Source organism: Lampetra fluviatilis, chromosome 5 (genome assembly GCF_964198595.1).
Source record: "Lampetra fluviatilis chromosome 5, kcLamFluv1.1, whole genome shotgun sequence".
In the NCBI taxonomy this organism is placed as follows: Eukaryota; Metazoa; Chordata; class Hyperoartia; order Petromyzontiformes; family Petromyzontidae; genus Lampetra; species Lampetra fluviatilis.
The window spans coordinates 13,898,011-14,423,262 of NC_136279.1; the positions used below are offsets into that span (position 1 = coordinate 13,898,011).

The 525,252-nt window shown below is 46.4% G+C and overlaps 21 protein-coding genes and 6 long non-coding RNA genes across 47 annotated transcripts; 12 read left to right on the forward strand and 15 right to left on the reverse strand.

The window, feature by feature from the left end:
* Nucleotides 1-17,562: 17,562 nt before the first annotated feature.
* On the reverse strand, nt 17,563-36,153 carry LOC144932603 (uncharacterized). 2 transcript variants are annotated; one of them, XM_078856838.1, is made up of 10 exons: nt 35,801-36,153; nt 32,596-32,941; nt 32,049-32,126; nt 29,806-30,102; nt 28,146-29,345; nt 25,665-25,742; nt 22,367-23,767; nt 21,582-21,803; nt 19,963-20,040; nt 17,563-19,090 (listed from the first exon to the last, which is right to left on the reverse strand). In XM_078856838.1, exons 2-10 carry the CDS (start codon nt 32,939-32,941, stop codon nt 18,906-18,908), a joined length of 3,885 nt encoding a protein of 1,294 aa, XP_078712964.1. In that variant the 5' UTR covers nt 35,801-36,153; the 3' UTR covers nt 17,563-18,905. The 2 variants fall into 2 exon arrangements, with proteins under 2 accessions (XP_078712964.1, XP_078712965.1); XM_078856839.1 differs by having other exon boundaries at nt 22,367-23,596; nt 35,801-36,152.
* Nucleotides 36,154-48,003: 11,850 nt separating this feature from the next.
* Nucleotides 48,004-62,867, forward strand: LOC144932607 (rho GTPase-activating protein 30-like). The gene is made up of 5 exons (XM_078856846.1): nt 48,004-48,228; nt 57,675-57,772; nt 59,658-59,760; nt 61,250-61,394; nt 62,748-62,867. The coding sequence occupies exons 2-5, from the start codon at nt 57,685-57,687 to the stop codon at nt 62,832-62,834; spliced, it is 423 nt and encodes a 140-aa protein (XP_078712972.1). The 5' UTR covers nt 48,004-48,228; nt 57,675-57,684; the 3' UTR covers nt 62,835-62,867.
* LOC144932608 (uncharacterized) lies at nt 57,666-109,776 on the reverse strand. Of its 2 annotated transcripts, none has more exons than XR_013636925.1 (3): nt 109,679-109,776; nt 64,708-64,831; nt 57,666-57,750 (listed from the first exon to the last, which is right to left on the reverse strand). It is a non-coding gene; the product is annotated as an uncharacterized LOC144932608 (long non-coding RNA). The 2 variants fall into 2 exon arrangements; XR_013636926.1 differs by lacking the exon at nt 109,679-109,776 and adding an exon at nt 67,931-67,976.
* Nucleotides 64,517-68,445, forward strand: LOC144932606 (uncharacterized). Its single transcript, XM_078856845.1, has 3 exons — nt 64,517-64,848; nt 66,979-67,016; nt 67,929-68,445. Exons 1-3 carry the CDS (start codon nt 64,656-64,658, stop codon nt 68,277-68,279), a joined length of 582 nt encoding a protein of 193 aa, XP_078712971.1. The 5' UTR covers nt 64,517-64,655; the 3' UTR covers nt 68,280-68,445.
* LOC144932609 (uncharacterized) lies at nt 69,437-74,407 on the reverse strand. Its single transcript, XR_013636927.1, has 3 exons — nt 74,334-74,407; nt 71,153-71,262; nt 69,437-69,457 (listed from the first exon to the last, which is right to left on the reverse strand). It is a non-coding gene; the product is annotated as an uncharacterized LOC144932609 (long non-coding RNA).
* On the forward strand, nt 83,379-157,872 carry RAD1 (RAD1 checkpoint DNA exonuclease). 3 transcript variants are annotated; one of them, XM_078856844.1, is made up of 8 exons: nt 83,379-83,428; nt 147,505-147,682; nt 150,541-150,691; nt 153,415-153,526; nt 154,465-154,662; nt 155,530-155,628; nt 156,134-156,254; nt 157,163-157,872. In XM_078856844.1, the coding sequence occupies exons 2-8, from the start codon at nt 147,509-147,511 to the stop codon at nt 157,250-157,252; spliced, it is 945 nt and encodes a 314-aa protein (XP_078712970.1). In that variant the 5' UTR covers nt 83,379-83,428; nt 147,505-147,508; the 3' UTR covers nt 157,253-157,872. The 3 variants fall into 3 exon arrangements, with proteins under 3 accessions (XP_078712970.1, XP_078712968.1, XP_078712969.1); XM_078856842.1 differs by lacking the exon at nt 83,379-83,428 and adding an exon at nt 144,983-145,026; XM_078856843.1 differs by lacking the exon at nt 83,379-83,428 and adding an exon at nt 145,076-145,148.
* Nucleotides 114,332-118,074, reverse strand: LOC144932247 (uncharacterized). The gene is made up of 4 exons (XR_013636876.1): nt 117,973-118,074; nt 115,793-115,882; nt 114,664-114,773; nt 114,332-114,396 (listed from the first exon to the last, which is right to left on the reverse strand). It is a non-coding gene; the product is annotated as an uncharacterized LOC144932247 (long non-coding RNA).
* A 2,014-nt stretch (nt 157,873-159,886) lies between the features above and the next one.
* LOC144932610 (gamma-sarcoglycan-like) lies at nt 159,887-191,883 on the reverse strand. 3 transcript variants are annotated; one of them, XM_078856848.1, is made up of 10 exons: nt 191,341-191,883; nt 186,336-186,464; nt 180,390-180,431; nt 174,021-174,212; nt 171,915-172,016; nt 171,295-171,382; nt 170,170-170,289; nt 165,752-165,824; nt 165,191-165,314; nt 159,887-164,109 (listed from the first exon to the last, which is right to left on the reverse strand). In XM_078856848.1, the coding sequence occupies exons 4-10, from the start codon at nt 174,210-174,212 to the stop codon at nt 163,924-163,926; spliced, it is 885 nt and encodes a 294-aa protein (XP_078712974.1). In that variant the 5' UTR covers nt 180,390-180,431; nt 186,336-186,464; nt 191,341-191,883; the 3' UTR covers nt 159,887-163,923. The 3 variants fall into 3 exon arrangements, with proteins under 3 accessions (XP_078712974.1, XP_078712973.1, XP_078712975.1); XM_078856847.1 differs by lacking the exon at nt 180,390-180,431; XM_078856849.1 differs by lacking the exons at nt 180,390-180,431; nt 186,336-186,464.
* Nucleotides 191,884-198,541: 6,658 nt separating this feature from the next.
* CLN3 (CLN3 lysosomal/endosomal transmembrane protein, battenin) lies at nt 198,542-222,691 on the reverse strand. 3 transcript variants are annotated; one of them, XM_078856851.1, is made up of 17 exons: nt 222,458-222,691; nt 220,039-220,077; nt 219,882-219,929; nt 218,735-218,768; nt 218,064-218,202; nt 217,376-217,441; nt 215,678-215,757; nt 214,535-214,620; nt 213,025-213,097; nt 210,621-210,764; nt 208,495-208,643; nt 207,176-207,225; nt 206,457-206,525; nt 205,540-205,595; nt 203,804-203,897; nt 203,044-203,184; nt 198,542-202,636 (listed from the first exon to the last, which is right to left on the reverse strand). In XM_078856851.1, exons 1-17 carry the CDS (start codon nt 222,492-222,494, stop codon nt 202,520-202,522), a joined length of 1,422 nt encoding a protein of 473 aa, XP_078712977.1. In that variant the 5' UTR covers nt 222,495-222,691; the 3' UTR covers nt 198,542-202,519. The 3 variants fall into 3 exon arrangements, with proteins under 3 accessions (XP_078712977.1, XP_078712976.1, XP_078712979.1); XM_078856850.1 differs by having other exon boundaries at nt 220,030-220,077; XM_078856853.1 differs by lacking the exon at nt 220,039-220,077.
* A 3,506-nt stretch (nt 222,692-226,197) lies between these two features.
* CENATAC (centrosomal AT-AC splicing factor) lies at nt 226,198-236,843 on the reverse strand. The gene is made up of 12 exons (XM_078856854.1): nt 236,686-236,843; nt 235,119-235,297; nt 234,475-234,674; nt 233,578-233,676; nt 232,914-232,980; nt 231,928-231,990; nt 231,277-231,317; nt 230,050-230,110; nt 229,431-229,464; nt 228,494-228,634; nt 227,477-227,612; nt 226,198-226,895 (listed from the first exon to the last, which is right to left on the reverse strand). Exons 2-12 carry the CDS (start codon nt 235,254-235,256, stop codon nt 226,829-226,831), a joined length of 1,047 nt encoding a protein of 348 aa, XP_078712980.1. The 5' UTR covers nt 235,257-235,297; nt 236,686-236,843; the 3' UTR covers nt 226,198-226,828.
* A 3,311-nt stretch (nt 236,844-240,154) lies between these two features.
* LOC144932614 (basigin-like) lies at nt 240,155-263,847 on the reverse strand. Its single transcript, XM_078856855.1, has 9 exons — nt 263,599-263,847; nt 251,390-251,549; nt 246,792-246,883; nt 246,364-246,500; nt 245,184-245,294; nt 244,771-244,936; nt 244,573-244,591; nt 243,670-243,749; nt 240,155-243,355 (listed from the first exon to the last, which is right to left on the reverse strand). The coding sequence occupies exons 1-8, from the start codon at nt 263,693-263,695 to the stop codon at nt 243,698-243,700; spliced, it is 834 nt and encodes a 277-aa protein (XP_078712981.1). The 5' UTR covers nt 263,696-263,847; the 3' UTR covers nt 240,155-243,355; nt 243,670-243,697.
* Nucleotides 263,848-270,057: 6,210 nt separating this feature from the next.
* On the forward strand, nt 270,058-278,700 carry TM2D3 (TM2 domain containing 3). Its single transcript, XM_078856856.1, has 6 exons — nt 270,058-270,276; nt 271,550-271,615; nt 272,574-272,722; nt 274,613-274,772; nt 276,918-276,993; nt 278,014-278,700. Exons 1-6 carry the CDS (start codon nt 270,114-270,116, stop codon nt 278,177-278,179), a joined length of 780 nt encoding a protein of 259 aa, XP_078712982.1. The 5' UTR covers nt 270,058-270,113; the 3' UTR covers nt 278,180-278,700.
* Nucleotides 278,701-284,044: 5,344 nt separating this feature from the next.
* Nucleotides 284,045-289,541, forward strand: LOC144932248 (toll-like receptor 7). Of its 2 annotated transcripts, none has more exons than XM_078856193.1 (3): nt 284,045-284,195; nt 284,497-284,836; nt 286,570-289,541. In XM_078856193.1, exons 2-3 carry the CDS (start codon nt 284,537-284,539, stop codon nt 289,519-289,521), a joined length of 3,252 nt encoding a protein of 1,083 aa, XP_078712319.1. In that variant the 5' UTR covers nt 284,045-284,195; nt 284,497-284,536; the 3' UTR covers nt 289,522-289,541. The 2 variants fall into 2 exon arrangements, with proteins under 2 accessions (XP_078712319.1, XP_078712318.1); XM_078856192.1 differs by lacking the exon at nt 284,045-284,195 and adding an exon at nt 284,203-284,320.
* A 231-nt stretch (nt 289,542-289,772) lies between these two features.
* PIGB (phosphatidylinositol glycan anchor biosynthesis class B) lies at nt 289,773-309,439 on the reverse strand. The gene is made up of 13 exons (XM_078856857.1): nt 309,360-309,439; nt 306,851-307,008; nt 305,413-305,539; nt 304,869-304,986; nt 302,280-302,384; nt 301,250-301,380; nt 300,282-300,425; nt 299,026-299,077; nt 297,832-298,034; nt 296,791-296,855; nt 296,346-296,583; nt 295,251-295,428; nt 289,773-294,063 (listed from the first exon to the last, which is right to left on the reverse strand). The coding sequence occupies exons 2-13, from the start codon at nt 306,990-306,992 to the stop codon at nt 293,929-293,931; spliced, it is 1,638 nt and encodes a 545-aa protein (XP_078712983.1). The 5' UTR covers nt 306,993-307,008; nt 309,360-309,439; the 3' UTR covers nt 289,773-293,928.
* Nucleotides 309,440-312,826: 3,387 nt separating this feature from the next.
* Nucleotides 312,827-316,155, forward strand: LOC144932249 (uncharacterized). Its single transcript, XR_013636877.1, has 4 exons — nt 312,827-312,879; nt 314,705-314,826; nt 315,603-315,665; nt 315,838-316,155. It is a non-coding gene; the product is annotated as an uncharacterized LOC144932249 (long non-coding RNA).
* A 451-nt stretch (nt 316,156-316,606) lies between these two features.
* Nucleotides 316,607-341,294, forward strand: PDE9A (phosphodiesterase 9A). 4 transcript variants are annotated; one of them, XM_078856861.1, is made up of 18 exons: nt 316,607-317,119; nt 321,627-321,697; nt 323,887-323,964; nt 326,443-326,486; nt 327,200-327,254; nt 328,209-328,279; nt 329,694-329,778; nt 330,267-330,365; nt 332,849-332,927; nt 336,605-336,679; nt 337,375-337,461; nt 337,658-337,762; nt 338,035-338,117; nt 339,081-339,237; nt 339,727-339,840; nt 339,961-340,065; nt 340,354-340,482; nt 341,106-341,294. In XM_078856861.1, exons 1-18 carry the CDS (start codon nt 317,051-317,053, stop codon nt 341,244-341,246), a joined length of 1,647 nt encoding a protein of 548 aa, XP_078712987.1. In that variant the 5' UTR covers nt 316,607-317,050; the 3' UTR covers nt 341,247-341,294. The 4 variants fall into 4 exon arrangements, with proteins under 4 accessions (XP_078712987.1, XP_078712984.1, XP_078712986.1 ...); XM_078856858.1 differs by lacking the exon at nt 330,267-330,365 and having other exon boundaries at nt 323,860-323,964; XM_078856860.1 differs by lacking the exon at nt 330,267-330,365 and having other exon boundaries at nt 323,860-323,964; nt 332,894-332,927.
* A 4,377-nt stretch (nt 341,295-345,671) lies between these two features.
* Nucleotides 345,672-352,007, forward strand: RPS3A (ribosomal protein S3A). The gene is made up of 6 exons (XM_078856864.1): nt 345,672-345,781; nt 347,790-347,893; nt 349,003-349,190; nt 349,586-349,794; nt 350,413-350,522; nt 351,718-352,007. Exons 1-6 carry the CDS (start codon nt 345,720-345,722, stop codon nt 351,867-351,869), a joined length of 825 nt encoding a protein of 274 aa, XP_078712990.1. The 5' UTR covers nt 345,672-345,719; the 3' UTR covers nt 351,870-352,007.
* Nucleotides 352,008-354,913: 2,906 nt separating this feature from the next.
* On the forward strand, nt 354,914-374,446 carry HARS1 (histidyl-tRNA synthetase 1). Its single transcript, XM_078856862.1, has 13 exons — nt 354,914-355,102; nt 357,930-358,019; nt 359,199-359,318; nt 360,310-360,405; nt 360,561-360,686; nt 360,970-361,077; nt 361,864-361,962; nt 363,445-363,538; nt 364,227-364,354; nt 364,637-364,876; nt 365,466-365,582; nt 373,732-373,878; nt 374,149-374,446. The coding sequence occupies exons 1-13, from the start codon at nt 355,001-355,003 to the stop codon at nt 374,218-374,220; spliced, it is 1,539 nt and encodes a 512-aa protein (XP_078712988.1). The 5' UTR covers nt 354,914-355,000; the 3' UTR covers nt 374,221-374,446.
* Nucleotides 367,385-372,755, reverse strand: LOC144932620 (uncharacterized). Its single transcript, XM_078856863.1, has 2 exons — nt 371,384-372,755; nt 367,385-367,567 (listed from the first exon to the last, which is right to left on the reverse strand). Exons 1-2 carry the CDS (start codon nt 372,656-372,658, stop codon nt 367,553-367,555), a joined length of 1,290 nt encoding a protein of 429 aa, XP_078712989.1. The 5' UTR covers nt 372,659-372,755; the 3' UTR covers nt 367,385-367,552.
* A 12,500-nt stretch (nt 374,447-386,946) lies between the features above and the next one.
* LOC144932250 (uncharacterized) lies at nt 386,947-388,742 on the forward strand. Its single transcript, XR_013636878.1, has 3 exons — nt 386,947-387,037; nt 387,933-388,072; nt 388,660-388,742. It is a non-coding gene; the product is annotated as an uncharacterized LOC144932250 (long non-coding RNA).
* Nucleotides 388,743-394,230: 5,488 nt separating this feature from the next.
* On the reverse strand, nt 394,231-401,585 carry LOC144932252 (uncharacterized). Its single transcript, XR_013636879.1, has 3 exons — nt 401,516-401,585; nt 398,113-398,166; nt 394,231-397,237 (listed from the first exon to the last, which is right to left on the reverse strand). It is a non-coding gene; the product is annotated as an uncharacterized LOC144932252 (long non-coding RNA).
* A 1,460-nt stretch (nt 401,586-403,045) lies between these two features.
* Nucleotides 403,046-407,789, reverse strand: NUDCD2 (NudC domain containing 2). The gene is made up of 6 exons (XM_078856194.1): nt 407,758-407,789; nt 407,406-407,531; nt 406,271-406,397; nt 405,652-405,700; nt 405,197-405,348; nt 403,046-403,602 (listed from the first exon to the last, which is right to left on the reverse strand). The coding sequence occupies exons 2-6, from the start codon at nt 407,462-407,464 to the stop codon at nt 403,522-403,524; spliced, it is 468 nt and encodes a 155-aa protein (XP_078712320.1). The 5' UTR covers nt 407,465-407,531; nt 407,758-407,789; the 3' UTR covers nt 403,046-403,521.
* Nucleotides 407,790-410,734: 2,945 nt separating this feature from the next.
* LARS1 (leucyl-tRNA synthetase 1) lies at nt 410,735-441,041 on the forward strand. The gene is made up of 33 exons (XM_078856865.1): nt 410,735-410,934; nt 412,408-412,520; nt 413,821-413,908; nt 414,267-414,347; nt 415,319-415,462; nt 416,406-416,567; nt 417,042-417,154; nt 417,651-417,714; nt 419,690-419,757; nt 420,098-420,323; nt 421,254-421,341; nt 421,987-422,063; nt 422,371-422,424; nt 422,753-422,893; nt 425,205-425,282; nt 425,745-425,830; nt 426,873-426,938; nt 428,233-428,315; nt 428,875-429,013; nt 429,292-429,408; nt 430,052-430,147; nt 430,623-430,680; nt 431,247-431,310; nt 432,431-432,614; nt 432,917-433,007; nt 433,449-433,589; nt 434,605-434,721; nt 435,295-435,402; nt 435,863-435,970; nt 437,604-437,708; nt 437,840-437,935; nt 438,432-438,564; nt 438,847-441,041. The coding sequence occupies exons 1-33, from the start codon at nt 410,929-410,931 to the stop codon at nt 439,062-439,064; spliced, it is 3,513 nt and encodes a 1,170-aa protein (XP_078712991.1). The 5' UTR covers nt 410,735-410,928; the 3' UTR covers nt 439,065-441,041.
* An 826-nt stretch (nt 441,042-441,867) lies between these two features.
* LOC144932623 (spartin-like) lies at nt 441,868-457,469 on the reverse strand. Its single transcript, XM_078856866.1, has 11 exons — nt 457,280-457,469; nt 452,137-452,266; nt 450,886-451,077; nt 449,447-449,524; nt 448,592-448,894; nt 447,089-447,337; nt 446,608-446,773; nt 445,306-445,536; nt 444,801-444,962; nt 444,241-444,331; nt 441,868-443,388 (listed from the first exon to the last, which is right to left on the reverse strand). The coding sequence occupies exons 2-11, from the start codon at nt 452,245-452,247 to the stop codon at nt 443,205-443,207; spliced, it is 1,767 nt and encodes a 588-aa protein (XP_078712992.1). The 5' UTR covers nt 452,248-452,266; nt 457,280-457,469; the 3' UTR covers nt 441,868-443,204.
* A 5,027-nt stretch (nt 457,470-462,496) lies between these two features.
* On the reverse strand, nt 462,497-465,414 carry MRNIP (MRN complex interacting protein). 4 transcript variants are annotated; one of them, XR_013636880.1, is made up of 5 exons: nt 465,355-465,414; nt 465,083-465,165; nt 464,433-464,561; nt 463,926-464,024; nt 462,497-463,270 (listed from the first exon to the last, which is right to left on the reverse strand). XR_013636880.1 is itself a non-coding variant. In XM_078856198.1 (5 exons), the coding sequence occupies exons 1-5, from the start codon at nt 465,382-465,384 to the stop codon at nt 463,245-463,247; spliced, it is 354 nt and encodes a 117-aa protein (XP_078712324.1). In that variant the 5' UTR covers nt 465,385-465,408; the 3' UTR covers nt 462,497-463,244. The 4 variants fall into 4 exon arrangements, 3 of the variants coding, with proteins under 3 accessions (XP_078712324.1, XP_078712322.1, XP_078712321.1); XM_078856198.1 differs by having other exon boundaries at nt 463,939-464,024; nt 465,355-465,408; XM_078856196.1 differs by having other exon boundaries at nt 463,939-464,038; nt 465,355-465,408.
* Nucleotides 465,415-473,669: 8,255 nt separating this feature from the next.
* SQSTM1 (sequestosome 1) lies at nt 473,670-486,444 on the forward strand. 2 transcript variants are annotated; one of them, XM_078856867.1, is made up of 10 exons: nt 473,673-473,887; nt 476,970-477,126; nt 477,608-477,703; nt 477,931-478,382; nt 478,807-478,996; nt 481,175-481,315; nt 481,972-482,204; nt 482,726-482,860; nt 483,977-484,178; nt 484,886-486,444. In XM_078856867.1, exons 1-10 carry the CDS (start codon nt 473,876-473,878, stop codon nt 485,038-485,040), a joined length of 1,773 nt encoding a protein of 590 aa, XP_078712993.1. In that variant the 5' UTR covers nt 473,673-473,875; the 3' UTR covers nt 485,041-486,444. The 2 variants fall into 2 exon arrangements, with proteins under 2 accessions (XP_078712994.1, XP_078712993.1); XM_078856868.1 differs by lacking the exon at nt 482,726-482,860 and having other exon boundaries at nt 473,670-473,887.
* Nucleotides 486,445-489,230: 2,786 nt separating this feature from the next.
* On the reverse strand, nt 489,231-521,930 carry LOC144932626 (serine/threonine-protein kinase Nek1-like). Of its 5 annotated transcripts, none has more exons than XM_078856874.1 (34): nt 521,624-521,930; nt 521,265-521,300; nt 519,296-519,423; nt 517,952-518,048; nt 517,420-517,517; nt 517,153-517,236; nt 514,785-514,852; nt 514,300-514,386; nt 512,934-512,988; nt 512,410-512,601; nt 511,895-512,003; nt 511,305-511,417; nt 511,097-511,156; nt 510,557-510,601; nt 510,038-510,133; nt 509,202-509,284; nt 508,607-508,682; nt 507,760-507,816; nt 506,587-506,658; nt 504,788-504,871; nt 504,037-504,132; nt 503,051-503,212; nt 501,704-501,763; nt 499,751-499,999; nt 499,287-499,377; nt 498,556-498,666; nt 498,014-498,119; nt 496,826-496,920; nt 495,173-496,281; nt 493,958-494,361; nt 493,428-493,540; nt 490,710-490,825; nt 489,881-490,010; nt 489,231-489,628 (listed from the first exon to the last, which is right to left on the reverse strand). In XM_078856874.1, exons 3-34 carry the CDS (start codon nt 519,410-519,412, stop codon nt 489,615-489,617), a joined length of 4,449 nt encoding a protein of 1,482 aa, XP_078713000.1. In that variant the 5' UTR covers nt 519,413-519,423; nt 521,265-521,300; nt 521,624-521,930; the 3' UTR covers nt 489,231-489,614. The 5 variants fall into 5 exon arrangements, with proteins under 5 accessions (XP_078713000.1, XP_078712996.1, XP_078712997.1 ...); XM_078856870.1 differs by having other exon boundaries at nt 495,173-496,278; nt 509,187-509,284; XM_078856871.1 differs by having other exon boundaries at nt 493,958-494,358; nt 509,187-509,284.
* Nucleotides 521,931-525,252: the final 3,322 nt, after the last annotated feature.

Consider the following 525,252-nt stretch of genomic DNA (forward strand, 5'->3'; position numbering starts at 1 on the left):
ACCTATTACACACACACGCACGGAATTAGACGATACATTTATACCGCTTGTAACCAGGTGCGACTGAAGCCAACTATGAAACTCGTTTTGCCTTGACACCAATTGCACTTGACTATCTCTTCTTGCACGAGTCTACCTTGCCGTGTTACTTCTTCACACGCGTGCTCCATATGCTCCAATACATAAGGGGCCGTCCATAAATGACGTCACGCGATTTTGGCCGATTTTTGACCCCCCCCCCCCCTTCGTCACACGGCGTGACAAAAAGTCAGACCCCCCCCTCAAATAAAACATGCTTCAAATCGCTTTAAACTATTGTCATTGTAGTGCGTATTTAATGTGGCGCTGCACTCTGACGTTGATTAAAAAGTCTATTTAATTAAGTAGAACGTGTTGTCTATATGTATTTGTGACGCCATTTATGGACGGCCCCTAAGACGCATAAAACACATAGCCGTGTGTTTTAATGATGTGTGGTGCGCTCTCTTTAAGTACTCTGCACATTTAGAAACATGCTTTTTGATTATTTGAATTATTTGGCTGCTATAAGTTTCCACGTGATGTGCCACTTCGTTGGGTTGGTTGTGGCCAGGTCGCTTCTGAAAAAGAAGTGAATAGTTCAGTGGGCTTTTATACCTGGTAAGATAACAAAACATGTAATTAGTATATTGTTTTACTGATTGGCTTACCTTTCCTATACTTTGCACTCCTATCGTGTTGTTGTGGTGTTTGTTGTTGTAACGTTCTGACCCGCCACTAATGGACATCTGTGAAAAATTGCTTTCATCCGATTCCTCCAGTATAAATACATATTCTCATTCTGATACACTATTGCTTCCACATGGATAACTCCTTTGTCAAGGCGCTCTTCTCCTCCCACCCAGCTTAAATACGCTGCCAAGCTTAGCAGTGTTCATTGGAGCGCTGTCTTTCCGACAGCTCTGTTTCTTCACCTGAGGACTGCTGCTTGTGTTGTGGCCGAAACGTCGTGAGAATTTTATTTTATTATGTTTTATTTGTATTATTTTATTATTTCCCTTCTACGTGACTTCACCGAAAGTACCAAAAAGATGAACCAGTGTAGAGTTGCGTAAAAGCGAAAGACAGAGTGTGTAACATTGTAGGGTGTGTATTGTATAACGTGTACAAAGTGTGCTCGGTGTTTCATTAAAGAACTGCCTCCAAAAAGTTACGTCTCCAAGTCTGTCACTACACATATGTAGAGGTGTAATTGTGTATGGGAGCGGATGGCAAACAAACACAAGGGGCGTGGTTAGGGCCGTACACATAGGAGGTGGCCACACCGACGTCCGCACCTGCATCCCCCACGGGCCCCTCCCGGGGGGGCCGCGGACTATAAGAGGGGGTGAGCCGGAGGGCTCGAGGTGGAGGTATCAGCTTTAACCAGCGAAGACGGAAGACCAGCTAGAATAGGCCCCGGAGCTCCCCTGGCTCGCTGTCCTTATCAGGGCCGACCAGGGCAAGCCGGTGGCGTGGCCCCGAGAGCCCAGACTGACGAGCAGGTCTGGGAACTCAGGGGGTCGGATCCCAGCTTGACCAGGGCTGGGACAGGTAGCCTCCCCTAGCTCCCTAGTGGAGGACTTGGGCTTAGGTTAGCGGGGCTTAGATGTTGTGTCTCCCTGTTAGCCGAGTAAGGGGACGTTACCCCTTAGGTCCTGTGTATACTCGCTAACTGTATACAAGTTGTGTTAATAAATAAGTGTGCCTCCGATCCCGTCGTCAAGCCTCCTGAGTAATTACTACATCTGGTGTCAGAAGTAAAACGTCCAAAGATGGACACACGAGGGACGACACGTACCAGGGAGTCGGAGAGGGAGGACACCGCGGCCGAATCACCACCAGAGATGGCCGAGGTCGGATCGGAGCAGCCGGGGCCGAGTACACCCGCGCCGCTACGACAGGAGGGGGGGGATGCGTCGGCCGAGGGACTTCGGCTGGCTCACTCCCGCCTGGCGGAGCTGCTCTACGCCGCGGCCGCCGTGTTGGAGGAGATCACGCGGCTGGGAGCTGGAGGGGCTGCGCGGGAAGACGGCAGCAGCCGACGCACGCCGGCATTTCCCGCCACCCCGACGCGGCTCGCGGTTAAATTTCCCGCCATCACTACAGTGCGAGCAGAGGGCGGGGCCGGCCTGCGTCAGGTGACTGCTGAGGGCCAAGCACGAGCCGTGACATCATCAACGCCGGCCAGCGCGTCAACAACGGAGCGACCGGCGATGCCATGCTCACAGCCCGCCCACACTGTAACGTCAGCTGGGAACGAGGGAGCGAGATCCGCAGCCACGGACGTCGCCTTACAACAGCGACTGCCGCCTCTCAAGGAGTTCGTGGGAGCGGCTGGAGATTGGGGTGGCTTCAAAAGGCGGTTCATCGCTCATCAAGAGATGGCGAACTGGACGGACGCCGAGGCACTATGCGCGCTGCCGGCGATGCTGGACGACGACGCCCTGGCTACCCTCACCTCGGCGCCTAAGGAAAAGCGCGCCACGCTGCACCTGGCGCTGCAGCTGCTGTCAGCCGTCTATGGGCCGCCTTCGGACTGCAGGCAGCTGTTCCACGATCGGCATCGGGGCGCCAACGAATCGCCCCTGGCCTTCCGAACGGCTCTCCTGGCCCTGGCAAAGGCAGCTTTCCCGCGGATGGACGAGGAGGGAGTGGACGCCATGGTGGCTGAAAAGCTGCTGCTACTCGCCGATGAGCTGGACATCGCCGTCTTGGCTCAAGACGACGGAGAGATGTCGTCCCTGCTGGTCGCGCGCCACATCCACGGGGGCTTGCGGTCCCTGCGTCGCAAGGCTGCCAAGGGGGTGGCCGGCCATGCCATGGCGGCCACCGCCCTCCCATCAGAGGAGGTCTGCGGGGTGGAGCGGCGGGGGGAATGGAGATCGGCGGCACCGCAGGCTCGGAATGGACCGAGCCGCCAGGAGCAGCCCAGGCCATCTGGGGCGCTCACACGCTGCTACAACTGTGGCCTGCAAGGCCACGTTGCGTCAGGATGCCGGGCTCCCCGTCAGCGCGGAGCGACACCTCGTCAGGACGCCACGCCGTCTCCACCCAAGCTCCAGCAGAGAAATCCGGCGAGTCGTGGCACCTCACACGTTTGGCCCATGCACACATCCGACACACACTCACGCGCTCAACTGAACAGGGTTCGAAAATCGCCGCCCATCGCGCGCGATTGTTCTGAAATGCGGCGAGCGCTCCAACCGGGTCAGTGGTCGGAGCTCGCCCATCGTGTCGTTGCTGCGTCGGCGGGATCATCGGTTGTGGTCGGTCATATTGATGGGGTAGAGGTGCGGATTTTAATTGACACAGGGGCATCGGCGACCATTATATCTGATTTGATTTATAACATCCTTCCCGTTCAAAGTCGTCCCTTGCTCCCTGTTGACGTGCCATGCTATGCTGCTAACGGGGGCTCGCTGGGCATTATTGGGCAAATCCGCGCCAAAATTTGCATTGGAGACATTAAATTATCCGGGCCTGTTTTGGTTTCCTCCTCACTCGCGGTTCCGTGCCTGTTGGGGACGGATTTCTTGGCCAAAATGCCCATCCGTATCTTGATTGACCAGGGGTGCATCGAGCTCCCATCGGGCCGACGTGTTACATTTTTGTCTTCCCTCACCACGGAGCGTCGGGCGTTTGCCACCGTGCAGGCGCTCGTGACAAAAACTGTGCGCGTACCCCCGGGGGCTCAGATGCTCGTCCCTCTTAGGTTGCGTCGGCCGTTTGCTAAAGGGGTTGCGGATCGGGGGGTCTTGTTGGGACCATCTCGGGCCGGGGTCAATGGACCCGATTTGCTAGCGGCTCAGACCATGGTGAAAGGGGATGGGGACCCCTTCATTGCAGTCCTTAATGTAGGATCGCGAACGGCCGTGGTTCCTCAAGGGACCGTGCTTGCACACGCAACGCCGGCGCCCTATGAGGAACCACTCGTGGGTCAGGTAACCACCGATCCTCCGTCGCGACCGCATTCGGACTGTGATGACGGATGGCTGGATGCACTTTGCGCGGGATCTGTGGATCTGTCCGACACGCAGCGTGCGCAGCTGCGAGTTCTCCTGAAAGAATTTGCCGACGTTTTTAGTAAACACAAATTTGATATTGGTTGTACTAAATTGCTGCGACACCATATTGACACGGGTGACAGCGCGCCAATCCGCCAGAATCCCTTTCGGCTCAGTCCCGCCGAAAAGGATCATGTCAAATCGGCTGTTGATGACATGCTAGCCGCCGATATCATTTCCCCTTCCAACAGCCCGTGGGGCGCACCGATCGTTTTGGTGAAAAAACACGACGGCTCACTGCGGTTTTGTGTCGACTTTCGGCGATTGAACAAAATTTCTGTGGCAGATGCGTACCCGCTTCCTCGAATGGATGAGTCGCTCGATGCCTTGGCGGGGGCGCGATTCTTTTCCACCCTCGATTTACTATCTGGATTCTGGCAGCTTCCTCTGGATGACGAATCAAAACCTAAAACTGCTTTTCGGACACCGCAAGGTCTCTTCCAATTTAACCGCTTGCCGATGGGCTTACATTCTGCGCCGGCAACTTTTCAGCGGTTAATGGAACTGGTCTTGGCAGGCTTGCAATGGGATTCGTGTTTAATTTACTTGGACGATGTCATCGTCTTTAGCAAATCCTTCGAGGAACACCTCCAGAGGCTGCGTGCTGTTTTTCTCAAAATGCGGGCTGCCAATTTAAAATTTAAACCGCAGAAGTGCCATTTGCTCCGCGAATCGGTGCGGTATTTGGGTCACATTGTTGGGCGCTCGGGGATATCCACTGATCCCGCCAAAACGGAATGCGTCAGCTCCTGGCCGACTCCCACCTCGGTGGGAGAGGTCAGGAGTTTCATTGGGTTCGCGTCGTACTATCGACGGTTTGTGGCTGACTTCGCTACGATCGCGAAACCATTGCATGCCCTGACGTCCAAGGGAGTCAGGTTTCATTGGGGGCTGGAGGAGGAGGCTGCTTTTCACGCCCTCCGGAATGCCCTGGTGGGGGCTCCGCCGTTGAATTACCCCGACTTCTCACAACCCTTCTTGCTCGATACAGATGCAAGTAACACGGGCATCGGGGGCGTGCTGTCCCAACTCATTGGGGGCGTAGAGCATGTGGTGGCTTACGGTAGTCGGGTACTGTCTCCAGCGGAACAACGGTACTGCGTTACCCGTCGGGAATTATTGGCAATTGTTTATTTCATTCAGCAGTACCGCCCATATCTGTACGGTCGGCGTTTCACCGTCCGTACAGATCATGCGGCCCTACAGTACGCTCTGCGGGTTCAACAACCATCGGGCCAGTTGTCTCGATGGTTGGAGATTCTCCAGGACTACGACTTTGTCACCACATATCGTAAGGGCGTCCGCCACACGAACGCTGACGCCCTGTCACGGTTGCCACCCACTTCGGAGTGCGCTTGCCTCCTGGGTTCGGGGCGTTGTAGGCCCCCGAACGTCACCACCGATTCGGTCCTCGTGGCCGCCGCCGATGCGCCTTTGGCTTCGGGTCCTATCGAGCAAGAAGGGAGGGATTCGTTGCTGGGGTTGTCGGTCGCGGAATGGGGACGCCTCCAAATGGAGGACACCTCCCTCCTCGCTCTGCGCCGTCGCGCAGGGGGGGTTGGGCAGGGGGTGGCGAACATTGACTCGTGGGGGTTGTTCCAGGGTCTTTTAATGCACTGGGACGGAAAAACCCGCCGCCAGCAGCTCGTGGTGCCTGCAGCATTGAGGGGTAAGGTGGTATGGGCTGTTCATGAGCGGCTTCTGCACTTGGGGGTTCACAAGACCTTTGCCACGCTCCAGCTCGATTTCTTCTGGCCGGGCATGGCAAAGGACGTGGGGGATCTCCTGGGGTCGTGCACACAATGCGCGCAGCGAAAGCCACCAGCTAGGGGGTCCAACCCTCCGCTGCAGTCCATAAAGGTTTCCCGGGTTAACGAGCTCGTTGCGCTAGACATACTCGGCCCATTTCCCGCTACACCCAGGGGGAATAGGTATTTATTGACAGGGGTCGAATACTTCACGAGATGGCCTATGGCCTGGCCCCTGGCCAACCAGTCGGCAGCAGCCATCGCGGAGGCCTTTGTCCAGGGCTATGTCCTCGACAAAGGTGCTCCGGAACGGCTGCTTACTGACCAGGGTAAGAATTTTTCGGGAAAACTCCTCCGCGAGGTGTGCGACCTCTTGGGTACGGAGAAAATTCGGACCTCCCCGTATCACCCTCAAACTGACGGGATGGTGGAACGGCTACATCGGACCATCACGTCTATGCTGTCCCAACAGGTGTCCGAATCCCAGACAGATTGGGACCTTCGCATAGCCGGTGTGTTGCAGGCCTACAGGATGGCTCCCCATGCGGCCACCGGATTTTCCCCTTTCTTTTTAATGTATGGCCGCGAGGCTAACCCCCCTGTGACGACCCAGCTGAAGCTCTCGGCGCCTCAGGCGAAGTCTACCTTGTCCGAACACGTTAAATTTAACATCAGCAAATTGTCTGAGGCGCGGGAAGCGGCCGTGCAAAATTCTGAACTCCGCCAGAAGGCGAACGAGAGGCTTCGGCTGGGGCGGGTACATGTGTTCAAATGGAAACCAGGGGACAGGGCATGGTTGCACTGTCCCCAGGTGCCACTGGCAACCTCGTCAAAGTTGGTACGGCCGTGGCGGGGGCCAGTGGAGGTCGTACAGGTCTTACGGCCGCAATGTGTTCGCGTCAAATGGGGGAGGCGTCGGTGGTACGTGCACCCCTCAAGGTTGAAACCGTTCGTTGCGCCGGCCCGTGGTTCACACACACACACGCATGGCCAAACGTGTGAGGGGTCCGCCGACTCCCCGACGTCGCTGCTCTCGCCTAACATGACATCAACTGTTCCATCTCCAGGTGCAACAGGAGTGACGGGTCCACGCCCGCCAACCCCTCCCGGAGGGGTCGGGGGTCACTCGGCAGCGACGCCAGACTCTCTTGCACCCGGACCGTCACCAACCACCACTGAGCGTGCCGGGTCGAGCCCTTGTGACGGGCCCGCCGCGAGAACGCGCGCCAAAACGCGCAGACTATTGTGAGGTCGGCCGTTGGGGGGCCCTTGCGGACAGTGGGGGAGGGACATCCGGAGCGCATGTATATATGTTGGGTTTGCGGAATGGGGTATTTATTCGGGAGGGTGCGCCGGGTTATTTTTTTCTCTTTCTTCTTCTACCTGTTCCTGTTGTTGTTGTTGTTATGACTGTTATCGTTCTTGTTAAATTTACGCGAGGCACACACGGTTTTGGGGAGGCATGCACCTTTATTCTGGTTTTGTTGCAGCCGGGGACGGCTGCGAGCTGTACAGGGGGGGGTGATGTAGAGGTGTAATTGTGTATGGGAGCGGATGGCAAACAAACACAAGGGGCGTGGTTAGGGCCGTACACATAGGAGGTGGCCACACCGACGTCCGCACCTGCATCCCCCACGGGCCCCTCCCGGGGGGGCCGCGGACTATAAGAGGGGGTGAGCCGGAGGGCTCGAGGTGGAGGTATCAGCTTTAACCAGCGAAGACGGAAGACCAGCTAGAATAGGCCCCGGAGCTCCCCTGGCTCGCTGTCCTTATCAGGGCCGACCAGGGCAAGCCGGTGGCGTGGCCCCGAGAGCCCAGACTGACGAGCAGGTCTGGGAACTCAGGGGGTCGGATCCCAGCTTGACCAGGGCTGGGACAGGTAGCCTCCCCTAGCTCCCTAGTGGAGGACTTGGGCTTAGGTTAGCGGGGCTTAGATGTTGTGTCTCCCTGTTAGCCGAGTAAGGGGACGTTACCCCTTAGGTCCTGTGTATACTCGCTAACTGTATACAAGTTGTGTTAATAAATAAGTGTGCCTCCGATCCCGTCGTCAAGCCTCCTGAGTAATTACTACACATATACAGAATACTCACCACACTACACACCCATCCTCATAGGTTCCATATGCCAGGGGTGGCATAACAAGCCTCGTCTGAATGCATCTCTTCGAATCATTCTAAAGTCTCGTCTGAATGCATCTATGTGAACATTACCCCGTGTGCTATCTGTTATCACCACTTTATGTTGTAGCTCTGTACAACGCCTTGTGACCTCCGGGTGAAAGGCGCGTTAGAAGTAGAAATTATTATTATATCATATTTCCATCTATTTTTTTCTGTATCGGAATCTCTATTCTCTCATCTCACGGCATCTGCCTCTTATCAACGACAGGCATCTCATTTTATCACATCACCATTTATCTCCTTTTGTCTACACTGTTCATTTGACTGCATCTCGATTTTTTTTTTGGCTACATATCGCTCATCTCGCCGCATTCATAAATATATCTTGTCTCTGAATCATCTGTCATCTCACTCGGAGTTCATTGAAAATGAAGCCCCCAACGTCTTGGCTTCGGCCTTCACAGGGGCGGGATCCCAACACTTCCCAGGGCCCCACGCAGCAAAACAAAACCCATAAACAAAACAGGCACATTCAACGTGTTCTCTGTGATGACATGAGCCTATTAAGGTCGTTCCTTCATTTTTTTGTTAAAGAAACGTATGGTTTTTATTTTTTTGCATAAATAATAGCGATCGGCAAAATACTAAATAATTATTAAATAATAATAATACTATGTACATTTTGGGGGTTGCAAGTGGGGGAGGGGGTGGGGGGTGATTGTCCTCCCCCACCCACCATTGGATCCGCTCCTGTGGGGCTCTCAAAGGGCACCCACCACCACAGTGCACAACAACAACAATAACAACAACAATAGACGTTCTCCACCCAGTGGCGGTGACGTCACCATGGCGCTTGTGCCAGGCTAGGTGCATCTTGAGGTTATCACGTGTCGAAGGGTCGCTGCTGGCAGGTCAGGGGACAGACCCAGGTCCCACGGGTTGACTGACATGGCTGGACATAGGCACCGCCTGTGCGCCCCACTGTACCACTTCTGCTGCGTTTTAGCCACCCGGCGCTCGGCTCGTTGTTGTGAGCGTCGCTCCTCCGCCCTCCGTTGTTGCTGGAGAGCGACTGCCTCCAACTGCTCAGCAGCAGCGTCCTTCACGAGCCTCCTCCTCCACAGAGGCCGATCTTGACACCGCCGGTAAGCAGTCTTCGGCAAGTCCACTCAGCTCCACGTCCTCCTGTGCCACACACAAAGCGCAGTAGCGAGGCTACCTGTTTGAAAATTTCGTGATCCAGGCTGGGGGGACGTCAGTAACCGTGTGCTTGTGATGATGGAGCGTGCCCTGTACTCGTGAACATACATCAACAAAAATGTCCGTGGGCTGCTGGGACACGTGCTTATTAGTGAAGAGTGACTGCGGACAGCAAGTCAGTCTGACGTGAAGATGATAACAAATGTTCACACACTACCCCTACAGGCACATACACAAACACTTACATATACATCACTGCACACAACCGTATCCCATGCACACACGCACAAGAATACACAGGACTGCATGGCATGCACAACGCATGCAATATCTTGACGTAAGACAAAGATCCCCCGTGTGGTCTTCAACAGACTGTTGCCGACAATTGCTGTTAGCGAGCACAAATGAAGGCCGACACGGCACACGAGGGGTTGGACGCCAGCACCATGCCCGCCCGTCTCTGTCTCCCGAGTGGCGATGTTTAAACACCGCACCAGGAAGGCCCAGGACCGGTTCCAACAATCCTCAGGTTTTGGCCGTGAGCAGGAATCGAACTTGGGTGGCCGGGTTCGGAGCGCAGCGCGCTAACCGCTGCACCACCGCCTCCCACAACGTGCATATTACACACACACACACATCCACATAGATACACACAGTCACACACACACGCACAACGCCACATTAATAATCACTCCGACGCGTCACCCACCCGCACCTCTCTCCTCACTCTCCGAGCGCTGTTCTGATTGGCTGCTCCTAATCGCCTCTAAGTCCTTAATTAATGACCACGTGTGGGGGGGGGGGGGCTCCATGATGTTGACGGACTCTTTGTTCCCTGCGCCGACACCCATCGTGGTGCACCACTGGGACACGTGTTCTGAGCGAGCACCTGTCGGGTGCACGTGTATGGGGCCGTCCATAAATTACGTCACGCGATTTTGGACGATTTTTTTACCCCCCCCCCCCCCTAGTCACACGGCGTCACAAAAAGTCAGACCCCCCCTCAAATATGACGTCACAAAGCTCTGCCCCCCCCCCCCAAAAATAAAACATGCTTCAAATCGCTTTAAACTATTGTCATTGTAGTGCGTATTTAATGTGGCGCTGCACTCTGATGTTGTAGGAGAAAATTTTATTAAAAAGTCTATTTAATTAAGTAGAACGTGTTGTCTATATTTATTTAAAGTTGCACATTTTTACGTGACGTCACATTTCTCAAACCCCCCCTCCCCCTCGTCACACATCGTCACAAATGTCTGACCCCCCCCCCTAGGTGCTCGATGTCATTTATGGACGGCCCCTATGCGTGTGTGGCTAATTACGATGTTGACGTTACATCAATTTGATATCACCAGGCACAACTCGTTTCAGGCTGGGTCGATCTAGGAGGGGAAGCCCTGACCGGATACCGATATATCGGTTAGGAATCGCCGCGGTTAACAACGGGAAAATATCTTCTTGGTTCTTTCGGTAAAGTCACGTAGAAGGGAAATAATAAAATAATAAAAACAAAACATAATAAAATACAATTCTCACGACGTTTCGGCCACAACGCAAGCAGCCGTCCTCAGGTGAAGAACAGGTCTGTCGGGAAGACATTCAGACGCTGTCTTTCCGACAGACCTGGTCTTCACCTGAGGACGGCTGCTTGCGTTGTGGCCGAAACGTCGTGAGAATTGTATTTTATTATGTTTATTTTTGTATTATTGTATTATTTCCCTTCTACGTGACTTTACCGAAAGAACCAAGAAGATGAATCCCTGCAGTCACAAAAGCTTTAAATCGAAATTTAACGGGAAAAGAATTAGTTGCTGCTCGGAGGCCACTGCATGCATCACTGCAATGTTTAGACAATCTCACGAACGCGGTGTGCGGCTCGTGACAGGAACCGCGAGTACGTGGAGAGAACCTACGGACACGTGGGGTAAGGCGCACGGCGCTCCACCGACAGAACTCGTTGTGGTTTGGTTGTCCTGTACATCGGTCTCTCGGTCCAAGCCTATAACACCTTGCCTTCTTCCCAAGTACCCGTCCATCCAATTGACCAACCACGCTCGAAGCCTGCGCAGTTTCCCAGCTCTCACTCTTTGGTTCTTTCGGTAAAGTCACGTAGGTGAAAAAAAATACAAATAGAAATAACTATATTAAATCACCCCGCACAACCAAGAAACTAAATTACTGTAGTAAAAATTACTGTAGACATTTTGTTTGTTTCTTGCTGTGGTTGTCCCACCTGATGACGGAAGTTCATGTTGCTTCCGCAACGTCGTGATTTAATTTAGTTATTTCTATGTTTTATTTTTATTCTTATTTTTTATGTTTTCACCTACGTGACTTTACCGAAAGAACCGAAAGAACCAAAGAGTATGGATCCTTGCAGCCACGAAAACTTCAAATCAAGAAGTTTCCCACATCTCACGAAATCGGGCGTTATCGAGCTGATCTACTGGTATGTATACAGTACGTGGTCAGAATACGTTCAAACCCGCCTCCCGACAAGCTTGAACCCTGACGATCCCCTGGAGCAGTCTCAGAAGACACTCCTACCCCAACTCCAGACACCCTCATCGCTTGGAGCTGACGGTGACCTCAAATGAATTTCCATTTCCGAAGGGGTGGTGGTGGGTGGCCAGGTGGCTCACGAGATTCACAATGGCCGTGTGACCCGAGGTCAGAGGTCGCAACCGGGTACCCGATACCCGTACCCTACCCGATACCCGGCTACCCATACCCGGCCGGGTACGGGTACGGGTACCCGTGTGCGACCCTGGTGCGGCCGGGTACGGGTAAGGAATCAAAACCCGTTCGCGATCTCTGCCCGAGGTTCGAAATTGGGTTTCATCCTCCCGTGGTGAAGCCTGCCTCTCGGCCCTAACGCCGACCCCTGCACAATAAGCCACCACATTCAGTTGGCTTTGTCGCTTCAGCACATTCCACGTCTGAAGATGAAACGTGAAGGTGTGCCACGCGACGAACACTCTTTGCGGAGCATATCAGATGTGTGAAGGTTGTTTGCGAGATATGAGAAGGTTGTGGGGGTGTAAGAAGGTTGTGGGGGTGTAAGAAGGTTGTGGGGGTGTAAGAAGGTTGTGGGGGTGCGAGAAGGTTGCGCCACCGAACGTGAATCGAGAGCCACTCGAAGTGACCTCTGAAGGAGTTCTGTGACATCTCCCAGGGGTCATCATTCTCTCGCACAGGGCGGACGCTCTGATCGCTGCCTCCGGCAGTTCCGAATGAATACGCTCGACTCGTAATGCCACATGGCTCAGCTTGCGTAAGTGGACTTCAAATGACGAGAAACAGACAGCAACAACAAAAAAACGAAGAAGGCAGAGTGATATTGGCAGCGCTGCTGCTCTGCGTTCGGCAGGCCTGTGCCGACGAGTTCGCGCCCGGGTCAGGGCTGGTGCACGCGCTGCCCGCAGGCCGAGACAAAGCGGCCTTGTGTGGCGCTCCCCGCTGAGTGACAGTGGGAGCCTCACTCCTGCCTCCCTCTCTAATTACCCTCATTATCCCTTCAACCGACGAGTTACCGCTCATTTGCATAACGCGCACGTGGCCTCTCTCGATGACTAACACGCCGTGATCAGCACAAAACGTGGCCGGGCGTGGGCGAGATTCAGTAACCGATATCGGCAGAGTATATCGCTACCATTCACAAGTAAGCGGGCGTGGATTGGATGAGTTCTACGTGTCTCGTCGCAACTGTTTCGCTGCAGCTCACTCTGCTGGATGGCGGGAGGGGGGATTGTTTAACCGTGGCCCAGGACGGGTTCAGATACCACTTGCCCCACTTACGTTGGTTAGCCTCAACTCATGCCGCCCGAACGATAGCGCAGCGTTGCTAAACGTCGCGCCACAGATCCGCCCGTAGAATCGATAATAAAAAAACACATTCCTGCGGAGGGAGCTGGTAGGAACGTTGGGTTGCTCGGTCAATGGCCGGGGTCAACGGCGGCGTGGTGTATTCCGCAAATATGTCCGACTGTGAGGGCGGGTACAAGCCGGCGTGAGTAGGTTAAACGTTGAGTTTTATAAGGGCACCACGGGGTGACCAGCCCCTCCCCACCCAGCCCCACCCCTCCCACCCCCCACCCAGCCCCACCCAGCCCCACCCTCCCCACCCAGCCCCTGCCCACCCTCCCCTCCCCACCCAGCCCCTCCCCACCCTCTCCACCCAGCCTCTCCCCACCCTTTCCACCCTCCCCTCCCCACCCAGCCCCTCCCTGCACGACGGACACAATGATCCCCTGTGGGCTGGTGTAACCAGGAGGTTCCTACCAGTATTATCATCACTGCTATGTCCACAAGAGTAGACAGTGAGTGTTGTTGCATCCCGACAGCTGGGGGCGCGATGGAGCACTTCGTAGAGAGCAGCACCACGCACCTGTGCTCATGCAGGATTTACACACCGCACCAGATGCCAGAGGTCGCAAACGGGTTTTGATTTCTTACCTGTACCCGTACCCGGCCGCACCAGGGTCGCAAATGGGTACCCGTACCAGGCCGGGTATGGGTACCCGTACGCTACCCGTACCCTACCCGAAATGAGTGACAAACGGTTACTCACCAGTGACTCACGGCCTACCCGTACCCGTACCCGGCCGCACCAGGGTCGCAAACGGGTACCCGTACCATTACCTGGCCGGGTACGGGTAGCCGGGTATCGGGTAGGGTACGGGTATCGGGTACCCGGTTGCGACCTCTGCCAGATGTCCATTTGGGTCCGAGTAGATGTGTGTAATCTCTGGCATGTGTCGTGGCGTCGATATGTAAACTGTATAGTGTTGTGCATAGATAACTCTATAATGGTGTGAATTGATAGAATCCAAGCTGATTGTGAATCAGTGTGGAGATATAATACTACATACAACCTACGAACTGATTCTTGTTGCTTGTGCGTCATCACGAAACCTGCACTCGTCTGCTATGGGCCGGCTGCTGCTGCTGCTACTCTGTGAGATGTCAACTTAAACTAAACTTTATTTAGTACTCACCAGGTAAGGTCCCACTGAACTATACAGCTCTCATTCAGAAGCGACCTGGCCACAAATGATAGTTCAACGAAGGGGCGTAGCATGTGCAGATTTATAGCAGGCTAAATTCTCTAAACGCGTGTTCATTCTAAATGGGGAGGGAGGGGAACCCCAGAGGACCCAGAGAACAATCCAACGCGACTAAAGGTGAAGAGACACGCAAACTCCAAATATACAGGCGCCAGGTTTGGGATGGAACCCACGATAACTCCTTGCATACCAGCCCATCGTGGCGCCCAGATCCACTCGTCTTAGGACAGCAAAACAGAGTTGTTCATCTGCAGCCATGGTGGTCTCGAACAGTCGTATCGTGACACAATCAGTGCTTTTAAGATCAGACTATTACTGGTAGGAACCTCCTGGTTACACCAGCCCACAGGGGATTATTGTGTCCGTCGTGCATGGAGGGGCTGGGTGGGGAGGGAGGGGCTGGGTGGGGAGGGGAGGGTGGGGAGGGTGGGGCTGAGTGGGGAGAGTGGGGCTGGGTTGGGAGGGGAGGGTGGGGAGGGGCTGGGTGGGGAGGGTGGGGAGGGGCTGGGTGGGGAGGGTGGGGCTGGGTGGGGGGTGGGAGGGGTGGGGTTGGGTGGGGAGGGACTGGTCACCCCGTGGTGCCCTTATAAAACTCAACGTTTAACCTACTCACGCCGGCTTGTACCCGCCCTCACAGTCGGACATATTTGCGGAATACACCACGCCGCCGTTGACCCCGGCCATTGACCGAGCAACCCAACGTTCCTACCAGCTCCCTCCACAGGAATGTGTTACCATGTTTCTCTTCTGTTTAGAATAATTTAGTTCATATTTTATCGGCGCCATCCACGCTTCCGTCTCAGCTATCTGCTGAATAAAGCGCGTTACAAATGCCGTATTTATTGAATACAGATTGGGGAATGTGTAAACATTACCGCATTCTCGGGATTAAATATAATTACGCGTTGTGTAAGAAATATTATTTTTTGCGTGTGGAGAGAAATGTGTGAGAGAGAGATACAGTAATGTTTGCGTATCTCTGCTCTCACACTCTGTCCGTGAGATGCAGTGTGGTGCCTGGGGTGGGTGGGGGGGTACGGATGTGGGATCCGCGTTGACAGTCGGTTCCACGCTGTGCAGGTGTAGAGAAGAGAAGGCAGCAGGCGATGCGGCTAAGAATGAGAATCACGAAGCAGCCGTCACGGGGCGCAATTCTTTTTGCACAGCGGCGTTGGTGTACGGTGCTGTTTTTCTGGAAGACTTTGCAGTTTTTTCCTGGATTTTTCTGTTTGCGGATAGTCACTTTAAGATGGATTCTTGTTCATGTTTTTTGTTTGTTGCGGTTGCACCCGATTCAAGAGCCGAATGGCTCACAGGGCTTTACCAAATCAATGAAACTGAAATTGAGCCACTGAGACGATAACGCCACTTGCCGTCTTTCCAGATCCGTACAGAAATGCGAGATCCCTCTCTCTCTCTCTGCGTTGACTTGCAAGCCGCCCGTGACTCGGCACGCCGCGCACCTTGTGGCCACGTGTGGGAAGTTGGGAAGTCCAGCATCATCTCTAGAACCGCCGTACCACTCGCCGAGGCAGACCGAATCGTTTGATGACTAAAAGTTCCCCAGTGTTTTGCCTTTCTCACGGGTTTGGGCCTTGCAAAAATATAAATTTTTAATTCTTATCAGCTTTATGTCATATCAAGTAACTCCCCACGTTTAGAGAATGGCCCGCAGTAGCATATATCACAAAACTACTTCTGAGATCCATTCAAATGACCTTTTCTAATCCACATGGTATAGGGGCACGCTTTCCCACATGATAACAATGCTGATCACATGGCAGTTTAAACTGCTATTTTTAATTGCCAGCTGCAATTTTATCCAAAGAGAAATACTAAACTTTATCTATGATTTTTTTTGGTGTGCAGTAATTGCTAACTGGCATGAGACCATCAGCTCACTGCACTCGAGAACTACATTTTTAATCACGAGTTTCTGAAACCGAGATTCAAACACAGCATCTTGGTGGTGCCAGTGCGGTGCTCCAATTCCTGAGCCACCCGGTCACCTCCCCGTTTCCGTGTGAATAGAGCCGACGGCAGACCTCTCAAAGTTGCCGTATAAAGTGTGAGGATACTTCAGAGGTCAGGGATGGTATTGTGCCATCTGTTCACGCAGGCCAATATATTCTACAACTCCTCAGCACTGGCAGATATTTATCTAGATTAGATATTTATCGGGTAATCAGCAATGCACAACAATAGTACGAATCGGTAGCGAGGAGGGATGACGAGATGCAAATATATTACGTTCACGATGCAAGCATCGAATTGCGTTGCAAATATTTGTTTTCAATTTGCATACGTTGTATGTAAGTGTTCAGGTGACAACTTAAGAGATCGTTCGGGGGTTCAATCATTCCACCCTGAGGAGGGATCCATCCCTTTGACGGTACTCCGATATCCATCAGCGGCTCCCAGCCACAGTGCGTAGTGTCTGCAGTGAAACAGCGTTACTGCCCCCTACAGATATTTTGGGTCAAATACCTGCCAGTTGTACTGCTTTCATTACGTGATGCGCCAGAGAATCACTCGCACCAAGTGGTGATTCCCCACGTCTCTGTATGATCCACGAACCCCACCTCACACTAGCCGTGAGTATGAAATTAAGAATATGTTTTACCCTATCTAGCAATAAAACAGGTGCTCTCTGGTCTGACACTGGTGAGAAAATGCCATAAAGTATGCCGTCTGTGGTGTAGGGCAATCAGTTTCAAACACAATGCATATATTATCAGAGCATGTTTGTTTGCATGTTTGCCACAAGTACGTGGGGTTAATGCAGACCCGATTCCTTGCAAAATGTATCTATTTGGTGTTTGAACATCTTAACACCTGTTTTATTGCCAGAAAGGGTAAACCCGATTCTTATTTTTCATAGTAGCGGCGGGGTTGTTTTAAAGATACGTTGACTTCACCACCACACATCAAAGTCCTTCAACCAGATTAAATAAAGGGTAACACATGTTTGTGCTCACACACACTCACCCCCTCCGCTGAAGTTCTTTAATCAAGGAATCATGAATCTGGTTAAAGGATCACGGATCAAGAGCTAATGCATCCTTACTCTTTGGTTCTTTCGGTATGGATTCCTGCAGTCACGAAAGCTTCAAATCAAGATTGACTCATGAATCCTGTTTGGCACCCGCCAGATTATGTAAAGGGCATTCATCTTTAACCAAGCGAGGTGGCTCGCTTGGTTAAAGGACAGTGTGCAAAGGGTAATGCATCTCAATGGACCGTCGCCTCGTGAAGGAACCTCAACTGACACATTGAGCCTCTGGCTCGCACTGGGCTGAAAGGACGCTGAGAGCCTGAAGTCACATTTGGCTTCCGAAACTATCAGAAGTATTTTAATGATTTGATGAATCCGATAAACACATTGCATAATTTATTTTGTGTTATAATCATTGATATTTATATTATGCATACAGCGCATATGCATATGCATACATTCCATTATATATTCATTTTCAGGCATAATTGAAAAACAAAGAAAATCATAACTCTGCTTTACAATCAATTATTAATTCATTGTCTAGTACTTCTATTTAATAAGTGCTGATTTTTGTCAGTTTAGTCAAAACCATGCATTGAATGTCACCTCTCGCCCCCCCCCCCCCCCGCTTGAATCCCAGAGCCCACTGCTGCAGTGTTGGCCATCATGAGCCACATTCTCCCACCCAGGGGCGACTTCACAGACACCAATTCCCACACTTCAGCCCAAGACACCTCACACGTGGCACATCGCCAGGCTGCTACCCTGCCCTGCACCACCAACTCCTGCTCCCCATACTCTGTCTACGTTTCGCCAGCCCTACCTCTGCCTTCGTGCCATCCTCGCCGTGGCCCTGACCCTGGCCTTTTGCATTAGCCTAACCCTGCACCAAACCATAATTCTAACTCTCATACCTCCTCAATCCCCGAACCCTGCCTCATCGCTGTCCCTTGTCTCTGATCCTAGCCTGGCCGCTGATCTTAGCCCTCTCTCTACCCGTGGCATTGACCTTGCCAAAGGGTATGGCGTGACCGTTTGACAAGCGGGGGGCTAAATGAAGTCTCAACGGGGGGGAAAGGGGGCATGAGGGACAGGGGAATGGAATCCGGGGGATGGGGATTGATGGCGGCGCCTCACAAGTTACGTACTGTACGTAAACGTCAGCGTCTTGCGTGTAGAGGCGCTGTAGCTCACGGGGTAGGACAAGAGGCCGCTTGGTTAAATCCTCGCTTGAGAAACGCCATTTTGTGCCGTTAATAATTTATAACGCATTTGCAATATGCTGTATGCGTTATTTTGTTGGTAAAAAGTTACATTTAAGAACAAACACTTTTTTTTACGATTAAATTAAGTCCATTTGCTTCTAATCCCATGTCCACAGGGGATTTTAGAGTTGAAACGATGAAATCCACTGTTCGTCCCCTGAGTCTGACCCCATTGCGATGCTACCTGTGGCCTTGTCCCTTGCCCCAGCCGTGCCTCCTCTCTATTCCTATTGTTGAGTCCTTCTCCTGTCCCTAGCCCTGCCCTTGAGGCCGGCCCCTGCCCTGAGCTGTGTTTCTCCCCTTGAGCAGCTAGCTCCCTGTGCGTGCTCTCAGCCTCATCCCTCTCCTCCTTCCTCAGCACTTCCCTTGCCCTTACCCACGTTCTTCTTCCGTGAGCGTGCCCTCAAGTCACGTTCCACCCCCCTAGCCCTGCCCCTTAGCCATGCCCTGCGTGTATGGTGGCAGCACGTTGTCGCGGTAGCTCATGGCGTAGGGCAGGTTTCCCGCGGGGCTGTAGAATGCGACGGCCACGAACATGCCTCGCCCGTCGCACGCAAGCCCCACGCCCAGATCGAGGGAGCTGCGCCACACCAGCTGGGAGAAGTTGCCTGGGGTCACGGGTCAAGGGGTCACAGAGCAAAGGGGCACAAAGCAAGGATACTCGCTCTAAGGCCACAGACCATAGTTTGCTTGTGTTAAGGGTAGAGGTCATGGATTTGAGTCACAGGTCACAGAAGGGGTCGCGAATGGCAGGACATGGATCGTAGTTACGACATCACGCATGAGGAGCATGAGTCACGAGTCAGAAGTTAAGCTACAGCTGATTACTTGAATGCAAATCTTTAGTTTAGGAGTTGAGTTAAGGAAATACACCTTTCCAGCCAAAGCATGAAATTAACATTTGGGGGCATTATAAAAAAAAACAAGAAAACAACTATAGTTAGTTTTGTTGTCTACCTTCAAAAAAAGAGATTAAACAATTTTTTGTTGACAATTTCCATCCCAAGAAGTAAACCATTGGCCATATTGTAAAATAGCCTTTCGTTATCAACAGGACTCATATGACCTCATACAGCCAATTACTGAGCTGTTCTGACTACAAACGGTTGTGAACAAATTTGCTGTGATTTCAGATCCCAAAATAACTTTATTTCTCCAGTTTTAGATCCACTCGGCCTCTTTTTGGAAGAAAAAAAAAGCCCAGGAATGAGTTCAGTGGCCCAACAGCGCGCAAATTTGTTGCGAAACAGAAGCAACAAAGTTGCAGTTTTTAATATGGGAAGTTCCACAAGATTTGAAGACGGCAACACATGTGCGTGCAACTTTAGCTTTAAGATCAAATGCTGATGGTCAAGGTGATAGTGATGGGTCAAGTGATAGATAAGGCTTAGTCACCAAAGGGTAGTCCTAAAGAATTTTGGGTTAGAGGGAGTGTGGAGAGAGAGTGTGTGGCAGGTGTCATGTGTGGGGTCTGTGCTACCAGTTCCCTGCTGAAATCCCGGGTTGTTGTAGTCGTAGGCCAGCCGGTCCGCGTACCAGCAGTTGGTGACCTTACGTCCTGTAGTGACAACAAAACAATAAATTAAATACTAGAGCATACGACGTTTCGATTGCAACACAAGCAATCATCATCAGGTATAAATGAAATAGAAACACAAATCTAGTATACTTAGAAATGTAATGTAATACAACAGAGAGTCGGATAACATAACAGTCAACAACCTACCAGTCACGTATAAAGATAAAATAATAAATTAAATACTAGCATACGACGTTTCGATTGCAACACAAGCAATCATCATCAGGTATAAATGAAATAGAAACACAAATCTAGTATACTTAGAAATGTAATGTAATACAACAGAGAGTCGGATAACATAACAGTCAACAACCTACCAGTCACGTATAAAGATAAAATAATAAATTAAATACTAGCATACGACGTTTCGATTGCAACACAAGCAATCATCATCAGGTATAAATGAAATAGAAACACAAATCTAGTATTCTTAGAAATGTAATGTAATACAACAGAGTCGGATAACATGTTGACTGTTATGTTAAGTATACTAGATTTGTGTTTCTATTTCATTCATACCTGATGATGATTGCTTGTGTTGCAATCGAAACGTCGTATGCTAGTATTTAATTTATTATTTTATCTGTATACGTGACTTTACCGAAATAACCAAAGCGTAATTCCTGCAGTCACGAAAGCTCCAAATTATGTTTGACAATGAAACAGTTGGCTGTCATACAGCACTCTTCATGCGCAGGCATCCCAGGGGGCGCTTTGCAATAAAAACTCAAAGAGCCATTGGCCGATCGATCCTGCTCAAGGTGTGATTCAGCAGAGTCTGCATATTGAGCTTAGCGATGGTCAAATCCAGGAGGCGTCACGTTCGTACCGAGTCAATCTGAGCACCCCCGCGCCATGGCTAAGTGGATCCAGAGCTGCTGGCGACTGCAGACTGTGGTTTAGGCGTCATCAGCACACCTCTAATCTGACGGTACACTCATAATATCAATTATTACATCGTGAAGATGGAAACGCTTATGTTAAACCCGTACTATCAAATGTCACATTATCACGATACCCACGTACCTCATGTGTGCGCCAAAATAAATATGCCTCCTTCACATATCTGTCTCTCCACGTAATATATGAAAGTATATCTTTTTTTCGTACATCCCATCGGCCATGTGGCCTTTTGGGAGTGCATAATTTCAACAGAATCGGTTCAACACGAGGAAATCTCTGGGCCAGATTTTCTTAACATTGCGGTTAAACTAAACTATTTCGATTTTAGCAGGTAAGGCCCACTGAGCTTTCTAGCTCTTTTTAAGAAGTGACCTGGTCACAAATGAAAGCTCAACGAAGTGGCTTATTACGGTGGAAATGTATAGCAGGCAAATACTCTAAACACGTGTTTCTAAATGTGGAGGGAAAAACCGGAGGACCCGGAGAAAAATCCAGGGTCGGTATCGAATCCACGCGAACGCAACGGTACGTGCGACGGGCATGGGGCCATCTGCTCCACCGCCGTCCCCCCACCCCGCCGCCTCTTACACCGCACCCACCCCTCCCCATCTCCCCACCTTTGGGCAGTTCGCCCGTGCCGATGTGCCTGGCCCACACGTTCTGGCCGTGCGGCACGGTGGGGTGGGACCGCAGCGCGCGCGAGCGTGCCAGCACGCGGGCCCAGGCGCGCGCGTCCCGGCCCAGGGCCACGCTCCGCCGCAGAGGCCGGGCGCCGTGGATCTCGCGCAGGCGGTTGTGCTCCGCCAGGACATCGATACAAAACTCCTCCTGGTCCTCCTCTGAGATGCGATGACAGCGGCGAGGGGGAGGACGGGAGGAGGACGGGACGAATGGAGATGAGATGGAGGTAGAGGAGGTGGAAATTGTCGAGGAGGTGGTAATGATAATGGAGGAATGGAGATGAAATGGAGGTAATCGTGAATAAGAATTCAGCCATTTGTAATTCCACTGCTGGATGAAGGCCTCCGCCATGCCTTTTTTGGCCCAAGAATCAGTTCAAACAACACTCGCCACTGATGTAAGATGTGACCTGGAATAAAAGTTAGCTCATGGAGTTCATAGCACAACTTGCCTATCTCTCTCTGCCACTATGTCCAGCACCAACACCAACCGCGTTTGTCTCCCCAGTGGCGACGTTTACAGACCACAGCAGTTTCTCATTTGAGGCTGTCGATCTAGGGAAGGCCCAGGACCGGTTCTGATATTTGTCACCGGTGTTGGCCGTGAGCGGGAACCGAACTCTGGTGGCCGGGTTCGTAGTGCAGTGCTCTAAACACTCCCCCACCGCTCCCCACAAGGTCTACAGGTGTCTGTTGACGCACAGACACGCACGCATAGTCACCTGAGATGTGGAGCTGCGCGTGCGGCTGGGGAGTGCAGGGTGTGCTCCTCACCATGGGCAGCACGTTCCTCCGGTAGAGTTCCGAGAGCGCATCTCCCACCAGCGTGGCCTTGATCAGCGCCTCCGTGCCCACCACATTGCTCAGCACCACCTCCGCCCTTGGCGTCCTTGCCGCGACCTTTGACCCAGACGCTACGGTGGGTGCACCGGGCGCGGAACAGTCTGCCCTCCTCCCGGCCCTCGCCAGCGCTTTCGACGCCTCGTCTCGCCGTGGCGGCGCGAATTTCACGCCTCCCGCGGCTGCTCCGAATTTTGTCGCGAGGGTGCCCCCCGGCGCCTTCACCCTCACTTCTCTGTGTGTCACTGCCGCTGCCCCTGCTGCCCTCCGACAAGTCACCTCTGCCACTGTCACTGCTGCCATCATCCCTGGAGTCCCGTTTTCCACGTCGGAGCGTGGGCGTTTTGTCTTTTCAGACTCCACTCCACTGTCGCTGGGCTCCACGCCACCACCGCCAGCTACGTTTAAGACTTCCTCTGCCGCTTGTCGGATATCTTTTCCAGCCACCATCTCTCCTTCATCTCCACCTCCAGTGTGCTCTTTTGTGCGAGACTCGTCTGTAATTTTCTCCATCACCAGAGTGTCTTTTCTTCCCACTTCTTCGCACGAGCCTGCACCTCCATGCCCCCTTTCTGCCACCCACGGGAGCTCTTCAGTTGCTTCCGCCTCAGATGTTTCCATTATTTCACAAGTTGTTCTGTCTGAATCCATCACCAGAGTTTCTGTGCCCGAGCTCTCCTCTGTATCCAAGTCTGTGTCGGCAGACTGCATCGACAGCTCCATTGTCCAGGGGGCATCTCCAAGTGACAAGAAGGAAACCGATTTCGGCATGGCTTCCTTTGGTGCCAACTCACTCAAGGCATCGGTCTTGCCACCTGTACCCACGGCGCGTGTGCCTGCCGATTCGTCCATCACGGTTGCCGTGCTTTCTGCCACGGAACGTTCTGGATCTTCCATCGCCTCGCTTTCCCGAACCCCTTCGACGAGGGACGACTTCTCCGACTTCCCAACACCCGAGCCCCCACCGACCGACGAGGCGTCGTCCACGGTAAGCATCACCCCCGCGTCCACCGCCAGTACACAATCGTCATCGTCCGCCGATTCTGCCACCCTCGGGCCGCAGTCTTCGTCCACCCCTTCTGTCCCCGGGACACAACTTCCTCCGTTCGGCGCTGCCACCGGAGAGACGGCGATCATGTCGGCATCGTCGCCGGGAGTCGCGCATCGTTGCCCGAGAGCGGGGGGGTCGTACAGGGCCACGACCACCACGCAGCCCTGGGGGCTGACGGCACGGCCGACCCCGAGTCTCTGCGAGGCCCTCCACACCAGCTGGCAGAAGCGAGCTGCGGCGCAGGGCGTCTCGTTACTTAGCCCGACCGGACACATGATGCCGAGCTTTGTGCTCCCGGCCGAACGCGGCAGAACTCGTCTTACCAGCAGCGATGTGCAGGGGAGAGAATTCGGAATTCACTAATGGCAGCAGTTGCCCTGCGCTCTGAAGGTCGACTTAGCATAGACACACAAAATGTTTGTTTCATTATAAAAAGTAGATTTCATGTTTTTTAAAACCTTATCCAGGTAACCAACTCTACGATTCAACACTTGTTTTTAAGATGTTTGGCCAGTTCTCTTTGTGAGTGGGTATGGGTGGGCACAATAATTCCCTGCAGGAGATATTCCAAACAATGGGTTCACATTCAAATATCTGCAAAGACAAATTGAAAAAATCCCTTGCTATAATGCTATCTCCTGGCCATTTCAGAATTTAATATTTAAAGTTATTTTGTCCTTGGAAATATTCACTTTTTTCAAACAGGCGAATAAAAAAAGATGTTACCATCGATGAATAATATAACTTTCAGTTTTCTCTCATTCCCACCCCATAAGAAGCACGTGGTGTTTGCTGTCTCCAGTAATTCCGTTACTTACACTGATGCTGTCGCGATGATTATGACGACGATGATATATGTCAGTTAGGTGTGTTGCAAGTTGAAAAAAAACATGATTCCACGTGTGATGATGAAGCTACTTAGACGAGCTATGCGTGGCCAGGTTGCCTCTGAAAAATTGCGAATGGCTCGTGGGCTTTACCTGGCTAATTAATTACACAGCAGTTCAGTTGAAGTCGTTTGTTTCGCCAAAGTCCAGTGGCAGAAAATATTGAATCCTAAAATAATCTGAGTTGAACTTTTCAAACGAGAGGGCAGCAGTGGCCAATCCAGCAGGCGGTGCGATCCACTGCGATGGATGTCAACGCGCTCTGCGATGATCCCCCACCACCCCCCCCCCCCCCTCAAAATCTCTGGCCAAATAATTACCCGGAGTTAACCCTGTAATGTCCGAGCAAGTTTTGTTTAAATGATGAAAGCTACGTTATTTATGTGGCTAGATTTCGTTTCTTGTACCAACCACTGTTTTAAAAAAAAATATCCTGGCCTGCCACAATGTGACTGCATATGAAAAAACCGTTAAATTGAGATGTTGTTTTTTAAAACATGGTATCATATTTGCTATAGATTAATAGAATAACACTACGAGCATCACCTATTGGTAGAAGTTGTTTTTTTAATCTACGAATTCTTAGTCAGGGCTTTGTATTTGCCATAAGCCATGAAAATAATAGTTGTCTGCTGGTTTTAAATGTTCTTATTTGTCCTAGAGATCCACACAAATATTTATTTGGCGATCATCCACCCGTGGATCACGATCCACGTGTTGGCCACTGCTGCGAGAAGACATCTCACCATAATGTCATTGGAGTTTTACCGCATTTAGCATCACCAACCTTGCTCATGAGGAGGTGAAATAAAACACAGACATCATCGTGATTGTCCTCATTGTCCCCACTCGGCGTGTAACTATTCCGCCTGCCCAGTAATTGCCATGTTTCACTCGCAATTTAACTGGAGAATTGATTCTCCATCATCTGCTTTTAACCATCTCTTTTGTATTGCGTGTTCTTTTCCGTATCGTTTGTACAGTTTCCTCAGCTACATTAGTCTGAGTTTGAGTCTAACTCAGCATATTCTAAACAATCGATTCTTACACAATTCAACGCATGTTCCGGGAGCCTGAGTCAATTTGAATGTATGGAGAGATGCGTCATTACGTGCTTGTGGTCAATATAATCGTCTGATGAATGTGCGACCTCCATCGCCCAGCCTGTTCTCTCCATCACAGCGTAGAGGAGGTCAAGGTGATGAAGATGTCCTCATGAGTGGACACAATGAAAGCTCTTACCGGACTCGGTCTGAGGGCTCAGGATGTCGAAGTTGTGTCGTCCGATTTCGCTATACCACGCGTCGGTGACCTCGGACGCTGTCGATTCACACGGACAGGGGGCACAGGAAGAGTGAGTGAGGTGGGATCAATCGCCAGGGGACGGGGTCCATCCCTCTGGCAAAAAGTGCCCGCACGCCCTTACACAGGCGCCAGACACGGTGTTGAGTGGCTTTGTGTGTCTGTGTGTGTATGACCTGCGGTGTGTGCGAGCCTGGTGGCTGCTGGTGGTGTGAGACTTGACAGTGGGGTGGCTCACCCCTTAGTGTGTGTGCCTGTGTACAGGGTGTGCCTGACCCGTGGTGTGCGTCAGAGCGTTGTGATGAACACGCGGTGTGCGAGTGGTCCACAGACCGTGGTGTGCGTGAACGTGGTGGGGCTAACCCTCTGGTGTGAGTGTGTGTGAGCGGTGTGGCTGACCTGTGGTGCCCGAGTCTGAGAGTGATGTGGTTGCCCCGTAACGTGAGTGTACGAGTGATGTTGATGAGCCGTCGTGTCTGTGTGCGAGAGTGGTGTGCTGGCCTGGAGTGTGAGTGTGTGGTGGTTGAGTGTGGCGCAGTGGTTTGCGCACTGTGCTTCGACCAACATCAGTGAGGATTATCTGAACACGTCCCAGGCCTCCTCTAGGTCGACTCAGCCTCAAATTATTACATAGTGCAGTGTGTATAAACATCGCCAATGGGGATACAAAGGCGGTCGTGCTTGGTCCTGGCCATCCACCCCCCTTGTGTACCATGCTAGACTTCAGAGGTGCTCAATAACAGCACTTGCTCCAACAGTCTAAGGCTATACGGGGGATCATTGTCTTTGGTGTGCCTGGCCCGTGGTGTGTGTGTGGGTGTGTGAGCGGTGTGGCTAACCTGTGGGGGCGTGAGTGTGGGAGTGATGTGGCTGGGCTGTGGTGTGTGTGTGGGTGTGTGAGCGGTGTGGCTAACCTGTGGGGTGCGTGAGTGTGTGAGTGATGTGGCTGGGCTGTGGTGTGTGTGTGGGTGTGTGAGCGGTGTGGCTAACCTGTGGGGTGCGTGAGTGTGTGAGTGATGTGGCTGGGCTGTGGTGTGTGTGTGGGTGTGTGAGCGGTGTGGCTAACCTGTGGGGGCGTGAGTGTGGGAGTGATGTGGCTGGGCTGTGGTGTGTGTGTGAGTAGTGTGACTGATCCGTAGTGTGAGTGAATGATGTGGCAGATTCCGTGGTGTGTGCGAGTGGGTAAATTGTGTGCAGCGCCGTGGTGTTTGTGAGCGAGGTGGCTTCCCCATGCTGTGTGTGTGAGTGTATGAGCAGTGTGGCCGTCCCGGGGTGTGTGTGTATATGAGTGGTGCGGCTGTCCCGGGTGGTGTGTGTATATGAGTGGTGTGGCCGTCCCGGGGTGTGTGTGTATATGAGTGGTGTGGCTGTCCCGGGGTGTGTGTGTATATGAGTGGTGCGGCTGTCCCGGGGTGTGTGTGTATATGAGTGGTGCGGCTGTCCCGGGTGGTGTGTGTATATGAGTGGTGTGGCTGTCCCGGGGTGTGTGTGTATTTGAGTGGTGTGGCTGTCCCGGGGTGTGTGTGTATATGAGTGGTGCGGCTGTCCCGGGGTGTGTGTGTATATGAGTGGTGTGGCTGTCCAGGGGTGTGTGTGTATATGAGTGGTGTGGCTGTCCCGGGGTGTGTGTGTATTTGAGTGGTGTGGCTGTCCCGGGGTGTGTGTGTATATGAGTGGTGTGGCTGTCCCGGGGTGTGTGTGTATATGAGTGGTGCGGCTGTCCCGGGGTGTGTGTGTATATGAGTGGTGTGGCTGTCCCGGGTGGTGTGTGTATATGAGTGGTGTGGCTGGGCCCTTGCTGTCAGTGTGAGAGTGATGTGGCAGGACCGTGGTGCGTGTGAGTGATGTGGGAGAACCGTCGTGCATGTGAGGGTGTGAGCGGTGTGTGTGTGTGAGGGTGTGTGTGTGTGTGAGGGTGTGAGCGATGTGTGTGTGTGTGTGAGAGGGTGTGAGCGATGTGGCTGACCCGTGGTGTGTGTGTGTGTGAGGGTGTGAGCGGGGTGTGTGTGTGTGTGAGGGTGTGAGCGGTGTGTGTGTGTGAGTGAGGGTGTGAGCGGTGTGGCTGACCCGTGGTGTGTGTGTGTGTGTGAGAGGGTGTGAGCGATGTGGCTGTACCCGCGGTGTGTGTGTGTGAGTGAGGGTGTGAGCGGTGTGGCTGTACCCGTGATGTGTGTGTGTGTGTGAGAGGGTGTGAGCGATGTGGCTGTACCCGTGCGGTGTGTGTGTGTGAGCGGTGTGTGTGTGTGTGTGAGGGTGTGAGCGGGGTGTGTGTGTGAGGGTGTGAGCGATGTGTGTGTGTGTGAGGGTGTGAGCGATGTGTGTGTGAGTGAGGGTGTGAGCGATGTGTGTGTGTGAGCGATGTGTGTGTGTGAGGGTGTGAGCGATGTGTGTGTGTGAGGGTTGTGAGCGGTGTGGCTGTACCCGTGGGGTGTGTCGCGTCCCCCCCGAGCCCCAGGTAGACGCTCTCCCCGGGCCGCGACTCCGTGCGCCCCACGCGCTCCAGGGCCGCGGCGTCCCAGCGCGCCGCGCCCGGGAGCCCCTCCCCCGCCTGTGCCTCCTCCGCTTGCTCCTCCACTGCGGGTACCCCACCTGGTTGCACCCCACCTGGTTGTACCCCACCTGGTTGCCCTCCAGCTGGTTGTACCCCACCTGGTTGCACTCCACCTGGTTGTGCGTCAGCTGGATGTGCGTCAGCTGGTTGAGGTTCACTTGATTGTAGTTCGCATGCTTCATTGGATCGTATTTTGTCACCCTGAAATGTAGTTGATTGCATTGCAGTTGGTTGACGTTGATTTGACTGCAGCGCGTCTGGCTGTAGTTGATATGGCTGTCGTCCCTCCGTCTCTCGTTTATCCGGACTGAGTTTGTCCGGCTGCAGTTCACTTGGTGGTAGTCCTTCTTGCTGTACTTTGTTTCGATGCAGTTGCTGTTCTTGCAATCTCGCCGTCCATATTCTGTCCGGATGTATGTCGCTCGACGGCAGTTTATCTGCCTGTAGCGCTTGTGGCTGTGGATGTGCTGGCTGTAGTCCGTGATGGTTTGGGGACGCAGCTTGTGAAGGGTTCCCCTGCACGTCCTCCAGTGGCGGCTCATCCTCCCGCCGAGTGTGAGACTGTGCATCGTCACGCGGACCTCGGTCCACCTGGGAGCTTCCCACCAACGCCCCGTTATCTGGCTGCACGCTGTCCTGCTTTCTCTTCTCCGGCTGCACCCGTTCAGGCTGCCGTCTACCCACAGCCAGCTCTGCCGCAGTCAAACTGCTTGGCTGTGCTTGGTCCACCTGCAGACTGTCCGCGTGTGCTTCTCGCAAGTCGAGTGCTTGTCCCGGTTGCAGCTCTTCCGTTTGCCGGCCGCCTGTCTGTAGCCCGCCGAGCCCGAGCGCGTCCACCAGCGGTGCGTGCAGGTCCGCCGGGTGCTCGCGTGACCTGTCCTCCCGTAGCTGCCCGCCGCGTGGCATCGTGACAGCGCCAGGCTCCATTAGCAGGAGGAGCAGGGCCTCGGCACGGAGCTGGGCCCCTGCACAGAGCTCCGCACTGAGGACCAGAGGCTTCGCTCCGTGCCTCTTCCTCAGGGCGTTGTGCGCCACGAGCAGACCCTGTTGGAAGTCGCTTGCTTGCGGCCCTACGGGAGCACATGCACACACAATCCTCCAGTTCACCAGGCCACGGACCCTTCAGCGTTACCACCACGTCCGTGAGGGAGAACCATAGTCCAATTGTGCTATTCCCTCATTTTATATCATAAGCTTATTTTGAATGGCTAAGGGGGCGTGACCATCTCCTCGCTACGCAGCACGAACTCGAGAACCCGGGCTAATTACGAGCGGCTGAAACCCAGCATCGCGGCAATGCGGGCAAAATGCTCAATTATAGATTTGTTTTATTTGATCAAAGTTGAATGTTGTTCTACAACAGAGGCACTATACGGTGGGCGCGTAAAGCCATCACAGCATCTTGAGAGTCCAGATGGTTAGCAATTGCCATAGTTGCTCACGAGTAATTGCACTGCCGGTGACAATCGCCACGACATCGCCCCAGGTGGATCCTGGCCGTCAGCGCCAGCAGATCAACGCCAGACGCACCGTCAGAGCCCGCTTCCTTTGCTTTGGTCGCATGCGAAGATGACGGCGGTGCAGACCGCGTGGGCAGCACGGGCAACGGGGACGCATCGGCGCACGTGGGCGGCACGGGCAGCGGGGGCAGCGCCGGCAAGGGGGGCGGCACGGGGCAGGGGGGCAGCACGTTGGCGTGGAAGGCGCCCTGGGGGCCCTGGTTGCCCGCGGGGCTGTAGAGCGTCACCACGACGAGGCGGCGCCCGTCGCAGGCGCGGCCCACGCCCATCGAGCACGAGGCGCGCCACACGAGCTGCGTGAAGTGCACTGCGACACGCGCACAAAGGCAAAGGTCCCCCCGCCCCCCCCCCCCCCGCATACCTTTCACATGTTGGGCCAAGTGCTGTTAATGAGCATCTATGGGGCCGTCTATAAATGACGTCACGCGATTTTGGACGATTTTTAACCACCCCCCTCGTCACACGGCGTCACAAAAAGTCAGACCCCCCCCCCTCAACTGTGACGTCACAAAGCTCTGCCACCCCCCCCCCCAAAAAAAAATCTAAAACACGTTTCAAATCGCTTTAAACTATTGTCAATGTAGTGCGTATTTAATGTGGCGCTGCACTCTGATGTTGTAGGAGAAAACATTTATTTTAAAAGTCGATTTAATTAAGTAGAACGTGTTGTCTAAATTTAGTTGCGCATTTTGATGTGACGTCACATTTCTCAACCCCCCCCCCCCTCGTCACACATCGTCACAAATGTCTGACCCCCCCCCCGCCTAGGTGCGTGACGTCATTTATGGACGGCCCCTATGAAGGCGAGCAAGGCACACGAGGAGGTGGCGTGGTAACCACCACGCCCTGGCCGCCTTTGTCTCCCTCGTGGCGATATTTACACCGCACCCGGTGCTCGTTTGAGGCTGAGTCGACGTAGACGAGGCCCGAGAACGGTTCTGATCATCTTCACTGGTGTTGGACGTGAGCGGGAATCGAACTCGGGTCGCCGAAATCTGAGTGCGGCGCTCGCTGCACGCACGCACCTCAGCTGCTGGAGGACCATCGATTCACAGTCTTCTCTGGATGAGCTGGGCTCACGGGGAGGATGAGTGGTCCAGACAACGGACTATCACAGACATCGAGGTGCGTATGTAAAGTTAATTCTAGATTTGAAGTTTTCGTGACTGCAAAGATCCATACTCTTTGGTGCTTTCGGTAAAGACACGAAGGTGAAAATAAAAAAAATAAAAACGAAAATAACTAAATTAAATCACGACGTTTCGGGCGCAACACAAGCGTCCGTCATCAGGTGTGGACAACCACAGCGAAAACAGTTGCTGAGGTATCCCCACCTGATGACGGACGCTTGTGTTGAGCCCCGAAACGTCGTGATTTAATCTAGTTATTTTATATTTATTTTCACCTCCGTGATCGATTTACTTGCTGACGTGTTTGCGGTCACGTGGGTGCTGAGTCAATGACCCCAACGATAAGTGAGGAGCAGCTACTAATAGAATTAAACCCGGGCATGTCAAGATATTTGTTTCTGTGATTTTGTCCGTAAACGCGGTTGATCCGTTCGCGATTGATAGCGAAGTATCGGCGCGTTAGGCAACTAAACGTCGATTGCTTTCGGCTTTTGATGTAAATGAATCCGACTCGTGAAGGTCACTGTCGTTTGCAAAGGAGTGGATCACGTTGCGAGTGGACTATATTTAAGTTGATGAGTTTAATCAGCTGTCACATGCCCAGAGGGTGGAAATATTCATCGAAACGTTGATCGATATCGAGTCTTAAGTTCACAATGCATGCATCAAGTGGTGCCTGTACGAATCTGTGTTTAGCCGACTATTGTGTAAGTTGTATGAAATGAGTTCCGCCCCTCGTAGCCACGACATTCACCACAATGTACATTTTTTTTTAATTGGTGAACTGAATCGAATCGCCGTTGTGGTGAATTCCAACCTCCGTAAACCACACACGGGTGTTGGACAGCCTCAGCTCATCATCCTCGTCAACCACGACCAATCCACTGCTGGATGAAGGCCTACCTAAGCTGCTACCACCTATCATAATCCTGCGATGCACCAATCCAATCGGGCAGCAGCTGGCTACAGTTTACAAGCTTACGAGACAGATGAGAGAAGACGTGAACACGTGTCCGGGTTAGTTTAGCATGGGCTGACTTTGCGAGTACTCGCACACGTACAAACACACACACACGTACACACGTACACACACACGTACACACGTACACACACACGTACACACCTGTGTTGGGCTTGTATCCAGGGCTGGAGAAGTCGTAATGCTTCACTTCGCTGTACCAGTGCTCCGTCACTTCTTTGCCTGGGGCACACGCGCATACACGTGCGCACATACGTACATACACACGTACATGCTCACCTTCTTAACGAGTAGGATACGTAACCCCCTGAAGTCAGTTGTGGATGTTCAACCCCTCGTTTTGAGCAGGACTGCGTGACTCCAGAAGTCGGTTATACAGGTCAAGGTCTGTTCCCGACATCGATATTGGATATCCATCCACGTTCACCCCTTGTTCCTGCCCACAGGCCCCGCATGCCCAAGAGATGATAGTTGACGTTTCTCCATATCTCGTTTTAGTGCGACCTCTAACCCGGTATCCCAAGATTAACCATTGACCCCATGCGTCCCAGGTTTAACCCCTGACCCCCTTGTGTACCCAGCTTCAAACCCTGTGACCCCCTTGTGTACCCAGCTTCAAACCCTGTGACCCCCTTGTGTACCCAGCCTCAACCCCTGGCCCTCTTGCGTCCCCTTAGTCTCAATCCCGTACCGCCGGGCTCGGCGCCCTGTTCCCTGGCGCCCAGCGGGCGGTAGTACAGGTTTTCGCCGTGGCTCGTGTCGCTGTGCTTGAGCGCGCGCCTCTCCAGGAGGTGCTCGGCCCAGGCGCGCGCTTCGCGCTCCAGCGCGGCGCACGCGCGCAGCGGCGCGGCCCCGTGGCGCGCGCGCGCCGCGTTGTGCGCGAGCAGCAAGTCGCCCGCAAAGTCATCCGCGAAGTCCCCCGCGAAGTTCCGTGGCGGCGACGCGGTCACAGCGGCGGCGGCGGCGGTGGTGGCGGCCACCAACCCCCCGCCGCCACCGCGAACCGAGGTCCCGCCGGGCGGCTCTCCCAGTGACATCTGCAAGCAGGAAGGAAACGAAAATGCGGTCGGCACTTGTTGGGACTGTTAGGTGGGAGATGATGATGGTGGTGGTGGTGGTGATGATTGTGATGGTGAAAATGCATCGGTAGATGCTAACAGCGCCGCTTGTTACTCGATATTAGTTACGGTGGAGGAAGCAATTGCCCGCAGGAGGAATGGACGTAATGTTGGTGTCTCATAAATAATGAGGCGATCAAAAACGTTGGGCTCGATCACCAATATCAAGCAAATTTCAAAATAAAAACGCATTAATGTTGCATCCGTTCTAAATACATTTCCCACCATGTAGCATAGATACGCTGCATGGCGCTTTCGCTACATGTTTCAGTTCACTGTTGGATATATTTCCATAATTTGAGGCATGTTGGGGAAATGTTGTTCAAAGTTATATCCAAAATGTAGTCGTGAATATGAAATAAAAATCGGCCGAAAAGCCAGGCCACATTGGATGCGCAGAGACGGAACGCTGAAGGGTTTTTTGAATATAAACTTAACACAGGGCATGTCAGCTTATTGCCTGAATAAATAGTGCGGCTCTTGGGACAAAGCGACCCAAGAATACTTAAAGTAAACCTCGCCATATGGCGTGTTGCGCATAGAGGGTACAGACAACGCAGTGGATACAGAGACACTGAGACAAATGTGTGGAGAGAGAGGGAGAGAGAGACCTCGACACCCAGAGTCACGCAGAGTCAGGGAAATAGATGCCCAGAAATATGAATATATAGAGACACGGAGAGGGAACACGGGGACAGGTAACAGATATAGAGATGCGGCGAGAGACACCGAGGTATGCATAGACACGGAGGTACAGACACAAAAGTGGGATACTGACGCGAGAGATTGAGAGCAAGAGACGCGGCGAGACACAAATACGTGGAGACGTGGAGACACAGAAACAGAACGAGCCGAACTACGCGAAGACATCCCACCAACCGGTCGGGTTACGAGGGCATCACTGTCAAGGACCCGTAATCACAACACGCGCGTGTTTATACAGCGGGATTCAAACAATTTGCATCTGAAAGCGCTTAACATTTTGACCTGCACACAAACACATTACAAGCCAAACAATGGACATCTTCATAAAAGGCACGAGCACCCCACTGCAGTCAAATCAGAACACAAGGCGGCCAGCGGCACGGGGGAGACGTTCAGGGCACGGGCCACGCAGCACGACGTCAATCACTCGAGCACGACTCAAGACTCCCGACATCAAAGAGAGTCCAGCGAACAGTGATGGCAATAATTATATTTAATACCGCGCGTTACGCATGTAAATAGTATGCAAAACACACTGAACGTCATGAATCCCTAGCACGTATATTAGATGTAAAAAGCAGTGAACAAGAATGTGTGTGTTTTAAGTGTGATTTTACGAGTTTACGGACCCATTCGCTATACTCGCTTGTGCTCCAGTCCAGGGTGAGTTGATGAATTTGCACAAATCTCTACGTGATCCGTCACATTTTGAATCTAAAGCGCTGGGTCACACGCGGTGTGCATTATGCCACAACAAATGTAGGTGGAGTTAATTGATATGCTGCGTTATATTCATAGAGGGTGTGTTCATATAATGCTAAACGTTCTCAAATGCTTTTATCCGTTGTTCATGTATTTTTTTTATAATAAAGAGATGTCTCAAAAGATATGACTATGATTCATATTCTTGGTTCTTTCGGTAAAAGTCACGTAGAAGGAAAATAATAAAATAATAAAAATATTTAACTAAAAAATTATCACGACGTTTCGACTGCAACACAAGCAATCAGCATCAGGTGTGAAACGTCGTGAGAATTTTATTGTTTTATAATTTTAATATTTCCCTTCTACGTGACTTTACCGAAAGAACCAAGAACATGAATCCCTGCAGTCACGAAAGCTTTAAATAAAAATATGACCATGGTTTATTAACATCGTTTTTTTGCCATTACCTTTAACGGCAAGACATTTAAAGTAAAAGCAATTCGCGGTTTCGCTGCACATATAGAAATGTCCCACAGCAATAAGCACAGAATTGCTGACCGTTCCCACGGAGAGCGGCGAGGAGAGATTCTGCCGCGGTGTAACAATGGGCAGCACCCTGGACTGTCAGATTCTATCTCCCGGCGTGGCAGTTAAAATAATCGTGCAACTTTTCAGTCAGTGCATTCCTCATTAAAACTCCAATTGAATCGGTTACCGGTTAATGACTTTCGGGGATGCTTAGATATTATTACTGTTTAAACCAATCCTCTCTCTATTCCCTTTTTTAAACACATAGTTGATACAATACATGAGCAAATATTGAAATAATTAAAGGTAGCCACATCAATAACTTCATTCAAATTATATAAATGTGTTGTATACCATTTTCCATCACACACACGTAATGTATGTTAATGCCATTGATATTACAATACGCGATTTAAGATTTCAATCTTGTTGATTTCAATTAAAACATATATACAATCATAACCGGGTGTCCCTGTTACGCCACTGATCCAATTCAAACTTAATTGTCCAGCCGTCTTTCACGAGTGATGACGATGACCTTGATGATGATGACGCAGATGATGCTGCCGATTAACAAACTGCTGCTGCTGTTGATTGTGACGATCATGGTGATGATGATAATACACACATTGCATGAGTGGTTGCTGATGATAATAATGACGATTACCACCAGGTCGATAATGTTGATTAGCGCAGTGCTGCTGCTGCTGGAACACGTTACTATTGCTGATGATCATGTTGATGAACGCCCGTCTGCTCGTGCTGATAACCATGATTATGAGCACGTTGCTGCAGCTGATGAGCACGTGTCTAATGTCACTGATGATGTTGATGCGTTACATTTGCCGTGAGTCAGCAGGTCGTTTCTGCTGCCGCTGTCAGAACGATGTCGCTGGCGATGTCGATGAGGATGTCGATGTCGATGATGATGATGATGGTCCTCGGTCTCCGCAAGGCTGTGGAGACTGCACCGTGAGCGCCTCTCTCTCTTTCTCTCTGCAGGAGACTTCTCCCTCGATCAATGGCGCGGCATGAATAATACATCGGGGCACTGTACACGCATCGCCGGACAGCACCTCACTCCATGCGCAAATCCCTCTCTCTCTCCCTCATTCCACTCTCCCCTCGCTCTCTCCATCTCTCATTCACCCCCTCCCTTCATCCCTTCCTCTCTCCACTCCTCCCCATCTCTTCACCTCCCTCTCTCCATCTATCCCACTCTCCGCTCGCTCTCTTCCCATCATACCGTTTATCCCTTCCGTCTCTCGATCCACCACTTTCTCTCCACGACTCCCATCCGTTCACCCCGTGCCTTCAACACTCTCTCACCACTCACCCCCTAATCACCTCTACCCCCCACCACCCACACACACTCTTCCTCCTTATCTCACTTTCTTCCTCCATCCCACTCTCTACTCACTATCTTCCTCTCCTCCACTACTTAATCCCTCTCGCTCCTTCCCTCCCTTCACCCCAACACTCTCCCTCCACCACTATCTCCGCTGGCTCATAAATCCCAGCACTTTGTCCCATCTCTCACTTCCCCCACTTTCCCTCGCTCCTCGCATTTGCTCTCTCTCTCTCTCTTGACATCATCTCTCGCCCTCTCTCGTGAATGTTGAGAGTGGGGGACATTAATGGAAAGGATTGGGGTAGAGGGGGGGGCATAGGGAGAGTGCTGGAGGGAGAAAGTGAGGGGGGAAGAGGTGGTGAGGAAGTGGACGAGGTAGTGCGTGGGAGAAGGAATTCGATGGAGGGAGAGAATTGGTGCGGGAGAGAAAGGGAGGGAGGTGGTGCTGATGATGTCTCGTGGAACAGGAGCATTTTACTGGTAGGAACCGCCAGGTTACACCAGCCCACAGGGGGTTATTGTGTCCGTCCGTCCGTTGTGCAGGGAGGGGCTGGGTGGGGAGGAAGGGGCTGGGTGGGGCTGGGCGGGGGGTGTGGGGTGGGGCTGGGTGGGGAGGGGCTGGTCACCCCGTGGTGCCCTTATAAAACTCAACGTTTAACCTACTCACGCCGGCTTGTGCCTGCCCTCACAGTCGGGCATATTTGCGGAATACACCACGCCGCCGTTGACCCTGGCCATTGACCGAGCAATCCAACCTTCCTACCAGCTCCCTCCGCAGGAGGAACGTGTTATAGCGTGACGTCGAATTTTGATACCCGGTTCGAGAGCTTCGGGAGATGTTTCAGGGGAATTGTAGTTCCAGTGGACAGAGGCGTTCACTCGCAAGTCCTGTCGTTTCAAGTTGCTCACCATCTTCGCCCTGCGGAGCGCCCTTGAGCCTCTCCCTGTGTGCGTAACGGAGCCGCAATGTCCTGTGTGTAATGTCCTGTGTGTAATGTTCTTTGTGTAATGCTCTGTGTGTAATGTTCTGTGTGTAATGTCCTGTGTGTAATGTTCTGTGTGTAATGTTCTGTGTGTAATGTTATGTGTGTAATGTTCTGTGTGTAATGTTCTGTGTGTAATGTTCCGTGTGTAATGTTCCGTGTGTAATGTTCCGTGTCTAATGTTCCGTGTGTAATGCTCTGTGTGTAATGCTCTGTGTGTAATGTCCTGTGTGTAATGTTCTGTGTGTAATGTCCTGTGTGTAATGCTCCGTGTGTAATGCTCCGTGTGTAATGTTCTGCTGCGAAGCCCAGAGGAGGTTGGACCTTCGAGTCATCTTCTGGGAGGCTCTCCGTTTTCACTGTAGCTGTCACCCGTACATATTTTGCTCCATCTCTTCTGAACTCGCGTTTGAAGTTTGTAGCAGAAGACATGAGCATCCCGAGCGAAGGTTGACTGGGGGGGGGGGGGCGAGGTTTGCGAGGCAACATTGATGGCTGGAGCGGAGAGTGTGAAGATGAGTCGAGTGAAGTCTATCGGTTGACCTTGAAGATGGCGATTGAAATTGTTGCAGTTGATGTGAATTTGGACGTTGAACCAGCAGAGGGTATCAGAGTGTTGGAGTGATGGTGGTCTCGTATATGTGGGTGAGGAGTATGTTTGTAATCATCTGCGAGCGTTGGTGTGAGAGTCGCGGTTTCGTGTGGGTACGGGGACTATGTCGAGTTTCAGTTACCCCCGTGTTACCTTCGCTGGTAAATGTGTGAAGAGTCAAGAAGGAGATATTTTTCTGTTGCCGTGTTATTGGTGGGGGCTTTATCTGCTGTGTATGTATGGCTGGCTGAACCAATGATAACCTCGTATGAAAAAGCACTCGAAATGTCTTAAAAGGCTTTGCAACATACTTAAATTCCAGTGGTTAACAACATATTATCTAATCGTGATCAAGTTTGTTAATTATTTTGTAACATTTCACTTCCGTTTCCTGGGCTTGGCTGGGCCGATAACGTCACCACGCCTATTCTAAGTCGGAATCAGGGGCCGTCCATAAATAACGTCACGCACCTAGGGGGGGAGGGGGTCAGACATTTGTGACGCAGTGTGACGACGACGACGACGGGGGGGGAGGTGATGTACGCCGTATAGACCTGAAAACTAAATTTCCCCCTACAAGAATACGAGTAAACCGTATGGGTTGACATGTATGGCAATGACACGATTTGGCCGCATAGCTACACGTTCATGAGTGCATAGAGTGCCTGCCAGCACGCAGCCCAAGAGGGAAACAGAATGACATAATGGGGGTCGATGTATAGAAACTTGGGGTCAAATGTGATTCGAGTGTGGGTTATTGATATCGTCACTCGCACGTTCGTTCGAGACGCGTGTGGCTGTGGACACTTTGCTCAGCCGAACGTTGTTTCTGCATCAGTGGAAGTGGGTTCACTGCACAGAGGATATATCGGTGCGTCTTATGTTAACGTGCAACAATGTCCTTCTGACTTGTAATTCCAGGAGTAAAGGAATTCGCGCTACGGAATGTTAAGATAATTTATAGCGAGGCAGGTTCCGATCTATTCTTGCGGATGGTGGAAATATGGTTCAGGTGCTTAATGCCCATGTGGAAGTCTGCCAGCGACGGGAGGGCTTCAGGAGTTCCTGTAGTTTTGACATTTCTCAATTGAAGGTTTTACGATATGGTCATAATTTTGGTTGCATGGCCACCGATTACAGTATCTCTGTCTCATTGGGCCTCATGTGCCTCAATGAGCCTGTGTGGATATCGGTGTGTGTCTGTATTTCACTGGATCTGTGTGTATCTCTACGAGTGTGTATATATTTGGGTGTCTATGGGTTTACTATATGGTCCATAGTTTCGCTTGCGTGGCCACAATCACACTACTGTGGCTTGTCTTTAATTTTGCATTCCCTTCCGATGTATGAGTGGAAGTCAGAAGGGGGCCCGTGTGAGTCGTTGTGAGGTCGTAATTCAGGGTTGTGTACCAGGGTCCACCACTTGGGGCTTTACTGCGGTCAATCCTCGTGGAGTTGCGTTCCGACCACCTCCTGCTGCTAGCAACCACACAGGAGGAAGAACCAATGGGGAAACCCGGCATTCCAGTTCCACGTATCTTATGTATGTAGAACTTCTTTCTTACTCTACATGGCCAACCGTGCTAATCGGATGTGCGGGGCAGGACAACAAACTAAGCACAAAAAGCAATTCTACAGAAATGAGTTTTCAATCTAAATTTAAAAGTGTCTAGCTCCAGTGGCTTCCCAATATGGGAAGGAAGAGCGTTCCAGACGGCCGCAGAAGCGCATCTGAAAACACGTGATGCGGTGACCGTCTTTGTTCGATGGCGAGCCAAAAGCCGCTGCGAGGATGACCGGAGTTCGCTCCTTGACGAGATCAACAAGCTTTTCCCCTTTTTTCTGGCAAGAAAACAGGTGTTAAGATGTTAAAACACGAAACTGAAATATTTTACAAGGAATCATGTCTGCATTAACCACAATACTTGTGGTCAGAATGCAAAAAAAACATACTCTGATTATATATGCATTGTCTTTGAAAATGATTGGTCCACACCAGAGACAGCTTTCTTTTGAATCTCGTCTCAAACGGTGTTCGACCAGAAACTGTGAACGTTAGTCGAAACCACGGGTCCTGTGGGAGGCGAAACGTTAACCGAAACCCCGTTAACCGATGCCACTGTTAACCGAGGGGCTAATGTAATCGGCAACCAGAAGCCAATGGAGCTCGGCGAGCACTGGGTGGACATGATTAGGTCACGACACGTGCCAGGAAGTGTTGTACATGCTGCAGCTTAGTAATGTAGACGTCCTGTCGTGAGATGCCATAATCGAGCATTGCCGATACGATGCTGCACGCCGCCGTGTTGGCTCTGTCACGACTCAAACGTGGTCGAATGTGTCGTAGAGCCCTGATATGAAAACTGTAGCACTCGACTACATTCTGCATGTGGTGACAAAAACGACATTCTGGTCGAGTATGATGCTGAGACTCTTCAGATAAAGTAGAACGCTTCATCCTGGAGTGCGCGACTGCCACATCTGATCAATCCCACACATTATTTCGTCCTGAGCCTGCTCGTGTGCAATGTTCGAGGTTACCGATGCTCTCCATATCTAACGCGAGACTTCACTGCGGTGTACAATTGTGCATCATCAGCATATCGATGGAAGTTGATGTTCTGCGATGGGATGACATCGGCGATCGGAGAGACGTCTGTTGGAAATCGAAAGGGCCCAAGGACGGACGCCTGTGGAACGTCGTGAATGTTCGTCGCCCAGCTTGACGAACTGTGATCGACCATTTAGGTATGACTCAATGCACCCCAGTGTCATGCCCAATACACCGAACCTTGACCTTAGCCACCCGATGAGTATCTCACGGTCAATGGTGTAAAAGGGAGCTGAGAGATTGAGGCCAACCAACGCTGCGGCGCACATGCCATCCATGAGCTTGGAGAGGTCATCAGTGATCTTTCGTAGAGCCGTCTCAGTGCTGTGGAACTTCCGGTACGCTGACTGCAACGGGTTAAATCTGCCCGTCGCAGCGACGTGGGGAAATAATCGCACGCAACTGGTGATTACACCCAGATTGTGGCCCCTGGATAAAACATGCGATATACGAATATTTCTACGAAAATAAAGAAGGGTGGGGAGGCATTGTGGAGGGAGGGAGGGAATGGTGGCAGGCGGGAGGTGTGATAACCAGTACCGCACAAGTCGACGCTAATGATGTGACATCTGTGTCCATGCGTCTATGAGTGCGACAGCGTCTGTCGGCCTAACGTTGGCCTAAACGTCCCATGTTTACCGGGCGGACAGACAGACGGACAGAGCTCATGCATCAAGACTCTCAATTTGAGTTGGGAAGCATTGACAAAGAGAGTCAAGTAATAAGCAGGAAAGCGTCAATCAACTCTTGTGACGGAACCCATTGAAACAGCCTCCAATGACAAATGATAAGATCGATCCGGAAAAAAAGTAACTTTATCCAAAGATCACATCAATCACAGTGAGATACATTTTGGCAATGATCGTGTCACCACTGTGAGCACCAATTATAAAAACATTCACGATGCTTGTCTTGTATACTGTACTCCATATAAAGTGCGTTTTACCACTAATGAGTGTTCTTCCTGAAATGTGTCCTCAATAAATAAAAATGTATAAACCCCAGTTCCATAAAATATGGAAGTAAAACATATCTTTATGAATAAGTCTTTTAATAATAATAATTTTGAATGAACATGTCATTGTCCTCGGAATTCTTAAATCAGCAGTACTTAATCCCAGGCGTAGCTGCCAGGGGAAAAGAGTTTGCATATTTGCAAAGTCCCTTTTTTCTCCGTTTGTCTCGATCGGTTTTGGCGTTTTTCACTCATCATTACGATAAACGTCCCAACATTATCACGGACGGACAGAGATAATCGTCCATAAACGTGGTCAAACTTTGGTTGGAAAAGCGTTCATAAGATTATAAATGACTCTTTGGTTCTTTCGGTAAAGTCGCATAGAAAATCAAATCAAATAATAATACACATGCAGACGCACACACCGAGCGAGACACACCAAGAAAAAACAGGACAACGAATCTGTGCCGAGGCTTTACAGATGATAAATTATCATCATCATCAGTGAACCAAGTAGTTCGCCTTCCTTAGAGCGTGCCGCTGAAAGCGCGAGTTTGAGAGCAGAAAGCCGCTCCTGGATATATGAGTAAATAGCGTTACAGAGACAAAGTTCCCTGTACGGCCTTTAACAGACTGTCGGGGCAAGTGCTGTTAGCAAGCACCTATGAAGGCCAACACAGACATAGACAGCGGGTGAGTGTATTCATATCAGCTGTAGTAGACAGCAATACCACGGTTAGACGAAGCGCTCGCTGCACACGTGAGCACCTGTGAATTGTGCGCACACCACAGGTGGGTGCGTGGTGGTGGTGGTGGTGGTGTCAGCACCACGCCCCGCCACCTTTGTCTCTCCAGCAACTGATGATGGACGCACTCGATCATTTTCATTCTCGGCGCGCGCGACACCCGGGGCGCTCCAGAGCGGCAGGTGCGACTTGTGATTGTCGCGAGTGTTACGCGCTCTGGGCCCAGCAATCGAACCTGGATCGCCTGCCTACGGGGCTTATCGCTGAGTAACAACTGTGACACGGCTCCCACACACACTCACCCATTTACACACTCATGCACAATCACCCGTACACTGTATGTGATACGGACACACTGAACTCTTTACACACTGTATGTGCACGCACATACACGCAACTGAACCGCAACCTCCAATTCGCAGGGTTGGCTACGTGCGGTGCGAAAGAAGTTCAACATACAATACTATATTGACGCATACTCAACACATACTCCGAGTACAAGAGTTCACCAGCCCCCCCCCCAACACCTCCCTCTCAACGCTGCAGATTCGATGCATTTTCGCGATTCCAGATTTCCCTCCATTCGAACATTAAGGGAGAGAGCCCTTCCACGGTCAACGTCAAATTGTTATTTTTAAAAAACGTGCTGACTCGTGGCGCTTAAAGACGCAATACTAATCAGTAAGTAACACGCCTCGTTATATACCCGCCAAGTCAAAGGTCCCCCGGATAGCCTCAAACGACTCTTGGGGCAAGTGCTGTGAGCGAGCACCTTTAAAGGTCGGCACGGCACACCAGTGGGGTGGGTGGCGCAGCACCACGCCCGGCCGCCTTTGTCTCCCTAGTGGCGATGCTTACACATCGCACCAGGTACACATTTGAGGCTGAGTCGACCCCTACCCCCCCCCCCCCCAGGACGAAGCACACTACTCAATCTCAGAGGATCGGGGAGACACGAATACACGAACATACCCTTCGCGCAGTTACACCCGATCAGTTTCACAGATGATCGATAGGTCTGCGGGGAATTGAAATACGTATCCGTTATCTACAGGGAGCGTATTTGCAGCACGGACACACACAGAGGTCACAGTGAAAGAGTTTCGAGAGTGGCTTTGGTGGTTTAACGATGCGCCTACAGACGTCACGAAAGACCCAGCCCTGACAAATTACACTGCAAAAGCAAGTTATATTCATATCAGCCGTAGTAAGTGAATGTATTCATATCAGCTGTAGTGAGTGTATTCATATCAGCTGTAGTGAGTGAGTGTATTCATATCAGCTGTAGTAAGTGAGTGTATTCATATTAACCGTAGTGAGTGAGTGTATTCATAGCAGCCGTAGTGAGTGTGTGTAATCATATCAGCTGTAGTGAGTGAGTGTGTTCATATCAGCTGTAGTGAGTGTGTGTAATCATATTAACCGTAGTGAGTGAGTGTATTCATAGCAGCCGTAGTGAGTGTGTGCAAGTGGCTGCTGATTGCTTAAGAACGGTAGCGCTGCGCTCGTGGCAATTATCTGAACCGCCCCCCCGCCCCATCTCCCCCACTATCGTCGACTCAGGCTTAAATTAGTAACTTGGTGCGGGTGTTTAAACATCAGCACCGGGGAGACAAAGACGGCCGGGCGTGGTGCTGGCCACCCACCCTTTTCGTGTACCGCCGTGCGAGCCTTAATAGGCGCTCGCAAACAGCAATTGCCCCAAAAGTTCTACGGGGGGAGGGGATGTGCTGGGGGGTGTCTTTGTCTTGTTGTGTTCACATCAGCTGCAGTGAGCGGCCGAGAGCGGCTTCGAGCTGCTGATGAACGCGGCGAGGTGGCGGTGGAGGAGGAGGCGTCGTTATCAGCAGCGCGCACGTGCGGGGCCGCGCTTCCTCTGCGTCTGAACCGCCACGTCCCACGACTTCCTGAGCGCTGTGTGTGTGTGTACTGTGTGTGTGTACTGTGTGTGTGTGTACTGTGTGTGTGTACTGTGTGTACTGTGTGTGTGTGTACTGTGTGTGTGTACTGTGTGTGTGCTGGAGAGGTGTCACTGTGTGTGTGTGTGTACTGTGTGTGTGTGTACTGTGTGTGTGTACTGTGTGTGTGTGTGTACTGTGTGTGTGTGTGTACTGTGTGTGTGTGTGTGTACTGTGTGTGTGTGTGTGTGTACTGTGTGTACTGTGTGTGTGTACTGTGTGTACTGTGTGTGTACTGTGTGTACTGTGTGTGTGTGTGTACTGTGTGTGCTGTGTGTGTGTGCTATGTGTACTGTGTGTGTGTACTGTGTGTGTGTGCTGTGTGTGTGTGTGCTGTGTGTGCTGTGTGTGTGTGTGTACTGTGTGTACTGTGTGTGTGTACTGTGTGTGTGTGTACTGTGTGTGCTATGTGTACTGTGTGTGTGTGTACTGTGTGCTGTGTGTGTGTACTGTGTGTGTGTGTACTGTGTGCTGTGTGTGTGTACTGTGTGTGTGTGTGTACTGTGTGTACTGTGTGTGTGTGTACTGTGTGTGTGTACTGTGTGTACTGTGTGTGTGTGTACTGTGTGTGTGTGTACTGTGTGTGCGTGTGCTGTGTGTGCGTGTGCTGTGTGTGCGTGTGCTGTGTGTGCGTGTACTGTGTGTGCGTGTACTGTGTGTGTGTAGTGTGTGTGTGTAGTGTGTGTGTACTGTGTGTGTGCTGGAGAGGTGTCACTGTGTGTGTGTACTGTGTGTGTACTGTGTGTGTACTGTGTGTGTGTACTGGAGAGGTGTCACTGTGTGTGTGTACTGTGTGTGTCTACTGTGTGTGTACTGTGTGTGTGCTGTGTGTGTGTACTGTGTGTGTGTACTGTGTGTGTGTGTGTACTGTGTGTGTACTGTGTGTGTACTGGAGAGGTGTCACTGTGTGTGTGTAGTGTGTGTGTGTGTACTGTGTGTGTGTGTACTGTGTGTGTGTGTACTGGAGAGGTGTCACTGTGTGTGTGTGCTGTGTGTGTGTGTACTGTGTGTGTGCTGTGTGTGTTCTGTGTGTGCTGTGTGTGTGTACTGTGTATGTACTGTGTGTGTACTATGTGTGTGTGTGTACTGTGTGTGTGTACTGTGTGTGTGCTGTGTGTGTGTGTACTGGAAAGGTGTCACTGTGTGTGTGTACTGTGTGTGTATGTACTGTGTGTGTACTGTGTGTGTATGTACTGTGTGTGTACTGTGTGTGTGTGTGTACTGTGTGTGCGTGTACTGTGTGTGTGTACTGTGTGTGTGTACTGTGCATGCAAGTGTCAGTACTTGTATGTCATGAGCATTCTATGGAATCCTCAAGTCCACTATCTCTCTCGCCTATCTCGCTCTATGTTCCATTAACAAGGGACACTACCCGAAACGTCGCCTATCATAGTATATTATTTCCCCTTTGAAGGCCACGACATTATTGAGGAATGTGTTAATGTGTGCGGGGGTTATTAGTGCTTGTGCGCCACCGCCAACGCAGCATCGCCACATCATTTGTTTGATGTTGAGTCTCAAATCTCTTCGTCTTTTTGCAGGGTCTTGCCTTGGGATGTGTGGGCGAGTCCGTGTCTGTGCTCATGTTCACGTTGAGAATGTATCGATTCGTAGCGTGTATACATGACGTGCGTTCGCTCGAACCCGGCAGCCGCTACGTTGATCATAATGTTATCGTTTAAAATAAAACATCGAATCATGGACTCTGAATCACGACAATACATCCAGGCGCTGCGAATGGATCATTCCAATGTCTGTATCCATAGTGCGGGACCTGCAGCATATGTGAAAAGGGAGCCCTAAAAAAATATTAAAACACACATTTTTACCTTGCATAGTAAAGTAATCGTATTTTTTTTATTTGGTATAGAGCCAGATAATACGACAAATCGCTAACCCTAAACAGCCAGTCGTTAATAAAAGTTGAAGGCGGTATAGTACTATAGTAATAGAGCAAGTGCAGAATAACTGAACCGGAATTGACAGCTTGAAAGCATTTAGCGCGTGGCCCTTTAAAGTGCGGGACCCGTAGCTACTGCACGTGTGTAGCTACTACACATGTAGCCGCTACACACGTGTAGTTGCTACTACACATGTGGCTACTACACGTGCAGCTACTACACGCGCAGCTACTACTACACATGTAGCTACTACACAAGTACTACACGTGTAGCTGCTACACATGCAGCTACTACTGTAGTAGCTACTACACGTGTAGCTACTACACAAGTAGCTACAACACTACTACACGTGTTGTAGCTACTACACATGTAGCTACTACACGTGTCGCAGCTACTGTGTAGTAACTGCAACACGTGCAGCTACTTTTGCTGCTGGGGATAATCCGGCATTGGCCGCATCTCTGGAGGACCGCGTGCTGTGGTTGCACCCTGCCTGGCGTCGGCTGTAGGGGAGCGACGTGGTCGATGTGTGGGGCCACATCTCGTGGTCGATGTGTGGGGCCACACAGCTCGCCTTCTACACACACCGCATTGGCGGCCTCACGCTGCACAGGAGGCCAATTGCTTTGGTTCACAGATAAATCAAAGGTCGGAATATGCAACGCGTTGAGTGCTGTGCTCGAGACTTAGCAACGCATGTCCCAAGCCTTGAGCCTGCCCCATGTCAGGCGCGCCAATCAACCTCCCGACTCCCGAGTTGTAATTTGGGGACTCAATTTATCAAATTTTGTGGGGGGGGGGGGGTTGCACGTTGATGGTTATTAAGCAAAGACTCGACGACATTCCTCTCATCCGTCAGACTTCCAGCCCTTCTCGTCTCATTCGTCTGTCCTTCCGGCCCTTAATAGGTGACAAGTCATCTTGTAGTTGTATGTTCGTGTGTTGTAGGGGGTGGGTGACCAGCCACCACGCCCGGCCGCCTTTGTCTCCCCAGTGGCGATGTTTACACACGGCACCAGGTACTCATTTGAGGCTGAGTGGACCTAGGGGATTCCCAGGACCGTTTCAGATAATCGTCACCGGTGTCGGCCGTGAGCGGGAATCGAACTCGGGTCGCCGGGTTCGTAGCGCTAACCACTACACCACCGCTCCCCACACTCTCATACTCACACTCCCCACACACTCGTACTCACACTCCCACACACTCGTACTAACACACATACACACTCTCATACGAACAAGCACCCTCTCTCATACACCCCCCTCTCACAAACACTTCCTATTACAAACCTCTGTCACTCACACTCACACTGACATACACACAACACTCACACACTCACACACACTGACATACACACAACACTGACACTCACACACACTGACATACACACAACACTCACACACACACACTGACATACACACAACACTCTCACACACACTGACATACACACAACACTCACACACACACACACTGACATACACACAACACTCACACACACACTGACATACACACAACACTCACACTCTCACACACACTGACATACACACAACACTCACACTCTCACACACACTGACATACACACAACACTGACACTCACACACACTGACATACACACAACACTCACACACACTGACATACACACAACACTCACACACACACTGACACCCCCTGTCGCATCTTCGATGATTCACACACACTCGCACACCCGATCACACCCTCCACAGCGACGCACACATACACTCACACTCTCTCACACACACTACTAGCACAACACACACACACCACTCGTTCTTTCACACTCTCCATCACATCCTCTTTCATTTACTCTCGCTCGCATCAACATACACACACCCTATTCTTACGCTCACACGCGCAAACTCCAAACCCCCCCCCACGCCCTCCCTCCTCCCCTTCCATCACCGCCCGAAGGGCACGCGGGCCCCCTTCCTTAATCTCGCTGGCCGTGAGCTCCGACGAAGCTTTTACATTAAACACGGCCTGAAATACCAACGGGGCGAATAAACAACACGCGCGGAGACACCGACGACTATAAAATTTAAACCCCCCCACCACCACAACACACACAAACACAAAGTACACACACACACAGGCTCATCATCCCACTGGAACTCGCGCTGTGTGGAATCGAAGCCTTACTGGCGTGTAGGTATGTGCCGTGTGACATGTCGCGATTTAAATAATGCGTTTTGTGGACGCATGTGAACCCGTTTCGACGACGGCCTCGGACAGTTGTGAGTACAGTGATCCTGTAATCTACAAAACGGGACCCGTTTTTTTTTGTTTGACAGTATCAACGTATTTTATTTTTGTCATACTCCTTTAATTTGTGTGTCGGTGTTGAAGCTGCGTTGATCTCTGTTCGTTCGGCGAGGCCTTATCTCTCTCGGTGAGAGATTCGGATTATTCCTGGAATTGTGTTTCCATTCGATGTACAACCCTCGTCTCCTCTGATTCAAAACCCTTGTTCCATCTGATGCAGCACACGCGCTTGTTATCCAATTCAAATCCCTCGTATTGCTCCGTCTCATCCTGTACAGAATTCGTGTCTAAATTAAAACTCTCGTTCCATCTAATTCAGAACCGTCGTCTAATCCGAGACAGAATCCACGCTTCATCGGCTATGGAACCCAAGTCTCATACAGAACCCTCGGCTTATCGACAGCTCAAAATAATTGGATCGTCTCGTGTCATTTGATGCGGAATCCGTGTCTAAATCAGAAGCCTCGTTCCACGCGATAGGGAGCGCGTGTCTCATCTGATTCGGAACGCTTGTCTTGTGCAATTCAGAGGCATTGGCTCATCTCTTGTCTGACACAGAACCATACATTCTTTGGGTCTTTCACGTAGATAGGTTCAAAAAGAATAGCACAGAACCCTTGTTTCCCCAAGGAGACAAAACTCCTGCCTAGTTTTATAAAGAGTCCGTGTAACTGCCATGAATATTGCACGTGCACAGTCTCATTCCACTGCTGGATGAGTTTCCCCGCACCGTAGCGGTCGTTTGGAGGTTGTTTTGTTCGCCATACATCACCACCGTGGTCAGTGTGAGTTAGAAGAGCAATTGGGCTTGGGCGTGGGGCCATAGAAATACAATACAACGGATTGTTCTGCCTGCTCTCTGCTGCCATGCTTAGCTTGCGAAACCTGAAGAGATCTGGAGAATTCCGAGTGATTTGGGTATACGATGATTATTATCGATATTTCGATCCAACTACGATTGTTGAATAATCGATGTTAATGTGACGATTACGGTACAATTGAGCGTGAGCTTTATACTGTAGTCGAGGACGTGATGATGATGCTTAGTGCCTCCTGTGTCGTGATTTGTTTGTCCCATTGGTAAGCAATCGATTACTGCCATTTATTTAATCACCGTTAGAAACCCAACATAATCGATTTTCTCGAAAATATGGTTACTATCCACAGTATAACCTCTATACGTTCAACACTATAGAGTTAGAAGGACGTCATTTGCTACGCATAGTTTCCCTCCACTGTCAGAGGGAATGATTCAGAGGCGCTGGGAACCGCACAATCGGGAATTCACCCGCTATCGGCGCTACCAACAACTGCCCCATCTCTCAACAACCCTCTTCCAAATGCCACGCCACGCTCTGGAGCTTTGCCTTGTGCCCTTCAGCCAGCAGTCGCTTGATTTTTGGCTGTCGCCGCGGACGGACGGACTCGGTGCCGTCATGGGAATGTGTAATTTCCACAGTCCTCGATCAGCGCCTGTGCCCCCCCCCCTGCCCGCCACGGCCTCCCCCAGGTCACGGCGACTCAATTAGAACCGCAGAAGCGTGAGCCTCGAGTTTATTACCCATCCGGGGGGGGGCACCCGGCTCAGCCAATTAACTAAGAGGGGGGGGGGGGAGTTGAGTGTGTTGCGTGTGTCAGTCAAGTCAGTGTGTGTGTGTGTGGGAGCGGTAGTGTAGCGGTTAGCGCGCTGCGCTATGAACCTGGCGACCCGGGTTCGATTACCGCTCACGGCTAACACCAGTGACGATTATCTGAACCGGTCCTGGGCCTCCCCTAGGTCCACTCAGCCTTAAATGAGTACCTGGTGCGGTGTGTAAACATCGCCACTGGGGAGACAAAGGCGGTCGGTCGTGGTGCTGGCCACCCACCCTTTCGTGTACCGTTCCGGCCTTCATAGGTGCTCGCTAACAGCACTTGCCCCTACAGTCTGTTAAGGCTACACGGGGGATGTTTGTGTTTCATTGGTAAAGGGGAGCAGTATTGCAGTGGTTAAAGCGTTGCGCTACCAACCCGGCGTCCCAAAGTTCGATTCCCATTCACGGTCAACATCAGTGACGATTTAACACGTCGGCTTTCGCGACTAATATTATTAATAATCAAGGTTTTTGGGTCAGATGGCGTTATTTATATATGTGTCGTAACCCTCCACCACCCGACATGGCCAAATAGTAAAAAAAAAATGTCACGTTTTTCAAAGGACAAAATAATTCACTTCTTTCACTTCCACGACACGTTTATCTGAAACCAAAAACCTATATCGTGAATCAGTGACGATCATTGTCTGCTCCGGTCGCGAGGCGCTGCGCCCCTGGCTGGCTTGGTCAGCAAATCCCGTGAACACATCAGTCTGAATGCAGCCAACCCGTCAGTCTCGGAAGCCAAGCAGAACTGCGCCTGGTTAGCACTTGTATGTGACCCTGCCTTAGAATATCAGACGTTGTAGGCTTGGACTACGAGGTGGCCAGGATACGGTAATATAACAGTGGATTCTTGAATCTATCCGTGTGGAGTGTTGAGTGTTACGCTGTCGTACGGTGCAGTATTGTGTGCGGTTTCTCTTGCTATTTCACTTTTCTCCCGCGTTCCAAACCCTCATGAATGGAATCGGCCAAACAGCCCTGAGACTCTGTGGTGGGACTTTCCTGCGTTAATAGTTAAGGGCAGTACTCTACAGGAATCTTATATTTGCGGGATTGTTTTGTGTATGATTTGGGCTACGACTCAGATGATGACACGATTGCCAACTTTTACATGACCGTAATTTTACATGACTACCCATATCTCAAAGAGAGGGTTCTTGCCCATAACATCTGACAGTTCCAGCAATGGTTCAAGCAAGCCAGACGCTGCTGGTGAGACTGTTAAAACGGGTCCAGAGTTTGCGGACATTGAATGAATGCCGTTACAATTATGCACTCCAGGATCAGAGGTCGCAATCGGGTACCCGATACCCGTACCCTACCCGATACCCGGCTACCCGTACCCGACCAGGTACGGGTACGGGTACCCATTTGCGACCCTGGTGCGGCCGGGTACGGGTACGGGTAAGGAATCAAAACCCGTTTGCGACCTCTGTCCAGGATATAATGCGGTGGGTTTAGTAAAAAAAAACTTTATTTGTGAAGGAGAAATTGTCTGCATCGCTCCCTTGTTATTGTTACATGGGTGTGAGAAAATAAAGTTGGCGGGGTGGAGCTGCACCCCCCTCCCCCCAACACTGAGGTCGCGAGCTTCATTCGAATCGGCAATTTTCGCAGCGTTAATTGATTAGCGCGTCACGTGGGACCTGTTTAACAATTATCTGGCGCGTGCAGCGTGGAAGGACTTAATTCGTATTTGAATGGGAGAAAATTGGGTGGCGCCGACTGGTGGAGTTTGGAAAAGCCCGTCAGCTACGCGTTACGTTTTTAAAATCTGATTACTCATTTCGCCTCGGTCCGTCTAACCCGATGTTTCCTCTCTCTCTGGAAACCACAATGTTTTCCGAAGTCCGGCTGGCCAAATCGTTAAGATGTTTCTTACCTCTTCGTGAAAGATTTTCAACAACAACAACAACATTTCGCAGTTATTTTACGTGTACATTTATAGAAGCGGAAACTTGAAAATTTATGTTGGCCTTTACATTAAATGGGAGGGGCAAACCGCGCACAGATATAACGCGTTTATTTACAACAATTAAACACAACTACAAAAAAACATTGATTGAATGCACGTAAATTCACGTCACATGTGAAATGTAGGTGAACCAATGTCAAGTATCAGGCTGGCACACTTGATACAGAATAGTGTACGGCGTGAGAATCATTTATAAAAGGGCAATGTTTCGTTTGTCCGTCAACCCAATTATAAGCGCCTTTCAGATGGACTGAAACACAAAGTTGTATCGAACGTGGACCGCTCCCGCCCGCCCCCAGATTTGGAGGTAAAAAGTTGATCCAACAGATTTCCAAAAATTCTCGTCAAAATACATTTATATTGTCGGCAGTATCCACACACACGGGGCGGGGGGGGGGAGGAAGAAGAGGACATCAGTGGGGGCGACGAGTTAGAATAAGGCGACGCACCTCCGATTAGTGCGGTTGGCTACGTACGGTGCGAAATAAGTTCATACATACAAACCAAATCGAGCCATTTCTATCCCTGAAAAAGTTTCATGATCACAAAAGTACTTTTATAAAAAAAAAGGCTAGCAGCCAGCCAGTTTTAAACATGTATATTATATGTGAGTGCTGCATTAACGTACGTACGCACGCTACTAACAGCACGCCCCTGGCCGCGTGAGGGAATGATGTTTCTGACAGCTGGGTGTGTGTGTGTGAGGCTGGTGAGGAATTAGTGGCATCCCACGCTCTCGGTCTTCTCCGTGCCTCACCGCATGGAACCCACAGCCCTCGTGGCCACCTCTTCCGCCTTCACCCGCAAGGCGCGTGACTCGATGACGATGGGGGGGACTCAGAGGGGCCACTCGATTACCTCATGCAATTGACATGAATATTTGCTTTATAGATAGGAACGCGCACGTCCTTTAGGACGTGACGGTCCATCCGTCCATCCATCAGGCCTTGCCTCCTGTTAACCAGTCAGGCAGCCAGCCAGAAAGAAACTGTTTTATTGCATAGTATATTACACTGATTTCATTGACCTTTTCTCACTTGCTAACACTTGGCAACTGTGAAGGAGCAGTGGAGGAAGTCGAGTTTTGGAGATGCAGGAGGTAGATTTCAACGCTGAAAAGTGTTTTATTGGTTTCCAGCGTCATGGATTTGGTGTTGGATTTCACAAGGTTGGGATTATTGGGTTTAAGTGGGATATAATATTAGTTGGGATAGATCCATTGATTCCAAGAGTGACTGTGAAATGATGGGATTGTATTGATCACCAACATGGATTATGAAATCATCAGTAACGATGAGTGGAGGGGAGAGACTTAACGTCAAAGTTTGGGTTTGGCATTGATGGATGTTAGTCGAAATGTTGAGGTTATAGAGTGGTGGCAAGTGAAGAGAGAGATGCTCCCGAAGATGATTTATTTTTGGTCGAGAATTTAAAGTCAGGTTTGGAGATGGCAGCAATTCTACCACAAGGTCCAGAACTTGTGTACAGTTCACGTTTTTGTGTTGTCGTTGAAACTGTTTGATTTACCGGCCTGCACTCGTGCTTCCGATTCGAAGGGGTTTCTTGCCACTTACAGATGTTGATCAATCTACCAACCCAGCCAGAAAGGGGAGCAAGCTCCTGGAGGTGGCAGCCAGAGGATTACATCGTAAAAGAGTGACTAGATTTCAGGGAATGTGTGTCAAGTCTCGGTGAGACAGAGGATGTCACTAGTGCCCTAATGTAGGACATTGTGGATGCGATGTGACCTTGCACCGAGTGGATGTTTCGCAGTGAGAATTGAGCATGAAGTGGACGCTGTATCTGCAGTGGAAGGCTTTGTGGTGAGGCATTGTTGATGCCTCGGGGCCAGTGAGGAGCCTTGCGATGGCGGTTGATATGGAGAATAAGGTTGGAAGCTTGGAGTAGTGGACATGTTTGTTGAGAGGAAGCAGATGGGGACTATGTAACGGTACAATAGTGTGGGCGAGTGAGAGTATCGGAGGATGTTAACATTTTAGTACAGCTGTGGAGTAGGAGTACCGCGTGGTGTTTCCATGGTAGCGTGTTGTGGGGTGAGAGTACTGGGTGGTGTTGTCATGGTTGGAATATAATGAGAATCAGAAACTTCTTATCCTGGAGGAGGAATCCGATGAGCTATACAGCTCTTCTTCACAGATGTCCAGTAGGGGCATGGGGTCAGAACGTTACAACAACAAACAATAAAAAAACACACGATAGGACTGCAAAGTATAGGAAAGGTAAGCAAGTCACTAAAACATACAAATAAAACTAAACTATTTTATTTTAACCAGGTAAAGCCCACTGAGCGTTTAGCTTCTTTTTCTAAGCGACATGACCGCAAATGATAGCTCAACGAAGTGGCTTATCACGTGGGAATTTATAGCAGCCAAATAACACTGGTCAACACACTTTTTCTGGCATAAGATATTCCAACGGTTTTAAGGTAATTTTGGGGTGCTGATTCCAAATCTGGCATCAGTTTTTGAGATATCAAATATTGCATTTTCAATAAAAACTGCAGAAGAAAAATATAAAAAAATGTGGATATCTGCATAAAACACACTATCCTAAAAATACAGCACCATATTTTAACACTAAAGCAGTCACTGACTCGCAACAACTTGCAATCATAAGTGACAGAGTTAATTTCGGGTAAAATCAATAAAAATGGGGTATGCCGATAGAGCAAATCTGAGATCAGATTTGGAATCAGCACCCTGAAATTAGTCTAAAACAGCTGCAAAAGTCCAGGCCAGAATTTTTGTTGTTGTTGACCAGTGTAATCTAAAGAACCTAAAGCATGTTCCTAAGATGTGAACATTTCGAGGACAGAGCAGAGGTAGGGTCTGGACCAACAAGGCTACGACTGCGTTTGAGAGCAACGACGACGGCTTCTGAGTAGATGACGGCACGAGTTGAAGAAGCGAGGAACGTCACAGCCAGTTGTCATTTTTATCCTCGCAGTGGCTTTTGGCTCACCATCGAACAAAAACGTTCACTGCATCGCGCGCTTGCAGATGCGCTTCTGCGGCCGTCTGGAACGCTCTTCCTTCTGATATTAGGAAGCCACTGGAGCTATGCACTTTTAAATCGAGATTGAAAACCCATTTCTTTAGAACTGATTTTTGTGTTTAGTTTGTTGTCCTTCCCCCACACCTCCGATTAGCACGGTTGCCTACGTGTGGAGCAGTATACATAGAATTTGACAATGCACCAGCGATGTAGATTATATAAAGATGCACAACAGATGTGTGGAGTGACGTCAACACCGTGTGGTTGGCTGCCCACGCACCTAGTCCTCGGAAAGGTAAGGTCAAAGTTAAACGGTAAAAAAAACAAGACTACCTTTACCCTACCTTTAACCTGACCACAATACAATCACTCTACCCTACCTTTTAGCCTTTAGCAGGTAAGGTAAAAGGTCAAAAGCAACGAGCCTACCTTTACCCTACCTTTTACCCTTACCCCATACAAATTACCCGATTACAGGGAAATTACTGTGGTACAACACATGAAAAGGTTTATAACGATAAATGTTATATAGAATACTCTCGAATCGGGCGTTGAGGCTGTCGACGACACCGTCCTCCATAACCTCGTCGTCCCAGTCGTCTTGGTCGATGGCGATCTCATCAACAGCCTGATCAAGTTCGTCATTGCCGTCGTCCTCGGACGAATGACAGGCAATAAGATCCTGCGCCGCTCCGGCCCAGTTAGACGGAACCTTCAGGCAGCCGACACCGACGTCCCGACCTCGCTGCCTGGGGCGTGCACGTTGTGCTTCTTGAGGTGGGCTTTCCATCCCGACGCGTTCGTGTGGGTGGAAAACCACTTGCGGCAGTGCACACACTGCCGCTTCCCCTGCTGTACTTGGGGATCACCCTCCATCCAATGGTGCGTGTGCTCCCACGGGAACGCATGCCGCTGCCTCTTTCGATTGCTGTTCGCAGCGACCCCAAAAATGCCGTTGCTGGCATCCTCGACCTCGTCTGCTAGTACCTCTACCTCAAGAATGTGGACCGTCTCCATCTGGTCCGACATCAATTATATAAATTTAAAATGGAGGCCACGGACTGCGCCACGGAGCTTTTAGCGGTAAACAAGGCACCGTATTTACCGGGTTATTCGCGCTACCTTTACCCTACCCTTTACCTTACCCCTTGGCATGTGGAAACCTTTACCCTTTACCTTTACCCTTTTACCCGGTAAAAAAGGTAATTTACCTTACCTTGCCGAGGCCTACACGCACCAGCCAGCCAGAAAAACGTCGTTTTTCAAATAATATAGGACTATTTTTTTTATTAAGCAAATTATAGGTGTAGCACAAACCACCTTCCATGACATTTCCATGTACACTATTACAGTTGAAATGTACCGTGACAAAATAATAACCTTAATGAGTGGTGCCTGAAACCCAGATTCAAACTCTGGTACTTTCATAGCCAGCCACAAGCAGAAAGGGGTGTTTAATGTCCACAAGCAGCAAACTAGGATGCTTTGTTCAACAAACCTCCTGCTCCATAATGAATCACTGGGCGGCAGTACCTGGAGTCCAATCGTGAAGTCCTGGTGAATGGCTTAATGTGCTGAGAGTGCATTCACAACTGCATATGTTGAACATATTTAGACCCTAATGGACAAATGCTCATCTTTAACGTTTCCATAAATGATAGCAATTAGCATTAATTTTTAATTCAGACCACCTCCTAAATGGGAAAATGTATCGGCGCGTCAAGACAGCCAGCAAGTGGTGGGTTGAGAATTGATGACGGTGTTGGTGGAGTTATTGGAGACAACGCTATTTGCATCGATGATGATACTGTTGATGATAGTGATGATGTTGATGAAAACGATGTTTGACATTAATGATGGAGTAAAACATGATAATTGCATTTATGACAATATGATGTGAAGCTTTCGTGACTGCAGGAATCCATACTCTTTGGTTCTTTCGGTAAAGTCACGTAGGTAGAAAAATTATTTACTTAAATAAAACAAAAAATAATATATCACGAAAAAATAATCCAGCAGTGGAACTGCTGGATTATTTTTTCCGCCTGAGGACGACCGCTTGTGTTGCGATCGAAACGTCGTGATTTATTATTATTTTTAAAATATTTTTTTATATCTACGTGACTTTACCGAAGAACCAAAGAGTATGACAATATGGTTAGTCATGGTGATAGCGATGATGTTTGTAACGATGATGCTGATTACAATAGCATCGTTAATAATGCCAATCATTATGACATTGATGATCCCTGATATAAAAAAAAAATATATAGCATTTTTATGATATTTTGGATGGTGATGATGATGTGATAGTTGGGCTGAATTTGGAAACGGTGGTAGTGCCGGAGATGATGATGTTGGTGATGTTTATATTGGTGAACTTTTTTCGCACTGTACGTGGCGATTGTGGTAACAGTGGGGATACTAATGTTGGTGACGGTGGTGATAGTGTAGCGGTGAACGTGCTGTGCTGCAACCCGAGTTCAATTACCGCTCACCGCCAATACCAGGAATGATTATCTGAACCAGTTGTGGGCCTCCCTGGGTCGCCTGAACCTCAAGTGAGTGTGGAAATATCGCCACTAGGGAGAAAAAGACCTTTCATGTACCGTGCCGGCCTTCATTGGCGCTAGCTAACAGCACATGTCCCTATAGTCTGCTAAGGCTACACAGGGGATCTTTGTCTTTGGTGGTCGCGTGAAGGCCCTGTGGGATGAAGGCCCGCCTCTCCCGGCGGCACACAGCCGCGCGGGTCTTCGGGGTGGAGTTGGTCTCCCTGCTGCAGTCCGGGGAAGATCAGGGTGAGACGACGACAACAACACTGCGGCAACCAACAACTCAACCACTACCAATAACAGCAGCATGGCCAGCATCTTACTTACAACCAACAGCCCAACCAACGCCAACAAGAACGCAAACACCAACCACAACCAATAACTCAGCCACAGCCAACAACACCAACAACCAATTCTACATTTGAAGCTTTCGTGACTGCAAGGATTCATATTCTTAGGTTTTTTCGGTAAAGTCACTTGATACAGCTATCGTGCTGTGACGGTTCCACCTGAAGACGGAAGCTTGTGTTGCCTCCGAAACGTCGTGATTTTTATTTTATTTTTATTTTGCTTCTATTAATTTTAATTTTTCACCTACGTGACTTTACCGAAAAAACCTAAGAATACCAACAACCCAACCACAACCCAAAACACCAACGGTGGAAAAAGCGCCTGCTGGCAGTTACCACCGAAGCATAAACAAAATAACCACCTTCAACAGCAGCACCGTCACCACAAGTATAGCCATCTTCACAGCAACATCAATATATATAACCATCAGCACAAGCACCAACAATAGCACGGTTAATACCATCACCAATATCTTATACAATACCACCAGACGTGCAGCACTATCATCACCACCATTATCAGAGCACCCACATGTCCACCGCCTCTTGTTAAGGCCTGTCTGATACGCTAGGATCATTCTTTGTAAAATGTCGCCAAATAATGTTACCAGAAACACGCATTTACTGCGAGCAACTATAGCATCTGGCATAGAGTGACACATCTGTCTAGCCAGTGAAAACAGAGTTTGTTGAAAACGGTGTTTAAAAAATAAAACGATTATTGGGCTACTTTGCACACAAACTCGGGTGATCATGGTGACCTTTGCCCTCTCGCTGTAAGTTACCGATCTAGTTCCCCACCAGGGGGAGCAGCGATCAATGTCTGATCAACTACATTAACAAACGTCAATTCTAGATTTGAAAATATATACTCTCAGTTCTTTCGGTAAAGTCACGTAGGTAAAAAAAGAAATTAAAATTAATACAAAATAAAATAAAAATTATAATAAAAATTATTTTTTATTTCATTTTTTACCTACGTGACTTTACCGAAAAATCTAAGAGTATAACAAACGTCAGTTGTAGGCGACAATTTGCTGGTGATAACTGCGCGTCCTCTACGCTTCCAATCTCTACTGGCCGTCTCTGTGCCTCCCTCGCCCCATGACCAGTCACGCTTCCGTTCCCCTTTCTCTCCTTGCTTCCCTTCACTAAAACCAACTCCCACTGCACATAAAACAATCATCTTCACCAACCTGCTTCCATTCCTCTCTTGAAAACTCATCCCTGGCACCCTAACCCATCATACTGTTACTCCCTGCCCTTGCCCTCCAGCTACGATCAGGCCTACCGCAACCCCTCCTTAAGCATTGCCACCCGTCCTCCGAACGGTTACCACAACTACACCGCCGCTCTTCATCACCCCACTCTTTATTTCAGCCACTATTATCTTACGTACAATTTCATATTTTCTTGGTTCTTTCGGTAAAGTCACGTAGAAGGGAAATAATAAAATAATAAAACATAATAAAATAATTCTCACGACGTTTCGGCCACAACGCAAGCAGCCGTCCTCAGGTGAAGACCTGGTTTTATATTCTCACGACGTTTCGGCGTTGTGGCAGAAACGTCGTGAGAATTATTTTATTATGTTTTATTTTTATTACTTTATTATTTCCCTTCTACGTGACTTTACCGAAAGAACCAAGAAGATGAATCCCTTCAGTCACGAAAGCTTTAAATCGAAATTTCATATTTGTTGTAATGATAATTTCCCCGAGCACATGATGACCTTTGGGGCACCAAAACCAAAGTTGACCCCTACTCCGACCCCCTCACAGCGCCGCAGGTGGTCCGCATGTGCACGGCGTTTGTGGAGAGGCACGGCCTCGTGGATGGAATCTACCGCCTGTCGGGCGTTGCCAGCAATACCAAGCGTCTGAGGTGAGCTGCCGCGGGCCTCTACAAAAGGCAGCTCTCGATGCGATTTCATATTCAGGTGTCTTTTATGGAATACGGTTGATAGTATGTGCGGTGGGTATGTGGTCAATGGTAGATAGAAAAACACAATTTATACTAATAGGGTTTTTCCCCTTTTTTCTGGCAACAAAACTGACACCTTTTGCAAGGAATCATGCTTACATTAACCACAATACTTGCAGTCAAATGCAAACAAAAAACAATACTCTGATAATTTATGCATTGTCCTTGAAACTGATTGGGCCACACCAGAGACAGCTTTCTTTACAGCCTAGTCTCATATGGTGTTCGACCAGATGGTTAATGTAAACATGATTCCTTGCAAAAGGTGTCAGTTTTGTTGCCAGAAAAAAGGGGAAAAACCCTATTAGTATATTTTGGTACTGGCAAAGGAGGTCCCATGATGAAACAAAATTTCTGTTAACCGTTTTGCTCACTCACATGGTTGTTAGTCGACCTCTAAAATGTTCAACATTTATTTCTTAATCACCTTTCTGCATCGTTTTTGTCATTTATAAATATTCAACCCCCTTCCAGTTGGACTCGAGTAAGCTGGAATTTGGGGTAAGCTGGAAAATCTACTCATATGATCAAGTGTAAGGGAACTTTTAGATATATGTATTTCTAATAAAAGGAAGGACACTGGAGGACATTGTGATGCTGCTTATTATCAAAGTGCGTGAGCAATAAAATCGAAAGTGTAACACCTGCAGCTAAACCAGTTCTGCAGAGGGAACGCTGGCAGCAATGCATTACTGTAATTGGCCCACCGCGCGCCTTGCAGAACTGAGCGTGCCATTTAAATTGTAATGGCCCCACATAGAGGAATGGCTTTAAATAATAACGGAGAGCATGTGGAATGAACGTTCCATGACTTTATTTAAGGAGGGGGCTCTGGGCAGACAGAACAGCGCTGAGAAAAAGCCCCCTTCGCATCAGGGTCGATGCTGGGTAGCAACAGCAGGTGATTGGCTGGGCTGGGAAGGATCCAAGTCCTGTGAGGAACTTGCACACAAGGAGGGGCGGCGGTCCTTGAGGAATGGAAGCTTTCGGGGCGAGTGAGACCTCGGGACTCGTCTGAGTGAGTTGAGAAGACGGTGCGACGACAGAATAGCAGCGTGCTCAGCTAGAGGATGGAGCGCTGAGGCCACAGCAAGCTCGGCTAGCAGCAGAATGGTGAACGAGGACCCTTTTTGCCGGTATCAAGATGATGAAAAAATAAAAGGTCTTACCCTTTCCTGGCAACGATACAGCAAGTGTTAAGATGTTTCCACGCCAAATATACACCTATTGCGAGGAATCAACTGCATGTGGTAAAACATGTTTTTGATCATGTATGCATTGTCATTGACACTGAGTTGGGCTACGACAGAGCAAGCCTCCTTTATTGTCCTTGTCTCACGAGTGTCCGAGCATTGTGTTTATGCTGATCATGGTGGTGGTGGTGATGCAGGGAGGAGTTTGATGCGGGCCGCGTGCCGGACCTGACCCGGAGCGTGTACATGCGCGACGTGCACTGCGTGAGCTCCCTCTGTAAGCAGTTCTTCCGCGACCTGCCCGAGCCCCTGCTCACCTACCACCTCTTCCACCTCTTCGATGTACGTATGTGCGTGTGTGTGCCCATGCACGGTAGTAGAAAACGTCTGGTATGCGACAGCGCATGTCTTCATCGCATCACGCGTCTTCAGATGTATTGCTTGTTATCTGGGTCACGTGACTTCTGCAGCCTCTAGAAGACCCCTGCCAACTTCCATCCGATCTCAAATCTTCATTTTCTTGAAAAAGGCCTGAGGAAGGTTTACCTCTCCATCACCTCTTCCCCTCTCCATCACCTCTTCCCCTCTCCATCACCTCTTCCCCTCTCCATCACCTCTTCCCCTCTCTATCACCTCTTCCCCTTGGTCTCGGGGATCCAGGACAATTTGGGTTCCCCCGAGGACAATTCTACCGACCCTACCTCCTGTGAGTGACCTTCCTCTCCCTCCAGATCGTGGATCCCTCTCACTCCTCGTCGTCCGAGATCTCTCTGCTGATTTTGACACCAAAGACCTTTCCATCCCGTATAACCACGTGGGCATCTCCAGTACACTTCTCTCCAACTTCTGCCTTCATTTTTCAAACTGCTTGTTCTACGATTTCGCACAAGGACCATCTTCTTCCCAGAAGCCCCTGTGCTAGCTAAGGTGTCCCACTATACTCCACCCTCGCCCCCTGATCTTCGTAATGCATCTCCTGGCAAAATCTTTTCCATTGTTAATATCTGTGCTGCGGCGGAGACCCAGCTCAACATCGCCATTGCCTCCAGGAACGCAATCTCCCTGCCCACCTTCGCGTCTCATGCCGGATCCGTTGTAACTTCCTCCAGAAACATGTTGCGAAAGCAGAAGTGCTCCCCGTCGGTAAAGAGTGCACTGTTAGCGAAGACTGCATTTTGTGGGTGCCCGTCCTAAATTCTGGCATCGCACCGAGTGTGTGAATCCTCGGAGTTGAAATCGATCCGGGGCTCTCGTCTTTTCTTTCCATGTTCATCACCCCTGCAGAATCTCTGCCCCCATTGTCATGATTGAAAATGAGATGTTCCATCTCAAGAGATTATTTAAGTGAAACGTTCAATTTCATAGGTTGCAAACTCCTTTCCCGCAGCCATCCATGCTATAAACTTCCTGCACTTGTCCAAGCTCAGGCTCAACACTTTTGTTTGTATTTCCTTGTGACTCTATTTAAAATAAATGTGACTGCAATCAATGGAGTTTGAAAAAACAAACTCTAAGTGCCAAAAATCCAGTGTCCTCTCACTTTCGTATGTCCTCATTTTTGCCAATCACCCACACGGGTCCATGATCATCAGCAGCAATCAATACTGCCTTGGGTGACTTCAGACGAATCGATGTCTTTATTTGGTCAAAATAGGTGAACGATGTAATAACCAACTGTGTGTGCCCTGGTCCCAGGAGGCTGTTCGTGCTCCCTCAGTTGAGGAGAGGCTCCAGAAGATCCATCACGCCATCCACCAGCTACCGCTACCTCACTACAAGTAAACACCATCGCCATCAGCACCATCATCACCATCACCATCGTCATCACTACAAGTAAACACCATCGCCATCAGCACAATCATCACCATCGTCATCGTCATCACTACAAGTAAACACCATCGCCATCAGCACAATCATCACCATCGTCATCGTCATCACTACAAGTAAACACCATCGCCATCAGCACAATCATCACCATCACCATCGTCACGCCAGCTACCACTACCTCACTACAAGTAAACACCATCGCCATCAGCACAAACATCACCATCACCATCGTCACGCCAGCTACCGCTACCTCACTACAAGTAAACACCATCGCCATCAGCACAATCACCACCATCGTCATCGTCACGCCAGCTACCGCTACCTCACTACAAGTAAACACCATCGCCATCAGCACAATCATCATCATCACCATCGTCACGCCATCCACTAACTACCACTACCTCACTACATAATCATTGTTACGCGATCCGCCAGCTCCCTCTAAAGAAATTAATTTTCAATCTTTAAAACCTAAATTGAAACTCATTTCTTGATAACGTTTTGTGTTTAGTTTGTTGTCCTTCCCCCGCACCTCCAATTAGTATGGTTAGCTACGTACGGTGCGAAAGAAGTTCAAGGTACATTCGAAAGAGTAACATTAACCCCATCAACATCTCCATCATCACTAATGCCACCATCGTCACCACCACCCTTGTCACTATGCACAAGTTACGATGGCCATACTCTGTTATTAAATGATGGGGGTGAGAGCGGGGCAAACGGAGTGAGGGGGAGATGAAACCAGATAGACAGATGTACTGTGATAATTGTTTTTTTTACCCTTTTATTTTTACCCTTGTTTTACGTGCGCCTTTTTGCGTCATCTGGTCTAACACCATGTGAGACTAGGCTCTAAGGAAAGCTGTCTCGGGTGTGGACCAATCAACTTCAAGGACAGTGCATACATTATCAGAGTTATGTTTTTTGTTTGCATTACGACTGCAGGTATTGTGGTCTATGCAAACATGACTCCTTGTAAAAAAGGTGTCAGTTTTGTTGCCAGATAAAAGGGTAAAAAAGCAATTATCATATTTTTTCTTCTGGCAAATGAGGTTCCAATGGTGTAGATGTACTGTGCTCCAAAATCTAAGCCACTCGGACGAACGCGGTGAAGTATGATCAAGCAATTCTCATGACCCTCACGGCGTGGTGGTGGGCGGGGGGAAGGGGGGCTCATCCAACAGTGGATTGACACAGGCCTCTACATGAACATTGATTGCTTGTATGCTGTTGCTGCTGCTGTTGCTGTTGTTGTTGCTGCTGTTGTTGTTGTTGCTGTGATAGCACGCTGGAGTTCCTCATCAGCCACCTGAGTCACATGGCGTCTCACAGCGCACAGACCAACATGCACGCCCAGAACCTCGCCATCGTGTGGGCCCCCAACCTCCTGCGGTGAGCACAACGTCGCGCCATCGACACCACCAACAACGCCACTGATGCCATCAACGCCAACACCACCGTCAACATCGCCCTCATCACTACCAATCAGCGTCACAACCATCAACATCACCGCAAAATCACCGCAAAATCACCATCAACATCAACACCACCATTAAAATCACCACCATTGCTATAAGGACACCAATGGATGGTGGGCAATGGGTGGTGGTGGGTCTGGGATCGGTGGTGGTGGTGAGTGATGATGCTAGATGATGATGCTTTTTTATGATGATAATAGGTGACGAAGCTAGATGGTGTTGTTGGGTAATGCTGGGTAATGATGTTGGACTGTGGATCTAATGTATGGGTGATGGCGATGGACCGTGAAGTTGGGTGATGATGCTCGGTGGCCGTGGTGGTGATGATTGTGGTTGCTTGGACAGCTCACGTGGCACGGAGGGGGGACCGGTTGGGGGTGCCGCTTTCCTGGAGGTGCGGGTTCAGTCCGTGGTCGTGGAGACGCTGCTCAGCCACCGGCAACGCCTCTTCTGCAACGTCTTCCAGCCCAGCGCCTTTCGGCCGCACAGTGGTGGGAGACAAACATGGAGGGGGGGGGTGGGAGACAAACATGGGGGGGGGGGAGGGGGTTGTGAAGACACAAGAGATACAATCCCTCCATCATCCCTTTTACCTCCGATTCTCACTCTTACCCTCCCCTACCTAGTCTTCCTCTTAAACTCCTCCCTCACTTCTGGTGTTTTCCTCTCACCTCCAAGTCGGCTGTCATAATCCACCTTGTAAAAAAAACACCCCATTGACATTTTTAGTCCTGCAAATTACCGGCCAATCTCTGTCCTCCCTTACTTCTCGAAGGTTCTTGAACGTCTTGTCCACTCCCGCCTTGTTCACGATATCTCATCTAATTATAGTATCTTTTACCCTCAGTTCCAATCTGGATTCCGCCCCTTCCATCCCACTGAAACTGCCCTCCTCACTCTATGGAATCATCAAAACAAACTCTGCCCATTCTTGTTCTGGCCTCTCCTCAATCCTCATTCTTCTGGATCTTTCCTCAGTCTTCCCTACACTTCTTTCCACCCTCTCTAGTTTCAGTATCTCCAGCACACCCCTTTCCTGGCTCCAGTCTTATCTCTCTTCATGCACTTCCTTGGTTTCTTTCAGCCACTCCACCTCCCCCCCATGTCACTGTTGTAGTCCCCCAACGGTCTGTCCTAGGACCCTTTTTATCTCACCTCACTTTCCCCATCATTTCTTTGCCGACGACACCCAGATTTTCTTTTCCTTTCCCTCCTTTGCCCCTGACCTTGCCTCTCGCATTTCAGACTCCTTGTCACTGTCCAATCCTCGATGTCATCAATCCTTCCAAAACTGAAATAATTTCCTTCCCTTCTCCCCATTCCCCTCCACCCTGTCCTCTCATTCCCTCCCTTCTCCTTCACTCCTGTCTCCTCTGCTCGCAACCTTTGAGTCATCTTCATCTCCTCCCTCTCCAACCACATCTCTGCCACTACCCGCACCTACCACTTTCACACGATCAGCATTCGTAAAATCCATCCCCTCATCTGACTATCTGCTGCTGATTCACTCCCTCGTTTTCACTCCCCTTGATTCTTTGTCTCGGCCTTCCTGCTTACCCTTTTGCTCCTCTCCAACATATACAAAATGCCTCAGCCCAGATCATTCTTAACCTCCCCCACAATTCCCACACTCCTGCTCTACTTTCCCAACTCCACTGGCTCCCAGTCTCCTATCGCTGTCTGTTTCAATTTCACACTCCAGTCTATAAATCCCTCCACAGTCTTGCCCCACCATATCTTCCATCTCTCATATTGTGCTCCTCTCTCCCAGTGCATCCTCTACGCTCCCAATCTATTCTGTCCCTCTCTGTAACTCCCTTGCCCTGCGCCCAGTCTCGCTTTCAGTCCTTTTCCCTTCTTGCTCCCCTCCACTGCAACAAACTTCTGCTGCACATGAAACAATCACCTTCACCAACCTGCTTCCGTTCCTCCCTTAAAGCAACCTCCATCTCGTCTCCCTCGCTCCATCCTGCTACCGATAGCTGCCTGCCTGCCCCCGCCCCCAGCTACGACCAAGTCTACCGCAACCCCTATCACTACCCCAATCCATCCGAAACCACTCCCACCTCTCCTCGTGTCACCATAACTACACCACCACTTTTAATAACCCCACTATTTATTTCATCTACTATCGTCGGATGTACAATTGGTGTAAAGCGCCTTGGAACAAGGTGCTTTATGAATCTATATAAGATAAAGAGCCCCCCGCCCACGTGGTGGGGGGTGGTGGGGGGTGGTGGGAGACACAATTCCCCCGCGTGGGGGTGGGGGTCACAAGGCTCATGTGAGCAGGAAATCACTTAGACTTTTTTTGTTATAGTTCAGCTAATGGAACAAAGCGGTATGAAAGCAAGGATGTATGCAATATATTAACAAAAAAATATCCATCAACTGTATAGTACGACAAAATAAAAGTGAATAATCTATTCCAGTTTTGAATCGTGGCCCCAAATCCTGACAATTTCATTGAATCTGGTGGGGCCGGAGGGGGGCGGGGAGAAATAAAATCGTGAATAACTTAGTACTCCTGGCACCAACTGCCAAGCACCATGTCACATCTGTGTAGCCGCATTCCCACGATGATGACAATAATGAGAAGAGTGTTCGTCATTGTTTTCCAGATGGACTTTCCACCCAGAACAGCTCTGCAGCTGAAGAGGTATTTGTTAGTGTGTGTGGAGAGCTGGTGTGTTTGTGTGTGTGGAGAGCTGGTGTGTTAGTGTGTGTGTGGAGAGCTGGTGTGTGTGTGTGGAGAGCTGGTGTGTTTGTGTGTGTGGAGAGCTGGTGTGTTTGTGTGTGTGGAGAGCTGGTGTGTTTGTGTGTGTGTGGAGAGCTGGTGTGTTTGTGTGTGTGTGGAGAGCTGGTGTGTTTGCGTGTGTGGAGAGCTGGTGTGTTTGTGTGTATGTGGAGAGCTGGTGTGTTTGTGTGTGTGGAGAGCTGGTGTGTTTATGTGTGTGGAGAGCTGGTGTGTTTGTGTGTGTGGAGAGCTGGTGTGTTTGTGTGTGTGGAGAGCTGATGTGTTTGTGTGTGTGGAGAGCGGTGGTGCAGCGGTTAACGGGATGCGCTATGAACCCAGGAACCTGAGTTCGATTCCCACTCACGGCCAATAATAGTGACGATTATCTGAACTGGTCCTGAGCGTCCTCTAGGTCGACTCAGCCTCAAATGAGTACCTGGTGCCATGCCCAAACATCGCCACTAGGGAGACAATGGCGGCCAGGCATGGTGTTGGCCACCCACCCCTTCGTGTGCTGTGCCAGGCTTCAAAGGTGCTCGTTAGCAGCACGTGCACGAACAGTCTGTTTAAGCTATAAGGGGGTTATTTGTCTTTGTGTGTCACCTACATGGACCACTGGCTGGAGAAAACGTGGGTCGAGAGAATGATGATCCCAAGTCACACCGACTTGTTCTGCACCACGCCCCCAGATGGCCATAATGAACCCTGGGAATGGTGGAGACAGTTTTGGGAGTTGATCTCGGGGCCTTCGAGGTCATGTTTCAGTGCCCCGGCATGGTCATTATGAGCGCCGGTGCGAATGGCGTCATATTTGTGTGGGTAACGTCGCTCCAGACCGCGCTGCCTCCTCCGTTGGAGGGAGAGGTGGCGTCGCGTTCCGCCCTGCGCCTCGTGTCGCTGGAGGAAGCACAGCGAGCGGCGTCACGCTCCCACGGAGCCCTCCCCGAGGATCTGCGGACTCCGCCAACACTCAGGCGCAAGCTCCACCACCACCACCACCAGCAGCACCACCAGCACCACCAGGAAACCCAAGAGCAGGAACAGCAGCATCAGGATCATCGTCTGCAGCAGGACCAAGCAGAGAATGACCACCACCATCTCCATCGCCTTAATATCCATCCGCGGGCGGACTCGGTGGGCTCGAGAATGGTGTGTGTCGGCGATGACTACCAGCTCGACAAGTAAGCGAGTCTGAGCTTCAGGAAGGCCTCACGGTGGCGGCAGAGGTGGCCTGGGAATGGACTGGGGTTCCAGTTAACGAGTTCATGGTCTGAGGCCGGTTACCAATGACTGCAAAGAATAGTATCGTATATAGTTGAGTTTTACACATTTCGACGTATTCTAGCTCTGAGAATTGTCTTTCAACAGACCGGTCTGTTGAACACAACGTGAGTTGGCATGTTTTGTTCGTGTGACAACTTGGTTTGATTGGCTGGAATAAACGTTCCTTAAAAATCGCTTATTTCCCCTTGCTTACCCAAACTCCCCTTCCCCCTCCCTTCCCCATCATTAACTCCATCCCTCTTCCCAACTTCCATACCCATCCATCACTCTCACTCATCATTCACCACTCATCACTTTCATCATCGTTTATTTCACGCATCACCATATGTACTGCCATCCTTCCACGTATCTCATCACACTATTCTGCCGTACAAATAGTTAATTAACTGTTCAGCACCTTAGTCAAGGCGCTATGCGAATTAAGGAGGGTATGGGACGCCATTTGGCTTCATACTTGCAAGATCTAACCCAAATCCCATCCTGCATCATAACATCAGTGGCAAAAACTTACGTGTTAAATAATCACAATGTTATTACTCAGCCAGCACCTCTGGCGGTTGTATAGTTAGGTGTCTCCCATGTACCCGTGTCTCCCTGTTTCAATGACATTTTTGTCTCCCATATAGCCATGTCTCCCATGTCAGTATCCCTCTGTCTTTCCCATATCTCCCATTTCACTGCATCTCTCAAGTCGGTATCCCTGTGTCTCTCCCGTGTCTCCCGTGTCACCGTGTCTCCCATCCCTGTGTCATTCCCGTGTCTCCCGTGTCACCGTGTCTCCCATCCCTGTGTCTCTCCCGTGTCCCCCGTGTCACCGTGTCTCCCATGTCGGTATCCCTGTGTCTCTCCCGTGTCTCCCGTGTCACCGTGTCTCCCATCCCTGTGTCTCTCCCGTATCTCCCGTGTCACCGTGTCTCCCCCGTGCATCTTTGTACGACGTGGTGCTGCGTGGCAGGGAGACAAAGCGTAAGAAGGGAGGGCTTCTCTCCTTCTTCAACCGCTACACGCAGAGTAGCCGAAGAAGACGCAAGAACTCCAACGCCTCGGACTCCGTGCAGCTCCGAGGTGCGAGCGGCACACTTGTACATCACGCACGCACACCCACGTGTATGTGACACACACACACGCATACAAATATATCACAATCACGTACACAGACAAACATTTCCCATATAGCCTTAACATGCTTTCACATACATCACATATGACACACAGGAACACACCTATTTCATGATTACAAACATCGCTAGCACGCACAAACTTGTCACGCACGCACAAACACAGAGTTCCCATGTATAGCCTACATAGACCCAAAGTTGAAAAATGGCATGCATATATCTACATGTACACACACAATAAACATTCACTCACACGTGAACGTGATGCATACGCTCGTGTGCATCGGTGTGGGCAGGCTACCACGGGGAACGCGAGGCGAAGCAGCAGCATCGACTATCACAGAGCACAGCTAACCTCCTAGAGGCACATGGTGAGTCACCCCTAAGCCATCCTCCTAAAGGCCCGTGGTGAGTCACAACCATCCCTATACTCAATCTTCATTCACTGACTAAACTCGCAGTGGCTAACTGAATGAATGAACTGAATCCCTCATCTCTTACTGAACCCCTATCCACCAAGACTGACTCAATACTTGACCTTCACGACTGGTATTAACAATGGCAGTGTGCGGTTTTCATGACGTCCTTCCACTTGTTTCATCCTCGCAGATCTAACACAGCATCACGCTGGCCACAGGCTGACCAGATCCAACAGCATTGGCACCCTCAGCAATTCAGGGTAAGCACAGACACTTCGTTATTTGTCATCATCAGCATTAACGCAAAAGCACCAGAAGCAGAAAATGCTGAACAAAGTTAATTTTGCTACTTCAGGCCATTGTCTGCTGGTTGTGGAAGTAAACAAAATAATTGCCTCCATTCTGTGATATTCACTCAAGCGAGCAAGACCTTTTGTCAAAACTTTTCATCAACATTCGCTCACTGGGAATGGGGTCACTGCCTTCTGCTGCTGTGTCGATAGTCTAAGATTTCCTTCCTCAAACCATTTACGCTGCTGAGAGCCTCTCTGTTAATGCCCCACACTAAACCCTTTCGCTTCTGTGTAACACGTAGGCTTTCACGATCAATATTATCCATGATAGAGGTTTTTTGGGTTAGATTGCGTAAATCTAAATGTGTCATTAAACCCACCACCACCCGACACAGCCAATTAGTACACAGCTTATTACATGACAAACCTTATTGACTGGCTGTGGCGGGTGGTGGATAGTTCAACGACACATTTATATTTACGCGATCTAACCCAAAAAAACTATACTTTCCCTTCTGCCCAATGGCGATCTTCATGAAGTCTCACCGTGCATGCTTCTACCGTAAATTACATCTTAATTCCCTCTCTGCACTGATGAATTGTAGCCATCATCCCATGCAGTAAATATGCTCTCTAGATTGGCACGCAATTCCGAGTCGCACAGTGTCTTGAGGCGCTCTCGCATTCACATGCTTGATACATTCCAACTGTATTGTACAGCTACGGTCTCCCAGTTCTCCTTTACAAAAGAGCAAATGGATCTCACTGGACATGCCTGTGCGGTAAGAAGAGGAGAATCCATTCCTCACTGGCGATTCCTCTCGTTCAACAGGTCCACGGTCACTGAGAGCCTCAAAGAAGTTGATGCAGAATTGGAAGAGGTCAAAGAGCCAAATTTTACTCGACAGAATGTCAAGGATGGACCCAAAGATGAGTCCACCAACCTGCATTCTTCACTCCGAGACGCTGGTCCAGGCCAGACATCTGGGAAGTCCAGCGAGACACAGGCAGCTCCGTCAGAGCCTCCCCTCGAGGCCGCCACTGATGCCCCCTGCTGTGAAGACGTGAGCATGAAAACATTGATTACTTCAACTCAACCTACCGAGCAGGACCTCAATTTGGGCGACTCTGAACCACTGGTGTTGGAGGTTCCCAAAGTTGAGCCCTGCGTGGACAACTCAGTAGTAAACGGGGAGCAGAGACCAGCGACTGGCACGAGCTTATTGGCCAGCGCCGCCACAGAGACAGCCGTGGTCAATGTGGAAATTGTGGGAGAGGCTGCAAGAAAAGGGGCAACCAATAGTAATGATTCAAGACCACGGGTGTATGCAGATGGTAAGAAAACAGAGTTTGATCAACCAAATGGGTGCAACATCATTTCCAGGAATCCATCTGCTTGTGATGATGATGATGATCATTGTGAGTTGGTCTCAGCTCAGATAGGGACAGGTGATCACGTGATGCGCGCGTCGACGTCAGCAGACTCTCCTGAGAGGGGCAGCAGTGAAGTGACGTGCGTGGCCACGGTCCAAAACCTCGGTTCAGATTCTGCCTCCACTGACACAACCGCGTCGGCAATCTCGGCACTTTCGTCACAAGAGCCTCTCGTCTCCGCATCCAGTGACACCGCAGATGAGGAAGGTGACGCCGCCACGCAAGGAAGTCGAGAGGGAGGCTCCACCGCACCTCTCGGCAGTCCAGCGGCCACCCTGGGATGCATGAGCGCAAGCGGGACTGAGGCGAGCGATGAGGAACCGACGAATGACAGCGGGGATGAAAGCCATGACTTGGAGACAGATGGTGGTGTACCTGAATCCCTAACGGCGCGAAACGACGTAGACCTGGCGCAGGCTCCTAAAACAACTACAGGTGCGTTGGTAACACCTGAAACAACAACGTGCATCTCCGCCAAAGCACGTTGCGGTGAAACTGAGACTGGGATAGTAAACGTAGACTCGTCTGCGTCAGAAGAATTATCAAACGCTTCCAGATCTCGTGAGTCATCTAGAGATACATCTGCAGCTACTGCGTCGGCTAAAGAAACAAAGGACACATGTGGTTCTCCTGAAACAAACACAGATATGTCAGTAGACACATTGCCATCTCAAGAAGTAAGCAGAAGTATGTCACCACCTCATGAAGCAGACATGTCATCTGCTGAAACAACTATTGAGACAGTGGCATGTTGCGAGTCAGACATACATCCGTCACCTTATTCTGAAGTGATTTTAGACACATTACCTTTTGATGCGTCCACACTCATAACTGTACCTACTGAGTTATGTAACAGCACATCTACAGGTGCATATACAGACACAAATCCTGAGGCACCTACAGACACATCTGCTGAAGCACCTTCAGACACATCTGCTCAAGCTCCTGCAGACACATCTGCTGAAGCACTTACAGACACATCTGCTGAAGCACTTACAGACACAGTCAGATCTTCTGCAGCACCTACAGACACATCTGCTGAAGCACTTACAGACACAGTCAGATCTTCTGCAGCACCTACAGACACATCTGCTGAAGCACTTACAGACACAGTCAGATCTTCTACAGCACCTACGGACACATCTGCTGAAGCATCTACAGACACATCTGCTGAAGCATCTACAGACACAGTCAGATCTTCTGCAGCACCTACAGACACATATGCTGAAACATCTACAGACACATCTTCTGCAGCACCTACAGACACATCTGCTGAAGCATCTACAGACACATCTGCTGAAGCACTTACAGACACAGTCAGATCTTCTGCAGCACCTACAGACACATCTGCTGAAACATCTACAGACACATCTTCTGCAGCACCTACAGACACATCTACTGAAGCTTCTACAGACACATCTACTGAAACATCTACAGACACATCTACTGAAGCTCCTGTAGACACATCTGCTGAAGCACTTACAGACACAGTCAGATCTTCTGCAGCACCTACAGACACATATGCTGAAGCATCTACAGACACATCTGCTGAAACATCTACAGACACATCTACTGAAGCACTTACAGACACAGTCAGATCTTCTGCAGCACCTACAGACACATCTACTGAAGCTCCTACAGACACTTCTGCTGAAACACCTACAGACACATCTACTGAGGCTTCTACAAACAGATCTGCTCAAGCTCCTACAGACACATCTACTGAAACATCTACAGACACATCTGCTCAAGCTCCTACAGACACATCTACTGAAACATCTACAGACACATCTACTGAAGCTCCTACAGACACATCTACTGAAGTATCTACAGACACATCTACAGACACATCTACTGAAACACCTACAGACACATCTACTGAAACACCTACAGACAAATCTACTGAAGCATCTACAGACACATCTACTGAGGCTTCTACAGACACATCTACTGAGGCTTCTACGGACACATCTGCTCAAAAAGCGTCAGGCACATCTGCTAAAGCACCTTTTGACACATCTGAAGTACCTTCAAACACATCTGCTGAATCACCTTCTGGCACGTCTGCTGGAAAACCTTCAGACACATCTACTGAAGCACCTTCAGACGCATCTGCTGAATTACCTTCTGACATGCCTACTGAAGCACCTCAACACGCATCTTTTGTCACAGACATGCACTTGTCCACATCAAGTGAAGCTACTGTAGACACCTCAGTCGCTGGTGAAAGTGTTCAAAATGTATTCATGTCAACGGAGACCATGACCATCTCCAAAGTGTTCCCACGACAACGTAATGCACACCACTTAAAGCCAGCAGATGAGCAGTGTGCAGATCAATTACCAACAGCAGGAGATGAGGTTGAGGCCAATCTAGCAAATACGGACACTTCACGTATTGAGGAGGCCAGAATATCGAACTTTGGATATCCCGCAGTAGATCTGGAACTCTCCGAAACTGATAAAGCACTTTTAACCACAACCACAAACATCTTACTGGACATTCCCATTGATGTAAAGATAGCAGAAGACATGGCATCCCCTGGACAAAGGCCACTGCCCAGATACGGGATCAAAGTGAGTCCAAGATCTCCTTCTAAAACCATTCAACAAGGATTTTTTAATCACAAATATAGCCAAGCGCTGGATCTCAGTAGCAACCGCACAGAGTCCAGCGTGGACGCAGATCCACCTTGTGTTCTGAAGCAACTGGATCTGCAGGATGAGGGCGCACGAGGAATGGAGCAGAGAAGAAAATGCTCGGCGATGGACTCCGATTCAAAGAACAAGTGCGCAGGGGAACCCAGAACTCCTGGACTGAAGGGTAATGGGCAATTCAGCCCGGAGAGTGGAGGGCCCCGTGAGAAGGCGTCTTGTGAATCCGCCGAGCCGTTGGGGATGGACGGTGTAGCCCTGCAGCCAGCAGACACAGAACTGGTTCGCACCTGGGTCGAGATTCGGCTCAGTAAAGCTTTCCCAGTGGTCCGCTCGAAGCCACAGTTCACCAGCCAACTGGGCAGCGGATAAGTTTGCTTAATGCGTCGTTCACGAAAGTGTGGATAATGGGAGACCACGTGAGCCTGCTGTGGTTTTGAGTGTTTGGTCACAGGGCGAGGGCGATTTCCCCTGCATGCGGGTGACGTTTCTCGGGCATGGAGTGACTCGTCGGATTATTAGTAGCGCTGAACATTTTATCGATTCGTCAACAGTGGTACTTAAGCTCATATAGCACGTTGATCGCCCGTGTAGGAATCACCGATTTCCACGTACAGTACATGTCATATGCAACGGGGTCACGTGACCCCTGAAGCCGCTAGAGGTCGCTACATTAACCGTACATTTTTTTTGTTAATAATCAAACCCAATTGCGACCATGATTGTGACATTTCATCTAATTGCATTGAGGTGAATTTGCGACATCCATAATTATGGGTTCAAGATATAACACAAGCGCAAACAACGTCCAGCGGTTCGCAATATCGCCTCGCAACCAGAAGGGAAGTCGTCAACGTGGAGCTGTCACGCACCGTACACATGATGCAGTAGTCGCGTGGCAATGCGCATTATACCAAGCGCTATGTCTGCGTGTATGTATTATGTACATGCACAGACACGCAGTTACAATGCACACAGAGTGCTTGTAGACGACACGTGTACCACGTCGGCTTAAATCGTAAGCACTTGCTAACAGCACTTTCTTTATAGTGGTGAAGATTTGTGCTGGATAATCGGGGATTGTTATTCCCATGCGTTTGTTTGTATAGAGGGCGGTCCGTTATATATTACATGAACCAAACTATGTCGTTTGCAATACTTGCGGTACTGAACGAAATGTTTTTTGATTGAGATTGTTTTAGCTTTTTGTTTTTATATAAATATGCTCATTTTACACTCGTTCATTTTCAGGCAGCCAAAAAAGTGCCTTTTCCGAAATCCTGGCTTTAACATTGAGTTGTTCTATCATTGCGTTGTTACATAGCAGCGGCAGTCATTTATGCAATTGTATCTCACAGAATGCTGCGCTATTCTCAAACCCGGAGGTGCATCGGTTGAGATGTGTCCAGCCAGTTAGCGATCAGTGTTTACCCATGTTGGAGGAAAAGCCAGAGGACTCAAGCGTGCCAGGGGACAAAACTCTTTCTCATTCAGATAGTCTAAGTCTCTAAGATGATATGCCCACGTTGGCTGTACAGCCCTCTCCTGGCAAGCCAGGGTTATGCCACCTCGACGCCTACGGAAAGGGAGTGATTCACAACATCCGTGCAACCCCAACCTCGCTGCTGCCTCTACAACGCTGGATTACAGCTCGCGTACATAGCCACCACCGCCTGGCCACTCTCGGTAAACAATAGTTACATGGTTCATAAACTTAGTGGGGTGAATAATTGAGCAGTTAATTTTGAGTCAAATCATTATTTCCTACTGTAGAATCTAAACTGGTGTTGAATTTGGCAGAATAACACAAAAGACAAATTGTTTTAATCATTTTCTAACACCAATTTAAATTACATTGTAGGAAATAATGCTGCTGAATACCACAGACACATCTACGTGCAGTCACATACGCTCTGTGCACGCATGACACACTTTCATTTGCTCGCATCTGCACGCGCGCTGCTACTTCCTTCCACATACGCCCAGTTAAATTCTCACTTCCATATTGCACACACAAGACACCCACGCAACGTTGCACACACACACACTCGTTTCAACATGTGCACGGACACACAGCGCTTGATGACGTAACGCCTCTATGACGTAACGCCTCGATTCTCCAGATTCAAACTGCACACTCTGATTGTTACCGTGCCGCAACAAGGCCGGCATTATCAATGCAAATAATTATAAATCCGCGCAGTATATAACGACGTAATGCACTCCTGTTTGATCAATAAATGACAGTTGAAGTGATGCGCCGAATCGTGATTGGTTAACGTCACACGAGACGTGCGTTGATTCGGCATTGCTTTCTGTGGCTTGACGTCATAACGGCTGTTGTCAACCACGTGGCCTCGTTTGACACAGAACCCTTGTCTCGACTGACACAGAGACCCTCGTTTCGGGGTGGGCTGCCTCCAGCACGGCGGTGAAGGCGAGGGTTGGGGGGATCACCGCACAAATGTTGTGAAACTTCTTTCCGTTGGCATCGAGGTGCCATACCCTGGCTTTCCAGGAGAATGCAGGACAGCACGCGTGTGCTAATCTCCATATGGTCACATCTCTACAGGGTAGAGTGTTGCTTCCTCACGCCACGTGGGTTATCTCCGGGTGCTCCAGTTTCCTCCCAGATGTATAACTGCTCGTTGTTGGCAATGGCTCACCGCCTGGCTGCTGCCGACTTCCCGCTTGCCTCGAGTTCCTCGCACCTGTGTCGTTCTTTTTTCTCGAGAGTGAGCAAATGCTGCGTGGCACATGACGATTAGAATTATTATATAATACAATAATGACGATTGTTAATTCTAATCCACTGCTGGTTGAAGGCCTTGGGATCAATATATTATTCACGATTGTTTAGAACGGGGGAAAAGTAGCACAGAGTTGAATTCCTGGCCGTGGCTAATATCAGGAGCAAGTGACTTGTATTTGAACTGCCCCCTCCCTTCACCAATCCGAATTTGTCAAAGGTGGTGAAGTATGGTCAAATAACTCCCATGGCCGTCTTGGCTTGGAAATATCTTCATTCAGCAGTGGATTGTTGACATTAGTATACACACTCGGTTGTAATTAAACACAGTGTACAAACATTCATCTTATACACATTCTATTTACAGTGGCTTTGTTACAGCTGATGAGTACAAATTAAGTGCCTTCGAACCAATATTTTATTTATATAAAAACACAGTTGTTACATTTCCTTTGTTTAAAAAAAACACATTATTATAAAGATATACTGTATATGATGGCATTGCAGGTTGTGCAGTTTAAAGTGAGATTGTGATACATGGGATAGAGGAATACGGATTACTCAGATAACAAGGCAGTCGATACGGTAGGGGTTGTCCAGGCGTTCATGATGGCCATTTCAGAGCCACCGTGCCAGAATTGCTGAGATCCTCGGTCCCAAACTGGGCATGCGACCACGGTTAGACCGATTTGGCACGCGTTTGTAGACTAGGACTGAATATTGCACGAGCATTTGAATGTATACGTTTATTTTTGCACTTGAATCAGCTGGCCCAATCATGATGGATAAATATCGTATATACGCAACATATCATGGGCATGACGTGCGGCCGAATATTCTGCACCGAGCGTGAGTGAGGCCTGTCTCGTGTTGACGACTCTTGAACTAGTTATATGGTGTCATTGTCTCGAGATGCCCCTGGAGGCGTGTGGATGCCACCATTCTGGACTCAAGACATGGGGCTGATATAAACCATGCGCTACGGGCATGGAAAGTGTTCAAATTGTTTTAATTTTTTGCCATATTTATAGTATATATGTTTCTCCATTGATCGTGGATATTTTACACAGAAATGTATGGACTTTACTGGAATGTTGATCAATAAAAACACGCTCTCTCGCATCATTCAAAACGTGTGTGAAGCCTGTTGAGATTCAATCGAGTTTTCCATCAAAATCGAGTGGTCTCAATAATTTCCAGATTTTGCTCACGAATACGAGGAGTTGTGGCAGAACATTTACCCGAATTGTGTTTTTTTTTCCTGACATTCTCTGCCAGAACGTACGTCAGTACTCTACTCCTAGTTGAGATTTATTTTTTTGTGGACAAGTTGCAGTTGAGTGGCAATTTCATTCTTCATCCACATTTTTCTAACGAAGATGTGGAGTAACAGAAAAACGTGGATAGCCTGCGACTCTGATACGCAAAGTTCATGCCCCATTTTTCGGCGTGGTTAAGAGTAGTTCTCTGGCAGTATACTTGTATATACGATATATAATTATTAATTCGTAGTACATTATATATGATTGGGACTCTAAAATACTGTCAAACATGGAAATTTAACGGTAAGATTTGGAAGTAAATAATTAAATTTCTTTTCGTAACGAGCTGAGATTGCTATACTTTCACAAATAACCAAGCTAAGCACGTGACGTTGGTAAGTCGGATTTATCGGCGCAACATTGCCGATGGCAGCACTGACAAATTCGGGATCACTGTGCATCTGTAACATGACGTGTAACCGCTGGGATCCATTGGCTAGGAGGACAACTCCAGCATGCAAAGTGTCACTGCTCCCCTGCATCAACCATGTTATGTATGCTTTGTTTTATTGATTGAACAATCTGTTTTGTTCTGTATTTTGGTGTCATTTTCATATAAGCCCTCTTGGGTTTCCAATCTCACCTGCACACCTTGTTATCTTGTTTGTTTTTTATTTGCACTCTTTGTCTTTCACTTGTATTTTTTGTGAGAATAATAAAATAAAATCTAAATTGCTGCTCACTCAGAGAAGGATTTGGAGGAACTGCTGCATGACCTGGAGCGTGCTACTCAGACGAGGGGCCTTACCACCAGCCCCACCAAAACTAAGCACCTGCCTGGGTATGTTGTGTCATCAAACACTTCACCGCCCTCTGCTCCCCGTTGGTGATGAGCAGTTGTGGAGAGAGTGCAGAGGTTTCCATACCTCGGCGGTGTGCTTATGACTAGCTCCAATTTGACAGCAGAGGTCTCACTCCGAATCAGTCGAGCGGCATTATCTTTTCATCGGCTGCGTAACACTGTGTGGAAGCTACCTGGTCTGAAGCTCCACACGAAGTTTCAGGTCTCCTCGGCCACAATCATGCCCTCCTTTCTCTATGCCTGCGAAAAGTGCCCCCCACCCCCTAATGGAACATCTTCGCCGGTTATAAACATTCAGGCTAGCCTGCTTACGATCTTCCCTGGGTTTAACCAGGCTGGATTGCGTGAGGAGCTCACAAATCCTTGAAAGATCTGGACATGGTCTCATCGGTGAGCTCCTCCAGTAGGCAGGGTTGCATTGGCTGGGTCATGTAGGCCGCATGCCCAGCCGGTGATGATTGCCAACAACAATGATCCGACAACTGGTTTGAGTTCATCATCGCATCGAGGCTTCGCTTTCTCCACGCGGCCGTGATGCTGTATTAGCATTGTGTGTGGTAATATTGCGTCTCGTCCGCCAGGTGGCGCACACTCATGGTGATGAACACTGCCTGATGGGACAAATGAAGTCTCCATAACTGAGGGAGTGTATGTCTCTACTCTTTGGTTCTTTCGGTAAAGTCACGTAGGTAGAAAAATAAAATAAACAAAAAATTATAAATCACGACGTTTCGATCGCGACACATGCGGTCGTCCTCGGGCGGAACAAATAATCCAGCAGTGGAACTGCTGAACCAGCAGTGAATGTTTGTTACGTTAATATTACAAAATTGTTAAGCGCAGCTTCAGCAAGTGACCAGACAAATACAAGCCAATTGTACAAGGGGCTGCCCTTGAAAGTGCGCCTAACGCCAACGCTTCGGTGGCGTGGCCCAGTGGTTCTACATGAATGAGTTTCATACCTGTCAACCCCTTATCAGTGCTCTACCTTACTACAGACAAATTCAGACCTTTTTGGTCACCCCGTGCCCTTATAAATCTCAACGTTCATCCTACAAAGTCTCATCACAGGGGAGAAACACAAAGAAATATACTTTTTTTTCCCGCACTGAAACGGCTGTACGCCGTATGGACCCGAAAACTCAATTCCCCCGTACAAGAATATGGGGTAAACCGTGATGGGTTGACAGGTATAGAGTTTTCAACCTAGATTTAACCTGCCCCTGCACGCTGTGTTATTGCAAACGGGTGAATAATTCCCATTCGCATACAACACCACCTTTCTATATCTGTCATCAACCATCTGCTTCTGTCAAACGAAGTCACCCACGGTGGCGTTGGTGCTCCCATGACGACAGGGTGCCGCACACATCTCAATGTGGTTTCAAACGCAGTTGCCCGTCGCAGATCTGCCGCTCGCGTGTGTTGCAGCGCCAGCGAAATTGAGAAACCAGGACACTGCATTTGTTTCATGTAACACACATATCGACGAGGGAAGACGGCACCGCATGACATCTCAGCGCGAGATCTGTATCCGCTAACGCGGTAGGTGACGACTGGTGACGGATACGTGCCCTGCTTGTGCAACTTCACCGTCATGTGGCGAAACCCATGCAGACGTAACACGGGAGATACAACGCGGTCTGTGTGAGGACATTGCGTGCGTGCACTGAAGGGTGTGAGGGTGAATGCGTGTCTCTGTGTGTGGGGAGCGGTGGTGTAGCGGTTAGCGCCACGCTGCGCGATGAACCCGGCGACCGGGGTTCGATTCCCGCTCACGGCCAACACCGGTGACAATTATCTTAACCGGTCCCGGGGCGCCCCTAGGTCGACTCAGCCTCAAATGAGTACCTGGTACGGTGTGTAGACATCGCCACTGGGGAGACAAAGGTGGTCGGGCGTGGTGATGGCCACCCACCCCCTCGTGTACCGTTTCGGCCTTCATAGGTGCTCGCTTACAGCACTTGCCCCTACAGTCTGTTAAGGCTATACGGGGGGTCTTTGTATGTGTATGTGTGTGCGTGTGAGCAGCAGCGGTAGCATAGTGGTTAGCGCTCCGAACCCAACGAACCCGAGTCCGGTTCCCGCTCACGACAAATAAGAGTGGCGAATATTTTGATACTTCAACCGGTCCTGGGTTTCCCCTATAGGTTGGCTCAGCCTTAAATGAGTAGTGCGGTGTGTCAACGTCGGCAACTCGAGAGACAAAGGCGGCCGGGCGTTGTTGCTGGCCACCCTCGTGCGCCATGCCGGCCTTCAAAGGTTTGCTCGTTAACATAATTTGTCCCAAGAGTCTATTAAAATGTATATCTTTTACAGGGAATCGTTATCTTCCTGTGTTAGTACATTCGTAGGTATGTGTGCATATATATTTTCATATATGTAGTGAGTTCATTTATTTAACTCCAACACACGGGGTAAAATTCCTCTTCACAGCATAACAACCTGTGGTGGTGACCACCAGGCTAACTACACTAATTACAACGTAACTGCTACTACGGACCGGGATCACAGCTCGGGTCCAGGTCCACGTGTTGAAGACTCGGTAGGACATAGACGAAGTTTCTTCAGGATGAACAACAACAACGCCGGTCCCTCTAGGGGATCATCTTCTTAGGTTTTTTCGGTAAAGTCACGTAGAAAGTAAAATAAAATAAAAACAAAAATCACGACGTTTCGGAGGCAACACAAGTCTCCGTCATCAGGTGGGACCGTCACAGCCAGATTAGCTGTATCAAGTGAGGCAATGATTCAAGATGTAATCCCTTAAAAGCGAGTTGAGGGGGGAGGGAGAGGGAGGAAGGAGCTCATCAGACTATGGTAGCCAATGAAAGGAACGTATCGGGAGGGAGGGGGGGGCGAGGCCAAAGGGTGGGCGATGGACGTGGAAGCGCTTGTGCGGACCCGGCTTATATCCTCTGCGGTGTGTCTGGCCCCGCCCTTGGCCACGCCCACCTTCCAGAATCCTCGAGCAGGATCTCGACCCCGACCACGTGACCACCCCTAGCCCCCACTTGGGGCCCCTTTGTAAACTTAACTGGTCACGTGTCCTCTCGGGTCAACCAGAGTGCCATTGCCTTTAATAACCTCATTCCTATGGCCGGCACTCCCCCACCCTGTCCTGTAGGGCTGGCACTGCACGCCAAGCGTAGTGCCATCCAGCGCTATCAACCAGCGCTCACCAAGCTACTCCCGGTACTACACCCACACCACGTGGTGTCCGCGATGTCGTTACACCGCACGCCGTGCCTCTCTAGGGCCGGCACTTCAGAGTGACCTCCCGCGATGTCACTACATATATACAGGTATGCGTGTGTGTGTGTGTAGTCTATTTATAATGCTTATTTTACCAGGTAAGACCCACTAAGCTAGTTTGCTCTTTTTTCAGAAGCGGTCTGTCCACAAATGATAGCTCAACGAAGTGGCTTATGGTGGGGAAATGTATAGCAGCCAAATACTCTAAACGTGTGTTTCTAAATGTGGAGGGGAGGACCCTGAGAAAAATTCCACGTAACCACAGGGAGAGACATGCAAACTCCACATATAGAGCAGGCATCAGGGTCGGGATCGAACGCACGAACTCCTGTACACCCGGCGAGGTAGGTAACATATGCGAGCCACCGTGTGTGCGGATTGAGTGAATGTGAGTGCTGAGTGATCTGTGTAAACTTCGTGACATGCGCGTTCCCATGTAGCTTCTGGTAATCTCAGGTTAACCGTCGATCGCAGTTGACTCCTACATTCACAGCGAGTTGTATGCAAGCGTGTGTGTTGTGAGAATGCCAAGTATATACTAATGCTGCTTTAAAACGAATGGATGGATAAATGTGTGCATACAAACGAGACAGCAAAACGAGACAAAATATACGAAGGAGATGTTAAACACGAGACGAAGCATCGTGACAAATGAAACACTGGGAGGGGGCATGAGGTGGTGTGTAGTGACATAGAATCGGTCACTTAGCAGCATAGCGTTGGTTGCTGGCAGGGAAGGAGATCTGCAGCTCACAGCAGCCCCGACTGACAGCAGGTCACGTGATAGACCAGAGAGGGATGTAGGGGAAAGGTGACTGAAGGGGCACATCGAGAACCCGCTAGTAGATTCCAGAAGGGGGGCGTGGCCGGGGGCGGAGCCAGGCCACGCTGGCAGTATAAGAGGGGCCCTGGGAGGGGACCTCGGGGCTGTCGTTTGGAGTGGGATCCCGTCGTGCTGCTGCTGGAGTCTTCGCCGCCATCGCCGTCTTCACCATCTCAGCATCGTGAGTCAGACAGTCTACCAGCTGTCCTGACTGGGAGCTGTAGTTACTCTGTGTGAACTGTTAAGGCTGTTAACAAACAGAGTGCCTCCTACTCTTAGTGCCTCTGAGTCAGTCACGACACATGTATTAACATCGCCTCTATACTGCACCCTCTAGATATACTTCCCGTCAAGCCTCGACATCTTTACAAGACTGCAGTGATTGTTGCAAAAGATTCGTCGCGTTCTGCCCCTCGTCCGCCTCTCGTTTCTCCTCTCGCTGTACTCCCCAGCGCCATGTCTCCTCTCCAGCAATGCCACGTCTCCTTCGCACTGAGCCACACACACACACTTGGACCTTCATACTCTTAGTGTTTTTTCGGTAAAGTCACGTAGGTAAAAAATGAAATGAAAATTAATTTTAAAAAATCACGACGTTTCGGAGGCAACACAAGTCTACGTCATCAGGTGGGACCGTCACAGCCAGATTTGCTGTATCAAGTGAGGCAGGGATTCCAAGATGCAAGTTCTTAAATACAAGTTAAGGGGGAGGAGAGGGAGGGAGCTTTTCAGAATGTGGTAGCCAATGACTGGACCTTCGTTCGATGGGAGCTCGCTTCTTTTATCGGCATCCGCTCATGGTGTCTCGAAATCTCGTGCACTTTAACTTTGTGCAGTTGAGACTTGGATCTTGTTCAAGTCGAGACGTAAGACTAATTGACTCGAATGTTTTTATTTAATTTGGTATATGTGATTGGCATTTTATTTTTCGTGTCTGCTATCCTGCATGGAGTGCATTCAGACTTATTAAAATTCTGACGACGAATATCGCTTCAGTGTATCCATACCACATTTCCACCCTATCTGAGAAGACTCACCACCAAAATTCACGAATCCTCAATAGTAACATTGTGACCATCTATAAGCCACAGTGCTTCACAAAGAAGACCAATTTGTCAAAAACAATTACATTCATTTTCCCTCAGCGACAGTAAAATATATTCATCACAACGGCACTTGCCCCAGCAGTTGCCCCAGAAGCGTTTTGGGCTAATCTGGTTTCTAGAATATGTGGATAAGAAGTGGGCCAGGAGGGGGTTCAGGGAGTTGGTCGTTTAGTCCAATTCCTTACCTTGGACAAGATGGATACACTTTTTTTAACCTTTGTTACATTTTCATTGTCAGTTTAACACGCAGGCTTTCACGACCAATAATATAGGTTTTTTTTTGGGTTAGATCGCGTAAATATATAAAGTGTCGTTAAACCCACCACCACCCGACACAGCCAATTAGTAAGGTTTCTCATGTAAACAGAACGTGGCCAATTCGTTACGAGTACAGCAACACACCGGTGTGTTGGAGAGCAAATCCACAACATTTACAATCTGAGTACGACGTTTCGCCAGTAATTACAACTAGCATCGTAATTGGCATGTTCTGTTTACGTGACAAACCTTACCAAGTGCCTGTGACGGGTGGTGTCAGGTTTAACGACGCATTTATATTTACGCGATCTAACCTAAAAAACCGACGTTTTCGGTTCATATATCATCGAAACAATGTGGCCACACATTCTGGTGGTCTGGACAAGGCCGAGTGCATTGTACATAACAATGTGGTGATCACGTCCCTTGCACGCTAGACATGACAATGGGAATTGTGCCTAATTCATGCTGTTTGTGTGTTGTTAAAGTTGCAGGACTGTTAGCGAGCACCTATGAAGGCCGGGCATGAATGATGGCCAGCATCATTCACGCCCGGCCGCCTTTGTCTCCTCAGTGGCGATGTTTACTACACACCGCACCAGGTACTCGTTTGAGGCCGAGTCGACCTAGGGGAGGCCCAGGACCGGTTCAAATCATCTTCACCGGTGTTGGCCGTAGCGCAGTGCGGCGCTAACCGCTACACCACCGCTCCCCATAACCACGCACACGCGCACACTCACATACAGGTATTCTGACAAACGCGCGTGCACAGGCGCACACATAATCCTCCCGTAGTTGTTTCTGGTATTTGAAGGGTCTTCAAAGCACTGATCCTTGTTTAAAGTAAAATGTCAGACCCACATGGCCGTCTCCGGTGCCTCCATGCATTTTACATTCAAGGTGCGGCTTAAGTGAACGGATGGATATATTACGAGACGCATTTTTGACATAGTTTCCTAAAACGTGCACTCTGCTTGTTGACTATTTGTGCAGGTTGTTTTCTTTACAATCGTCGTAAATAATACCGCAATCGTGTTGCCTGATGACGTTTTCAACCGAGGTTTGACCGTCACACACCAATTGTGGAGTAATTACAAACACATAACTCACTCACTCTTATCTTGCTACGACCGACTAATATTCAATTGTTATTTAACTCGGAACACACATTAATTACTACCACTATGTAAAGCACAAATTCGGCCAAAGTTGGCATCCTGCTGCCATAATTAGGGTGGAACACGCAGTTCCCACCTCACTGCGCCTGATCGACTTCAGAGTAAAGTAGTTCGGGTGAACGAGGATCCTACACTCGCTCACCAGCAGTCGGTCAACCCCTCGTCATTCTTCTATCGCTACTGCAATGGCGACTGTCCCTGTGAACTTCACTCATTCATTCCTCCAACCACGTTGCGAAATGGGTTTAATAAGCTGACTATTTCGTCTCAACCACCTACGCTGTGTTCATCCACTACGCAGTGTTCATCCACCACGCAGTGTTCATCCACTACACAGTGTTTCACCACCACACCGTGTTCATCCACTACACAGTGTTTCACTACCACGCCGTGTTCACCCACTACACAGTGTTTCACCACCACGCCGTGTTCATCCACCACACAGTGTTTCACTACCACGCCGTGTTCACCCACTACACAGTGTTTCACCACCACGCCGTGTTCACCCACTACACAATGTTTCACCACCACGCCGTTTTCATCCACTACGCAGTGTTCATCCACCACGCCGTGTTCACCCACTACACAATGTTTCACCACCACGCCGTGTTCATCCACTAAACAGTGTTTCACCACCACACCGTGTTCATCCACTACACAGTGTTTCACCACCACGCCGTGTTCATCCACTACACAGTGTTTCACCACCACGCCGTGTTCATCCACCACACAGTGTTTCACCACCACACCGTGTTCATCCACTACGCCTGTTTCACCACCACGCCGTGTTCATCCACCACGCTGCAGGTCAAACCACTTCTTTCTGATTCTTCCCTCGCACTGTTTCACTTTGGAATTCCTTCCCAGCGTCTATTTTCCCAATCCCTTATTACCCTGCTGAATCCCATGAATGTGTCAACTCTTATCGATGACAACGTTGGCAGTGCTGATTGTTGCTGGCCGCTTCACGTATTTGCGCCATTGTGCCCTGTGCTCGGCAATTGTGTAGCAAAAATAACTCGCCTTACATGCGCAGATAAATTGTGAATAATAAATTTACGAGCCGGCAAAACTGTACGAACGAGACAGAACGAATTAGAAACGATACTGATAAGACGCTAAAAATAGAAAATAAACATTCCAGAATTGAATCGTGACCCTAAATAATGACATTTCATCAACGGATGTGTGAGGGTCGCTAGCCCCCGAGATCCCTCCCTCGATAATGCTAACGGCCGGGCTAGCATCATCAATCGCCCCCCCGCTGCTAGGTTCCTCACCCGTGGCGTGGGAACCATCGCCCGAGGATTCCCCTCCCCCGCGGGTCCGCGTAGCCGGCATGGCTAATTACCGAGTAGTATTCTGCCCCTCCCTACTACGATACCTCCCTGTCCTAATCGCGCGCCTGCAACCCACACGGAGCGAACGTACGCACGCCCACACACACACACACCGCTCCGCGCACTCCAACTCAACTCACGTTATGATCGCGCACCTGTATCGCACACGGGGTGGTCGCACGCACACACACGCAGCTCCCCACGCGACACACTGCTCAACAAAATCACGCGAGACCACGCTTCGCTATTAATGATTTATTATATGCTACCTGCGAATTGATGTTGAATCAGTGAGTCGACGAGGCTGGCCTATTCCACCCAAACCTGTACGTATTCCCTATTTATCGGCTTACGCTACCCTACTTCACCCCCCCACTCACTGTTTGGTGCCCGCGGTGGTTCGCTGCTCCCGGTGCTAACAGCGCACCTCGACGCGTCGCACGGACGTCCGGGTCGCTGGCTGGAGCTGCTGCGGGTCCGCTGGCCTGGAGAGAAGAGTCCGATTTCCCCTTTGCGCTCCCCATTTGTCCTGATTCCCGGACCCCTACCCCCTTCCCACGCACCGTGCGCCTTTGCTATGCTAATTAATCCTTTGTCCGCGCGGCGTGAACTCCAAACAATGGCACGCGCCCCCCTCGCCCGGGCCAGGCAGCTCCGCGGTGCCTTTGTTCCGCTAATCAATGAGCGACCTGCACGGCGCAAATTCCAATCAATCCTTTTCTCACGCAGGCCCCCATCATCGAGGTTCATGCGGCGGTGTCCATCACAACGGCCCGTCGTGGGAAGCTGTGCATGGCTCCTCGCGCGCCTCCCCTCTCCCAATTATTTATACTAATAGCCTTATCCTTAAACTCCCCTAACAATGCTGCCTGCGCGCTCAAGCGTAATTATCCCAACCCTCCATGACTATGCGCAACAGCTCCTGCGGTCCCGCTATTCGTGCTGTCCCGTCCCTCCCCTGCTTGCCCCGTCGACCCGTGGGGGTGTGTGTGGGGGGAAAATGCACCTCAACCGCGGTGGCCGAATGCCCCATGCCGCGACCACACCATATTACGGCTGGTCGCAGCGCCGCGGCGCAACGTAGCACGGGGGAGGCCGTCCAATTCCCTGATCGCCGGAAACCGTGAGAGTTAACCCCGATAAGGGTTTCTCGGATAAAAACCGGTCGGCCAGGTGACCTCCCCTCGGAGCTCTATGGGGGGGGGGAAATGCGTGCGGGTGTGTTCGTGTGAGGTGAGGTGAGGGGGACGCGGGGTTGGCTCCGTTGCTTGGTGGTGGCGAAGTCGGGGGTTTGGGCGCCTGCCGAACGGCTTCGTGGCGGCGGCATCACATAGCCCCCCGAGGTGCCAGTCCCCGTCCCGGGTTGACTGGAGCACCTCGCTTGGGCCGCGCCCACGAGGAAACGTTGCGGGGTCCGGGGGATCCGTCCGGACCTGGTGGCTGGCCTCGGGGCGGGTGGTTCCGTCCTCTGTAGCTCCTGCGGCGGTCTCCTCCTCCACTCCAGCGGCTCTCCCCGTCCTCCGGCACCTGTGGGCTGGGGCACAAACTCAGCAGCGGAAGGGTTTAGTGGCCGTCGTCCGCGTCTTCTCCGGACTGGATCGGGGCGTCTCGGGGGCCCGGCGGGGCCCATGTAGTGTGCGAGGCCCCCCAACACGAGGGGTGCGGGTACTCCGGGATTTCGGGGCCTTCGGGTGACGGGGTCCTCTCTCGCCGGGGCCGCTTTCCACGGTTTTAAGCGGCGGACGTTGACCACCGTCTCTCGATCCCTCTCCCCGCCATAGATTAGTACCGTCCAGGGGGATATCTGCCGCACCACGGTCCAGGGTCCCCGCCAGTAGGTCGTCAGTTTCCCCACCTGCCCGGCCCCGACGCGAGGGGTGTGTAGCCACACCTTAGCACCTGTCAGGAATAAGGGGGGTTCCATGCGGGGTCGGGTGCCCTGTTCCTGCCGCCGATGCGCGGCTTCCCCTTGCGGGTATGCTCGGCCTCGGGCTTCTCGCAGGGTCTCCAACAGGTGTTCCACGGGGCGGCTTCCCTCCTCCGGCTGGGGGGAAGGGACGCCGAATAGCAGATCTGCGGGTAAACGAGACTCACGGCCGAACATCATTAAAAACGGGGTTTGCCCCGTCGACGTGTGTACGGTGGTGGCGTAGGCGAAAAGGGCATAGGGGAGGTGTTCGTCCCAATCCCGTTGATTTGCAGCCGCCATACGTTTGAGTTTCCCCGCTAGGGTCTGATTCATGCGTTCTACCATACCATTCGCCTGGGGGTGGTACGCTGTGGTTCGGTCCTTCTGGATTCCGAATTCTCGGCACAGTGCCTGGAACAGCTCGGCCTCGAACTCGCTACCCTGGTCGGTGAGGACTCGTTCTGGGATCCCGTGCTTGAGTACGTAATGTTCCACGAATGCCCGGGCCACCACCAAGGCCGTTTTATCAGGGATGGCCACTGCCACGGGGTAGCGGGTGAAATACTCTACTGCGACTAGAATATACCGGTTGCCTCGATGGGATCGTGGGAATGGCCCCTGTAGATCGATCCCGACCAGCTGATTTGTGCGGCTGACGCGGAACGGCCTTAGGGGTACCTGGTATCGTGCCGGTTTCGGCCCGCACTGCTGACAGGCGCGGCAGCCCTGTACCCAGGCCGCCACGTCTTGTGCCAATTTGGGCCAGAGATACTGGCGACGCAGGGTCTCTCGAGTGCGTCGTTCCCCATCGTGGCCCCCGAGTGGGTGGTCATGCACCAGCCGAAGCAGCTGGGGTCGCACCTGGGCAGGAACACAGATGCACCCCGGCTGGCCGGCCTCGGTTAACTCCCGTACCACTCCGTTCTGCACACACAACCGGGCATACAAACCGCTCCAGGGTCCTGGCAGGGCGCTCTTTTCCTCCCGCAGTGCCGCCTCCACTGCCGCCAGATCGGGATCTCGCTGCTGGGTCTGTCTCAGCTGCTCGTCGTTCAGGCCCGGGAAGGCGCAGCCGACGTCCTCCTGGATCCGTCCGATCGGGTCCCGAGCCGCGGGTCCCGCGCTTGCCGTGCGGTCGACGGGATCCTCGGTGCCACCTGTGAGGGCCTCTGTGGCGCACACTGCACTCTCTCTCGCTGGGGGGGGGTCAGTGGCCGCGGCCGCTCGGGGGTCCGTTGCCTGCCGGCAGCGTCCCCCCGTGAAGCACGGGCAGGCCTCCTCCGCCCTTGTCTCGGCGTCCACCGTGGGTCGCCTCGACAAGGCGTCCGCGTTTGCATGCGTCCGGCCAGCCCGATACTCGATTTGCAGGTTGTACTCCTGCAACTGCGCCAACCAGCGGGCCATCTGCCCCCGCGGCTCCTTGAATGTAAGAAGGAACTGCAGAGCATAATGGTCAGTGCGTACGCGACATTTCCTGCCGTACAAATACGGCCGGAACTGCTTACATGCGAAAATCACGGCGTACAACTCTTGGCGGGTCACGCAATAGTTCAGCTCGGCCCCACTCAAGGTCCGGCTGGCGTACGCGATGACTCGTTCCGTCCCATCCTGTACCTGTGACAACACCGCGCCCAGCCCGCTGCTGCAGGCGTCGGTGTCCAAAATAAAATCGGTGGTAAAATCGGGGAAAGCGAGGGTGGGGGCGTGGGTGAGGTGGTCTTTGAGAGTGGTGAAGGCCGTCTGGCAGGCCCCCGTCCACTGGTAGGGGTGCTTAGGGGAGGTGAGTTGGGTGAGGGGGCGTGCAATCTCGCTGAATCCCTTTACAAATCGGCGATAATAGGTGGCGAGCCCCAAAAATGATCTGATCTCCGTCAGATTCCTTGGCCGTGGCCACTCCACTACGGCGCGTACCTTCTCCGGATCGGTGTGCACACCTGCCTCGCTGACGCGATGCCCGAGGTACCCCACCTCGCGTTGTGCGATGTAACACTTACGTGGCTTGAGCTTGAGATGAGCCGCTCGCAGTCGCTGGAACACCTCTCGAAGCCTGGACCAATGCTCAGACAAAGATCTACTGAACACTATCACATCGTCCAAGTAAATCAGGCACTGTTCCCATTGCAAGCCCCGCATCACCAACTCCATCAGCCGCTGGAACGTCGCGGGCGCATTGGTGAGTCCGAACGGGAGTACTCGAAACTCGAATAGCCCCATCGGGGTGGTGAATGCGGTTTTCGGCCGATCCTCCTCCGCCATCTCCACCTGCCAGTACCCGGACGCGAGATCGAGGGTGGAAAAATATCGCGCTCCAGCGAGGCTGTCGAAGGTGTCGTCGATGCGGGGTATGGGGAAGGCATCGCCGAGCGTGACTGCATTTAGTTTACGGTAATCGACGCAGAACCGGGTTGACCCATCCTTTTTCGTCACTAGTACCACTGGGGCTGACCAGGGGCTCGCCGAGGGCTGAATTATGTTATCGCGAAGCATGTCCCCAACTGCCTCTTTTATTTGGGCGCGTTCGGGTGCGCCCACTCGGTACGCAGGGAGTTTGATGGGTCGGGCTGCACCGGTGTCAATTTGGTGCTTAACAAGATCGGTCCGACCCACGTCCGAGTCGTGTTCACTGAATACGTCGGCATACTCCCGCAGTAACTCGCGCAGCCGATCGGCCTCTCCCTTAGGTAAATCCGCCCATGGTACATGTAACGCGTCGAGCAGGGGAACGACCTCGGCTCGGGGAGTCGGGCCGACTCGCCAGGCCAGGTCCTGGTCACCCTCAGGACGCCCGGGGTCCTCAGCCCAGAGTGCGAACACCGAGTCGTTAGAGTGGCGTGCGTGCAGGGGGTGTACGGTGGCTATCGGGGTGCGCCGCCGCAGTATCGCTGGGGTACTGTGGGGGTTAAACATCCGCATAAACAATCGGTCCCCATCTGCGTTTACCAACGTGGCGGATCCCACGACCCCATACCGTTTTGCCAACTCCGGGTGAGGAGTTAGCATTACCTCTCCTGATGGTCGGAGCGCGGGGTCGGTGGGGGATGTTGCCACCGGCACCAGCATCTCGGTGAGCGGGCCGATGGTGACTGCCGTCGCCAGGATAGCGGCCACAGGTGCGAAGCGGGGGCGCGTTGGTTCTCGTCCCAGGAACGGTATCCGCTCGCCGTTGCTCTCCATGGTGGCGCATCGCTGGCGGGGTTGCACGTTGAGTCCCAGCCGTTCTAAGAGGTCGGTACCTGCGATACACTCGTGACACAACGCACTCGACACGTAGAACTCCTGGGTGCACACCTGACTGCCTATGCGGACCTCTAGGGTGGCTCTCCCCAGCAGCCCCATTCCGGCTCCGCTCGCCGTGTGCAGCGCGCGGTCCGGGGCCTGCAGGTGATGCACGTCGACCCCGATCGCGCTGCAGTGCGCTGCGCTCACGAGCGAGGCCACCGCCCCCGTGTCCAGCAGAATTCGGGTACGCACTCCGTTTACCTCCCCTTCCACCAGCGACGTGGCCCCCGTGATCCCCGCCACCAGCTCCCGTAGCCAGTCGCCAGGAGTCACCGTTTCCGTGGGCGTTGTTGTTGGAACCTGTGTGGAGATCACTCGCTCGCCATTATTCTCATTATCGTCTATTTGTATCGGGACCACGTCGATTGCACCCCTAGTTGGTCCGCTCACTAGGGGGCGTTGGAGTTTAACCCCCGCGCCTGCCTAGCTCGGGTGATTTCAGGACAGTCTCTCACTAGATGCCCTCGGCGATCACACATATAACATGCCCGGGGAGGGGGGGCAGCTCCGTAGTGGGCCCCCTGCCCGCTCCCTCTCCCTCCCCCAGTACGCAGTTGTCCCAAATCGGACTCTAATTGGGACACCCTCCCAGCTAGTCCCCCTACTGTCGAGCGTAGTTCACCCATCTCAGACTGGAGGGTCTTCATATTTTTATTTGCTTCCTCGCGTACCTGGGTTACCCTCTCACCTACGTGGGTTACCTTACCGTCCATTCGGTCTACCCGGCCAGCAATATCTCCAATGCCGGTCTGTAACCCGGCTACCCACCCCGGGGTAGTCTCGCTGGGTCTCTGGGGCTCCCTTGCCCGTCCCCTTCCTGCGATGGCGAGCTCCTCCTCCTCGTCCGAGAGTAGGCTCGCTACGGCGCACTCTCGTCCCCTCCCTCGAGGCTGCGCGCGCTCACCAGAGAGCTTCTCGCATTTACGCGCGCGCTCGACAAGTGTGTTAAAGGAGAGGCGTGCACCGTCTATATTTGGCTGCCACCACAGGGTGCGTGCCAAATATCGCTGGACCTTCCCGGCGGCGAGGCTCTCAATTACTTTCGCCTCGTGCTCCGGGTACGCGAGCTGGGTCAACATGCGTACGTCCTCGGCGTAATCTCGCAGATCCTCGCCGGGCTGGCGGCGGCGTGCCTCTAAGGCCGCCTGCGCATCCTCCTCGTCATAGGCGCCGAAGCGCCGTTCGAGTTCGCACATTAATTTTTCCCACTGAGTTTGTACGCTTGCGGGCAAAGCTTCCACAAAGTCAGCTGCCCGTCCATCTAAATGTAGCTCTAACTGCTGCAACGCCTCCTCATCTGACCACCCATTAACCTTTTTCGCCCCCCTGATGCTGCGGGCAAACGATTTCCATGTTGGAATTCCTTTGCCCGTAAATGTGCATTTGATTTTAATCTGGGTTGGGGGGCCTCTTTCCCTTGGGGGTGCGGGGGATCGTCCCGTTTCTGACACCAATATGTGAGGGTCGCTAGCCCCCGAGATCCCTCCCTCGATAATGCTAACGGCCGGGCTAGCATCATCAATCGCCCCCCCGCTGCTAGGTTCCTCACCCGTGGCGTGGGAACCATCGCCCGAGGATTCCCCTCCCCCGCGGGTCCGCGTAGCCGGCATGGCTAATTACCGAGTAGTATTCTGCCCCTCCCTACTACGATACCTCCCTGTCCTAATCGCGCGCCTGCAACCCACACGGAGCGAACGTACGCACGCCCACACACACACACACCGCTCCGCGCACTCCAACTCAACTCACGTTATGATCGCGCACCTGTATCGCACACGGGGTGGTCGCACGCACACACACGCAGCTCCCCACGCGACACACTGCTCAACAAGATCACGCGAGACCACGCTTCGCTATTAATGATTTATTATATGCTACCTGCGAATTGATGTTGAATCAGTGAGTCGACGAGGCTGGCCTATTCCACCCAAACCTGTACGTATTCCCTATTTATCGGCTTACGCTACCCTACTTCACCCCCCCACTCACTGTTTGGTGCCCGCGGTGGTTCGCTGCTCCCGGTGCTAACAGCGCACCTCGACGCGTCGCACGGACGTCCGGGTCGCTGGCTGGAGCTGCTGCGGGTCCGCTGGCCTGGAGAGAAGAGTCCGATTTCCCCTTTGCGCTCCCCATTTGTCCTGATTCCCGGACCCCTACCCCCTTCCCACGCACCGTGCGCCTTTGCTATGCTAATTAATCCTTTGTCCGCGCGGCGTGAACTCCAAACAATGGCACGCGCCCCCCTCGCCCGGGCCAGGCAGCTCCGCGGTGCCTTTGTTCCGCTAATCAATGAGCGACCTGCACGGCGCAAATTCCAATCAATCCTTTTCTCACGCAGGCCCCCATCATCGAGGTTCATGCGGCGGTGTCCATCACAACGGCCCGTCGTGGGAAGCTGTGCATGGCTCCTCGCGCGCCTCCCCTCTCCCAATTATTTATACTAATAGCCTTATCCTTAAACTCCCCTAACAATGCTGCCTGCGCGCTCAAGCGTAATTATCCCAACCCTCCATGACTATGCGCAACAGCTCCTGCGGTCCCGCTATTCGTGCTGTCCCGTCCCTCCCCTGCTTGCCCCGTCGACCCGTGGGGGTGTGTGTGGGGGGAAAATGCACCTCAACCGCGGTGGCCGAATGCCCCATGCCGCGACCACACCATATTACGGCTGGTCGCAGCGCCGCGGCGCAACGTAGCACGGGGGAGGCCGTCCAATTCCCTGATCGCCGGAAACCGTGAGAGTTAACCCCGATAAGGGTTTCTCGGATAAAAACCGGTCGGCCAGGTGACCTCCCCTCGGAGCTCTATGGGGGGGGGGAAATGCGTGCGGGTGTGTTCGTGTGAGGTGAGGTGAGGGGGACGCGGGGTTGGCTCCGTTGCTTGGTGGTGGCGAAGTCGGGGGTTTGGGCGCCTGCCGAACGGCTTCGTGGCGGCGGCATCACAGATGTATTGTCACATGCCAACGAACCAGGTTCAACTATGCTTAGCTTCTTAAGGTTCGAGAAGATCTGGCCATCTTGTTTTAATTGATCTTGTTGTAATCTACAGACGCTGATCCTGTATCCCAATCTCAGGCTCCTGATACCTGAGTCCTCAAATCATTGGGGTGTTTTTAGATTTGAAACTATGTTTGCTTGATGTGACATCTGCTGTCAACGCAGGACTCGCGCCATTTAGAGCCTTCGAGCTCACTAGGACCCTCCTGCAGTAATACGCTCAACTCAACTCAATATTTACCACTGGGGGCACAACTTGTCAAATGGCAATATTCCGAACTAAGTAAATACCTAATTTTACAAGACTGGCCTTTTTTGCGTCGTTACTCGTGAGCGTACTAAGACCATCGCTCTAAACACTCGAGAACCTAGTTTAATTACGGGCGGCTCAAACCTGGAACCTGTAATCAAGCCTTCATTAGTATCGCCCTCAGCCACGTGCCCATTACCTCCATTCCCTGTCGATGAAACTGAGTTTAAAAGCCACCGACTCCAATCTTAATTTCGGTCTTCTGGCACAACATTTCACGGCCATGATGATAACACATGGCCCCCGTGCACGTTCCCAGGGTTTTGGGTTACAAGGGTATCGATAGCGCCGAGAGCCGAGAGTCCTCTCAACCCCAATGTCATCAGCGAGGCGCGGCAGGAGGTGCTCACTCTGGTGAAACGGATCTGTTGTTGACGCACGCACGCACACACCCAGGTGTGTCCAGCTCGCACTGGTTGTTCTGTTGGGGGGCTCCAGCAATGCTTCGTCTACGCTTCGAGTCTTTTTTTTTGTTTGTAGCACCTCAAATACACGTGTGTGCCGTGTGCGTGCGTGACGTCAATCCCTGGATCCGTCTTGAAATAAATACGCTATTCAGAATAACCTGGTGGCGGTGTTGGGCGTGAAGTATTCGGGTTGGGGTGCGTGTGTTGTCGTTGTGGAAGGTCACCGAAGCAAGACGCTGCGCACGCTTGGAACGATTCACCCCCCCCTCTCTCCACCACAGCTCAAGATTCTTAGACGGCACGATATCGATCACGATTCTATTCAAAATTCGTTCACATTTGTCTCATTTTTATCTCCTTTATAGCGTCAATATTATTTGTTCTACTCTTATCTTTAAACTAATCATCAGTAGCCACGGTCGACCCATTGTTTGACGATGAACTCCACATGCTATTGCCACCCCTCATGGTGCAATGCCCCCAATCTTATTGGGGCAATCTTATTGGGGCATTGCAATGCCCCAATCTTAAAGTTACATCCACATTCACTTAGCATTCCCTGTACTTAATTTGCATTGGGCTGTCAGAATGACTCCATGAAACGAAAACATCTGAAATGCACAAAACATGTTTTCACTCCATTGGAACCTCATTTGCCAGTAAAAAATATGATAATTTGTTTTTACCCTTCTATCTTGCAACAAAACTGACATCTTTTTTTTACAATGAGTCATGTTTGCATAGACCACAATACCTGCAGTAATAATGCAAACAAAAAACATAACTCTGATAATGTATGCACTGTCAGAGTTATGTTTTTTTATAATGTATGCATTATCAGAGTTATGTTTTTTGTTTGCATTATTGTGGTCTATGTGGTCTATGCAAACATGACTCCTTGTAAAAAAAGGCGTCAGTTTTGTTGCCAGATAGAAGGGTAAAAAACAATTATCATGTTTTCACTCATTTATTTATCTTCCGTCGCTGTGAACAGGCCCTTGGTGAGACTCTACCTCATTCTCTAATTACTCTTCTTATTAATAATTATATTCGATCATATTTCTACCTGGGGTAGAGCCCTGGTACAGTGGCTATCGAGGTATGGTTTGAAACCAATGACCCGAGTTCGATTCACGGCCGAGGCTAACAACAGCGTGGGTAAGTGTAGTAAAACAAACTCCATTTGTCTATTGAAAATGGCTGAATTTATTTCATATGATAAAAAAAATGTCAACCTTGATCTGTGACAGCTTAAATGACGGAGTCCGTTTTGACGGATGAATCAAATGCCTTTCCATCGTCCATGAAGGCCAGGCATAATGATTGGTATTGGATACGATGTGCTCAATGGTATGTACAAAATCAAATAAAAACCTTGTCTATATACAGCTTGCGCATGTGGTTGATCGACTTCTAAAAAGGTCTATTATTCAGTTCCCCGTGATCTTTTTGAATAAAACAACGAATGAGGCATCATTCGACGATGAGGCTCAGTATCCCGTGCTGTGCACCCGTGGCGTTATGGGTTAGAGTTCATTTTCATCCAACAGCTGGTCCCGTTGCTTTCTTGATGTCCACGGTTATTCCAATTGATCTGGGAGCTCTCCTTTTTCATGCTATGAAGGACAGATTACTTACTCTTTCGTTTTTTTCGGTAAAGTCACGTAGGTATAAAATAACTAAAAAATCACGACGTTTCGGGCGCAACACAAGCGTCCATCATCAGGTGGGAAAGCATGGTCTGCTGCTGAGGCAGACTGTTTGCCTCAGATTCTTAGGTTTTTTTCGGTAAAGTCACGTAGGTAAAAAAATTAAATTAATAAAAGTAAAATAAAAATAAAATAAAAATCACGACGTTTCGGAGGCAACACAAGCTTCCGTCTTCAGGTGGAACTGTCACAGCTTTCCCACCTGATGATGGACGCTTGTGTTGCGCCCGAAACGTCGTTATTTATTTTATTTTATACCTATGTGACTTTACAAAAAAAAAACAAAGAGTATGGATTCCTGCAGTCACGAAAGCTTCAAATCAAGACAGATTACTTCTTCATTGGAAAACAGGCAAATAGCATCAACTCGCTACACTTGCAAACTTGTTTTCATCACGGATGGCTGTCAATCGAGGTGACATGCAGGAATTCAGCAGTGCCGGCTCAATGCTCCCACCCAGCGCTTCTAAACCCTTTTCTCTCCCCCGCACACATTTTCGAGATTATTCAATCTTCACAACAAACCAAACAAAACAAAAACATCAATGTGTGTGGGTAGAAATAGGTAGGTGGTGTCGCGGTTAGCCCACTGCACTACGAACCCGATTTCTATTCCCGCTCACGACCTATTTGAACCTGGCCTGGGCCTCTCCACCCACACCCCGCGTGCGCTGTGCCGTCGTTCACTGGGGCTCGTTATCAGCACTTGCCCCTACCGTCTGTTAAGGATACACGTGGGTCCTTTGTCTTTATTTTGAGTGAGTGGATGTGAACGCGTTGTGGCTGAGAGAGAAATCACGATGCTCGTTCTATTATCGATCTCATCGAGAGCAAGGAAATCAAGTTGCGCTGCCAAAATCCGTGACGAGAATTTGATGGTACACAAATGTATTTGATTAATGCCAAAGCCAGGAGGTCTGATGTTTGGGCCTCGAATGAGGTGTTTATTCCGGAGATCCGCGTTGTTCCTCTCTGTTTGCAGCGTTCTTCCGGATGTGGGTGAGATTGTAGGATGGTGTCAGTGTGGTACCCAGAAGGAGGATCGGGAGTTGTGTCAGCATTGAGGTACATTGTTGAAGTCTTGGTTGATGGGTAGGTTGTAGTTGGCAAGAAAACGTGTAAACTCCCTTGCAGTTTGCATGACTCTGCAGATATTTGGTGGCATAATTTTCGCCAAAAGCAGGGAGCCAGGATTGGTGTTAGCTTCAGTGTTGCAGTTATGATTATTTAATTGTGCATGTAGTCGCTTTGTGTACAAGCTCCCGGACCAGGCTGGAACGCAGTACTCTGCCATCGAGTAGATCAATAAGAGGGTGGCAGTTCGCAGCACATCGGCTGAGGCACCCCAAGGTCGTTCCTGCAAGTTTCTGTAGCAGGGCGATCCCTCATTTGGTCTTTTCAGATATCTCTTTAATGTGAGGCTTGAAGGTCGGAATTTGGTCCATTATAGCATTCAGATATCTTGGGGTGGGGTCATAACGCATTGGGCTGCCTCAGAAGGACACGTGAAATGTGGCATCTGCCGCATGATTGTTCGGATGGAAAGCACTTGTGGTGATTTTGGAAGGATTTGTTTGGAGTCACCAGCGAGAGAAATAGGCATCCAATGAAGTTGGCTTTTGACAGTATTTGTAATGTTCTCGAGGTATGTGCCGCGTGCAGCAGGTGCTATGCCATCTACATATACGAACTGGCGAGATGATGCACATGACAGGTCACTTACATGTTTGTTATAGTGACGGTGCTCGTACCGAGCCTAGAGGGAGGCCATTGTTCATGCAGCATGCTGGTAATGCGTATGCTGATAGCCAGAGGTGTGGACTCGAGTCATGTGACTTGGACTCGAGTCAGACTCGAGTCATGAATTTGATGACTTGCGACTCGACTTGGACTTGCATAACAATGACTTTGTCCCACCTATGAGATGTGGACTCGAGTCATGTGACTTGGACTCGAGTCAGACTCGAGTCATGAATTTGATGACTTGCGACTCGACTTGGACTTGCATAACAATGACTTTGTCCCACCTCTGCTGATAGCTATAGATGACTGGGTGGATGGTTTCATCTCGGAATCAGAGCAAGAGATGTAAATTATGCTGGGCCGTGGGTTTAAACCGAGTGATCTCAGCAATACTGGCTCAATATATTTGACATGGTCATTGTGAATCACCTGAGCCACACACAGTCAGCAAACATGGCTTTAATTCATTCGGATTTTCAGAAAATATGGTTGCTCATTTTCTCTTTTACAGCCATTGTGAACCCGTGAGCATCTCAGCCACTCAAGAGTCTGCATGGGGCGCCACGGGGTCGAGATATTAACCACCTCACCTGGTATACAGGAGGCCATGGGTTTGACCCTTAACCCTGACGCCTGTATGTTTGAAGTTTGCATGTTCTCCCGGTGCAGGTGGACTGAAATTTTCTCTGGGTCCTCCAGTTTTTCCCTCCACATTTAGAAACATGATATTTAGAGCATTTGACTGCTATACATTTTCACGTAAACCACTTTGTTGAGCTATCGTTTGTGGCCAGGTCGCTTCTGTAAATGAGATAAATAGCTCGGTGGTCCTGGTAAAATAAACAATAATGTAACAGCTTAAGTCTATTTCTGTGGCCGTGATGTTGCTACCAGAGGGAGTTGCGTGTTCTGCATTCAGGTATATGCCTGAATACTCCAGACCTGTCTGACTACTTGTCAAAAAAAAGTTTCCCCAAATATCAGCCTCACAGTCGCAATGCTTATCTGCACTTCAAGGCGTTTATGTGCTGAGCACTGTGTTTTATAAAGGTCAGTGCTTTAATCTAGAGCAGCATCTGTGATAAACATTCTTTTAGATACATGACATGTGGGTGGGGAGGAGGCGTATGATTAGCCCAAAACAAACAAACAAAGATACCCCATATAGCCTTTCACAAACTGTGAGGTCAAGTGCAGTTAGAGATCGCCTATGAAGGCCGGCACGGCACACGAGGGGGTGGGCTGGACAGCACCGCGCCCGGCCGCCTTTGTCTCTCTAGTGGCGATGTTTATGCATTGCATTATTTGCTCATTTGAGGCTGAGCCGACCTAGGGGTGGCTCATCAACGGTTCAGATAATCGTCACTGGTGTTGGTGGTCGTGAGCGGGGATCGAGCCCAGGTCGCCGGGTTCGGAGCGCAGTGTAGCGCTCACCGTTGCACTACCACTCCCCACAGTCACACACAGACACACCGAATGTTGACACTCTTACACACATCCAAAGCTCCCGTCGTTTGACCACACAGATGATTGAGGAACGTGCTGTTAGCGAGCACGTCTTAAGAAGGCCTTCAAGGTGCACGAAAAAGTGGTGTGGACAGAGCCATACCCCGCCCCCCTTTGTCTCCCCCAGATATTATTTTGGTTTCTGCTTTTGGAATGGGTATTTCTTCAGCTCTTGACAGATCATAATCATCAGCAATAATCAACGTTTTTGGGTTTAGATCGCGTTATTTATAAATGTGTCGTAACCCTCCACCACCCGACACGGCCAATCAGTAAAAAAGTGTCACGTTGACAAAAGACAAATTAGTTCACTGCTTTAGCCCACCGGTGTGTTGAAGCGCGAAACCACAACATTTACAATTTGAGTACGACGTTTCGCTGGTACTCAAATTGTAAATGTTGTGGTTTCGCGCTTCAACACACCGGTGGGCTAAAGCAGTGCACTAATTTGTCTTTTGTCAACGTGACACTTTTTTACTGATTGGCCGTGTCGGGTGGTGGAGGGTTACGACACATTTATAAATAACGCGATCTAAACCCAAAAACGTTGATTATGAATGATATTGGTCGCGAAAGCCTACGTGTTAAATCATCAGCAAGGTTACCACGGCCGTCGTCATCACTACCATCGTCAACCAGACTAATGCAATACGGTCATCAACAATAGGAACATTCCAATCATCTAAATCTAGATTTGAAGCTTTCGTGACTGCAAGGATTCATACTCTTAGTTTTTTCGGTAAAGTCACGTAGGTAAAAAAATGAAATTCAAATTAATAAAAGTAATAATAGAAATAATAGAAATATTAATTGTAATTGCATTTTTTACCTACGTGACTTTACCGAAAAAACGAAGAGTAAGATTCCAATCATCGTTCATGAATTCATGGCTGAGTCGACCTAGAGGAGACCTAGGGCAAGTCCTGACACTTCGCCATTACTGTCATAGCCCGCAGCTGGCGAATCGAACTCGTGGCCGCCTGGGTTGGGTAGCACAGTGCGTGGGAACCGCGCTGCTCTGCTGCTGCTGAATGAGCACCAACATCGTGCACGACGGGAGACGCCGCTCAGACGCACGCTGACTTCAAAGCAGAGGTACACGGATGGCCCACCTGTCACTGAACGTTCAGTTTTTTCCACTTAAAATCCAAAACATTGGCTTTTCTTACAAAAACAAAATCAATAGAATGTTTTATATATATAACACTGTACTTCCCCCAGACACACCAAAAATGATTGAATGCTCAAGAAATCCGGACTGGAGACGATTTTGGGAACTGGAATAGGATGTGTTTTTAATTGAGCTTTTGCAGCAAGCAACAGTGGCAGCAGCGATGGCATTATTATTATCATCACAAGAAGCATAATCGTGTCCATGGGCAGATAGAGTATGAACGTTAGTGCCTGTGTCATCAAAACCAGGATGATCGTCATTAACACATCCACCATCATCAAAATCAATCATACCACAACATCATCATCCATCGGCAGCAATTATTAATAAGAATAGGTTCTACCCTTTCTGGCAATGATACAGGTGTAACGATGTTCAAACATCAAATATATTATACCTTTTGCAAGGAATCAAGTCTGCATTAACCACGCACAGTACTTGAGGTGAACATGCAAATAAACATGTTCTGAAAATATATGCATTGTCTATGAAACGGATTGGTGTACACCAGAGACAACCTTCTTCATGGCCTAGTCTCACCAGCCTCAGACCAGAGAATGCCACAAGGCGAACAGCACAAAGACAAGAGACCATCAGAGCATTTATAGCTCGGGTGAGCAAAAAAAAAGCAGTGATTTAGTTGATGCTTCGGTTAAAATCAAGAGGCGGACCTGAAAACTTCCCAAGGGGTTTTCTCCCACAGATTTCAAGCTGTTTTTTTTGCAGGCCCTAGATTAATAAACAAAAATCATTCAAAGTATAATTTACCGCCACTGGTGGACTTGTATATAAAATGACAAAACTAAACACACTCCTCGTCAACAAAACCGTGGCCTTAATATTAAAAAAATACCATCGGCGACATTTTGGGCAACGACCCTTCACAGCACGTGATGTTCCCAAAATGCCACCAATCTTTTTTTTAAGGTAACATTGTTGTTGTTGACGAGTGTCTCGAGTTGTTATTGTTTATTGTGCTTGCATACCACTGACAGCACAGCAGCATCACCAAGTAATCTCCATATATATAAAGGCAAAGTTGTTATTTTGTGATAATTGGTTCTTTACCCTTCTATCTGGCAACAAAAACTGACACCTTTTTACAAGGAGTCATGTTTGCATAGACCGCAATACCTGCAGTCATAATACAAACAAAAGAACATAACTCTGATAATGTGCACTGTCCTTGAAGTTGATTGGTCCACACCCGAGACAGCTTTCCTTAGAGCCTAGTCTCATATGGGTTGGACCAGATGACGCCAAAAGGCGCACAACTCAAAGACAATGCACCATCAGAGTATGAGAGCTCGGGGCAAGCATCTACACTATGGGAACCTCATTTGCCAGTAAAAATATGATAATTGGTTCTTTACCCTTCTATCTGGCAACAAAAACTGACACCTTTTTACAAGGAGTCATGTTTGCATAGACCGCAATACCTGCAGTCATAATACAAACAAAAGAACATAACTCTGATAATGTGCACTGTCCTTGAAGTTGATTGGTCCACACCCGAGACAGCTTTCCTTAGAGCCTAGTCTCATATGGGTTGGACCAGATGACGCCAAAAGGCGCACAACTCAAAGACAATGCACCATCAGAGTATGAGAGCTCGGGGCAAGCATCTACACTATGGGAACCTCATTTGCCAGTAAAAATATGATAATTGGTTCTTTACCCTTCTATCTGGCAACAAAAACTGACACCTTTTTACAAGGAGTCATGTTTGCATAGACCGCAATACCTGCAGTCATAATACAAACAAAAGAACATAACTCTGATAATGTGCACTGTCCTTGAAGTTGATTGGTCCACACCCGAGACAGCTTTCCTTAGAGCCTAGTCTCATATGGGTTGGACCAGATGACGCCAAAAGGCGCACAACTCAAAGACAATGCACCATCAGAGTATGAGAGCTCGGGGCAAGCATCTACACTATGGGAACCTCATTTGCCAGTAAAAATATGACAATTGGTTCTTTACCCTTCTATCTGGCAACAAAAACTGACACCTTTTTACAAGGAGTCATGTTTGCATAGACCGCAATACCTGCAGTCATAATACAAACAAAAGAACATAACTCTGATAATGTGCACTGTCCTTGAAGTTGATTGGTCCACACCCGAGACAGCTTTCCTTAGAGCCTAGTCTCATATGGGTTGGACCAGATGACGCCAAAAGGCGCACAACTCAAAGACAATGCACCATCAGAGTATGAGAGCTCGGGGCAAGCATCTACACTATGGGAACCTCATTTGCCAGTAAAAATATGATAATTGGTTCTTTACCCTTCTATCTGGCAACAAAAACTGACACCTTTTTACAAGGAGTCATGTTTGCATAGACCGCAATACCTGCAGTCATAATACAAACAAAAGAACATAACTCTGATAATGTGCACTGTCCTTGGAGTTGATTGGTCCACACCCGAGACAGCTTTCCTTAGAGCCTAGTCTCATATGGGTTGGACCAGATGACGCCAAAACGTCATCTGGTCCAACCCATATGAGACTAGGCTCTAAGGAAAGCTGTCTCGGGTGTGGACCAATCAACTTCAAGGACAGTGCACATTATCAGAGTTATGTTCTTTTGTTTGTATTATGACTGCAGGTATTGCGGTCTATGCAAACATGACTCCTTGTAAAAAGGTGTCAGTTTTTGTTGCCAGATAGAAGGGTAAAGAACCAATTATCATATTTTTACTGGCAAATGAGGTTCCCATAGTGTAGATGCTTGCCCCGAGCTCTCATACTCTGATGGTGCATTGTCTTTGAGTTGTGCGCCTTTTGGCGTCATCTGGTCCAACCCATATGAGACTAGGCTCTAAGGAAAGCTGTCTCGGGTGTGGACCAATCAACTTCAAGGACAGTGCACATTATCAGAGTTATGTTCTTTTGTTTGTATTATGACTGCAGGTATTGCGGTCTATGCAAACATGACTCCTTGTAAAAAGGTGTCAGTTTTTGTTGCCAGATAGAAGGGTAAAGAACCAATTATCATATTTTTACTGGCAAATGAGGTTCCCATAGTGTAGATGCTTGCCCCGAGCTCTCATACTCTGATGGTGCATTGTCTTTGAGTTGTGCGCCTTTTGGCGTCATCTGGTCCAACCCATATGAGACTAGGCTCTAAGGAAAGCTGTCTCGGGTGTGGACCAATCAACTTCAAGGACAGTGCACATTATCAGAGTTATGTTCTTTTGTTTGTATTATGACTGCAGGTATTGCGGTCTATGCAAACATGACTCCTTGTAAAAAGGTGTCAGTTTTTGTTGCCAGATAGAAGGGTAAAGAACCAATTATCATATTTTTACTGGCAAATGAGGTTCCCATAGTGTAGATGCTTGCCCCGAGCTCTCATACTCTGATGGTGCATTGTCTTTGAGTTGTGCGCCTTTTGGCGTCATCTGGTCCAACCCATATGAGACTAGGCTCTAAGGAAAGCTGTCTCGGGTGTGGACCAATCAACTTCAAGGACAGTGCACATTATCAGAGTTATGTTCTTTTGTTTGTATTATGACTGCAGGTATTGCGGTCTATGCAAACATGACTCCTTGTAAAAAGGTGTCAGTTTTTGTTGCCAGATAGAAGGGTAAAGAACCAATTATCATATTTTTACTGGCAAATGAGGTTCCCATAGTGTAGATGCTTGCCCCGAGCTCTCATACTCTGATGGTGCATTGTCTTTGAGTTGTGCGCCTTTTGGCGTCATCTGGTCCAACCCATATGAGACTAGGCTCTAAGGAAAGCTGTCTCGGGTGTGGACCAATCAACTTCAAGGACAGTGCACATTATCAGAGTTATGTTCTTTTGTTTGTATTATGACTGCAGGTATTGCGGTCTATGCAAACATGACTCCTTGTAAAAAGGTGTCAGTTTTTGTTGCCAGATAGAAGGGTAAAGAACCAATTATCATATTTTTACTGGCAAATGAGGTTCCCATAGTGTAGATGCTTGCCCCGAGCTCTCATACTCTGATGGTGCATTGTCTTTGAGTTGTGCGCCTTTTGGCGTCATCTGGTCCAACCCATATGAGACTAGGCTCTAAGGAAAGCTGTCTCGGGTGTGGACCAATCAACTTCAAGGACAGTGCACATTATCAGAGTTATGTTCTTTTGTTTGTATTATGACTGCAGGTATTGCGGTCTATGCAAACATGACTCCTTGTAAAAAGGTGTCAGTTTTTGTTGCCAGATAGAAGGGTAAAGAACCAATTATCATATTTTTACTGGCAAATGAGGTTCCCATAGTGTAGATGCTTGCCCCGAGCTCTCATACTCTGATGGTGCATTGTCTTTGAGTTGTGCGCCTTTTGGCGTCATCTGGTCCAACCCATATGAGACTAGGCTCTAAGGAAAGCTGTCTCGGGTGTGGACCAATCAACTTCAAGGACAGTGCACATTATCAGAGTTATGTTCTTTTGTTTGTATTATGACTGCAGGTATTGCGGTCTATGCAAACATGACTCCTTGTAAAAAGGTGTCAGTTTTTGTTGCCAGATAGAAGGGTAAAGAACCAATTATCATATTTTTACTGGCAAATGAGGTTCCCATAGTGTAGATGCTTGCCCCGAGCTCTCATACTCTGATGGTGCATTGTCTTTGAGTTGTGCGCCTTTTGGCGTCATCTGGTCCAACCCATATGAGACTAGGCTCTAAGGAAAGCTGTCTCGGGTGTGGACCAATCAACTTCAAGGACAGTGCACATTATCAGAGTTATGTTCTTTTGTTTGTATTATGACTGCAGGTATTGCGGTCTATGCAAACATGACTCCTTGTAAAAAGGTGTCAGTTTTTGTTGCCAGATAGAAGGGTAAAGAACCAATTATCATATTTTTACTGGCAAATGAGGTTCCCATAGTGTAGATGCTTGCCCCGAGCTCTCATACTCTGATGGTGCATTGTCTTTGAGTTGTGCGCCTTTTGGCGTCATCTGGTCCAACCCATATGAGACTAGGCTCTAAGGAAAGCTGTCTCGGGTGTGGACCAATCAACTTCAAGGACAGTGCACATTATCAGAGTTATGTTCTTTTGTTTGTATTATGACTGCAGGTATTGCGGTCTATGCAAACATGACTCCTTGTAAAAAGGTGTCAGTTTTTGTTGCCAGATAGAAGGGTAAAGAACCAATTATCATATTTTTACTGGCAAATGAGGTTCCCATAGTTGTTATTTTGTGTCTGTTCAAAATGTTTAGCGTACTTCCCGACATGCAACAAACTTGAAATTTGCCATGTGGGTACTTTCCAGACTGTACACCATGCAAAATTTTTAAAAATAGACTTTTGTATTTTTTTTTGGGGGGGGGGCTCAATAATGCATTTCTTTTTCGCACGGCAAGTGAGCTGTGACGTCACCTCTGTCACGTGACCCGCGCATGTGGAAGCGTAACGCATTGTAGTGTAGTGGTTAGCGCGCTGCGCTACGAACCCAGCGACCCGAGTTCGATTCCCGCTCACGGCCACCACCGGTGACGATTATTTTAACCGGTCCTGGGCCTCCCCTAGGTCGACTCAGCCTCAAACGAGTAACTGGTGTGGTGTGTGAACATCGCCACTGGGGGTGAATCGAAGTCCCGGGCGAAGCCGGGTAGTAAAGCTGGTGTTACATAAAATAACTACAGTAGTTAGTTAAATATAACAGCTGCGTCATAAAACCATCACTGAGAGGAAAGGAATGCACTGATCTGCACAAAATCCCCATTGTTTGACTCTTAAGTGCTCGGCAGTGCCTATTGTGCTGGAAGAGCAGCTAAAGGGATGGTGCACACCTACAGACTCATCGTGTCCCACGCACAATACCACACACGCATATAGGTGCGTCTCACTTAACGAGTGTTCTTTCTACGAAAATTCGCTAGATTAAGCAATTTTAATTGAGACTAATTTGTTCGCAAAACGAGCAGAATGTTCGCTTAGCGAGACCGGTCGATCGAATGCGTCACGTGGCGGCCGGGAGCAGCACGGCGGCCCGCAGCTGTTTGCCAGCTGTGCCCACGTGTTTCGTTGTGTGGGGGAGGGGGGCTGGTGGTGGCACTGTCATGGGTCGGTGGGTGGCAGTGCTAATTAATTGCAGACGCTGAGGACAGGAAGTGTCACTCCATCATTCATCCCCGCATCGTGGCAGTGAACCCAGCAACCCTGGTTTTTTTTTGTTATTTCAGGCCACGGCTAACATAAGTGACGAGTGAAATTTGAACCAGCGATCCATGCTGTTTCCTCCGCCCACTAACATTTACCCTTCAAACAATATAAATGCCAGGCACCTGCAAGCAATGTGGTTCTTCGTGTGTGTGGTGAGTGTTACATTTTATTTGCATTACTTTATTTTAAAATAAAATAATGGGTATGTATCACGTAAATACAATGTTCAAGAGTGGAACATTGTGGGGCTGAAACATATCTCAGCTTTTAACATGGGAGTCAATGAAAACACGATGATCGTTTAACGAGTTTTCGCTGACCGAGAAATTTTCACGGAACGTATCTCGCTTGTTAAGCGAGACTCCCCTGTATTGAGAATAAAGCCTTTACAGGCTTTTGGAGCAAGTGCTGTCACAAATCACATGAAGGCCAGCACGAGGTAGGTGGCCAGCATTTCGGCCGGCCACCTTTGTATCTCCAGGAATAATGTTTACACACCACACAAGTGAGTCATTTAAGGCTGAGTCAACCTAGGGGAGGCCCACGACTAGATAAGATAATCGTCACTGGTGTTGCAATCTCCAGATTTGCCGCGCACCTTGCTAACCACTGCACCACTTCTCCCCATGACAACACACATTCATTATGGATATTATCGGTCAACTCACCCAACATATACTGTACAGATTTTGCAAACTGAAAAAACCCAAATCATACGTCTTACGTTGAGACATAACCCACCAGGTAGTCATTGAAGGTGAACTGGTTCGAGATTTGGGATTCCACGTACAAGGGAATCAAGTGTGCATCCCTGATGTTGCATCGGTGTCCCGATACTCACAGAGTCTGACCTGGTGTGCAACAGTGCCACTATTGCCCAGTTCCTCGACGAGTCTGAATCCCTCACTCATCTGATTTCCACGCGGGTCTAAATCCCACTCTATCCTAGATGCACTCATTTGAATCCAGTAAACACTATGACTCACACACTAGCCTGAATCGCTTAGCATGGACCCAATCTCACACCAACAAGCCTAGTCTGAAGTCCAAATTCGTTGAGATCCAACACGTCTAATTCCGTGTGAATCCTTAACGAGTGTGAAATATAACACTCGAATCTTTCGCTAGTCTCACTCTACAATAGCAATATGGGCAGTCTTCCGACTTATGAGTGGGTTCAGTTCCTGAGACCCGTTCGTATACAGAATAGTTCAGTCAGAACACAATAATGTTCTGTATTTAAATGCACATGTGTTACGGTTCTACATAAATGGGAAGCCTTGTTAAACTCGTAAGAAATGTGGTACATTTGCATGTAATACATCCTATACAGTATAGAAAATTAAAATTCAATAAACAGAATTTTGTTTTCACTTACCATGAGTCCTGATACCGGCTTGCTTGTTGGAAGGGGTGTAATGAGTCCCCAAAATGTAACACATACTCGAAGGCACGCGCACACGCACACACACAATGACAACGATCCCCCGTGTAGGCTTAAGAGACTGTTGGGGCAAGTGCTGTCAATGAACAGTGCCTATGAAGGCCGGCACGGCACACGAGGGAGTGGGTGGACAGCACCACACGCGGCCGCTTTTGAACCTCCCCATTGGCGATGTTTACACACCGCATAGGGTACTCATTAAAGGCTGAATCGACCTAGATGAGGCCCAGGACCCAATAGGATAATCATCACCGGTGTTGGTCGTGAGCGGAAATCAAACTCGGGTGGCCAAGTTCGTAGGCGCCCGACACACACAAAAAACAAAGACTCCCTGTATAGGCTTAACAGACTGTTGGGGAAAGTGCTGTTAGCGAGCACACACACACACGCACACACATGCGCACGCACATGCGCACACATATACACACACTCACTCTGAGCGAGATCCTGGGGCTAATTACATCTCGCGGAGGATCGCTCCGTTGAACAAAATATTTTCGCGGTTCGGTTCGCAAGTGCGAGATCGCAAGTCGGATGGTTAATAGAAAATGTATGATGGAAGCTCGTTCGTAAGTGCGGATGTTCGTAAGTCGGGTGTTCGTAAGTCGGGTGTTCGTAAGTCGGGTGTTCGTAAGTCGGGGACTGACTGTGGTCTGAATCCCACACAAGTATTACGCACGTTATCCTTTCAGCGCCATTTTACACACACAAAACAAAATGGCATTTTTACATTCATCAGGCCCACAGAACCACCACACAAATCTTTAAATATGATTACGGAAATTTATTGCATTATCCCTGCCATTCAAACATTGTAAACACGTGGAAAGTGACGCTTTACTTACAATTTTAAACACGACTCAGCAAAGTACAGCCAAAATAAAATCTAAACTGCACGTACAAAAAAACATTCACTGCTTCCAAGCCACCTGCCTTGACGTGTATACTGCTAATAAATATTGCTACTGTGCTTACACACGTTCAAGCAGAGCCCGATCAGTGATACATATCTTGCACAGCATTGACGGGTGCAGTTTAGAAACGCAGGGAGAGGGATTCACACCCTGACAAAGCAGCCAGAGCATATGATATCCCTTTGGAGAGTCGCCCCAGTGTTGGTGACGGAGACATTGGTGCTTTGACTCGAAAACGAAATTAACATTTGTCGCGATGTCATATTTAGCCCATTCATCTTGACACTTCTATTCGGTTTTTTACGATTCAATTCCCACAGCGAGTCGATGCATTTTCACAATTCGGCAAGACATTTTAATTCACGAATTGATCATCTTTCCCTCGGTTCTACCATTTTTACGTCCGTTTTGTTTGATTTATAAGCCAAAATCCAACGTGAGCATAACATCAACCGACAGTAATACATTCTCACATGCACAATGCGATTCCTGTTTTGAGCTTAAAACATTCTTTTGATAGCTGAATTGATGCATCTTTACGTGCAATTGTTTTACATTTCCATTAAACTTTGTAAGAAAGTCACTTGGCAAATATATCCATTCTAAGAGCTTATGTTATTGAGATGTTTTTGTGTATATGGTTCCAGAGCTGCTCTAAACCGACTGAAGATAAAACAAAAACTAATTTAAGATATGGATTTTAAACGTTGTACATTCGTGACTGGATTGATATTGACAAACCTGCTCAACAAGAATAACCTTATTAATCTCATCCCAAGACTTGAATCACAATCTCAGTGGTGTTGGTTCAGTGCTCTGGCATGGCCCTGAGATGTGAACTCTTGGTTGTAACATGTTCACCCTCTCGCCTGTGATACAGGAGCCCGTGGATTCGATCCTGACGCCTGGATTTTTCTCTGGGTCCTCCGGTTTTTTCCCCTCCCAATTTAGAAACATGCATTTAGAACATTTGTCTGATATGAATGTCCACATAAGCCACTTCGATGAGCTATCATTTGTGACCAGGTCAGTTCTGAAAAATAGCTATATAGCTCAGTGGGCTTTACCTGGTAAAATAAAAAAATAAAAAAATAAAAAATTAGAGTCACCTCAACTCTAGGTATATTCCGATGACATGAAACCATGTTTCACATGGTTTCACATTGTGAGAATTTACATTGTGAGAATTTAAGAGTTGGTTGCTGTATCACTGCACAATGGCCAACTGCAGGCATTGGTTTCAGCATCACAGTCTTGAGATTCACCTGGAATATGGGTTTCAGGCTCAGAATCTCAAGACTCAGCTCTATAAAACTGGGTTTCAGAATTCACTCGACTGAGGTTGGTCTCCAGGAGGCGAGGTCTCAGAATTGGACACCCGATTTCAGTTTCAATGTCTTGACATTTGATAGCGTTTCAAATCTACGACTGAGACTTAGTGTGTCGAAGACTAGGTTTTTTGAGTCTAAATTCTATACTATGCATTTAAAACCGAGTAAATTTGGACTGAAATTGTATTCACAAAGTCGCCCCATGTTCCCTTAATTTTAAAACCATCTCCCGATAGCAGTGCTGAGAGATGACAGAGAGATAATTATAACACATCATCAGCAAGCTAAATCAAATTCATAGCTTCTCCAACATTTCCAAATTTTATCGACAGAAAAAAAATAGAGAATGTATCATTCCTGATTTCGTAATACAATGTTTTTTCATTTTGTTCCTAAAGATGTTCAATGCCACTTACCCCCACCCAGATGCCTATATTTCGAAATGGAACAGTCTGATGTGACGTCACCCATGTCTGTGCAGCAAACACGAGCCCTTTTTTTATCTAAAATGTAATCAAATTTCATTTCGTAAACGATGCAGGCATGGAAGCGCGACCGACCAGACTGTTCACACGATTTGCAATAACCATCCGGGCCTTCTATAGCCACCGTAGTGACACGGATATCACTCTGGCCATGAGTGTGTTGAGATGGAATGATACACTAAGTGGCCACGGATTTTAAAAGCCCAGCGCCTAACCTGTGCATAGATGTTTTTTTTAATTAGCATATATAGTGCATAGTTCATTTATTATCTTTTTTTCTGATATCTCAACAGGAAATACTAAGTCATCAGATTTGTTTTTCAAGAAGGGACACGTGGCCAATTCCCTTCTGACGAGAAACTCGTCCTTGCCTCCTTCTTTACTCCAATTTGTGCCCCGCTTTTCCAGGCACAACCCTTCACGGTTAGCCTGCCATTTGCAGATTTTCACAGTTTTATTGAACAGCTGTATATCGTCCTAAGATCGTGTTGTATCATTTGCTGTAATGATGAGTTGTCATGATAGACGCGTATCCTGCTAAATGCAGGCTTAGTAAAGTAAGCTATGATGTTGCTGTTTGATGAGCTTTTTCATAACATCAATGTGTACGGGGATCCTTTTTTAAAAAGTAATTAGAATATTGTTGAGCACCCAGTGTATTTGGATACAAGCATTGCTCGCGCATTTGCATGGGATATAACTTCACCGCACCCTTTTCCAGCCCGTGCGTTGGGAGGATTCAGCGTTACGCGCGCTGGCATCATCACGTTGTCTTTCAGCCCGACCGGCCAACGTCAACGCAGCGAAGCTGTAAGCGTGGTTTAAGGGACGATGAAGTTATGCCTCAACATTGGTTTTAAATATAAGTGAAAGGGAATGCCATCTAGCAATGAAGGATTCTAGCAATTAAATGCGAGTCATTCTTCCAGAAGATGTTAGTTCCCATTGCTTTGTATGCGATGTTATTTTCTCACATTTATGAGGCAAAATGTTGTTAATCTGGAACGATGACAAATTTCTCGTAATGTCTTCATCCAGAGAAACTATTTTTTATATATTTTTTTTGTCCGATGGACCGACTGGGACAACAACAACAACAACCGCCATTCGCCACTAAGTGGCGGTGACGTCACAACGACGCTTGTGCCAGGTCAAGTGCACCTTGGCCTGGCACCACGACTGGGACATACAGAACGTGACAGACAATTGCGGATTTTATATATATATTGGTACTCCTACTATTCAAGATGCATTTTTTTGTTTCAATTATTTTGTTGGCTTTGGCCTTTAAAGCTCTCCCACACATGATGACTGGAATTCCAGCAAGTAAACTTTGGAAATTCGCACCTGTTTTCAAGAAGGGAGACTCCTGAAATTATAGGAAATTCATTGAGGACCCAGCCTCCAAAAGCTGAGAGTGCCGTTCCCAATTATTTGAGGATTCTGGGTTGGATTTACCTGAGAATCCTGATCAATGTTAACAGATACCTGGCCTACATGGGTGTACAGCTAAGCTCTTGATTGGTAATACGTCTCACTTAGCCAATAAAGTTGAGAGGCTTCAGGAATGCTTAGACACGATAGATTTTTTTAAAGGAAGTTGATACTAATCCTGAGATTCGGCTTAATTTAAATGTATTTCTAGGATCAGTGTTTAAGACTCTGTTTTGACTGTCTAAAGAGAAGGCTCAGGTTTCAGGATCAATATCTTCAGACTCAGGATTGGGACAGAAAGGACGAGGCTGGGATTCAAGGGGTCACTGCTCTTCCAGATGCCTGTATGAGTCAGAGTAGGAACTTCCTAGCTGTGTCTTCACAGAATAATTGTGTGTGTTGGCTGTCAGCCGTTTGAAGGTCCCCTCCACGGCACGTGCAACCGCCTTGCCTGCCCGCGACACTGCATTTCCAACCTTGGAATCCTTCTAAATGCGCGAGCATTCGGTGAGGGGACACAGAAGGAACAACCACACAACATGATCACGTTAATTCCTGACTTAATTTAAGAGCTTAATTAATATCGTTGTTATCGAAATATTTTCCGATTGTGCTATCAGCATCATGGCAAGAGAAAACAAATTCGGTGAACGACTCTTGCCGGTAACAGTGCACCAGTCCAGATGGATAGACCAACAGACATGCGAAAGTCAATGTATTAATGGCGATGGAGATGCCGGATTTGCTGGTCTCACCTGAACGGTGTAGGTCCCATGCCGACCGATTAGGAAGTGGGATACAAATATGATGACGAGCAGAGCCGCGGGAACCAGAACGCAGAGGCTGATGACCAGAGCCCGCCAGTCTGCACCAGAAAGGACACGAGAACATCATTGAGCAATACGAGGAGGGGAGGAATGTGAGATTTCCACCACTTTGTGTTAAATTTGGAGTGCACTGAGCAGCTTGCAGCGCATTCCATCATCAATAACGCCCGAGCCTGTCCAATCAGCAGTGAGCGTTAAAGCAAAGAAGCACAATATCCCGTGATAGTTTATTTATTTCTGATTGGCCAATGATGTGCGTGATAAAGCTTCCATCCCAGGTGCCCACGAGGAGCAATCAGAATTCACCAAATTTTGTCGACTAAATTTGTTTTACAATGGGCATTGCTGTAGCCATCATTGCCCAATGGCAATTTCCGTCAACAATTGCCCTGACGCTACCCTCGTGTATCATGGCCTTTAATTACACTGAGGGCTGCGTGCGTGTGCTGTAATGACCTGTGACCACCGCTTGCTGCTGAATGGTGTTGTGTTATTTCACTATTATTTTAAGTGCTTGTAACAGAGCGTACATTTGTGTGAGTGAACAATTGTGCGTGCATGCAATTGTGCCTAGACGTGGATAACCAGGTGAGTCCATTTGTGATTGTGTTTGCAAGCGCATGGTAATGTCTGTGCAAACTCGTGTTTACGTTGATGCGGCTGAACTGTGCTGCAATAACAATCACTTGTGCTCAATGCCTGTGCCAAGTAGTATCTTAATTTGCACTGGGCCACCACTAGGTCAACTCAGACTTAAATGAGTACGTACCAGAACTGGTGTGAACATTGATAGAGAGGAGACAAATTTGGTTGAGCCTGGTTATGACCAACCACTTTTGTGCGACGTGCAGGCCATACTGGATGCTCACTAATAGCATTCATGTCAACAACCTAAGAGCTCAAATTTGGGATGTTTAAATAATGTCTGGAATATTGTGTATAGATGTATGCTTCATGGTGTTTGTGACGCATGAGCTTGTGTATGTAATGGTGTGTGTCTGTGTGTGTGTGTGTGGTGCGTGTGTGACGTGCGTATGTGGATTTCAGGATCACTTACTCCACTCTGCAGGAGGTGTTGATGGTGAGGTGGTTGAACTTGATAGAGGTATGGTGGTTGAGGGAGGTGCGGCTGTGTTTACCATTATGCCTGAAAACATGATAGATGAAAACACTTCTTAATACAAATCACATGATAATATTACTAATTCATCGATTACTCGTAATTTAAATATATATACTAAATGACCTCAACTATGGCAGCAATGGAAATGTCACACAAACGTGTGATATAAGGAGCCCTCAATTAATCTAAAACAGAAAACGTATCACACTATCAGACTTCAACAAAGAGCCTTCCGCTAAACGAGAATTGTCTCATCTGATGCAAAAATGAAAACACCGCCACTTTATAATTGTGCACTCAATGCGCTGGTACATAGAATGCAACACTGCAAACACATCAAAACGATGTACGAAAAAACAATTTCTTGACCAATCTCATGCAGAAATGAACACTTTTTAGCCCTTCGAGAACATCTAAAGTTTGTTTTTTTTCACCAGCAGAAATTCTAAAACACACGCAACTCCACGCACCCTCTAAATAGGGTGTTTGTCATGGTTCTGTGATGCTTGCTTTTGTTCACCTCCGTAATCCTTCCCAACCATTTCGGACCCTTTCACCACAATGCTCTATTCTTGCAGGGATCAGTGACGAGAGACTCCTGCCCTCAGCACAATCTGCGGGTTGTGAGCGTGGCTGGTTCTCGTGACCTATTTGCCTGTGCTTTGCTGAAACCCAGGTGACAGCCCATGGACGTGTTTGAGCCCCTTTGGCTCACACCGTCACGATGTGAGCATATTTTATTGTTGTGGCAATAAATGTTTTATTTTACCAGGTAAGGCCCACTGAGCTACAGCTCTTTTTCAGAAGCGGTCTGGGTCACAAAAGACAGCTCAACGTTGTGTCTTTTCATGCGGAAATTTATAGCAGCCAAATACTACGACATTAACAGAGACATACGGCATCCTCCATCAAATGACAATGCTCCAGAGAACTAAACATCCGTTTCGAACGACAGACAATGGGTTTTTAAAAATTACTCTTGCTATGTGAGTGCATGTGTCGGAATGTACCGGTGCAATTGAATGTGTGGAGTAAACTATGGCTTATATATTGTATCTGCGGGGTATGCGTGGGTGTGTTAGCATGCATAGTGTGAATTAAGTGTAAATTAGCAAACAGCTTATCCTGCTTTCAATTAGTTTGAGCATCACACTCCTTGGGAGGAAAATTACTTGATTCAATCTTGATTTGAAGCTTTCGTGACTACTTGATTCACTGATGATAGAGATATTTATATATATGTGTAAGAATTTTGAGCTGACCTTAAGCTATAAATAATACCATTAAACCTGTAGGCCATGCGTTTTATAAGCCCACATTTAAAAACTAATTGCGGTATTGAAATTGTTCTTTTTACAACAATAATCTCAACTTGCTTTCTATTTTAGAACTTCACTAGGCTGTACCTCACTCACTAATTCCTGTTGTGTTTTGTATGACGATATTACAATTAATAAACGTATTTTTATCTTTTTACATTTTGCTTGGCTTAAGAACGGAATTGCATCTGATAACTTCTGTTCCTGCCGCTTGGGTTAACCTTCACCGTGTGTCAAATTTCAATCAGGATAGGAGCCATTTGTGTGAGGTTGACGTGCTTGGCTATCGGTACACCGTGTAGGCAAGTGGCTGCGTGTGGTGCAGGAGCCCACCAGCTGCCCCTGAAAAAAAGCTGCACCTGCTGCTGTGTGGAGCAGCTATGGCCCAATGCATGTTGCACTTCTTTCGCACCGTACACAGCCAACCATGCTCATCGGAGGTTGCGGAGGAGGGGCGACAAACCCAACAAGTATACACGTGAAATTTCGATTTAAAGCTTTCGTGACTGCAGGGATTCATCTTCTTGGTTCTTTCGGTAAAGTCATGTAGAAGGGAAGTAATAAAATAATAAAAATAAAACATAATAAAATAATTCTCACGACGTTTCGCCACAACGCTCCAAGCTTGGTGGTGTTTCATTCTTCACCTAAGTACGGCTGCTTGCGTTGTGGCCGAAACGTCGCGAGAATTATTTTATTATTTTTATTATTTTATTACTTCCCTTCTACGTGACTTTACCGAAAGAACCAAGAAGAAGTATACACGTGTGTTGTGCGTTATGTGCGACTCCTTACATTCCGTGCCCTGCTTGGCGCCGTCTGTGGTGTTGTACCCGGCCCAGCAGCTGCACGTGAACAAGCCCGCGCCGATGGGAAAGCAATCGGCGTGCGGGTCGCAGTCGTTGCCGTCCACGGTGTCGTTTGCGCACGGGTTAAAGTCTGCGTGGACACACACACACATTCCCCACACACGTTTTACACACGTATACACTGCACACATATACTATACAGGTATTGACGATGCTGCCCATGGTGTTAGAATTGGCACATTGGGCTTGCGACCCCGGAGGTCGCTGTTGCGATCTCCAGGTGCGGCAGTTTAAGCCGGGCGAATGTCTTAAATCCCCTCCCCAGACCCCTGCAGTAGTATTAATGAGCACAGTTCACCAGTCCGTGTGTCGGGGGGTTAAAATAGGCAGCGTGATGCGACGCATAGAGGCCCAGTCGGCCACAAGGGGGCCCCCGAATCAACAGATGAACAAGTGAAACGTGTTAAGAAAAAACATAAAAAAACATTTATTCACAACAAAAAAATTACCTGTGGTTTACCATGGACCAAGCCCAATGAACGCATCTGGCGATCATATCAATAGAGCAGCATTAAGTTACGCGATCTACACCCCCTTTGAGTAAATCCTCGACCGATGGGGCTGGCATGGAAGCAGGCGGCATGATAACTTAATTGTGAGCATTGTACCCTTAATAAAACATTAATTAAAACTGTCACTTTATTTACCGTCTTCTTCTAAACCCAATACACGGTGCAACCAACATAACGTATCTAGCTATAGTCTACATTGTATTGTACACGGGTTATCTTGCACACCACCCACCGTTCAAATAGGTAGCTGCGCCGCTGGATGTGATCAAGAAATTTCACGGCTGCACCTTTACCACATTCTACCCCCCCCACCCTCCCACGTAGCCTGGGTTATCCCCAGTGCTCATGTCGACACACTGCACCAGGTTCACACATTCAAGGCCAAGTCGACCCAGGAGCGGTCCAGATACTCGCCACTGACATTGGTCGCGTGAGCTGGAATCGAACTCGGGTTTGCCGGATTCATAGCGCTGACCACGGCACCACCGCTCCCCACATATTGACACACACGCACCTCCGATACGCACGGTTGGCTACGTACGATGCGAAATAAGTTCAACATACACCTACAAAGACAAAGATCCCACGTACAGCCTTAGCAGACTGTTGGGGCAAGTGCTGTGAACGACCACCTACAAAGACAAAGATCCCCCGTATAGCCTTAGCATACTGTTGGGGCAAGTGCTATTAGTGACCACCTACAAAGACAAAGATCCCCCGTATAGCCTTAACTAACTGTTGGGGCAAGTGCTATTAGTGACCACCTACAAAGACAAAGATCCCCCGTATAGCCTTAACTAACTGTTGGGGCAAGTGCTATTAGTGACCACCTACAAAGACAAAGATCCCCCGTATAGCCTTAACTAACTGTTGGGGCAAGTGCTATTAGTGACCACCTACAAAGACAAAGATACCCCTATAGCCTTAGCAGACTGTTGGGGCAAGTGCTATTAGTGACCACCTACAAAGAAAAAGATCCCCCATATAGCTTTGACAGACTGTGGGGGCGAGTGCTGTGAACGACCACCTACAAAGACAAAGATCCCCCGTATAGCCTTAACAGACTGCTATTAGTGACCACCAACAAAGACAAAGATCCCCCGTATAGCATTAACAGACTGTTGGGGCGAGTGCTGTGAACGACACATTTGGCTACTTCGTCCTCCTGTGTTTGACCTCGCGAGGCATCCCCTTCCCCGCGTATCCCCCCGACCCCGTGCCCATGCCTCCATCTTCCCTTCTTTATCCGTGTTCCTCAACTCGTACGTAGAGCATCTTGAGATGTGCATGCATTTAGATGCTCTTTGTGAATTGCTGTTGCTGCTGTTGTTGTTGTTGTTACCCAGGAACGCGTTTTGAGTTAAGGTCCTGCATATTGTGAATGGTTAAACCAATGCCATTCATGGGCAGCATGTGAGTAACATGTAGCACGCAGATTAAATCCAGGCACGTGATACCACGGCAGTCAAAGAAGCCAACTCGCCACTGCCCGATGCAACCCACGTACCAACCCGGGGGCTCGTATCTTGCTAAGCTCCAAAAAAAATAAAAACTGATGACAAAACCGTGCGCATTGACGGCAGTTTTGGGCCATCGGCCACTCACCTGCCACTTTCACGTCCACGAAGCTGTAGTCCGGACTTTCGTTCGAGATGGACTGCATCACTTGGTCGAGCACGGGGGAGCTCAGGTTGAGGGCTGAGTCCGTCGCCATGCGGACGTTAAACTCGCCGACGTTCAGCAGAGTGGCGCGTGCGTCCCGGGCGCGCGGGGAGACGACGTCGCGGGCTACGCGACGGGTCACGGCGTTGAACCTGTCGACTTGCAGCGTGAACTTCACGTCGCCTCGCATGTTCAAGAACTTGGCGCGCATGCGTTTGTAAAGCTGTAACGGGGGAGGGGGGGGGGAAGGCATATACGGGCGCTCGGTTCAGGATCTACGTTGTAGAGACACTACCCGTGCGGGTTTGAGCTGTGACCATTTCGACATTAGCAGCAATAAAGCCAACAGTTGTTTCCACCCGCTTAAGAATAATAATGATAATGTGTGTTTGTTATACAGCCGTGTCATGCAACTGCATCACGCACAATGCTGCACCATTCGCAATCTACGGAGGTGCATAAATGGAGATGTTTTCAGCCATGGAAGAAGTGTTTTACGTGTTGTCCTTCCCCCGCAACTCCGACTAGTACAGTTGGTTACGTACGGTGCGAAGGAAGTTCAACATACCATTTATTTACTTTCTACGTGACTTTACCGAAAGAACCAAAGAGTAAGTTCAACATACATACATACAAACTGGAGAACCAAGTGAAAATACAGGAGGGACAGATGGTATTAGTCCACGCTCACTGGAGTGCCCTTTTCCTGGAGGTTTTCGTAATAATTTGCAATCCTTTTTGCGTGCGTAGCCACCACTGCCGACTTAACTCGAACTGATGGAAATGACGGGGGGATTTTTGAAGCAGCGTTTGACAAAGTCTATTCCTCAAAATCCAACGCCATATATACACCTTTACCCGTTTACCTTCTACCATATTACAAATCGGTTTTTAAAAGCTACGCCCCCCTAATGCTTTCCAAACACGTCTTTCGTGACGCAGAGGGTACAAATTCAATGTAAGATATGTGCAGTGTTTGTGTGTGTGGGGCACGTGGAGCAATAATCAGGCGTGCGCAGTGTGCAACGACTTAATTTGAATTTGAATGGTGGTAAACAAATCAACTGGAAAATACGCAGTACAAAAAGTGGAATTTGGGAAACCATGACAATATGTTGTGTTGAACTGACTTCAACTTTCACAAAACAAATGGAAAATAAGCCTTTGACCTAGAAATACAGATGCATGCAGAGGATGATTGGATAGGGTAGACAACTTGAAAGTTCGAAAGAGAATGTAGCAGGACAGCATAGTAGGAGGGCAATGGATTCAACATTCCCATCGCCCCTTCCGTCAGTATCACCCCCCCCCCCCCGCAACCAGCGCGGGGAAGCTATTGATTCAACCGGCAATTCTGCGAGCTCCAACTCAATTACGAATTATGGTTTCAAACGAATGTGCAAAGTCAAATATATAGTGGATGCAATACAGAAGAGATTTTCACATGAGGTACAGGAAGATTGCATCTGAGTTGAACTTAAGAGAAGTAGAAGCTCGCGGATCTCCTACACATTGCTACATGAGGATGCTGGGAATTTAATTCATGGATAGGGTAACACAACTTGGAATACTGTAATTTAACATTGAATAGCAGTGCATGGGAATCGAGTGTGAACATCAAAACACAGCGTGGAAGGGAAGATGGAATCAGATGAGGCTGCGATGGAGGGTACGTGAAGGATTGAGGATGCAGGTTACTAATCAAGGCATGGGAGTGGCACCCAGAGGCCAGTGACCAATGGGAAGGCCTGAAAGCCTGATTATTGTCAATGCAAGTACATGTGTGTGTAAAGCGATGTTGAAGTTGATAGTGTTAGTATGTTGTAGTTGGTGTTTGTGATGGCGATGTTGGCAGTGATGTTATTACCTCTGTCATGAAATCCTTCTCATTGTTATTAGCGTCCCAGTTTTTGATGGAGAAGGTCATGAGAAACACCAAGCCATCTGTGAGAAACGTAATCATCGGCCGTTAAAGCGCCATCCCTATTGACACCATCACCACAACCATCATCATCATTAAAATATACACCTCTATCACGATCACCACCGGCATCGCCACTGTGCTTCTTTCGTATCGACCGCTATTCCAACTACTGTCACATCATCACAATCATCGCCACACTGCACTTGTATCTAATGCTCTTCCAATGCTGCCACTGCTGTCACTACTGCTGCTCGTGGTGCTCACCAAGGATCCTTGTGGTGGTCACTACTTCTGCTCGTGGTGCTCACTACCAATGACCCTTGTGGTGGTCACTACTTCTGCTCGTGGTGCTCACTACCAATGATCCTTGTGGTGGTCACTACTTCTGCTCGTGGTGCTCACTACCAATGATCCTTGTGGTGGTCACTACTTCTGCTCGTGGTGCTCACTTCCAATGACCCTTGTGGTGGTCACTACTTTTGCTCGTGGTGCTCGCTACCAATGATCCTTGTGGTGGTCACTACTTCTGCTCGTGGTGCTCGCTACCTATGACCCTTGTGGTGGTCACTACTTCTGCTCGTGGTGCTCGCTACCAATGATCCTTGTGGTGGTCACTACTTCTGCTCGTGGTGCTCACTACCAATGATCCTTGTGGTGGTCACTACTTCTGCTCGTGGTGCTCACTACCAATGATCCTTGTGGTGGTCACTACTTCTGCTCGTGGTGCTCACTACCAATGCACGCGGTGGTCACTTGTAATGCTCGTGGCAGTGGTGCATGCTGCTGCCCGTGGTGGTCACATACCAGTGCTGACGGAGCGGCTGACCTCCAGGCCGCTGCAGTATTTGGCTCGGAGTGTCACTGTGTAGATGGTGCCCGGGGACAGTCCGTCCATGGTGACCATGTTGTTCGATGTCTCCACGGTGGTGTTCTCGTGGATATCGCCCACACGGATATAATTCCCGACCGGCTTGATCATCACCATCATTGGGATAGGAGCCGTACTCCGCCGGCCAGGCCAGGTCCACGTGACACTCACAGAGTACATCGTTTGGGACATCGGATAAAAGTTTGACATCTTGATGCCTGGGTGTGGAGATACAAGAGTAGCACACATGCGAACACACACACACGCACACAGATATATCATCGTCATTATCATCATATTTACATAATATTATATTTCACATATATGGGGCGTCGGAGCGACGCGATATTATCTCTATCGCCTGCTACGGAGGAGGTTGTGGGTTCGATACCGGAACCCTGCAGGGCCTCCGGTTTTGCCCCCTACATTTAAAAACATGCGTTTACATAATTGGTTACAATAATTTCCCATGTATTATATAAGCCACTTCGATGGGCTGGAATGTGTTGCCAAATCGCATTTGATGAAATGTATTATTTACCTGGTAAATACCACAGTAATATAAAATGCATTCATAAACACAAATTTCTATATTGCTGATTGTATCAAAGCCACCTTTCAAGCGCCTGCGGACAATGGGATGGCCAAGCAATCATCCCAGACAATAGGATGGAGTCTTGCGACTCGCTTATGCTTTCCTTTATTGATACGTAAATTACATTTTTATCAAGGAGCAATATGTGTCTCGCTGACACCTGCACCGATACAATAGGCAGCTGCTCGAATCTCATTGACAACTAGCCCCGTCTTTGTGTCACTGATAACTTCACTAGGACAGGAGACTCCATTACTGAACTGTGTACATTTCTGACAAACAAGCCGGGCCTCACCACATTGACTCTGGCTGGTTGTGGAACTGAAGGTCGGACTTGTGGTTGTGGTTCCAACATTGGCTGCCTGTCCAATCGTGGTTGTCCCAGAGCTGCTCTTCTCGGTGCCGTTGGCAGTCGACGTTTGAACGGTCGTTGGTATTTTGGTGGTGATCGCTCCGATGGGTGTCTGAGCAAGCGTCGTGTTCAGCACTGAAGCGGTTGATGTGGCTGTGACCATCGTTGCCTCGCTGCTGTTGTGAGTAGATGTCGCTGGATGAGCAGTCGTCGTGGTCGCCCATATCGTGGTATTTGCTTTGCTAGTCGTGTCTACTCCCACGCTTCTGGAAGCCCCCAAGGTCGTCATTGTTGTTACCATAGGTGCAGTTGGTAGTATACTGGCGAGAGACTGGTTACTTGCATTGGAAGATAAGGTAGCCATCTCAGAGTTCAACAGACTTGTGGTGGTGGAGATTGGACGTTGAGATGAGTTGGTGGTTGTCAGGTTAGCTGCCGAACTGCTCGACATCTCGGATTGGAAGCTGTCAGTTTTGGTAGATGGTGAGTTGACTCCAGATGTTGCTTGAGCCTCGGTTACGTTGGTGGAAGTTGCTGTGGTCATCACAGTTGCCTGGGTAGTTGCTTTGCTAGTTGAAGCAAACATGTTGATGCCTGTTGCGGTAGACGATGAGTTGATTCCAGATGTTGTTTGAGCCTCGGTTACATTGCTGGAAGTTGCTGTGGTCATCACAGTGACCTGGGTGGTTGCTTCGCGAGTTGAAGGAAACATTCCGATACCTGTTTCGGTAGATGATGAGTTGATTCCATATGTTGATTGAGCCCCAGTGACGTTGCTGGAAGTTGCTGTGGTCATTATGGTTGCCTGGGTAGTTGCTTCGCGAGTTGAAGCAAACATTCCGATGCTTGCTATGGGGGATGATGAGTTGATTGCAGATGTTGATTGAGCCCCAGTGACGTTGCTGGAAGTTGCTGTGGTCATCAACATTGCCTGTGTGGTTGCTTCGCGAGTTGAAGCAAACATTTCGATGCCTGTTATGGGAGACGATGAGTTGATTGCAGATGTTGCTTGAGCACCAGTTACGTTGCTGGAAGTTGATGTGGTCATTATGGTTGCCTGGGTAGTTGCTTCGGTAGTTGACTCAAACATTCCGATGCCTGTTATGGTCGACGATGAGTTGATTCCAGATGTTGATTGCCCCCCGGTTACGTTGCTGGAAGTTGCTGTGGTCATCACAATTGCCTGAGTAGTTGCTTTGGTAGTTGACTCAAACATTCCGCTGCCTGTTTCGGTAGATGATGAATTGATGCCAGATGTTGATTGAGCCCCGGTTACGTTGCTGGAAGTTGCTGTGGTCATCATGGTTGCCTGTGTAGTTGCTTCAATAGTTGATGCAAACATTCCGATGCTTGCTATGGGGGATGATGAGTTGATTGCAGATGTTGATTGAGCCCCAGTGACGTTGCTGGAAGTTGCTGTGGTCATCAACATTGCCTGTGTGGTTGCTTCGCGAGTTGAAGCAAACATTTCGATGCCTGTTATGGGAGACGATGAGTTGATTGCAGATGTTGCTTGAGCACCAGTTACGTTGCTGGAAGTTGATGTGGTCATTATGGTTGCCTGGGTAGTTGCTTCGGTAGTTGACTTAAACATTCCAATGCCTGTAATGGTAGACGATGAATTGATTCCAGATGTTAATTGAGTGCCGGTTACGTTGCTGGAAGTTGCTGTGGTCATCACAATTGCCTGAGTAGTTGCTTTGGTAGTTGACTCAAACATTCCGCTGCCTGTTTCGGTAGATGATGAATTGATGCCAGATGTTGATTGAGCCCCGGTTACGTTGCTGGAAGTTGCTGTGGTCATCATGGTTGCCTGTGTAGTTGCTTCAATAGTTGATGCAAACATCCCACTGCCTGTTACAGGAGATGATGAGTTGATTGCAGATGTTGATTGAGCCCCGGTTACGTTGCTGGAAGTTGCTGTGGTCATGACAATTGCCTGGGTAGTTGCTTCGGTAGTTGACTCAAACATTCCACTACCTGTTTCGGTAGACGGTGAGTTAACTCGAGCCGTTGATTGAGCCCCGGTTACGTTGGTGGTAGTTGCTGTGGTCAACACGGTAGCCTCAGTAGTTGGTTCAGTAGTTGACTCAAACATTCCGCTGCCTGTTTCGGTAGACATGGAGTTGACTCCAAATGTTGATTGAGCCCCGGTTACGTTGATGGTAGTTGCTGTGGTCATTACGGTTGCCTCAGTAGTTGCTTTGGTAGTTGACTCAAACATTCCGCTGCCTGTTTCAGTAGATGATGAGTTGATGCCAGATGTTGATTGAGCCCCGGTTACGTTGCTGGTAGTTGCTGTGGTCATTCCGGTTGCCTCCGTAGTTGCTTCGGTAGTTGACTCAAACATTCCGCTGCCTGTTTCGGTAAATGGTGAGTTGATGCCAGATGTTGATTGAGCCCCGGTTACGTTGCTGGTAGTTGCTGTGGTCATTACGGTTGCCTCGGTAGTTGCTTTGGTAGTTGACTCAAACATTCCGCTGCCTGTTTCGGTAGATGATGAGTTGATGCCAGATGTTGATTGAGCGCCGGTTACGTTGATGGTATTTGCTGTGGTCATTACGGTTGCCTCGGTAGTTGCTTTGGTAGTTGACTCAAACATTCCGCTGCCTGTTTCGGTAAATGGTGAGTTGATGCCAGATGTTGATTGAGTTCCGGTTACGTTGCTGGTAGTTGCTGTGGTCATTACGGTTGCCTCAGTAGTTGCTTTGGTAGTTGACTCAAACATTCCGCTGCCTGTTTCGGTAGACAGTGAGTTGAATCCAGATGTTGATTGAGCCCCGGTTACGTTGCTGGTATTTGCTGCCTCGGTAGTTGCTTCAGTAGTTGACTCGAAGATTCCGCTGCCTGTTTTAGTAGACGGTGAGTTGAATCCAGATGTTGATGGAGCCCTGGTTGCGTTGCTGGTAGTTGCTGTGGTCATCACGGCAGATTGGGTGGTGGTAGTGATAGTTGTTCCAGGAGTTGACTCAAACATTCCGCTGCCTGTTTCGGTTGAATGGGATGTCACGAATGCTACTGCTGTTGACAGGAGAGCAGTCGAACTGGATATCAGACCTGGAGACTCTGAATAGATCTCTGTTGACCCGCTTGTTGCCCCTGTCTTCACCGTCGTAGTCGTATTACTGGTGGTGGACGTGGTTAGTACCGTCTGCTCGCTGGTTCGCTCCGTTGGCAAAGTCACTGTTGTGGTAAACTCCGAGAAGCCGCTGCCATCGTCAGTAGTCGTGAACATTTCTTGGTGAGTTGTGGTCGTATAGGTGGATGTGGTGGGCTGGTCACTCAGCGACAAGGTGGTAGCAGTAATCATGGCGGTTGTGGCAGTGGTGATTGTGCTCTCATACCAACCACTACCAGTCTCGGTCTCTTGAGTCAGATGCTGGGTGGAGGTGAAGACAGCCCCGCCAGTTGCCCCACCAGTGTGGACCGATGTTGTGGAGGCCGCCTCAGAGTGAGAGGTCGTTTCATGGAGGCCGCTTCCATCTTCCGAGCTCCACGTTGTCATGGTTGCAGCCGTGGTTGTTGTCGTTGATGCAGATGTGGTGGTGGTAGCCGCGGTCGTGGTCGTGGTTGACAGGGTTGGAGAAACTGAACTTGTGAATGTTATCGGACCTGAGAAGTTAGGAAAACAGAACGGCTTTAGCATACACAACTGTTGTCTCACCAAGTACAGCAATGAATTCTTGACTGTATAAAGAGATCTGAGTGTTATCCCATTGTTAGTGAATCATAGTTTTCTCAGGGTAGTACAGTTTTCTCCCACACGGAAAATCATTAATTGGATTGAACAAATATCACGTGGCAGGAACTTCTGAAAAAGAGTCTTATTGACTAAAGTGAAGTTTTCCAGTTTAAAAACATTATTGCATCATCTGGTTCCTATGATGGATAGGTTTTCTTAATGACATATAATACATCCAAACAGAATACGGTTGTTAAATACCACCAAAACAACACACCATTTTTATGAATGCATTGATTGTTCACTGACAATTATAGTCTCGAGCTTTTAGAGCTGAAACATGCTAATCAAGTGAATAAACGAATGTATATTGATTGGTATACAGTCACTGATGACCGTAATGGCCATGTTAATTCCCTTAACGTGAGAACTCACGATAACGATGCAACTGGAACATATTACTGGTAAGAACCTACAGGTTACACCAGCCCACAGGGGATTATTGTGTCCGTCCGTCCGTCGTGCAGGGAGGGGCTGGGTGGAGAGGGAGGGGCTGGGTGGGAAGGGGAGGGTGGGGAGGGGCTGGGTGGGGAGGGTGGGGCTGGGTGGGGAGGGGAGGGTGGGGAGGGAGGGAGGGAGGAGAGGGGAGGGTGGGGAGGGACTGGGTGGGGAGGGTGGGGAGGGACTGGGTGGGGAGGGTGGGGCTGGATGGGGAGGGGTGGCGCTGGGTGGGGATGGGCTGGTCACCCCGCGGTGCCCTTATAAAACTCAACGTTTAACCTACTCACGCCGGCTTGTGCCCGCCCTCACAGTCGGCCATTTTTGCGGAATACACCACGCCGCCGTTGACCCTGGCCATTGAACGAGCAAGCCAACGTTCCTACCAGCTCACTCCGCAGGAATGTGTTTAAGAAGCCAGGGCCTCAATGGTTGCTTGGTTAGTGCTTGTGTAATAACAGCCATAGAGGGTTCACGTGGGGATTGGCTTGCCGGTCCCGCTTTGTAGCCAATAAGGGGTGAGCCAGGGAGCATGGCCTCGGCGTGATCACGGCATGTTAGCAGGGGTGATTGGCCTGGCCAATCGGGGCCTCAGCTAATGGGAAGCCGGATCAGAGGCGTGGTCCCGGGATTGACAGGGAACCATTGGGAACGGTCAACGCTGTCTACGGAGGATTGGCTGGGGGGTACCACGTGACGAAGGGATTAAGAGAGAGAGGGAGAGAGCAGACTTGGGAACGAGAAGAGCAGGAGTCACGCGCGTACGGGGCTCTGGGTGCCACGTGCGCGGTGGGGACTTGGCGGGAAGTCTGCCCACTTTCCGTTGTCTGTCAGCAACGGGGAGTGTGTGAGGTGTAACTGTGGAAGTTGAAAATAAAAAGGACTGATTCCGGAAGCCGTCTCAAGAAGGTTTATTACATTGGTGTCAGCATTACACTTGGACACAGCCATTATGAGCCACATAAGCGACCAGGTCACCGTCTCTCCTCACCTTCACCCGAGAATTCCTCCGTCACGCCTCGAGGATGTCGCACAAGCAATGGCGCCTCCACCTTCTGTGTTGTGGAAGGATTCGCCATCTGAACGTCTAAACTCCTGATCACACGGCGTTGGACTTCAGCTTGCAGCGATGACTTCGCTAATGGAGTCTGGTTGCTCGTCGAGACAATTCTCGCCTTCGTTGTTTTTGTAATAGGCACAAGGAGCTCTTCCTCCTTGTCAAGGGTGGCGGTGGTGTTAATGACGGGAATGTCGCCTTTTGTGACTGGGGAGGAAATTGATATGGGCTGTGGTTTCTGTTGGTCCATCATCAAGAACTCATCTTCGACAAATGTCCTCCACTCGAGCTTTGCTGAACGCGATCCACCGGCCAAAAAGAGTGCCATTATCGTCACCACGCTGAGCCACGTGCTGCCCACGTGATTGGACGCCATTTCTTTTTTTTGCGGCTGTGGGTTCGTGTGTGGTGACCTTTATTTATTTTTAATCACTCGTTGCTTTATTTGTCACGCTCTTCCTTGATACGTTTTTTTTCTGTAATTCTTATTGAGCTTGGATTGTTCTACTTTCTGTGCTGTTAGAGGAAGAAAAACAAAGCAACATTTCAGAATATTATTCAATGTAACAAATATCATAATTTTTACCATGATCAGTACAGTAGTTGTGTGTTGTGTGGTTTCCTGGCGGCAGTATAGTCCAAACCCAACTCAGGGCAAGTGGCTCATGGAGGCGTCTAAAGAGAGGGGAGAACTGAGAGGGAAATCAGTGTGCATGTCAGTCAGTGGCGTGGGCCCTTGATGCAAAGGAATTAAATCTGGCTCCTGTCCTCTTCATAGCCGCCCAGCGCCTGCACCCCTCCGGCCCGTCGACTCCAGTGCAGTTGCACCACCTGCACACTCGATAGCTACGTCACTCTTTCAAGTACATGTCCCAAATGAGCCCAATAGCAGGGCGTCCCAAACTCCAGTCCTCACGATCCACCACACTTCACCTCTCCGCATCAACGCTGTCTGGGTCACGTGCAACACACGCGCACACACACGCACCCAGATCTCGAACCTCATTTGAATAGGCTCTATTAACGCAGACAGCGTTAATTTCTAAGCACGTCACGTGGCACGTATTTAAAACAATCGTTGGGCGTGTGCTGCGTGTATCGAGTTGATTTGTATACGAATGGGAGTCAATTGGTAAACGAGAAAATGTGTAGCGTGGTGGGATGCAAGGACTGGAGTTTTGAGGCGACAGATTTCCCTCGCGGTATGCAGTTCGAATTAACTCATGTGCGGCTATGCGGTCAGACAAGAGACAACATTGCTGTGTGTTTCGATTTAAAGCTCTCGTGAGTGCAAGGGATTCATCTTCTTGGTTCTTTCGGTAAAGTCACGTAGAAGGGAAATAATAAAATAAGAAAAAATAAAACATTGTAAAATCATTCTCACGACGTTTCGGCCACAACGCAAGCAGCCGTCCTCAGGTGAAGAACAGGTCTGTCGGAAAGACAGCGTCTGAATGGGTGTCTTTCCGACAGACCTGTTCTTCACCTGAGGACGGCTGCTTGCGTTGTGGCCGAAACGTCGTGAGAATTGTATTTTATTATGTTTTATTTTTATTATTTTATTATTTCCCTTCTACGTGACTTTACCGCAAGAACCAAGAAGATTGCTGTGTGTGCTGTGCGCGCTGCTCGGCATGCAGCTGCCTCGTGCGGTTTCGCTTTGCGCGCCATCTTTTGTAACGTATCTACCGCAAAAAGCGATGTAAACGTGTATATATATATTATTTTTTGGGGCTTCCACCCAATACTATGATAACGGCAAACGGTCAGAAGATGTCAGTACAGCAATGGGAACCCTCTTGAAAAAGAGTCTTGAGACTAATTTAGTGTTGTCTGGGCATTATAAATTGGTGCACGGTTATTGACGATATAATACCAATTTTAGGTGTAACTAACAATCAACAGTCCAGTCTTTTGTAACAATACAGAATTGTGGGTGTTGTACACCGTCTAATACAAACAACAAGCAGTGCCAGATTAATCTAGTGTGGGGCCTGTAGCATATGTTATAAAGGGGCCCTAAATAAAAAAAAACATTGAAACTTAACCTGCATAGCAACGTAATTGTATTTTTTCATTTGCTATACAGCCAGATAATACGACAAATCGCTAACCTTAAACACCCAGTCGTTCATAAAAGTTGAAGGCAGTATAGTACTATAGTAATAGAGCAAGTGCAGAATCACTGAACCGGAATTGATAGCTTCAAAGCATTTAGCGCGTGGCCCTTGAAAGTGCGGGGCCCGTAGCTACTACACATGTAGACACTTTTGCTACTAGGGTGATCCGGCACTGACAACAACGCGTATCTTGCATACGCGTATAGCAACGGATGAGCGTCCGTCTTTGCACATATAGACATGTGGACACAGTCGACGGTACATCAGTCTAATCGACCTTGCGGACGCATGTTCCCGAGAAGTATTTGTTAAAGCAGCAAACGACTGCTGGAGTTTCCCAGGCGTTAAAGACAAACATAGATTTCATTGTGTGAAGTATAAAATGCATGTGAATAACTGGCGAAAGAAAGCCCGTATAGCGTTTATATTTTCCGTTGGTCAACCCCATACACAGGCATTCTCTCAGGCATGATTATACGCTGCGACATGTGGAGATGTTTCCCGAAAATTGGATTATCAAAAACAACGGCATGAACGTTAAGGGAAAAAAATATGAAGCATCATCTTGATATTTAAGTTCAACACACGTGCATATTTGCTGACGCCCATAGTCACTATAACGTCCAATGGAAATTAACTACAAGATGTGTTTGAAGTATCTATTTATGAACGATGCTATAGCTGAGTAACTGGAACCCGATTTTATAAATGGCCATTCACACACGGCCTCGCAGCGCTTTATTCAAAATAACCCAAACCTTTTAACAAACCCCAAACGAATAAAACCACAATGAAAGAAATGTATTGCATCATTTAAAAGGCACAACCCCCCTACGCAGACTTTCCAAGACGGGACCAAAGAGACTCAATCGACTGAGAATCCCTCACGGTTGGGGGAAGAGCGCGCTCCCACAGACGAGGTCACCCCCGGCGTCTGCTGCTGGCTGAAATCGTTGGCTCTCAATCAAATTTACGACAACAAAACATTGCGCTGAGGATGACTCTGAGCAACAACAACAAAAACACCTAAATATGAGGCGTATAGTTTTCGAAGCATTCGAGAGACAATGATCGGAGGAGACCCCCCCCAACTAGAAAGCCCCGTGGAATGTGCGTCCCGGCGGCAGTAGGTGAAGGAAGAGCCGAGATCAAAACGATCAAGTGATTAACAGGCGGATGCGCTCTTGGAAAGCTGAGGTTGAGAGTGAAACGCGCGCGTGTGTGTGTGTGTGAATAGGAACGTTCTTCATTAACTGCGCGATACCTGTTGTGACACACGGATGCGTAAACGTGGACAGTGACGAAGAGGATGGAACAAAAGCTGAAAAGTGCGAATAGCGAAGCAAGGATAGATGGACAGATGCTTGGGATTACATTGAGATATGGCGAAAACGTGAATTGGACAACACACACACACGATGACGATGATGATGATAAAACCAACATGTTGCCTGTTAGGAAAACCACGTTGCTTAGAAGGGATTGATGTTGGCCGAGGGGGGGGGGGGTGAGAGTAACTCGTGAGTGGCAGCCCAAAGGAGCAACAGCGCGCAAGGGAACGATGGAAAGCGTTCGAGTAAACGGGCGCTGTTGCCGCTGCTTGCTGGGCGTATCGTTCATCCAGCAGTGGATTGATTATGACTGCTGCTGCTACTGCTCTTGCTGATGGTGTGTGTAATGCAAGCGGTAACAATGTAATAGACTCTTCTGCACGCGCTTGCACATGTACAAAATCGCATCGTGCCAAAATGCACGCGCATCGTTCCGTGCTGGGTACATTGAACACGCAGTGAATACACAGCAGTCGTACTGTGTCGCGTTACGGGGGGTTTTTCTTTCCCATACAGTCAATCGTGTCGCGTTATTGTGAGCCAGATTAGAGTCATCTTAGTCTGCTTCTATATTTTACATGTATATATATTACACGAGGAACCAGTTCGGGCTTCGTCCGCGCTCTGGCGTCGCACTCGACAGGAGCAAAATTACTTGGTTCACTCATGAGCGGGATCGAACACTGGGCAATACATATATTGCAGCCAGTTAACCTCAGGACGGACACATTTAAGACTCAAATTAGAATCTTTCGGTTTTCAGATTTTCCCCTTCTTGTTCGCAATACACTGGACTGTATTTGTACCAAATTTCTACTTTCTGACCCCTTTTAAACATCATTAAAGTGTATCCAGTGAGGCATAATCATCTGTATGCACATACATATTAGCACAAATATAATTATTCGTAGAACATTACACACGTGGATTTTATATAATCATGTTAACGCTCCGACATACAATCCGCAATAATTGAAACAGTTACACGCAAAATTGCATTTCCACATTTTAAATTCCTACACACTCACCCGTAACAAATGCACGAATATGATGATAGATGTTGTCCAAGTTTTCGTCAATTCAATCTGCGTCTGTCCTTGCCTAACTCTCAATATCAGTCAGTCGTTCAGTCTGTGTCTCAAGTGTCTCAAGTGTCTCACTGCTGCTGCTGCTGCTGCCCGTCTCTCGGTGTGTTCCAGCTTGTGTCTTGTCAATGTCTGTCACTGCGAGCCCAGTCCCTTCACTCTTTAACAGCCGCACCCACCCGCTCATTGACGACCATTGACGCACACACCACCAGCAGAATCTCTGCCCACCCACCCCCTGCTCCTCCTCTTCATCTCCCACCCCAAAACAAAAATAACTTCCTACCACCTTTTGCGTCAAGCCGAGTTAAACCCCCACGAATCCCCCCCCACCCCACATAAGCCCGCATATTGCAGGTGTGTGACACCGCCTGCCTTTGTTGCGAACGAGGTCAAAATAGCCCCTCTCCACCGCCACGCCATCAAACAAAGAAAGCTCTTGCAAAAAAACCCTGCTCCGTCAGCCTGAAAGCGGCGAGCACCTCGTGCGTGCGGAGTCACGGACGGGTGGCTGTCTGTGGCCACTCAGCGGGCTCAAGGCGAGAGACCCCATTGCACGTTCGTGTTTTTGGGGCTGTCTGGGGCTTTGTTTAGTTCAGAACAAAAAAATGTGTATTTTGGTTTCAATAACAATGGGGGTGGGAGGGAAGGGGGTTGCCTATGAATGTGCGTAAGGCGAAATCATTGTTTTATTTTTTATTTTTGGTAGCACACGCAGTTATGATTCTTTAACATTTCTTTTGACAGAGAAACTATACTGACCAAGTGAGCAGCAATGGGAAAATACTTACACACCACTTGAATTGTCTCCATGCACGTATACCCCCTCGTATGTGTTTACAAATGTGTTGGTATGGTAACGATGTTATGCCTAGCAATAAAATTAATATCTGCGTACATTTATTTGTTAAAAGCAACAATATGATACAATAAGGCAGTCGTGCAAAAAAAATATAAATATGCCTTAGTGTGGCTCTATTGAGTTGTTCTAAATTTCCCTAAATCCCCGAAGAACGTAACATATGCTCGCAGTGTGTTTAAGAGCAGTGATGCATGGTCGACATGCGTTTCTCAAGCCAAGATAAAGCAAATATTCAGTGAAGATAATGCAGTGCGCCAGCAACATTTCACAATTTTTTATAGAAATGCATTCATGTCGAAACACATTTTTTTGTATGTGTTTCTACATAAATGCACAACCCTCGCTGGGCTTCCGATATCTGCTCACGAGATGCGTGGACCGCATTCTGAGTGACTTGGCCAAAGGCATCGATAACAGTCGTCTGTTGCTCAATGCCTATTAATAACGTAACTATTTAAATACCAATTTTTTTTTTAAACGTCGAGATTTGTTTTACATTAAACTAGCAAGCCCGCACGTCCTTTGGACCTGACCGTGGGTCCCTCCCTCCCCTCTAGGCAGTGAGAGAAACAACTTTTTTCGACTATACTATGAGAGTATTGTAGCGTGTCCCACACAATTGCGCGGGTTGTGAGTGGGGGGGTGGGAGCGTGACGTCTGCACGCACGAACCCGGCTCAACTGTGAGATGCGGGTGACGTCATCACGCACATGTGCGCGGTGACGTCCCCACCGCGAACACGCATTTGGCCGTGCGCCAGCCAGGCAGGAATCCAGGCAGCAAACTTTTATTTTTCGAATATAATATTGGTGTATAGTGCAGTTGCCAACTCATAATCAGTCTATCACTATGACCTCTCTATCGATGTGCTATAAAGCAGCGCCATACGGCGGTGTTATTAACGAAGGATTTGAGTTTTATATTTGTCCCTGTGGCACCACGGGCAACGCAATATCGCCAAATAATTTGCTTTATGATATGGCGGAAACACTCACTAATCATAACCATGCGTTTTTATTTCGCAGGAAGATTATTGCCGAGCCGACCGTTATTTTCAAGGGGGGGGGGGGGGCATGCATCGGAGCGTACGGGATAACGAGAGATTCACAATGCATTGCTCTACTGCTTTGTTCTGGCCACATCGACTCCAAACTACAACACCTGGTATTCATAGGCAGTCTCCCGTCTCACCACGAACTATACCAACTATAGAATCTGGCTTCCGAGGTCTGAATAGGGCGCATTCACGTCGTCATCGGGTATAATGCTCAGCACGACAAACCAGAATCAGTGTTCGTGGCCAGACCCAATCGCCTGCCACTACCACTTGAGAAGCAAAACTGAGTCATGCCATTGTATTCACGTGGTCGATGGCATGCGGTAAATTGTATTATTTAATCCTCTTCTGTTGGCCACACAAACAAATCGGTGGCACTCAATATTTCAAACTCGTGCTCTGACACAACTGGACCATAAATATGTTTTACTGTTTACTCTGTACAGCGGCCTGAGTGAGATGCGGTCGAATTTATACATTAGCATACGAGATTATTTTTTAAAGTTTGGCTGGCTGGCTGGCTGGCTGACTGGCTGGCTGGCGCGCGGGTGAGCAAGTGGGAGATTGTGACGTAACCGCACACATCTACGTGATGACGTCAACCGCATGCCGCAGCATTGAGCCGTGTTCTTGCGTGCTGACGTTTGCTCCCGTGTTAATTATCGTTCACATTTAATCATCATGTATTTAAAACTTGTTTGTTTTTATATATTCATATTTTTTTGTATATATTTAATTTTATTCATTTTACATTTTTAGAAGAACAAAAATTAAGATGTGCATCTATTTATTCAAAAATTTTGTATCGGCATCGAAATGTTAAGCGTTGTGTAATGAAATGTTCATGAATGGCGCTATATTAAAAATATATGTTTAAATTACGAGAAAATCCAAATATTCTCATTGGGTCCCCTAATTTGCATGCGCTTTCAAACTTTTAGTTATTTATAAACCTGCGAAGTTTGTTTCAGGATGTTTGGAAGGGCGCTAAATTCGCATCCATAATAATATTTTCGACAAACGCTTCAGCATTTTACGAGACTGTACCTTTTTGCGAAGAGTGTGACACTGCAGCCGATGAAAATAAAACACAAACCCCCCTCTACCAATAGCCACGCGGTGCAGCCCTTTGTGTCCTGTACTGGATACGGGTCACCCACGCCGGTGCCGGCCGTGACCTTTAAGTTGACCAGACTGGTCAGTGCGGGTTGGTGAAGGCACAGGAGGACAATACACGTGGAAACACAAGTGCAGTGAAACAATGCCCATTCACGCACGTAGCCTTGCACCCCCCCCCCCCCCCTTAGCTTCCGATATCTACTGACGAGATGCGTGGGACGCATTCTGAGTGACTTGACCATAGACATCGGTAACAGTAACATTTATTGTAAGGCACGTATCGGCTCGCTATGCGTCAGAGTAATTCTTACAACTTATCAGTCGTATCTACGAATAGAAGGCGCATGACGCCTGCGTGTTGTATGTCAATCAAATTGGTAAAAACTAGTTTTTCAAGCGATTACAATATTGACGAAACAATGGATAACGGTGGCGAAATCTCAGGACGTGTATCTGATGACGTTGGCTGGGTCACAAGCGTAAGACAGATACAAATATCCACGGCTCGTGGTCTCCGCCGGTAGCAACACGCGCAGCCCTGGGCGTTGACGCGGACACACGCGTCAACTCGCGCAACGCGCCACGGCGAATTCCACCAGCGGTGGTCTCCTCTCGCGTGGAATCTACGATTCACGCATTCGCTTCGCGTGTGTGTGTGTATTTAGAGCCGCTTGAAAACACCGGGCCGTGAAGGTCACAGGTCAACAAGTGTATATTTCTCAGTGAAATCGGCCAACAACAGCTCTCGGTCTCTCTCATCCTTGCATTTAGTCCGGATGATCGGCGTATTTCTTGACCTCTCTCTCTGCCCCTCTATCGGGGCTCATAAGGACTATCCATGTCAGAGCACTGAACTACGACTAATTGACACCCTGCGTTTGACTCCGGGTTAATCAGCTCTTGATTAAGGCCGGTTATTGTGCAGAGCAGCAAGATGTGTCTCAGCTTGGTCACCCACGACTCAACCAAATCACTTCAAATCAATGAGGGTTAACACTTTACAAAGCCAGGCCCATCTAAGAAGAATACCTCTAATAAATACACATGATGACTCACAGCGAACCACTCTTCACAGACCATGGAGAAACGCCAATTTAAATATCCGGGGCAGACTACATCGAATAACAGAGACATCGATCTGCATGTTAACCTATGCGCATTCCGTTCTCTTAATGGTAGCCTATGAGCATTGCGTTTTTTCCAATAACATGTGGGCATTCCACGTTCCCCATGTTAGCTTACTAGCATTCGATTCTCTGTTCATTCGTTTTAGTATGGCTCCCCGAATCAATGTATTAATTGGCTGTTGGGTGGATGACGGTACACGACACTCATTTTACTTTCGCGATCTGATCTAAACATCAATTATGGGTCCTGTTTTTAAGCTGTGAATACGATTTGCTCCGCTCCACGACATGCCTGCTAAGTGACGGGTGTAAACGTTTTGTTCTTAGCTAAGAGATAATTAACATCACTCAACACTTTGTGAGGGCTCTTGTACCGCATGCGTGTCTATATGTTGTGTACGACTGTATTCCTCCGGTATGAATACAGATTCTGATCGTAATGTTTTTGACAGTAGAGCGCCCTTCACGCAAGGACATCTCATAAAGCTTTTACACGCAGCTAATTGATTTAATGCGGCCATTTCACAATGAGTCAGAATAACACGGCTTGAACCACGCGAGTTACTGGGGGTCTGGCTGCTACAACAAAGGGGATTGAGGAGGGAAGGAGCGAGAGAGGAGAAAGGAGAAGTGTGGAGGAGGGGAAATTGTGGGAGCGCTCCAGGATGCCTCGAACAAAGCCAGATAGGCGTGAGACTGAGAGGGCGGTCTTTGACGGTCAGGTGTTGACTTTACGACAACTACAACTACATCATCTGGGGGAGGGAAGAAAGGAAGGAAGCGATGGGGGAAAAGCAGCAGCGTCAACCGCTTTGACGATGATACTCTCAGGCAATTGATAGTCAGCGTTGCTGCGCAATAGTCTTGCGATGTGCCAGTCAATTATATATAGGTAAACCCTCTCTATGCGCGAGGGTTACGTTCTTGAGAACACTCGCGAATGCAAAATTCACGAATATAAAAAAAAACCTTGTTCCCGTGGGTAAATGCTGTTACGTTCCTGATACGAGTGAACATGGTGGGGGGGGGGAGGGGTGTTGTAAATGTTTAATAATAATGAATACAATAATTATAAAGAACAATGTTTTTTTATGATGATGATTTGACGACAATGGAGGTGGTGGGTGAGGAATTCAGGAGTATGACTTGTCGGCAGGTGCAGGTGTTTGATGACAACGCACAGCGCTAGCTGTGACACTTTCCCTGATTGCGTTCGCGTTCCTTTTCATGGACCTCACAGCCGATTTGTTTTTTTCCCAAAATGTCTCAACGAGTCGACTGTAAAGTATGTATAAAGTAAAAATGCACGATAGCGAGTTCAGAGCGGGATTACTGCGAGACTCGAGGACGACGCGGGCAGCCGAGGGCTCGTGCCTAATCTTCGCAGACAGTTTCAAATGTAACAACTAAGGCCGTAATTATAATAATATTCAAATATGCTCAAAATGTCCCCCCTCCACCCCAATATATTGCTATAAAATAGATTTCTGTTCATATGATTGTGGTTATGGTTGTACTTTATGAATCCCTAATCTCTGGCATTACATACAATGAAACAAGAAAGGTAAAAAAAGAAAAACAGAGCAATGTAATACAATACACTATTAGACATTATTGTACAAAAAAAGTCCATCCCATGTGTTAGTGAATTTTGTTTTTATATTTTAGGCAGGAAATTCGTTTTCAAATTTAGACTTTTTTTTCTGGGGGGGAGGGACCCCCAGACCCCCAATGTTGACTCCATGGCTACATCCTGCGCTCACCTGTCAGTGGGCTAGCATGTACACTCGCTAATACTTGGAGTCTGGCGGGTCGCGAATAGGGAATTCGTTTATATTTAGTTACTCGCGAAAATGCGAAACTCGCGAATCCAGAACTCGCGGATAGAAAGGGTTTTCCGTATAAACAGGGTTTTATCACAGAGAGAACATGGATATCTCCTTGCATCGGTTGAATGGCCTTCAGGAAATAGTGAGAGGTGTACAGAGCGAGTTTTACACACAGTGGTCAGAGAAATGTCAGACGATGGCACGCTTCCCTGGAGCGCATTAAACGTTTCTGAATGCATGTTTATAGCCGTTTACTCAGAAGCTAAGAAACCGTTTGAAATTCAAATAAGTACTTCCTTATTCGCGTCTGAATGGAATGTTTTTTTTAAACCACGTTTACGTACAGGCATTCGTGCGTAGCATCAGTGCATATCTTAGAGAAACACTGCGTCACGTTTTTACAATCGTCATTATTCCTTGGCGGGGTATTAGAATGCATAAGACGCGCTACGCGCAAGCGAGCAGCAGCCTCTCTCTCTGCGTTGCGTCGTGAAGGCGAGACGCAATTTCTCTCCTTTCGCAACAGAAGCCATCATCTCAGCAGGCCTCGCCGTGCTGGTGAGCCTCAGAAAGGTGAAGCCGTTCCAGAGTTCGCATTCCTAAACAAATTGCTGCTGTGGAATAGTGGGTCCGCAAAGGCGGACAATGGGCCTCACATGTGATTTTTTTTCGTAGACTTAGTCCGTATAATATCGGCATCGTTCACGCAATTACAAAAATAATCCTTCACCGCATCATTCATGACCCACAGGATGGGAGTTACAATTTGTCAAGGGCGGTAGGTGGCGCATTGGGTGGGAATTCTATAACTAAAAAAATACCCCAGGTAAACGGAACAAGGCCATATATTTGGACCTTTATAATTCAAATAAGGATCCTAAAGTTAATCCGGAACTACACATGTGACCAATGTTAATAGCGCTTGAATAGGAGTGATGTGTTCAGATGTATTTGTTCTTGTTAGAACTGGCAGCAGCGTTTTGTACAAACTGTAATAGACAAAACACAACTAGCAGTACCGTACAAGAGAAAATAACATTTCAATCGTCAATCTTTGATGTTATAGGAAAATATCCGTCTTCAGCATCTGGCAGAGACAGAATCACACTCGGTGAGGAAATATTTATTCAGTGAAACAAATATTTTAGTTAAATTCCTAATATACGGCTCTGGGTCAAACAATGTCGCCTAAAATCCTCATCGTAGCCCTGAAATCAGAAGGGAAAACACCCAAAGACAGATTTTAGACAGATTTGATCTATTTCAGCAGGAAGGACCCGATAAGCTGTTCAGCTCAATTTCATAGGCGCTTTGCGACTGTACAGATATTATACAGTACAGATCTTTTTGTCTGAGTTTAACATTAAGACTAAGTACATTTTGGGTCAACGATTCCTTGCGTGGAGTTGTTTTTCTCTTACCCTACCTTGCATTTGGCGAAATTCAAACGCGTGTGAGTTTGGTTGCTGGGTTTGGTGAGATTTGACGAGCGCAGACGCCGGTAATCTGCGGATCAGGAGCCGCATGCGGCTTTTGAGGAACTGCTTCGTGGCGTTATTTATTAAGTAGCGTCTCATATTCACATGCATTGCGGCTCTTCAAATATTGCGGTTTTTTTTGTTATACAGAATTCGATATAAATAGTCCTTCTTGTTATTTTAGTTACTGACCCCTGGGCCGAGCGGCAGCATGACGCGGACCAACTCTGACAAGGTAGTAAGGGGTGGCGATTCACTGTCCACTATTCACTACATGAAAAGTATATATTATTGTCCACCATACTCTCTGCGATGTACCCTCTGATCTAGAAATCAAGAACTTATATCATATTCCAAGCCAACCTCGATTCAGTGGATGATCAATCGTTTTCAACCGCTGTCCCTGATATCTGCAATTTGCTCTTTCTCATGGCTGTCTGCACTGCTCACTCGAGTCCGGGCTTAAGACTTTCCTATTTCTCATCCATCAATTTCCAGATGAAATGGCTTGATCATCAATGGAATTACATCCACAGCACATTGATATCCATGCATTTTCTACTACAAAATGAAATCGTATTTTCTACGACAAAATAAAATCGTCTATTTCCACGATTGTATTCACATCTTTTTTTTTTGGACATTCAAATTTCATTATGTTGTATTGAGTGTACACACCACTGACACTGCCACCGTGAGATCAAGATGTCACTTCAAAACCCAAAAGCAAACAATATGACAGTTTATTCTTAAATAATTGCGGATGTGACATACACAATCAGACCCGAGCATCTGCGCACACAAAAAAAAACACGCACACCTCGTGCATTCACTGCCCTCATTGTCGTTGCCATGCTCACACACGCGTCACTCACGCACACGTCACTCACGCACGTCACTAAAACAAGCGGACAGCTTCTTCACAGGCCCCCAATAGGGGCTAGAGTGAAACGACCAGCTCACACATTCACATGCTCTCAACGTCACATCCATGAAAATTTTACAAATAATTTGAGATCGTATGATGTGGATACCAGCGTTGGCGGAATGATTGACAAAAATGTTTAATTCTGTTTTGTTTCATTGTTTTCGTTCCATTACATTGAAGGGTCAAAAGACCATCTGACATATGAAAATGACTTCGGACGAGGAAAGTATAGCTCAACTTTATGGTCTATTTGCATCTTGACTTAAAGCTTTTGTGACCGAAGGAATTCGCATTCTTTGGGTCTTTCGGTAAAGTCACGTAGATAGGTTAAAAGAAAACAACAAAAAACTACGTTTCGATCGCAGCACAAGCGTTCGTCATCAGGAAGCTAACCCTTTCAGAACAGGGGTCCCCAACCCCCGGGCCGTGGACAAAGCATCGGTCCGTGGCCTGTTAGGAACGGGGCCGCACAGCAGCAGCAGGTGAGAGCGGTGAGTCCGCGCGTGGAACCCGCCCCCATCGTTTTATTATTCACCACTTCCATCCCCGCCTCTTTCCCGCACTGCGCGCTTGGCTCAGTCACAGTGTTGGTAAGCCCACAAGCTGCTAACTCCTAGCCAAAGTGAGTAAAAAACAAACGTGACTGGAGAGCTTCTTTGAAAAGGGGAAAAGAACCAATGATGACCCCCCCCCCGTCCGTGAAAAAAATGTCTTCCACGAAACCAGTCCCTGGTGCCAAAAAGGTTGGGGACCGCTGCTTTAGAAGCTAACCCTTTAGAAGTAAACTGAGTTTACCTTTAGAAGATAAACGTTGAGTTGTATAAGGGCACCACGGGGTGACCAGCCCCTCCCCACCCAGCCCCACCCCTCCCCACCCCACACCAAGCCCCACTCTCCTCACCCAGCCCCTTCCCACCCTCCCCACCCAGCCCCTCCCCACCCAGCCCCTCCCTGCACGATAGACGGACGGACACAATAATCCCCTGTGGGCTGGTGTAACCAGGAAGTTCCAACCAGTATTATTTTAATCTTCTGGCCTCTTCCCTTTGCACCAATCTGATTTTAATGCTTCGATGCCTTCTAATCAGAGGGGTGTGGTGGCGTCGCCGACCAAGTCGGTTATCAGTGGCTCTGCTACTTTTGAACTTGGCCTGTCTGTGAAGTCGTTAAGACTTCTGGCAGTCTACCCCCCCCCCCCACACAGACATAGGGTTAGCCGTCAGGCCTAACCCTGACACATGTGCAGTGAGCGACTTCACACACATGTCTAGTAGAAGGCTTCTTATTTATTAAGAGCACACAGGGATGTTCTAACACGCAGCTCATCTCCGTCCTGCGCTACGCTGGCTGGTTGACGAGCGTAGCAGCGGTAACGGAGCTGGTCTTGCAGAAGAACAACCACGTGGTCGAAGACGAAGGGATGCCTTGAATAAAGGTGTCAGTTTTGTACCAGTTTAAAAGGGTAAAACCCTACTACTAAACAAATTACAGTTACATGTACTATTACTTAGCAAGTGATTCTTGCCTATGTGCAGTAACAACACATATCTTACTAATGATGGCTTTTACATGCATTGTTTACTGTGATTTAGACTTCCTGCACTGCAACCCGATGTAAAAAAAAATGTGTTTACATTTTAATAAATCGCGGTATCTCACAGAATGTTCTGTACGAAGAACATTACAAAGGTGTAAATGGGATTGCTCATTGCAGCCATACATTCTATAAATTAATATCACTGTACATTTTACACCATTAGAGATTCTAGGCATTCACAGCACTATCAATTAAATTTATTAAAGTCACAGTAATCTCTCCTTGTATTCATCTATTAAATCCACTGTGTACAGATTCATAACCTCTATACATTGTAAAGGTGCAATGGGATTGCTATTCCGTAAAATAGATCCACAGTACTATAAAATTTATATACTATATATATTTTATATATTCACATTTCCGTGGAGTCTACAGTTCAATACCACGATAGATCACATACACACCACTATATATTCAATAATTAAAATAACTTGTTACTGTAGATTAAATGTTCTATAGATCGACACCACAATCAATTGAATGGAATTACATACTAAATATTATATTCACATCCTTTGGGTCTTTCGTTAATATATTCACACTCCAAAGCGTACGGCATCAACACTGGAATCTGCTGTGCTGCCCGTTTCTGTTGTCCAACACGTAGCCCTATCACAGCCCATAGCACCTGGTATGCATGGTGGTTGCCCATACGAGCACTTATCCTATCTCCAATAAATTTTGCCGGAGCCAATTTTTGCTACTGGAGGTGCGTTTTAATTAAATATTATGTTTGTGCAGTTTTCGATTTATTCTTTATTAATTTGGGAGGGGGGGGGTGCTGATTTCCATTTCCTTGACTTGCCCCACTTGTTGACTTTGTCTTATTGCTTTTGTCATTTTCTTAACCTAGCAGAGTCGGGTCCTGAAATAAAAAAGGGGCTCCCCCACCCGCTCCTATTTGAACAACAACAAAAACCCCCAATTCAATGTGTTTCATCGTCATCTTCTTTTGGACGGCAAGGTTCAAATCTGCAACAGCATCCGTGTACATCGAAGTTATAAATAGCCCTCGCGGTGTGGACATCCAAGTTATTAATAGCCCAGCGGTGCGTAGATTAACCGATACATATCAACGGCATGTCCCAATACTCTGGGTCTCAACGGGGGCACTGGGTGAGTGGCTGGGAGATAGGAAACCTCGACCCCACGGGGGGGAGGAGGGGGGCGGGGGGAGGTTCCAGATGCGGGGTCTCGTGACCCACGGCGTTATGACGTCACGCGGCTATGTCGTCATGTCTCTTGTGCAACTTCCCGCCAAAAAAAAAGTTCAACCCTCGGCCCTCCCCTGCAGGTATTCCGGCATTCATTTGCGTTACAAACACATTCCGGTGGAGCGTTTCGGCGGTTAAGTTCGCCTCGCTTGAAATCGCCTTCCCCCATACAGGAGATCTCCTCGCTCTGCGGCGGCCCGGGGTTAGTAACGCGCGGCGGCTCTTGACGCCGCGATGCGAGGCGAGGCCAGGGCACCCCCACCCCGTAGGCTCCAGAGTGGAGAGAAACCAAAACAACAACATTCGTGTCCAGGGTGGTGGTGGTGGTGGGGGGGTGGTGGTGGTGGTGGGGGGGTGGTGGTGGGGGGGGGGGGTGGTGGTGGGGGGGGGGGGTGGTGGTGGGGGGGGGGTGGTGGTGGTGGGGGGGGGGTGGTGGTGGGGGGGGGGGTGGTGGTGGGGGGGGGGTGGTGGTGGTGGGGGGGGGGGTGGGGGGGGGGTGGGTGGGGGGGGGGGTGGTGGGGGGGGGGGTGGTGGGGAGGGGGTGGGGTAGTGGTGGTGGGGGGGGTAGTGGTGGGGGGGTTTGAGGTTGAAGGGGGGGTTTAGGGTGGGCGGTGGTGGGGGGGGCGGTGGTGGTGGGGGGGGGCGGTGGTGGTGGGGGGGGGCGGTGGTGGGGGGGGGGGCGGTGGGGGGGGGCGGTGGTGGTGGGGGGGGGGCGGTGGTGGTGGGGGGGGGCGATGGTGGTGGGGGGGGGCGGTGGTGGTGGGGGGGGGGCGGTGGTGGTGGGGGGGGGGCGGTGGTGGTGGGGGGCGGTGGTGGTGGGGGGGGGTGGTGGTGGGGGGGGGTGGTGGTGGGGGGGGGTGGAAATTCCTCGTTGCGAACAAAGAATGCGTCGTCGTTGTGCACTCTTCGTGAGAGTTGTATCCGTAAGGCGGCCACTGATGTGTGCTGCCACGATTTAGTACCAATTTTATCCCTATCGAGGGAAAGGGGATATCGATTTGTCTGTGTCAATCCCCTTGGCCCAGCTTTCAACTACAGTACTTGTTTTCATTTCTCTGTATTATGTACGTGCGTTTGTTTACGTTTAAGAACAATACGTTTGCTAAACTTTACAGGACTTACTATGTAACATTACGTTAAGTCATTACAATATTTGAGGTGTCGGCATCTCGCGTGTAGACAAAGAGGCTTGGGATTAAGCATCGTTCATTGCCGTGTACCTGGCATGCATTGCAATGCAAAACAATCACGCGGGATATACCGCCTCCACATATCTGTTACTTCCACGTAAAAAAATATAGATATTTAATCCTAGATTTGAAGCTTTCGTGACTGCAAGGATTCATATTCTTAGGTTATTTCGGTAAAGTCACGTAGGTAAAACATTAAAATTAATAAAAATAAAATAAAAATCACGACGTTTCGGAGGCAACACAAGCTTCCGTCTTATTAATTTTAATGTTTTACCTACGTGACTTTACCGAAAAAAACCTAAGAATATATTTAATCCTGTGCATAAGCCATCAGCCGCACGGCATTCAAAGAACGCATTTTTCACTCGATCAATTTCGCCATGCAAGAGCCTCATCAGCAGTCAGGCTCTGACTATATTTGAACACAACACAGCGACGTGGCTTATACTGCAGTAATAATAGAGCACGCCTGAAAGTCATATTGAATGTCTATTTGACACACGTAGGCTTTCGCGACCAATATCCATAATATAGTTTTTTTTTGGTCAGATCGCGTAAATGTGTCACGTAAACAGAACATGACAAATCGTTACTCGTATAGCACACCGGTGTGTTGAAGAGCAAATCCACATGTACAATCTGGTTTAACGACACTTTTATAATTACGCGATTTCTAACCCAAAAAATAACGTATGGATCACATTGAATGTGTTGTTTCTCCTAGAAATGTAGATCACATACTGAATCTGTCCACGCATAATCGGAATTCTTGTGGAAGTGTGGATGTTCAGAGTATCGAATAATCTCTTTCGTTCATGATTCAATTGAGCAACTATAATTTTACATATTGCGTTAGGAGTAGTGGAGTGTATCGCTGTGATATTTGGCTGATGTGCATTTCCAGGTGATAAGCTACTTTATTGAGCTCTTATTTGTGGCCAGGTCGCTTCTGAAAATGAGCTGTGTTGCTCAGTGGCGCTTGCCCGGTAAAATAACAACAGTTTGCTTTTCATCGTGTTTTTTGTATTTCTGGATCAGGCGATTGTTTGTTCTGGGTGACCAGAATAAGGCCACTTATAATCAAAGAAAATGGCCACGGAAAAGAGCCAGAGTATAACCATACCTGTTAACCACTTATCAGTGCCTACATTATTATTACAGACCAATTCACACCTTATTGGTCTTATAAATCACCACGTTCATCCTACAAAGTCCCGTCACGAGGGAGAAACACAAACAAATAGACATTTTGAAACGGCTGTACAACCGTATGGACCTGAAATCTCTATTTCCCTGTATAAGAATACGGGTTGACCGGAATATGTATATCGACCATATAATGAATGGCTTGCTTCCTATCGGCAGGGCGATGGCGTCCGGAGGGAGCGCGGTGCTGTCGGCGACGATGGACAGCGCCCGCACGCTCGTGTCGCTGTTGCGCGCCGTGCATTTCCGCGACCACGCCACCTTCCTCGCCACGCAGCACGGCCTCAAGGCCACGGTGGAGGACACGCGCACCCTGCAGGCCAACGCCTTCGTGCAGGTAAGGTGCCTCTACTTCTTCTTCTTTCCCAAGGCAGCCTGGGCGGTTCTGAGCAGTCATTAATATTTCAGTCCTAAGTGGTCGTTTCTTTTTGATCGCATGTTTTTTTTCTCCCATAGGATTCCTATCGGAATTGGTACTCGTGTAGAGAAGTGCATCATCACTGAATGTTATAAAAGCAGAAATCAGACCTACTCGGTGGCTGAAAAATGGGTCTAATGTACAAACACTGATTTATAAAGTACACGCATCAATAAGAATCGCCTTATTAAATATAGTCACCTTTCACAATCACATTTTCATATAATTCCAGAACCTTTTTGATTCCTTCCAGAAAGCAATTATCTTTCAACTCATTCAACACATACTTCATCCTAAAAGCACTTTCCAACCAAAGAGTATGCTCCTCATTGTATTGGAAAACTGCTGAACTTCCCTGGGTGTCAGGTCTGGAGAATAGGCAGGATGTGGCAGTTCCTCACTGGTGGCATTGCTTAACAAAGCTGCCTTTGCAACATTTGAAGTGTGTACTGGGACATTATCATGCACAAGCAAGGGTGTGGTTCACATCTTTCCATGGAACTTTAATGGCCCTCATGCAGTCGATAGGACAAGTCTGTATAATATTTACCTCGCCACTGTGGTGACATGCTAATTACCTCACCTGGTATACAGGAGGTTGTGAGTTCGATCCTGACCCTGATGCCTGTATATATGCCTGTACATTTGGAGTTTGCATGTTCTCCCCGTGGTCGTGTGGATTTTTCTCCAGGTTCCCCGGTTTTTATCACCACATTTGTAAACATGCATTTAAAGTATTAGGCTGCTATAAATTTCGACATGATAAGCGACTTCGTTGAGCTATCATTTGTGGGCAGATTACTTCTGAAAAAGAGCTGTATAGCTCAGTATAATTTAAGTTGTAAAATAAAAAATACAGGCAGTCTCCGGGTTACGGAATGGTTAGGTTCCCGAGAACAATCCGTAACATGATTTTTCCATACATTTCAGAAATGAACAATTTTCCCCCAAAATCAGGATAAGTTTCCATATTCAGAAATATTTATGCCTCCCCGACCCGATTACTAGTTCGTTTTCTCTCAGTACTGTATCGTGTTGTTGTCCATTCTCTATTGCTACCTGTATCCTATCGCGATACATACTCTTTTCACTTCCTATTATGCTTTCATTTCATCGAATATTTACCCGAACACTACCCGTAATGAAACTAATGGAGCATACACTGTTTCCAATTGTTTATGAATGCCACAAAACATGTTAATATTAATTGTTAACAGAAAGCAGTCACTTACAAATGTTAATTTGCCGTGCATTTGACTAGGCCTAGACGTCTCTGATCGCTGTTGGTATTCCAGAACAAGAACCTTGGCCTACATCCTAAAACATCTGCTTACCAGGCAGTGGTCATCACAACACTCCTACAGCTGCGAGACGTGGACCTTGTACAGTTGCCACATCAGGATGCTTGAGGCCTTCCATATTAGGTGTCTTCAATGCATCCTGGGGATAACCTGGCGTGACCGAGTGTCCCATACTGAAATACTCTGCAAAACCCACTGCATGAGTATGGAGGCTACCATCATGCAGTACTAACTTCACTGGCTCGGTCACGTCATCAGGATGCCAAAGGCGGTCCTGTATGGCAAGCTGCACCTAAGCCACCGGCCTACAGAGGGCCAGAAAAGGCGCTACAAGGACCAACTGAAGATGGCCATGAAAAATTTCAGTCTGAGCCCTACCCAGCTGGAGGACACTGCCGCAGAATGCTCCGTCTGGTGCCAGTTCTGCCAGCAGGGAGTGTTGAAGCTCGAAGAGGACCGAAGTGAACTATGGAAAAGGCAGAGACATGATGCCAGAACCATACCTACACCTCCAATCAGCGACTTCACCTACTCTGTCTATAGCAGACGCTGTGGGTCGAGGATTGGACTTTACAGTCACACAAAATCCCACAAATAGAGGCAGAGGAGGAAGGTCATCGTCAGATACGATGGACAACTTGAAGAAGAAGAAGCAATCGAAGTGTAATTGTGTTAAATAAAGTATATACAGTAAATAACTCATGAAATAAACTTAAAATATAGAAAACTTGCAATAGAAAGTTACGAGACGATGTGGTGCGTATACGCACGGTAACAGCGTGACGGTATTCATCCGCAACCTCGCACGCTGCACTACTACTTGCGCTTAAGTAAATAACGAAAAACTTTCCGCATTTGATTGTTTTACATTATTTATGGGAGTATTTCCATAAGGTCAGATTTCCGTAAGTCGAGTCTTCCGCAACCCGGGGACTTACTGTAGTTTATAGTTCAGTTTATAGCGTCATATGCACCACACTTCCCAAAAAACCGGTACACATGATCCTCTTGCCTGTAGAATGGTCTAACTTAAGTTTCTTGGGTGTTGGAGAAGTTGGATGTTTAGACTGTATGACCTGCCATTTAGCCTCGGGTTCATAATGGTAAATCCAGGTCTCATCACCTGTTAAGCTTGTCCCAATCTGCCTTGATTATAAGGAAAAGTTATCAGATGCTCCCTATTGATGTCACGTCATTCTGAGCACTCAGTGTGCACACATCTTGTTTATTCTCACATGATCATGTAACATTTGTTTCTACTGATTCCACACTAATGCACAAGCTGTCAGCTAACTGCAACAGTAAGAGCAGTCTTCAAAAACTACGTCATGCATAGGCTTGATGTTTTCCTCATGTCCTGCAATTGCAAGCCCCGTCATGTTTGCATGCCCTAGTTTCCTGCATGTAATCCCTTTTTTCGCATTAATATGTATCCAGTACGTACCCATGTATATCTATCCCCCCCCCCCCCCGCAGACTTCACTTTTCCACACGTATTCCCTGCTTGAGAACCCAGTGTCGTTTCGCGTGAACCTCACGGCATTGCTCAGCTGCCTGACCATGTTTGGTGGCTCCTCTTCGTCCACTGCGTCGTCCTCATCTGCATCATCGTCATCAGCTGTGAGGGGTACAACATTACCCTTAGAGGCACAACTTACATTACAGCTTCACAGTGCATGGAGACTCACAGTTCTGCCATGGAGACTCAATCAGAGTCCACATGGACTCGTACTGTGTGCAGTCAAGTGGTTCACTGGTCACAGAACTCAGCTGTAATTGCTGAGGTCCTGGGATTGAATCCAGGTTTCTGCCACCTGTGATTAAATTGGGTTCTCAATTATAGCTAGCTGATCTCAGTCTGGACTCAATTGACTGCACGCAAATCACATTATTTTAACTTAATTTAGCTGAATTCCAGATCTGAGACTGAGAAAATTGCAGTTATAGCAGGCCCTGAGGGAAAGTGCAACAGTGTGTAAATATCACCACTGGGGAGACAAAGGCGGCCGGGCGTGGTGTTGGCCACCCACCCCCTCATGTGCCGTGCCGACCTTCATAGGTGCTCAGTAACAGCACTTGCCCCAACAGTCTGTTCAGGCTATACAAGGGATCTTTGTCTTGTGTGTTTGCCAAAAAAAACAACCCCTTATCTCCTCAGTGGTGCCTCACGGTAACGCTGTAGTGGATGTGAGCAATGCTATGGGGGGGGGAGGCCAATTCCAATTTTCTGTTCCCCTCATGGTGCTCTTAGCCACTACAGGGGCCAATGAGGGCTGTGGATGGGTGTGAGGGGCTGGTAATCATTTAAGTGCAGTGCTTCTTTAACATGTTTAATCTCACTCCTCAGACTTTCATCATCTGAGACTTTTTTAGCCCGATCTATGAGCATCTTAATGAGAGAGGATTTCTGTGCGGGGAGATATGACTGCTTTCAAATAAGCATCAATATGCGTTTTCTTTCGGTAAACACAGTGTGTTATTTAACAAACCTTATTAATTGGCTATGTCCGGTGGAAGTGGGTTAACGATACGTTTATATTTACGATTTATATTCCATTAAACCTTTATTATGAATGACATAATTAAAACAAAATCTTTTATTAGTTAAGGCCCACTGAGCAAAAAAATATATTTTTCACAAGTGAGCTGGCCACAAATGATAACTCAATGAAGTGGCTTATGGTGTGGGAATTTCTAGCAGCCAAATACTCTAAACTAATGTTTTTAAATGTGGAGGGAAGAACTGGAGGGCCCGGATAAAAATACACGCGACCATCGGGAGACCATGCAAACTCCAAATATACAGTCATCAGGGTTGGGATAAAACCCACGTCTTCCTGTATACCAGGTGAGGCAGTTAACGAAGGGGCGGACCGCACAGACTGTAATAACTACAGGGGCATCTCCCTCCTCAGTGTGCCGGCACACATGATGATGGGCAGGCCTGAGTAAAGCTACGTGGCCAGGAGTCGGAGCCATTCCTTGTTCACATTGGAGTGCGACAGGGATGTCGCCTCTGGCTCCCACATTATTTAACATAATCTTTGACTACGTAGTTCCATCTGGTACAGATACAATGGGAGGCTGATCGATGCCTGGGTGCAGTCAAGGGATGGCTCCCTATTAGTTAGCCATGTTATGTATACTGATGATCTGGTGATTGCTGCTCACTCAGAGGAGGAGTTGGAAGCGCTGATGCTGAACCTGGAGCATGCCACTAAGAGGTGGGGTCTTACTATCAGCCCTACCAAAACTATGCACCTGCCTGGGTATTTTGTGCCATCAAACACACCATCCCTCAACTCACTATTGGTGATGGAGTGGTTGTGGAGAGATTTCCATACCTGTGCAGTGTGCTTATGACCAGCTCCGGTTTAACAGCAGAGGTCTCGCTCTGAGTTAGTCGGGCGGCATTATCTTTTCATCATGTACATAATGCTGTGTGGAACCTACGTGATCTGTCACTCCACACAAAGCTTCGGGTCTTCTCGGCCACGGTCATGCCCTCCCTTTATGCTTGTCAGATGTGGACCCCTCGAATGAAACATCTGCACCAGTTATAAATATTCAGTCTGGCCTGCCTACGATCCATCCTGGGTTTAACCAGGCTGGATTGTGTGAGCAGCACACAAATCCTTGAAAGATCTGCACACGTTCCCATCAGTGACCCCCGGCAGGGATGGCTGTGTTGGCTAGGTCATGTAGCCCACATGCCCACCCACTGCATGCTCAAGCAGCTTTTCTTTGGCCGGATAGAGGGGGCTAAATGGGCACAAAACGGGCTGGAAAAGAGATGAACTGATGCAGTAAAGGATGTGGAACTGAGTGGACTTATTGAAGACTGGTACCAACGGTGTCAAGATCGGCCTCCATGGAGGAGGCTCATGAAGGACACTGCTGAGCAGTTGGAGGCAGTCGCCCTCCAACAACAACGGACGGCAGAGGAGTGACGCTTACAACAGCGTGTGATGCGCTGGGCCACTAAAATGCAGCAAGTTGGCACAGTAGGGGGCACAGCTGGTGCATCTGCCAGTTATCTAAGTAATTTAAACCATGGCACCTGGGTCTGTCCCGTGACCTGTCAGCGAGCCTCCATCACTTCTCGTGGCCTCAAAGGGCACCTAGCCTGGCACAGGCGTAGTGGTGATGTCACCACCACTTTGTGGTGAATGGCAGCTGTTGTTGTTGGTGACAGTGCCTGCCTGTGTACCTATACAATCTTCTTGTGTTTTTGAAGTGTCCATTTCAGTCATGTTACTGCTCAGTTATGCTCGATAGGGTGTGGCCGCGATGGTCACCCATGAGGGAGTGTTTCCTTCCCAATGCATGTACATGTGTCGCGCTGTGCAGGTGGGGCCGCACGCACAGTGGCACCTCCTGTGGCTCTGAGCCTGCGCTACGGGGGGTACGGATCTCCCCTCATCCTGTGCCTCGAGGAGGGGGGTGTTGTCACTGACTGCAGGTCATGCTTGGCACAACACGTGCTTGTGTGTGAATGAATGTGCGTGTGTGAATGCATGCCTGTAAGCGTGGGGAGCCATAGTATTGCGGTTAGAGCGATGAATCAAGTTAAGTTCCTGCTCACGGCCAACACCAGGGACGATTATCTGAACCGGTCTTCGGCCTCCCCTAGGTCGACTCGTCCTTAAATGTGTACCCTGGTGCAGTGTGTAAACATTGTCACTGGGGAGACAAAGGCGGTTGATCGGGTCTGTGGTTGGCCTTGTGTGCTGCACCGGCCTTAATAGGTGCTCACTAACAGCAATTGCCCCAAATGTCTGTTGAGGCTACAAGGGGGATCTTTATTGTATAGGGCTAGTGCAGTAACAGGTTCACATACAACACTGATCCTAGTGATGGGTTTGATTCCCAGCTTTGCACATCATAAATGGAAAGTGGTATCTGAACTGAACCCGAGTCTCCCCTGGTTTGACTCATCCTTATATGAGTACCTGGTACAATGTGTTAAATATTTGGTCTACCCATAGCTCTGACCACCAAACCCTCCAATCCACCGTGTCGCCCTTAATATCTGCTTGCCAACAGCACTTGCCACGGCAGTTATTTGGGACACTTTCTGTATGCCTGTGTATTAGATGTGTAATTATTCACTCCCCCAACAACAAATCAATGTATTGTAATTTTTGGAAGTCACCATTTTATATATTTTTTAAAATACCATATATATTATATTAATTGTTTTATTCTGTCTCACGTAGTTTTCTTTTCAAATAACATAAATGCAACAGTACAGTATTTTGAATCTGACTTATTTGACCCATTGCGTGTATCATGAGCATAAGAATCGCTGACATTATGCATCATGACATACCTATTCGTGTATGTCTGTGATTGTCTATACATTCATGTGTTGATACTGTACTTGCCTGCCGGTGCCAGCCTGAGGACGCAGGAGCCAGAGGACCCCCTGGATTTTGAGTTTGGGGTGTCCAACGCAGACGAGGACCAGCAGACCCCCAACAAGGTTATCTTGAAGGCAGAGGGGCTGAAGGAGGCATTCGCCGACCTAGAGCTGAGCTCGTCCGGCGCTGAGGTGTCTGTCCACATCACCATGTCCCCCGCTCGGCCACACTTCCGGTAAGCTGCCTCTCCACACTCTGCGGTTGGTTACCTCCTTGCACAAGCCAGACACTTACTGCAGGAATGTGCCAAACGTCAAAATGAAGGATCCACTTGAAAAAGACCCTTACAATTCACCGAGGCTTTCATGGCTTAAGGGCATTATCAGAATCTTTATTTATACTGGAGGAATCTGATGACCTATGAAGTTATGTTTCCACATGTCCAGTAGGGGCGGATCAGCAAGTTTATATGGGACATGACAGAAACCGTCCTCTGCGACAACAGGACTGTTGATGTTTCTATTTCCATGGGCAATGCAGACTCCGCCAGTGCAGTACTGGACTAGGAGGCGTGTGATAACACCTGTCTTTATTCGATGATTTGGGGTCACAGTTCAATTCATTGATTATTTTGCCGTCCCTTGTGTTAAAATCTCTAGTGGCTGTAGGTTTGACATGAACCAATTACATTGTTACAAGCATGATGGATTGTGTATTGTGAGTATAAGAATCGATTTTAATGGATGAATCGATGCATCGGTTCATGCTTTGTAACCAGAGGGATTCAGCACTCCACTGATGCAATGAATTGTCATTATTCCATCCCATTTTAGTCTTGTTTTACAATCTGTGTATATTTTAGCTGTCTTCGCAAGATGCATAAGAATTTCGTTTAATAATTAAATCCTACATCGTTACGTGCCTAGATAGCGAGCACTGACCAAGAGCAGCATCAGGGCCCATATCTGTGTCCCCTGAGCTCTTTGGCCATGAAGCTCCATGGGCTGTGCTTGTATCCGTAAATTAATATATGTCCTTGCTTGTCCCTGTGTGCATCCATGTACATCTGTGTGTCCACCCTTATTTGTTCTTTCTGTCTCAGGCTGTCCACGTTCGGACCGCTGGGAAGTACGCACTGCGACTTCCCCAGAGACTCAGACATGGTGGAGTCGTTCCACTGCACCAAGGCACAGACGAACCGGTACACTACCATTCATGCTCATAATACGTACATACTCATGACTAACCTTTAACACACTACCAATCCCAATTCTGTTTGTCTATCATCCTGTCTGACCTCTGCTGGCGGCTGGACAATAGGAATCTGTGGGCCAGTCATTACTCTTAACTACTCTTATACGACCAACTCGTATCACACCAGAAACAAGTACCTATTATCTTCACATTACCAAACCCCAGGCATTCACTTCAGTAGTTATATTAAATAAATTTAACAACACACAAAGGTGCCCTCACAAACAACAGGAAGGCACATCTGCCATCTGTTTCCAGCCTGCATTTCACCGTCGTAATGAGTTTTTCTCACAATTTAAACAAAAGTATTCGATTTGAGTTATAGTAAATGTTTTATGGGTTATTTTTCAAGTAGCTTTTTTCAGATGTCATCAACTACATTATGGAGCGTGCAATTTTTTGTTCTCATTTGTTGTGCTTTAAAAAAAAACACGGTTTCTTTGTATTTAAAGGTACAAGGCATCGTTCTTGAAACCTAGTGTGAAGGCTTTGTCCCAGGCAAGCAAGGTATCTGTGCGCATGGACTGGCGGGGTCTCCTATCGCTGCAGTTCATGATCCCAAATGACGGGGAGGTGAGAAGGGATACAGCACTCGTGAGCGCTGTTACCATATTAATTAAGTCATATTGAGCTTAATACATACAGTAACATTTGCACGGTTGGCTATGTATGATACGAAATAAGTAAAACATACATAATAAAATACTACGTGTTATTTCCACCATGTAAAGTCACTTTTAAGTCTTTCAAATTTGGGCTTCCTAGAACGCACTCTGATCATGACAAAATCAACACAGAAGCAGGCTATGTATACCAAAACAATGATGGTGAAAACTTTAACCCAGGACCATATTGTGGTGCAATAAATTTCTGTTTAATGTTTACTTCGTGAAACAGACATTTCTGACATATATAATAAGGAAACATCGTTCTCCTGGGTATGTCTTTAATTCATCAGCTATGAAGCAAAACAATTGTATTTCTTAAATTGTTGCCATGTCAGCAAACAGCCATGGAAAATGATTCCGACTTGAATCGGTGCTTCATGAGGCCACTCTTGCATGACATGAGAGGATGGTTCTGGATGCTCCAAGTTCGCTATATGGCAGTCGGCAAGCTATTGTAGTCCCAATCACTTTTATTTGACAAATTGTAAAATGAAAATGTTTGCGGGTTCGTTTGTCATTAGTGACTGAGCTGATATGACTAAACTCCATTAGACAGAGTAGCATGAATCAGTCATCTTTTTGTGGGTGAGAGTCCGAGGCTCAAGTCAGGACTTCTACTATGAGCCCCATACGTCACCCTGCCATCTGTTAGATTCCCATAGATTCTGGACATCACAAGCTTCCATCCCTGTGTGTCTACTGAATGTAATTCATGTGAGTTGACCTTAGTGGTGAAGGTACAAATCCTTCCATAACCAAGCTGTTAGAAGGCAATTGTTGGCACCCTGTGAATGACAATGTATCTTTTTGCAGGTCAGCTTTGTCGAGTACTACTGCTGTCCTGATGATGTGCAGGAAGAGGATGATGATAATGATGATGTAGTCAATAGTGACGACGATTAAAGTACCTGCTTTTAGAAGAACCACGGTGTATTCATAACCCATGTTCTTTAGCAATTTCAAACAAGACTAACAGGACTGGTCTTTAAAGGGTTTTTTAGACAAAAGCCTGACAGAGCAGTCTCTTAAGGAGTCTTTAAGATGGACTGACAAGACTTTGCACTCTTGCAACCTGCAGACAACTGCCTGTCAGTTAAGTTGGCTAACCAGTCTGAGTATATTTTACTGTTTACTCGGTTTTCCATACAGTTGTAATGAGAAGCTTCATATAAGCCTGTATCAGTTCCCTCTTGTTAACGTACGCTATTGACGTGTTTATGGTGCGTTTTCTCGTGAAGTAATTTGGTCACCAGAATAAATAAAAAGTGTATCACTTTCTCAGCTCACCTCTTGCATGCGTTAAAATATTGTCCAGAAATGGAATAGAATTTGCTGCAGGCATTACTGGCATGCCAGCAATGTGTTGATTTGTGGTGGGCTAACCCTCGGTAACTTAAAAAAAAATTGTCACCTGTATTATTGTTCTGTATATAAGTTGACAGAACCCTGTTACAACCCTGCTGCAGTGGTTCAAATTCTAGTTGTGACATTGGTATCGTTATATTTACCGTTCCAACTTTGTGAAATCTGAAGCTTCATGTCCAAGAAGTTCTTCTGAAGGCACTTCAATCGGCCTCTATTTACAGTAGACGGTTCATGCCTTTTAACTTAAAGTGTGTAAATATGTAATAAAACAATATAGATGCCACTTGTGAATCTTGTAATTTTCTGCGTGGGTGAAAGATGTGTATACGAGAGCGTGGGGCTGGGAGAGTAGTCTTTGTGCTCAACAGGGTAGGTGAATTGTGGTGACCAAGGATGATGCAGTTCATCAATTTTGATTATGCTCAGTCCGAGTTACAGCACGTAAGAATGTGTTTTTTTAGTTTACACGCTTTTATTTAACTCACTCCGTCTGTTGTCGTATCCTCAAAAAATCTTGTAACTCAAATGTTACCCACTTCCCAATGTGCTATTGACTGCAAACTTGGTATACTTATGTCATTCTGATGACAATACTATATTCTATCATAAAAACTCAAATGCTTTTTTTTACATTTTACACGCTTTTATTTAACTCAGTCTGTTGTCGTATCCTCAAATTTTGTAACTCAATTTCAACCGTCTTCGCAATGTCGTATCGACTGCAAACTTGGTATAGGTATGTCATACTGATGACAATACTATATTCTATCATTAAAAATATATTTTTTAAACAATCTTTATTACAGGTCTAATTGTCCACGCTCAACTCACGTTGGCTGTAAATCACCACGGCTCCTTACGTTGTGGCGAGTTTCTGGGCCACTTCCTGGAGTCGTGGAGTTCTGCCATTACTCGTACTAGTACATTTCATAAAAGCGTGTTTTTTTTAAAAGTATTTTTAAATATTTTAATTTTTTACGATGTTTCTGGAAATCCCGTTGTAAATCAGACCCTATTTTCCCATAGACTGTAGAAACAGAAACATATCTTGACGATGTGGTGTTTTCCTTTGATCAGCCATATTTAACAAGGTTACATAGGTACAAAAACACTTCTGAACAAAAGCTCCACGCCAAATTACATTTCAAACCAGCCTATTCAAATGTGCTTGGAGTCATGTCGGAAGATGTCGTAAATCAATCCATGGTAAATATGGACTGTCGTAAACCGGAGACCCTATTTGAAAGATGTGCAAACTACTTGCGTTTTTAAAAACCAAATACTTCAATTAAAGAAATCCGGTGTTTTTGTACTGCATGCAGCAGTGAAGGCTGGAAGTAGTGAAACCACTGGAACCTTTGCTCAAGGTTCAAGAGCGCTCTAGTCACCTCTGCTTCGGTGACCCCAGCTCCAGGGAATACAGAAAATTGGCAAACTGCTCTAACTGCAGGGCTTCGGAGCTTGGCCAAATTTAATATGGTGCAAAATGATTTTTGATGTGGTATTATCCCCCGAAGGCATCCTCTTGTGTCCATTTACTCAACCACAATGGAGCCCCTTGCCATAGCTAAATGTCTCTTGGTGAAGATGTGAATCCCGGTGGTGAGGCATTATCTACATCGTCTGGTTTGCAGGTTTTGGGTTCGATCCCAGCTTCGACGCCTGTATATTTGGAGTTTGCATGTTGTTCCCCGTTGTCGTTTTATATTTCTTTCCTCCCAAGTCCCCCGGTTTTCACCTCTACATTTACAAACAGTTGTTTAAGAGTATTTGGCTGCTATAAATGGACACGGACCGCTTCATTGAGCTATATTTTTTGGCCAGGTTGCTTCGAAAGATACTTGTAAAGCGCAGTGGGCCTTACCTGGTAAAATAAAATAAAAATAAAAGTGTAGTTAGAATTTCACCCTTGATCCAGAGATGAGATTTTTTTTTTTGCAGTCAAAATGGCTGAACCAGGTGACCATCCAATACAGAAAGAACCCTTGCATCGGCCAATACAAAGACTTCATTTTATTGGGGTGCCAGTTTGATCGGTGCTCACCAATTTCCTCTTAGCTGTAAATGGCAGCCCTACAGGGGATGGATATTAGTTTGGGAATGACTACTAATGTGACCAGTTTTAATATCATCCAACAGTGTGTGGGTTCATGTGACAATACAAACTCGACACAAATGCACAACACTTTAATTCTTCAAAATATAACCGGCATTTTCATGGGGGTTCCCCCACGTTTTTAATATGCATTATTTTAGCAAAGGCTTCTATACAATATCTTTTCAAAATACATATTTTACTACATCCATTGTTTTTTTTATCCCTTTTTAGCAGTCAAAAACATTACTATTATTATTTACATAATTTGCCCACTTTTAAACTTTAAAACCCTGTCTGGTAAAACTGAGCCCTGTGTGATGCTGTTTGTAAATTCGTACCTATATACTGCATTTAAACCACCCATACGGCAATGGTAAGAACGCTTAATTCGGAATCGTGTTCAAATCTTGCTTGGTGCCTGACTCAGCCCATATTCCTACTGGGATTGACAGTAACCGCAACTTTGCGAAGCCAGCAGTTGGCTCTCTCCTATTGTCCTGTCATAGCAATTTCTACCACAGGCTCAGGGCTGCCAATGATGATGAGCACTACTTCAAGGTTGTTTGAGCAAGGATACCCTTTGACTTGTGTAAGATTTAGGGCCCGTTTATCATCCGAATAGAAATTTGTAAGATATTTTTAGATGAAAATGTGCCAATGTTAACTAGCAAAAATGGGGAAATTGGCACTGTTTTTGGGCTCATTTTAATCTGCCACAACAGTATGTGCACAATGAAGTATAGTCTTGTGTATAAGGCTGCGACTCAAAGCTATGAATCCCAATTGAGCCAGAGGGTCCCAAAGGGTCCCATTTGAGCACTGTACTACAAACCTTAACATTTGCAGCCTTATACACCGACAGCTTGTAATTCTATGACTAATAATGTGATAACAGTTGAACATCAGGGCTTCAAATCCTGAATTGAGATAATGGCCAAATGTTGATTTAACCCCATCATCATTCCCCAAGGGATTGATGAAGTGATCTGGTATCGGAGGGGCTCCATCGCTGCATGCAGGGACGACGAGCAGTGGCTGTCGTCTTCGTACTCCCACGCTCAGTCGTGGAATTTCCACCACCGACCAAGAATGGCAAGAAGGCCATTCTGCCCAATGAGCAATGAGACACTTTGCCCTTTAAATCATAATAAATAATGTCATATGAGCGACTAACCATAACCATTATAATAGTAACAGCAATAATAACAGGAATACTAGTATTTTAAAATACATTTGGTTTTGTATTGCGACACTCAACAGCTTGCATAGATTTTTTTTTTCTTGCAACAATGATGGGGGGGGGTGGGAAGGCAACACACACCAAGCACTTGGAGGGACAAACTGATTCTCCAGTCAAGTGTAAAAGCTGTATGGTTCATGTCCAATTTAAAACGAATTAACAGCGAGTGGAGTCAGCAGGGTGGCTCTGCCTCTCGGGGCACTCAATGGCCATGTTAGGAACAGGGAGTCGTAAGTTTAATTCAGTCAAGCCTGCCTCTCGGCTCATTTGAGACATACATCACACTTGCTAACCCCACAGGGTCCAACATTCTGTGAGACGGAGTGAAAAAGTTTGGGGAAAACCCAAGAAACTGAGACTCAGAACTGTAACTGCAAGGGCGAGTACACTTTGATAAAATTGGGGGTGGGGGGTTACTAAATGAGTTTCCATAGTAGCAATAAGCTAATGTGCACCACTTCGTGAACACCCCCATAGTAAATTAAATAACCTTGAATAGTTATTACTTTCCTGACTTTTGAGCTGACCCTCACATAAGACCTGAAACCATCAGCAGCTGCCGGTGAGACACTGCAATACATTGGGCCGAGTATTAATTTCAGGTAAACAAAACGTGAGATTCCACTGCAAGGCCGTGAGACACTCAACATTGTGAAAAACGAGTCTCCTTGAGACTTGACATGATACATGGAGAGAACCACACCTCCACATAGCTGCAGCGAGTGCAACCTAGCATTGGTAGAGACCCATGAAGGCTGTTTTTGACAGATAAGCATGAAGTACACTGGTTGTCCACTGCAGATGCCTGTGATGTCAACTACGGATAATTGTGAACACCTAAGACATCTAGCCATGTAGATTGAACCAAGAAACTCCAATCTGCTGCTTCAGTGCTTCCAATACAGCCATTAGGAACCGCCTGACAGAGGGGGAGATATGCAGCTTCATTCATTGAGTCTAGGAAAGCAGGTGTTGATCTTAGCGCTCCAACATGGCCATTAAGAAGCTTCTTGAACCACCTGGTCACCTCTCCGAGCCAGTGTCACAAAGGCCCTGGGGATCGGGTGAAATGCGTCTGGGATCGAAGATTTGCGATGACAGAGCAGCGACGAGAGCGACAACACCATGACGACCGGGGAGACACAATGTACAAACACGTGTTTTACAAGAATCGTATGTGTGTGTGTGTGGGTACGTGTTATGAAGTACAAGTGGGTTACGTGTATACTATGTGTACGTGTCTGAATGCGAATGAACCAATGTGTGCATGTGGTGGAAAATATTTATGCGTGTATGAATATGTACATGTTTGTGTGTCAATGAGATTACAGTATATACATGTATGCATGTTTGTGTACGTGTAAATGAAATGTCGTGTGTGCATGAAATGCAATGCACAACCATCCTGACATACCAGTTTGATTTCAGGAACCGTGGTAGTAGGAATCAAATTTGGTCTGGGCCCATCTTAACTTGACTCAGTCTACAATGACTGCATCTGGTGCGGCGTATGAACATCATAACGAGATATAAAGGTGGCCAGGCATGTCCAAGTGCTGGCTCGCACACCTTTTCATGTTATGGTGACCTTAATAGGTACTCGCTAACAGTACTGGCTCCAACAGTCTATGTTAAATAGGGATCTTTGTTATGTGCATGAGCAGAGGCATAGCGGTTTGTGCAATAGACTGCAATCCCAGATGAACTTGGGTTCAATTCTTGATCATAAAGCAGATTTTGCAGTTGGTAAGTGAACTGGGCATGAGTCTCTCCCCTAGGTTATCTCAGCCTAAACTAAATACCTGGGGCCTTGAGAATATCTGCTTGGGAGATAATGGTGGTTGGTTGTGCGTGGTGCTGGCCACGCCGAATCCTTCCCGTGTAATGCTGTCCCCTTTAACAGACACTTGCTAACTTGTGATTGCCACAACAGTCAATCCTGAACAAATTAGGGATTTTTGTTAATTTAGTTTTAAATATAAATGCAGAACGTGTGCTGGTCAAAGTGTCAACTTTCATATTCCTTTCAGCAAAAAAATAGTTCCCTTTTTAAAAAAATGTTTTAATAACACTATATATGTACGTATGTACACTCTTATGTATTCATGAGTGGGTATGCTATTCAACAAATGTAATTGCGTGTGAACGTGCATGTATTTGTTTAGTGTATGAACCAGTGTCACATTGTATGTGTATATGCCTGTATGCACGTGAGCATATATGCGTAAACAGATTTACGAGCGCAGTGCGCGAGTCCCTATATTAGTGCTTGAGTGTATGTGCATGGTAGTGCATGGTGTGCTTGAGTGTGTGCAGACTAAACGTCACGCAGGAGCTGTAGTGGTGTCACCACCTCTAAGTTTGTTGTGTTTGTGTGTACGAGCACCCAATTGTATCTGCATCTCTGTGTGTATATGCATCTATGTCTTCCCACATATCTATCTGCATGTGTGCATGCATCTCTGTGTACACATTGAGTATAAGGCTGCATGTGCGTCTCTGCCTTTGTGTGTGATAAAAATGTGCTCATCTGTGTGTATCACTGTGTACATCTGTATCACTGTGTGCACATCTGAATGTTTCTATGCATCTGTCTGCATATGTGTGCGCATAAGTTTAATACTGTGCATGCATCTGTGTGCGTTTGTGTGTTCCATATGTCTGTGTGCATCTGTAATTGTGCACATCTGTGAATTTCTGTGCATCCCTGTGTATGTTTCTACGTGCACCTTACATGGTACAAGCGCCGTGGTGACGTTACCGCCACTTCGCGGTGAAAGGCAGTTGTTGTTACGTGTCTATACCGTGTGCATGCACTTGTCCATGTGTGCGCAGGTTTATGTGTGTGTGTGCACGCAAACACATTTTGCGCTATTGACAGATGCCACTTTGCTCCAGGCAGGTGGAGCGGGGCCCAGCCTCTGCCAGGTACAGCTTTCCGTTGGGGCACGAACAAAGCTCGTACACGGGGCCCCCCGCACCTCCCACTGCCCCTCCTGACCCCCTTGTGCCCTCGGGCAATTTCGGCAGAAGCACGCGTGCAGCATCGAGCACCACCTGTCACAAGCAACACGTGCCCACCACGGTCACAGCCAGGCAAATCCTTCCTCCAGTGTACCTCGCTTAACCCGGTGTGTATTACCAAGAATTTTAAATCAGTGCCTGTTAATATTATACAGATGAGGACCCAGCAAGATGCCGTGTTTGATCATGTATTTTGCAAATATGCACCTAGAATATGCCTCGAGGCCATCAGACCTGGGTTTAAAACTTAATTCATGGGGTGGGAGGGGGGGAATGGGAAACACCTTAAAATCGTTTACGGACACAATTTAGTGACATTATTTTGTATGACTGCTGCCCTCTTTCACGTGATGTTACAGCACTAACATCACTAGATTGAGCTCCTTAAAGGATATTTCAAAGCTTTAAATCCTTTGCTGGACAGCGTGGGACACAGCCTAGGGCACACAGTCTGTGACACAGTCTGCGACTCAGCCTATTTACTTAGCTACATGAGCTGTTTAGCTGCATTTTCCTTTAACGAGATGAGGCCTCTTAACCCGATCATAACCCAATTAAGATTCAATATTCATAATCATACTTTCATATAATTAGATTCCGCATCTTCATCCACATCCACTATTAGTCTTAACCTGATCCCATGCATACAGAGGTGTGCACGTGCCTACTTGTGCACACGTGTACACATGCAATAACATTTGGATTTATATAGAATCTAAATGCAACAGCATATCAAGACACTGCATAAAACAGCGGAACTTGTGCATCACGGAGAGATTAAGGCGTATCTATGTCGTGTATAATGTCTAGAAAGACAGTCAACCATAGGCAGAGCAGAAGTGCGAAGGTCTCAAGCCTGGAACAGAGGCAGCACAGATGGCTGGGTCAAGGCAGTTGCAGACCAAACGGGCAGCTGACAGAGCAACTCTCACTGAAAGAATGTTGACTTGGGGCTTCGAGAGAATGCCATGGGCTGCTGGAGCACAGAGCGGTGGGGCATGGTGCTGGTCACCGAACACCTCGTGTGCCGTGACGGCCTTCATAGTTATTCAGAAATAGCACTTGCCCCAGAAGTCTGTTAAGGCTATAAGAGGTATGTTTGTCTTGTGCGTACCGCGCCCTCTGTGGACTGCAAGGTGATGTCCGTTCGACACATTGCCTCGAGCCCGCCCGCCTCGGCCCGGATGCTGACTCCCTTGGGTGCATCCATGGTCAGAGACCTCGTCGGGGCCTCCAGCCTGAGGCCAGGGGGTGACACCATTATGGCAGCATTGTGGGCAACATCGATGTCGTGACAACATGTGTGAAGAAGCATTAAATCGGCCTTTGGTATTTCTATATTTTATCAATTAAGTTTTACGTTAAGATTAATTAATTTTCAATGCGTTATCACTTGGTTTATTAAACTGAGATTGGGTAATTGAAGATTTTTTTACTTGAGATATGTTTGTTAAAAATATATTGAATTAACAGGTGTTTATTAAATCGAGATGTGTTAAATTGAGATGTTAATCCAAGATCCAATTAATTGAGATTAGAGTAGATTAAAGTTGAACAGATCAAGATTCGTTCAACACGTTCATTAAATCCAGTCACTAAATGTATCATCTTTTCAATGAAGGCCCATTCTTTCAAAGTTTCATCGTCAACTCCTGCCACCTCATCACGCTCGTACTTGAGTTCGTTGAAGGCCTCCGCTCTGATCTGTGGCGTCTGTACCGAGTGCTCGAAGATGGCTCCCTCGGCCCCTGGGGAGCAGGGTGTGTAGGGAAAGGGCGCAGTGTGAATGACGCGACACATGCGACTCGTTCACGCATGCACGTAGCGTCGGCACTCACTCAATTTACATCACAATTGCAAGAGGCCTTTATCTCGTCTGAAAGGGAGATCCCAGCATTGGCAATGGTGTTTAAACACAAGCTGTTGCCCGTTCCATGCATGGCATAATTTCCAAGAGCATATATGTACATACATATCCAATTGTCACAATGTTGAAGAGCCTTACTTTCCAAAACAGAATCTCCATGGGTGCATCCTTTTATTTAAGAGTATAATGATGTGATACAACTTCTCAACGCTTCCTGGTTACAATGTTGTAAGCTGTCTTTTCAAGGATGATATATCGTTTTAACCATGATAAGGAATGAAGAGTAAAGTATTCGTCTCACATTATAGCGACATACTGCAGGTGCCCTTATCACTGCACGCATATGTTCATGCCTTCTAGTCTAGCCCAGATATCCAACATTTAGAAGCCATTCAATACAATTTTAAACCTCGTTGAAGCTGTCTAACAATTTATCTTCTCTTAAATTATGTCTGTTGGGTAAAGACCCGCAGGAACTAACTTATTTCAAGGTGTTGTTTTCCTTCATGTTTGTTTTAAAACAGACAAATTTGTAATCTTTCATCGCTGGAAGCAACGTCAGCCTCCCTCCATTGCATTCTGATGTAAACACAATGTATGCAATTCATGCATTGGAACGTTTAAGCTGTAGGGCAGTTAATGTATACATGTATGCTGTAATCGGAGGTGCGGGAGAAGGACAACAAACTAAATACAAAAATCAGTTCCAAAGAAATCATTTTCAATCTCGATTTTAAAGTGAATAGCTCCAGTGGCTTCCTAACATCGGAAGGAAGAGCGTTCCAGACGGCTGCAGTAGCGCATCTGAAAGCACGCGATGCAGTGACCGTCTTTATTCGATGGTGAGCCCAAAATCGCTGCGATGATGACTAGAGTTTGCGTGATAGTTCATGCTTCTTAACGAGTCAAGAAGCATGGCATTATATTACCTGCTTGCCATTCACATCTTCGCCTCCCTTTCCACATCTAAGATAACTTAAATTCAGAAAGCCTCGTTTGTCTGCTTGCACATTAAATCAATCCCATTGATCCCCACTCTCTTCCACTGTCTACTTACATCACAACTTTTGGTTTCCATTTTTTAAGAAGTATTTTTTCATGAGAATGTTGCACTGACAATTGTTTGAACATCTGTACCATACACACATATTGACACATGCCATGTTGCTTTCGTGAAAAGCAGAATCTTTATTTATACAGGAGGAATCTGATGAACTATGAAGCTCTTTTTCACAGGTGTCCAAAGATATGAATTGAATCAGCCTTCTGGTGCTGCTTTCATGCTCCTATTGCTTGATATGGTATCTTTAATCGTGTTTGTGTTCTGTTTTCCGATTGTTTCTCACCCTATGTTTTATCATAATAGAGTTTGGAGTATGCTATATTTTGTTTGGCATCTGTCTCTTTTTTAGATAATTCATCTAAGCTTGTCTCTTTATGTTTTCAGATAATTTATACCTTTACACTAATTAGTGGTGAAACATTTAATTACGTTATACCTCAAAGCAATTGCATTTGCTACTGAAATCGGCTACCTCCTAGGCTAGAATAATGATGTCAGTGTTGTATTTGCCTGCAGCTTTGCCCTCTTATTAGCTACGCTTAAGTGCAACTTGCATCACACTGGTCTGACTGTGTCCTGTGTTGATTGTATTGGGGACAGACGTGTCTGACAAAATATGGATTTGCTCATTGGAATAATGTTCGTCTCATTAAAAAAATTTCACCATTTGGACTACTCCACTTCTTTTTCCTAGATTCATTTTTGAAAAAGGTGTTAATTATTAACATAGTCTTTGCTGGATGAAAACTGTCATTGCTCACTCCTTTGGCAATTTTACCAAATTACCATCTTCGTGTCTGCACATTTGCATCATCGTCACCCATTAGAATACTCATACTCTTTGGGTCTTTCGGTAAAGTCACGTAGGTAGAAAAATAATACATCACGACGTTTCGAGAACAACAAAAGCCATCGTCCTCAGGTGAAACAATACAGCAGGCGGACTGCTGAGGCAAGAGGAAATGTAGCGAGAGAGCTACTGCCACCTGAGGTTATATAGGTTTGTGGTGGGTACACCCAAGGGTAAGTGGACGGGGCCAGGGATAGAATTTGTCAGTAAAGGTAAGACTAGCAAACAAGGCTAGCAAACGTCAGCTAATCCGAGGGGGGGAGGGAGGAGAGGGGCTGCCATAACGAGCGAGCGGGTGGGGATGCAATTTACAGAGGGATCGGCGGCAGGAGGAGAGAGAGGGGGGGGTGGGGCAAAGCTAAGAAAGGGGGCTGCGTGTGATGCAAGGGGGAGAGAGAGAAGGGGGGGCAGCAGGAGGAGAGAGGGGGGGTGGGGCATAGATAATTGGTGGCAGGGGGAGAGAAAAGCTGTGTTAGTGAATGTGACTCAGAGAGTCGAGAGAAGGTGCTAACAGAGGCAGGCAGGAAAGGGACATCACAGCCAGTTATGACTTAAATCAGTTAATAACGTCCTTCCAATTATTGCTCAGTTTGTGCCCATCTTATCGGTTGAAATTGTATCTGTGTTTATATATCTGGATGGCTACATGGACAAATCTTTGATGGTAGCCCGAAGGTTTGCAGAGTACCTTGGTCTCGGAAAAAACAATATCGTGTGAGCCCACCGCGTTAAAACAGTGATCAGCCACGGCAGAGGTGTTGGTTCTGCCGTGCTCCAAATCAGCCTTGTGTTCGCGAACACAGTCCGAGACATGTCTCTTAGTTTCCCCAATGTAACTACTGCCACAGACACAACTTAGTTTGTAGACACCGGGGTATTGCATGTCAGGAATCACATCCTTCACAGATGGAATCAAATCACGGATTTTGTGTACTGTGTTGAATCGAACCTGGATCTTGTGTTTGTTCAAGATTTTGGAAATCTTTTTGGTAACACCTGCTATGTATGGCAAGGTGATGGTTTTGATTGGGTCCTCAGATGGTTGTCTCCCCATGGTTGGGGATACAGCTTTGCGGATTGTGCGGTCTGAATATCCATTCATCTTGAGGGCCTGGTGTACGTGCTCAAGCTCACTGGCTAGGTGGTGCTGGTCGGAGATGCAACGTTACAATGTTTATATACATGTTAACCTAATTTAATAGTTTATTAATGTTGGTATAAATATGGTGTACTTCATCACGAAAGTTTGTTGTTGGAGAATGTATTTTAATTATCATTAACTTGAAGTCAATCTAGAGCCTGATTGTTCATTGGACAGCTCTTTCCAATGTACTCTTGAAAAAAAAAAAATCTATATTTGATGACCGAAGAGACTAAGAATCCCAATGCGCAATAATTTTTGTCACTCTTCCTCTACAATAGGAAAGGTTCCTAATGTTCAGAAGTAGTATGAAGTTTTTTTTCGTTGGGTTAAATGGCGTAAATATAAACGTGTCGTTAAGCCACCACCACTCGACACAGCCAATTATTAAGGTTTTTCACGAAAACAAAACGTGACAATTAGTTACTACCTCAGCACACCGATGCATTGGGGAGTAAACCCACAACATTTACTATTGGAACACGACGTTTTGCTGGTGATTAGGACCAGCTTCATCAGGCGATTTGCCAGAATTATGGAAGTAACTCCTTGTATGCAAATATGAGATATACACCAAGCACGGCGATCCATTTTAGTGGATCTCAACAGGCTCCACTATGTTGACATAAAGTACGAGTCCCGTCGATTGGTAGAAGTTGTTTTTTTATGAATTCATTTTTAGTTCGGGATGTTTATTTGTCATCAGCCAGAACGAGAATTATTGTCTGCTGATGTCAGTATTCTGATGACAGTATTCTGATGAGTCCCGAATTCCGCAAAGCATCTTTTGCGATCCACCCGTGAATCACGATCCACAAGTTGGCCACCAGTGCACCATTAGATGTGTGTATAATGAGCAAAATTAACATTTTTTTCCATGTTGAATCAACACCTACACGGTGACCATTGACCCCTTGTACCGGTCCCCCCACATTGTCCTGTGCTTTACATGTCTCTCCATGACCCCTTGTCTCCCTGTGCCCCCTTGTATTCCCTTGTCATTCTTGACTCCCCTGTCTCATGTCTCTCATATCCATGTAATCCATGTCCCCCATCCTTACACTATCTCCTTCGACTCCTGCATCTCTCCATACTCCTCTGTATCCATTTGTCCCACTGTCTTTGCATGTCTCATCTTCCTCCCCCGTGTCTCCCCATGTCCTTGTCCTCACCGGTAACCCGTAGGCGGTCGGCCCCGACCACCACCTCGTCATCAGAGGCCACAAACAGCGATCGGCCCTGGGGCGAGGTGATCTCGAGACGCGAGCCCTCGTAGTGAAGCGCATCCGCTCCTAAACAACCACACCGTCGTCGCATGCCATAGCCGACATCGTCATCAATGTACAGCCTAGCCAACTTCAAACACATCATAATCATCATGACATGGCATAACTAATAGCATCAACATTATCACATCACAGACATCATCATCGCGTGGCATCTATAAAGACACAACACACATAAATCATCATCATTGCTAGAAACGGCCAGCATCACTCTCGTCACGATTCGTTTCAGCACAACTCTTTGTCAATCCACTGCTGATGATGGCCACCCAGCATCGTGCAAATCCTGGGGGATTTTTAACCACACTGCACCATGCCAGTTGGCAACAGTGGAGACTATGGATGTGGGAGCATAGCAGTAAAGCACAGCAATGGATTTCTCTGCACTGCTCTCTGCTACCCACAATATAACCCCACAGCCTATAACAACCAGCTGCGCAAGGTGAACACCGTATCCAGGCAATATCCAGGCTCAAGACTGCTTAGCTTTGGCGATCTGATGAGATAGGGCACTCATTCCGGGTGATTTGATTACCAACTACAACTGTAATTACGAATACAAACTCTATCAATATCATAAATATCAGTAAGACATGTAACCACCACCATCAAAGGCAAAGATCCCCCGTATAGCCTTAACAGACTCGAGGGGCAAGTGCTGCTAGCGAGCACCTATAAAGGCCAGCACGGCACATGAGGAGTGGGTGACCAGCACCACGCCCGGCCGCCTTAGTCTCCCCAGTGGCGATGTTTACACATCACACCAGATACTCATGTGAGGCTGAGTCGACCTAGGGGAGGCCCAGGGCCGGTTCAAATAATCATCGCTGGTGTTGGCCGTGAGCTGGAATCGAACCTGGGTCTTCAGGTTAGTAGCGCAGCGTGATAATCGCTACACTACCGCTCCCCACAGGCCAACACGACCACCACCACCATCACAATTGCATAACATTGTAAAGCAGTAGGTGTCTCTTTCTCTCTGCCGCTTTGTGTCTCTGGGGATTGTCTCACCCACTGTGAGTCGGCCTGTCACGTGCCCATCCGAGTTGCGTGCGTTCACCGTCACGTTCCGAGCTGAATGCATGAGCAGTGGGCTCTCCTGTACATTTGCACACACACACACAGAATCAGACACGTACAAGCAGACACAATGACTAAGATCCCCTGTGAAGCCTTTCATAGGCTGCTGTTGTTGTGGCAAGTGCTCTTAGCCAGCAGACATCAAGGCCAGCATGGCACATGAGGGGATGGATGGCCAACGCCACACCCGACCATCTGCCTCCCCAGCGCTGATGTTTACACACCTCACCATATACGCGTTTAAGGTTGAGTCGATATAGGGGAGGCCCAGAACCAGTTCAAATATTCGCCACTGTTCTTAGTCGTGAGCAGGAATCGAACTCGGGTCACCGGGTTCATGGCACAGTGCATTAACCACTGCGCCACCACTACTCACAAGCAGACACACATACATATACAAGTACACACACACGTGCCCAAGCACAGGTACACACCTGCACATATATACACAAGCAGGCGCACACACATGGAAGTGACAGAGAGATGTATGCACACACAAGCGCATGCATACCCACACATAAACGCACACACACATGCGCACACGTGCACACCTTGCGTGAGTGTATCTCCTTGGCATACAGGGGGAGCAGGAACTCGGATTCTCCCTCGAGACGGAGGCCTTCCTCGGACATTCTGAGATGGCCCATCCCATCCTGCATGTGAGACACAGAAACAGCATGGATATCTAATGTACAAACACTCGTGCTTGTTGAGCTATCATGTGGCCAGGTTGCTTCTCAAAAACAATTAATAGCTCAGTGGGCTTTACCTGGTAAAACAAAAATAGTTTAGTTTTCATATATTTATTTTTAGTGATTTGTTTACTTTTCCGATACTTTGCACTGCAATTTTTTTGCATAGTTTGTTGATGTAACTTTCTGACCTGCCCCTCCTGGACATGTGTGAAAAAAAGCTTCATAGCTCATCAGATTTCTCCAGGATAAATTTGTGATGCCAGTGTTCATTGTGTCAGTGGTAATTATGGTGAGGAAGATGACGATTGTGGTGAAAATCAAGGTGAGGATGCTGTTGATGGAACAAAGCGATTCAACTCGATTCTTACACTCACAATACGTGCATCAAATTTTGCTCGTGAGAAATTCAAATTTTGAGTTCATGTATGTTGTACATAATAGGGTTGTATAATCCTTGCAACCAATAGAGGCGCTACATTCACCACAATGTAAAACATTTCATTCTTCAATCAAACTTCGACAATGAATCGTGATAATTTAACCGTAAGGGGGGAGGAATCGTTAAATGCCGAGTTTTGACGTCAAGTGTGTTCATGACAATGGTGGTGATGTCAATGCTGACTGGTATTGATTTGCGGTTTGTTGGGAACATTAATCAGTGTTAATTATGATGGTTTTATAATGTGTTGATGACTATAATACTCTTATTATAGTCATCAGACACGGAGCCACAAAGACAGACAGTCTGTCTGTGTGTCTCCGTGTCTGTGTTTTGTCTCTCTCTCAGGTTTAGTTCTGCCTGATGACGGTTGCTTGTGTTGCAATCGATACGTCGTACTCGATTATTTAATTTATTTTCTTTCTACGAGACTTCACCGAAAGAACCAAAGAGTAATTCCTGCAGTCACGAAAGCTTCAAATCAAGACTATAATACTAATGGTGTTGACAATAATGCTAATGGTGTTGATAATGCTAATGGTGGTTATGCTAATGTAGCTGATAATGTGGTCAAGGCTAGTTTCTAAATACAACTTGAGCCCTTATTTATCCTACCACCAGGGAGTGCATTTTCCCTCGTGGGAAATTGACAGTCCAAACAAAATGGTCACTTCTCAAATCGAATTGACCCATTTGCTTTATTTGTGAATTGTTGACCCTGCTGAGACCATTGACTTGCTACACTTGAGACTGCAGTTTAATCATCTACTCAGCGGTGCTGGCTCAGTATTCTGGCCCGAGCTACCTCAACACCACCTCTCTTTATTGATGGTGCTGTTTGGTAGCTATTAGTCTTCAGGATTGGCGATGACAATGGTGGTCACATTAATGCTGCCAATGGTGGTGATTTTGTTGATAATGTTGATATTTAATGCTGGTAATAATTGGAATGCTTAATGAAGGGGTGGCGCAATTCACTCCCTGAATCCTCATGATCCAGGGCTGAAAATGTATTTAATAATTAATTATTTAACTTTGTGTTGAAAGGTATCACACGTCTGGTTGCTGCAGGGTGACCTGAACCCATTACGTTCAACATCTAGCATCCGAAACACATTTTTATTTACACATGCTACTTGACATATCTACCATGAATGTGTCATAATAACGTGCGATCCCGAGCGATAACCGTGTTATCGCGCCTTTGTCAAGGCGCCCTTCCCCCTCCAACCCAGCTTAAATATACGCTGCCAAGCTCGGTGGTGTTCATTCAGACGCTGTCTTTCCGACAGACCTGTTCTTCACAAGCAGAGGACAGCTGCTTGCGTTATGGCCGAAACGTCGTGAGAATTGTATTTTATTATGTTTTAGTTTTATTATTTTATTATTTTCCTTCCACGTGAATTTACCGAAAGAACCAAGAAGATGAATCCATGCAGTCACGAAAGCTTTAAATCGAAAGATAACTGTGTTGTTGATGCCGACGGAGATGATGCCAATGGGGCTGTTGTGGCCCTGCTCACCAGGTTGAAATGCATGACGCGGAGGATCCACATGGTGAGCGCGAGGTTGACAATCAGGATAACTGTGAGCAGCAGCACCAACAGGTAGAGGCAGCGCTTGCGCCACCCGTAAACTCCCACGTGATATTCGGTTCCCCCGGGTCCATCGACCCCCCGCTGACTTCCCGCTCCGGGGAACTCATCTCCCGCCATCTGACGCACGCACACACAAAAGATCACAGATTCGGCTTCAAAGACCGTAAGAACAAGAGCTTTTTAGTGAACGCTCGTCGTCAAGGCAGGAATGGTACAGGTGGTCGTGGTGGTGGTGGTGGCGAACACCACACCCAGTTGCTTTTTTCTAACCAGTGCTGATGTTCACACACAGAATGCACCAGGTACTCATTTAAAGCTGGGTCAACCTCAGGAAAGCCCAGAACAGGTTCAGATACTCATTCACTGACCACAGGTTGGGAATCGTACCCATAGCAAAGTGCATGAAACCCCTACTCAACACCTAAGGCAAGCACCTCCCCTATAACCTTAATAGACTGCTGGGGCAAGTGCTGTTAGTGAGCACCTATAAAGGCCGGCATAACACGAGGGGGTGGATGGCCAGCACGACGCCTTGGCCACCTTTGTTTCCCTAGTGGTGATGTTTACACACCACAGCAGGTACTCCATTGAGACTAAGTCGACCTAGGGGAGGCCCAAGACCGATTCAGATAATCGTCACTGGTGTTGACCATGAACGGGAATCGAACCCGGGTTGCCAGGCGCAACACGCTAACTGCTGCACTACCGCTCCCCACTCATCACCTGACACATACATATAAACATAGTAATTTACAAAAACATATAAAACGTAACATAACAACTGTTCTTCACCACTAAATGGCAGTGACGTCACCGCGGCACTTGTGTCATGCAAGATGTACTTTGAGGCTGTGTGGTGTTGTGAAGTTTCCGTGATAGCAAATTAAAGGACAGGCCCAGGTGTTATGGGTTCAATTACTCCGGTGAATGACAGACGCACCAATGTCACTTCCCACTCTGCCAACTGCCTATGGTTTAGGTGTTCGATACACTGAATCTTGTTACAATCATGGGAAAACTTCTGCACCTACTCAAAGAGACAAAGATTCCCTGCATAGCCAGAGACAACTGAGAGAAGCAATATTGGCGAATACCTATTACAGGCAGTGCTCATCTTATGCACATCCGCACTTAGGAAAAGCTTCCATGAGAAATTTATTTTTTTAACATCGACTTGCAAACACGATCTCGCACTTGCAAATTGAACCACAGAACTTTTTTTTCAGCGGAGCAATCCTCTCCAAGATATGACTCCAGCACACCGCTGGGAATGAGTGTATGTATATGTGTTCGTGCATGTGTATTTCAAAGTGAGTGTATGTGTGTGCATATGCACGCATGCCCCGTGTGTGGGGAGTAGTAGTGCAATGGTTAGCGCACTGCACTACCAACCTCGCAAACCAAGTTCGATTCCCGCTCACGACCAATACCATTGACGATTATTTTAATTGGTTCTGGGCCTCCCCTCGGTCGACTCGGCCTCAAATGAGTACCTGGTGTGGTGTGTAAACATCGCCACTGGGGAGCCAAAGGCGGCCGGGCATGGCGCTTGCCACCCACCCCCTCGTGTGCCATGCCGGCATTCATAGGCGCTGCTCCTCAACAGCAATTGCCCGAAGAGTCTGTTAAGGCTATACGGGGGATCGTTGTCGTTGCTGTATGTGTGTGCGCGAGTGACTCCGAGTGTTTGTGCAATTCCGACAAGCAAGCCAGCATCAGGACTCAAGGTATGTGAAAATAAAACTGATATTTTTCTATTTGTTACTTTATTTTATGTTTTATATACATAGATACAGTATTTATTACAGTATTACATGCAAATGTACAATATGTATTCTTATTTGTGAGTTTAACAATGCTTCCCTTTTTTGTTGAACCGTAACACATTTTATAACACTAATCGTGTGCATTTAAATACAGTGTATTACTAGTTTATATACCCGGCGTTGCCTGGGTAAAACAATATTTCAAACCTACTCTTAAAAATCTAACAGTAGTGCATACCGACTGTGGTGGTACCTGCTATCACTACAGGAGTACATGGTGACTCTATAGCAGTGTTTATCGACTCTATAGCACAAGGTACGCACTGGACAGATTGGCGTGGTGAGGCCTAGTCCCGTGCAGAGCTTCCGGCCTCGCCTAGATTGTCCAGCCGGCCGAGGTGGCACCTTGGCAGGCTGGGGCTGGGCTGCTACCCCTGACCCCCCTACCCCAGCCACGATCTCCCCGGCCGCTCTGCAGTAATATCTACGGCCTATAGTGGTAGCATCTACCGACTGTATATAGTAGTAACTGCACGCATCGGGGTGGGGGGGACATCACACAGTGAAGAATTTACCTGAGCGTTTAGTGTATTTGTACAGCATTTTTAACGCGAAAAAAAATGTCCCCCTCACTCCCACCGAAGGCGTGCGACTTGGCATGGGCCGTCCCCCCCCACCAAAGGTGCGTGAGTTGGTATGGTCGTGCATGCGTCATAAATAATTAAATAAAAATCTCACATAATCGATAATTAAACTAATTCAATGTTGAGGGATGTGAAAAAGGAATAGCGCTTGCTCACGGCGCGGCTTAAGGCGTGGTATCTGGCTATTTTTATTTTATGTAACCCCCACCGTTGGAGAGCCAAATCCTTCGCAAGCGTGCCAACACACAAACCCCGCCACAAACCCACAAACAATTTTTGACTTTTATATAGGTTAGATAGAAGATTGTGTTCCGACTTACGAACCGTTCGACAGGAATGAAACCCGTTCGAAGTCGAGGGCTGCCTGTACACACAGACATTACAATGTACACTAGGCAAGTGTTATTTGCAAAACATTGCTCATATAAGGGCGAGATGACCTCAGAGATGCACAAGCCTATTCTGCATCCATCTCCTACTGATGAGCATGAACAGGCATTGAACCCGAGTCAAAAGGAATCATAGTCCAGTACAATAACTGCAATATCATTTCCAATTTCTACATACACACTGTATGTGCTGTGGGGACAGTGGGAGCGAGTCTAGTGTATTTGTGTCTCCATGTGTCACTTCATGAGAGGATCAATGTCGCTCTTTAAATAGAGCTACCCCCGTGAGCCCAACAGGCACTCGCACATTCTCACACCAACAGCCTCAGACGAATTCAAAGGTCCGTCATTTATCTTTACAGACAAGAACAAGAGCTATTCGTGAGCACCGACTAATGCCGGCACAGTGCACGAGTGGGCGGCGTTGTCAGAACCATTCCAGACTGCCGTTTATCTGCCCAGTGCCATGTTCACACATCACACCAAGTACAGTAAACCCTCGCTCTGCGCGAGTTCTGCATCTGCGAGTTTCGCATATACGCGAGTTTCAGTATACACGAGTGTACGTGCCAGACCAGGGTTGCGCGCAGAGTTTTACATCCGTGAAGATTAGGCACGCACCCTCGGCTAACCCGCTTTGTCCTCAGTCTCGCAGTAACCCTGGTCTGAAATCGCTATTGTGCATTTTTACTTTATACATACTTACAGTCAATTCGTTGATACGTTTTGGTATAAACGAGTCGACTGCGAGGTCCACTAAAAAGAGACGCGAATTCAATCGGGGAAAGTGTTACGGCTAGCGCTCCCCAGTGTTAAAAGGATAACTGCTGTGCGTTATCAAACACCTGCATCTCTCTCGAGAAGTCATCCTCCTGAATTCCTCATCATCACCACCACCTCCATTGTCAAATCATCATCAAAAGTGACAAAAAAAAACACATAGCGATTTATTTATTTAATTATTATCGCAATTGTTATTAAACATTTACCATTTCCCCCATATATTCACTCGTAGAGGAACTTAACCCCATTTTTCCCAGCGGAACAAGGTTTCTGCATTCGCGAGCTTTTTCAAGAACGTAACCCTCGCGAATGGAGAGTGTTTACTGTACTCGTCAAATGGCGAGTCAACCTCAGAGAAGCGCCCTAGCTGATGTTCATATATACCACTTGTCGCTTGTGTTACAACTCACGACCAAGATTCAAACCCAGGTCATCACACGCACATGTAGTACGCACATGTACAAGGAGATGTAGACGTGAAACCATGGCATAAATAACCTTAGTAAGTACATCCTGGGAGAGTATTTCATTGAACTCGCAGAGCAAATAGCTTCAATGTACAAAGGTCATTACGGCCAACACCTTGTCATCATCACCTTCGAAAACATCTCAATTGCAGTCGACACCAAACCTCTGAGATTTGCTCTTACGGTATAGCTAAAATTCGTGATTTAGGTCTCATCTTTGGTTGCCAATCCACTCCGATCCCTGTTGTGGTATAACCCGCTCTCTTCCATCCTGTATATGTATCCCAGCCATCACAACCTCTTCTTCCTGGTTTCATTAGAATACTTTCTTGGTTGTTCCAATTCAAATTTTTCAAGCTGCTTACCCCATCTTTCCGTATCTTTCTGTGAGATTACAATCGTGTGCACGTGCATTCAAACGAAGCTATGCATATTGTGCGAGAATCGTAAGCATGCATGCGAGTTGCATGTACGCACGAAAGCATTTCAGGTGTCTATGCGAGTCATTGTTAAGTCTGTGGACGAAATTACACGATACGTGAGTTGAGTGTTTATATGTTACGCGAGTTACGCGTGCATGGTGTGCGTGTACGAGTTGTACGTGAGCTAGCGCCGTTATACTACATGCGGACGAGGTTGTACTCTGTGTGATTTACGTGCATCTCCCCCCGGCTTGTGTAATGCGAGCTGTGCGTGCAAGGGTGTGCATGCGAGAGTTAAGGGTTGCGCATGTGCGGGTGTCTCTAAGCCGCAAGTTCTATTTTGGGCAGGCGAGCTTTACGTTTTATAATTGGGTTCCTTATCCCTCGACAAAAAGGCATCTGATTATTTATTTAAATTCATGATACAGTTTAAATTCATATTCTTTAAATCTTTAATGCCATCTGTCACCAGCGGGACGTACTTTCAAGTCCACGCCTGAACGTGACGTTTATCTGAGCTGTGATGAGTGCTCGAGTGTATTACCATGTGTTTTGTGTGTATGTGTCTGTCTATTACAATGCGTTGTGTGAATGGCAGAATGTGTGTCGGTGCGTGTCATTGTAGGTTTTTTTTTTGCGCAGGTCTGTGTGCATTAAAATGTGTGTACACGATCATGCGTGTAAATCCGTGTTTGTCTACAGAAAATCGGAGTGTATGTTATTATGTTCTTGTATACACATTTATGGTTACAAAACGTTGCGTTTGCGTACAAGTCACGGTGTGTGTACACGTGTGTGCATATGGCATTGGGTTCAAAGGTAGATAAGTACTGTATACGAGTGTGTGTGCATAAACGTAGTCATGTTATGAGTTTCAATGGATATGTATGAAACAGCAATCTGCATTTCAGTCTGCACATAGATATGCATGTGTACCATCAGTGTGCACTTGATGAGTTAGTTGTTCATAGGCATGCATGCGTGTGAACCATTGTACACGTATCACTAGTGTTCTATTTCCATGAGTCAACGTGTGTATACAAGTCTGCAATTGTGTATGAATAATCACTGTAGACTTGCTGCCATATGGCGATAATACTCAAGTATATCAAATAAAATCAGGTTCATGGCAATTGTATCATCCGTTTTGCTAAATTGTTGTTCATGTCATTGTTTAAATACCTTATTTCGTGACATGTCAACTAAAACGATTCTAAATAGCCAAATGACCATTTCAACATTTTTGTTTGCCTGCATAAGAGTTTAAAAATAAGCCTGGGCTACAGCAGAGATGTGCCTAATTATTTATTTAATTATTACACACCTGCCGGCAAGTATATGCAATAAAAGCATTGTAGATAAGAAGACATATAGCAGCTTATGTTCAGCAAACTGTATTCTAACTGGAAGTAGAGCAAAGGGTAAATACGATATAATAGAAATGTGACGTACAGTCACAGAGTATGAAACATTGATAATTCGATAATTGTCATGTCGTGAAAATATATATCGTGTTATGAAAAATATATAACGGCAACTCTAGTGATCGGTAGTTTGTTTATGTATGCGATACTGTATGCATATATGTGTGTGCATGTTTAATGCGTGTGGAAATGCCACAGTGTAATAATGACAGATCCCCCAAGATGCAATGAAGGTCGGTATGGGACCAAACAGCCTAGAGGCATCGGCACGGCAGTGCTATACCTTACATACATAAGCTTCAAATCTAGAACCTTACATACACTTTGCCTGCATGTGTGTGTCTGCGCGTGTGTGTCTGTGTCTTTGTATGGGTGCAGTAACACACATCACTTTCCTACCTTGTGTCTAACGGTGCTCCGTGCTTCTCTGCTCACCAAGTGCTGTGGAGTGGACAAGTATTTTCAGGTTGCGGGGGGGGGGGTACAGGGCTCTAATGACAGGAGTTATTAATATCACGGCAGGAGGAGTGAGCAAGCGACAAGTGAACGCAGCCAATGCGAGCTGCGAGTGAGTGTAGGGGGCAGCGTCTCTCGACTAATCGTGAAATCGATTAAATCTCGGCAGCGCTCGCAATGATTCACCGAATGGTCGCAAAAAGTGCCGTGTCTAATTTAGGGGCATTTCATTAACAACACACGTTGTTTTGGGATTTGTAGAATAATTATATATGATTGCGTGGATTTGGCGTACATATTGAGAGCCAGGCTAAGGCCCCCTACGTTGATGAGGGTTTTGTATGACATGAGAAGAGAGTTGTGTACCATACAAAGACAAAGACCAACCCTATAGACTGTTGGAGCAAGTTCAGTCATCGATCGCCTATCAGGGCAGCCAGCGCACAAGAGACTGGTGTGGCCAGAAGGACACCCTAAATGCATTTCGTCTCTGCAGTTGCTGATATTTATACATGGCACCAGATACACATTTAAGGCCAAGTCGATGGAAGGGAGTCCAAGGCAGGGCTGACAGATTGTGTTGGTAAAGAGCAATTACACCTCTGGACAAAAAAGTCCAAAAGCACCCAATTTGCCAAAGTCGAGCTGAAAAAGAATCACACGTTTTTTTTTCAAGCTTATTTTTTTCTCAACATTTCACAGCAGCTTATACAACCCCCCATCCTCCAAATTGTGCACAAAACCTTGCCATTTGACAAGCCCAGGAACCAGGACAGGATCAGACACCGCTTTCCACTGATGTTAGCAGGAGCCAAAAATCACTCCGATCACCAGCTTCACAGTGCAATACACCCACCACTACATCAATGTTCCGAAGAACGCACACACACATACAGTGCATATACATAAAGATCCCCTGTATAGCATTACAGACTATTATTTGGGTCTTTTGGTAAAGTCACGGAGATAGGTTCAAAGAACATAACAAAAAATAACAAAAAACTACGACGTTTCGATCACAACACAAACGATCGTCAAGAATTAGCCTTGCAGACTATTGGAGGAAGTAGCAGTTACCAAGCACTTAAGGCTGGAAAGGCGCACAAATGAGTGACGTGATGGGCACCACGCCGGACCTCCTTTATCCCCTTGGTGCTGAAGCATACCCACCACATCACGTACTCATTTAAGGCCGAATCAACACAGGAGAAGCCAGGGTTGGTTCAGGTATTCATCACCGATGTTTGCTGTGGTCAGAAATCGAACTCACGTCTCCAGGTTCAAAATGTAATGTGATAAGCACAACACCACTGCTTCCTACACGTAAAAAGACAAACAATCCCCTGTATAATAGCCTACACAGGCTCCTAGATAATTGCCGTTAGCAAGCATTTATGAATGTCAACATGGCACACATATTAGTGGCATGACAGCACCTCATCTATCTCCCTTGAGTTAATGCTGACATACAACACCATGTCCTAATTTAAGGCTGAGTCGCCCTAGGAGAGGCCCAGGTAATGCATAGGAACACATTCCTGCGGAGGGAGCTGGTAGGAACGTTGGGTTGCTCGGTCAATGGCCAGGGTCAACGGCGGCGTGGTGTATTCCGCAAATATGGCCGACTGCGAGGGCGGGCACAAGCCGGCGTGAGTAGGTTAAACGTTGAGTGTTATAAGGGCACCACGGGGTGACCAGCCCCTCCCCACCCAGCCCCACCCAGCCCCACCCTCCCCACCCAGCCCCTACCCACCCTCTTCTCTCCACCCAGCCCCACCCCTCACATTTTTGGATGCACGACGGACGGACACAATAATCTCCTGTGGGCTGGTGTAACCAGGAGGTTCCTACCAGTATAAGGGTTCCATATCAGATGATACAAGGGTCATATATCCCAAGTCAACTTGAATATGCAACTAAAATAACAGTTTGAATGTGTATGTTCATCTCTAGATGTGATCCTGCATTAGTGGTGGAAAACACACATGCCACTTTGCAGAAAGCACACAGTTGTGTGTTTATAGATGTTCTAGTCCCTACCATATGAATGAAGTTTCCATCAATGCATCAGGCCTGCCAACATAGATGGGCACCTCTCAAAATCCACATGAGTATTGGGAGCGAACGGTGACTTTGACTAAGCATTTTAAACAGTGCATCCATTTGTTACACTGAAGCAGCAATTGGTGTTCAATATATACACACTAATGCTGCAATTCGTTCGTGTTAAAAACGTTTAAAAATGGGGCTTGGGTTATCGCCGCGGTTCAAGCTCGGGATGAGGTGGGGGGGATAGTAGAAGTGCTCGAGTTCGAGGTCTGACAATTGTGTCGATTCATTTCCTCATCTTCACGCAAGGTTCACGTGCGTTGCATATTCTTCAATACGCAAATGTTTAAATAGGCATATGTTGCAATTGGTTCACTAGTGGCTGCTAAATGAACTATAACTGATCCTTAAATGGAATCGCAACTCTGAATTATGACAACGCATTGAATCGCCACCTCTAATTACTAACACTTTTGTTTTTTAAATGAACATTAGAGCTGGAGCTTGTGTTTGTGGAAGGATTACGTTTTCAGATAAGGTTAGGGAAAGTGTTCATATCCAGGCTACAGCTAATGGGTACGTTGGAGATTGGGCTAATGCTAGTGCCAGGACAATGGTTAAAGATCTTCTCCTTACACATTGAGGCTGTGTCCCTGGCACATGACATGATTTTGAAGCTCTTTTAACATGGGAAGAAAAAAAGACTTGTAAATCAGAGCGAGGCACTTCATCATAGCGCTCTGGTGACAGCATCACATTGATATTGTATTAAAAAAATATGGGAGTGATGTAACGGTGACATCGTTAAAGTGTAATAATGGAACATCTGACTATGCCAATTAAGTATATATTTTTATGATTAATGAACCTTCAAACTCATTGTCCAACAGCCTGGGCCACACAGCTCAGGTTCATATTGGTCCTAGTATACGTGTTAAAGTCAAGCCTGGCTTTAAACTAGAGTTAAGGCTACAGTTCAGGACTGGGTTTGAGCAAAGGTGAAGGCTAGGGTTAAGAGCCTGGGTTAAGTATAGATTTTTCCTCGGGTTTGTGCGAGGGTTAAGGCGAGGGTTGGGGTCTGCACTTCAAAGTAACGCCATTGTAGCATTATCGCTCGTTTCCGACTCCTCGTAATTCAGCAACGGAGTGCAGTCGTTTAAGTGTTGTGCTCTCCACGGCTCCGTCTAAGTGTGTTTGAGTGACTAACGTTCACGCGATCAATGACTTCTTGCTTGTTACCACAGTCGGGGAAGAGACATTGGCCAGGTTCTTAAAGACTCCCATTCTCACCTCACAATACTTAAAGTATAAGTTTGAGTCCCTACTTAGGCTGTTGATCACATATATACATACAAATGAGTGGTAATTTGAATGAAGGCTTTTAGCATTCCACCTGGATGTGTAGTGGTTAGCGCACTGCACTATGAGCCTGGCGCCCCTAGTTCGATTCCCACTCACGGCCAACACCAGTGGCGATTATCAGAACCAATTCTGGGCCTCCCCTAGGTCGACTCAGACTTAAATGAGTACCTACTACGGTGTGTAACCATCGTGACGAGGAGACAAAGGCGGTCAGGCGTGGTGCTGGCAACCCACCCCCCTCCCCCGTGCCAGCCTCCATAGGTGCTAACAGCACTTGCCCTTACAGTCTGCTACAGCTACACGTGGAATCTTTATCTTTGAATGTGAAGTTAGATTAGTTTGCGGACACATTCACACTCGTAAGCTCCTCCAGCAGGCAAGGCTGCCTTGGCTGGGTCATGTAGCCCGCATACCCAGCCACCGCATGCTCAAGCAGCTTCTGTTTGGCCAAATAGAGGGGGCTAAACGGGCATGGCGCAGGCTGCAGAAGAGATGGACTGATGGGGTACAGGGGGATGTGGAGCTGAGCAGACTTGCTGAAGACTAGTACCAGAGGTATCAAGGTCGGCCTCTATGGAGGAGGCTCGTGAAGGAGGCTACTGGGCATTCGGAAGCAGTCGCCCTCCAACAAAAGCGGAGGGCAGAGCAGCAACGCTCACAAAAAAGAGAGGAGCACAGGGCGGCTAAAATAAAGCAGGGGGCACAGGTGGTGCATCTGTCAGTCAGTCAACTCATGGCACCTGGGTCTGTTCCGTGACCTCCTGTCAATGAGCCTTTGACACTTCACGTGGCCTCAGAGTGCACCTGGCCTGACACAAGTGCCATGGTGCCGTCATCACCACTTAGTGTGGAATGGCGGTTGTTGTTGTTGAATGTGTCTGCAAGTGTGTGCATTTGTCTCTCAGAGAATTGTGTGGGTGTCCATGTACACGTCTGCGAGCGTATGCCTGGCACCCGGGTCTGATCTGTGACCTCCTGTCAGCAAGCCATCAACACTTCAGCTGGCCTCAAGGTGCACCTAGCTTGGCACAAGCGCCGTGGTGACGTCACCACCACTTCATGGTGAACAGCGATTTAAGTTGTGTATGCAAGAGAGTGTGTGTTCTTGTGTCTTAAGTGTAGTGGGGGTCAGTGAGGTGTGGAGTTTCAGCATGGAGTTGGGATTTCAGCGCATTCTCATGTAAGGGCTGTGCCCATGTAATGTATCTATACATCTCTCTTCTGTCTTCTCATTACTTCTCTCTCTTCTGAAAACATCTCCAATCTCGCATATATATCTTATGAATACATCTGTAATCTCCAAGGCTATGTGTATGTATGTTGAACTTCTTTCCCACGGTACGTAGCAGACCATGCTAATCAGAGGTAAGAGGAAAGGACAACAAACGTCGCTGTTCCATGTATATGCTAGGTTTTACACTTAGTTGCTCTGTGTATTGCCAGGGCCTAGCTGCTTCATGCATCCAGGCTGCACATTGGCACAAGTGAGGATCATCCCTGGGCTAACCTCTAACAGATCAGCGACGTCTCACAGGGCCTTCTGTCTAGTCTGAATGCCATGTGGGAATCGGGAAGGAACAATCAGGCCAATCCCTTGCGATCGACATTTTCCATACGCACGGTGATACCACTACGTCAGCAAGGCCACGTAGCCCCTCTCTTTATCCCATAACGGTACACCGAGCTCCGTGTGACCCAACCCCTCCACAGGGTACCACTGAGATGTTAACTACCTCGCCTAGTATACAGGTCGTGGGATAGATCCAGACCCTGACGCCTGTATATTTGGAGTTAGCATGTTCTCCCCGTGGTCGCGTAGACTTTTTTCCGGTTCCTCCAGGTTTTCCCTCCAAATATAGAAATATGCATTTAGAGTATTTGGCTGCTATAAATTTCCACATGATAAGCCACTTCGTTGAGCTATCATTTGTGGCCAGGTCGCTTCTGAAAAAGAGCTATGTAGCTCAATGGGTTGCAATCTCAGGAACCCATTCGAAACCAGATTCAATCCCGAGGATGGAATTGCAATTCCAGGTTATGATTTGTGAAAATCGCCCAGCTCATGATGATGTCTGCAAGATTCACCAAAACCACCTTTTAAAGGATAAGGGTCTGCATTTATTGAGCTCTTTCAATGCAATGTATTGCATCGCAAAGCACTTTACAAGACAAATGCTTCACAAATGCCAAGGGAAAAAGAAAACGTGCAACAAATTTCAAACATCGGACAAGTAAACCACTACAAATCTGTGTGTACACAAATGGCACGCAATATCCATCAAAGTACAGAAACCGATAAAATCCAACGTGATAGTCAATTGTCAAAATATGGGATGAATGCCAGTCAAGTCCACCAACCATTCTCCCAATCACACCCACCACACCACTGTCCCAGCACGCTTCCTACAATCTCAACAGAACCACCACCACGTAGACCAGGCAGGCCCCAGGAAAACCCCCGCTGTGCCAGTGATGTACCTCAAGCAGGGTGCCGGAGAAACCACACACCGCACGATGTGTCCCCAGAGCCCCTGCGCAGTCGATAAAACTCTGGCTGGCCCAGAAAGGCCTCCCACAACGCCACGATGCAGCTCCAGCAGCTCAGCACTTGGGTTAAATGGAGACATGTAAGAATACATCGATTCATGGATTACAATCCATTCTTACACAGTCAGCAACAATATTTACCTTATGATCAGGTGAGACCCCGTTGAGCCTACACGTTTATTTTGCAAGGGTACGCTAAACTACAGTGTATAAACATCATGTGATAACATTTAGACTAAAGGCACAAACAAAACTATACAAAAGATGAAAAAAAATGCAACGATACAAATTAGATGGTCAAATCTTTCCCAATGTGGTTGTTGAATTGAATCATGGGGAGGGGGTTGTATCATTACATAGCCTCGATACAGGCTCACCACTGCATTAGTTTGCATGGAAGGGGTGCAGGTGGACTTGAACAATGTTATAATGAAACCAAGCGTCTCGTGCATCTGCTATTGGAGCCGACACTGAATATTCCTTTTCAGAGATGGAGGATTCAAGGAGCAAAACGGAATGCAGAAACCGGGACATCTATCGAGCCCAGGGGCAAATGAGGTCAGAAAGGACGACGATAATTGCTTCGATAATTGAATAATGAGGGGGGTCGAGGGTCAGGATGGATGGGTATGCAGGGGTAAAGAGCTCAATCGATCAATTAGTCAGCACTGGTCAATTAAATAGAGGTTGAGTAACGAGTTGAAGGGGTAGAACTCGCTCAGATGTCTTCTGCCCAGGAAACAGATGCTTGAGTGAGCAAAAACACACGCGCAAATATTTGGCATGAAAGAATAATACGAATGCCAAATATTTTCAAATGTGGATGAAAAAGGGCATTCAATAGTGCATTCACTGGTACAATGCAGAAGCTCACTGTTACACAAGCAGAAGTTGTCAACAGGGACCCGACCAAACATCCCCAAATGGAAGACTCTTCAGCAGAAAGTCTCGACAATCATCAATACTTTATCGGGCAAAATAAAATGAATAAATAATAACCACCTTAACCAGCTTGTCCCTTCAAATATGAGGTCCTCTTTAATGCTAATTAATGCAGTATGACCATAATGCACATGCATAATGTACGTTGACTCAGTAATCACCCCCCCCCCCCCACTTTGCGCAAGAGCGCAGAAGCGTGGTCACCACATCTACGCCTCTATATAAGGAACGAAACAGGTGGACTTCTCCACAAATCTGGCTTTCGCCTGATGACAACATTTACAATCCGTACTCGGATTGTAAATGTTGTGGCTTGGCTCTCCAACACACCGGTGTGCTGTACTAGTGACGAATTGGCCACTTTCTGTTTACGTGACAAAGCTATCTCGTTGGCTGTGTCGGGTGGTGTCGGGTGGTGGCGGGTGTTAACGACACATTTATATATTTACGCGATCCAACCCAAAAAAACCTCTATTATGAATGATATTGGTCGCGAAAGCCGACGTGTTCAACTTGAGTGTGACCAGTTGCATAAAGATGACCTCAACCAAATCGCTCTCAATGTACCCCATTTCATAATGCTGCCGAAAGCCAAGAGGATCTAAGCTTGGTTAGTACAATACTTAAATGTGAATCTGGGAATACCAGGTGTTTTATAGGCTTAGGTTACAAGATGTCCAGATGGCAGTACAACAAATAAGTGCTTTACGTGTTAATGCCTCACTGGTATGCGTGGGATTTCTCCAGGTGCAGAGTCCTGGCTTCCTCCCACAAGCCAAACACTCATAAAATGGAATTGGCTAAATAGCACAATGAAGGACCCTCCCAAGAAAAAACGATCTTGAGACTTAGTGAGGCTTTAACTGGGTAAATAAGGAGGCATAGTTATTGTTCATGCAGGTAATCGTGATTACCAGACGAGCACCCAACGAGATGAGACGAGTCTTTTCAGAGACAGAAGGCTGTGTTCATTTGCTTAGGGCGACTTAAGCGAAAGCGTTTCGCTTCACAACTTTAAGCAGCAGCAGAAGGGTAAACTAATGCACATTTTGTCTCCGCGTGTTTGTGCAACCGGCCAAGAACTCCAGTTGTGCCAAAGAAAAGCTGAAAAACTAAATAAGTAAAGCCAAATAGGTTTGCAGATTGTACTCATGTCCAGGTAGTACGTAACCACGTACCGGCATGATACAACCACACGTTCACATGTTTAGTCATGCCACCATTATACATTCGCAACCACGATTGCATTTACTGTAAAAACATTGAACAAACATACGCACTTTGCGATAACAACGATCACAACACGCATGGCACATTGGTTCAATGCAGACACACAGGCATGCAAACAAACTGATAACTACACACACGTTTACTCTACTGACACAATCACGGGCATTCAAAAGCAGTAGCCACAACCACGAAACAATTAACACGACAAAACACCGATAACCAAGATCACACATTGTGGTAATTACAGTCATAACCACCACACACAATCACAGCCATTATCACACACATGACCACAATCACCAAGGTGTGCACATTAAATATCACACAGCCACAAATTAAACCCATGGCAACACATCAAGATACCGTACCTACAATAACCAGCATCACACCAACCACAACCGACACAATCAAAATTACCACCACACACAATCATCAATCACAAAAAATCACCAGCTTACAATCATCACAGCCATCAAACACGGTCACAAATACCGTAACGTACTATCCAACACACGCATGAACCCAAAACCGCCACCACCACTATCGTTAAAACAATCATATCCACATATAATCCAGACGAAAAAAGTAAACACCAACACAACAGTGGCATACCTATCAACCCATACGGTGTATCTGCATTCTTGTACAGGGAAATTGAGCTTTCAGGTCCATACGGCGTACAGTCGTTTCGATACGGGCAATCAATTGTTTGTGTCTATTTGTTTGTGTTTCTCCCTTATGATGGGACTTTGTAGAATGAACGTTGAGATGTATAAGGGACACGGGGTGACCAATAAGGTCTGAATTGGTCTGTAATAAGGTAGGGGCACTGATAAGTGGTTTACAGGCTTGCAGTAGCCAATATCACATGCAATCCACACGCAATCACAAAATCAACACCACACCCATCACAGATGATCATACGCAAGTCACCATCACACCACACAAGTGAATCAGCACATCAGCGGCCAGAGCCAGCAATGTAAACGTGACCACCCGCACTGCCATGACCAAAACCATTAAAATGTTTGAATCGAAGGCAACAATCAACCAAATCACAATGATTAGCGGCATCACAAACAAGCGCAAACTGGCACGCGAACGTAGCCCATCACAACCGCACGCGATAAAACGCCGTCTCCACACTCAATAACACCACGAACCACGGGCACAATCACAACCACCATTACACACTCACAACCAGCATGAACAAAATCACAGCCACTGTGATCACAAACACGTTGCACTCACATTGTCGGAAATTACGTACGCGCACAATCACCCCCTTACACGCAACACGGTTACCACAACCACCATCACAAAATCAACACCGCACACACACACATTCATCATTATCATCACAATCACCACCAACAAAGCCACAACCACTATCAAGACATCAGCCCCGCACACACACACACATTCATCATTATCACAATCACCACCAACAAAGTCACAACCACCATCACAAAATCAACACCGCACACACACACACATTCATCATTATCATCACAATCACCACCAACAAAACCACAACCACTATCAAGACATCAGCCCCGCACACACACATTCATCCTTATCACAATCACCACCAACAAAGCCACAATCACTATCAAGACATCACCACCACAATCATCACCACCACCACAATCACCACCAACAAAGTCACAACCACTATGAAGACATCAACACCACACAATCACAGCCACCGTCACAGAATCAACACCACAATCACAGCCACCGTCACAGAATCAACACCACACAATCACAACACCAGCACAGAATCAACACCACACAATCACAACACCATCACAGAATCAACACCACAATTACAACACCATCACAGAATCAACAGCACAATCACAACACCATCACAGAATCAACACCACAACCACAACACCAGCACAGAATAAACACCACAACCACAACACCAGCACAGAATCAACTACACAACACAATCACAAAATCAACACTACACAATCAGTCGCCATCACAAGATCGACACCACACACATTCACAACATCACCACCACACATACATTCACAACCACCATCGCAGAATCACCACACCTACATTCACAACCACCATTACAAAATAAACACCCACAATCACCAGCACACAATCACAACCACCATCGCAGAATTACCACCCCACCCACATTAGCAACCACAAAATCAACACCACACGCATTCACAACCACGATCACAAAATCAACACCACAATCACAACCACCATCACAAAATCAACACATCAAACACAACCACCATCACAGAATCAACACCCACAATCACATTACAAAATCAACACCACAATCACATTACAAAATCAACACCACAATCACAACCACCATCACAAAATCAACACCACAAACACAACCACCATCACAAAATCAATACCCACAATCACATTACAAAATAAACACCACAATCACAACCAACATCACAAATCAACACCCACAATTACATTACAAAATCAACACCCACAATCACAACCACCGTCACAAAACCAACATCCATGAACACCACATCACAAAACCAACATCCACAATCACCACATCACAAAATCAACATCCACAATCACCACATCACAAAACCAACACCAACGATCACCGCATCAAAAAATCAACACCCCGCAATCACGACCACCGTCGCAAAACAACAAACTACCATCACTCATGTTCAGAATTCCCGAATTTGCCAGCACATCCCACAAAAAGCCACGACCACAGTCCACGCGCACGGACATTCACAGGCCCCACACCCACCGCGTGGCAGCCCCCGGGGTCTTGACGGTCACACGAGATCGCCTTTAACCCTCGATGTCAACATCTCCCCGCGTCTCTTCCTCCTCCCTCCAGGTCCCCTCGATCTCTCTCCCCTCTCTCTCTTCAGACACCCACCACCACCACCGCCTGTCACTGAAGCCCTCTTCTCTTCTTACTGTGCGTGCCAATTTACCTCGATTTCACGCTTTGGCTCCGTTCTTCTGTTCCTCCTATCCCTCCATCTACCTTCCCCTCCCACGATATTGCTCCCCTCCTCCCTCCCTCCCTCCCACGTATCTCTCTCACTCTCTCCCCTGCACGTCTCTCTATCCCCTTATTCCCGTCTCAATGTCCCCTCTCTTGTCGCTCTGACTCTCTCGCCTGCTCCCCTCCTCTCCCGGGTCATGCCCCCAGAGGCCCTCCTCGTTCCCCCCCCCTCCACACCTCGCTCGCTATCTCCCTGCCTCACCTCGCCTGCCTCTAACCCACTCTCTCTCTCCTCTATATACCCCACACACTCTCTCACGGTCTCCTATCCACTGCCCGTGTCTCCCCCCCCCCCTCGATATAACGCCCCGTGTCTCCCCCTAGCTCCCCCGTGTCTCCACCGCCTCTGTATCTCCCCGTGTCTCCACCCCTCTGCCTACCCCCTCTATCTCCCCTCCACCCCTCTATCTCCCCGTGTGTCCACCCCTCTGCCTCTCCCCTCTGTCACCACCCGCCCGGTGTCTCCACCCCGGGCTCTCGCTCTCTCTCTCTCTGCGTTGACGCCGTCACTCGAGCCAACAGCGGCGGCGAAGCTCTCGCAGCCTCCCCCCCCCTGTCCCCACCTGCCCCCACCGGCACCACCGCCAACACCACGACCACGACAGCCGTGGGGACAGCCAACAACCACGACCACGACAGCCGTGGGGACAGCCACCAACACCACGACGACCACGACAGCCGCCCGTGTCGCTTCGTCCGCGGCTCGTTCCACTGCTGCTGCTGCTGCCCCCCCGCTCCCCCCGCTCGCCCCTCCCCCCGTGGCCGCCAGCACCGCGAGCGCCCATTGGACGCCGAGAGGCGCCCCAGCCACGCCCAGCCATTGGTGGTCCCGGCGGCCGACGCCAATGCCGCGCTCCCATTGGATGAAATAAAGAGAATAAGTTTAGACAATGCATTTAACTTTTTGTTGTTGTTGTTGTTACAATTGATGTTGCTGTCGTTTGGGGTGGGTGTTTTATTAGTTGAACGTGTAACGGTGGCTTAACGTTGGGCGTTATCGCTGCCACGTGCACGTGATGATTGACATGCTCGATTTGTATTCGCATGACAAGGACATGTTGTATAATGTTGGTGATGTCACATGGCCCCACACACACGTGGTAATGCCGTGCGTATTTCAGAAGGGGCATTTACCACAGGCAAATTTCATCAAAAATTCTGGAAGAAATACAAATACACAAGCACGTGAATGTATCGGAGCTCGTTTGCGCATATCCGAAGTGTGTCCTCGTGCCAAACGCGTGCGTGTAACGTCAGTGTGCTTATATCCGAATTGTAGCTTATATTCGAAGCGTGATGATTTCGAAGCGTGATATCTGAAAGTGTCAATCGTGCGGATATGAAGGTACGATGAGAAACGACAGCAACGAAATATCTTTTACTGAAACTGACGATTACGATTATCAAGGACCTCGTCGTATAGAGGAATAGAAAACTACAAACAGCATCTGAATCTGTATTTATCTTGGATCAATCCGATGAGCTCTGAAGCTTTTTTCCCACAGGGTCAGAGAGTTACAACAATACAAAAACACAATAGGAGTGCAAAGTATAGTAAAGGAAGGGCCTTTGCTATTGATGCCCCCAGGGTCTGGAATGCTATTGCCAATAAACTGCAACTTGAATCACTACCTATGAAATCTTCACTCAAAACTGCTCTAGAGGAGTTGTACACCCCTAGCTGCCACTGCAATTTAGTGGCCTAAAATACAATGTTTCGCTCCGGATGATCGCTGCAAAGTATTATCTGTGTTTAGATTTAGTGTGCTGATCTTAAAGGTGCATTGAAAAATGTTGATACTCCGTCTGATGCTCCTGCTGTTGTGGAGTGACTCATGCAGCCAGCTATGGCTGCAGAGTTTGGTAGTACATGTTGTTTATGTCGTTTATTGTGAAAATTCGGTCACAGTTCCTATGACCACTGTTTCATTGCTTTTATGGCTTTATTTTGGTGATTTTCGAAAAGTTTTTTGGTTTGGCCATGTTTGTTTGTTGTAGTACAGAGTTAGACTGATGGCCTTAATCTAAGTTGCATTGTGGTTGTTGTTGTTTGACTTGCATCCGACTGGGATTTTTGCACACAATGTTGGTGTACGGTGCTTTTTCTGCAATATTTTGCTGTCTTTTCTTGAATTTTCTGTTTGCACTCAGTCACATATTCACTTTAAGATGTTTTTTGTTCATGTTTTTTTTTTGTTGCGGTTGCACCCGATTCAAGAGCCGAATGGCTCACAGGGCTATACCTAATAAATGAACTTGAACTTAATCGTAAAAAAAAAATACCTAAAATAGATAAAGTAGAGAAGTCAAATTGGAAAAGTACAACAATTCCCAACCTTGGGCAATTCAGCAAAACAACAGCAAAAACAGTCCCAGACCACACCAACACAACTCACGGCCCCTCAATGAAATTGCACGTTCAAGATAGAATTGCAGCACACTGACTCTCTCCTGAAGCCCTCTCGTCTTGGCCAGCAGACCTCCTCGTTGGTTGGCATCTATCTCGTGAACACATTGCCGCTATTCACAATAATGGGCTAGAATGGGAACAGCGTCTCCCTGTATCCCTCTCCCCGGTAGAGTTGGAAATGTACACCTGTGACCGAAGGGGATATTCGTTCAAAAGCGGGTTTATGACCTGCCTGGCCAGGTTGTTTAGTGCAGAGGTAAGAAGATACAATTAGCCGAAAGCACTATACACAAAGCAGACTGTACACTTTACCACGGAATTTATATGTATATGTCATATACTTTGATTGTTTTTAAGGTTGCTTGTGGCACAGACTTAACGTAATTATTTTGTGTAGTTACTTTCCCCCCCCCCACCCCCGCATATACGGGTTGAGCTTCATGCCACTCATTGGCACTTGCGTCGAAGCACAGAGACGCTGCTTCTCCGCGTCCTCCTGCATCCAGATTAGACGCGTTGTATCATTATTCACAATTGTCACATTTTATTCCATTTTCTGCCTAAAATGTGTTGTGCGAGGTCATGAATCAATTTCAAACATCAACGTGGTCACCCACTCAACAGTCCATTATTATTAGTCACGGGAAATGAACGATTATCACATTTAACCCTGCGCCATGCTATGTCACACGATTTGTGTTCCTGGGTAGTAAGTGTTATTTTCGAATTGCTTATGCCTCAACAGTATGGAAAATGGCTATTATTCCCCACAAACTTTGCTTTTGTGACCAAGCCTTTATGTGAAGGAAATACACAAATCCACACGCTTTCTCATTGAAAATAGGTACATTTCAAAATAGCACTGTCCTGGTCACAAAAGCAAAGTTTGTGGGGAAAAATAGACATGTTCTGTACTTTTGAGGCATAAACAATTCGGAAATAACACTACCCAGGAACAAAGAAAAACATGTTTTTGTTTTAAATAGCGGACAGGAGACTCCGTACCTGTTCTGCAAGCAGGCATGTCTGTCGGTCGGGGGAGATTCTTGGTTTGTAAAGTAAAATCCAAATTGAGTGATTTGCCGATAATTCTTCTAATTTACCAAATTTGGACAAGTTTGAATATTCAAGGCCCACTGTGAAGCAGAAGGCGCATAGTATTTTGTGGTTAATACAGGACACACTGCAGTATTAACCAGGGAGGCCTGCTGTAAGTGAACTGCCAACATCTGTGACAAGAAGCGAACGCGCTGTCGCTGGATGATATTCTGCCTTTGATAATATTTGCCATATTTTTTAATAGTCTGCTGTAAGTGAACTGCGAACATCTGTGACAAGAAGCGAACGCGCTCTCGCTGGGTGATATTCTGCCTATGATTATATTTGCCATATTTTTTAACTAAGGAGACTTGGAGTCCTATCTCTGATCATAATTTCCTACACTTATACGTAAAAAAACCGCACCTGGCTCTCCGTACCAATTACAGAAATACGTAGCAGTGTGCACAAATCTACGTGAAATTCATCACATGTAAGCTCACACCGGCTACACTTGCCAGTGATAAGGAACCTATTGCTGTCAGAAACGTGGAGTTTGAAGTAGGATTATCAAACGAAAAAAGCTGTTCCCTGTGTTGCGAGTTCTGACGAGATTCAATGCTGTTCTTTGGGTGCTGAGCATGCAAAGTAATGCAAATGTCACACGCGTTTTTACTCAGGGTTTGAAACGTCACCAACTCTGAGGAATTCGATTATTTATCGCGATTCTTTCATTGGGGGTCGTCATTATAGAAAAAAATGTAGTTTACATTGTGATGAGTGCAGCGGCCTCTAAGAGTAGCAGCCTCTAGTGGTTGCCGGATCTCACGAGAATTCGAACAAACGCTACAGGAAAACCTTGCCCAACCCGGCTTATCGAACGCATTGTTTCGGCTATACATTGTTCACCTACCGAGGTATTGTTTTCCGGAATACGGGGGTGATGTTTTTGGCTGTACGGTGGTTTTGACGCTGCTACTAAATTCTCATCTCCGCGTCAAAAACGAGTGCCCTGAGACTTGCCCCATCAGTTGTGGCGCTGCAGGGATGAGTGGTGGCCGCCGGCTTGCTGGGGAGATGGAGTCTGCCCCAGTAGCCAGCGATCAGAAATACCATCAACAAAAGTGATTGGCAGCACTACAACTATCACATACCTGTCAGCCCATACGGGTTGCCCCTTATTCTTGTACAGGGAAATTGAGTTTTCAGGTCCACCCGGCGTACAGCCGTTTTAATACGGGCAAAAAATAATATTTTGTCTATCTGTTTGTGATTCTCCCTTGTGATGGATGGGATTTTGTAGGATGAACGTTGGGGTTTATAAGGGCACGGGGTGACCAATATGGTCTGAATTGGTCTGTAATAAGGGAAGCACTGATACGGGGTTGACAGGTATGCTGTCATCATCTTTAAGGGAAAGAAAAGTGCTCCGACCCCCAGAAACAGGTCTGCAGGTTTGCAGAGCATTTCTATGAGGTCTTGGAGGAGGAGAATTCCCTCAGCCGAGACAACCCTGCTGGAGCAGCCGTGCCTCAAATATTGGCAGAAGTAGCCGCCCCTTGTGAGTGGTTGTCTGAGGTGCCATCTGCGGAGGAAGTAGTATTAGGGGCAACTGGAGTGTCAGACCAGAAAAAGCGCCGGGCAGATATCATCTCCCAAGTTAAATGCTGAGGGTGGCGACCGTGTGCAGACTGCCCTATATGACATCATCACAACTGGTTGGACCACAGGATGGGTTCTGCAGGATTTGATAGATCCCCTGGTGGTCCCACTCTTTAAGACCGCACAGATTGTAACAACTACAAGGGCTTCTCACTCATCAATGTGCTGGGAAAGGTCCTGGAAAATATTATATATTCAACATCGCCTTATCAGGTGAAGAGAATTCCACAAGACCTACATATCACCCAACCCATGGCACCTGGGTCTGTCCCGTGACCTCCTGTCAGCGAGCCTTTGATACTTCACGTGGCCTCAAAGTGCACCTGACCTGGCACAGACGCCGTGATGTAACCACCACTTAGTGGCGAATGGCAAGTATTATTTTGTTTAGCACGCGTTTAGGTGTGAAAACGGCCTCCTTTCCACTGGTTTATGTCTTGTTTGCCCTCTCGTATCGAGCCTGCTTTGCTGAGTTAGAATCCCACTCACGATCAATACAGTGGCGTTTATCCAAACTGGTCCTGGTTCCCTCCCTAGGTCTACTCAGCCTTAAAATGAATACCTAGTGTGGCAAGTAATGCTCGCTACTGGTGAGACAAAGGCGGTCGGGCATGGCCCTGGTTATCCACCCTTGAGTACATATCATATTTGGTCGTGGAAAATTGTAATAATTCATATATACATTAAAATATATATATTGTTGTTCTGAATGAACCTTATGTTCAACATGAACTGCCATAATACCATTATCAAATTTCGCATGCTTAACCCAGATCTTGTGGCATATATATTTTAATAACAGTGATTGTTGTTAAAACCATGCAAAATAGTCATCTTAAAAAAAAACGTTTGACCCTGGGCTTGCATGGTCATATAGTGTTACATCCTATCATCAAATTGACAATGTAGTACCATGATCATGGGACCTCCTTTGCCAGTACCAAAATATGATAATAGGTTTTCCCCTTTTTTCTGGCAACAAAACAGGTGTTAAGATGTTAAAACACCTAACTGAACCTTTAGTACTATAGTAATCGAGCAAGTACAGAATCACTGAACCGGAATTGATAGCTTGAAAGCAGTTAGCACGGGGCCCTTGAAAGTGTGGGGCCCGTAGCATATGTAGCTACTTTTGCTACTGGGATAATCCGGCACTGGCCATGGGTACTTTTAAAACAGCAACGTGTCTGTTTATGGCCTTTCTGGTCGTCTCTGTGCTCAATAAAGAAAAGAGTTTCACATGGTTGTGCCACTTACAATCATCCCAAGCCATCAAGCCTGTTTTGTTTTCCAACTTCTTATTCTGCTGCTAATTGGCCTTTGCCCAATCTGTTTTTTTCAACTCTCGCAACGTAATGAACACACAAAATAAATGTTTACAGGGAACTGTGACATTCAAAATAGACAATATCACATGGAGAAAACACATTGGAAAAGGCAAATATGCAACGAAGTAACATTGTTCGGGACAAGCGTCGGGCTGGGAATTCAGCGTCAGGGGCGAGTGCTGGGCGTGAGTGCCGCGGTGGGGAAAGAATCATCGACTGGGGTTTTGGTTTGAGGTGACAATTTAAAATAAAGTGTAAACACAAGAAATGGAGAGCGAATTTTATACAATAAAAAGGGCGGAAATCTTGTAGAATTACTTAAAACAGTTTAAGAGGGAAATAAACCCCATTTTCCCCATTTAGTCTATTATTGGTTGAACGCGGTTTTCCCCAACATTGCATTTTACAGGAATGTAACCCTCGCGTTCCGCGACGTCTGTCTGTATACAAATGAGACGTGATTCGATGCATGTGTGAACTTAAGAATTTGGTTTAATCAATGCATTCACACCACAATTTTAAGAGTGTAACCTACCATTTAGAAATGTCTGTCTTTAAACGTCACTGAAAAAGCGAAATCAGTCGGATCAGTTTCTGTAGCTTTCAGCACCTGTGGCTAAGTCGTGTTCACACCGACATTGGGCATCTGTGGCAGTCTGTATGGTGGCACACAGTAGGGATGGGACAAATTGCATCAGCTCGTGTACAGGAACTCGATGGATTTTTGCATTGCAGGACCATTAGAAGTGATGGCTTTGGGATGACTTCATCCCGCAGTGGATAAAAGCTGAATGTAACAAATCATGACATTTTCAGTTTGCCAGCAAGTTCCCATTACTGCAAAGCATCTTCCCCCAAATTAGTCCAATGTTAATAGGTTTACAGTTTTAATTATAGGCAAAAAGAAAGAAACTATTTCCCAGTAGAATTAAGAATATAAACATGAACACTTTCTCTTCATAAAATCGTAACTTTATTTTCAATGCATTTTAATTATCACCGACTTCTTTAATAGCTCAAATGCGGAACCCATCGCAGTGCATTAAAAAGTGAAAGCACTGAAAACCCAAAATTATTGGAGTGGGGGAAAAAAATTTCACACCAATAATATAATTGACACCAAAAATCAAGAACCCCATGTATAATGCACAGCATGTACATAACATGGCATTTATGCCATGTAATGTACATAATGTATGTTTCCTAGAGCAGACCATATAAACGATATAAACACAAGTATATTTCTATGAATGAACCTGAAATGTAAACTGGCAAATATTACACGTTTTGCTTACATTTTAATTTGCGTGAACCAGAAGTCATGATTTCATTGTTTATCGCCTCGTCTCAAGCCTCCCATTTCAGGAAGAACCTCAGATCCAATCAGAGGCCACTCTAAAGTGGAACAATCACCAGCTATCAGCCGTCTCGCCATCAGCATTCATGTGTTCATCAAGATTAAATTACATCACTTCTTACATTTTACACAAATCATTCAATATTATTAACAAAGCGGCCGCATACGATGGCACAGGATATTCCTTCTGATATCTGAGCAGGGTTTTAAATGTAATCTTTTGTTGTTGTAATCTCTGACACTTCAAAATAAACCTAAGAATTGTAAATGTTCTCGTATGTCTATTTAAATCTTGGGTGCGGTAAATTAAGCTAAATACTACCTATGGCTTATTATGTTTTTTTTAAAATCTTGAGTGTCTATTAAACCGTAAGAACCTTGAATCACCATTATATTGGCTCCAAGTCTCAAGCACCTATAGAGCACAGTGATCTTTGGATATCAGGTGATTTATTAATATTCACGACATGCACCTTTGTGAATACAATGAGAGCATTAACCATTGTCACGATACAACGTCATGAATATTAATGAGCTCCCTTGGCTGAAAACAGCGGCCAAGACTGCAATTTATCCTTGGTCCCTGGAACTTGAATTCCACGAGATGCTGCAAATTGCCAAAGGTGGAAAGCATATGTCATTGGCAGTCACTCATAGTTGAGGATGATACTCGATATAATAAAAAAAAAACATTTAAAATACTCAGAAAACTTTGAAAAATGTAGTTCCCAGATGAAATGCATGTGACCAGAATTGCCATGGCACAACTCCACGGAAAAAAAATATGTACACCCCATAACTAATAACGTACGTTTATCCTACGAGGAAGTGCTGCCATTAGCATCTCACGAGTTTGTTTAAAAAAACATAACTTGGAGGCATGTTTTGCCACTTCAATTACACGCCCCTACATCCAGCATGGCATCCCATGTGAACAAGGTCCGCTTGACAGTGTTCATGGTCGGTTTACATGTAATCGTTTGTGATGGCGACAGGCAAATAAAAAAGATGTCTCTTCAGTTATCATTTAGTCATCACAGCAATATTTCAAGCAATCGCGTGTGCGATTGATCGTCAGAAGAGAGCAGCACCCTGTTCGTGAATAACAATTGCACTGGGACACATCAGCCCACTAAAACAGCGACGATTACTCCTCATTCTATATTTACATTGTATTTAAAATATTTTCTCTCTTGGGTCGAATACAGCAATGGCTTTATTTAACGAAGTAAAATTATAAAAAGGAAATTCCAAAATGCATTTGTGGTCATCGTTAATGACAGTAGCACTGGGACACATTAGGGACTAAAACAGTGACGATTAATAGTTTTATGTACATTGTACTTGAAATATTTGATCTCGGAATCGAATACAGCAATGGCTTTATTCAACTAATCAAGTCAAATTATGAAAAGCAAGGGAATTCCAAAAAGGCATTTGTGGTGTTGACAGTTCAGTTAAAGGTGTCAGTTGGCAGTGAATGTGATCATGGTTGTTGATGTTGAAGGTGTTGGCATATATGCTGTTGGTGGTGCAGTTGCGTTGTTTACATGTTTAGTACAACCTCTGGACAGAGCAAAGCCGTAGAGGCTCCCTGGAAAAGAAAAAAAGAATCTCTACAAGGAACACTGTTGCAATGGTAAGCTGTGTTCAGCATACAGCGTTCTGCATAAACTAAGTCATAAGTTAAGTTGGCAACTGATTGAATAAATGTATTTCATTTGCTTTGAGATTTCCAAAAGTGGCTGAGCCAAGATCACAGGCTGCAGATCACGTGACAGACCCGCGAGTGAACACGTGCTCTGCTAGTGATAACCTTGCACACTCATTTATACATTTTCTAAATTTCTGTACATGTTTTTTTCTTTTACAATTAAATATTGTTTTACAGTATATTCAGTATATATGTTTTTGGAAAATAAATTTAAGAACATTAATATTTTTGTTCAAGTAAATATTCCTATCCAGTGCATTTATTAGTAAACACAATGGAAAGTGCCTTTCGAAAGTTCCACATCAATTAAAGGAAGCGTACCAATGTGTCTGAGGAAGAGAGATTTCAATCGGTGCATACTGCCAGCTGCGACATACGCATCAGAAGAAAGGAGACTGACAAAGAAACTGAAACAAAATGTGAACATTGAACAGAGGCATGGAGAGATGCATGATTGGAACTACACCGATACAGAAACAAGAACACATGGATTAGGGAACAAACACAAATCCTAAATTTCGATTTAAAGCTTTCGTGACTGCAGGGATTCATCTTCTTGGTTCTTTCAGTAAAGTCACGTAGAAGGGAAAGAATAAAGTAATAAAACATAATAAAAGAAAAAAATATATGTAATATAAAAAACAAAAAAAAAACTATTTTATTTATTTTATTATGTTTTATTTTTATTATTTTATTATTTCCCTTCTACGTGACTTTACCAAAAGAACCAAGAAGAAGAAACACAAATCCTACTTAGAGGACAAGGGGCGAGACGGAATGATGGCTGATGGACGAGACTGCTGACGGAATGGCAGCCACGACTAAGAGGATGACCACCGCATGGTAATAGCACTGTGGAACGGGCGCAATGGCGATGGCATGGGGAGGCCTTCATCTAGCTGTGGATAGATCATGGCTGATGACGACTGCATAGTACTTACTTGTAAGAAGATTGCTGATTTCGTGAAGCCCATAATAAACACTACTAAGCCATCTGTCTCTCTGTATGGTGGCAAGCAACACAGATTCAACTGCAGTTATATTTGCAGTATAACTAGAAATGAAAATTTAGTAACAGTTGTTATATAATAGTTAAACGTAAAGTACATTTAAGTGTTACACATTAATTACAGGATGGCTTGACATCAATCACCAGAAAGGATCTGCCCCTAATTGAGCTTTCAGAGTTTTTACTCTGTGTCGCAATGATGTTATGATGAGGCGGTGGTGGCCATGTTTTATATCGTGGGGGTTCTGAGGCCAGTAGAGGTGGTGGACATAGTGGTGTTGTGGTTGTGCAATGTTGTTGGTGCTTGTTCTGTCAGCCATTGATGCTGGTATATTGCAAGGTGATGTGTAATGGTCCCTGAAGATTACACTTTTAGAGCCAATGAAGTGAGGGGTCAGAGGGCACATAGGTAGTCGTGGAGAGGAATGGCAGTGGCGCCCGACAAGGCGATGCCCAGCGTGTCCGCCACGCTCGCCGCGCCTAGCGAGAACTCACGGCGACGCTTATCCCTCTGGCACGAGACACGGAAACACGCACAGACACAAGATACATGAGCAGCAAGTGATGAGAATATGAACAAGTGAATTGACAAATAACAACAGTTTAACCAGGGTCCCCACTACCCTGTTGTGGGTGCCTGCCATTGGCCTCTGACAGGCTCAAGCATGGTGGCGTATGTTCAGATATCCCCCAAATACAAACGTCTCATTGAACAAAGAAAATAGCAGACTAGTAAACAAGCATGTGGAAAAAATGAATGTAAGAATGCACCAGTAAACGACTAAATGAATAGATGACTTTATAAACAAGTGAATGCCTCAGTAAATTACACATGTTATTGAGTGAATGAGTAAACAGTGTAAACACGAGCAAGACTGTTCACGAGTGAACACGTGAAAAGCAGCAGCGTTTTAGAACCTCTGCACTGATGTTGAGGAACGTGTTGACATAGGCCGCCCCTCCGAGCAGCCCCTCCCACAGGATTATGGGTAGTGCCAGCCAAAACGTGGGCAGCACCGTGAAGAAGACGAGGAAGAAAAACGCGATGAGGTTGATGACCTGCAGGGGTGGGGGACGGTGCATGCACGACTGTGTGTCGTCGAACGCCAAGTCACCATCAACGCATTCACGCGTTTGTGCTTGTGCTTGGCTTTAGTCACGGCGTGAGCCCATATCGAGCTCGCACTCGCAAATGAGTCTGTCACCATGGAGTAGTTGATGGTTTTATTCCATTTACGGCCTCACCCTAATGATCCTAGCCCTAATGTTAGCAGATGTAGCCGGAGGCTAAGTCCACCTAAGCCCAACCTTCACTGCTATAACCTGAGACAAACATGCGTAGCCCTGAAACAAATAAACTTTGCCAACCCTCTCACAGGCCCAGCACTAACCCTGCCCCTAACAAGTTTAGCAAATCCCTGACCAGCAGAGCACTCACAGTAATAATAATATATTTAACCCTAATAGATTTAACCCAGGAACACACATAACAGATAACAAGTCTGGAAATTGTACTTCTGCACTAAATTAAAGGCCATTTCTTCCTGAAATTTCAGATTTTAATGATGAATGGTGTAAGTTGTTGTAAATAATAGACTTCAACAATGCAGTCCCTTAGCTCTTTTGTTACAGATGAATGACACAAAAGAGAAAAGTGACGATGAGTTAGGCGAGTTACCTGCAGCAGAGCGATAATCCAGGTGCGCGAGATTCGGATCCACTGAGCTGACGAGCGAGACATGAATACCCCCAACTGATAGGTCGCCTGGTACCTAACACACACACAGACACACACAAAAATAAACACCAACATCCCACACGAACGCTTATAGATGTTTAGGGTAAGTGCTGTCAGTGAGCACCTATTAAGGTCGACGAGGTGCATGATGAGGGGGTGTGGCCAGCCCCACGCTCGATTGCCCTCGTCTCCCAAGTGTTCGTGCTTACACATTGCATCAGGTACTCATTAAAGGCCGGGTTGTCCTCGGAGCTGTACAGAACGAGTTATGACACTGCTCACCAAATGGTATTTTCCATGGCTGGGAATCGAACTGAAGTCACGGGGTTCATATCACAGTACACATAACCACCGTGACGCCGCTCCACATATATACAATAACAACTACTGTTCGCCACTAAGTGGAGTGGCGGTGACGTTACCACGGCACTTGTGCCATGCTAAGTACACTTTGACGCCACGTGAAGTGTCGAAGACTCGCTGGCAGGAGGTCACGGAACAGACCCAAGTGCCATAGGTTGACTTGAGATGACTGGCAGATGCACCATGTTCCCCTCTGTGCCACCTCTCTGAATTTTAGCCACTCAGCACATTGGTCATTGCTGCGAGCATTGCTTTTCCACCCACCGTTGTTACTGGAGGGTGGACTGGCTTCACAAACCTCATACAAAGAGGCTGATCTTGACACCGCTGGTACGAGTCATCGACAAGTCCAATCACCTCCACATCTTTCTGTATCACATCAGTCCATCTCTCTTCTCTAGTCCGTGCTTCGCCCATTTAGCCCCCTCTATCCGACCAAACAGAAGCTGCTTGGGCATGCAGTGGCTAGGTATGCAGGCTACATGACCCAGCCAATGCAGCCTCGCTTGCCGGAGGAGCTCACTGATGGGACTTTGTCCAGATTTTTCAAAGATCTGTGAGCTCCTCACACAATCCAGTGTGGTTAAACCAGAATGGATCATACGCAGGCTAGCCTGCATGTATACACATACTACATTGAGACGTGTAAAACAAACTTTTTTTTTTTATTTCTAAAATTCAAAATGTATCCTTGCTTAAACAAACATAAGTTGGTGCTAATCATCACCAGGGGTGACAATTCCACAATCCCATTGCAGAGGCGGGTCTGCTTGTTGATTTCCTACAAAGTAATTCTCACTAAATATGATCTCCCATCCAAGAATTTAAGTCATGGCCTCATGAATATGACTCGAGCATTGTAACCACAGCATGATAGCCACATTCGCATGCACATTCATACATCGACTAAGCTAGGAGCAATTTTCAATGGACCGTCACGAATTAGGGTTGCTATTCTATTGAAACATCTATTATTGTTGACTTAAAGCTTTCGTGACTGCAGGAATTCATATTCTTTGAAAGACCCAAAGAATATCTACGATTGTGTTAATGTGGTGTAAGTAGCATCTTTAACTGCTGCAATTTCAACACATACATATTGAAAATAATCAGTCTTTACATGTGTAATGTTATGCATGTAGCATGAGCTTGAGCATAAACTGTAACTAATGAATGTGGATTGACAAAGAGCTTTAAATTATTATCATTATCATTTGACATGCACTTACATATACACATCCACACATGCCCAAAACATGAAAACACATTGATATTCATACACAGTAAGGGGTGGAGTGTGAATGAGGTCTCACCAGCGGTACTGATCCCCATGACTCAGGTAATAGTTTGGGAAATAGAGCAACTCAAACTGTAATGAAAGAAGACACAACCACACGCACATCAGCCATGGGAGCAGCCCCAGGCAGCTCATAATCAATCTAACCATTGATCGTTGGAATTAAACCTGACGGAATAAAATAATGAGTGAGGTGGCTACATAGCCCAGGCATCCAAGCATTCAGCACCATATTCTTTGGGGTCTTTCGGTAAAGTCACGTAGATATGTTCAAAGAAATTAACAAATAACAAAACTACGACGTTTACCCCTCTTCCTGATGACGACCGCTTGTGTTGCGATCGAAACGTCGTCGTTTTTTGTTAACTTCTTTGAACCTTTAAGTCAAGATTCATTCAGCGCAACGAAGATCCTGGATTCCTATCTGGGTTTCAGCCACTCGCGATAAAAACGCATCCTTTAGTGTGGCAGATTGATGGTTTCAGCCCCGACACACAAATGACTGCGCAATAAAACATCGTTTAATTTTTGTGAAATCTCCTTATGTGGAGTGTTCTCTATTGATGGGTGAGGCAGTACACAACTGTAAGTAAAAGTTGTCAGTAAAATCGTAGTCAACAGCGAATCATGTCGTCGTCACTAACAGCAGTTTGTACATATTGATGGTGTTTTGCAAAGGAAGCTATTTTTGAATGGTTATTATTACATTAAAAGGAGACAAAAAAATTGCTGACATTTAAATGGAGACAAGGGCTCTAGACACTAACACGTAAGGGTTCTGTATACTATCAATGATCATGTCCCGCTCTGATGGTCAACTACATGTGTATTTCTAGTATTCTTGTTGACAAATGAAGAAGACGTATAGTTCCTCAACTCCAGAGGAATGCGTTTGTGTTGCGAGGACCAACGGTCCCTGACCGGCAGACTCACCAAGCCCTGGTTGATGAAGTATTCGGCAAAGTACACAAGAGCAAGGGGGATGGTGAACCTCAGCAAACTCTGGAGACACCACCAAAAGCAGCATTACCTTCATTGCAATTACCACAGCAGCACGATTGTCACTAATGTCATCATGCAACTAGATGGCGCTGTGCTTACAGCGTTCAATTAGCCTTTAAAAATGCAACAATACGTCAACATTCATCATTATTATACAATTTACGATATATACAAATGGTACACTGTATTTAACATTCTTATAAACATCAACACGATATGATTAACAGTATCAATGTCATATTCTTGGTTATTTCAGTAAGGTCACGAAGAAGGGAAATAATAAAATAATAATAAACCAATTTAATTATCACGACGTTTCGATTGCAACACAAGCAATCGTCATCAGGTGTGAAAACCACAGCAAGAAAATTTGAAATGCCATTACAATGAAAATCATAACTAGTTCAAAATTACTGTCACCATTGTCGATATTATAATGACCATCAACAATTTCACAATCACATCATCACCAATATCATTATTATCAACATGATTAATATCACCGTAAACATCACCTAAATTAAATCGATTTCTTCACCACAAACAATGAAAACTAAATTCACAATAACATCATCATTGACATCTGCTACAACAGCATAATCAACATCATCTCTTATCAGCATCACGTTGTCACTTTCATATTCTCTCACCTTCACAATAAGCCACTTATCCTTAAAGGAAAGAATGTCATTTTCCAAACCTGTGAACAAAAATATGACGAGTGACTCCCCACTTATGGTTTCAAGTTATGGCGATTCGACTCAAGAGGGGGTTGTTAGACGAAATCATAAAAACATCTAAAAGTGCCCCAATGCAATGCTTCACCAACAACTGATAAGCAAGGTGGCCCGAATTATGAACTGGGCCTTGTTGGGGTAGGCACCAACAGGGCCATGCAGCCTACTAATAGAGGGCCGCGTCGCCCACTTAACCTCTGAACCAGTTATGGCATCACGGGTCATTGCAAATCAGGTGGACGGTTATTGGTGTCTCTCAATTAGTTTATTTCACGAAAGGCCCATTGAGCTAAGAAGCACTTTTTCAATGGTGACATGGTCAAAACAGTAAGCAGGTTACATGGGAAGGGTTTACAGGCAATGCATAATACAGAAGCAGGGACATGTTATAAACATAGCAAATAAACAATAATAAGAAACAACCAGAACTATGTGCAATGTTAAGGTCAGGTTTGTGTATTTACGAGAGAAAAAACACGATCCCGAAGTGAATACAAATAATAAAGAAACTTTACCTTGGAATAGTAAAACCTAAGCCTGCATTGAACCTATTTTTGTTTTTAACTATTGTTTCCCTCCAGCTGTGGAGGGAAAAGATGGGGTAGGGGCGGGGTATGGAGTGGGACACGCCGGACTCGGTGCCGCGTGGTTCTCGCAGCATTGTGACAAGGAACGAGTTGTTCCGGTTCCGTACCAAAAACAGCTCAGCACGGCTCGGCTACAACTTCTAATGGCCATGGAAACATAGCAAGTAGACTTGGTGTTCATTTTTCTTGGGGTTTTTTTCGGTAAAGTCACGTGACTTTACCGAAAAAACCCAAGAATATGAATCCTTGCAGTCACGAAAGCTTCAAATCTAGAATTGGTGTTCATTTATTGAAGTGGCTGAGTTATTTAGAGGGCTCATAATGTTGGAGAACTAAATTTCCACCATTGAGATCCTAGATTCATATCCAGGTGTCATCCACATGTAAATTAAACTGGGTTCTCAAATATAATGGGTTGATCACAAAGGACTGCACAACAAAGCAATTCCGTTTTTAAGTTAATTCAGTCCGGCTCAGCTTTGAGGGCTGACATTTGTAAACATATTGAATGACCGACACACAAGGTGACTCACGATTTACACGGCCTGATTTAGTGTCCTCGAGTGTTGAAGAAAAAGGCCAATGAAAGAAACTTGCGATTGAATTGCTCTACTTTCAACTTGTGTTTTCCCGTCGTAGTTTTACCATAGTGCTCGTTGTTGGGGTCAGGGGCCAGATCATCGGAATCTGTGCTTAAGAGTGGCCGTTGAGACTCCTCCGCGGGCCGCAATGAGCAAGTGTTGCCACATTCTCTTTGGCTCCATCCGGGCGGGAAAACCAGCAGCAACCAGTAGCTGCACACACACACATGGACAAAGATCCACTGTGTAGTCTTAACAGACTGTTGGGGAAAGTGCTGTTGGTGAGCACCTATGAAGCAGAGGTCGCAAACGGGTTTTGATTCCTTACCCGTACCCGGCCGCACCAGGGTCGCAATCGGATACCCATACCCGTACCCTACCCGATACCCGGCTACCCGTACCCGGCCGGGTATCGTGTAGGGTACGGGTACGGGTACCCAATTGCGACCTCTGCTATGAAGGCCGGCCCGGCACACGAGGGGGTGGGTGGCCAGCACATTGCCTTCGTCTCCCGCGTCGCGATGTTTACACACCGCACCAGGTTCTCATTTGAGGCCGAGTTGATACACACACACAGACACTTACACAAAAACAAAGAATCCCCAGTACAGCCTTCACGGACTGTTGGGACAAGTTCTGCTCGCAAGCACACACCAGCAAACAAATGCAAAATCATGTATGTTGAAGTTCGTTTGTACCGTACATAGCCAACCGTGCTAATAGGAGGTGCGGGGAAAGGACAACAACCTAAACACAAAAAGCGGTTGTAAAGAAATGAGTTATCAATCTAAATTTAAAAGTGCATAACTCCAGTGGCTTCCTAATATTGGAATAGTGTTCCAAATGGCTGTAGAAGCACATCAGAAAGCGTGTGATGCAGTGACTGCCTTTGTGCGATGACTAGTTAAAAGCCTCTGCGAGGATGACCGGAGTTTAAGTGATAGTTTATATTCCCTGATGAGATCAGCAAGGTTTTGCTGTTCATTTCTGGCAAGCACTTTGTGTGTAACGAGTGCAACCATATAATGTGTTCATTTAGCAACCAGAAGCCAATGTAGCTCAGCGAGCACTGGATGGGCATGGTCGGATCTTGCAGTACCCGTCACGACACGTGACAAACAGGTTTGTAAATGCTGCAGCTTGTTAATGTTTTTGGCAGACGTCCCATAGAGTAGTGAGTTGCAATAATCGAGCTTTGTCGATGCTATGCTGCATGCCACCATGTTGGCTATGTCACGACTCAATAGCGGTAGAATGTGTTGTAGAGCCCCGATATGAAAACTGCAGGACCCGACTATCTTTTGCACGTGGTGATCAAACGACATATTCTGGTCGAGTATGGTGCCGAGGCTCTTTAAATGAGTAGAAAAATTAATCCTGGAGTAAGCGACCACCGCACCCGATCCTCCCACAATTTTTTTCGCCTGAGCCTGAGTGCCAACCAGCAGAACCTCCGATTTTTATGGATTAAAATCATGCACATCCTGTACTTGTGAGCACAAAGATAAAGACAAAGATCCCCCGTATAGCCTTAACAGACTGTAGGGGCAAGTGCTGTTAGCGAGCACCTATGAAGGCCGGAACAGTACACGAGGGGGTGGGTGGCCAGCACCACGCATTGTCTCCCCAGTGGCGATGTTTACACACCGCACCAGGTACTCATTTCAGGCTGAGTCGACCTAGAGGAGACCCAGGACCGGTTCAGATAATCGTCACTGGTGTTGGCCGTGAGTGGAAATCGAACCCGAGTCGCCAGGTTCATAGCGCAGCATGCTAACCGCTACACTACCGCTCCCCACATGTGAACACGCACACAGACACACACACATGCGCAACTTCACAGAGGCACATGCACACACAGACATATACACGTGCTTGTGCACATATGCACACATGCTCACACATGCGATTTAGTGATTTCCATGAAACGGAAACACAAACGTTTTATACAAGAATCGATACTCTTTACAAGAACATTGTGGTGAATGTCGAAAATCGAAAATAATTTATTTGCACACGCACAATTGTATGCGCGTTATCATGCGTATAATCAATAATAATCAATTAATTGATGCATGATTACAGGCCCACTGCAAATGATAACGTTACAGGTGATGTCATTGGTGACTGCTGATAATGCAATTGACGACGGCAATGAGGAGGCCGCTGCTGTAGGTGCCACACTCTCACCTGGCAGCCATGAGAGGGGGCACGAACAGCATGATGAACAGCGTGGAGCTAGGGCTGAGTCCGGCCTGGGTGAAGCCCAAGTACGAAAGGGACCCAGCCAAGCCGGCCGCCCCCGTGCCCGAGGACCAGAACCGCAGGACAGAGCTGGGAACACACAGAGATGCATACAGAGACACGTGCACAGGCACGGAAACGTGTGGTGGAGACAACGGAACACTCTGGAAGACGCAGAACTCACATCCCAAATCACCAGTCATGGGATCAAGCTTGGGCAAGCAGGAGAGACAGGGACGAGATGGCACGGACAATCACAAGTGAATCAGCGGGAGATACGGCGGTACAGGGTACACTGGCATATGTGGAGACAAAGCAGAATAGGGGGACACACACATGAAGATTTGGATATGCAATGCCAAAGTGACAGAGGGAGACATGAGGACAAGCAGGGATACCAGGGAAATAAAGATGGATACAGGGACACTCGCCGAGGAACGGAGATGCAGGAACATGACCGGATGTGGGGACATGTAGGCACAGACAAACAGAGACACATGGGTCGACACAGGGAGGACCCAAGTAGGTATAAGCCTACATGGGGGTATGAGGGATGCAGAGACACTAAGCCACAAGGAGACACATATATTTTTTATAGATGTGTAGTGAGTCCAACTGAGTTTCAGACGTTGTCTTGGTAGCAACACTATTTATTACATCAACTCCACACAACATAGCGTAACCTACACTTGGGTGTTGAACGCCCATCTAGCCACGCTACGGCAGAACTAGACACGGTCCCACTATCCCGATCCGGACCACGAGCTGGGTCCCAGACCGTGTGGCTAGAGGCTTCTTCAACCCGACGTGGATCTTCATCACCAACAACCCGAAGAACCCCGAGCCCCTCACGGGGCCCCGTTATATCCCCCTGGGCTGGGGCTGGCTCCGCCCCTCGCCCCGCCCACCTTCTAGAACTCTCGAGCTCTTCCCCGAAGGCTCCCGAGAGCTCCTTTATACCACGTGACCGCCCATCGGCCCCCGTCCACCGGTGGCCCCCCTCCAATATCATCCGGTCACGTATCGGCAGGTCAACCAGCGTATCGTGCCCCAACGTAACCCTGGCTGGCTGACGCTCAGTCTCACTCCCTCAACGGGAGCCCGCACCGCACACTGTACGTGGTGCTTCTGCGCTAACCAGCGCTCACCCAAGCCCCGCTAGGGCTGGTACTACGCCCAGTAACCGAGCTGCACATAATGACAACATATTATCAGCCGTGGCCTCGCAAGCCCGGTACCACACACAGTGACATTCACAGTCACCACAGATGCACAGAAATACATGGAGAGCCAAGCGGACAAATTGAGACACACGGGGACACAAATACAAGGGGACATGCACAGAAACACATCGGGACACATGGAGTCACAAGAGCCGTGTTTACACTTCTGCCTCGCAGCTGGAAGGGCCAGGGAGGCTCACGAGGGTAGTATGACCAGATTATACGTCTCTCTCGGAGAGTAGGTATTCCTTTATAAACTGGTATAGCCAGTGACGTCATGTTACCATGTGCCGAACACTTCTAGAGGAAGAGCAACATGACAGCTGGAGAGAACGCCAGGGATGCCTGTTGGTGTTATTGTTTGTGCAGGAGTCATCACACACATAATAAACACAACAAGCGATTGTACAACACAAAACAAATGACAAGTAAAACATCACTTCATAAAATAAGACCAACAAATACAACAGATATGACACAATAAGAAAAATCCCAGAAATTATTAAACAAATAAGCCAATAATCTAATTCGATAATCTAATTAGATGATTACACCGATATTTCACATCACTTCCTGTGGAGTCTCGTTTGGACGAGTGCATACCTGTCAACCCCTTATCAGTGCCTACCTCATTACAGACCAATTCAGACCTTATTGTTCATCCCATGCCCTTATAAATATCAACGTTCATCCTACAAAGTCCCATTACAAGGGAAAAACAGGTCCGTATGCCGTATGGAACTGAAAACTCTATTTCCGTGTACAAGAATACGGGTAACCCATATGGGTTCACAGGTATGCGATTGTCGGAGGAGATGTGAAGTTTGCTGCCCAGGTCAGTCTACTTTAGCCCCCTGGTTTTGTCGGTCTGCATGCTAGGGGATAGTGTTAACATTGCTCAGGGGGATCACAAAGAGGCCCAGAGGAAATCGTGGCTATATGGAGACACAGCAATAGGTGGAGACAAATGGAAACGTGGAGACAAAACGGGACACATGGGGACACGCGGAAACACAAGAGAACATGTTGGGATAAAGAGACACATGGGAACACAATGCATTCCCTGCCAACGCTGCACCAGGGATAGATATTCAAGCCATGGGGAAGGAGTTTGTGAGAGTGTTCACCTCTTGAAGTGAGCAGTGAGACTCAAGAATGTGAGTTCGCCCAACCCCGAAGAGATGCTTGCAAACGTCACACCTGCACATGCCCATCACAAGGGAACAGATACGCAGGCAGTAATCATACCCGCCAGCACAGTCTGCTTTGCTAAATCAGCAAGTTAATGTACTTTAAACAAACGTGAGTGGGTAAGTGCCCGCATCCCCCACAGATTAAAGGGCTGGGCTGAATTTCGAAAAAAACGTATCACTAACCCCTAGTATGGCAAACTGCCAAAAGTGAGTTTTGGCGCTCTTAGTAGGGAGTTCTTGAAAGCCGGTGTTTATTATGAGACGAATGAGGTGCTACACATGATGGAAGCATCTAAATTGGCGATTTATCTAGTCAAGGTCACTTTTTTCACTTCAGGTTGATATATCCAAGGTTACAGCTTGAAGGGAATTTTTTTTTAAAGAAGAGCATCATCTGTGAACTCAGCGGGCACCAAAACCCCCAGGTGAAAATTTCCCAGCAATATCCGAGATAGTCGGGCAACGGCTCTGATTGAATTGGCATGGAATGGAGCTGGTAATTTACAGCATGGCACTTACAATGTAAATTTCGTAGTTTGTTGAGCTGTTGCATTGTTTTTGTGAAACAGACAGCATGTGCGTGATAAGCGTCATAAATTGCAAAATTGCTGCTATTCGAAGATTTCTGAAAGGCTTATATTGAGTAAACTCCAGATCAAGAACTTCTAAGAAATCTTTATACTTACTTTAAATACAATAGCAGTTATGGGACAGTGATATTCCTCTATTGCAATATAAGGGATGGATCCCTTGAGCACCCAAACATTGTTATTTTATTGATATTTACCAGAGCAAATGCATTGATTTATATTTTTGTTATAAATGTAGGGCCCTGTTTAAAAAGCTTGAGATCCCAGGATTAACACCGCCTCTGGGAAATTCCTCGATCGGTGAAAACCCGACAAGCCAGTTGTGGAGATTGTTTCACCATTCTTCTCACGTTGGTAATGGTAGGTCTGTGAAGGCAGTCAAGGACCTGGATATCACTCACCACTGATGTTTGAAATGGCAGTGCTAACCACTGTTCCACCACTCCCTAGGTCGTTTACAATGAATACTATAGCCCATAAGTATAATTCATGTGAATAAATTAACATAAATTATTACGCTCAAGATGCACAGATCAAATTGTTTTCGCATGATTATTACATATTTGTACACGTTACTACAATTGCTGCACAATTGCGAACATTTTAATTCCTGAATTGGAATTGTGATTCTGAAACACGAAAATAATTCACTGCAGGGTTAAATATTATGAGCCTACCAAATTTGTATTAGAAATTATTGTAGAGTTATAAGAGTTCTCTGAAGGCTAAAGACTATTAATAATGCCTTTGTTAAGATCTTTGAGACTTATGTAATCATCCCACTCTGGCCTCCTGTGTCCACCTTTTGTCACCAGTCTCCCAAGTCTCCCTCTGTTCACTGACATGTCTCTCACCGATGATGCTCATGATGACGCCATTGGATAGCGCGACGATTAGAAAGCTGGCAGCAGCTGTAAGCACGCAAATAACTACGCGAAACCTGTAACACATGCATGCACATATACAACAATACGTGAAACAAAGTCAGCCACAAAGATCCCCCCCAGATTGTTGAGGCAAGTAATGTTAGCGAGCACTTTTTAAAGGCTGGCATGATACACGAGGGGGTGGTTTGGCCAGCACCATGCTCAGGGTATTTGATAGGTTTTTATTTATGCAAATTACATGCAATTACCACGTTAACGTTGCATTTTGATGAAACGCGCAATAAAAATGCATAAAGGAGATACCAACAAGGATTACTTCTTACATTTAATCGGTGTGCTTGTCAATTTGACACCACAAGAAATAGTGAAGGGCCAACCACACATGGTCACACGGTGTAAAGAACCATCAATTAAACTCAGTTTCCTCACGATACGTACTTCAAGTCGTGCATTTATTATTTTATTCTTCATTAGGCTTCACCAAAAATAGCCTCAGTGGGTGTCATGGCTCTTTTTCAGAAGGGTCCTGCCAAGTCTTTGCAGTTTGAGATGATGATTGCTACGTGTAATCTCAAATGAGTAATTTGCAGGTATTTCTTCAAATTTGGTAAATTTGGACTATGATGCTGGCACGCAATAGCCCACTTGTGAAGGACATCACATGATCTTTAACGTCCACTGTGAAGCAGAGGTGTATTTTCATGAATAAAAGTAATCAGGGTAGCTGCTGGATTAGAACCGTGAATCCACGCAACAAGTGGCAAAAGTGCAAAAAACTAGGCCATGTCACCACCAAAGAATCAATCGATTATGAATCAATCGATTATTTATGCAAAGGACATTCTGTTACGTCTGGTTCATGGACAAAATGAGAGAGAACAAATTAAAAACAATAAAATGCAAATATTGATTCTTGATTCGATTTGTAAGTCCAAATTGTGACAATTCATTCAATCGAGGAGAGGGCAATCATTAGATACCTAATCAAGGAACACACGCAGGCGTTATGGATTAAATTAGCTGGGTCACTGACAGATGGATCACCTGCACTCCCCACTGTGCCAATGCAGTACACGCACGTGCTCGCACACGATGCATGAACACAATCACCTGTAGGCAATACGGTGAATGAATAACGGAGCCGTGCTCTTGATGAGCAGTGTTGGTAAAATGTCCGCCAGGAGTATCACCTATAAAACAAAGACATAAAACGGTATTAAAGAAAAATTGCATTAACCAGCTCTTTGCATGCAGATAGGTATGCAGGCTGCACATTCCATCACTGGATTGATGTGGTAGTAAAACATGTGGGAGTGAGATACCAACCACCACACTATAATGGACCACCTAAATGTAACTTCAAAATGTGTATTCTCATTAACAAATTTTCACTCATATGGGACAGCCCAGGGCACACAGTCTAGGTGTAGGGTCTACAGGAGCTGTTTGCTTTTTTGGGTACATCTACCAATACGTACACTATCATCTATGCTTCACATTAACATCATTGGTCACTGCCATCAACATTCCACAATCAGTATTCACACGCTCAACAAAATATGTCTACCACCCCAAAGATGTGACGATGCCAACACCAAGCTAGATGCATACGGAAACCATGAAATTCATAAAAGACTCGTGGGCAGGAGGTCATGGGACAGGACCAAAGTGTTATGGGTTAACAGAGAGAGATGACTGGCAAACGATACCAACTATGCTCACCACTATGCCTAATTGATGTATTGTATGCATCTGATGCTCTGCTCATTGTTGTGAGTATCACCCCCACCCACCTTCCATTGTTGCTGAAGGGCAACTGCCTGAAAATTCCCAGCAGTGCCTTTTATGACACCCCCGCCTACCCAGGGCACCACTTTAGAAGCCAGTGTAAAGTCCACTTAGCTCCAAGTCTTCTTTGATCATTTCAGCTCATCTTCCAAGCACAACCCATGCCCATTTATCCACCTCTGAAAATGTCTCTAACCTTGGTAGTACCTTTGCTACAGAGCTTTCTTTTCAGACTATCCACATATCAGAAATGTCAACCCTTTTTGCTGCTGAAAACCAAATTCATGATTTAGCTTCCCTAAATCCCTTTCGACAAAATTTCAGATGGTCCTGAATGCTACCACCAGGCTTCTGACTCAAACCCAGATCTAAGAGCACGTATCACATTGTATTTTATTCCTTCACCAAATCCCAATTCAAACTAGAATCGGTTACAAAATCACCTTCACTGCTACTAAGATCCTTAATGGTCTAGCTCCAGTCTATCTCTTTCCTCTCATTCTACTCTGATATTTGTACACTTTGCTCCAGCAGCTTAGGCCTCTTAGTGAAGACCAAAATCAACCTCAAAATTGTGGGGGGGGGTCTCTTTTCCTCCCCTGCCAGCCCTGGTGTTTGGAATTCTCTCCCCGGGTTGTCGGCGCTGCTGGTTGCCTCTGTAAGTCCCGGCTTAAGGCTTAAGCGCTTCTCCCCGGGCGTAAGACTTGAGCTTTCCACCCCTGGCTGCAAGAATTAGATATGTTATTGCCTCAATCATCACACATCACAAAACAATTCACCATCTGCATGGGGTTACAGTGCACAAAATGGCTTCTGCGTGGTTTGGCTATCTCAGGGCTTTGTTTATTTTGTCATTTTTATTTTCTGACTATGCACAGTTTATGTGAATATGATTGTCCTGAAAAGTGCATTGAGATGTTTAGCTATTTAAATACGATATACATCAACAATATGACGAATATACAACCCAGCCTGAACAGATAGTGACACTTATACATACATACACACGCGCTCTCTCACCGCAGTTGAGTGTGGGTTGCAGTCAAAGCGGTTGGATGAAATCGGCTCCCAACTCTCAGTATGTGTCTGCAGGAGAAGAATTGACACTCATGAGCTCATTATAATGGAAAAAAAACTCAATACATCTGTAGTGACTGCCTTGGAGATGTAACTTCTTGGAGGCAATTCTTTAATGAAACACCGATCACACTTTGTACACTTTATACAATACACACCCTACACTGTTACACACTCTCTGTATCTCGCGTAAATGCAACTCTACACTGGTTGCTAGCCTACACACAACGCTAGCCGTATGACAATACACATCCGTCAATATGTTTTTTTCATTTGTGCTTATGTACCCCTGACAGCGCAGTATGACCAAATAATTTGTTTCATTAAAATGAGAGGAACTATGGGAAGAGTCCCATGAAACGTGTTGCTTGGAACTGGTTGTTATGCTACAGGGGTCCATCGCACACCATCTCTGCAGCAATACGGTAGTGTATGGCGGCGATATTGCGTGTGGCAAAGTGAAGGCTTAAGGTGCAGTGTATGGTACTTATTGATGTAAATTAAATAAGGCATATAATAGTGTGCAATTTCATGAATGGTGAAAGGTGTAGTTTACGGTACTTGTTGTACACAGTATAACTTGTATGGTATTCTGGCACATGGTAAAATGCATATGGTAGTGTGCTATTACCGCAGGTGATGTGTCGTGCATGAAGCTGCTGCTGCTGCTGTTGGTGTGCGTGCTGTTCCCTGCTTCCTGCTGTTTTAAGATGTCATGGGCAGCGCTCAACATCACCACGTATGCAAAGTTGTTGGTGAGACCCAAGATCCTGTAGAATAGGCATTTAATTTACTTACTTTTCATCAATATAACACCCATTCATTCAACAATTCAGTAATTCACGTACACATTCATTAACAAGGTGAATGGAACAATTCTAGATTTGAAGCTTTCGTGACTGCAAGGATTCATATTCTTAGGTTTTTTCGGTAAAGTCACGTAGGTAAAACATCAAAATTAATAAAAATAAAATAAAAATCACGACGTTTCGGAGGCAACACAAGTCTCCGTCATCAGGTGGGACCGTCACAGCCGGATTAGCTGCATATCTTGATGCATATCTTGATGCATATCTTGATGCAGCTAATCCGGCTGTGACGGTCCCACCTGATGACGGAGACTTGTGTTGCCTCCAAAACGTCGTGATTTTTATTTTATTTTATTAATTTTCATGTTTTACCTACCTGGTGACTTTACCGAAAAAAACCTAAGAATATGAATGGAACAACTCTTCTCAAGGTTCCATATGGGCACAAATGGGAATGGAATGCAAATGCTCTGGAGTTTTTCAATTGACTCACCAAAATCCTGCAAAATTCCTCCAGTCTCGCTTTCCTACACACAAACACGACATTCACAATTTGCCAGGTGGCTCATAATGGCTCTGTGATGCCACTAAGCAAATTTGAGGGCCTGTGCTACACCCCAGATCTGCACATCTCCTTTAGGATGATGGTCAACACCATACTGATACCGCATCTCTAATGTTCCAAAATCCATTTCTTCTGCCTTGCCCATCCTACTGATACTCCCTGCCCCCCCGCCCCCTAGCTCGGACCAGGCCTACCCCAAACCCTCCTTCACCACTCCCACCTGTCCTCCTGTCACCATAACCACACCAACACTTTTAGCAACCCCACTCTTTATTTTAACCACTACAACCTTACGTATAATTATTGTAAAGCGCCTTGCACTAAGGCGCTATATACATCTATATAAGATGTCTCTAATGTGTTCATAACGGCCACGAAGCCAGTTCATCTTGCAGCCAGCGTTTAAGCCCTGGGAATGAATGCCTTTCTGTTTCAAGGGAATCAAAGGACTAAGCCAAAACCACCGCGTTCACCAACTTGAATCCACATTTGAGTCACTTGTGGAATAAACAAGGTCCTTAATGGGCTCAGCCAGGAACCTAATTCGCAGAAAAACCTACCCCATGTAAAGCTGGTGTTGCATTTTATTCAAGTTGAGCCAGCTCTTGGGGCTCGTCAGGCAGATACAACGATTCAACCAATTCACTCACCAATACGGCTGTAATAAGTGCAGCCTAGTGGCTGTATCGGATAGAGACTTAATGGGGGTCTCTGTGTGTCAGATGGAACGTTGTGAAATATTGCCTCATCTTTCCAGCAGATGTCAGGTGAGTGGCCAGGAGATCGCAATACAGAAATGGATTCTTCAGCCTATCTGTGCAGATCTTTTAGCATTGTTTTTTTCTCTAGGTACTCCTAATTCCTACCAGAAAAAAATAAATTGGTCACATCTCATTGCAGGACCCTCATAAAAACGTGTCTTGTGGGAGGCTTTTTTTCTGGGTGAAGGGCATTGTAGTTTTACTATAACAGAATGTTAGTTCTCCGTTCAAACTTGTAAAGTAATAATGAGATTGCGCATTGGTCAAAATAATCTATGAGCATGAAAGCACAATGTATAAATCTTAGAACTCACTTTCAGCTACATTTTCAGCATCGGACACACCAGGAAGGGTTTCAGCTCCTAAAACATTCAACAACAATTAAACAACGCATGGGTGAGATTGTGAATAGGTAAAAATAAATCGAAAATGTTCAATACAAAATGTATGAATATGACTCACTGTCAGTACCATTTGCTGCATCAGACACAGCAGGAAGGGTTTCAGTTCCTAAGACATTAAACAAAAAATAAAAAATAAACACTTAGACAATACCTTAAAAACTAGACTAAGTGCCCCAAATATAAAATGGGTGCTGGGCAGTGTTTATCTTGATTTGAAGCTTTCGTGACTGCAGGAATCCATACTATTTGGTTCTTTCGGTGAAGTCACGTAGGTAGAATTTTTTTTTAATAAAAAAAAATCACGACGTTTCGATCGCAACACAAGCGGTCGTCCTCAGGCGGAAAAAATAATCTAGCAGTGGAAGTGCTAAACCAGCGAGAGAGCTGTTACAACAAGAGGTTATTTACGTGGCGATGGGCAAGTAAGTGGGGTCTGAGCTGGAAAGGAATTCCATCCGCGGACGCAAGCACTGCAGTTGTGTTGTAACAGCTCTCTCGCTGGTTCAGCAGTTCCACTGCTGGATTATTTTTTTCCGCTCGAAGACGACCGCTTGTGTTGCGATCGAAACGTCGTGATTTCTTATTTTTTGTTTTATTTAATTTATTTTTTCTACATACGTGACTTTACCGAAAGAACCAAAGAGTATGGTGTTTATCTTCTTTCACAGCCGATCCAGTGGTGGGAATTCCACATTATTATGGCAGAAGCAATTATAGCCATAATAAAACTCCTACAGTATATACAAAAGTATCGATGGTACATACACTAATTTAAACTTGTAAAGTGCAAAGTATGTGGTCACTCTCGAAGGGAGAGAAATGACTCAGAAATGCGAGAGGAGGAACCGCTGACAAGTGTGATGGCAGCAGCGAGGCAGTGGGCTGGCGCCAACAATTACCCAAGATCTGCAGTCCTCTACATATGAAAGTATTGTTGGCCAATTAATGCGTGTTTCACATGTGGGTCGAAACCCGAGAACCAGGAGAAAGGGCTCGTCCTCGCCAAAGGATCGTAGAATGTCCACCACTGGTTCTGTAGGGAAGTTACCAGATGAGCATCAACATCTCATTGCTCATTTGGGCAGCTCTGTGATTTTTTTCTAAAATGAGGAAGTATAAATAGTAACAAAGATCCCTCGTACAGGCTTAACAGACTGTTAGCGCAAGTGATATTCGCGAGCACCTATCAAGGCCAGCACGGCACACGAGGGGGTGGGTGGCTAGCACCACGCCCGGCCGCCTTTGTCTCCCTAGTGGCACAGGAGTTGAAGAGCGTGCATTGATTGATTCAGACACGGCAGTCGAATACAGCCTCCATCCAGCAGCGGAGTTGTGCACTGTGACGACGACGCACGACGACGCATGACGACACCTCGCTGGTGGTGGCGGTGGACACAGAACGCGTCGGGGAGGGGGCGGGCAAGGACCGAGGCCACCACCGCCGCCAGCACCACGCGAGCTGATGCGCAAACCCGACACGAAGACGTCAGCGGAGACGAGAAGTGACGTTCACGGCCATGAGCAGCAGCAGGAGCAGCAGCAGGAGCAGCAGCAGGAGCAGCAGCAGGAGCAGCAGCAGGAGCAGCAGCAGCAGGAGCAGCAGCAGCAGGAGCAGCAGCAGCAGGAGCAGCAGCAGCAGGAGCAGCAGCAGCAGGAGCAGCAGCAGCAGGAGCAGCAGCAGCAGGAGCAGCAGCAGCAGGAGCAGCAGCAGCAGGAGCAGCAGCAGCAGGAGCAGCAGCAGCAGGAGCAGCAGCAGCAGGAGCAGCAGCAGCAGGAGCAGCAGCAGCAGGAGCAGCAGCAGCAGGAGCAGCAGCAGCAGGAGCAGCAGCAGCAGGAGCAGCAGCAGCAGGAGCAGCAGCAGCAGGAGCAGCAGCAGCAGGAGCAGCAGCAGCAGGAGCAGCAGCAGCAGGAGCAGCAGCAGCAGGAGCAGCAGCAGCAGTAGCAGCAACAGTAGTAACAGCAGCAGCAGTAGCAGCAGTAGCAGCAGCAGTAACAGCAGCAGCAGCAGTAGCAGCAGTAACAGCAACAGCAGCAGCAGCTGCAGCAGTAGTAGCAGCAGTAGCAGCAGCAGTAGTAGCAGCAGTAACAGCAGCAGCAGCAGCAGCAACAGCAGCAGCAGTAGCATCAGTAGTAGTAGCAGCAGCAGTAGCAACAGTAGTAACAGCAGCAGCAGTAGCAGCAGTAGCAGCAGCAGCAGCAGTAACAGCAGCAGCAGTAGCAGCAGTAACAGCAGCAGCAGCAGTAACAGCAGCAGCAGTAGCAGCAGTAACAGCAGCAGCAACAGCAGCAGTAGTAACAGCAGCAGTAGCAACAGCAGCAGCAGCTGCAGCAGTAGTAGCAGCAGTAGCAGCAGCAGTAGTAGCAGCAGTAACAGCAGCAGCAGCAGCAGTAGTAACAGCAGTAGCAGCAGTAGTAGCATCAGTAGCAGCAGCAGTAGTAACAACAGCAGCAGCAGTAGCATCAGTAGCAGCAGCAGCCGTCGTTACCGTCGGCGTCGAGGCGATGGGGTTCGATCGTCTCCATTGCCGCCTCTCTCTCTCGCTCTGTGGCTGTGCGTCACGCCACCACGGGAGACTGCGTTGAGATCTCCTCCACAACCACCACCAAGGCGACCACCACCACCACCACCAAGGCGACCACCACCAAGCGAACTCAGCCCACACAGGACCCACGACGACTCCGTGCGGCTCAACTCGACCCTAAACACTGCGCATCGATTCCCCGTAGCCCCTCGATCCGAAGCGAACAAATCGTCGCGTTCCTGGATCGAGAAATGTTGTCCACGACCGCAAGTTGAATTTCGATTTAAAGCTTTCGTGACTGCAGGGATTCATCTTCTTGGTTCTTTCGGTAAAGTCACGTAGAAGGGAAGTAATACAAAATTAAACATAATAAAATAATTCTCACGACGTTTCGGCCACAACGCAAGCAGCCGTTCTCAGGTGAAGACCAGGTCTGTCGGGTAGACATTCAAACGCTGTCTCCCCGACAGACCTGGTCTTCACCTGAGGACGGCTGCTTGCGTTGTGGCAGAAACGTCGTGAGAATTATTTTATTGTTTTATTTTTATTATTTTATTACTTCCCTTCTACGTGACTTTACCGAAAGAACCAAGAAGATCGACCGCAAGTTGGTTCACCTGCGGCACTAAAGCTCTGCTGCTGGCCGCATTCATTAATTGGCCAATGACAGCTTAATATATAGAGGACTGCAGAGCTTGGGTGATTGTTGCTGCTGCTGCCGCCGCCGCCTTCCCCGCTTGCCTGGGGTTCCTCGGATTTCTCACCACATCTCGTGAGTCTTCCAGTCGTCTAACACATTCCTGCTGCGGAGGGAGCTGGTAGGAACGTTGGGTTGTTCGGTCAATGGCCAGGGTCAACGGCGGCGTGGTGTATTCCGCAAATATGCCCGACTGTGAGGGCGGGCACAAGCCGGCGTGAGTAGGTTGAACGTTGAGTTTTATAAGGGCACCACGGGGTGACCAGCCCCTCCCCACCCAGCCCCACCCCTCCCACCCATCCCCACCCTCCCCACCCAGCCCCTCCCCACCCTCCCCTCCCCACCCAGCCCCTCCCTGCACGACGGACGGACACAATACTCCCCTGTGGGTTGGTGTAACCAGGAGGTTCCTACCAGTATCAAGATTATGATAAAGATTCTGTGCCTGATGCTATAGGCTTCTCTCACATTAAATCAACATGGATGTGAAATCCTCTATAGGCCCCGCCTACTCTTCCTTTAGGCCCCGCCTACTCATCCTCTAGGCCCCGCCTACTGTTCATTTAGGCCCCGCCTACTCTCCCTCTAGGCCCCGCCTACTCTTCCTTTAGGTCCCACCTACTCTTCCTTTAGGCCCCGCCTACTCATCCTCTAGGCCCCGCCTACTCTTCATTTAGGCCCCGCCTACTATTCCTTTAGGCCCCGCCTACTCTCCCTTTAGGCCCCGCCTACTCTTCCTTTATGCCCCGCCCCCTTCCTCTTTAGGCCCCGCACCTTCCTGTTTCACAAAAACCCTCCACACATTCGTCAATGACATTGTGGGTCTTAAACTGGAAAAAAAAAATTCGACGCTTCCAGCAATGATCCTTCATATCGCACATCGACACGTGTGTGCTGGGCCATTGCTCGAAACGTCGCCTATTACAGGATATACTTTTCCTGTTAATGCCAGTGTTGACGAATGTGTTGAGCGTTTTGTATTGTACCGTATATGGATATTTTCTATTTCTTCTGTGAATGCGTTTTTTTCCTTCCACGAATTTCTATTTGCTAAACTGCTGTACAATAACACGGTATTGCCTTTGGCATTCTGCTGTACGATAACATGGTACATGATATTGCTTTTGGCATTTAAGAGACCCAGGTGTTCTCTTGCAAATTAGACTTCGTTGTGGCCTCTGCAAAACAAACCCAATTTTAAACTTCAACCCACAATCGATTTAATTCATTACTCGCTTCCCTGTCGGTGGAATATCTAGAAATCGAATGGTTCATCTAACCTATCGATTCGATTCCTTCCACCCCCCCTATAAAACAGAATCGATTCCTATCGTGGAGTGTCAGCTGATCGCGCGCACCCGGAAGCTCCGTCCAGCGTTGTCAGTGGATCTCTCCGCGGTAAAGAATCAACGTGCAGCGCATTTCAGTTCCTACAAAACCCCCACACAGCCTCTTGACGAGTGAAGGATTTCAGCAGCATTTATTCAACAAACTGGAACGGTTACTTCAACAACAAAGATCCCCCGTGTAGCCTTAACAGACTGTTGGGGCAAGTGCTGTTAGCGAGCACCTATGAAGGCCAGAACGGCACGCGAGGGGGTGGGGTGGCCAGCACCACGCCCGACCGCCTTTGTCTCCCCAGTGGCGATGTTTTTACACGCCGCACCAGATACTCATTTTAGGCTGAGTCGACCTCGGGGAAGCCCAGGATCGGTTCAGATAATCATCACTGGTGTTGGGTCGTGAGTGGGAATCGAACTCGGCTGGCCGGGTTCGTAGCGCAGCGTAGCACTAACCTGCACCACCGCTCCCTCCACACAGGATCCCATCAGCAGTAGTCGTTGCGTTAATGCTGCCGAATCACCAGACGTTATAGGCAAGGAATCTCATAGGATATGGGTCCTAAGTCGGCCCGAAATTAAATAGAACAGAGCACAACAAATTATTCCGGAATAGATCTACCAAACTTGTGATTATATTCTGGACTATAATGGAATTAAATATCGAGGCGTCTTCTTGATATTCGTATGGCGGAGAATGTGTTTATTTGTATTAGAGGTGTGAATGACACCCATTGTATGATCGGTATCACAGCATAATCACGAGCATCGTTGTTGAGAATATAAGTAACAAACTAAATAATCAGACAATAAGCCTCGTTCAATATCCCGCCACATTCAAAAGTAATTATTTGTGTTATGTATTCGTTTTCCATCTAACTAGGATCCTTCTGGATGTTGATGATTGGGCAAAGAAAGCCTGAATACACTGAATTTAAAAACCGGTCCACACATTGCTTGTTAAAATGCACTACCAGATTGTGTGCATGCTCAAAATATGTGCATATATTTAAGATGTTCTCTGTTAATATTTTGTTTGTTGCGGTTGCACCCGACTTAAGTACCGCATGGCTCACAGGGATATACCTAATAAATGAAACTAGATATGTGAAGGCGTCTGCATTTTTTTTATTGGAGGCGATGTCTCCAGATAACCCAGGCGCACAACAGACACATGCCCGACCCTGAACGTTTCTCATGTTTACATTTATAAACAGGAGGGGGAAGGGTGGGTCGTGGTGCCGCAGTGTTTAACGCACGATCAATCATAAAATAATAAAGTAATTCTGGTTCATCGGGCCCGCTCCATTTTCAATCGCCGTCAAGACTCAGTATTTATCGTCTGCCGTGCTACAGCCGTGTCATTCCCAACATCCCCCCCCCCCCCCAGTTTCTCAGGGAACGTGGACGTGACCTTTGTTGTGCACACGTCACTGGGCTTCAACGGTTTAAGTTCAATTATTTATCAACAAGGTTATGGCATCACATGTAACGCCTCATTACACATGGCATATAAAAAAAATCATTTTCTAAAGTTTAAGGTCGAGTGCCCCTGGGACCAGGTCTGCCTTGCCTGGTTCCCCTGCGTGCGTTTTTTCCAGAAACTCAAGCTCAAAAATAAATCATGAAAGCAGTGCGCCACACATTCAAAAAATCTTCAAAAATACTTCAAATTCAATAGGGTTTCTTAAATAAAATACATTATAAATAAGTACTACAAAGCTCGAACACATGTCTCATATTAACATTAACAAAATGTACAGAAAAGTTTCAATTAAAAAAAGCAAGTGAGAGTAGGATGACAGATCTGTAAATGTCAATTGTGCAGCAGAGGAATGAATGCAGCTCCAAGTCGACACAAAACGTGTAATTTAGTCACATAATGCACTTGATCTTGGTTTGAAGTTGATTGGATATAAGGAATACTCTAGTCATGGTGTGTGGATTATGAAAGTGTTTCAACAGAAAAGTGTGTTGCCTTAAGAGTTCCAAATGTTACAGCCATACATGTCACGTGAAACAAATCTAGCAACACGATTGTAAATCAGGTTCAACAGCCAGTCTTATCAGGGAGAATAAGAGTAATTTTTCAGGGGAAACAAAACATTTTTATTTTGTTTTGAGGATTCTATGAGATTGGTTGCTGTGGCTGGTAGTTTCTGATATTTTCACTTAAATATTAGTCTCTTTAAGTCAACTATTATTAATGACAAATCCAAACATAAATATAAGAGACCGAGATGGCAGAATTCATGCCCCAGATTCTCCAACAGACATGCCTGCCTAAGTTAAAGAGAATCATGAGCCATTGTGACCATTCTCCCACTCCTCACCACGCCAATCTCTCTTCTTCTGGTGCCTTAACCTGTGCAAGGGACGAGAGAGAGAAATACATCGCAGCCATGATATAATGGTGTGTACATTTTGATGTCAATGATATAGATGGTGTCAGTGATTATGTTGATGAAATATATGGTATTGATTGCATCAACGATATTGGTGGTATTAATGGCGGAGGCAATGTTTGTGATGGTGTTGATGCTTTTATCAGTGATGTTGTTACTGTTGTAATTGATGGTGTTGATATTGTTGGAGATGTTGTCAACAATGGTGATGACGTGGCTCATGATTGAATTGCTGTTTTTGTCAGTGATAGTGTTGATGTTGTTGATGTTTTTGATGATGGTGTTGGTGGTGTTGATGTGTGGGTGATGGTGTTGATTTTGCTTATTGTGTTGATGAAGCTGGCGATGGTGTTGATGGTGTAGATGTTGTTGGTGATGGTATTGATGTTGTTGGTGATGGTGTGGATGGTGTTGATGTTGGTATTGTGGGTGATGGTGTTGATGGTTTGGATATTGTTGGTGGTGTGGATGCCATTGTTGGCGATGGTGTTGATGTTGTGGGAGATGGTGTTATTGGTGTTGATGTTGTTGGTGATGTTACCGCTGGGGGCCACGCCTGCCCGTGTTCCAGGCATTGCTGAATTGCGGGAGCCACGCGGGATCACTGGCGGCGGCCAAGCGGTCAAACGTGGCCCCGACACGGCCGGGAGGGAGAGGCGTCTGGCGTGACTGAGCACCTGGGCAGACACACACACCAACATACGCTATCAGATATTCACACACACACATAACCACACATACCACAACCTATATGTACATACAATTTTATATATATACAGCCATATATCTTTGCACACAAACAAAGCTGGAAATATAGTTTCAAATACAATAGAGGTTTCTCTATTCAGCTATACAAATACAATGGGCAAGATCAAGTTTATTTTAGTTAACCAGGTGAGGACTCTAGAGACCAGGAAAGTCTCATTGGCAAAAGTGACTTGGGTTACCAAATAACAAAAGCAAAACAATTTAGAGTAAATAATGAAAATATAACGAGCAAGGTGGACATGATACAGACACATGAAAACAATGAAATGCAATAGGCGAGCAAAAGAGGGGTATAATATCTTGATTCAAAGCTTTCGTGACCGCAGGAATCCATACTCTTTGGTTCTTTCGGTAAAGTCACGTAGGTAGAAAAAATAATAGATCACGACGTTTTGATCGCCACACAAGCAATCGTCCTCTCTCTCTCCCACCTACCTACGTGACTTTACCGAAAGAACCAAGGAGTGTGGGTATAATCATTGACTTACATGGGAAAAACCGAGGGGCCCTCCTAGAAAAAGATGGAGTGCAATGTGCAGTAAGTGGAAGATCGTGGAGAGAACTCGAGAGTGGTAGGTCAATGTGGAAAAGCTATGCATACTGACCAATCCAGTGACATGCTCAAGCGGAGGAAGAAGATGACTTAAAGTTTGTTTTGAATTTAAAGCTTTTCCATTTGTTTCATTCGTCATACGAAATTTCTTAAGGTTTCATCCTCAGCTTTGGATTATATTGCACTAACTGGCACCCAATGTTGTTAATTGGTTAAGTCAGCTCAACTATCACTCACGGTGATGGAGGAAGGCCTCATATGAAGGCCCGATGACAGGTGCCTTCCCGTCCCTCTGTTCTTTGGTGTCACCATCACCGCCACCATCACCGCCATTTGTGCCACCACCATCGTCATTCATCAGCCAAGGAGGCGTTGCACCTATTGAGGAAAAAAAACAATGTTGTAATCAAAATATTATTTACTTACCTAAACAGCCTTAACCAATCACCAAGCCTCTTTAGCAGGACAGGCCTACTAGGTAAGTTTGCTCAAACATTTGTTGAATATGTTTTGCTTTACATTGGAGGATGGGACATATGCCCAGCAGATACTAACACACTTAGGAAGTGACACTCAAAAATCCACAAATATTGGTGAGAAATCTTCTTGGTCAACTACCAGCACCCTAGTTGCCTCAATGTGTTCTCTGGAAGCTTATAATGTGAAAAGGGGCAATGCACCAGCACAACTAAGTCTTGAGTTCAATTCCTGGAGCTGGGAGCCACTTGCTTAGACATGTAACAATGTGTGAATTCATCGAGTAATAATTATGCATATAGTCATGATTTATGCACTAATAAGAGTGTGACAACAAAATATATATTCATGTTAAACGCAACATTGCATTTAGGGCTAATCCAGTAACAAAATTATACAAATGAGACAAAGCGATTGGAAACAATACAAACATGATAAAAACAAGAGAAAAAACAATCATTGAACCAAATCAAGACAACGAATTGTGATACTTTATCCAAGTACTAATGGCAGAGAGTGAATACATGTGTATTTGTATAGTGGAATCGCAAAATGGCCGCATTATGATCCTGGTTTCAAACCCTGGAACTGAATATAGCTGTCCAGACGCTAACAGTAACAGTGGGACATGCTAGCGTAAACATTGTAAACAAAACTAGGATATAACAATACAATCACCAAGCAAGAGATATGTCACCTGTATGGATGTTTCCCCTGGGCTTCTCAACCACCTGCCAATAGCAGCAGCAACAACAACAACACATGTAAATCTTCCATCTGGTGTGCTGTGCATACATCCTGGAGCCTAGTTTACTGTTAATGTAGACTTTAGTACAGAGGTAAATATGGATATTGTTGAAAGCCATGGAAGCACCCAGTCATTACTTACAGATACAACTAACACGCAGGGCAGGAAAACATACAGTGGTCCGTACCCAGACAATTGGGGAAGATAATGTCTAACCGCCAAGGATAAGACACTGCTGCATAGGCAAGATCTCTTCACCTCAAAAAAAAACCAGAGATAAAGAAAACAAAAATAAAAACATACAACGGCAGGAGAGAAAAAAAAGCCAGCGCAGAGAAAATAGGGAGGCAGAGCCCCGCCCTCTCTTATAGGTGCGAGTTGAGGTGGGGCGGCCCATAAGATTCTCTCAAGACAGCCCCCGATTGATACCCAGAGCCAGGCCATACAAAAAAACAGACTCTAGTCGGGTCTGCTGTGTGTACAGCCTGTAATCAGGTCTGCTCTGTAGAGCCCGCTGTTTGGTTGGTTGAGGTGCCAGAAAGTCTGTGTCGAACACAATTCCCCATACCTTGTGGACATGAGTGGACATGGGTCCTGAAGAATCTGATGCGTGCAATTCAGACTGTGACCTGCACAGATATCCAGGCCATGGGGAAGACAAAAGACACATACAGATATGGCTCATAGCGATACACAAAGGCAAGGGCCATATCAGTAACAATTATTGCAAGCAGAGGCGAAGAAGTCACTTATCAAGGCTGGTCAGTGGGTTAACCAGATGATCAGCCAGCAGGCAGGCAATCAAGCAGACAGCCAACATTTATTAACACAAATTACTAAGGTAAGTGCTTTTCATCCATATCTCATACTGCATTTCAAAGTCCTAGGCCAACATACATAAGCATACAATTTCAAGCTCATTTGAGACAGTCCAGAAAACATAACCATGGTAGCTTTTTTACGAGAGCTGTTTGCGATTTGTGTTCCATCATATTTTCAAAGGCATACTGACAACGTTCAGAACCAACCCATGGCTGCAGCCAGAGTAATGAGCCTTTTGCCTAATTTCTAAGCCAGACGGGAACCATACTGGCCAGGTGCCAGCTCCGAGCTGGACCAGGAAGCCAGCCTGCACACAGCAGCTGAAACTGGAGTTCTAAAGCTGGCTGGTGAGATCCCTTATTTTGACAAATTACACATTTTTACTCAGGCAGACCCAGGAACCGGTCGTGACATCACGTGTATGGAAGATTTCCTTTGCCATGACGTTATGATGTTCCTTGCTTAGTTAAACTTCCTGGTTGTGTTTTGTTAAAAACATATGGCTGAATATTACAAATCATAATAGATTTTAAATTAAACTAGTTTAATGTGACCCATGTTGTAGCGTGGTTGTGTAAATGGTTATCACACTTCTCAACAAACCCAACAACCTGAGTTCAACTTCCGGCTACCATTTACTATCACTGGTTAATGAACTCATCCTGGGAACCCTTTAACTAACCAAACAATCAACCCCTATGACAGATGGCAAGGGGGGGACTTCATACATGAGTGAACTAACATGGCTGTAAAAAAAAATGCGTTTCTTATTGGCTTAATGTTTAGTATAAAGATTTATTTTATTGCTAAATGTCAATCATGAAAATGTAGCTTCATTATGCTCTCATTTGGCTTTAAAAAGTCTGCTTTGACGAAACATACCAATGTTGGACCCTCCTGAAAATAAATCTTTAGACTCAGTGAGACTTTCCTGGGTAAATAAACTATATATCAAGAGGGAGACTGAGGATACCTGGGATCCATTGAACTCAGTGGAGTCACTCCTGGCCAGTCCTGTAACAAACACAAATACATTTACAAACAGAAGTGTATCCACGCCACTAACACATATGTATAATACATGCAGTCAATACACAAGCAAACTCTTAAACCACCACATCGTCAGAAACCTCGTTGCTGTTCTGCCTCCTAAACACTTCCCTAATAGCCCAGCAGGTGGACATCTCATACACATTACCAGTATCATGGTCAGAGCCGATTCAACAAATTTCAGCCACCACCAACAGCCCTTGCTCAAGAGTGGTTCAGCTAAAGGTGTGAAGTACCACCACCAGAAAGGAGACTTGGTAAATGAGCTTGCATCCAGCTCAGTGAAGTCAATTTTGTTAAGGTAGGCACTGGCGTTGCTTACAGGGCGTTTGGTGAAAGTTTACATGTGTAAAGGAGCTCCGTTGAGACGTTCATAAACATTCGATCTTTCTTCTCGTACGAGAACGAGAAGAAAGCCACCAACTCGTCTTCGGCCCATCTAGCGCCCCGACCTCGGCGACGCTCCATTTATATATCTCTCTCCCGACCCCTAATTAGCTACCACCGGTCTCTCCCTTACAGTATTTCATCAATTCCCTGTGTAGTCCCCTATACATGTGAACCCAACAGTTACCTCGCTCAGCGATGACATTAGCTCCTGTCTCTTCTTTTCTTGCTGCCTGATTAATTCCGCCTCCTGAAAAATAAAATATACATCCTCTTCAGCCCTATACAGTTTGTCGGATAAGGGCTGTTAAGAGAGTCCCTATTACGGCCACAAGGGGGTGGTAAGAGGCAGGACCATGTACACTCAGTGCTGACGTTTATGACCCGACTATTGCACCAGGTATTTATTTCAGAATGAGTTTACCTCGGGCAGGTACTGATCAGCTTCAGATATAACACACACAGTTTTGGAACAACCTTGTTTCTGACATTAACATCATACATCTTCCTTCAAAAATATTTTGAAGCAGAAGATTAGTGCCAGATACAGCCACATTTGCCAAACTGATTTGTAAGTTTGAACCTTAACCCATGGATTGATAGTTAAATTTTAACGTGCAATTTAATTAAAGGATTGCGTGTTGTCTTGGTGTGGTCTCGGATTATTTTTGTTGTTTTGCTGCCATGCCCAAGCTTGCATATGGTGTTGACAAATCGGGAGGAATTTATATTCTTGTGGAATTTTTACTTTTAATAATGCATATCTATTTTACACTCATTCGCCTTTGTATTTTTTGTTGATGCAACTCGCTGACTCGCCCCGACTGGGCGTCTTTGAAAAAAGAGCTGCATAGCTCATCAGATTCTTCCAGGATAAATAAAGTTTCTGATTCTGATCAACAGATAAAATCAAATATATATACCATTCATACAGCGACAAACACAACAAGTACATTTCCACAAACTTTATTTAACTAATGAAGTTAATTATAGAATTAATGTTTGGCCCGATTCTACAACACCTGGTATTCCCAGGCAGTTTGCCACCCAAGTACTAAACACTCGATTCTGCTTAGCTTACAAGTTCTGGCAATATTGGGCACATTTAGGGTGATTTGGTCATGGGACAAATCATCCTGTTTGTGTTGATTTTATGTATTTATATTACTGTACCTCTTTGAGAAGTCTCTCCTCTTCCTCTTCGAAGGCAGACAGAGCTAAACCCGCAGCTGTTAGGAACCTGAATTCAGACATCCAGCTTAACATCCCTCCCCACAGACGACACGCTCAGAAATGTTTACCACGACGCTTAGCAACGCAAAAACTAGCACCACTTATAGGCCACTTGCACTACCGCTAGACCACCAGCACGACCTCTAGAACCACCCAGCACTACTGCTGGATCACCAGCACTACCGCTAGACTACCCAGCACTACCACAGGACCACCAGCACTACCTCTAGAACCACCCAGCACTACTGCTGGATTACAAGTACTACCGCTAGACTACCCAGCACTACCACAGGACCACCAGCACTACCTCTAGAACTTCCCAGCACTACTGCTGAATCACCAGCACTACCGCTAGACCACCAGCACTACCACTGGACTACCCAGCACTACCACTGGACCACCAGCACTACCACTAAACCACCCAGCACTACCGCTAGACCACCAGGACTACTGGTAGACCACCCAGCACTACCTTTTGACCACCCTGTGTTAGATCTAGACCACCAAGCACACTTTTTATATCACTTAATGCTACCTCTAGACTACCCAATATCACTACATCATCCAGTGATTCGTCCTAACCAGTCAGGTGAAGGAATCGTACTTATTACACTGCATGGGGGTGATGAGGTAGTTTTTCTTTAGTCCTTGATCCAGGTGATTTTCCTTCCAGTAACGGTGGATGCTCCGCTCATGATCTGGGCTGTGACAGGAAAGGCGTGACCAAAGCTCAAACATTCACCTATTAATAAGCAGCGTCTCTTCCAGAATAGCAACAGCAAGCCAGACATAGTGACATTATAGCTTGCGTAATGTCACTACATCTGGCAAAAATCATTACACGCTTCCATTTGCATTATTGTAGTTTCATATTTAGAGCCTGTAATATACAAAGGGTCACACTGATATGTTTATGATTCTTAAGGTTACATGTTTAAGCCAGAAACTCATACACCAGTATGAACAGCATCAAAACTGTGGGAAACAACTTTACATTAGAACATACACACACCTAAAAATATTCATTCATCAAAAGCTATTTACCACAAAATGGGAGTGACAACACCAATGTGCCAAATCCCACGTGACAGGTGCCAGTTTGCCATGCCACCCCCCTCCCAGTTTTCCTTGCCTCTTGTGCCTTAGTGTGCCTTGTCAAACTCGATCAGGTGTTGCAGGGTGTTATGTTCTATTGTGTCTCCGTGTCCCCTGTGTTCCTACAGTACGCTCCCAATTTTGTCTGTGTGTTTCCCCATGCATGTAATTATTGTCTCCCTGTGTCTTCATGTCCCACCTGTTCAAGTGATAAACAGTATGCACGTGTCCCTTTGTCCTTGTCCCCCCTGTGTATTCACACACGTCTGTGTACTCGTGTATTTTTGACTTGTCTTATGTCCACTTGACCAGGTGCTGCACAGTGTGCTTCAGTGTGCCCCATATGCCCCTGTGTGTTCCTGTATCTTCATGTCCCCCCCTTTGTCTCCAAGTCCCCATGTCCCACCTGGCAAGGTGCTGCACGGTGCCCGCCAGTGCCACCACGAGTCTCCCGTCCCGTGCGTGCATGCGGGCGCTGGTACGGCACATGGGGCACCAGAACGCACGATCGCCCTCGTCTCCCTGACCCTTATCTCCCGCAGCCGCCCCTCCCGGCTGCACAGTAAACACGCGAGGGGTTGGCAGCTCACGGACAGCAAGTTCCACCTGTACACGAGCAGCACCAAGGGAGGGTATGGGCATGAGTATTTAAACGTGCATTCGTTTGGTAATGGATTATAAAGAGCAGAGCGAGTCAGTGTGATCTTCTTGGTTCTTTCGGTAAAGTCACGTAGAAGGGAAGTAATAAAATAATAAAAATAAAACATAATAAAATAATTCTCACGACGTTTCGGCTACACCTGAAGACGGCTGCTTGCGTTGTAGCCGAAACGTCGTGAGAATTATTTTATTATGTTTTATTTTTATTATTTTATTACTTCCCTTCTACGTGACTTTACCGAAAGAACCAAGGAGATGAATCCCTGCAGTCACGAAAGCTTTAAATAGAGTCAGTGTGAGTCAATGTGAATCGGTCACTCAGTTCAAGTCACTCGACGTGTTAGCAATCGTGAGTGTAATTCTGAGACTGTCTGACGGAGTTCCTCCTGCCTTTGCAAGCAGACGGCTCATCTCTGCGTGCACGTGGCGCGCGTGTGCGCGTGTGAAGGAGTGCGCGCGGCCCTCCAGGGCGCTCCGCCGGCACGTGGCGCAGTGCGGGGTCTCCCGCGCCTCCTCCTCTTGGCTCATGATCACAGTCGTGCGGGGTTCAGACCCCGCTGATGGAGACTCTAACACGGCGACAATGAACGAACACACCATGAGCAGTTAACACAAGACACATACACGGAGTATGATAATTGGTTTTTTACCCTTCTATCTGGCAACAAAACTGACACCTTTTTTACAAGGAGTCATGTTTGCATAGACCACAATACCTGCAGCCATAATGCAAACAAAAAACACAACTCTGATAATATATGCACTGTCCTTGAAGTTGATTGGTCCACACCCGAGACAGCTTTCCTTAGAGCCTAGTCTCACATGGGTTGAACCAGATGACGCCAAAAGGCGCACAACTCAAAGACAATGCACCATCAGAGTATGAGAGCTAGGGTAAAGCATTTATGAGGTTCCAATGGTATACACGGAGTAGTTAACAAACACATGATACGCACACACTGAGAAGTAAACAAAGACACAAGACACCCCCCCCCCCCCTCGAGACGTTAACATACACAAACAGGTCACACACACCGATTATAATCTAACACAGCAGTCTTTAAACTTTAACGCACACTGTGCTAAATCCTCGCAAAGGTTTATTTCCAGCGGTTTAAACAAATACTTTAACATGCGTTTAATCATACCGTTCTGCAATACTAATTATACATTACCACAGTTAATTAAACCGACTCATTTCAAATAGAACATTACCACAGACACTGTAATCATTAATAGGAGTACTTTCACACAAACGCGTTCACACAAAATTGTACCTGACCACACGTTAGCACAATTGCATTCTTAGTGTTAGGTTCGCATACTTGTCAACCCCTTGTCAGTACCTATCTTATTACAGGCCAATTCAGACCGTATTGGTCACCCCGTGCCCTTATAAATCTCGACGTTCATCCTACAAAGTCCCATCACAAGGGAGAAACACAAAGACATTTGAATAGTTTTTGCCCGTATTGGACCTGAAAACTGAAATTTCCCTGTACAATAATACGGGTTTACAGGTATGGGTTCGGCGCGAGGCACAGACACTTAAAAGCAGACTAATATTAACAGTTGCAGACATCAGCAAATACATTTAAACACAAGGACATGTTAAAACGTCTCAATGTTAGTACACAGTCTAGAACAACAATCTCCAATTAACGCGAAGGCTTTCGCGACCAAAATAATCCACAACAGGTGTTTTTGGGTCAGATCGCGTACATTTGCGTCGTTAAACCCACATTTATATTTACGCGATGTAAACCAAAACAACTATATTATGAACAAACTGAGATGTTTATCACACAAATTCAAATGTTTAACTTTAACGTTGTAGCTCAGGCGCGGCCTAACTAGTCCACTAGGCCCGAGGCGCTAGTCGAGCGAAGCTAGGTCACCCTAAATTCACTTTTACGCGATCATTTAAGGAATAATTATTTACACTTCAGTACATTACCACTTGGCGTTGAACCTCTGCTTCTCGTTCAATCCCCTTTTTTAAATGAGCGATGTTCGTATGTGTAGTGTGGTAAGTTGTATTGTAAACACGCTCGGCTCACGGAAGCAAGCCGCGATCCCACCGCGCGCAGATTCGCGTCTCTGACTCCCCACTTCCCCCCCCCAACCTACCCCCTCCCCAACCTCCCACTCCCCAACCCCCCCCCCCAACACCCCCCCCCAACCTTCCCACTCCCCCCCCCCAACACCCCCACTCCCCCCCAAACCCCGCCCCACTCCCCCCCAACCCCTCCACTCCCCCCAACCCCCCCCACTCCCCCCCCCCAACACCCCCACTCCCCCCCAAACCCCGCCCCACTCCCCCCCAACCCCTCCACTCCCCCCAACCCCCCCCACTCCCCCCCCAACCCTCCCCCACTCCACCCCAACCCCCCCCAACACCCCCACTCCCTCCCAACCCCCCCAAAACCCCGTCCCACTCCCCCCCAACCCCCCCCCACTCCCCCAACCTCCCACTCCCCCAACCCCCAACCTCCCACTCCCCCCCCAACCCCCCCCCCAACCCCCCCCAACACCCCCACTCCCCCCCAAACCCCGCCCCACCCCCCCCAACCTTCCCACTCCCCCCAACCCCCCCCCCCCAACACCCCCACTCCCCCCAAACCCCGCCCCACTCCCCCCCAACCCCTCCACTCCCCCCAACCCCCCCACTCCCCCCCAACCCTCCCCCACTCCACCCCAACCCCCCCCCCAACACCCCAACTCCCTCCCAACCCCCCCCAAACCCCGTCCCACTCCCCCCCAACCCCCCACTCCCCCCCCAACCCCCCACTCCCCCAACCTCCCACTCCCCCAACCTCCCACTCCCCCAACCCCCAACCTCCCACTCCCCCGCCAACCCCCCCCAACCCCCCCCAACACCCCCACTCCCCCCCAAACCCCGCCCCCCCCCCCCAACCTTCCCACTCCCCCCAACCCCCCCCCCCAACACCCCCACTCCCCCCCAAACCCCGCCCCACTCCCCCCCAACCCCTCCACTCCCCCCACTCCCCCCCAACCCTCCCCCACTCCACCCCAACCCCCCCCCAACACCCCCACTCCCTCCCAACCCCCCCCAAACCCCGTCCCACTCCCCCCCCAACACCCCCACTCCCTCCCACTCCCCCCCAAACCCCGCGCCACCCCCCCCCCGCTCCCCCCCAATATTTAAAGAGCCGCAATGCTCGTGAACAGCGTCACGAAGCAGTCCTTGCAGAGCCCGCAGGTTGTCGAGCCCTGCTGGTCTTGACTGACCATCAACAACCACCGTGTGACATCACTCTCACTGCACAGCTGTGCCTCGGACGAGAGTTGCCAACTCTTCCCTGATTGTAAGAAATTTTATACATTAAAAATAAACATCTCCCAGGAATAGTTTCAGCTAAAATTGGCAACCATAGTCTCGATATAAAGCACACGAGGAACGCTGCGGCTATCATTGCAGTCTGCCTCTTCGTTGCTGCCAGGTCGTGAATATCACCCTCGCTGGCCCTAGCCAAGGGTGGCACAGTCGGGTTTTTTAACAATCGGGTTTAATTGTCTTTTTATATTAAACCCGATCATCTGAGATTGGGAGAAATCCGGTTTAATTGGTTCTAATTGCAGAACCGCACTTCTCAACGATGGGCTTCATCCATTCCAAGCGAAGGAACTCACTGGCGCCCACGATTGTGGAGAAGAAGCTCGTGTTCATCAAGACCAACCTGCCCGCCGCATTCTACGACTACCCCGTGCCCGATGCCCCCCCCGAGTACGATAGCAGCACCGACAAGGAAGCAGCCTTGGATCAGAGTTTCGTATTCATTAAACCAGGTTTTAATTCCCCGAAATCGGGTTTAATTGTATTAAAGAAAAAACCCGATGCCTGCCGCTGGAAAAATCGGGTTTTTTCCACCCATGGCCCTGGCTGAGTGACCATTATTTCCGCACATTTTCCCCGTGCATTGACTCCGTTAACCAGAGCGCTGTCTAGGCCCGTTTCTTTTCTTGCTCTTGGTCACTCCCCAGAGATGCTGCAGTCTTCTGTCCACCTTACATGGAGTGGCGAGTGGCCAAAAATCTCGTCATCATCACGATCATCGGTGTCCACTGCACATTTATAAATGATGTTGTGTAAGTTTGTTGTCCTTCACTGCACCGCCGATCAGCACAGTTGGCTACGTACGATGCAAATTTCAACAGACATTTTGTGATTTGTTCCCACTTACCTGTCTTGTGCCAAATGCTCAAGGGGCCGTCCATAAATGACGTCACGCGATTTTGGCCGATTTTTGACCCCCCCCCCTCCTCGTCACACGGCGTCACAAAAAGTCAGACCCCCCCCCCTCAAATATGACGTCACAAAGCTCTGCCCCCCCCCCCCCCAAAACAATATTTCCATTTTGAAAATAAAACATGCTTCACATCGCTTTAAACTATTGTCATTGTAGTGCGTATTTAATGTGGCGCTGCACTCTGATGTTGTCGGAGAAAACATTTATTTAAAAAGTCTATTTAATTAAGTAGAACGTGTTGTTTATATGTATTTAAAGTTGCGCATTTTGATGTGACGTCACATTTCTCACCCCCCCCCCTCGTCACACATCGTCAGAAATGTCTGACCCTCCCCCCCCCCCAGGTGCGTGACGTCATTTATGGACGGCCCCTCAGGTTTTTTTTATGTCCAGGTATCCGAAGGTGTACTAAACACGCATGTGCTTAAGATGCTCAATTTGGTCTTGGAGCTGATGTTTGCTTCGCCAGGCGTTATCGATTCCTGCCATTACTCCTTTTGACTTTGCGTTCCTCGCTCTTGTCTTTCGTGCAGTCATTGTCCCATGTCGGTAGACTGCTTCGTAAGTAAAGTATATACATTCATTTACATTCACAATATTGCTGCTTTCTATCACGTCTTTCTCAATATCCTCCCTTCCGAACACGATCGTCTGTCTTTTCCACGTTAATCCTTAGTCCTGCATCCTTTCCTGACTTATTCACCATATGAACACGTTCCTGCAGTACGAGGCAGCCTTCTTCCATCAGATCTATGTCGTCCGCGAATCTCAGGTTATTTATTCTTTCTCATTCCACAGATATGCCTGTGCCCTTGTCCTGAATGTCATCCATCACTCTTCCAAGTATGTGATGACGTTGTTTGGTGATAGTGGATCTCCCCGTCTTATGCCTATTTTTAGTCCGACTGTGATCCTGCCCTGCAAAAGGATGTTTCGCTTCCGGGCTTACAACTTTCCCCATTTGGATGGAATATGGATATTGGATTTTGTACAAAACTTAATAGCACACCGCGGCATTTCGTATCCCGTGCACGGTAATCTTTGCGTAGAGAGACCTTAATCATGCAGTGGATTGGTCATGGGTGATGATGAATGTAGCAATGAGTTGAGCATTTCTGATAAACTTTCCAACCACATCACCACTCCTGAGACAAGTATCTCTCTTGACTTTATTAAGCACAATATTCATGAATTAAATTCACTACTCTGTGTTATTCAGGGATGTAACGATTCACTCATAACTATGAATAAATTAGTACAATTCGGGTTACGATTCCACTTTAGCCTTGCTCTTTTGGCGTAACACAAGGGGGTTCTATTCACAAATCACAAGAAATATGAATCGGAATTAATTTGCACACGACTTCCTGTCATTAGCGTTATAAATGTTTAGATGGATGAATTGTTACATCCCTATAAATTTGAACCAGACATTTGTCTACGAAGTGATTTATTTCGTTAATGCAACTGCAATGACAAACTACCATACTAACCAACATCATTCCTAATCACACAAGAGGTGAAACACTAAGCACAGCACAAAGCGGTAAAGGAGCTCCCACTTGACAACAACACTTTCAAGCACAACTATCCACGTAACAATTTGCCCCCCTCGTGATTTGATTAATTGCCACTATTTTCAAGGATCGATAAAGTGAAATTGTGAATGCAGCGCCTCTAGTGGCTTGCAGGGGTCACGTGGACCCCATTATATACAAGATACGAATTGATAAATTGATGCTCGTACACGATTTGATGCAGTGTACTAAAGTGGAATTGATTTTAATAAAACAAAATTGATGCATGTTACATACCAAGTTAATAGAAATGCAACATGTTAAACAAAGTCCAGCCTTAAAATGCTGTGCACAGAACAGTGTTTGCAATTCTAGGCACACTCCTTTATTTAGCCTTACAACCTTCAAACTGAACCTTTCTCTCCAGGTTAACTGATATTGAATGTCAGCTTGCACGGATGTCTCTCTGCTGTTATCGGTTGGTCAGAATGCTATTTTGCTTATTTAAATGTCACCTTCATTCATAATTTAAAAAATGCAATTGCGATTGTACATAACGCTTAAATTGGGTTACGACAATAACATTATAATTATTTGAAAATGTAATATACTTTGATAATACTCATCGCTGATTTTTTTATCTCAGAAAGGAGAATTGGGCTGGCTGATGAGCGGCTAGTGTGGAGTTGCTACTATTCCGGTTGTAAAATTGTGCAACCAACTACGGCTAAGACACAAACACATCCAGTGCAAGTCTCGAAAGACGTGATGTTGCACAATCGCCAATATTAAAGTCATATTGCGTCACTGCATCAAGCGCTTTCAGATGCGATTCTGCGGAAGTCTGGAACGATTCTCCTTCCGAAATTAGGAAGCACGTGGGGCTAAGCACTTCTAGATATGGATTGAAAACGAATTTCTTTAGAACTGCTTTCGGCGTTTAGTGTGTTGCCCTTCCGCTGGATCTCCGCTCATCCCGGTTGGCTACATATTGTGCGAAAGAAGTCTACATATACAGGGTGTTTTAAAAAGATGGACCCGATTTGAATACGCTATATCTTTGAAATTGGGTCCATCTTTTTAAACACCCTGTATATTTGCCCTCGCGAAATACTTCCTTTAACAAAATCGCCTGTCCCTCATGTTTGTGCTGCTGCTGCAGCATGTGTGATTGGCACAAAGCCATTTTGTAACCCCGATAATAAAGTAAAACATGTTTCGTGTTCTAAACAAACCAGCTGTGCTCAAGACGCGATCACTCACCTATATTTACTCTCATTTAGGCAAAACAAATTCAGCGTATAACACCCGTGTTTTGTGTTTTTCATGGTGCAGCATGTGTTAATGTTCGTCTCATTGTTGCTTCATTTAGTATTTTGTCTTTTAGAGTTTGTTGATTATGTCGTTCATTGCGATGTGTCCCATGTTTGTGTCACGTCTGATGTAAGCCGTTGGGTGAATGTGGTTCACTGTGTCCCGGCGTTTGTAGTGTCTCTCGTGTTTGTGTTGATGTTCTGTAGTAGCCAAGTGCAGAAACAACACGATGGCATCCCCACATGTCAGCAGAGCTTACAGGTTCCGAGCTGTAACTCCAGAGATGGAATAAGAGACCATGAGATACATGGAGCTGGATACAGAAATTAAACACGAGATGAACTAAATAGAGCAAGACTAGCGGATAAAACGGATTAAGAAACAGAGGAAAAATAACAGAGATCATGAAAAAGCAATACAGAAAGACGCCGACGAAAGGAGAAAACGAAACGAAGTGCAAGTGAGAAGGAGATATGGTGAGATGGAATGAGAGATGAACGAGGGAAAGATGAAAAAGCTGAGTGAGGCAAAGAGTAATGGAGAGGTAGAGAGAGAGAGAGAGACAGGCAAGGATAGGAGAAGAGGCAGGGGGAGATGCAGACAAGGAGGGAGGCAGCGAGAAAAATAGAATAACGAGAGCGCGAGTAGCAAGGCTGATTAAATTGGATAAGGCAGCTCGTTAAAACAAATTAAACCAAACTTTGAGGCACCAGGAAGTGTGAGAGGCGCCTCCCCAGGGCTGAGAGCCACCGAACCCGACATGAGTGGGGTTAAACATAACGCCCTTTACTAGACGCATACATATACATATGCTCACACGTACCACACTCGTGTGTATATATATACACACGTACAAACACAGATACAGCACTCGAAAACACTTGCACTTATATACATTTGCAGAAACAATTATTTGCCACGTATTATTACAGACTTTTTGGGCAAGTGCTACGAATGAGCATCTACTAAGGCCAGAACAGCACACAAGGGGGCTACAATAACTTTGACACACACGTACAATCACAAACAAAACCCTCCAAATCAGCATCAACAGACACCAAGCACCGGGAATAAACGAGGGGTTTCAGAGGCGCTTGTTCACATACTTGACATACGCAAGGGCCATTCAGCCATTTAACAAACACCCAATACAAGGATGTGAAAAGCAAGCCCCTCTGAGATGACAACTCACTGCCCTGACATGGCCATTTTGGGCCACCTTGTGGATGATGGTGCTGCCTATAAAGGGCGTTACGCTTTTTGGCAACGGTTGTGGCAGGCTGCAGGACAAAACTGCTGCACTGAAAGGCTGTTAAGGGGTTGTAAAGAGGTTTTAAAGAGGGTTTAAAAACAGTAATAAACTTTAAAAATCCCTTTTAAAAAAGGAACACATTTCCACTGTAAAGGACATTTTATGTATTTGAAAATGCTCTTCAATTGGCAACTTGTTTAATGGAGTTGTGACGAGACAACGGCGTGGTCTCGTCTCCTCTTTTGGCACTCGTGATGGGGCGATGGCACAGATCTGCACACACAGACACGCAAGGAGATAACACTCAACACCCCCCATCGCAATATCCTGCCTCAAAAGCACAACCACAGGTAAACCCATACACGTCATAGGAGAACATTACATCCGGCAGTGTTTATACTAGCAGGGTGATTTATTTTGAAATTGCAATGGTGAATAAATCTTGCATAAAGAGTGACAAGAATTCCCATTAAGCTTCGCACTCCACGATCCAGACACTACCACCCCCCCTTCCCCCCCCCCCCTTCTCTCTGCCTCCATCCCCTCCGCTAGTCTCCAAGCTGCTGGCCGTGCCTTCGTCTGCTCACCTTGTCGTGTCGTCATCAGCCCGAGTGCTCAGTTTCGCTGGCGGACACCATCCTCCTTCTCGCTGTGCATGTCACTCTTCCTGCACGAGACAGGGGGGGGCATGAGACGTGAGGCACAGGGAACACAAGACACGACATGGGGAACGAGATGAAACATAAGACACGAGGCAATGGAGACACGAGATACACAGGACTATGAGACAAAGGGACATGACAAAATGACTGCTACTAATATAACTACACAGGAACGTCACATCGGCATCATAAACACCATGCCCCATCTACATCTCGTCCAATACATCACATATCCAGCATCTGTACTATATAATCCATTTCACTAGCACTACACCATCTACACATAACTATATCAACATTATATACGCTACACAATCTACATATAAACTACTCACACCTAAGTCACACCATACACATTATCTCTGTATCATCGAGACCAGGGGTGGGGAACCTTTTTTCTGCCAAGGGCCATTTGGATATTTATAACATCATTCGCGGCCCATACAAAATTAAATTTACGTTGCTATGAAAAAAGCGCCTAGATTTATTGAATTTCGAGTCATGCGGTTGCCTTGACAGGGCCAGACCAAATGATTTTGCGGGCCTTATACGGCCCATGAGCCAGACGTTCCCCATCCCTGATTTAGACTGATAGCTACACTCCAGCATCGGGATCATTTAAATACACGCAATTTACAATACACCATCAAGATCATGTACACGATCTACACTGCATCAATCGCATTGTCTGATGTTATCATGTGATTTTGTAAGTCTTGGTTGGGGTTAAGCCTTGGTACTCAATGTCAGGGTTACGGACAGGTGAACGGGTCGGGCTCGGCTTTGGGTTAAGGCCAAGCTAAGGCTAGGTCACGAGTGGGTACTCACAGCGGCTTGGGCTCATCCTCTGCAGGGTTGACAATTCCAAGCAGCATGGGCAAGACAAAAGAAGATACACACACAGGCACACAAACAGGTAAACAAACTGTTAATCAATACGTCGCACGTGGTAGCATAACATTGCAATTAAGGTACAGGTGATTTTCCCCACTTTGCCTCGAATGCCCTCATGTCGCCATGTCTCACCCTGGATGACAACTTCCTTCTTAGTGGTGCGCTTCTCGTAGATGAAGATGATGGTGATCAGCACTATCACCTCCACGACGAGCCCCAGGAAGATCCAAACAGATGCCATGCGGCTGTGGATTCGCACAGCCATCACCGCCTCGTCACTGCCCACAGAGTTTGAGGCCTGGAGACACAGGGGCACATCGGGGCATGTTGATGGTAGCGATGGTGAGGACGTTGGTGATGAGGGTGATGGCGGTGTTGATGGTAGTGGTAACGATGGTGTCGAGTGGCGATGGCGATGGTAGTGGTAACGATGGTGTTGATGGTGGCGATGGTGTTGAAGGTGATGCTGGTAATGATGTTGATGACTGTGATGGTGACGATGGTATTTATGGTTGTAATGAAGGTGGTGTTGATGATGGTTGTACCCGGCAGGTGTAGTTCCCCTCATCTTTCCCACTTTCGACAGTGGCGATGGTCAGTATCGTGTAGTTCCCATGGGTGTGCACCTCCCGCCTGTCCGTGCCATTCTGCACCAGCTGTACATCACCATATCAACATATCACAACACCGCCATACACATATCAAATACATCATCAGCAAAACATCAACACGACACCAAAAAGTGTTGTTAACACGACGCTACTTTGGTCACATGGGAGTGCGTTGCTTCGAACATCCCACATGTGGCTACGAACAGGTTATTATGGGACTTTATTGCCGTTTGGAAAATCTAGTGACAGATCAGATGGTGATCAAAATAAAATACCCATGCCTGATATGCGTGCAATTGAATCACATATTCGGATATGTGGGATATGTGGGATTTATAAAAAAAATACATTCAGAAATATGCGGTACACATGATATAAAAAGGAATGAAGTGTTCAGTGCAATGGAGACATCCATATGTGGCAATTCACTGAACCACTGGGGTGGGGGGCGAGTGGTTCTGTGCCCAGTGGAGTACCACAGGAGAGGTGAACAAGTGGGAAGGGGGAAGGGAGAGACAAACCACCAGTTGTTGAGCCATGAGGAGATGGTCTACAAGACTGATTGATCATAAAGTGATGGACAGGCACGGGGCTTGGCTGTATTACCGTTGTCCGGGTGGATGGAGATTGTCCAACAGGTGAAATACTCTTCTTGGTTCTTTCGGTAAAGTCACGTAGAAGGGAAGTAATAAAATAATAAAAATAAAACATAATAAAATAATTCTCACGACGTTTCGGCTACAACGCAAGCAGCCGTCTTCAGGTGAAGAATGAAACACTGCCAAGCTTGGAGCGTATATATAAGCTTGGCAGTGTTTCATTCTTCACCTGAAGACGGCTGCTTGCGTTGTAGCCGAAACGTCGTGAGAATTATTTTATTATGTTTTATTTTTATTATTTTATTACTTCCCTTCTACGTGACTTTACCGAAAGAACCAAGAAGATGAATCCCTGCAGTCACGAAAGCTTTAAATCGAGGTGAAATACTGTACATGGTGGAAGAGCACAAGGAAGTAGATGATGGAGGAGGATGATGAGATAGACCAAGAGGAGATGCACCGTTAGGAGGTGGTTGTGTGGACGTGTGTGTGGTTGAGTGATGTTGCGGACGCACGTTAAGGACCCCGTTGACTGTGTGGAACCAGGTCCAGTTGAAAGCTGGGAAGCCCGAGGCGATGCACTTGATCCGTGCAGTCTCCCCATCCGTGCGGCTCTCGTGGTGCTTCTTGTGCGGAGCGATCTTGGGCTCAGCTAGGGGAATAGACACGGCGACTATAACCGCAAGTTCCACAAACTCCAACATTTACTTGTCGTTGAAGTTAAGGTTCAGGGGGTAAGGTTAAGGATTCAGATTTAAGGTTCCTTTTAGGACACAACTCAAAAGGGACACTCAGAATGGGGGGCTCAGGCTAGGTTTTGGGTATGGATGGGGCTCACTATGCACAGGGATTTACAGTTTGGGAATGCATGGGGCTCGCAAAAGACAGAGTTATGCTGGTATCTGGGTTCAAGTTGGGGTCGAGGGGGCAAAATGAGACCCACTGGAGACGTTGATGAATGAATCCTTCTCGCCACTGTCGGTCTTGAAGATGCAGTGGTAAGAGCCCGCATCCGACATCACCGGCTTCTCGATGCTGGATGAGAACCGGTAAGAAACAGACACAAGTGAAGCAGCCTCGTGGTCAAAAAAGCTCAATTAGGGTCACGTCAGGTACACAGAGCCGGCACCACCCTGACCATGCAGGGTTTGAATCCGGGCACCAGGCACTCGTGATTTAATCTATTCTTAAGCACAGTGAGTATACGGTCTCAGCTCTGCCAATAATAACCTCGTTTAAAAAACCCCATCACATATATTTTGCTTTTTACTCAATTTATGATTTCCACAATGCCAGTGATTTTTACCCACCATGAGCCACCTTTCAATATTTAGCAATCTTGTACTTTACATTACAAATTAAGTCATTCCACGTTGCTCACACCTGATGTGACTTAAGAGTGTCAATTCAAATCCAGGGTCCTCCCTACAACACTTTGGACAGACTTGTACACAGACACACGCACGCACGCACGCAACACCTCTACCTTAATTTAAACAGAAAGCACTACAACACAGCTAATACACTTAATAAATCACAGGCGTGCAGTGTATTAAACATGTATTTGTATTTAAATGGAGAAAACTGGGAAACAAGGACTAATGCACCATGGGGGGTCATGGGGGGTCAAGAGGACGGAAGTTTGAAAACCCCGACCTCATTCATCCTTGCCCATCTAGCGCGACTAAAATGTGTAAATATATCAACAGACCGACACCGCGGCAAACACCCTTGGTGGAGTACGAGCGACCACCGTCGTGAGGTCTGTTGATGAAACACACCAATTCACGTGGCTCTATGGGTGTCACCTTCCTGGCCTGACATTACAACTTGGGATCCGATATCTGATGACAAGAGGTGGGGGAAGGGCGATATTTTATCCTGCAGATGGCAATAATAAAAACCCAAGATGAAATATGCTTAACTTGCTCATAAATACGATGAATGTGCTCGCACACACACTCTTAATATGTTGCGTTTGTACGAGAGTCGGAGGGCATAGATATGCAAGTCGGCTTGGGTGTTGATGAATTGGTTCCCAACCTGTAGCACGTGTACCCCTTGGCATACATGGGAAAACTCTACGGGGTACAAAAGACCATTCACGTAACGGTGGTGGTCACGCGGGGGAAGGTCACGCGGGGTTACTGAGCAGTGCTGCCCTGCGCATGTGCACACTCGCAAATCTAAAGCGATATGGTGAAACATTGTAGTCACCCTGTGCATTTGTAATCCACAAGAAACATTCCTCAATCCCATGACAAAAATTATCTTGAGAATTCGACATCCAGTGAACCTCAGCCTTCTTCCCACCACTAATGGTGACCCCCATTCATTCTATAGGTGTGATTTTTGTAAGTGTTATTAAAGTGTAATTATTAAACTGTAACCGATTACTTCATTGCTATTAAGTTATTCAGAGTTAACCAAACATCTCTGGTGTAAATTAATATGCAAATAGCAAAAATCTAGTGAGGCGAGCGTCAACGACTTACGACTCATCTAGTGTCAGCACGTGCCATTGTTGGTGTGTGCGAGTGCCATCTCGTGTGCCAACACACACACACACACCCACACACACACACACACCCACACACACACACCCACACACACACACCCACACACACACACCCACACACACACACTCACACACACACCCACACACCCACCCAAACCCACACACACACCCACACACATCCACACACACATCCACACACACACACCGGAGGCCCTTGTCAGTCTGTACGTCATATTGTGCTGGGGCGGGTCTCCAAGATTGTTCTCCGCCTCTGCCCCCACATCAATCCCAGCCCTCTCAGACCTGGCACGACCCACTTGCAGTTATTTTTGGCGATGAAACTTGTCAGTTGCCCTTTATGGATTGGGGAATGGATGAGAGAGAGGCGAGGAGTCAGAGCCCCCGATTCTTACACTCGCACAGCAGCCAAACAACCTCGAGAGGGAACCTGCGGTGTGCTGTATCTATGGACAATGGCAGCGAGTCATGTCTGCAGGGAGGCGGTGGAGAAAAATCGGTTCTCGGTGAATGTTTTCATCCATAATTTCGGAGAAACCTCCATTATCCATGTTGACATAGAGGGTGTCGTGGGCAGATTCTGTTTCCAGTGTGGTTTTTTTGCAACATGTACTTTGTATGGAAACCTACTGATGGATACAAGCAGCCTATGGCAATGATTTCACCGCTTAGCTGGGTGGTCACCACCCTAGGCTGCATCTGGTGTTGTGTAATGTGTTGCCTCTGAAGAAGAACGTCTGCGACTCAATTGGACTCACTACATATGCCTTGTTACATGCCTTAAATAAGCCTTTGAAATGTTAAATCACAGAACTAATTCTAAACTAATTTCGATAGCCTTGCTATTCACACTACAAGGTGAACTTAAGCCCTGAAAAGTGTTATTGCATAAGAAAATGCAATGTTTTATACTCCTAGTTGGAACCGTGATGGATTAATGGGAAAAAAAGACATTTTATTATGGCTTTGTGTAATTAGTGACCAACTGCATCTCTGTGGGCACAACCTTTGTCTCATACAATCTAGAGGTCTCATCTCATTCCACACAAAACCCATCTTGTGATGGAATGAAGACCAAGAGGAAGCAAAGTAAGAGAGAGAGAGGAAAACTACCGTAAAAGATGGCACCCGTGACATAATTTCACACGTAGAGGTGATACGGGTTGTGGCATCATAGCACAAATCGGGACGGCAAAGGCGTGAAGATGCCTTCATCCAGAAGTGGAGAGACAAGGACTGATGATGATTATAAATCAATGCCTCTTTCAACGGAACCCATATCTCATGTGGCACATTATCGTCTCGCTGCATGACCCCATGCGAAGTGTGGTGATGTACGACGCGGTGACACGTGGCGTGCGGTCACGATGCATAGGATGGCATGTGCTAAAATGGCCAGGCCTCCCTCCTTGACATTCCCACCCCCCCACCCCCCCGTCTCGCTAATGAAATCCGCGCACTCACAAATACCCACGCTCATCAGGGGCCATTCACGGAGGGGGTAAATGTCAGTGCAACCAGACACGCGGGGCTACTTATTCCTATCCCATGCATCCATCTCTTGTTGATTACGTTTTTTTTTATTTTAAACTCTAAGTTTGTTATGTTTCAAAGTGCCACTAAGCTATTTATTTCTATGCTCAGGAAATGGTATATCTTGTCTATTCAAGGACGCAACATTTTTCATAGAAACAACAAATCCTATGAATAAATCACTACAAAACTCATCACGCAGCTTACCATTCAATACCAGTGCCTAATATGGATAGTTGTTTGGCTGTATGTTTGGCAATAAAATACTTTCATTTAAATGTGTTGTAAGTTAACTCCATCGGAACAAAATCACGTGGGTGTTCATGTGTTTTCGCTTCTATGCGTGTTTGAGTTTCTTCAATATAAATCCCCAAACACAATGCAGGCTCCATTAATTGACAAGCTTGCTAGCTTGTTGTTGGCATATGCACCATTAAACCTTTCACCCATTCTGCCACCACCATCTGATTGTCATCTAGGCCAACAGCGCTGTGTTTATTGGACTCAACCCACAATCGTGAGGTCTCGAGTAAATCCCACTTGCAGGTCAACGAGACCCATCATTCCTCCATGGTCAATAAAACGGGTACTGCTTTGTGGGAAGTCTACAGTGTTCTTTTGTTCTTTCGGTAAAGTCACGTGACTTTACCGAAAGAACAAAAGAGTATGGATTCCCGCAGTCACGAAAGTTTTAAAAGTTAGAAGTCTACAATGATCGTTCTATCGATCGATGGAAATAGCTCCTTTCATCAAAATGTCAAACATTTACCAACAGCAATGAGCACCACCCATCCAAAAATGACACGTTAGTTCAAACGTACCTTATCGTCGCTGTCAATGCAAGAAGATAAGTGTTTTGTTTTAAATAATTTCCTTACAACCTGCAGAAACCACTGTACGACGTGTTGATCGTTACGGTTGTGAGACGACTTGCTGTGTAAGCTACAGAGTAATATGTATAGTCACGTGTGTGCATGAATGGAGATAAGGATCTCACCACGTGCACAGGGACGAGGAAGCACACTGAGCTCTCACATTGGAGCTGAACACACAGGTTTTCATGGAAAAAGGGGCGCAGGTAGCCAAAAAAGGATTGCAGTGCCCAGCTGAGCTCCATGACTTAGCATTGTCACGATGATTTAGCTTAAATCAGACAAGACTGTTTCCCCATATAAACATTATTTATCAGTAGTATTTTTACGTGGTAAAAAAACTATATTATGAGCTTGGGGACTCAATCAAGATGTATATTTCACCACTGCAGACGAAATGTCCGGAATACAGTTTAAAGGTCAGCAAAGAAATCTGGAGGATCAGAAGAGGATGCATACAATTTATTATTCAAAAGAGGTAGAGGGTAAAAGAAGAGGGTGATAATAGGAGATGGAGGGTCACAAACATGAGATTCACAATTTAGGTTAAAGGTTAGGGGTCAGAAGGGGTCAGATGGTTGGAGGTGTGGGGTAGCGTACGTGTGAGTCAAGGTTCGGGAGAGCAGATTGGAGTTCTTTCCATCCAGGGTATGGCCATCCTTCTCCCAGCGCCAGGAATTCACAACCTCAGTGCCCTCCAGGGTGCAGCTTAGCACGATCGTCTTGTTCATTATGACCACCTCATTTGGTTCACTCAGCACTGCGGCAACAAGAGTGGGGGAGAATATTAGCAACATGTGACACACACCTCCATGCATTATGGTGTATGCGTGTGTATATGTCTTTGTGTTTGTAAATGTGTACACTCGTTTATAACGTGTACAGGCAGTCCCCGAGATTTGCGCTTCTCAATTCTGAACGTCCGCACTTATGAACGAACCGCCATAAGATTTTATTATTTTTAACCATCTGACTTGCGTACGTTCGGTCTTCCTTATGAACTGAACCGCGGAACTATTTTGTTTGGCGGAGAGATCCTCCGTGAGATATAATGAGTCCCAGCCAGTGAAAATAAAACATACATTTTTTTCATGTTACTTTATTTTATGTTTTTATTTACTATTAAGTATTTAAAATAGAGGATCACATGCCTATGTACAATATTTTTTCTTAACTATGAGTTCAACAGTGCATCCCTTTTTTGTTGAACCATAACACATTTTGTAACACTGACCGTATAAACAATTAAAGATTGAGTTCCGAGATACAGACAAATCGATTTACCAACAGGTCTCAGGAACGTAACCCATTCATAAGTAGAGGACTGTCCGGACATATATACATATGTAACTGTATTGCACAGCAGGATATTTTATCAGTCACATCACCAAAAGTAAAAAAGTTACTGAAATGATAATCTAAATCAGCCAGAGTGAAACACGTGAACACTCATACGCAACACATACATGCACAGGCATGCATACACGTACACACAAGCAACGAGGCAGGCACACACACACGCGTAGATACAAGCGCAAATACTCATACACGGACATTCAGATACAGACTTAAGAACATGTCTACACCAAAACAGGTAAAGGAACGCACACTTGTACTTACAAAATTACAGATAATATCATTAGAAATAAACTCTCTCTCCCAGCCATTAAACCGTTTGGACAAGTGCTGTTATGTTAGAACCCATTCAGGTCAGCAATGGTGTATGAAGGGGTGGTGTGGCCAGTATCACAATGGGTTGCCTTCTGTTTCCCCAGTGCTGAAGTTTACACACCACACTAGGCACTCATTTAAGGCTGATATGGCCTAGGACCGTTTTAGATAGTACTAGCAGTGGCTTAGAATAAAAACTCATTACCGAGTTCATAGCATTGTACACTAACCAATGCTCCTCACACAGAAACCACACACGTGTGCACATGCAAAGACAAACTCCCAAAAAACACATGCAAAGATGTGGACACGCACAAACAAACATTTTAACCCTGGAAACCAGAGGCAAGTGGTATTAGCAAGCGCCTATTAAGGACAGCCTGGTATACTACATGCAAACATTTACTCAGGCACTCTGACACACAAACAGATCCTACTGCACACCTCTCTCATTCCGAAATGCTCGTTCCCACATGTACAAAGGCAAAGATTCCCCGTATAGCCTGATTAGACTGTTAGGGCAAGTGCTGTTAGCAAGCACCTATTAAGGCTGGAACGGTACACGAGGGGGTGGGGGGCCAGGACCAAACCCTTTGTCTCCCCAGTGGCGATGTTTACACACCGCACCAGGTACTCATTTGAGGCTGAGTCGACCTAGGGGAGGCCTAGGACCGGTTCAGATAATCGGAACTGGTGTTGGCCGTGAGCGGGAATCAAACTCGGGTCAACAGGTTCGTAGCGCAGCTCACATGTACACACTCTCACACAAACACGCACGTCTGCCCTCTCACACACAAATACAAAGGCATTTAGCCTGCCTGATTACACTGCTGTTTGTTAGCGAGTGTCTATTGATGCAGACATGGCACACGAGTGGGTAGCAAGGTCAGCACCGCGCATGCATGACTGCCTGCATTACACGATCTCAATTCATGCCACTGGAGGTGCTACCTCAGTGCTTCCATGGGCATTACGGGCCCCCCTAGGACAGGCAATCTGGCCTAGTTTGAACAAAGAATCACGGAGGCTTTTGCTCGTGTATCAATCTCCACACAGTCTTATTAATGATTCCCTTTAAGTACTCTTGAAAACCTCAATGATTCGCAAGACTTTTTTCATTCTGCATTGATATGTTTGGCCAATTCCATTAATAATTGTTTGGCTTGTGGGAAGCAGAGAGTATCGAAAGAAACCCCACACATATGAAGGAGTAACAATAAAAATTCCACGCAGATAGATTCAAGAATCCGCTGCTTTATTGTCATGTCTTACCCACCTCTCGGCCATCAAAGTATCCCATCATATCTCTCACAGAACAGTGCAGACATTCTCGTGTTGGAGACTGGCCAACGTAAGTGGATATCACACAGCTACTTCTGAGATCTCTTCTCTGGTCGAGAGTGGAAGGCAGCACACTTCCCACTTTCTCTAAATAGGAGGGAAGTTTCTCACACGACAGTCAACCAAAAAAATATTCTTAGAACTGGAATTTTGCCCATTTCAATTAAAAATAAAATGTAACTTCATGGGGTTTTTTTCTACAGTCATTGGAGACCAGGTGGAGACTTTTAACTTGCTATACAGTACTTGAGGACTCAGTTTAATCGCAGGGTGCTGCCTGGATTTGACCTCAGCAGTGGCAGATTAGCATTGACACTTGAGCAAGAAAGCCTGATGCTTGAATAAAACCCACATCTTAAAACATGCGAGCTCAACGCTCCAAAACATGTTTAACCTTCCAAGAAACACCCTCACCTCGTACCAAAATAAAGAAGCTCAGAGGTGCATCTCAATACAACCATTATGAGCCCCATGAGTGACCAAGCAATGGGAATTCAACTCGGGACAATGGCGTTGGCTCAGCGCCCATGTAGGAACACTATGAGCCCCCAGAGACACACGCACACACACACCAACACACACGTAACCAGCAGTTTTTTAAAAAAAATTATTACATTCTGTTCTCGGTTCCATGAATAGGCTAGTGACGCAAATGTCATTAGGAGATGAAAGTACGATCGGCGCCCCCAATAGCAGAGCACCCAATGACACACGCGCGTGACTCGCACGACAAATGGTTCCAGTGCTCTAGTTAAACCCAGGCCACACCATGGGGTGAGCAGTTTTGTCTGGAGTGGAACCCAACAATGACCGGCTGAGACATGCAACCGTAAGAGTTAGCGGCTTCATCGTGCGCAGTTCACGTCAACACGCCAAGCCCCAACACCCAGGACTCAAACTTACAATCTTAGCCGTTGCTGGCTCTGTGCCCATACAAGGACGTTATGTACCTCCTGTGAGACACCCAGACCATGGGCCTGAACCTAGGTATTCAAGGTGTTGGCCAAGTGCCAACTATGAACTTAAAAGATTAACCCCACTCCCCCATGATTTGATTGTTTGAAATCAGGGTCCCAATTATATTAAACTATCTATTGTTATTTTTCCGTCTCATTTGAATAGTTTTGTTTGCTCCATTAATCCAAATGCTACATTAGAATAGTATCTATATACTGTATAAGGGAAATTTGTGAATATGTGTGTCTGTTCGAAATGTTTAGCATACTTTCCGACATGCAACAAACTTGAAATTTGGCATGTAGGTCGCTTCCAGACTGTACAGACTTTTGTATTTTTTTTGGGGGGGGGGGGCGCAATGATGGATATATTTTGCACAGCAAGCGAGCGGTAACGTCATATCTGTGATGTCACCCGCATGCGGCAGCGTCATGCAGTGTGCCTGCTGACGTCACGCATACCCCCCCCCCACCCTCCGCGTAGGCCGTGTATTAATCCAAGACAAGAATCCAAGTCTCGGGCGAAGCCGGGTAGCAAAGCTAGTGTACATATAATTTCACTACATTAAATAACTAATAAACCTCTCAGCTAAAAACTGCACTCCGAGACATTTCGTTACTTCTGGGTGCAATATCAATTCAAAGTATTTTGTATTACTATTAAATTAACAGATTATGGCTACATGTGTAGTGTTATGATAAACCTCCTGAGAGAGAGATACCCAGCACCAGGGCTTGAACTCAGATTCTCAACAACACGTTCTGGCTCCAACATAGCCACTACAAACCTCATTAAACATTCACACCCAGGGCCTAAACCAAATCCAATTATATGCGTTGGCTTAAAACCCAGCAAAAAGTTAATCTTGTTTTTCTTAAAATTAAATTTTTCGCCACGAGTTACTAAATTATTCCAGGCAGTAACTGTATCAGGAATTTAACCTTCCTATTTGTCCATAATGCAGGTTTTATTTTGAGCTCGCTGGTTTGGGGGGTGTCAGCAACTGCCGGTCGGTCAGCTCCACCACCTTGAATAATGAATAGGTGACCTTTGAAATAACTGGATGTAACAAATACAAACATTAATGAAATGTGTTTAATGATTAAGTGAAAAAACTACTTGAAAGAACTCCTCTGGGTTTTCTACAGCCAGGCCAAACAAGGCAGTTGCAACAGGCTAGACATTCATTTCACCACTGTCAGGACTTTGTACAAACTTTTTTCAGATTGGCCCTCTCAGATAAGTATTTTCACCACACTAATCGCTAGAAAAGCTGGGAATTGTTAATTCCAACAGAAAAATATAAATAAGTTACTTTGCTTTAATGCTCTAGCGCATACGAGCTGTGTGATTGTGAGTGAAATGCACCATTATGTGCTCTTAACCATCAGGTTCTCTGTTATGAAATGCTGAATGTCTTTAAATGTGTAGTGACTGTGAATGTCAGTGTGTGGTGCCGGGCTTACGAAGCCACGGCAGATGTGTTGGCATTATGTGTAGCCCACTTACTGGGCGTAGTACCAGCCCTAGCGGGGCTTGGGTGAGCGCTGGTCAGTGCGGAGGCACCACGTACAGTGTGCGGTGAGGGCTCCCGGTGAGGGAGCGATAGAAAGTGTCAGCCAGCCAGGGTTACATTGGGGCATGATACGCTGGTTGACCTGTCGACACGTGACCGGATGATATTGGAGGGGGGCCACCGGTGGACGGGGGCCGCTGGGCGGTCACGTGGTATAAAGGAGCTCTCGGGAGCCTTCAGGAAAGAGCTCGAGAGATCTAGAAGGTGGGCGGGGCGAGGGGCGGAGCCAGCCCCAGCCCAGGGGGATATAACGGGGCTCCGTGAGGGGCTCGGGGTTCTCCGTGTGGCTGGTGATGAAGATCCACGTCGGGTAGAAGAAGCCAAAAAGCCACGCGGTCCGGAACCCAGCTCGTGGTCCGGGCCGGGATAGCGAACTGTGTCTAGTTCTGCCGTAGCGTGGTTAGATGAGCATTCAACACCCAAGTGTAGGTTGTGTTATGTTGTGTTGATTTATTGAATAGTGTTGCTCCCAAGACAATGTCTACGACTCGGTTGGACTCACTACAAATGTATACTTCTTAAACCCCAAGTACTCGCAATGTTAATTTCCATGCAAAAAACGAGAAAATATCTAACATTTACCAGCCACAAGGGCAGCCAAGGTCAAAGAGGATAGATATGGTGAGCATTAGCTTTAAGCAGAAGGATGCCGCAAATCCGGCAACGATCAGAATGAGAAGCAAAGCCGACAATAAAAGGGCAAAGAAGACCAACATTCATAGAATTTTAATTTTCATCTGAGATGTACATAGCCAACTATACAAAGAAAAGCATGCTAATTTAACAGTTAGGCTTTCCGCCAAATTGCCTGATGAAGCTGGTTGTAATCACAAGTGAAACGTCGTACTCAAATTGTAAATGTTGTGGGTTTACTCGCCATTACACCGATGTGCGGAAGTAGTGGTGAATTGGCACGTTTTTTTCACTGTGAAGTACCGTTGAGGACGCTTGACACCGAGGTTGAGGCACACGTATATTTATTTGTACAAGTGGTCACAACAGGACAGCACTAGAGGGGGTATCGGCCCCCTCACCCGGATAGCTGGGGATACTCCGCTAGCTACCCCTGACCTGCCTCTGAGTCCTCCACTAATGGGCTAGGGGAGGCTGTCTGGCCCGACACTGGTTAGTCGGGCTACGGTACCCGGAGTCCCAGAGACTAACTCTGGTTCAGGGGACCACGCCGCTGGCTCGGTCCTGCGCGGCCCTGACAAGGGCGGCGTCCCAGGGGAGTCCAGGGCTTCTAGCTAGACGATCTTCAGTCTTCCTCCTTCATCCTAATACTGAGCCCCGATCTCTCCGGCTCATCCCCCTTTATACCCCTCAGAGGATCACAACTCCGGGCAACCCCCCAGGCTGCCCGGTGCGGACGTCGTTGCGGGCACCTCCCCGTTAGCACTCACGGAGCCCCGCCCCCTGTGCTTGTTTCCCGTGTGATCCCATGCATACAGCCCTACACATACAGCCCCTCCGTAACAGCCCTACAACTGCAAAAGAGGCCCGCCCCGCCTTCATTAATATTCATGCCCGCGTAGAAATTTACACTAACGCACTCCACATGCCGCACCCCTCCCCTCATTAATAATTATGAGCAGGTGACGTCACTACACATGGGGCAACCCCCCCCCCCCCTCATTAATAATCATGAGCTGAACAATTTTTCTATTGAATATTTCCAATTTACTGCAATATACACCCGTCCTTGGACGGGCAAAAGGCTAGTAAATGATATAATTCAGCTCGACCTTCCTCTGCGTTCGTGTTAAAATCCACCCACACGTGAATATTTATGAGGGGGGGTGGGCCTCATGAAAAGTGACATCACGCGGGGGGGGGGGGCTCATGTGGATTGACGTCACACGCGGGACACACACATTCTTGGCTCATTATCGTAGTAATTGGCTGTCGGGTGGTGTGGCGAGTTCACGACACATTTATACTTAGGCTATCTAACCCAAAAACCTTTATTAATCAGAGCATGCTAAGAGGTCAATTCAAAGTCAACACGTCTCACAAGCGTGAGGCAGTGTTCATCTTTGTTGGTAGCCTTAAGCATAGAAGAGCTCAATCTCCCCCATAAGGCAACCTGCGAGAAAAAAACTAAAAAGACTGTTGCCAGCAGGTGGACACGGGAGAGTGAGAGGGCAAGGGAGTGGACGAGTGATCAGGCAGGCGGACGAGGAGGCAATGAGCAAAAGGGTCGGTGAGCAAGTAGGCGAATGAGTGGGCGAGCAAGAGAGTAGAGGAGCAAGGGAACACGCTGCAGCCATATTCTGCCGTTTAACCTTTACCCAGCCAGATTAGTGAGGCCCCCAGTGGCTGGTAAATATAACCAGGCAAGTGAAGAATCAAGGGTATCAGGTTAATGGATTCCCATCCGGGGTTCTCTCCCCTTGTTCATCTCTCAATGCATCTCACTATGGGTCTCTCTCAATGATAATAAATGTACAGCTCTTTGTCAGTCAGCTGCTGTCAGAGAGCTTCCCTTAAGCCATGTCAGTTATCGGCATTTGTTTAATCAAACCTCAACACACTGCATAGTGTGGTTTGGTGAAAATAGGGCCCAGGACCGGTTCAGAGGCCACTGTTATCTGCGGCAAACAATGAAACTCAGGTCCTAATTTTATTCCCACAACGGATTCCGATTTTTTTTTTACTAGGTCCACTGTTATAGCATGTAGTCCACCACTAACAATCCACCCAACAGAAGATAGAGTCTACGATTTAATTGTAATTTTGCCTTAAAATCTATACATTTAAAACGTCACAAAGCCAGACTAATTGAGGGGGGGGGGGAATAGGTTTTCCGGTTATTGAGGGAGAGAGGCAAGCCCGGAAAAAGGAAAATAATGTATTAACTATCCCTTAAGTTTCATTGGATTTACACCATTAGCAGTACCTCACGTGTGTGTTTAACGCTTATGGATAATTACATTCCTCCGCACCTCCGATCAGCACGGTTGGCTACGTACGGTGCAAACGAAGTTCCATATACATACATAACAATACAAATGTATTAGTGTACATAGTACTGTACAGTTTAATCCGAGCCACCTGGTCATCACCCCGATTTTTCTGTTTGCGCGTAGTCACTTTAAGATGTTTTCTTGTTCATATTTTAGTTTTTTGTTTGTTGCGGTTGCACCCGATTCAAGAGCCGAATGGCTCACAGGGCTATTACCAAATCAATGAAACTGAAATGAAACTGAAACGAAGCAGAGGTGGAAGGCTTGAGTCTTAAACCAAATAAACTTAGACGAGTATTGCAACCCAAGAAAACAAAAGTCTGTATACCTAGAGTACTATCCGACTGTAAACTATACTCTAAACGGACCCCTGCTTCTCTACAATGACTAATGCTCTACAACTGATTGGCAAGTACCTTTACACATCAGAATCAGATACTACAGCTTGATTTGCCTCCACCAAACAGCTCATTCAAAATAAAGATGTCCAGTTCTCGAATAACTTGTGTTCCCCCATGACGTAGTTCTTTCTACATTCACGTTTGGTCATTTTAAATCAGTTTACTTATCAATTTGACGATTGCTTGTGTTGCGATCGAGACGTCGTGATTTTTTTAATTTTTTCTATCTACGTGGCTTTACCGAAAGACCCAAAGAATATAATTTCAAACCAGTAAGCAATTCAAAGTCAACTCCAAGAAAACTGCTCATACATAAATAATTCATATTCTTGGTTCTTTCGGTAGTCACGTAGAAGGGAAATAATAAAATAATAAACATATTGTATTTCCCTTCTACGTGACTTTACCGAGAGAACCAAGAATATGAATCCCTGCAGTCACGAAAGCTTTAAATCAAAATAAATCATTCATGTCAACTTTTTTAAAACGTCTCTATTTATATGAAAGCCTAGAGTACAAAGTGCGATATCCAACGGTCTCTCTCTCCATCATCTTCTGCTGTGCTCTGAAGAAGGGCCAATTTACACATCGGTCGACTCTAGAACCTTCCCTGGCCAGGTCTTAAAGGCCATAATTCACTCTGGGACCACCATGCAATGGCACTCAACGAATCGACCTTCTGTGCACAAAAAGAGATGGGAGGGCAGCGTAGTGGAACCGTGCTGAGGTCCACAACAAAAACTATGTTGCAGACTCAACACAAAAGCTGAAGGGATTCGACCTGTCCTTGACACAATGACCCACAACGAACAGATTCTCTACCTCAACCAGATGTTGTGCCTCCTTGCTCCACAAGTGGCAGACTTGAGTCCACAATGTGACTTTGGAGAAGGTAACCAAACAATGAAACAAATCGACTCTTGTTCGTAGAAATACTTTACAGCAGTGGTTCTCCAAGTGTATGCCCAGACCACCAGTAGTCTGCGACAGTCCTCCAGATAACCCGCGGGGTGATACAAAGGCTGGTTGATCCAGAAATAATGACAATATTTAACATATATTTAATTTTCAAAAATTAAGTTGAGCAAACTACCCTGAATTTGTATTTAAAGCTTTCGTGACTGCAGGGATTCATCTTCTTGGTTCTTTCGGTAAAGTCACGTAGAAGGGAAATAATAAAATAATAAAAATTTACATGATAAAATACAATTCTCACGACGTTTCGGCCACAACGCACACAACGCAAGCAGCCGTCCTCAGGTGAAGAACAGGTCTGTCGGAAAGACCTGTTCTTCACCTGAGGACGGCTGCTTGCGTTGTGGCCGAAACGTCGTGAGAATTGTATTTTATGTTTTATTTTTATTATTTTATTATTTCCCTTCTACGTGACTTTACCGAAAGAACCAAAAAGACAAACTACCCTGCTTAAACTACTCTAACCATAAGATCTAAATGCCCCTCACCCCCCTAAAAAACCTTATAGCCGCGTATTAAAAAATATTATGTTTCCGAAATATGGATCGTTTTGTATTACTGGTATTTAGAGATAAGTGAATGCGTTTTGTCATCAGGGGTAGAGGGTGGGGGTTGGGTGGTCCGCAGAAATGTTTTCATCGACAGAGTGGCCCAGGTGCCAAAAACGCTTGTGCTGTGGCAGACCACAAATAGTCTGGCACAGTACAACCTGGTTACAAAGACTAATAATGCCCCAGAAGAATTTGACAGTCAGCTGCAGTGGGAATACAACCTTTTGCAACAGGTGAGCATCTCAATTGGACCGTCACACAATGATACAATGAGTCGACCACATACACAAAAGGCAATCGATAATTTTTACATTGGAACGAACGATTATATCCAATACCCCCATCCACAAACATGCAACTTAAGACGCTTATAGATTTCTAACAGATTATTATCTCGCTCTGTGAGACTGCAGATTTCCCATGTGTCCCATGCAAGCGATGTCATTAAACTCAATCGGCTCCCACCTGTCTAAAACAGTGGTGGATGGATGTGACTAGGTAAGGCATGCAAACAATGTAGACCCATTTTCTGAAGGTCACCTTGTGGTTAAAGTTGTTTCATTACTATACAGTCACGTGTGCACACCCACGTGCAATGGTGACCTTTATGAGCAGACAAGAGCCCACTTGGGACAGAATTTCAGTTTTCAAATGAGTCCTAAGTTTCAACAAATGCGTGCATGTATGCATGTAAACAAAGACAATGTAACTTTCATACATGAGCAGTAAAGAATACATTAATGGCTGTATTCAATAAGTACTGTAACAGATTCCAACATGTAAACACAAAGATACAAAACACGTATTTTACATAGTACATTCTACCAAAGTATTAGCTCCCATGCAAGTGAGATCATTGCATATGTACATGCCTTCGCATGCGCACACGAATATGTAATTACAGTACGTATACACAAAACACTGAAATACAAGACGTACGAGGCTAAACAACACACATGTAGACGTAAGAGAACCCACGCACACATCACCAAGTAACCCCCCCCGTGTACACAAGCCAAACATGTGTACACATACACCCATACACAGATGGGTAAATGTGGTTTTGGGGTCTCAAATGGATCTTTATTAAACCAGGTCCTCACTTCTTTCAAATGATATGACCATAGCCTATTGGATAGAAGCTTACATTGTCATGCTTTATTTGAAGAAATGCCTTAAGTGGTTAAAGGACTTGCTTGCAAGAAATGTTATCTATTTAATCACTCTCAATCGGTCCCTTATTAAATCAGTCTCTCTTATACGGTCCTTAAATGTAAGTTGCTTTTTACATGGTTCGCTATTTAACAAGACGCGCAAACGCACCAATATTTATGAATACTTCTCTCTGAACTAGTTCTCATTTACTCAGATTCTCATTTAACCACTCTAATCTGATTAGGGTTAATAAGTCTTTTCCATGACTACTTTAATTAACCAGACTCTAGGGAGGCATCAACCAGACTTGCTCCGAAATTGTATTAATCATACTCCCCCACATGTTCATTTATTAAATAGACTTTAATCTGGTCTGTAAGCCTTTAATCAGAATCCCATATGGTATTTTAACCAGACTACTGCATTTACTGTATTTAACCACATTATATATTGGACACTTATTCCCCCTTTTCTTATAATCCTAATATTATCATTCATGTGGTGGTGTATTTATTTAACCGGTCCCTGGCCAAATAAATAGGTCAGAGTCCGGTTAATATGCCACGTGGGAATCTGGGCAAGGGCTCGTGTGAGCTGTTGATAACTCAGGTTAAAGTCGAGGTTAAATAATGGACATCGTGGAGGAGGTGTCTTTGTTCAACGCAGGAGCACGTTGTGAAGCCTGGATAAATATAACATGCGATGGCCCGGCTAAGTACTGTATTGTGGAGGAGACCCGTTAACAACACCGCAATACATCAGATTACAGGGGTTAAATGAAGGACCAGGTGAGTGAAAATCGTCCAGTGTGCTTGAATAAAAGGACAGAGTCGTGGTGATTAGAGGCCACCGCCACCACTCGCAATGTTCGTACACAAACCATGCGCGTTGCATCACCGGGCACTCGACCTTCAACAGCTCGGGTTTGAACCCCCCAATGTCGCCGCATCTCGCCTCGTGTTTCCCGTACGAACTCAGCTGACCCCGGCCACACCAACGTGGAATTCCCACCACCACTGGCACCAATATTTGACACTCATTTACCGGCACGTTCAAAGCAACCCACGTCTCGGCGTATCCCCCCCCACCCCCCACAACCACCACCATCACGCCCGTTCCCCGCCGTGTATTTAATCGCGAAGCTGTAAGTCGTAGTGTTATTTAAAGTACAGTACGGACGGGTGCTTCGCTTATTAATTTCAACTCAATTCTTTACCCGACGACGCGGTGGAGCGGTCGAGCAGCAGCAGCAGCGTCAACGTCGTCGACAGCAGCGACGGCAAAGAGCCGGTGGGGGAGAGCAGCAGCCTCATGTCGCCGGGCGGTCTTGTTCGGTTGCCGACGTTGAAAGAAGATGTGGAGAGAGCGGATGGGAAGTCGACTGGTCGCTGTCGTGGCCGCTTGCGATGTGCGTGGTGGTGGTGGCGGTGGCTGCCGCGATTGTGACGGAGGGCAGGGGGCGAGAGCGCGCCGAGTGAGAATGCACCGCTGTTACCTCCCGTGACCTCCCCCCCACCAGACCCCCCCCCCCGCCCTGAGCGCCTTCTCTCCCCCGCGGACACGTGCGCATCATGAGCTCGTTTTTAGTATTGCCTCATGCGCCATCAATCCCCCCTTTTCTTGCGACATGTCCCGCTCAAACCAGTCTCTTTTTTCACGAAAGTCATCGCGATGTCGATTTAAAATGGGTATGTTCTCGAATACACGCGTTCCTCTTTGTGCCTCGGAATATAAGTAAAATCGTACACATACGTCCGCCAATGACACTGTCTTAAAGTGACAATTATATGAGAGGCGACGTTTCGGCTCATGGCCCCCCCAAAAAAACCCCCACGAAAACGTGGATCGGAAACGTGGGCTGGACTACGCAGGTGCATGTCGGTGCGTCTACGCACCGCGCGTTTCCCCACTGAGGCCCCGCATGGAGAAGAATCGTGCTGCAATAATCGATCAAGTAAATAATCGATCAAGTAAAACATTCCTTGATCGAATACGTGTCTTTATACAATACACAGTAGATCATCGATTATCCCGGCGGCTTAGGGGGGAGGAAGGGGGGCACCGGATTTTCGAAAAAAGCCGGATAATCGCATCGTTATTTTTGCACATTCGAGCATGACATTGTGTTTTTAGCTGTTGCGTTTCTGGGTTTTTTGGGGCTTTGAATTTGCTAACGATAGGAAATCGCCATAAATAAACATACAAATAAATATCCTGTAAAAAAGTTCATGTATTTCCTGTCCTGTACTTACCACTCCGATCTCTAAGACTCCGCATTGGATTGATTAGGGCGGGTGTAGAACTGGAGGCGGTTACCCAGTCTGACTCCGACTGCGATTGTATATTGCTCGCTAACGCAATCGAACACGTTGCTTTAAAGGCGCTCTTGTTTCAACAAGTTGATGTATTTGACCATCGCCGGACTTGTCCAGCCCCGAGTCAAATTTTCGCCTGATCGCGCTGTATATTTTCAGTTTTAATTCGTTATTTAGTCATGAAACATGTATCGACGTGCAGTATTTTCAAATATTTTTAAGTCGTATGTAGCGTATAGCGTACTGTGTATAATATTTGACGCTGAAATAAAGCGTAGATGCTTTTTTTTGTCACGCACGTGGTGCCGAACGCCAGATTGATGACAGACTTTGGAGCAGTTTTCTGGCGATTGCCCCGATTGCATGCCGGGTTTGCCGGATCGGCGGATAATGTTGGAAGCCAGAATATCGCACGCTGGATAATCGATGATCTACTCTTATTTTATATCAAGATTTCGCCGTTTACGTGCTCATTGTTTCTCGACAAATTTTCATCATTTACACATTTCACGATGCCAGTTCGATAATAATCACTTTACATAATAATCACTTTACCTTGATGTATTCTATAAGTGAGTAAACCATCGTAAAACCGTGTTTATAACGTATAACTTTTAAATGTTTCATAAGCTAGTCACAATGCATATATTCATCAAGCAAAATCTATTTATCTCATGATAAAACTTCAGAAAATAATAACAATCATCAGGAAAATACATGCGTGTAAGACTATATTATTTACTTGTGATGCACATTACATACAATAAATGATACGTTCATAATTACTTTTCACCATGTGCTCATTAGGGGCCGTCCATAAATGACGTCACGCGATTTTGGACGATTTTTGACCCCCCCCCCCCCGCTCGTCACACGGCCTCACAAAAAGTCTGACCCCCCCCTCAAATATGAAGTCACAAAGCTCTGCTCACCCCCCCCCAAATAAAACATGCTTCAAATTGCTTGAAACTATTGTCATTGTAGTGCGTACTTAATGTGGCGCTGCACTCTGATGTTGTAGGAGAAACATTAAAAAGTCTATTTAATTAAGTAGAACGTGTTGTCTATATTTATTTAAAGTTGCGCATTTTGATGTGACGTCACATTTCTCACCCCCCCCCCTCGTCACAGCGTCACAAATGTCTAACCCCCCCCCGCCCCTAGGTGCGTGACGTAATTTATGGACGGTCCCTTAGAAACTGACCTGACCTAGGAGAGGTCCAAGATCGGTTCACAGGCCACTGATGTTAGCCGTGGCCAGGAATAGCAACTCAGGGGCCCAGGTCCTAGAACAGCGTTAAGAACCTGGCCAACCACATTCCAACACAATCACTGCCAATTAACACTAAGTTATGGTCATGTCACCCAAGGAATTTAAACCAGGCTAGGTGCACCCTGAGGCCGCTTAAAGTGCCAAAGGCTCGCTGGCATGAGGTCATTGAAATTGGGGTCAACTGACAACCGCACTGCTTGTCCTGCCCATTTCCCCATACACACGGAGCATTTGGCCAATGTTGGTCCAACCACATGCCGACATTGTCCCAACATGGATTGTTTACACCGTTGTGCTGCATCGTCTTCCATCTCTAGCCTGCGCCGCACCAATTTACCTCTGTCAAGCCCAGGGGTCAGCATCAACATGCACGTAACTAGAAGGGCTATTTTTTCGAATATGGTCAAAAAACTCGATATTTCAAGAGCTGCAATGAATGTGAATAACGTCACGAAGCAGTCTTTAACGAGCCGCATGCGGCTCCAGAGCCACAGGTTGCCGACTCCTCGTCTAGCCAAACAGAATAGTCATGGGCCCAGACCAAAAAACACACTTATTGGTACCACCTGAGGTGGCAAAGTCTGCTTTGATTTTTGTAATCCTCCATGTGTGTGGGACATTCTGATATGATAACCTTTGTGGAGTGGCAGCTTAGTTGTAGTTGCCATGACTTCTATACCATTTGACAGGCGTCCAGAACGATGAAATGGGCATTATTACTGAAAAACTACCGAGACCAAAGCCAGGTAGGTCACAAACTACTCTTTATTGGTTTAAATACACAATTAAAACACAGGATAATAACGAATACCATAGTGAGGTAAGGAACTACTTTAATATTATAAACATTGACATTCGCATACACTTAGTCAATGATGCATGTAATCCCATATATATCGTTAGTGATGGGTATATGTGAAGAAGGCTACATTATTGTTATTAAGCTCTGTGTGTACTTAGATGGTGTTAACAAGGGTAACCAAGTCCAGAATCACCACACTGTGCATCAATGTATACTACTACTATCACAGTAATACCATCAGAATCACCACCCTGTCACTCATCAAACTGCTCGTCTATCTCGTCATCTGACTCCCCGAGTTCAAAGTCAGATTCTGGATCATCCTGCAGTTTTTGGTTACTGCAGGTCTGTAACCTGCACATGTCTGTGCATGTCAGTCCATTTGACAGGCACGTGCAGCTTTGGCATTTTGTATGAACGCACACACTTGCATGCTAGCAGTTCCAAGACCACATCTGGTGCGGGTGAGGAGCACATGCAGTAAATGGCCAGCTTGCCATCATCGTCTGTCAATCCATACTCAGTAGGGCTTGACACCACAGGGTTAGCATGCAGACAGCACTTCCAGATTGCTGCCTGATAGTTGGCTCGTTGAACATGCGTGAAGAGACAGTCTCTACATGGTGGCAGCTGGCTGGACTCGACTTCTCCCCTTTTGGTGCAGAAGAGCTGGTAGCGCAGTTTGTTCACCTCACCAGTGCTGCTATTAGCAACATACATTCGACAGGTGAACTGCTCAATTTTCTGGAACAGCTCATCACATTCCATGACTGCCCCAGTCGACTTAACGTCTCTTGACAAGAAGTGCCCTTTCTCACCATCTTCAGGGCATTCAGCTTCCCTCGACCGGCGAATGCACTGACAGTGTCGCAGCCTGTGAAGGCGTGTAAGCCAATTAGGCTGTCACAGATGCTGTCTCCAAGTGACTTTGCGAGTTTGCTTATATCGACAAACTGTGTGCGGTTCTGTGTCCCACACTTCTGGTAGATGGAACAGGTGATGTCCTGGAAGCCAAGACAAAGCACCATGACACCAGTGTCCTCAGCTGTGATGATAACTGCTTTTGAGCCCACATTTGCTGCATGCACTGCATGCAGGAGCAGACGGGTGTCAGCTTCTTCATGCGTGGAGTGCAGCTCTGCTATTTCCTCACACTCATCTTCTGTCAACGTGTAGCAGATTTCCTCACAGATCATGCACAACACCTTGCCATGCAGCATCTCTCTGTATCGTGGGAGTTTCCACTCTTCCACCAGAAACTTGATGAGACTGGTCTTGTTAATAATTGTGTGCATGTTATGAAAGTTTACAATTTATAGCAGCAAAATATAAAAAAATATATAAAAATTGACAAACGGAACAAAAATCATTCTTTTTTGCCTGTAGTACCTGGCTTTAACTAATAATCTTAACAGGTAAATTAACAATACATTGAGGATAAAGTTAGCACTTTAGATATCTTTACTGAACATAAATAATACAGAGCCACCAGTACTTGCCTCACCTGCCAGTAAATGATCATGAGCAAACAAGCTGCGAGAAACAGAAGGAAAACAGATCGTGCCAATCTATGCCAGGCTTAACTAAGTCACTGAAATTGAATAAATGCAAGAATATGTATGAAATACATGCCTTGGGGACAAACATCAATTTTGTTAATTATTTATTGTTTTAATTAACAGCGGAGGTGTTGGAATGTTTTATTTGTAACGTCCGGGCAAATCGGCGTGATTTCAATAAGTGCAAAAACAGGTTTCCTGCGAGAAAAATTAAACAGCTGCTCATTGGGAAAGGTTATCATGTATTATTTTACTTCCATTGGTGTAACAAATAAAATGGCACCATTGAAGTTTTGTCACCTTGGGTGGTATCGATATTTGGCCTGGCCCAAGGACTAGAAGCTGCGTGGTGATGCTGAAACTGGGTATGGGAGCTCATCATGATGCCCCAGGCAATGCATCCCCGTCTTTTAGAGGAGCACACTGTGAGCTCACACAATTCAATTTACTTGAACCCAGGCTGGATCAAAGGCAGGCCAGCTTAAATAATGTCATCCGTCAGAGATGTTTTATGTAAAGGGTTACTGGTTTTGAGCGAGACGCCCACTGCCAAACACGAGCCGGTCACAAAAACACGGTCCTGCTACAGGAACAAGTTAAGGCGATTGAGTTCAGGGAGTCGAACCGATACATTTTGGGTTCGGTTCGGGTTATTGCAAAACCGACTGAATCAGTTACAGAATGTGCCAAAACCGGTTCCAATGGGTTATAATTCGCATATTTTTTTCAAAAGCAAAACAAACCCAACCCGTGTGACTTACATTGTCGGCTACAGGGAGATTTTTTTTTATATTTGACGTGTTTCAAGCGCTTCAAACACCTTCGTGAACATGACATGTTGGGACAACCCCGCAACTCCGATTCGCTCAGTTGGCTACGTACGGTGCGAAAGAAGTTCAACATACACACAACAGGCGCCAGGGTCGTAATTTTAGCGCTTCCAATGTCTTAGGGGCCGTCCATAAATGACGTCACGCACCTGGGGGGGAGGGTCAGACATTTGTGACGATGTGACGATGTGACGGGGGGGGGGTGGAAATGTGACGTCACATTAAAATGCGCCACTTTAAATAAATATAGACAACACGTTCTACTTAATTAAATAGACTATTTAATAAATGTTTTCCCCTACAACATCAGAGTGCAGCGCTACATTAAATACGCACGACAATTACAATAGTTTAAAGCGATTTGAAGCATGTTTTATTTTGGGGGGGGGAGAGCTTTGTGACGTCATATTTGAGAGGGGGGTCTGACTTTTTGTGACGCCGTGTGACTCGGGGGTGGGGGGGGGTCAAAAATCGTCCAAAATCGCGTGACGTCATTTATGGACGGCCCCCAATCTGTGCCGGAGCGGAGGTGAGAGAGTGACAGGGCCTCCCCTTGTGGGAGTCGCGGTGGGCGCATCGCTTAGCTGCCAATCCGAGTTCGATTCCCGCTCGTGGCCAATATTTTTCCCGTGGGTGCGTTAACATTGGCAGTGGGGGGAGACGACGAAGGGGGTGGTTTGCTGGTCACCACACGCGCTCGTGGCGCCGTGCCTGCCTTCATAGGTGCTCGCTGACAGCACTTGCCCCAACAGCCTGTTAAAGGCTGCACGGGGGAACTTTGTCTTTTGTTGCCCCCCCCCCTCTCTCACCAACCCCCCCCCACCCCTCGGTGTACGGGGCGGGCTTCTCCGCTGCTATTGGCTAAGAGGAGCTCCTGCCCCGCCCCCTGCCCCGCCCCGGACGTGACGTCACAACAACAGGAAGTGGCGACTCGGCGTGGATCGGGGCCGTCATGGAGGCGGCGCGAGGAGTCGCCGCAGCGGTCGGAGCAGCTGCAGGAGGAGCGCGAGGAGCACGTCCCCTTCCTACTACAGCTGCTGCTACTACTGCTGCTGCAGTCGTAGGGACAGCTGCAGGCTGGAGGAGCGGACGCGTCGCGGTGCTCATCATGACGGGTACAGATCCGCGTGTGTACAGTGCAGTACAGTACAGTGCACCTCCTGAGTGTTGTTGGTGGAATAGGCCGCGACAGCGCCTGGGGTGGGTGGTGTTGACCGCGCCAAGCGCGGCCGCCTTTGTGTTCTCCGGCTGCTGCTGCTGCTGCTACTCGAGGCAGCCCGAGACGGGAAGGAGGAAGGGCCAACGTTGGTTCAAGGTGTCACTCGCCACTGGTGTTAGCCGCTGGCCGGGTTTGTAGCTGAGTGCGTTTAAGCACTGCCCTCCATCGTATACACATACACACTCTGCAGTGTGGAGTCTGGTCACACAATCTCCTTGACCGACACGGCGTAGGAGATTTTCATCCAGAGGCGGATTTATAAAGAGCTCTATGCTATACACACATAACACGTGTACAGTGTGTAAACTGCATACGCATACAATTTCTTAATGGAGCCAATAAGTCAAATACATATCAGCGTTCAGGTAAAGTATTTATACTCCTATAGTACATGTATACACTGTACAGATATGCACCTTGAAATACTGTACATATATACATCAACACATTTACAGTATAGTTATGCACATGCGCTACTATACACATAAAACACAGTAGACTGCACATTATACACATACTGGGGAACCCCCCCCCTTCTCCAACCCTTTGTTAAGTGTGGTGAAGTATGGTGAATCAACTTACCTCCGTGGCCGACACGGTATTGAGAAGTTTTCATCCAGCAGTGTTTTTGTATTGTTTGTCAGTGACATTCTTACCCGCCCCGACTGGGCATCTGTGAAAAAGAGCTTTATAGTTAAAACATCAAAATTAATGAAAATAAAATAAAAACTAAAATCACGACGTTTCGGAGGCAACACAAGTCTCCGTCATCAGGTGGGACCCTCACAGCCGAAAATTAATTGATGCAGCTAATTCGGCTGTGACGGTCCCACCTGATGACGGAGACTTGTGTTGCCTCCGAAACGTCGTGATTTTTGTTTTTATTTTATTTTCATTAATTTTGATGTTTTACCTACGTGACTTTACCGAAAAAACCTAAGAATATGATTCCTTGCAGTCACGAAAGCTTCAAATCTAGAATTAAGCTTTATAGTTCATCGGATTCCTCCAGAAAAAATATTCAGATTCTGGATTGAAATTGGCAAAACATGTAATACATGTGCACACAGTCATACGTACTGCACACATATTAGTAAGCATACTCACGCACACATTTAGTGTCTCCTTGTGTCTCTCATGTTCTGTGTGCCCCCATGTCCCTGTGGTAGCGATCTCCTGTCTCTCCATGCTTCCAGGAGCTACATCGTGGACGTCAGACAGCTCGGCTGAGGACGGTGAGGGGAGTGAAGGGCTGGCTACCTGTTGGAGCAGTTTACAATGGCCGTTGTCAACACTTGAGTTTGAATTCTTGGATGGCACCTACCTAAAATTAAGCCCGTTTTTGTTGAGTGTGGCTTTCTCCTCAACATGTCTTCCTCCAGTCTTGTCCTCCATGCAGTCGTAGTATTTCAAACTCGATACAGCCCTAAAAGTATATTTTTTAGGGGAGACCTGGGGTGCGAAAGCAATACAGACTGATGTAGTCAAAGGTGAAACGGCAGCATGGGGGGTTGGAATATTAACACAGAAACATTTTTAACTTACACAAACATTCTGCAAACAACTGTCAAGGGGGGGGGGGGGAGGTGAATCTTCTTAGTTGATATGAGGGGGGCACTATCTGCGGGATCCACGTTTATCCCCTTCTTATCTGGGTAGATGTCTGCAGATACAATAATATTTCCACCGCTTCTGGTGTAGCGCTTTTGGGTACCACTTCCAGGCGACTCTCACGCTTGGCTAAACATGCATGCTAGAAGGGACTTACCGCTGAACACCTCTTGTCCGCAAATAAGAGTCGAGTGCCATTTGTCATGCCATCGCTAGCATCAACACGACCGCCATCTTCATCCATCATCTTCACTCCACAGCGAGAAACTACAGAAGCACTAGGCCACGGATAAGTGTGGGTAATAGGCATGTTCTGCACAACTCTTCTTATCCATGAAATATCCATGGATAACGAGTTTTGGCAAATATCATGATTCACGAGATGTTTCACTATAACATTTACGTTTAGAGAATAAATGTCAGTAATATATGATTAACAAAGTACTTGCATTCATATTTTACATTAAATTATTCTAATTGTCAACAAAAAAAACTGTCCCTTTGTGTCTCCAATGTTCCCTCCCTACCCCCGGCATGTCTCCTGTCGCACTGTGCATCTACACATCCCTTGACCCCCATCAGTTATGCAAGAGGTCGTGCGTCTTTGCCCTGCGGACGTCGCCTGCCGCTCTCTTCCTGTTCAGTGCCTCAACTGCACCTACAACACCTCCTGTGTGTACGGTCACAACACCACGGGCTCCTGCTCACCACGTGCTGGCGTGCACTGCACGGTTTGTTCCCATGTGTCTGTGTGAGGCAGTGCATCCCCATGCGGTATTGAATCATTGTGTACCCCCATTTTTCCTTGTGTCTCGTGTGAGTTGGAGCATCTCCATGCATTCCTGTGAGTGGCCACTTGTGTCTGTGTTCCCTGTGTTTCGTCGTGCGTGCGAGCAAGGACATTTGCATGCATTCCTGGGAGTTGCTCCATGTGCCTGAGTTTTCCTCACGTATCTCCACATATCTATGCATGTTCCCCGAGTTGTCTCTGTGTAGTGGTGATACGCGCTGGGTGTATACGTCGTGTGCCAGCGCGTATGTACGGGTGTGTGTGTGGTGACGCGCGCTGACGGGGAGGAGCAGGCGTCAGTGCGCGGGTGGGGGTAGTGTTGCTGATTGGCTGTGTGCCGGTGACGCGCCCAGAGGGAGTGATCGGGTAGCAGCGCGGTGTGATTGGTCGGGGAGTGGAAACACGCGCTGAGCGGAACCGGATCGTAAAGATAGCGCGCGGGGATTGGGTAACTGAGGAGCGGTGCCGACGTTGAGGTCCGCATCCGCTCCGTCTCCCGGGAAGAAGAGGTATATAAGGTGATGCACAGAGGAGCAGGGGGCAGAAGTGGAACCATCTAAGAATGAAGACGAAGGTGCAGAGATAGAGCCCGGAGAGGAGAGTAATGGAGAGTAGAGGAGAGTAAGGTATAAGTGTGTAGCCAGAGAGAGAGAACGGTCTACACGAGCTGAGTACTGTATAGTGTGTAGCCAGAGAGAGAGAACGGTCTACACGAGCTGAGTAATGTATAGTGTGTAGCCAGAGAGAGAGAACGGTCTACACGAGCTGAGTAATGTATAGTGTGTAGCCAGAGAGAGAGAACGGTCTGCACGAGCTGAGTGATGTATAGTGTGTAGCCAGAGAGAGAGAAAGGTCTACACGAGCCGAGTATGCATACGGTGTAGCCAGAGAGAGAGGAAGGTCTACACGAGCCGAGTATGCATACGGTGTAGCCAGAGAGAGAGATGCAAAGTCTACACGAGGCGAGAGAAGAGTGTAGCCGAGGCGTGGAGTCTACACGAGGCACAGAGAGCCAGCAGCACAGAATCTAAGAGAGTCAAGAGAAGCGTAGGGTGAAGAAGAAGAGGTCACGAGTTGTACCGTTGTATGGTGACCGCATTGTGAAGAAGAGAGGCCACGCGTTGTATTGTTACAAGTCAAGATTTAATAAAAGAAGTGTGTTCCCGTCAAGGAGTTTCCTGCCGTCATTTTCCAATACTTCATCTGTATCCCCGTGTCGTTGTTCCCGTGCATCAATTTATTTGCATGTCCCTGGGTCCCACTGTGTCAATGTGTCTCTAATTATCTCCGTGTATCGCTATGTGATATTACGTGTCTGTGTGTATATGTGTGCGAACCTGTGTGCCTACTTTTGTCTCTGTACACTTATCTATGTATGTGCCCATGTGTAGGCCCATGTATACCCCTTCATATGTCTCTAGTCACATACACACATACATTTAGAATGACATCACTGTAATTTAAATCTTTGTTCATCATTGGATTTTATTGTGTTCTCGTGTCTTTTTTTTATCCAGGAAAGCCTCACTGAGCCAATCATATTTTTGACCAGGATTTTGCTTTAGGATGTTTAGCCCATTAATGAGTGCTTGGCATGTGGGAGAAAACCAGTATCCAGAGAATACCCACAAATACGATGGGATAACACTCAAAGTTCGGCACAAATAGTCAAGAATCCATTGCTGTAATGTCAACTCACGGCCACCTAGCAGCCCAAGCGTACAACACCTGCTATTCCCCGGCATCTAAATCCTGACCAGACTCAATGCTTATGTTATTCTACAAGATCAGACACATTCAGGCTGATTTGCTTGTCCCCGTGTGTCCCCAGGGGCGCAGGGAGATGTCCGTAAATCTGACGTGCGGGTTCTGCTGGCAGCTGCCACCCTCCCTCTACCACTGCACCAACAGCACCTCCTGTCCCTCGGCTGGGTGTCCCCGTGCCCGCACGCGCGCCAACTGCACCGCCCTACCTGATGTGCACTGCCTCGGTCAGAACCTTCTCTCTCTCACAAACTCGCTTGCACAGTTGCCTATTTGAATGCTAACCTCCCCACCACTCCTCGCCCCAACAGACCACTAACCTGTTTAGAGTGGTTGTGTGTGTCTGTGGGGTGGTGTCTTGGGGGAGGGGAATTACCTCAGCCCAGATCATTTAATGAGGCAAAGTGGAGATGACCCTGCTGGGGCTGTGATGCCTCATTGGAAGAAGTAGTCTCACCCCCTGTTAGTGGCTGGTTGAGGTACTATCTGCTGAGGAAGTACGGAAGGCGATTCGGAGTCTGTGACCAGGAAAAGCACCGGGCAGAGATAATCTCTCAAGCGAACTGCTGATGGAGGATGGCTTACTCAACTTTTGGTTCATTTAGTAAATGGATTATAACATCGTTATTTGTATGCCGAGTGCTGCTGCTGTGTCCTGTACAGCACTTTGAGATCCTTGGTGATAAGTGCTATATAAATTAAATTATTATTATTATTATTATAACAGCCTGGACCACAGGACAGGTTCTGCAGAATTGGAAGGATGCCATGGTGATCCCCATTTTTAAGAAAATTGGGACTGTACTGATTGCAACAACTACCAGGATATCTCCCTCCTCAGTGTGCTGGGAAAAGCCCTGGCAACAATTATTCAAAATTGCCTTCCCAGTTCAGGGCGGTCCTGCACAGACGCCATATTCTCTTGTCCATCTGTTACAACAGAGGGGTCGGGAATTCGAACAGAATATATATGTTTGCTTTATTGACCTGATCAAAGCCTATCATCAGTAGGCCAGGGCTCTTGGTTGTTGTTCGTGCTTTTGGAGTCCCTCACTCTGCTCACAGTAATTTTGGTCCTTCATGATGGTGGGCAGGCCTGGGTTAAGCTACGTGGCTGGGAGTCAGAGCCATTCCCTGTTCACCTTGGAGTGCGACACGGATGTCCTCTGGCTTCTACATTATTTAACATTTCCACAACGTAGTTCGAGAAGCTTTCCATGGCTGTACCGGAGGGATTTCAATCTGGTACAGATACAATGGAAGGCTGATCGATGCCCATGTGCGGTTGAGGGAAGGATCCCTATTGTGTCAACCATGTTATGTATGCTGATGATCTGGTGATTGCTGCTCAGAGAAGGATTTAGAGGCACCAAAACCGAGTACCTGCCTAGGAATTTTGTTTCATAACACATTCCTGCGGAGGGAGCTGGTAGGAACGTTGGGTTGATCGGTCAATTGCCAGGGTCAACGGTGGCGTGGTGTATTCCGCAAATATGGCCGACTGTGAGGGTGGGCACAAGCCGGCGTGAGTAGGTTAAACGTTGAGTTTTATAAGGGCACCACGGGGTAACCAGCCCCTCCCCACCCAGCCCCACCCCTCCCACCCTCCCCACCCAGCCCCTCCCCACCCAGCCCCTCCCCACCCTCCCCACCCAGCCCCTCCCCACCCTCCCTTCTCCACCCAGCCCCACCCCTCCCATTTTTTGATGCACGACGGACTGACACAATAATCCCCTGTGGGCTGGTGTAACCAGGTGGTTCCTACCAGTAAAACACTCCACTCCCTCAACTCCCCATTGGTGATGGGGCAGTTGTGGAGAGGTTTCCATAAACAAACGCTACGGTGAAGTCACCACCACTTAGTGGGGAATGGCGGTTGCTGTTGGTGTGCCCAGAGTGCCTGTGTGGCTTAATGTGCCTTGTGTGCATGCATGTGTATCTATACATACACATACTTTACGGGTATAGTCCTGGATACACACTCGTGTGCATGCACCCACATACGCACACTATACACACCTGCATACATGCACCGATCTATATCTGCTTTTATCTCCATGGATGTGGCTGAATGCAAATCTGCATGCACCTTACATATGCCAGTACATGTCTGTTTTTACATGCTGGTGTGTACATGTTTGTGGGGACGAGCATCAGTAGTTAACTGGTTAGTGCACTGTGCTACAATCCCCAATATCTAAACCACTTCTGGTTTTATCCGCGGTTTACTTAACCTTCAATGAGTGCCTGGTTTGGGGTGTAAACACAAGCACTGCGGAGACAATGACAGCAAGGTGTAGTGTTGGCCACACTGCTCTCTCACTAATGACATTTGCCCCTGCAATCTATAATGGAGATATTCCTGTGTGCAGGTGAACGCACCTTCATGAAGATGCTCTACTGTGACTGGACAGGTGGCCACAAGTGGGCAACAGCACTCACACTCAGGTCTGACGTCCCAAGCTCTGGGATTTTATATTTGTGTGCACTTGTTGTTGTGCGTGTGTGCATCTGTGGGGAACGGTGGTTCAGTGGTTAGCACGCTGCGCTATAGACCCAGCGACCTGAGTTCGGTTTATGCTCATGGTCAAATAACATTGGCAAATATTTGAACCGGTCCTGGTGAGCTTCCCCTAGGTTGACTCAGCCATCAATGAGTACCTGGTGCAGTGTACAAACATCAGGACTGGGGAGACGAAGGCGACCAGATGTGGTGTTAGCCGCCCCCCCCCTCCCTCGTGTGACGTCCAGGTTTTCATTGGTACTCGCTTACAGCATTTATCAAAAGCCTGTTAAAGGCTATATGTAGGGTCTTAGTTGGCTGGCACATCACCTCCACAGCTACACTGGTATGTTGTGAGTCCTGTTGGGGGAAAGGCTAAGCTTGGTCGGTTATTTACCCTCCACTTGCTCATATCCACCACAGTGGCTCATGTGGGTGTTGGGCAAGTTTGAAGGCCTAATAACCCCTACACCTTAAATTAATTCGGCAAAGAACCATAGGAAATAGATGAGAGAATGGACTCCTAAATAAAATCACATGCCAATACGTTAATCTATCCACTGCTTCCAGATCAACTTAAAGATTAGCACTCAATGTCTTAAAGGTCCTCCATGAACTCGCTCCTTCATCTCCCCTCTCATCGCACTCTACATCCCACTACACCCCCTCTACACCAGCAACCCAATGCATTGTCAAATTCCCCAGTCAACTTTTTCTCAGTGGGAGGTTGCTGATTTGTTTTATGTTGCCCCATTGTCTGGAACTCACTACCACTCCGCCATGCTGTCGACTTGCTGCTCAAGTCCAGGTTTCAAACTCTTCCTTATTCGTCTGGATATTACTTTCTTTCTCTCTTAAATACGTAAAATTGTCCTTTCCCCAGGATGTTCATGCCGCATTGAGTGCTTGAGATGCAGTTACATTTAGCTGGTATATTGATCTGGGATGTAATTGTGCATGTGCAGTGTGACTCTGGGTGGGTTTGGAGCTGATCGCTTCTACCTGGGCCAGTGGCGAGAAGGCCTGGGGAAACTATTCAGCTTTGGGGGCCTGGGCGTGTGGACGCTGCTGGATGTGCTGCTCATCGCCATCGGATACATCGGACCTGCCGACGGGTCTCTCTACATCTGACGAGCATCATCACCACCGTCATCGTCAGCACATCACCAGCTTCAGTTGCATCATCGCCATCATCACTCACAATGACCATGTCTCAGTTCAAAATACCATGCAGCCATTTCTGATTAAACCAGGTTTCTGTATGTTCCAAGTTGTATAAAAGACAATTCTTTAATACATTTAAATTTTCACATAATCCAGCCTGGCGAATATTGAGAGCTTAAATTTGTAAATATTGTATATTGGATGAATTACATGTGGTGAACCACTCTTTACAGAACACTGTCTTTATTGTTGAAGAAAATTATATTGGAAGGGACATATTGAGGAACTGTGTTATTGCCTTTTGGGGTTGTTCCTTGGTAAGATGACATGCCTGCTCTTTTGCCTGCAGGAATTCCAGAAGGCGCAACTCATTGATGTCGGTCTGTTATCTGACATTTACACATGCGACAATGTGGCCAACACAAAGCCTTGTGTTGTCTTTGTTGATTTATAATATGTCGAACATTACATCCAGCTAATAAACTTTAAACAAATAGGTTGTTGTGCAATTCATTGTATTTCAGATATCGGTTTGTGGTCAACTCAGCGCATCCATTTTTTATTGATAAAATGAGTACAGACACTCCTTCACATATGCGAGTGATGCGTTCCTGGAAGAGCGCGCGTATCTCAAAATCTCGTATGTCAAAAGCTATTTTTCCATAAGAAATAATGGTAAAGCAGGGGATTAGGGGATTTCACACACTCGCAGACAATCGCCTATATTATCCGAGCCTATATCAATACGATACATGTACACACAATGTAATACTTTAAATTAAGACAATCATTTAAACATATACTTCCTATAAATAAAAATAAAGAAATACAATCAGAAATACGAAAGCGGTGAACACGACACAAACTTCACAGGGTACGATCACAACGAGAGACTGAGGGAAGAGCGCTGGTGTACTCGCGGCGACAAGCTGTACAGTAGAGCACACTCGTTATCGTGCCCCACTGGCTGCTGGCAACGCCATTGGGTCGCGGCGCCAGGCGAGGGTGGCGTATGTCATGTTGCGGATGACGCATGTCAATAAAAGGTCTAAATACAAAGCGCACGTTCTTCCAAAATGGTCTACCATAAAAGCGCGTTAACCGAGGATTGCCTGTACAACAACTTCATGGGAAGTTGACTGGTTATCCTGTTGATGGACTGGACCCCACGACGGAAACGTTGAGTTTCCACCACAGACTCATGGCCACCAATGGACGTGAGCAATGCCCCAATGCTTCTTCTTGGTTCTTTCGGTAAAGTCACGTAGAAGGGAAATAATAAAAATAAAACAAAATACAATTTTCACGACGTTTCGGCCACAACGCAAGCAGCCTGAGGACGGATGCTTGCGTTGTGGCCGAAACGTGAGAATTATGTTTCATTTTTATTATTTCCCTTCTACGTGACTTTACCGAAAGAACCAAGAAGATGAATCCCTGCAGTCACGAAAGCTTTAAATCGAAATTTAACCGCCCCAATGCTTGTCTGATTAAGCACACGCTTTCACTTTGCATGCATTCACAGAAACATGTAATACATTTTACAGCGACAGTCGCGAGCGAGTGACTGATATACATTATGATTGTTACAAAAGGGCTCGAAAACTGAAATTTGGCACAGATTAAATATTGCCTTTGCTTATAATTAGAACGATCTGTAAACCATTTTTTTTTATTGAGTCCAAAAGAAATTACAACCCTTTAGTTGAATGGCTTTATCGGGCCTGAATGTCTAAATTGCTTTCAGTCTTGCGTTATACACCGATTTACATTCCCCATCATTCAGAGTGAAGCTAAATCCCATCGCAAGTGGTGAGGCCCTCGGGTTATTGATGCAGTATAAGCAACCAAAAACACACAAGTGATATAGCAGTGATGCGTTTATACTCAATGACCACTTACAACCTCTGCCGAGTTGTATCCTATCTGTACTGCGGTTGTTTGCACCGCAATCCCTGGCAATAGTAATCGGAAGGTTACGAGTGCAATCCCAGTTGGTCAATTTATCTTCAGCCTCACTGCCGTCGATAAAATGAGTATCAATCGTGGTCCTATGGATAGACCAGGCGTAGGAATGTTGAATTTCACCTGACAGGACCACCAATGGAGGTGAGCACCACCCCACGTGCAGGAAGTCTGAGCATTCCGAATCGTCCCAATCCACCGTTTGTACAATGCCTTGAGATACAACTATTAGGAAGATTTTTTGATTTGGTGAACTGAATAGTGCAGGGATGTATAGTCCATGGGTCAAAGTAGAAATTAACTCCACCTTCGACTTACGAACAACTGCACTTACGAATTATATATTTTACATTGACTTCATATGAAAACTTTAACTTGCAAACTGAGCTATTTTGCTCAGCGGAGTGTACCTCCATGAGATATAATAATATTCTTGGTTCTTTCGGTAAAGCCGCGTAGAAGGGAAATAATAAAATAATTAAAAATATATCATGATGATTGCTTGTGTTGCAAGTCGAAACGTCGTGAGATTTTTTTATTGTTTTATATTTTTCTTATTTTATTATTTCCCTTCTACGTGACTTTACCGAAAGAACCAAGAATATGAATCCCTGCAGTCACGAAAGCTTTAAATCATAATTTGAGATTTAATAAGTCAACCTCGCGCGCAAGGAGTGAGTGAGCGTGCGTGCACGCGTGCCGCCGTGTGCGTGTGAGGAGTGGTAGTGCAATGATGAGAGCGCTGCGCTACCAACCCGGCGACCCAAGTTCGATACCCGCTCACCGCCAAAACAAGTGACAATTATCTGAACCGGTCATGGGCCTCAAATGAGTATGTGGTGTGATGTGCGAACATCACCACTGGAGAGACAAAAGCGGCCGGGCGTGGTGTTGGCCACCCTTTCCCCTCGTGTGCCGTGTCGGCCTTCATAGGTGCTCGTTAACAGCACTTGCCCCAACAGTCTGTTAAGGCTATACGTGGGGGAGGGGATCTTTGTCTTTGTGCGCACGTGCCCTGTGTGTGTAATTGTGGGGTCTCATTGCGCCCTCTCCGACAAGCAGGCCAGCATTAGGACTGAAGGTACTTGAAAATTAAAACTGAGCATTTTCTATGTATGTTTCTTTATTTTATGTTTTATTTACGATACAGTATTTTTTTTAGTGTTACATGCAAATGTACAATATTTCTTATTTAGGGGCCGTCCATAAATGGCGTCACGCGATTTTGGACGATTTTGACCCCCCCCCCTCGTCACTCAACGTCACAAAAAGTCAGACCCCCTTCAAATATGACGTCAAAAAACTCTGCCCCCCCCCCAAAAAAAATTGCTTTAAACTATTGTCATTGTAGTGCGTATTTAATGTAGTGCTGCACTCTGATGTTGTACGAGAAAACATTTTTTTAAAAGTCTTTCATTAAGTAGAACGTGTTGTCTATATTTATTTAAAGTTGCGTATTTTGATGTGACGTCACATTTCTCAAACACCCCCCCCCACGTCACACATCGTCACAAACGACACCTTTATATATTTACGCGATCTAACCCAAAAAAATCTGTTTTATGAAATCCAATTCACACCGCGACTCAAGTGCACCTAGCCTAGCACGAGGGGGCGTGGGCACGTCAGTGCCCCTTAAAAGTGTGAATGGTGGTGGTCTTCGGTGTGTGCGCCCTTGCGTGTGTTGCGGCGTGGAATTCTGTGTGTTTGTGGGTTTATGTGGGGAGCGGTGGCGCATCGGTTAGCGCACTGCGCTACGAACTTGGCCACCCGAGTTTGATTCCTGCTCACGGCCAACACCGGTGACGATTATCGGAACCAGTCATTGGCCTCCCCGAGGTGGACTCAATTGAGTACCTGGTGCGGTGTGTCAACATTGTTACTGGGAAGACAAAGGCGGCCGGGCGTGGTATTGCCACACGCCCTCGTGCGCCGTGCCAGCCTTTAAAGATGCTCGCTAACAGCACTTGCCCCAAAGGTGTGTTCAGGCTATGCGGGGGATCTTTATCTTTGTCTTGTGTGTATGTGTTGGGAATTTTGGATGGTTTGCGCACTGCGCCATGCGAACCCAGATACTTGAGTTCGATTCCTGGGCACGGTGAAGAGGGTCGAGTGATAGATGATCACCCAGTGTGGTGTGTAAACATCAGCACTGACTGGGTATCGTAGTTCTGACCACACCATTCCCTCGTGTACCTTGATGGCTTTAATATGTGCTCGCTAACAGCAGTTACCCCTCATTTCTAAAAGAGTGTATGATATATTTGTTTTGTATGTGTTGCTGTATGGAAATGTGTGTGTGCATAGCTGTATGTTGCCACTAGGAAGACAAAGGCGGTGCTGGCCACCCATCCCCTCGTGTGCCGTTACGGCCTTCATAGGTGCTCGCTAACAGGGGGTATTTGTATGTGACTCATATGCGTCGTGTCTGTGTGTACGTATGTGTGTGCATCTATTAGTCATCTCAGGCAGTCAACCCATAGCACCACAGTCTGTCCCGTAACCTACCAGCAGTGAGCGAGCCATCGAAACTTCAAGGAGCTTCAAAGTGTGAACGTTGAACTTATCTCGGACCGTACTAGCCAACCGTGCTAATATAAATGCACCTAGCCTGGTACAAGCGCCTTGGTGAAGTCACCACCACTCAGTGGCGAATGGTGGTCCTCATTGTTACTGTCTGCGTGTGTTATTGTAATCTGTTCAGTGTATGTCGGTCTATGTGGCTGCGTATGTGTGTGTGTGGCTGTGTGTGCGTGAGTGCGGAGTTAGAACATGTTAAAAACAAAATGAGGAAGAGGCAAAACCCACAAAACACGTGTTGCCACCAACCGTGGGCTCTATACATTTTTAGGCAGCAAAATAAAATGTTTACTCAAACCTGGAATATTCGGTGATTTCCAGAAACCACTATAAATCCGGCCCTTATTCCTCAAACTCAAGGGTACCTGCTTGGTTGGAGACTGTGCTATTCTTAACAATATAGAGCTCTTAAAACGAAATACTTCTTTGAGGTTCACATCTCATTTGCAAGGGGGTGGGATGCAAAAGTGGCCATTTGAAAATAAACACAATTACTGCACACCAAAGTAATTATTCAACTGCAACACGTTGAATTCAAGTTTTGAGTTGAATAAAAATGCCATGATTTGGTATACAATGTATAGGTTTACTAAGTCATATGGTAGACTGGCTCCAAACATGGAATTGAGGATTTTTTTTACCGATGGCTCAACCTTTAATGGAGTTGAGAAAAACTAAAATACGTACTGATTTGAACAGTAATACACAGACTTCTATATCAACCTTAAACCACCAACTACAGCAACCTGAATGACATAAAACCCTCATCTCATCCGATACAGAACTCCGTGTCTCAAGCGAGAGAACCCTTGTCCCGTCTGATACAGAACATTTATCATCTGAACTGTAATAGCATGTCGACCTATTCCTCTCAATCCAAAATTTAGAACTCTAAAAATCTTAAGACGACATGTTTGTAAATGAACTGAAATCGAGAGACAATAATTAACAAGCTACTTTGTTTGACTGTCAACTTACTGATGATTCACTATTTGCTGCGACAAAGTTGTAGTCAATTATGTGGTGCCATTATGTCCACATTTTAGGCCAATATGTTTAATTTCAAGTCTTCCTTGCTAGATTTAAATTTAAGTTGAGCATTTTTGCAACACAATTTTGCGCCAAGATTACCAAAGGTTCTCGCAAAAAATATGCGTTGCACTGATAATAAACCACACATTTTCGCACCCAAAGTAAAACTAATTACTTCCCCTTATCTGTTTCCTGAAGCCTCCTTCTCCTGATCACCACTCTTTGGTCCCCATACCCTCTATAAATCACATTTCACTTGCAGGTGTCCCCTGCCTTCTGCACTAAAACCATCACTTCACCCTGCCCTGATCTAACTCCGCCCCCCATGCCCTAACGTCACCATCATTCCATGCGACCTTCTAAAACCCAGTTCCTCTACCAGTCACTTTCGGAAAGTCGGCGCAAGGTGGGTGCCAATAATACGATACATCGTCATCAAGATCACCGCAATGAACACCATCACTACCATTCGCAGAGACATCAGCAGTAGCGCAAGTACATCTCCATCATTACCACCATAATTCCTCCAAGGTTGGTAAAGCTGCACTGCTTGGTTGTTACTGTGCAAAGCATGAGCCTCGTCATATGAATGCACGTTGTACAATACTGATTTATATTACGCTGTTGCTGCTGCTGCTGTGAACAATCACTCTGCTGCTGTTGATGTTGCTGCTGTTGATCATTGTTTCTCCTAATTCCTGCCCAAGGTCCACCCCAGACCCACAAGAGTCCGAAACAACCACGACGATGCCTTACTCAACCTTCACCAAACTCCACACCGCCCCATCCCTCCTCCTGCTCCACCTGCTTCTCCTGCCACGTGTGACGGCTCCCATCCCAACGCAGCCCCGTGGAGGTGGCCGCTCGTGGCCGAGGACACTGCCCTGCGAGGTGGACGTCGTTAAAGAGACCGCGGCTATCACGGTCGACTGCTCCGGCCTGGGTCTGACCCATATCCCGTTTGGGATCCCAAAACACGTCACGCAGTTGAACCTGAGCAACAACAACATCTGTGGTGTGCAGCGGGACGATTTCATCCATTTCCAGGTACCACTTTAGTCATCACCATCAGGAGCAACAGAGCACACATTGTCATAGTTAGCAGAAGCATTACATTATTTTTTCATAAGCCTTCCTCATGTCTGAATTAGACATTGTCTTTCCAATGAGGGATATGTACAGTATTATCATGTACGGTAGTACACGTCTTGATTGGCATACAATAAAATAGAAAAAGTGGTGAATTTCAGTATTCAACAAATAACGTTCATATAAAAATGGTATCACTGATAGGATATGGAGTTTTCCTTTGATTCGGTATAATTTTGAGATGCCTTGTTTTTCTTTTGAAAGTGAATACCCTATGATAAATGAGAAAGGACGAGGCAACAGGTGCTCAGATGCAGCCAGTCAAATTTACTATTCGGCTTCATGTACAGAAAATTCACTCTGAGACTGTGCTTCGATCGATTTCAAATTTATAGATCTACTTTCGTCCGAATTTTTTTTATACAATTATATATTGTTTAACTATGTTTTCATCATCCATTGGTCTTGCAACACCATGACTAAATATACAATCTTAATCATGAGAAGGAACATGATCCTCAGCAGCTATATCATCATTGTCATCACAATCATCAGCAGTACTGGAAGCACCAGTCTCACCATATTTATCAGCAGCAATGCAACAGAAGCAGTAGCACAACTACGAGTATGGGAATCATTGTCTGAACGAATAGGAGTAGCACTATAAGCACCATCTTAATAATGATTATCATCCATAAGAGGGTTTTGGGTTAGATCGCGTTAAAACCCGCCACCACCCGACACAGCCAACTAGTAAGGGTTGTCACGTAAACAGAACATGCCAATTCGTCACTAGTACAGCACACCGGTGTGTTGGAAAGCCAAGCCACAACATTTACAATCTGAGTACGACGTTTCGCCAGTAATTACAACTAGCTTCATCAGGCGACAGCCAGATTTGTGGAGAAGTCCACCTGCTTCGTTTCTTTTATAGATGCATAGATGTGGTGACCACGCAGCTGCGCCCTTGCACAATGTGGGGTGGGGGGGTATTACTGAGGCAAGATACATGATGCATGTGCATTATGCGAGCCCGTTGAACTTGTCCTTCCTGTCTATTGTGTTTATTAAAATAGCCCTACCAACAGTAATCCCTATTAAAGTACGCTGCCCTTTGTAGGCATGCATTTAAATAATGTATTATTTGATGATTCACTTCCACAAGTTCAAAGGGCTGGCATAATGCACATTCATAATGTACGTTGCCTAAGTAATACCCCCCCCCCCCCCGCATTGTGCAAGAGCGCAGCTGCGTGGTCACCACATCTATGCATCTATATAAGAACGAAACAGGCGGACTTCTCCACAAATCTGGCTGTCGCCTGATGAAGCTAGTTGTAATTACTGGCGAAACGTCGTAATCAGATGGTAAATGTTGTGGCTTGGCTCTCCAACACACCGGTGTGCTGTACTAGTGACGAATAGGCCACGTTCTGTCTACGTAACAACCCTTACTAGTTGGCTGTGTCGGGTGGTGGCGGGTTTTACGACACATTTATATATTTACGCGATCTAACCCAAACACCTCTATTATGGATGATATTGGTCGCGAAAGCCTATGTGTTGAAATTATTATCACAGAAAAAAATCAGCATTGGACCAATCCTCATTACTGTATCATAATAATTTCTCCAATCATCATCATCACCTACTGTAATCTTAAGTGACCCCCACCCCCTACCTCCACCCAGGACACTCTCCGGGACCTTGACCTGAGTGGAAACTGCCCTTCCAGTGTGACCTCCCCAAACTGCCTGTGCGACAACGGTAACTTCACACTTGGCGCGGCTGCACTCTCCTCACTCAACCTCTCTTCACTCAACCTTGGTGGCAATAGCTTCTCTCGGGTTCCATCGGAACTCCCACGGAGCCTTCACACCCTCAACTTACAGTTCAACCGCATTTCCCAGGTCTTCGCCTCTGACTTTGAGTACCATTCAGCGCTTAGCATCCTTCACCTGGGGTACAACTGCTTTGTGCACAACCCATGTGGCCGGGCATTCGGTGTGGAGCCAGGTGCCTTCAGTGCTTTCAACCTGTCCGAGCTGCACCTGCCCAGCAACAATGTAAGCAACCCGCCGACTGGCCTGCCTGCCTCTCTGACGCTACTGGACTTGAGCGGGAACCAGCTGCGCACCTTCGAGCAGAAGCATCTGAGCGGCCTCTCCTCCCTGCGCTTGCTGGACCTCAGCATGAACTGTCCACGCTGCTACAATGCCCCTTACCCGTGCCACTCGTGTCCAGATAATGGACCCCTCGACATCACCCACGATGCTTTCTTTAATGTAACTGAACTTCGCAGCCTGAACCTGCGCTCCGTGTCACTGAGGAGCATTCCCAGCCAGATGTTCAAGAATAACCCCGATCTCACTCACCTTGACCTCTCCCTCAACTATCTCGCAAAAGCACTGGCCGAGGGCTCCTTCCTGCTCCACCTGAAGCGACTGGAGGTGCTGGACCTGTCTTTTAACTATGAGCCAGGCCATTACTTCAAGGAGCTGAATCTGTCATCGCACTTTGCGGCACTCACCTCACTCAAGAAGCTGATGATCAAGGGCTATGTGTTTGAGCGCCTTGAGGACTCTCAGATCGATGTCCTCCACAACCTGTCACACCTCACTTCACTTGATTTGGGCATTAACTTCATAAATCACCTGGATCTTGCCATCTTCAAAAAAATGAGTGGGCTCAGCAGCATCTTCCTCTCACAGAACCAGATCTCGCCACCTGTGGAGAAGCGAGGGGAGGGCCTTAAATTCGGGTTAGATGAGTCCCAACAGGTCCCGGGAATTGAGAGAATAATTTTAGATGATAGAACCCATTCCATTACCTCAGCAAAGTACGAGGAGTGCAAGTCATATGGAAAGTTACTGGACCTCAGTGTCAATAACATCTTCTTCATCAACCCAATGCAGTTCAAAGGCGCTGAGGATGTGCACTGCCTAAATTTAAGCACCAACGCCATTGGGCAGACTCTTAATGGATCGGAATTTGTCAACCTCCCCAACCTGAAGTACCTCGACCTCTCCTTCAACCGCCTGGACCTCTTCCACTCGAGTGCTCTGACTGAACTAAAGAGCCTGGAGGTACTGGACCTGAGCTACAACAGACACTACTTCTCCATGGATGGCATCGTGCACAATATAAATTTCATCTCCAACATGACATCACTACGGAAGCTTAACCTAGGCTGGAATGGGATCAAGAGCCTAGGGCCCACGAGGATAATTCGCAGCCACACCCTCACTGATCTCTACTTCGACGGAAACAACCTGAATGTACTATGGGAAGATGGGAATGAGAACAACTACAACGTGTTCGAGAACCTGACACATATAAAAATACTCAACATATCCTATAACAACCTAAATTCCATCCCAAACGGCAGTGTCCTCCTCAACCTGAGGAACATTCAGGAGTTGATCGCAAGCCACAACCATCTGAACAATTTCCCGTGGGATGAACTACGGTACATGGCGAACCTCAGCGTGCTGTCGCTAGACTACAACCACCTTGATGCACTACCCATTTCTCTGCTAGACTTCAATATCTCCATTACCAAACTGTCCATCAGCCACAACCATCTGACCACAATCAGCAGGTACTTCTTGCTGCATGCCCCAAGCCTTGCTATCCTGGATGTTGCATACAATAAAATTGATGGAGCTCATCGTGATGATTTCCCAAGAGATGCCCTTGACCACTTGCAAACGCTGATGCTGGAAGGGAACCCGTTTCTCTGTACCTGTGAGAACATCTGGCTGGCACAGTGGATCAATAGCACTGACGTGAACATCCCACACGTCGCCACGGGGCTCCTGTGTGACCGGCCCGATGGGCACCGCCACAAGAGTGTCCTGGTCACCCTGGACTTCATGGAGTGCGAGTTCATTGGACTCATGCTGGGACTGTTCCTGCTCTACAATACGATCATATTATTGCTGATGGGCTCGTCCTTTGTGTGGGCACGCTACCGCTGGGACGTTGCGTACACCGCGCGTTTTTACGCCGCACGGTGCCGCCGTGGTCACTCTAATGGTGGTAGTGGCTCCAATGGCCAGGACTATCGCAAGCTTGAGTGTGGCTATGATGCCTTTGTGGCATACGACTCGTGCGACATGGACGTGTGCGAGTGGGTCCTACAAGAAATGCGTGTCCACATGGAGGAGGCTGGCCCATACGGGGCCCAACCCACTTTCCGGTTGTGTTTAGAGGACCGGGACTGGGTACCTGGGATGAGCGTGGCTGACAACTTGGTGGCAAGCGTGCACGCCAGCAGGAGAACCGTGTTTGTCCTTACACGATCTTTTGCGGCGTCGGGTCGGTTCCGTGAGGCCTTCCTCATGTCACATCAGAGGCTGCTGGATGAGAAGGTGGATATGGTGATCCTAGTGATGCTGGAGAGGATGCGCCCGTCCTTTACACGCTCACGGTATATGCGTCTCCGACAGCGACTGAGCCCCGGCTCCATTCTGCGCTGGCCGACCAACCCCCATGCTCAAAAGATATTCTGGCAGGGCCTGCGGGATGCCTTGGCCGGGCCCAGCAAATCAGCCGCACAGGCTGCCAAGCGACGACGACGACAACATGACAGTGATGTAGATGGGCGGGAACTGCCCGATGGATGTAGTCTAGTCCTGTAAATTGGTGCTAGAGGTGAAGAAGAGCCACTATACCAGTCCTAGAGATATTTCATGATTGTAGATTAACCCTTTAAGACCTTGTCTAGGGGAGACCGGTCCTCTAGGTCCTATAATGTACAGTAGTATAGTTGGATTTGTCCTATAGACCATTCCAGATCATGTTTATGCTGTAGGCCACTCCTTTTGGATCTATGGACCAGTCCTATAGATCAATCCCTTCGGTCTAGAGCAGGGGTTGGCAACCTTTCAAATAAGAAGAGACATTTTTTTATTTGACCAAAATAGTTCGAGAGCCACATTAAACGCAGACCTACTTGTACAAATACACAGACATAGCAGGTATACAGCAGATTACAAACACATTGTGACGTAAATAGATGATGAAATAAACTATTTCGTTTTTTCCCTCCTTAGTTATTATTTAACAATATGGTTTGACTGTACATTCCCGAGTGACCTATCCCCTGTGGCTCTGTAGCCGCAGGTTGTCGACACCTGGGCCAAGAGGATTTTTTATGCTAATTGTGTCCAAATAATTTGCGTTGAGGGCCAGATTGACTAACATGCAAAGAGCAATAGGACATATAAATAAAACATACTTATATAATTACTTGACACGGATATACCTTGCATATAACGATGTTTTTTTTTTCTTGATTAAAACCTTCCCAAGCCTCCGCCAACTCTCACACTCATGCAATGTAATCATCCATGTAGCACTTGCGCACAAGCAGAGTTCATCTCCATCTCCTTGGTAGACAACATCCGGCGAGACACATTGTTCCCTGGCTGCTACTCCGTAATTATTCTTGACCATCGGTCATCATCCCTTCTAGCCATGACATGGTGGTGCTCAAGCCCATTTACTTTTCTTAATAGTTTAAGATCATGCCCGTTCACATGTGCATGTCCTCTCCTCCATGTGTTCCTCTTTCGTATGTATGTTGAACTTCTTTCGTAACCATACATAATTCCAAGTGTGCATCCCTCCTCGCTTCTTTGTGCACTTTTTTTTTACCCACATTATTTGTTAAGCCGAGCTATTCGAAACAAACGGCACGTGGCACCCCTGGTAAGACTCGCTGACTTTGCAGCCCGCTAAGGCTTATTCTGCTACGATCTATCACGCAGCACTTGAGTACTGCGTGCGTATCCTGTAAATGAACGTATTGGCGGTACACCGGCGCGCAGTATAAAGAAAAGCCAAATTTTCGCAACAATTATTAGATTTCTGCGATTCGCAACCCTGGTCAGAAAATCTTGCGGGGTGCGTCAAAATCAGTTCTCGCGATGTCGAAGCAATCAGAAGACGAATCTTTTGAGGAGCTGAACATGAAGCTTCAGTCTGTTGCCAGAGAGCACCCAGCCTGATGACGATTGCCACCGTGTTCCAAACGGCAGATTTCACTCGTGCCTGAGACTTATTGGTCAGACGGTTCCCTGATTCAATGGGCCCAAATAAAGTCTCAGTAGACTGAGTAGACTCAATAAACCTTCAAATCGCGTCAAACATAGGTCAATTAAAGAATAATAAACAAAGTTGGTGATTAAAATTTAGATTTTTAGACTTTCATGAGGACCGGTGTGTTACGCTGCACCGGTGTACCACCAATACGTCAAAATTTATGTTTTTGTAGAATGCACTTTTTTTTTCCAGCGTTCTTCTTGGGAATACATTTGCGAACGGTATAAGCAATTAAGAGTTGTATCATCGTCAACATTTCATAATATGCGTGTAATGATGTATCAATAAAATAAAATTATCATACTCGTGATATTAAGCAATGAGTTGTGAGAATCGATCATTTACAACGTATGCATTGTGCAAATCACATGTTGCATTTAGGACCACAGAGCAAACAAAGTCGCACAAAAATACTCAAGAAGCTATATAAACGAGACTGAAATAAGACAACTTATTGTTGATTTCAATCGCGAGCCAACAAATTGTGATATCATCGAATCGCTCCGCGTGTGCGAGAAGGGTTGTAATTATACACTTCATTAAACAAGTACTGTATTGTTATTGCATTGAACATACATGTAGGCTTGATGTTATCATGTACACCACACACAAGCCAAAAGGCACAGCATGCACAAGTTATTTTGTGATTGCAAGGCCAACCACGCATCGTGTCGGCAAGCGGCAGTATCTCAACATTGTCCAGGTGGAAACATAACGACGATCACAGGAGATGTGGTTGCAGCTCACAGCTGTGATGTACAGTTTCATCTTTGTTTGGAATCCTCAGCACATTGTCGCAAGGCTGCTTTGTCACGGAGCCAAAAAGGCATGCAATGATGCGTTGATTAAACGGTTTAAATGTATTTCTACACTTACAATACATGAATTAAAGTGTGCATGTAATTATCGATTTATGAAAATTGTATGCTAATACTACAGCTACAACTGTAATAAAAAATCAATAAATAAATACAATTGTGTGACAATTCATTGAATCACTGAGGGTTGACTCATTACACGCTTAAGTCGGCTGTAGGCCTCGAGCTGGAATATCCACGTGATCGGAATACAGGGCCACTGGCAGTGCCGACACTGCGGACTCACTTCATTTGTTGCAAAACAATTTAATATTCGCCCCAAATTCTGTTGTTGCCTCAGTAAAAGTGTTCTCCCTCGTTTTGGGAAGTACAGAGTACGGGGAGTGAAAGCAGAATGAAACGAGACAGGGCGTGGCACCGTGTGATGTGTGACACGTGACAAAGGCCACTTGCAGAATTATTCAGGAGAAATCCTGGGGAAGAAAATTGCTTCCATAGCTTTGCTCTGATGGCCGATGCACTTCTCTGTGAAATTCCCGAATGGCTTATCCATCTCAAGACATGATACTGGTAGGAACCTCCTGGTTACACCAGCCCACAGGGGATTATTGTGTCCGTCCGTCCGTCGTGCATCCAAAAATGGGAGGGGTGGGGCTGGGTGGAGAGGGTGGGGAAGGGCTGGGTGGGGAGGGTGGGGAGGGGCTGGGTGGGGAGGGGAGGGTGGGGAGGGGCTGGGTGGGGGGTGGAGAGGGGTAGGAGGGGTGGGGCTGGGTGGGGAGGGGATGGTCACCCCGTGGTGCCCTTATAAAACTCAACGTTTAACCTACTCACGCCAGCTTGTGCCCGCCCTCACAGTCGGCCATACTTGCGGAATACACCACGCCGTCGTTGATTCTGGCCATTGACCGAGCAACCCAACGTTCCTACCAGCTCCCTCCGCAGGAATGTGTTGTTAACAGTACAATGTAAATAATTGGGGGGAGGGAAAAACATAAAGTACCAATAGTGGAAATTCAAAGGCCAAAAAACGTTCTCGACTGTCCCGACATGACAAACAGCCTGCCGGAGCATACGAAGACTCAGTGACGCTTTCCTCAACACGAATAGCAAATAACTGTACTCAAGGTAGATGACATGGTGTATCTTGGAATGTTACGTTTCATTTAATTTCCTCTCAAGTTTTTAGAAACAATAATTTCCACAACAGAAGACAAAAAATAAAGCACACGAGTTAACACTTTTCAGTGGATTATTTTTTACACAAATCTATAACGTAACCGAGGTGCAAGCTATAGTGAACTCTCAATTATTTGCGGGCACATCCATCTTGCGAATGAACCGTGTTTGAGAAAATACATTTAAATGTTTCTACACACATGCTGGTTTATTTATTAGCTGCTCCTCACTTACCGGGGGTAAGTGCCCTAGTGTCGATGTGACCACAGACATGTTGTAAAGTAAAGCAATAGCTTTAAAAACTCACTTAAAACAGACATCACCTTCATTTTTATCACCATAGGTAAATAATAAATGTGTTTATCGTCATTTATCCGAGTTTTTGTTTTTTTATCCAAGCCACCCCTCCTCCCAATACTCTGGATAAACAAGTGTTGACTGCATGAGAAGTATAAGGCAATGATTTAAAACGTTCAGAAACAATCACCCACGTTGATTGTTTAAAACCTGATCCCTATCGAGTATGTTCTCTCATCTCTTAATTAATCTTTCATCCAATGTCATCCAATCTCTTCTCATCTCATAAACTTTTGCCTCGTCTCTCATTTCATCTTGCCTCTCCTCCCCCATGCCTGTCACAGAGGTCGCAAATGGGTTTTCATTCCTTACCCGTACCCGGCCGCACCAGGCTCGCAAATGGGTACCCGTACCCGGCCGGGTACGGGTACCCGTTCCCTACCCGTACCCTACCCGAAATGAGTGAAAAACAGTTACTCACCAGTGACTCACGGCCTACCCGTACCCGGCCGCACCAGGGTCGCAAACGGCTACCCGTACCCGGCCGGGTACGGGTAGCCGGGTATCGGGTAGGGTACGGGTATCGGGTACCCAGTTGCAACCTCTGGCCTGCCATCAAGAGCATTGGGCGTGAACGAGCTTGGCAAGAAGTCAGCCGGCAATCTGGCTCACATTTTGTCGCTCGAACAAGCCGATGTGGCTACCGAGCCGTCCTTCAGGGAAGTGTGTATGGAAGTGAGAGGCTGTTCTGACGAAACCTCGCTCGGCCAAGAACTTTTCCACAACCTGAATGAGGAACAAAGGGAGGGAGGGAGGGCAGGGGACAGTGCTTCAGTTACAGCACAGAACTATGATCTTGGTAATGTTGAGAAATATATTGTCTGGTTATGGGGGATGTCCAGCATACTGAAAATATACATAATTACGACATTTTTCTTGCATTAACACTTAATTAAGACCTAAGACATTTAATAAACGTTTTAAAAAGGTATTTCTTTATTACGTTTTGTCTTCCGGCATACTCCAAATTATGGCTTCAGGAAGTTGTATTGTAGGTATATTCATATATAGACCTAAACATACATTCAAACACACACACAAATATACGCACATACACTACATATACCTGAATACACACAAAAACTTGCCATTTACCAATAATTATTGATGGTGACATCACCAAAGCGCTTGTTCAGGCGAGGTGTTCTTAAAGGCCACATGAATTGTTGAAGGCTCGCTGGCAGGTCATAGGACAAACCCAAGTTTTATGGTTAACTTGAGAATACTGACAGATGCACCACCTCGGCTCCTCACCGCTAATTTGCTGTATTTTGGTCGCCTGGTCCTTTACTCATTGTCTGAGTACCACTCCTTTGCTCTTTGTTGGAGGGCAACTTACCAATCTGGTCCATCACGAGCCTCTTTCACAGGAGCCGATCTGAACACTGATGGTACCAGTCATTGGCAAGTCCAATCAGCTCCAAATCCACCTGACCACAGCCCATCTCTCCTCTCGCCCATGCCCGTTTAGTTTCCTCTATCAGGCCAAACAGAAGCTGTTTGGCCATGTGGTGACTGAGCATCGGGGCTACATGCCCAGCCAATGCAGCTTCACCTGCCAGAGGTCACTGATAGTGCTGTCGAAATCTTTCAAGATCTGTGAGCTCCTCACACAATCCAGTTTGGTTAAACCCAGGATGGATCGAAGGCAGGCTAGCCTGAATGCATCAAGGGGGAAATTCCTCTGGCACAGTCACACACACACAGATACACACACATGTAATTCATAATTAGCTGCTTTTGGGTTCATGTAGGTACGTAATTCGTTTTTACCATAACCCTCAACCACCTGACAAAGCCAATCAAATCAAATCAGTTTTCAACAGAGGTTCTGCTCTCTCATCACAGGGAAGCACACACACACGTGGCCCCAGCCCCCCCCCCCCCCGTGTTTCACCAAGGAAGTCACTCACAGGCTCGAGGACGTTGAACAGCACCACGTGGGAAGGTTCCCCTCTCGCAGAGAACTCAGCTCGCAGCCACTGGACAGGCTCACGGTAAAACTCCTCCACCTCTTCCCGGTAGTCAGGGTTCCCGTCGAGGTCTGGCGGACACTCCAGGATGCGCAGGTCCAACCGGCAGTGCACGTGGCTGGGAGGGCACGTGGGGTGAGGGAGGAATATAGGATGGAGAGTGGGGAAAGGGATTTTTGGGAATTCTGTTTCTTACGCATTTCTTTGTAGTGTTCCAGGTTGTGTTCCATATTATCTGTGTGTGTGTGTTCTGGATTCTCGATGTGTTCGAGGTTTAGGTTTAGGTTTCATGTTTGTTTTGTCTGTGTGTCTTGGGTTATCTGTCTATTTCAAATTGTTTATGTGTTGCAGCTCAACAGTCCATACTTTATGGGCTTATATATTTGTGTTCTGGGTTGTAATCTACAACTCGCATCATAAGATAGTATATAATTACAATAACCCCCCCCCCCCCGCCTCAAATCGTTGCACCTGATGAGTTGATGAGTTAATGATGACGTCACCCTGCTGCTGCTCTATATAAGAACGCGAGACAGAGCAGAGCCTCACCATTCTGGCAAATTGCCCGATGATGCTGGATGCAATTACCAGCGAAACGTCGTACTCAAAAATTGTAAATGTTGTGGTTTCACGCTTCAACACACCGGTGGGCTAAAGCAGTGAACTATTTGTCTTTTGTCAACGTGACACTTTTTTACTGATTGGCCGTGTCGGGTGGTGGAGGGTTACGACACATTTATAAATAACGCGATCTAAACCCAAAAACGTTGATTATGAATAATATTGGTCGCGAAAGCCTACGTGTTAAACTGTATGACTTTGTGTTTTGAGTTTTGTTTCTGTATGTTTTAAGTTGTCTGTGTGTTCCAGGTTTCTGTCTTTGTGGGTCATGTATTTATGCATTCCTGGTTGTGTGTGTATGTGTTCACAGTTGTCTGGCTTTCTATTCTATAGTGCCTATGTGTTATGAGTTTTCTGTGCAAGTCGTCTGTTCTAGGTAACATGCCGGTCTCTGGCCGTGCTGTCTGGCTGCACCTGTACAGCGGCGTGCTGTGGCACGGCGTGAGGAACCACACAGAGCGCTGAGCCTCAGAGGGCCCACACAGGGCTCGCACGTCGCCCATCACGTCAAGTGTGCCACGCTGGTGCACCAGGCCCAGGTAGAGGCCGCCCATCAGGCTCGACAGCAGCAGCACCAGCGCCAGGCCACGTCGGGCAGCGAGGAGCAGCCCCCGCGCGGCTCCCGGAGACCACAGGCGTCGCAGACTGTGGCCTGGGGTGATACAGGGAAGGGGGCGTGGGACAGCAGAGAAGCGGTACGAGGGGGCGGCATGGCAGCGAGCGGCTTGGGGTGCGAGTTCTAAGCAAAATTATCCGCAAACATCGTTTAAGAATTCAATAACGGCACGCTGATGATTACCCATATTCTACCAAGCATGCTCATTGTTCACATTTATTGTGTGCTTGCCATTCCTCTCACCACACATGATGAGGCAGAAAGGTAGCACGGGGTAGATGAAGCGAAACTCCTTGTGACTCAGGAGGCTGCGAGGCCCAGATATGCACACAACAAATATGCATATTTACACACATTCATACTTGCAGTCATCCAAGCTCCAACCAAGGCCTTGGCAACCAAGACAAATCATGGATCATCATCATCATCACGATCCAAGGGCAGGTAGCCCCAAGGTGTCCACTGCACATTGTTTCCACTGTCTTGTGCCAATATGCTCAAGTAGTGCGCATCTTTCTAGCATCAACCTCTTCTCTCGTCAAGTCATTCTCTGTTAGGTCTTCCTCTCTTTCCGGTTCCTTCCATTTTTCCGAACAACACACTTTTAATGTTCCTGTTGCTGTCCATCCTACATATGTGTCCAAATAGTGCCAGTTTCCCTCTGATCAGTGCCAGTATCAGGTCTTCTTCTACGTGCAACCCTCTTTTACGTCTTCATTGGTCACTTTTTTGGTCCAGCTTAAATGGAGTATCCTTTCTGTAACATAACATTTTGAGTGCCAATATCTTATCTCTGTTAGTATTTTTATGCTTTCCAACAGGCATTTGTTATCGGAAGTGTTTATTTTATGAATGCACATCACCTGCTTTGACAAATGTATCAGAAACATGGACATTGACGAAGACAATGGAAAGTGTGCGCAAATAAGCATGGAGAGGAGCATGTGTGAAATAATATTAAAAGACATGAAGAGGAGCACATGGAATAGATGAGATACACCGGTTAAACACATCATGCTAAATATTCATAACAGTAAGGAAACTTGTGTAGGATGTGTCGCAAGAAGCGATTTTAGATTGATAGTCAAGAATAATGATGGCGTGTTGCAATGATGTCATGTAAGGCAACCTAAACACAATTGCCATCCTCCATCAGCAGTTTGCTTGGGAGATCACCTCTACCCAGTGCGTTACCTGATTTCAGGCTCTCGATTCCTCTTTGCACTTCCTTTGTTAATTGGTACATCATCTGTGTGAGCCACAAGTCCGAGACCGCACACTCGCCTGTACGTCAGCAGGGTGACGAGCACAGCTCCACGCATGGTGAGCGGCGCGTGTCGCCAACCAGCGAGCGCCAGCGGCAGCAGCGGCCCCAGCACAGCCGGGAGGCCCTGGCTCAGGTACCAGTGCCACGGGTGGCTCCCGTAGAATGAGCCGATGTCCCGGGCCGCATTCACCCAGAGGAAGCGCAGCTGCACGCACACCCACTGCGAGCAGAGTGCAGCTCATAGAAACCACCCCACCCCACCATTGGTTCCCTCTTTTGCCAGGAAAAAATATGATAATTGTTTTTTTACCCTTTAATCTGGCAACAAAACTGACACCTTTTTTTTTAACAAGGAGTCATGTTTGCATAGACCACAATACCTGCAGTCATAATGCAAACAAAAAACATAACTCTGATAATGTATGCACTGTCCTTGAAGTTGATTGGTCCACACCCGAGACAGCTTTCCTTAGAGCCTAGTCTCACATGGGTTGGACCAGATGACGCCAAAAGGCGCACAACTCAAAGACAATGCACCATCAGAGTATGAGAGCTCGGGGTAAGCATTTACACCATTGGTACCTCACCCCACCCCAGTTACATGGCACCCATTACACAACTCCAGGCACACAACCCCTCATTAAACGAGAATCACTTCAATTAATGTATATTATTCAATATTCCTCCCTCACCCAACACATGATGGTAATCCATTGTAGTTCACATAAATCCGAAGTGTAAAGCAGATTAAACAACGAATTTCAATTGTGACTGTGATAAAACGGTCGACTTGCCACAGATCAAAGCACGATGTAATTTCATGGGTGGGTGCCGGAGATTTCTAGGATATTAGCGGTAATGGCTCAGTGTCTCCAACATGGCCATGATGGCCAGGAGCATGTAAGCATGTAACAATCTTCAATGCAACGCATTGCATGCGTTGAAGATTACTAATATTTTTGTCTCATTTGTACTGTTATTAGTAATGTCTGTCTCATTGTGCCTTGTTAAATACCTATCAGCCTCGAGGGAGAGACGCACTCACAGCCCAAGGGCTCAACTAACCTCCAAATCTCAGAGATTTGCTCAATGTCTCAATAAAGGCCATTATGATCCCCCTGAGTCATCCAGCCACCCAAGCAAGGTGGGTGTAAGTGGGGGTTACCCGTTGGTTATGGTTGTGAGTGTCATTAAGCAGTGGCCACACTCACCTCCCCGTAGCACATCCGGTCAATGAGCAGTGATGCAGTGAGGCCTGCAAGGCTGCGGGTAACACACATACAAATGCAGAGAGTGCACAAAGAAGAATGAACAACCAATACCTGTCATTTGCCACTAAGTGACGGTGATGTCACCAGGTGCACTTTTGGTCAAACTCCATCTGGCAGAGCCAGACCGAACCTCCCTTCTCAGGGGTTCCTCCAGGATGAATAACTGACACACAAGAACACACATGGACTTCTTTGGCACGCACACACATGCTACATATACACACGTAAGAACGTGCAGGCACACATGCCTCCCAGCGCTACCTCTAGACCACCCAGCACTACCTCCAGACCACCCAGCGCTACCACCAGACCACCCAGCGCTACCTCTAGACCACCCAGCACTACCTCCAGACCACCCAGCGCTACCTCTAGACCACCCAGCGCTACCTCCAGACCACCCAGCGCTACCTCTAGACCACCCAGCACTACCTCTAGACCACCCAGCGCTACCTCCAGACCACAAAGCACTACCTCTAGACCACCCAGCGCTACCTCCAGACCACCCAGCACTACCTCTAGACCACCCAGCGCTACCTCCAGACCACCCAGCGCTACCTCCAGACCACCCAGCGCTACCTCCAGACCACCCAGCACTACCTCTAGACCACCCAGCGCTACCTCCAGACCACCCAGCACTACCTCTAGACCACCCAGCGCTACCTCCAGACCACCCAGCGCTACCTCCAGACCACCCAGCGCTACCTCCAGACCACCCAGCACTACCTCTAGACCACCCAGCGCTACCTCCAGACCACCCAGCGCTACCTCTAGACCACCCAGCGCTACCTCCAGACCACCCAGCACTACCTCTAGACCACCCAGCACTACCTCTAGACCACCCAGCACTACCTCCAGACCACCCAGCGCTACCTCCAGACCACCCAGCACTACCTCTAGACCACCCAGCGCTACCTCCAGACCACCCAGCACTACCTCTAGACCACCCAGCGCTACCTCCAGACCACCCAGCACTACCTCTAGACCACCCAGCACTACCTCTAGACCACCCAGCACTACCTCCAGACCACCCAGCGCTACCTCCAGACCACCCAGCACTACCTCTAGACCACCCAGCGCTACCTCTAGACCACCCAGCGCTACCTCCAGACCACCCAGCGCTACCTCCAGACCACCCAGCGCTACCTCCAGACCACCCAGCGCTACCTCTAGACCATCCAGTGTGGTTGGGCCCTCACCCGATTGCAAGTAAGTGTCCAAGTGGGGCCCATGGCGGGGGTCTCTGGCGCCAAAGTGCAACCGCCATGGGCAGCAACCACGGCACGGCCGCCGTTGGCCTGACAAGCACAGCCAGCACAAGCACGCACACGGACCTCACCATGCTGCACACACACACAGGCACACACAAATACAAACAGTATGAGTCAAGGGGGGCCTGACCCTACAACACTTGTGCCCTTTCTTTTTTTAACTTCTGATTAGTGGCCCCCTGTACAGGAACATCTGTGTCGGCTTAAAAAAACATTGAAATTGGCCTGTCTACAATCCATCCTGGGTTTAACCAGGTTGAATTGTGTTTGGAGCTCACAAATCTTTATAAGATATGGACACAGTCAAATCAGTGAACTCTTCCGACAGGTGAGGCTTCATTGGCTTGGTCATGAAGGCCGCATGCCCAGCCACCGAATGACCAAGCATATTCTGTTCAGCCATATATTGGTAATATATTAATTTCAACTAAATCGACATAGCATGGGGTAGAACATTTATGGACTGATTTGGTGAGGGATGATTTGAAGCAGAATGCACTTGTTGATAATTGGTACCAGGAGCGTCACGTTCGGCCACTGTGAAGAATGCTACTGGGAAGTTAGAGGCATTCACCCTTCAACAATGGAGAGCAGATGAGCAACACTCACAACAACAAGTGGAGTGCCGGGTGGCTAAACACTCCAAGTTGGCACAGGGGGAACACGGGTGTTGCATTTACCAGTCATCTCAGTCAGTAAAACTATAACATCTGAGACTATGCCGTGACCTGTCAGCGAGCCTTCGAGACTTCACGTGGCCTCAATGTGCACCTAGCTTGGCATAAGTGTTGTGGCTATGTCACTTAGTGGAAACTGGCAATCGTTGTTGTTGTTTGTGTGTGAGCTGTGATCAATGGCATCTATTGGCTGTGTGTGGAGCCCCGGGATGAAGATACCTGCTGCGAGGACTGCGTGATGCCCAGGGCAGGTGAGCCATGGCGATGCACGTGAGTGATGCCTCCACGCTGTTGGTGAGCGTGCGCGTGCACGAGTACCACGTGAACCAGGAGCACAGCTGGCACAACAACTGCACACACGCACACAGCAACACGCATGCATCAGAATACACACGTGTGAACAAAGACAAACAAAAAGTCCCCATATAGCCTGAACAGGCTGTTGGGGCAAGTGTTGTTAGCGAGCACATATAAAGGCCGGCACGGCACATGAGGGGGTGGGTGGCCAGCAGCATGCCAAGCCGCCTCTGTCTCCCTTTTGGCGATGTTTACACATCGTACTAGCTACTAATATGAGGCTGAGCAGACCTAGGGGAGGCCCAGGACCAGTTCAGATAAACCTCACTGGTGTTGGCCGTAGCACAGCACGCAGCGTGAGAACGCACAGACATTAGAATGCACAAATATGAATCCGCACCTTTAAATGCTCTACAAGCAGGAGTCTTTTCACAGCGGTAAAACTAAAAAAAACGAAAGTCTCAGGGATGGAATAAGCAACATTTAATTTAAAAAAAAAGAAAACAAACTTTTTTACGGTCATTTGGGTTCAAGTTTAAACCTTAAAAGTGATACACTTGAGAACCCAGTTAATCACAGGTGGTTAAATCCAGGATTCAAACCCAGGATCTCAGCAGTGCTGGATCACTACTCTGACCTCTGCACCACCCAGCCAACTCGGGAATAAATGTTATTTAATTAATCATTACAACCGCCAACAGATCAACCCACAAATGTAAGCGTGTAAACATAGACGAGAACTCAAACACAAATACAACATGTGACAGAAACCAGGTGCATTGTGGGCAGGTGCGAGAAGGTAGGGGTGAATGGTCAGCTGAGATACGAGTGTGGGTAGGTGAGGGTAGGTGAGGGTGGGTGAGGGTAGGTGAGGGTGGGTGAGGGTAGGTGAGGGTGGGTGAGGGTAGGTGAGGGTGGGTGAGGGTAGGTGAGCGTTGAGAGGGCCCCTCACCACCCAGCGTGCCACCCGTGCTCCCGACAGGTCGTTTGCCGCATGGTAGAGCTTCAAGTCGGCAAACGCTGCCAACAGAGCATGGGACAGCCGGGGCAGCCATATCTGTATGCACGGACATGTGTACACGCACACACAAACTAATTGTGAAACCCAAGCAACGGAGGCCGATTCTCACAGGTTTGAAGAGTTGAGTTGTTTCTTTGTAAAAAAATAAGAAAGAGAGCCCCAGCAAAGCATGTGGACGAGCTCAGCATTCATGCGGCATGATTGACCAAATACCATACAACACATGAGTGTTGGAAAAAGCTTTACAATTGGGAGCAGAAAAATTCACCAAAATTTTATATAATCTTGGTTGTCTATATTAGCTATGATTCTTAGTTTCTCCTTCCCTTGGCCATCTTTGTATCTATGTTGTGGTGTACAATGCTATGAGCACCTTGCACAAAAGCGCTTTATAAATGTAATTGACTAATATTCTTATCGCAACCAGATTTTTTCATTTAGCCAGACCAAAGCAGGATAAATAAAACATAACTCAGCACCATCTCCTGTGCCACCTAGAGCCTCCTGTGCCTCAGTGGTGGCTATGCACGTGGCCTATATTCCAGCACTGTGGAGGCGAGAGTTGATGGATCATACAAATGCTCTAAAATTCCCTTCCCGTGGGCATCAATGTGCCATACCTTGGCTCGCCACGAGAAGGCAGTACAGAAAGTGGACTAATGTCCATTTGTTTCCATCTGTACAGGGATAGAGTGTTGCCCCTTCGCACGTGTGGATTTTCTCCGGGTGCTCCGTCCGATTTTCTCACACTTGTGTAAACCTCATTAATTGGTTGAAAACATCTTACAATAAAAACCTAATGCAGGACCCCCATAAAAAAGAATCCGACGACTCGATGTGCCTTTCTTGGGTAAGTAAATAGAGCTGCAGTGCACACAGAGTAGGTGGCCCAGAATTTGTATCTGCGTGAATTGTGGCTCCCTCTACTGTAGCCTATAAACTATGAACACATTTTATTTTAATAATTGTTTTTTTACCCTTCTATCTGGCAACAAAACTGACACCTTTTTTTATAAGGAGTCATGTTTACATAGACCATAATACCTGCAGTCATAATGCAAACAAAAAACATAACTCTGATAATGTATGCACTGTCCTTGAAGTTGATTGGTCCACACCCGAGACAGCTTTCCTTAGAGCCTAGTCTCAAATGGGTTGGACCAGATGACGCCAAAAGGCGCACAACTCAAAGACAATGCACCATCAGAGTATGAGAGCTCGGGGTAAGCATTTACACCATTGGAACCTCATTTGCCAGCAAAAATATGATAATTGTTTTTTTACCCTTCTATCTGGCAACAAAACTGACACCTTTTTTACAAGGAGTAATGTTTACATAGACCACAATACCTGCAGTCATAATGCAAACAAAAGCGCTTTATAAATTGTATTTTACCAGGTAAGGCCCACTGAGCTATATAGCTATTTTTCACTTGTGACCTGGCCAAAAATGATAGCTCAACGAAGTGGCTTAACATGTGACAATGTATAGCAGCCAAACACTCTAAATGCAAGTTTCTAAATGTGAAGGGAAAAACTGGAGGACCCCGAGAAAATCCACGCGACCACTGGGAGAACATGCAAACTCCAAAAATACAGCAGGCGTCAGGGTCGGGATCGAACCCACGAGCTCCTGTATACCAGGCGAGGTAGTCAACATCTCACTACAATGGTGCCCATCCCTTCTTCTACGCTCCTTATTTTTCGTGTTTGCTGCTTTTTTACATCTCGGAGGGCATCAAACACCCCAATGGTGAGTACATACCCACCCTGTAGGGTTCAATCCACAACATACTAAATATAGCATCGCAGTTGTTTTTTTTAACTTCATGCAGTTTATTTCATCATGTTTATGGCATCAAAATGTATTCATAATATATCAAAATTCATTGTGTATGTGTTTCTAATGCTAGCTGCGATGGTTTTTATGATGGTTAATGATTTATTGCATTGATTTTCATTAGATTTTCAGCTAAACGGATCTCTCAGCTTTCCCGACCAGGGTTCCTACTCGTCCGGCTCGCTGAGGTTTCACTGTATTCAATGGTCGGGGATAACATCAATCACTTCCTCGTCTTGATAAGCACACCTCGAATTTCCTACACAACATATGCATAGAGCCTTACACCATTTCCTACTACATTCATTGGCCTGAGAAGTGTTCCAGTTAATTTGGTGTAATTTTTACATTTTTCTTAACATTTCAATCATCTTTTCGCCTTACTTCGAAATCCGGCTTACCTACGTCTGCCTTGGAGACATTTTACTGTACGACGAACAACAATATTTTCAGGGCATCCAAACATGTGTCCCTTGTTCAGTGACTTCTCTCTGGCATGGGGTAATGCACTGCTAGCTGTAGAGTTCAAGTGGAAATATCTTTACCTCCTGACAACACGATACAAAACTGCAGTTGGAATAAAATTTTGAAAAATGTTTTTTTTCCTAGTCAAAGGAAAGACAATACGTGAAAGAACCGTGATGGGGATGGTGGGAGCAAAAGGAATGATAAGGCTGTACCAGTAGAGTGGTCGACTCCAGACCCAAGGCCGTCAGCAGCTTGTATTGGAGTGCAATGGCAAATGGATATGCGTAGCCACGGATGCCCTCCCGCCATTCCCAAGTCAAGTGTCCATACCTGTGTGGAAGTAGGCAACGTGCAACGCAGCACCAAAAACACAATCCGTTTGGACATTCTTCAATATTAGTTGCTTTATACATAACTGATAGGTGTGTAACAATTCATCAACCGATAAATTAACAAATTCTGCGAGATAACATGGGCCTGGAAAGCGAATAGGGTGATGGACTAAACGTACATTTTGATCTGTATGTGGAGACACAGAATGGGGTTCTGTTTATATCGGCTTTCCACTGTAAATAGTATTCCCCATTATATGCAATGAATCGTGCATATTAAAATGTTTTTATTGTGAGACTCTGCATGAACCACAAAGTTAAAAGTGAATCGAGTTTTACTCAAGTCGTGACCCAGAGTCGAGACAATTAGGCATTTAACAATTCACCTCCCAGTGATGCAATGAAATGTTACAGGTATCCTGACCCGAATGTCAGCGCGTGTGCCACCTCCAACGACTGCCAGTACTCGTCTGGCACAAAGCTGGACTGCACGAGCAGGCAGTTCAGCACCCGGAATGTGGACAGCGCCGCATACAGCCTCCAGCACGAGCCTGAGGGCACAGACATCGACACACAGCCACCCAGCATCAACACAGCACCCAACATAAATACACAATGCAAAGCACAGCATTAACACCCAACATAAATACACAATGCAAAGCACAGCATTAACACAAAGCCCCCAGCATCGACACTCAACAGCCAACATTAACGCACAGCACCCAGCATCGGGAAAAAGCACCACTGCATTCCCAGCACAGCATAGCAGCGATGACTCGTGGTTCGAAGTAGAGGAGGCGATAAAGTCAGCATTGGGTTTTTGTTTCACTTCAGGCAATGCGTGCAAGTATATTTGTTGATAATTGGAACTTGAACGTGGCGTTTGATGATGATGCCGATGCACCGAGGCTGGGCTCTCTCTCATCCGACCAGTTCCCCAGAGAAACCAATGGATTATGATAGGCATGTAATAATCATACATCTGCCTTATAATCGTGATGTGTTCGTGATTATTTGTGGTTGTGATACACAAATCAATAATCCAATTATCTTTGTTTTATTTCATTGCTTCTACACATTCATTTTCCCCATTTGTATAAATGACGACAAGTTCATGTGATCTACTTAAGTGATAAAGAATACAATTCTTACAGTGACATCGGCATGTGACGATGTGTAAATCAGCTAATTAATTTCTCATTCACTGATTTACACATCGTCACATGCCCATTGACCTGCCGGTGCCTATCTGGCAGTGAAATCACTTGTGAAACCCCTGCTATTGCATTCAAGTTCCTCAATGGATCCAACTGCACTCCAGGTACCAAGACTGTAAAGCCCAGGGCAGCGTTTGTAGTCTCGTCAAGCCAGTGCCACGCATTGCTTCTCCAGTGAACACAACGCATGACCCCCTCTTCTTGGTTCTTTCGGTAAAGTCACGTAGAATGGAAATAATAAAATAATAAAAATAAAACATAACAAAATAATTCTCACGATGTTTCGGCCACAACGCAAGCAGCCGTCCTCAGGTGGAGAACAGGTCTGTCGAGAAGACAGAGTCTGAATGACACACCCCAGGCTTGGAGCGACTATTTAAGCTGGGATGGAGGGGGAAGAGCGCCAGCTTAAATAGTCGCTCCAAGCCTGGGGTGTGTCATTCAGACTCTGTCTTCTCGACAGACCTGTTCTCCGCCTGAGGACGGCTGCTTGCATTGTGGCCGAAACGTCGTGAGAATTATTTAATGTTTTATTTTTATTTTATTATTTCCATTCTACGTTACTTTACCGAAAGAACCAAGAAGATGAATCCCTGCAGTCACGAAAGCTTTAAATCGAAACACAACGCATGACCTGAGTTTTACCCCAGATGCCAGCGGGCGAGAGCTGATCGTCCTTCCCCTCGTCGTGCTCCTCGTCTCGTCTTGTCCTTCTAGCCGGGCGGTGGATGGAGACTCGTGCCCGGAGTCCACTTGGGAAGCTCTCCTCCCCCTTGCCAGGCTCCATGTGCCCTGCCGCACATCTGGGGGGATGCATGCGGCGTGGGAAGAGGAGAAAAGATGAGCAGGAACTACAGGGCCCTAACCCCACACCGCAGCAAGGCCTCATGGAGATACATGTCATCAGCTCTACATGGACCGTGGAACGACTCTCAAGGGAGGCCGAGGGGAATAAAAGCAGCGGAGAGCGAGAGCTCCGGGCTGTCGGTTCTGGGACTGGACTCGTTTCGTCGTCGCTGTCGCCTTCGCCCGATCATTGCGTGGCCGAACAGTAGTTGGGTGTCCCGGTCGACGCTGTCCGTGCAACGCAGATAGGGTCGTGTCTGGGACGGGTCGTGTCTAGGACAAGTCGTGCGGCAGCTCCAGTGGTGGCGTGAACCCGACAACAACAATATAAGGGGATGACGGTGCCTCCTGCGACTACCTCGTCTCTGACTGAGTGTGTGTGCGACGCACGTCACCCGCACACACAGACCACACTGCACGATTTCCTGCAGTCACGAAAGCTTTAAGTCAAGATTTATTAGTGTAGTGCAGGGGTGGAGAACGTCCGGCCCGCGGGCCGTACAAGGTCCGCAAAATCATTTGGTGTGGCCCTGCCAAGGCAACCGCAGGCGGGACTAGAATTCAATAAATCTAGGAGCAAACCTGGAAAAGCAGTTGCGAGTAGCAACATCATCAATACCGGCTAACATCACCACGCCTCGCCAAAGAGAAGCAGTTCCAGCCATCGCATTAGGGGTGAGTTAATTAAATGTTTGACCAAATATAACAGGCTAATTTTAAGTTGATAATTTTGTATGGCCCGCGAATGATGTTATAAATATCCAAATGGCCCTTGGCAGAAAGAAGGTTCCCCACTCCTGGTCTAGTGTATGAGTGTAGTGTGTGAACACAGTACAAGTGCAGTAGTGTAGTTTGTATGTACTGTATAAATATAGTGTGTGACTAATTTGTATGCGCGCATGAGTATAGTGTGAACAAGTTGTGTATCAATGTAAAGTAGTTTTAGATGAGTTTAGTGTGTGAGTGTATTGGTATGTGAGTAGCGTAGTTGCTATGAGTGTAGTACGTGAGTGTATTGGTATGTGTGTAGTGTAAGTGTAGCTAGAATGGGTGTAGAGTGCATTAGGGGCCGTCCATAAATGACGTCACGCACCTGGGGGGGGGTCAGACATTTGTGACAATGTGACGAGGGGGGGGGGGGGAGAAATGTGACGTCACATCAAAATGCGCAACTTTAAATATAAACTTAATTAAATAGAATTGTTATAACACTAATTTAGATACATTTTCATTATTAACTATTTGATTCTTTAAATTTACTAAGGTCACCTTTTATTTATTCTATGAAGGAGCATTTTGCTTCTCCATGATAGAATGGAGAAGCATAAATTTATTACAAATTTTAAATGATTGTTATTAAACATTTTGATTTTAATAATTCTACCGGGGCTTTTCATTGTGGAATGAATGATTGTTATAATTTTATTCTCCATTTTTCTTCGTTTTACTATAAAGTTTCAAGTATTTTTTAAATTTTGAATTACTTTTAATATTTTATAATTCTAAGATAATTTCAATATAATATTCTGAACATCTGCAGTTTTGGTTAGACGTTGAATATTTTCAAGTGAATTTTATGCAAAATGTCAGCTTTCCAACGCCACCTTTTTAATACGTTTTCTCCTACAACATCAGAATTCAGCACCACATTAAATACGCACTACAATGACAATAGTTTAAAGCGATTTGAAGCATGTTTATTTTTTTAAATGGAAATATGGTTTGGGGGGGGGGGGCAGAGCTTTGTGACGTCATATTTGAGGGGGGGTCTGACTTTTTGTGACGCCGTGTGACGAGGGGGGGAGGGGGGATACAAAATCGGCCATAATCGCGTGACGTCATTTATGGACGGCCCCTTGGTGTACAGTAGTTTGTATGGGTGCAGTGTGTGTGTTAGTATATCGGTACGTGAGTGTATTAGTACGTGAGTGTGCTGTGAGTGTTCTGTGAGTATACTGTGAGCGTGGTGAGTGTACTGTGAGCGTGATGTAAGCATAGTGTGTATGAGTGTAGTGTGTTGGTGTGTTGGTACGTGAGTGTTCTGTGAGTGTGCTGTGAGCGTGGTGAGTGTTCTGTGAGCGTGGTGTGTATGGGTGTAGTGTTAGTGCATTGGTACGTGAGTGTTCTGTGAGTGTGCTGTGAACGTGGTATGTTTGAGTGTACAGTAGTTTGTATGGGTGTAGTGTGTTGGTACGTGAGTGTACTGTGAGCGTGGTGAGTGTTCTGTGAGTGTACTGTGAGTGTGGTGAGTGTACTGTGAGCGTGGTGTGTATGAGTGTCCGCGCACGCGGTATGGGACACCACTCACTCGCTTCCGTGTTGAGGGCTCTTGTGTCGGCCACGCCCACAAAGGGGGGTGGTGGGCGGAGCCAGAGAGGACGAATCCAACGCGCGCGGGTGGGAAGGGGGGGGGTGAGGACGAATCCAACTCGCAGGGGGTGGTGGGAAGGGGGTCGGTCGGTGGAGAAAAGAAGAAAACCACACAAACAAAATTTCTCCTGAAGCCGTCTCGTCGTGGCCACAGTGGAGGGCAATGTCGTTGATATCCACTCGTGCCCCGGGGGCATCGCTTCCAACTGCGCCCGAGTGAACGCCCGACCTCCTGTGGAAATATTTCACCTGGGAATGTCTTTGAGACGCATACCCTTATCAGTGCCCTCCTACCTTATTACAGACCAATTCGGACCTTATTGGTCACCCTGTGCCCTTATAAATCTCAACGTTCATCTTACAAAGTCCCAAAAATGTTACTAAACAAAAACTGTTTAATGTATAAATTTTGATAATTGGTTTAAAGCTTTCGTGACTGCAGGAAATCATATTCTTTGGGTCTTTCGGTAAAGTCACGTAGATAGGTTAAAATAAAATAACAACAAACTACGACGTTGCGATTACAACACAAGCGTAGTTTTTGTTATTTTTTTAACCTATCTACGTCACTTTACCGAAAGACCCAAAGAATATTGATAATTGGTGTAAATGATGCTACTTATCATGCTACTGTCTGTGATCTTGCATGCTGATGCTGTTCCACGACTTTTTTATTTGGCCGTATTGAAACGGCTGTACGCCGTATGGACCTGAAAACTAAATTTCCCTGTACAACAATACGGGTAAACCGTATTGGTTGACAGGTATGGAGACGTGGCATCAGTATGAAATATTTGAATAGGTTTTACCCTTTCTGGGCAAAAAAACTGATATTAAGACGTTCAAATACCCAAATAGATACCTTTTGCAAGAAATCAAGTCTTCATTAACCACGCACGGTACTTGTGGTGAACATGCAAACAAACATGCTCTGATCATGTATGGGCATTGTCTTTAACATTGATTGGCCTACACCAGAAACAGCCTTCTTTAGGGCCTAGTCTCACCACCAGTGTCAGAGTAGAGAACGCCAAAAGGCGAACAGTACAAAGACAATGCACTATGGGGCCGTCGATAAATGACGTCAAACACCTAGGGGGGGGGGGGGGGGTCAGACATTTGTGACGATGTGTGACGAAGGGGGGGGGGGGTGAGAAATGTGACGTCACATCAAAATGAGCAACTTTAAATATAGACAACACGTTCTACTTAATTAAATAGACTTTTTAATAAATGTTTTCTCCTACAGCATCAGAGTGCAGCGCCACATTAAATACGCACTACAATGACAATAGTTTAAAGAGATTTGATGCATGTTTTTTTTTTGGGGGGGCAGAGCTTTGTAACGTCATATTTGAGGGGGGGTTCTGACTTTTTGTGACGCCGTGTGACGAAGAGGGGGGGGGTCAAAAATAGTCCAGAATCGCGTGACGTCATTTATGGACGGCCCCTATCAGAGCATTTATAGCTCGGGTGACCAAAAGGTATCGTATTTGAACATCTTAACATTTGTTTTATTGCCATAAAGGGTAAAACCTATTCTTATTTTCCATACTTTGATACTGGCAAAAAGGTCCCTTGATATAGATGCAGCATCTCGTTTGCAATGATGTCAAATTTACACATAGTGGACGGACAACTCACATCTGTAACTTATTCAACAGCATGTATTACATTTCGATTTAAAGCTTTCGTGACTGCAGGGATTCATATTATTGGTTATTTCGGTAAAGTCACGTAGAAGGGAAATAATAAACTAATAAAAATAAAACAATAAAATTCTCACGACGTTTCGATTGCAACACAAGCAATCATCATCAGGTGTGAAAACCACAGGACTTTTTCCCAATGTTCTTGCTGTGGTTTTTACACCTGGTGATGATTGCTTGTGTTGCAATCGAAACGTCGTGAGAATTTTATTGTTTTATTTTTATTATTGTATTATTTCACTTTTACGTGACTTTACCGAAAGAACCATAAATAGTATGTATTAAATGTTGTGTCAAACAAGAGCCCATATATTTAAGTGAGGGTCCTTGCTGATAACATCTGGCAGTTCACCAGCATTGGTTCAAATAAGTCTGGCCGCTGATGAAGACACTGAGTGTCGAAATCAGTCCAGAGTTTGCTTGTGCTGAAGCAATGCTGATCAAATTATGCGCTCCCAAGGTTCCGTAAAAATACTTAATTTTTTAAACGAAACTTTGTATTTTATTCTACCAGGTAAGGCCCACTGGCCACAAAGTGGCTTATCTTGTGGAAATGTATATCAGCCAAATACTTTAAACGAGTGTTTCTAAATGTGGAGGGGAAACCGGTGGACCTTGAGAAAAATCCACGGGACCACGGGGAAAGAGACACTTTAAACTCCAAATATACAGCAGGCGTCAGGGTCGGGATCGAACCCACGACCTCCTGTGTAACAGGCGGGGTAGTTGACATCTCCTAGTCACCGTGATGATGATGAGAGAGAGAGACACCGCAAACTCCAAATACACAGCAGCAGGCGTCAGGGTCGGGATCGAATCCACGACCTCCTGTGTAACAGGCGAGGTAGTTGACATTTCCTAGTCACCGTGATGATGATGAGAGAGAGAGAGAGACACCGCAAACTCCAAATACACAGCAGCAGGCGTCAGGGTCGGGATCAAACCCATGACCTCCTGTATACCAGGCGAGGTAGTTAACATCTCCTAGCCACCATGTGTGGGAGAGACAGATACTTCCTTGTCTGTTGTGTTAAATATGCAATTAAATAATACAAAATCGTCAATTCGCATCTCTTTGAATGCATCGTAGCTGTTACTGGTTGAGAATGTTGTTCCAGTGTGTGTATTACAGCACTATATATTATTAAAGATTTAAACAAGAATCGCCATCACCACCTGCTGGAGACAGAAGGTGGTGGTGGGGTCCACCCACCGTGTGCAATCGATTACATCAAATGCCAGCTTTGGCTGAATCGATTAGCGACCGTTGCAGACGCCGCAAAAATCGATTCTCGTGTTGTCAACCGAATCGACCTTATATTCTTGGTTCTTTCGGTAAAGTCACGTAGAAGGGAATAATAAAATAATAAAATATTACGAAATTCTTACTTTATTATTTCCCTTCTACGTAACTTTACCGAAAGAACCAAGAATATGAATCCCTGCAGTAACGAAAGCTTTAAATCAAAATCGAATCGACCTTGTTGGAATCATCGATTGTCGGTGCCGAGCGTCCCGCCGTCTCCATGGCGACGGGTCGGGTTGTACCACTACGCCCGGGGGGGTGGGGGGGATGGGCGTTGCTATGGTGACGCAGGGGGTGAGGGGGTGGGGCGTTGCTATGGTGACGCGGAGGATGCGACGCAGGGGGTGGGGGGGGCGTTGCTATGGTGACGCGGAGGATGCGACGCGTCATCGTTCGTTCACTCACCGCTTCCTCCCCCTCCCTCCCGTCGGCTCAACATTCGCGTAAGTCCGCAGGAGTATTTGTTAAAAAAACACACTCGCAAGTCCTTCCTTTCGTATCCTGTGCCCGTTCAAAATGTACATTCATTCATACATTGCTAAGCACGTAACTTGGCACCGATTCCAGACAAGGTAACGAAGTCGTGCGCGTGTCTCTGTGTGTGGGGAGCGGTGGCGCAGTGGTTAGCGCCACGCTGCGCTACGAACTTGGCCACCCGAGATCGATTTCCCGCTCACGGCCAACACCGGTGACGATTATCTGAACCGGTCCTGAGCCTCTCCCTAAGTCAACTCAGCCTCAAATGAGTACCCGGTGCGATGTGTAAACATCGCCACTGGGGAGACAAAGGCGGCCGGGCGTGGTGCTGGCCACCCACCCCCTCGTGCACCGTTCTGGCCTTCATAGGTGCTCGCTAATAGCGCTTGCCCCTACAGTCTGTCAAGGCTATACGGGGGATCTTTGTCTTTGTCTCGCGTAACAGATTTAACGACGCAAAGGTTATGCTCGCAAGCCGTAGAAAGTCACGACTCACATTGTGTGTTGGATGCGTGTTATGTAACTACATGTGCAATGCACCTCCGATTCGCACGGTTGGCTATGTACGGTGCGAAAGAATTTCAACATACGTCCAGGCTTGCCAACACCACCATCTCGGAAGAGCTGAAGGTGCAGCCGTATTATTGTTGTTCAGGCCGCCAACCCAAGAATTGTTGAAAATGTGGCCGACCTAACAGTCAATAGTGACACAAAAACAACCGTCGACCGATTTAATCCTCATTAGTACTGATCAGTACTGTACAATGATCAATACAATGCTGCCTTTATGCCTCTTGACGATGGGATACCCCCATTTGCACTTACCCAAATAAAACAATGCCAATTCAACAATCTTGATTTGAAGCTTTCGTGACTGCCAGGAATCCATACTCTTTGGTTCTTTCGGTAAAGTCACGTAGGTAGAAAAAACAAATGATCACGACGTTTCGATGGCAAAACAAGCGACCGTTTTCAGGTGAGAGAATCAGACTGCCGTGGACGAGACATCATTATTTTTTCTACGAGGCATCATTACTTTTTTCTACCGACGTGACTTTACCGAAAGAACCAAAGGGTACAATCCAACACTTTGTGTCGATGCAGTGTGATGTCAACATGACATGACATGCACCCCCCCCCACCACCCTTTGCCAACACACAAATAGTCCAGTGGTTCTCAACCTTTGTTGGCTACTCTACCCCTTTGTTGAATTTTGTTTCAACCGAGTAACCCCTTGCCTGACCCAATATGGTTCTAAGAAATAAATGTCTGAATAATGAACGTCGATATTTTAACTAATTGTCCATTTTGTGAGGTGTCCTAACTAGCTGGTAACTGCAAGCGAATAAAACATGTCAATGGACTCTCTGCATGCATGGCATGCGCGGCGTAATTTCTTCTTGCTCGCTGGTTACTCTTGGAAGCCCACATTGTTTACCATATACATTTAAACGTTAGCGTTGTTATTTTATATTGGCAGATTCATACATGATTATTCGCCAATCACTTTCACGTATGATATAATGTCACATTTATAGATTACCTTACGTACTCCTAGGGGTCAGCGTACCGCCGGTTGAGATCCACTTCACTATCCAACGTGAGCTATGGCCAAACAAACCCTCATGTGTGGAGAGGCCTTCAACCAGGAGTAAATTGTCAGGGCAGTAAGAGTAATGCCATCATTGTAGAACTGGCTTTCTTACTTGTTCAATGATTACCTGTTAGAAGATTAATTTCATAACAATGATCAACAGTAACAGTAACACGCTTTACTATTGCTTTTTCAGTTGACGCTGACCTACAGTGAGACATGTCCACTGGAAACGTGAATGATGGGCCGACGACTGAAGATCCGGAGATTCGAGCTCAGAAATACCTGGAGAAGCATGGCATAGCACACGTGATGCGTGTGCGTTTACATGTGTGTGTCTGTCAGTGTGCATTGTGTCAATAAAAGTGCATGCGTGGGAGAGCGGCAAATATCTTAACCGGTTATGGGCCTCCTTGAGGTCGATGTGGCCTTAAATGAGTACCTGGTGTGGTGTGTTAACATCAGCGCTGGGGAGACAAAGACGGGCAGGTGCCCCCTCGTGTGTCATGCCAGACTTCATAAGTGCTCGCTAACAGCTCTTGCCCCAACAGTCTGTTAAAGGCTATACGGGGATCTTTGCATTGTGTGGCGTGAGGGAGGGAGAAATTGTGCAGTATACTCTTAGTTCTTTCGGTAAAGTCACGTAATTAAAATTAATAAAAATAAAACAATATTAATTTTAATTTCATTTTTACCTACGTGACTTTACCGAAAGAACTAAGAGTAAGAATCATTGCAGTCACGAAAGCTTCAAATCTAAAATTGTGCAGTGGTGTAGAAGTCCATGCAACGAAGCTGTTATTCCTGTGACCTGGGTTCGATGCTCAGTCATCCACAAACGAGTGGTGAAATGGTATCTGAATGTAGCCTGGGCCTCCCCGAAGTGAACTTGACGATAAACAAGTACCTGGCATGGTGTGACAACTTCAGTACTGGGGATACAATGGTGACTGAACATGGTGCTGGTTACACCAATCCCTCATGGTATGCCTGCCCCAATAATCTATGATACTAAACTCAGTTGGTTTGTATATTGCATATCTGTAGACCGTGTGTGTATTTGAATGTGTGTGTGCGCATATACACACACACAGGCCATGACTGAGCGTCTAGTCAACGAGAGACCAGATGACCCTTTGGAGCATCTAGTAAAACAGGTGCATATTCCTATCCTGCTCCCCTATCAACATTTGTATCCATTGTTATGCCACTTTTGTAGCAGACTGATGACCTGTAGAAAATCAGACCAATTCCACAATTGCTTATTCATGGAACACCGTTCCAAATACAGAGCACGTATTAATGACTGATTTTTTGTTTAATTTACAGTTGGAGAAAATGATTGAAGAGAAAAATCGAAGAAAGACCAGCTGACATCACAGCGCTAAACTTCCACACATTTACATCATCACCATTATTACCACCACCAGCATAATCACAACATCATCAACATTGCTGTCCTTGCCATTGTCCACGCTCTATTCAATGTGGCTTGAGGACTGCTCCATCTCGAGAGTGTATCATTCCTCCGCACGAGACTCCTGGAACAGCCTTCAGACTCAGTGATGCTTTTCTGAATGAATTACTGTTATTTATTATTTATTCAGTCAGTCGTTCCTTCATGGCAATTAAATGACCATCATACTACTGCGTGTGTTTCCACGGTTGTGCTGTATTCCTCTCCAATGTACATCAAGATGTTTTGCTCCACGTGCCTTCTGAAGCTCCCACCCAGCATGCAAATATCGTTGTATCCATTCTATCAATTTTCCAAACCCTTTTTACCCAAACAACACATTTAAATAATACTGCAAATTAGAAAGCCAGTTTGTGTCCTAAATGTACTTGGAAAAAAATTAATGTTTCATGCTATATATTGGTAATTGGTGGGATAAGGGATTTATAGCGACATTCAGTATTACCTCGTGTCAGCTTGGCTAGTTTGTTTCAATGGCAGGGATATAACTCGTGTCAGCTTGGTTGATAATTGGTTATCGTAAGGGTTGATTGGCGAGTTTACATGACCCCCACCCCCCGAGTTGTCAGCCCCTCCCCTTTTCAATGCTGGGTCATTTCAAGCGCTGCTGCTGCTGCTGCTCGCTTCAAACTCGTGCGCTGCACCCTCCAGTGCCTCTCGTGCTGCTGCTGCTCTCCCCCCCGTGCTGCCCTTCCCCGGGCTCCCCGTGCTGCACTTCCCCGTGCTGCTCTCCCCTGTGCTGCCCTTCCTCGTGCTCCTCGTGCTGCCCTTCCCCCGTGCTGCCCTTCCCCGTGCTCCTCGTGCTGCCCTTCCCCGTGCTGCTCTCCCCTGTGCTGCCCTTCCTCGTGCTGCCCTTCCCCGTGCTGCTCTCCCCTGTGCTGCCCTTCCCCCGTGCTGCTCTCCCCTGTGCTGCCCTTCCTCGTGCTCGTGCTGCCCTTCCCCCGTGTTGCCCTTCCCCGTGCTCCTCGTTCTGCCCTTCCCCGTGCTGCTCTCCCCTGTGCTGCCCTTCCTCGTGCTCCTCGTGCTGCTCTCACCGTGCTGCCCTTCCGTGGATTTGGGGAGACGATGGGCAGCGGAAGCTCCGCGCTCGGCACGCGCTCCATTTACCTGGACCTGGACGGGCGCGTGCAGCAGGTACGGGGGTGCACAGGTGTGCTTGTACAGGTGTACTTGTACAGGTGTACTTGTACAGGTGTGTGTAGGTATAGGGAGCGGTGGCGCAGTGGTCAGGGCTATGGACCCGGTCACCTTAGTTCCATTCCCGCTCACGGACAACATCGATGACGAATATCTGAACCAGTCCTGGGTCTCTACTAGTTTCACCCAGTTTTAATTTAGTAGTTTAACACGTTTTAGGCTTTCGCGACCAATATCATCCATAATAGAGGTTGTATGGGTTAGATCGGGTAAATATACAGATTGTAAATGTTGTGGCTTGGCTCTCCAACACGCCGGTGTGCTGTACTAGTGACGAATTGGCCACGTTCTGTTAACGTGACAACTCTTACTAGTTGGCTGTGTCGGCTGGTGGCGGGTTTGAATTACACATTTATATATTTACGCGATCTAACCCCAAAAAAACTTCTATTGTGGACTTAATGTAATACTTGGTGCGGTGCGTGTAAACATCTGCATTGGGGAGACAAAGGCGGTCGGGCGTGGTGTTGACGACCCAAATACCTCGCGTGATGTTGCCGGCTGTACGGGGGATCTTTTCAGATATATACAGGAGTGCGCAGGTGTGTGAAGTGTGCGAATAGACGCATGCACTCGTGGCGAGATGTTAACTACCTCGCCTGTTACACAGGAGGGCGTCGGTTCGATCCCGACCCTGACGCCTGCTGCTGTGTATTTGGAGTTTGCGGTGTCTCTCTCTCTCTCTCATTATCATCACGGTGACTAGGAGATGTTAACTACCTCGCCTGTTACACAGGAGGTCGTGGGTTCGATCCCGACCCTGACGCATGCTGCTATGTATTTGGAGTTTGCGGTGTCTCTCTCTCCCCGTGGTCGCGTGCGGGAATTCACTCCACATTTATCAACACGCGTTTCGAGCATTTGGCTGCTGTTACATTTGCACGCGATAAGCCACTTCGTCGAGCTCCCGTTTGTGGCCAGGTCGCTTTTGAAAAAGAGCTGCGGACCTTACTTGGGAAAATAAAAAATAGTCTAGTTTGTAAACGTGTGCGTGCGTATTCGTTTAGCGGGGAGCGGTGGTGTAGCGGTTAGCGCGTTGCGCTACGAACCCGGCGAACCGAGTTCGATTTCCACTCGCGGTCAACGCTTGTGACGATTATCTGAACTGGTCATGGGCCTCCCCTAGGTGGACTCAGCCTCAAATGAGCAGCTGGTGTGGGGTGTAAACATCACCACTGGGAAGACAAAGGCGGCCGGGCGTGGTGTTGGCGTCGTGTTGGCCACCCACCCCCTCGTGTGCCGTGCCGGTATTCATAGGTGCTCGCTAACAGCACTTGCCCCAACAGTCTGTTCAGGCTATACGCGGGGGATCTTTGTGCGTAAAGATACCGGTTATTGTTGTTGTTGAATGGCGGTGGTTGTTGTTGTTGTGTCGAGATAAGGGGTAACCGGTAGTTTACCGGGTCGGAAAAGTCAGGAGCCGTTCCGAGTGGAATCTTAGCACGGGCACGCACGAACGTGCACGCGGCAAGGCGACCTAAATCACCGCGTGATCCACTTGCCCTCCCTTCTCAGTTAAAAGGTAAAGGTGCAACCCTGCAAGTGCCCGCTCAGGCCACTGCTGGCGGATGGGGCGTCCACTAGGGGTGGGGAACGTCCGGCCCACGGGCCGCATGAGGCCTGCGAAATCATTTGGTGTGGCCCTGCCGAGGCATTTGGTGTGGCCCTGTCAAGGCAACTGCAGGCGGGACTCGAAATTCAATAAATCTTGGAACAAACCTGGAAAAGCAGTTGCGAGTAGCAGCAACATCATCAATACCGGCTAACATCACACGCCTCGCCAAAGAGAAGCAGTTCCAGCCATCACATTAGGGGTGAGTTAATTAAATGTTTGACCAAATATAACGGGCTAATCTTTAAGTTGATTATTTTGTATGGCCGGCGAATGATGTTATAAATATCCAAATGGCCCTTGGCAGAAAAAAGGTTCCCCACCGCTGCACTAGAGGTGAGTTCCAGGGGCGTTAATTTGCTCCATTCTTCCACGCTGGCCTTACGTATTGGCAGAGGTGGGCGTACCCACACTTTACCCCACCACACGATCGTGGTGAACCCGTTTATATCGCTGGGTGGACAGAGGCGGGGTGGACGGAGGGGTTGAAGAAGCTTGCCCCATTGCTTTAACTGCCGCGCCGGGAGATAGAACCCAACTTGCTCCCTCTTGGATGGCAAGTCAAGGTGCGCTCACCAGTAGACGAGTCCCACGTCAGCTCCCTTCATTCCTCGCAGGTTTAAAATGTTTTCGTGGAAAACCGCGAACCGGTTTTCACCGGGTGTTTTTTTTTCATGCGGTTATCGTTAATGCAAAAAAAAAACGTTACACTTTTTGGTATTTATTTTAGTAACAGCCCCCCGATACGTGTGCAGGAAAAAAAACACAATACGAACGCGTTCACACACGGCCTATAAATAGGCACAACTCGTTAGAAAAGACAGCGAGCAGGGGAGGGGACACACACAGGTGTGTTCAAAATGTTATGTCACATTTCCCAAGACGCCGAGCACCCAGGACGGGGGGGGGGGGCTGCAGGTGGGGACGGGAGGGGGGGTGAGCGGATCACGCGAGAAAGGTCGCAATGGGTCACGAGACGTATAATTGGACCCGGGACGCCAATTAATTTACTGAGACGGGGTTCAATATGGACAATGGGTCCCGTTAATTGCGCACTCCGCAGTACACACTGGCCCATCCTGGTGTGCGTGGCGATGATGAAGACCCACAGAGAGAGCTCGCGGATTATCATGTTCCCTTACGCTCGGGGCAGCCTCGTCCCAGTGGACATGGCAACGTTGAACCAACGTTGGGAATGTGGTTCTAAGCGCTGGACCAACGTTGGCTGAACGTTCAATTTTAGCTGGGGTAGTGTGAGAGGATGTTGGCTGGAGGGTGCTGAGCCTCACCTGCTGAAGGTTCAGCCATTTTATAACTTTACACCATTGGAACCTCATTTGCCAGTAAAAATATGATAATTGTTTTTTTACCCTTCTATCTGGCAACAAAACTGACACCTTTTTACAAGGAGTCATGTTTGCATCGACCACATAGACCAAAATAATGCAAACAAAAAACATAACTCTGATAATGTGCACATTATCAGAGTTATGTTTTTTGTTTGCATTATGACTGCAGGTATTGTGGTCTATGCAAACATGACTCCTTGTAAAAAGGTGTCAGTTTTGTTGCCAGATAGAAGGGTAAAAAACCAATTATCATTTTATAACTTCTTATAATCTAATCAAAATAATGGGCAAAATGCAAATAATATCACAATATAATGTTGGGCCTCGCAGACTTTCCACATGCCCAGTGAACATGCTAATGTTGGACCAACGTTGGGATTGTGGTTGGAACCGTTGGACCAACGCCAGATGAGAATGCACGATCGACAAGCAGATTGTACCGTTGCTCGTTCTCTTTGGCGTTCGACATTTGTTTCCAGTTTATTTTGCGTTCACGTTGTCGTGCGTCCCCTTCACCCCGCCTTGAGGTTCTGTGTGTGCCCCCACCACGTTAAGCAAGGTCACACTACAGAGCTGCGTCAAGGGTTACCAAACTCCGGTCCTAGCGAACCCAACACAGTGCTACTTTCCGAGTTCAAATGCAAACAAATCGTTACACGCAGCACATACCTGATGCTTGCCAAACATGCCCCGCGAGAGCACTTCAATTTAGAATAGCTGGATAGAGGAGGCTAAACCTGCTGTGGACTTACTGACACTTGGTACCAGTGGTGTCAAGATCAGCTGTTATGCAAGGGACACTTAAGGGACACAGGGCAGTTGGAAGCATCTACCCATCAGCAACAATGGGATGCAGAATAGTGACACTTAAAATAATTATTAGAGCTCCAGGTGGCTAAAATATGGGAAAGGTGGCACGGTGATGCATCTGCCAGTCATTTCAGTTAATGAACCCATGATAACACCTTGCATATTTAGTGATTTAAATATTTCACCTGGAAACTCCCTTGTCATGCAACTTATCGTTTACAAGGGTTTCCAAGCGGTCACTGATCAATCCCATTACCTGCTGCCAATGAGCCTTCGGAAAATCAGATGGCTTTAAAGTGCACTCGACTGGCACAGACGTTATGGTGATGTAATCTCCACTTTTCAGTATGTCGGTTATTATCGTGTCCCACGTGGCTTAGAGAACCACATGATGTAGGGAGCTCTCTAATTGAATCAGCACTCCGCGTGACATGTTTAACACTTGTCAGGCAAGTGCAGAATGTAACAATGTAATTTGTACTGGATTAAAATTGAGGTACTTTTTAATTTATTGGAAAGGCATTTTTTTAAATCTCTTCTTGCGTCACGTTCCAAGTCAAACTGTTCACATCGCTACACTGTCCTTTGTCAGGGTTCAGTAATGTGCCGTGAGATTATTTAAGAAATGTGCAGGGCAATGGTGAGGAGAGACGTTATTGCTGTGTGTGTGCAGGTGGTGTTCGGCTGTCGCTGCTCCACTGCACATCTCAATGACCTGGTCTGCGACTCAGCGGGAATCAACCGGTCCGGCTCCCCCACCACCACCACCCTTCCACTCATCGACCCTGAATCGATTTATCGGTCCTGTAATTCTCAATCAATCTATTGCGATACAATATGTTTGCAAGATAAACCTGAGCAAGTGAAAAGTATTTTACAAGTGTAGTGAAAAGTGTGATTTTTGGAAGAAGACACAACTGAAAAATACAATATTGTAGAATAAATCAGGGTTTTTGCAATACGTTTTACAATCAATAACTTAAATGGGAGAAGTCAGTTTTTTGTAAAATAAATATCTATAACAGTGAAGGTAGGAGTTAGTGGAGCTGCTTTGGAACCTCAACTCTGGGTCCAGGCTCCAGAGTGCTCCAGTGACCTCAGCTCCTGCTCGATCCTGAATCATTTGACCCCAGCTTCGTTCAGGCTTCGGAGCACAACTTAGAACATTGACAAACTCTGCTCTGAAACTGGAGTTCAGCCAGCACGGTAAAGCACGAGGGAAGGTGAGGGCGGAACCTAGGTATGGGGTAGGTTGTGGTGAGCAATACGGAACTAGAACTGGGGTGGAGGAGGCTGTCGGGTAGAATGCGAGTGTTCTTGACGAACTTCCTCCAGCTGACTAACATTGATCACCACACACGACAGTTTTTACTTTCTGGCAACGCAAGGAAGTGGGGGTTGTTTGGGGGGTTTTGACACAGTCACACAAAGATATTCATAAATACACACACAAATACACACAGACACATGCATATACATATACAAATACATACGCACTGCTACATGTCCATACAAAGAGCAAATATCCTCACCATAGCCTTTATTTAAAAAAACTGTTGGGGAAATTGCTGAAGCAAGCACCTATTTAACACCTGATGTCATATATACAGGATCTCCGCAATGGGAAATGTTTCTATATAAGGGATGCGTTCCTGGGAAATGTCTACTTAATTAAAAATTACTTAGAGCGAACTAGAAAATCCCACAGACATAATGGTCAAATTAGGGGTTGCGTTCCTCGCCAACATTTCTGGATAAAAATATAACGTGTACAAAAATGCATATGATCATGAGTTAACATACATTGTAAACAATTATAAATACAAATACTTAGATAAAGGATCACACACATGCAAGCACAAACACTAACACGTACGCAGATAAGTAGCTCAGAACACATTGCTCTTATAAATGACCACGTGTTAATGCGTTAATGAGTTTGATAACTCCATATCTTTAAAACTGCATTTTGTGTTTAGTTTGTTGTCCTTCCCCCGCAACTCCTATGAGCACGGTTGGCTACGTACGGTGCGAAAGAAGTCCTACATACATACAATGCACATAACCACCGCTACTTTGAGCTGGTGCAGCTCATTTGCGGGTCCCTTGTCTGGGTGTGAAGGACACTTTGCTTCCACTTCCTGTCTCTATTTTCCCGGCGATATCCCTTAGAGATTCATTATCCCATTTCGCAAGGGTGACCTGGCTCTCCTGGGTGCGTGTGGACATCTAGGGAGGGTTATAATTATCTGTGGGCTGTGAGCACAGATGCCTCGCAATGGCTACCTACACAGAGGAGGAGCGTGGTGATGTCACAGGATGTTTAACATGTGCTTTATATTCCGATTCAAAGCTTTCGTGACTGCAGGGATTCATCTTCTTGGTTCTTTCGGTAAAGTCACGTAGAAGGGAAATAATCAAATAATCAAAATAATAACATAATAATAAATTCACGACGTGAGAATTATTTTATTATGTTATATTTTTTTTATTTGATTATTTCCCTTCTACGTGACTTTACTGAAAGAACCAAGAAGATGTGCTTTATAACACATGGTTCTATAATTTTATAGAATGAAGTGTACAATGTTAAGAATGTCCCATGGAAATGAATTACTGGCTCACTCAAGTGGGAGTCGAACAACCGATGGTGATCGGCTCAGTGGCGTGTAAATCTTAAATGTGGGAGCGTGCGTGTTTGGTGGTGTTTTTTTGTGACGAGTTGTGGTGTAGGTGTGTAATGGTTACTGGTGCGGTGTATGTGGTATTGTGTGTGTGTGTCTTTGTTGTTGTGTGAGAGTTGAGTAATGTGTGGTCTGGTGTACACAATGTCATGGCGTGGATGTATGTGCTGTGGGTGTGTAATTTAGTCTATTGTGTGCGGTGTGTGGATGTGTGTAATTCAGGCTGTGGTGTTTGTTGTGTGCGATCAGATGCACCCCTATCTCTCTCATTGACTCAAATGGAGCCACTGTTTCCTTGGATCCCGGCATGCCTTGCAACACCCACAGGTGTGACACATGTAAACACACACACACCATACACAAAAACCACGAAACACACATGCACACACACACATGCTCCACAAACAACAACACCCGCCATTCGCCACGAAGTGAAAGTGGCGTCACCACGTTGCCCGTGCCCGGCCAGGTGTACGTGAGGTGTCGAAGGCTTGATCACAGGAGGTCACGGGACAGACCACGGTGTCATCGGTTGATTGACTTCGATGACTGTCAGATGCACCAGCTGTGCCCCCTCCATAAAACACACCCCCACACATCTCATTCAACATTTTTGCTCGGGGCAGCAGTCCACCTATCACAACCACTGGTCTCCACACCCACCCCCAGCCCAAAAAACAAAACTAAGATTATGAGGGTCACAATACAAAGATATCACGTGTCCATGCCTCTAGTCAATGCGGTGTTAGTAAGGTATGTGTTAGTGAGCATCTGTTGAGGTGGACATGACACACTCTGTGGACTGGTGTAGCCAGCGCCATGCGAAGCTTGTTTCAAACCCAGTGCTGATAGTGACCACTCCACACAAGGCAATTATTTTAGATTGAGTTGATCCCAGGGGTTAACGCAGGTCAGATGTGGTTACCATTTACCCATTGATGCTGTACATCATGGCCATGAACCAAACCCATACCTTGACACTTCCACTTTTGCTACAATAATAGCACATCGGAATATATATATTCTTGGTTCTTTCGGTAAAGTCACGTAGAAGGGAAATAACAAAATAATAAAAATATTTAAAAAAAAATGATTGCTGTGGATTTCACACCTGATGTTGATTGCTCGTGTTGCAGTCGAAACTTCGTGAGAATTTTTTGTTATTGTTTTATATTTGTATTATTTTGTCATTTCCCTTTTACGTGACTTTACCGAAAGAACCAAGAATATGAATCCCTGCAGTCACGAAAGCTTTAAATAAAAACATCGGAATATGATTACTGCTGAATTTGTTCACTTTCTTAAAAGAAATGGCCGGGCAGCTCAGGGGTTACAGCACTGCACCAGCACCAGCACCACCACCAGCACCACCACCACCACCAGCACCACCACCACCAGCACCACCAGCAACAGCACCACCAGCACCACCACCAGCACCACCAGCACCAACCACCACCACTAGCACCAGCAGCACCACCACCACCAGCACCACCACCAGCACCACCAGCACCACCACCACCACCAGCACCACCACCACCAGCACCACCAGCAGCACCACCAGCACCACCAGCACCACCACCACCAGCACCACCAGCAGCACCACCACCACCAGCACCACCAGCACCACCACCACCACCAGCGCCACCACCAGCACCACCACCACCAGCGCCACCACCAGCACCACCACCACCAGCACCACCACCAGCACCACCAGCACCACCACCAGCACCACCACCACCAGCACCACCAGCACCACCACCAGCACCACCAGCACCACCACCAGCACCACCACCAGCACCACCACCACCACCAGCACCAGCACCACCACCAGCACCACCACCACCACCACCAGCACCACCACCAGCACCACCACCAGCACCACCAGCACCACCACCAGCACCACCACCAGCACCACCACCAGCAACACCACCACCAGCACCAGCACCACCACCAGCACCACCACCACCACCAGCACCACCACCAGCACCACCAGCACCAGCACCACCACCAGCACCACCAGCACCACCACCAGCACTGCACCAGCACCGCACCAGCACCACCGAGTTCCTGGGTTCGAGTCTGGGTTTCAGCCACCAGAGATTACACCAGGTTCTCGAGTCGGGCAAGCTTAGAGTCTCAGCCTGGTCGGCAAAGCCTGCACAGAACACCTACAAATTAAATACCGTTAATCGCAGAATCTGTCTAAATTACAGCCTTTAGAATACTAATTTAATGTTGGGTTGACTGCCTGTTTGGAATAATGTGTGGATTAAGAAAAGTCACTTGAAGGGACTTCAGAAATAGCTCTGTGAAATCGTTATTCGTGGGCAGTTCTCTAATGCAGGATGATGAACCATCCTGTGAGAGTTCTAAATGGACAATCTGTTCCATGACACCAGATGCACGAGTGGAATAAGATAAAATATATATATCGTCGTAATCCCCTTCGAAGGCCGTACTCTCATGTGGTGTTGCTAAGCGGCCAAGTGGCACTGTGCTCCGAGCACTCAATTGGCGATCAGAATGCCTTGCATTCAAATCTTGGTCAACAGTCAACACTTTTCCATCATCACACTGGGGTCGGTTAAATATATACCACTTTGTAGAGAGTCAAAATTAGTTGTCTTATGTAGTGACCGACACCTGCCATAAGAATGTGGATTTTCTACCTACCACTGCCTTAGGACTGCAAACAATGTCACCCCTTTCTCGTTGGAGGTTGGAGCTGGGGGGCGCTTTGACTTGCTGTTGATGATTGGTAGTGACTGGTTTGTGGTGAGTCTTTTCCGTGTGTGTGGGTTGCAGCACTCCGTACAAGATCATTCAAGTAGGAACACCGCAACTCTCACGTGAGCTCAGCGTACACCCGAACACAAGACAAATCCCCCTTATAGCCTTAACTGACTTTTTGGGGCAAGTGCTGTTAGCGAGCACCTATGCAAGGCTGGCACGGTACAAAATGGGGTGGGTGGCCATCACTGCTTTTGTCCCTCCAGTGGCAATGATTACACGCCGCACCAGGTACTCATTTGAAACTGAGTCGACATAGGGGAGGCCCAGGACTGGTTCAGATAGCCGTCACTGGTGTTGGCCGTGAGCAGGAATTGAACTCGGGTTGCTAGGTTTGTAACGCAGCGTGTTAACCGCTACGCAACCACTCCCCACACCCAAGCACATGCACAGATTTGGATCTTCACAATGTGTGGTTGTCTCTCAGTGAAATAGCATGAGGCTTTCCTGAGTCTGCCTTTCATTAGGTTTACTGGATTTACCATATAGCCTTCTAGACCCTTGGGATAAGTGCTGTAGGCACACAAATATACACATACGCTGTATCCATGAACATTTGCACTCATATATATGCAAAAGACACACCTACATACTCCTAGGCATGCACACGGAAAAACAAGGTTCCTACGCGGGTAAATGGGCAGCGTTCAGCTGCTCCCCTCACGTTGCCCGATTGCACAGCGTTACACCGCTTGACCGATGGTATCTTGTCAGGATGCGTACCTATCTATGCATTACTCTAAAGACGCCTCGCTCTCCTTGGCCGTTACAGAGAGGGACACCATTCTAAGAGACTGTCTCTCCCAGATGGCAGAGCAGATTGCCAGGTAGGCAGTGTGTGTGAGTACTTGCATTACATCAATAACATATAGACGATTGTGATTAAGTGAGTGACTGCTTTAAATGCTAATGATGTTCTAGATGGACTAGAAAGTTGTAATTTGGCACTAAAGTAGTTGAGTATTTGCTTATAGCTATAAAGATCAGGCAACCAACGGTTTGAATTTTGGCCTAGCAACAATTATGGCCCAGTGGTTGATTGCTTTCACCCAAGGGGCAGGGAGCGTCAGCCGAAAATTTTAAGTTGCTTTAAGTCTCTTGCTAAACACTTAAAAAGTTTACTATCCTCATCTCGTATCACTGTGTTGTTAACATCATGATTATAATGACGACCATATTATCTCTGTCTATTCTGTTGTGTTATTCACAAGTGTCTTTGGACAGGATGAATCATTGTAGGAGACATTTAAAATTAGCTGGATGTTGGCGTGCAAATACTAAAAATGGCTACGCAAATTGCTCCTCAATTCGACTACCAAAATGGATATACATTTTATATTGCACCGTTTGTAAACCCTGTAAAACAAGCTCCATACGTCTTTGAAAAGTGACTGGAGCATTACAAGACCAAAACAAAATAACTTGATATTGGATGTTGAATTCACACACTTGACTAAAACACCATAGGGTATCATTGACTAGACTAAGACTATGGCTAATGCACAAATAATGCTGACTACATTAACACTGGGGTTTAATGACAGGTGGCTGAACCCCAGACTGGAACCCAGGAGGTCAGTGCTCTTGACCCCTGAGCCACTCAGCCACCTCCTCCACAACTTGGAATCTCTTAACCACAGCTGCAAGCAGCCATATTATATTGACAAGACAAGTGTGTGTCCTAATCTCAAAACTAAAGTTAATCTAAACTGTCACCTCGGTGTTCACCATTACCATCATACTGACTGTCACCCTGACCCCGACTATCACTGTGTCCCCAGCGCGTTCCGTATTCAGGAGCAAAGAACGGAGTTCTCCAGCCGAATTGCCATGCTAGAGAAACGCCTCGACGGTGAGGAACATCTCGATGTTGTACGACAGCGTGTGTGGTGGTGTCTTTGTTGTTGTGGGGGCAAGTGCTATTCGAGACCACCTATGGAGGCCTGGCACAGCACACAAGGGGGTGGGTGGCCAGCACCATGCACTTGCCCCAACAGTTTGTTAAGGCTATACGGGGGGGGGGATCTTTGTCTTTGCTGCTTTGGGGAGCGGTGGTGTAGTGGTTAGCGCACTGCACTACGAACCCGGCGATTCCCGGCTCACAGCCAACACCTGTGAAAATTATCTGAACCGGTCCTGGGCCTCCCTTATGTCGACTAATCCTCAAATAAATACCTGGTGCAGTGCGTAAATATCGCCACTAGGGATACAAAGGCGGCCGGGCGTGGTGTGGCCACCCACCCCCTCGTGTGCCGTGCCTTTTATAAGTGCTCGCGAACAGCACTTGCCCCAACAGTCTGTTAAGGCTATACGGAGATCTTTATCTTTGTTATCGTTCAGAAGTTTATTTCCCGAATAAAGCCCATTGACCTACTCAGCTCTTTTTCAAGGACGAGTCGGTCCGCTATACAACAGCAGCATCAAAGCATTACAAATGACCAGCTTGTGTGTGTGTGTGTTGTGTCAGTGTGTGTGTATGTGTCAGCATGTCTTTGTTAGCATGTGTGAGCATGTCGGCATGTGTGTGTATGATGTCAACAGACGTCTGTGTATGAATTCTAGATTTGAAGCTTTCGTGACTGCAAGGATTCATATTCTTAGGTTTTTTCGGTAAAGTCACGTAGGTAAAAAATTAAAATTCATAAAAATAAAATAAAAATCACGACGTTTCGGAGGCAACACAAGCTTCCGTCTTCAGGTGGAACCGTCACCGCACGATAGCTGTGACTTTACCGAAAAAAACCTAAGAATATAGACGTCTGTGTGTCTGTCTGCTACAGCAGAGGTGTCGATAATTTCAACACAACCTACACCTTTGTTTTATTTCCCTCGTCAATGCCAATTATAGGGTTAAGAGAACAGACTTTGGTTTGTTTTATTTTGTATATTTGGGATTCCTGACCATCTATTTATTTTCATTCAGGGCCTTCAAAATGGTGGACAGGCCCGGGTAAACCCGCAAAGGCCAGGAATCAGCATTTTCGGTTCCCCTTGGGATGCGACAAGGATATCATCTCACCCCAATACTAGTGATCATCCCTTTTGACCACTTAAATCAATCTTCATTCCAAAGCTGTACTTGAGGAATGTCCATCTAGTACATATATAATGGGAGGGTCATCAGTGCCCAGAGAAAGAGTTGTAAACTCTGTTGCTGAAACTGGCGTTTGCTACTTAGCCTGTGTTGTCTTTAATGGAAATCCTGTCTCGCTGTCTCTGTGTGTGTGTATGTATGTCTGTGTATGTGTGTATGTATGTGCACGCAGCTGAGGGCCTGAAGCTCGTGGAAATTGACAAATGCAAAAACGACATCCGAGCGCTCAAGGACAAGATGATGAACTGCCCCGACAGGTGCCAGACACACAGGGTCAAACGAGGTTACTCGGGGTTATGATAGGTCACAGAGCATCACATGAGTTCACACGAGGACACTGCACACACATCTCTCCCTTCCCTCACTCTCGTCAATCCCATTTCCACTGCTACCACCTCAATGTCTCCTCTCCCCGAGTCTATCTCTCGTGTCCACTCTCTTCTAGCCTACCTCCTCTGGAAAGTGTCAACTTAGCCACTGATTACAGCACATAACGTCAAATACATCTATTTAGTCAATTAAATCTGCCTGGCCCAGATACCTGGGCTAGTGAAAGGGAGGCCTATTCAAGTGGTTCCGTGGCGTCGTCCAACGAGATGTGATTGCTGAGAGAGCTGACGGCGGATATTTCTCCCTTTCATTTCATGACCTGAATAATAGTGCAATGCAACTGGTGAGATTCAAATGCTTCGCTCTGTGCGGACGACGCTAACTGCATGATTGGGATTGTGTGATTTGTGCACAGGAAATATAATAGTAACCTCACCAGGAGTCTCAGCGTCCACTCAAACGACACACGTGGTGGTGCTCATTACTCGGCTAACAGAAACTCACCCCGATCAATGTGAGGAATCATTCCAATTCAGGGTCTCGATTCAATTGAAGAATATGCTGTATTTGTCTTGTTGTTAACGTGTATTGTTTTTGTTTCGTTTGTTCAGTTTTACTCACTGCATTAGCCTAAATGTCACAGCAGGAGATCGTTTGAGATAAGGGTGGCAGGGTGCAAGAAGCGCCTGGGTTCGATTCCTAACTCGGCCGCTGTTCTGTGTGGAGTTTATATGAGTTCATATCTTTCGATTTAAAGCTTTCGTGACTGCAGGGATTCATCTTCTTGGTTCTTTCGGTAAAGTCACGTAGAAGGGAAGTAATAAAATAATAAAAATAAAACATAATAAAATAATTCTCACGACGTTTCGGCCACAACGCAAGCAGCCGTCCTCAGGTGAAACCAGGTCTGTCGAGGCGACAGCGTCAGACGCTGTCTTACTTCCCTTCTACGTGACTTTACTGAAAGAACCAAGAAGATGAGTTAATATCTTCTCCGGTTTCCACCCATTGCTTTAAAAACATGCAATGTAACTAGTAGTGCCAAAACATCCCAATTCTGAAAAATTGCCTGCAGATTTACTCAATTGGGATCACACAAAACAACATTGCACCCAACGTCCCGCAAAAAACTTTGCAGGATCCTCCTGAAAAAAAGTCTTGAGACTTAGTGAGGCTTTACTGGGTAAACAAGCGTAACAATTAAATAATTAATATGTTGCACAAATTTTACACGAATTGTAAACAATGCATTCTTACACGTACAGTGTGATGCTACTATCGCAATAACATGTCGTTAAGCCATGAATTTAACACATGAAGAGTAACTATGTACCGAACATCAAATATTGGAGGCGCAAAACAACCAATTTGCTTAGGTATTTCAACGGAAACATTGCGAATACCTAGGCCTGTAACGATAAATTGGTTCACCGACTAAACTCGATTCCAACACTCGTGACGTATTCATCGAATTACGTGCGTACGAACCGATAGTTCCTTCATGAGCGATGTAAATGATACAAACGTGGTCTGTGAATCTTACATTTGGGCTAATTAAGTGAACAAATCCTGCAGAAAATGAGACGGAGAAGAAAACTAAAACTGAAAAAATTACAGACGAGTTAAAAATGAGAAGAAAAAAAATTAATTCTTCATTTGAATCGGGGACCTTAAATTGTGACAATTCATGGGATTATCACTGCGGGAGTGCTTCGTTCCTACATGCCTCGTATCAATCACAGTAATGAGTGACCAGAGGAGCCGTGGCAGTCTCGCTGCACCTGGCGTATGCATTTTTGGGTCCACCTAGAACAGGACCCGTTTTTGATTTCAATGATAAAAGCTCCATCTGCTCATTCATTCATCACACTCATCCATAGTCATTCATTTGACTTGAAACACTAGCCTAGTGCTAATAAGAGCGATATTAGCCTACGCTTGCATTGATATGCTTTCAAATGCAGTGTGTACGTAGACCTATGTGAATTCTCAATGTTCCTACGATTACATTTAGATGCGATAACTTTGAAGTGATAATGAAGGCACAGTGGTGTCTTTAATTTGTGTTGTATGTCATGTCTGTGTGTTTTGTTTTTACGTTTCTACTGCATATGGATGGAATATGTTTTGCAATAGTACACATGCACACACGCGTACACAAGTACATCAATGCAAATGACAACAATGCAACTGTGTGTGCATGCATTCAAGAGATAAACACCTGTATCCGCACACACGCACACACATAAACTCATCCACACACGTACACGTGCCCAACATGCATTCATCCACGTCCAATCACACTCTCATCCCTTACACTCAGCTGCACACATACACACCGTTCCATGCACACGCTCACCCACACATACACACCGTCTCTCATACATGCACACTTTTATGCCACCCACACAATCCTACACACTCTCACACTCACAAGCAGCTTCTGTGTTACATATCCACGCTCAGACACGCACACACTCACACACACGACATCTCCCCGACTCATACATACACACATGCACACACCCTTTGTTTTACACACATGCTCATGCATGCAAGTTTTCACACTCTCGCAAACATACACTCTGCCATGTACACTCATGCATACACACCTCTCTCTCACACACACACCCTCTCTCTTACACACCCGTGCTCATGCGTGCACACACAAACTCTTTCACACAAGCTGACACACACACAAACACCCTCTGGCACAGCAACTCATGCGCACACATGCACATACTCACCAACACACCAATACGCGCACACACACACAAACATTTCTCACGCACGGCACGCTTACACATTTACACGCACACACACCGTTTCTCATACTTACACACCCCTTCACTTACACGCTCACACACGCACACTAACACTCTTTCTTTCTCTCTCTCTCACACACACACACGCCGTTTCTTATACCCACATGTTTATACATGCACACACACACACTCTCACACCAACTCGCACATACTGACACACACTCACCCCTAGGTCTAACCCCACGCTGACCATGGCTTGCTTGGATTACAAACCTAGAACTCCGAGGAGAGATGTGCCTGCCTACCCCAAGGTGAGCTCATCGCCCCTGCGCTGTGCGTAGCCAGCCAGTCGGTGGCTTGGAGGCAGGGTTAACGCATCACCATCATGATGGGCAGTCGTGTTGTCTGTTAGATAACCTGCCTTGCAGGTTCCTGGACAAGGGGGTAGTGCATCAAGTAGGTTAGGGGCAGGCAGTTTAGCGCAAAGTTTTACATTTCACACCAACATGTGTGGGGTTTCGTGATACTGGGCAACGACATATATCCATCTTCTTGGTTCACTCGGTAAAGTCACGTAGAATACAATTCTCACGACGTTTCGGCCACAACGCAAGCAGCCCTCCTCATGTGAAGAACAGGGCTGTCGGAGGCAGGGTTAACGCTTCACCTGAGGACGGCTGCTTGCGTTGTGGCCGAAACGTCGTGACAATTGTATTTAATTATGTTTTATTTTTATTATTTTATTATTTCCCTTCTACGTGACTTTACCGAAAGAACCAAGAAGATGAATCCCTGCAGTCACGAAAGCTTTAAATAGAAAAGAGAAATATATCCACTCACGTAAAGAAATTGGATAAACATCCCAGTGATGCTTCTCATAATGTTTGCATTTGGGGTATTCAAATAAGTAAACTGATAAAAGTTGCTTCTGTTAGCATCAGCATGACAGAATTGCTGCATGCGGTCACCCTCTACTGAAATCTGCCCCAGAAACCCGCATGCTTCCTAATGCCAGCAGCAGCACGTCATCATTTTCATCTTCCTCAGGTCATTACAGCACCACTGCTTTCACGGCCTCGTCGCTGTAAAACCACCTTCAACGTAGAGCTTCTTTCAGACGTCCATACAGATGGGATTCTGGGTTGTTTCCCAGATATTCTAGGACTTAGCTTTTCCAACAATTCCATCGTTGCATGTGCAGAGTACTGATGTGCATTGTGGCAGTGAAACGCCGCTCTCTCAACTGTCTTCGGCATTTGCGACCAATGTCAATCTTCAGTTTATTATCCAATAAGTGACGGTAAGAAGGTCTGGTAATAGTTTGTCTTTCGCCCTGAACGGCAACTGTTCATGATCAGACCCTGCATGTCTTAAAGAGCTCTCATTACCATTCATACAGGTTTGGACTTCCATTCAGTGCTCATGTGTTCTCTATCCCACTTATAATTATGGCTCCATGTTTCATCAGTGGTGATGATGTAAGGCGCATGCATTTCCTTGCTGTGAAAACGTGGCCGATGTGGTATGACGAACAGAGTTCCAATCTGATTCACAGGTTCATACTCTTAGTTCTTTCGGTAAAGTCACGTAGGTAAAAAATGAAATTAAAATTAATAAAAAAAAAATCACGACGTTTCGGAGGCAACACAAGCTTCCGTCTTCAGGTGAAACCGTCACAGCAAAATATCTGTACCTTATATAGTTTTGTTGTGACGGTTTCACCTGAAGACGGAAGCTTGTGTTGCCTCCGAAACGTCGTGATTTTTATTGTTTTATTTTTATTAATTTTAATTTCATTTTTTACCTACGTGACTTTACCGAAAGAACTAAGAGTATGAATCCTTGCAGTCACGAAGCTTCAAATCTAGAATTGATTCACAGGTATCCGTTATCAGCCATGCACTTTTTTGAAAGTGGAATTGCTATGGGTTAGCGGATGTACCGTTCTCACACGTATCTCCGTGACTGGTGATATTGCACCTCGTTCTTACTCACTTGTCATCCAACCTCGCAAAGTGAGCCACTTAGTTGTCATAGCTATTATGCTTGTGTCCTGACTGCAGCCATTCCGCATATTGTGAATGATGCCTCGATTCCTTTAGTCACCATATTTCAGGTTTATTTTTTGATAAGTTCTTATACAGAGGACAAAAACAGGTTGTTAACAGCTCGCTACTCTTCAAATTTTGTAACGGTGCCATATGTGATCACGTGATCATCTGCCATATAGTGGACTAATCTGTAAAGAATTCACACGAGTCAGATTCATGCTCTTATGAACTATTTAAGACAAACTCGACACAAAATATTTGACACCATGGGCAAATGCTTTTATTCACAGCACGTATGCGAGAGGTAGAGAATGTTTTTGTTTTAACCTTCCGATTGTGAGTCAAGTGAGCATCAGCCACAGTGCCACTTGGGCCAGATTCTCTGCGGCATTAAATAATGTGTTGTTCTTCTCGTACAACGCAGCTGAGAGTTACCCTAAATGCTACCTTCTGGAATCATTTGACATGAGCAATATCTTCAGATAGTTGCTTGCCAGTGTTGTGCATGGTTGCTTTTGGAATTGCATAAGCCCCTTGTGTAGGCCCTGTGCCTTTTTTTATTTGGTTAAAAAGTAAATGCTTGGTTTTGTCAAAGTCCACCTCCAACAATTGTTTTTATTTTTGCATAATTTGAAAAAGTTACATGATTATATTTTGCATCGTTTGTGTTTATATTCAGTTAATTCCAAGGATTTCCCCTTTTGTTTCGAAATCCCTGACTGGTTCCTCCAATGTCATTGTGTCACCATAAAGCATGGCATCGGTACAATGATTTGTGTTTTTAATGCCAGGGATATTGAAAGACAGCCGTCTTTCACTCTGAATTAAGCAATCTACCTCTTATAGTGCGTGATCCACATAACTGCAAAGGGACAAGGATTGAGACCCAGCCTAGAGAGACAGGCAGAGCTGTTATGATGCAAAATCTCTTACCACCACTAAATATATTCACCTTTAAGTGAACGTCTTTCATACTCTTAGGTTTTTTCGGTGAAGTCACGTAGGTAAAAATATATAAGAAATAATAAAAACAATAGAAAGAATAATATATAAATAATAATATAGATATTTTTTCTATATTTTGTATTATTTTTTACCTATGTGACTTTACCGAAAAAACCTAAGAGTATGAATCCTTGCAGTCACGGAAGCTTTAAATCTAGAATGAACATCTTTCACTTTATTGGACAAAATGGCAATAATAGCTCAAACCCTGTGGTCACTGCAACACAAAATATGCAATATAATCATTCGGAGATTGCTTCAGTAAATATAGTACAGTTGTTGAAGTGGCTGCCTGTCTCAGACGTTAGAGCTCTGAGCCGGCACCAGTAAGATGCTCCCTTCATATGCAGGTTTCAGCCACCCATGATTAAACCGGGTTCTCAAGTGAAGCGAGTTGATGGTCTAAAGCCTGGTCACCAATGAGTGAAAACAAATAAACACCATATTGCAGTTTTTTTTGCAATTCATTTGCCGAATTTCCACTTCTGGGAATTAATATAATGGTTGGACTGCGATGCAATAGCAGTCTTTGTGTGAATAGTGTGCCCCCTGGAGTGTGCATTTAAAAAGATCACTGGACCGGGTCTGGGAAGTAGATGTGTGATTCTGTAACACGCTGCTTTGCACTATTCTGTGTAACTCCTGAAAGGACACTCCGTCTCATGGCATCACATCGACAGCACAATTCGGATAAGACTGGCAAAATACTTTTTTTATTGGGCTGCTGTAAGCGAGTTGACGTTTTTAGTTGAGCTCATCGTCCTATTCACCTACAATTTTAAGGGATGACACAGCTGCTGATGGAAAAGCAATTGGGGGTGGGAAAGGTGTGGTTTATGCTTGTAAAAAGTGAAAGGCGTTTGACGGAGAATCCTGGACGGATAAAGGGAGTTTCTATGTCGACCTTCCCTTCTCCTCCGCACCCCCATCAGTACATGCTGTCGCAGGAGACCATTCACGCACTCAAGCAGCCAACATTTGACGTGTGGCAATGGGAACATAACGAGGTACATCCCTTCTCGTTGTCGCCTTTGCAAATGAGTAAATGCAGTTTCAAGTGTTTGTTTCATCTGCTATTTAAATAAAGGATACATTCAATCCATTAAATTAACGTTGCTCGGTAATTAACAGAAGAAGTGGGAAAGTCGGTCCATTAAGGGTACCGCAATTCTGTTTAGGCAGTTATAGCAACATGCTCGTGTGCCAGTGCACGTGCACCGATCGTACTGGGGAGATAGCAGAACTGTAAATGTATTCCATTACCAATCTTGCCCCAAAAACTCTAAATGTATGGTTTGTGACATTGGTGAGGTGTGTGATTAAGGGCAATCTTACGTTCAGAGCTATACACCCCGTCAATAAAATCGCTAAGTAGGAGATAGAGCCGTGGAATCAACGAGTGACTGGAAACTCGATAAGGGGATTTGATTAATTTTCGACCTGGTGAAATCAGATTAATTGGGGACGGTGTTTGACAGAGAATTTGAGGGGGTGGCAGGGGAAGGAAAAGAAGCTCAAAATAAGTAACATTTCCGAGTTTCACAGATGTCCTGTTGGACGTCTGTGAAAAAGAGCTTCATAGCTCATCGGATTCCTTTAGTCTAAAGATTCCGATGTATGCGAGGTTTAATCGTGTTTATGACAGTGATGATAAACATGTCGATGATATTGTTGATGGCATTGATGATGTCCTTCCTTGCAGATGCTGAGCTGCCTGGAGCACATGTTCCATGACCTGGGCCTCGTTTCTGAGTTCAACATCAACCCCATCACCCTCAAGCGATGGCTGGTGAGAGGCAGCGATAGCGCCCAATGGCTTGTGTCTGGGACGGGAGGGATGCAGTGCTGTCTGCTCCTTGTTCCATTCCCTCCGTGTGTCCTATGGGTTAGCGGAGGGGACATGACTGTGTCGCCCCTCTCAAAGCTCGTGAACTTGTGATGCACGTGTGTGTGGCTATACGGGGATGTGTCTGTGTGGGGCACAGCTTGCAGTGCAAGAGAACTACCGGAACAACCCCTTTCACAACTTCCGCCATTGCTTCTGTGTCACTCAAATGATGTACGGCGTCATCCACCATTGCAACCTGCAGGTGAGGCTGCTGATGATCTGAGCACATGTCCTAGTGCTTGCATGTGCCCGTGGTAATTCTGATGGCGGTGATGATGGTGATCGCCGAGGTCAAGCTTGTGATGGTTGTGATGGTAATTGATGATAGTGATGGTAATGCTGACAGTGGTAGTAATAATGATGGTCGGTGAAGAAGGTGGTGATGATAATAATATTGATGAATGTGTTCATGATGTTATAATGATGTTCACAATGTTGATGATGATGTTGTTGTTGGTGATGATGATAATGTAGGAAATCTTCACTGCGATGGATTTAGGGATCCTCATGATTGCGGCCGCATGTCACGACCTGGACCACCCTGGATACAACAACGCGTGCGTGTGCACATACCTCTTATACACGTGCACACATTCACACACCATTTCATATATGCATGTAAATTACACGTTTCATTTTCACATGTGTACACGCGTTGTACACATCTCATATGTGCATGTACACAAAAGACAAAGCCATCAGCAGCAGTGTGGTTGCTGTGAGGATCCAGGCCCTCACCATAGGAATGTGTAATGTTCACCACTAACTCGGGGCCACACATGGAGATGGGCTCCAGGGTCTCCCAGCACCCGTCGTGGGACCTTTTGTTGGCCACAGTGGCATTTACTACCACTGGCCAGTACACACCTATTTATCATACACACGCGTGTTGGTTGTGCATGTGTAGAGCAAATCACAGGCTGATTGGTCGGCTCTGGGAGTGAACAGGGCTTATCTCGTGATGTAATTACGGTGGGGCACCTGCTGCTTTGATACACCCCTAAGCCACGATTAACTAGCACATGGGTCTGGGCATGTGCCCCACCCTCGCCGTGGCCTGGCAGTCCTGTCTGCCACGCTCACAAAAAAAACCCTGGCTTTCGGTGGTCATGGACCGTGGTAGTAAGACGACTAACACCCTCCTACCAAGTTTCGGTTCTCGAGCTCAATGTGGAATGATGAACATGTTTCAGTCTATTAACGGTAGTGTGATGCCAATTAAACCAAATATTTTTCAAATTAACAGAGTGTGATAATAATTAAAAAATGTTATTCAACCATTTATCAAACGGAGTCTTGAGTGAACAGTCACATCCAACCCATTACTTGATTCATACTCTTGCCTGCTCTCCCGGGCAGGTTAAGCACCTTTCAAACACCAAACTCGCGTTTTGGAAAATAGATTTTGTTCAGATTCTTAGGGTATAGTTCAGTCTTTGTTTGTGAGTTGTAATCAGAAAAAGACGAACATCTTTAATTCAGTCGATTGCGGTATAATGTGCATTTGCATACATGCCCAGGTACCAGGTGAACGCCCGCACAGAGCTGGCCGTGCGCTATAACGACGTCTCGCCGCTTGAAAACCACCACGCGGCCGTGGCCTTCCACATCCTGTCCACGCCCGAGACCAACATCCTTTCTGGTGTCACGCACCATGCCTTTACACATATCCGCCAGGTGGGCCCAGCAGCACGCCTTTATTCAACCCACTGGGGCCTTGCACACGATTGTTCATTCAATCCACTGGGGGATTGCATATGGTCCTTTCTTCAACCTTCTTGGGTTGCCATCCTCCTATGAAGATCCATGGTCTCTGCTGCAAACGAGACCTGAGTGTGATGAAGGCATTAAGAGGTCACAGAACAGACCAAGGAGCTTTGTGCCGAGTAGTGAATGCGCTGTGATGAAAGGACATGGGGATAAAGAGCCAGATTGTTTTAATTGCCAGATTTAATTGTCAGATTAAAAGAGAATCCACAGTCGGGACCTTAATCCAGGTCATGCAGCTGAGGTGAAGACTCACCCTCTATCTAGGTTTCTCAGTGGGATGTATTTGGTTGAATAAAATACCGTTACTCCAAAATTAAGATTAAAATACCGTTATTAGTGATCCCGTGCAACCCCGTGCACCCCATGTAACTCCGTGTGACCCCGTGTTGCCGTCAGGGCGTGATTGAGCTGATTCTGTCCACGGACATGGCGCGACATGGGGAGATCCTCGCCTCCTTCAGGGAATACCTCAAGGACTTCGACTTCGGCAACCCGGAACACATGAAAGTCGTGAGGCAGCTCACTCGTTCATTCATGTAGTCATTAATTAACTTGCAGACAGCATTTGCCCCAACAGTCTGTTAAAGGCTATACAAGAAACTTTGTCTTTGTGTGCACGTGTGAGAGTAGCTGAAGATGATGCTCATTAAGTGCTGTGACATCTCTAACGAGGTTCGGCCCATGGAGGTTTCTGAGCCATGGCTTGACTGCCTCCTGGAGGAGTACTTCATGCAGGTATACATCATCACAATCGTCATCAGCGTTATCAACATTATTGTGTCATCATCTCTGCCATCGTTGTCATCATCACTATCACCATTATAAAGGTGTTAATGGTGGTAGTGTTAGTGTTGATGATAGTTATGATGTTGATGGTGGTAAACATGGTAGTGTTGATGGTAAATATGATTGTGGAAATGGTATTGATGGTGGTGATGATCATGGTGATGGTAAGGGCAGCAAAGACAGTGGCGATTGTAATGATATTGGTGACAGTGATGGTGGTGGTGATGGTGTGAACAGAGTGACCGTGAGAAGCAGGAGGGCCTCCCGTTCGCCGCGTTCATGGACCGCGACACGGTCACCAAGCCGTCGGCCCAGATCGGCTTCCTGTCATTTGTCCTCATTCCCTTGTTCGAAGCTGTGAGCCAGGTGCCTTGCATGATGAATGCCCTCCAAACATCATTGTCATCAACTTCACAATCATCATCACCATTCACCATCAGCAGCACTGTAACCAGTAGAAGCAGTGTAACCAAAATCATTGCCAACTTCATCATCATTACTACTACCATTATCCACCATCGTCACCATAGAAATCAGTAAAACCAGCATCATCATCAATAACAATCCATTACTGGATAAAGGCCTCCCCACAGTCACTATCATTGTCTTGTCACTTCATCTCTGCGGTGGACGTCCACCTTGTAGACTCCCTTCCACTATCCACATCTTGCCTCAATACCTACCATTTTTCATCTGCCTGTAACTGCCTCTCTGTAAAATAAATATGCTCACTTTTTCTGTAAAACACACTGAGATGTGATCACTTTTAAACAATACTTAAATTCAAATTGTGTTGAATAGAGTTTTTTTGTTTCCTAAAAAAATCTACATTTGTATTGCTTCCAAATAAATCAAATTCCTTTCTTGTTTGTTCTAATACACCCCACAGTGTCAGCATCCACACTATTAAGGCGGTTCCTTGTACATCACCAGCACGGCCATTCATCCCGTGTTGATCTGTGCGTGTCCATATGTGCCTGCGTGTGCAGCTCTTCCCACAGATGGAAGAGACAATGGTGCATCCTCTGCGTGAGTCCCGTGATCACTATCAGGAGCTCAGCGTCCTCCAGGAGACCCTGAGCAAGAAGAAGTCAGCAGACAAGGTCCCCGAAGGGGATGATGCAAAGTGAGGGGCTCATAATGGCCACGTCCGAACAATGAGCCCTCACCTCAGATCTCAGGATATGGGGCTAATTGTGTACGTTACCTCGTTTCCATCACTAATGTGAGCCTGTCTGTGCTGGCCCAGACACAGCACCAGGGCCTGGGTCCATGCCCCCATGCTTCATGAGCCACGAGGTTCCTTGGGCTTGCCCCCTCCCCTATGTCCCAACCAACTCCTCCACCTCTGCACGGAGCATGCAGTTTAAAATTGTCCCCCAGTGATTTTAAGACTTTTCACCATTTGGGGTTGTAATTCCATTGAAGAATCGACTGCATGACCAATACCAGCATCAGTCTGGCTATAAGCATAGACAAAGGGTTGCTAAGAGAACCAGGGGACCAGGGTGCTGAATTTCCATGGGATCAGTTTGGCCAGGTTGGGCTGCCATGGGAACACAGGCTAGTGGGCCCAGCCCAGTGCATGCACAGAGCCATCACAGTTCCTACTGGCCGTGGAAATGAGGCATCCATCGTGGGGTTTCTAATGGCTGCGTTGAGGAACTCATGCAGCACTGCCATCGGCCTGAGTTCTTTATTTGTGACTGGGTGTCTTTCCGACGAGACTCTTAATAATCACCGTAGGGCACTGAGCCAGAAATATATGAGAGCCTTGATTCAAGCTCCAAGTCACCCCTTATGGTAAATGCATATTTGTGCACATGGATAGCCCCATTTATATTTGGCCACTTCAGGCTGCACAGCAATTTTACTCTGCCCTGATGTTTTTATTATATTCAGCCGTGATGACAAATTTTTTTTGTTAAGAGTTAGACCATGGTGGGCTCAACGAAAATGAAAACGTCCACGGTCATACTGTGCGCGTGGGCTACAACAGGGTGGTAATTATGACCAGGTTTGTTTTATTCTTAATTAGAACCACTGTTTACAGGAAAGTACCACTCAGAAGTAGTGCAAGGCTGTGCTACACGAGGGGGATTTGAGGGTAATCATTGGCAGGCTTCATCAACACTTGTTCAGAGTAACTGGCAACTTGTAAGAGAATGGCAAAGAGTGACAATTTCCTTAAAGCAATATAAAATGGTGTGAAAAAATATTCTTGAAGATTCATGGTGACAATTACTCTAAAATTACCCTCGTGTATGTACAAATCCATTAAACTCTCTTCCAAGTCAAAGCACTTTCAGTGGCTGTGTAAAAAGGCATTGGTAACCATTAATTTAAATTAAGTGAATTTTCACCAAATGGGAGCCTTTTCATATTTACATTGTGGGGTAGTTTTTTTAAACTACCCATGTACGTGCTTGTAAATGTCCGTGACTTTGGATCATTGTGAATAATAGATGTGATGTATTCATGTAAACACATGCATGCATATACATATGCACCTACATTTACACATGGCCAGTACTTGCATCCACCGCCGTGTGTACGCATTGACAGACACGTCAAGAAATACGCATTCAAATATCCTTTCATACATACACATGCATTAAAAGTTGTATACACAGCGAATCAATAAATAGGTGTTGGGGAAATGTGGAAATCTAGCTTCTGATTTTGTTTACACTCAGCAGAAGTCGGGGACTGCACAAAACTCCCAACAACATGGGACAGGCAAGAACCACTTTATTCAATATTTTGCAAATTACACCACGAGCTCTCCTCACACTAACCACCAAATTAACCAACACGAGCTAACTAACCCCAGCCTATCACCACCCAGCTCCCACCAAGGCTACACGAACTCCCACTAATCTACTAACTAGACGAACACCAGCTAGCCCGCAGCATATGAGCCTCCAGCCTCACCAACCTCGCTCGTCCCAGCACCCCCCCCCCAGTGTCCCCCCCACCCCCCCAGTACCAACCTCACCCCCCCCAGCACCCCCCCCCCCCCCCCAGTGTCCCCCACCCCCTTCAGTGTCCCCCTCACCCCCTTCAGTGTCCCCCTCACCCCCCCCCCCGTGCCCACCCCTCCCCCCAGTGTCCCCCCCACCCCCCAGTCCCCCCCTCACCCCCCCCAGCACCCCCCACCCCCTTCAGTGTCCCCCTCACCCCCCCCGTACCAACCTCACCCCCCCCCCCAGTGTCCCCCACCCCCTTCAGTGTCCCCCTCACCCCCTTCAGTGTCCCCCTCACCCCCCCCCCGTGCCCACCCCCCCCCCCTCAGTGTCCCCCCCACCCCCCAGTCCCCCCCTCACCCCCCCAGCACCCCCCACCCCCTTCAGTGTCCCCCTCACCCCCACCCCCAGTGTCCCCCCCACCCCCCCAGTCCCCCCATCACCCCCCCCCCCCAGCACCCCCCCACCCCCTTCAGTGTCCCCCTCACCCCCCCCCGTGCCCCCCACCCCCCCCCCCCCAGTGTCCCCCCCACCCCCCAGTCCCCCCCTCACCCCCCCCCCCAGCACCCCCCACCCCCTTCAGTGTCCCCCTCACCCCCCCGTACCCCCCCACCCCCTTCAGTGTCCCCCTCACCCCCCCCACCCCCTTCAGTCCCCCCCCCATCCCCTCTACAAGTTTAGGGGGGGGGGGTGCCTGGAGTCTCCAGAGCCTTGGCACCACAACTGCGCACTCCACTGCAACGTGCAATTCAGACTCTTAACGAGCTCTTGTGCAGATTAATACAAGGCGGTAGGTTTACTGATATTACCACACGACTTGATGACATACTTATAAAAGAGTGTGCATGTCGGGAGTGTGTGAAATTCATGTCTACGGAATAAACTAGCGGGGTCTGGACATTCTTTAGTCGACATAACCTTTGTGTAAGCACGAAAAGCATGTTAGACGTTTATTTATTTGTGATCGAGACCCCCAATATGTTTACACCCCTCGAATACAGGATGGAGTATAGATATTAAAGAGCCTTTCGGCAGCAAATGTTCATCACTCAAAAATCCCCTTCAGGGGGCATCAGATACTGACAAACACGTGGGGGCGCAATTTACCCAATGATGTATAATACATAACAAAATATTAATTACACGTAACGCAAAATGTACAGTAATGATACGTGCAAACATGCTGACACAATTTTTCGCAGTGAAAGCATTTCACGATGGACAAGCGAGCACCTGTATTGACAATAAACAGCAAAGTGATACCACAAATAATCGTGCGTGCCTCTCCATTGACTCAAACGTGGGACCATCATTGCCAGTATCAAAGTATGAAAACATAAGAATCGCGTTCACCCTTTCAGGAACTAAAACAGGTGTTAAGATATATACATATTTTGCATTAACCACACACGTTTACGTACGTGTGGTACTGGTAGGAACCTCCTGGTTACACCAGCCCACAGGGGATTATTGTGTTCGTCCGTCCGTCGTGCAGGGAGGGGCTGGGTGGGGAGAGTGGGGAGGGGCTGGGTGGGGAGGGTGGGGAGGGGCTGGGTGGAGCTGGGTGGGGAGGGGCTGGGTGGGGAGTGGCTGGTCACCCCGTGGTGCCCTTATAAAACTCAACGTTTAACCTACTCACGCCGGCTTGTGCCCGGGCATATTTGCGGAATACACCACGCCGCCGTTGACCCTGGCCATTGACCGAGCAACCCAACCTTCCTACCAGCTCCCTCCGCAGGAATGTGTTTAATGGAGACATGACCCTGCTGAATTCGAGTTGAGGCTCCGCGATTATTTCATGAGTGAACGTAATGAAAGCAAGGACCATTGCCCGAAACGTTGCCTATTATATTTTCATCCCTTCTTAGGCCACCGTGTTATTGACGAACTTGTTTAAATGTTCGTAGGAATAATATTTCACACCCAATTCATTCAGACTCTATCCTTGAATTTGTTCGCCCCCACCCACCATTCGCCACTCAGTAGCGGTGACGCCACCACGACGCTTGTGCCAGGCTAGGTGCACTTTGAGGTCGAGCGCGTGTAAAGGTGCACGATACCGCGTGTCCCGTGTACAATTGCGATTCTAATCGAGGAATCGTTACTCTAACCGTATTGATTACACCAAATAATCGACACATTCGTCAATTGCACTGGCTTGAAAAAAATATATAATGGGCGACGAAAATATATAATGGGCAACGTTACTGTACAGTAACACCACCCCCTTACAAAGATGGCGCACAGCACTATATGGTACATTGCCCCTTGCAAAGATGGCGCCCTGTACTACATTGTACAGTACCTTCCCCTTACAAAGATGGCGCCCTGTATTGTGTTGTACAGTACCTTCCCCTTAACGCGGCGGCGTCCAAAACTGCACTGTACAGTACCTCCCCCCATCTAAATATGGCGCCCAGTACTGTATTATACAGTTACTTCCCCCTTAGAAAGATGGCGCCCGGTACTGTACTGCACAGTACTTCCCCCCTCCCTTACAAAGATGGCGCCCTCCCGAGAGCAGTCGTCACTACTCGGTGACGTCACGTCCAGCCCAGCCCCCCTCCCGCCTGCCCCTACCCACAAGGCCGCGCACGCTACCCGCGACCTCCCTTTCCGGTTTTCAAGCGCGACGCGATGGCGGTCGGCAAGAACAAGCGTCTGACCAAGGGTGGCAAGAAGGGCGCCAAGAAGAAGATGTAAGTGCCTCATAACGCGCTGGCCACGGCGGCGGGAATCCCTTCCGAGTGCCGCGCCGCTCCGGTTCCCGCCACGGGTTCGGATGGCGGCGATGCGAGGTGGATTGCGGGGGTTAGGCCGCAGGGTCCCGGCCTTGCCTCGGTGCAGGATCGAGGGAAGGTGGGGGGGCGAAGGCAATTGCCCCCCCCCCGACCAGTGCTTGTCTGCTCTCGGCCGATGGTTCATATAAATGAAGTGAAAAATGTCAAGTTGATATTGCCATATGATATGGTCATGTTGCTATGGCTGTGTGTGTTACGGTTGTTGGGTGAGCCGGGTGTGCACTGGGCCCTAAATTAAACTTGAGTGCTTCATTTACTTTGTTTTGGATTAACTTCTTTAATAAAATTATAACTCGGTGCAATGAAGTAGGTAATAAATTGTGTTGAGGTCCTCGTGAGTTGTATGCGGTGAAAAAGGGTGATTACGTGTTTTGTTAATTTAGTGAACTACATTTTGCTTTCGAGTGCATTGTATTAAGTCGTGAATTACACTGGACATGTGAAGGGTTTTCAACTATCAGTGGTCTGCGTTTGGAAGTTAGGCGATGAGATTGCTGTTTGTTTTCGTGAGTCGTAGTCGCCGTGAGTTGGGGGCCTCTCGTCCGTGCTGGGGCTGTAGGGAATAATTGCACGTGGCTGTAAGTAAAACTTTGACTGTTAAGAAATGCGGCGAGCCCCGCGTGGTGGTGCTGTGTTGAGTGGATTGTGTTAAATCCTCGAGTTATATACAGTATACTGTATATGTAGTGAGCTGCACGTGGGTGATGAAACGAGGTGGTGAGGGACTTTTTAGTAACCGGTGACTACTAGTTCACTGATAATTTGGATGGAATATTCTTAGATAATGTTTTGGTTCTTTGACTAATTTACGGGCCCAAATTGTAACGCGATGTAAGGACAATTTATTTTCAGGTGGTGAAAATGCAGCGTCTTGGGAGTCACGAGTAATTTCGATACGTTACTATTCGCAATCATAACCTGTGCGCTATACATTCGAGTGAACCTTACGGTTTAATGTATTAACGTTGAAGTTACAAATACAGTATTTAATATCCAGTGGCATTGCGAATGTAATAGATTTAATCGCATGAGTACCAATTTTGTTGTCGTGCTGTGGAGGACATTGAACATTTGGCTGAGTACTGCACTTCAAGAGGTGGGCGTGGAAGCTCACTCTCTGGTCTTTGAAGACCGGGGTTAGTGGTTCACATTTTAGAGAATTACAAACAATCTGGGCTGAGGTGGCAAGGAGATGGTATTGAGACAGTAAATCGATTATTTGTGTCTGCAGACCTTGAAGTGCAGTACTATTCATAATAGAGTTTTTTTTGGGTTTGATCGCGTAAATATATAAATGTGTCGTTAAAACCCACCACCACTCGAAACAACCAACTAGTAAGGGTTGTATTCGTCACTAGTACAGCACACCGGTGTGTTGGAGAGCGAAGCCACAACATGGCGGGTTTTAACGACACAGATATTTACGCGATCTAACCCCCAAAAACCTCTACTATGGATGATATTGGTCGCGAAAGCCTACGGGTTAAACTGCAGTACTATTACTGCGTTTGCATGGGAATTCTCCAGACAGTCTGGATTCTTCATGCACAACAAAGATTGCATGATGAGGTGCTACTCATCTCGCACCTTCATGCCCCTACAGGGCTGTAAGGGAGATGTGTGTGTGTACCTCGACCATGTATGTGTCTATGTGTGCCACAATGTGGGGACTGGTTGTGTAGCGGTTGAGCGCGACGAGCAGCAAACTCAAACCCCGTGACCCGAGTTCGAACCAGTCCCTAGGTCGACCGCCTAAAATGAGTACCTGATGTTGCTACTTCGGAGACATAGGCGGCTGGGTGTGGTGCTAACCATCAACTCCTTTGTATGCTGTGTCGGCCTGTATAGGTGTTCGCTCAAAGGACTTGCCCCAACAGTCTAAAACCGAGTGTATCTTTTGTCGCAGTGTGGACCCCTTCTCCAAGAAGGACTGGTACGATGTGAAGGCACCAGCCATGTTCAACATCCGCAACATGGGCAAGACGCTCGTCACACGCTCACAGGGAACACGTAAGCAAGATAAACTCGTGTACACATGCTCACACATTTTACTTACTGTTATGCAGGCTTGCACATTCGTACGACTAAGCATTCAGACAGTTTTAGACTTGTAGTCAGACTACACTCGCTGATGTACGTGCACAAATTGGCTGGCACACCGCGGTTTGGGTACACACATATGCACTCTAACATGTGCATGTATACACTCAAACCAGGCGGATGATTACGGATTTGTTGGAAATTAAAATCAAAATGATTTAACTTTTGAAATTTATTACGAATATTTTAGCATACATGAGATCGTCAAATATCGCGGGGGTTATGTTCTTGGGAAGTGCCTCAAAAGCCAAAACCACGATATTCAATACTTAATCTTTGCCTAAATAATGGAGTGAGGTACACAGAAACCACAATTCAAATAAGTACTATACTTTATGCCAAATTAACTAACATTTAAATGATTGAAATAAACATGTAAAAACCCGATACAAAAAAATTCCTAGACTATAAATAGTATATATACTGAATACATTCTGATAATGATAGTTGGTGTGTTTGTCCGCAAGTGGGGAGCGGTAGTGCTACAGTTTGCGCGCTGTGCTACGAACCAGGTGACCCGAGTTCGATTCCCACTTAGACCCAACACCAGTGACGATTATCTGAATCGCTCCTGGACCTCCCCTAGGTTGAGCGTCAGCCTCAGATGAGTACCTGGTGCAGTGTGTAAACATCGCCACTGGGGAGACAAAGGTGGCCGGGATTGGTGCTTGCCACCCACCCCCTTCTGTACTGTGCCAGCCTTCATAGGTTGCTAACAGCACTTCCCCCAACAGTCTGTTAATAGACTATACGGGGAGTCTATCTGCAAGATGCTTGCACGGCAAAGCTTGAGGTGCCACTGACTGCCTCGTGTCCCTTGCCTGCCCCACACTACAGTATCAGTACTTCTGGGTACAGATACAGTACTTATGGGTACAGTATACCCGCGAAAGGCCAAAACTAACTGCCACCATAGCTAAATTGATGGACAAAGAGGTTGCCCCGCGATAGGTAGAAACTGCGAATGATAAATCCACGATATTCAATTGCATTTCTTGCATACATGCCTGCGTGCACAGGCATCGCGTCCGACGGCCTGAAGGGCCGCGTGTTTGAAGCGAGCCTGGCCGACCTGCAGAACGATGAGGTGGCGTTCCGTAAGTTCAAGCTCATTGTCGAAGACGTGCAGGGAAAGAGCTGCCTCACCAACTTCCATGGCATGGACCTCACGCGCGACAAGCTCTGCTCCATGGTCAAAAAGTGGCAGGTGTGGTCATAAGCATGCACAACCACATGTATAAGTCTGCCTATTTGTGGGTTGTAATCTGGGCTTCCATCGTCCATGGTTAAATTGGGGTTTCAAGTGATTCTAACCACTGTGATTACAATCAAACATATAAAATATAGCATTTTTTAAGCTCTGAGAATTAGAAATTACAACTTTACTTACATGTGACAAACGTCTTGAGCAGATTACAGCAGAAAGTAGCACGTAGTAAAGTCATAATTTCTTTTTGGCTATTCTCATAAAAGTAATGCACTGCGCTGCGAGAGTTTCATACTGACACTTCAAAAGTACGATTGCAATGAAACTTAAGAGAGAAAATAAGCAATAATTGTCGCTGTGGGTGACGTCCCTCATTTCACATGATTTTCCTTCAGACGATGATCGAGGCACACGTGGACGTGAAGACAACGGACGGGTACCTCCTGCGCCTCTTCTGCATCGGCTTCACCAAGAAGCGCTCAAACCAGATCCGCAAGACGGCATACGCGCAGCGACAGCAGGTGCGCGCCATCCGCCGCAAGATGGTGGAGATCATGACACGCGAGGTGCAGAGCAACGACCTCAAGGAATTGGTCAACAAGCTGTGAGTTTCTCTATTTTGAGCGTACGTGTGATGCACGCACATACCCTTGTGTTTGTGCATCTGTGTCCGTGAGCTCGTGTACACACTTGCTCCGTGTACATACTCTCATGTACAGACAACCCTTGTATGATCGTACTCCGTCTAGTCACTTGCATACACACAGCCAAACTCCTTGGCAATCCTGCATGCCTTCATGTTGACCTGCTGGATTTAACGGCTTAAGGGAGACAGGCACTTGCAATGATATTCACGAATCAAAATATATCGTGCACAAATTGACCCTGTATAGGGCATTCGGAAGCTAGGAAAATTACAGAGAGAAAGGTTTTCATATTTTGACAGGGCAACGTCTGTGCGCAGTGAATTCCAAATTACTGGAGCTGCATAGGAACTTTAGGATACTGAATTTTACGTGGATTTTGAACAGAGCGTTGGTGAAAGTTGCATTGACTCTCATGCGCTGGGGAAATGGGGACTGGTATTGTTATGAATGGGGATAATATAGGACCAGGTCTCTGCATGGGGGAAAACAAAGTTTGGGATTGTGTGCGTGTGCTCTAAGGTGAGGGAGATGAAGGAGGCTTGCTTACAAAGGCTGTTGTGTGGTATCGTTTTCAGGATTCCTGACAGCATTGGCAAGGACATCGAGAAGGCTTGCCAGTCGACCTTCCCCCTGCACGACGTCTACATCTGTAAAGTGAAAACGCTCAAGAAGCCCAAACTTGACTGTGAGTGCCCATGGAGAAAGAGCGATAGCGTGTGTGAGTGGTGATAGACCTGAGCCTGCAATTTCATATGGTAGGGTGAGAGATTTACATGAGTGAAAAAATATTTCAGCTGAAGGTACCACAGTGATATTTAAGTGCAAAATTGTGATGAGAGTAATGTCCGTTTTAGGGGTGAAATGAGACATTGATTCATCAATTAAAATCAAATCTTACACGCCACCATTTGTGCAAGTGGCACCAATGGAACGAACATAACTATACAAACCAGGCAGTTAAAACAAGATAAAGATAATCACTTAATTTAGCAGGTATTACAATAACCTGTCAATCATAACCAATCAACTAATTATGAATTAGTTAACATGCATGTCTGCCAATGATGGTATGACGTCTACTTAAGATCCCTGGATCAGAAAGTGATTTTACTACATCTGAGCTATTTACAACCCATTGATGCTGGATGTACCATTGATGCTTGAAATAATCTCCAGTGAAACGTCACCCATTTAAATGTGAGAATACTCTGAAACACACCTGTGTGCTGAAGCAGTAATAAATGTGGCACTTGATTCACACGCCATTTTATTAATTGATTGTTGGGTGGATCAGGGTTTACATTTTTACATGACCTAATACAAAATATATTTGTTAATTAAATTTAGTCAACCGTGCTGTGCGAAAACTAGTGATGCTTACCTAATATTGCCACCTTTCGTGGCTTCAAGAACAAGCAGACTTAAGGAAAATGCAGCTTCATCATTCTAGAAACATGAATAATATTCTGTAGTTTATTGTAGTAATTGCAATATTACAGTACAGTATTTAAAATCATCAGCCATGTTATATCCACTGCTGAGTGAAGGCCTCCCCCATATCGTGTCTCACAATCCAGCGATGCAACAATCCATTTAGCTCTGCATATGAGCTGATCTCATCGATCCATTTCAGTGGTAGTCTTGATCAAGCCCGCTTTACAGCATGATGTCTGCAATTTGTGTGTTCTCCAATCCTCTTCCTGCCTCAAGTGTAATTCCAAGCATGCACCTGTCTATGATCCTTTGTGCATTTTTCAGCTTTTGTTCCATTGTATCTGTAAATATTTATTTCTGATCCACATTAAGACTAGTGACACAAGACGTTTATCTCGTAATGGTCAGGCTGCTGCTGTATTAACTGTTGGCGTTTGCGTGTGCAGTGGGAAAGTTGATGGAGCTGCACGGTGAGGGTGCCGCCAGCACGGCCGCCAAGCCTGCGTCAGGCGCTGCAGGCGATGCCGAGGGGACGGCGAGCAGCACCAAGGTGGATCGCGGGGATGGCTACGAGCCGCCTGTGCAGGACACGGTGTGAGCGCCACCACCGCTCAAACCTGACACCCCCACCACACAAGCACCAACACCAATGCGCACACCCTGCCATGCAACGTCTCGCGGCTTGTGTGTGAATACAAATTGCGTTGTACAGCGCAAATAAAGATGGAAAGTTTAACTTGATTGTCTGTGTCGGTGTTTGTGTGTGTTTTTGCTGGTCTGCAGTGGGAACGTATAGCTGTATGAAACATGTAATGATGCATTAGACTAATTTAAATTCGTACACCACACCAGTCAAAGGATTGATTATATATGATTACTGCAAATGTTATGATGGTACATTTTGTCATGGAGTGAACAAGAGTGTCCATGTGGGAGCAAAACATTGAACAAAAGGAAAGAACTCAAAATCATGGAATTGCTGGGGAAGGGAGTGAATCTTTGTGCCTCTAACTTACGTTTCAAAGTGTTAATGCATTAGCTCTGTCCATTTGTAACACGAGGTCAACAATTTGTAAACATTCCATGTTCCCTAAAAGTATTTTTTTGTCTGTACGCCTATCCTTGTGAAGAAGAGTCGCAGACTGGTTAGGTACTTTATTCTTCAAAACGCAGCCACACGTACCTCAAATCCACCTCGAACATGTGTTTCACAGCCCCTTTTGAATCCTCTATCTCCGCCCCCCTTCCTAATCAACATCTCACACACCATGCGTGTGACGTCGGTGCCCTTTAACCCTTGACCCCCGTCCAGTGCATTTTCGTGCGTGTGATTGGTGTGTGCTATGTTGAGTGCGGAGATTGTGTCTGGTGCGAGTGTGAGGATGGCTCGGACATCCCCGACACTTGTAATGCTTTTAACTGACAAACTTGTTTACGTTTCAACAAAGTACACAAAACAAACAGCCCCCCCGCCCGATCTAAACTAAGAAAATGACTTTACCGAAAGAACCAAGAAGAAAAAAAATCACACTTTGTAACAATGTAAGCTGATCGTAATGATAACTTTGAGCGCACATCTGCGCATGTGCAGAATTGCGGTTGCCAGCGTTAGACTTGGTGGTCATTTTGTTTACAAGAAAAAAATGCCAAAAATTTAAAAAAACCTAAACAGTGGAGGAGCAGTGCTTTCTCAACAGCAAACAAAGAACGAAGGCACCTCGGCAGCACGGGCTGAGGAAACTACAGAGCAGCGTGCATCAAGACAAGCCAGAGATTGCATAAATACTGCTGCAGGATGGGCTAGGGAACCACTGTTTTTTACATCCTTTATATTAAGTTTACTTGCTTGCGTGCTTGCTTGCTTGCTTACGACCGTGCAAATCTTTCGGTCGTTTTTTAACCCACTTCCCGTGATCCAATCGAGCTGACATTTTGCACACAGACTCGTGCGTGACAATTAATTTTCGTGAAAAAATTTTCCCAAAATTTTACACTGTTTAGGGAAAAAATTTAAATATTTAATTACCAATTGCTTAATGGTGGCAGACAACCATCTGACCCATAGGTGGCAGCCATCTCAAGCCAGAGGACGAGAGGACTCTAACCGCCCGTTTCATGATGACGCAAATGTTGACTAACCACATGGCATGAAATCCCTGCCCCCACGCTGTACATTGGAGACGATTTATAGAGCAGTTAAATTGAAGCCGCCAGGTTCTTGAAAGTGCTAAAACGGGTCAACGCTAGTGCCCTCGGGAATATACGGGGCATGTCAAGAGGTGATCTTTCATTTTTAAATCCTTTATATTAACTTCACTTGCTTGCTTGCTTACTCAAGAAAAACAGAAATTAATAATAAAATGAAACCGATGCCACGCATATAAATGATTTATAGTGAAAAACTTTGTTTTTACGGGTTAATTTTTTAGCTCCTGCAGAGGGCTTCTCAACACTGATGTCCTCCTCTTCCCCCTAAATGTGTGCAGTTACGACTATAGTCAGTAAATACTGCTAGTCAGATACTATAGAGTTGGTAGTTACTGCCAGAGGTGGGACAAAGTCATTGTTATGCAAGTCCAAGTCGAGTCGCAAGTCATCAAATTCATGACTCGAGTCTGACTCGAGTCCAAGTCACATGACTCGAGTCCACATCTCATAGGTGGGACAAAGTCATTGTTATGCAAGTCCAAGTCGAGTCGCAAGTCATCAAATTCATGACTCGAGTCTGACTCGAGTCCAAGTCACATGACTCGAGTCCACACCTCTGGTTACTGCTATAGTCAGTATATGCTATAGAGTCGGTAGATACTACTGCAAAGTCAGTTACTGCTATAGTCGGACGATACTCTACACTATTGTGTGTAGGGTGTGAGGTATGCCTACAAAATACTGGGTGGTGGGGGTGGGGTTACAATTTTGGAAACGTTTTGGACAACTTTTTACCCCCACTTTCTATAACTTTGATTGAAGCCTTCTGAAAGGCTTGTATAATTTTGTTGACGGACAAACAATGCCAGGCTTTTGTAATACCTTAGTGTTTATGTTATGTTTTCTAAGAGACGACACATTTTGAAGTATTTTTATTTTTCCCCCAGGCAAAGCTGGGTACTTCCTGCTAGTGGAATATAAAGTCTTGACTTAAAGCTTTCATGACTGCAGGAATTCATATTCTTTGGGTCTTTCGGTAAAGTCACGTAGATAGGTTCAAAGAAACAAAAAACTACGACGTTTCGATCGCAACATAAGCAGTCCTCAGGAAAAGGGGGTTAGCCTCTCAAGGCAAACTGTTTACAAAGGTTTAAATGGGTGTCGCTTAAGTGTCAGCAGCATGGGCGGGGTAGCTAGTGTTAATGTAAGGGATTAAAAACGGTGTCTCCCAGCAGCATGTCGGGCGGTGCTCGCGATGATGGTAGTCGTAGGCAGTGCTGGTGGTGGGTTTCCAGCAATTCAAGGGCTGCCAGGTAATTATTGCACCTCGCTTTCAGCTGCACGGGCGGGGTAGCAATGGAAGAGGAGGGGGAGGAGTCGGGGAGGGGGAGGAGTCGGGGAGGGGGAGGAGTCGGGGAGGGGGAGGAGTCGGGGAGGGGGAGGAGTCGGGGAGGGGGAGGAGTCGGGGAGGGGGAGGAGTCGGGGAGGGGGAGGAGTCGGGGAGGGGGAGGAGTCGGTGCCGTGGTGTCTGCCGGGTGCGCGTGGAGCCGGCACTGGGAGTAGCGACGTCGTGCGAGTGTCATGTCGGACAGCTGCGAGAAGAAGGCGGCGATGGCGGACGCCGTGAAGGCGCAGGGCGAGGTGGTGCGGAGGCTCAAGGCGGAGAAGGCGAGCGCCCAGACGGTGCGGCTCTCCTCCACGCCGCGGTTTCATTTCCCGGCCCTGGTCGAGTGAACGCGGCTGTGCCCATTGGCTGGGCTCGATCACGTGACGTAACGCGCGCCTCGCGATTGGATCGGGCCCAAGGGCTCCGGGAAAATGCGGCGCGCCCGAGTAACAGACCGCGTGTGTGACAGACTGTGTTAGTCCATGTGTGTGTGTGTGACAGTGTGTGTGTGTGACAGACCGCGTGTGTGACAGACTGTGTTAGTCCATGTGTGTGTGTGTGTGACAGACCGCGTGTGTGACAGACTGTGTTAGTCCATGTGTGTGTGTGACAGTCTGTGTGTGTGACAGACTGTGTTAGTCCATGTGTGTGTGTGTGACAATGTGTGTGTGTGACAGTCTGTGTGTGTGACAGACTGTGTGTGTGTGTGTCAGTCCATGTGTGTGTGTTAGTCTGTGCGTGTGTCTGACAGACTGCGTGTGTGACTGTGTGTTAGACCATGTGTGTGTGACAGTGTGTGTGTGTGTGACAGTCTGTGTGTGTGACAGACTGTGTGTGTGTGTGTGTCAGTCCATGTGTGTGACTGTGTGTTAGTCCATGTGTGTGGGACGGTCCGTGTTAGTCCGTGTGTGTGTGTGACAGTCTGTGTGTGACAGACTGTATGTTACAGTCTGTGTGTGTGTTAGTCCGTGTGTGTTAGTCCGTGTGTGTGTGACAGTCTGTGTGTGTGACAGTGTGTATGTGACAGTCTATGTAATGTTACAGTCTGTGTGTGTGTGACAGTCTGTGTGTGCCACAGTCTGTGTGTCACAGTCCGCGTGTGTGACAGTCTGTGTGTGACAGACTGTATGTTACAGTCTGTGTGTATGTGTTAGTCCGTGTTTGTGACAGTCTATGTAATGTTACAGTCTGTGTGTGTGTTACAAGTCTTGAGTGTTGCAGTATCTTTTGGTGTTGTTACAGTCTTACAGTTCCAGCCTTTTGAGTGCGTTACAGTCTTCAAGTATGTTCGTGGCGTCTGTGTTCGGCTTTGATGGCGTTACAGTTTGTGTTACTTCCCTAGGTCGAATCAACCTTGACATGAGTCCCCGGTACCTGTGTGTAAGAGTTACGAGTCATTGTTGTTAACGAAACAGGTCACTTGCAGATTAGACTTATCCTGGTATCTTGGTTGTTCACCCGGTTAAATGAATTAAGTTTGAGCGTGTTGCAGTCCGCGCGTGTATTTAAAGAGTTTCGAGTTTATTATTTGTGTAATCTGGTGAGAACTCGAGCGACCAGGGGGGGGGCAGTCTTATTGTCAAGGAGTGACCTGAGTGATGTTGGATGCGGGAGTGCGTGACTGGCGTGTGTAAAGATGTCGTGTGTTGTCGCCGGTTGAATCGTGCGTGGACCACCCGATACCCGTGCGCGTCCTGTTTAACGTGTGTTCAATGTTATTTCTTCAAATCTCAAAGTGTTAACACAACAGGCGAGATTCCGTAGATGCACACGGGACGAGGGCGCACCGTTTCATGGCCACGTTTCACTTCTGCAGAGAAGACTCAGCGGAATCGATTTCCTCGCCCGTGACTCGAGCTGTGGTGTAATCGATAGCTTCCGATTCCTATTGCATCTCTCTGGAGATTGACATCGCTGCAAAGTGCACGAGTCTCTTTGTGTTTTTGTGCATCAAGATATTTCACCGAGGAAAACGCCTCGAGATGGGAAACGCCAAGGTGTTAGCGTGGACATTATTTGAATCGCACCATTGTGGGATGTCTACCGATCTGAATACTACACGCCGCAAAGACTCCACATCACAATGGGGATCGTTATAGATTATTAAGATAACATCGCCACAGAGTCGATATTTTCAAATTGCTGTCAGCTTTGCAGACTCGCGCCGTAATATATTCTTCAGGTTCATATCGTTACCGATTGATAGTTTCACACACCGTAGATTCCGCATTGATGATACCATTACAGTCTTTCATGTAGCCATTACCAGTGTCCATTCTGCATCATTGACAAATTTCGATTCTGGAATTGAACCATTACAGTCATTCATGTAGACATTACCAGTGTCCATTCTGCATCATTGACACATTTCGATTCTGGAATTGAACCATTATAGTCATTCATGTAGCCATTACCAGTGTCCATTCTGCATCATTGACAAATTTCGATTCTGGAATTGAACCATTACAGTCATTCATGTAGCCATTACCAGTGTCCATTCTGCATCATTGACAAATTTCGATTCTGGAATTGAACCATTACAGTCATTTATGTAGCCATTACCAGTGTCCATTCTGCATCATTGACAAATTTCGATTCTGGAATTGAACCGTGATTCCAAATTTTCACCATGGAATCGTGGATGGCTCTGTAATCGGCATTGCGTAGTGGTGCCGTGGAGCTGGCTTTGTGCTGGGCCCTGCTACAGCCCCCTAGGGCCCAAGCTGACTCTTTGTGGCATGAGTTTCCCCAGGGGCCACTCGTGGCTGTTGGTTTCTGTTCCCCTCACAAGTCCCCTCCCACCTCAGATTATGATGCAACCGCCAACGTGGGTTGCACGTGCGTTCATGCATGGTTTGTAATTTAAACCCATTGGAGATTCTAATATAGTTTGCTGGTATTCATGTTGGTAAAATTAAAATGACCAAGTTGAAAATGTAAACTTATCTTCAATAAAAACGTCTCAATGGTTTTTTTCTCCAAGCTGATTTGGTTTGCATCCTATCACCTTGACCCTGTGTGTTTGTTTCACTGCTGCTCAAACTGTTGCCAATACAATGGTAGCTGTCACCAGGCAAGCCCTAAAAACTAACTAGTAGTATTTCTGTTATTGTTGTTTTACAGATTTCAGAAGAAGTTAAAAAACTTCTCTCCCTGAAGGAGCAGTTGGGCCTGGATGAAGGAAAGCACACATTTGTGCTCAAAACCCCAAAGGTGCGAAGGGAGGATTGATTTTGATACAATTGTTTACGTTTAATTTGGCTGCTTGCTGTAATAATTCCGTTCGTAAATCCCAAGGTAGGTGATGAGGAAGGCTGTGACAGGTGACTTGGTAATATTTAGTAAACTTGATGGCTGTGGTGTGGGGGGAAATTATAATTCACAGATCACGGTATAACATACAGCAGTGCCGAAACAAATGATTTGTTTCAAAGAAACACGTGTAAAAAAATATTACAATAACCATTTAAACGTTTAAAAAAGCCAAGTTGTTCGTACATTTTTTGGGGCATTCATAATCAAATCGTATAGAAATGATTTGAAAAATAATTTTAAAAAATGGGGTGGCTGGCTTGCATTGGGACAGCACTGTTCCCTACCCCTCCATGACCACCCCGCCATTTGTGAAAGGAAATAAAGGAAGAGTGAATAATATGAGTTTCTATAGCCATTTCTATGATTTCACTGACTTTATTCAAATTCACCATTTCCGTGACCTCAATGCCACAATTAGCGTAGCCTGAGTGATGAGGCATAAAGTCTAGGCCAGAGGTGGCAGAATGAAGAATAGTTGTGTGGAGCAGGCACGTGCACTTCATGAGCAGGTAGAGAATGGGAGTACCGTGCTGCAGACTATTAATCTAGAGTCTACAGGCAAAAGTGTAGTTCATTATTGTTAATATAACATGATTACATCCCACAAAAAACATTTTTGGTAGGATCAGTGCCTATGCTGAAATCATTTATGAAACCATCTGCACATGCGCTCTAATCAAATTACCATTAATGGCATTGGGCAAACATTACAATGTAGGAAGCCTAAAAATATTGATATATTTTCGTGTATATAAAGGAAATTAAGTGCTCTGATGTATGAATATGGCATAATAATTTACTTACCTCTCTCCTCTAGTCTCACACCACCTCTATCTGGTCATTTCCACTCCACCCTCTGGCCAAGTCGATGCATCGCATGTGTCCAAACTTGAGACGTCTGTTATATTATTTGGTTCTTTCGGTACAGTCACGTAAATGGAAAATAAGAAAAAATTCATAAAAACCAAAAACTCACGACGTTTTGATCACAACACAAGCGGTCATCATCAGGTCCGTTATAGACACTCATCTCCATTTTCGGGCACGTTTGTCTGTGTGTGTGTTGGCCTACTGTAGGGAACGCGGGACTATGGGCCCCGCCAAATGGCCATCCGTGAAGCAGCCTTCAAGGTCATCGTGGACGCCTTCAAACGCCATGGGGCTGAGACCATCGACACACCCGTTTTTGAGCTCAAGGTAATGGGCGTGTACGTGCATCACTGATCCATCGCCAGTCCATGGCATTAAAAATTGAGCTTCTAGTGAGTCACAGAGAGCCCCACAAACTTCCACCTGATCACTAGGCCAAGGGAACATAAGCTGAGATCTCTCACACCACCTCAGGACAGGAATGAGCCCCTTCTGCTGTGGCACCATCAGGTGTGCAGACTTCACCTGGGGACTCGGTGATGACGGTCTACTCTGTTGCTGTTGGGAGGATGAGAATGTCGCCGCATGCTGGGCAGATGCCCCGTCAATGCTGCGCTCCCTGGGGAGCTTGCAGCAGCCATTACGAGGCAAGCCCTACTGCTATTGCCCCATTTACGGGCTCACTACTAACAGCGACTTTTCCTTTAGCTTAATGTTTTTTTTGCTATTAATGTTGATTGGCTTATAATTAAAACATCAATTCAAGATCCACTCCATAAATAACACACCGGCCTATGCTTTGAATTTCACCAGCTAAGCTTTACCACCCCACCCATATTCCTTGGTTTGAGTCGTAGCCGATCCGTGAATGTGCCTACAATCCCTTCTGCCACAGCAAATGGAGCTGCCTGGTGACCTGTTCGTGAGCCTTCACCACTCCACGTGGTTTTTCAGTGCATCAGTCCTGGCACTGGTACCATCGTGAAATGACCAATATTAAAGGAAAAGTAATAGTCATGTAAGCATTTATTCGTTGATTAATATGCATTCCTACACTCACAATTCACGTGCCAAATTGTGAGTGTAAGAATCCATATTAATCGTACATTAGCATTGATGAATTACAATTAAAAAAGTGATCATGCAAATACAATACCAATGTTATAGTTATCAAATAAAGCTGTACAGACGATCAAACCAATACAAAGAAGAATGAATTTGTAATCGTGTTGGGAAACACGAGATAGTGACAAATCATTGAATCTTGTTACATGTTTAGAAATTAAGTTGTGTATATGTGTGTGTGCTGTGTGTGTAGGAGACCCTTACGGGAAAGTATGGAGAAGACTCGAAGTTGATTTATGATCTCAAGGATCAGGGAGGAGAACTACTTTCTCTGCGATATGACCTCACTGTATCCTTACACCACATTCAAATATATGTCTGTTCACTCATTACAAATGCCAGACGTTAATCGACCACTGAGTTCTTGTCCTCTGTCGAGGTATTTGAAGCCTTGTTCTTTATTTAGGTGTTTGGACTATTATCCCTTAACAAGGTGTCTACAAGGTCCCGTTTGCCCGTTACCTGGCCATGAACAAGGTGACAAACATCAAGCGCTACCATGTGGGCAAGGTGTATCGCCGTGACAACCCGGCCATGACGCGTGGACGCTACCGCGAGTTCTACCAGTGTGTGAGTGCATTGTGCGCGTCGATGTGTCTTCGTGTGTGAGATCAACTTTTCTTTGAAATTAACTGGTCCATTGTGCATACTATCGTGAGACTTTGGCCACACCACCCTCGTATGCGTGATTCACATTCTGTATTTGTCATTGGATGTGTTTGTTCTCATGTAAGTGCTGTGTGGGTAAGATGGCCGCCTTCCAGCTATGGGGGTTTTGTGAACATATGACTACATGTGCACTCGTGTGCTTGTGTGTAAACAATATCCACGAATGTGTCTGCATCTGTTGTAGGATTTTGATATTGCTGGACAATACGACCCTATGATTCCGGATGCCGAATGCCTGAAGATCGTCCATGAAATCCTGACAGAGCTCAATATTGGTGACTTCATTATCAAGGTAGGAACATTTGCTTTTTCAACAGCCCCCTTCACTAACACAGCCCCATCTATATTAATCTATTCCTCATCTATTGATGTAACACCTGTCTGGTACGACAGCACCTACATCTTAACAATGCCCCTATTTCTTAAAGGAAGATGGAACTGAAAAAAATGATTGGATTATAGCTACAAGTCATTTATTCGAGCTACGTAGCACACATCTCAATGTGTGCACGTATAATGTGAGTATGAAGTTATCAGTCCGTATTACCTGCTCTGGCACATCAATTGGAAAGATGAACAGTGACCAGCAAAAATTGGAACAAAAGCTGAAACATGTGTAAAGAATCATGGAGTGGTGCATGCTTGGGATTATACTTAGAGACAAGCAGACGAACACATGGATCATGTACCAGATGCAAATTAGAGACGACATTGATTGTAAAGAAAAGCGAGTTAGGCTTGGGGTCTCACCTATAAGGCATGATGGCCCATGGCTGAGACTAACGATACGTCCCTAAAGATGACATTTTTTCAAGGGGTTATGTGTTGCGATGTTTAGGCAATTATGTTAGCTTAAAGAAAACCCACATATAGGAAGGGAAAACACTTGTGCTGCCATCTCCTGGCCACTTTGCAGCCCAAAGTACGATCCAAACTCAACTCTGTTGCGCGTCTTGAGACCATAAACATAGAACGTATCAAAGCACCATCCCCAAGCTTACAACACCACCCTGTATCGAAAGAGAGCCTCTCTCTCATGCGTTGGTATTTGTGTTATTGTGTCGCGGTTGTGTTGCAGGTGAATGACCGGCGCATCCTGGACGGGATGTTCGAAGCGTGCGGCGTGCCCTCTGAGAAGTTCCGCACCATCTGCTCGTCCGTCGACAAGCTGGACAAGGTGCTGATGCAGCCGGGCTGGCCGCGGGCGTGCAGTTAACATGCATGTCCTTCACGTGTCAGTCACGTGTGTGTGTGTTAGGTTCAATATTCGTTCATGTGTCATTAACGTGATTCACTTAACATGTACATTTCTTTTTTTATTTTTCAACTTACCGGTGAGATAAAAATAAAAGAATTGGAGTGGTAAATGCTTATAGATGTGACCATCCAAATCGTTTGGCTGTATGGGGTGGATGAGGGTTTCAATCATATACATTTGGCCAGATCATTCCGTGGAACCCAAGATTCAATGATAAATGTGATTCACAATGGTGTATCTACCACATTAGCTTGTGTGAAATGTGTTATTAGTGTTTGTATGTATGCTGCACTTCTTTTGCACCATACACAGCCAACCGTGCTAAACGGAGGTTTGTGTGTGCTCCAGGGGTAGTGAATCATTAGCATTTTATTAATGTGTGTTGTTAGTTTGAGGTAAACCTATGAATTGCATCTGGTGCAGTGTCACCTAAAATTGACTGTTGAGGATGGCAATAGGAAAGGTATAACATATTATTACTTTATTTATGACTCAAGAAATTGAAAGTGGAAACCAGTAACGTTTAGAACATCCTTCATCTTCAGTGTAAAGTTGTTGTGTCCAGCTGAAGTGTTAAGATGGATGAGCAGGGAGACTTGTAGTGACCCTTTGGTATGGTGTCTAATGCTACATTTATTTAGTAAGGGACATGGGTGAGGTGAAAGGAACACATGAGAAGAATGGAGAGTTTTGGAAGCGAGTTGCATCAAATGGAGAAAACCATTGGGAGGAAAGAAAGAGTCATGAAGGATTAGGAGAAGGGCAGTCCTAATTGTAACGATTCAGAGAAGGTGACACATACATATGAAGCTAATTGTCAGACGTTAAGGCTTGCTGAAGAAAACTCCAGAAAGATACAGGGGAATAGGCCAAGAGGTTGAAAAAAAGGCAGACGCTGCTCGACAAATTACAATAAGGAAATCTGTGTTGAAATGAACAGAGAAGTGTTTGATTGGAGAGAATAGAGGGAATTTTGAACCAAATATATTTGAACATAAAATTACCAATTCAGATGTACAGTTATATGCGTATAGTGTGCATAGGAATTTATAGTAATGGATGAATCGGTGCCTTAATTTTCGATTTACAGCTTTCGTGACTGCAGGGATTCATCTTCTTGGTAGAAGGGAAATAATAAAATTATAAAAATAAAACATAATAAAATACAATTCTCACGACATTTCGGCCACAACACAAGCAGCCGTCCTCAGGTGAAGACAGAGCTGTCTTTCAGACAGCTTGTGTTGTGGCCGAAACGTCGTGAGAATTTTATTTCATTATATTATATTTTTATTATTTCCCTTCTACGTGACTTTACCGAAAGAACCAAGAAGATAAATCGGTGCGTTGTTAGATGTGCGGTCCCGTACGTGATTAACGCGTGATTCCGTCGCCTGACAGACCCCGTGGAGTGAGGTGCGAGCCGAGATGGTCGGGGAGAAGGGGCTCGACCCGGAGGTGGCCGATCGCATTGGGCAGTACGTCCAGAAGCACGGTAATGCCGCCACCACCACCACAACGACGACCACTTTAACCAACACAACCACCACGATAATCACCACGATCACCATATCTACAACTATCAAACATCACCCGTATAGCCTTAGCAGACTGTAGGAGCTAGTGCTGTTAGCGAGCACCTATGAAGGCCAGCACGGTACACAAGGCGGTGGGTGCTCAGCACCAAGCCTGGCCCCCTTTGTCTCCCCAGGCACTAATTTGAGGCTGAGTCGACCTAAGGGAGGCGCAGGACCAGTTCAGATAATCGTCACTGGTGTTGGCCATGAGCAGGAATAGAACCGAGGCCGCCGAGTTCGTAGCACAACTTGCTTACCGCTGCACTACCGCTCTCCACCTACCACCATCATCACAACTACCCCCATCACCTCGGACAGCACTGCGGACATCACCATTGCTACCACCACAGTTATTAACACCCCCACCGTCACCACCATTGACACTGTGATCACAATCACTAATTCCATCAAAAGCAATATATCAGCAACACCATGACCGTCACCTCCACCACCAGTGTCACCACCGCCATCACGATTACATTCATCAACACCATCGACGCCACCACTCCCGGCACCGCTTCCAACACCACCACGGTGGTCAGCGTTATCACCACCAGCACGGGCACGCGTACACGCGCTGTTTGTGTATGGGGGGGGGGGTTGCAGGTGGCCAGGCCGTGGTGGAGGAGCTGCTGCAGGACTCCGTGTTGGGCCCCAATGCCGCCTGCAAGGCCGGCTTGACTGACATGCGCCTGCTGCTGGGCTTCCTGCAGATCATGGGCATCACGCAGCAGGTGGGGGAGCCTGACACTCGCTCACGATTATTGCTACCGACACGATAATCACTATCAACTGGGATGACAGCCGAGACACACGCAACTGATACGACACTCAATCAACGCTCACGATGCTTTCGACACTCACGATTTATGTTTCTCACTATTGACACAACACTATCAGCTCTTATGAACCTCACAACTCTCAAGTTACTCACTACCCACAATCGCATGTCACGAACCCTTGCCTGGCCCCTCTCCCCCTGTACCCTCTCCCCGGTCCCCTGTACGGTGCCGCAGGTGCGATTTGACCTGAGCCTGGCGCGAGGCCTCGACTATTACACGGGCGTGATCTACGAGGCCGTGCTGCTGAGCGCTGGTGACCCCCAGGCCGGGGAGGAGGGGGGCGAGGGGGGTGTGGGCAGTGTGGCCGGGGGGGGTCGCTACGACGGCCTGGTGGGGATGTTTGACCCCCGGGGGCGGCGTGTGCCCTGCGTGGGCGTCTCCCTCGGCATCGAGCGCATCTTCTCCATCCTCGAGGTGCCGGCTCCACAATGCTGGCGCTGTCACGCTGCACGCTCGCGCCGCCACTTGCTGCTCTTATTTGCATTGGGAGAAAACGGAAGAGAAGCTTTTGAACTTCATGTGAAGTGCTTGCCGATAGTGCAGTGAATTCCATAACATAAAAGTTGGGAATCATATTCTTAGGTTTTTTCGGTAAGTTGGGAATCGCTTCTTAAAGGAAAGTATTGTCATCAGCAGTCGGTATGTGTAATGATTCCTTTTGTTTGCAATTCTATAAATTGTCATGATTCGGTTTAAGAACTGATGATTTTTGTTCATGCTATAACCTAAATATAGCATAATATAATTTGCAATAGTTAATCAATTATTCTTACATGCACAAATTGAAGCACGGCTCTTGAACTTAATGCTCTATAAATGTGCTGTGCTGTATTCCCTGCTGGCCTTAATGGATGCTCCCTCGCAGCACTTTCCACGGCTACATTGGGGGATCTTTGTCTCCATTTATCCATTTATACTCGTGTATGTGCGTTGTGGTAAGTATGTATTTGTATGTACAACACGTGTATGTTTATATAGATAACGTGTGTGCGTACATTTACAGGCGAAGCAAACGGATGTGCGCACGACCGAGACGCAGGTGCTGGTGGCGTCGGCACAGAAAGATTTGCTGGAGGAACGGCTCAAGCTCATCACGGAGCTGTGGGGTGCCGGCATCAAGGTGTGCACGAACGCACATGCGTACACAAGCACGTGCGTGCACACACATAATTTAAACAAAATAATTATCTAACGGTTAGTTTTATATCGTGTCATTCATGCAAATTTATTTTCACAATGGCTGAAGAACCACACGCGAACTGGAAGCCAGCACCAAAACATTTCTTCTGCAGTTCTATACATATTAATATATTTTCAGCCATTTAGTGAGTGTTTATACATGTGGGAGGAAGCCAGAGCTCTCGGAGAAACCATGTATATGAGGGGCAACACTCATACAGAAGAGACAGATGGCAAGCCAGGGTATAGCACCTCGATGCCCAGGGGAAGGGAGTTTTGCAACATTTGTCCGATCCACCAACCCTCGCCACTTCAGTGCTGGATTACAGGCATGCACCACCACCCGACACATGCATGCGCGCGCACACATGCATGCGCACACACACATGCATGCGCACACACATGCAGTTGCCAAAGGAGGTATGGGTAACTGACTACTTAGGACCACCCTTGCGCCACCTATAGACGCGTCCTCAAAACATCTACATAATGTTGTGCACGGGCTGGACACGTGCACATTGTACTATGGCCTGGCAGTGTCCCACAGTATCGACAGGGGGGTATATTCCCTGGGTGACTACGAGGCTGTGAAAAGTCCTCTCTGGCCAGCCATCCATTCCGTTCTTGTAACTTCAAGAATGGATGGGGCTCAACCAAACCCTCATTTCACAGATGAATGTGTATACCGACCTTTGACTCCCAACTATTGGAGAATTAGTCAAGCACACCAGTGTAATGGTTATATTAGAATGTATGGTTTAATAATAGTATGGTAATGTACAATTGCATATTAATTACTTATTATATGTTATGTTTACAATTTCGATGCTATTGTAGTAACGCTCACGACTCGTTCACACCGGAGTTGGAGGCACACTTGTTTATTTAACACCAACGTTGTGACATACACATTTGAGGGGGTATCGGCCCCCTCACCCGTCTATCTGAGGACACACCTCTCTAGCTAACCCTAGCCTGCCTCTGAGTCCTCCACTAATGGGCTAGGGGAGGCTATCTTGGCCCGACACTGGTCAGTCGGGCCCGGTACCCAGAGTCCAGACCAGCACTGGCTCTGGCTCTGGTACCACGCCACTGGCTCGAGCCTGCGCGGTCCTGATAAGGACGGCGTACCAGGGGGAGTCCAGGGCTCTATCTCAGACGTCTTCCGCCTCCTCTTCTTTAGCTAAACATCACTCCCGAGCCCTTCGATACAATCCCCTTTTATACCCAACCCCTCCCTGAGGGGTGGGGCCCCGGGGGATCATAACGACCGAATCGACCCCCCAGGGTGTCTGGCGCGGACGTCGCAGAGGGCACCTGCTTGTGCACACATGTAGCCCCGCCTACTGTGTTTGTTTACCATAGGCTGCCATGCATAACGGGCTCTCTCTCTAACACCCCTACATCACTCCCCCCCGCATAGCATGCAGCCGTCCCGGCTGCCAACATACAAAAATTTGACAATAAAGGTGCCTTCACCCCCTGACCGCGCGTGTGCCTCACTATTTTTTGAACAATAACAGGAACCAGAACAAGAACGCAACAACAAGATGAGAAACAACCCGACGCACCCCCCCGAATAAATACGAATTCCGTAAAAAAACAGCTTATATACAACCAGCAGGGAACCCACCCCGCACACACAACAAACGGTGAACCCAGCATATGTACATCCGAGGAGCGGGAAACACACCATCCACACAACACCCAATAAACACAACAGCTATGTACACATTTCCCGGCCTCACAACAGTTTGCGCATTTTAGCGCGCGTCCTTGCAGCGGGCCCCTCACACGGGGTAACCCCGCGTGGCGGACAATCAGGTGGCGACTGTCCGTCTTGAGGTGAGCATTCCTCTGACTCCGCGTGACCCTCGGCATCCGCAGGAGGGGTGATCGGGCGTGAGCCCGTCACTCCTGATGCTCCTGAAGGTGGCACAGCCGGCAAGGCATTAGGTGAGAGCGACGGAGACGGACCCAGCAAGTCGGCCGACCCCCCACATGTTTGGCCACGCGCGTGTGAAGTGGGGTTGTGAACCGCAGCGAAGGGTTTTAATCTGGAGGGGTGCACGAACCATCGCCGCTTCCCCCACTTGATGCGCACGCACTGCGGACGTAACACCTCCACCACTTCCACAGGGCCCCGCCACGGCCGCACAAGTTTAGAGGAGGTTGCCAGTGGCACCTGGGGGCAGTGCAACCATGCCTTGTCCCCCGGCTTCCACTGCAGCATGTGCGCTCGACTCAATCTGAGGCGCTCATTTGCCTTCTGACGGAGGTCAGAGTTTTGCATTGCAGCATCCCGTGCCTCGGTCAATTTGTCCAGATTAAATTTAACGTGGTCAGCCAGATTAGTTTTTCCCTGCGGCACGGGGATCCGCAACTGGGCACGAACAGGCGGGTCTGGTTCTCGGCCGTACATAAGGTAAAAGGGAGAAAACCCCGTGGCCGCATGGGGTGCCATCCGGTACGCCGCCAAGACCCCCTGAATTTGTAGGTCCCAATCCGTTTGCGAGTCCGAAACTTGTTGTGATAACATGGACGAGATGGTGCGATGCAAACGTTCGACCATCCCGTCAGTTTGTGGGTGATATGGGGAGGTCCGAATTTTCTTTGTGCCCAGGAGATCGCAGACTTGTCTGAGTAGTTTACCGGAAAAATTTCTGCCCTGGTCGGTCAGCAGCCTCTCCGGAGCACCTTTGTCCAGGACATAACCCTGAACAAAGGCCTCCACGATGGCTGCTGCCGACTGGTTGGCCAAAGGCCAGGCCATAGGCCAACGTGTAAAATACTCGACACCCGTCAACAAATATCTATTCCCTCTGGGGGTGGCGGGGAATGGTCCCAAAATGTCCAGAGCGACCAGCTCGTTTATCCTGGACACTTTGATCGATTGCAAGGGCGGGTTAGACTCCCGTGCCGGCGGTTTGCGTTGTGCACATTGAGGGCACGATCCCAACAAATCCCCCACATCCCTCGTCATGCCAGGCCAGTAAAAATCAAGTTGCAGCAAGGCGAGAGTCTTTTGGGTCCCCAGGTGTAGGAGGCGCTCATGAGCGGCCCATACCACCCTACCCCGCAACCCAGTAGGGACAACCAGCCGATGTCGACGTGACTTCCCGTCCCAATGCATTAGCAGACCTTGGCACATTTCCCATGCGTCGGAACCACCACTTTTTCCCCCCGCCGCACCGCCAACGCGACGTCGCCACCCGAGGAGGCCGAGACATCCTCCATCTGGAGGCGCCCCCATTCAATGACGGGCAACCCCAACAGGGAATCTTTGCCCTGCTGTTCGATCGGATTAGGAACCATTGCATCGTCGTCGTTGGCGGCCGCCAAGACAGGTACCGATGTGTCCCCTGGAGGCCTGCAACGTCCAGACCCCAGGAGGCATGCACACTCGGAGGTGGTTGGCAAGCGTGACAGAGCGTCCGCGTTGGTGTGGCGAACGCCCTTACGGTATGTGGTTTGGAAATCGTAATCCTGGAGGACCTCCAACCATCGGGACAATTGTCCCGATGGCTGTTGAACCCTCAGGGCGTACTGCAGTGCCGCATGATCTGTGCGGACGGTGAAATGCCGACCGTACAGATATGGGCGATACTGTTGGACGAAATGGACAATTGCCAACAGTTCCCTACGGGTGACACAATACCGTTGCTCCGCTGGAGACAACACCCGACTGCCGTACGCAACCACATGTTCCACGCCGTCAACCACCTGGGAGAGCACGCCCCCAATACCCGTGTTGCTCGCATCGGTGTCGAGCAAGAACGGTTTTGAAAAATCAGGGTAAATCAGGGGAGGAGCGTTTACCAAAGCATCCCGAAGGGAGCAAAAAGCAGCCTCCTCCTCCTGACCCCAGCAAAACCGAACCCCTTTAGATGTTAAAGCATGTAGGGGTTTGGCGATAGTCGCAAAATTAGCGACGAAGCGTCTATAATACGACGCAAACCCAATAAAACTCCTAACCTCTCCCACTGAGGTGGGAGTCGGCCAGGAGCTTACACACTGCGTTTTGGCGGGATCGGTAGAAATACCTGAGCGCCCCACGATGTGCCCCAAATAACGCACCGACTCGCGTAACAAATGGCATTTTTGGGGCTTAAATTTCAAATTAGCAGCCCGCATCTTTAGGAAAACCGCCCGCAACCTCTGGAGATGTTCCTCAAAAGTTTTGCCAAAGACAATGACGTCATCCAAATAAATCAGGCACGACTCCCATTGCAATCCAGCCAAAACCAATTCCATCAACCGCTGGAAAGTTGCCGGCGCTGAGTGTAAGCCCATCGGCAACCGGTTGAATTGAAACAGGCCGTGCGGAGTACGGAAAGCAGTTTTAGGCTTTGAATCATCGTCCAGAGGAAGCTGCCAGAATCCCGAAAGTAAGTCCAATGTGGAGAAGAATCGCGCTCCCGCCAAGGCGTCAAGCGATTCGTCCATCCGTGGGAGCGGGTATGCGTCGGCAACCGTAATTTTATTAAGGCGCCGAAAGTCAACGCAAAACCGCAACGAACCGTCCTGCTTCTTAACCAGGACGATCGGCGCTCCCCAAGGGCTGTTGGAGGGAGAAATTATGTCGGCGGCTAGCATGTCATCAACAGCCGATTTGACATGGTCCTTTTCGGCGGGACTCAACCGAAAAGGATTTTGGCGTATTGGCGCGCTGTCACCCGTATCAATATGGTGACGCAGCAGATGAGTGCAGCCCAAATCGTATTTATCCCGACTGAAAACGTCGGAAAATTCCCTCAGTAGTGTCTTAAGACGTTGGCGCTCTAAATTTGACAGGTCCGTCGATCCCGCGCAAAGCGCCTCGAGCCACCCTTCATCGCTGTCTGAATGTGGTCGCGGTGCAGGGGCAGCGCCGACATGACTCGCGACGGGTTCATCACAGGGCACCGGCGTTGCGTGAGCAAGCACGGTCCCCTGTGGGACCACCACCGTCTGCGAGCCCACATTGAGGACCGCGATGAAGGGTTCTCCATCCCCTCTCACTATGGTCTGGGCCGGGAGTAAATTAGGTCCACTGACCCCGGCCCTAGACGGTCCCAGCAAAACCCCTTGAGCCCCAATGCCCTTAGCGAAGGGCCGCCGAAGTCTCAAAGGAATTAACATTTGCGCCCCCGGAGGAACGCGCACCGTTCTATCTACGAACGCCGGCACCGTCGCGAACGCCGTCCGGCTCGTAGCGGGGGATGGCAAAAACGCCATGCGTCGGCCCGATGGGAGCTCAATGCATCCCTGGTCGATTAATATCCTAATCGGCATTTTGGCCAGGAAATCCGTCCCCAGCAGGCACGGAACCGCCAGCGAGGAGGAAACAAAAATCGGCCCAGATAATTTAATATCCCCGACACAAATTTGGGCTCGAATTTGTCCGATGATGCCAAGTGAACCCCCGTTAGCAGCAAAGAATGGCACATTAACAGGCATCAAAGGACGGCTCTGGGCAGGGAGAATGTTATAAATCAACTCCGAAATAATGGTCGCCGATGCTCCTGTATCGACCAGGATGCGCACCTCGACCCCATCGATGTGACCCACAACGGCCGACGACCCCGATGACGCGGCTACAACCCGATGGGCCAACACGGACCACTGGCTGGGTTCAATGTGAGTACCCAGAGCGGTGCGTGTTGGTGCCATGGTACGCGATATTTGCCCCCCCTTCGCTGCGGTGTTCGAGTGTGTGACGGGCGTGTGCGTGGGCCAAACATGAGGGGTGCCGCGACTCGCCGGATTATGATGGTGGAGCTTGTGACGAGGGCCGGCGTCCCGTTGAGGTGTCGTTCCGCGCTGCCGAGGAGAGCGGCACCCCGAGGCGACGTGGCCCCGGATGCCGCAGTTATAACAGCGTGGAAGCGCTGGTGGCGACGATGGACGTTGTAGACGGCTTGAACCGGCCCGGTCCTCCCGCGCTCCCGCTCCGTGCTGCCGTTGATGGTTGATGGCGCAAACCTCTTCCGCCGGGAGGGTGGCCGCAGCGACGGCGCGCCCGCTCGCCGCCTTGCTGGCCTTCCGTCGTTGAGAGGACAGGTTTGCGTGGAGGAGACGGGCCGCTTGGAGGGAGCACATCTCTGCATCGTCCTGTGCGACAATGACGATGTCTAAGTCGTCCGCCAGCAAAAGTATCTTCTCTGTCACCATGGCGTCGACACCCTCGTCATCCATTCGTGGAAAGGCCTCCTTCGCCAGTGCCAGGAGGCTTGTGCGGTACGCCAGGGGCGACTCCTTCGTCCCCCGCTGGCGATCGTAAAAGAGTTGGCGACAGTCCGATGGTGGACCATATACCGCCGACAGCACCTGCATCGCCTTCCGCAGCGTGGAGCGCCTCTCCTTCGAAGCCGATGTTAGAGTGGCGAGGGCGTCGCTGTCGAGAAGTGCTGGCAGCGCGCGGAGAGCCTCGGCGTCTGTCCACTGTGCCATCTCCTGGTGAGCGAGGAAGCGCCGCTGGAAGCCGCCCCAGTCGCCATCCTCGCCCACAAATTCCTTGAGTGGAGGTAGCCGCTGATGTAAGGCAGCGGCTGCAGAGGAAGAACGCACTCCCTCGTCCGCCTCACTCAACTCAGCGTCGGCACGAACCAGCGATGGCATCGCCGGTCGCACCCGTGGTGACGCGGCAGGCACTGTACTCCCGCCGTTGGACGCGATGCTTAGAGCGGCCACGCCCTCAACAGCAGCTGCGGCGATGGCGGGAGTTTCAAAATGTTGCTCCGTTGAAATGGCGGGAAGGCGCTGTGGTCGTTGGCTGCTGTCGCCTCGTGGCGGTCCCGCAGCCCCCAGCCGCGTGATGTTGTCGAGCATGGCGGCTGCGGCGTACAGCAGCTCGGCCAGCTTCGCGTGCGCCTGCCTCAGCCCCTCCGTCGACGGCTCCCCTTCCTCCAGCTGCTGTGGCGTGGATGCACCCAGCCCCGGCTGCTCGATGGCATCTTCAGCCATCTCGGGCCCTCCGACTGCAGCGGTGTCCTCCGCCCCTGGTACTCCGACTCGAGTCGTCCGGCGTGTATCCATGTTCGTACTTTGTTTCACTTCTGACGCCAGATGTAGTAACGCTCACGACTCGTTCACACCGGAGTTGGAGGCACACTTGTTTATTTAACACCAACGTTGTGACATACACATTTGAGGGGGTATCGGCCCCCTCACCCGTCTATCTGAGGACACACCTCTCTAGCTAACCCTAGCCTGCCTCTGAGTCCTCCACTAATGGGCTAGGGGAGGCTATCTTGGCCCGACACTGGTCAGTCGGGCCCGGTACCCAGAGTCCAGACCAGCACTGGCTCTGGCTCTGGTACCACGCCACTGGCTCGAGCCTGCGCGGTCCTGATAAGGACGGCGTACCAGGGGGAGTCCAGGGCTCTATCTCAGACGTCTTCCGCCTCCTCTTCTTTAGCTAAACATCACTCCCGAGCCCTTCGATACAATCCCCTTTTATACCCAACCCCTCCCTGAGGGGTGGGGCCCCGGGGGATCATAACGACCGAATCGACCCCCCAGGGTGTCTGGCGCGGACGTCGCAGAGGGCACCTGCTTGTGCACACATGTAGCCCCGCCTACTGTGTTTGTTTACCATAGGCTGCCATGCATAACGGGCTCTCTCTCTAACACCCCTACACTATTTTCTATAGCTTTGAATCCAACTAAATCTTACATATAAACACGCCATATGCTTATACATTGTGCACACATGTATATGACATACTGCTCATAAACATAACGTGCACAAATAACATTGCACACACACTCGAACATATGGGACACATGCCACACACCACCCGAACACACACAAGCACGTAGACTTTCATGCAGACAGGCACACATGGCAAAACTTATCATAAACATGTAGCATCCGCACTCACAGACCCACACAGGACACTCGTACACACACACGCATGCATATATCCACACGCACATGGAGCAAACTCACACTCACGCATTCCCAAGACCCTAATCGGCTTGAATTACATTCATACCTTCATGATCTCTGCATATATGATGGTGGCGATGATGTACATTTGTCGTTGACCTTTGTGCTGGTGTTGATGCTGATGACAATGGTGGTGTTGGCTGTTGATGTTGCCCAGGCGGAGATGTCCTACAAGCGGAACCCCAAGCTGCTGTCTCAGCTGCAGGTCTGCGAGGAGATGAAAATCCCCTTCGTCTGCATCGTCGGCCATGCCGAGTTGGAGGCTGGGGTCGTGAAACTCCGCACTGTGCTCACCCGCAATGAGGTCACCTCTTCATTCCTCCTCCTCGCCACTCCGTCCTCTTACAGAATAAACTTAATTCATACATTAGTCAGTTAAAGCGCTTGAGTTACTGTACAGAATATGGGCTCTTTCTGACCAGACAAAACTGTCTAAACTTTTAAAGTCACATTGATTCATTGTCATTTCTGATGCTGTTATCATAGTTACGTGTATAATTATTAATGCTTATACTATTTTTTGCCTCTATTTTGTGTATTTAATATAACGTTTGTAAACTTTTTCCCTTTTCAGGATTCCATTCCACGGGACCAACTGATTGAGGAAATTCAAAAACGCACATTGTGTTCACCATCTCCACAATAATCTTCACCACCACCATCTCAACTACCGTCGTCATCATTACAATCACCAACATCACCCCCACTATTAACTTCGCAACCACCATCATTGCCATCACCTTTACCATTGCTACCATTTTGCCAAAATGGTCTTCTGTAACGTGCTTGTGGTGGCCATGTAAGATGTTGATGTGTCCTGCCATGTGCAGCGAGGAGGGGTGACGAGAAATAAAAAGGCAGCCTAACCCGAAGACCAGCTGCAGCATCCTCTTGCCTGAGAGAGCGGACATGTGTATGCGTATTGTGGGGAGTGGTAGTGTCGTGGTTCGCACACTGCACTGCGAACCCGGCGACCTGAGTGACTCGCAGCCAATATCGGTAATGATTATCTGAACTGCTCCTGGGGCCTCCCTTAGGTTGACTCAACCTCAAATGAGTACCTGGTGTGATGTGTAAACATCGCCACTAGGGAGACAAAGGCGGCCAGGCATGGTGCCGGCCACCCACGCCCTCGTGTACCATGCAAGCCTTCATAGGTGCTCGCTAACAGCACTTGCCCCAAGTCTGTTAAGGCTGTACGTGGGATCTTTGTGTGTACTGTAGTTGTGTATAATAAAGGGTATGTATGTGTGAGTGTTGGTGTTGTATGACAGTGTGTATGGTTACATAGGCATGTATGCGTGGCATGTTTAGCATGTTCACTGTTTATGTAAGCAAGTGTATGTTAAGGGTGTGTGTAAAGTGGTGTGTCCAGTAAACGGTGTGAGTGCATAGCCAAATGTATGTAAGCATGGGCAGTCTGCATAAAAATGTGTGCGTGCAGACGAGTGTGTGTGTATGTGGAGTCGCGTGTGTGTGCTAAGTATGTGTGTGCATTTAAAGAGAGAGACTGTGGGTGTACTGTTTGCCCTGTAGACTAAAGTCAACACCGCCCCATATTTCCACTCCGCTGGCAGAATGTTAAAATTATCAACGTGCACACACGCAGTGTATATACACTTACTCGCATACACGTTACTTTAATCTATTGAATTGATTACATTTACTTCAAATCATACGCAATTATATATTTGCATATGTATGCATCCAAACGCAGGTACCCGTATCGGCATATAATGCATTGCGTTGTGCAATGCATTATATGCCGAGGCACAAATCAGACTGGTGTTCCAGCGGTTTCTAATATGAACAACTTAAAATATTATCTTCATTAGGCAATTCACGTTGAAAGAATCAATTAAACAAAAACTATTTAAAGAAAAGTATTTACATTAGAAAAATAATTTCCCATCTCCAGCAGCTTTGTGGGGCGGCGCCCCAACGTCCCTAGTGGGCGAACCACGACAGCTCCAACACTTATCATTGACGGTGTTGCTCCAGCACGTATAAAACTTAACACATGGTTGATTGCGAGCATGTGTACGATCCAGAGGTGGGACAAAGTCATTGTTATGCAAGTCCAAGTCGAGTCGCAAGTCATCAAATTCATGACTCCAGTCTGACTCGAGTCCAAGTCACATGACTCGAGTCCACATCTCATAGGTGGGACAAAGTCATTGTTATGCAAGTCCAAGTCGAGTCGCAAGTCATCAAATTCATGACTCGAGTCTGACTCGAGTCCAAGTCACATGACTCGAGTCCACACCTCTGGTACGATCCAGAGGTGGGACAAAGTCATTGTTATGCAAGTCCAAGTCGAGTCGCAAGTCATCAAATTCATGACTCGAGTCTGACTCGAGTCCAAGTCACATGACTCGAGTCCACATCTCATAGGTGGGACAAAGTCATTGTTATGCAAGTCCAAGTCGAGTCGCAAGTCATCAAATTCATGACTCGAGTCTGACTCGAGTCCAAGTCACATGACTCGAGTCCACACCTCTGGTACGATCTATATATATACACACACAGACTATCTCTCCAGGTATATCTGTGCATGCAAATTAAAATCCTGGTCATGGATCTACAAAATTGATCAACTCTTTGGGATCCGTAAAATAAGTTCAAAAGTGCGATGACTGACATTACATATGGAGATGTTTGTATCAATTGGGAGGAGCTATGAGAATAGCAAAAAAGGTTAAGAATGGAATATTGGGTGACCCCATAGCACTGGGGTTTTGAACATTTCTCGCACCGTAGCAGTTTTAAAGAAATCAGTTTACAATCTAGATTTTAAATAAGTGCATAGCATCAGCGGCTTCCTAATATCAGAAGAGCGGATCAGACTGCTGCAGAAGCGCATCTGAAAGTTTGTGATGCAGTGACCGTCTTTATTCGATGGCTAGCCAAAAGTCGCGAGGATGACTGGAGTTCGCATGATGGGTTATGCTCCTTGATGAGATCAGCAAGGTATTGTGGTTCATTTGTGGCAAGCACTTTGTGTGTAATCAGACCGACCTTATCATGTATTCGTTTGCCAACCGGAAGCTAATGCAGCTCGGCAAGCACTGGACGGACATGGTCGGATCCTGCAGTACCCATCACGACACGTGCCAGAGAATTGTGTACACGCTGCAGCTTGGCAATGCCTTTGCCAGATGCCCCGTAGAGTAGTGAGTTGCAATATTTGAGCCTTATAGATACTATGCTAATGGTTGAATTAGAGTAGAGCCCTGATTTGAAAATAGCAGGACCTGACTATTTTGAACGTGGTGATCAAACGACATTCTGGTCGAATATGGTCCCGAGGTTCTTTAGATGAGTATAAAACTGAATCCTGGAGTCTGCAACCACCACAGCTGATCCACAATTTGTTTCACCTAAGTGTCAAACAGCAGAACCTCCGATTTTTCTCGATTAAGCAGCATTTCGTTTCGTGCAAAGCACACGTGTATCCCCTAACGTGCAATCTTCGAGGTTACCGAGGCTTTCCATATCTAACTTTGACTTCACTGTGTATGGTGTACAATTGTGTATCATCACCGAATTGGTGGAACTTGATGTCATCCAAGGGAACCAAACAGGAAGTGTGCTGGAGATGCTCAAAGAAGATGGTGTGGCTGATGGTGTTGGAAGCAATGGAGAAGTCTTGGAGCAAGATGATCCAGGGTCTAAAGAGAGGATCAATTACTACATGTCCACGAGTAGTGTGGGTGGAATGGCCTTGGCAGACAGCAGTGTACGAAGTTGTGAAAACTGAAGAGAGATGTGATTTGAGAGTTGGGAGCAAACCCTTTCTATGACTTCTTCTAAGAAAGGGAATTTTGAGATAGTGGAATTTTGCAAAGTTGTTTCGGTTCAGGGTTGGTTTTTCAAGGTGGCAAATGACAGCAGCAGTCTTGAGAGCAAAGGAGACAATACCAGATGAGAGAGAGGTATTGCGTAAGCTGGTAAATTAGGGCAACAGGGTGGATTGGCAGTGACGGATGAGTTTGGTGACCAGAGGATTGAAGATGTCATTTGATGTCATTTATAGTTACAGGCTGGGAAATGTCAAGGGTAGGTGATGAATAGCTAGGACATGCAACAGCAGAAGCAGTCAGATACCAGAATATTTTTCATAATTTCCTAGACCGTTTGACAGGTAGAGGAGGCGAGTTTGCACTTGGCAATGGATGTGGTAATGGAGAAAGACAAGTTCTGAAAATTCTGGGGCAATGTATGATTTATTACCAAATGGTTTCCTGCACCATATGCGGTCAGTGTAGAGGAGACATCTGATTTGGACTTTACCAGAACTGAAATTTGCACACCACACATTCAAACAATTACACATACATTCACACACCCCCACACACATTCACACACGTAGATGTACAGACACGGGGCCTAGCAATCACACACATGCAGCCATTCATTCACTAACCCGGGTTCATATAGTCGCACACGCCACACATTCTCACACGCAGCTGTGGATCGTGCAGCCTGTGTCTCACATCCAGAAATGTGGAAGCTCCCGTGAAGAGAACCCAGTCCAGGACTAGAATAAAACCCTCTCCTTCAGCACAACCCCGATCAGAACATAGATCATAGCTTGCAACAAAACCCAGGTCAGATTTTGGACCAGGCTTGGTGGAGGAATCCAGAACGTTCGGTCGAAGAACCCGACCCAGGTTTTTGGTTAAAACTCGTAGAGAAATCAGTGCCCAGTGGAACAAATCCTGACCAGCGCGATGTTGCTGCTCCTGCTGCTGCTGCTTGCGGGGACCGGCAAGTATCCCCCTCACACCTCATCACAATACCACACAGCATCGTCACATCACCCAATGTCATCTTTTCACACTTCATCACACCTCTCACAAAACACCTCGTCACGCTACACCTTAGACGTCACATCACACATCATAACACATCTTACACCACACCTCGTCACATCACACATGGTCACAACACCTCGTTATCTCTAGTCATATACTTACACTTCCGCACATGAACTCGTTAAAGCACATTGTATCACCCATGTACACCTTGTCATAGCATCACGTGACAATCTCATCGTAAACTCGTTATATCATCACTATTCATCCCAACATCACACTTTCTGACATCATCAAACATCGTAACATCACATCTTGTTACATTAATCACTGCAGTAACATAGCTATGTGTATGCAACACATTCACACACGTGAATTTATTTAGTTCATTATTAATCCAAGGTCGATATAATAATGCTTTGGATGCACTTTGTGGGAGTTCTACAGTGGTCATCTATAGATATAGTGATCCTCGCCATGGGAATGTGGAGTTTACACCACTGACTGAGGACCACCCAAAAGAGATGAATGCTGCCTCACTGTGAGTTTAATCAGGGTAGATCGTCCACCTGTATGTGTCAGATAATTTATATTTATGTAAAAATACTGTACTGAGGAGACATCATGAGAGAATGAGCCCCTTGATAAACATTACAAGCCCAGGATTGCAGTGTGTGTGTACAGCAGCTTAATCTCCGCTTGTTTGTGCCGTGTATTTGTAGGGGTGGGAGCGACAATTCCAACAAAACAAGGATTAAGTGCCAAAGTGGGCAAAGCAGAAGTAACCACAATCGTTCCAGAAATTCCAGGAATCCTGCAAAACCCTGAAAACCCGGACCCAGAGGAGGGAGTGAGAAGTCTGGAAACACCCGCGGGAACTGTGGGAACTATTGGAAAATCAGAGGTGACGGCAAGCCTCGGGGGAATAGATAGAGCCGTGGAAATTGATTTGAAAGTTTCTGAAAAACCTCAAAAACTGGACGGAGCCACGAGGTTCCAAGAAAAAGTTGGAAAAGTTGCAACTGGAAAGGAGCCTCAGGAAAAAGAAGGAAAAGCGGGATTGAAATCTGAGATCGCATCCAAAATTGTGAAACCGGTAACAGTGGTGGTGGTGAAAAAGCTGCAGAAACCTGGAGCAGTGGGTATCTTGAAAAAACCCACGGGAGAGGGAGACAAAGCCCAGAAAGGCGGTAAGTTGGAAAACATTGGAAATCCAGGGAGCACTGGGGATTTGGGAAAGCAAGAACCCTTGAAATCAGATGAAATTCGCGATGCAAAGCCAGGAATTGTTGAGAAATCGGGAGTGATTGGAAAAGCAAATGTGGTAGGGGCAGGTGGGTCAGGTAAAGTCAGAACAGTAGCATCAGGAATTCTTGGGAAAGTTAGAATTCCGCAAGCAAAAACGATTACACAAGGTAATGGAACAATTCCCAACAAGAAGGGCATTCCGGAAATTTACGCAAAAGTGGGGCTACTTCCCGAAGTTAAAGCCAATCGGTCAGGAAATCCCGTGGGATCTGCACTCCCGGGGAAGCCTGAGGATCAACCTGATGAGTCCGAAAAAGCTGGTGTCTCTGGAAAGGATGCTCATGCAGCGACTGTGGGGAAAAATGGGACATGGTTTCGAAGAATTGTTGCAAAGAACGGGACGAAGGTGCAAGGCAGTGTGCGAATCAACGGGACGAAGCCGGCGCAAGTCATCGTGGGGACCGCTACGCAACGGCCTGTGAGTGTAAGTGGATGTCAGATTGTGCAGGTCTATGCTCCATCTTTGGGGCGTTCCTAGATAAACTTAGCCTAAAATGAGCGCCTGGTGCGTAGGGTCCAGGTTTCATCGTGTTGTGTGTACTAAGTAGGAACCAGTGGTGTAGCGGTTTACTCGTGGTTCACTACAACACCAAGGTCGATTCTTGGCTATGCACCTCAAAAGGTCGACTTGATCAGAAAAACAATTGCAGTGCGGGGAATGTCACGTAGTGCTAAACCATTTCTCCTTGCGCCTTACCATCGTTAATAGGCACTCGCTAACAACACTTTGCTTTGGATCTAGCAATGCTTGTTATCTGTAGGAATGTTCATCAACTGCACGTCATTTAGACGCATCCATTAATGCCCCCCCACCACCCATCAATTATATATTCGTGGGGAGTTCAGAGCATGAATGAATGGGTGAAAATGAGCGTCGACTTAAAATGTAGACTATCTCGCATCTGCTCCACTCTGAGGTGAAGCAGGTTTTGTTGGCTCAGGAGCTTCGTGATAGTGAGATGGTTCTGCAGATAGGTCCGTCAGGGGAGTCCTCAACATACGCAGAGTGCCAGGCTGTGGATGCTCAGTTAGTGCAGATATGAGCTATTTCAGCCTGAAACTGATAACATGTGGGTCTGACCTACGAGATCTCGTGTAAATATATATTTGTCACTCATTTTGTTTGCACATTCCCACCCTGCAATGCCACTGCCATCACACCCGACGTTCTTGGGCTGCGGTCGTCCTTGTAACAGAGCTGTTTGGTTCGCTGGACCTTACCAGCAGAAATAAAGCCCGAGATTGAGTTCGGTTTATCAGCATTGACACCGTCACCTGGGCCCGTGTTGGCCCGTCGTCCCCTGACTTTTCATTCCACGTGATGCCCGAGTGACTCGAGCCGGGTACGAGGTGTGCTCGCGGTTGTTCACGAAAGCCCGTGACGGTTAAGTGGATGAGAACCCGCGTTGGGTCGCGGTCGTTTCCGAAAGCCGACGACGATTGCGGTTTCACGAGAGAGCTTCGTGGGCTGTGGCGGGCGCGTTTTTCTTTCTTCCGTGCGTCGCCCCCAACACTGCCCGCAGGCGGTGCTGGCACGCCGCGTCGGCGCTGTCCTCACGCCGGTGCGCGCCGTGGAGGAGCTGCCGGCCGGGACGCGCAACCTCGTGCTGCGCTGTCGTGCCGAGTACGTCGCCTGGAGATACCCGGCGCATCTCCACAATCTCCCCGACGCACTCAGGTGCTCCCTCTCAACCCGCCCCCAACTCCACACCTGGCTCCTACGCCTCTCCTCCATCGCGGCACATTCCTCCACACGAAGGACCTCTCGCTCCACTACCACTCACACTTGGGGGTCTGTTCCGTGATCCCCCGTGAGAAGCTGTCACCGAACTCCGTCATTAACGGCTGGCCGGTTCTGTCCCATGCGCTGTCAGAATCCGTCACATCATCAGAAGCTCTCACTACATCACGGTGTCTCTCCCGGCTCTCAACGTCTCACGTGTGTTGATTGTGGATGTGTCTACCTGTTTCCTGTACGGTACTTTCCACTCCTATCGTGGATTTTTTTTTATCGTTCGTTGTTGTAACGATCTGACTCGCCCCTCCTGGACATGTGATAAAGAACTTTATAGCTTATCGGATTCCTCCAGTATAAATAAATATTCAGATTTTTAATATGAATACTTGTACAGGATACGTGTTCGTATATGTATGTGCGAGTTTGTGTCTTTCTATTGTTGTGGGTGCATGCTAATGTGTGAACGAGTCTTGGGAGCAGTGATGCAATGTTTGGCGCACTGCGCTACAAAGCAGACAACTTGAGTTTCCTGACCACGGCTAACATCGGTGGCAAATATTGGAACAGGTCCTTAGCTTTCCCTATAGGTCAATTCATCCTTCAATGAGAATAGCTGCTGCTGCTGCACGTATTACCACTTCCAAGACAAAGGCGACCGGACGTGTTTCCGAGCGCACCCCTCCCGCAAGTGACTTCTTGTTTTGTACTGCGTTTGCTTATTTTTGTCTACTGCCTCCTTGGATTGGTTAAAACTAACTTGGCATTAAATTAGAACACGTTTTTTATAATTGTTGTTTTTCCCTTCTTGCCATATGAAAGACAAAAAAAGCACTGTATTCGTGTGGCTATGACAGCATATCAGCCTCGTAGTCAAGTCGATTGAAGGCATTGCTCGCTGTACGGAGGGCGAATTACTTGGTTCACTATTTAAGGCCATCGTACATTTACACGGTGAGTCTGGAGCATTCCACTTGAAGCCTTTTGGTTGACCCCACGCACTGTGAGTGAACACAATGAACTTTCAGGCCAGAGTTCTTCGGAGCCTAAATTCGAGGCCAGTGGCTGTCGATGTTTCGTAAGCGGATGTGCGGGCCGAAGGTCAGGGTTTTTTCTTTTAAACCTTCTGAGCCATAACTCGAATTTACATCAATATCCAGTAAACATGGAACGTTGGGATGTTCATCCAACGGTTTTACTGGGTTTGTGTGCATTAAACGTGCGTGTGTGTGTGGTGTAGTTGGCGCAGTAGGGGGCACAGGTGGTGCATCAGCCAGTCATCTCAGTCAGTCGACCCATGGCACCTGGGTCTACCCCGTGACCTCCTGCCAGCGGGCGTTCGACACTTCACGTGGCCTCAACGTGCACATAGCCTGGCACAAGCGTCGTGGTGACAACACTGCCGCTTAGTGTTGTTGTTGGCGTAGGATTGTGGGTAGCGGTGGTGTAAGCGGTTAGCGCGCTGCGCTACGAACCCGGCGACCCAAGTTCGATCACCGCTCACGGCTACCAACACCGGTGACGAGAATCTTAAACCGGTTATGGGTCTCCCCAAGGTCGACTCAGCCTCAAATGACTACCTGGTGTGGTGCGTAAACATCGCCACCGGGGAAACAAAGGCGGGCGGGCGTGGTTACTGGCCACCCACCCCCTCGTGTGCCATGCCGGCATTCACAGGTGCTCGCAAACATCCCTTGCCCCATACTCTTTGGTTTTTTCGGTAAAGTCACGTAGGTAAAACAATCAATAAAATAAATGAAAACAACTAACTTAAATCACGACGTTTTGGAGGCAACGCAAGGTTCCTTCATCAGGTGTACAGTTATTTTGCTGTGCCTTTTTACAGTATGAATCCTTGCAGTCACGAAAGCTTGAAATCTGGAATCACTTGCCCCAACAGTCTGTTACAGGCGACACGTGGTGGGCCCTTTGTCCTGTGTCTCTGTAGGATTTCGTCTGGTCCCGGCTACAGCGAGCTCACCCTGCACAACAGCACCTCCGCAGACACAGGCGCCTTTAGTTGTCGTGGCAATAGCAGCAGCATCAACGGCACGCGCATCGCCACGGCCACCACCTACATCTACTTCACAGGTACCAACACGTGGCGACAGAGCGACTTTTAGCATATATTGTTTTTTTCATACAACGTTATATTTTGAATCTAGGTTTGAAGTTTTCGTGACCGCGGGGATCCATACTCTTTGGTTCTTTCGGTAAAGTCACGTATTTATAAACTAAAATAAATCACGACGTTTCTGGCGCAACACAAGCGTCCGTCATTAGGTGGGACAACCACAGCATTTATTGATCTAGTTAGAATCGTTATTTAGAACTCTGCCATCCCGTGTGACAAACCAGACCCTGCACTGGGGCCGTCATTCCACAACCCTGGCAATTGGCAAGCGTCGACATCTCGTCCCCTATTTCTCCGACAAGGCTAAAGGAAACCAGGAATGGCTCTCTGGTTGCCGATAAAACTTCCTCCTCAACCCGCTCCTCTCAATATTCCATCGGCAGTCGTCATCCAAAACGAAGCCCACGACCATTGTCTCAAACCCGAAACGACTTCTTCCATTCGTGATACACTGCCTATCAAACACACCAACTCTAGTCCCGTACATTATCTCAATCTAGAATTCAGGATTTATTGGCCTCAGGTCTTATGATGTTTGGATTTTAAGTGGTCAATTGACCTAATCGAATAATTTTCCCGTTTCTAAATATTTTCTCTGTTGGTGGTCGTGGTTGTGATGACGATGCTCATCGTAATACTCGGGTGCGGTGTGTAAAAACATCGCCACTGGGGAGACAAAGGCGGCCGGGCGTGGTTACTGGCCTCCCATCCCGTCGTGTATCGTACCAGCATTCACATGTGCTCGCTAACAGCACTTGCCCCGACAGTCTCTTAAAGCTACGCGGGGGATCTTTGTCGTTGGCAGAAGAGAGCGGTCGTGTAGCAGTTAGGGGCCGTCCATAAATGACGTCACGCACCTAGGGGAGGGGGGGGTCAGACATTTGTGACGATGTGTGACGAGGGGGAGGGGGGTTGAGAAATGTGACGTCACATTAAAATGCGCAACTTTAAGTAAATATAGACAACACGTTCTACTCAATTAAATATACTTTTTAATAAATGTTTTCTCCTACAACAGAGTACAGCGCCACATTAAATACGCACTACAATGACAATAGTTTAAAGCGATTTGAAGCATGTTTTATCTTTTTTTGAGGGGGGGAGGGCAGAGCTTTGTGACGTCACATTTGAGGGGGGGGGGGGTCTGACTTTTTGTGACGCCGTGTGACGAAGGGGGGGGAAGGTCAAAAATCGCGTGACGTCATTTATGGACGGCCCCTAACAGTACTTGCCCCCTCCCCCCCAAACATTCTGTAAAGGCTCTACGGGGGTAATCTTTGTCTTTGTCGATGCCGATCGTGACGATGCCGGCCGTTGTTGTCGATGTCTCCAGACCCCTCCACGCTGCTCGTGAGTCGCGGGGAGCCGTTCGGGCTGGTGGTGGCGCGGGGTCCCCGCCCTGCCGTGGTGCCGTGCCGCAGCCACCAACCCCCGCGCACACGTGCAGCTCCAGAGCGCGAGCCACGCGGGGAGCGCGCCTCCCAGTACGCAACTCACACTCATACAACAACCGCCATTCGCCACTAAGTGGCGGTGATGTCACCACGACGCTTGTGCCAGGCCGTGTGCACCTTGAGGCCACGTGAAGTGTCGAACGCCCGCTGGCGAGAGGTCACGGGGCAGACCCAGCAGGTGCCACGGTTCGACTGACCGAGATGACCGAGATAACTGGCTGATGCACCACCTTTGCCCCCTACTGTACCAACTTGCTGTGCTTTAGCCACCCGGCGCTCCGCTCGTTGTTGTGAGCGTCGCTCCTCCGCCCTCGTTGTTGTTGTAGGGCGACTGCCTCCAACTGCCCAGTAGTGTCCTTCACGAGCCTCCTCCACTGAGGCCGATCTTGACACCGCTGGTACCAGTCATCGGCAAGTCCACTCAGCTCCACGTCCTCCTGTACCACATCACTCCATCTCTTCTCTAGCCCGTGCCGCGCCCATTTAGGCCCCTCGATCCGGCCGAACAAAAGCTGTTTAGGCATGCGGTGGCTGGGCATGCGGGCTACATGACCCAGCCAACGCAGCCTTGCCTGCCGGAGGAGCTCACCGATGGGACTTTGCCCAGATCTTTCAAGGATTTGTGAGCTCCTCACACAATCCAGCCTGGTTAAACCCAGGATGGATCGTAGGCAGGCCAGCCTAAATGTTTACAACCGGCGAAGATGCTCCATTAGGGGGGTCCACGTTTCGCAAGCGTAGAGAAGGGAGGGAATGACCGTGGCCGAGAAGACCTGAAGCTTTGTGCGGAGCGACAGACCAGGTAGCTTCCACACAGCGTTACGCAACCGATGAAAAGATATTGCCGCTCGACTGATTCGGAGTGAGACCTCTGCTGTTAAACTGGAGCCGGTTATAATTACACTGCCCAGGTATGGGAAACTCTCCACTCTCTCCACAACTTCCCCATCACCGATTGGGAGTTGTGGGGGTCGAGTGTCCGATGGTACAAAACACCCAGGCAGGTGCTTAGTTTTGCGGTGGGGCTGATGGTAAGGCCCCATCTCTTAGTGGCACGCTCCAGTCTCAGCAGCAGCGTCTCCATTCCTCTTCTGAATGAGCAGCTATTACCAAATCATCGGCATACATAACGTGATTGACCAATAGGGAGCCATCCCTTGATCGCACCCGATATAAACTCATACACACTCATACACTCGCACACTCTCACAACATAGACTCATACACACACTCATACTCACTCATACACACACACTCATACACTCACACACACTCACACACACTCATACACTCACACACACTCATACACACACACACACATACTCACACACACTCACACACACTCATACACACACACTCATACACACACTCATACATACACTCCCTTATACACACACTCACACACACTCATACACGCACACACTCACATACACACTCATACACGCACACACTCACATACACACTCACACTCATACACTCACACACACTCATACACACACACTCACACAAACTCATACACTCACACACACACTCATACACTCACACACACTCACACATTCGCACACACTCACACACAACCTTATACACACTCATTCACACACTCATTCACACACTCATACACACACTCATACACAACAATCGCCATTCGCCACTAAGTGGCGGTGATGTCACCATGACGCTTGTGCCAGGCCATGCGCACCTTGAGGCCACGTGAAGTGTCGAACGCCCGCTGGCAGGTCACGGGGCAGACCCAGGTGCCACGGGTCGACTGAGATGACTGAACGATGCATCACCTGTGCCCCCTACCGTGCCAACTCATACACACACTCACGCACACACACATGACCCATGCACTCCTCCTCGTCTCTGCTGCCCCCTAGACGTGACATACGATCCCCGCGTGGGGTTCCTGCTGGAGATCCCTCAACCCGAGGCTGCGGGGCTGCTACGCTGCATCGCGACGTTGGGCGGTGTGCGCCAATCGTCCGTCCCATACCTGCTCGTCTACGTGGACTGTGAGCTCCCGTGTCCCCTTCCCGCACATATTACACGCGTGCTTACTGCACTCGGCATCATTATCAGAAGAATACATTCAGAACTCTCACAGGGCAGCGTCTCCCTGTTACAGAACGGTCTGTGGAAGATTATATCACTGAACTGCTTCCGAGGGCCTTTCAAGTGACATGCTTTATCTACCTACGGAGGGGACGATGCCCTTTTCGACATGTCCTGCAAAAGAGTGAGATGTTAGTCGCAACCCAGTAAACGTTGAACGTTGAACCAATGTTGGGCCAACGTTGCATTTTGACTGGAATGTCAGTCAAACCAATGTTATGAATAGCTGGACTTTAGCCAGTTAATGTGATGTGTTTTGTATAATCATTGGTGATCGGCCTGAGATCTGCACCTCGCTACATATGCGAATACAGTGATTACACTGTATTCTCAATCCAGGACCTCAGTGAGGCCGTCTCAGTTTTTTTATGCCCGACCCACCCGGCCAAATTGCATTCCCTGTCTCTCCCCCGACATCTTTCTCCCATTCCTTTCCATCCATGTTTCTCCCCTCATTTCCCACCATGTCTCTTTGCCTGTGTCTCTCCCAGTCTCTCATCCATGTTTCTCCCCTCATTTCCCACCATGTCTCTTTGCCTGTCTCTCCCAGTCTCTCTCCTCGTGCTTCTTTCCCCTCTATCTGAAATGGATAAATGTACCTAAGACAGCCTCACTGAGTCTCAAGACTCCTCTTTAAAAAAAATCTTGAATTGGGATGCTTAGCCCATTTCATTAATGTATGGCTTGTGGGAGTAAACAGAACCAAGAAGAAAGCCACACATAATAGGGGATAACGCTCCAAGTGTGTTGACTTGTGGCGACACACACACATCTGTGTATTGCTGCGTGGGCCAGCCCCTTCTGAGGCCCCGGTGGCTGCACTGGTTGCATCGACATCGGCCGCCAGTCTCCAAGATGATGTTACCCTGGTCTGCGAAGTCAAGGGACAGGCTGGGGTCACGGCTGATGTCTCCTGGAAATTCCCTGGGCAACAGGTAACCATGGCAATGAAGCCTTCACCATCCACACACCTAACAGCTCCATGTTCCTAGGCTAAGCTGTCTTCAAAAACTAGAAGGCCCTTCTATAACTAAACCATGTGGCGCAAGTTGTCAATGTTTACTGTATCTCCCGTAGGTTGACATCGCCTAAAATAAATACCAGATGTGGCGTGGTCGACATAACGACTGAAGAGACATATTCTTGGTTCTTTCGGTAAAGTCATATAGAAGGGAAATAATAAAGTAATATAAATATTTATTATAAATATATTTTATTTTATTATTTCCCTTCTACGTGACTTTACCGAAAGAACCAAGAATATGAATCCCTGCAGTCACGAAAGCTTTAAATCAAAATTTAACTGAAGAGACGTTAGCAGTATATGGTTTTGACCACAGCAGATGTGCACGTAAGACTTTCCCAAGGCGTAAACAGTATTTGGTACAATTTATCCTTTCAATTATTGGGAGTTAGTATACATGGGTGGGCACATGAGTGTGGGCATTTGTGTACTTGTGGATATGTTGTGCATGGTCACGTATGGCCGTCCGTGGGATGACGCTCATGTGTGTGGTGCCAGGCGGGGCGCCCAACTGTGCGCCTCGATTACTACGAGGACTTCCCTTCGGTGCGGGAGACACGCAGCGTCCTCCTCATCCCCACATTCCTCGCACATGACGCAGGTGCACACCTACACAAAGCAGCACCAACCTAACATATAACTAATTCACTACTGAGCAAAGTTTCATTGCGATTTAAGACTTTTTCAAGGAGGGCTCCTGCAATGGAATGTTTGGCCAATTCATTTTAAAGAAGCTTTTCTTGCGGTAAGAAGCAGAAGTACCCGGTGAAAGCCAACCATTCGTATTTTGGGGCAATACTCAAAGATCCATACAAACTGGCTCAAACACTTGCTTGCTGTACTGGACATCTCCTGGTCACCTCCCTGCTGTGATAATTTGAGTTCACTCACTTCACTCTATTTCTCTTTTATTTCCTCTCACTTTAGCTACCTTTTGTCTGCATTTAATTTCACTGCATCTCACATTAATATCTCAATCTTAAGTGTATACAGTACTGAAGGCAAACGTAGCACTACGTCGACCCTGTCGGCTTCACTAATGTCACTTCCCTCACAAGTCTGTAAGGCTATAATAAGTGGCTCGTTTTGTTTATCTGTCACAGGGGAGTACCAGTGCAGCGCACACAATGCCAAGGGAGTCTCCATAGCAACTGCAAACATCATCCTGTTGCCCGGAAACCCCATCAAGGCGGGGTTACGTGACCAGCAGCAGCCAATCAACAGCAGCCTGGAGCAAGTGAAGCGCCTGTACGACCAGGTCAAGAAATCTGAGTCACATGATCGCAAGCAGCCAATAATAAACCCAGAGTTGACTGGACAAGAAAATCCGATTGGGGCGACTCTAAAGCCACATGATGATAAGCAGCCCAGAAAATCAGCTCCAACACCAGTCCGGAATAAACTATTTGGAAGTTTTCTGAACCGAAAACCAGTCTTGAGCGGGCAGAATAAAACGATTGGAAGATTTCAGAAACCACACGTGCTAAAGCAGCCAATCAAATCGGTTGGATTGGCAACACAAAAATTGGCAATTGTGAGCTTGCGATCACGCGGCCAAAAGCAACCGGTCAAACATGGGGTGTTGCGACAGAGCGAGGAGATCAAGGATATCAAGTCAAGTGATCAAGAGGAAATTGGATTAGTTGAAACAGGTAGCAATGAGCAAGCGCTGTAATTTAGGATTAAGTTATATCGATTTATAAGGGATCATTTGTGCAGTGATATTTCTACCCCATGACAACTTTAATACAGGTAGGAACAACAGGTTCCACACTGCCCACCAGGGATTATTTGTCTGTCTGTCGTGCATATTTGTCTGTCGTGCACAAATGCGCTGTCCAACCAAGTTCCTACCTGCTCACTCCGAAGGAACGTGTTACTAGTTTCACATAGTAGTCAGTGCAGTTTACCCCTGCTACCACACGTGGCAGCTATGAACCAACTTTAATAACCACCAATAAAGCATCCTGTTGGTATATACTTTAAAGTCTTAATGAAATGCTTATACATGGCCTCCTTTAGATAAAAAAATATATTGTTAGATTATCGATACTGTCATGTGGCCTAAATATTTCACCTTAGCAGCGGTGTTATGTTATACTCATCGCTTGTTAGTTTGTAATAAAGTGGGAGATTACTGAATGCACATTTATGGATCACGTACTTTGTAAGTTTGTCAGTAGGGATGGGGAAGGAGCAGGAGGTGTTAAGAATTACTGGGTACAGATAGGATTGCCTTTAGCTCTGGCCATCGGTAAGTACAACAACATGCCGACTGTCGGGTGAATGAAACCTCGTGTTGAACTAGAAGCAGAATCGCAGAAACGTTTCATTGACCTTGTAAAACAAGCGTATTTACTCATTGGTATTTACAGCCCATGGGGGTATACCAGTGGTCTTATTAACCTTTGTTTCTTGCAAGGATGACTAATTAATAAGCGATGCCTGCTGTTGATAAGTCAAGTCGGGGATACAAAATTGTAATTGCATTGCAATGAATCACAATCTAATTCAGTTGCAATCAAGTACAGCTGTACTAAAGTTTCGTTTCTGCAATAATTTATATTGTGGTAAATAATAAAACCATAACTGTGTAGGCAACATCATTGGTTGTAAGGTAATAAAATATATTTCTGCCGATTGCCTGTTTAAATTACAAGTCGTTTTTAAAAGCATGTAAAACAAAATATCTGGTTAAAATAGTAAAACAAACATTCTGCATTGTGATGTCATTTTTTGGGGGATGCCACGACGCCAGGAAGTAAAACTTTTAAAATACTGTATGCAAAAAATTCCTTGTAAGAAGAAAACTTTAAAATGCCTTAGAAGTCATGTTTTAACTACAAGTATGAAAAAAGCTCCATATTTTAACAAAAATCTAAAACTCTCACACGCACACATTCAATACACGTATATCGAGTATCGACCAGAAATATTTCACAATAAAAGGTCCCCTGACGAGCCCGAGAGACACTGTAGGGGCCAAGGGCTATTATAGAGCGCTTATGAAGGTCTGTACACAACACACGGGGGTTGTGTGGCTACTGATTAGAGTGAAGGGTACACCAGTGCTGGTATTCACATGTGCCAGGTGTTTGTGTAGTGCTCGAACCGACACGACAGCTTCTTGTCTTTCCTCGTTACTTTATTCCGCGTATATTGTTCCACATCTCTCCCGTCAACACCGCTCAATGTTCCTCGCTCGCTGCGCTTCGCTGCGCTCCGCTGGCCTCGCTCGCTCCCCTCTACTCCTTCGTCGACTCTCCTCTCCGCTCTCTCTCCAGCTCGGCTGCTCTTTATCAGCTCCGCCGTCCCACTCAGTCGTAACTACAGCAGTTCTCCTTCTATGCTCTAGCCCAGGGGTCGGCAACCAAAATAACAAGAAGAGCCATTTCTTTCCAATTCGGTACAAAATTCAGTATTTCAAGAGCCGCAATGCATCTGAGTACATACTGTACTCACGTACATTTCGTCAAGAAGCAGCCTGTAAAGAGCCGCATGCGGCTCCGGAGCCGTAGGTTGCCGACCCCTGCTCTAGCCGCTTCCTACTCTCCGTCGTCTCTCTGATGCTCTACGCTACTCCACTGCTACCCTACACTTCTCCACTGCTACCCTACGCTATACTCACTCTGCTGCTCCGTCTCTTCATCTGTCTCTCCTCCCAGGCACGAACTCTCGTCTCACTCCACCACCCCTGACTTTATCCCCGAACCAATTAACCCCTAATTAATCAGGCCATCCCCCGCGACGCCACTCGCCCCCAGCCCCCGCTGCCACGTGGCGTTGTTTTTCCACACACGCCGGCGCCAATCTCCAACAACCCCTCTCGTCCAATCAACGCCCTGCATCCTTAATTACTCCCTGCCACCTGCTGCCACCCTTAACCATCACGCCACCTTAATTTGGACAACGATCAGCCAATCAGCGCCCTGTGTCCTCATTTGCCCTCACTGTCCGCCGCGTGCGTGCATACCGACCCAGCGCGTGACGCGTATCTCAAGCACTACATTTGCTTTAGGATGAGCTGACCTATGAGACACAGTTCAGGTTTACACACAATTTTCCATTGATGATGTGAACCATGGCTTGGAATTAAACTCCTGGTCTCCAAAATCGCAAAGCAGTAACGTGTGCCAACACTGCCATGATTTGGGGTTGCAATTAAACATAATTTGTCTTTATACTCTTTGGTTCGGTAAAGTCACGCTCTCTCATAGTTTTCTGCTCTGCTAGCCTCAAAAGCTACATTAGCACATTTGCATTTATATTCTTTTTTTTTTAATTCTCGCATTCATATTGAGCATAACTCACCGATGGATCCACGCACTATTACAAGCTTAGTATACTCGAGCATACAATCACCACACAGACACAGGATATGAGGTAATGTCATGCCATATATTTGAGCAGCTCCGATTGTGGATGTCCTGTGCTAGTGCTAAAACCTTAAGGGTAGTTATTATAAAAACGTAAGTAACACTCGTGGTAAGCATAGCAAGACTCGAGCCCACGCGGAGATTAACGGTTTATCACAAGTGGTGCAGACAGTGGTGTCCTTTGAAGGTCATTACATCTAACTACACTGGGTTCTCAAGCAGCTTGTGTCACGGTATATGTGGCACGAATAATATATTGGGAAAGTGTTCTCTTCCTTTTATAAACAATATAAACAGTATTGCACATATACTAAAAGTGTGTGCACATATTTTAAAACACGTATCGTTATTTTCCCAGCAAAATCAAGCAACAAATTTTTTAGCTTGAAGCATGTGTAAAAACTGCACAATTACTGTTGTGAAAATATAAGGCACATCGAGAATCAAACTATGACAGAAATTTTACAAACTGCCAAAAATGTGATGCACATTTTGCAAAGACAGAACAAGACTAAATTAATCAGTCACCCAGTTTAACAGCAGCATATATGGTTATAGGTGTGAAAGTGTAAAACATTTTTGCCATACATTGCTTTAGTCGGGCCACGACATACAAATAAATGATCGTGTTTCTCTCCTTAGCTATCGATTATCACCACGCTGCATTACCATGAACTGCTCCATCGTCAATTCCTTCAACTCATCTGAATCGATTCCACTCCCGGCAATAGAACGGCCCTATACAACACTTGACTTTATTGTGAATTTATAGCAGGTGTCATTTGTGGGTAAAATCCATTCCGAGTGTTGGGTTATGCACATTATGTGCAAACGTGAATTTTCGATTATTGGATCGATTTATTGCAGTTTTCAATCGAAGAAAAGTTGAAATATGTTTTAATATTAATTGCCATATTACTAAAGACTATAAATTGTATACTGACAGTATTATTGTATAATTTTGGATGTGACATAAGCAGCACTGTTTAGTGCTGCTATACAGTGGAAAAGTGGTATAAGATTCCAAGCACTCGTTTTGAGGGCCAGACAGATGACAACCCCCAATGCCAATTCTACCCAACTGCCATCGCCAATCTATCCTCACAGGCATGATGGGAGGGTTGTGATGAAGAGAAGTAACCTCAAGCAGACGCGGAGGCCTGTAGGTACTGCACCACAACCGCAAGTGCCTGGCAGGCACGCAACGCCCCTGACAGTTGCTCCCTAAGAAGAGCAACTTCACTATCTGTCCCCATGCCTAAATCTAGCTTAGAGATTTGAGTATTGACCCGAGCAAGTCTGGATCCATGTGAGTCTGCCACTGGATGTTTATAAAGGCTTGAATTTGGTCTAGCAACTTTATAACTATTTGGATTTGGTCTAGCAATGCTGGTCATGTTAGAGTTTGATCTGACAGGGATAGCAATGTCTGAATTTGGCCTCAAATGTTTTGAGCCATTTGACTCGGCAGGTCCAGTAAGTTTGGAAATGCTTGAATCTGGTTTACCAAATTTATAACCATTCAAGCCATACCTGGTGAACCTAGAAATACTTGTCTCAGGCCGAGATGATTTAGAAATGCTTGAGTTTGTTCTGTCAAGTTTAGAAGTGTTTGCATTTGGTCTGGCAAGTGCAACCCGAGGCATGTTTGACTTAGTTGGCTTGGAAACAATTGAAGATGATTGACTGAGTTTAGAAACATTTAAAACAGGCTTTGTGAGTTTAGAAATGCTTAAGTTGGTCTTATCAAGTTTCAAAGCATTTGAATATAGCCCAGAAAGTCTAACTAAAGGTGTTTTTAGTCCTGTCAACCTTGCAGAAGAATAGTTGGGTCTGGTCTTTTCTGAAACATTCAGATTTGGCCTTGCCAGCTTAGTGGGGTTGGCGCTTGAAGGCTTAGCGGGGTTGGTGCTTGAAGGCTTAGCTAGCCGAGAAACCTTGACCGACAACCGGGCAGGCTCTAGGGTAGCGCTAACCCCTCCATGCCCCCTTCGCCCAGTGACCCCTGGTGTCTCCTGTGTAGCCATGCCTTCTCCCTTGGACTCCATGAGCCGCGTACTTGGGGTTCTGAGCCCAACAGGGTGAAGTTTTGGCCGTGGATGCCCAGGCCCTGAGGCCCTAAGAGAAGCAAGTTTTCTGGGCCCCACAGCATCACGCCCGGCCTGAGCAGAGTTGCTGGCCTCAACCCGCTCAGGCTTTGGCATCTGGGATGACTCGGTTCTCTCCTGACGCATCTTAATGCTCACCGGCTTGGTTATACACAGACTTGGCTGCGTTTGACTCGACCCAATCTCACTAGGTTTCCCAGAATCCTTTCCAGAGGTTGTGACCACGATCGATTGGGACAAAGCAGCCTTGGACAAGAGCAAGCTTGACTCATCCACTCCGCCCACCTCTGCTTTGCCTGGCAGCTGAGGCCCACACAAACTGGACTTGGCGAGCTTGGACAGACATGGTTTTGCGAGTTTTGTGGTAGCCAATGGAGGCCTCGCTAAGTGTGAACTACTTGAGCTGGGTTTTGGTACAGCAGAACTAGAGCCGCCAGGTCCTAGCAACTTCGAGGCATACGAGGGTGGCTTTGCCAAATGCCTCACCATTCCGTTGGTTCCAATAGATCTAGTGTTGTTTAAATTGGTAGCAGTTGCTGTGGTGGTGTTGTTGAGGTTGGTGCTAGTTGGTCTGGTGCTGTTTAGATTATAACTATTTGGCCTGGTGTTGTTTAGGTTAGTTCCAGTAGATTTGGTGCTGTTCAGATTTGTTACAATAGATTTGGTGCTGTTCAGATTTGTTACAGTAGATTTGGTGCAGTTCAGGTTGGTTCCAATAGATTTGGTGCTGTTGAGGTTGGTTCCAGGTCTGGTGCTGTTGAGGTTGGTTGCCGGAATGGCCACAGACGACCCACGAGATTTGGAAGATGTCACTGCTGGTGCCCGGAAGCCAAAGCGACTACGAGGCCCAGGGAGAGGAGTGGCTGTGGTGGCTGCCATGCTGAACATCAGTGGTGTCGACGTGCACAGCTCCAGGCCCGAAAAAAACCTGGAACTCTTTGCTGGTGTTACATCGGGGGTCAGCTCTGCTGCTCGTTCAGATGGCAGTGCCAGATCCACCTTGGACCACGTATCACCATCACACATTAGCTCCTTGAGGGCGCCGTTCTCTCTACTAGGTGGCAATAGCTCAGAGTCATCCCTGTCAGGACAGCTAAAGTTGTTGTCATCAGTATGATTTTGGACATTGCAGGCAAGACCGTCGTTTTGGCCACTGCTGTGAATGCAGGATCCGTCTTCCTCACACGGGGCTTGATGGGTTTCACAGAGGCTGTTCTCCACTGCAGGAATGTGAGGATTGTGATCACCATCATCACTACCATTATCCTTACAACTACTGTCACAGGTGCTACCAATATTATTGCCTTCAATGATATTGGTATCATTCCCATTTGCTTTGGGATGATCCCTGTCATCCAACACAAGGAGCAACTTGCTTGCCAATTCCTCATACTCGTGTTCCTCCTTATCATCACCCTTCTCGCCATGTCTTAAATGTTGTGTGGTGCTTGCGTCAGTCTCGAAAGGCATCTTTGGTAACTCTGTGCAGTTTTTCAAGCTCTCCTTAGTGGCCGTGCAGTCATCCATTAGGATTAATCTATCACTGTAATTGTTAACATTGTCGCTTTTACTGCCACTGTGACTTTCACTGTCACTGAGGAGAACAGTTGCATGTGCATTTATTTCACTGGTGATATTGCAGCCCTCAGACCATTCTCCCAGTCGGTTCTTGTTTTCCATCAAACCATTACCCCTGGAGTCACTATCACAGGCATCATCATCATCAGTGTCATTATTTGCTGTGCTCAGAGGATTTGGTTGGAGAGCATTCTTATTTCCTGCGACGTTTGCACATTTGTCAATAAAATCATCACCATTGTCCGCACCTTCACTGTTTTCACTTCCCTGGTTGTCCATTCCATTGTCAATCCCACCCTCATCAGCTATCGACTCCACCATTCCTAAACCATCAATTGATCTAAACTCTTTGAGTTTATCAGGGCATTTCCCCACCTGATCCCTCTTTTTACTTTCATCACCATCCAAAATTTCAGACACATGCCTGGAATCTCCATTACTCCCCCTCAGCAGCATCATTTCCTGGAATGCAAAGTCTGCATCACATCCAGCGAGCCTTCTCTCCGCCGCATGCCACGGCGATTCATTCACGTTAGGGGTTCCTGTTAAGCTACTCGTACAGGTCAAGTTGTCACTGCACAGCTTTTCCGCCCAAATACCTGAATACGTGCTGAGGCCTGGCATTGGTGATTCTACGGAGAGTTCCAACAAACCACTTGGGAATTCCGTGTCAAGCAAAAATGAGGGATCCTTGAAACCGTTTAGAATGTTTACAGCTTGGCGGGAATGGCTGTGGTTCATGATCTTGACTGAGTTACACAATGGGGTTGTGCCATTTGCTCGTGCCATTGAGCCATCATCGTTATGACGAGTGCCGTTCATTTCCTCGATAATGAACGTCCCATTTAAAGTGGGCCCACAATGCCTTCCCTTTTCACACATTGCACCTCCGCTTGCCACATCTTTTGACATGTCGAACGTGCGGTCAAGGTCGTTGTCAGGGTCATGGTCACCTGGAGCTGTGTCTTTACTCCACCAGGAGTCCTCTTCCTGTTTTCTCGGTCCTGACGCTGCCTGTGGTGGAAACGCAAGTAGACGGTTCACTGGTGCTCAGGTCAGCCACCCTGATGTTTTAAATCTCATAAGCTTATTCATATGAATTCCTGGCCAGTTGCTTGGGCTGTTGTCTAACTGCCATTTTTCATCATCCACTGCTGGATTATTTTACAATACATCATGTGCAACAGTATAAAGTATCTATTTATATTGATAACGATTTATACAATATAGCCTAGGCATACCAATGTTGATGTTGCAAAGCCCACGTCAACATTGCAGCAGATGTGTGTTTTGATACAAGGGAAGTTCATTTCGATTTTAGCATTTATGATAAACTAAACTAACCAAACTTTTATATTTTTGCAGGTAAGGCACACTGAACTATATAGCTCTAAACGCATGTTTCTAAATGTGGAGGGAAAAACCGGAGGACCCAGAGAAAAGTCCACGTGAACACAGGGAGAACATGCAAACTCCAAATATACAGGCGTCAGGGTCAGGACCGAACCCATGACCTCCTGTATTCTGGGTGAGGTAGTTAACATCTCGCCACCGTGGCACCTCATCGAATGACAATAGAATACAAAAAAACACTACAAAAATATATCAACAGTTTCCCACACATATCAAAATATGGAAGCCTGCAAAAAGTCGATCTCGGAATAAATAAGCAAAATAAAGTACATTTTGAATAATTTTGCTGAGCATTTAAAGATATCCGTCTGAAGGACAAAATTGGAAAACTGACGATGATGATATGTAATGTTTGTGACAAAAAACTGACGATTGTAATAACGATGACAACGACGAGAATGCAGCCTTTCCGTAGAATAAACTCTTTATCTGGCGGCTCAACAATGATGTCAACAATGAACACCGCGGTTACTCACCATCGTCGTCTTAGCACCCTGAGCAGCCAGCCTGACACTGGCGTCCTCTTGAACCTGAACACAATGCATGCGGAATAGAGAATTCAGTAGAAGCTAGCCCACATGTTGACTGCACTCACACAACCGAGTACAACAGCATTACATTACCGCCACTTAGAGCAATATTGTACGTTGTGGGCAAACGACTGTGCTGTAGTTACAACACGATAATTGATTCTTTACCCTTCTATCTGGCAACAAAACTGACACCTTTTTACAAGGAGTCATGTTTGCATAGACCGCAATACCTGCAGTCATAATACAAACAAAGAACATAGCTCTGATAATGTGCACTGTCCTTAAAGTTGATTGATCCACACCCGAGACAGCTTTCCTTAGAGCCTAGTCTCATTTGGGTTGGACCAGATGACGCCAAAAGGCGCACAACTCAAAGACAATGCACCATCAGAGTATGAGAGCTCGGGGCAAGCATCTACACTATGGGAACCTCATTTGCCAGTAAAAAATATGATAATTGATTCTTTACCCTTCTATCTGGCAACAAAACTTACACCTTTTTACAAGGAGTCATGTTTGCATAGACCGCAATACCTGCAGTCATAATACAAACAAAGAACATAGCTCTGATAATGTGCACTGTCCTTAAAGTTGATTGATCCACACCCGAGACAGCTTTCCTTAGAGCCTAGTCTCATTTGGGTTGGACCAGATGACGCCAAAAGGCGCACAACTCAAAGACAATGCACCATCAGAGTATGAGAGCTCGGGGCAAGCATCTACACTATGGGAACCTCATTTGCCAGTAAAAAATATGATAATTGATTCTTTACCCTTCTATCTGGCAACAAAACTTACACCTTTTTACAAGGAGTCATGTTTGCATAGACCGCAATACCTGCAGTCATAATACAAACAAAGAACATAACTCTGATAATGTGCACTGTCCTTAAAGTTGATTGATCCACACCCGAGACAGCTTTCCTTAGAGCCTAGTCTCATTTGGGTTGGACCAGATGACGCCAAAAGGCGCACAACTCAAAGACAATGCACCATCAGAGTATGAGAGCTCGGGGCAAGCATCTACACTATGGGAACCTCATTTGCCAGTAAAAAATATGATAATTGATTCTTTACCCTTCTATCTGGCAACAAAACTGACACCTTTTTACAAGGAGTCATGTTTGCATAGACCGCAATACCTGCAGTCATAATACAAACAAAGACCATAACTCTGATAATGTGCACTGTCCTTAAAGTTGATTGATCCACACCCGAGACAGCTTTCCTTAGAGCCTAGTCTCATTTGGGTTGGACCAGATGACGCCAAAAGGCGCACAACTCAAAGACAATGCACCATCAGAGTATGAGAGCTCGGGGCAAGCATCTACACTATGGGAACCTCATTTGCCAGTAAAAAATATGATAATTGATTCTTTACCCTTCTATCTGGCAACAAAACTGACACCTTTTTACAAGGAGTCATGTTTGCATAGACCGCAATACCTGCAGTCATAATACAAACAAAGAACATAGCTCTGATAATGTGCACTGTCCTTAAAGTTGATTGATCCACACCCGAGACAGCTTTCCTTAGAGCCTAGTCTCATTTGGGTTGGACCAGATGACGCCAAAAGGCGCACAACTCAAAGACAATGCACCATCAGAGTATGAGAGCTCGGGGCAAGCATCTACACTATGGGAACCTCATTTGCCAGTAAAAAATATGATAATTGATTCTTTACCCTTCTATCTGGCAACAAAACTGACACCTTTTTACAAGGAGTCATGTTTGCATAGACCGCAATACCTGCAGTCATAATACAAACAAAGAACATAGCTCTGATAATGTGCACTGTCCTTAAAGTTGATTGATCCACACCCGAGACAGCTTTCCTTAGAGCCTAGTCTCATTTGGGTTGGACTAGATGACGCCAAAAGGCGCACAACTCAAAGACAATGCACCATCAGAGTATGAGAGCTCGGGGCAAGCATCTACACTATGGGAACCTCATTTGCCAGTAAAAAATATGATAATTGATTCTTTACCCTTCTATCTGGGAACAAAACTGACACCTTTTTACAAGGAGTCATGTTTGCATAGACCGCAATACCTGCAGTCATAATACAAACAAAGAACATAGCTCTGATAATGTGCACTGTCCTTAAAGTTGATTGATCCACACCCGAGACAGCTTTCCTTAGAGCCTAGTCTCATTTGGGTTGGACCAGATGACGCCAAAAGGCGCACAACTCAAAGACAATGCACCATCAGAGTATGAGAGCTCGGGGCAAGCATCTACACTATGGGAACCTCGTTTGCCAGTAAAAAATATGATAATTGATTCTTTACCCTTCTATCTGGCAACAAAACTGACCTTTTTACAAGGAGTCATGTTTGCATAGACCGCAATACCTGCAGTCATAATACAAACAAAGAACATAACTCTGATAATGTGCACTGTCCTTAAAGTTGATTGATCCACACCCGAGACAGCTTTCCTTAGAGCCTAGTCTCATTTGGGTTGGACCAGATGACGCCAAAAGGCGCACAACTCAAAGACAATGCACCATCAGAGTATGAGAGCTCGGGGCAAGCATCTACACTATGGGAACCTCATTTGCCAGTAAAAAATATGATAATTGATTCTTTACCCTTCTATCTGGCAACAAAACTGACACCTTTTTACAAGGAGTCATGTTTGCATAGACCGCAATACCTGCAGTGATTGTAGATTTGAAGCTTTCGTGACTGCAAGGATTCATACTCTTAGGTTTTTTCGGTAAAGTCACGTAGGTAAAAATAAATAATACAAATTCTAGAAATAATTCATTAGATTAAATAAAAAATTACAGAAATACTTATATTATTTTTATTATAGCTAGCACGATAATTAATTATATAAGTATTTCTATACTTTTTTTTTACCTACGTGACTTTACCGAAAAAACCTAAGAGTACGTTGTTGTGACTGAAATCAGTAATTTATTATGCAATAAACATCAGCATTTCCTGAAGATATGCATCGTGGTCCTCTTGATCAAGGCAGTCATTGACGAATGCGTAAAGGTCTGCAGTGATTCGTAAGAGACCAACGATTTAAATCTTGACTTAAATCTGTCGTCCTGATGTTATTTTCTTTTAAACTATCGACGTGACTTTACCGAAAGACCCAAAGAAGACTGATAATGTGTAAAGGACTCGAGCGAGTGATGACCAAAAAGTATTGCAGCGATTCGCCAAGAACTGCAAGAATCGTTCTTTCGTAAGACATTTAAAAATAACTTACTAAATATGTTGAGCTGTGGTCACGAGTAAACCTCTCTAATGACTCGTGCACGACTGTAGCGATGAGTTATAGTCAGTAATCACCGTGTGTTTGTGTGTCTTAGTGGTTAAACTCACGAGGTTGGCGAGGCTGGAGGAGGCTCCGGCGCGCATCCTCCTTGCGGAAAATTCAAACAAAAAATTCGCAACGGAAATCGGTGACGTCACGGCACAGGGGCAGCCAATAGAATCGTCCGGCGTGAGAGCCGCCGCTGATTGGCTGACACGCGATGGGGGGGGGGGGCGGGGTATGAATAACTTAATCGATTAGCAATATTTCGATGAATTTCGATTTAAAGCTTTCGTGACTGCAGGGATTCATCTTCTTGGTTCTTTCGGTAAAGTCACGTCGAATGGAAATAATAAAAAAATAAAAATAAAATGTCGTGAGAATGTATTTTATTATGTGTTAATTTGATTATTTTATTATTTCCATTCTACGTGACTTTACCGAAAGAACCAAGAAGAATATTCCGATGCTTTATGTAACTTTACACGTTTAACTGTAAAAAATTGACGATCAGACGATACGCAACACTCACGTGGAGGTGGGTGGGACCTTTTTTGTTTTTGCTAGAATCAAAGTATGTCAAATAACAATAGGTTTAACCCGTTCTGGCAATAAAACACGTGGTGCTAAGATGTTAAAACACCAAACAGATACCCATAGCTGTCAAGGGGCTGTCCATAAATGACGTCACGCACCTAGGGGGGGGGGGTCAGACATTTGTGACGATGTGTGACGAGGGGGGGGGAGTGAGAAATGTGACGTCACATGAAAATGCGCAACTTTAAATAAATATAGACAACACTTTCTACTTAACTTTAATAAATGTTTTCTCCGACAACAGAATGCAGCGCCACATAAATATTTGAGGGGGGGGTCTGACTTTTTGTGATGCCGTGTGACGAAGGGGGGGGGTCAAAAATCGTCCAAAATCGCGTGACGTCATTTATGGACGGCCCCCAACCCTTATCAGTGCCCTATCTTATTACAGACCAATTCCAGACCTTATCGGTCAACCCGTGCCCTTCAAAAAACACTTCTGTTGTCACCAGGGGGCGTGTGCCACTTACGAACATTTATGGAGCATACTGCATACATGACAGTCTGCTATGAATGCAGGGAGCAAGAGACCACGGCCCACATCGTCTCCGGCTGTGTCAGGGTGTGCCGGGCAGCCTGGTTGCCCTCCACGTACTGGAGGAGGCTGTCACGTGGCTTTGTGGCTGTGGGCTGATGTCCACTCACAGAACATAGGAATGTATTTTTTCCCGTGTATCTGGTGCTCTGTGCGAAAGTCACATGTAAAAGCATTCGCTAAATAAAACGTCTTCATTGCACATGGGCCAGAGGGATAGTTTTTCTAATTTAACTTGCACCAGCAGGAAGCCCGTGATCACGTGAACAAACGTTTGAATGTTTTCATCAGATATCCCTTTACAATAATTGTCAGAGACTGTAATGAAGACTCCTCTACTGCTGGCCATTTTTTTGTATTAGACGTGTTTGTGGATGTGTGCACGAGAAATGTATCCATTGAAAAACCGTGACGTGGTTTGGTGGTTCATGTAGAAAACGCAATAAGAATATTGTGCTTTGATTTATTCATTTTATTTGAAACGTCACTTTTTACATAAACATCTTTATACAATTTCAGAAGCTCTGTGTATTGTGGCTGAGAATAAATGCTCACAACAGCAACTGTGATCTCCTGGGCAAAGGTGAAACACCCTGCTTGTTAAATAAAAGGCTAGTGAGCCCCAAAGTGATGTCATAAGTAAAGCCTAATGAGAACATAGATTGGAAAAACTCAAACTATATTGGTTGTGGATTTTTAAGACTCATGAAAAGCTACTGTCAAATTTAGTAATTGCAAATCCCCATCAATGTTAATATTAAAAAAAACCCTAATTGCTATAACACAGTTACAATTATTGAAGCCCAGCTTCAATCCACTGATGGTGAATTCCAGTTTCTGGGAAATGCATGTCAATGATTCTTGCAGAACAAAGCTTCAATGTGTTGATCTTGAAAATCATTCTCCTGGAGCAGAGACCCAAGAGACTAGTGAGAGGAGGGGCTACCCGAGCTGCGACAGATCAGGGCCTCCACCCTGGTAGTTTCCACTTATTTCTGCTCCGCTGAAGTCAAATCCTGGGTTCTGTTGCATTAACACATACACACAGGAGCATATAAGCAGAAACACAGACATAGGCATACATGGACACCCAAAGGCAAACAGATACATGGATGACCACACACATTCATGGGCACAGACACATGGGCAGATATAAACGAGCACAAAGACACACAAATGTGTACACAGATGCATACGTGGGCACACAGAAGCATGCATGAGCATACACTATGGTGGGAGGAAGCAACAATACATCAATATTGAGTTTTAAGCTCACACACCATATGCATATAAATAACAATCATTATTTATGTTTTTTTATTAATATAATAGGTTCACGTGACCAATTTCTTCAACCACTACAGGCACTACCCTTCACAACATTGTAAAATAAACTATTCTTGAATTGAATCGCAATGCTAAATTGCAATAATTAATTGACTTACCAGGGGAGTGAATTGTATTTATAACAGTTTTAGGTAATGGAAATGATGAAGGTGGATGGTAGGCATGTATTGTGAGCATAATAATTGATCAATCAATGCATTGTTATACTGGTAGGAACGAAGTGGACCAGACCACCAATAGATTAATGTGTCCGTCCGTCCGTGTATCAACATCGCCCCCTACTGCAAACACTTGGCATGACCCTACAAAAACCTTTAGACTCAGTGACGCTATCCTGGCTAAACAAGTGTAACATTCCCTTATAATTCCCTCAGATAGCTTTTAATTACAATGTTACATTCCATGATGTTTTTAAATAGCAACATTTACATTTAAAGCTAAACAAGATGTCCGTCGCTTCCGGCGCCTCACGGCGAAACTTTAAACTTTGCTTCAAAATTACTTTACTGAAACGCAGCACGTTTTTTTAAAAAATTACTTTACTGAAACGCAGCACGTTTTTTTAACACAGAGACAAGAAACATTTATTAACACAGAGACGAGATACATTTAATCGCCTTATTTGTGCACGAAAAGCGCGGCTTCGCGAGGCCTACTGCAGAGGCTTCGCGAGGCCTAGTGCAGAAGGCTTCGCTAAGTCTACTGCAGAGAAGGCTTCGCGAGGCCTAGTGCAGCAGGCTTCGCGAGGCCTACTGCAGAGAAGGCATCGCGAGGCCTACTGCAGAGAAGGCTTCGCGAGGCCTACTGCAGAGAAGGCTTCGCGAGGCCTAGTGCAGAAGGCTTCGCGAGGCCTACTGCAGGAGGCTTCGTGAGGCCTAATGCAGGAGGCTTCGCGAGGCCGTCCGTCTGTCCGACAAGATGGCCGCCCGCTCCCCCTGCGATCCGTGAACTAAATGAACTAAACAAGATGGCCGTCGCATCCGGCGCAGCCAATGACATCGCCTGTTGCAATCCTTGCTCTGTGGGCGCGCGAGTCAGTGGGGAGGGGGGTGTGGACGTCATCGCTCACCCCCCATGCACAAATCATTTTCTTTTTAACTCCTCTATACCCGGTCGATATCCCTGTACCGGTATTAGTATTATTCCTACCAGCCCACCCCGTAGGGTCCTGTTATGCCTAGTAGCAAGTAAGGAAATACTTATAGTGATGTTAATGCAGGTGATGAAAGTGATGACGACGCTGATTTTAGTGATGGTAAGAGAATCCCACCTCATTTTGGAATCTCTCCAGAGTGAGCTTCTTCTGCATATTGTCCAGGGTGATGGGGTCGGCAGGGAAGGCTCCCTCAAGCAAGGACGGCCAGCAGCTTCCAGCCTCACGGTGTGACTTCACCAGCACCACGCGCAACACACGGCGGTCCTCTACATCATCCGGCACATCACCACATCATACCACCATCACCATATAATCACAGCACAACCAACACAATGCACCTTCACAACCTCCACCACATCGCAATCACAATACAACACCACAATACCACCATAATAAAGAATATCACAACTCGCAGCAGTGAACCCATACATCACCTTCACATCATAGCATCACCATTGCAATTTAACGAACACAAAACATCATCACCCTGTTTCACCGGCACCACAAACCCCATGCCATAATGACATAACAAAAGCAAATATGGTGGATGGAAATGTTGGGAGTCTCACCCAGGGTCCATGTGCTTTCGTCTGAAATCACGCTTCCCCACAGCTTTCCCTGTAGAAAGGAGTGACTGGTCAGTATAACAATGCAACAACAATCAACTTCCACACACTCGCATTGGCAAACAGCAGAGTGTCTAGGCAATGGCAACAACACTGTGACATGCAATCAACGCCACCATGCCCATCGTCATCACCTTACCAGTAGGAATTCACATGTGCATTCATTACCATTGATTATTACGCTCATGATATGCATAAAATCGAGTGGAGAAATTGTTTTAATTTTTGCAAATGATATATTGTTACACTTTCACTTATGGAATTAACAAAATTACACGACAAATAAAAAAAAGTACACAGGTGATGGTAAACCAGGACAATAATCGATTCTAACATTGAATTGTCACCCCAAGTCTCGATGATTCACTCAATCACTGGGGAATTAATATTTACACACTGACCCTAATTATCCACTGTCCCATCGTCTCTCCATTGCCATCCCTCTGCCATCCCCACTCTTTTTCCTATTCCCGATGTCATCAAGCTATTATCCCTGATCCTTCTCTAATGCCTATTGTCATCTATCATCCTTCCTTCACTGGCACCTGCATGAGGTTGGTACCTGGATGAGGTTGGTGCCAACGACCTTGACGAGTAGGGTGCGAGGTGCGAGCTCACAGCGAACTTCACGCGGAGGAGTTCCTACGGGAACGGACACCTCAAGCACGACCTCCTCCAACGTCTGGTACCTACATTGCAAGGACATGACACCATCACACTGCAACACCATACAGCAACAGAATATATAATTTTTAAATATTTTTCTTCTAAGTAATGCCTGCACCCACGTATTATTAATCAGAACTTCTGGACATCCGTGAAAAAGACCTTGAAAGCTCATCGGATTTCTCCAGAACAAAGATTCTGATAAATATTCTGATAATCCATTAGCTAACATATACCCCTGCCAAGGATCTCAAGTGGGTCAAGGCAGCTATTGAGCCATCGGCACCACTTTTTCAATAACATACCTCCAAAGTAGTGTTTGATCACATCGTTAAACTAGCATCATGACTGTATGCAGATTTTAGCAGTATAAATCAAATATTCCTGTACCAGAGCAGAAAAATCGAGCAGCATATGAAAACGACGATTCAGATTTCACAACTAAAGTGCTATCGCTCTGAAATGTTTCCTGTCGTCGTCATTGATGATATGCAATGCTGTCCATATTATCTATGTTTACGTCACTACTGTCGTATCACGGACGTAGGCAAATGATATTACCAAAGTGTTGTCAGTGTGGCGTTTGTATTTTCTCCCCCCTCTTGTGTCGTTTTCCTCCTTTAACTGAAAAAGTACGGTGATGGCCAAACATCACACAATACATGACCCTCCTAAAAAGGAGTCTGTGGACTCCGTCTGGATTCCCTATGCAAATAAGCATTACCTGTCAACCCATACGGTTTGCCCGTATTCTTGTACAGGGACATTGAGTGTTCAGGCCCATTCAATACGGGCAAACATTTCTTTAAATCGTTTTTGTTTGTGTTTCTCCCTTGCGATGGGACTTTGTTGAATTAACGTTAAGATTTATAAGGGCACGGGGTGACCAATAAGGTCTGAATTGGTCTGTAATAAGGTAGGCACTGGTAAGGTGTTGAAGGGTATGAAATAAGTGCTTATTATGTTACTGTATTATTATTATTATCGTGCGACCGGATTGTTGTGAAAAACCGAGATCGCTCCCCTCTCACCAGCGACCCCACGGCGTCTCGCTCGCCACCACGCCGCTCTTCTCCTCGAAGTGGCTCATTTCTCTTTCCCCGCAGCGGACCCCAGATCGCACTTGCTCCACGCTTTTACAACCGAGCCAATGTCAGCTACAAGCGACAAATAAACAAAGCGAGTCGCGACACCGACAGCAGTCAGCAACACGCACGGCATCCGGAGTGCAACGCCAACACAATAAAGCTGTCATTCAACCGGCGACAAAAGCTGTAGCAAACACAAAGTGATACAATTAAGCAGCGACACAGATGCAGCGACACAAGCTTTAGCAAACACAAAGCGATACAATTAAACAGCGGCACAAACACAACGACGCACGATATCGAATTGCGGCTTGAGGGCCCCGTGTGCCGCTTTACGGCCACGTGTGCCGTCAAGCACGCGCGAGCGGTGTCGTAAAACGTCGTAAAGCGCCTACACGGGCAGTCGTCGATTTACGAACACGGATCCGTTCGTAAGTGGAACGGTTCGAAAGTCGGAACACAACAATGTACCGTCTTCTTGGTTCTTTCGGAAAAGTCACGTAGAAGGGAAATAATAAAAGAATAAAAATTAAACATAATAAATAACAATAGTATACAATAGTATTTTATTATGTTTTATTTTAATACAATTGTATTTTATTATGTTTTATTTTTATTAGTTTATTATTTCCCTTCTACGTGACTTTACCGAAAGAACCAAGAAGATGAATCCCTGCAGTCACGAAAGCTTTAAATCGAAAAAAAACCAATGTGTTGCATTAAAATGCCCACACGGTCAGTATTATGAAATGTGTTAAGGTTCAACAAAAAAGGGAAGCATTGCTAAACTGATAAATAATACATGAAGTAACATAGAAAAATCACCATTGGAACCTCCTTTGTCAGTAGCAAAATATGATAATAGTTTTTTTTACCCTTTTATCTGGCAACAAAACTGACACCTTGTCTCGGGTGTGGAACAATCAATTTCAAGGACAGTGCATACATTATCAGAGTTGTGTTTTTTTGTTTGCATTCCGACCGCAGGTATTGTGGTCAATGCAAACATGACTCATTGTAAAGAAAGGTGTCAGTTTTGTTGCCAGATAAAAGGGTAAAAAAACAATTATCATAGAAAAATCTGTTTCATTCTCACTTACCTTGAGTCCTGATGCTGGCTTGATTGTTGGAAGGGGCGCAATGCGTCACCATAATTGCACACATGGGGCACACACGTGCACCAACGACGATCCCCATACAGGCTTAACAGACTGTTGGAGAGCAGCTCCTATGAAGGCCATCGGCGCTGCACCAGTAACCACCATTGACTACCCAGTGCTGATGTTTACACACCATACCAGTGACTCATTTGAGGCTGAGTCCCTCCACATCCAGAATCAACATGTCTTTTGAGTATTTGGCTGCTATACATTTCCACATAAGCCACTTTTTTTAGCTATGTGGTTAGGTTGCTTCTGAAAAAAAGAGCTATATAGCTTAGTGGGCCTTACCTGGTAAAATAAAAATGGTAGTAACTTCTGCAACAAGCGATGAATACGCTACCGTTGAGTCACCGCCCTCATGCAATTCTGCGATACAGGGTGGTGTACTGCGAGCTAAAGAGTTCATTGTGGACGTTACCTCATCTCATGACGTAACCCTGATAGCATACTTGCAAAAACAAAGATAAATACATGACAGTATTTTTTGTAACAAGCAAACAGTAGACTCCACCACCTGCAAAGTGGTACAATCACTTGACACCAACAATGGTCGATGACCTCCTGACACCACCATCACCACGACTGCCTCCACCACTTAACGTTCATGATGAGGACACTGGGAAAAGAGGGGAGACTTGTGATAATTTATTTCTACCCAGAGACAGAAACTTGTATAAGCAGATGAGAGACCACTGAGACCAGAGTTCTTATTTGCAAGGGTCAAATAATCAGATCAAACAAATGCAGAACATAAATGGAATGCAGTAGGATAAATACAATGCGACATTTCTACTCAGCCAAAATACATGCCACAACGAGGCTTAACGTGCTTTAAACTATTCATAAATCAGTCTTTGGGTGGGAGGTGACGCACGTGTGCAATGCAGTAATTTGAAGGTGAGGTAAGTGAATTATACTAAAACATTAATGTTGTCCGAGACACCCACCCACAGCCGTCGCTCTGACGCGAAGCTGCGTGACGTCACTGTCACGTGACGCCGAGTGACAGTGACGTCACGCGCAGGCACCACTCTCAGCTCCACGTGGCAGGCTCGTTCCGAGCTGATTTGCATCGAGGACGCAGGCTCGCGTACTCATTCACCTCGGTGATTTAATAAAAAATATTATTTGTTGATTCCTCGTAGGCTGTGGTGCAAAAGCGCAAAAAGCAACAACAACAAACTTAACACGTTACTCAATAACATTGCCTTAAAATAAAATGCACAATAGTCCACATTTCCAAGCAATGCCCGATTAATTATACGAGCAAATGTTCGTGCTATGAAGAATGGCCATTGGCCGAAACGTACTGTTTTCTATATTTTAGATGTAACGAGTCGCTGCATATAATATGTTACTACACTTACGATTATAGTCAGAAGTAATCTATCCACTGCTGGATGAAGTCCTCGGCTAAGCCGTCGCCAATCGATCACACGTCCCGCAGTGCAACAACGAATCCACCTCTCACCTGCACACCTTGCTCCGTCTCTGCGGTGGACGCGCGCTCCTCCAGCGGATGAACAGCATTTAGCTCCTGAACATATTGCTGCCATGCACAAGAATACTATTCTGCTGGTAGCGCATGCGGTGTGTGAATTACAATCGAGGGGCTCCAAAAGCACAGCGCATACGGTCGATGAATTTCAAAGACGGGTCTCATAGAGCGGCGCATGCGGTGTATGAATTACAAACGAGGGGCACAAATAGAGTAGCGCATGCGGTGTGTGAATTACAAACGAGGGGCATCAATAGAGCGGCGCGTGCGGTGTATGAATTACAAACGAGGGGCATCAATAGAGCGGCGCATGCGGTGTATGAATTACAAACGAGGGGCTCCAAAGAAACAGCGCATCCGGTGTATGAATTACAAACGAGGGGCATCAATAGAGCGGCGCATGCGGTGTATGAATTACAAACGAGGGGCATCAATTGAGCGGCGCATACGGTGTATGAATTACAAAGAAGGGTCTCATAGAGCAGCGTATACGGTGTATGAATTACAAACAAGGAGCATCAATAGAGCGGCGCATACGGTGTATGAATTATAAAGAGGGGTCTCATAGAGCAGCGCATGCGGTGTATGAATTACAAAGCTACTCTGTTCGCGCATGCGCAGTGTGAGGGACCCCCCCAGCACGTGCCATCTGGTGCCAGGTCGACAGCGACGGGGCGGGCGACGTGACAACGAGAGAGGACAACGAGGAGATAACGAAGTGACAACGTGGGGCAGAGGGAGAGGAGGAGGGGTCGCCTTTGGTTAAATCTCTCGCGGCGTTTGTGGACCCCCACGCGGAGCGACGATGGCGGTGAGAGCCGCGGAGCTGAGGCGGCGCGTTGCTACCAGGCCACGTGTCGTGCCCGCACTGTACCACGTTACTCTTGTTACAGTTTTAACGTGGGGTTTTTAACTATTAAACATCGTCCCGTAAATGTTCTAGTCGTTGTTCTCGTTCTCGTCGTTGTCTGAGAGGTTGCTACTGTGTATGTAGCGATGTTGTGGGAGGTTAAACACCGGTAGGGTGGACGCGTCCCCGTCATGTGAATGTGGATCTCTCTGGACTCTCCTCAGGGGTTAGGGTCTCGTAAAATGAGATCGGTGCTTGAAGTTAAAATAATACTGCGTTGTGGTGTTTAATATTCGCTAGGCATGTGAGCGTGGCATGCTACATACACTAATTATTGTGTTTGCGGTGTCCATTGCGTTAGAGGTTTCACTCCAGGACGCTGAAGTTGGCAGCCGAAATTCAGATTTCGGAAGACTTTCCCACACTCTTATCCTACATTCATGCACACAGTGATAACAATAATATACACTCGGGGGGGGGGGGGGGGCAACCCCGTGCAAGGACTAAATAATGCTGCCCACAACGCGTTATTCCACATTACACATCCAAAGTGCTCATCCGACTCGAGTTAAAGGTTGTAAAAGGCCCTCTGATATCCCATAAGCCATCAAACAGCTGAAATAATACGACCGGGCGAATAGGATCGCCAACTTCAACCTCAACAGATACAGTCCAGAGTCCAGAGATCCCACTCACAACTGAATTAATTGTCTGTAATCTGAAATAATGTTAAAAAAAATAAAAATATGTCACTCCGACATTTTTCATTTGCGCACATTTTCTAATTGTTCATGATGGAAAACCAAAAGCTGCGTAAGGTTAGACTGGATGGAATGTTTATGCCGCAAACGTCATCCTGGAGGATGGTCAAAATACGCTAATTTAGAATGGAAATAGATCACCAATGTCTCCTTGTCGTCTTGCACAAGTCGTAAGCCCCAACGGCCTGGTGGGTTTCATCTTGGTTCTTTCGGTAAAGTCACGTAGAAGGGAAATAATAAAATAATAAAACATAATAAAATACAATTCTCGCCACAACGCAAGCAGCCGTCCTCAGGTGAAGAACAGGGCTGTCGGAAAGACAGCGTCCGAATGAACACCACCAAGCTTGGCAGCGTATATTTAAGCAGGGCCTTGTGGGAGTTAATCTCAACAGCAGCATTGAGTGAAAGCAAACTGGACCGGTTTCGACACAGTGCCTCATCAGCAGCAAAGCTTGTTTGCTTCAATTGATGCAGGTGAACTGCCATATGTTAAAGGCCAGGACCATCTCTTTAAGATATGGGTCCTATATTCTTTTGTTCTTTCGGTAAAGTCGTTGTGGAGAATATAATACATAAGACACTGGTTCTGAACCCTGGTCTGGAGATGATGTTGCAGTCGAGGATCCTTCACTTTCATTGAGCTTTAATGGCAAGCTGTGTCTCTTACCAGGAGCGTAAAGGCAGAGCTAAGGTGGACTTCCTGAAGGCGTTGGAGCAAAGTGTACAGACGAGATGGGCCGAGGAGCGTGCGTTTGAGGTGGATGCGCCAGAACCTGGGAAAAAGTAGGTGTATACCCATGTATACACGCAAAGATGGTCCCACAAACCCATACACAACTACACGCATGTTTTGCATTAACTTCAGAATCTTACCTCAACATCAAACACACAAAAAACACCATTCACCACACAGTGATGTTACCAAGGTACCTGACCAGGCTTGGTCCGCAGCAAGGCCACATTGGGTGGTACAGTGACATTCTGATACTCTGGGAGGTCTTTCCTCTGAATCCTATAATTTGCGGCTGCAAAATAAATAAATAAACATGCCAGGAAATTGTGGATTTTAGGAGTTTTTTGCTTTGCAACTCTGTTGATCCGTAAAAATGTTGTGGGTGTTAGGAGTTTCGCTGTATTTTTCTTAAATGCAAATGTAGCATATCTGCCATATATATATAAAAGGGAAATTTGTGAATGTGTGTCTGTTCGAAATGTTTAGCATACTTACCAACATGCAACAGACTTGAAATTTGGCATGTGGGTAGCTTCTAGACTGTACACAATGCAAAAAGTATCAAAATAGACTTTTGTATTTTTTTATGGGGGGGGGGGCACAATAATGGCTATATTTTGCACGGCAAGTGAGGAGCGGTGATGTCACATCTGTGATGTCACCCACATTCGGCAGCGTTATGCGGTGTGCCTGCTGACGTCATGCATCCCCCCCTACACTCCGCGAAGGCCATGTATTAATCCAAGACAAGAATCCAAGTCTCGGGTGAAGCCGGGTAGTAAAGCTAGTATGGGTATATAATTCAGGCCTTTTAAGATTTTGAGACTTTATAGCCAAGATAAAAAATACAAATATCCTAAATTACTCAACATGTCCCATTAGCATAGTCTGTGCGACATAAAACAATCTTAATTCCAATACAATTGTTGGGTGTGCAAGCATAAGTGTGTAATTGCACATCTTTATTCTGTGGTCACCCTTACAAGGGAATTCCAAACTACGCTTGCCTTGATAGTCTGTCAGGCCACATGTGGATCTCTGTCTTTGGTGTATATGTTCAGTGGTGCAGTGGCTCACACTGCTTTTATTCTAGTGGACTAAGCTCTGTTCCTGGCCATACATATATTGGAAAGTGGTACCTGAATGCGGGTTGACTTGGCCTTAACATTAGTGCTTAGTAAAGCTTGTGAACATTGGCACTGGGAACACAAAGACGACTGGGCAGAATGCTGAGTTTACTACTCCATCGTTTGCTGCGCTGGGCTGATATATGCAATCTACTAGTCTGTGAAGCTACAAGGAAGATCCTTGTTTTTGTTTATCTGTGTATTTGTGTGTGCCGGCACACAGGCAATCCAAGTTCATGGTGTCATTCCCATATCCATACATGAATGGACGTCTGCATCTGGGCCACACCTTCAGCCTCTCCAAATGCGAGGTGAAAATACTGACTCCATCTCACACAGTCTACATACATCAAAGATGTCAGGTTCTCAAAAGTATATTTTGACATTCTTGAGTTAATGAATGGTAATGATACACATCTAAATTACTGTAGATATTATATTTATAATTGGGTTCTGACCTTAATGAATGAATGCCTGTGGCTCTTCTGAACCATTGCAACAGTGTCTGTGCCTCATTATTCGCTCTTAGGACCCCATGTTTCGTGACCTTTGTGTGTTGCCATGTGTGTTCTCTTGTGTGTATGTCCTTATATTTCATGGTCTGTGTTATTTCATTGACACAAAGAAACTTGCACCCTTGTGTCCCCATTTGTGTCCATTTGTTTGCAGTTTGCTGTTGGTTACCGTCGCTTGAAGGGGGACCTTTGTCTTTACCCATTTGGACTCCACTGCACTGGAATGCCTATTAAGGTAAACTGCACCTTTGAGTCTATGAATTCTGACAATTTGGTGGCACAATTTGATTTAAGAAGCCATCTTTTTTGTTTACATTGGTGAATGTAGTGCCTCTATATGTAAAGTGGCCACGTGAACTAATTACATAAAACATGAATAGAAAAATATATAATCGCACACACGTACTAGAGTTGTAACAATGCATTCCTTTTGGATAGTCTGGCAGCATCCACAGTCTCTAGGTGATCACTGACCATACACCGAACTGGAGGCTAAACAGACATGGCATGTGCGAGAGAAGAGATGGGCTAATTGTGGTACAGAAGGACTTGGAGATGAGCAGACTTGCCGACATCTTATCCCAGCAGTGTCAAGATCGGTCTCGGTGGAGGGGGCTCGTGAAGGGATCTACTGGGCAGTTGTAGGTAATCGCCCTCCAGAAAAAGGGAAGGCTGGAGAGTGATGCCAACAACAATGAGCAGATATCCGGGATGGCTGAACAAAGCATGTTGACACAATGGCTAGCACATGTGCTGCATCTGCCCATATTTTAGGTCCGTTAACCCATAACAGCTGTGTCCAGTGACCTGGCAGTGAGCATTTGACACTTGACCTTAAGGTGCACCTCAAAATCCAAATTTATTTAGACTGGAGGAATCCCATGAGCTATGAAGCTTTTTTTCATAGATGTCCAGTAGGGGCGGGTCAGAATGTTACGTGGCATAAGAGCTAAAGTGGTGAATAGCAGTTGTATGGTTGTGTATGCGTGATGTTGCTGTGTTGCATCAACATAAGAATGGTAGCGGATAGTTGTACGTATATGAATGGTGGTATGTGAATGGTGATGTGTTCGTGTGATTGGCAGGCCAGTGTTGAATGTGCCTGCGAGTTGGGGGTATAGGTCTATGTCAATAGATTCATGTGGTTGTGTCTGCATGTTCACCTTCCTTTGTGTGCGCACACACACGTGTCTGCGTGCCTTGTAGGCATGTGCCGACAAGCTGAAGTATGAGCTGGAGACATTTGGGAACCCGCCTGTGTTTCCTGATTGGGTGGAAGAGGTGCAAGAGGAGGGAGGCAAACAGGATGTAGATGCCACTGTCGCAAAGGACAAGACCAAGAGCAAGAAGGCAAGGCCCTTCCCACCCATATTCACCAATTGCAGCATCACTAGGAAGCTACAAGGATACCCTTGAATAACATTTTCAGTGGAAAGATGTATTCAGTTGCATCTTCATTGAATGAATTCACCAGATGGGTGGTGAGAGCCCAGCGGTAGCACGTTCGCTGCTTTTTACAGAGCTTCATGGTTCAAATCCAGCAGCCGCCTGGACTATTACTGCGGGTGTAACAACCGTAATAATATGCACAGTGGAAGTTAAAGATCCACTGATGTAATTCACAAGAGTAGGCTGTCCTGGTTGGCATCAGTGTCCAGATTATACATAGCAATCCTTACCCCCTACTGACAGACTAATGCCCCTGATCACCTCATCTTGCAAATTAGGATATCCTGATCTGTTGAGTTTTCAACAGGTAAAACATAAATTAACAATCTTTTCTTCTGAATTCCACTCGTGTTATTGCCATTCATAACTTCTCACTCAGATTTACAATCCACCTGTCGTTAGCATGCCACTCTGTTGGTGGTGATACTAATATTAGGAGTTTATGCTAAGTTGATGGATTTTGGGTATTTTTCGGCACTGTTAAGGTTAGTGGCATTTTATTACGTCCTAGGGTCAAATCATTGATTGGGTGTAAATTATGTTTTAATACTAGCCTAAAAAATGAGGTTAGGGCTGCTTTTGTGTAGGTATAGTGTTGGTCATTGTTCATATCCATACATGCTTGTGTACATGCATGTATACGAGTGTTCGTACATGTACATGAGTGTGTGTTGACTGTCAACAAACTGTCCTTCAGTAAAACTTCATTACTCCACCCATAGAGAATGAGTTTGTCTCCTAACCTCCATTGATGGAACTATCATCATTGGCTCTAGCAGTGAATAGTTGTGCATGTTGTTGTGCGTGCGTTCACGCTTGTGTGTACGTGCATCTATTCAAACAGAGCAAGGCAGTGGCCAAATCCGGGGCAATGCGATTCCAGTGGCAGATCATGCGCTCGCTGGGGCTGAATGACGCGGAGATCACAGCCTTCGCCAATGCCGAGCACTGGCTCCAGTACTTTCCCCCACTCGCTGTTAAGGACCTGCAGGGCATGGGGCTCAAGGTAACGCATGTGCACTCGCACACACTTTCCTCCACTCACTATAAAGGCTCTTTAGAGCATGGAGCTCAAGGTCGCCAAAAAAACAGTTGCCATTCTCCACTAAGTGGCAATAATGTTAACAACGGCACTTATACCACACGAGGTGTACGTTGAGACCACGTGAAGTATCAAAGGCTTGCTGTCAGGTAGTCACGGGACAGACTCATGTATGTTGAAACCACGAAGTATCAACGGCTTGCTGGCACCTGTGCTCACCACTGCCAAGATGTTGTCTTTCAGTTGCCAGCTGCTCTGCTGATTGTTGTGAGAGTTGCTCTTCTGCATTATATATTGAAACGTTAATTGTATAGCAACATGACCTACTTTTAGTAGTTTTTTTTTAGTTGAAGTACCAGGTGAAGAGTGCTTCACTATGGACATCTAAAACTTTTTGTGCAGAACTCTCACATAGGTGAACTTGTGTCATGTGTGCAGGTGGACTGGCGGAGGTCATTCATCACGACAGATGTGAACCCATACTATGACTCCTTCGTGCGTTGGCAGTTCTTGACACTCAAGGAAAGAGGAAAGATCAAATTTGGCAAACGGTGGGTTCGGCAGATGATGAAGATAATGAACAATGAGGAGAACAAATGATGTATGCACGTGTGTATTCAGTAATATTGGGCAGATCCTGCAGGTGGCATATCTGATACTAATTATCTTAGGATTGGCGATAGCAGCAGGCATAATCATACCCTTTTTTGTGCTCTATCAGCCACAACAGTTGATTACACGAGTAATAACACTGTGGCCTTAAAAGACAAATATATAATACGAGACTTTGAGCCATGGCCCTTTGTAACAAATAGAGGCCAGAGAGTTCGTAGTTAACAGTTGGAGACTACACTTCATACCATGAAGCCTGATAGGAATTAAATATTTGACATTTTTCCTGTGCACAGATTTTAAGATGAACAGTTTATAAATTGGCAAATGAATGAACCTTTTATAATGGCTTTAGAATAGTCATCACTAGTATGACTGCTCGTGTTACTGTGGCTGATGTTGGGCTGTATTGTGGTGTGTACTGTGTGTGTGTAGTTACACCATCTACTCTCCAAAGGATGGGCAACCCTGCATGGACCACGACAGGCAAACTGGCGAGGTGAGGTTACAATGTTCAAATACCACCGGAGGAATCAAAATGGTTATGAACTTTGCCTTAAGAATGAAATGAACAGCAATAATCATCCTAACAAAACCACTACCACTTGCTATGGTTACAAAAATATCAAATACAGGCAGACCTCGCTTAGCGCAACCCCGTAGAATGCTGATTCATTATCGCGCTCTTTGTTCTGGAGAAATGTTTTACAAAAAATCTAAATATCTAAACAGCGCTGACAACTGTGAACACGCAGCAACGCCAGCAGAGGAAACGTCCCCGTCCCCATCATTCACTAAACCAATGAGAGTGGCGTACACTGAGCCAACCAGACCCCCCCACCCCCTGTGATTCGATTATCACACTTCGTGGTCACGATTACATTAAAATGGATCTATTTTTAAATCCTTTATATTAAGTTCACTTGCTTGCTTGCGCGCTTACGACCGTGCAAATCTTTCGGTCGTTTTTTAACCCACTTCCCGTGATCCAATCGAGCTGACATTTTGCACACAGACTCGTTGTGCGTGACAATTTATTTTCGTGAAAATTTTTTTCCATAACTTTACACTTTTTAGGAATTTTTTTTTATATTTAATTACCAATTGCTTAATGATGGCAGGCAATCATCTGACCCATAGGTGGCAGCCATCTCAAGCCAGAGGACGAGAGGACTCTAGCCGCCACGCATATAAAGGATTTATAGTGAAAAACTTTGTTTTTACGGGTAAATTTTTTTTCAATGTTATTAAAGTGCGTTTAGTCAGGTGAGAACTCACGAGACCAGGATAGAGTCTCAGACTCTACCTAAAAGAAATCTCACCACAAACATTTTGACTGAGGGCATCACTAAAACCCGTATTGGAAGCACATCAGCTCCAACCTCGTCTCCCACCGCTGTCTTGTAGGCGTACAGTAAAAAGCACTCGTGACTACAGTACATACTACTTGAATACATTATTTTTGTTTATGGCATAACGTTTAATATATGTATTATTATTTGTAGAGATATTACCGAAATCTCAATTAAGCCCTCATATATTGGTCATACAAAATAAATAACTCTGCCGGGAATGCATCCCCATATATACAATGGTATAATGAGCCCTTTTAGCACCGGTAAAATTTGTGCTCACTTCTCCAGGAAAACATCTTGAGTGCTACGCGAGGTCTGTCTATACTAACTGACCAAAATATAGCCCTAACCCTAAACATAGCATGAACACTAGTCATTACCTAACAACATTAACACTGACCATTACTTAGCAATAGCATTAACACGAACCATTGCCCAGAATATAACAATAAAATTAACACTGGCCTTTGTCTATCGTATAATTAACATGGTTTATTAACTTAACAAAAGCATTCTGACCCTGAACACAACAGTTTACATCTCTAACCTTGACTCTAACAATGATATTAACACTAAACCAAGCAATAACGATGACATTAACACCATCCATAACACTTGCCAGCAAAATTACCCCCGTGCCTTACAATATAAATATAAACTGCAACCCAGGACACATTAGAATTCATAGCCTGATGGTGGCATGGTCATACCATATAATTCATAATCATAAATTCACATTTTTAGAAATGTGAAGAAAGTATAAAAATACTTGAACAAAAGGGGAATTCAGCATGGTGAGACACTTTCACCAATGCTAGAAGTTGTTTTTCAAAAATATAGATTGGCGAAACAAAGGAAAATATAAATGTAGGAAACATGAACCGGCTCAGTTTTGCCTCCAATGGGGAAAAATATAGGAAATGTGAGAATAACTTAATAGACAGGGCTGTACGGTTGGACTTCAGATAAACATGAGTTTGCTAAATTATTGGAGATGTCTGCCAGAGGGGCAAAACTCAAAAACACAGCAGAAAATTTGAGGGCGGGTTTGAAGTGCTTTTGGAATTCCGTGTACCCTGCAGTCTGTTGGCTACATGGGGATCTTTGTTTTTATGTTAGGGTGTGGGCCCGCAAGAGTACACCCTCATCAAGATGAAACTTCTGGAGCCATTTCCTGCAAAACTCAGGTATCTACCTCGACTCAAACTTTTGAGATTTTAAAATCACTTTGAGTCGTGCTTGAGTAAATATCATGGTGCCATCACTCCAGTATCTTTGGATTGTTGCATGGTGGGATGTTTTTTGGGCACTGTCCCATCTTTTTTACTGTCTTCATACTCTCTGTTCTGTACTATATTTTTGTCTTGTGATGCTGTTTTTATTTATGATCATTTTAATGGATATCTTGGTCTTACATCAATGTTTTTTTTTTACTAATGGTGATATTGACAGTTATGTTTATTTAATTGTTTTAGTTGAAAATGATGGTGACGTTCACAATGGTAATTATGTGCACATCCATCTCAGCCATCTGGCAGGAGAGGCCGTGTTCCTGGTGGCAGCGACGCTGCGTCCGGAGACAATGTTTGGGCAGACCAACTGCTGGTTGGGGCCGGATGTGCGCTACATTGCATTCCGCACAGCCTGCGGAGCCGTGTTTGTGTGTACGGCACGCGCTGCACGCAACATGTCCTACCAGGGCTTCACGACTGCCGATGGTCATGTCGACAAACTCGCCCAGCTCACCGGGGTGGTGAGCAGCACATGCCTTCACTGCAGCTTACGTCTCTATTAACAACTTGTGTCTGCCACCACTAAGTCAATCACACATGGCATGCATTGTCACAACAAACAGTGGACATTGTTATGGTTTCTATTTAATGTTAATAATTTTAGATATAAAAAATTGTGATTTGCATAGGAGCCACATGTATATATTAAGTGACAATGTAGTGTACACAAAGATAAACTAAGGGTCTTTTACGAATCTTATGTTTCAGGGTTAATGCCTGACACTTAGAGTGAGACTAAGACTCCTTTGGGATTTTTACAGTTATGTATTGAACCTTGAGGTTCTAGAGCCCAACTAAGGCATGATCCACATATTTAGTGCTCCGTGTTATGCTGAGTCCACACGCATCCTATTCAGACCCTTCTCCCTCCCGTACCGGGTTGTGCTGGGTTCTACCTGGTATAGCCCGGATGAGTGGGATATCCGCACGACCAGCGTACAAATTATGAAACCCAGAAGTTACCTCGAAGGGACATCATCTATGATGTGATAGCCTTTTATTTTGCTTCCAAGATTAAGGTTGGCAGATGTTGCTTGCAAGATGTGCTTCGAATGTATTCATTTGGCATGGTTACTTTGATGCCAACTCTTAATTATATTCTTTTGAATGTAGACATTTTAATAAAAATTCTAATGAAATAAACAGCAAGGTGTACACAAATAAAACATAAAAAACATACATTCAAAACACATAAATAATTAAAAGGAGTTAACACGAATGTATCAGTGGGTCATCCTAAAGCTGTAAATACATGTAAGAATGTGCATGCATCCTGCACCTGGTACAGACTAGATAAGATGCGACTATTCGAAGAGCCAACCAGGTAACCAGGTAAGCAAACAATCGTCTAACCAGCTAACCACGGTGGCTCCTGTTGCTTTGTTCTTCAGGACCTGATGGGGGCGGCTCTGAGCGCTCCACTCTGCTCCTTCCCAGTCATTTACACCCTGCCTATGCTCACCGTCAAGGAGGACAAGGGTGAGTGTGAGACAGAATGCATGTGTGTGTAAGGTCGGGCTCGAATGAGCACCTGGTGTGCTGTGTAAACATCACTAGGGAGACGAAGGCAGTCGGGCGTGGCGCTGGCTACCCACTCCCTCATGTTCCGCACTGGCCTTCGTAGGTGCTCGCAAACGGCACTTGCCACAAAAGTCTGTTAAGGCTAGAAGGGAGATCTTTGTTTCGTTTTTGCAAGAATACAGGTGATGGATCTTATAGTCATCCCAGTTAGTCCGCTAAACCGTAACTTATGTGTTTGTTCCATGACCTGTGAAAGAAATGTAGTCGCAGCTCGCCTGGTACGAGCTCCTTTATGATATCACTGCCACATTGTGGCCACTTATTGCTGCTGTTCGTGTATTAAGTTGTGGTGGCAGAGTGGTCAGTGCATTATTCTGGTGAACTATGATTCCTAACCATGCAAATAACTGAAAATGTATATCTGAACCTATCATTGACCTCGCCTAGCTCAACTCGGCTCAAAATAAGTAGCACCTGTTAAGTATAACCTGTTATGTGGCCAGCAACAGCGCTGTAGGGACAGACAGCTGGGTGTGAGTGGTGCCGTTGCACTACCCCCTGACGGCATCTAATCTCACACGTGCATGTGTATGTGCTGCTCAGGCACGGGGGTGGTGACGAGTGTTCCTTCGGACTCGCCCGATGACATCGCTGCTCTGCGCGACCTCAAGAGAAAATCCGTAAGCGCTCTCAAAAGACCTTAATCTCTTACCACCCAAGCACTCCCATCTACTTTCATACTCTCCCACCTTTGCTCTCTTCCTCTCTCTCCCTCTGTATTCCATCTCTCTTTCCCACTTTTGTGTCTCTAGCCCACTCTCCCACTGACTAAGGAGCCCATGAGTGTAAAGGAGGTTGTGTTTCGTAAGAAGCTTGTGATTGGTAATAAGTCTGTTTTCGTGATGCTGTGTTTGGTAAGTTGCCTGTAGGTTTAAGTCTTTATTTTGGCAAGGAGCTGATTGTGCGATCACTGTATTGTCCTCACAGGCCCTGCGGGAGAAGTATGGTATTACGGACGCCATGGTGCTGCCCTTCGAGCCGGTGAGTCTCTGTTTATGACGCGACCCTGATGTGTCTTTCAAAACGTTGTGTTACATATATGCTACCATGCCCAGCTAATTGATAGTGCAATAAAAAATAGTCATACAAATCTACAACAAATAGAAGGAATATGAGATAGGCCAACAAAATGCCAACCAACTGATGGAACTCACACAATTTAACCTGGAGGAGAAGATGTTATCTTACCTTTGTCCTCGCCCCTTTCAATCTATAATAGATGGCTTCACGAGTTGGATGTGAAGGGCTTTTCATTAAATGTTCGGTGATGAATTATTATATGACCATTTGTTGTGTTACTCCGTGCCAGGTACCGATCATCGAGGTGCCTGGGCTGGGTTCTCTGGCGGCTGTGACGGTGCTCGATGAGATGGGCATCTCGAGTCAGAACGAGCGCGATCGCCTTGCCCTCGCCAAGGAGCGCGTCTACCTCAAAGGCTTCTATGAGGGGGTGCGGCTTCCCACTCGGCAATTACAACATCAACCGTAGCAGGATTGAGTATAAGCAGCAATGGGGAGTTAATTGTTCAACTCTCCGGAATGAGGGTGTGAGTTCCAATGCCGGTGGGTGGTCTTTTCTCCACCGTTGATAAAAAAATTAGTAACACTCTGAATGAATATTCTTTGGGTCTTTCGGTAAAGCCACGTAGATAGAAAAATAATAAAAAAATAAAAATATCACGACGTTTCGATCGCAACACAAGCAATCGTCATCAGGTGAAGAAATATAGCGGGAGAGCTGCTGAGGCAGGAAAAAATATAGCGGGAGAGCTGCTGAAGCAGGATGTTATAAAGGTTTGAGATGGGTGTAGCCCAAGGGTAAGTGGGCGGGACTAGAGGTGGAATTTGCGTGTAAATGTAAAATTGGAGAGCTGAGCTACCTCCACGACTACGAAGCTGTGGAGGTGGCCATTGTATTGTGAGAGATTAGCACGTCAATGTAAGAGAACCACCGCAATAGTGGCTGTGTTAGTGAGACATTTTGCCTGTTAATGTAAAGACATTTAACCTGGTAATGTAACTCAGTCGGAAATAACTGCTAACATTGGCAGATAGGATGGAGACATCACAGCCAGTTATGACTTAAACTGGTTAATAACGTCCTTCCAATGATTACTCAGTTTGTACCCATCTTCTCGGTTAAAATTGTGTCTGTGCTTATATATCTGGATGGCTTCATGAACGAATCTTTGTTGATAGCCAGTGGGTTTGTAGAGTACCTTCGTCTTGGAAAAATACATTTTGCGTGTGCCCACAGCATTAAAACAATGAGCAGCCACGGCTGAGGTATTGGTCCTACCGTGTTTCAGATTTGCCTTATGTTCACGAACACAGTCCGAGACATGTCGCTTAGTTTCCCCAATGTAACTACTGCCGCAGACACAGCTTAGTTTGTAGACACCGGGGTATTGCATGTCAGGGATCACATCCTTCACAGATGGGATCGGATCACAAATTTTATGTACTGAATCGAACCTGGATCTTGTGTTTGCTCATGATTTTGGAAATATTTTTGGTAACTCCTGCTATGTATGGCAAGGTGATGGTTTTGATTGGGTCCTCAAATGGTTCTTTCCAAACAGTTGGGGAGATAGCTTTACGAATGGTGTAGTCGGAATATCCATTCATCTTGAGGGCTTGGTCTACGTGTTCCAGTTCACTGGCTAGGTGATGATGGTCGATGATACAACGAGCTCTATGGTGTCGAGTTTTGATGAGGGAATTCTGGGCTGGATGGTGGTAGGAGTTGGGTTTTAGGTAGGCATCCGTATGTGTGGCTTTCCTGTAGACAGTGTCCCATTGAGCCATCTGGTTTCTTTTCGATTAAAACATCCAAGAATGATAACTTGCCATCCTTTTCCACCTCCATGGTGAATTTGATGGCTGGGTGTATGGAATTGATGTGGTTGAAGAATTGGCGCAGTGCTGGTAGGCCATGTGGCCAGATGACGAACGTGTCATCTACGTATCTCTTCCACAAGGAAGGACGTAGAGTGGATGACTGGATGGCATCTGTCTCAGATATTTCCATGAAAACATTGGCTACAGCTGAGAATAAGGGAGAACCCATTGGGGTACCTTCAACTTGTTTGTAGAATGTTCCATTGCAGGTGAAGTAAGTGTTGGTGAGGTAGTGTCTAACCAGGGCCGGTACATCAGCATTCAGTCCTTGTTGAACCAAATCTTCAATGATTGCAATGGTGTCACTCTGAATGTAATGCGTTGTCCTCGTCACGATGGAGAGACTAGCCCAGGGGTCGTCAACCAAAATAACAAGAAGAGCCATTTCTTTCCAATTCGGTACAAAATTCAGTATTTCAAGAGCCGCAATGCATCTGAGTACATACTGTACTCACGTACATATCGTCAAGAAGCAGCCCGTAAAGAGCCGCATGCGGCTCCGGAGCCATAGGTTGCCGACCCCTGGACTAGCCCCTGTCCTGGGAATGCCATTGTCCCTTGATAAGAGTTGATTTCTGGCCCATGGTAATTTGAGCAAGGAGATATTTTAGTGTTAACTTGAAATAATATTTCCTTGGCCACATTTCTCATGTGTCTCCCCTTGTGTGCCTGTGTTCCGGCTGGTTTTCAAGTGTTTCCCTATATAATTGTTTCCCTACGATTTCTTGTGTGGCCCCTTGTATGTCTCACCATGTCCCTCTCTGTCTGGCCTTGCGCGTCGTGCAATTTAAGTTTCCCTTCTGATGTCCTCGTGTGTATTCCCTGTGTGTCCGATGTGTCTCTGTGTACCTCGGGTGCAGGTGATGCTCGTGGCAGGGTATGAGGGGTGTCGTGTCCAGGATGTAAAGAAGGTCATCCAGGGCAAACTCATGTCAGATGTGAGTGCTGATCTGTCTTACACGAACAATACAGTTTTAGTTATTTTGGCCTGGTTCATTTAGTCTCCTAGGAATATAACAATTATTTGTTTAAAATGTAATATTATGCTCGTAGACTGTAAAATGGCCTTAGGTCTCTTCCTGTGCTGTCTCAGTGGGTGCATAAGCTTCCACTACTGATACATCGCAATGTCTAAACCATATCCCTGACTAAAGTAATATGCTCATCCACTGGTACAAACTTTGCCTCAAGCTTCGCTATCCTTTTACACGATGCTCCCCATTCTTCATAACACTATTCCACATTGTAATCCCCATGACAATGACAACAAATAGAATTCCCCAAAAATTTCCCGGTTTACCAATGTTTGTGTCGTCCACTCTTTGCTCAATTTTGGCCATGTGACCTGGCCTAGCAGGGTGAGGCGTGGACTAATGTGGCTCGTGTGACATTCTGTGCAGGGCCATGCAGTGCTGTACATGGAGCCAGAGAGACAGGTTATGTCCCGCTCAGGCGATGAATGTGTTGTGGCGCTGTGCGACCAGTGGTAGGGACCTTGCACTCGCTCACCTATTTACACAATTGGTAAACACTCGCAGTCACCCAATCCCATTTGCACATGCATTGTCACACACAGTTGTGCAGACTTGCACACAAATGTGCCCATACTGTCATATACAAACCTCTTCATTTGCAGATTTTTCTTTGGCGAAATTCTATTATTCGCTATTTTATATTTGAATACCAGTTTACCTTCGACTCTTCACGATTTGGCAACATAGCATCATGGCGGAGGGGTACTTGCGCAGTGGTGGATTGTGACTCCCATGTGTGCGTACCCAAGCCATTGTGCAACACATACTCGGCATGTCGAGACCTAACCATTCCTATTCAAGCCTGCACACCTGAGTAGAGTGATGTTAGTGTGGTCAAAGCCTTCTTTGCGAAAATGCCCTTGAAGTTCCACTACTTTTGCCGATCACACGACATTGTATGCTCATTTGAGGCTGGTTCAACCTCTAGGGCAGTGGTTCTCAAAGTGTGGGTTTCCGGGCCACCAGTGGTCTGCGACGGGGCCTATAGGCGGTTTGCAGGCTGATACAAATGTAGGTTAATACGGAAATAATGACAATTTTAATACCTTTCGTTTTGGACATAAATGTAATTAAAGAATTAGGTTAGGTATACAACCATTATTAAACTACCCGAACCCTCAGATCTTAATGCCCCCCCCCCCCTAAAAAAAAACCTGATAGCTGCTTGAACAAAAAAAGATATCCTGGTTATTATGAATAATTTTGTATGACTGGTATTCAGAGATAAGTGAATGTGTTTTTTCACCAGGGGTGGGGGGGGGGCTGGGTGATCCACAGAAATGTTTGCATCAGCTGAGTTTGAGAAACACTGCTCTAGGGGATGATACCTAGGGCAGATTCACACATCTGTTGCCAATGGCGCTTGCATGGTCAATAATTGACACCCGGATTATGATTGTAGCACGCTATGCCCAAGCACTGCTACACCAATACACATCCACTATTACACTTGCAAATACACTCGAAGTCTACCATTTGTTCGTCTGCCTGTAGGTACCTGGACTATGGAGAAGAGCAGTGGAAGAGCCAGACAGCAGAATGCCTAAAGAATATGGAGACGTGAGCGCCCATTATTCTTGTTACGGTTCCTTGTGGTGCACACACACACACACGTGTTATTGGCAAGCTGTTTTAAGCTTCGGGAAACCGGAACTTGGGTCCGATGTCTTGAGACTAAGCTTTGAGCAGAATAGGTTGTAAAATGAATGTCTTTTTAATTAATTTTTAGGAGATCATATTTCAGGATCATGTTCGTGTGACCAAGCCTGAGGGTCAATGACACACTGATATTACTTTTCCACTGGTACATTCAAACTCCACCGGCGCAGTGCCAAGCCAGGTTGTCGAGGGTCAGGAGTCGCAGATTGTTTTTCCATTGTGGAAGCCACTCACCGCCACCGACGATTATAGGCATTGTGTGCATCCAGATGCGTGTAGATGATGCGTTGATGCTTTGGTTATAGTTGACTTGCACAAACTCACAAGTCGGATTTCTACACTGATACACACATATATACACTCACACAAAGTTATACCCTCACACACACCCACCACCGACTTATGAGTGCTATGTTCATCTTCCTCAAGTGTGATAACATCAGAAACATGGAACACATAATTAATACCACCCGAGCCGTGCTTGGCACTGAGATCTTATGAGGCCAATGTCATGGTTTGTTCATGGCTCGGCAAGGCAAATATCCAGTGCTTGGCACTGAGATCTTATGAGGCCAATGTCATGGTTTGTTCATGGCTCGGCAAGGCAAATATCCAGTGAAAAAGGAGCCACATAATCGGAGCCTCTTGCTGACTGCTTAGATGTACCAGTGGAAAAGGGTTATGATACTCTGCTCAATGAGACTCCGTTACTGAGCGTCTTATAAACATGACTGAGGGAGACGAGGTTTTAGAATTGGTGATATACTCTTTGTTTTTTTCGGTAAAGTCACGTAGGTAAAACAATCAATAAAATAAATGAAAACAACTAAATTAAATCACGACTTTTCGGAGGCAACACAAGCTTCCTTCATCAGGTGTAAAAAAGGGCACAGCAAAATAACTGTAGCGAGAGTTATTTGTGATGAGACTTTGTTATATAGGGTCAGAGGAGAGGGAGGAGCCAAGGGGGACGGGCGCAGGATGGGGGGGGGTGGTTGGGGTGTGGGTGGAGCCAGGAAAGTGAAGGTGGTACTACACGACTGAGCCACGGATGGGGGATTTAATCCTTGCAGTCACGAAAGCTTCAAATCTAGAATTGGTGATATCTGGAGCTACGTAAAACGTGGAGACATGATGCTCTCGTGTTGGTGACGTTTTGGACGTTTGTTGACGGTGTCATGTAATCGTGTCTTAGATTCATGGATGAAACTCGTAGAAACTTTGAAGCGACACTGGAATGGCTGAAGGAGCATGCATGCTCGCGCACATACGGACTTGGTATGGACGCACGCACCAGCGCACTTTTGTACGCAGAACTTGTGCAAAGGAGTCTTGCCTGGCACAAGCCACGTGGTAATTTTACTGTCAGTGACAAGTAGGGGAAAATTATGTTTAATTTTAATTATTTTGAATAATTATCAGTTGATGTCCTATATGGGAATGTACCCCTTCACGTGTGTGCACTATAACTTGTACACGTGTGTATTCTTGTGTTCATGTGTATGTGCTCGACATTGGACAAATACATGTGGTGGGAGGTGCACGCTGGGCCATCAGCAGACTCGCTGTGCAAATTTGGTTCCCGATTTGGCACACAAATTCAGATTTGTCGAATCCTGGAATAGTGCTAAAAGTGAAAACAATCAAAATCTGGTTCATCCTATTTAATTTATAGTGTGTACCACTATGTACACAATAGTTTATTTCATTTTGATGCCTATGTGTATACCGGTGTGTATTTACATGGTAGCTATGTGTTATACATTTACATGCCGTTCTGTCCAATGCGTGTAACGCGGTATGCATATGCCCCTGTGGTTGCCTGTGTGCACGATAGGAACTCGCCTGCCATGGGATGAGCGCTGGCTCATCGAGTCTCTTTCGGACTCCACCATCTACATGGCGTTCTACACTGTGTGCCATCTCCTGCAGGGCGGGACGCTGGATGGACACGGGGTCTCCCCACTCGGCATCCGGTAAGAGCATCATCAAGACCAGCACAACAAGCACTATTTTCTAGGGTTTAATAGTTCACCTTTCACCCCCAGAGATTGATTATCATGATTCATGTTTTGATTAGATTCAATACAAGTTTAAGAAAATGTTTTTTGTAATTTATTGCAGCAATCGCACAAACCCATTGCATGCCATTCCAACCTTTTACAGGTGCTTGCCAACAACACTTTTTTACCATCCCCCCCAACAGTCTTCAAGGCTCTGAAGGTATATTTGTGTTACGTATGTGTATGAGCAGGCCGGAGGACATGTCGTGCGCTGTTTGGGATTACGTTCTCTTCCCGGACGCCCCAGTTCCGGACTCTGTGATCTCAAAAGAGAAACTCGACCTCCTCCGCCGAGAGTTCCAGTTCTGGTAATGTACTTTACGCACTCGCAGGGTTTTGTGGCATGTGGTGTAAACACTTTAATGGGAAGTTCCCCTTGGCTTGTCATTTAAAGCAATTTACGTCCATGGAGGAATCATTGAAGGTGCTTTATACAACCAGACACTGCTCTCACGTGTCCTTCCTGTCTTTGCCTTGAATGCACCAAATCATATCAGATCTTAGAAATTAAGCCAGATGGTTAGGACTTCTATGAGAGACTACTTTGGAATACCAGGTGTGGCCAGGAGATGAGTGGATTGCTCACTCCATCTGTATGGAGATGTAAGTGTTGCCCTCTCATATGCTTGGATTTTCTATGCTTACCCCAGTTTCTTCCTACAAGCCAAATAATTATTAATGGAATTGGACAAACATCGCCATGCATGACCCGTCTTAAAAAGTATTGAGGCACAGTGGCGCTATTCTGGATAAATAAAGGGCAGCAATCATTGTTATTTATTAGGTGCGGCTCATTAACAGTGCATGCATAGACACCTCCATGTACCACTGAGCTGTATGTAGCTCATTGACACTTGAAATGATGCCTTCATTAACAACGGAGACTCACTTGAGCTCCGCTCAGCTCAGTGTTGGGCGTTGTTGAATAGGTGCTGTTTGGTTGTGCTCCAGGTATCCCATGGATCTCCGAGTCTCTGGAAAAGACCTGGTGCCCAACCACCTGACTTACTACCTGTACAACCACGTGGCCATGTGGCCCAAACACAGGTGACTTTGCGCGCACATCGCCACACACATATGCAGTAGCCAGGCCTCCGCAGTGGTGCTGATGTTTACGCAGTGTACCAGGTACTCATTTGAAATTCAGTCCACCTAGCGGAGGGCGAGGAACAAGTTCTGATAACACTAGCCACTTTGACGTTAGCCGGGGCTGGGACTCAAAACTCAGGTTACCGGGTTTGTGGCATAGTGCACGAACCACGAGGCTACCTTGATTATCGTAATCATCATCAGCGTCATCGGCCAAGGTGTGCTACATTACCTAATGTGAATGTTAAAACCCTGTGGCGCTTCATAGTGCTTAATGTTTTGCCATTTTGTGCAACCTCATTTTTAAAGAATGGTTCACTGCCCCTTTTGTAATTGCTCTTAATCAGGTATCCATTGAATAGATTAGGAATTTCAGGAGATGTTTCATATCATTAATAAGTGGGCTGTAAACTTGTGTTCTGTCACCACACAGTGAGATGTGGCCCCGAGCGGTCCGAGCAAATGGGCACCTCCTGCTCAACTCTGAGAAGGTGACCCCCACAGCATAACTTCATCAACATCATAGGCATCAACATGAACGCTGTCACTGTTCTTAACGCTTTGAGGCCCTGTTAATGTGAACAAAATATTGTGAACAGATTGTCGTCAATTGTCTTTGTCGCTACGGTTAATATTTTCCATATTTGTTAATACATTTTTATTGCAATATCACCACAATAAATAACATTAATAACACCAATGTCATTGTCAAAATCAAAGTGAAACGATTCAAAATACATGATATTGTGCTCAATGACAAACACCATCACCATTATCATATATCATTAACACACTGATCATCATTAACAATTGGCCAACGTTGGCAACTCATCAACATGATCATGAACAAGATCAACATGAACATCGCCAATGCAGTCACATCCTCGTGAATGCCATCTCGTAATAATCATTTGATCACATCAGCACTGGCCCTGACAATGCACACGGCTAATTATGCAAAGTTTGTATTGTTTGTGTGTGTATTTGTGTTGATATGTTTGTTGTGTGTGTGTGTGCATGTGTGCACACATGTCTGTGACTTAACTCTGCTCTGCAGATGTCGAAATCTACAGGGAATTTCTTGACTCTGTCAGAGGCTATTTCTAAGTTCTCTGCTGACGGTGAGTGACTTTCAACGTGTGTGTGTGTGAATCGGTGTGTGTGTGTATGTGTTTGACTGAACATGTTTGACGTGTGTTTGACCTGCGTTTAATACCATGGCCAAGGTGTTCCCGTTAAAACACTCCTCACGGAGACTTGAATACCAAGTGGTGCCCGCCACCTACAAGTTTAATACAAACACACAACCTAGCTTCAACCATCTGAGCAACTGAAATATCCGAGTACTATCATAGAGTCACGTAGGTAAAACATCAAATAAAATAAATTAAAACAACTAAATTAAATCACGACGTTTCGGGCGCAACACAAGCGTCCGTCATCAGGTTTTTTTTACCTACGTAACTTTACCGAAAAAAGCAAAGAGTATGAATCCTTGCAGTCACGAAAGCTTCAAATCTAGAATTACTATCATAGACACTGGCAAGAAATTATTTTCCTGCCAACCAAAACTGAGCAGAGATAGTGGGAAAGTCGTGCTTATGTTATTAAAAAGAGAAAATTGGTTTTTGAACCTCATCTGGGCTCCTAGGTCAATCTGACTATCAAAAACATACCGGGAGCAGTATGTAAAAATCAGCACTCGGCAGACAAAGGCGGTTGGGCATGATTCTGACCACACAATTGTGTTTTGTGCCATGCTGGTCTTATTAGGTGCTCCTAATAAGACCAGCATGTATATTTAACCTATGAAGGCTAAATATACGGGATCTTTGTGTGTTACTTGTGTGTTGTGGTGACATCACTGTCAGTGGTGAATGGTAGCTGATGTTTTCACAAGCCAATGGAATGTGCATGCTCATTCTGTGTGCTGTCAAGCATGCCTTGTGCATGCTGAGCAACTGTAAGCCATGCACCCATGCATTGTTAAAAATGTATTATTTTCTCACTATATATGCTTTGAATGTTTTTTTAAATGTATCCTTTATGATTTTGATAGTTTTATGCTGTTAATTTGCATGCTAAGATCATGAACATAACTACAAATGAAACAGAAGTAAACAATATTCAAAATGAGATAGCACAAATGGTTAAAATAATTAACTTTGCAAGCTTGTCCTTGCTGTGTTGGTGTGGCAATGCACGCTTATCTGTGATGATGATGATGCGGCGTGTTTCAAGGCATGCGTTTGGCCCTGGCGGATGCGGGGGACACGGTGGAGGATGCGAACTTCGTGGAGAGTGTGGCAGAGTCTGGGGTGCTGCGTCTGCACGCATGGGTGGAGTGGGCACGTGATGTCTTGCAGTCTCCACATGGACAGCGCCTGGGGCCAGCCTCCTCCTTCAACGACCGTGTGTTTATAAGGTGCCTAGTACAACCAGTTGGAGACAGCTGCCCTACAATATTAACAGAGGATGTCAGAGAGAAATGCTCTGGATAGCTAAAACACAAATAGTTGGCACAGTATGCATCATAGTTGGTGCATCTGCTGGTCATCTCGGACAGTAAACCCATAACACCTGGGGGGGTCTGCTCTTCTTGCCAGTGAACCATCGACACATCATGCGAGCTCAAAAGTGCACATCGCCACCACTTAGTGGCGAATGGTGGTTCGTTTATTTATTTTCTCCAGGATGAATAAATATTATGATTGTGTGTGTTTCTAGTGAGATGAATGCAGGAGTCCATAAGACAGAGAAGCTCTATGAGAAGATGATGTTTAAAGAGGCTCTCAAAACAGGATTCTTTGAATTCCAGGTATTGATCCATGAGCACACATTCTTGCACATCCGTAAACATGTCATTCCGTGTAAAATCAATCAGAAATAGGGTGGGATTGATACAACCATCGTTTTTTGATGATAATTGGCCTATGACCTTCCAGGTACTGTAGGTTTCCGGATAGTTGATATATAAAGGTGATTCTGGTCTCATTTTAAAGCTTTCAAAGAGATTTATCTTCATTATTCTATGTAAAAAAGTGACGGAGGGCAAACCTTTTTTTTTCCTTGACCCTGCTGTAATGACACCTCGCGTCTTTCACAAAAATGTCACATGTTGTAACACATACCTGGCGTGGTGCTCGCCCCCATCCCCTCATGTGCTGTACTGCCCCTAATAGGTGCTTGCTAAACAATACTTGGTCAAAGAGCACGATTTGTCTTTGTGTGCATTCGTGTAATTTGCGTTTTTGTCCAGGCGTGCCGTGATCGCTACCGCGAGCTGGCTCTGGATGGGATGAATCGCGATCTCCTACTCCGTTTCATCGAGTTGCAAACGCTGTTGCTGGCACCCGTATGCCCACACGTTTGCGAGCACGTGTGGGGACTCCTGGGCAAGGTTCGTCTCGAACGCAACCGTCACGTACGGTTGCGATGCCGTCCCACTACGTATGAAATTAAGCATCGATTCATCGATTAAAATTGATATTTGCAATATATGCATTGAATCATGCATATTCATGCAGAAACCGATTCTTCGTGCAAATTTTACACTCAGGTCCCATCCATTTGCTCAGCATTGATGATGGGACTGAATTAAGTGTCTACATTGCTATCTGTTTACCAATACCACAGCTTTGTTCACCGGCAGTCCCAAATGATATACTCTTGATGTTCATGGAAATTGAAACAAACGACTGTACGAATGGTATACAATCAATGAGAAATATTACAAACTAAATTCGTAAAATGAGGCAAAAGTCATTCATTTGTGAATTGAATTACGACCCCAAATTGTGACAATTTGAATCCGTTTTGGGAGTGGGGGTAAATCATCGTCAGCCATTGTTTTGTCTCGGTTGCTATTATGTAGTGTCGTGTGATGCTTATGTGGTGTGTTTGTGTTGTGTGTAGTTATTTATTTAGTTGTGTTAATGTGCTGCTTGGTGTGAAGAGTGAGCTGGTTTGTGGTGATGTTGGTGTTGATGTTGTTGTGGTGTTGTATTGCTTGCCGGGCTCCGTGGTGGTGTTTGTTGATGTTGGTGTTGTGTTGTTGTGGTGGTGTATTGCTAGCCATGCTCCGTGGTGCTGTGTGTTGATGTTGGTGTTGATGATGTGTTGTTGTTGTGGTGTTGTATTGCTAGCCGGGCTCTGTGGTGCTGTTTGTTGATATTGATGTGTTGATGATGTGTTGATGATGTGTTGTTGTTGTGGTGTTGTATTGCTAGCCGGGCTCCGTGGTGTTTGTTGATGTTGGTGTTGTTGATATTGTTGTTGTTGTGGTGTTGTATTGCTAGCCATGCTCCGTGGTGCTGTTGGTGTTGTGTTGTTGTTGTGGTGTTGTATTGCTAGCCGGGCTCTGTGGTGCTGTTTGTTGATATTGATGTGTTGTTGTTGTGGTGTTGTATTGCTAGCCGGGCTCCGTGGTGCGGGAAGCGCGCTGGCCCGTGGTGGATGCCCCGGACGAGGTTCTGCTCCGCTCGGCTGAGTACATGAGGGAGGCAACCCACGATGCTCGTATCCGCCTCAAGGTCTCGCGCGCGTCCACACACAGCAGGTCCGCATCACCACTTGCAGCCACACGGTGGTTGCTTGAATCGGCACAAATATTTGAGGTTTCCCCCATATGCTTGGGTTTTATTCAGGTACTTTGAATTTGGCCAAATGCCTGACGTTTTTAAGAGGAGACACGGAGAACATTTTTAAGAAAGACAGCAAACTGGTGAGAGACAAATGAGACCAGGAGACAAAGTAAGAGAAACAGATTAATAGAGGCAGAGGCAAGGGATAGATACAGAAAGATCGATACAGACAGAGAGATGAGGACACCATCAAAGGCAGATACACAGTTAATTGAATACATACTTTTTAGAAAGTATTATTTGGCTACCAATGTAATTCGATAGTATACCCAATTAGTTATGCAATATTCAAATTGAAGAGTGCAAAGTGTTAATTGGTGCATCACTAGTTCTGCTGCAGGCCAAACACTCATGAAATTGGTCAAAAACTCTTCTAAAAAAATCTCTCGAGACTTGGTGAGGTTTTTCCGTGTAAATAACAAGCATTATTGAACATGAGCGTGTATGTGTTTGTGAGCGCAGAGAGGCCCTGTTCTCTCTGGGCCACCAACTCACTGCATCTTCTACGTGGCCAAGAACTACCCACCCTGGCAGCACATCACTTTGACTACACTGCAGGGACACTATCAGGTACCCTTTGTATCCAGTAATCACTCGGTACTTGATGTATACGTATTTGCACGCACTTGTAGGTGTGAGCATATGTGTACTTGGTGTGTGTGTGGACTTGTACATGTGAGAACATGTGTGAACATATGCGTACTTGATGTCTGTGCGGAAATGTGTACGTGCGTGCGCGCATATGTGGGTGTGTTCATGTGGGTAGTGGTCGTGTAGCGGTTAATGCACTGCACTACGTACCCAGCGACCCATTCCTGCTCAAGACCAATTGCTTAGGTGATTATTTGAACCAGTTCTTGGCTTCCCCTAGGTCGACTCAGCCTTGCATGTTTACCGGGTGCAGCAATGAGGAGACAAAGGCAGCCTTTATAGGTGCTCGCTAACAGCACTTTCCCCAACGGTCTGTTGAAGGCTATATGGGGGCATCTTTATGTTTTTTTGTGCTAATGTGTTTTGTGTGTATGCTCAGGCTAATGGCAAACTTCCAGACAACAAACAGATTTCAGTTGAGCTGGGAGCCAAACCTGAGCTGAAGAAACATCTCAAGAGAGTCATGCCCTTTGTGGTGATGATCAAGGTACGTGTGTCTGTGCACATGGGAATGCATATGCTTGCAGTTAGCATGCACCGATTCACTCGCCAGTGATTTGATGATTTCTCACTTGGGTTGTTATACGCCCTAAAAGTAACTTTTTTGTGATCTCGTTTTTGCCATCACGTTTGGATCAATTCTTCTTCTGTCTCTTTTGCACAGTTTTCTCTCCACTAACCTAAATGTAATATTAGCTTATCATTTTGCAAAGCAATTTGTCGACATCGTAAATCTATTCTCACATGTACAACTTGACGTGTGTTTTGTGACCATAAAAATGTATTCAGTGTTACATGCCTAGAGTACCGTATGTGTATTTAAATGAAGAAGACATGGAAATGAAGGAAATGTGAATGTGTTATCTGTCAAGCCTTTAAGGGCAGTCATTTCCATTGGCAAGTGTTTGACACTATATGTGTAGACTGGATCACTGGTTTTTAAATGTGACCGCCTATTGGTGCGCCAACCACAGAACTGGGGACAACTGGTGTCTCTCCTGAAACCTCCCGTCTGTGAGCCTTTGTTACTGAGGTGCAGCCTCGCACATGGTGCAAGTACGGGGATGGTGCCACCACCAACAACATGTGGTATCAACTGGTCGCTGCTATTGTGGCTATGTTGATATGTTTGTTTGTGGGTTGTATTGTTTTGAGTGTGGTATATTTTATATATGGTAGGGAGTGGTGGGGCAGTGGTTAGCGCACTGCACTATGAACCTGGCAACCTGAGATTGATTCCCGACAATGGCCAACATCAGAGGCGGATGATATCTGAACTGGTCCTGAGTCCCTGCTGGGTCTGCTCGGCCTTAAACAAGTACCTGATGCAGTATGTAAACATCAGCACTGGGGTCGGCTATGGTATTGGCCACACACTCCCCCTGTGTGCAGTACCAGCCTTAATAAGTTATTGCAATAACAGTCCGAGTAGGCTATACAGGAATTTCCCTTAAAACATTTTGGGTGTGTTTGTCGGCATGTGTGAACGTTACAACCTCATTGAGCATCGTAGAGCATTCTGAGTGATAAAATAACTATTTAAAATAGTAACAAGTCAAGCATCTGGTGAACAAGCAATGCGTGTTGAGAAAAGCCTGACTGCTTACGAGTCCCAGGAAGATGAACACAGTCCAGAATTTACGTATTTAAGCAAATGCTGCCGATACGCATTTATATATATAGTACAAAGCGACAGTTAATGTGTGCGTTATGTGTTTGTACACATGTATGTTGAATTTCTTTCACACCGTACATAGCCCCAACCATGCTAATCGGAGGTGCGGGGAAAGAACAACAAATAAAAACACAAAAAGCAGTTCTAAAGAAATTCGTTTACAATCTAGATTTAAAAGTGCATAGCTCCAATGGCTTCCTAATATCGGAAGAGCATTCCAGACGACCGTAGAAGTGCATCTGAAAGCGTGCGATGCAGTGACCGTCTTTGTTCGATGGCTAGCCAAAAGCTGCTGTGAGGATGACCTGAGTTTGCATGATGGTTTCTGCTCCTTGATGAGATCAGCAAGGTATTGTGGTTCAATTGTGGCAAGTGCTTTGTGTGTAATGAGTGCGACCTTATAATGTATTCGCTTACACACACGTGTGTGTGTGTGCATTTACAGGATAACCTGGAGCGCCAGGGTCCCCGTGCCCTCGACTTACAGCTCGAGTTTGACGAGCGAGCTGTTCTCATGGAAAACATAGCCTACCTCACCACCACGCTGGAGGTGACGCTGCTCAGGCACACCACGCCATGCCATGGCGCACCATACCACACACCTTGCCGTGCGTCACCACGTCTTACCATAGGGGATGTTTTTCAGGTTGGAATGATGAGGTTTCCTGCGTTGTGGTGCAGGTGGATGAGGTGAGGGTGGTGTTTGCGAGCGAGGCGGAGCAGCGAATTCGGGACGAGTGCCGGCCAGGAAAACCCCATGTCAACTTCCACGTGGAGGTAACCCAGGAAGATAAAGAGTGCTAAGCTGTGCAGCATGCATATGGCATGCATATGGCAGTGCACATACGTGCAGTCTGCCGTTAACAGCACGCATATTTGCTGTATGGTGGGTGGGCTGCCCAGGGCATTGCATGTTTTAAGGGCATTCTATCAGGTGTATGGGCCACATCCACAAACACGTAGACTTTGTGGAGAAGTCCAACAGTCAACAGTGGCTGTTATATGGACAGACTCATCGCCGCTATAGGGAAGTGGAATTTCCACTAGGGTTGTGAACTGGAGATGGACACCGATGCCTCAATGATCATTTGAGTAGGGTTATTTTTGTACATTGGTGACCTGGCTAAGACCATCAACTTGTGAAAGCAGTTTAATCGTCGTCAGCTGAAACCTGTATCTAACCCAAAACTTAGCATTGCCAGTGTGTTCTGAAATGGGATAGCCATCCGCCTTCTCCCTTAAGCAGGACATCTGTGCGTGTGCGCGGGTGTAGCCGGGCGTGCCGGTGATGCTCGTTAACCACGAGCTGTCGAACGGGCTCTTCTCGACACGCATGACCGTGCACGATGGGGATTGCACAGACAGGATCATCCGCCGTCTCATGAAATCTGAACGTGGGATTAAAGGTGAAGGCACAACCACGCGCACATACATGTATACGCACTCGCATACAAGTACACACATCTACACTCACACTCAAGTACACACATCTACACTCACACTCAAGTACACACATCTACACTCATACTCAAGTACACACATCTACACTCATACTCAACATGTGTATGTATATATAAGCTTGGGCACAAAAAATGTTGGCCATGTAATTTAACATGTCAGGAAAATTGCTTAGATTTTTGTGTTCTGTCTTTAACAATCTCAATTAATGCTTCCTCCCTGGATGCCAGTTTTGTCGCAGGTGTCCCTGCTACGCTACCTGGATCCTAATATGGGGCCGCGCACCATCCCCCGCCTGGGATCGCCCATGCATGGCACCACGCCAATCCCGCGTGACGCCCTCTTCCACATCACGGGGACACCCAGTGGCGGTGGCTGCAGCATCCGCGTCTCCATAGGGGGGGAGAGCCACGAGGTTGGGGACACCCTCGTCTATGCACTCGCATGAGGGACGGAGGGAAGCAGCCCCCTAAATTGCTGCTGGATGAAGCCAGGGGTGCTGAGTCAGCCCTCCAATGGCCTGGACTGTCTTCAATCCCTGGAGCTGGGTGTCTTTCTCTCAAAGGGTTCACAATGGCCATTCCAACCGTCATTGAGAAGCCTGAGTTCAAGTCCTGGGACTGGAGGTCTCACTATTTCTCGAATGGAGCTCACAAAAGGTGTTTTTTAATAGTGAGCCGGCACTTGGTGTGGTCCGACTTTTACGACACCCAGATGCCACCATTGGGCAATATACAAACATATATTAGCAACGCTGAACATCAACTGATGCACTTTTTAAAGTAGCTTCATTTTCACGAGACAAAAAGTCCACAGCTGGAGTGGGATAGGGCTTTCGCTCTTGATAGCAACACCTGCAATGAATGTTCCCGGTCCACTCCCATGGATTTCTACTTTCTAAACTCAACAGCCAACCCGTGAGCAAGGGAACAGCTGCATTAGCATGCCAAATTACCTGCTCCATATATGCGGCTTCAGTTTTTCTCTACTTTTGGGCATAAGGGAGTCTCCATTTGTTTTTTTAGAAATGCCGCAGTGGGTTCCGTGTCGATCACAAAATGTTGCTCCTATGGAGCATCTCTATTTCCAGAAGATTCTCCCAAGATGGCAACAGTATCCTCATCTCTAACAGCAAGGCACCCAGGTGTTTGCAGACACCCAGAGTACCCATACAGGGTGTCCAGCGAGGGGCCTGGGGCCCCTTTATATCCTGGCACCAGAGGTCATTCCCAGAATCCCACCAACCCAGTTTCAACATCCGTTCTGGCTCTCCCAGCTTACCCTGCCTCTGCAACCCAATGGTGTGTTGTGGAACCTTCCAGAACCGGTAGAATTATCTCCATCATCAAGGCCAGGCTCGCCTTCAAGCAGGAATGGATCGGCAGTTATCCAGGTTATCACCCGTGGATCGCCCTTGGACTTCATGTGGGCCTCCAACTTTTACCATGTCGTGAACTCCCCCGTTCCCAGGGACCCTGCATGCAAGGAGGCTCTCCTAGTTGAGGTCAACCGGCTGAAGACCATGGGAGCTCTGGAGCTTATGCCTTCCCCGATAGAGGAAAGGGTTTCTTGTCGGAACTTCATGGTGTCGAAAGCGTCGAGTGTTTTCATCCAATTCGTGATCTTCATCTGTCGAACCATGTCGTCGTGTATGGGTTGGCTCTTGAGTTTTAAAAGTAGAAATCCATGGGAGCACATGAGGAGCACTCGATGCTTGGACCTGCTGTCACAGATAAGTGCTCTGGCCTCCCATGGAATTTTTTGCTTTTAAAATATTTTTTTCATGAAAAGAGCATCTCGATACTCAGTCCTGCTGCGACATGTCCACGTGCTGTACATGGTGGCCTCTGTTAGTATAACAGCGTTTAAGGGGCGACTCGCACCCCTAACAAAAATGTTTCAGGCAACATGTCTAAGAGGAGCATAAATGTCGAACTTTTGCATAAACGAGTTCTTTTGACGAGTTTAACATCTCAGCCCCATCATGTGATGTTTTCAAATTCTTCCAGTCCCATTGTATTGTGTATTTACTCAATGTAGTTCTTTCCAGTTCAAGTATAAAAAAACTCTTTAAAGCCAATGTTATGACAGCCGGAGAAGTGCTGCTTCACTCTAGATCTGTTCCCTGCCAAGATGTGCCTTCTCTGTCATCACTGCGAGGTGAAAGCAATCAATGCTACGGCACATTATTGGAGCGTTTGTGCAGCCCCACTAATGGGGATGGCTTGTCTCAATGTCTGGTAGCTGAGTCTTAGGATGCTATGAAATGACTACCACTCAGAACCAAACTAAGGCATTAGCGTTGTGTGTGGTCTTTACAGTACAGGATTTATAATAGGCACAGAGAGATGCATTTGATCTAGAAAGGATGGAAGCAGTCTGAATGGCCAAATACATTAAACAAGAATAAACAAGTTAAACCCCATTTATCGTGCATTGATTTTGTGAGGGAGTGTCATGTCAGCTGGATGCTTTGTGATGAAGGGTTGTGTTGGGATTGACCCGATGCACATTCCAGTCACGTTGATTCTAATGCCATGATCCTGGAAATGTCACCTGGGTAGATTGACACCAATTAGCCACGATCTGCTGCTCGATAAAGGGCTCTCCACACGATTGTGCTTTGGTGCAATCCATCTCAGGAACATGATCTGATCTCATCACTCCATAGACAAGTTGATAACCTCTGAAAACGTTCTGCTTTGCTGCTATTCCATAACCAGTTGTCCTATCATTCATCCCTTACAGCAGTGACCTGTCCAAGGGCATATTCCTCAGGTATTCTTGTACGCTGTCTGATTTGCATTTGTCCTGATCACTGTGCTCTGTATTCAGTGTGCATTTCTCCTTGTTACCTTTCAGCTTTTGACGTTACTGCAAATATGAATGGTAAACTTTTTGCATAAGATGTACACCTACTGAACGAATACAATTGTCTGTTTACATAATTATACATTCTCATGTGTGTACATTTTGCATGAGTATTCGTGTACAGCATAAATACTGCAAACCATAGATTGCCCATGACAGGTGCAGCTGTCATTTAGAGACAATTGACCAGCCCAAATCAATAAGCAATGTGCCAAATGATCACTTTTTGGGTTTTTGACGATTTAAGAAATCCATTGGTCTAATTTTTACCTTTAAATGCCCTCTGTTTAATTTGCACGGTTTCATTGTATCCATTGGCCTAGAGTATAATTTGCATGTAATTTGCACAAAACGTAATTAATGTACACAATTCGGTGCGCTTATCAGCATAAATTTGTATTTATTTTGTTTACATTTTCGATACATGGCGTGTGAACATTTTAATGAGTGATTTGATGCATCATTATATGCCTGTTATCGTCTATGGGTTCTCCACAGATTAAGATGGCAGGACTGTTCATGTGCCACGTGGTTATGTCAGGCAATGTTACCAAGTGGTCACGTGACCGACTTTGACATCCAGCTTCAAAAATAGCACCCGGAACCACCCGATTCAGAATGAATTTCCCCTTACACTTGTCAATTCTGAAACTATTACTTCCACCTATGCTCCATCTTGCACAACTGCTGAAATCCTTATTCATGGATAAATTTCCTCACTTCCAAACGATCCAAAATGCCTCTACCAAACATCACTCACACACGCACCTTGAGACCAGACCGCCCCAATTCCCAGATTGCTTCACTCCCAAACAAGTGTGGACACATGCAAAGACAACCAATTGCAGCATCAATCCTTCCACGCCATTCCCCAAAGGCCCCTCTTGGCAACGGTCGATCTGATGCAGCCAAGATTCCTGTGGCCAACCACTCGTCCTTCACCCATGAGGTACTTGAGCACTGAACCTGGATAGCCAACCAAACAGAATTAGGCAGATGCTGTAGTTGGTGTTCCCGTTTCATGCAGAAAAAACTCATTTAGTTTCCTGCAGTAGCTTATTGGGTAATCCCATCAGTACCCCAAGATTCTGTGATCCTCATTGATCCGTTTGAGTGCCCACCACTTTGCTCCATTGAGCACGAACTTTGGTCTTTGTGCGAAAATTGCAGAAATCCCAAACACTGGTGAAGAAACCCCATTACCTCTAATCCCAGCCTCATTTATCTTTAAACTTTTTATTTCACATCTGTTTCTATACATAACTCTACCAATGTTATGAAGCCACCCAAAACCTCATCAACACCATCAGAATCAATTCAAATGAAAAATAAATGTATTTTCATTCTTTTTTAGCTTGTGTGCAAAATAACTAATGCATAATCTTATTAACTTAACAGTATACAAAACACACAAGCCGACATGTGCAAAGTTTAACTTTTTCCAGAAGCGGAACACTTCAATCCTCCCAGAACCTTGCATGGAATTCGTGCTTGTAACAATTGACATGTCCAAATGTAGGAATATGGAGTTTAGTGAGAGTCGAGGGGTCCTTGGCAAGGGATGGAGTTTAAAGAAGAATAGGGGCTTTGAGAGGGACAGAGTTTAAGGTTCTGATGGAGGGACAAGAGACCTAGGACAGTGGGCACTGAGTGCCAGGGAAGGTATCGGAGGCAATCTCAAGGACAGGGGTCCACCTGTAGGATGGAAAAGCTCGTGCTAGCGTTTGCGGCGGGGTTTGGGAGGGCGCGTGTAGTCATGCAGGACAGCGCGTCCCGTCTCCTTGGCCGTGCGTTTCACGAGGCCCTTGACACCCAGATGGCTGAGGTTGTAGACACAGACGCCGGCGCTCAGGGCAGCTTGGAGAGCCGACTCGGTGGTCTCACCTGCTTCTGCACCATACCTGGTATGTCAAGTACATTCACATCTTTATCAGAATCTTCATCCGGGAGAAATCCGATGAGCTATGAAGCTCTTTTTTTACATGTTCGGTAACACAATGGGCTGGATTAATTTTGTGAGCAAATGGGCATAATGCATTGTCTTGGTAGATTGGCCCTAATATCTGTAGAGATATCAGGACCAAACATTTAACAAAATATTGGAAAAATGGGAAGATTTTCCAGCAAGTGAATCGGGAGTTTTTTTGTACTGTTACTGAAGCATGATGCACATTTTTAAATGATGAATCCCATGACACATTAACACAGTCGGTGCAAGCACATTAATATAAGACGAGGCACGACACAATATACAATTCACAGAGTCCTACATATGCACCATACGCATCCTAAGTAGGACAACGCACAGAAATCGGCACATTACGCACACTATCTTTACCCGTTTTCCACTGGCACATCCAAGCCAGCATGGGACCCTCACCGCACGGGTGGTTTTCCACTGGCAATGTGATAAGTGCAGGCATAATAATTGGGTAACTAGAATACAATCACTAGATGGGAACTTGCAATCCATACGGCTACCAAGGAAAACTAATCTGGCAGGAACCCACCATTGGTACATTATCAGAAACGTCCTTTAAATCAATTATAAATCTATTTGCACTTGTGTGTGCACAAGGTACATGCATGTACCTTGTGCATGCATGTTTGCATACACCAGTGTCTGCATGCATACTGTGTGAGTGTCCAATGTGCACTCATGTCTGTGGAATGCCTTCAGTTACAAGAGGGAGTGGTGGCGTAGTGAATAGTGCAATGCGCTACGTGTCTGCATGCCTGTGCGCAAACCCTACCTGTGCTGCACTGTCTGCACAGTTGCGTTTGAGACACTGCTGGCAATCGTGTGAGCGGCCGACTCCATCCCCTGCCACACCGTGGCAAAGCCTGTGGGCCAAACACCACCAGTGCAATCATGACCCACAACTTAAACCATGACCACAGCACCTTCAAAATGTAACAAACATTACAACCACAGCCACAACATTAAGAATAATTATTACAAACATAAAATTACATCTACAACTACTATTCAGCCATGGCTGGGCATACGTATGGTTTTAGGTTAGCATTGGGTGGATGGTGTCGTAGGCGGAATGGGAGTGTGAATGAGATTGGTGAGTTTTTGGCTTGTATAAAGTGATAAGAGTGGCAAATAAGTCGTGTGGGTGAGGTTGGGTGAATGTTGTTGGTTAGATCGAGGAAATAGATGGAAGTGTTGAATGGATGGTTGGGGTGGGGCAGTTAGTGTAGGCGGATGTTCTTTGGCTCTTCGGCTTTGTGTATGGAGTCGTGCGTGTTGATGCGTATGCATTGCAAAGTGTGTGTATGCAAGCAAATGTGTGTAGGTAGGCACCTTGCACTCCACTGGCGGCCACCACGAGGGCCCCGTCCAGTGTGGAGCCCTCTCCGGGCTGGGCCCGCGTCAGCGACTCTGGCAAAATGCGCTCCCCACAGGCCCGCACGTGGGGGGCGAGGCCACGGCCCAGACGCCCGGCCGCCCAGGACACGCCGTCCACTGCGAAACACACGGAGAGCAGCATGCACAGCGCACATAAGGACAAACGTGGATTAATAAGCAGAATCCATTCGCAGGAAACATTACATTTCATTGGATCGATTGGGTGGTGCTGCTACATGGAGTCGTGGACATTAGAGACTCAGAAAACAGATGATGCACTAACAGAAATTCAGTAAGTGCAATTATTCTAGACAGCTAAAAGCAAATACTGTGAATGCTGTGATCGGATAAAATGTGTTCAAGTGACTCTTCATATAATTTGTGTTTGAATATATTGCCATTGATAATGGGATATTGCAGACACTCTGCTTCTTAAAAAAGTTGATATTCTTAAACGTACCCATGAATCTGCTGACAGTTAGCGCCCCTCCCGCCACACTGCGTGATACACGCATGGCTTCTTGGACTCGGGGGTCCACGGCGGTAGCCACTGGTGGTCCCCCAGCCTCACCCTCCCGGCCTGCCGCATCGGCTGCCTGCAATCGGGACCGGACCTCGGCACCTCCCCAGGCCACAGCACGTCCTGCCAGGCTCGCCCCACTCTCCAGTCCCCAGCTCACCCAGCCAGCACCTGCCAGGCGACAGTTTGTGAGCGAGTGAGAGAGATGCCAAACACCGGGCGTTGGGGCCAAGCCCTCAAAAGTACTTGTTGAATAAACTTAAAAGTGCGTCCTAAAATGAGAATAGGCGATGCTCATCTCATTAATAACAAAGGCAGCTGGAAAGTTGGACTGAAAAAAAGAATTAGGAAAATAAGTCACAAAAAACTAATTTGCTAAACAATTGGAGATATCTGTTGGAGGCACAACTGGAAACTAACAATATATATAGCTAGATCAGTTGTTGAAGGCAGTCAAGATGATGAAAGTGGGTTGCAGTGCTTTTAGAAAGCTGCACCTAATAATGACAAGTAGCGTACCAATGTGCCCAAAAAATATATTTTTTAATCAGAACACATTATTTACTGTCACATGGATCATGACCACAGACAATGACAATGAAACAAAAGCTGAAAGCACGCAAAGAGAGGTGCATATTTGAAATTAAACAGAGGAAGAAGAATACGCGGATTATAAAAACATGCAGATTAAAGACATTTTTACTGCTTAAACAAGTATGCATTGGGAGAACACATTAATGGAAGCAATTATGGCCGGTTATCGAGACTAGGAAGTGAAGTGGCAGTCAATGGAGTGAATGCCCCCGTGGACGTCCACTAGAGATGGAGGCCTACCCTGGCTCCTCCCCCCCTCAACCAGTATATATACAAGGTCGGGTCTCTTGGAATTTCTCTTTACTTGATACAGCAATTGTGCTGTGACGGTTCCACCTGAAGACGGAAGCATGTGTTGCCTCCGAAACGTTGTGATTTTTTATTTAACTTTTATTAATTTTATTTTTTACCTACGTGACTTTACCGAAAAAACCTAAGAGTATAGAGATGGAGGGTTGAAATTGGCTCACATGCAGATGGCGACTGCTTGGGGGAGGCCTTTATCCAACATTGGATTGATCATGATGGCTGATGATTATGGGGCAGTGTGAGATGGACAAGTTCTCAGATACTGCTTTTGGACACCAGCATGGCCACTATAAAGCCCTCTGAAAGAAAATAGGGACCCCCCCCCCCCTCTGACCTCACCGGTGTTAATGCCATTCGCAATTTTCTCGCTCCACTCCGGCACGACTGGAGAAGCTTTGTAGCCCTTTGCAGGGTCCCCTGGATAGCCTGGTGGCCGCGAAGATGGTGGGCGGACAGGCACTGTGTTACTGAGCTGCGTCAGGTCACATGGAGGCTCACGCCAGCGCTGGTGGCAAAAACACATGAGTGTGGTTATGGGTTTGTGCGGACACCTGCGTTCACATGTATAATGCACTCACGGTTACTATCCACATGCCTATTGTGGTGTTATATACACATGCTTAATCACATGCAAAAATATGGAGAAACATTTGTACACGCGTCACGGTGCCCATGCCAGGCTAGATACATTTTGATTCCAAGTGGAGTGACAAGAGCTTGAAAGGAAATGGTCATAGGATAGACACAATGGAGCCAAATAAGCTGCTTGGACCAGCACAGGAGCAGACAAGAAAGTGCACTTACACGCACGCACACTCACCTCATCCTTGAACAGGGATAACTGCAGGAGGAGGTCGTGCAGGAGGTCCTTGTAGTGATCCGCGAGATCGGCTGACAAAACCAGCCCCGCGTATACTGTGCCGGGGGGCACCAGGGGCACAGCGGGCAGAGTGGGCAAGGAGGCAGCAGGGGACGGGGCATTTGATTCCATGGGGAAGATGTAGACTCCTCCAGCGCAGCACAGAACTGGAGAGACGCCCGGGACGAGTGGATAAACCCACGTGCATACCTGCAGCACAGCGCACACGAGTACAGCGTGCGTTAACGCGCGGCACATAGGCTTTCGTATGTAGGTGGAACGATTACAGTTTGAAGGTGAAAGGTAAGAGTATGTGTGGATTAGATGTCTCTTTTTAAGGTAAAGAGAATAAGGACAGATCAGATTGTGGGCCTCTTGTCCAGAGATCCCATGAGACCAGTATGTCTATTGTTTAACTCTCCTATTTTAAAGAGCAATGAACAAATACACTCACATTCACCAATAAGGAAACATAACAGGTGACATTTTGGTAACGGGCCTTCTTCATAACACATTAATAAAGAACAATCATTCTATTATTACATCACAGACCATGTTAGAAAGGACTAAAAACTAAAATGTGATATTTTGCCCGTGCATTGCCTTTTTAAATTACCGCATTTGTCGTGGTGGGTAGAGATTAGAGCTTGGAAAGGAAAGGATGGCGGAGTTGTGGGTTTGTGGTCACCGATGGTTATAGAGGCAGGGGCTCAGAACTGGGTGTAGTTTTCACTCAAGAGATTACACTTTTCTAAGCAGTGCAAGGTGGCCAGGAGACAACAGCATAGCAATGCATTCTTGAATCTATCTGTGTGAAGCTTTGCGTGTTATCCTTTCGCACTTATGGGTTTTCTACAGGAACTCTTGTTCCCTCCCACAAAGATTAAAATAGAAATGGTCAAAGGGTTTTTAGACTCAATGAGGTTATCCTCTGTAGAAAAGGGATATCATATATTTTATGAGTTCTTGTCAGCTGGCACAATATTAGATCTGGCACAATTAGGTGAATTAAGTAAATTGCCAAAATCCTGGAAGACAGATTTTTTTTGTGGCCGATTACTCGGGGCGCCTTTGATAAATGGTAGCCGCTCTGACATCATATCTCTTCAAATCAGGAAACCCCTCACAAGTCACGCCCCAGTGTGACCTCCCTGATGATGGTGATGACATCACCAATCCCTGGCCATCATATCTCATCCAGCAACACACAGGAGAACAGGCAAAATGTTTTCTCTCAAGTATAATATTCCTGTTATCCGATTAGTCAAGTAATCAAACCGGTAATCTAGAGATGAATCAATTGCTTAAATAATCAGAAAGTGCAGCTCTACACAGGGCACATAACGGAGGCCTGTGCATACAAATTAACGAGCACTTCCCCGTTGCTGTGTTTTCCTTTCTGGTTGTTATTAGGCCAGGCTTCAGATTCGGGGAAAGAGCGAGGGAGTCGGGGGTTGGGCTCACCTGCAAGTATGCGGCGGGTTGTGCGGGGTCCCGCTCGGACGAGGTCAGGATACGCAGACCACAGCTGGGTTGCAATGGGCCGTGGTGCGGCAGGGAGGACACAGAGCTGTCGCTCGCCACAAAAAAGAGCCGCGCACCGTCGTGCAGCTCCATGAGGACTTCCAGGTCGTCCTCGTCCCCTCCGTCATCCTCAGATATGTCGTCGTCGTCGTCATCAGCAGCTGCATCAACCACATCGCTGGTGCCATTACAGGGGCCATCGACGTCGAACTTCAGCGATGGCTTGCAGCAGTGGGCAGATACCTGGAGAGGTTGGGACATGATCACCATCAACACAGTCAAGAAGAATGTAATGGACCAACATCAGCTGCCATTAAGTATTCACTGCCAAATGAAGGTCTGCCCACATTGTTGCCAACCCTCATGGTCCTACAAAGACACGATCCATTAAATTTTTGCACGCAAGATTGTCTCATCACTCCGTCTCCATGATAGTCATCCTCTGAGGTGTTTTGTCTTTTTGGGCTGCCATTTCATCACCAGTCTCACCCATCGACAATCACCGCTTTTTGCAATGGTACATACTGAGCAGTGTATTTGTGTTCAGTGGTGCATGCTGAGATGTGTGCGGTATCGTGTAGTGTGATATAATATCGACACATGCATTGATGTGTGTGGTATGTGTAGTGCAGTGTCATGGTGTGATGCTGTATGTGATGAGTAATGCAGTATTTTGTGGTGTGGCGTGATACCACACATGCTATGTTGTGTGGTGTGACATCGTATAGTGTGCTGTGGTATGTTGTGTGTCAGTGGGGTGCACTGTTTTTTGGCATGGTGCTTTACGATTCTGACCCCAGCTCCTTGTCCTTCCAAACTCGAGTGTCCAGGAGGGATGTCAGCTGTGTAGGCAGGGGGCTTATCCATGACCTCCTGTACTCACACAGGGGTGAAGGTTCGAGCTCAGATTTCATAGACTAAGTGTTACCATTCATATGTTAAAGCTGACAAGTGTAATTAGCGACTTCCGCAACACGTTGTGTAGAGGGTACTTCTTTTATTTCTCACACTGGACACAACACAGGCCAACCTTATTCTTCTCACTCTGAGTACAATACTTAGCTATTAACGTCTCATCTGGCTACACACAGCCGATCACTCGGCGTGGTCCCACCACCCTCACTCGGCTACGCCGCTGGCTGGCGGAGTGACGAGGATGACGATGGAACCCCCGCAGGAGATCTTCCACGTGGCCGGATGACGGAGAGAGATGATGGCGAGCAGCGACGCAGCCCGGGCCCAAGAATCCACACACGAACCCTGAGCCCCGGGTCCGCTTCCCTTTATATCTCCCCAGGCGTGGCTAGGCCCCGCCTCTGGCCACGCCCTCTCGTGGAACCTTCGAGCAGGTTCACGGAGCATCACGGCCAATCCCACCTGTTACCTTTGCCCCAGATACCTCTCCGGTTGGATGTTACCTTAACCGTGCCCGTGCTTCCCTTTCCCAGCCAGCAGGTGTCATCATGTCATTACACAAGTAAGGGGTTCAGGACTAAAGCATATGGCTTATAAGTTATAATTGTGGCTTTATAACAATTATGGTGCTGGCCACCCACCCCGTCATGTGCCTTGCCGGCCTTCATAGGCGCTGCTCGCCAACACTTTGCCCTTAATCTACTAGGATTGAAGTCAAAATAAAACAGTTTTTTTCTACTTATATTACTTTATTTTATGTTTCATGTTATTTACTATACATAATTTTTCCAGTATTATGTGCAAATGTACAATATTTTTTATTATTTCCTGTTTTGTTGAACCGTAACACATTTCGTAACACTGACCGTGTTGGCATTTAAATACAGTACATTATTGTGTTCCTACTTACAAACCGTTCGACTTATGAACGGAACTCAGAAATGGAACCGTTTCTTAAGCCGAGGACTGTCTGTATTTCTGCCAAAACACACCCGGAGGTGGGGAAGGGGGTGCACACAGGACTCTCGACCAAAGTGGTGGAAAAAACTGAAAAGCAAGAATACTCCAAATGCTGCATCAGCTGATACAAATACAACGCCAATACAGTTGAACAAATGTTGCAGATAATTTATAAGAGTGAGACGATCCCATAACACAGGCCTACGAAGTAGCAACGGCCTAAGTGGAGTCGACCCTCGCTCGTGAGGGAATTGCCAAGGCCAACGAGGAGCATGTGGTGAGAAATGTGATCTCAGTGGGGTCATCGATGACCTTGAGAGATCACTGTCAGGTGAGGTGTGGTCAGTGGGGGAACCTACGCTGCTCGGTGTCATTCCAGTGGCCCCATCAGCTCCCAATACTGCAAGACGCGCAGCCACCATCTCCTGCATCGCCACAAGCTCCAACTGGTGGCGCTCTTCCCCACACCGAGAAGCTGACTCCAGCAGCTCCTCGTCCACGCGCTTCAGTGCATCGCGATACAGAACGAAGGCTCGTGCGAGATCACCCACCTACAACCACACATGAGATATAACCTACTACAACCACACTTATCACATCACCCATCTACAATCACAATTTACATCACTCACATACAACCACCTACAGCCATCAACATCACCTGCTCACAACAAGAAGGGAGATTACCCACCTACAACCGGAGTTCACATCACCCACCTGCATCTGTACATGAGACATTGCTTACCTTTAACCACATACAAGACAAACCCACAGCTGCTGCCACATCATCTGGCCACAGCCGTAACTACAATACCCTACACTTGCACATTTATGTGCTGGTGTTCAAGCCCTCGTGTTGGTGTCTGTATAATTCTGAAATCAGTTGTTGTTACCAGCGAATAATGAACGAATAAAAAAAAGCATGTTTTCATAAGATATGTATGAATGTTTTGATTTAAAGTATTTGGTAAACACGGAATTAAATTTACTTGTGGTAACCTAATAAGATGTTGAGACATGGATTCTGTATTGGATGAAATATGGGTTCTGTATCAGATGAGAGGCATGGGTCATGTATCACATAATATAATCGTTCTATATATGATGGGTCACTGTGCTTCGTTGTTTACAGACTAAAATGTCACCTTAATCCCTATACTCCGCTGCAGGATTGATGCGAGATGATTACAGGTGTTGTTAATTAACTTCAACCGAGAATAATACTGGTAGGAACCTCCTGGTTACACCAGCCCACAGGGGATTATTGTGTCCGTCTATCGTGCAGGGAGGGGCTGGGTGGGGTGGGGAGGGTGGGGAGGGGCTGGGTGGGGGGTGGGGAGGGGCTGGTCACCCCATGGTGCCCTTATAAAACTCAACGTTTAACCTACTCACGCCGGCTTGTGCCCGCCCTCACAGTCGGGCATATTTACGGAATACACCACGCCACCGTTGACTCTAGCCATTGACCGAGCAACCCAACGTTTCTACCAGCTCCCTCCGCAGGAATGTGTTGAAGTGATTGTTTCACTCTTGATTAACTGGCATGAGTGTCTCTGTGGTTTGTTAACTGGTGTGTGGCCCAAGTGCCTCACCCCTCTGCCTCCACTCACCTCATCAGCACCGAGCGCAGCGGAGATTAACTGGGCGGCAGTCTCTCCATTACCCGCAGCTCCCAACTCCTCCTCTTCCTTGCTTATCTTTGTCTTTTTGGGGGCTGCCATTGTTATGAATGCAGACGCCCTTCACATGATACGTACGTGACAAGAGAAATACACATGTCCACAATTACATACCTCCCCAGATGCCCTGGCTGACAAAGGAGGTGTTCCGGCTCATGAGAGTAAGTGGCAGGCCTATTCTCATCATCTACCGCAATTCACGGCAGAGAATGAGAAAGCTTACTGTAGCTTTAACTCGAAGATTCGGACAGCCATTTAGTGTTGTAAACTTGAGAGGTAGTGACAGATTATGGAGGTGATGGAAACCACATAATTACCCCTATTACCATCCTTAAGGGGGAAAATGGACATCCAACCTCTCCATCTGGGTGTCTCTTCATGTGTCTCCGTGTATTTGTGAATGTCTTCATATCTGTGTGTGTGTCTTTGTGTATATCTCTTGTGTTACCTGTGTGCAACGTTTGTTTATTCTCTCTCTTCATGTGCATTCCCTCTCTTCATGTGCATTTTCCGCGAGTTTGCATTTTTGTTTTGTTATTCAATTACTCTCAGCTATCCCTTCCATAACTGTAAGTAATTGTCGTATCTTTGAAAAATTGGCAGTTGATCGGAAACTGTTTGGAAAAGCAAAATGAGAAATGCTCTGGAAAATTTCAAATAGTAAGGATAGGGCAGAGGATAATAATAGTATTTGTGAACCCATAAACTCCTACGGAATGTAATACACGCCGTCCCCGAGATACGAACGTCTGACTTACGAACATCCACACTCACGAAAGAGCCGCCATAAGATGTAATTTTTTTTATAATAAGATGTTATTTTTTTAACCATCCGACTTGCGAACGAGTGGTCATATTTATGAACCGTGGAATTATTTTTCTCGGCAAAGCGATGCTCCGCGAGATGTAACGAGTCCCAGCATCCCGTTGGGAGTGTGTGCGTGCATGCACATGTGCGTGTGAAAGTGAGTGGCACAAGCGTCGTGGTGACGTCACCGCCACTTAGTGGCGAATGGCGGTTGTTGCGTGTGAAAGTGAGTGTGCGTGTTTGTGAAAGTGAGTGTGCGTGTGTGCGCCCGTGTGCGCGCCCGTGTGCGTGCTCCTGTGTGTGCCATTGTGGGGACTCATTACGCCGCTTCCTCCAAGCAAGCCAGCATCAGGATTCAAAGTGAAAATCAAACTGAATTATGTTTGCCCATGTTATTTTATGTTTTATTTACTATATACAGTGCTTGTTTGTTTCACACTTAATTTCTAATTTAGCAATCTTTGGAAGAACGTAATCAACCAGGCTATGCGTTAACTATGTGCTAACCGACTCTCTGTGTTGCACTGCATTACACTTCTTAATTTTACTAAATTTGCTTACTACCGTGCTTGTTTATGGGTCCATTCTCTCCTCCGACCGCTATGGGCAGTAATTCCACACAACTCCCCCTCTGCCCCCCTCCCCCACTATCTCTATTTAAGGCCTCGACACAGAGACGTCTTTCTGTGTGCCTATGTGTGTGTCTCTCTCTGCTTGTGTGTCTCCGTGTCTATGTTTTGTCTCTCTCTCAAGTTTAGCAATCTTCGTAAGAACGTAATCAACCAGGTGGGGTGTTGACTGTGGTGTTGGCCGACTCTGTGTTGTATTGCATTATATTTCCAAGTTTACTATGTTTGTTTTCTCATTCATTTGTACCTGATGATGGTTGCTTGTGTTGTAATCGAAACGTCGTATTATATTTTTATTTAATTAAATTATCTTTCTACGTGACTTTACCGAAAGAACCAAAGAGTATATACAATACGTATTGCAGTATTACATGCAAATGTATATTTTCGTTATTATCATGAGTTTAACAATGTGTCCCTTTTGATTGAACCATGACACGTTTTATAACACTGACCATGTGTCCAATTAAATATTGAGTTCCGAGGTATGGTGCCTTCCATAAATGACGTCACGCACCTAGGGGGGGGGGGTCAAACATTTGTGACGATCTGTGATGAGGGAGGGGGGGGGGTTGAGAAAAGTGACGTCACATCAAAATCCGCAACTTTAAATAAATATAGAATTGTTATAACAACACTGATTGTTATAACAACACTCCTACAACAGAGTGCAGCGCCACATTAAATACGCACTACAATGACACTAGTTTAAAGCGATTTGAAGCATATTTTATTTTCAAAATTGAAATATGGTTTTGGGGGGGGGGGGGCAGAGCTTTGTGACGTCATATTTGAGAAGGGTCTGACTTTTTGTGACGCCGTGTGACGAGGGGGGGGGGGGTCAAAAATCGTCCAAAATCGCGTGACGTCATTTATGGACAGCCCCTATGAAGAAATCGACTTAGGATGGAACTCAGGAACGTAACCCGCTTGTAAATCGAGGACTGTCCATTTTCGTATACAGTATAATATGAGCCAAGGAAAATAATAGTTATTCTGCACCTGCTGTGGCATGGAAACAATAAACTATTCTGGGGGAATCTATTGTAGTACTGGCCCATACCCAAAACTGCTTATTGTATCGTTTTGGCATTAATATGTTCATGCTAACATCACTTAATCACCCCGACAATGCGTTTCCAATTAAAGGCAATATGTACGTGTTTGTACGTGTACGAATGTACGTGTTAGTGTGACAGGAGCGTTAACTGGAATCAGATGACACATGGGGTCAGGTTGGAAAGGGGCTGGCTGGATGACGCAAGAGTTGACTCTTTACCCAATTACTTCTGCTCATACCACACGAGGAGGACAGGGATCAGGCCGTCGGGGGTGGCGATAGTGGTGGTTATTACGTGTGGGACAGACACGAAAACACATGGATTTTTTACACAAACACTCATTACACACGAACACACAATGGCGTTATGTACACACGTATGTACTGTACCCAACTCTACAAAGTACAGTACTGTGTTGTTGTGTACTGTACCATAAAAAAGATACGCAGAAACAAATGGGCACATGGACATATTGTATACAAACTACCAGTATATACATTTAAACTGACGCACTCACTCGCGTGTGTATGTGTACACATGTACATGCAATACTGACAACGCATTCATTTGTACATGTACACTTGACACATGTGTACACAGTCAATCCGTTCATATACACAGCATACACGTCAACACATACTGTTTACACGTATTCCTGTACAGGGAAATAAGAGTTTTCAGGTCCATACGACGTACAGCCGTTTAAATGCGAGCAACACGTTTGTGTCTATTTGTTTGTGTTGCTCCCCTTGTCATGGGACTTTGTAGTATGAATGTTGAGATTTATAGGGGCACGGGGTGACCAATAAGCTCTGAATTGGTTTGTAATAAGGTAGGGGCACTGATAAGGGGTTCACAGGTTTGATACAGTACAATGATAAACCTGAATAGACATTTACAATGTTGTGGTAAGTGCTGTTCGTGAGCACCTATTAAGGCCCAAACGAGAGGTGGGTAACACATGTCTAAAACCACGCCCGGCCGCCTTTGTCTCCCCAGTGCTCACTGATGCTTATACATCGATAGGGTGAGGCCATGACCCGGCTCGGATATCATTCTCCACTCGGTTACCACCTTCTGCAGTGCAGTACAAACCCAAACTCGCAATATTCCTCGGTCAGCACTGGCTCTATTGTCAAAACCGTGCAGTGAACGGACATAAATAATAGTTCAACACAATGCCAGGCGATACAACAGAATACCGGGTGCCAGACCTCGGTATAAATAAATAAATAAATGTAGGTGCCAGATTCAGGGACAAAATAATTCCTGCCAACTCCTCGAACAGAGGGCAAGTCCCGCACCATCCGGGACAGGTGGCAACCGTCTTCGCCAGTGATGTTGGCCGTGGCAGGGAATTGAAACCCGAATACACACAAAGACAAATATCCCCCGTATAGCCTTGACACACCGTAGGGGCAAGTGCTGTCAGCGAGCACCTATGAAGGCCGGAACGGTACACGAGAGGGTGGGTAGCCAGGACCACGCCCGAGCGCCTTTGTCTCCCCAGTGGTGATGTTTACACACCGCACCAGGGACTCATTTGAGGCTGAGTCGACCTAGGGGAGGACCAGTTCAGTGGAAATATATATATATACACTCATAGCTACGCATATTCATATACTATTACACACTCACACCCATACACAACCACACATCATATACAGAACAAGCACAGTACTGCGTGGTAATGAAACTCTCACACAATCACACGTGCAAACAAGTGGACACACACGTACAGTCGTAGTACTCTACACACGATCATCATTGCTATACCACACGCAGAGTGTGTGTGTAGTGACACTTGTACACATTACAAAACAATCGCACGAGTCACAAACACACTGATCACACACACACGCGGAATTGTAAGCACGCACTACACATACACAGAACTGTTCACGTGACTATACACACAATACAAGATTGGACACGCACTTCATATACAATCACGACTGTACACACAGTACTGTACACAAGACTGTACAAACAATATACACGTACAAGATTGTACACACACACACACGAGTGTACACACACTACACATATACACGTGTACACACACTACACATATACACGTGTACACACACTACACACACACATGAGTGTACACACACTACACACACACATGAGTGTACACACACTACACACACACATGAGTGTACACACACCACACACTACACACAAGATTGTACACACACTACACACACAGATTTGTAGACGCGCCAACACAAACCCCTGATGGCGCCACATGCCCGTCAACCCCTCATCAGTGCCGACCCTATTACAGACCCTATTACAGACCAATTCAGACCTTTTTAGTCATCCCCGTCCCTTACAAACCTCAACGTTGATCCTACAAAGCCCCATCACAAGCGATACACACAAACAAATGAACAAAAAACAAATGTGTGCCCGTATTGAATCGGCTACACGTCGCACGGACTTGAAAATTCAATGTCCCTGTACACGAACACGGGGTTAGAACAGGCGTCGTGTTGACACGGTGCGGACACCTCGAACATTCACACCGTCACCACCTCGCGGGCGGCGCGAATCGGCAACGCGGCCCTCACCTCGGCGACGATTTTATTTTCTCTGTCGCCTCCACGAACTTCCCCTCGTAAGCAGCGAGCCTCGGTGGCCTTCGACAGAACGCGATTACGGTCGGAAAATGTTTAGAAATTACAACTCGACAAGAAGGCAAAACGAATTGGCGGCCTCCACCACCTGCACCACCAACCCACCGGGCGCTCGTCAACGAAGTTTAAAGGAAAAGCGCGCGATGACGTCATGAGTCAGACCCGCGCGATGACGTCATGCGCGAGACCCGCGTGACGACCCCCACCGCGATCCGTTGATGAAAATGAACGACAAAGCCACCCACACACGTGCGATTTGGGGACGTGCAACCCAATCTATGGGCGATATTGGACACCGCAGAGACCCCAAGAGAGACTCATAGAGATGCATGTGACCCAATGAGATACGTGGATATCATTTAAAGCCACTGTGCAATCCAAAACGATGGACCATAGAGCTAATTTGGAAAAATAGATTTATATCTCATCGGATTCCTCCAGTTTAAATAGTATTCTGAACCACTGTAGCATGTCCTCATTCAATGGATAAATATCAAAGCTACACCAACTCTCTCGTCATGTTTATCAGACCTCGAGGATTGGAATTTAGCTCATTAACATATCGGCATATGAAATAATAAAATTGTCGTGACATCGATCGTGTTCGATATATCGCTCTCCTTTAAGCCGGAACATCTCAAGAGCGTTCTTACGTCTCTTCGTGGTAGTTTTTCCGTGGGCACAAAGTGACAGCACCTGGCGTGTTAAGTCTGTCATTAAGAGGAGATGAATGTGTGTAATCCCAGCAGAGTAGTTTGGATCTGAATTTCGAGGCTTTTTCCATGCGTATTGGCATTACACTCGACCACTGGCTAGAAGTTCTTCAAGCGACACGTCCTGCTCAAACCATGTGCTTTTATTAACGCACACAGTGTGGCTGTGTCCTTGGCTAACGCCAAAATAATTGGGATTTACTCGAGTGTCAGTAGTGCATGATGTCAGATGGTTGTCTTCGCCAACCCACATTAACTAAGAATGAAGGATTTAAGGATTTGCATTGGGCACTGAAGTGCACCCATAATCTCAAAGCATCTTACAATTACTCCAGTGTCCAATTGTAATTCTCTTTATAGTCACGTGGACTCCTTGCTCACAGCTATCCCTCTCTGACATAAGGCGACAGCACCAGCCTGCACGTTTGTCATTTGGGGGGCGATGTTGCAATTGTTTTTTCCAATTAAATATGGATGCATATATTTCCCTATCAACAGTGGCAGGTTAGATTAAGGGATGTTAAGAGTAACTGGGTATAGCACTAGTGGCTTCAAAATTACTTTACTGAAACGCAGCACGTTTATTTAAAAAATTACGTTACTGAAACGCTGCACGCTTTTTAACACAGAGACAAGAAACATTTATTAACACAGAGACGAGATACATTTAATCGCCTTATTTGTGCACGAAAAGCACGGCACGAGGCCTAGTGCGGCAGGCTTCGTGAGGCCTAGTGCAGCAGGCTTATTAACACAGAGATGAAACGCAGCACGTTTATTTAAAAACAATTATTTTACTGAAACGCAGCACGTTTTTATAACACAGAGACAAGAAACATGTATTAACACAGAGACGAGATACATTTAATCGCCTTATTTGTGCACGAAAAGCACGGCACGAGGCCTAGTGCGGCAGGCTTCGTGAGGCCTAGTGCGGCAGGCTTATTAACACAGATGAAACGCAGCACGTTTATTTAAAAACAATTATTTTACTGAAACGCAGCACGTTTTTTAACACAGAGACAAGAAACAATTATTAACACAGAGACGAGATACATTTAATCGCCTTATTTGTGCACGAAAAGCACGGCATGAGGCCTAGTGCGGCAGGCTTCGTGAGGCCTAGTGCGGCAGGCTTATTAACACAGAGATGAAACGCAGCACGTTTATTTAAAAACAATTATTTTACTGAAACGCAGCACGTTTTTATAACACAGAGACAAGAAACATTTATTAACACAGAGACGAGATACATTTAATCGCCTTATTTGTGCACGAAAAGCACGGCACGAGGCCTAGTGCGGCAGGCTTCGTGAGGCCTAGTGCGGCAGGCTTATTAACACAGAGATGAAACGCAGCACGTTTATTTAAAAACAATTATTTTACTGAAACGCAGCACGTTTTTATAACAGAGACAAGAAACATTTATTAACACAGAGACGAGATACATTTAATCGCCTTATTTGTGCACGAAAAGCACGGCGCGAGGCCTAGTGCGGCAGGCTTCGTGAGGCCTAGTGCAGCAGGCTTATTAACACAGAGATGAAACGCAGCACGTTTATTGTTGTTGTTGTGCATATTGGCAGTGGTACTTGACTCGGCTGAATCTGCAGCCCGGCAGCGGCAGAGCAGAGGCAGCGAGAGGCCTCGTCGCTGCTGCTATTCACTCGCTTATAGTTCTACCGTGTTCACTACATCTGTCGTGTTCACTACATCTGCTGTGTTCACTACATCTCTGCCGTGTTCACTATCATCTCTACATCTCTGTCGTGTTCACTATCATCTTTACATCTCTGTCGTGTTCACTACATCTCTGTCGTGTTCACTATCATCTCTACATCTCTGTCGTGTTCACTATATCTCTGTCGTGTTCACTATCATCTCTACATCTCTGTCGTGTTCACTACATCTCTGCCGTGTTCACCACATCTCTGCCGTGTTCACCACATCTCTGTCGTGTTCACCACATCTCTGCCGTGTTCACCACATCTCTGCCGTGTTCACTACATCTCTGCCGTGTTCACTACATCTGCTGTGTTCACTACATCTCTGCCGTGTTCACTATCATCTCTACATCTCTGTCGTGTTCACTATATCTCTGTCGTGTTCACTATTATCTCTACATCTCTGTCGTGTTCACTACATCTCTGCCGTGTTCACCACATCTCTGCCGTGTTCACCACATCTCTGCCGTGTTCACCACATCTCTGCCGTGTTCACCACATCTCTGCCGTGTTCACCACATCTCTGTCGTGTTCACTACATCGTATTCACACGCAAGTATTTCTACTTGTGCTGCAATCTTTGATTATTTAGCTGCTGGCTGCATGTTTGGTGGCGATGCTACCGTTATAGCAGCACCAACTGCGGTTGGTTCTGGGTCCATGGAAACGACGCTTTTCACTGCGAGTTTGTAAAGGGTTCCAGCAGCAAATCCGGTCTCTGTTTCAGCAAGCATCTTTTCAACGTGGGCGTCCAGACAACCATTGGGGTCTTCAAAGTCGTGGTTGTTTTCGGTATCCATGTCGTGCGCGCGAATAAAAACTCGAAGTGCCAAACAAACACTGCTCAATGTAGTACTGTTATATGAATATGCCAAACGCCCGTTTATTCAACTCTATGTAGACGACATAAAATGCACCAAGGTGCCGTTAATTCCCTCTATTTTATTTCACCTTTATACTAGTAAATGCATTCGAGTTTCCCCATCTAAGGTCAATTAATCTCAGATGTGATCGTTTGGAAATGAAAGACTACGAGTCTTTAAATCTCACAGCGTTTCTTGTCAAAACAAACACTTTTAATTAACGTTACACTAGAATACAGTAATTTTTTCTTTAACTCCTCTATACCCGGTCGATATCCCTGTACCGGTACTAAGCATTATTCCTACCAGCCCACCCCGCAGGGTCCTGTTACTGGTAGGAACGAAGTGGACCAGCCACCAATAGATTATATCGTCCGTCCGTCCGTCCGTGTAGCAACATCGCCCCCTACTGCAAACACTTGGCATGACCCTACAAAAACCGAGACCTAGGCCTGAAACTCTCCCTTCGTATCGTACCCCCGTGTGTGTGAAAGGGAGTTAATGTTTAACAATGTTACATTCCCTGATGTTTTTAAATAGAAACATTTACATTTAAAGCTTTTACATAAATAATTAAAACATTTATATTAACAATTAACTCACGGCGGCCTAAGGCCTACAGCTAGGCCTAAAGCCTAGACCTAGGCCTCAAACTCTCCCTTCGTATAGTTCCTCCGTGTGTGTGAAAGGGAGTTAATGTTTAACAATGTTACATTCCCTGATGTTTTTTAATAGCAACATTTACATTTAAAGCGTTTACATAAATAATTAAAACATTTATATTAACAATTAACTCACGGCGGCCTAAGGCCTACAGCTAGGCCTAAAGCCTAGACCTAGGCCTCAAGCTCTCCCTTCGTATAGTTCCCCCGTGTGTGTGAAAGGGAGTTAATGTTTAACAATGTTACATTCCCTGATGTTTTTTAATAGAAACATTTAAATTTAAAGCTTTTACATTAAAAACAACTCCCTACACCGCCCCCCTCGTCGGCGGCTCTCCAGCCGAGCCAGGCCTGGGAATCTCTCCCCCGCTCGGGGTGTATTGGGCGGGGCTACAGCGGCAGGGGGCGGGGCTACGCGGGGCAACGGCGGCAGGGGGCGTGGGCACGAGGTGGAGGGCAGAGCTACGCGGGGTTGGGGCGGGGTTACGGCGGTAAGGGGCGGGGCAACAAGCTGGGGGCGGGGACACCGAGATGGGGCGGGGCCACAGGTGGCTGGGGCGGGGTTACGCGGGTGGAGGGCGGGGCCACGGGGCATCCACTTATTGGCGGCCATTTTTTGCCATTTCATTTTATTATAGCCATTCAATTGTTCGGTCCTACCAGCCCACCCCACAGGGTCCTGTTATCAAGTCCATTGGAGTACCGCATTTCATGTTAAATTAATAAGTGTAGCAAATAACACATTCTCTGCGGAGGGAGCTGGTACGAACGTTGGGTTGCTCGGTCAATGGCCAGGGTCAACGGCAGCATGGTGTATTCCGCAAATATGCCCGACTGTAAGGGCGGGCACAAGCCGGCGTGAGTAGGTTAAACGTTGAGTTTTATAAGGGCACCACGGGGTGACCAGCCCCTCCCCACCCCTCCCACCTCCCCACCCTCCCCACCCAGCCCAAGCCTCCCCACCAAGCCCCTCCCTGTACGACGGACGGACACAATAATCCCCTGTGGGCTGGTGTAACCAGGTTCCTACCAGTATAACTTTAGTTATGTATATATATTCTCAAGTTACAATGATATTCATCTGCAAGAGAAATCACCTGATTGAATTGAAGACAAATAACATGTTATCAATCAACATTTATCACAGATCTCGAAAAAAATTACATTTGAAAATAAAATGTCTCCTTCATCGATGGGTGTTATTATTATGAACCTCATGAAATACGTATGCTAAGAAAAGGACACAGGATGTTAAGGAATGCCCATCCATTACAATAATCAGCAGTGCTGGCTTCGCAGGCATAAAATGGCAATGCATGAAGTCCCTGAGATAGTCTCAGTTTTAGGGCTCTAACAATTTAATATCCACTCTGTTTGAGCCATTATCAGCCCGAGCATCCTGGCTACCTCCTGTTGTCATTAAATGTCTTCATCAAAATCATCATCTGTTTGAAATAATGTGACATGCTTGCTATTTTGAAGAAAGACTGAGCTAGTATTATCCTGGGAGCACATAGAGACCACTTTTTGGTGAGAAAACATTTTGTCAGTTTTGCTCTGAGGGCAAAAGTTGCTTTTACCTTGGGAGGCAAGAGGGTATGTTCTGTCCTGATTAAAAGGAATTTTGCTCTGAGAGGAGACAATGTCAGTTTTGCCTTGAGGAAAGACAGCACTGGTGTTTTCTTGATTGCAAATATATTCAATTTTATCCTGAATGTGTACAGAGTTGCCTTGGTCCTGAGAGCAGGTCATGTCAGTTTTTCCGTGAGAGCAGAGAGGGTCTACTGTGGCTTGAAGGAAAGGTAGATTGATTTTGCCTTGTGGGAAAATAGTGTCATTTGAGCATGGTATCCAGGCAGCGAGAGTTCGATTTCTCTTTGCGATGTGAGGCAATGTTTCTTCATCTTCCTTGGGACCCTGTCTTCTTCGTACCCGTGTCAAGCCCCTACCTTGGCGTCGACACCTGTGAACAACAATCCAAGCAAGAATGAGACTCGAAGGCTTACAACACTATTCTGAACACTTGTTATCACTGTGTCAAAGCAATGTCTACTATAGACCATCAGACAACTTTTAAACCAAACTTTTACATCTAAGGGACATTTTTTAATCAGTATCAAAATGATGAAAAAAATATAAGCAATGATTGCGAAAAAGGGATGACAATTTTTTTTACAAAAAAACCTTGCAAAATAAATGGTGACCAGAATAAGACTATCAAACCTACTGTGTAGGACCATAATTTGTTTGAGATACCAGAGTCAAAGGAATTAACCCTGACTTCTGCAATGCTCAGTGACTACACGACAATTTCTCCAAGTGACATAAACATTCACTTAAATGTAAATCCACTGCTGGAAGAGGGGTGTCCTCAAGCTGTGCAGCTTGTGGGGGTTAATTGATCATACTTCACCACACTGGTCAGTGCAGAATGATGGCGGGGGGCATAGTCGTGGGGGCATAGAAGTACAGTACATAATTTACTTTTGGTGCCCATAATGTAATGCTGCAGTACAAATCGAAATGAGTAGCGGATAAGTGAATGCAAGAATCAATGCATTTGGAATTATAATTTATAAGTCTGCTTTTAGTGCAAATATTCCTCTCCAGTCACTCACCCCATCCACTCACTCTGGTTGAGAGTGACCGACTCGGCCTCCTCGTCATTGTCAGCATCTTCACATCGTGCAGTTGACTCCACAAACCTGGCCCACCGCCTGTAACCCACATGCTATTGTGTCACTTATCAGTGGTACACTTCCTCGAGCTCATAACCAGCATTACAGCACAACCCTTTTTCACATTTTAATCAATAAATGCTGTTATACAAATGGGCTAGTTATTTCTGTTAATCTGCCAATCTTGACTTGTAAAGACAGAACCTAAAAATGTTTTAATCCAAAACCCATTTTCCTGGAGCCATATCTCAAGAGATGCACTGACACCGATAACGAAGCCAGTAACAATTCAATGTGGTCTCCAGAAGACCGATTTCATGGACAAACATTATGCAAGTTGGTATTAAATCTTGAACATCAAAATCCCGATCCTGGCCTCTTGGAGAAGAATCTCAAGACACCAAATACAGTATGGGACAGTGTTCCACAGCTTTGGGCAGTTCTTACCCCGATGATAAAGTTGATCTCTCCGCATCTACATCCCCACAGACATCCGGCTCGCGATCAGCAACATTGCCTCCACAGTCATCATCGTCATCATCTTTAGAGCAACCATCGTCACTCGTGCCAGCAGCCCTATGATACAAGGCGTTGACCATCAGTCATTTTGACAATATGGATACCCTGAGAAACACTGACCTTAGGTCCACAAGAGTGTGGCATCATACAATATGTGTGTATTTTTTGCACCACATAACAGTAATATTCAAGTGTGAAAAGTCAAGCGTTAAAAACACTAGTATGCTTTTTTGGCTAAATAAGTGTCATATTTTTGTTTGTAAAACGTACAAAAAATATTAGCAAACTAGCAAATGGCTGATTGAAAGCAAACATCCCACTCAAGCTCAAGACACATTTTTATCACATCCTTAATTTTTTTTTACAAAAATGCATAATTCTATGAATAAGAATAAACAATACATTGTATCTGCATAAGCAGAGCAATTAATGCTGTTTTTAATGGAAAAAATATATGAATGTGTATTATTGTGACTGTGTGTGCACAAGCGTGTGTTGGTACTTTAAGGGTGTACGCGTTGCCATAGAGTGAAAGCGTGTGCATGTTCCGTAAGTGTTATTACACAAGTATGAGCGACCTCTGGTCATGTTTCTCTCCTTGTGAGCGGTTGAGCTGCTGCACAAACATGCGACAGTCCTTTCCACTTGACACAGCATAGACCTGCACACATGCACACAGATACACAAAATACATTCACACACACTGGCATGCATAGGTATAAAAGTCGATGCTGACTCAAGTACAATTTCTATATATATGCATATCAACACACAAATGCACAGGTATTGTATACTGCACTGCTACACAATCACAGGTGTACAGGAAATAGATGAGAGGTGCACAGCTAACCTTTTTAACAGATTGCTTCTCTCCACACATTTTGCAGGTAAACTTTGAACTATTTTTCACCTGCAGATATGAAAACAGACAGACATGTTGGGAATGATGAGCTTGTACAATTCAAATAATGTACTCTACTGCAAGGGAGCCAGTGACATAACAATAAATATATAAGAGATGACGCTTCGGGCAATGGACCTTCATTATTAATTCGATTATTTATCTGGGAAAGCCACATTTGAGTCAAATGACTCTTTTCAGTAGGGTCTTGCATTGGGTTTTAATGTTAGTATGTTTTCAGTCAATGCGTGTTTATACAAGTGGGAGGAAACCGGAGCACTCGGAGAAAACCCACGTGCGTGAGGGAGAAACGCTGTATCCCCGTACACATGGAAACACATGGTGATTGGCAGCACACTTGCTGTACTGCCTTTTCCGGGCCAGCCAGCATATGGCACCTCGACGCCCACGGGAATGGAGTTTCACAACAATTGTGCCATCCACCAACCCTCGCTACCTCCACCATGCCGTATTCCAGACGTGCATCAGGACATAAAGTCCTATAGACCATCCTATAGGACTGTATGTGCTACATAGCACATTCAAGTTAAAGTTCATTTTTTAGGTATAGCCTATATGTCCTATGCGCTGTGCTATTTGTGCACCACTGCCAACGAACGCTGCATCGCCAAATTATGACTAAGTTATTTATTTGCCAGTCATTAAAAAAACCACACTGGATGACAGCGAGACAAAGTTATTGAAAAAGCCATCAACGGCCACATGGGGGGCGAGCCGTATGGCAGCCCAGTGGAGTTCGTTCCCGGTACACACAAGTTGAGCCATCGACATCATTATCATCATCATCGAATTAACCTATCAACCATGGAGAGGAGGGTTTTTATTATCGTAGCCAGACGTGGTGGCCCATGCAATCCTTTCAATGACATATGCGACAATACGGCATGTAAACAAGTACTTTGGCGATACTGCTACGTTGGCAGTAGTGCACAAGGACAATTAACAGAAACTAAAACTCAACGAATGCATCAATACCACTGCAGCCTTAACAGAAAATCAATGCCAGACGATGTTTCGGGCAACGGGCCGTATTCATACCGCACACAAATGTGTTGTTGGTTTCATTAAAAGTGGTTCATTCGCAAGCAGACGCGCCCATAACTCGCCTGATGAACCTGGAAAGTTCCACACGCGTAGCAGCGTAACACTTGAAAGTCGACCATGCTGGTATCAAGGCATCAAAGCGCGACAACAGGCGACGTCGTGTGATTGTAACGCCGATAACGACGCCCACGACGTCGTTAACGCCCTGCACGACGAAACTTTCCCGCCTTTTTGTTAAAGGGCCGCGCGATGACGTCACGAAACGCGAGCGAGCAATGACGTCATTCCGCCCGAAGGGCAATGATGTCACGCGTCAGCTGTTGAGTGGAAGTAGTCCAGCTGTAGAATTTTGACGTCTTGATTTAAATCTTTCGTGACTGCAGGGATTAATATTCTTGGTTTTTTCTGTAAAGTCACGTAGAAGGGAAATAATAAAATAATAAAAATATTAACTAATTAAATTATCACTGTTTAATTGTTTATTATTTTTATTATTTTATTATTTCCCTTCTACGTGACTTTACCGAAAGAACCAAGAATATAATTTTGACGTCATCATGACCGCGATAAAACGCACTGGTTGTAAACGGATGCGATGATTATTTTGCGTAGTGTATTATATACTTTTTATCGTCGACCAAAGAACACGTTAATGAGAGAGATAGGCTTAGACTCTAAACATCTGAAAGTTGAGCCTCATTGGTTCAAACAAAGCTGATTCTGGCTGATGCGATACTTAATGTCGAAACCGGTCCAGAGTTTGCCTGTGTTTGAGCCAAATGCCCTCCCTATGACCGATGGGATGTTTAAATACTTTATTTTTTAATCTGGAGACGTTCTTCGAATGTTTGAGTTGAAATGTGACGCATGGCACTTTGATTTTCTGAGGCATTAAGTGGCAGTTAAATGTAAAGATTTTTGTTATTTCACTGAACATATTTATACGGTATTTTACTGATTAAATTGAGTACTTTTTGATTATTGAAAGGTTTTCTGTTTCCCAAGAGCACCGATTTGCTAACTATTCATATAGCAATTAAAAACAACTGGTCATCAGAAAACATATAAAAATATAATTCTAATCAAGGCCCCATAGTGTAGAGTGTGTCCTTCAACTTGTATTATCCCCTCTGTGGCCTATGCTCTATGAAGAAAGGCTATTGCTTGAAACGTCACATATTCATTTTTTATTTTAAGACTACTTATTGACGAAAGTTTTTTTTATTTATAATTGCTAAGTGTCGTATTTAGACACTTCAAAAGTGAGTGATAAGACACTTGTATAGTGATTAGATATTTCTCGAGTATTTAGACCATTCTGGAGTGAGTGATAAGACACTTCCAGAGTTTTTGGCACTTGTAGCATGAGTGATAAGGGGCCGTCCATAAATGACGTCACGCACCTAGGGGGGGGGGGGGGTCAGACATTTGTGACGATGTGTGACGAGGGGGGGGGGGTGTGAGAAATGTGACGTCACATTAAACTGCTCAACTTTAAATAAATATAGACAACACGTTCTGCTTAATTAAATATACTTTTTAATAAATGTTTTCTCCTACAACATCAGAGTGCAGCGGCACATTAAGTACGTACTACAATGACAATAGTTGAAAGCGATTTGAATCATGTGTTTTTTTTGGGGGGGGCAGAGCTTTGTGACGTCATATTTGAGGTGGGGTCTGACTTTTTGTGACGCCGTGTGACTAGGGGGGTGGGTCAAAAATCATCCAAAATCGCGTGACGTCATTAATGGACGGCCCCTAAGACAATTCTAGAATATTTCGACACTTCTAGAGTGATGACGATGATTTCGCCACCACCACCACCAACACGTGTCACCCACGTGATGGCACGGGGCTGACGTCACCCGGTGAGCAACCGTCACGTGGTGAAACGGGGGGGGGGGCGCGCGCGGGCTGTGTGACGTAACCAGCGGGCGCGTGACGGTGACGAACGTCACGTGACGAGGGTTGGCTGGGAATTTCCCGACGCGCATGCGCGGATGGGGTTGTTTGTTGACAGCCACGGATCGATCGCCGCATAATCGGCGGCGCGATTTGTCGATCGACGGATCGATTCATCGGTTCCAAGCGGCTCGCGAATGTGTTGCAAGCACCCCAATGACAAAATAAATCCGTTAAATCGATTGACTTGTGAGTGAATGTTATGTTTTATAGCAATGTGGTATTACATTTTTACTTAAAGCTTTCGTGACTGCAGGGATTCATATTCTTGGTTATTTCTGTAAAGTCATCACGTAGAAGGGAAATAATAAAATGATACAAATATAAAACAATAAAAATATCACGACGTTTCGACTGCAACACAAGCAATCATCATCAGGTGTGAAATCCACAGCAAGACAATTTGTGGATTTCACACCTGATGATTGCTTGTGTTGCAGTCGAAACGTCGTGATTTAATTTAGTTATTTTCATGTATTATTATATTATTATTTTTACCTACGTGACTTTACCGAAAGAACCTAAGAGTATAGTTCAAATCCTAGTCAATGAACGACTCTGGCACATATTTTGTGCGATTTGCAACAGGAATTGCAATAGTGGTTGACCTATGTAAACACTGGCCACTAGAACGTGGAGTTTCCATCACTTGCTAAAGACCCTTAATGCCTGTTGAGAAGACGATGGATTAAACTAAACTACAGCACTCTTAAGATCAAGATACCATCGTGGATGGCAAAGAGTCGTTCATGCCAATACCACACCTTGGAAATGCATTCTACCATCATGTCATTGTGTGTTTTTTTTATTTTAAGGCCACTTATTGGCGCTTATGACTGTGTGCTTGAGCACCACTGCCAATGTAGGAGCATCACCAGCATTGGTCAAACATCCAAATGAAGGACACTACCGAAAACGAGTCGTGATACTTCGGATGTAATAAGTGGCATTAGTAAATATAATTATAATTGGATCGTACAGTACTTCAATGAGTCACCAATGACTTGCACATGGCCCTGGACTTTACAGTCCGTGCTAAACCCCACCTCACAGTTCTCATGATAACTGTTGTTACATTGTTTTTATAACTTTATCTTGGTGATTTCGGAAACATATGGTTAAGCCATGTTTCTTGTGGAAGTGTGGAGTTGGCCTGATAACTTTAATCTAAATTGTCTTATGGTTGTTATTGTTTGACTTGCATCACACTGGGATTTTTGCACACAACGTTGTAATACGGTGAGATTTATTTGGGAAGATTTGCTGGTTTATCCCAGGATGTTTCTGTTGCGCGTTGTCGCTTTAATATGTTCTCTGTTCATATTTTGTTTGTTGCGGTTGCACCCGACTCAAGAGCCACATGGCTCACAGGGCTATACCTAATAAATGAAACTTGAAACCTCACATGATGTCCCTGCAGGTGAGATGCGGAGCGAGTGTACAGGTGGTGTTGCGACAATGCGACCAGTGTCAGGCCAGAGTGGAAAATGCTGATTCATAGTAAAAATAGACATTCAACGTTTTCAATATGTTGGTGAAAACTATCACTAGCATTAGTATATTTCGACACTCTTTAAGGTTTAACTCAAATTTCCATGTTGCTATTTATCAGCAGCGTAACAAATACAATACAGAGCACTGCGGTGCCTTGGGCCCCTTTTAACTTGTACAGTATTCAGAAATTCAGAATTTAAACCTACCAACAAGCATCGACAATTACAGACATTGTTCCTTCCACAATGGAACACTGTATTCATGTTGCGAGGAAGCTTGTGAGTCTTAAAAACCCTAGGGGCTAAATTAAATATGGGCATCCATATCAGTGGGAGGGGAGTAAAATATTGTGCTCCCCAGTCTGGTGAAGTATGGTCAAATAATCCTCCATGACCGATCCACCTAAACCACAGCTCTTAATCTTCAGAAACCGTGCATCAATTGCAATACACATTAAACAAATATAAACATGATATTCATTCCACTAATTTAACTTCTGACAACAGTCATTGTATTCCAGCACAGGTTATCAAGCATGGCAACAATATAAGTATTGTTGTAATTTATGTAGGCTCCTAAGGAGCAATATTAAATGATAAAACAGTAGAATCTGCTTCCAGAATATAATGTTATCCAGATCCAAAACAACGTGGCACAGCAGCAATGCTGGCCAACAAAAGCACAATATAATAAACATTATTTCTCAACCATAGCCTAACGATAACAAACCAGATAAATGCAATCATTCTCGAATTGAAAATGTATGCACTTATCAGAACACCCAAATGCTCGAACTTCCAATGAACAACCTGGAATAAAATAGCATTTGTGACTCAAGTACCATATAGTCTAGAATTAATTTCCCAAAGCACCCATGCTGAACGTGTTCAAGTCGCATTTAGACACTACTTAAAAACAAACTATATTTTATATGATTCTGTAGAAACGTATGCATTAATCCAATATTTGATTAACCAATCCCTTCGTGAAAAAATAGTGTCATAAAGCATTTACAAACATATAACGACTACAATGAGTTGGCATGAGCAGAGCTCATCGCCAGAAGGGATGTTAGCAGCTGGACGAGATTGGTGACGGAATGGCAGCCCAAAGGAGTGAACGTCCCCGGAGATTAGCTCGTGTAAGATGGGATTGTGGCATGGATGCATTTGATCCGTACATAAAACCTTGCAGGCATTTTGTAAAATACCAAAAAAAATCTACTTCACTGTTGTTTTTTTAAAACGTCTCTGGTGTTTTCATGTAACTGCAAACCTGATAAGCGGATTGTATAAAAGACAAATAATTATATGCCCATGAAAAAAAAACTTCATCAGAAAATTTGTAAAATGTAATTCTCATTGGGCCCCATGGTGTAAAGTACAGTCTCAAATCCTCATTAAGGCTATCTCTCTAGCCGATGTGCTACAGTTGAAACGTCGCCAGTGATATACAGTAAATGTATTTGCTTGAGTGTGTGGAGTTTTTTTGTTGTGCTTTTCCACCACTGCCAGCACAGCAGGATCGCCGCATAATTTGTATAAAGGAGACTTGTGACAAGGACATTTTGTCTAACATCTGTCCTACCTTGTGTTTGTTTATAAGTCCATTACCAACCCCATTGCACTGTGTTGCAGGATGTCATGACTTGCACAAGTCAGCCATGCTGCATGTTTACTAACACGCGTGATATCACCGCTGGGCGGGAGCTGGGAGATACCAAGTGAAACTGGAGCGCCCAACGGGGGTGGGGCAGTGACATACGAACAAGGAAGGTTCTCGAGTCTGAGTAATTTTACCCACAGTTTTTGCAATGTCATCAAAATATTTAATTTTTTTGTAATAACGGTGGCTGAGCACAGGCCTAAAGACCAAACAATAAGCGGCATTGTTGAAACTGCAGAACATAGAAGTTAAGGCTTTTTTAGGCAACATTGTACGAAATTGGATTTTTTTAGTTTTACTCAGTACACTCGTCAACAACACGGCTTTATGAGAAAGTATATATTCGGCGACATTTTGGTCATTGGGTCCTTGTTCTTAGCACATAAACTGAGGCCAAAAAGACAGAATCAATATGATTTGAAGACTGCACTTAACACCATCGGGCCTGGTGAGAATCACATTTCATTTTTTCCTGAATAGTTTTTAAACGGCCAGTTGGATAGTTACCTAGTATTTAGATATATGATGGGATAGAATTCCAAATTCGAGCAGTGCGAGGAAAGAAGCAGAAAGAGAAGTGTTTTCAGCTACAGGATCATGGTCGAACAGTGCGGATGAGATGAAACGGTTTTGTAAACTTTATCCTCAACATCGGAGGAGAAGTCAATGATTGAAGTTCATGGCAACACAGTACACATGCTGCTCACGATCCATGGGCAGATAGCCCGTAGGTGTTCACTGCACATTGTTTCTACTTTCCTCTGTCTTATGACAAAATGCTCAATTACTGCACATCTTTCTGGCACCTGATGTCAAACCATTCTCTGTTAGGTTTTCCTCTTTTTCCAGTTCCTTCCATTTTTACGACCAATACATTTTTAATTGTTCATTTTAAAATGTGTCCAAATAGTGCCAGTTTCCTTCTCATCGCTGCCTGCATCAGGTCTTCTTCTATGTGCAACCTTTAACTTACTTCTACATTGGTGACTCTTTGGGTCCTGTAGAAATACATTTCTAGTACCAATATCTTAACTCTACGCATAATAGTAGTGATAAATGGGTGATTTATCTAGGTAGAAGAGTCATGAGGATGCGACTGACTGCCAATGAGTGATCAGTGAGTGCTGGTTATCAATAAACCTGACTGCGTTACGTTGAATTATATCAATACAGTGAGGTAGGAACTGGGTGCTCCACTCCATTCATGAAAATAGTATTCCAAATTCCACACATTTTAATGAAGGCTTGGCACCAAAAAGGTAAAGCTTATTTAATGCATCCTTAGCCAGATTAGTACCACATCTGTTCCATGGCAAGTCAGATGAGATTGTTGTGACACGCAGATTAATGGTTTTACTATGGCTAAGAATAACACTCTTAAATATGATGGGATTGTGGAATTGACAGTCTATTGTGATATCAGAGGGAGCACTAACACGTGTTAATATAATTCCATACAACAGAAAAGTGCATACTGTGAACAGCTTCAGAATGTCTAGTGCACACGTGCACGTCAATTGCAGCTTTACAATGGTCAGTGATAGCGTGCCACAACTTGGAAGTTGTTTATAAGCGCACCTCGAATTTCCTGCTCAAAACTTAGCGTACATATTTCAATATCCACCTAATCCTGCCGCGCTAGGATAAATTAGCACGCAAGAAGTGTTTCCGGCTGTATTATATTTTCCCGTATGATTATTTATTTCTAAAGACATTTTCAGCTTATCCCGAATTCCGCCTTACTCGAGTCTCAATTCTCTATACTCTTAGGTTTTTTCGGTAAAGTCATGTAGGTAAAAAATAAAAATTTATGAAAAAATGTATATAAATAATAGTAAATTTATTTTATTATTATAATTAATATTATTTTTATTATTTAATTATATTTTTACCTACGTGACTTTACCGAAAAAAAACTAACAGTATGAATCCTTGCAGTCACGAAAGCTTCAAAATCTAGTCTCAATTCTCTCTCTGTTCGAGGCTTTTCGTGTCCCTCCTGGATTGCCCACCTTGGAACACCCACCACTCCCCGCGTTCTCGTTGGTTTCGCCCGCCGATTACCGTGACGTCACGCCGAGGCCACGCCCACGAACACAGCGCCATTGTTAGTGGCGCATCGCATATAAACAAGGGGGCCCGTGGCAACCTCACAGCGGGATCTTCTTGCGGGCAACGAGTCCAGTCGCTATCGCTCTCTCGTGGCTGATCTTGCTTGAAGTTGTTACTTGTCGAGTGGAGCAAGGGTACCGATCTCGCTGTTTGCCGACAGACGTCAACGATGGCCTTCGTGGTGAGTAACCGGGATGACGGCACTGCCGTGTCCAGAGCCTTTTGCTGAGACGATTTACACCTAAAATGTTTGTAGCTTTACACCGCTATTCGTTACTGTGCCAATGTTTTGTATACGGCGAGTCGTAAAGGCCGCGTGTTCTAATCGTGTTTGTCATCTTTGACGTGTTGTCCTCTCAAGGTTAAAGTTGGGCTGCTGTGTAGATTTTGCAAAATGTTGCATTTTGATTTCCACGAGTTATTTAAAGACATCTTCTTCAGGTTGTGGTTAAATGCACTTGGGCAAGCTCGGGGTTCATCCGACTGCTGCGCAGTTGGTGAGCAGGGAGGGATTCGTGGCGTTGAGGCGTCGTCTTGTTACTCCATCCACCTGCAGAGATCTTCCGATTGAAACCGGTGGCAATTCTATGTTACTGTGGCGGGAGGAGGAGGGGGCGGCGAGTCTTTATCCATTGTGGACGTCTCCACAAAGTAGTACTAATTTTATCGACCGTGGAGGGATGATGGGCTAAGGCAATTCCCACCAGACGGGATTTAAACTCTAGTACTTAGCATAGAGCCACCCGGCTGGATATTTGTACGTGTTTTTTAAGATTGTATAACAAACGCTGTATAATGTATATATACTGTTACTCATTTAAGGCTGTTTTTTAAAGAGGTTTTTTTTCCCAACTGAGAAGTCATTTATGCAAGGGCTCAGTCCGTATTCAAACGTGGGGGAGGTAATGCTCTTTAAGGTAATCCATTAAATAAAGTCTTAAGTATAATGCCGTGTTGCAAATAAAGCAACCTACCCAATGGCCATGACTAGGCTTCGGCAAGGTGAAGTAATTTACCCTTTTTACCGGGTAAAAAGGGTAAAGGTGTCGACCATGCCAAGGGGTAGGGTAAAGGTAGCGCTGAAATATTACCCTGTAGGGTTAAGGTAGCGTGAAGTATATTGCCCGGTAAACACCTTGTAAATACCTTGTTTACCGGGTAAACAACCTTGTTTGTGTACCGCTCGCTAACAGCTCCGTGGTGCAGTCCGTGGCCTCCATTTAAAAAAACCTTTATCATGTAGTAGTAGTACCCCAGTAATTGCCCTGTAAACGGGTACTTTGTATGGGGTAAGGGTAAAGGTAGGCTCGTTGCTTTTGACCGTTTACCTTGCCTTGCTAAAGGGTACAAGGTAAGGTTAGAGTGATTGTATTGTTGGTGGTAGGCGCTTTGTTTTTACCTTGCCTTGTCAAGCCTAGCCACAACTCATCACGCTTGCAGTGCATGACCTAAATACTTGTCAACCACGGGGTACAAAGTGGGCCCACACTGCCACCACTCCCCACATTTAACCTTTGCTGATACGCGCAGTCTCCAGCAGAGAGAGCCCTTAACCAGTTCCGAATGGAAAATTTCTGCTTTCTGTTTACATTGTTTATTTTTATTTGTTACACCAGCGGTCCACAACCTTTTTGGCACCAGGGACCGGTTCGTGGAAGACAATTTTTTCATGGACCGGGGGTGGTTGGGGGGGGTTCATCATTTGGTATTTCCCCCTTTTCAAAGAAGCTCTCCAGCCACGTTTGTTTTTTACTCATTGTGGCTACTAGGGGTTAGAGCTTGTGGGCTTACCAACACTGTGACTGAGACGAGTGCGCAGTGCGGGAAAGAGGCGCGGACGGAAATGGTGAATAATAAAACGATGGGGGCGGGCCACGCGCGGACTGACCGCTCTCACCTGCTGCTGCTGTGCGGCCCGGTTCCTAACAGGCCACGGACCGGTATGGGTTCGCGGCCTGGGGGTTGGGGACCTCTGTGTTACACGGATCATCCCGTTAAGCCGGTTCGGCTCCTTTGAGGGATATTCGTGGTGCGCGAGCACAGCAACAGCAGCAGCAGCAACAATAACAAAAACTAAAGAGAGAAACATTGCAGAGAGCGAGTAAAGGGTCCTTAAGGAAAATTGCACAACCTAACGAGGTGTTTTAACTTTCGTCAACGAAACACGAGAATGGGAAACAAAAACCCAGTGTGAATATGAGAGCAGCAGGAGGCGCCAGAAAAAAGTTAGGTGCATGTGCAAATAAGCTCTGTATTCGCCTAAATAAGGGAGGTAAAGAGGGGGAGCGAGAGAAACGTTTTTTTTTTTACAAGTTGACCCTAGAATAATCCATTGCATTGCCTTTTAGCTCTGGTCTCCGTATCTAAAATGAAATCCCTTTTTTTAGTCGTAACTAGTTTGAGTCGCAGACTTGCAGTATTATGTTAACCAGCAGCATTTTAAAAATGAGAACTTGAACCAGTTTGGTCCGCTGTGCCAAACGAGCCACAGCTCCCAATACCATATGGGGTTTGTGCGGGTGTTCCGTATGTCACGGGCTGTCGGTGCGGAAACAACACTGTCATCCCAATAGGCAGGCATCCGTTTATTAGAATGAAGTCTGAGAGTCATGATTCATATCCATTAAATTTTTATAACAACAATGCTATCTAATCGTTATGTCGTATGTAGGAATGTAACGATTTAAATACCATGGGGATATGATGGACACGATTTGGGGTAGCAATCAATGGAAGAGTGAATTAATTGTTGTTTCTTGTTCTGTCTCGTATAATTTTTTCTACATTGACTACATTTATATGAAAAGTTATCTCTGACGCATGTGAATGTATGAATCCGTTTTAATTTATGAACCCCAATGCATCTAAATTATGTAATTATTTTGCACAAACCCTGCTGCTGGCAGATTTTCAGTGACTTGCCATGTAATAAGGGAGGGGGGATTTCTGTGTTTTTATGTTAGAACCATTGCGTTTTGAGTAGACTGTGTACCATGTGAGTGTGTGTTACACTGTGTAATCCTGGTATGAGAATGAGTCATTGCCCTAGATTGTGGTAATATTTTCTGATGGTGGTGATGTTAATTGTGTAAATGATGACGGTGTTGGTGATACTCTTGATTGCATTGTTTACATGTATGTTCAATGTGTAGGTGAAGGCATACTTATTTCATAAGAAACTAAGAATTGCAACCAAAGATGGTGTGTTTGCTGATCATGTGTTTGGTAATAATCACGCGCTTATGATGGTGGTTCTGGTACAGGTGAAGGCTTATTTGCTGCGCAAGGATGAGTCTCGTCCGGAGATTCGCCGTGTGGCCATGGACGTGGATGCAAGCAGCAGCTTCATCTACCTCAAGGGGAAAATTGCCCAGGCCTTCCCATCCTTGGCCGATGCAGGGTTCACCATGCATTACAAGGGTGTGGCACGCACCCATGTGTACCACGTAGATAATGTGTACCATTTGTGTGCATTGTTGGCCACGTATCTTTTGTTTGTGGATTTTGTGTTGCTTTATCAGTGGTGTTATACACTGTATCATTGTATACGGATCCTTATGTTGTGTCTCATGTGTGGTTTGTGTACCAGTTGTGGGGAGCAGTAGTGTCGCGGTTAGTATGCAATTCCTACTCACGGCCGACGCCAGTGAAAATTATTTGAACCGGTCATAGGCCTCTCCTAGCTCCACTTGGTCTCGAATGTGTACCTGGTGCAGTGTGTAAGCATTGCTCGTGGAGAGACAAAGGTGGTCGGGCATGGTGCTTACCACCCACCCCCTCGTGTACCGTTCCGGTCTTCAAAGGTGCTTGCTAACGGCACTTGCCCCTACAGTTTGTTAAAGGCAATGAGAGATCTTTCTTTTTTAACAATTGTGCATACTATGTGGTTTGCTGCGTGCAGATTCGGAGGATGACCTCGTCGCATTCTCCAGTGACCAGGAGCTTATGGAAGCTCTGGGCAACCTTTCCGAGGATGTGTTCCGCGTGTACATCAAACGTATGCATTCGCACACGTATCCTGCATACGCAGCCAATATATGGTTTATTCTGAATATTCCAATTTCGTCTCTTATTTAAAAAAAAATCATCACCTATATGTAAAATCATCCACAACGTGATTTTTCTGTCTTGAAACTAAGCTTTTCTGGTTAAATCTTCAACCAGGTGATTAGTTCTTCAGTTGCATTTGATCACCTTTCTTTCTCTGCCCTTTGACCTCTCCAGTTGATCGTGGGCAGCGCAAGAAAGACACTGGAGATCAGGGTGGACTGGGTGGACTGGGCGGACAGGGTGGACTGGGTGGACAGGGTGGACATGGTACACCGGGTGGACAGGGTGGACAGGGTGGACGTGGTGCGCATGGAGGGCACGGAGGTCATGGAGGGCATGGTTGGCATGGGTGGTACGGGGGACACGGCGGACATGGGGGACATGGGGGGGGACATGGAGGGGGACATGGGGGACACGGGTGGCACGGGTGGCATGGTGGCAACGTACACCCCCACGTGGTCTGCGATGGCTGTGACGGCCCTGTGATTGGAGTGCGATACAAGTGCTCTGTGTGCCCCAACTACGACCTGTGCCAGAGCTGTCGTGACAAGGGCACACACGGCGAGCACGAGATGACGACCATCCCCTTCCCTAACTGCCAGCAGCAAGGGCCTCACGCCTGGGCGGTACGTACCATCACACGACAGCTTGTGAGTGCACGGAAGGGTGATCCTATCACAGACGGATGTAGACAATCACAGTCATGTGTGGGTGGGATTGGTTACAGGGCCACATTCATGAACTTGATGGCAGAATTTGGATGCGTGGAAATTCCAACACAATTACATGGGAATGGTAACAGTTCAGTTAATTTATTAGGTATAGCCCTGGTGAGCCATGCGGCTCTTGAATCGGGTGCAACCGCAACAAACAAAAACATGAACAATAAACAACTTTAAAGTGACTACGCGCAACAGAAAAATCCAGGAAAAACAACAGTCTTCCAGAAAAAGAACATTGCTTGTCTACACCATGACACAAACCATTGTCTTTATTGCACAATGGGGACTTTAACATGTTTTTTTCCCCCCCATGTGTGTATGTCTCTAGTGGTTTGGCACCCCTGGGCCACATGGTACCCATGGTAGCCATGGCCCACATGGACGACATGGGTCCAATGGCCCCCAAGGGCATTCCTTTGATTTTGGCCGCCATGCATTTTGGGGGATGGGCTGTCCCATGGGAGGATTTACCACAAGTGCTGGGACCTCTACAAGCTTTGGGACCTCTACGCATACAAGTAAGTACACCTGGTGTGTGTAAGCAATGCACAATGCAGTGGGCAGGATCAGGTGTTGCTGTGGTGACAATATTATCTGCCTTGCCTGGTAAACAGGAGGCATAAGTTTGATCCCGACCCTTAGGCATGTATATTTGGAGTTTGCACGTTCTCCCCATGGTTGTGCGGATTTTTCTCCAGTTCTTCCAGTTTTTCCCTACATTTAAAAAACATGCTTTTAGATTATTTGGCTGCTATACATTTTCACAAGATACCTTTTTTTTTTGCTATCATGTGTGCCCAGGTTGCTTTTGAAAAAAGAGCTAATAGCTCGGTGCACTTTACCTGTTAAAACAAAAATAGTTTGTGTTGAATTGATTTCACGCCGTATGTAGCCAACTGCTAATCGGAGGTGTGGGGGAAGGATAAAGGGAAGTGCAATTTGATGGATCACCCGAGGTGCGTTTGCCACAACATCTGATTTAGTCGTGACTCTTTTGCCACCATTTTTCTTCGAGTGCATCCAATTTTGTGGAATTACCATTATGATGCATGTAGTTTAGTGGCGAGTTGTGGAGTTGTTTAATGTGTTACATGTATTTGTAACATGATAAGATGGTGCGTAAAGAATGTGATTGGCAAGTAATAGATATGCAAGGGGAAAATTTTCGGTGATCTCAAATTTTTGGCACCGTCCGGTACTAAATGCTTTTCGTGGCAATTGGAGTGTGCTTTTCCACGTTTTTAGGGCACAGTCAGCAGTTGGGTATTGCAGCAAAATCAATTCAGAATCTTTTTTTTTAAATCTTGGATGAAGCTCTTTCCACAGAAGTCTAGTAGGGGCAGGTCCAAAAGTGACACTACAATACCAAAAAATGCTAGGAGTGCAAAATTTAGGAAGTTTATGAAATCACAATTTTCTGCAAAAACAGTCCCAGACCACACCAAGCCAATGCACAGTCCCTGAATAAAATGGCACATTGAACTATTGATACACGTGTAAGGATTAAAGTTACAAATCGCATTTGCAAACTTGGTTTGTATCTAGCATTAATCTTCTGCTTCAGGATATTTTTGAAGAAAGATTTATAGGTTTTGCGACCTATTTCCAATTCTTGTTCTCTTGGGCTAGTTAAAAGGCGCAATGGTGGATGGATGTGTTGGGGTTTTTTAGTTTGACATTGGGGTTCATGAATTGGCTAAGTATAGTGCAAATTTGCCAATTAGGATTTTATGGATGAACAGAGCCGAAATATATATTTTTCTTCTTGCATCATGTGATGTGATATTTAATTTTAAGTAGCGTTCACAATGGTGGGTTCAGTCTATTTTTAGTCTTTCATTAGTAACTGATCTGTAAGCAGTGTCGCAGTCATCAAAAGTGGTAGAACGATTAAATCTTGACCTTAAAGCTTTCGTGACTGCAGGAATTATAATATTCTTTGGGTCTTTCGGTCAAGCCACGTAGATATAATTTGTCAAGCCATGTCGTGATAATTATAAAATATCACGACGTTTCGATCGCAACACAAGCAATCGAGACGTCATGATATTTTTATAAAAAAAATTATATCTGTGGCTTTACCGAAAGACCCAAGAATATGGTAAAACGATTGCTTCAACAATTGGCAGGCACAATTCAATAGAAAAATAATTTTGTTTTCGGTATAAAAAACCTTTTTTTATTGTTGCTTTCAACCCACTGACCATTGGTGATGTACGGTTAAATAATTCCCACAACAGGTGTGAGGGGGCCATCATCTAGCAGTGGATTGTACATGATCTAAACACATCACTCGCATATTCCACTTTAACACGCGTACCACTCGCGCGCATACACAGCATTTGCACATATACACACTATTCACACCATTCGCGCACACACACCTTTCATTACTTACACCTGCATCAATAGTTCTCAACCCATGGGTGGTGGGGGGAGGGCAGGCTGGTGAATGTTCCAGAACTCCAGTCGTCTTTACCAAGCAGTCAATGCACTGGCGCCCTCTAGAGGTGGCACATTAACGTTAGGGCGAGACTAGATGGAAAAGAGAGGCTTCAACTTTCTGGGCATGGTGGCGCAGCCAAAGAGCAAGGCATGACTATACTAAATTGAGAACACTGGTTTTCCAGCAGGTATGTGGGCATATAGCAGGTGGTTGTATGATTTAGCGAGTAAAAGGGTCCCTTATCCCCCAGGCTCAAATGTTCCTGGAGCAGCCACCCAGGCTGAAGAACCAGCAGCTGAAGCACCCCGAGGAGAGCAGCCAAACCCAAACCCTGCAGCGGACTTCCTGCAGAACATCGGAGAGAACGTGGCGGCCATGCTGGGCCCTCTTGGTAAGCGGCTTGAGAGGGGGGAGGCGGGTGGATGGCGAGGGTTGTGTGTGTAACGAGTGTGGTTGTAAGTGGCCACCGTGGTGGCAATCTGTTATCTGCCTTGCCTGATATACAGGAGGTCGTGGGTTTGATCCTGACCCCGATGCCTGTATATTTGGATGTTTGCATGTTCTCCACATGGTCGTGTGGATTTTTCTGTGGGTTCTCTGGTTTTTTGTCTCCATATTTTAGAAACATGCTCTTAAATTATTTGGCTACTATAAAGTGCCACGTGATAGCAACTTCGTTGACCTATCACCTTGTGGCCAGGTTGCCTCTGAAGACGAGTTATATAGCTCCGTGGGCTTTCCCTGGTCAAATGAGAATAGTTTAGTAATTTTAGAGGTAAGTGTGGCGATTTGCTTGTCTGTGTTGGTGAGTGCCTCCCTGAGTACATGTTTCGTGCTGAATTAATGCTCGTGGAACATTTAACGATACTATTTGTTTAGTAGTTTTGTTGTATTTTAATATTGTGCTGTATAGGTGTAGACTTGATGTAGCGCATGATGGGTTGTTTCGTTTTGGTTAGGTATTGATGCGATTTGGACTTTGTTATGCTGGTGTAATATTAAGTTGTGATGTTTAGCTATTTGAGTGGAGTTTGTGGCTCTGTTTAGGTATTGACGTGAGCGTCGACGTAGAACATGGTGGGCAACGACGTCGCTGTGGAGCTCGTGCCGGCTGTGGTACTTGGGAGGCTCGTGGTCCATGCTCGGGAAAAGAGAAGGCCAAGGGAGAGAATAAGGAGGATCCCAAGGGGCAGGGAAAGGGAGAAGAGACCAAGGGGCAGAGTCCATCCAAGGATGATGAACTTGGGATGGAAACCGAAGAAGTCTCTGACAATGACAAAGTAAGTAGGGTGCCAGGATGTAGTTTAATATTGCATATTGTGCTTGTGTACAGTTTGCTGCGTGTGGTGATCTGTAGAAGGCAGTTCATGCAATTTGATCCAGTTCATGCAATTTGATCCATTTACAACATTTTGAGTACTGCTCTCTCATGTTTTGGTTTCTGTATTCTGTTCTGTGTAAGGATAAATATATGTACAAGTGTATCCGTATTTGAAGTCGTGTGTACATATTTGAGTAAAGAGTTGCTTGACCTAAAACTTTTTTCTTATCGACATGTACCTGAGGGGCTTATTGATCATTTGATACCATGCCAGGTCATAGGTTAACACCACAGGGTTGTGTTTCTCAATGGCTTCATAAAATACATGTCAATGCTTTTAGGAATCCTATTAGTTTGAATTATGGCCTCTCCCCTACATTCTCAGTTCTCAATTTAGTTTCCTCGATGGTTCATTCGTTTGTTAGTGTGGTGTGGCATGAGACTTGGTTTTGGTACAATTTTAAATCGCTCCCCGATCAGGCCACGGCTCCGGCTCGGGACTGGGAGACTGGGGAGGGGCCAATGGGCGGCGGCGCCACCGCCATGGATACGGTGCCCAGCAACAGCGGAGGCGCTGCCATGGCTACAGTTAACAACACCAGAGACAGTGTGCAGGTAGGTGGAGAGGAAGATAAATTGTAACAGGATATGAAGTGGTTAGTTACACTTACATTTTAAATTGTGTCCTGTAACTGCTTTGGAACATTACATAAAAATAGAACTAGACTGGTTTTCAGGCTGCATTGAATATGGCCATAGCAAAATGTGGCAATTTATATCCATTAAATTATACAGTTTTAACAGTTTTCACAAAACTTATTTTATTTCAGTGATAAGCCATTGTATTTAATTCCTATTGTTGGGATACATTTCTATTCACACTACTGGATTCATCGTGTGAAATTGATGTATTTGAATCCCTTTGACTTTTTCTAAAGCCTTGACTTTATTTTGATTAATTTCTTAACCTGATAAGCTTTTGAGTAATTGATCAATTACATATACGGTAAGGCCTCGACATTCACAAGGGTTAGGTTTTTGAAAATATGCGCAACAAAAATTGGCGAATGTAGTTGCTGTGTTTTTTCCATATGCGGAAAAGAGGGGCTATGTTCTCATGTCTGACTGAACATACAGGGAAAATTTTAAATGTTTAATAACATTTAATGCTGTACAGTAATTAAATTGTAAAATCCTTCAAATAGATAACACATACGACAAAATTGAATAAATAAAGTAAAACACATCGATGAATTTATTCTGTAAATGTGTAAGTTTTATTTACCTCTACACAACGATCATGGTCACTTGATCCTGAATGATACACCATCTAGACGGCCATATGACACGTCCTGAACAAACGGACGGCTAGATGCATATAGCAATGTGCGCAGTGCATGACCGCATAGAAGTAATGTGTTGCATAATGTTTTTCGTGCACACACGGGGGCCAGAAGCCACCACTGCGCAAGTACTACCCCTCCACTATGATGCCATGTTGCCAAATTGCAAACAGTTGAGGGAGGGAAAAAGGTGCAAAATCTTAACTGGTATTCAAATATAAAATTGCTAATCCCAAATGAACAGTATTTACTATACTTGGTTTAACTCGAGTTGAAATGACAGCAGTTTCATGACCTACTTAAATAGGATTGGTGACCAATAAATGGATTGCTTCTCGATTTTCTGCTTAATGGCTTATGGTGGTTTGTTCTTTTTCCCCCTTTGCAGGGCTCGCAGGCGGGGGAGGCAGGAGGCGATGATGAGTGGACTTATGTGACACCTGGGGATGATTCAGTGGGGGGCCCACGGGGAAGCACCGGAGGACCGCAGCGAGGGGCAGCAGGGGCAGGAGGGTCGGAGAGCGCCGAGCCCCTCAAGGAAGACGGAGGAGGCCTGAGGGAGGCCGCCGCTTACCCCAACCTTCCCAATGGTACAGGGACACGTGTGTGTGCGCACTGAAAATTTGCTTACACGCAGATGCATGCACTCGGTGACACTTGCACGTCGAAGCACACTTGGCACACGCTCAACCACAGACTGATCCAAGGAAACTCGTGTAGCATTTCACCTATAGATATTCACATAACTGCTTGCACGTGTATACTTATCAGGAACGCGTGATCTCATGCACACTCACTCATAGACATGCTGTGACTCGTGCAAGCTAACATTGCACACAGTGATACATGCATTCAAACATACTGTGTGTGTGTGTAGGGGCCGACCAAAGTATGACGGCAAGCGGGGTTGTTTGACACCGTGGCTCAGAGTGTGGGGAGCCATAAGAATATGGTCATCCAAAGTTAAGCAGGCACACGCCGGAGGCAGGTGGTGCGAGCCCTGCTGTTAACAACCAGGGATGAGCGCCGGCCTGGTAGAGGGGGTTTTCTGTGGGAAGAGGGGGACCCCCTATCTGATAGCAGGATATTGGGAGAAGGATAAACCCAGGCGGGGTTAGGGAATGGCATGAAAGAAAAGTGACAAAGGTGGGCAAGTGATCAACTGGGTGGATGGCTATTAAAAATTGTGAACATAAATCACAAACATTTAATAAATGAAAGTACAGCATGCATACATACATACACATGGGGCTATACACGCCAACTGTCCATCCGCCCCACTCCCTTCCCTGTGTAGATGCCGAGCCACGTCTGGTCGAAGCTCTGTCGCAGATGCTTTCCATGGGCTTCTCTGATGAGGGCGGATGGCTCGTCCGTCTGCTTCAGACCAAGGATTGCGACATTACACGCACACTCGATGCCCTGCAGCCGGGCCAGTCCAAGCCCGAGTGACCGTAACTAGTGGGAACTAAGGTCTGGTGCCGTTCCCTTGTGACTCATTCCCATGACCAGTTTTAGGCAACCAATTTTAAGTTGGGCCACCTTTGACTGTTTACCTGAACAGTGCCGGAGTGGGTTATTACAATAGTTGATAACTGGGAACCCTGTGCTGTAGGCATACTGTTATTTGTATTTACCGGTGAGAAGCATGAGTTTACCACATTTGTTTTTAAAACACAACAACAAATGGCAATAGCAATTACTTATTTTTTTTAATGGTAAACTCAACCTTAATATGAGTTTTAAAAACTGATAGTTTTAGTTCCCAGTGTAAGGTTTAAACCCAATTGAAGGAGTTATTTGCAAAATGACAACCCGCCATACATTACCCCCACCCAACCTCACAAATTCCTTCCCACCAATGATTCACCCTCGCCACGGTCGGGGAATTGGTGATGACCGGCTGCACAGTTCATGGAAGTCTAAACCGGTGTGAATTTAGTCTTTAAAACTGGTCATAGAAATGTATATATGCTGATCGAAAACCCATCTGCATTATCTTCCTTTCGCTTGCATTGTCTGTTCTGCTGTCTTGCATATGAAGGACAGCTCATTCCTGTTTCCTCCTCCCTTGAACACTGCTCTTCTACCAACGTTTAGAATGCTGCTTCTCCATACTCTTCCTTGCTGTCTCACTTTGTAGTTCACATTCTCCAAACCCCAATTTGTATTTTCATGGTCTCATCCTCGTTCCATTTTGAGCACGTTTCCTGGCAGTAATCATAGTCCTGGCTGGATGACGCTTTGTCAATGCTGACCTTTATTCTCTACAGGTCTCATATTCAGCTTAAAACAACACCGTCTATAGTTTTAAGATACACGGTGTTGGGTGTTAAAATAGTTCCTGATTTAATGTGGTGAATCATTGATATATGTAATGTGCTGCATGTTTTGTGTGTATCGCAGCTAAATAACATGCATACATTTTTGAAGGTGATTTGTGATGTTGAAAGTAATGCTGGTTAAAGTGGTGATTGTTAAAGGTTCTGATTAAAACTATCGTTATACACATAAGCTGATGGTGTTGATGGAAGCTCTGTAAACCCATCGAGTATCCAGAGTGATTATAAAAATGTGCTTTCTGTTAACTGTATAACTCTACCACGTAAGAAAAAATAAAATTTAAAAGTAATATGTTTAGTAGCATCATTGCGTTTTTATTTGGAGCTGTCAGTTTAAAATGCAGTAATTAGGTTTCAATACAGATTGCAACGGTCTTTTAAAAAAGGGTGGCTGACCTGACATCCTGCATGGAGAAGGCAGGAACCCCCTTCCCACACAAACCTTGTCCAGCATGCAGCGATTCGCATCTCCCATGATTTGGAAAAAATGCTATTAAATACTTATTATTTTGAATCTCATGTGTACGGCCCTCCTATTTTGGCTTTGTCACTTTCATCCCATTTATATATAATGGGATAATTTTCATGAAGAAAACGTTGCAAATCAAAAATGTACGCATTCCAATATGCATCATGAGCGAAAAACTGAAGCCAATCTTTGCATCTGAACAAGATGGAGGCTGATGGTGCTTCTGCTGTTCTCAGGAAGAGCTACTTGTTCTTGACACACAGCACAAACTAAACAACCAACAACTGCTCAATGAGTACTGTACCGCCATGCAGCCATGGAGGAAATGGTGGATTTAGGAGTGGTCTCGCTAACCACCTGGAACGTCTCCCCTAACTTAATCTATTAGGGAATTGGAGTTGTGACGAGCTAATGCAATTTAACTCGTTTGTTACCCTGGCCAAGTTCAATAAGAAAACAAGTAAACCCGTAAAAACAAAGTTTTTCACTATAAATCCTTTATATGCGTGGCGGCTAGAGTCCTCTCGTCCTCTGGCTTGAGATGGCTGCCACCTATGCGTCAGATGATTGTCTGCCACCATTAAGCAATTGGTAATTAAATATTTAATTTGTTTTCCCTAAACAGTGTAACATTTTTGATTTTTTTTTTCACGAAAATTAATTGTCACACAACGAGTCTGTGTGGAAAATGTCAGCTCGATTGGATCACGGGAAGTGGGTTAAACAACGAGCGAAAGATTTGCACGGTCCTAAGCAAGCAAGCGAACTTAATAAAAATTATTTAAAAATATATTCGCCTGTGGAGGACGCGGGGATCGATCCCGCGACCTTTGGCATGGGAAGCGAGGGCGCTACCAACTGCACTACTCCGCCACGGCCTGTGGAGGGGTTACGCTCTGGGCTCTTACACTGACGTTCAGCCAAAGCCATGAATGCGTTCTATTTGAATATGTAAAATAAAAAATTTTTGCCTAAAAAGTGTAAAATTTTGGGAATTTTTTTTCACGAACAATAATTGTCTGGCACAACGAGTCTGTGTGGAAAATGTCAGCTCGATTGGATCACGGGAAGTGGGTTAAAAAACGACCGAAAGATTTGCACGGTCCCAAGCAAGCAAGCAAGCACGCGAACTTAATATAAAGGATTTAAAAACTCTGCCTCGCATAGCTTATGGCTGGCAAATATCAGGTGTTCTCATTTAACAACGTTATTCATAGGCATAGTTAAACCATTAATCTGCCCGTTGCATTGATCTCTGATCTTTCATGGATTGCTGTGTGGCATTACTAATCTTGCTGAGCAGACCCAAGTTTGGATTTATTTTCCATGTCAAAGCCTTTGGTGAACTGAACAATTGTTCATATCCATGCACAAATTACGTCAAAGTTGATGCTGTTTTCATATCTGCGATAAAGACCCAAATTATTACCTCGCTGCAAAACATTACCAAGCTGCAGGGTGTACACATTTTACAGGTAGGAACAACAGGTTCCACACTGCCCACCAGGGATTATCTGTCGTGCATATTACAACCTCCAACACGACCGGTATCCAACACGGATCGCACGAATGCGCTGTCCAACCAAGTTCCTACCTGCCCACTCTGAAGGAACGTGCTTTTCCCACGTGTCGTGACCGGTACTGCGACATGCGATCGTGTCCATCCAGTGCTCGCTGAGCTTCATTAGCCTCCGATTGCCGAACGAATATGTTATAAGGTCTCACTCATTCCACACAAACCAAACAAAAACGGTAACTGAATTGTCCTTTTAGATGCGCTTTTTGGGCCGTATGGAACACACTTCTGATATTAGGAGCCACTGGAGCTATGCACTTTTAAATCTAAATAGAAAATGCATTATTTTGTAACTACTTTTTGTGTTTCGTGTCCTTCCCCCGCACCTCCGATCAGCTGTTTGCTACGTACGGTGTGAAAGAAGTTCAATATACAATGTAATGCAGTCGGATACAGCAACTGACCAATTCACTTTGTTTCTTGCTCACTAGTAATCTGATGCCTTCTAATTACTCATTGCTACCATTTACTGTTCGAATAATCTTCCATCATGAATTCTCCACCCATGTTGAGGACTCTTGTTTACCAGACTTGTTTCCTCACGACACAACCAACCAACATGCTGAAGGTCAAAACGATTTGCTGTTTTTTTGTTGGCTGTCTGGTGCTTTAGTCCTCACACTTTTTTAATCTACAATTTTTGAGAAATGTCTACATGTCTAATTCAACAAATTGGTTTGTTGATAAATGCTTTAGGAAATGCTAATTAAATTTGCCATTATCTCAAAATTTAACCCACGTTAACAGCAAAGTGAAAGGCCAAGTTTGGGCAATAACGAGGATGAAATAATACATTTCCAATGAAATCGAATGTCATCTTTGTTACAATTAGCTGTATTTAAGCAAACACTAACAAGCAGTCGGTGTACACATGGTGTTCATGTTGTGACAGCCAGTTGTATTTTGAGATCTCAAAAATACAAATACCAAGTTTGTTATTCGGCTTAATTGTCAAGCATTCAGGTTTAAGATTAGCTTCAACCGGCCAATAATCCTTCTAAGCGATGTGTCCTGATCTTTTTCTGTCTGGGTGCAATTTCTAGCATACATTTCGACACGCTTGTTGGCAAATTGCTTGTTTAATTTTCTTTGTAAATGTCAAGTATATACTTGGCATGAATTTATAAGTGTTGCTTTTCATGATCAATTTCCAAAAGCCATCCATTCTATACAAGAATAAGTCTTGGATTTATTTTGCAATTTGTACACTTACATTTTTATATTGATTTTAACTGCATAACAGAACAAAGGTATACAACTCATTCCATCCACATTGCTTTATTTACCATTGTGAAAAATTAGTATTTATACAGTAGAAAAAAGTGAAAGCCAACACATGACAAGATGAAGGAATCATAAAATTGATCAACAAACATGAAAAGAGTCCAGAATAGTAATGCAACTTCAGATTCGCAATTTTGAGTGACATATCAGTCTTGTGAAGTATTCTACATTGATGTTTATTGAGCTCCAGAAAACAAGTATATTTATGCTTACTTCTTGTTTTAGAAACTTTCAACTTATGTCAAACAACCCAGACAGCCAAGTGTTGTTTGGATTGGGTATTCAATATGCCCCATGACCTGCTTGCTCCTCCCCATTTGTTTTCCGTTTGGGTTCCGGTTTTGATGTCGTACAGTCACTCGTCGTTATCTGGAAACCGATACAGATCCGGGGGGGGGGCAGAGGGGAAGAGAGAAATTATTGATTGTGACAGCACGACATCATTGTACTGTAAACTCTTGCAGAAGCAATGCATAGCAGCGTGTTGGAGAATGACCCGGAAAATGTAACTATTCCCGAATTGTGAGGCGGAGAGTGCATTGTGAGGAAAGGTGATGTGAAGCAAGGCGTTGTGGGGCAGGGCTTGGGAAGCAGGGCGTTGCGAGGCAAGGGGTTGCACACCCTGGTAGGCTCCATCAGCCATGACGAGGTGCAAGATCTTCTGGTAGAAATGAGCAAAGCCCGGCTCCAACATTTCACGTGCACGTACACTCACGTCCTCAACAGACTCATCCTCGTCTTCGTGAGATGCCTGAGAAATCATGCACACGTATAAAATACTATTATGTATTGAAAGGTGTTAAGTCATTCCGGTAATATATACACACAAACGAATTACACCAACAATCTGTAAATATACCCCCTTTTAAATTTCATTATTTTTGGAGAGAATGGCACATGACCTGGATAGGGGGTGAAGATGTGAGTGATGGGTTTGTGATAACCTGCAAGACTAGTATGTGGAAAGTCTACTGATAATAAAACACTAAGATCCAACGTTTTTCCTCCTAAATGGTGGGAACAAGTGCTGTTAGGTGGAGTACTAGCAATGTTACCCACTAGCATTTGCATGCTTGAATAATTTCTTCTGGTTTACACAAGTTAACATGAGCTTGGAAAGCTGGTAAGTCAACAGATGGAAATATATATACACAGAAAAACCTTGGATTGCGAGTAACTTGGTCTGCGACTGTTTTGCAAGACGAGCAAAATTTTAAAATAAATATTAATTTGATAAACGAGCGAGGTCTTGCAATACGAGTAGTACGTGCATACGCTTTATCTGCCGAGCATCACGTGATCACCACTGATATACGAGTGCTTTGGATTACAAACACGTTTCCGGAACGAATTATGCTCGCAATCCAAGGTTTTACTGTACCTGTATTTGAGTGAAGATAGTGGCAATGTTTGAATTTGCATATTTCTACACTTGCGCGTGAGACATTACCTGTATGGTGCGATAAGCTTCCAGAAACCGCTCCACGCCCATCTCTGTCTCGAGTGTCACGCGCATTGCCTCCAGGCGACTAAACACGCTGTCGCCTCCCTCTGCCTCACTCTCATCTGTAGGCACGCACACACAACAGCTGTTATTCACCACCGACAGTGGTGTCGTCATAGTGTCTGTGCAGAGCAAGGTGCTGTTTTATGCTCCTTCATGAGATCAGGAAGATATTGTGGTTCAATTATCGTATTTTTGTTGACTAAGTGCGACCTTGTAACTTATTCGTTTGGCAACTGGAAACCAATGCAGGTCTTGCAGTACCCATCACGACACGTGTCAAAGAGTTTTGTACACGCTGCAGCTTAGTAATGTTTTTTCCAGGCGTCCCATACAGTCATGAGTTGCAATAATCGAGGATTGTCGATACTATGCTACATGTCCCACCGTGTTGCCGATGTCACAACTCAATACTCGTCCAATATGTCGTCGAGCGCTGTTATGTAAATGTCAGAATCTGACTATTTTGCACGTGGTGATCAAGTTACATATTCATCTTCTTGGTTCTTTCGGTAAAGTCACGTAGAAGGGAAGTAATAAAATAATAAAAATAAAACATAATATTATGTTTTATTTTTATCATTTTATGAATCCCTGCAGTTACGAAAGCTTTAAATCGAAATTTAAGTTACATATTTTGGTTGAGTATGGTGCCAAGGCTTTTTCGAGGAGTAGAAAACTGAATCCTGGAGTCTGCGACCGCCACACCTGATCATCGCACATTTTTCTTGCCTGAGCATGAGTGCCAACCAGTAGAACCTTCGATTTTTCTTGATGAAGCAAGCATTTCATTTTGTGCAAACCACACGTGCACTACTCGTGTGCAATCTTCGAGGTTACCGAGGCTCTCCATATCACTTTGACTTCATTGCAGTGTACAATTGTGTATCATCAGAATTTGATGGAACTTGATGTCATGCGATTAATGACACCGGCAATCGGAGAGAAGTATGTTCAGGTTGATCAAACTCAGATGGCAGACCGGGAGAACGCATTGCTTTTCTTCATCGTCACTGTTTAATTGGTGAAGAACATCGCAGGTACTGTGCACAGATGGGGTTGACGAGTTTATGGGTAGATGGAGTGCAGCAGACTCTTCACGACACGCCAGAGCATGCAGGTCGACAGCTGACTTATTGATGTGCAGAGCATAGAAGGACAATCTGCGAGACTCAATAATGAGTCGGTTGGCAGATCTGCAGGCAGCTCCGTAAGCAAGTTGGACAATGTCGAAGCCAGTTTTCTTTCTAAGATGCTGCAGCCTCCTCCGCGTCTGCTTCACAGCCATCACTTGCGGTGACAGCCAGCGACTACGCACTTTCCCCATTCTCTTTGTGCTTGTGCGGATTTGCACGAGTTTTATAGATCATCTCGAGATGTGGTTGCATTAAGACACTGTACATCTAAACTGTATTCATCTTCTTGGTTCTTTCGGTAAAGTCACGTAGAATGGAAATAATAAAATAATAAAAATAAAACATTATAAAATAATTCTCACGAGGTTTCGGCCACAACGCAAGCAGCCGTGAGCAGGTCTGTCGACTCTGTCTCCTCGAGGAGACAGAGTCGACAGACCTGCTCTCTACCTGAGGACGGCTGCTTGCGTTGTGACCGAAACGTCGTGAGAATTATTGTATTATGTTTAATTTGTATTATTTTATTATTTCCATTCTACGTGACTTTACCGAATGAACCAAGAAGATGAATCCCTGCAGTCACGAAAGCTTTAAATCGAAACTAAACTGTATTGTCGTGCAGTGTGCCACTAGTTACCCTGACACAAGAACAAAGACAAAGATCCCCCGTATAGCCTTAGCAGACTGTTGGGGCAAGTACTGTTAGTGAGCACCTATAAAGGCCGTCACAGCACATAAGGGGGTGGGTGGCCAGGACCATGCCCGGCCACCTTTGTCTCCCCAGTGGTGATGTTTACGCATCGCACCAGGTACTCATTTGAGGCTGAGTCGGCCTAGGGGAGGCCCAGAACCAATTCAGATAATCATCACTGATGTTGGCTGTGAGTGGGAATCAAACTTAGGTCGCCGGGTTCATAGCACTGCGCGCTAACTGTTGCACTTCCGCTCCCTACAAGAACACACAAATGACACAAGAACAAAGATCTCCTGTATAGTCTTAACAGACTGTTGGGACAAGTACTGTTAGCGAGCATCTATGAAGGCCGGAACGTTACACGACAGGGTGGGTGGCCAGCACCACGCCCAACCGCCTTTGTCTCCCTAGTGGCGATGTTTACACACCACACCAGGTACTAATTTGAGGCTGAGTCGACCTAGGGGAGGCCCAGGACCGGTTAAAATAATCGTATCTGGTGTTGGCCGTGAGCGACTCGGGTTGCTGGGTTCATAGCATAGCGTGCTAACCGTTCCACTACCGCTCCCCATAAGAACACACAGGTGCACACACACACACATGCAATTGTTTACATACTGTACACACCTGTCAACCATGTATATTTAGCAATGCATGCATAAAACACAAATACATTCACAAAAGCACTCATATATTTTCTTACACTCAGATTAACTTCTAATTTATATACATATGCACTCTCACTCACACACAATTGATCACACACACCCATCCACTCACTTGAAATCACTCATCCATTCACACATTCATCTCTTGACACATTCACACACAGACCTGACTGCCAGTCCTCATGAATCAGCCTGTCCTCTTGTTCGTCCGTGTGGTCAGCATCATCGCTCTCCTCCTCTAGAAGCTGAGCCATAGACGCCTGTAGCTCAGCCAGCTCGCTGCGTGGACAAGATGAGTGCCCGCACCCAACATGGCAAGTACACGGGTAAACACAGAATTGTTAAAACACCTGTACACATGACACATACGGTAAAGTTCACATATGCAAAGCAAGTGTACACACACAATACACGGTCCATATAGACGCAACATGTGTGCACCAACACGCCACTTGTACGGAGGTCGTGTGCTTGTGCATGCATAACATGTGCACACACACACACACACAAGGTGTAAGTACATTACGTGAATGCATGTACTTAAGGGTACTCAGGTGTCTGAGTGTGCCATAAAGCTGCGGTGTGCGCATACATGCACTTATGAATGCGTACATGCATGCCTGTGTGTGCATTTATACCTGAGCGCATGTAAGAATATGGGCGGTGAATGCGTGTGTACACATATGGTCCACATACTCATCCTCTCCATCTGAAATGATGGATTCTTCCTCTGGAATCTCTCCGCAAGTCCTGCTGTTCTTCTCTAACTCCTCTATAATTTCCTCATCACCACTGTCATCTCCATCAGTGCCACCATTATCATCACCACTGCCCTCTCCAGATGCATTGGCAATGTCTCCATCGGTGCCACCATTATTATCACCACTGCCCTCTCCAGATGCATTGGCAATGTCTCCCTCGTCCAGTGACTCCCTTTTAGACATGCCCTGATCTTCCACATTACTGCGATGCCCTTTTATTGCTGCCCTGGGCACAAAACCATCAGAACCCTTGTAGTCCCCGGCCTCGACACAACCCCGGTCGCCATGACCTGGCTGAACCTGGCGGAGGTCAGGCATGGAGCATGTCCTTAGCATCTGCTGTGAAATGGGAGGAAACAAAAAAAGTGCAATCAAAGGAAACACGATCCCCATGTCTGGCCAGGCACTGCCCAGACTTGGCCATTGAGAGACTTCTGAAGGCCATGGCAATCATCAATCCTTGCTCTAACTACACCATTTTCCATGGTAAAACAAGTGCTGCTCATACTTGGACAAACTTGATCATTGTTCCCCTAGTGGTTAACTGGAATGGCAACTGAAAATCAGACAAAGTCACACGGCTACCTGAGGTTGTGTGGTGATCTATAGAACGGAATTTTTAAACTCAAATTTGTATTATCTTTACAGACCTCCTTTACTTTGTGCCATTGCCATACCAAATTTCCATTGCTGCTCAAAGCAAATGTGTGGCAGGAAATTATTTCCATAAAATTGCTCGAGTGTATCATGGCTTTGGGAGACATGGAGATACACATTGCCCCAGGAGTTGAATACAGGCAAGCAGAGGTACTGCATTGACAGCCATGACGACCCGACTGAGAAAGAGACAGAAACACGTAGCCTCAAGACTTGAATCGATGCATTCTATGGTGCTGGCTAATGGGCAATTTTATGGGAATCATCGATAATTATCACCAGCAATACATTATAAGCAACTATGGCAACCTGATACAGGATTACAACATGGCATTGAGTGATGTGCCCACTAGATGATCACATCTGTACACATTTTTAAATAGTAACTAGTGCGGCAACTATTGCTGATGTTGATTGCCCTGAAATTGCCCCAATGTATAATCGTCTTTAAAGTCCTGTGGTAGTCATCATGAGCCTAGTGACTTAAACTCACCATGGGGCTGTAGACATCGAAGAGGCCACGTGAGAGGCTCAACAGCAGCGATGAGCCGTCAACTCTGGATGTCTCTACGGGGTCTATGTGTCCCTCTCTGTGTCTGCGTGAGGATCCAGGCATCCCCCTGTTCCCTGGGGCAGTCTCCATCTCCTCCTCCATTTGTGTCTCCTTCTTCATCACCTTGGCCGCTGTCTCAATCACCGTCTCTTGCTTTGGCTCAGCTTGCTCCATTTTCTCTGGTTGTTTCTCTATTTCTCCCTTAGTCCCTCTCTCTGTCCATTTTTCCATATCTGTCCCACTCCCTTTGACTGTCTCACTCTTTGTGTCTCCTTGTGTGAGTGTGTCTCCCTGTGATTCTCTTTCCATCAATGTTTCACTTCCATTCTTATCTTCTTTGGATGTCTCTTTCTTTGTTTCTCCTTTTACCCTGCTCTCTCCAGCTATCTCTCTATCTATGCCTGTCTCTCTCTGCGTCTGTGTTTCTATCTCACCATCAATGCCTATACAAGTTCCATCTGCTGCTTGTTCTGAAAAAGACTCTTCTGCAGCCAGCATTTCTGTTTTCCCTAAGCCTCCCTCCTCATGCTGAGGTATCAACGGGGCATTCTCTTCTGCTTCCTCTCCCACCTCAGGAATTCTAGACTCTTTTGGACTTTCAACTGGGTATTTTGCCACAGTATTTGCTGGAACCACTTCTTCTGCGGTAAAACACCCTTGCTTTGCAGGGAACAGTTTGCCTTGTGGCCTCAATAGCCATATACCCGATTTTCTGGAATTCACAGGCTTAGGGTGATCTGGCGTTGGTGAAAATCCATTGTCCATGCCACGCATCCCCTGGGAGTCACCATAGCTTGTTGGAGCTCCCAATGGAAATCTTTCATCTGCCTTGAAGAGTGGAATTTTAGGATCTGCATCCTGTTGCTTCTCCATTTCTTGGGACAATCCTGGCTGTGTTGACTCTTTGGGAATTGGCAACCCAGGTTCACAGGATCCACGTGAATTTAGATCAGTTCCACTTGAAACACTGGACTCTTTTGGGAATTCTGGACGGGCAACTCTGGTGAAGAGTCTTTGAGGGTCAGACTCGTGGTCTGGCGGCTGCGCTGCTGGATGTGGAGTGGCAAGACATTGTGTCACGTTAATACGACTGAATTAAAACAGCAATACAATAAACTAATTAGAGACAGGCAAGTAGATACACTCTATCCATACTCGAGTTATATATATATATTCCCAATATATAGGGAGTGTAACAGTGGTGCAGTGGTTTTCACACTGTGCTACGGACCCGATAACACAATTTAAATTCACTCACAAGGACACACAGGTTACACAAACCTATTATGGTCAGGAAAGCATACAAGGGGTGTGATGTATCAAATACCATGCACATCAGACTAGCTTTACCTGGCTTGTGTTGGTATTGCCGACACCTCACCAAGTACTAATTTTATGCTGAGTTGACTTAGGAAGAGTCCAGTCTGACTTACGATACCAATTACAATTGGCGAATGGATTTTGGGTAGGAATAAAACACAGATTGCTGGAATATTAACACAGTATGCTCATAACTATGCCACCGCTGCACATACTTGCACACACACGTGTATGCAAAGGTACATGGACACACACACACACACGAAACCCTACCTGTGTGGGTACTGAGTACAGAGCTCTCAGCATCCAGTTGAACCTTTTCATTAGCCGAGGATGCAGAGGGAATGCTGGGATCCTGCTTCTCTTCCCTGAATGACCAAAATATATAACACAACAGCACACCAAAGCTTATCACGATGATGGCCAACAAAATTAAACATGTTTAACTGCCTATACTAATTACAATAATCAAATAAGTATGGAGGTTTAAGTTCGTGAAGATACAAATATTTAAAAAAATTATGGGATTTCTTATAGACTAATGATTCCCTGAGGTATACATTAATTTATGATAAATACTAACCTAAAACAAATTTCATATCCCTGACTCTTGAGTGTTGATGAATGGTTGCTCCTGCATGTAACAACAATGCACCTATTGGCAATGGTCTACAAGGCCACAACTTGAGATACTGAAACTCGTACAGAACAGCCTACCCCTGCAAATGTCAGTGCCGTCTGTCACTGATGACAACTTTACGGAAAACGAGGGAACGATGCCAACCCCAACTGCAAGCAATAATAAAATTATCACTTGTAACTAACCGAACCCAGGCTATTTTGGTTTTGAATTGGGTGCTAGGTGGATTCCCACTTCTACAGGTGATGGTCAGTGTATAGCTCAGCTCCACGGAAGTTCCTGGTACTAAAGACACTATTTTTACTGTCCTGTCACGACATCGTCCAGCAGATGTTCTTGCTTGGTTCTGGCATGCACCAAAGCAGTTGTGCGGATGCACTGAATGATGGACTTGCGTGACGATGATTACAAGCTGATGGGCTGCATAGAAGCCTAGAATATTCCTATTGCTGTGATTGAGCTGATCTGCACACACAGACAAAGATACCTCGTATAGCCTTAATTGACTTTTGAGGAACTGCTGTTAGCAAACACCGATGAAGGCTGGCACGACACATGAGGGGGTGGGTGACCAGCATCATGTCCGGCCGCCTTTGTCTCCCGAATGGCGATGTTTACACACCACACCAGATACTCATTTGAGGCTGAGTCGACCTAGAGGAGGCCCAGGGCCAGTTCAGATGTCACTGGTTGTGATCCTGAGCAGGAATTGAACCGGGGCCACTGGGTTCGTAGCACAGCATGTTAACCGCTACTATACCTCAAACTGCACAAATACACACACACACACGTGCACACGTAGTGTGCATACACACACTTGCCTCTTCTGTGGATCTCCACCCCATGCATCACGAGCAGGGACTGCGATCGCATCTGCAGTGATGACGGCTCCCTCATCCAAACTTTCAGCCTCAAGATCTTCGATGTCTTCACACACGCAAAGATGTTCATTCACTATTAATGTTATTATACTTAATGAATGTTATTATGCTTTCTATCTGAAACGTTGGCACAGTGGTCAAGAGTGTGCAACCTGCAATGAGGACTGTAAGTTCAAATCTCACGACAGGAGCTGACTTAGTCCTTCATCCCTCTGAGGGTTAACAAGATAAATTCCACATTGTGATAAGTTCACAGTGGACACACACTATAAGGAGAATGTACCACAAGCTCAGTGTTTGTGTGAGCAGGAGCCCACAGTTGACTGTGTGCTGTACTTTCCTGCTACCCAATTTCGAAATCCACCATAGTGTTCTTGGCTCTGGTCTACACCACTAGATAGCCTGATATTATTAATTTAACTGGTCACACCCTGCTTATGAGACTTGATGAAGTGGTGATGTTGTGAAGTTGTCATACCCACCAGTGTTGCCGAGTAGGGTGTGTGTGGTAGAGATGGGAGCATCTCTGAGTGCCCTCAATACGGTGCTCGGCTGGGCCCTCTCCCACTGTCTCCTCTCCTCTATCTCTGCATCTGATTCTCACACACACACACAAAAGATCCCCATTAGCCATATGAAATGGACTGCTAGGGTAAGTACAGTTAGTGAATACCTGTGATAGCCAGAATGGTGTGGCTAGCACTGCATCTTAGCCACCTTATTTTCCACAATGGTGATGTTCACACGCAGCACCAAGTAAACACTTTAGGTTTAGTTGATCTAGGGGAGGTTTACAAATGACACTTGTGGTCTACTGAGAATGTGTGGTACATGAGGACCTGGAACTGAATGGAATTGTTACCAGCTGGTACCAATGTCATTATTAGGCTCTCTTGAGAAGATTCGTGAATAACGTTACTTTCTTGGAAATTGAAAATGGTTCACCTCCAACAGGAGGCAGAGGGCAATGCTTATGATAATCAGCTGAGCAATGAGGAGTGCATGTGGTGAATCTGTCTGTTACCCTGGGTCTATTAAACCATAAGAACTGAAAATGTCCAGCAAGAGCTATTACCAATGCATTTGGCCTCAAAGTCTACCTAGCCTGACAGAGGTGCCATGGTGATGTGACATTAGTGGCTAATTTTGGCAGTTGTTATTGTTTAATATGCATTAATGTGCACATGTGCGAGCATGTCCATGTGAAGTTTACCCCCGACAGCGCCAGCCGTCTCCTCCAGGGAGAGATGGGAGAGACCCAATCCTTGATCTCTCCCAAATCCCCAGCGCTGCCTGTGCTTTGCCTACATGGAAACACATATCGACACAGATAGAACCAGAGTAAAACTAGATGTCATCTTCTGCTGCACTTTGTTACAAATGGTAGGCATTGTAAATAAGGGACCCATCAATATACAGATAGAACATTGTATGGATGTGAGCAACCATATGAAGACTTCCCATGACAGAAAAAGAGCAGTTAAAATAAGCTATTTATACCAAGTGGTTATGACTGATCATGGTGATGATAGTGGTGTTAGATGGAGGTGAAGGTACTCTGATGATGCCAGCGATGGTGATGATTGCTAAATGTGGTGAATATCGACAATGCCAGTGCCATTGACCATAGTCGTGATGGTGACGATGGAGGACATTTTATGATGCCGAGTGTCTTGCCGGAAGGTCATGAGCTGACAAATCGGCTCCAGCATGGCTGTGGGGGCCAGGGTCACCCACATGGTGAGCCATGGCATCCTCCCCAACCTCTGATCCCTTGACGACCTCTGAATCCACCACACCCTCAGACTTCTTCATGACTTCCTCTTCGACCTTTGCCCCTTTTGTGACTACTACCCCCTCCTTCACATCCAAAACGTCCGCCTGCATGTTCATGTTCAGACGCCGCAATATTTCACGCTTCTCCTTCTGCAAACAAGATACACAATCACAGGCACACACTTATGTACAAAGCCATGCAAAAACACAGGGGCAGAGGCGTTATACCTACACACAGGCACAGGTGGCTCAGTATGCATGTTGAACTTCTTTTGCGCTGTACATAGTTAACCGTGCTAATCGGAAGTGCGGGGGAAGCACAACAAACTAAACACAAAAAGCAGTTCTTAAGAAATGAGTTTTCAATCTAGATTTAAAAGTGCATAGCTCCAGTGGCTTCCTAATATCGGAAGAGCGTTCCAAACGGCCGCAGAAGCACATCTGAAAGTGCGCGATGCAGTGACCGTCTTTGTTCGATGGCGAGCTAAAAGCCGCTGTGAAGATGACTGGAGTTCGCGTAATGGTTTATGCTCCTTCATGAGATCAGCAAGATATTGTGGTTCACTTCTTGGCAAGCACTTTGTAATGAGTGCGACTTTATAATGTATTCGTTCCGCAATCGGAAGCCAATGCAGCTTGGCGAGCCCTGGACAGATATGGTCGGATCTTGCAATACCTGTCACGACACCTGCCAAACAATTTTGTACACGCTGCAGCTTGGTAATGTTTTTGCCAGACATCCTGTAGAGTAGTGAATTGCAGTAGTCGAGCCTTATCGATACAGGTGACCCCCGACTTACGGCTAGACTTGTGATCCCCCACTTTTACGACCTTTATTATAGTAAGACCCCCACATTAGTGACCAAAACTACTGACGCCTAGTCAATTGGCACTGCTTTGCTCTTCCGCCGTCTGCGTATGTACAGTCTGCAGCTGCTCCTAGAGCGAACGCAGCGTCTCTTTCGCAATGCTCTTCACTTTTTTATACATTTTCTTCAAATTTAGAAAAATGTTCACCTCTCGCTATGTCTGAGAAGAGGAAATGTGATGCACATGCAGAAAAGTACTTAAGCATTTTAAAATATAGTGTTTGTTTTTACTTAATAAATGTTTGTAAAAGTTAGGTTCAGTTAAAATACAATTTTGTGAGGGTTATTTTCATTTATTTTCATTGTCAATTTTGATATTTTTATGGCATGTAATGGGTTTCCAGGAACGGAACCCCAATGTAAAACATTGCGCCTATGGGAGACGAGGGTTTGACTTACGACGACTCGACTTGCGACCGTGGTCCAGGAACCAATTAGGTCGTAGGTTGCTTGGGTTTGCCTATACGATGCTACACGCCACCATGATGGCTATGTCACGACTCAATAGTGGTCGAATGTGTCGTAGAACCCTGATATGAAAATTGCAGCACCAGACTATATTTTGCATGTGGTGATCAAACGACATATTCTGGTCGAGTAAGGTGCCGAAGCTCTTTAAATGAGTATAAAACTGAATCCTGGAGTCTGTGACCGCCACCCATGATCCTCCTACACATATTTTCGCCTGAGTCTGAGTGCCAACCAGCAGTGGTAAAGCGAGTGGCTTGCAATCAGAAGTTTGCAAGTTTGAATCCTGGGGTGGAGCTGACTCAGCCCAAATCCCTCCAGGGTCGATAAAATAAGTGCCACTTTGTGGGGAAGTCAACAGTGGTTGTTCTATGGATAGACTCACCCTTGCCAACAGAGATTTTAATCTACACCAATGGCCTAGAGTTTTGAACAGGACATGAGCACCGATGGCTCAATGCTCCTTTGAGTAGGAAACCACTTGGTTATGTATGTAAGTCATGTGTCTCGTGTGTACCTTTGTTGGAGACAAGTGGGACTCGGCTGTTGTTGGCTCTTCAACTGGAAGGGGCTGCTCCTGGTTTTAAAACAGTAATTGCAATTACTAAAGGAGAACAGGAGGAGGTTCATTAACAATACAGGAACACCACGTACATACATGTACACACACTCGTACAATCACACTTGAACATTCAAGTATGCATGTGTAGAGGAGTTAAATACGCGGTGCGCACAGTTCACCGAGGGCAATTGAAGGCAAACAGGTGCGCGTGTGCAACACGAGGTTTGCACGGACAAACCGCCAGTTTTTAAGGGGCAGAGCAGGTTTAAACGGGGTCGACCAGTTGTGCACGTTGAGACTAGAGGTGTTGCCAGGGAGACGGGAGATAAGGGTTGATTGATGGGCCAACAGGCACCGGCCTGGCTAGAACTTAAAGAGGCGCACGAGAGGTCTCGGATAATTAGTAGAGGGATATAAGGGTGTGTGCGTGAGCGGAGAGGGAGTTGTTGCCGGGGTGGAAGAGTGAAGACATCTCGCTGCTGCCGCTCCAGCCGTCAACGGGACCTCAACCCTTACGCCGTCGCCGGGCGAGTGTTGGCTGATCCCCCCGCCTGGGACAGACGGGTGAGCGGGTCTGAGGGAGCGTAGGTGAGGGCAGCGGTGGAGATGTAGAGTTGCTGTGTGCGGAGACGCTGTGTGTGGAAACGCTGTGTGCGAAGACGCTGTGTGCGGAGACGCTGTGTGCGGAGACGCTGTGTGCGGAGACGCTGTGTGCGGAGACGCTGTGTGCGGAGACGCTGTGTGCGGAGACGCTGTGTGCGGAGACGCTGTGTGCGAAGACGCTGTGTGCGAAGAAGCTGAGAGTAGAGCTGCTGAGTGCAGGATAAGTGAGGTGAAAGGTAGATTTAGAGTGGGGAGAAGTTAAACATAAGTGACCATTTAGATAGTTATAGGAGTGCCTACAACCGGTGCAAGAATAGGTGAATAAAGTGTAAGCAGGTGACTTGTTACAACGTGTCGGTGTGAGTAATTTTTGAAGACACTACACATATATGGACTGATGTCCACTCACATACATATTGCACTCACATACACGTACCTCTATAAACTTGTATAAGTTGTCACACACCTTTACCAATATATATCACACATATCATATAACGATGTTTTCACAATGCACCAGGCACTAATTTGAGGCCGAGTAGACCGAGGAAAGGCCCAAGATTAGTTCAAATATTCATAGCTGGTGTTGGCCATGGGCGGGAATAGAATTCGGGTCACTGTGTTTGTAGCGCAGCACACTAACCGCTTCACTACCATTCCCCACAGTCACACACATTTGTACAGACAATGAAGCCTCACCACTCCAATTGCTCCGAATGCTGCAGTCAGGGATGTGGAGGGATGAGAAGGGACTGTGGCGGTCTCATCTGGAGGCATGGGGCCCCCTGCATCGTGGGGGAGGCCCAGCACAGAGGAAGCAGACGCGGGGCGTGGGGCAGCCTTCACCCCCTTGGCAACGAGCTGCATGGCACAGCACCAATACCATACATGTATCACAAGTATCAGACACATATAACACACACACACCATGCCATTATACTACTTGCATCACACACCACACGCACCATACCACTTACACTAAAAACATCACATACCACACACAAACCATGCTATTCTATACATTGAAAATTATGTGCATATGCACCACATTCGAGGAATGTAACAATGCATAAAATCATTGATATGTGCATCGTTCTCTCTGTATGAACATGCATTATTAAGAAGTTATGGAAAAAAACAAGAAACTAAACAAATGAGACAAAAGAGATGTAACCCTAGATTGACAATTCATCAAATTGCTGGTGTGAATATTTACATTCCTCATACACAAAACAAACTACCAACATGTTTATTTGCCTGTATCTGTGTCTCACAAGTGTTTGTGCATCACCACATGTGTGTGAATGTATGCATGTGTTCCCACATGGGGAGCGGTAATGCAGTGGTTCACTACGAACCCGACGACCTGAGTTCGATTCCCGCTCATGGCCAACACCATTAACAATTATTGGAACTTGTCCTGAGCCTCCGCTAGTTCAACTCAGCCTCAAATGAGTACCTCGCAAGGTGGGTTAATATCGCTACTGGGGAGACAAAGGTGGCCGGGCGTGGTACTGGCCATCCACCCCTTCGTGTGCTGTGCCAGCCTTCATAGATGCTCGCTAACAGCACTTGCCCCAAAAGTCAGTTAAGGCTATACGGGGGATCTTTGTGTTCCCATATCCTCGTGTCACCACATCTCCCACGTCCCTGCAAGTGTCCCTGCGTGTCACCGCCATGCGTACGTGCTCCTCCCACATGCGCTTCTCCCTCTCGTATGCCTCCCGCCTCTTCCTCTCCAGGAGCTCTTTGAGCTGTGCGGCTCGGGCATCTGCCTGCTCCTGCATGCAAACACACACATCTCCCGTTTATGAAAGTCTGTGTGAAGGATGGCATGGCACACAAGATGTGTATGGTCAGCAGCACACCAGACTCTTTTCGTTAACCCACTGCACCATTTGTCCACGAATGACTGGACATAAAGGAGGCCCAACAATGGATCAGAAACTTATTTCCAGCCATGTTATCCATGGTCAGGAATCAAACCAAATTTGCTCGGTTTGTATCGCAGGGTCCTAATTACAACGCTATTCTCCACACAGACATATACAACAATTAAGATTCCATTAAAGCCATGAAACATAGATTGTTGGGGAAATTCCTGTGAGCAAACACCTCATAAGGCTGGCATGGCGCTAGTAGAGATGACGTGGCCAGCACTACACAACCTTCGTCTCCTCAGTGCTGACGTTTGGACACTGCACCTGGCACTCATTGAGGCTGAGTCTAACTAGGGCAGACCCAGACCCGGTTCAGATATTTAGATCAGGTTGATAAAAAGTACCCTAACAACTACACCACAGCTTGCCACGCACACACACATACACTGAAATACAGTGTGATAAGTACTTCACAAACAATTGTAGAAAAGATAGTTGAAGAAATCTACAAAACACATATTTTAAAAAGTTGCCTTCGGATAGGAGAAACTGATACCTTCAGTGCTTGGATCTTGCGTTGTCTTAACTCTCCTTCGTTCAGAACAGCTGCTGGATCGACCACCACGGTATTTGCGACCACCTAAGGCACATCCGTAAACAGATAACAGATACATGCACACCAATACGTACATGCACACACACACATATGGACGTAGATGACAACGTTCTTTCATTTATCATTGTAAACTGTAGGAAGTACAATTAACAAACACGTATTGGGCTTGACAGAGCACAAGCGGATCATGTGGCCAAGTCACCTTTAGCGACCTCTTGCTTTTGTCCATGGGAAGGTTGATGACAAAATTAAGATCGCAGTATGTCAACTAGTACCACTACTCTATGGAAAGACATAAGCACACACATATGTATGTTTGTTGAACTTCTTTCGCACCGTATGTAGTCAATCGTGCAGGATCGGAGGTGCGAGGGAAGGACAACAAAATAAACACAAAAAGCAGTTCTAAAGACATGAATTTTCTATTTAGATTTAAAAGTGTCTAGCTCCAGTGGCTTCCTAATATCGGAAGGAAGAGCATTCCAGACGGCCGTAGAAGCGCATCTGAAAGCATGCGATGCGGTGACCGTCTTTGTTTGATGGTTAGCCAAAAGCCGCTGTAAGGATGACTTGAGTTTGTGTGATGGCTTATGCTCCATGATGAGATCAGCAAGGTATTGTGGTTCATTTGTGGTAAGCACTTTGTGTGTCACGAGCACGACCTTATAATGTATTCGTTCAGCAACTGGAAGCCAATGCAGCTCAGTGAGCACCGGATGGACATGGTCGAAACTTGCAGAACCCATCACGACACGTGCTAACACCACACACAGTTGCCTTTGTCTCCTGAGGTACTCGTTTAAAGTCGAGTTGACCTTAGTGGGGGGGGGGGGGTGCTCAGGACCAACTCAAATATTTACCACTGTTATCGATCAGGTTGCCGAGTTCATAGCAGTCTCATTTAATCACCACGTGCAGAATGTAGTCAAATCCTGCAATGTTCATATCAGAACTCTACGACACATTCAACCACTATTTAGTGATGGCATAGCCAACACGCTGGCGTGTAGCATAGTATCGACAAGGCTCGATTATTGCAACTCTACAGGACATCTGGCCAAAACATTACCATGCTGCAGCGTGTACAAAAAAAGTGTACAACATTCTCTGTCACGTGTCGTGACGGGTACTGCAAGATCCGACCATGTCCGTCCAGTGCTCGCCGAGCTGCATTGGCTTCCGGTTGCCGAACGAATATATGATAAGGTCGAACTGATTACACACAAAGTGCTTGTTACAAATGAACTACAATACCTTGCTGATCTCATCAAGAAGCATAAATGATCACATTAACTCCGGTCATCCATGCAGCAGCTTTTGGCTAACCATCGAACAAAGACGGTTACCGGATCGCGCGCTTTCAGATGCGCTTCTGCGGCCATCTGAAACGTTCTTCCTTCTGATAATAAGAAGCCACTGGAGCTATGCACTTTTAAATCGAGATTGAAAACGAATTTCTTTCAAACTGCTTGTTGTGTGTAGTTTGTTGCCTTTCCCTCCACCTCTAATTTGCACGGTTAGCTACGTAAGGTGCGAAATAGGTTAAACATACACACATTAACCACTACACTACCGCTCCCCATACACACCCATATATAACCACTACACTACCATGCCCATACACACGCACCCATACATACACACATGTATGCAGTATATATAGTATTATTTAACTATATATACACCTCACCAGCAAGGCCCATACTAAACACCTGAGGAGCCAAATGCCGGTCTCTCACCTGCTGTTTCTGTAGTGCGAGCCTCTCATTGAAGTTTTGAAGTCTGATATTTTTGAGACGCAATAAATACTCCTGTGCAAAGGCACATACAATACACATAGACACAAGCAACTACATGTGAGTGCTTGTGTATCGTGAGTATACACGCGTGTTGTCAAGTTACACGTACATTGTGTGTGCATACGTATTATTGTATAGGCAGATCTCGCTCCGTGCAACCCCGTAGAACACGAATTCGTTTTAGGACTCTGTGTCCTGGAGAAAAATGTTATGAAATTAAATTAAGAAAATATAAAAACGTTTATGAGTGAGAACATGCAGCGCAGGCTGAGGAATCGTACCTGCCTCCACCATTCGCTAAAGCTAACAAGAGCATAGACATAAGCTCTGAGCCAACCAGACCCCACCCCCCACGATTAGATTATCACGATTTGTAGTGACGATTTTTATTTTATTTTTTAAAATGTTATTACAGTACAGTATTTAGCCAGGTGAGAACTCACGAGACCAGGATAGAGCCTCAAGCTCTACCAAAAAAGAAAGCTCATGAGACAACTTTAGACCGAAGGCACCACGAAGATCTAGGAGGTCCTGGAGCTCGTCTCTGAGAATGAGCCGGGGACTGGGAGCACAGCAGGTCCTCCAACCTTATCTCCCATCACTGGCTTTGTAGCGGTACAGTACAATGCACTCGTGAGTACAGTACATATTATCACAAATCATTTTTCATTCGTGTATTATGAGCGCCGTTGCCGATACCCTAATGAAGCCCTCATATATTGCTCATACGAAATAACGCTGTTGGGAATGCATCCCCATATATACAATGGTATAATATTCCCTTTTAGCACCGATTCCATTAGCGCTCACTTCTCCAGGAACGCATCTTGAGCAGTAAGAGAGGTCTGCCTGTATATGTCTGTAGAGTGGATGTATATTTATTTCAGTTTACATATACCACTGTTTGTACAAGTGTGCCATGTGCACACCAGTAGTGTAGCAATCAAGTGTTCAGGCAGTGCAGCTGCACTGGGCCCACGGGTAGGAGGAGATTGGATAGGGGCCCATATTTCATTCCTTGTACCAGGGCCCATGCTGAACATTCTGCTCCACTGGTGTACACATATCATATTTTGCGTGTCTGTGGTATTGTGTGGTCATGTTTGCATGCACCTCTTCTTCTCTGCTGTGGCACACGACTGGAGAGCTACTCTTTGGGACACATGACACCTAAACATACAGAGGCATACATGATACTAATTAATGCTAACAGTATATGTACACACAAACATACATATTGAAGACCCGTATAAAAATGCTGACATCATCAGTCATAATCAATTTACTGCTGGATGAAGGCCAAAGCCATTGCCATCTCTCATGATCCTGTGATGTAGTAATCCACTTAGCACCTGAGCAATGAGTCCCAGTGACCACACATTCCTGTTTGCAACTCGCTGTCGCCCCTTTAAGCGTATTTGCCTTAGTCGTGGCCTCTAGAACTATGGCCACTAAACTGGGCCCGTGCACTAAAACACTGGTAACCTCCAGTACCAGTGCTGTACCAATGTCTGGCATGGCATTACTTCTGCAAATTCACACCATGGCGGGCCCATTTGTGGCACCATGCATGCCGAATGTCCATAGATTATCATTATTATATTAAAATAATTACTCATGAAGAAAATTATGGAAAAACAAATGGAAATTGACGAAGTTATGCACAATAGTGCAGAGAAAGGGAGGTGTTGAGCCCCCTCCCACTTTTAAAAGTGAATCGGTAAGATGCCTATAATTTATGGCTGTAGGTACTGCCAATCCAAACAATAATATACAGTCCATTGCTGAATTTGGTGGAGATGATAACAATGCTGGTCTGTTGACACTGACAGTGTAGATATCACACAGTAACGACATTGTTTCTGTTGGTGTTACTAGTGATGTTCACAGTATTCAAACTGAAATGATGACACGCTAATCACGTGGGCATTGCTGATCGTGATGTTAGTGGAGATCTCACGGGGCGTCCTTGTGCTCGTGCTTTGTTTAAAGCCGCTTCTCTTTTCCTCTGATGGAATTCTTTTACCTGCCGCTCCCTACACTCACACGCAAAGGCAAAACCCCCAGATTGCTGGGGTAAGTGCTATGAACAGCTATTTAGGCTGGAGTCGTGTACGAGGATGTATAGTGGGCAGCAACATGCCTAGTCACCATTGTCTCCCCACTGTTTTTAACCTGGCCCGTAGTATTACTTAAAATTATCATAAAAAATGGCCGCTGTGGCATTGAAAATAATTATTAAGCTGTCTTAAGTCACATTATAGATTCTGCAGTGATGTGACGGGAGAGGGGGTATGGGCCAGGTTGGAGGTTAATGAGGGTTGGAGTCCTGCAAAGTGATATCTCCAACTCAGTGGTACACATGCAGTCTTCCGTAGCGCGCACAGAGTTGAACACAAAGAGCTGATTAAAAAAAAGCACCTCACAAACAACCACCAATGACGACCAAGGATATTATGAGGGCAAGGGCACTAATCCAGCTGCGGATAATCTCACGAGGATTAACATGAACAATTATAATGCTCCAACATTAGGCTCACTGGAACTGTAGGCACCTGTCAGACGAGCTCTTGGCTTCTCTGTTCTGAGCCACTTGTGTTGGTTCCTTTTGCTGATGAGCACTCGGTTCAACACACACCTGCACATGCATATGTACAAAGTCCACACATTTAGCCTTAGACGATTCGGACTCACTGTCAGTGAGCGACTATTAAGGCTGGCACAATATATGTGTGTGGGGGTCATGTGGCCTGATATATTGAACTATGCATGCAGAGAGCCACCTTTGTCCTCTAATAGGTAATGCGTACATTATTGCCACCACACCTTTGAACAGCGTATTTTTGGCTGAATTGACTCTCGCACATATTGCAAAATCAGTCCATTTAACTAAAGTTATACCTTTTAAAATGTATATCTGTGTTCAGAGATAAGACCTTTATATCAGCTTCTGTCTCCTCAATGCTGATATAGATCACACACACCACATACCCAGTAACCCAATGTAGTTACAAGGATCACCACTTCCCACTCTTCCACCTCACCACAGATAACAACACTCACAAAGATCACCCACTTAGCCTTAGACTGCAGAACAAAGTGTTTTAACGAGTACAAATACCAAACCCCCGTTTTGCCATTCCAATCCGTTGGGCAAAATGCTGTTAGGGCACCTCCGATTAGCACGGTTGGCTATGTACAGAGCGAAAGAAGTTCCACAACCGTGCTAATCGGAGGTGCCCTAACAGCATTTTCCCCAACGGATTGGAATGGCAAAAATGCATGATCAGTCAAGTAATGCAAAAACTGTACAGATGGGTGTGAAGCATATAGGATGATCATTTGCTGTCATGACTAGAGAATAATGGGTAGGTGTGATGCAGAATCTCACCTTTGTTACCTGTGCCGCCGGCACAATAGGGGTAGCTTGAGGGGGTGCCAGCACCCGCCTCCAGCCCTGCTGGCGAGCATGCTGCATGTACAGCTCCTGCAGGCGCGCGCACGCACGCCATGTGCATTAAACATACGGCAGTGTTCTTATACCTCGCACACTACTCCCATCACGTGAAACATCACGCATGCTAAATATGCACGTGCAAAACACTGTGAATATCACACACAGCATGCATAAACACCCTGAACAGAAAACTTGTCATTGACGCATTCAACACCATAATCATGCGTACGTATCATGCGTTATGCAACAACCATCCTAACTCACACTGCAGTACAGGATGCAACGTAATTTATTTGATTCATGACACAATTATCTGTACACACACATTCACTGAACACCATGCATACATACATATCATCCACACTCATACACTCCTCCCACCACATGCACCATGCACACCGCGCGAGTGCGCACACCACCCCCCCACACTCCGCCAACCCCTCCCCCACTCACCTGCTGTTTCTGCAGTCTGCGTGCATTCTCCTGCTTCAATAGATTCTGTGAAAGTTACAAAATGTCTATCACATATGGGTTCCCTTATGACAAGATGTGTATATGTGTTCAAGCAGTGGTCATATTAGCTGTCCATCTGCTGCAGCAAAGGTCGTAAGACATTTTAACCAAACGTATGTCTGCATTATTGCCCTGGCCAAGGGACAACAGCTGTATCAAGTGGCCAGGGCTTTTAAGTTGTATTTTCCACTTTTGTGGTCCCTGACTGACAGATCACAATGACTGAGGACGTTTGTTCATTGTGGTGTGCAGGCCCTGGTAAAATTACATGGCCAGGAGTCAAGACCCATTCAATGCGCATCTAAGGGTGTGACAGGGATGTCCGCTGGCTCCTATTTTAGGAATAGTTCCTTGTTGATCAACCGTGTAGTTTTTATGTCATTGGCCTGATAATTACTGTCCATTGTGACGTAGTAATGAGTTGTTGCCCATGGAACTCACCAAGAAGAGGTGTGGAAGTTGTACTGTGTGCAATCACACCTGATGTTCCTTCCTGTTGCTCTCTTTCTCCTGATCCCGCTGTTTCCGTTTGACATTTTCCTAGGAAAACATATGTGGAAACACCAGCACAGTGAACATGAACACAAAGGATGTTATGTTGATGGTGAAGTTATCTGATGCAATTGTAGTTTATGCTGCTGGTTATATTTTCATAATAATTGTGAAGTTTGTGAAGTCATAGGCTCACGGGTGTGCTTGCTGGCCGAGGGTAGTGGTTGCTGAGGGGAATCCCATATTTGGCTGCAGGACGAGTCACCTTTTGATTCCCACAGCCCATGGCAGGGGCAGCTCGCTTCACACCTGCACAAGACAACAATCACTCACTCACCAAACCACATGCCCATTAACTCACTTAACTACTTGTTCCCCCATCAAATCACCCACTAATTCGCTCAAACACCAACTCACGCTCACTCACAGTTACACTCTCATAATCAATTACAAAATTACTTGCCCACGATCTAATTTATTTACAAACCCACCCATCAATTCAGTTTCATCCACACACCTACCAACACAAAGTCACATATTTACTCCACCGATTATTCACCTGTTCACCCACCAATGCACTCTCACTCACTTGTCTCATGTACACACACTCATTCATTAACTCATTCACTTACGAAGGACCACTTTATTACACCAACACTACATCTTAGATGCAGTCAATAACTCATTCCCGGATTAATTTCTGAGCTTTCATTTACTCTCTCTCGATGGCTTATTTCATGACTACACACTTCACAGTCACTCATTGAGGGGAGGGGGGAGTAGAACCTTGAGGGTGAGAGGGGCCACCAGCAGCAGCAGCACCAGCAGGAGCCGGTGGACCAACTGGGCTAGCGGGAGTCGTATTGGGGTAGCTCGCACTCGATGCCTCTTGCTCCTAAAGCAATAGAAAAATTAATGGCGAATCTATACCAACACACACCAGCGCAAGAGTTTGTGTGCATTTATATATTTTTACTGACACACACTTAATTTCAAATAGATAAATAAACTAGTTGATCATGTTAAGTGCTTTTTCATGTGAAATATTCAAGAAATGATCATAGGAAATGTTCTTTGTAGTTTAACTAAAGTATAGTGGTCCCCTTCTTTTGAGATGTTATTGCAAATTAAACTTGGCCACATAAGACGGGTGGCCTTGCTTTTGAGAGGGGGGGTGGTGGTGGGGGAATGGACAAAAAAACATGAAAAAGTACACAAAGAAGCACCCACATAACGTAACATAACATCTCAAGAACACCTGCATACTGTGAGTTTCTCTCAATGCGCAACTGCTCACTGACCATCAGTCTTTGTGCCCTCGCCATAAGCAGGGGCCGCGAGAGCAATACAGCAACGGGTGGTCGGGCGCGGGGGTCACGCCGGAGCAGCCCCGACAGCGTTGAGCGCAGCTCGGACGAGTAGTGCGCCGACACAGGCGGGAATGAGCCGCGGATGATCTTCAGCACCAGGTTTTTCATGTTCCCTGCCTCAAACTAAACGGGTCATGAGCCAAAGGTCAGTGGCAGGTTGTATGAAACACCTTAAGTTAACACTTCTAATTTGGGTTTTTATATAACACAGTATGTGTTAAGATACATGATCTGTTAAGGGGTTTTGTGCAACCAGCCACTGAGGTATATGTGGTATTATTTGTGCATCTAAACGTTGCCTGTCCACGTTCATGGTAAAGCTGTTTATCTGATCCACTTCATTCACCCCCAATAGCCAAATTCCATGCACATGTATGTTGAACTTCTTTCACACCGTACGTAGTCAATGTGCTAATCAGAGGCATATTCAAATCTTAGTAGTTTATGATACTTACTGCGTGTCTCAGGGTGCACATCTCATAGAGGACACAGCCCAGTGCCCACATATCACTGAAAAGCACACACACGTAAAAACACATGTAACCCATCGCTTCTTTCCAACAAGCAGAACATACTTAGGTGTACCAAATTTTAACAAACATGTCTATAAAAAAAACACTCTTCGTCATTATGTGTAAAAAAAATTCTGTAAGGTTAGAGTAGTGCTGATGGTCTTATTGATATTGGTGGTGATGATGGTGCTGTTTATTGTAGAGAGGTTTATACAAATACAGGCAAGCCTCGCTTAATGCTCGAGATGCGTTCCTGGAGAAGTGAGCGCTAATCCAATGCGCGCTAAAATTATACCATTGTCTATATGGGGATGCGTTCCTGACCGCGTTATTTCTTATGTACTAGTAATATATGAGGGCTTCATTGGGGAACCAGTAATCACGCTAATAATACAGATGTAATGGATTCAACTGAGTCGCAGACGTAGACTTTGGAGGCAACACATGTATTCAGTTCCAACACACGGGGTAACTTCCCCTTAGCAGAATAACAACCTAAGGTGGTGACCACCCGGCTAACTACACTAGTTACCACGTGACTGGTGTAGTTAGCCAGGTGGTGACCACCAGGCTAGCTACACTAGTTACTACGTAACTGTTACTACGGACTGGGACCAACGACTTCGGCTCGGGTCCACGTGTTGGAGACTCGTTGAACGGAGATCGTAGACGAAGGGTTTCTTCCAGGATGAACAACAACCCTGGTCCCTCCCGGGACCCGGCTCATAGTCTCTGTGGTGTGGCCGGCTCCGCCCTTGGCCACGTCCACCTTCCAGAATCTTCAGGAAGGATCTGGGTCCCAATCACGTTAGCCCCTTCTTGGGGCCCCTCTGTCAACTTAACTGGTTCACGTGTCCTCCCGGGTCAACCAGAGTGCCATGGCCTCACACAACCCTATCCTGTCCTGTAGGGTCGGCACTGCACTTAAAGCGTGGTGCCATCCAGCGCTATCATTCAGTGCACACCGTGCCCCTCTAGGGGCGGTACTACACCCACAGCATTGTGGTATCCGGCGATGTCGCTACACAGATGATAAACATTATTTCTTAAATAAAATTACTTATTATAATAACATCAGTAAGTATTATGTACTCACATGTGCATTATACCGTACTCCTGGTGGTCATAGTGTTATTGTTGAGAGTTATTAGTGATATTGTTGATGGTGGTGTCAATGGTGGTGCTGTAGACAATCATGTTTATGGTGGTAGTGCATGAAGGCATTGGTAGTGTCATAGGTGGAACTATTGATGGAAGTTTATAGCAGTGTTGATGGTGGAAGTTGTGTTGCTGCACTTGTTGTTATCACCTCTTGTGGTTATAGGGTTTGTTCTCACATATCTCGGGGGATAGGTAGTACGGGGTGCCAATGCAGGTCTGAGCCAGCTCCATTGTACTGTATGAACAATAACAAACCACCATAACTACAAAAAAACATATTCCACAACAATGTATACCACCACTTAAATAGCCACAATACAACCTACACATCAACAAATTTGATTCCACAACATTTTAACCAATCAAAATATAACCAAATCAGCTACAGAAACCACTTAGCAATAATACTCCCTCTATCACCAAAGTCAAGGTAGCAGAGAATTTACAAACATTAAGCTGCAACACTCTTCTCCTCTTCATGTGTTTTATGATGATGTTATATTACTTTATCAACCAAAATATAAATAATCTTAAACCAAGTTAACAAAATATAAAAATATAACAGCAATAAAACCTCAAAGACTACAACACAACCACCGATATAGTGAAGCAATATTAGCAACCAGCAGGCACCTGTTGAGGACGCGGGCAATCCCAAAATCTCCAAGTTGAACAACGCCAGCCTTGGTCAGGAAAATGTTCTGGTTGGAAACATAACAGACTCCCATATAAAATGGCACAACCATTTTATCTGACCTGCCAGTGTATGGTTACATTCATAATTTGGCTAAGGAGCTTTTTTTCTATTCCAACTGAAAGCCTTCTTCACCTCTGAACAGTCACTACTACTCTACAATGCAATAGTTTGGCTGAAGTTGGAATCACATCGTCACACCTCAAGGGGAGCTCCTAGTTCCGATCCAACTTTATCTGACAATTCCATTCGATGCTAAGTAGTTTGGTAGATTATCCTATGGTGACAAAATCACTTTAATTACTCACCATGAGTCAGTCTCTTCCTTATCACTCTTTTGTTGCTACCAGTCATCATTCTCATGAACTTTACACCTACATACTATACTTCCACCAATTTAAATGACTTGTTCTCCTATACTGCTTCTCTCAATCTCTAGTTTTGTGGGTAAGACCCATATAGACACATTATTCTCAAAATATAATTATCTTGGAAAATTCTAGATTTGAAGCTTTCGTGACTGCAAGGATTCATACTCTTGGTTCTTTCGGTAAAGTCACGTAGGTAAAAAATGAAATTAAAATTAATAAAAATAAAACAATAAAAATCACGACGTTTCGGAGGCAACACAAGCTTCCGTCTTCAGGTGAAACCGTCACAGCAAAATATCTGTACCTTATATAGTGGTTAAGGGGGGAGGAGCCAGGAAGGGCAGCGGGGGAGGAGGAGTTGTGAAGTGGTCAATTACTGCTTTTGTTATACTGCTGGGTGGGTAAATGAATTAGATACAATTAAGCCGCTCTTTGTTATGCTGTTTGTGCGCAAGTCACTGTGGGATGAATGGACTCGTGGTCAGGGACGTGTTGCGCAAGTAACTGTGGATGTACATAATAGAAAAGGAGCGGAAATGCCCATGTTTATACCAGTGTTGGCTGACAATAAAGAGTACTGTTAAACGTTAGAGATGTTAACACTCGGTGAAGTAAAATAGTGCCTGTCAGATAAGATGGTCCAAAAATGTGTAATTAAATCTTTTTTGCATGGTTGATAACATTTTTCCAATGATTACTAAGTTTGTACCCATCATCACGGTTGAAATTGCTACAACGCGGTGGGCTCTCATGAGATTGTTTTCTCCGAGACTAAGGTGCTCTGCAAGCCTTCTGGCTACCATCAAAGGTTTGTACACGAAGCCATTCAGATATACAAACACGGACATAATTTCAACCGTGATGATGGGTACAAACTTAGTAATCATTGGAAAGATGTTATCAACCATGCAAAAAAGATTTAATTACACATTTTTGGACCATCTTATCTGACAGGCACTATTTTACTTCACCGAGTGTTAACATCCCTAACGTTTAACAGTACTCTTTATTGTCAGCCAACACTGGTATAAACATGGGCATTTCCGCTCCTTTTCTATTATGTACATCCACAGTTACTTGCGCAACACGTCCCTGACCACGAGTCCATTCATCCCACAGTGACTTGCGCACAAACAGCATAACAAAGAGCGGCTTAATCGTATCTAATTCATTTACCCACCCAGCAGTATAACAAAAGCAGTAATTGACCACTTCACAACTCCTCCTCCCCTGCTGCCCTTCCTGGCTCCTCCCCCCTTAACCACTATATAAGGTACAGATATTTTGCTGTGACGGTTTCACCTGAAGACGGAAGCTTGTGTTGCCTCCGAAACGTCGTGATTTTTATTGTTTTATTTTTATTAATTTTAATTTCATTTTTTTCTACATTACTTTACCGAAACAACTAAGAGTATGTATCTTGGAAAATATTTACGAGAGTGACCGTGGCCTCTATTACAGTGAGATAGCCAATGCATTAACATTTTTTGTGTGTTTGATAGAAAGCATTAACAGAGCATCTTTACAGGATAAGTCTTACTATGACTATTAGGCAACTCTTTTTTGCGATGTGGACATAGATCACTTTGCTTGTTCTTGCTTAATGAACAGGACTTAAATGCCATACCAAATGTATCGCATTAAGGTTTATTGTGTAGTCAACAGTCCTGATATAAAACAATGCACTTTAAGTTAACAACCTGATTTTATTAATTTGTATGCGAGTATAGAAAATACATTTTCTAACTTGGCTCGAAGAAATTCCACACAAAAAATACATCTGGCTTTTACTCATGAATACAGTATTTCATCACTTCTGATAATTAGGCCACAAATAGAGGCAGATATACAACCACGGGTATCACTCGCATATCCCACTAATAGAGGCATTGAGGCAGAATTGTTCACATGGCAAAACTTTTACAGGGCATGATACCTGTGACTTAATATCGCGATGCAGAATCTTGCGGTCGTGAACATGTTTAAGAGCCAGACACAGCTGCACTAGCCAGTCCAGGATCTGTGAAACATGACACATGTACATCACAGTACAAACACAGGACACAATTAGAGATTAGACACAACACATACATTAGAAAATTATAAACTGTAGAGAATGATTCGTCAGGTGATGAGGACGGCTCGGACACTGATCAAAAATAATATGTTAAAGCTAAGTCATGAGTGTTATCAGCATGCAGACCTGATCCTCAGAAAACAGGACACCCTTTTGAGCATTGATCCTCTTGAAGAGATCTCCCCCTTCGCAATAATCCATTACGATGTATAGATTGCCCCGTTCTGGAAACACATACACAAAAACGAATCTGCATACACACTATATACACAAAGACGCATAAACCATTTTAGTATGGCTTGACAGCACTGACAGCCATAAATATTAGGTATATTCCTCTCAGTTCACACAAAGTTTGTGGCTCAACACACCGAACATTTTCTTTGCTCTGCTGTGCAGAGCTGAAAACATTGCCTAATCTTTTTTCTCCATTTAGTACACAACACAAAATAATGGTTTGCATCGTTGTGGATGATAAAAGTAACAAATAAATTAGTTCAAAATGTCTCATTCGTATATTTGTCTCTTCAAATTGAGGGAGAGGAGCATTTGTTTATGATTTTCATAATATAATAAACAGACACACACGAGCATACACATTGACAGGTCATATAACTGGATGGAGATTAGACAGGTTAGTGAGTAGATTGGGCTGTACCCTCAAAAGACTCCTTGTAGGACACGATATTGGGATGTCTCATGTTGGCCAAAACACAAACTTCCTTCCTGGCTTCATCCCGCTCCTTTGGCGACATCTGTTGACAAACACAAGTAAGTGAATGTGCTTAATCCGTAAAACATCTCGAAACCAGAACAATTGCAGGACGAGCCATTCTGATAATGGAGGATGCCTGGCATACTGCAAATATTTAAATCATTTAGCAAAATTACATTTTAAAAACATTTACATGAAATTAACATCTAATATATTTAATGAACACTTAATAATAATTGACGAAATATTTACAATTTAATAATCACACTTTAATAACACTTTAGAATATCACTACTGTACAGTTTAACGTGTCACTTTACCATTAAACAGAGTTGGAAGGCTGATGTTCACGAGAGAGCACTAATAGGAGACTGAAGCGTACAAGTGCAGAGATTCACCAAATTATATACAAAAGAAAAGTACTGTATACAGTGAAACTCCAAAAATGCACCATACACAAATCTTAAAATATGCGGCTTCCCCACAGTTTGCGATAACTCTCAATTCGCGGGTGTCCAAGATCCCAACCTCCACCTAAACTTCGTGAGATACCGCAATGGAATTTATTTTTTCAAAGCATTAAAAAAATCTATAGCTGTGTGTGCAATCGAACTAGAGATGTGTTTTAAGCGCTTTAAATTCGTATCTCTCTTTCTGTGCTTTTGTTCATAGTTTTAATTTTTAATATTTTTAAAATGTACGCATTGGTTTGTGAGAGCAACTTAACTGCATTTAAGATTATAACCTGGCACAGATGTGATAGTGTCCCGCCTGTGATGTAATGTTTGTTCTTTTGTCATGTTGATCCAGGAGTCTCAATGGGTTAGCATATATTTTGAACGTCAGTTTAACACGTAGGCTTTCGCGACCAATATTATCCATAATGATTGCCTCACAAGTAACGACATCAAATGTATCCCTCTATTTAAGAATGATTTCTCCACAAATCTGGCTGTCGTACTCGAATCGTAGATGTTGTGGGTTTACTCTCCAACACACTGGCGTGCTGTACCAGTAACGAATTGGCATGTTTTGTTTACGTGACAAACCTTACTAATTTTGCTGTCGGGTGGCGGCGGGTTTAACGACACATTTATATTTACTTGATCTAACCCAAAAAAACATCGATTATGGATTTTGAACATCTTTCACACCATATGTAGCCAACCGTGCTAATTGGTGGGTAAGGTTTGTTAAAGATAATTCAGCTGAACTGTGGGGCATAAGGGTGGGGATTTTTTAAGCCCCGATTAAGCGTGATTTTTTTTGTGAACTGGAGCACTGTACCCTGGAGATGTTGATCTCTTTGATGACGTAGAGATGTCCATCAGCCTTGGATTTTACGAGCATGGCCTTACCAAACGAACCCTCGCCGATCTGAGACACCATCGTGTAGCGCTCCATGGCTCTACACACTTGTGGACAGAGGGGACAGAATAACACGGAGAGACGATAATATTGTGGGGATTGCAACAGTGGCGGCTCCTGCAAAATCTCTCAGGGGGGGCAAATGTCTGGATGATTGGATGCAAAGGATAAATTAACAGCTTAAGCATGTAAAGGCAACTTCACTTCTTTAATATTAATGAAAAATAAAGTGACTCTTACAATACATCTTGTTTGTTTCTATACTCACTATTAATACAATCCACTCATGTTTCTTTTATTAAAGATTCCACTAGGTGGCGACAAATAATTTTGTTGGATGAAATGTGCTTACGTATGATGACGTAAGCACGTTAGGGCGAGCCCTCCCGGAAGCCATAGAGAATGCATTGCAGCGCCCCCCGTTCGAAAAAAAACATCTTTGAATGTAAGTCTATGGGACCACTCGGGGCGATTCTCAGCCGGAGGGAAATCGCCCAAAAAGAGGCGGTACTCCACAGAACGTAGCATGACGCTGATTGGACTATATCCAGAGGCACAATGACGGCTAGCGTGACTCTGTGGTTGAATGACATTGGTGGTGCGTCGCCCAATCGCCCTAATGAAGAAACCGCCCCTGGATTGCAATACAACCAAATCGTCCTGAACGTGCCTAGAAACTAAACAAGCTTAAGCTTGGTTAGTACTGGAGACTGCCTAAAATACCAAGTGTCATAAGGTTTGGCTGCGAGGTGGGCAGGAGATGGCAGTACAGCAAAGGAATCTTAAATCTGTGCAGAGTTTTAAGTGCGGTCCTCGACAATGCATTGTTCAGCAATTATGGTTTCTTGCTATGTGCCAAACATTAATGGATATGGTCAAACATATCAATGGAGGACCCTCCTGAAAGTGTTGAGCCTCAACGAGGTTTTCCTGAAGAGAGCAGGTTTATTATAGAGATGTGAGGAAGCAGAGGTGGGACAAAGTCATTGTTATGCAAGTCCAAGTCGAGTCGCAAGTCATCAAATTCATGACTCGAGTCTGACTCGAGTCCAAGTCACATGACTCGAGTCCACATCTCATAGGTGGGACAAAGTCATTGTTATGCAAGTCCAAGTCGAGTCGCAAGTCATCAAATTCATGACTCGAGTCTGACTCGAGTCCAAGTCACATGACTCGAGTCCACACCTCTGTGAGGAAGTAAGGTGATTAGGTAATGAATACACTGGAAGGTGAGGACATTGTGAAGGCAAAGACATAAGGGATATAGCATGGGAAGGCAAGGGCAGACGAAAATACATGGATGCAGAGAGGAGAGATGAAGTGACAAAGTTATATATCTCATGAATGTTACCTGATTAGATGAGAATGAAACTCTAAATATAATTCTCCATGGACTATTACTTGTGTAAATAAAGGCTTTGGTGAACAAGCTTTAAAATACTGTGAGACCTCCTTTACCAGTAGTAAAATATAGTAATAGGTTTTTACCCTTTTATCTGGTACAAAAACTGACACCTTTATACAAGGGATCATGTTTGCAATAACCACAACACAAGCAGTCAAAATGCAAACAAAAATACACAACTCTGATAATGATATGCACTGTCCTTGAAGTTGATTGGTCCACACCCGAGACAGCTTTTCTTAGAGCCTCGTCTCCATTGGTGTTACTACTAAACTTTTCAATATTACCTGGTTAAAGGGCATGATGGAAAACGAGACGTCAGCAGGCTCTCACCTGCTTTTAAAAGCCTTAACTTACTCATTATATTGAGTAAATGACGATATTCTCACTTGGTTAAATAAAGAGGACAACTGAAAACGTAGTGCAAATTTTTTGAAAAGTGTTATTACAGAACACGATAGGGAAAGTTGAACAACATCTCACCTGGTTCAAGCGACGAGATAATATCCGTGTCTTCACCTGTTTACAACACGCACAAAGTTAAACACGGCCCATGTGGTACTGCGTGAACCATTAAACAATCTACTGTGCGTCCTGTACCATACATCACGTCCACGCGGGACCTACAACTTTGTACAACAATGCAATGGATAGTTTTAACTCGCGAGAAACGCGTTGAGATCTTGAAGTGGTGATACATTTACATTACCGTACAGCCTTTTAAAGCACCGCTATGTACAGTACAATAAAGTAATGTACAGTACAGTGTTTATCCACGATAGGCAATTCAATTCAACATCTTCAGCCACGTGTGACGTTAATAACTCTGACCATGAACATACCTTACGTATTCCTGTATTAATATAATTGCCTTGAACGATATAATTTGACTTAAGGTAGCCGGGCGGTGTCTAATTGAACTGAATGTAACACTGAGGCACAGGGTGATGTAGGCGAGTTTCAACAGCATCCAGAGGCGGCGTGCAGCTTTACAACTTCGCGAGTGGTTGCTGGCTGCCGTTGTTGTTGTTGTTGTTTAAGTGTCGCTGTTGTTGTTGTTTAAGTGTCGCTGCTGCTGTTGTTGTTAAATTGTCGACGCTTCGCCTGCAGCTAAATGGGTGTCTCCCACTCCGCTCGCGTCGTTACCAAGGCCGCGGGAATCGATTCCATCGCGCGCGACATTCGGAATCGATTGCCTCTGACGCAAAACAAAGTAAACGACTCTCAGTGGCACCAACTCTCAGTGGCACCAACTCTCAATGGCACCAACTCTCAATGCCACCAACTCTCAATGCCACCAACTCTCAGTGGCACCAACTCTCAGTGGCACCAACTCTCAATGGCACCAACTCTCAGTGGCACCAACTCTCAATGGCACCAACTCTCAATGCCACCAACTCTCAATGCCACCAACTCTCAGTGGCATCAACTCTTAGTGGCACCAACTCTCAATGCCTCCAACTCTCAGTGGCACCAACTCGCACAGGCACCAACTCTCAGTGGCACCAACTCTCAATGCCACCAACTCTCAATGCCACCAACTCTCAGTGGCACCAACTCTCAGTGGCACCAACTCTCAATGCCACCAACTCTCAATGCCACCAACTCTCAGTGGCACCAACTCTCAGTGACACCAACTCTCAGTGGCACCAACTCTCAATGCCACCAACTCTCAATGCCACCAACTCTCAGTGGCACCAACTCTCAGTGCCACCAACTCTCAGTGGCACAAACTCTCAATGCCACCAACTCTCAGTGGCACCAACTCTCAGTGGCACCAACTCTCAATGCCACCAACTCTCAATGCCACCAACTCTCAGTGGCACCAACTCTCAATGCCACCAACTCTCAATGGCACCAACTCTCAGTGGCACCAACTCTCAATGGCACCAACTCTCAGTGGCACCAACTCTCAATGCCACCAACTCTCAATGCTACCAACTCTCAGTGGCACCAACTCTCAATGCCACCAACTCTGAATGGCACCAACTCTAAGTGGCACCAACTCTCAATGCCACCAACTCTCAATGCCACCAACTCGCACAGGCACCAACTCTCAGTGGCACCAACTCTCAATGCCACCAACTCTCAATGCCACCAACTCGCACAGGCACCAACTCTCAATGCCACCAACTCTCAATGCCACCAACTCTCAGTGGCACCAACTCGCACAGGCACCAACTCTCAATGCCACCAACTCGCACAGGCACCAACTCTCAATTACACCAACTCTCAATGCCACCGACTCGCACAGGCACCAACTCTCAATGCCACCAACTCTCAGTGGCACCAACTCGCACAGGCACCAACTCTCAGTGGCACCAACTCTCAATGGCACCAACTCTTAGTGGCACCAACTCTCAATGCCACCAACTCGCACAGGCACCAACTCTCAATGGCACCAACTCTCAGTGGCACCAACTCTCAATGCCACCAACTCGCAATGCCACCAACTCTCAATGCCACCAACTCTCAGTGGCACCAACTCTCAACGCCACCAACTCTCAGTGGCACCAACTCTCAATGCCACCAACTGTGAATGTAACCAACCCTCAGTGGAAACCATTCGTGTTGCACAGCAGAATAACTTATACTGGTAGGAACCTCCTGGTTACACCAGCCCACAGGGGATTATTGTGTCCGTCCGTCGTGCAGGGAGGGGCTGGGTGGGGTGGGGAGGGCGGGGAGGGGCTGGGTGGGGAGGGTGGGGCTGGGTGGGAGGGGTGGGGCTGGGTGGGGAGGGGCTGGTCACCCCGTGGTGCCCTTATAAAACTCAACGTTTAACCTACTCACGCCGGCTTGTGCCCGCCCTCACAGTCGGGCATATTTGCGGAATACACCACGCCGCCGTAGACCCTGGCCATTGACCGAGCAACCCAACGTTCCTACCAGCTCCCTCCGCAGGAATGTGTTCTAAGTTCAATGTGTCCACGGCGTTTGCCAAACGTAGAACGTTTACGTTGTGGCAAAAATGCTGGCAGTGGTGCACAACCACAAATAACAAAAATCAACACATTCTTGAATAACTCAGTGATCTGTAAAATTAAACATGGAAAAATATGCAAAGTTTCGGGAAATGGTCGTTACTTAAAAGCTCCTACGTTCTCAGCGCGGGAGAATCAACGATCCATTTTTGTTACATTATTATTCGTTGTAGTTTCGATGCCACGGGCGTGACACGGCTTTCCTTTTTTTTCCACTGCACGCAAGCTGCTTACTCCGTACCGCGCGTGAGTTACGTGACCGTAATGGGGCCAATCCCACAGCACCAGTGGCTTGGCGACCACTCAAACGTGGCCATATCTCCGTGTAGGCGGTATTGCCTATGCCCGGGGAGTCATCATCATCAGCAACAGCACATCATGATTAATGCTGGATCAATGCCTCCACAAGCCGCCGCCGCCACCGCCACCTCTCACGATCTTACGATGCAACTATCAACCGGGCAATCCATTTGCACGTGAACTGATTTCGTCTCTCTGGGTGGGGGGTTCGCTCGGACGCGTTCCATTCCTGTTGCCAGGGTGGACATCAAAAACGTCACCGAGCTTTACTGATTGTGCTATGGTAGTAATCATGGCATGGTGTCTCGCAAACTACTACATTCTTTAGTAGAAGAGAATGGCCCACAAACGTGGATACCAAAGAGCTACTTCTGAGATCCCTTCAAGTGACCTCTGGATACACAGAGTAGGGGGGGGGCAGCACAATGCACTATCAGAGTAATGAGAGCTCGGGTGAGCATCTACATCATGGGACCTCCTTTGCCAACGTGGTTCACTGGCATGTGACAATTACGAAGCTGCCAACGTGGCAATCATTACGCGATCAAAACATTTGCTGTACGATACATACTGCACATGGCATTTAAACCACGATATATTTTACAGATGAATACCCCTATAGATTTTCATGGACGGTTGTTTGGCCATACTTTACGCCAAGGCCGTAGCCATGGAGTCAACATTGGGGGAGACCAAACGAATTTCCTGCCTAAAAATATTGAAAAAATTTCACTAACACATAGGATGGACTTTTTTTTTCTTTTTTACAATAATGTCTAATAGTGTATTATATTACATTGCTGTTTTTTTCTTTTTTACCTTTTCTTGTTTCATTGTATGTAATGGCAAAGATTAGGGATTAATAAAGTACAACCATAACCACAATCATATAAACAGAAATCGATTTTATAGCAATATATTGTGGGGGGCATTTTGAGCATATTTGAATATTGGGGGGGATGTGTTCCCCCCCAATATCTATTATAATTACGTCCTTGATGCTTTACGCTGTTTATTGCTGCTTGATGAACCACTCGAATCGGCACGGTTTGAAGCTGGCTTTCATCCAGCAATTGATTGACGAAGGGCTGCAAAAAAAAATATTCGATTCTTCTTCTCACTACATAATTACGCCACTGTAGATTCTGCATGCACAGCAACAACAAAGACTCGTCAATTGAATCGTG

Bases quoted from the DNA above. Each gene is read 5' to 3' on its own strand.
- LOC144932607 (XM_078856846.1), top strand. From the start codon at position 57,685: ATGAAGGCCCGCCTCTCCCGGCGGCACACAGCCGCGCGGGTCTTCGGG. The intron at 57,773-59,657 runs GTGAGACGACGA...ACCCCCTCACAG, and splicing joins GCAGTCCGGGGAAGATCAGG to CGCCGCAGGTGGTCCGCATG. The intron at 61,395-62,747 runs GTACGTATGTGC...CCCTGGTCCCAG, and splicing joins ACCTCTTCCACCTCTTCGAT to GAGGCTGTTCGTGCTCCCTC.
- PIGB (XM_078856857.1), bottom strand. From the start codon at position 306,992: ATGGAGCCTGGCAAGGGGGAGGAGAGCTTCCCAAGTGGACTCCGGGCA. The intron at 304,987-305,412 runs GTCAGGATACCT...ACTTCCACACAG, and splicing joins GCACACGCGCTGACATTCGG to GTATGGACACTTGACTTGGG. The intron at 302,385-304,868 runs GTACAGCCTTAT...CCGTGCATACAG, and splicing joins TGGAGTCGACCACTCTACTG to ATATGGCTGCCCCGGCTGTC.
- LOC144932606 (XM_078856845.1), top strand. From the start codon at position 64,656: ATGATGCTCGGTGGCCGTGGTGGTGATGATTGTGGTTGCTTGGACAGC. The intron at 64,849-66,978 runs GTGGGAGACAAA...ATTGTTTTCCAG, and splicing joins CGCCTTTCGGCCGCACAGTG to ATGGACTTTCCACCCAGAAC. The intron at 67,017-67,928 runs GTATTTGTTAGT...ACGTCGCTCCAG, and splicing joins ACAGCTCTGCAGCTGAAGAG to ACCGCGCTGCCTCCTCCGTT.
- SQSTM1 (XM_078856867.1), top strand. The intron at 477,704-477,930 runs GTATGCATTCGC...TGACCTCTCCAG, and splicing joins GTTCCGCGTGTACATCAAAC to TTGATCGTGGGCAGCGCAAG. The intron at 484,179-484,885 runs GTACAGGGACAC...TTCCCTGTGTAG, and splicing joins TTACCCCAACCTTCCCAATG to ATGCCGAGCCACGTCTGGTC.
- LOC144932620 (XM_078856863.1), bottom strand. From the start codon at position 372,658: ATGGATACACGCCGGACGACTCGAGTCGGAGTACCAGGGGCGGAGGAC.
- RAD1 (XM_078856844.1), top strand. From the start codon at position 147,509: ATGGCGTCCGGAGGGAGCGCGGTGCTGTCGGCGACGATGGACAGCGCC. The intron at 155,629-156,133 runs GTACACTACCAT...TTGTATTTAAAG, and splicing joins ACCAAGGCACAGACGAACCG to GTACAAGGCATCGTTCTTGA. The intron at 156,255-157,162 runs GTGAGAAGGGAT...ATCTTTTTGCAG, and splicing joins TGATCCCAAATGACGGGGAG to GTCAGCTTTGTCGAGTACTA.
- HARS1 (XM_078856862.1), top strand. From the start codon at position 355,001: ATGTCGGACAGCTGCGAGAAGAAGGCGGCGATGGCGGACGCCGTGAAG. The intron at 361,078-361,863 runs GTAGGAACATTT...GTTGTGTTGCAG, and splicing joins TTGGTGACTTCATTATCAAG to GTGAATGACCGGCGCATCCT. The intron at 365,583-373,731 runs GTGTGCACGAAC...GATGTTGCCCAG, and splicing joins TGTGGGGTGCCGGCATCAAG to GCGGAGATGTCCTACAAGCG.
- LOC144932610 (XM_078856849.1), bottom strand. From the start codon at position 174,212: ATGGCGGGAGATGAGTTCCCCGGAGCGGGAAGTCAGCGGGGGGTCGAT. The intron at 171,383-171,914 runs GTGTGCACGTGT...GCAAATGTACAG, and splicing joins AGGAGATACACTCACGCAAG to GAGAGCCCACTGCTCATGCA. The intron at 170,290-171,294 runs GTGAGACAATCC...GTGGTTGTTTAG, and splicing joins GACAGGCCGACTCACAGTGG to GAGCGGATGCGCTTCACTAC.
- LOC144932626 (XM_078856869.1), bottom strand. From the start codon at position 519,412: ATGGAGCGCTACACGATGGTGTCTCAGATCGGCGAGGGTTCGTTTGGT. The intron at 498,667-499,286 runs GTAAACTTCACA...TGTGAGAATCAG, and splicing joins GACGGCTGGCGCTGTCGGGG to ATGCAGAGATAGAGGAGAGG. The intron at 490,011-490,709 runs GTAATGTCTCAC...ATGATTTCTCAG, and splicing joins AAGCTTATCGCACCATACAG to GCATCTCACGAAGACGAGGA.
- LOC144932603 (XM_078856838.1), bottom strand. From the start codon at position 32,941: ATGTCACTGGGAGAGCCGCCCGGCGGGACCTCGGTTCGCGGTGGCGGC. The intron at 29,346-29,805 runs GTGCGTCTGGCG...GTGCTCCCGTAG, and splicing joins AAAGGAAGCGGGCTCTGACG to GGCCGCAAGCAAGCGACTTC. The intron at 20,041-21,581 runs GTGGGGAGATGG...TTGTCACTACAG, and splicing joins CACGGGCGAACTGCCCAAAG to GACGTAAGGTCACCAACTGC.
- LOC144932248 (XM_078856193.1), top strand. From the start codon at position 284,537: ATGCCTTACTCAACCTTCACCAAACTCCACACCGCCCCATCCCTCCTC. The intron at 284,837-286,569 runs GTACCACTTTAG...ACCTCCACCCAG, and splicing joins ACGATTTCATCCATTTCCAG to GACACTCTCCGGGACCTTGA.
- TM2D3 (XM_078856856.1), top strand. From the start codon at position 270,114: ATGGAGGCGGCGCGAGGAGTCGCCGCAGCGGTCGGAGCAGCTGCAGGA. The intron at 274,773-276,917 runs GTCAGAACCTTC...TCCTGTGTGCAG, and splicing joins ACCTGATGTGCACTGCCTCG to GTGAACGCACCTTCATGAAG. The intron at 276,994-278,013 runs GTCTGACGTCCC...GTGCATGTGCAG, and splicing joins GCAACAGCACTCACACTCAG to TGTGACTCTGGGTGGGTTTG.
- RPS3A (XM_078856864.1), top strand. From the start codon at position 345,720: ATGGCGGTCGGCAAGAACAAGCGTCTGACCAAGGGTGGCAAGAAGGGC. The intron at 345,782-347,789 runs GTAAGTGCCTCA...CTTTTGTCGCAG, and splicing joins AAGGGCGCCAAGAAGAAGAT to TGTGGACCCCTTCTCCAAGA. The intron at 347,894-349,002 runs GTAAGCAAGATA...CTGCGTGCACAG, and splicing joins CACACGCTCACAGGGAACAC to GCATCGCGTCCGACGGCCTG.
- PDE9A (XM_078856861.1), top strand. From the start codon at position 317,051: ATGGGCAGCGGAAGCTCCGCGCTCGGCACGCGCTCCATTTACCTGGAC. The intron at 321,698-323,886 runs GTCCGGCTCCCC...GTGTGCGATCAG, and splicing joins GACTCAGCGGGAATCAACCG to ATGCACCCCTATCTCTCTCA. The intron at 338,118-339,080 runs GTGCGTGTGCAC...ATACATGCCCAG, and splicing joins CACCCTGGATACAACAACGC to GTACCAGGTGAACGCCCGCA.
- MRNIP (XM_078856195.1), bottom strand. From the start codon at position 465,384: ATGTGTGGAGAGAAGCAATCTGTTAAAAAG. The intron at 465,166-465,354 runs GTTAGCTGTGCA...GCATGTGTGCAG, and splicing joins AGAAGCAATCTGTTAAAAAG to GTCTATGCTGTGTCAAGTGG. The intron at 464,039-464,432 runs GTAAGAACTGCC...GTGACACAATAG, and splicing joins AGATCAACTTTATCATCGGG to CATGTGGGTTACAGGCGGTG.
- LARS1 (XM_078856865.1), top strand. The intron at 429,409-430,051 runs GTAATGTACTTT...GTTGTGCTCCAG, and splicing joins CGCCGAGAGTTCCAGTTCTG to GTATCCCATGGATCTCCGAG. The intron at 433,008-433,448 runs GTATTGATCCAT...GTTTTTGTCCAG, and splicing joins CAGGATTCTTTGAATTCCAG to GCGTGCCGTGATCGCTACCG.
- LOC144932623 (XM_078856866.1), bottom strand. From the start codon at position 452,247: ATGGCAGCCCCCAAAAAGACAAAGATAAGCAAGGAAGAGGAGGAGTTG. The intron at 451,078-452,136 runs GTGAGTGGAGGC...GTGTGGTTGTAG, and splicing joins CTGCGCTCGGTGCTGATGAG to GTGGGTGATCTCGCACGAGC. The intron at 443,389-444,240 runs GTAGGGTTTGCG...TTGACATACCAG, and splicing joins GTGCAGACAGTGCAGCACAG to GTATGGTGCAGAAGCAGGTG.
- NUDCD2 (XM_078856194.1), bottom strand. From the start codon at position 407,464: ATGAGCCACTTCGAGGAGAAGAGCGGCGTGGTGGCGAGCGAGACGCCG. The intron at 405,349-405,651 runs GTGAGACTCCCA...CGGATGATGTAG, and splicing joins CGAAAGCACATGGACCCTGG to AGGACCGCCGTGTGTTGCGC. The intron at 403,603-405,196 runs GTGGGATTCTCT...TTAATGCAACAG, and splicing joins TGGAGAGATTCCAAAATGAG to AACCCAGGATTTGACTTCAG.
- CENATAC (XM_078856854.1), bottom strand. From the start codon at position 235,256: ATGAGCCAAGAGGAGGAGGCGCGGGAGACCCCGCACTGCGCCACGTGC. The intron at 229,465-230,049 runs GTATGGGGAATT...TGCTATTGGCAG, and splicing joins TGTCCACTCATGTCCACAAG to GTGGTTGAGAAGCCCAGGGG. The intron at 228,635-229,430 runs GTGACATATCTC...TTTCCTCAATAG, and splicing joins CAGGGGAAACATCCATACAG to GTGCAACGCCTCCTTGGCTG.
- LOC144932614 (XM_078856855.1), bottom strand. From the start codon at position 263,695: ATGAGGCTGCTGCTCTCCCCCACCGGCTCTTTGCCGTCGCTGCTGTCG. The intron at 246,884-251,389 runs GTACGCTACCCC...GTTCTCATCCAG, and splicing joins TCCCGAACCTTGACTCACAC to CATCGAGAAGCCGGTGATGT. The intron at 246,501-246,791 runs GTGGGTCTCATT...CTATTCCCCTAG, and splicing joins TTCATTCATCAACGTCTCCA to CTGAGCCCAAGATCGCTCCG.
- CLN3 (XM_078856850.1), bottom strand. From the start codon at position 222,494: ATGGAGACGATCGAACCCCATCGCCTCGACGCCGACG. The intron at 215,758-217,375 runs GTGAGAGAGCGC...TTTGTTTTATAG, and splicing joins GCAACCCACACTCAACTGCG to GTGATACTCCTGGCGGACAT. The intron at 205,596-206,456 runs GTGAGTCTGCCG...CTTTCATTACAG, and splicing joins ACTTCATCAACCAGGGCTTG to TTTGAGTTGCTCTATTTCCC.